The sequence below is a fragment of the Schistocerca serialis genome, chromosome 4, assembly GCF_023864345.2.
Source record: "Schistocerca serialis cubense isolate TAMUIC-IGC-003099 chromosome 4, iqSchSeri2.2, whole genome shotgun sequence".
NCBI classification, from domain to species: Eukaryota; Metazoa; Arthropoda; class Insecta; order Orthoptera; family Acrididae; genus Schistocerca; species Schistocerca serialis.
In genome coordinates, this window is record NC_064641.1 from 836,792,315 (window position 1) to 837,322,788 (window position 530,474).

Here is a 530,474-nt window from a genome sequence, read left to right on the forward strand (position 1 = left end):
TCCCCACAACATTTTCTATATGTTCCACCCAATTTAAGTTGTTCGTAATTAATTTGAGGATGAAATTTCTGAGAACTTGCGTCTGGAGCACAGCACTGCATGGTAGTGAAACATGGACTAGGGGAATACCGGAACAGAAGAGAATCGAAGCATTTTAGATGTGGTACCACATACGAATGTTAAAAACTAGGTGGACTGATGAGACAAGGTCCAGTGCAGAATCGCCGAGGAAAGGAATTTGTGGAAAACTGTGACAAGAAGGAGGGACAGGATGATACGGTACTAGAGGGAGCTGTAGAGGGTGAAAACTGTAGGGGAAGACAGAGACTGGAATACATACAGTACAGTACAGTTTGAGATTAACGGGTTGCACAGGAGAGGAATTCGTGGTGGGCCGCATCGAGCCAGTCAGAAGACTGATGACTCGAAGAAAAGTGTGTGTTGAGGAGGGGAGGAGGAAATTGGCAGTGCTGTTCTCAACGGAACCATCCTCCCAACTGTCTAGAAAGATTTAGGAAAATCACAGAAAAATCGCATCTGGATAGCCGGACAGATATTTGAACGTCGTCTTCCGGAAAGCAAGGTCTGTCCACGTAGTGTTGCTATTCACACCTGGCCTCCTGATATCATTCAATGTGTGAGGACGACTCCCGAGACAACGCACTGCTAGTTTCCTCATTCCCAAGCGTGATCAGTTGGAGTCATGTCACCAAGTCTGCAGGTCATTCCATTTGTCTGATTTCTGCCATATACTGAAAGATAATCACGAGGTGAGCGTATTGTGCTCGTACAGTATCGACCTGAACACCAACCCATCACCTCAATGTAGGCCTGAAGAATGGGTTGAAGTACCCAGTCCCGGTTCTGCACAACCTGTACTGGTACTGCACCAAAACGTGACCGACCCACTTCCCTGCTGGGCCAGAGTGAATTCCTGCCTGGTACCGTCGCGTCCATACACTTCTACGACGATCATCAGGTGTAAGACAAATCCTAAACTTATTGGCGAAGAGAATCCATTGCCTTTGCTTCAAGTTCCATTCCTGAAGTTCCCTTGTCCACTTCCTTCGCCCACCATGGTACTGGCGACGTACGTACTGTTGTTCGTAATGGACGGCTACAGATCAAATTAATCGTGCGGATATGGTTGTGTACTGTCTGCGTCGACACAGCTCTAACGCTGGCCCCCAAAAATGCTTTGGCGTATACCAATTCGGCAGGCTACTTCCCGTTATGACCGCCCACCTTACTGTAAAGTGACGATGGACACACAGTCTAAGCTTCAAATGATCCTCGAGGTGTGCTAGCAGCCTGTAAAGTGTACACCAGCCGCTTTGTCCTGTTCACGGTCGGAGACACAACGTACTATCCTAAACTGCAGTGAACAATGAGATTTGTGTTTACTTTCATAACACTGGTGACTGGTTTGTGGTCAAAAGAGTGTTCATAGACAGAAAATTACACCAAATACGCAAGTCATGTAGGAGATACAAAACTTCTCTGGGCACCCTATATACATGACAGCTTCGCCCGCAGACGTTACGTCATATACAGATACTGCACACATCTCCTTCTGCCCCCTCTCTTTGTGCAACTCCTCCTCTCCCGTCTCTCTGTTCATCTCCTATGTCACTCCATCTTCATCCCCACTCCCACGGTACTTCTTCCGTGATAACAAGTGGTATGTGTACCAATTTTGGCTGAAATCGATACAGCGGGTTTAGGAGGAGATGTAATATATATTTGCACACATATATGTGTGATTCGTCGCTCTCTTAAACTAACGACTCCAAAGCGTACGGCCAGCCGTGGTGGCCGAGCTGTTCTAGGCGCTACAGTCTGGAACCGCGCGACCGCTACGGTCGCAGGTTCGAATCCTGCCTCGGGAATGGATGTCGGTGATGTTCTTAGGTTAGTTAGGTTTAAGTAGTTCTAAGTTCTAGGGGACTGATGACCACAGCAGTTAAGTCCTATAGTGCTCCATTGACAAAATCAGTGACTCGCTGCAGTGCTCATCCTCGCGACTTTGTTGGCAAAGCGAAATGCACAAATAAGAGACAGACTGCACTTCACACTTTTAAAAGCATTCCAAGTCAACTAAGCAAAGGAAATAAATAGCAACAGCTCGTTATCGAACATTTTTATGTCGTCCCTTCCCATCAATACCCCCACAGCTTGTGGTAGTGGCGAATCGTACAGCCACATTATTTATATCTAAATAATAAGTCACGTATTAAGACAAAAGCAATTACAGACATTGGCTGCGAACGAAATTTGATTGAAATTAGTGGGGAAAGTTGAAAATCTGTGACAGGCTGGGATTCGAACCCAGGTGTCCTGCTTACTACCCAAATGTTCTAACCATTGAGCTATCCAGATACAGAGGTCAACGCAACTGCACAGAATACTCTACCACGACTCCCACCAGACCCAAATTCTCAACTCGTCCACACACTACTAACACAGTGCCGCCTGCCCACATATAATATGTCATGCACCTAACAAATTTGATTCAAATTGCTCCAGCTGTTCCTTATTTATGATTCAATGCCACCCCTTTTCATTCTGGTCCCTATGTGATGTAGTCGTTCCTCAACTCCGGAATTGGTTCTTTAAACAATCATTAAAGAATCGTAGAGTTATAGCGGTCCGTTCTCGTTCCATTCGATCGTTTACAGGCCTTACCTGTCTCCGCTGTAGTGTCTGTTGGCTATAGTTACGTCTTGCTTTCTCCGAAACAACTTTACCTGCAACATTTGAGGTGACGAACTACTTTTTTACTCTAATTGTGTGGTGAACAGTTTTACTTCTCAAGACCTGCCTAACTGTGCTTGCTATTCCTTCAGCTAGGGGAGAGTCCCTCAAGCCCTGGTGTGCTGATTTCGCCACAGTCGCAGCTGCTCGCTGGCCCTTTCACTATTTCTACTTGGCTCAAAACGTATTATCAGAGGCCTGTCGTTTACATGAGGAAAATTTTGAAACGTTCTTCTTCCTACGTCTGAGGAATTCCATCTCTGCTGCCATTCTGAAAATATTAAATTCTTTGTTACTAACGGATCTGTTGCTGGTTACCGAAGGTTTCCGTGTATTTTTTAAACCTTTATTTCTTCAGACAACAGATGGTAGCGTCTTTTTATTTATAAGTCTGTGAGCAGTGACTATCGATGGCTCGATTTATAGCTTTCACCAGAATATAACGATTACACACAAAGAGGAAATTTTCAGGGTTTTCAGGTAACACAGCGCGTGCTGTCTCTGACGTGCGCGGAAACCGATATACCTGCCGGCAGGTTCCGATGGCCGCGTGACGATGCGATCTGTCGCTCGGTGTAGCAGGTAAGCGTATCGGTTACAGTGTGTTTTGTGCCCTTCTACTGTCAGCTTCAGTATACGTGTTTTCTTCCCTATTATTGTTGTGTGTAGTGTTAATTCACTATGATATACACTATGTTGACCTACGCATAAAAGAGTCATGGATAGAATGTCGGCTTCCCTTCACATAAAACTTTCGCGGTGCACACACTGCCAGTGATTCGATGGTAAGTAGATCACTAAAGAAATGTCAGGAGACCAAATTAGTGTTCAACAAAAGGTGACGAACTAGGAGCGGACTTGGAAAGGAGTCCCAGAAAATCGTTCCCCATTTAGCAATTGTGATTGGCGTGCACACTGGCTGTGCGCAACCCAAAACCCAGACCTTACAAAGTGAAGGTACAGATTCCACAGGCCAAGTCAGGTGCGTTGTTCGACGTTTGCGCCGCAACTGGTTTTTGCATATTGAGTTCAAAATGGTTCAAATGGCTCTGAGCACTATGGGACTTAACTTCTGAGGTCATCAGTCCCCTAGAACTTAGAACTACTTAAACCTAACTAACCTAAGGACATCACACACATCCATGCCCGAGGCAGGATTCGAGCCTGCGACCGTAGCGGTCGCGCGGTTCCAGACTGTAGCGCCTAGAACCGCTCGGCCACCCCGGCCGGCCGCATATTGAGTAATGCTGCAAGAACAGAAAGCGTTTGTTCAAGTAAGTGCATCCCACCGTGTGGCTTGACTGCTATATGTAGGCAGCTGACGTCAATCTCAACGCTCTATTACTCGTAATGTGACAACTGGGCTCGCGCATACATATTTTTTTGGTTGTAATTGGATTTTTATATCTCCTCGAAATATTTCCCAGTGCTTCCCGAAATTCCTCTCACTGCTACACTGTCCTTGTTCTGTAGGAGAAATAGTATTTTTGCCTTGACTCCGTATTTCGGAAAGACGAAGTTTGACATCCAACCCAGCTGCCCTAGTCAAACAACAGCACTTGACTCTACGAACTGACGTTCCAACTACGACAGATGGCTTTTCTCGTTCAAGTTTCATAATGATACCACTAATGCAATGATCAGAGATAAAAGCTCTCCCTGTTAAAGATACAACACAAACATTTTCTCAGGTGTTTCGGTAGATATTTGCAATTTCGTTTTTGCAATTTGTAGATGCAACTTAACATTTCGACTCTTGTAACGTCAGGGAGTGTGAGAGACTGTACAGTTCATGCATTTTCAGCTGTTGTTGGACTTAGCAGTTCATTATTGGAAGAGACAGAAATTAAAGTTTGCACAAGGGAGCCATAAATAAAGCATGGGTGAAATGCATCTACAAACATCAAAAACTAAATTACAATATGTACCAAAACGTCAGAGAAAATACACCTGATGTCTCCAGGAGAACCATAAAAGATGTGCGCAAGGACTGGATCTACAAGTTGCAAAAAAGAAATTGCAAATATCTACCAAAATATCAGAGAAAATGCCTCTGATGTCTCTTAGCAGGAGCAGGCTGTATCTCTGACCTGCCAGGCCCCCCCTCCCCCCCTCCATTTCCACTATTTTCTCCCCTAAATACCTTCAAGGTAGTGATGCCTAGATGGGAGAGAGTGATGCAAAGGTATCGGACAGTATAGTACGAGGCGGTATCCGGCGCAATGCCTGGATTATGCAGTGTGCAGTGCAAATAAAATACTCGGCGAGTGTAGAATGGGGTGAAAATCAATGGGTGGCAGCATCTCTTCTTCCCACAGACATCTTGTATCGTTCTCTTGTACATACCTCTACTTCAATTCCTGTCGCTTCCAGTAATGAGCTGCTAAGTCCAACAACAGCTGAGAATGCATGAACTGTTGAGTCCCCCATTCTCTCTGACATTCCAAGACTTGAAATGTCAAGCTTCATCTACAAATTGCGAAAACGAAATTGCTAATATTTATTCAAACACCAGGAAAGCCATCTGCCGTAGTTGGAACGTCAGTTCCTAGAGCGAAGTGCAACTGTTTCACCAGAACAGCTGGATTGGCTATCCAAGCTGGTCTCTGTGTAACATGGCGCCAAGTTTGAAGCAGCTTTTCTTCTGCGTGAAAATGAAAATGCGTGAGTCAGAGGAATACTGGGAAGCACCGGAAAGCATTCCGACGAGATTTAAAATTCCTATTTAACAGCCAAATAAATTTGTATATATGAGGCCAGTTATAAAATTATGAGATAGTTAAGAGTAGTGGCAGCTTCTTACCTACAGGAGTCAAGCCACACTTTTCTTCTGAGCGGTGTGGTGCAGTGACTCGAACAAATGATTATCTGTTCTTGGCGCTAGGAGGGGAACATGAATTGTTTATACAGCCATCTGCACACTCGCAGCTACGAGTGCAGTGCCGGGGGGGGGGGGGGGGGGGGGGGACTTCACAGGGATCTCGGAAGAGCCATCCCGCGTTTTGTTTGTTTTTAATGAAGATGTAATTTTCCCCATCCTATCCTGTCACAGTGGTGGTTGGGGCAATTGTTTCAACATGGTACCGTCTCTTCTCCTTGTGATGCTGCTGCTCCAGGGGGCGTGATTCTCGCTAGCAGCATGATTGGTATGTTCCTAATGCGGATGGACGTCCACGGTAATTCTGGAACCAACCGCTGCAAATTGTTCTTGTGTTCTAACTCAGTCACCACAAACTATAGTTATAAAGCTTACATATAATATCACCTGGTGCAAACTCATCGCTAAAAACGTATAATATGCTGGTAATTGTTAAATATCTTATACTACAGCACTGTAGCATGTCTGTAAAAACGTTTGGACAGCCATGATAGCATAGTAGGTCATAAATTATGCTAGTTAAGATAAAGCTAAATCCATTAAGCAGCCATTTTTTGTATCATAAATTATAACCATTAAGGAAAGGAAAAGCATCCGGTGGCCATTTTGAGTCATAAATTATAGTAATTAAGATATGGTAGTACAGGCAACCATATTTTGATAGTGGATAGTAAGTTGTAACCATTAAGATAAGTATGTCATAAATTTGAACAAATGCTCTCTAAGAGAACGAGTGGGCTAGTGGGAGAGGAGGAGGCGTGGGGTGTGACATTGAAAGCGACAAATCGTGTTTATTTACACAAGGGTGATAAATCGGAGCACCAGATAGCACTCAGCTTCACTGCTGTTTGAATTTCTCTCAACTCAATATTCAGTGGTTGCCGCTTACCTTATAGTGTGGGCTGCCTACATACATTATTACTCTTGTCCTCGTAACCCATTTGCCTCTACTACTCCTACAACCTAAGCTTAAATATAATGGATATTTCCTACACCGATCAGCACAGCTTTAAAGAGGAAGAAATGTAACCACTCAGAAGTTCAAGAGGAGAAGAGGCTGTTGAAGTCCACAGCGTTCCTCCTACTTTGGGCAGAATCCTAAGGAAACATTACGTTAAAGTGCTCTTCAGGCCACTTACAAACACCTGTGCTCTTACAAGTTCTGTAACTGCTACGCTCTGAAAACGTTCGGAGCGCGAATTGTAAATTTTTTCTAAAATTTTATTTCGGTCACTACCAGGCAATAGGGACCAGTTTGGCCGATGCGCTAATCAAAAATGGTTCAAATGGCTCTGAGCACTACGGGACGTAACATCTGAGGTCATCAGTCCTCTAGAACTCAGAACTACTTAAACCTAACTAACCTAAGGACATCACACACATCCATGCCCGAGGCGGGATTCGAACCTTGAAAGGTGGCTACACTGAGCCACAGCGCCAGAGATTGCGCCAAAGAGTTTTATTCCGCCGCCTCCACTGGTTTGCTTGTCGAGATGTGGCAGTAGTCAAGTCGTTGTTGAGATGTCGTCGTAGTGAGTGCTTGTGCAGATCTTGCTGAGAGGATATTGATAGCTGTGCTATTTGAGGCCATGTTGTATGCAGTTGTTTGATGGGCTAGACAGCAGATGTTGTTCTAATGGAGATATTGTAATGATCAGAGTGCTTTTCGTCAATATATAGGAAGGTAAAAAAAATTCCTTTTTTTTCATTATTTCAATGTCTTAAACAATGCCTCGTCACAGGTTCAGTCAACAAAGCATCTGGCTCGTGTTCTTGTATTAGAGTGTAATTCTGGTTTTCTTGCGCAATTATAGTATTTCTATTTTTTTTTTAATTACTTCAGTATAAATGGTATTTAAAATTTCTTGTCTTACTGAAGAAGAACCGTGCCAGATGTGTACGTTGAATCACACTTCCACACACAGAACAGTTACACTTGTGCTTTGGTTTCGTACATTTTATAGTTGCTGGGGACTTAATTAATTAATTGTGTTAACGGAAATTTTCTTTCATTCTTTGTTGTTATTCTATGCAGTCAGATTGCGTACTAAAACTAGTCAGGGCCAACCGTTTACGAGACTTCGTAATCGGACAGACAACTACTAAAAATTAAAAGTATTTGCATTTCATATTTATATAATTAAGCCCCCACGCAACCTTCGACCGCGCAGCTCCAGACTGAAGCGCCTAGAATCGCTCGGCCACACCGGCCGGCGATGCGCTAATCAAGTACGCCACTGGGCAGTAATGTTGGTTCAAAAATGGTTCAAATGGCTCTGAGCACTATGGGACTCAACTGCTGCGGTCATTAATCCCCTAGAACTTAGAACTAGTTAAACCTAACTAACCTAAGGACATCACACACATCCATGCCCTAGGCAGGATTCGAACCTGCGACCGTAGCGGTCTCGCGGTTCCAGACTGCAGCGCCCAGAACCGCACGGCCACTTCGGCCGGCAGTAACGTTGACCTTACGTCAGACATTCTAGCCGGATGGGTTTTGCGACACTGCTAACAGGTGAAGGACATAGAAGAGCTAACGCCACAATACAGTGTGACCAAGGGTGAAGAAACATCTTCTACATCAGGATCCTTGCGTGCTACCAAAAACTCACACGTTATGAATGTTATCAAGCTGAGCAACTCGAGCTCGGTGTAGAGCCTCGGAGCCAGCCAGGAAAAGCTGACGAGATTAGTAATGTGGAACAAATCCACTCGTCCCTCCCAGTAAGACTACGTCTGAAGCTTAGACGTGTATAAATAATCGGGCCTAGACGCTCAAGATATTCAGTCATGCCACTATTCTGTCTGCGTCTTGAGCTGGAGAAAATGACAAGCCGCTGAGTTTCGCAGAAACCACGACTAACACTTGATGAAGATCTGCTGGCTGCCGGCCTGCTGACCCACTTGTGAAGTTCCGGCCTGAGGCACACCACACCGGTGGATTAGCGGTTGCTGGACTTGGGGAAATATCATCGATGCGAGGAACTGGTGTGTGGCCAGCCTCTGCCCCCAAGGGACTTCTGCCGACGGACTACAAGCTGTCTACAATCTGGCTACGGCAGGCGCGACCTCGCAGTCTCCTAGCCACCCACACACACATCTTCGGACACCGTCTCGGTCCGCCCCTGATGGGTGGTCAGGGCGTTGCTGCTCGGCGTCAAACTTATAGTGTCGACTATCTCACCCGAGCACACAACATGGGTGCATCGCTGGCCAATCTCTCGAGGCCGTGAGTGGACTGCACCCATTTCTCCACCAGCTTGTTGGCCACATGGTGCTGCGGAGGAAACTATTCATAACCCAAGGCAACACACGTCAGAGGCGCCACTGTGGAAATGAGCACATTCCGCAGCCGGCTGCGCTGGCACGCGATCTGAGCGACCACGAGACGTCCGTCGTGCTGTACATTGCTGCTGGAAATTTAAACATTTGTAAAGCTACTACTGTTTCACTTACGAGCGTCCCCAACACTCATCACTAAATTACGGGGTGGGAGGGTGAGGGGAAGGACACTGAAAGGAGTCAAAACGAAATATCTCCTTGTAAACTTGCAAAAATTGGGACCTAAAACCACTTTTAGGAGCACTGGTTGCCTCAGGTTATGTGTTTCAGTAGCACTTAAAACGCTTAAAGCGTCCCAATTTGAGCCTGTACTGTAAATGATTGTCACCTGGTGTTTTATTGTTAGCCGTCTGCCTCCTGGCTACCCGTCCTACAAATTTACAGCAGACCTAAGCAAATTAGTGCTTATCTACCGCAACCACTCGTAGCACATGCCAGCACAGTTCATTAAAACTTGGTATATTGTCTTTTAGCGAATAATGTAAGTGTATTTTATTTACTGCCACTTTAGTAAATCCTGCAAGCCATTCATTCTTACTGCATAATAACTTTTAGTACGTGTAATTAGTTAATCTTCGTCAACTAAGAATCGAAAAATTGAAACTGCTTTAAAAAAAATATTGGGCACTGGGGACGCGCACGTCCTCTCCCGCACCTTTTCTCCCACCCATGCTGAAGCGTAGTGGCCCGGAATAGGGCGGCCCACTACGAGAGGGTGACATGGACTTGTGCAAGGCTGGGGTCTATAGAATACCGCGACAGTGAGGCAAAGCCTACGAAAGTCAGACCAAGAGCGCCCATACTATAGTTTGGGGAAGGGGGGGGGGAGGGTGAGGGGAGGGCTAGGCCTGGAAGTATGGAGTATTTTTCATATTTTGGAAGAAGAATGGCGATTTGTAGGTGGCCATAAGAATCCTATGAAATATCAGCTTTTAAATCATTTCCTAGAAAGAAAAACACCTGACCACGTTACAGATTTTCCTTTCTCTGAAGGTTCGCGGGGTGGGGGGCAAGACAGAACACACACACACACACACACACGCACACACACACACACATACACACAGTAAATGAAAAGTGCGTTGGACACGATCGCCACGGTCGCCCTTCACAGCTCCCGCGCCCGGGTTCCCGGGTTCGATTCCCGGCGGGTTCAGGGATTTTCTCTGCCTCGTGATGACTGGGTGTTGTGTGATGTCCTTAGGTTAGCTAGGTTTAAGTAGTTCTAAGTTCTAGGGGACTGATGACCATAGCTGTTAAGTCCCATAGTGTCAGAGCCATTTGAACCATTTTTTTGATTATTCTACACGGAGATCCTGACCCCCAACGAGATGCTTACGGGATTCAATTATTAAGGAATTTGTAGAGATACGTTTAGCGGCTTTGATGATAGCGGCTTTCATCTGGAGAAGGTGTGGCAATTGGTGGTTTATTTCACATCTTCAGAAAGTAAAAAATTTATTCCTAATGACACGACTACTGTCAGTTACATTTATTAATTTAACACCTGAATTTTATCTCGGCGGACCCGCATTCTGACGAGAGCTTACATGTACTGTCACCATTACTCGACTTTATCGTAGCAGTCCCGGTAGCTGAATGGTCAGCGTGACGGACTGTCAATCCTCTGGGCCCGGGTTCGGTTCCCGGCTGGGTCGGGGAATTTTCTCCGCCCAGGGATTGGGTGTTGTACTGTCCTCATCATCATCCTATTATCCTCATCGACTGCAGGTCGCCGAAGTGGCGTCAAATTGAAAGACCGGAACCTGGCGAACGGTCTGCCCGATAGGGGGCCCTAGCCATACGATTAAAGAAAAAGTGGCCCCGAGCACTATGGGACTTAACTTCTGAGGTCATCAGTCCCCTAGAACTTAGAACTACTTAAACTTAACTAACCTAAGGACATCTCACACATCCATGCCCGCGGCAGGATTCGAACCTGCGACCGTAGCTGTCGCGCGGTTCCAGGCTGTAGCGCCTAGAACCGCTCGGCCACTCCGGCCGGCCCATACGATTAAATAAATAACTAAATCATAGCAGTTAATAATATTTCAAGATTAACGTACTCGCAAAAGCTGAATTAGGATTTTACAGTGATCTGTTTCTAACATTCTGCGTGGTGTCTGTTTGTTCTATACCGTGTCTCCCTACCACTTTCGCGCAACGACGCTCTGAGCGTGTTTTTTAGGGAATTGACCAGTTTGAACCTGGGACCTGTTGCTGGTAAGGAGACGCCAGACCACACATGACATGTAGAATTCAGAAGAGTTCAGTGAGACTAGCGATGATATAACCAAATACTTAACGATTTCAGCGTCAGCTCCTCTGCACTACCTGTAAAAAAAGAATCTTAATACTAACTAAATTTAGTGGAAGGGGTTCAAGGCTTTCCTATTTTTAGTTAGCTGGTAAAATAACGTCGAAAATGCAGTTAAGTTTACCATTGGAAGTTTTATTCTACTCACAAAACATCGTTTATAAATTGTACTATTGATAAAAGGAAATGTTTTAATACAAGATGGTAAAATCCAACCGCGTTCAACAAAAATGTGAACGAATATTCCCTGAATGGGTTTCCAAGTTCTACAATGGATCGAAGGATGGCCTATGCCACATCACATCTATAATCTAGGTTTAAATTAAGTTTAAGAGAAGAGAAAACTATCAAAATGGTCTACAGTGACCCTCAATTATCTTTAATTACTTATCTAACTTGTAAATTACAGTGGCTGATGTGGCTTCTCAATAACTATATAACAGAAAAATCATCGCGTTTCAGATTTTTACTTCAAGTGGCAAATGTGAACACCATGAGCTTTAATTGACAATCGACACTAGTATTACGCAAAAAGGGGGTGTAACAGATGAGACTTCTGCAGTTCTGAGTGAAGCTTTATGCGCTGTTATGCAACATCTCGTGCGTTCATTACCTTGTCGGTGTTCGTCAGGGGGTGGCGGACAGCACAGCTCCGCTCACCTCGCCGTCTCGGAAGCAACTCCCTCCTAACTTCTCCTGACTACATTTTACCGAAGTTAGTTTAAAAAAAACTATCTGGCTGTGTTTTCATCTGACCAATCAGGGTCTCAATGTTAACCTTAAGCTCCGCCTACAAAAATTCTGTCTATCCAATGAGAAGCGTTATATTTTTCGTGGTGGGGCAATGTTTTTAAAGTTTGCAACGTAACAGAGACGCGAAAAAGTCTCACGCTAAAACTTGCAGCTGGTGTGGTCCTTTTAGTGTTATCGTAAGATCTATACTGTTCTTCTGGAGGGCTCTATCTTTTAACATGGGCTGGGGGTGGTCCTGACGTAACAGAGACGCGAAAAAGTCTCACGCTAAAACTTGCGGCTTGTGTGGCCCTTTTTGTGGTATCGTAAGATTTATACTGTTCTTCTGGAGGGCTCTAGCTATTAACATGGGCTGGGGGGTGGTCCTAGCGGTTAGCTGGCGACGTGGGTGTCCGTCCCTTATCGTAGGGCCTTCAGCTTAACACGGTTCTGCTCTCGGCTTCTGTTCTCGTTTCTCCCCTCGGAACTGCGTCTGTCTCACGGTGGGAAGGTATGACATGCATTTAGGCATTCTTGTGTTAGTCTGTGGTATTCCATTTGCTCACTCGGTTCTCGTATTACTTTGGTTAATTTAATGTCACGATTTATTAGGAGCTATGTGACATACTACTGGATTTGCTTATCATGTCAGGGTTCTCATGGAAGGTGTTGGATTTGCCTGACACCTTACATGTTATCTGGGTGAACATCTGTGTCATTACTGCACCTGAATTCACTCCGGCCGGTCGGAGTCCCCGAGCGGTTCTAGGCGCTACAGTCTGGAACCGCGCGACTGCTACGGTGGCAGGTTCGAATCCTGCCTCGGGCATGGATCTGTGTGATGTCCTTAGGTTAGTTATATTTAAGTAGTTCTAAGTTCAAGGGGACTGATGACCTCAGATGTTAAGTCCCATAGTGCTCAGAGCCATCTGAACCATCTGAATTCACTCCCAACTTCATCAAGAATTGAATGCACCCATTCATCGAACCACTTACTTTCGTTTCATTACAAGAAGGTAACGTCATTTCAATCCAGGATAGCAGAAAATAATTCGTTAGAAAATATCTCATACTCGACAAGATCGAATCAATCCCCGGCTGAAAGAAGGACTAAGCTGCGGTCAGAAACTTACCTGGGATAAATTAAACAACTCTGTTTTGCAGCTCAGAGATCACAGTCTGAAAGGTATTGTGACGTGCAGTGCAACAGTCAGACTAAATAAAAATCAAAATTCCCTGATGTCCGCATGACCCATGCATACCAGTTACAGGTAAATTTATTGTGCGAGTGAAGGTGGCATTAATAGAAACATTGTTACAGCTTCTCATCCAAAGCTTGACGCTCCCCTTAATTTTAGTATCTCGTGCGCCAGCCAGGACTAGATTTACGGACGGAGGCATCCTAGATCACAAACTTCTCGGCGTATTCCCCCACCCCCCTTCACCCACACACAGTTATTCGTCGTTTTCGACATTCCATGTTTTTTTAGTTTTCATGCTTTTGCTTTTGTTACCCAATAACACTAAGATTTCGTATTACAAAAATCTGGTTACCGGTACTTAAAATAACTTGGACGCCGCACATAAAATCTATCTTCCTTCTCACAGATATCTTTCTGCTGTGAGAGGCAAAATTACATCAGAGTGGTAGAGTTTTTGACAGGTAAGTTAGAATGAACAGCCAAGATCGCAATAATATTTCTTGACCTGTTTCGGCTTACGCAAAAGACATCTTCAGAATTTTATGTCCCCTATCGCTGGCGCTGGCGGGTTGTCCCTTGATACCACGATCGCACACTCTCGTATTTTTGATAGACGGTGAATATTCTCGTTTTGACTTTGCAACTCAGAATCCCCATTTTGGAGAGCACCGTGAACCGTCATAAAGTCTGCAGTAGCATCATTGATAACCCAATTCGCATTTGCAATTTCACTGATATGTGTCATTTATTCTTTTTTCCCACTTTCTCTTCGTGATTTTTGTTCTTGCCGTCTCTTTCCCCCTCCATTTCCTCGTTTTTAAATGTTGGAAGCTTCATGCAAGTACCACAAGTCTCTTCAGCATCAACACCCAACAACAATATTGCTTCCAGCCCTAACTACAACTGTCGCCACACATTCTACCACCATCTACGCTTTCTTTAAATGATTTTAAAATTGTGACTTGACAGTTAATGTTGCTACTACCATACGACCTATTCGAATTTCCAGTTTCACGATTATTACAAAATATCTTAGCTTGTCATCTCCCGTGTTTCGTTCAATAGTTCGATTTCTGCTTTGTGGACAAGTTAGCTTCTTCACGCCGCTCATCGTTTTTGATAGACTATAGTTTTAAATATGGAATAACACCTAACATGTGCAATAAAGACAACTGACAAACAAAGTATGGTCAGCGTACCTCCAGCAAAAGGAGGATATGTCATCTTTTTTCGTATTTTGGTTGTGCTCGCAGTCATTTTTAAATTTCCTGAAATGTGTAACATCTTATATTACACAATTTCATTATTTAAAACGTACTGATTGATTTTTATTAACTTTATAGGCTGAAAAATTAGTTACTATCACCAAAAGTAAAACACTCAGAATTTGAAAAAGGATGTAGCATTTATCGTGCAACTGCTCACAATCTCCATGATACCTGCGTTACTTATCGAAGTAAAGATCCAAGTCTATGGAAGTATTTAAATGCATCCAGTGGACGAAATTTGAAAGCGTAACAAATTTTAAGTCTGACAACATCTTGCCTTGCGTAGAGTACCTGTAATTTAAGGGCATTACTATTGATTATTCTAAGCTGTTTGATCAGTTCTATAATTTACAGCACTATGTCAGCTAAGGTAACTGTGCCACAAAAACATATTTAAATTTACATAAAAATGGTGTAAATTCTTCGACTGCAAAACGTCTGCATGTGAGCAACCTTAGTTAGATCTTTTCAAAGTTCGCCAATTACAATTTTGCGTTCCAGGCTACATTGTGATCGTTGAAAGGACGCTTTCCTTAATAACGTCTCAGTGGACAAACGAAAGAAACTACATCTTGCCACAGACAGTTACAGGAATTCACCAGCAGATGTACGATAGGCGAACTGCCAGTGTAAAAGGATGCGGGTCGTACCGTGTTGTGAATAAAGCAGCAATAACGGCAGAATGGCTCGGTAAGGATAGCTCAGAGACTTCGAACGTGGGCTAGTCATTAGATGGCCACCCGAGTAACAAATCCATCAGGGACATTTCAACGCTTCTAGTGATACCCACGTCGACTGTAGGTGATCTGACTGTGAAGCGGAAACGTGAAGGTACGAGCACAGCAAATCAGGACCAGGTAGACCCCATGTACTGACAGAGAGGGATCATCGGGCACTGCAGAGAGTTGTTGTTAAAAAATCTCATGAAATTAGCGGAGGGAACCCCATGAGTTCCTAAGTGGTACCGGTAGCCCTGTTAGCACTATGATGTGCACAGAAGGCTAAAAAGAATTGGGTTCAGTGGTCAAACAGCTCCTCAAAGGCACATATTTCTGTAATCAGTGGTAACCGATGCTTGTGGTGGCGTAAACAGCGACACCATTAGACAAAGTATGACTAGAAACGGTTGATATGGAATGGTCAATCAACTGTACGATTTGGGTTTGGCGAATGCCAGGAAAACGTTACTTGTCATCGAGTCTAGAACCAACAGTGAAGCACAGCGGAGATGGTATTATGACATGGGGGTGGTTTTCGTCGTTATGTGTGGTCCCCTTATTATACTCAAGAAAACACTAAATGCAAAAGGATATGAACGCATTTTATTGTACTGTGTAGTGCGTGCAGTAGAGGAACAGCTCGGAGACGATGACTGTATGAGTCATCGTGACACTACGAGGGCCGGCCGAAGTGGCCAGCCGGTTCTAGGCGCTGCGGTCTGGAGCCGCGAGACCGCTACGGTCGCAGGTTCGAATCTTGCCTCGGGCACGGATGTGTGTGATGTCCTTAGGTTAGTTAGGTTTAAGTAGTTCTAAGTTCTAGGGGACTGATGACCTCAGAAGTTGAGTCCCATAGTGCTCAGAGCCATTTGAACCATTTTTGACACTACGAGGCAATGGTCTGTGGACAATAACATTCTTGAAATTCCTGCTCTGCCCAGTCTCGACCTGAGTCCAATGGAACACTTTTGGAACGAGTTAGAGCGTCGACTTCACTCCAGCCCCCAGCGTCCAACATCGTTACATGCTTTGGTTCCTGCTCTTCAAGAGGAATAGGCTGCCATTCCTCCATAGGCACCTCATTGGAAGTGCTCCTTGCAAAGTTCAAGTCATCACAAAGAAGAAGAGTGGACACACCACTAATAAAAACACAGATGCTTTTGATCACAGACTGAGTCGACAAAAGTCATGGAATAGCGATATACACATATACAGATGGCAGTAGTATTGCTTGCACAAGCTATAAAATGGCAGTGCATTGTCAGAGCTGTCATTTGTACTGAGGTGATTCATATGAAGCGGTTTTCGACGTGGTTATGGCCGCACGATTGGGATTAACACACTTCGAATGCAGAATGGTCGTTGGAGCGAGACTTATGGGAGATTCCAGTTCGGAAATCTTTAGGGAACTCAATATTCTGAGGTACACAGCGTCAAGAATGTGCCGAGAATACAAAATTTCACCACAGACAATGCAGTGGCCGACCACTTAATGGCCGAGAGCAGCAGCGTTTGTGTAGAGTGTCAGTGCTAACAGACAAGCACCGCTGAGTGAAATAACCAAAGAAATCAATGTGGGGCTTACAACGAACGTATCCTTAAGGAGAGTGCAGTGAAAAATGGCGGTAATGGCTTTGGCATCAGACATCGCCTGCAGCGCCTCTCCTTGGCTCATTATCATATCGGTTGGATCGTAGACGACTGGAAAACTGTGGCCTGGTCAGACGAGACCCGATTTCAGTTGGTAAGAGCTGGTGGTAGGGTCTGAGTGTAGCACAGACCTCACGAAGCCATGGACCCAACTTGTCAACAAGACACTGTGCAACCTAGTTGTGGCTACGTAATGGTGTGGACTGTCTTTACATAGAATGGACTGGGTCTTCTGGTCCAACTGATACAATCATTCACTGGAAATGGTTATGCTCGGCTACTACGAGACCATTTGCTGCCATTCACATGTGGAAGTTTTACGGATGACAATGCACCGGGCCGGCCGGTGTGGCTGAGCGGTTCTATTCGCCACAGTCTGGAACCGCCCGACCGCTACGGTCGCAGGTTCGAATCCTGCCTCGGGCATGGATGTGTGTGATGTCCTTAGCTTCGTTAGATTCAAGTAGTTCTAAGTTCTAGGGGACTGATGACCTCAACAGTTAAGTCCCACAGTGCTCAGAGCCATTTGAGCCATTTGACAATGCACCATGTCACCAGGTTACAACTATTCGCGATTGGTTTGAAGAACATTCTGGACGATTCGAGCGAATGATTTGGCCACCCAGATTGCCCGACATGAGTCCCGTCGAACATTTGTGGGACATAATCGAGAGGTCTGTTCGTGCACAGAATCGTGCACCGATAACACTTCCGCAATTATGGACGACTATACAGGTAACGTGGCTCAGTATTTCTGCAGGACACTTCCAACGACTTTTTGAGTGCATGGCACATCGAATTGCTGCACTATGCTGGGAGAAAGTAGGTCTGACACGATATTAGGAATTATCCCTTGACTTTTGTCCCATCAGTGTACAATGTAGTGAATTAAAATTCTACAATGAAATGCTGCAAGAAATAAACACATTAGTTCTTACTAGTGTGGGTGCTAGTGACAAATACAAATGTAACATATCTCCTGCTGTGACTAAGGTTCTCAAAACTGAGTACGCAATTATTTTTAGTCGACGTGCAAAAGATTATTATAACGCTTGCATCTATTTTTAAATTCACCACCGTTCTTGTTAATTACCCTTATTTCATCAATAAATATTCTGCTTTAAAAATTTTCCAGTTGATACCCCTAAACCAGAGCAGTGATACCTTTTACACTCATTGACGTGAAATACAGCTACGCATCAGTAGCAACCAGTGACGTAAACAGTCTCTCTCCAACTGAACGCAACAACGAACTAAATGCTACGCTAGCAACAATGCTGCTAACTACTAGCTTGCCTTCCGAATATTCAAATTGTACGCACTATTTTTTGCCAGGTCTATCGGAAATAAAAGCGCTGATCGCGATCTTTCAGCGCCTATTAGTAAATCCGGCCATGATGGCAGTTGCTATGGTCGCAATACGAGACGGCCTCTGTCAGACAGAGCGAGGCTCTTAATAAGAGGCAAGTGCTCTGTGCGAACGTGTAACGCGAGAAGCGAAGTCTTTGCTGAAAACATCAGTCGTTCGTGTTGCAAGTGAGCGTTGTTGGTAGTTAAGTCTGCCACGCATACAAGCTGCTGCGAGTCCTTCTGATGCGGGGATTTTAGTTGATCTGTAAACAGAGTCAGCCCTTGCTATAGTGCTGTCTTGGGAAGCAGCAAGGCCGTTGTGTTGAATGTCGGGCAGGCTTTCGGCGCAATTTGCGCGTCTTCTGTCGCTTTGAGCACGACGTGGCAATGTCGCAGCTGCCAACTGTCGCTTTGAGCACGACGTGGCAATGCCGCAGCTGCCAAGTGCATGCGGTGTGCGCCTTAGCGACCTCACACACATTGCCAACCGCACACTGGCCATCGCCAACATTCAAAGTAGCCTTTCGTCATTCCCAACGTCAGTGTGCCCAATTTGACAGTGTTGTGCCTTTCATTGGCTACACGCGTTACAATCGTGCCTGGTGCCACTATCCGTTGACTGTAGTTCCATTTGCTGAAATTACTCGAAAATACCACTTTAACCGACATAAAGAACATAGTTCACCTCCTCCCCCTGTAATTTATTGTACACTTTTTATTCCTTACAAAATTCTCACACACTTCGAGATATGATTGTCTAAACTGCAGATTTAGCATTCCCGAGTGCAATAAGCACTGTGGCTTTAACATGGTTCGTTTTGTTGTCAGACTACTGACTAAATCCAGGCACGACGAGGAGGGGAGGGGGGCTGAAATCCCCCTGTGAGCACCACAGATAAGGTTGTGATAGCGGAAGTAATGTGAGTGAGGTTTATGAAAGACAGCCGGCTGGCTGGCCGAGCGGTTCTAGGCGCTGCAGTCTGGAACCACGCGACCGCCATGGTCGCAGGTTCGAATCCTGCCTCGGGCATGGATGTGTGTGATGTCCTTAGGTTAGTTAGGTTTAAGTAGTTCTGAATTCTAGGGGACTGATGACCTTAGAAGTTAAGTCCCATAGTGCTCAGAGCCATTTTAACCATTCTTTTTATGAAAGACATACACATTTTCTTCAGTGAAATCCTCTTACAAAATATTGTCCGTGTATTTGTCATAGCCATAAATTATGTTGAGTGCATTGCAGCTGAGAGTTGTCATGAAGCTAATACTTTTTTCGAAGTTATTCAACAACTGTTCACTTGCAGTCCACAACGATGGTAAATTCTGTGTCTGGCACCCACTGAAGCACTCGGGTTGATGCTGTAAGACAAATTGCAGCTCGTTTGGATAAGATCGCCATTGTTTTTGAAATTCTCGGTTAAGTTAAATTTGTCATCTGAAACAGATTCAGTGGATGGGGTATTTTGGATGATGTCAGATCTTTCAAGTGTTTTATCATGGCATCAGTTTGGCTAAAGTTCTTGGTAGCAACTGACTGCAGAAGCAAATCAAGTTCGAAATACTATCATTGATGTTAAGGTAAGGGACATTGAGAACTTATTAAATGACTTAAAATACCTTCGCGAAAATTGGGACAGATCCTCTCTGAATCAGAAGCTGTTCCCACTGCGATTAATATCGATCCCGAATTTTTGGTGGTACACAGTAAGAAGAGGAAATCGTTTCGTTATAAAACCAGGAATCAACTGACAGATGTGAATTTAGGTAATGTAATCAAAATAAATGTCATTATTGACAATCTATTGTCTAACTTAAAAGCTCAGTATGAAGCAGTGATCTTCTATGGAAATAATCGAAGATGACTGACGATCAGTTTGCTGAGGCATGCAAGTTACACATCAGTAAACATGTAATGATATCGCAACAGATTTAGAAGATGAAATCACGTATTTGAAAACCTTTCATGCTTCAAACTTTAGAGACATTGCTTTGGAACCATTAGATGTTTTGAATAAGATGCACCACAAACTTAAAGTTTGAAGCTTATTTCTGAGTGTATGTGAAGTTTTGCATATATTTTGCACTCTTCTGGTAATTGTAACTGAAGGGGAAAGATCATTCATGACTCTGGCTTCTGACAGAAACTGTCTGTATCGACTATGCAGCAACAACATCTCACAGATTTGAGGACCTTAGCAATTGGATCCAATTTGTCACGATAATTAGATTTTGATAATGTGAGTCAAACAACTGCTGAACAAAAGGCTCGCAAAGTGTCATTAACAGTCTTATAGGCAAATAGGTGATGATATACTATCCGTTGCATTACTTATTACAGTTATTTCAGCTGTCTGTTTACTGAAATGTGTGGGAATGTGGGAGCATTACTGGCGCCAGACATTCGTCAATGTACAAATCAGTACAGCGCGTAGCTTTCTCTTACAAAGTGAAATGGAAGTAAATTATACCAACATACAAAATAAATTTAAATGGAGCACACACACATTTTACACTAATTCATTATTATCATCTGCAGTCATAAAAGTTTTCTCTCTTGCTGTGTGTGTCTTGGTCGAACTATCTTCCAGTTCCCTAGCTGTGGTGATGTTGGCATCCTAATAACTCTCTTCACCTTTACTTTCCAAAGCAATATTTATTACTGTTTTTTCAGTTTCCTATTCCATAAAAACGTCGTAACGCTGGCGTTTTTCTCAGTATATTCAACCTTTTCACATTCATCATGATTATCCGATTGGTATTGTTGTGGACTGACAAGACAGCCAGTCCACAGTGACGGGTAACCGAAAGGCACGCGCTTAAACTCACGCAGGCTGGCGTGAGGTCTGAAACAGGATACGGAATGAATGCTATAAAGAAAAGTACGTAGCTGCTGGAATACTTAACTTTAATCCATCATTTGTATACATCGTTCTTGATGAGACAAGTTAGACTCTTTAGATACATGCAATATACTGTTAATGGCGCCTTGCTAGGTCGTAGCCATTGACTTAGCTGAAGGCTATGCTATCTATATTCTCGGCAAATGAGAGAGTCTTCGTCCGTGTAGTCGCTAGCAAAGTCGTCCGTACAACTGGGGCGAGTGCTAGTAAGTCTCTCTAGACCTGCCGTGTGGCGGCGCTCGGTCTGCAATTACTGACAGTGGCGACATGCGGGTCCGTCGTATACTAGCGGACCGCGGCCGATTTAAAAGGCTACCACCTAGCAAGTGTGGTGCCTGGCGGTGACACCACAGGTATCTCAGTTCTTTCAAAGCTGTAGTGGGAAAACTGGAACACTTAAGAGCTTTGTTTAAGCAGCTCCCAACGGGCTGCCATGCATGCTCAGAGCTGGTATATGACCATTTTTTTGCTTTATTACATTCCAAATGCTTTTGATTATAACAGAGCGTTATACAATGTGCACAATAATAAGTTTTCGGAAATAATGTAGGTTGTAATATTAAAGATCTTTCTTAATAACGGAATGTCCAGAAATGCGTAATTTGAACTTACACTGAGATGAAGGAAACTGTATATTTTAATAAAACTGATGGAAGGTTTTCAATGTGAAACAAGTGCCACATTTAGAGCACGTTCTTAGCAATGGCACGCTACGCTAGAGTGTTATAAACTGTTTTCTTTGTGCGAAATTGTTATAATTAAATATAATGAAAACTGCAAATATATTTGTAAATGCTATTTAAATTTGTAGCTACCGCAATCTGCTCTAGCACTGGGTGAAAATTTGTGTGGATATTGGAAATTTGAATGCAGAAAATATGCTCAGAAAAACATTACACATTGGAGCCAGGAAATTTAACTTCCATTGTCAGTTCTGTAATGGGGAAACCAATCTTTCCACACCGTCGTAGAAAAACAATATTGTGAATTTTAGTACCTGAAGACAAGTAAACAAATTTCACAGAAAATATTATGACTTATAATAACAATCTAGCTTCAGTAGTGCAGTGATGCCATGGTAAGAATAACAGCTGAAACAAAGGCATCTAAACTTTCAGTGATGACCACTGCCGTATGTATAGAGAACCAAGCATTTGTGGACACTGCTTTACTGATAAGTAATGTTTATGTTCGGGTTCTCTGTGACATCAGAAAATTAGGAACAATTATTATGATGTATCTGTATATAAACATTCCGCTCTGAGTCGGAACACTACGTGCAATTTCTTCAGGGGGAGTCCGTCTATAGATACAATGCAATGACATGTTACAATCTGCATAATTTCTTTGAACGTTTACAGGCTCTGTAATACAGAAAGCATCCAACATGAAACCGAGCTTTTGTTATCTGCAGTCGCTCGACGATACACATGTGTATACTACTACACCCTTTAATTCAGCCTACTGCAACATAAAAAACTATTAGTTCGCTCTTATTCCTACGGTATTATCAAGTGTTACGTATAGTATCGTAGTATAAATTACATTTGCGAACATATGTTTACTGTTAAATAAGAATTTATATTTATTCTATATTTCATCCTAATGAGTATTTGTGTAGTTCCAGTGCTCACTTAATTGTGATATGTTTCAATCACGTTAAACCCCTTTAAAATAAGGATAAAATTGGAGTGCTGTATTGGGGGATGGGGCCGAATCATAGATCCTGCCCTGGTCTCAGTGTTGGGTAAACCATGCCGCTTCTTTGGCGCGACGGTGGTTTCAGTGCTGTTTTGCAGTAAAGGTACATGTAAACACTGTCGAAAAACCCCCAATCTTCCCTCCGCCACTTCCGCGTACAGCCGTTATTGAGCCAACAGCCAGCTCAAAATAAACATGGCTGCAGTCTACGTGCCCCGATATGCATCCCCTGTTCGCAGCTGCACAACAACAGCTACAACAGTAGTTTGAAAGGTTACAAGCCGTCTGGCTTGCCTTCTTCCAATTATACGCTACATTCATCTGCCCCTTATCACTTCTGGTGGTAGGCGGGACACTTTAGTTTGACCATGCTAAAAGTCTCATGACGTTATTCAATACTGGGGAATGTGTTTTATAAAACTGCAGTGGTTGTCGGTTGAGGCTTGTAGTTCTATTCGAGGAATGTGTGAGAATCGCTCAAGTCGCACGGAATTCTGAAAGCGAAAGGGGACACCGACACCACACGGCATTCAGACGCTTTGCTCCGGCTGCAAGTGAGAGGGCTCACCGAACTCCCCTGCCAATAAAGCTAAGATTAGGTTCGCGGTATTCGCACGGTTCGGCTCTGTAGAAGGCTATGGGCGGCAGTCTCAAGTGTTGGCTGCCACCTAGCAATTTATGGTGAGAAATCGCAAGTCTTGGAATGCCTGCGCCTACACGATGGGAGGAGAAGCCTCGCGTAGTTCCCGTCACTCTTATCAGACTTCTGGAAATTCAGAAGTGTGTAAACAACGCTCTGATTCGCCCATCGCCTACTGACGTCGGAAGGGAATTTCTAGTGCAAACCGACGAGGAAAATGTGCTCTGGTTGGCCCACGTCTGGAGACATTCTGCGGTGGAAATTTATTAAACGTGGCAGTTTTCACACAATTGGCAGAAAACGGTAACATATTTCCTGATTGACAGTTATGGCTGGAAAGGGAAAACAGCAGGGTCGAGATGAGGGACACGCGAAGATAAGCACTCTTGGTTGGGATGTGGAAGGTGAAAGGTCGCTGGCTCTAGACGCCGAGAACTGTGAGTTCAGATGACACATGAGACTTCATGGTGTCCGAATCGCGGCAAGCAAGATTCAGGTTCTTCACATGCCACCCACTTACCACCACAACAGACTGGTGAGATTATGCGGCAGCACCGGCGATAGGCTGGCGTTGATGTTTGCCAAAGGGGCTTGCCGTTGCCACAGCACCGTTAATCCTAGTTTGAATGTTAGTATCCTTTTGATTTATTATTCAATCACCTGCTGGAGTATCTAAAACATTTGGAGGGCTGCATTTGTTTTAATGATTGAATGTGCAGGTGGGATATGGTAGTGCTGTCCCATCCCCCAATAACTGATCCATACCTTTATTGCAATCACTTTTTCTAATAGTCATGTCAATGAACGTTATGCTGTGTCATTCCTTTTGATATAATAAAACATCAGTTTAATTTGATTTGTATTTAATTGGAAGTAACTTGTAGTTTACTTCAATTAATTATTATTATTATAAGCTGATTGACTAAAAATAGTCATTCAGTAGGGTTTTATAGAAACTCCCCACCTTAGGTTCTCATGTTAGGGTCATTTTTGAGATAGTAACTACGTTGGTAAACTAAAATTTAACATCGAGTTTTAGGAAGTGTGTGGTAGAGTCTGGGCAGTTCCATCATTCCACTGCGATTTCACATTAGAACTCTGTAAGGTTTACTATTTGTCGATGCACAAAAGAACCGTCAATTCTTGCTCAACTACATTTAGTTTTAGCCAACAGAGTGAAAGTAACAGACTGGGAGGACTTTGTTTACACTTCATGTATGGACCCAAAAGCATCAGGCAAAAAGAAAAAGAATACAATTTTGTCCGCTAGAAGAGAGGAAAAGAAAATGTGAAATTTCAAGGTCAAAAAGATCTCCAAAGACCTGAAACTGTGTGGAGTGCAACACAGGGTGGAACATGCAGTCATAGAGCAGCGACTTCTGCAGTCCAGTGTGCTTTGTGCCTGGCTACACATTAACATGTCAAACTGTGGACACAAGGAATGTCTTTGATCAGTTCCAGACTATTCAGAGCCTGTTCTATTGGCCAACTTGAGGTTGCTTTGGAACCATCCCAACATTCATCCCATTGAATGCTGGGCCTGTGTTACACTTAATCAAAACAATTCAAAATGTTGCTTTCAAATCACATATTGTTCAACTTTTATTATTCCATTATAAGATTAAGAAGAACATTGCATCAAAATAAGGTAATGATCAAATGTGAAATTTTGTAAGCAAAGAAAATGCTATGCATGGAATCAAACCTGATCAGACGTTTTTTAAATTTTATTTTCTGTGTCTGTACTATGAGGAGCATTAGTCAGTGGTATGTTTTGCTGGTTACTTTTGTTCTCCAGCAGATTTTTCTCAGTTCATCTAATTTTTTGTTTTCTTTTTGTACTTCAGAGTTTAATTATAGGTGTTAACTGAACTTTACTATTGTGTGTATAAAAATACATTTTATGAATGTTTTCAAGCTCTATTTATAAATTGTTAGACGATAGGAATATTGGGTTTTGACCCAGTGTCTATGAGGTCACAGAGATGGAACAGAAGACTGGATTGTAAACTGAAATGAGCAGTGTGTTCAAAAGGACCACCTATCATTCACCTTGAAAGATGTACTAAAGAAACATGCTTTTCTTTCATGTATCAAATTAATCTACCTTCAAAAAAATACTGAGTTGATAATGATCAAATGTTGTAGTACATTAAGTTTTGTGTGCATTCCCACACTCATGAGGTCTGTTATATTAAAAATGGAAATTTTGGAATCTTGACCGCTCTTGGATAAATTTTCTGTGAATACCCATAAACATTACAAGGAAATTTAGGACACGGAGATCCAGTATGCAAGGGACAAGGAGAATACCACGATAAACTACAACATAAAATGTTAATGAATGACAATACATTATTTTAATTCATTATTACCTTTACACTCCCTCTGAAAGATTGTCATGGGATAGTGAGAAATTTATGTTCTTCAAATTGTAGGTAACTAATATATTCTCTCCAGTAAGTACATATTTAGTCTATTTACTTTAATTGGCAGCAGGGTCGAAATTAATTGAAAAGCACAAATACTCTACTATTTGCTACAGTTTTCAGTGTCAACTTCAGTGCTTACTGTCACCGAAACATCAATCCCATTAATAATTACAATTTAAATTTGGATCTTAAAACAGGAAAAAGAATACTTCAGTATCTGAACCACTTACCTTAATGTGCTACAGAACTGTTGGCAGAGAAGATCAGACATTGTACATCATGTTTGCTTCTTTCTGCATTAACCACTTCGATCTTGATTGACACAATACTGTCAAAATGATATTTTTTCTGGGATATTTCATCACATGTATTCGTGAATGACACAAAATAGATCTGTGATAATCAATATGCAAGTGTACCCTTTGAACAGGGTTCAGATGCTCTTTTCATGGAACCATTCTATGATTTAAAGATTGTCATACTTCGACACTGAGAGCCACTCTGCAGCTGAAAATTTACATAGACTCGCCAAAAGTGATGGTTAGGCACTGGGACATTAGTTGGTCATTGCCTGCAGAAGCTAATGCAGTTCAATTGTCTCCATACAGTTTGCTAGAGAAGGGATCCTGTGACCACACTTTCAGACTGGAGTCGGTCTCACTGTAGACAGTTGATCACTATGCTTTACAGTGGCAATGTGATATCCACTGTTAAACACTGGTGGTGTTCTTGCACAGTGGTTCATATGTGTGTCTCTGTGATATTCAAGATGAACCCTAGACACAGTTGTCCTCAGAAACCAAAATTCTAGTGTAGTCTCCAAATTAATATAACCTATATGTCTTCCATCTTCAAAAGTCAGTTATCTCTTGAAATCCTGCAACTTTCACACTTATCTGTGACAGACTACTTTAAAAAAGTTCTTGATAGCTAGATTGATCCAAACTCTTAGAATACACATGCAAATGATTGATTTCATCCCAGTTTAACCAACCTGGAGTTAATATAGTTATCAATCATTACAGTTGTTTTTTCACATCCACTTTGACCTATTATTACATGTGTTATTGAATTAGCTACAAAGCCTCGTGTTTATCTTTTGTTTTCTTTTCCTTTATTATTATATTTGGTTTCTAACCTGTATTACTAGTTTATTTAGTAAAAATTTCGTACAAGAGTACAATATTTCCACTTAATGAGAAGATCTAAGTTCTGAAAGAAAGACTGAATTCAAACAAATTGCATTACTTGGATGGTATTCTCCATTTCATACTTCAAGTATTACATCAGAAGAATGTGCTGTAATATGATGGAGAAACTATCATTATTCCTGAAGATCATTATAGTTTCAAAAATTTAGAAACCTTTATTTATTAAAGGAAACCAGACATAAGCAATAAGACAGATAAAGCCTGAAATAGAGTTGTTATTGAAGTTGATGTTAAACTGTGTATAGATATAAACGATAATATTGGCAGTTTATAAGGTTTTATTAATCAAACTACTGCAGCAAATAAAAAGTCTGTTGTGAATAGTATTCTTAAGATTATGCTTTTTGAATTAACAAATGTTAGCACTAATTTAGTTAATATTATATTTGTTAAAAGTCTGATTATTTTCACAGAAAAATATTATTGTTTCTTTTAAGGCAAATACGGTTTGGTGACCCTATTATTTGTGGAAAAAATTGTTTCTACTTGTATCAGTTCATGATGAAGTTCAAGATTTAATTATAAATGTGAGTTATGAGAATGACGAAATTATTATTTTTAACAGAGCTGATGTGAGTTAATATCAGAATGAGGTAAAATTATATTTTCCAATGTAACTAAATAAAGTTGGAAGCAGGAAGTTTCAGTCATTTCCAGTTAATGAAAAATCAAAGAATAATTTGAATATCCCAAACACAGATGTTGAGATTAAAATAAATATTGGATTATTGTACCATAACATATTCAGATGTACATGAATTTTAGCTTGCTATAGCTGATGGATCGGAGTATCTTACATATGATGGAAAATCTAATAAAAAATGTTTTGGTAAGTATGATGCAAAACTTCTTGACTCCATAACAATGACAAAAGGAAATAACATTCTCCTGAGCATGTAATATTCTCTTTGTATCAAAGGGACTTTCTTCAGAGATGGCTAAACACAAATAATGGTGGAGATGATGAAGCAACTCTCCCAGAAGAACGAAAAATTGTTGTAGAAAGTATGGAGATGAGATTTCCAGTTATTAGATATGAATGTGAAACTGAATTGGGGCAAAAAAGATTTAAAATCCCAAAATACATTTCTGCATTAAGTGGTAAAGACAATTTCGAATTAAATACCCCATATTATTGTAGTTCGGTTGAATCTGATAGGCCTTATTTCATGTTTGTGGTGATTCAGACAGAATAATAAACCTAGAGGCTTGTCACCATTTTATCAAATATAACTTTATGACATTTATCGAAAGAATGGTCATAATCAAGTAATCCTACATAAAATATGGAATTTCTCGATTCACCAAATAAGTTTCTGAAAGTTTATGCTTTATTTGGTGATTATAACAACATCACACATTTGAAAGAAGATGTCGATGTTAACCCATATAATTTATTGCGAATTCCTTTATTTAATTAATAAATATGGCTCATGAGGAAATTGATTCAGCTACTCAGCAAACAACTTGAAAATACACACTATATTTAGTGTTAACACGCCCAAAAATACCTTAAGTTGTTTAGTAATCAATGAGAATTAAATTTGCTAATAATTCGGAAGAAGAACTCATACTGAACACTTTTAATATCTTATTCTATTTTTCCTCATATAAATTAATCAGCTACTTGCATAATTGAATAACACACTGAAGCTGATCAAACTATATGAGCTTGCAACATTAAGGAGTTCGATCCACTGAGTTTGATATTGTGGGGCAAACTGTGGTAAGAAAGATATTTGTATTTTAAATGAGAAATATAAAATTAACTTACCTGTTAGACACAGTAAAAAGACTGATAAAAATGCTTTAAAAATGCTAAATTAGAAATCTGCTTTCGAAACATACAGAGGCAAGATGTGTCTAAGTAGCAGTGTATTATGTATAAAATTTAATTTTCTGAACATGTAAACTTATTTTTGAAATTCCTTAACCTTTTAGATATTCTTTTGGAAATTCCCTTAAACTTCCTTTTTTTAGTGTATCGTTCCTATACCTTTAAGTGATGTTACCTCAAATTTAGGGTGATACTCCTGAAACAGAAGTGGCTACATGTGATTTTGAAAAAAAAAAAAGGAAACTTGGATGCAAAAGGAGTAAAACTGGTGCAGTTTTGAAGGAAGTGATTTGAGATGTAAAAGTGTGCTGGCAGTGCAAAATATGTAACTACTGTTAAAGAATGAAAACAATCTTGGAAACTTATTTCACTTCAAGAAACTTCACTTTAGCCACCTTTGCTTGAAGAGTGACAGATTCAATAAATGCCAAAGGTATTGCTTATTTTATGGCCTTCAATTACAGTACACAAAGACATACTGTCAGTATTGATTTAGTGTATTCTCAACGAAGATCACAGTAATTAAGTAAGAAAACTATTTCTTATTAGGTGAGAAAACAATCATTATAATTATATTGAGGTGATTACTTTTTGAGTAGGCTCTGTTTTTCACTTGAAATAATTTGGTGGTGACGTTTCAGTAAAGTGAGTGGTAGGAGCTGGGTGTCAGCCAATCGCAGCTGTTGCTCACACTCCACATGCTAACTGTATTGCATTTTCATTAGGTACTTACAGAGCCTTGCCAAACAATACAGGTTACTGGGACACTGTCTGAATGGAGTGGGAAGAGTGGCGAGAGGCAGGAGAGCCAAAAATGAGCTGCTGAAGCTAGTACTATAGCCCTCCCCACCTCCAATGAAGATAGTTATAACTGTCGGTAACTACTTTTTTTGCGTTTTCAGTGCACACACAACAATTGATAGCAGAACACAGGGCATATTGCGCACGGGCTGGCAACTCTTCTGTCCATCACTGCAATCTATCAATCACAAAGTAATTTTAATCGATGTATAGACTGTAATTAGCATTTGGGGACTGAAACATAGACTTCGTACACAGTTTCATGCTCATTTTCTTCAAAATTAAGAAGAAAAGAACTGGATGCACAATCAGTACTTAGATTTGATTCTGCTGTTGTCAGTAATCAGATATTTAGAATTTAAAGCACAGTGCAAATAAAGTAGCACACTTATAGCGGCATGTCTTATAGACTTTGAATATTTTAGCAGTTAACATCAGCTTTTCCAGTATTATTTGCTGGCTGTTTCTTCCAAACATTAAACTGCTGATGGACCACACTACTACACTGCATTATTAATAAAGCGCAACCCCATCATCTCTCACTACAGAGCAGTCAACAATGAAGTTTCTCTGACGCATATGACCCCAAGTTTCGTAAGCGCAGCTTCCTCAAAGCATATTTAACGTATTTTCAACATAGTGTTTATACAGCCTTGCTGCGTATATATGTATGTTGTTGTTGTGGTCTTCAGTCCTGAGATTGGTTTGATGCAGCTCTCCTTGCTGCTCTATCCTTTGCAATTTTCTTCATCTCCCAGTACCTACTGCAACCTACATCCTTCTGAATCTGTTTAGTGTATTCATCTCTTGGTCTCCCTCTACAATTTTTACCCTCCACGCTGCCCTTCAATACTAAATTGGTGATCCCTTAATGCCTCAGAATATGTCCTACCAACCGATCCCTTATGCTAGTCAAGTTGTGCCACGAATTTCTCTTCTCCCTAATTCTATTCAATACCTCCTCATTAGTTATGTGAACTACCCATCTAATCTTCAGTATTCTTCTATAGCTCAACATTTCGAAAGCTTCTATTCTCTTCTTGTCTAAATTATTTATCGTCCACGTTTCACTCCAATAGATGGCTACACTCCATACAAATACTTTCAGAAACGACTTCTGACACTTAAATCTATACTCAATGTTAACAAATTTCTCTTCTTCAGAAACGCTTTACTTGCCATTGCCTGTCTAAATCTTATATCCTCTCTACTTTGAGTTATTTTGCTCCCCAAATAGCAAAACTCATTTACTACTTTAAGCGTCTCATTTTATAAACTAATTCCCGAAGCATCACCCGATTTGATTCGACTACATTCCATTATCCTCGTTTTGCTTTTGTTGATGTTCATCTTATATCCTGCTTTCAAGACACTGTCCATTCCATTCAGCTGCTCTTCCAGGTCCTTTGCTGTCTCTGACAGAATTACAACGTCATCGGCGAACCTCATAGTTTTTATTTCTTCTCCATGAATTTTAATTCCTTCTCAGAATTATTCTTTTGCTTCCTTTACTGCTTGCTCAATATACAGATTGAGTAACATCGGAGGTAGGCTACAACCCTGTCTCACTCCCTTCCCAACCACTGCTTCCCCTTTCATGCTCCTCGACTCTTATAACTGCCATCTGGTTTCTATACAAATTGTAAATAACCTTTCGCTCCCTGTATTTTACACCTGCCACCCTCAGAATTTGAAAGAGAGTATTCCAGTCAACATTGTCAAAAGCTTTCTCCAAGTCTACATATGCTAGAAACTTTCCTTAATCTATTTTCTAAGAAGTCGTAGAGTCAGTATTGCCTCACGTGTTCCAACATTTCTACAGAATTCAAACTGATCTTCCCCGAGGTCGGCTTCTACCAGTTTTTCCATTCGTCCAATGCTGACTCAATAGTCAGAGAAGGGGTTCATCGAGATTGCACAATGCAATATCGAAAACAATCGCCAGATAGAATGAATCACGATTCTTGTTTCACCAGGTTGATGGTCGTGTCCGAACACGCTGTCATCAGGGTGAACAGCTGATCGAAATATGCACCGCATTTTGGACGCATGATGGTGGGAACAGTATTATGATATGAGGGGTATTTCATGTAACGTATGGTAGTAATAGAAGGCACCATGACAGCTGTGGACTACGTGAACATGTTCTGGGCCACCTGCATTGCTTCATGCTTCATGTCTACCCCAACAACAATGAAATTTCCCAGCAGGATAACTGTCGATGTCGTAAGACCAGAATGGTGCTGCAGTTCTTTGAGGAGCATGATAGTGAACTCACGTTAATGTCTTGGCCATCAAATTAGCTTGATCCGAACACATGGGGGACGCTATCTGGCGCCAGGTCTGCACCCACAAACCATAGGCCTTTAATTTACAGGAATTTCATTACCTGTGCGTATACATCTGGTGTGATATGCCTCCAGTAAGTTGTCAAGAATATGTCGAATCCATGCCAAACAAAATAGCCGCTCTACAGTGTTCCAAATATGGACTAACACGCTGTTACACAATAATGTTTTGTCTCATCGGTGTATTTAACACCTGCAAGTCAACACCACTGAAATACAAGTAAACTAAAGGCGCGAAGAGAAAGTTTATTTGTATTCGGCACTTCGTGGCATTGGGATCACGTAATTCTGAAGATATTATTCCGATTTGGCCTCACCTAAGCGCAGTGTAGCCAAGAGGAGATTATGTATTCAGAGAGTGAGTGAAAACCAAACGAAAATCAATACTTGTTAAGTTTATCTCCAAAAAAATTCACATCGATTACGAAACGGTTTTAAACAATTAAGATAAAGCGTTTGAGGCTTTTTCAGTGGAGAAACTGCTTGACATGTCCGCAGATGTTCTTCATGTATGAATGGAAATGAGGATCAGCTACCCCATCTGAATACTGTGCAGTTTCCATAATACAATGCAACCCAACACCTAAGAATGCTTCATTCAGTTTTAGGTAGGACTATTTATGGTAACTATGTATTCTCTCTTTGGTAGATCGCAGTTCAGTCTGCGAAAAATTACTGAGAAAGAACGAATACTTATAACTTTTATACTGCTGATTGTGGGAGGCAAAATTTAGCCTTTATGACAACGATGCATGAAATACATGGTCGTCGAAGAATATCTCACCCGATCGTCCTCATTCTAGGATCTAAAGTAGTTATGACTCACGTCGTATATACAGTCTTAGACATAAAAACTGACCGCCGGCTGGCCGGCACAGAGACTAAGTCCGAGTCATTCACTTGAGGTGGCCAAGAAAACTGACCACCCCTGACAACTCTAAGTCCGGCCATCTGCACAATCTGGCAACACTGTAAGATGGGGAAGTGTCAAGAGGAAGTAGTGTCTACTTCCGAGGTGGTGTCGGATTCTGTGAGCCTGTGGTCTAGTGGAAACCGTGGTGCATTCTAAACTTATGGTCACCTGTTTGCGTCCAACTGTAATTTTTTTTTTTTTTTTTTACATTTCGGCCCTCGTCTGAAGTTATGAGTCTGATTGAACATCGAACATAATTCGCTTCACATTCCACCCACCAGCAATAACAAGAAGTTCTACAAACAGTTCTGCAGGACGGCTCATGGCTGCGACGTGATCAGAACAGCTTACGCTCGAGCGTTTCCTTGCGCTGCAGCGGCTACCGGCTAGAGATGGGCAAAACTGTTCTTTTCAGAGATCGGATCCGAACTGTTCACTCCCTGAAATGAACTAGGTCTTTTTCATGACTCACCACTCATTCACAATAGAAAATAAATGGAAGGCACATTGCCCTTTAAACTTGGTTTATTCCAGTACTATACCTGTATTTTGATCATATTTGATCCTATTTTGAAGTAACACAGATAATGAGTAAGAATTTTGTATTGTTTATTGAAATTTCCACGATATGACAAAGTTTCTGATTATCGATTTATTTTGCACTATCGTGGATTTTTGGGTGATCAGAAAATGTTGTAACTTGAGATTTACATTAACAATGTATTTGGCTATAATGTATTAAAATTTCATTAACCTCGTACAAATACATCCCAAGCCATATATTTTTAAAGTGAACATTTCCTTCCGAAGACGCCCAAAATCGCAAAATCCGGACTACAATTAGAAAAAAAATATAAATTTGACTGTAAGACCAAAGTGCTGCATGTAGCCTTATGCAGAATAAAACAAGGAAAATATTGGTGTATCACATTTTGCGATACGTTTATTGGTTCGCTCGTAATTAAAGTGTAAATTCGAGTGTCCATAATAAAAAATCCTATAGTAAGAGGAGTCGTCAGGAACCTCATCTGATCAGTTAAAACAAATAAAAATAAAATAAAAACAAATGATGTATACATAACATAATTATATAATATACATATCGGTATTAGTACGAAGAACAATATCCAGAATGGACGAACTCCGATGCAGAGGCGCTGAGTCAAGCTGGTCGAGCCGCGAGCTGTATTGCTGCGTGAGCTAAGACCGCAGAGACCAGAGTGACACCTGAGTTGCTTTGCTCAACGCTCTGGCTAGAGTCGAGAACGGTGGGGTGAGCGTTGAGCTGGCGAGTTCCGAGGGTGGGGGGAGCGGTGAACGGCCAACACTCACCCGCTCCGAGACAAACCGTCCGTTCTCTTGCGCGCAGGTTGTTGCAAGTAGTTCTTATGTTCTCCACTAGGAGGCTCTCTGTCCTGTTGCTCGCATCAACTGCCCAGAGGGCAGGACGTGCGACTGAAACGATCGACGGAGTGCGATGCTAAGTTAAGGCGCGCCACACTGCACGCGGAAGAGGAAGCACAGAGAAGGCACGGCATACGTGAAACACAAAATCCAATGGGGCACTGCACAATGCAGGCAGCCAAGGCAGAGGCAGGGCAGAGGCCGGCGCCGGCTGTGTTGTGTGGCGTGCAGTGTGCTCTGACCAGCAGAGGCCCCACTGGTCTGCTCCGACTCTCACTCTCTCTCTCTCTCTCTCTCTCTCTCTCTCTCTCTGCTGTGTGAAACCTTTGGAGCTACCGTTCTTTTTTTCTGAATCACTGATTGTTCACTCCTTTGAAAGATTCAACTCTATAAAACAGTTCAGGAGCTGATCCGCCATCTCTACTACCGGCCACCGGCCAGACGCCACCCGCCGCCTGAAATCCGGCGCCGCCCATGTGAACGCGGCGCGACGCTGTCAGTGTATGTGTCAACTGTCATTTTCGAATTTGAAGCTCTAGTTATCATCTTACAGTTAAGCATTTGATTTTGCATAGCTGAAAAACATGAACTACAGTTAAGCATTGTAAAATTGAGTCGCAAGTGGAAAAAGGTGTAATATCTGCAACGCAATATATGCTTTTGGTATAACAGAGGGGTGAATGCAGAGGAGGCAGCTAGAAAGATTTGAACTGTGTGTGGAGCGAGTGCTTTTGGGAAAAATACGCCAGAAAAAGATATTCTTGTTAAAACAAAGATCGTTCTGGCATGAATGATTTTCCACATTAAGGAAGTCTCGACTACTGATATATGTGATGGATTACCACTTAACCATCATGCGACATTTGCATTTAACAGCGAAAGTTCAGAAGTTTGGTGTAGGAGTACTGCTTGCTCTAATTCGAAACAACAAAAATCACCAGAGTGACTATAACTGAACGTCATCAGGTCGCTCATTGGGCATTCCTATGCAGTACTGTAAGTGGTAACGAGTTATGATGCCTTTATCGTTAACTTTCTAAGAAGAAGTGAACGGCTGAGCCCCATCAAAAGACATAAACTCGAGCAAAGGGTAGTGTGAACATAATAGTTTACATCTGATGGCACCAAAAATGTGTTTTGGGCTACGTATTCTGCTCCAAGGGGTGTGTGCATCACAGCAGGAATTTGTTGCCAACAACTGAGACACCTTCCGGTCGCAGTGTAAGAAAATCGACCGACAAAACTACATCACCTGTGCTACTGCATGATAACGCACTCTGTTGATTTGAGAAACAAAACTATCCAGGAGATTGATAGGAAAGTCGTTTTCAGGCACTTGTATTGATAGGGAAGTCATCTCTCAAGCAGTTGTCCGTCTCGTCATATACTCGTAGAATTTTACGTTTCCCGCTCTTGATCGATCAACCGTCAAGGCAATTTATTTCTAGACGAAAATACTCTTCAAACCACACTGGTTTAATAACATCGTTAGAAGCAGTACGTTTCTACTGGCGTGGAATTTGTAAGCTACTTTAGCATTGTCAAATTGTTTTAGATATCGTGAAAGAAAATTCTGCTGATGATTAATTTCTCTTTGATGATTACTGTTGCGTTCAGTAAACTAATGGAAACCGCAATTAAAATATTCACTGTACTAACACAAATTAAATTGAGCTTACTGCAGAAACATCACGACGGCAGTTTATCATAATAAAGCATTAAGTATCTGTAAGACGATTGCGCCTATTTTAACACTAATTAGTAGGATATTACCGACTTTTGACTTCAAGAAGGTCTGTATTTACGTCATTTCATGTACCATTCGCAAGTGTTATGAAAATGTGGCAGTTCATAGATGAAATTATGTATTCACAACAAAAAATATGTCGGCTGAAAACAAAAGTGGCATTATGAATTTTGCAGTACCATAAGGTTGTCTCTCTGACACTAAGAGGTACTAAAAGTAGCAAGACGAATTATGATCGAGCGTTGTCTTACGATCCCCTTATTGAGTTTGTATCTGCCTGCTTGTAGCTCTGCTACAAAAGAATTAAAAATCTGGCTTCCAGCGAGTCTCGAAAGGCGAACGAAAGCAGCTTGCACCTGGTAGCCAAGCATTTTACCTGAGAACTGATTTTTTCGTAAAGTGGGTAGACATCATTTTGAGGTTGAATTGTTGGCAAATGTCAGTCAGACATGTTCCGTTGGTGTAAGTATTTTGGTCTGTTGAATTTGTACCAATGATTTTTCTATAGGTTTTTTCTGTCCCAAATAGAGAGTTGAAGTCTCCCAAGCCGTTTCACAGAGGAAGACCGCACTGCAGTTCCATCTCTAAATCCTCGCACAAACGAAAAAATGGCTGATATCGAAATAAGTGTCCAAGGAATAGAAAAGCAACTGAAATCACTCAACAGAGGAAAGTCCACTGGATTTGACGGGATACCAATTCGATTCTACACAGAGTACACGAAAGAAGTTGTCCCCGTTCTAACAGCCGTGTAGCGCAAATCTGTAGAGGAACGGAAGTTTCCAAATGATTGGAAAAGAGCACAGGTAGTCCTAGTCTTCAAGAAGGGTCGTCGAGCAGATGCGCAAAACTATAGACATATATCTCTGACATCGATCTCTTGTAGAATTTTAGAACATGTTTTTTGCTCGCGTATCATTCCATTTCTGGAAACACAGAATCTACTCTGTAGGAATCAACATGGATTCCGGAAACAGCGATCGTTTGAGACCCAACTCGCATTATTTGTTCATGAGACCCAGAAAATATTAGATACAGGCTCCCTGGTAGATGCCATTTTCCTTGACTTCTGGAAGGCGTTCGATACAGTTCCGCACTGTCGCCTGATAAAGAAAGTAAGAGCCTACGGAATATCAGACCAGCTATGTGGCTGGATTGAATAGTTTTTAGCAAACAGAACACAGCATGTTTTTCTCAATGGAGATATGTCTACAGACGTGGCGTGCCACAGGGAAGTGTTATAGGACCATTGCTTTTCACAATATATATAAATGACGTAGTAGATAGTGTCGGAAGTTCCGCGCGGCCTTTCGCGGATGATGCTGTAGTATACAGAGAAGTTGCAGCATTAGAAAATTGTAGCGAAATGCAGGAAGATCTGCAGCGGATAGGCACTTGGTGCAGGGAGTGGCAACTGACCCTCAACATCGACAAATGTAATGTATTGTGAATACATAGAAACAAGGAACAAACACTGGTAGCAGTTACTTCTGTAAAATATCTGGGAGTATGCGTGCGGAACGATTTGAAGTGGAATGATCATATAAAATTAATTGTTGGTAAGGCGGGTACCAGGTTGAGATTCATTGGGAGAGTCCTTAGAAAATGTAGTCCATCAACAAAGGAGGTGGCTTACAAAACACTCATTCGACCTATGCTTGAGTATTGCTCATCAGTGTGGGATCCGTACCAGTCGGGTTGACAGAGGAGATAGAGAAGATCCAAAGAAGGGCGGCGCGTTTCGTCGCAGGGTTATTTGGTAGACGTGTTAGCATTACGTAGACATTTAGCAAACTCAAGTGGCAAACTCTGCAAGAGAGGCGCTCTGCATCGCTGTGTAGCTTGCTGTCCAGGCTTCGAGAGGGTGTGTTTTTGGATGGGGTATCGAATATATTGCTTCCCCCTACTTAAACCTCCAGAGGAGATCACGAATGTAAAATTAGAGAGATTCGAGCGTGCACGGAGGCTTTCCGGCAGTCGTTCTTCCCGATAACCATACGCGCCTGGAACAGGAAAGGGAGGTAATGACAGTGGCACGTAAAGTGCCCTACGCCACACACCATTGGGTGGGTTGCGGAGTATAAATGTAGATGTAGAATAGTATTTTCACGTCTCTTGGTGAATTTTGCTCATAGTTTTCTTGAGTGAGTTACAGAATTTTTCGACATTTCTCGGTGTTCTTATTTTTGATGTTCGTCTGGGCATGTGCATTGATGAGTGTATATTTTTTCATTGGGGCTCAGAATGAGCATAGTCATAAGTCGATTGTTGATGGGTGTGATTTCTTTGACAGAGTTGATGATAGATCTGTGTTCGAGAAATTCCATGCCGAAGATTGGTGCGCATTTCGCTATCTTTTGTTGTGTTTTGCTCTTCAAGATGCGATGGTTCCACTAATGCAAGGTTCCATTGTCAGTTAGTCGTGGTTCTGGAAGAGCAAGCATGAGAATTATTTGTCGGTCGATTTCTTATGTGAGATTATGTAGTTTTCGTGTTTGGATCAATGTATCGATGTTTAGTTTGCAAATGCATGTTTTCTGCTTGTAGGGAAATTTACCAGAGATCTCCGATATTCTCTGCCGTGCTAGCCTGGACTCCCCAAAATCCGAAAATCCAGCTGCCGCCTTTCGACGGGCGGGTTGTGTACCACCTGGGGTAAAGTTGACTTTGCTTGCACAGTTCATGTTTGTTTCTGTTTCATTGGTATGGCCTGGGTGATACCAGGACCAGACAGGACCAGAGGGTGCTGAAGCCTTTGGAAGAAAATATTTTCAGCCGAGATCGTTGAACTAACAGACGGTGACCAGAGTACTGGTGACTTTCACTCAGACGTGTCTGGATTTCGTGTTCAACGGATTGAATAGCCGTTCAGAATTGTGTTAGTATATGATTCACCCGAAGTATTTGATTTCCTCGCTACCATCCATATGTGGGAGGCTTTCCCCTTATTTTTATTATTATCATTATCATTATGCCATCAGCAAGTCTGATATGGTGTATCTTCCCACCACTGAAGTAGATGTGCATTGTTCGATTCAATATTTCCATCACATAAATGAGGGTTATAACTACGTTACATTGCTGCTAGTAGACATATTTCTCACTTTTCCTTAGACAGTTGCTAAATGTTACTCCATCAAAGGAATTATGTGCCCAGCATTGTTGCAATACAGACGTTTAAATTATCCGATTTCTGTAATTTCATGTCGATATCAGATCGTTCTAATCGGATTCAGCCAGTCAGTCTTAATGTGGATATCCGACTACGGCTCTCATCACACGATAGGCTGGGTAAACCACATTCTTAATCGGACTGTTGAATCTGGATCTCTTATCTATGACAGGGCCTGAATTCTTAAACACTATGGAAAATACTGGTACAATGTGTTTATTGCAAATACTTTATTTGAATATAAATATATGAAGTAACGAGATAACAATTTATTTACAGGAGCAGAGCCCCATCCATCATAGCAGAGCAGTGCAAGATTGGTTTCAGAGCCAAGAGAGGATAAATCTATGGCCGTTTGTCACACGATCACCGAACATCAACCAAATAGAGAATATGTGGGCAGAGGTAACAAGGTCATTGCCATGTGGACTAACAAATGCAAGCGACCTTTGGGCGAATATAGAAAACGTATGGTGGGAAGTAAACCAAGAAACTACACTATCGATGACTTGATGAAATTAATGCCCCTACGCCTTCGATACATCTTACGTAATGATGGTTGGTGGGTTGGTTACTAAAAGTATACTCGTCCACAAAACCCATGTGGGCAATTATCTGATAATCGGTCAAGCTTTGCTTTGTCGCAGCTCTTTAGCATACAAGTCCACACAATCCACGTCCTGCGTATTACGTTAAGTAAGTAAAATGTATTAACTCCATAATATAGTTAGGAGAGACAGTGCGCTCTTGTTGTCGCGGCTCGTAAGTGCAGCGACTAGCAGTGCCCAATACCGCCGCGATTTGTTTATGTTGGCTGAGCGTGGACACTGCAGCAGACACTTCGGCATAAACAGAAAGAAATCACCTTGGCTCTGACTGCAGTGAGCGGACGTCACTACCTCCATGTTCTTGTAGTAACAAACGTGAGACTCTACTCACATGTGCCATGGAGGAATTGCAACAGGTATCATCAGAATATTTACCAGTGATGAAATGTCCACTCTATTTGAATCCCAATAATATGGGAACATTCTCACAAAGTAATGTGAGAAGATACCAAAATTTATCTAAGTCGCAAAAATTAACTGCAGAGCTTCCATGCACGCAGTAGTAGCACATAAGGAAATATTATGTCTTGGAAGCGTATATTTCATTTCCTCTTCTCGTATCAACGCCCTTGTTTTAGTATGAAATGAGAAAATAAACAAGATAAACTAAAGTTCCTGAGAAGCATATAAGTCATTTCCTGATCTCATATCATAGCTTTTGTTTTAGTATGAAGTAAAAATAAACAGTTTAGGGTTCTGAAGCATAATACGACACCAGATTCTTATCGTAGGCGCTATCGGAAAAGCAAAAAGCAGGGAGCTGTCCATTCTTTTGTCCAACAGTATGTTTCCTTTCATGCATTACTACCGCTCGGAGATTCTCATTTAAGGGCTTGTGGGCATCAAGCTCTTCAGCAGAATAAGCCTTATGTTATTGTGCTAATTACAGTATGGGAAAAACGCACAAAGACGAGTTCCTCTAGAGCAGTGAGGATATTTGCACATGTGTGTATTCAGCAGTGACTGCTAACTGCCACAACACTTCACATAATTTTGCTCTAGCATTTTCTTACGATACCCTTACTGAGTTTGTATCTGATTGCTTGTAGCTCTGCTACAAAAGAATTAAGAATTTGGGTTTCAGCGAGTCTCGAAAGACGAACAAAAGGCAGTGTACACCTGACAGGCAAGCACGTTACCTGGGAGCTAACGACCACATTTTTTTTTTTTTTTTTTTTTTTCGTTTTGCCCGCTATAGTCTGTTGCATGTGCTCGGGGCGGACGTCGTAAGACATGTATTTAAGTTCGTTGTTAATCTGTTAACTCAGTTTTTTATTACAGAGGACACGTTACCCTCTGACCGAACACGCTGAGCTACCGTGCCGGCAACCACATGGAATATCTGTGACTTACTTATTGGCCCAGTAGCCACTACGGCAGGTAAATCGCAAACATAAGAGACGAGAGTAGTTGTATTTCCTGTGTGGAACGACTTCCCTTGACTCAAAAGCATTAACTGATATCTTTGTGTCACATTTTAAGAGAAAATCACATTGTTGTTGTTGTTGTCGTCTTCAGTCCTGAGACCGGTTTGATGCAGCTCTCCATGCTCCTCTATCCTGTGCAAGCTCCATCTCCCAGTACGTACTGCAGCCTACATCCTTCTGAATCTGCTTAGTGTATTCATCTCTTGGTCTCCCTCTACGATTTTTACTCTCCACGCTGCCCTCCAATGCTAAATTTGTGATCCCTTGATGCCTCAGGACATGTCCTACCAACCGATCCCTTCTTCTACTCAAGTTGTGCCACAAACTTCTCTTCTCCCCAATTCTATTCAATACCTTCTCATTAGTTACGTGATCTACCCACCTAATCTTCAACATTCTTCTGTAGCACCACATTTCGAAAGCTTCTATTCTCTTCTTGTCCAAACTATTTATTGTCCATGTTTCACTTCCATACATGGCTACACTCCATACAAATACTTTCAGAAACGACTTCCTGACATTTAAATCTGTACTCGATGTTAACAAATTTCTCTTTTTCAGAAACGCTTTCCTTGCCATTGCCAGTCTATATTTTATATCCTCTCTACTTCGACCGTCATCAGTTATTTTGCTCCCCATATAGCAAAACTCCTTTCCTACTTTAAGTGTCTCATTTCCTAATCTAATTCCCTCAGCATCAACCGACTTAATTCGACTACATTCCATTATCCTCGTTTTGCTTTTGTTGATGTTCATCTTATACCCTCCTTTCAAGACACTGTCCATTCCGTTCAACTGCTCTTCCAAGTCCTGTGCTGTCTCTGACAGAATTACAATGTCATCGGCGAACCTCAAAGTTTTTATTTCTTCTCCCTATATTTTAATACCTACTCCGAGATTTTCTTTTGTTTCCTTTACTGCTTGCTCAATATACAGATTGAATAACATTGGGGAGGGGCTACAATCCTGTCTCACTCCCTTCCCAACCACTGCTTCCCTTTCATGCCCCCCGACTCTTATAACATTATTCAATTGAAATGACACGATGATGTCAAGTGAAATTAGCAGGATAGTTCTGTGCCATTAAGGAAGTAATTCGTCGCTCACAGAGTTGCCAAACATATTCTGCGCTGTTTCCAAGTTTCAGTTATACTGCCAGGAAGGATACCAGCTGATGTGTTCTATGAGTGACCTCGGAAGTGACTAGAGCTTCGTCTCAAAGTTGCGGGTGGCAAGGGCCGCAATATCCTCATTATATGTCAATGAGTCTTATTCGCATTTCTGTAACTAGTTGTAGGCGCTAGAGTTTACTTACTCGTAACACATCGATGCAATGAGTGCAAACTAAATGTCATAAATTAATAACTGTGACAATTATTTGTGTTTTACTGTCCTAATGGGCCCGAAACCTTGAAAGCGTATTCGCCAGACGCGATCACAATTTTTGGAGATTCTCCAGTGGTTGAGTTGGCAACGTATATTTGCTGTACAATATTGTTATTGAGATGATTGTCATTGGCACGTCCGCCAGAAGACAGGCATGGCCTGGCTTTTTGTTGTCAGCTTTTCTGACGGACATTCTGCCTTTGCTCGAAACGTGAAGACTTAAGGTGAATTAGAATATTCCAGATGGCTCTGACATTCAAAAAACCGGTTACAATAAGCGGCAGAACAGCGCCTGTGAACCAACAATTAATAATGCAGTGATAATTAGTGGAATTTGACAAATTCCATCTGTCATCTGATAATTGTGGAAAACTACTTTTTTCATCTGCACAGCACTCCAGTATGAACTCAAGGGTTTCATAGGACTTCTATATTTAATTTCGTTGTGATCGTTTTCAATGACAGTAGGGGAGGAGCAAAACCATCTGACTTGAAACATACTTTTCCGGTGGGATTTGAATCGTTGGCTACAGTTGCAGTAGCACGTCGAGTCAGGTATCAAGAATGTGAGCAATCACTCATTGCTGTAGTATAGGCTAGGGCACAAAGAAGCAGGTTTCTGACAAAGTAAACGATGGCAGACGCTGTCGCTGTCACTTATTAAAGAGGAATTGTTCAGAAAATTACAACTGTATCTAATGAAATGAATAGGTTGATGTAGCTCCAATCCGGCACTATCACTGAGTTGCCAAACATTTTTCGAATAGCACTTAAGATAAAAATGTGTGTGTGTGTGTGTGTGTGTGTGTGTGGGCGGGTGGGTGGGTGGGTGTGGGTGGGTGTGTGGGTGTGTGTCTGTTCTTTCGGACATTTCCGAAAGAACAGATACTACGAATCGACATACACAGCCTTGTTAATCAATTAAATATCGAAGGACAGATGTCCAGGCTGTCATTGGCGTTAAAATAGAACAACGGCATCATATGAAAATTTGTGCCTGGCCAGGTTCGAACCCGGATTCGTGGTGTCTTTTCTGTCGGACATGTCCGAAAGAACAGACACCACACATACATCCATATTCAGGGTGTTTCAGGAGGAATAGTAGATATTTTAGCAGGTGGTAGTACAGACGAAATGCATAAAAAATTCCAAATAAATGCGTCCACTTTTTATTGAGTACAGAGATACAGCTGTTAGTACATAAGCCTAAAAAACTCAAAGTTGATTTTCAAAAATTCCCCTGCTAACTTCAATGCGCATTTGACTTCCCTTGATAACACCATGTGTAGCTCTTATGAGGACGTCTTTGCGTTCTTTTATGAGGGCTGCACTATTCATAATCCGAACGATCAAATCGGCTCTTGGGTTTACTTTTTCTTTGTGGACTTCACCTTTAACCGTCCCTGCCGGCAAAAATCCAAAGAGATAAGGTCCGGGGACCTTGGTAGCCAAGAAAAGTGCCCATATCTACTGATCCATCTTCTGGGAAATGTTAGGCTTGGATATTTTGTCACCTGACGACTAGAATGTGCAGGAGCCCCGTCATTCTGGAGGAATATACGCATTCTTGTAGCCAAAGAAACCTCTTCCATTAACGATGGAAGCTCATTTTCAAGGAAGTGTAGACAACTGGGTCCTGTAAGGACCAACATATGAAACGAAAATGCATTGAACCCAGCTATATGTACTCAATAAAAATTGGACACATGTTATATGGAATTTTTCTATACTACCACCTCCTACAATATTTACTATTCCTCCTGAAACATCCTGAATAATTATTCAGTTCTCTACGGGTCATCGAAAGTTTTCAGTGCTAGACGCACGTCATCGTCCGAACCCTCGCGGGAATACAGTGTGGCCGCGAGCGAGTCGAATAGTGGAATAATGTAAGAGACGGGGTGGGGGGGGGGGTGGGGGGGGGGGGCAGACCGGAAGGTACCGCGCATGTAGCATGCGGCAAAGATGGGAATTCGCGTCTGACGAGGAGCGTGTGTAGATAGGTGCTGCAGAGAGGTTGGCTGCTGTGTCCCGACATTGCCCACCGTCGGAGGTTCGAGTCCTCCCTCTGGCATGGGTGTGTGTGTTGTCCATAGCGTGAGTTGGTTTAAGTTAGATTAAGCAGTGAGTAAGCTAAGGACCGATGACCTAAGCAGCTTGGTCCCATAAGATCTTAGCACAAATTTACAAAATTTTAAATCCAAAATACTGCATCTCGGTTCTTACAATAGGTGCGCACTGGTTAGATGTAACTGAAGAGAGACTCGGATTGTCGTTAAGGGCGAATCCCAAGCTCATGGCTACGAACAATTGGGAGCGGACACTCAATGCCATCGGAGACTTGTTGAAGGACCATGACATGCGATCGTTAGACTGACTGCAGAAAGTTCAGTTTATAAATACATACATACTTAGCAAAGCATGTGATGTCGCAGCAGTCTTACCGATACCGCAGGTCACCGCACATAAAATACTAGCTGCAGCGTGTTGGTATACGTGGAAACAAAATATCTTCAAAGTATCCTTCCACACAGCGACTTTGCAGAGGCAAAACGGAGGACTTGGAATTAAAGACGTTAAATCTAGATGTGACGCACTGCTTCTAACTCGTGCTTTTATAGTAATACATGCCACTAAGACAGGCATCACAAAACTTCCGTTCTTCTCGTTAGATACTGGGGATAGGAACGCTCCTGTTAATGTAGCACATTTAGATGACAGCCTACCAGCACAAACGAACACTAGAACCGCCTATGATTATATTACCAGACATGGTCTTCACAACCCAATTCATGTAAATTAACCTACTAAAAACTGGATGAACGTCTGGAAAAATATCAACAATAAAATTCTACCAACTAGAGTCAGTGCAGTATGGTACGAAGTTGTAAACGAAACCATACCCACAGCGGAACGATTATGGAAAATCTAATTGAGACCATCTCCATACTGCTACTAATGTCGGCTTGTAGAAACTGTAGCGCACATGTTCTTTTGTGAAAATAGAATCAGTATTTGGATCTGCAATAGGAAGAAATCAGCACTATCAGCAGAACCTCAGAAAGTCATATACCGATAACTGAAGCTTTACAACCCGACAGGAAATGTTACCCGTCCGCAAAGAATAACAGTTTTTCGTGGCTCCTGGGACAGTTTGTGTTTTACGTGTTAACAAAAAAAACTTCGAACTTAGAAGAGTACATGTTTTATATTGCAAAAGAACAATGTAAGCTGAAGAAGAATAACGAATATAAGGAATGGTTTCAAAATGTTTTGTCTATTGCTTTATGTGGGCTACAAAGATGTGGACAGTTTTATTGATTAGAAGCAGAATACTATTTTTTCACTTTTTTTATTCCTGGAATCTTCTTTTACGTTGGTTCTAAAGTCAGAACTGTTCTAATTTGGCAAAACCCATCCGGCTCCGCAATTTCTTTCATTTGTTGAAAAATATATGGCTTCTTTACAGACCTCATATGCATCCGGTGCATAATAACTCAAATTGTGAATATGTTTCTGAATGAATATTTGTTATGTATTTTTCCGTCACACTTTTGACTGTTGTAAGTTATGTTCTGCAAGGAACGTACGCCATTGGAGGCGGCAATCTGTAATTTATTTTACCTTAATTACTACTTCAATTTTGTTCTACAATTTAAGGCACATATGGAAACAAACATGGAATATATGGGAATAATACAGCTACTCAGTGGACAGGTATGGGGCAGGCATTGCGCCTAGGCCTCGGATCTTCGACCCCTGCCCTCTTTGCCTCCGCCTACCTGGTGCTGAAAGACTTCTCAAACTTTTTTTAAAAAAATAGTGCAGTGGTCAGCGCGTCTGTCTAGTAAGAAGTATGTCCAGGTTCGAAGGCCGGTCGGTCACAAATTTCCATCTGCCGTCGTTGCTGTATTTCAACGCGCTGTGACAGTGTGGACGTTCGTCCTTCGATATTTAAGATGCAATTGTTTTTTGAGACAACGGAGGTGATTTGCGAACATTTGTCTTGCCATCAATGTAAGGGATTTCACCGGCATCCAAACCTTAGTCATTGCTTTGTGCCGGCCAGGGTGGCCGAGCGGATCTAGGCGCTACAGTCTGGAACCGCGCTACCGCTACGGTCACAGGTTCGAATCCTGACTCGGGCATGGATGTGTGTGATGTCCTTAGGTTAGTTAGGTTTACGTAGTTCTAAGTTCTAGGGGACTGATGACCTCAGAAGTTAAGTCCCATAGTGCTCAGAGCCATTTGAACCATTTGAACCATTGCTTTGTGACGACACAAACCCATGTCATATACATGCAAATCAGATTGTGGCGCATATTTAAACAAATAACGAATGGTCAGTATACAACTATTTACGAACAGTAGAAGCAGCATTGCAGCGAACTGATCACTTAACCAAGTGCAACGTAGAGTACCTGTGTAATGAGTCATTCCAGCTGCATAGCTGAAGCTAATATTTGTTAAGCAATTCACTGCAGAATTAATGTAATACCCGCACGATAATCTCTATAGTCACACTGTATTATTTGCAGCTCGCGGATGGAGTATGTTCGTTAAAACGGATTACTCAAGCTGATACCAAACAAAGAGAAGCGACGACGCCACCACACTATCTTTACTTAAGGAGGTAGTCAGCGCTAAATTATGTGCGCCACCATTAACGTTACTGTAAGCAGTTTGACAGCATAACACCACCACAACTACTGACGACCTGTACCATTATCAACACGAAGTTGTAACTCGCAGTGATTACAAGTTGCTGATGTTTGTCAAGAATAGCGGCAAGAGCCTCTTAAATGTGAAGTTCCATTTGCATTACGCCTAGGACGGAGATAATTCTAAATAACAGTAACAGGTCATCCAGCGAAGAGACGTATTGTCTCAACTTCTTGTAGTTTGATATTAATGCAGTTCCCGATGGTTTCACAATAACGGGTTCTTTTGCCTATCGAAATATTCATATGGAAATTATCAAAGTGTAATTGCTAGAACGCTCAACTACCTTAATAACACGTCATTCTGGATTGAATACAACTCGGAAAGTGACGTAAATTTGACGTTTCCGTCCATCTCCTGCCGTCTGACTGAATGAAGTCTGAAGTGCATGCACAGTTGTGTTACCTGCCACATGGGTTCTGTGAAGTGTTGTGGCAGTTGGCAGTCATTGCTGAATATAGACATGTGCAAATATCCTCACTGCTCTAGGGGAACTCGTCTTTGTTGCATTTTTCCCATACTGTAATTAGTACATTAACATAAGGCTTATTCTGCTGAAGAACTTGGTGCCCACAAGTCCTTAAATAAGAATCTCCTAGCGGTAGTAATGCATGAAGGGAAACATACTGTTGGACAAAAGAATGGATAGCTTCCTCCTTTTTGCTTTTCCGATAGCGCCTACGATAAGAATCTGGTGTCATATTATGCTTCAGAACCCTAAACTGTTTATTTTTTACTTCATACTAAAACAAAAGCTATGATATGAGATCAGGAAATGACTTATATGCTTCTCAGGAACTTTAGTTTTTCGTATTTATTTTCTCACTTCATACTAAAACAAGGGCGTTGATACGAGAAGAGGAAATGAAATATACGCTTCCAAGACATAATATTTCCTTATGTGCTACTACTGCGTGCATGGAAACTCTGCAGTTAATTTTTGCGACTTAGATAAATTTTGGTATCACCTCGCATTACTTTGTGAGAATGTTCCCATATTATTGGGATTCAGATAGAGTGGACATTTCGTCAGTGGTAAATATTCTGATGATACCTGTTGCAATTCCTCCATGGCACATGTGAGTAGAGTCTCACGTTTGTTACTATAAGAACATGGAGGTAGTGATGTCCGCTCACTGCAGTCAGAGCCAAGGTGATTTCTTTCTGTTTATGCCGAAGTGTCTGCTGCAGTGTCCACGCTCAGCCAACATAAACAAATCGCGGCGGCATTGGGCACTGCTAGTCGCTGCACTTACCAGCCGCGACATCAAGAGCGCACTGTCTCTCCTAACGATATTATGGAGTTAATACGTCTTACTTACTTAACGTCATATGCAGGACGTGGGTTGGGTAAAAATACATCTTATTTACTTAACGTCATATGCAGGACGTGGGTTGGGTAAAAATTCAGTTTGTAACTTACCATCGCATTAAAATACTTTACAGTCATATTTGATGCAATATTTATTGTTGGTTGTCTCTCTAATGTTAATAGTATTGATTACGATTGTGCGTGAACACGAAAACACACACACACACACACACAAACACACACACACACACACACACACACACACAAACAGTCATTGATTCCAGTGGGGGTGACGACTACCGTGTGTTGAACAACACATGCTCCAATCAGTTCCTCAGTTGGCGTCGAGTGGATGAGATTTTTCAATTACCTTGCATTGCAAGAACTGTAAGGAGGAGACCGAAAGGAAATGGACTTGTATGCTAAAGAGCTGCGACAAAGCAAAGCTTGACCGATTATCAGATAACTGCCCGCACGTGTTTTGTGGACGAGTATACTTTTAGTAACCAACCCACCAACCATCATTACGTAAGATGTATCGAAGGCGTAGGGGCATTAATTTCATTAAGTACTCGATAGTGTAGTTTCTCGGTTTACTTCCCACCATACGTTTTCTATATTCGTCCTAAGGTCGCTTGCATTTGAATGTCCACATGACAATGACCTAGTTACCTCTGCCCATATATTCTCTATCTGGTTGATGTTCGGTGATCGTGTAACAAACGGCAACAGATTTATCCTCTCTGGGCCCTGAAACCAATTTTGCACTGCTCTGCTATGATGGATGGGGCTCTGCTCCTGTAAATAAATTGTTATCTCGTTACTTCATATATTTATATTGAAATAACGTATTTGTAATGAGCACATTGTATTAGTATTTTCCATAGTGTTTAAGAATTCAGGCCCTGTCATATGTAATATCCCCACAGCAAATACCCTCTACCACGCACCAATTAATCATTTTCAATCAAACCATCCACAATCATTCACTTTGGAAAAGTTATCTAATCTGATTTTCTCGTAATATATGCGGCGACAGCTCGTCGACGCCAAAGTATTTTCTAGTGCGTTTATTCTTTGAAATAAGAGAGAGTCATATATGCATTCTCCATGGTTGTTAGAGTGGTAACTAGGACAGCTTCTGGAGTATCTGTTGAGGGATTGACTTGTTTCTTAGAGATACATATTCTGCTTTTCTTCTCGCTAAAGCGAGTCAATTAACATTTGTGCCGTTGGCGGTTTGTTTTGAAGAGAAAGAGATTGCAAAAGGAAAATAGTTAAGGCGTGGAATCACCGGAGATCTGGACATGTAATGGAGATGGATTTAATACACGATTCCTCCATAAATAAGGTTTGTGACTTTTTTGTTCTGGAGTGAATGAACGAATGAGTTTTTTTCTGAATCATTTGTTGATCACGTTGGCCCTGTAATTAGTGGGGAAGTTTCAGCTGTGTCGAAGAGAGCCTGCAATCACTGAGTCTGTGTTAAATCGTCCAAAAAGACTTCGTACACATCTGGAATTCGCAATCTTTCGTAAAAGGAACAAACTGTCCAAACGATTGATTCTCCCGACTGACTGTAGTGTTTAACAGTAATAATAAATGTAAAGATCTCTTACAGCGAGCCAGCCGCTGATTACCAAGACGAAGGACTCCACCAAAGATTCTATTTGGCTGATTCTTTTTATCACATAATGAAATCTTATATTAAAAACCATACATAGATAAAGGAGAGAAAGAGAAAGAGCGAATGAAAATAGAGGTAATACTAATAATCCTCCATTAGTCTAATTTTTCGCCTGTCTTATCACGGATCAGCCAACAACTGGGAGGGCCTTACTTTACTGTATAGACTTATGTGTGAAGGTGAAGGGATCTTAAAGACAACAGATACACGTCTATACAGACAAGACATTACACAGAGATAGCGGCTAGCTGCATTGATAATCTATTCTTAGATTAAAGAGACGGCAACTTATTATCGGAACATTTAAAATGTTAAACATAGATAAGTGATCCAGATTCAACAGTCCGATTAAGAATGTGGTTTACCCAGTCAATCGTGTGATGAGAGCCGTAGTCGGATATCCACATTAAGACTGACTGTCTGAATCCGATTAGAACGATCTGATATCGACATGAAATTACAGAAATCGGATAATTTGAACGTCTGTATTGCAACAATGTTGGGCACATAATTCCTTTGATGGAGTAACATTTAGCAACTGTCTAAGGAAAAGTGAGAAATATGTCTGCTAGCAGCAATGTAACGTAGTTATAACCCACATTTATGTGACGGAAATATTGAATCGAACAATACACATCTACTTCAGTGGTGGGAAGATACACCATATCGGACTTGCTGATGACATAATGATAATAATAATAATAATAATAATAATAATAATAAAAAGGGGAAAGCCTCCCACATATGGATGGTAGCGAGGAAATCAAATGCTTGGGGTGAACCATATACTAACACAATTCTGAACGGCTATTCAATCCGTTGAACACGAAATCCAGACACGTCTGAGTGAAAGTCACCAGTACTCTGGTCACCGTCTGTTAGCTCAATGAGCTCGGCTGAAAATATTTTCTTCCAAAGGCTTCAGCACCCTCTGGTCCTGTCTGGTCCTGGTATCACCCAGGCCATACCAATGAAACAGAAACAAACATGAACTGTGCAAGCAAGGTCAACTTCACGCCAGGTGGTACACAGCCCGCCATTCGAAAGGCGGCAGCTGGATTTTCGGATTCTGGGGAGTCCAGGCTAGCACGGCAGAGAATATCGGAGATCTCTGGTAAATTTCCCTAGAAGTAGAAAACATGCATTTGCAAACTAAACATCGATACAGTGATCCAAACACGAAAACTACATAATCTCACATAAGAAATCGACCGACAAATAATTCTCATGCTTACTCTTCCAGAACCACGACTAACTGACAATGAAACCTTGCATTACTGGAACCATCGCATCTTGAAGAGCAAAAACACAACAAAAGATAGCGAAATACGCACCAATCTTCGGCATGGAATTTCTCGAACACAGATCTATCATCAACTTTGTCAAAGAAATCACACCCATCAACAATCGACTTATGACTATGCTCATTCAGAGCCCCCCCCCCCCCCACCCCAAAAAAAAAAAATACACTGATCAATGCACATGCCCCACCAACATCAACCGTGCGACCGCTACGGTCGCAGGTTGGAATCCTGCCTCGGGCATGGACAAGACAACGCTCGAGCAAAATTCGTCTTGCTACTTTTAGTACCTTGTAGTGTCAGAGAGAAAACCTAATGGTACTGTAAAATTCATAATGCCACTGCTTCTAACAATGTCATTAAACCAGTGTGGTTTGAAGAGTATTTTCGTCTAGAAATAAATTGCCTTGACGGTTGATCGATCAATAGCGGGAAACGTAAAATTCTACGAGTATATGACGAGACGGACAACTGCTTGAGAGATGACTTCCCTATCAATAAAAGTGCCTGAAAGACGACTTTCCTATCAATCTCCTGGACAGTTTTGTTTCTCAAATCAACAGAGTGCGTTATCATGCAGTAGCACAGGTGATGTAGTTTTGTCGGTCGATTTTCTTACACTGCGACCGAAAGGTGTCTCAGTTGTTGGCAACAAATTCCTGCTGTGATGCACACACCCCTTGGAGCAGAATTCGAAGCCCAAAACACATATTTGGTGCCATCAGATGTAAACTATTATGTTCACACTATCCTTTGCTCGAGTTTATGTCTTTTGGTGGGGCTCAGCCGTTCACTTCTTCTTAGAAAGTTAACGATAAAGGCATCATAACTCGTTACCGGTTACAGTACTGCATAGGATTGCTCAATGAGCGACCTGATGACGTTCAATTATAGTCACTCTGGTGATTTTTGTTGTTTCGAATTAGAGCAAGCAGTACTCCTACACCAGACTTCTGAACTTTCCCTGTTGAATGCAAATGTCGCATGATGGTTAAGTGGTAATCCATCACATATATCAGTAGTCGAGACTTCCTTAATGTGGATATTATTCATGCCAGAACGATCTTTGTTTTAACAAGAATATCTTTTTCTGGCGTATTTTTCCCAAAAGCACTCGCTCCACACACAGCTCAAATCTTTCTAGCTGCCTCCTCTGCATTCTCCCCTCTGTTATACCAAAAGCATATATTGTGTTGCAGATATTACACCTTTTTCCACTTGCGACTCAATTTTACAATGCTTAACCGTAGTTCATTTTTTTCAGGTATGCAAAATCAAATGCTTAACTGTAAGATGATAACTAGAGCTTCAAATTCGAAAATGACAGTTGACACATACACTGACAGCGTCGCGTTCACATGGGCGGCGCCGGATTTCAGGCGGCGGGTGGCGTCTGGCCGGTGATCGGTAGCCGCTGCAGCGCGAGGAAACGCTCGATCGTAAGCTGTTCTGATCACGTCGCAGCCATGAGCCGTCCTGCGGAATTGTTTGTAGAACTTCTTGTTATTGCTAGTGGGTGGAATGTGAAGCGAATTATGTTCGATGTTCAATCAGACTCATAACTTTAGACAAGGGCCCAAATGTAAAAAAAAAAAAAAATAAAATAAAATAAAATAAAAAAATAAAATAAAAAATTACAGTTGGACGCAAACAAGCAACCATAAGTTTAGAATGCACCACGGTTTCCACTAGACCACGGGCTCACAGAGTCCGACACCACCTCGGAAATAGACACTACTTCCTCTTGACACTTCCCCATCTTACAGTGTTGCCAGATTGTGCAGATGGCCGGACTTAGAGTTGTCAGGGGCGGTCAGTTTTATTGGCCACCTTAAGTGAACGACTCGAACTTAGTCTCTGTGGCGGCCGGCCGGCGGTCAATTTTTATGTCTAAGACTGCGCATACAAACTGATTCGCCATCGCAAATGGTACTTTTCGTTCTGTGAGGGTAGTATATGAGGCAGTGCAGTCCCCCGCACTGTGTGCCACAGGAGTGAGAAGTTGGGATATACAACAAAGGGTACTTGTGTATGAAGGCTGTTTAGGTTTTTATGTTGGTAACGCCATGTAGCGCTCTACATGAAAATCACTGACTGTGCTGTGTGCAGTCTGTGGCTGGTCTGCATTGTTGGAATTTGCTATTGTACTGTTGGGCAGTTGGCTGTTAACAGCACGTAGCGTTGCGCAGTTGGAGGTGAGCCGCAAGCAGTGGTGGATGTGGGGAGAGAGATGGCAGAATTTTTAGGGCGGATGATCTGGACGTGTGTCCATCAGAGACAGTAAATTTGTAAGACTGGATGTCATGAACTGATATATATATATATATATAATGACTTTTGAACACTATTGCCGGCCGTGGTGGTCTCGCGGTTAAGGCGCTCAGTCCGGAACCGTGTGACTGCTACGGTCGCAGGTTCGAATCCTGCCTCGGGCATGGATGTGTGTGATGTCCTTAGGTTAGTTAGGTTTAAGTAGTTCTAAGTTCTAGGGGACTGATGACCACAGAAGTTGAGTCCCATAGTGCTCAGAGCCATTTGAACACTATTAAGGTAAATACATTGTTTGTTCCCTATCAAAATATTTCATTTGCTAACTATGCCTATCAGTAGTTAGTGACTTCAGCAGTTAGAATCTTTTATTTAGCTGGCAGTATTGGCGCTCGCTGTATTGCAGTAGTTAGAGTAACGAAGATTTTTGTGAGGTAAGTGATTCATGAAAGGTATAGGTTATTGTTAGTCAAGGCCATTCTTTCGGAGGGGTTATTGAAAGACCGCGCGACCGCGACGGTCGCAGGTTCGAATCCTGCCTCGGGCATGGATGTGTGTGATGTCCTTTGGTTAGTTAGGTTTAAGTTGTTCTAAGTTCTAGGGGACTGATGACCTTAGAAGTTAAGTTCCATAGTGCTCCGAGCCATTTGAACCATTTTTTGACTATTGAAAGTCAGATTGCGTTGCGCTAAAAATATTGTGTGTCAGTTTAGTGATGATCAGAATAAGTAAAGAGAGAAATGTCTGAGTACGTTCAGTTTCGCTCAGCTCTTTGAAAATCAAATAACGTGAGGGGTTTATCAGCACAATCCATAAATTTTTTTAAGGGGAGGTTTCATACTCCTGAAGAAAATTCTGAACATGTGAGAACTTATTCATCTCACCTGCCATCTCTATGTGTATCGAGTCCTGAGCAGAGCAATCCCACTGATGATGTGTTAATCACTCTGTCGTATGAATAGAGTTAAGGCAACTGGAAGAAATACGTGATGCACTACAATTTTTGCGGTTGCGTGTAAGTGAGGGAGGACATATTCCTGATCCAGCAGTAGCCTTCTTTCTCCTCCTGAGATACTGACAACGCTGTACTGAGCCACAAATTGGAAGAAGTGAAGTGTCCAACAACTTAATGCTGAACGTCATGCGCATCACGCTTATCACCCAGGCATACATGAGAATAGGTATATAGGTACTCTGCCCCTCAAATTTAGCGATGTCCTAGGGAATTCAATACCATCATGTTCATAATACCCACGAATGTTATCACTGTATCTTCATTAGTACACTCAGGATCTTGTTGAATATTTATTTCACAAGCCAGAAGTGACCACATAAATCAATAATTGCCTCGAGTTTGGAGATTAATAACAACCTTTTTTCTAGCTTTATCCCTCAGATGGGGATGTAGGAAGAGTACCCACTTATTGGATCAAACGCATGTGTATGAATGCACAAATACAGGACTCTGGTAAGAGCTTTCCCAGAATTTCTGTCTTGGAATTCAGAGAAACGTCCTTTATGACATTCAGGAAAGATTTCTCAAGCTACTCAGAAATCTTGAGTATCTCTGTAATATCATGCTGTTTTCACCCAACATATGTGTGATGAAATTTTCAGCGATACTTTCCTTCAGTGGAACAATGAACTCAAAGCATAACGCAGTATTACACTTAATTGCATGATACCATGGATCGTTTACAGCCTTGAAAATTTCCCATTCCAAAATAAGTTTTCATCCATTTAGGAAAGAATAGGGTAGTGATACATGCCAAATTATCGATGCAGGCAAACAACATTCTGTATCCAAGTGCACCTCAGATCACTGAGTACGGCGATGCTATGGTGCGACGTTCCTGATGTCTGTCATCACTGACAGAACGGGCAGAGAAGCTGCTGCTGGCCAACAGATGATACTCCATCCAGATGTTGACAGTCTGGGTATCGGTGATACAGATGCTGATGGTATGAGCGACGATGCTGGTGATGAGATAGGGGGTCCAGGCAATAATACCTGTGGTGATGATGCCGATCACAACGAGTTGGATGTGAGTGATAACAATGGTGCTCATCTCACAATGACCTGGATGCAGGTGATAGCAGTGACATCTACATCTACATCATAGTCCGCAAGCCACATAATGTTGTGTGGCGGAGGGTACTTTCGATACCACTATCTGATGCCTCCAACCCTATTCCACTCGTAAATAGTGTATGGGAAGAATGATTGTCGGTTAGCCTCTGTATTGGGATTAATTTCTCGAATTTTCTCCTCGTCGTCAATGTGCAAGATGTATGTGGGGGGAAGCAATATGTTGTCCGACTCCTCCTGAAATGTGCTGTCCCGAAATTTCAATTGTAAATCTCTTTGTGATGCACAACGCATCTCTTGTAACGTCTGCCAGTGGAGTTTGCTTAGTAAATATACTAAACAAACTCCACTGGCAGACGTTACAAGAGATGCGTTGTGCATCACAAAGAGATTATGCTCTCTCGCCCGCTAAACGACTCCGTGACGAAACGTGCCGCTCTCCTCTATTATCAATCCTATCTGATAGGGATCCCAGATAGATGAACAATTCTCAAGAATCGGGCGAACAATCGTCTTATAAGCCACTTCTTTCGTGCTTGAGTTACATTTCCTTAAGATTCTTCCTATGAATCTGATTCTGGCGTCTGCTTTTCCCACTATCTGTTTTGTATGCTCATTCCACTTAAGGTCTCTCCGGATAGACATTATACAACAGTCGATGTCTCCAGATGTTTGTCATCAATAGTGTAGCTCTACAGTAGTGGATTTTTTTCCTATGTATGCGCAGTATGTTACATTTATTTACGTTCAGGGTCAACTGCCAGAGCCTGCACCATTCATCAGTTCTCTGCAGGTCGTTCTGCAAATTCTTACTGTCTTCTGGCGTTGATACTTTGGTATAGACAACTGCATGATTTGAGAATAACCTTAAAGAGCATCTGACGTTTTCTACTAGATCATTTATATATATATATTGTAAACAGCAACTGTCCTATCACACCTCCCTGTGGTACTTCGGATATTACCTTTATATCTGTCTATTTAGTTCCGTTAAGAGCGACGTGTTGAGTTCTGTCTGCAAGAAAGTCTTGAATCCAATCGCAGGTCTGCTCCGATACTCCATAAGCTCGGTTTTTTTTTTTTTTTTTTTTTTTTTTTTTTTTTTTTTTTTTTTTTTTTTACGGCAATGCGGGACGGTGTGAAATATCTTACGCCGTCTGCACACGGACTGTGTATCCGAGCGTGCGGAGTTTCTGACGTCATAGCGTGGAATAGCACGTTCGGTAGTCTTTCCGTACGTGGAGAGCAATATCTAACATGTCAGTTATTCTGAGCGTGCGTCTGAGCGTTGACCAATGAGATGGCACACCGTCGCCTACGTCACATGCACGCTATCTGCTTTCGGCACAGCGTTGTGAGGCTCCATTTTGGCATTTAGTTCAAGCCAATACGTAAATATGCCGTTTTTGAGCACCAGCAAATTGAGAATCATTCGAAAACACGTGTGATTCGTTGCAGTAAAATAATTAGAAACATCATATTCGTGACAAAAGAATTATTGTAACTTGCGTATTGTGAGAGCATGCCGTTTGAAGGCAACGACACACTGAGGATCCACCAAAAACGCATTGGTACAATTTGTTATAATTAAATTTCAGTTAGTAACATAGCTACAATTAAAGCTTTTTGGAGGTGCGAAAATGCTAGGATTACCCATTAACAACTTGTCATCAATGTAGCGTAGTGGGCAGCGTTAGTAGTTTATAGTGTAGCGCGTGATCTGGTGGCGGTGCGCAAGTGGCGACATGCTAGGATTGACTACAAATCTGCTACAGCGGTCGCAGGTTCGAATCCTGCCTCGGGCATGGATGTGTGTGTTGTCCTTAGGTTAGTTAGGTTTATTAGTTCTAAGTCTAGGGGACTGCCGACCTCAGATGTTAAGTCCCATAGTGCTCAGAGCCATTTGAACCATTTGACTACAAATGCTTTGTCGTCGGTTTTAGTGAGTAGTGTTACTGATACCCCAGAAGGAGTGTGAAGTGGCAGTGGTTCGCGTCTCGCTACTTCTACCTTTTTTCCCCCACTAACATTCGCGTATTTAATAGGCTGTCATGCTTCTTTCTTAATTTAATGTAAGTGTATACTATAGTATTTGATGTTATGTAAATATAAGTTCACCTTTTTTTGAGGAGTGAGTTTGTTCGATTGGCTTAATCTACAGGACAGCTTGCGCTACTTGTATAAGGATATTTTGCTCCTTTTTGTTTTAAGTTTCGTAATTCACATATTGTACAGATTCTGCTACTGGGCGGGAACAGTGACCAAGTAAGAATGACCTTAGGGTTTTACTGAAATGTGGGAATCACGAAATAACGTTATCTTATATGGAGAACTATTGCAAATTTGTATCGCACTGTTTGTGAAGGAACTCTTATAAGCCTGTGTCCGTAATGATTGGAGATGGTACTTCCCTTTTTATCTTTAAACATGTACATGAATATTGTAGTTTTTATTTGTGTATATTGCATATAGAACAACGTGGCTGATGCATGGACAGTGGAGGAAATGTGCGTTTTAATAGAGCTAACGTGGGATTTACGAATTAGAAACACCCCGCAACTGTCGCTTGAAGTGCGTTGTGATCGCGTCATCCACGTTGGGTCCCACGTACCGTATGTACAAGTCGCACCGTTTCTGAGCGTTCAGCAGCACGTTGGGTCCAGCAAGCTCAACGTTGACGTTCGACAGCACGGTCCGTGTGCCGACGGCTGTACTGAAATGAAGGAACACGGCTTCAACTTGAACGCCGCAACCCACTGCGCTGTGAATCTCACGGAGGAACAGAGCGAGCTGAGTTTCGCAGGATCTCTGTTTGCGAAATCCATGTTGATTTTTGTCGACGAGATGTTCATTTTCCAAAAACGCCATAATTCTTGAGCGTAAAACATGATTCATATTTCTACAAAAGATTGATGTCAACGATATAGGTCGATAATTGTGTGGATTTTTCTTCCGGCCTTTCTTAAAAACGGCAATGACCTGCGTTCTTTTTCCATTCGTTAGGTACCTTTCGTTACTCAAGCGATCTACGATAAATAACTGATAGAAGGGAAGCAAGTTCTTTCGCATGATCTTTAGACCTCATCTGATCCTGCAGCCTTTCCACTACTAAGCGATTGTAGCTGCTTTTCAGTTCCGTGATCGGTTATCTCAAACTCTGCCATTTTGATGTTCGTACGACGATTGCAAGGAGGGACAATGTTACGATCTTCCGCGGTGAAACAACTTCGGAAGACCGAATTCAGTATTTCGGCCTTCTCTCTGTTATCATCCGTTTCGGTGCCAGTGTGGTCACTGAGAGAATGAATAGATAATTTTGACCCACTTACTGATTTTACATGCGACCAAAATCTCTTAGAGTTTTTACTCATGTCGGTTGACAACGTGTTATTTTCAAAATCATTGAACGCTTTTCTCATTGCTATCCTTACGCTCAGCTTTTGTTTGTCAGCTAGTTTTTTACTTCTCTGGAATCTGAGATGAAGTGCTCCTTGTTTACGTAGCGCTTTTCCAACACGACTATCAAACCATGATGGATCATTCCCATCCCTTAAAACCTTACTCGGAACATACTTGTCTAGGGTACATTGAACGATGCCTTTGATTTTTTTCCATTTGTTTTCCACATCTTCGCCCTCATCACCGAATATTTGGTGCTGACTGCTGAGATATTCTGAAATTTGTATCCTGTATGCTGAGCAAATATATCTTCCTACCTTTCTCACACATTCTTTGTAGAACCCATCGTCAAGATGCTGTCACAGCCTTTTGATCACTGATACCGGAATCTACGTTAATTTATTCGATAATTTCGGGTCTATTTGTTGCCAGGAGGTCTAAGACGTTACCCTCTCGAGTTGGTTCTCTACCTGCTCAAGGTAATTTATCGGACAAGACATCCAAAACAATGCCACACGATTCTCTGTCTCTGGCACCAGTTTTGATGGCATAACACTCCCAATCTATATCTGGCAAGTTGAAGTCACCCCCTGTTACAACGGCATGATCAGGAAAATTATAATGATATTCTGCAAGTTCTGTCTGAAGCGCACTAAGACTACAGATCCTGACCCAGATGGTCTATAAAAGCATCCGATAACCATTTTTGACCTTCTTTGATAATTTCTCCCAGATTAATCCGCATTCGGAATCCCTGATAACCTCGCTACTTTTACCAAATTTTTTACTGCAATAAACACGCTGCCACCACTGGCGACTAACCTATCCCTACGATAAACATTCCAATCTGAACTTAAGATTTCGTTGTCACTGAAACTGTTCCCAATACTATCTGTGCATTATAGCTTTCAGTAAGCGATACTAATTCTGTGACTTTTCCTTGGAGGCTCCTGCAGTTTATTAAAATCATATTAATCTTTTCTATCTCTGATCTGCGAGGAACAAGATTCTCTGAGGTCGCTATGGCTGATTTAACAGGCAAATCGCCGTTGCTCCCAAGGGAGGAGTTCTCTAACCTAAAAAAGCCCCATGTACACGCCACACGCACTCCGTTACCCTTCTAGCCGCTTCCTGCCTGCACGCCTGACCTATTAAGGGGAACCCTACAATTCTGCACCCTATAGTGGAGGTCGAGAAATTCGCATCCGATACCGTCGCAGAGCCGTCTGAACCTCTGGTTTAAACCTTCCACTCTGCTGCAAACCAGAGGACCGCGATCAACCCTGGGTATGATGCTACAAGTAGACAGCTTAGTCTGCACCCTGCGTGCTTTGCTAGCTGCCTTCACCAAATCAGCCAGCCGCCGGAAGGAGCCGAGAATGACCTCAGAATCCAAGCGGCAGACGTCATTCGTGTCGGCATGTTACACCCAGTGCGCACGTTAGCCGCCGGCAGGGCCTCCTCCACATCACGGATGAGACCTCCCGGCAAACATACAGAATGCACACTGGAATTCTTTCCCGCCTTGCCTGCTATCTCCCTGAGGGGCTCCATCACCAGCCTACCATTGGAGCTCCCAATGACTAGCATACCCACCCTCTGCACTTGTCCAGACTGGGCAAGGAAATCGACTGCTGGCGCAATAGGGGAGGCATCCCGTGCTGGCTCAGAGTTATCACCAACAGGGGGCGAGCACCTCATACCTGTTGCTAAGACGTAGGGAGCCAGCCGCGTGGCCCGCTCCCTATTTCGCCTTCCGTCCAGTGACACGCGAACCCACCACTGTCTGCCACCCACTCTGGAGTGAGGACGGACCTGTCAGATGTTGCATATCAGAAGCCACAGCGACCTCCAGGCCACCAGGGGATTCCAGTGGTACCAAAGGTGTTGCAGGTTGTAATGTAACGACGTAAGTTTTTGTATAAATGATTTTTCTTTTGACATATGACCATGTGCAGACTTCGTCACCTACGTCAGTTACAACACACTTCAAAATTATTTATATTCTTTTTAAATTGTCTCAGAATGGTTCTTGAACGAAACTGTAAAACATCATTTGAGTCGTATGCGCAGAATTACGTCACTCAGTCCAATTGGTTTGCGCAAACTTTTTCAATTTCGATGTCGTTTGTTTCTCCTCGGAAATTATATTAATGCAAGTGATCTGCTTTAATAAATATTAGAACCACATTGAATAAACTTTCAAGGATCACACTCGCGGTGAACGCTGTCAAAAATTAATAATCTTGTCAAATAAATTACTTAACGTAATTCTTCATAAATAAACTCTCGGAACACGTATTTAAACTTTTGTAGTATACACTAATTTATTATCTTCCTACATATAGACGTGAACCTGAGCCTTGACAAGATAGGACTGAACATTCACAACAAGATTAAACTTTCTATGACGTCGTTGTTGTGCAAAACATTACAAATTCCTATTTTTTCGATTTTTAGAAGCACGACGCAACAACTCGGTTTCAGGATCTTCTGTTGCTCTTTGGCTGTCGACCCGCGACGTATAGTGGCCAGCAATTTTCTCTCTGGTCCCGGCAGCGAAGATGCTGTCTCCGTTCGTTGCGCCGCCCTCTCCGTACATGAAACATAAAAAATAAGTACAAACTTCAGACAATTCACAACCATTACAAATATTACAAAAAATACATAAACAAAACTAAATTAAACTTATATTCACCTGCAAACTGGGCTGCCACTGGTGGATGGGTGACGCTTCAATTTCGCGTCCCACTACAAGGTCTCGTCACTGGCGCCCCAACGCCACCGCAACTTTGGGCATTAGTTAGAAGCTTGTCAACGGCAGCCAACGCAGCTTCCAGCTGTTTAAAGACAGCTGCCAACTCTCCTTGTGTCCGCTCACAACAACAAAGTCCCTAGCCATATCGTACTGTGTGTAAAATAGATATAATGTCTGAACTGGTGCTACTGACTTTGCAAAAATACCAGAGGAAAAAGAAGTACGACTTAAAGTTGCAGTGCAGATTTATCACTGTACTCTGACACCGCAAGCTATTAAACAGAAATAAATTTCTCTACTGAAGTTGATGTATTTGCAGACACCTGTTATTAGAAATCCTGTTTGCGAAAAACTTAGTGGCGTAACAGAGATTCTGGCGACGGTGAAGCCGCCCTGCACAAGGATATTCACAAGACTTACACAACAAAAAAACGATGAATTTTCCAACCACTAGCCTACACAATAAAATACACACATACAGTTCACTTCTTTGCAAAAGCATGTGAAAAAATACAAAGACTACATTAATTTACAGTTTATCAGACAAGTGCTGCTGCTGCTCTGCTGCACACCCACTCAGCTCGGCAGCTGCTGCTACACAGCAGACCAAAATATCAGTACTTCTGAAAAACAGCAGTGCAGTCTATAAGTATCGAAAATTTAAACACACACACACACACACACACACACACACATATATATATATATATATATATATATATATATATATATATATATATATATATATATGAGATACTAACACATAAAAACTCATACTCAGCTGCCTCAGTCCTAGATTGGCAGCCTCCCTTAATCTCATTCAGAGCAATGCTCAAACTTGCATCATGGGTGCTGTTCTCAAGTGAGCCCTGTGCTGGTGCAGCCTAACAGTTATACAATGTCTCAATGTACTTATCCATTTCAGGCGTGATGACTGTGTCAGGAATTGCCTCACATTATTATCAACTGAAAACAACAGTCTATAAGTACACATACACACATATTCTACATCCTGTTTTTATACATGTGTATAGCATGTACACCTGGAGCCACATGATCATTTTTAGTACCTGGAGATGATGTATCATCCAATGATGTGTTGCCTACTTTGTGATGATGTTGCCTGACTATATGTAAAAACACACACACACACACACATACACATATATATATATATATATATATATATATATATATATATATATATATATAGAGAGAGAGAGAGAGAGAGAGAGAGAGAGAGAGAGAGAGAGAGAGAGAGAGAGAGATGTTATTTATGCAGGCCATCATCATCATCTGTGTTATCAGTGTGTAGGATATGTGCCAGAGATGGTGTGATCAACATGGCAATACATCTGTTAAACATCTGGCAGCCAGCTCACTGATTATGGCAATGCCAAGAACTGTCTAGGTGTACCATTATCATTCAACAGTCCTATTAGAACTAACAGTACTCAGTAAGTAAATGTACATAAAAATATACATAAAAAATAACATATTTAGATGTAAAGTCATCATCGATAATACCAGAGTATAACCCTCTTATAGAACAGTTATTTACTGCATTAAAAATGCAGGTGTAGCGTCATCTATCAGGAGAGATGCCATTCTCATCTTTGAGATGCAGCCATTCCCTACCACTGCTGCTGTTACTGCTGCTGCTGGATTGCTTCATGATAGTGATGATGACATTGATCTTAAGAACATATTGAAATAAAATAGGGGTGCCAGCCCATCTTATACGTCCACTGTCAGGGAAGTAGTGATGGGGATAAGATTTGTGTGTGTGTGTGTGTGAAAAAATAAGAAAATAGATCATTTTAAAGTAGATAATTGATTTGCCAGGCAATTTAATGCCCCTGGCTGTGTTTATGCCATGTCTCCACAATATTCTTTCTGCTAGGAGTGCTAGCCTTTCAAGTTATGCAGGAGAACATCTGTGACGCAGGAGATGAGATACTGGCAGAAGTAAAGCTGCGAGTATGGGTTATGAGTTGTGTTAGGATAGGTCGGTTGGTAGAGTACTGCCTGCAAAAGCCAAATGTCCCCTATTCAGATCCCAGTCCTGCAAACAGTTTTAATCTGCAAGAAAGTTTCACATCAATGTATACTGATAAATAAAAGATTCATACTGGAACTTAATAGCAGTCTTACATTATCTAATGTGCACAAAACGATTCTTGTTATTACAATTGTTAATCCAAAGAACATTCATAAGATTCTGGATTTCTAAATGCGGCATTCTTGTAAATATCACGTGTCCATAACGATATGATGCAGACAGTTAAGTCAATATGGCAAAAACTTCATAGTTCTCCACCATGTCTTCAAAAGTCATTTCATCTTCATCTTTGTGTAGGCCTACTCCATGTTAATTATATCCTAACAGTAGCACTCTTTAACCATCTTAAGGCATTTCATATCTCGGAAAGGTTTTCTGAAAGTGATGATTGTGGGAAATGTAATGGTAACTTGTACTTTGTCCACAAAGACAACGAAGGTGACATCATTAAATACAAAGTGTCCATATTCATCAAGATAGCCTTGAGCGTCTATTACAATGTGCGCAGTCTGAGGTGCCCTCATGAAAAGGTTTGGAAATGATCATGCATCCATTAATTTATGTAAGTCTCTGCGCAATTGCAGTGAAGGGTGAGTAATTAATGATATGATCAATGAGTATTAATGTGAAAGCTGTGGCTTCAAATTCAACAATAAATCTATCCTGACTTTACACTCTATTCTATTTTGAGCAATCTATAATGACAACTAGAGATAAATTCTTGATTCTTTTGGACTGAGTAAAGACACCCAATTCTCTTCATCTCTTAGTACAGTGGGTCAAACCTCACATACATATCAAACAGGTTGTAGATATTATTAATCCAATCTTGCTGTACATGGTCTAATGGGTAGAACTTTGAATTAAGGTAACCATCTGCATTTGTTAAGCTGTGATTGTCAAGTTGATTAGAATCTTGTTTCAGGTTCACCTTGAAATTAAAGTATTATGTATCAAGGCATTTCTAATGGATCTGATAGTTTTATAGTCCATGACTTTGGGATGCACTAAGAAATAGAGGATATTCAAACATCTCCAATGATCTTAAATTTAAAGCAAACTGAATACCAGCACCGATTTTTTTTCTTTAATTTAAGCGTTCCTTGTCAGTTGCAGAGATATGGGGCATTCTTCAAATTATTTTCTTCAGGGCTGGCATCTCATTACTAGATATATGCATTAACATCTGTTCCATTTTGAGATTTTCACTCTGCAGCAGAGTGTGCGCTGATACGAAACATCCTGACAGATTAAAACTGTGTGCCAGACCGAGACTCGAACTCGGGACCTTTGCCTTTCGTGGGCAAGTGCTCCACCAACTGAGCTACCCAAGCACGACTCACTCCCCTTTCTTCACAGCTTTACTTCTGCCAGTGGTAGAGCACTTGCCCGAGAAAGGCAAAGGTCCCGAGTTCGAGTCTCCGTCTGGCACACAGTTTTAATCTGCCAGGAAGTCTCATCTGTTCCATTTGTTATATCGAAATGAGTTCTTCCTTTACAAAGACAAAAATGTAATTCATATCCTTGAAATATCACACCAGCAGCTTCAGAGGAATGCATACACCACATCGTTTTTATTCATTTGTTGATGTCAGTTTCTCCATAAAGAGTCCTGTATTTTTTGAGTCATTCAAGCTCAATTTTGATGTGGAAATGTGTATTCTTAAGGTTTATATGAAACCTGCATTCCGACTCCAGTCTATTTCTACCCCATTCAGCTCATATCTTCTTTCCTGAAACAGGAAACAGAATGCATTACATGTTAGATGAGGTGCTGCCATAGAGCGTCCATCTGGTTTTATCGTAACCTGGGGAAACATTACTTGGAAGAGTTAAAGAATCTTGGTCCTGGATAACGATACTGATCTCGTCATTGTTATTGAACGTCACTGAAGCAAAAGGTTCATACGAGAATTATTCTTGGCGTATGATTCGCTCATCATATTCGACTGTGGCAATTACAGGGTGTATAGCGAATGAGTTCCTTATTTCGGAATTAAATATCTTGACAACGAAGCTTGATAAGCGAGTGCAAGACAGCTGTATGGATTTTATACAGAAGCTGCACAGACGTTTCGAAATAGTTAGACTTGTTAACAGATTGACACTGTAATCGCATCATATAGTGCCTACACATCTTGTGCCACAGCTCGGAGCGATCACTTTCACTGTAGAAATGTGAAAGGAGATTAGCGTACCGAAGGAACAGGTTGACTGCTTCTATCCCATTGGACAAAATGTTTTTCTGTACTGGAATACCACAGGTTAGAACACAGTTCTGCGAGAACCATGGTGCAGTTTCCAAACAAAATTTAATGTTCCAAAAGGACCCGAAGCGAAAAACATTTGCAAGCACCTCTCCAAATTCCAACGGACAGGCAGCATGACTTATGATCTATCAGGAAATGTTAGTCCTAGGTAAACTGTAGCTACTTCTGAAAATGTTGCCACAGTTTCTGCAATTATTTAGCAAAAGCAAGAAGATCCGTTCGAAAAATTGCTGACCACACTGGCTTTAAGTGTTCCAGCACGCAAAAAATACTGAGACAGATCCTACACGCGTTTCCATTCAAAATCTGAAGCCACCAGACCATGCCTGTACGACAGAGGGCTGACTTTGCGGACCAGATTCACAAAATGGTTGATAATGAAGGATTTGATGTTGGATGCATCTGGTTCACAGACGAAGCAGATTTCCTCCCACCTGAATGGAGTCGTGGACAAACAAAACGGGCGACTTTGGGCTTCCGAAAATCCCATTTGTGTGAAGCAAACCCACTGTATTCTCCCAAAGTTACTGTCTAGCCTGCGGTATGCAGCAGAGGAATTAATGGCCCTTTTCTCACGCGATAAACAATTACTTGTGAACTTTTGTTGCGACCTCGGAACAGTTTTTCGCCTCACAGTTAGCGTTGGAGAACCGACCAGGCACCGAGTCGTTCATGCAAGATGGCGCCTGGCAGGTGTTTCACTTCCATGATGAATACTTTGGTAACAGATTTACTGCGTTGAATTATTGCAGATTTACTGGCACAGGGATGCGTTGACTTCCATATTCACCTGATCTGACTCCTTGTGACTATTTTTTGTGGTGCACATTGAAAGGCATTGTCTACTGGGACCATCCCACCATGCTGGATGAGCCAGAATTGGCGACCTGTCAGATGTGTGAATTAGTTTCAGTTAAGACTACAGCATTTGATGGCAAATTTCATTGTTAGTTTGGACCACCTATGTACTGTGACTCGAGGACATTTTGAAAAGATTGTGATGTGATTGCAAACACTGGTCGCAGAGGACGAGTTTCATCATGCACCCTGATACTGCAGGAGCTGCTCAGTGTACAGTACCATCTGTGAGCAGCTTTTTGAAGTATTTCGAAACTACTGTATAAAATTCATATAGCTTTCACAATAAACATAAATTTCATTGTACTCATCTGTCGATCTTAATTTTTGAGATATTTAATTTTGAAAGCAGGAACTCCTTCACTGGACTCCCAGTATATTATGCGACACCATTGTTCTTGGATGGTTTCAAGCCCAGTGATTTAAGGAATTGACGGTTCTTTAGTGTTAACACGTCATATTTCCGTCGTGAAGTGAGCTGTTGTTGGTTTTGTGTCCTTCTTTATACTGTACGCCCATCGTTCTTCACAAGTAACCTTACTATGGTTTCTTCACCTCGAGAGTCGATGAGACGTCCATCTTGGCCCATAATATTCGACTCAGGATGGTCTAATGTCTAAATAGTCACTGCAATGTATACGCCATTGGTTGGCGTCTCCACGATTTTACGTATTAGGCTGACTGTAGGAGAGACTCCAAGATTGCTGAAATCGGTTTGTCATTGAGCAATTATGCCCGCAATATCACTTAACTTACTGCATAATCGGCACTCCTCTGTCACGAATAATATCACTTTACTGCAATATTATGGAGGATTTTCAAAAATCACTACTGGTTTGAATTCATGATCCTCCATCATTCCGCCACTGACGTGTTTGTTTTGGTTTGAATTTAAAGTGAATAACATCTTGAATATTGATATGTGCGCCTGTTGTTACGACTTTGTCACCAAATGCTCCACAAAGTCACCTGGAAGTAAAAAAGTGAGCTAAACCATCCACATACTACACACATGCACACACACACACACACACACACACACACACACACACACACACACACACACATGTATAAGCACATTGACAATACTTGGAAGATGTAGTATTGGTTTTTTCCGACTGCTGTGGCATTTTTAAAGGTTTTTAAAATTAAAGTACAATGTTTGCAAAACAAAGCTGCATCACACTGATGACAGTAAGGGAATACTAAAGTCATGAAAACTTAAGTTTTAGAATTAATGAAGTAGAATCAAAATCTCCTATTTCATCCAATCCCTTCAATTGATTGAATAACAGTTAGCTTCATGTAAATGACTCATTAGGCCCAGAAGCCATTGCTGGGGAACAGAGAAGTTTGGGGCACGAGACTATGTTAATGTTTATGTTCGATGTAACGAAATGATTTGCATAATAATAGCAATGATAAGGAGACTTTGTAAAGCAGATTAGATTGCGTGCTCAACTTGTAGAAATGCATAAACGATAGTGTGCTGATAGCGCACAATCATTGGGTCAGCTGATCAGCCACTTCCAATGAATTTAACAGGCTGAAATATTAATACAAGCTTTACATAATACTAGTAAAGAAGGATCAGTCACATTACTAGAGAATAAAAAATGTAGTTAAGCCACTGTCAGTTAATGTTAGCAAGCAGAAGATAAACTACCATACTTCACTTTTTTTCTTTTTTTAAAAAAGTACATTCGAAAACCGGAAAAGATATTAATTCATTATATGGAGATATTTATATTTCAAGCTTAATGGTCCTATCTCTGACATACCGAAACATGATGATTCTCTCTCTACAATGATGTCGACTGTTTTGGTGCGAAATGCTTCATGGTGATGATCTTAACTCTTCGATTGCACATTTTTAGCTGAAATCGTCCTTTATTGTCAGGTTATCTACTATTTTCGCACTGCAGTGTGGGTAACCTCGAAAGAAAAAAAAACCATGTGGTCGATGTACAAACTGGTGTCGACACTACTATTAGAATCTATGTAATGAATCTGCTGCTACTATTACTACTACTACATCTCTGTAAACCGTGCCACACTAACCGTAGATCATTATCAACATTTAGGAGGGTGATGATCTGACAGGAAGACTATTATTCCACGATTATTATTTTCGAGTTTCTTTGTTCGCCCAAAGAGTCCCATCGCTTTCGAATCAACATATTCTTTCATTACCACATCAGAGGATCTGCAACCTCCTAAGTATATTAATTCATTTATTATTTGGCAAATTGCCTTGTGTAGATTGCGCCCAAAAGTCATCCACTGTGTGTTTGTGTGTGATGGGACTTGAAGCTCTGTAAATGTATATGAAAAAACCCTGATACTAGAAAGTAAACCAGAAATAGCGCAACATAATTACCATTGACATTTTTGGCGAGCGCATTTCGCTAATAGTGGAGCAAACATGTTTCTGTGTCATATATAGCGACCCGTAGATTTTCTTGTTGAGGAAAGTAGGTTAGCTAAGAATAGCGACCATACTAAGTTAAGAATTTGCTGCTGGTTTAGACAAGTAGGTGCAGGTCTCATATGCAGGGGGAGGGGGGGGGGATGTGATTTTCATTCTTTTGTTGGCTATAGATAGAATAGGGAAAATCACAAAAGAAATGAACTGATCATATGGCATTGCTGGTCGGATGGCCACAACTGGGGAAGTTCGGCTGCCGGTTTCGAGTCTTATTACAGTCGACGCCACATTGGGCAATTAGAGTGCCGGTGATGAGGATGAAATGATGATGAGGACAACATAACATCCAGTCCACGAACGGAGAAAATCTCCAACCCAGCCGGGAATCGAAGCTGGGCCAGCTGCATGGGAGACAAGCATGTTACTATCCAGCTAAGCAGGCGGACAGGGAAAATCACAGATATCTTGCAAGTCTCAACAGAACAACAATTACAATCATGCAAGTCCTAACCTGCCAGTTGACACATGCAAATACATGCAGAATGTGTCAGTGCTACCACAACAGCATGGTATCGGGAGAGTCTCAGGCAGCTTTAGGCTATGGCCAGCATGGCAACGTGTTGTAGAACATAGTGCTGCTGCAGCGACGCCATGAGCTATCCTGCGAGGAGGGCCTAGGTAGCAACCAACATGTGCTCAGACTGCAAACACTCTTTTTTTTTTTTTTTTTTTTTTTTTGTCATCAGTCTACTGACTGGTTTGATGCGGCCCGCCACGAATTCCGTTCCTGTGCTAACCTCTTCATCTCAGAGTAGCACTTGTAACCTACGTCCTCAATTATTTGCTTGACGTATTCCAATCTCTGTCTTTCTCTACAGTTTTTGCCCTCTACAGCTCCCTCTAGTACCATGGAAGTCATTCCCTCATGTCTTAGCAGATGTCCTACCATCCTGTCCCTTCTCCTTATCAGTGTTTTCCACATATGCCTTTCCTCTCCGATTCTGCGTAGAACCTCCTCATTCCTTACCTTATCAGTCCACCTAATTTTCAACATTCGTCTATAGCACCACATCTCAAATGCTTCGATTCTCTTCTGTTCCGGTTTTCCCACAGTCCATGTTTCACTACCATACAATGCTGTACTCCAGACGTACATCCTCAGAAATTTCTTCCTCAAATTAAGGCCGGTATTTGATATTAGTAGACTTCTCTTGGCCAGAAATGCCTTTTTTGCCAAAGCGAGTCTGCTTTTGATGTCCTCCTTGCTCCGTCCGTCATTGGTTATTTTACTGCCTAGGTAGCAGAATTCCTTAACTTCATTGACTTCGTGACCATCAATCCTGATGTTAAGTTTCTCGCTGTTCTCATTTTTACTACTTCTCATTACCTTCGTCTTTCTCCGATTTACTCTCAAACCATACTGTGTACTCATTAGACTGTTCATTCCGTTCAGCAGATCATTTAATTCTTCTTCACTTTCACTCAGGATAGCAATGTCATCAGCGAATCGTATCATTGATATCCTTTCACCTTCTATTTTAATTCCACTCCTGAACCTTTCTTTTATTTCCATCATTGCTTCCTCGATGTACAGATTGAAGAGTAGGGGCGAAAGGCTACAGCCTTGTCTTTACCCTTCTTAATACGAGCACTTCGTTCTTGATCGTCCACTCTTATTATTCCCTCTTGGTTGTTGTACATATTGTATATGACCCGTCTCTCCCTATAGCTTACCCCTACTTTTTTCAGAATATCGAACAGCTTGCTCCATTTTATATTGTCGAACGCTTTTTCCAGGTCGACAAATCCTATGAAAGTGTCTTGACTTTTCTTTAGCCTTGCTTCCATTATTAGCCGTAACGTCAGAATTGCCTCTCTCGTCCCTTTACTTTTCCTAAAGCCAAACTGATCGTCACCTAGCGCATTCTCAATTTTCTTTTCCATTCTTCTGTGTATTATTCTTGTAAGCAGCTTCGATGCATGAGCTGTTAAGCTGATTGTGCGATAATTCTCGCACTTGTCAGCTCTTGCCGTCTTCGGAATTGTGTGGATGACGCTTTTCCGAAAGTCAGATGGTATGTCGCCAGACTCATATATTCTACACACCAACGTGAATAGTCGTTTTGTTGCCACTTCCCCCAATGATTTTAGAAATTCTGATGGAATGTTATCTATCCCTTCTGCCTTATTTGACCGTAAGTCCTCTAAAGCTCTTTTAAATTCCGATTCTAATACTGGATCCCCTATCTCTTCTAAATCGACTCCTGTTTCTTCTTCTATCACATCAGACAAATCTTCACCCTCATAGAGGCTTTCAATGTATTCTTTCCATCTATCTGCTCTCTCCTCTGCATTTAACAGTGGAATTCCCGTTGCACTCTTAATGTTACCACCGTTGCTTTTAATGCCACCAAAGGTTGTTTTGACTTTTCTGTATGCTGAGTCTGTCCTTCCGAAAATCATATCTTTTTCGATGTCTTCACATTTTTCCTGCAGCCATTTCGTCTTAGCTTCCCTGCACTTCCTATTTATTTCATTCCTCAGCGACTTGTATTTCTGTATTCCTGATTTTCCCGGAACATGTTTGTACTTCCTCCTTTCATCAAACAACTGAAGTATTTCTTCTGTTACCCATGGTTTCTTCGCAGCTACCTTCTCTGAACCTATGTTTTCCTTCCCAACTTCTGCGATGGCCCTTTTCAGAGATGTCCATTCCTCTTCAACTGTACTGCCTACTAAGCTATTCCTTATTGCTGTATCTATAGCGTTAGAGAACTTCAAACGTATCTCGTCATTCCTTAGTACTTCCGTATCCCACTTCTTTGCGTATTGATTCTTCCTCATTAATGTCTTGCACTTCAGCCTATTCATCACTACTATATTGTGATCTGCTCCTGGGTACGCCTTACAGTCCAGTATCTGATTTCGGAATCTCTGGCTGACCATGATGTAATCTAATTGAAATCTTCCCGTATCTCCCGGCCTTTTCCAAGTATACCTCCTCCTCTTGTGGTTCTTGAACAGGGTATTCGCTATTACTAGCTGAAACTTGTTACAGAACTCAATTAGTCTTTCTCCTCTCTCGTTCCTTGTCCCAAGCCCATATTCTCCTGTAACCTTTTCTTCTATTGCTTCCCCTACAACTGCATTCCAGTCGCCCATGACTATTAGATTTTCGTCCCCCTTTACATACTGCATTACCCTTTCAATATCCTCATACACTTTCTCTATCTGTTCATCTTCAGCTTGCGACGTCGGCATGTATACCTGAACTATCGTTGTCGGTGTTGGTCTGTTGTCGATTCTGATTAGAACAACCCGGTCACTGAACTGTTCACAGTAACACACCCTCTGCCCTACCTTCCTATTCATAACGAACCCTACACCTGTTATACCATTTTCTGCTGCTGTTGATATTACCCGATATTCATCTGACCAGAAATCCTTGTCTTCCTTCCACTTCACTTCACTGACCCCTACTATATTTAGATTGAGCCTTTGCATTTCCCTTTTCAGATTTTCTAGTTTCCCTACCACGTTCAAGCTTCTGACATTCCACGCCCCGACTCGTAGAACGTTATCCTTTCGTTGATTATTCAATCTTTTTCTCATGGTAACCTCCCTCATGGCAGTCCCCTCCCGGAGATGGGGGACTATTCCGGAATCTTTTGCCAATGGAGAGATCATCGTGACACTTCTTCAGTTACAGGCCACATGTCCTGTGGATACATGTTACGTGTCTTTAATGCAGTGGTTTCCATTGCCTTCTGCATCCTCATGTCGTTGATCATTGCTGATTCTTCCCCCTTTAGGGGCAATTTCCGACCCCTAGGACAAGAGAGTGCCCTGAACCTCTATCCGCTCCTCCGCTCTCTTTGACAAGGCCGTTGGCAGAATGAGGCTGACTTCTTATGCCGGTAGTCTTCGGCCGCCAGTGCTGATTAATTATCAAAATTTAGGCAGTGGCGGGGAACCCGGGACCGAAGACGTTTTGATTATGAATCAAAGACGCTACCCCTAGACCACGGACCTATACTACACTCAAAATCTCACGAGACGTGTGCTTGGCCAGCAAAGCGGCAGCAGCCTCAGGTGGGCTGCCAGTCCACTTGGTGTGGAGCCTTAGCGGCTGGCAGTGGCATGGCTCCTTGCCCCATCAGCAGTGGTATGCAGGCAGGCACAGTGAGTAGTGACATGGCATCTATTTAAACAAAGACGCAGTTTTTGAGGATTAAGAAATCACTTCAACTGTATTGAATCTTTTTATTATCAAATTCAACCGGTTTCATGGCAATGAAAAGCAGGTCCTCCAGCGACGTGTAATTAAGTTATAAGGTCTAAGTAGCCTGAAACATAGAATTCCGTATCCCATATTTCACCAAACTAATAAACCGCTAAATGTCGGTAAATAAACCGCTAAATGGCAGTATGTCAGTGAATCAAAATCAGCTGCACCATCAAAATTTAAACAACATAAGTGGTTTGCACAGTATTAAATTTAGTGCACCTGTGGTGGGAGGAATTGTTTAATCTTGCAAGCTTTATCAGTGAGCTTTGATGTCACACAGTTTGAAACGTAGGGCAAGTGCTCTGTCTTGGATTTTTTTTAAATTTCCCACCATGTTATACTTAGCATAGGAGTCTAAATTTAGAGTATAATTATGTAATCTGTTAGCCATACAGGTTGCAGCCATACTATCAGGTATATTATCTCGGATTCTATGCTCAGCACGAGTGACCTGACAAACATGCAGGTTTCACTCACTTCCCCATGTCCACCATCTTGGGTCGCCATCTTGGATTCTGAGGTATGGGGACAACCTGGTGCAACAATTACTCATTTTGAATTCCAAACTAAGAAAACATAAAATCTAGCAACCATGCAGGCTGCATCCATATTCCCAGATCCACCATCTCAGATTCTACGTCTAGCACAAGTAGGCTGCATCATCATAGTTGTGGAGAAAACCCTGTTTTTTTTCATTTTCCATCATTTTTCGAATCTACATCTACACAGCTAATTTGCAAATTACACTCACCCCACATCCTGTATCATGTCTGCGACAATCTCACCACTATTTCTCGACAATACAAAATGTGTTGCCCTTCTTTGGACTTTCTCAACGTAATCCTTTAATCCTATCTGGAAAAAGATGCCACACCGGGCAGCAGTGTTCCAAAAGAGGATGGGCAAGAGTAGTGTAGACAGTCTCTTTTGTAGATCTGTTGCATCTTCTAAGTGTTCAGCCAATAAAACTCAGTCTTTGGTCCACCTTCCTCACATTTTCTATGGGTTCTTTCCAATTCAAGTTGTTTGTAATTTTAATCCCTTGATATTTAGTTGAATTTACAGTCTTTAGATTTGATTGCTTTATTGCGTAACCGAAGTTTAGCCGATTCGTTTTAGCACTTATGTGGATGATTCAAACTTTCCATTATTTGATGTCTATTACCAGTTTTCTTACCATACTGACATCTTATCTAAATCGTTCTGTATTTTTTTAATATTTTGGTGACTTTACTTGACAATAAACGACAGCATCATCTGCAGACAACCTAAGATGGCTGCGCAGATTGTCTCCTAAGTCATCTATATTGATAAGGAACAACAGTGGGATTACAACACTACCTTGTTGAATGTCAGAAATCGCTTTTGTTTTACTCGATGACTTTCCACCAATTCCTACGAACTGTGACCTCCCTGACACGAAATCACAAATCCAGGCACACTGAGACGATATTCCATAAGAACGAAATCTGATTAAAAAGCCGCTTATAAGACTTCTGGACATCTAGAAATATGGACTCAATCTGATATCCTTTGTTGATAACAGCCAACACTTTGTATGAGTAAAGAGAAAATTGTGTTTCACAACGACGGTGTTTTCTAAATCTGTGTTGACCGTGCATCAATAGACCGATCCCTTCAAGGTATTTCGTAATGGTTGAACACAATATACGAGGGTTGGAATTTAAATAGTAGCAACTATTTATTCACAACCGATACAAAAGAGTTACGTGTTTGCACCTGTTACGTCCTTCAAAGTAGTCACCAGCGTTGTGTAGAACCCGTTGCCAGCGATGTGGAAGGCGTAGTATACCGTTAGCATAGCCTGTTCTTTTGATGGTGCGAATGGAGTGGTCTACTTCCTCTCGAATCTCTGAAACAGTTCTGAAGCGAATGCCACGAAGTGCTTCCTTCATTCGCAGAATCAAATCAAAGTCACAAGGACTTAAGTCCGGCGAGTATGGTGAATGGTTATTGTACTTCCCAGCCCCGTCAACCGAACAAAGTAGCCACAGCTTGCGCTGTATGCGCCCGCGCATTGTCGCGCAAAATCAGGAGTGGGTTGAACAGAAAGTGTTGCCGCTTCCTTCGCAAAGCTGGTCGCATGTGATGCTCCAAAAACGAACAGCAATACCGTGAATTGACGGTCTGTCGTGGAGCAACGGCGTACACGAGGATCACCATAACTTTAGACCGCTCCATTCGCACCGTCAACAGAACAGGCTCTACTAACGGTATACTACGCTTTCCACATCGCTGGCAACAGGTTCTACATAACGCTGGTGACTACTTTGAAGAACAGTAACAGATGCAAACATGTAACTTTTTTGTATCGGTTGTGAATAAATAGTTGCCACTATTTAAGTTCCAACCGTGTGTTCCAAACTCCTGCTATATATCAATGCTTTAGTGGCACTGTCATCCACAGTATTTCTACAGCTATCGCTCTCTTTTATACATAAGGCAACTGGTTGAAGTTCGCGGTTGATATCAAAGAGGTGGGGGGAGGAGTGGGGGAGAAATATAGAACATGCATGACATCATCGGGTGATATCTTCGATGACGTAATATGAAACCTGGCAACAATGCAGACAGTGCCAGAACTTGCCCGTGTTTGAGTCTCAATCGCGTTGTAGACATAAAACGTTTCATTGAGCTAACGTTTTCTCGCAGATGTAAGTGCCAGACATGCGAGCATGCAAACCGCAAACGATTTTAGTTCAGAAAAGATTGATGTAAAATAAACTGTATTGTTAATCACATCCCTTGAACAATTGCGAAGTTCGACGAATCGTACATTAAACTAGTCTTCAAAGAGTTATGTTGTGTCTGAAACATTTATTATCAGGAAAAACACGTTTTTTCTCGAAGTTTCATGAACTAAAGGAACTTATAAGTTGGCAAGTGTGCAAAATTTTTATTGTTAACATTGTCTTTACAAAGCCTTAGTTTGTTTTCAAACATTTTCCCATCTGAGAGAAAAATCATCCATCCAAAAAGTTCCAAGACTTATTTTATTATTGGTATATAAGCGAAATCAGTTCAGCAACTGTGGTGACAGCTCAGACTAACAACTGTAAACAACAGATGTTCTATCGACCAGTCAGTTCTGAGTAGGCTGTGTTAGGTACCTGACGCGCGACCATGGTCTGTCAGTGTTGTTGGGTTATAAAGAGGGTGACCCTCTTAAGTTAGTTAGTGGGGTATCCACAAGAAAACTTTTCTACATGATTCCTGGAATAGATCATTCTACCTCAGGCCATCCTGAAGGACTGTCCAGATTGTTACGTCTCAAGAAAAACTCCCACCCTCAATGTACCTTTGATGGTTGAAACCACATTTCTTGATCAGAGTCAAATTCAAGGAGACTGTCCTTAACTTAATTTTTAGCACCGGTCTGTGTGCAGAAGGCACGACATTCAAGATTGTACCATCTTAACAACAAGGACTAATGATCCAGGTAACAAATTAGCAGCAAATCTCGACTCACAGATCAGAATTATTTGGTTAAACAGAATATCATCAAAATTTACTGTGCCTGACATTTACATTGACTCCTTTTTACATTGGTTCCTTCCCCATTCATACTACAAGATCATCAGAGTGATTGTCACTCATATTGAGAGGCACCCACATGCCTTGCTCATAATGTTGCATCAAGCAGTCAGGCCAGCAAGATGGGTGGTCTGCCAAGCGAGTGGACTCATTCTTATTTATCAAGTAACATGAACTCTAGTACTCACAATTAAGTTACAAATTACCCTCCTGTATGAATAATACGCAACGAAAACGGAAACGCATGCCTGACTATTAGTAATTTACACAACTCTGACTGTTCACTACGCACTGGCAATACCACATTTTCTTTCTTATTTAACGGCTTTGATCAACACGTGGCCATCGCACTAAATATGAATGGCGCACACATTATAAATTCTGGGTATCATGACAACATACTATTCGAAGGAAAAGGCCACCAATCTTTTTCTTTTCACTATCTTATATATTCCGATTAATTCTATAACCTAAACACACAAATTCTATAACCTACAACAATAACACATGAGAAATTCCGCCCAGTGGGCATGGCTTTACATTGGTGATTCTCTATCTTATGGTCTCGTAATTATTTGACGCTACAGTGCACTTTCTGGATAGGATGGTGGAATTTTGTTATGTCTCACACTTCGACTCTCACACCCATCATCACGAATATTTCCTCCAGACCGAGCGGTACAAAAAGGAACATGCATAACCCACTGCCTCTGAAACTATCTTGTTACTCTCCCATGCCAACCACACATACTTAAATTTCATGAAATACATCACACTGGCAACACACAATACAAAGAATAGTCACAACGTTATAATCACATCACTTTCAGCTTTCCCACTTCAATTAGTATATATCCCAGTTTCACACGACACTGCCCCACTTCGTAACTTTTCTTTCCTACTATGGAAGATATATTCACGTCTTCCTGTGCAATGCAAGCCAAGTGGCGTTGCTGGATAGACGGCTGACTCACCTTGCTTCTCTCTCAGAGTATTATAGTTTGAATCAAGCGTCACACGGAAACATAACACGCAAAGTAATATTAAGAACATATTCATCACACACGCGAGTCCTCAACTGATACCATGGACGAGTACTTCTCTTTATCCTTTGTCTCATACACAGATTGAGATTCACACAGTACTCACCACGTGGAAGTACTCGTCTCTAATTTCAAGTCCTGCACACGTCATTTCTTAAATATTTCCAACTTACAGTACATACGCTAGTAATTCAGCTTAACTTAAGCACTCGGAAGTATTTCAACTCATTGCTACACGTGGTTTCATTGTGACCGTTGGTCACTTCCGAAGATTACTACGATCCCCTTAATATTACCTGCCTGGCATTTAATTCTCCCCACAAAAGTTCCTGAAATAGAGAAATTATTATTCCAAACTACTCTTAAATATTTCACACGCATACCATGTCTCCCCTCTTTTGTCTTTACGGAGCACATCTAAGACAGGTCTTACCAACACTAGATCCAGCGGCAGAGTGCTGAAACATGGCCGTTCTTCAGGTCATCTCGCACCTCTGTCGAGGTGGGGGAAGACCATGCTACCCATTGGTCAGCCACATTTCAGGCGCTCAAAACTCAGGTAAATTTCATCTCTTTGGTTCCACCAAAGGTGACCAAAGGACCGTCTCAAAGATGATCATATATTCACATTCACTATCTGCGGTTAGCAGACGACCATACATTCATTCATTTCACAGATCTCACCAACTTGGATGTAGGGATTTATTTTGTGAGAGTGCACATGTGATCAATTAAATAAATAAATTGTCATTCTTTCCTACACTGGTATCCGGCTTTGGTGTATTAAGTGAAATTGAGTTATTATTACAAAAAATATGTTGTTATGACAAGAATAACGAAGAATGTTGTACCTATTTTCAATGTCGGGCGGTACTGTACCCTTTCAATATTTGTGTAATGTGTATAGTGTAATTTCTGGACTTGCATTTAGACATTTATAATGAAAATTTGTTTATTGACGCCCTTGGATGTGACTGAATTTAGCTTTAAATTGACCAGAAGAAAATGCAAAGTTACACACTGTGGCAGTTAAGATCGTTCAAGCTTGAACATAATACTGATGAATCATCGTAGAAATTTCTTATGACTGCTCATATTTCCATATCACTTAAATAAATCTGTGTATAGAATGTAGTGCTTCCTAGATGGTGTGGGTGCTTAAAACCTACATGGTCTGTGGAAACGTGTTTGTGAATCAATACTTACAACAGTGTTTGTAGGTATATTCTTATCATCTAACATGTGAAATTTGGCATGCTCAAAACTCTTCATTGGCAAAATATACACGAAACAATGCATTCATAGGACAAAGAGTTCAATAAGTAAGTAAACATATTATCAACATTTAACTGACATAAGGCTAATCTGTCGTTTTTAGGAAACTTTCGTTAATCATCACATGTGCACTGGTTCAGTAACACACAAGTGTTGTAGGGGATCACTTTAATGTACAAAGAACTTAGTAAGTGAGCCATGGTAAAAGTTGCTGTTTTGAACAGCACGCCGCAGCGCGTAGTGTGAAGCAGTCGCCCTCTGTTTCTGGCGGTGGCACCGCTGTGGCAATCGCACCTTTGGTGTCTCCCTCTGGTGGGAAAGGGGAAAGGTTACCTGTTCACGTGCATTTAAGGGGCGCTATGAGCTCGCCAGTCAGTCAGTCTGGGTCAGTCTCTCGTCCCCAGCTTGCTAGTCTGTCTCTCGTCCGCATTTGTTAGGCAGTTAGTGTCTGTCTGCCGTTCGGAGTGCTAGTATGTCTGTCGTTCGGATCAACATTTAAAGCCGGCAAAATGACAGTCTTTCCACTCTGCCAGTAAGAGAACTCAGCGAGTGGTCTCCCAGTCGGGGCTTAGTTCCTGCATCTAAGTCTGCGCGTTAGGCCGCCAGCCTACTCGAGTTTGCTCAGTCAATGGCCATTGGCGGTTGGATCGATCGGTTGGTCGGTCGCGCATTGAAACACAAGATGACTTGTTCGTCTTGAGCGTCGGCGCATGTGAGGTCGCCACGTAAGTCCAGTGGGCCGCGGCGAACAGCGAGGGGTAGTGGCTTCGCGGTCGACCCGAGAGCCACAGGAGTCAACCCTCGACATCGGTCTGGCCGGTGCGAACTGCGACGCCGTGAGACGGGAGATCGGCGCGCCTTCCTGCGTCCGTTGAAGCGGCTCGCAGCGGACGGTTCGGGAGAGCGATTTGGGTGTGCTGCGCCAGGTCTTCTCGAGAAATCGCAGTTTATTAGAAGTTAAGTGATTGGTGATATGTTGTTTGATTTACTCTTGTTAAATTCTACTTGTTTTCTTAGAGAGTCACCAGCCGTTTTGCTTCGGGGTCGTCCCACCATTCTTCTCCGTTTGCCCACCCGCGGGAAGGTGGTTGTTTATAAATTGGGTGGACCATTTTTCCCTTGTGGAGTAGGGGCGGGTTAGAGCAACCTGCGGTTCGGCTTGTTCGGTAATCTCCCTATCAATCTACCGTACGTTAGTAGCTGCCTCTGTCATGTTTGTCGGATTTGGTGTGCTAACGAATTTATTGCTTGGAGTGTAACGGCCTAATACCTGAAATATGTTTTGATCTTTGGAAACTTTGATATTATTGCCTATGATCTTGAGAGGCGGTATCTGTGTACTGTAGAGCATCTTAACTATTGTTTGGCCAACCTTGTAGAATTTTATATAAGACTGCATTTCATGGGCTTTTATTTAAATGATCATTTAAGTATATAAAGTTGCCACCCTTTCACCATAAGACTTTTCTTAGAAGTTAAAATCAAGTTGAAAAATTTTGTTAGTGTTTTGTACCATTTCCATCCCTCCTGCGGGGGGTGTGCATAGTTTGTGTGCTTGTGTAAATTGTTAAAACTCTTAGTTTAAAGTTATCTAGTGTGTTGCAGATTTGCACCAGTGTAGTCTTTCAGAGGCTGTTGTGAGCGGTCGTAACTACTGCCGTGTCAAAAGGGAGTGGCAAGGTTCTCTGCCCGAAAGCTAATAGTCAAAACTTGTTTCTTCCTGCCTCTGAATAAATTGTAACTTTGATATTTAGAGGATGCTTACTGATTATAATTTTAAATCTGTTTCTTTTAAAAAATGCTTTTAGGCACTATTGAAGTGAATAAAATTCCCATTTGTTAAAAGGAATTTGGTTATGATTTCATCAGTTACTCCCTGGCAACTACTTCCATGCTTACATAGTGTGATTAAATGTGTTAGTGTTCTTGATGAATCGCTAGTAAATAAAATAAATTCTTAAGAATATTCTTTTAAAATAAACCACGGTTCAGTAAGGGTGTGTAGAATATGCTGATGCAGCCGTCTCATTGACTAATGCGCACGGGTGTACTGCTATGCTGGGGTAGGCAGTGCTGCAGACACTGGCAGGCCTCCCTCTAGCCTTTGACAGTTCAGAAAGAGGTGACTATGGCAGTGTGACATCACCATTCTCGACTGGTTGAGGGTAATTTTCTTCAGCGAGGTAGTTCCTGGACCACAGGCATGTGATATGGAATAGAAATCAGCAGAGACCCCCCTAGGTGTGTGTTGGTGCAACTAATCCTGTTTGCTGATGTCACTTCTACTGTGCTATGATAGTGAACATAGCGCTCAACAGAGCAAAACAGATATTTTATGGAGTAGTTGTCGGACAGCCCACTAGCCAGGGATGTGTTGAAAACAGGTTTATCTGATCTGCACTAGTAGCTGTGTCATATAGCAGTAGGAAGGTCTCTGCATGAGAACAGGCTGCTGATTACGGTCAGCTACCGCAGCAGTGTTTGGCAGCGCTGTGTGGCCATATGACTGTGTTTCATCAGATTAAACGAATAGTAAAGGTAGCGAGTTGTACCTCACTCAGTCAGTTCCATATTGTGTACTGTAGCAGGATTAGGTGCAAAAAAGCATCAGCAGACCATTCGCAACAGCTCTCCCAGAATTGGGAATCGCATTGCCAACAAGTGCCGCTGTGGCACATGGGTATTTACCTCGACCGCCATGTCAGTCACCTGCTGCTCACCACAGCATCCCAAGGCATGGCTTTGTTGTGTGCCACCCCATTAGGCTCGTTGCCCTGTGTAAGATGGTCAGCCACTGGCGCCATTCTCCATGGACAGTGACACACCTCCAGCTTGCCAGCTGTAAGCTGTGATGTCACTGTCTGCTACTGCGACACCCTCCTGTTGTTTCTGGCTGCCAATACATGTTGCATTGCCAGTGCTCCCACTCCTCATTGTCATGTGGCCCCACACAACCCTTTCCAACCAGGTTCAGCACATGGACTCACCTACTGTCTAATACAGGTTACTAGTACTTTTTGCAATGTTTCCAGTGATACAGTGATATAAATTATCGGCTTTCACGAAGGAATTAAGCAAATATGGTAACCAAAATTAGTCTGAGGTTATCAACCAAAAAAATTAAGCAATAAAGTGACCAAATTCGGTCTAAGATTTGTTAAGTAAAATTCACAATTGAAACGGAATTCTAGCAAAAATATCTTTCTGTGTAATCTAATGAAAATATTGGTATGTTTTAAAACTTTACCCAGTTTTTATACCTCATTGCATTTAATTATTACTGAGCTCTGACCATTGTACCGATTGTGGCAGCTAAATTTATCATTAAGTCTAACGTGCATGCTACAAGGAGCTTTCCTCCAGTATTGTGGCTAATTGCCTTCTCCTGCAACCCATGGCTTAGCACTAGATTAATTGGAGTGATCACCATGCATAATCCCCAGTTATACAAGATCATGCATATAAAAATAATTAACCATAAAATGCAAATAATCATAGTTAATATTAATAAACAAATGAACCTAAATATCTTAACATGCATATACTATTCCGACATCATAGAAAATTTTACTCAATGCCTCAGTACCGATACACCTTTTCGACCTTCCAGCTGAGGCTCCCTCCACAAAGTTCTCATATTTCCTGTGAAAAAGACTCATTCACAACTATTGGTCATATTTAATATGTAGAACTAGTGTTCACTGAGTAGTTCACAAAGTCACTTGCATATCATCATATCCATAATTTTATTTTCATCTTGTTTTACTGTTTGGAACACTTCTTTAATTACTATTCAGTCACTTCCACTTTGCTCGTCCATAGGTTCATGGAATCTCCATGCTCCTGAATGCTATTAATACAAAATATGAATTAAGAACAGCGTACATTTTACATTATCAAATCCTGGTGCTGGCTATAGATAGCAGCTGACAGATCGTCATTCTGGTAGTTTCTATACCGCAAAGCGTCTTCGTGTAGTCATTTCACATCTACATCTATATTTGCATGGATACCCACGAATCACATTTAAGTGCCTAGCAGTGGGCTCATTGAACCACCTTCACAATAATTCTCTATTATTTCGATCTCAAACAGCGTGTGGAAAGAATTAACCCCTATATCTTTCCGTGCGAGCTGTGAGTTCCTTATTTTGTTATGATTGTCGTTTCTACCTATGTAGATCGGCGTCAACGAAATATTCAGAGGAGAATAGGAGAAATTTCGTGAGAAGATTCCGCCGCAACGGAAAACGCCTTTGTTTTAATGATGTCCACCGCAATTCCGCTATCATGTCAGTGACATTCTCTCCCCTATTACTCAATAGTACAAAACATGTGCTCTTTTTTAAACTTTCTCGATGTACTTCTTTAATCCTGTCTGGCCATGATCCATGCAGCAGTACTCCAAAATAGGTCGAACAAGCGTAGTGTAGGTAGTCTCTTTAGTAGATCGGTTGCATATTCTGAGTGTCCTGCCAATAAAACGCAGTCTTTGATTCGCCTTCCCCACATTTTCTATGTTTTCCTTCCAATTTCCATGTGTTCTCTCCATTTTGTTTTGTCTCTGCCATCCTTCAGTCGACAAATGGCGTACTTTGCCATTCCAATATCGCGTCACGTTCTCCTATGAAAATATAAAAACATTGTTCATTTCGAACATACATAGCCGTTCGGCATTCCCTGACGTCAAACACATGTAACACTGAACTGCAAATATGTCCACTCGCATCACTAGTGAGGGAAAAAATCAACAAATTATCTTCTGTGATGTGGAAGACTTGACCAGGACTTTCTGTCCTACGCGAAAAGCCCTCATTCCTGCCTTCTTTTCTGCCCTCGCTTTCCTCTTCCTTCCAGCCTCACAGATCCTATCCAGAGCCTGCTAGATGAGTGTCCAATGCTGTGCCCTCGTTCACGGTGGGATTCCACCAGCTTTCTAATCTTCTCAGGAGGACCATTAACTATGGCGACAGAGCAGATCTATGAAGCATCTGATTTATCACATTTTGTAATTATCTGAGTAGAACATCCTACGTCCAGTGCTGTTTATTGCAGTATATGCGACATAGATTCCCAAGTTCGCTCATGATACATTTTGCAAGGTTCGAACTCGGACGGTACACCATATGTACGTGGATTGCATTGTACGTCTTTGTAGTGTGGACCTCCACCATTTTGATTTGCGCTGTGGTGCATTGTCAAATATATTTATGTCCACACATCCTACATTTGACATGAAATCTGTGCATATTGTATGGGATACAATGAGTGCAGTAGTCCTGTGCAATGATGTATGAGTCACCTATTTACCGGTAGATGTTAACCCCATTACAACCAAGATATTTCCTTGCCTTGCTACAGGTGATTGCCCCATTAAGTCAGCTGTGGCTAGATCTCGTAACTTCCGTGGTATTAGGGGGGTAAAGTATAGTGCTTGCATAGCCTGGGTGCTTGATTTAGCCTTTTGACAAGCCCTGCAGACAGAAAGGACTTTCCTGATCCTGCGCTCCATATTGTTAAAACTGCAGAGCGTTCTTAATGTTAGGAAACATTTTTCCGGATCAAAATGTCCATAGCTGAGACAGATATACAGAATTAATTCGTTAATTAGCCCTTCTATACGCAAAGCCCCACAGTGAATCTGCAACACTTCTACAGTGAAACAAGATTCCCTTCCGTACCAGGCTGAACATCCGGATAGACGTTTCTGCCTTGTCTTGCCACCTTTTCTTCAGATGTCAGAGAGCTGTATCCTTATCCTGTTCCCTAGCTATATCTTGCAAAGATACCATTATATAGTTTTCAAAAGCTACATTTCTCAGTGGCTGAAGTGCTGGTCTTTGGCATCCTCTACTTCTTCATGTTTCTTCACTTCCAGTGAACGCCACAGTACGTCGGCAATAATATTTGTTTTTTCGGGCATGTATGTAATGAAGAAGTCAAATCCTTGCAAGAGTAGCCATGGTGTTAAACTGTCATGGATGAGTTTAGGTGTGAGAAGAAAGTCCAATAATTAGTGGTCGAAGTACACCCCATGTCTTCAGTCTGACGAGAAAGAATCAGAACTTTCTGAACCCCCAAACCACAGATAAAGCCTCGAACTCAGTCACAGAGTAATTTCTCTCATTTTTCGTCAGTACTCTACTATCAAAAGCAATTGTCTTTAACGTGGTCACTCCGTCCTGCTCAGTCTTTTGGAAGATCATGACATCGACTCGCCATTTTGCGTGGCCCGAGACCATGCAAAAATCGACGAAAAGGTCGATATTTTGGATCTTTTATGTGTCCCCGATTCAGTGCTTGTTAGTCCCAGACCCGCAGCTTCTTTTTGCCTGCCAATGCACAGAGCCGTGGCGCTGCTACTGTATGGATTTTTATAAATTTCTTGTAGAAATTAATTAAGACAAGGAGCATCGTCTCAAGTCTTTCTGCGTCTGAGGTGTTGGAAACTATCCAATAGCTTCTAATTTCTTTGGGTTCGATTTGATCCCTTCGTTCGTTATTTTGTGTCTCAAAAATTCAACTCCCGTGTGCCGAAACAAGACTTTCCCAGGTTGACAGTTACTCCATGATTCTTCATTGCACTGAGCAACACGTTCAAGGCTCTGTTATATTCCTTCCAACTTGCCTTAGCGATTAATAGGTCATCGATGTAGCGTGTGATATCTTCCCTTGCTGCCTCTTTGAAAATTCCATTCCGTCCACTGATGAAAGCGACCAGAGACACCCGTATTATGAGGTCAAAGAGTAACCGGCGAAGTTGATAACAGCGACCTGAAACTAGGAAAGCCGTGTACTTCCGTCTGGATGTGTGTAACTCGACTTTCCAGACGCTTGATTAACGAAGAAACCTTAGCCCAATGAAACCTCTCTAACAGTCTGTTTCTGATGATGTTCTCATATTGACTTTTCTGGAGTCCAATACCAGACGAACGAATCCATCTTTCTTCTTAATGTCGCGTAACGGGCTGTTGTACATCGACACTGCATGTTCTATTATCCCTTCTCATAATATGTGCCAAATTTACTGATGCGCCTTTGTCTGCCAGGCGTACGCAATTAAAAAGAAGTTGTATGTTTTTTGAATCTGAAGGCATACGGGAAGTTGTCGATTGCGTTTGTGAATATATGCGGTTTAATTGTAGGATTGTGCACGATTCTTCTTTGTCTTCTGCCTCAATGTTAGTGATCTGATTTACACGTTTGTCGATGGCAAGATATATTTCTCTTCTCATTCGTTCTTCCTCAGTCCTCAAACCTTCATAATTTTCTTCCGCCCTATAAGTATTCTCGATCTGCCCATTTCAATGGTCCACATAGTACAGTCGTAAACAGCTTCCTGAAATCTGTGCCAGAATTGCTTGATCCTCAGATCACAGTTGCATCTTTTCTTCTTCCTGCATGATACCTTGGCCTCATCCCATGTCAAGTAATGCACTGTAATCACTCAGGAGGTCCATTCTTATTATTAGATCAGTTGCCAATTTCAGAATCACCAAGAAGTTTCCTATTAACATGTGTCTTTGACACATTAATTCAAGTGTTACCTGTCTATGCACTTCCGTGATTTTTACTATGATAGCACACTTAATTCTAATTTTTTCATCGTTATCTCCAGCCAACTATCATCTGCTTCACACGTGTTGAATGTCGTATCTGCAGTTGCCGAAACTGAGATTCCGCTCGAAAATTCCTTATAATTCCTCATCGCCTATTGTCACCTTTAATACTGGATTTATGACCTTTGTCGTATTTGATTCCTTCTTGTCAATTAAGACTTCTGAAACATCATCGTACCAGATTACTTTGATGAGGCTGGGTATGATTGATGACACAGGTGTTCTATTTGCCTCCACCTCAGTAGGCAAATATCAATTTTTAGGAGGGCTGTAATCGTACTGAAGGGGTTCGGGACACAGATTTCCATGATCTCGACTTGTTTAGGTCCACCACACCGCCTCCGTTGTTAACTTCTAAGCATTCTCCACGTTGATTATTACCTGGATTGCGCCATCCGCTGTTATGTGGTCCACTTTTATAATTTCTCTGGCAGTTCCATTTGTTATTGTTTCTCCTTCCAACGTTCCAGCCTCCATTATTTGTCTTGTAATTGTACCCGAAGCCTGCTCTTTCTGGTGTATTCAACTGATTTCACGGAAGTCTGCTCCTATTATTATAATTGTATTGCCTCTGTCTATGCAATGGTCCACAAGTGTGTCCTTCATAACTGTGCCTCCCTTTACATTTAAATAGCTCATGCAGCATGCCAGAGAAAGTATTTACATTCACATTGAATCTCGCAGCAAAAATTTCTTGGTAATTAGATGTAAATTTCGTATAGCAGTGCCTGATTGTCTCTCCTTGTTCGCATGGCACGTCTGGAAACAGTTTTCATGACCATGAATTCTAAGATTTTGACTGGGCTCCTGAATCTTGATACTACACTATCTTTTGCAACGACCATTTCTTGCTTTATTCGTTCTTGAGTCGCTGTAGACTATTAACTCTGCAAAAATGCGCCACGAAATTCTTGTGAGAGAGACACGCTGTGCCAATTCCAGTCATCTTTTTCAGCTGCCACTCTTTCTGAATTACCCCAGATAAAATCAGTTTTTTCCATAACTGCCAAGACAGCGGTAATGGTACATCAATATGAGAAATCCAAGTTTTGGAGTGAACTGAATACACCTCGTCCTTGTAAGTTTGGAAATTTCGAACCTATGGAAAATGTTTGAAATCAAATGGTACTTCCGATGTCACATTCGTCCGCTCACTCGCCTCTACCTTTCCACATCTTGCCTCTGTTTGACTTCGAGCTTCCCCTGTTGTCAACACCGAAGCTAAAAACGCTAACGTTATGATCTTGGCAGCTGTGCAGTGGTACACAATTGTGTGGACCATTTGATACCGAATCCGTAATGACCATCCTATTTTTCGCTTCTGTCGGATATTTTTTTTTTAATTCGTCCCCTATCTTCTTCTCCAACTTCGAATTAATTACTTCCTATTGACTCTTAAATATTAACAGCTTATTTATTTCTTCTTTTTCTACTATCAGTGTCGGGTCTGTGACATTTAATCCGGCACTGGAACCGGTAGTAGTGGCCGAGCGGTTCTAGGTGCTTCAGTCTGGAACCGCGCGACTGCTACGGTCGCAGGTTCGAATCCTGCCTCGGGCATGGATGTGTGTGATGTCCTTAGGTTTGTTAGATTTAAGTAGTTCTAAGTTCTAGGGGACTGATGACCTCAGATGTTAAGTTCCATAGTGCTCAGCACTGGGATCCTCAACTGTATTTTTACTTTTGTCTCTGGTTTCGTTTGCAAGAAGGTTCGTAGCTTCATTCAACATTAGGTCGATATGCTGCTCTGTGCTCTCGCCTCTGTGGCATATTTTTAATGCCACTTCATGGCTATTCATGTCGGTTTGTTAACTAGCTGTTAACACTTTATTCGCTACCCATTTTGCTTCCTTTGCTCCGTCTATCGCCTGATTCATTTTTTCTGAGATTCCTCCACCAATTTGCTAATTTTGTTGTTTTCTTCCCTTAGCTCCCATATTTCGTTCTTTAGACTCTCTCCCTTGACTTTAATTTTTTGACTGTTCTTATTCCCATGTCTTTAATTTCTTTTTTCAAGACAAAATTTTCTTGTATGCTCTTCTCCCCCATGTCATTATTTTCTTTCCTCTTTGCTTTTAAAAACTCAGTTAAGTTGAATTTATCGTTCCCTAACACACCAGTTCTACCTGTCGAAGCTGCTCTGAAATGCACTGACTCGATCTCAGTGGCACCTAGGTTCGATCCTCGTCCCTCCTCCATATTACATATGATTACCACAGCCTCAACATGTTTGGTACAACCTCTTCCGTTTTCTCTTGCATGTTACAATTTTCCGAACTATCGTTGTTTGGTAATTGGCTGCTATTTGCGACGTTGGTGTCGCCTACTGGGCTTGACTGCTCTGCGGCGTATTCTGTAGAATCCTCTCCTGACTGACGCAAGAATCCTTAGCCTCACTGACAATTTTAACTCTATTCTTTTTTAAGTCACAATGTGTCTTGGTACGTGTTAACATTGTACGTTTGATTAAACTAACCCATTGCATAAATTAATATTCTTATCCTACGATTCAGAGAAAAAGAAAAAAATTCACTTCTCACAATCTATACAACTATCCTCAACATAATAATTCCCCAAAAAATTTCAACGCTGAACTGCAACATTTCTGTTTCATCATATGTGGGTCACAACCCACAAAACCCATATCGGAACTTACAGGAAAGAAAATACAAATTAGTAAATGGCGCCAGATTGGTTTATAATAAATGCATGATGATCTATTGTCTCTCAGCTTAGTAGCCAACAAACGTATAAAATGTATACAAACTGAAATGATTGGTGCCTACAAATTGCGCTATTACTATGATTTATGAAACTGATTACTTTCAGCCGAGCGGTCTAAGTCGCTGCAGATCCTGGCGGAGGTTCGAGTCCTCCCTCGGGCATGGGTGTGTGTGTTTGTCCTTAGGATAATTTAGGTTAAGTAGTGTGTAAGCTTAGGGACTTATGACCTTACTAGTTAAGTCCCATAAGATTTCACACACATTTGAACATTTGAGCTGATCACTTTCCTGAGAACCAACGCACTGTCTTAGGTACAGTCTCGCCACATTTTGTAAACATCAAAATTGATGCAACTGATTGCATCCGAGACTAATATAAACTCGATCCTGGCATAAATACGTCAATTTTTGCAAAACTCGTCGCGTAAAATTTCCCTTAACGCTCCAAAATTAATTGTGGACAGGCCGCCTCCTTAAGGACTAACCTCTAACTTTTTATGTGCGATGTCAAATGGATAACGCGAAAATTATGGCCCGAGGCATAGCTCTTAAAGTGGGGAATTTTCACAAAATTTCACTGTGATTAACGCTGTATGACTGGAATGGTAAGGTGATTACGATTTTTACCTGATTGCTGATATCTTCCTAGACACAGATTAAAACCCTACAACCTAAAGTAAGTGAAGGGGTTGAACAGAAACAAGAAATTCAGTACCGTATTCACATTTATTCATAAACACTTTTATGGGATCAACATACACTGAAGAGCCAAAGAAACTGGTACACCTGCCTAATATCGTGCAGGGACCCCGCGAGGACGCAGAAGTGGTGGAGTGAATTGACACCATGAATCCTGCAGGACTCCCCATAAATCCGTAAGAGAGCGAGGGGTGGCGATCTCTTCTGAACAGCACATTGCAAGGCATCCCAGATACGCTCAATAATGTTCATGTCTGGGGTGTTTGGTGGACAGCGGAAATGTTTGAACTCAAAAGAGTATTCCTGGAGTCACGCTGTAGCAGTTCTGAACGTGTGTGGTGTCGTATTGTCCTGCTGGAATTTTCCAAGTCCGTGAGAATGCATGATGGACGTGAATGGATGTAGGTGATCAGACAGGATGCTTATGTACTTTTCACCTGTCAGAGTCATATCTAGACGTATCAGGGGTCCAATGTCACTCCAGGTGCATGCATCCCACACCATTACAGAGCCTCCACTGGCTTGAACAGTCCCCTGTTGATATGCAGTGTCCATGGATTCATGAGGTTGTCTCCATACCCGTACACGTCCATCTGCTCGATGCAGTTTGAAAGGAGACTCTCCCGACCAGGGAACATGTTTCCAGTCATCAACAATCCAATGTTGGTGTTGATGGGCCCAGAGGAGGCATAAAGCATTGTGTCGTGCAGTCGTCAAGAGTACACGAGTGGGCCTTCGGCTCCAAAAGCCCATATTGATGATGTTTCATTGAATTGTTCACACGCTGTCACTTGTCGTTGCCCCATCATTGAGATCTGCAGCAATTATCTTCAGTTGTCATTGGTCACGTTCTTCCAGGATCTTTTGCCGGCTGCAACAATGTCAGAGATTTGATATTTTACCAGATTCCTTACATTCACAGTACACTTGAGAAATGGTCGTACAGCAAAATCCCCACTTCATCACAGTAGTGAGGCAACGGGGACATGAGCGCCTTTTGTTAGTGCAGGTTGCCTACTTCAGAGGCAGGTATGCACTCAGAAACAAACATATCCTTTGATTGACAGGTACTTAACCTATTGTTCTTCTTTGATTGACACCTCCTTGAGCTATTGTTCTACTACCAGTATCCTTCCTTTTGACTGACAGGCACTTAACCTATTGTTCCCCCCCCCACCTCTCCCACTTCTCCCCCCCTTGCTGTTCAAACACACTTTCAGGTCTGAGTTATTGGAATAGCCCCTTTCATTGTTATCAATTTGATTGACTATTTAATTAAATTGATCACTTAATTAATCTCTCCCCCTCTGGCAAATCCCCTCCCCCTCCCCTCCCCTCCCCCAGAAAATGGTGGAAGTTAAATTTCCATCAGGACAATGCAACATATCACAGCTAACGCCACTAACTTAAGAAAATGGCGGGAATAAAGGGCACTTGGGCTGCCTCCACTAACCTAAGTCATCTGACCGCCACCTCTTCCTAGGAACTGGCTGGAAAAGGACTCGGCCTGTGCTGGACGTCTCTATTTTCAGTCTTTATTTAAACAATTAGTGGCAGTACTGCCATCAAGTGTGTACACCCCAAGGTCCGCAGTCCAACTGACCTAGTACACAGTACAGCCACCAGATGGCGCTGTTATCCCTTCTGTGGCATAATCCAAGATGGCGGTCTGGTGGAGGAGAGGAAGGAGCTCATAACAGGAAATTCAAGGGTATATTGTTTATTTATAAAAAATTCAATTGTGGGGGTTGGATTTCTCTTGCTCATCATTCACTACTGTTTGGAAACATGCAGGTCTTGTAAGCAGTAATTACGTGGGGCAAACATGCATAACCTTTTGTTTGGCAATGTACTCTAGGTGTCTGAACCTAATGTTTGGCCCATTGTCGGCACTCAACCTATTGTTCTGTTAAGTGGTTTTCCATGTCACCCCCATATCCTTAAACTATTGTACCGCCTTTGATAGCAAATTAATCAATTAGTTATGTCCTCCCACCATTTTCTGGTACACTTTTCGAATTTCAGATGCTTTTGAACGCCATTTCTGGCGCATGGTCTTTGTCACCCACCCCTTAAACTATTGTACTGCATTTCACATAAAAATTATGCAAATTAACCTAGTGTTTTGCACTTAACCTGCTGTTCTGCTCCATGTCACCCACTCACGCACACCCTCCCCTTAACTATTGTACTGCAAACACCACATTGATATAAAAAATTTATCCTAATTAATTAATTCGATATTCTTCAGATGTATGGGGTTGTGTCTTTTAATTCACTGCATCATTTTTGTCAGTGAAATCGATGGAATATAGTTTAAACAAAAGATCGCCACTCAACGCACGTCACCAACGCCACCGACTCCGCACATGCCCCCAGGAGTCAGGATGCACCGACTGTCCCCCCAAATTGACAATGCGGTTGTTAGCTGCCAAACGACGCGTTGGTGTCGGTTCTGGTCCCACAAAGATGAGGCAGCATCTCATTCATACACGATACCTGAGAAATTTCTGTCGAAATAATTGTTCACCTAGGCAGCATTGCTGGTGCAATGACGCATAGCTGTGGTGCGAGTACAGCGCCGATAGAGTTGTTCCAGTGTTTCCCAGAATAATACAGGGTGCATTTTTCCTAGCGATACTAATGGGACAGCCCATTTGTCACTGAATTAACCCGTCAAACTGTTGCTGTTGCCGGTATGGGAGCACCATCCGCAATTATTTTCTGCAGACCAGACTTTCAGCAGCAAAGTTATTTTGCACAGATCGCTAAATTGAACTTACAGTTAATCACCCCAAAAGTTAATTACTTTTTAATACATCGTGGAAGCAGACAGTGATCAATGTTATTACTATTAAAATCAGTCTTTATCACAAATTTATTTATTCCAGCAACCGGTTTTTTCAGACCAAAATACTGTATGAACAGGAGCCTCGTTCTGGTGGTAAATCACTGCTCTAAGTGATTTAGCTCCAGAAGGAGGCTCCTGCTCATACAGTATTTTGGTCTAAAGATGTCCACAGGCGTGGTCAAACCAGTTACCAGGATAAATAAATTTGTCATCAAGACTGATTTTAATAGTAACTATCCCCATAAAAGTTGTCTACAGAGCATCAAATACATACATGACTCACAAGAATATTGGAAGCCGGGAACATATTTACCAGTGAATATACAATTAAATATTATGATTGCTTAAACTTCACCTCCTTAATAGCACTCATCTTCAACAAAACTAGTGTCATTTGAGACATACACAGCCTTTATATACATATACATACATAATGCAATAGGGGATAGGTTTTTTCGTAAATAACAACAAAGACATATGGTGAATAATTTGTTTTTCTTGGTTTATTCAGTTCACACAAGTACAATATACTTCTTGAGGTACAATTTTTTCTTGGTTTGTTCAGTTCACACAAATACAATATAATTCTTGAGGTACAAACTGATGCTGCTATTCCAATGCAGAAATACTTTAATCTTACATGCTACAAGAGTAACATTGGTAGGAATTTTTTTTATAAGTTACGCTAAAAACTAATGAGGAGAAACTTCCTTTACTACTACAACTAAATTCCACGGCCCCAGTAGCATAGCTTTTACAATAATTCTGATGGACTGCGCACACCTAGAATCTAATTTCAACAGTCCACAGTAGCAAGGGTTTTTACAACAACAATTAAAATCAACTATGAGCTATATACACTTAAAAAACTATTCTGACTTGGATGGCTAGCGGCAGGTGAAAAACATAAAGGTTAGTCTAATTACAACACACACATGGTGCGTATATATATATATATATATATATATATATATATATATATGTGTGTGTGTGTGTGTGTGTGTGTGTGTGTGTGTGTGTAGCCTGTATATATACACTCCTGGAAATGGAAAAAAGAACACATTGACACCGGTGTGTCAGACCCACCATACTTGCTCCGGACACTGCGAGAGGGCTGTACAAGCAATGATCACACGCACGGCACAGCGGACACACCAGGAACCGCGGTGTTGGCCGTCGAATGGCGCTAGCTGCGCAGCATTTGTGCACCGCCGCCGTCAGTGTCAGCCAGTTTGCCGTGGCATACGGAGCTCCATCGCAGTCTTTAACACTGGTAGCATGCCACGACAGCGTGGACGTGAACCGTATGTGCAGTTGACGGACTTTGAGCGAGGGCGTATAGTGGGCATGCGGGAGGCCGGGTGGACGTACCGCCGAATTGCTCAACACATGGGGCGTGAGGTCTCCACAGTACATCGATGTTGTCGCCAGTGGTCAGCGGAAGGTGCACGTGCCCGTCGACCTGGGACCGGACCGCAGCGACGCACGGATGCACGCCAAGACCGTAGGATCCTACGCAGTGCCGTAGGGGACCACACAGCCACTTCCCAGCAAATTAGGGACACTGTTGCTCCTGGGGTATCGGCGAGGACCATTCACAACCGTCACCATGAAGCTGGGATACGGTCCCGCACACCGTTAGGCCGTCTTCCGCTCACGCCCCAACATTGTGCAGCCCGCCTCCAGTGGTGTCGCGACAGGCGTGAATGGAGGGACGAATGGAGACGTGTCGTCTTCAGCGATGAGAGTCGCTTCTGCCTTGGTGCCAATGATGGTCGTATGCGTGTTTGGCGCTGTGCAGGTGAGCGCCATAATCAGGACTGCATACGACCGAGGCACACAGGGCCAACACCCGGCATCATGGTGTGGGGAGCAATCTCCTACACTGGCCGTACACCACTGGTGATCGTCGAGGGGACACTGAATAGTGCACGGTACATCCAAACCGTCATCGAACCCATCGTTCTACCATTCCTAGACCGGCAAGGGAACTTGCTGTTCCAACAGGACAATGCACGTCCGCATGTATCCCGTGCCACCCAACGTGCTCTAGAAGGTGTAAGTCAGCTACCCTGGCCAGCAAGATCTCCGGATCTGTCCCCCATTGAGCATGTTTGGGACTGGATGAAGCGTCGTCTCACGCGGTCTGCACGTCCAGCACGAACGCTGGTCCAACTGAGGTGCCAGGTGGAAATGGCATGGCAAGCCATTCCACAGGACTAGATCCAGCATCTCTACGATCGTCTCCATGGGAGAATAGCAGCCTGCATTGCTGCAAAAGGTGGATATACACTGTACTAGTGCCGACATTGTGCATGCTCTGTTGCCTGTGTCTATGTGCCTGTGGTTCTGTCAGTGTGATCATGTGATGTATCTGACCCCAGGAATGTGTCAATAAAGTTTCCCCTTCCTGGGACAATGAATTCACGGTGTTCTTATTTCAATTTCCAGGAGTGTATATATATATATATATATATATATATATATATATATATATATATATATATATATATATGTTGCATATGAACAAATATATCAATATACAATTTTTTCTATTTTTGCTTTTTTAATTTTTTTATTTACTCTTTTTCCTCTCTTTCACACACATGGTATGCAAATATAAATATAAATTTTGTTCTTTTTTTCTTTTTATCCATTCTTTTCCACACATTCTCAATCAGCATGTATATACACGTGTACATAGTACACTAAAATATTTACACGACACACACACACAAAATTAACTATGCTATGCAAAAGGGTTATACTACTACTCTACAGACACTGTCTCCCTCCTCCTCTCTCTCTCTCTCTCTCTCTCTCTCTCTCTCACACACACACACACACACACTATCACTCAATCAGCATCCCCCACTCCTTCTCTCGCTACAAGTGAGTAGTGTGAGTACAAGCGAGTTTCAATCCCATCATCACAACCGACCCTTATATCGTCATGAGGCGACAAACCGATTTTAGACTTCAGCACAGCGTACACCTTGTGTCCTCTCGATCGAATACTGGTCTGCCGTGCCATATGCAGTTGTTGCGCTGCAGCACCGTGAACACCACTGCACGGGCACCACAAATAGTCTACGATAGAGAGGGTTCTCGGTGCCATACAATGCACACCCTTAGCCCGCCTCTGGGTGGCACCTTCCTATGGTGTCACCGCCAGACACCACACTTGCTAGGTGGTAGCTTTTAAACCGGCCGCGGTCCAATAGTACATGTCGGACCCGCGTGCTGCCACTGTCAGTGATCGCAGACCGAGCGCCACCACACGGCAGGTCTCGAGAGACTTACTAGCACTAGCCCCAGTTGTACGGACGACTTAGCTAGCGATGCAACACTGACGAAGCCTCGTTTATTTGCAGAGAAGTCCGCCCCGGTAGCTGAGTGGTCAGCGTGACAGACTGTAAATCCTAAGGGCCCGGGTTCGATTCCCGGCTGGATCGGAGATTTTATCCGCTCAGGGACTGGGTGTTGTGTTGTCCTAATCATCATCATTTCATCCCCATCGACGCGCAGGTCGCCGAAGTGGCGTCAAATCGAAAGACCTGCACCAGGCGAACGGTCTACCCGACGGGAGGCCCTAGCCACACGACATTTCCATTTTGCCATTTGCAGAGAAGATAGTTAGAATAGCCTTCAGCTAAGTCAATGGCTACGACCTAGCAAGGCGCCATAGCAATTGATGGTTATCGTATGAAGCATGTCTCATCAAGAAGGATGTATACAAATGATGGATTAAAGTTAAGTATTCCAGCAGCTACGTACTTTTCTTTATAGCATTCATTACGTATCCTGTTTCAGACCTCACGCCATCCTGCGTGAGCTTATAGCGTGCATTTCGGCTTCCTCTCATTATGTCTAGGCTGTCTTGTCTAGACACAACACTTCCAATGTACGTTACGCATACATTTTTGAGCATACACCTGCAAACTCCACAATCGACAATTAATTCGCCTTGTCCGTCATAAGACCGATAACCTTCTTGTTCTGGGGAATAATAGCATAAGGGTTATCGGCCGTGTATGAGTACATGTCGAATTCATTACCATTCGCCTTGTCCTTCATAAGACTGATAACCTTCTTGTTCTGGGAAGTAACACCATAAGGTTTATCGGCCGTGTATGAGGACATGTCGAATTTATTACTGTGGCACCTAGGTACTTCATATGGATCGGAACTAAAAGCAGCATTTTCTCCATTCTTTCACTATGTTAGGCTTTAATGAAGTAACTCCCTTTGCCTGATTTATCCTTCCCAAATTACATCCATTTTTAGTCGGTTTGAGGGAAATATACCAGTTTGTCAGACAGAAATTCTGGCAACCCTGGATACATAGAAACCTTAACTAAACGTTATCGCGTTTTTTCGAATAGCAAAAATTCCACAACCAGCTGGATGCAGGCAGTGCTCACAGGCCGGCACAGACTTGTCCAACATGGTCAGACTGGTACCGACCTGTACTGTGCACTCAAACAACCATTCACCTGCTGGTGGGGTAGAATGCTGCATTCCTATTGGCTCCCTGAGAGAAGTGGTGGGTTGATGGTGCAGAGGGTATATAAAGATCATTCTACCCCCAGTCGTCCTCATTCTTTCGTCAACCACTGTAGTGTGCAATCGACCGTCTTGTTCTCGCTGGTGCGCGTCTGTTCGTCTGTTTGCTCCTTTTTTGCGTGTGTGTAACCAATTTAGGTACAAGAAAATGAAACGTTGAGCAGCAGGGTCAAGCACCGTCTGTAGTGCCACTGGTGGCAAATGGTAGAGGCCATTAGAGCATGATGGGGAATTACCTGGTAAGTATAGATTCAAATTGGCAACTGTAACTTTTCCACTAAGAATTTCATAGTACTGAATCCATTTCTTCTTCTTATTGTTTCAGTGCATATCCACCAACACCAAAGCGTAGATTATATGAACCCCATCATGCAAGAGCAGACAGTGGCACCAGCTGCTCCATCAGCAGCATCGGCAGCATTGTAAGTACACTCCTGGAAATTGAAATAAGAACACCGTGAATTCATTGTCCCAGGAAGGGGAAACTTTATTGACACATTCCTGGGGTCAGATACATCACATGATCACACTGACAGAACCACAGGCACATAGACACAGGCAACAGAGCATGCACAATGTCGGCACTAGTACAGTGTATATCCACCTTTCGCAGCAATGCAGGCTGCTATTCTCCCATGGAGACGATCGTAGAGATGCTGGATGTAGTCCTGTGGAACGGCTTGCCATGCCATTTCCACCTGGCGCCTCAGTTGGACCAGCGTTCGTGCTGGACGTGCAGACCGCGTGAGACGACGCTTCATCCAGTCCCAAACATGCTCAATGGGGGACAGATCCGGAGATCTTGCTGGCCAGGGTAGTTGACTTACACCTTGTAGAGCACGTTGGGTGGCACGGGATACATGCGGACGTGCATTGTCCTGTTGGAACAGCAAGTTCCCTTGCCGGTCTAGGAATGGTAGAACGATGGGTTCGATGACGGTTTGGATGTACCGTGCACTATTCAGTGTCCCCTCGACGATCACCAGTGGTGTACGGCCAGTGTAGGAGATCGCTCCCCACACCATGATGCCGGGTGTTGGCCCTGTGTGCCTCGGTCGTATGCAGTCCTGATTGTGGCGCTCACCTGCACGGCGCCAAACATGCATACGACCATCATTGGCACCAAGGCAGAAGCGACTCTCATCGCTGAAGACGACACGTCTCCATTCGTCCCTCCATTCACGCCTGTCGCGACACCACTGGAGGCGGGCTGCACGATGTTGGGGCGTGAGCGGAAGACGGCCTAACGGTGTGCGTGACCGTAGCCCAGCTTCATGGAGACAGTTGCGAATGGTCCTCGCCGATACCCCAGGAGCAACAGTGTCCCTAATTTGCTGGGAAGTGGCGGTGCGGTCCCCTACGGCACTGCGTAGGATCCTACGGTCTTGGCGTGCATCCGTGCGTCGCTGCGGTCCGGTCCCAGGTCGACGGGCACGTGCACCTTCCGCCGACCACTGGCGACAACATCGATGTACTGCGGAGACCTCACGCCCCACGTGTTGAGCAATTCGGCGGTACGTCCACCCGGCCTCCCGCATGCCCACTATACGCCCTCGCTCAAAGTCCGTCAACTGCACATACGGTTCACGTCCACGCTGTCGCGGCATGCTACCAGTGTTAAAGACTGCAATGGAGCTCCGTATGCCACGGCAAACTGGCTGACACTGACGGCGGCGGTGCACAAATGCTGCGCAGCTAGCGCCATTCGACGGCCAACACCGCGGTTCCTGGTGTGTCCGCTGTGCCGTGCGTGTGATCATTGCTTGTACAGCCCTCTCGCAGTGTCCGGAGCAAGTATGGTGGGTCTGACACACCGGTGTCAATGTGTTCTTTTTTCCATTTCCAGGAGTGTATATATACCATCTTGGTAGTACTGGTGTCAGCAAGTCCGTAGATGATTTCGAGAGAGGTCAAAATCGATAACGATAACTTTTTTTTCACTAAGAATTTCGTATTGAATACATGTCTTATTGTTTCAGCATATATCCAGAGGGTAATTGATGAAGCTGAGAGGCAACAGTAACAGCAGTGACAGCAACAACAATGGTTGCAGCTACACCAGCAGCAGCAACTACAACAACAACAACAGTGGCTGCAGCTAGAGCAGCAGCAGCAACAGCAGTGCCATCAGCTGCGCCAACAGCAGCAGCAGTTGCATGAACTACAGCAGCAGCAGCAGCAGCAGCAGTATCATCGTAAGCAGTATAGACGTCTTTCATTGTATATGTAATGTATTGTTACCAACAACTTTGAGGTTGTTGTAGATGATTTAGAGGGGACAAAATCGATAAATGTTACTTTTTCACTAATTCGTCGAGTATAGGTCCTGCACACGTAGTTTCCTTCTAAAAAAATTCATCGTTTACATGATATTCTGCAGCAGGTGTTGTTATTGTAGATGATTTCGAGGATCAAAAACGATAAAACGTTCTTCTTTACTTTTCACTGGGAGTTTCTTATAGCGCTGCGTATATGTAATTAAACTGCATCGTATCCGTAATATGGTGTATGTTGTTGTGGTCTTCAGTCATGAGACTGGATTGATGCAGCTCTCCATGTTACTCTATCCTGTGCAAGCTTCTTCATCTCCCAGTACCTACTGCAACCTACATCCTTCTGTATCTGTTTAGTGTATTCATCTCTTGGTCTCCCTCTACGATTTTTACCCTCCACGCTGCCATCCAACACTAAATTGGTGATCCCTTGATGCCTCAGAACATGTACTACCAACCGATCCCTTCTTCTAATCAGGTTGTGCCACAAACTTCTCTTCTCCCCAATCCCATTAAATATCTCCTCATTAGTTATGTGATCTACCCATCTAATCTTCAGCATTCTTCTGTAGCACCACATTTCGAAAGCTTCTATTCTCTTCCTGTCCAAACTAGTTCATGTTTCACTTCCATACATGGTTACACTCAATACAAATACTTTCAGAAACGACTTCCTGACACTTAAATCTATACTCGATGTTAACAAATTTCTCTTCTTCAGAAACCCTTTCCTTGCCATTGACAGTCTACATTTTATATCCTCTCTACTTCGACCATCATCAGTTATTTTGCTCCCCAAATAGCAAAACTCCTTTCCTACTTTAAGTGTCTCATTTCCTAATCTAATCCCCTCAGCGTCACCCGATTTAATTTGACTACATTCCATTATCCTCGTTTTGCTTTTGTTGATGTTCATCTTATATCCGCCTTTCAAGACACTATCCATTCCGTTCAAATGCTCTTCTAAGTCCTTTGCTGTCTCTGACAGAATTACAATGTCATCGGCGAACCTCAAAGTTTTTATTTCTTCTCCACGAATTTTAATACCTACTCCAAATTTTTCTTTTGTTTCCTTTACTGCTTGCTCAATATACAGATTGAATAACATCGGGGAGAGGCTACAACCCTATCTCACTCCCTTCCCAACCACTGCTTACCTTTCATGCCCCTCGACTCTTATAACTGCCATGTGGTTTCTGTACAAATTGTTAATAGCCTTTCGCTCCCTGTATTTTACCCCTGCCACCTTCAAGAATTTGAAAGACAGTATTCCAGTCAACATTGTCAAAAGCTTTCTCTAAGTCTACAAATGCTGGAAACGTAGGTTTGCCTTTCCTTAATCTAGATTCTAAGAGAAGTCGTAGGGACAGTATTGCCTCACGTGTTCCAATATTTCTACGGAATCCAAACTGATCTTCCCCCAGATCGCCTTCTACCAGTTTTTCCATTCGTCTGTAAAGAATTCGCGTTAGTATCTTTCATCTGTGACTTATTAAACTGATGGTTCGGTAATTTTCACATATGTCAGCACCTGCTTTCTTTGGGATTGAAATTATTATATTTTTCTTGAAGTCTGATGGTATTTCGCCTGTCTCATACATCTTGCTCGCCAGATGGAAGAGTTTTGTCAGGACTGGCTCTCCCAAAGCCGTCAGTAGTTCTAATGGATTGTTGTCTACTCCCAGGGCCTTGTTTCGACTCAGGTCTTTCAGTGCTCTGTCAAACTCTTCACGCAGTATCGTATCTCCCATTTCATCTTCATCTACATCCTCTTCCATTTCCATAATATTGCCTTTGTATAGACCCTCTATATACTCCTTCCACCTTCCAGCTTTCCCTTCTTTGCTTAGAACTGGTTTTCCATCTGAGCTCTTGATATTCATACAAGTGATTCTCTTTCCTCCAAAGGTCTCTTTAATTTTCCTGTAGGAAGTATCTATCTTACCCCTAGTAAGGTAAGCCTCTACATGCTTACATTTGTCCTCTAGCCATCCCTGCTTAGCCATTTTGCACTTCCTGTCTATCTCATTTTTAAGACATTTGTATTCCTTTTTGCCTGCTTCATTTACTACATTTTTATATTTTCTCCTTTCATCAATTAAATTCAATAATTCTTCTGTTACCCAAGGATTTCTACTAGCCCTCGTCCTTTTACCTACTTGATCCTCTGCTGCCTTCACTACTTCATCCCCCAGAGCTACCCATTCTTCTTCTACTGTATTTCTTTCCCCCATTCCTGCCAATTGTTCCCTTATTCTCTCCCTGAAACTCTGTACAACCTCTGGTTTAGTCAGTTTATCCAGGTCCAATCTCCTTAAATTCCCACCTTTTTGCAGTTTCTTCAGTTTTAATCTACAGTTCATAACCAATAGATTGTGGTCAGAGTCCACATCTGCCCCTGGAAATATATTACAGTTTAAAACCTGGTTCCTAAATCTCTGTCTTACCATTATATAATCTATCTGAAACCTGTCAGTATCTCCAGGCTTCTTCCATGTAGACAACCTTCTTTTTCTTGATTCTTGAACCAAGGTTAGCTATGATTAAGTTGTGCTCTGTGCAAAATTCTACCAGGTGACTTCCTCTTTCATTTCTTAGCCCCAATCCATATTCTCCTACTACGTTTCCTTCTCTCCCTTTTCCTACTACAGAATTCCAGTCCCCCATGACTATTAAATTTTCGTCTCTCTTCACTCTCTGAATAATTTCTTTTATTTCATCATACATTTCTTCAATTTCTTCGTCATCTGCAGAGCTAGTTGGCATATAAACTTGTACTGCTGTAATAGTGGTGGGCTTCGTGTCTTTCTTGACCACAATAAGGCGTTCACTATGCTGTTTGTAGTAGCTTCAGGAAGCACACGTTTGTCTAGCCTCTCAACAGATACCCCTCCGTTGTGGTTGCACCTACGGTACAGCTATCTGTATCGCTGAGGCACGCAAGCCTCCCCACCAACGGCAAGGTCCATGGTTCTTGGGGGGGGGGAGGGGGAGGGGATATGGTGTATATTCTTTTAAATATATATATATATATATATATATATATATATATATATATATTTGTTCCCCATAGTTTCTGTGTGTGTATGTTTTGTTATTATTAGATCATTATGTTTCAGGTGATATAGGGGAAATGAACTGATGAATCTTCCCAAATTCTGGTGAGGGCGAAATGCCACAGTGGGCAAATGAGATGGAGAGAGACCTTCATTGTCATGAGGAAATGTGGGAGATGTCAAAGAGCCAGAGCAAAACAGGTAAAATATATATTCACTCTGCTTACAAATAATCAGTATCCTTTCTTTCCATGCAGCAGTGGCGACAGCTGGCGGTATCTAGAACGTTGTATTTAATTTTGCTTTTCATTATTCTACAGGGCACCGTTAGTCGCCGCGTGGGTAGCGACCGCCGCCCCCGCCGCCGCTGCTGACCCCGACCAAGACCCTGCCCTGGCCGCGGCTGCCTCAGCATTGCTCTGGGTTCCATGGCCGTCCTCCCTCAGGCTAGCGGGTTAGGGCTGCAGCAACCAGGCTGCTCGCAGTGGCCTGATTCAGCAGCATCTTCTCCTCCGCCGTCACGTCCTCGCCGATCACGTGAGGTACAGCACATACCCCTATCCACCTCGCCAACTCCATCGACAAGTTGTAGTTATAGTATTAGTAATAGAGATGATCCTATGGCAAGTGGCAGTTCCCTCTCCCATCCTTTTAGTGAAGGACATCAGGTCAGTGATACCATCTTGCACTTAGAGTACTCGGTGATTGCAGATGCTTTTGAGGAGCAAATCTCGTTCATCAGGGTCGAGAACCCGGCAGGACGGTACCGCGACCCTGGTGGTTTTCTAAGGGCGTGCCTTCCTGTCGTGGAAACGGAGCTCCTGAAGGTGGTCAATGATCCGTGGTATCACACCATTAAATGCAGTGCAGTGTTTTGCATCGAATTCTCGCACCCTCCCCCCCCCCTCCCCCAAAGTTGAGTCTCGTGTTGAAGAGACGAGTCTTCATTACCTTTGGGGGGGGGGGGATGTAGTGATAATGCAGAGCACATCAATCTCCGAATGGTTTCGTAAATCCATCTTGAGTGCTATATTGGACCAGTTTTCTGAGATGGAAGTGAGAGGCTCAACTAAAGCACTCAGCAGAATTCTGCATCTGGACATCTATACACATGTCTACGATCTGGAAAATGGGGGATCTAGCTATGTCAAGCTCCGTAAAGATATAGCTAATAAGTAGGCATGCATTAGTGTCGAAAATAGAAAGGATCAGGCTTGTTTTGCATGGTCAATCCTAGCTTGCGAGAGATATTACACAAAAGATCTGCAATGCACAACTCAGTACGGCAGATATCTTTACATTCATAAGTGTTATAACTTTGATGATACAGAGTTCTCTGTCAAGATCCAGGACATAACTAAATTTGAGGCACAGAGTACCGGCATATCATTTCATGTTTATGGCCTGGAGAAGAAAGGCAAGTCAGATCAGCAAGACAATCGTATTGTAGTTGGACCCCTCCATTTCTTAAAATTTTCCGCTGAGCATGAGCTGCATGTAAACATGCTGCTCTTCTCTGAAGGTGATAATTATCACTATGTTTGGATCAAAGACATGTCCTGACTCCTATTCTCTCAACTTAATAATGGCATGTCTAAAAAGCATATTTGCTAAAGGTGCCTCAATTATTTCTCGTCAGACAAGTTATCAGTGGCGTATCTAGTAGACTGTGCTTCCAAGGACTCAGTATGTGTTATTATGTCTACTGAGGAAAACAAATTTATGAAGTTTAAGTATGCTCACCACCAGGAGCGATGCCCGTTTGTAGTGTACGCCAACTTTGAATGCCTCCTCACTCTTATGACCTGCTTTGAAGATGACTCTACAGCGTCACATACCACCTTCACAGAGAAACACGTACCACATGTGGCAGCGTACCAAATTGTATCATCATATGATTCCAGTCGTAACCACTACAAATCTTTTGTCGGGGATAATGCTGCCGTTTAGTTGCTCACTGAGCTCAAAAAATTTTCATGGGAGGTTGATAAGTTTTACAGTGGCAACGTTCCCATGGCCAAATCGAAGCGGAATGAAGATTTGTATAATAATGCAGTTGATTGTCATATTTGTGGGCTGCCGTTAGATATAAAAATGGAAACTCCTAGTAGGGACCACTGTCATCTTACAGGGAAGTTCCGTGGCGCAGCTCACAATGCGTGCAATTTGAATTACCAGCTACCACCGAAACATACCCGTTTTCTTCCAAAATTTAAGTGAGTATAACGCTCACTTTCTAGCTGAGCACTTGGCTGATTTCGGTTAGGAGAAAGATCAGGTCAGTGTCCTACCTGAGAGGCTGGAAAAATACATTTCATTCTCCAAACGAATGGTGCCAAGAATTACACTCCACTTCCTTGATATGCTACGTATTATGCAGGCGCCACTCCAGAAACTCGTTGAAACTCTACCTCAGAGGGATATGCGTATCTCTTGAGCTACATTTCCTGATGAAGAAAGTTTCAACTTGTCACTAGGAAGGGGGTTTTCCCATATGAGTATGTGGATAGTATGGCGAAACTCGACAAAACCAGGCTACCCGACGTAACTGCATTCTCCAGCAACCTTACAGGCGATGCCATAATGGATGCAAAGTATGAACACACTGTGAATGTCTGGTGGGAATTCAATATTTCAGCTTTACATGGACACAGACGTGCCCTTGCTTGCAGACGTTTTCGAGAAATTCCGGAGTCTATGCGTGACCACATATTCTCTGGAACCCGCCTTTTATTACACAGCACCTGGGTTGTCTTGGGACGCAATGCTCAAGAGAACGAACTGCAGCATTGAATTATTGACTGGTGCTGACATGCTTCTTTTCTTTGAGTGAGGGATCCGTGGGGGACTTTGCCAATGTGTCCATAGGCAAGCGAAGGCAAATAACCCACGGATGAGTGACAGGTTAAATGCATCCCTTGATTCGAGTTATATAACGTATCTAGACGTGAATAACTTATATGGGCACGCCATGCAGCTATCTCTGCCAATTGGTGAATTTAGATGGGTGCCCAAAGACGAATGCAAGTGATTATGTGGAAAAATCATGGGGGGTATGGCAGCTGAGTCTAGTGTAGGGTATGTGGTAGAGGCAGAACTCACGTACCCTATTAGCTTACATGATTTGCACGTCAATTTGCCGCTATGTCCAGAGCAGATAGTTCCGTGAGGAGGCTCCACACCAAAACTGATCACAATGCTGGAGGATAAGCGGAGATACATTATTCATTATTGTAACCTCCAGCAGTGCCTCAGCTTGGGTATGGAGCTGGTTAGAATCATCTGGGCTATCTCCTTCAAGCAGTCCCCCTGGTTGAAGGAGGAGGAGAATATTAGTGTTTAACGTCCCGTCGACAACGAGGTCATTAGAGACGGAGCGCAAGCTCGGGTTAGGGACGGATTGGGAAGGAAATCGGCCGTGCCCTTTCAAAGGAACCATCCCGGCATTTGCCTGAAGCGATTTAGGGAAATCACGGAAAACCTAAATCAGGATGGCCGGAGACGGGATTGAACCGTCGTCCTCCCGAATGCGAGTCCAGTGTGCTAACCACTGCGCCACCTCGCTCGGTGGTTGAAGGAGTATATTGATCTGAATACGAGACAGAGAGTTTATGTGGCATGTGACTTTGAGAAAGATTTTTATAAATTAATGAATAATTCAATTTCCGGTTAAACAAAGGATAATTTGAGGGAACGACGTGAAATTTTGATTAGAACCGAATGGGATGGGCGTTATGGTGTAAGAAAGTGCATTGCCAGACCAAATTTTAAGTGGGTTACCATATTCAATAAGAACTTTGTTGTTGTGGAGGTGGCTAAGACTGCAGTAGAGTTAACAAAACTATTTATATGGGGATGTGGATACTAGACCTACCCAAACTCCACATGTACTGCTTTCATTACTAGTTTGCAAAAACTCATTTCGCCGATCCTAAATTACTTTATATGGGTACAGGTAGCTTCATCTGTTGGGTGAAGAACTACAATCCATATGAAGTAATTAAGTGCCATGGTAATGAATTCGACATGTCCTCTTACACGGACAATAATCCTTACGGTATTATTCCACAGAACAGGAAGGTTATCAGTCTTATGAAGGATGAGGCGAATGGATTGCCGATTGTGGAGTCTGTACGTCTACGCTCAACAATGTATGCACATAGCACATTGGAAGGTGCCACCCAGAGGCAGGCTAAGGGTGCGCGTTATATGGCATCGAGAGCCCTCTCTATCGAAGACTATTTTCGGTGTCTGTGCAGTGGTGTTCACGGTGCTGCACCGCAACCAAGTCATATGGTACGACAGACCAGAATTCGATCAAGAGGACACGAGGTGTACACTGTGTTGCAGTATAAAATCTGTCTGTCGCCTCATGACCATAAAAGGGTCATTTGTGATGACGGGACTGATACTCACCCATACTCACACTACTCACTTGTAGCGAGAGAAGGGGTGGGGGACCCTGATTGAGTGATAGTGAGTGAATGAGAGAGAGAAAGAGAGAGAGAGAGGGAGAGACAGTTCGCACAGTAGCAGTACGACCCATTTATCATAGTGTAGGTAATTTTGTGAGTGTGTGTGTGTGTGTGTGTGTGTGTGTGTGTGCCTGTGTGTGTGTGTTCTGTAAATATTTTTGTGTACTGTGTACACGTGTGTATACAGGTACATGCATAGAGAGAAAGAATGTGTGGAAATGAAAGGATAAAAAGAAAAAAGAACAAAATCTATATTTATATTTGCACAACATTTGTGTGAAAGAAAGGGTAAAGGATAAACAAAAAAAATTTTAAAATAAAAAATATATAAAAATTATATATTGATATATTTGTTCATACGCAATGTAATTTTTCCCGAGGGCATGCAGCTTTACTGTATGGTTAAATCATGATGGCGTCCTCTTGGGTAAAATATTCCGGAGGTAAAATAGTCCACCGTTCAGATCTCCCGGCGAGGACTGCTCAGGAGTACATCATTATCAGGAGAAAGAAAACTGGCATTCTATGGATTGGAGTGTGGAATGTCAGATCCCTTAATCGGGCAGGTAGGTTAGAAAATTTAAAAAGGGAAATGGGTGGGTTACAGTTAGATATAGTGGGAATTAGCGAAGTTCGGTGGCAGGAGGAACAAGACTTCTGGTCAGTTGAATACAGGGTTATAAATACAAAATCAAATAGGGGTAATGTACGCTACGTTTAATAATAAATGGAAAAATAGGAGCACGGGTAAGCTACTACGAACAGCACGAACAGCACAGTGAACACATTATTGTAGCCAACATAAACATGAACCCCACGCGTACCACAGTAGTACAAGTTTATATGCCAACTAACTCCGCATATGAAGAAGAGATTGAAGAATTGTATGATGAGATAAAAGAAATTATTCAGATAGTGAAGGGAGACGAAAATTTAATAGTCATGGGGGACTGGAATTCGGTAGAAGGAAAAGGAAGAGAAGGAAACGTAGTAGGTGAATATGGAATGAGGGTAAGAAATGAAAGAGGAAGCCACATGGAAGAATTTTGCACAGAGCATAACTTAGTAACAGCTAACACTCGGTTCAAGAATCATAAAAGAAGGTTGTATACATGGAAGAGGCCTGGAGATACTCAAAGGTTTCAGATAGATTATATAACGGTAAGACAGAGATTTAAGAACCAGATTTTAAATTGTAAGAAAATTCCCGGGGCATCTGTGGATTCTGACCACAATCTATTGGTTATGAACTGTAGACTAAAACTGAAGAAACTGCAAAAAGGCGGGAATTTAAGGAGATGGGATCTGGATAAACTGACAGAACCAGAGGTTGCAAAGGGTTTCAGGGAGAGCATTAGGGAAAGATTGAGAGGAATGGGAGAAAGGAATACAGTAGAAGACGAATGGGTAGCTTTCAGGGATGGAATAGTGAAGGCAGCAGTGAATCCACTAAGTAAAAAGACGAGGGCTAGTAGAAATCCTTGGGTAACAGAAGATATATTGAATTTAATTGATGAAAGGAGAAAATATAAAAATACAGTAAATGAAGCAGGCAAAAAGGAATAGAAACGTCTCAAAAATGAGATCGACAGGAACTGCAAAATGGCTAAGCAGGGATGGCTAGAGGACAAATGTAAGGATGTAGAGGTTTATCTCACTAGGAGTAAGATAGATACAGCCTACAGGAAAATTAAAGAGACCTTTGGAGAAAAGAGAACCACTTGCTCAGATGGAAACCCAGTTATAAGCAAAGAAGAGAAAGCAGAAAGGTGGAAGGAGTATATAGAGGATCTATACAACGGTGATGTACTTGAGGACAGTATTATGGAAATGGAAGAGGATGTAGATGAAGATGAAATGGGAGATATGATACTGCGTGAAGAGTTTGACAGAGCACTGAAAGACCTGAGTCGAATCAAGGCCCCGGGAGTAGACAACATTCTATTAGAACTACTGATAGCCTTGGGAGAGCCAGTCCTGATAAAACTCTACCATCTGGTGAGCAAGATGTATGAGACAGGTGAAATAACCTCAGACTTCAAGAAGAATATAATAATTCCAATCCTAAAGAAAGCAGCTGTTGACAGATGTGAATATTACCGAAATATCAGATTAATAAGCCACGGTTGCAAAATACTAACACGAATTCTTAACAGATGAATGGAAAAACTGGTAGAAGCCGAGCTCGGGAAAGATCAGTTTGGATTACATAGAAATGTTGGAACATGTGAGGCAATACTGACCCTATAACTTATCTTAGAAAATAGATTAAGGAAAGGCAAACCTATGTTTCTAGCATTTGTAGACTTAGAGAAGGCTTTTGACAATGTTGACTGGAATACCCTCTTCCAAATTCTAAAGGTGGCAGGAGTAAAATACAGGGAGCGAAAGGCTATTTACAATTTGTACAGAAACCAGATGGCAGTTATAAGAGTCGAGGGACATGAAAGGGAAGCTGTGGTTGGGAAGGGAGTAAGACAGGGTTGTAGTCTCTCCCCGATGTTATTCAATCTGTATATTGAGCAAGCAGTAAAGGAAACAAAAGAAAAATTCGGAGTAGGTATTAAAATCCATGGAGAAGAAATAAAAACTTTGAGGTTCGCCGATGACATTGTAATTGTGTCAGAGACAGCAAAGGACCTGGAAGAGCAGCTGAACGGAATGGACAGTGTCTTGAAAAGAGGATATAAGCTCAACATCAACAAAAGCAAAACGAAAATAATGGAATGTAGTCGAATTAAATCGGGTGATGCTGATGGTATTAGATTAGGAAATGAGACGTTTAAAGTAGTATAGCTATTTGGAGATCAAAATAACTGATAATGGTCGAAGTAGAGAAGATATAAAATGTAGAGTGGCAATGGCAAGGAAACCGTTTCTGAAGAAGAGAAATTTGTTAACATCGAGTACAGATTTAAGTGTCAGGAAGTCGTTTCGGAACGTATTTGTATGGAGTGTGGCCATGTATGGAAGTGAAACATGGACGATAACTAGTTTGGACAAGAAGAGAATAAAAGCTTTCGAAATGTGGTGCTACAGAAGAATGCTGAAGATTAGATGGGTAGATCACATAACTAATGACGAGGTATTGAATAGAATTAGGGAGATGAGAAATTTGTGGCACACCTTGACAAGAAGAATGGATCGGTTGGTAGGACATGTTCTGAGGCATCAAGGGATCACCAATTTAGTATTGGAGTGCAGTGCAGAGGGTAAAAATCGTAGAGGGAGACGTAACTGCCGTCTGCGTCACGTCTGCTGTATTTTTCGTACTTGTCACTACTTCTTCCGTGTGTTTTTGCTTTTAGGAAGCTTTAATTGTCGAGTGCTAGTAATAGTGTTCCATGGATTTCGTATTTGTTTTGAATACAGTCAGAGAGAGTCCCTTAAGTCAGCCATAGTTCCAGTAGTGCCAGTGCTTGTTTTGGATACAGTCCAGAGACAGTTAGTGCTATTTTCATTGTTTTCTACAGGAAGTGTCTAGTAACCACAGTTTAGTCAACTATCAGCCGCCTTTAGTGAATTAGCAGTCTAGTTAAAAGTTGATTAACTCTCTACAGTAAATCGATTTCTTAGGACGGATAGTATGTGTGACTGCTGCGTACAGACGCTGGAGGAGTTGGCCACTGTTCATGAACAGCTGAACGTGTTGATGGCCGCGGTCAGCCGTCTTCAGGCTGCTGCCTCGGAGTGTAGCGGGAGTGGGGAGTCTGGTGCGTCGCATGGTACACCCCAGGTGTTACATGCTTCATCCACTGTCCCTGCTGTCGAGACATTTTCGCGGGTACCGGGCGCGGTTGGGCCGCCCTCTCCTCAAGGGGAGTGGCGGGTTCAGCGGCGTTCGCGGCGCACAAGGCAGAGGGTCAATGTGGAGGCTGGCTGTGTGGCATCGCCCGCTCTGCCTGTGAGTGGACATGTGGCTGCTCCTTCAGCAAGGTCCGAGCAGGCACACGGGGGGAGGGGTTTATTAGTTATTGGGAGCTCCAACGTTAGGCGGGTGATGGAGCCCCTTAGGGAAATAGCGGGAAGGTCGGGGAAGAAGGCCAGTGTTCACTCTGTCTGCTTGCCGGGGGGTCTCATCCGAGACGTGGAGGAGGCCCTGCCGGCGGCGATAGAGAGCACTGGGTGCACCCGACTGCAAATTGTTGCTCATGTCGGCACCAATGACTCCTGCCGTCTGGGTTCAGAGGTCATCCTCAGTTCATACAGGTGGTTGGCGGAGTTGGTGAAGGCGGAAAGCCTCGCTCGCGGGATGAAATCTGAGCTAACTATTTGTAGTATCGTTCCCAGAACCGATCGCGGTCCTCTGGTTCGGAGCCGAGTGGAAGGCTTAAACCAGAGGCTCAGACGTTTCTGCGGAGATCTGGGGTGCAAATTTCTCGACCTCCGCTATCGGGTGGAGAAATGTAGGGTCCCCCTGAATAGGTCAGGCGTGCACTGCACGCAGGAAGCGGCTACAAGGGTAGCGGAGTACGTTTGGAGTGCACATGTGGGTTTTTTAGGTTAGAGAATTCCCTCCCTGCGCCCAACAAGACACCTCCTGAGATGCTGCAAGGTAGGAGTAGGCAAAATGCAACAGGGAATAACAATATTAATGTGCTAATAGTAAACTGCAGGAGCGTCTATAGAAAGGTCCCAGAACTGCTCTCATTAATAAACGGTTACAATGCCCACATAGTACTAGGGACAGAACGTCGGCTGAAACCAGACGTAAACAGTAATGAAATCCTAAACTCAGATTGGAATGTATACCGCAGAGACAGGCTGGACAGTGAAGGGGGAGGCATATTTATAGCGATAAGAAGTGCAATAGTATCGAAGGAAATTGACGGAGATCCGAAGTGTGAAATAATTTGAGTGAAGATCACGGTTAAAGCAGGCTCAGACATGGTAATTGGATGTCTCTATAGGCCCCCTGGCTCAGCAGCTGTTGAGGCTGAGCACCTGAAGGATAATTTGTAAAATATTTCGAGTAGATTTCCGCACCATGTTATAGTTCTGGGTGGAGATTTTAAGTTGCCGGATATATACTGGGAAACTCAAACGTTCATAACGGGTGGCAGGGACAAAGAATCCAGTGAAATTTTTGTAAGTGCTTTATCTGAAACTACCTTGAGCAGTTAAACAGAGAACCGACTCGTGGCGATAACATATTAGACCTTCTGGTGACAAACAGACCCAAACTATTTGAAACAGTTAACGCAGAACAGGGAATCAGCAATCATAAAGCGGTTACTGCATCGATGATTTCAGCCGTAAATAGAAATATTAAAAAAGGTAGGAAGATTTTTCTGTTTAGCAAACGTGACAAAAAGCAGATTTCAGAGTACCTGACGGCTCAACACAGAAGTTTTGTCTCAAGTACAGATATTGTTGAGGATCAGTGGACAAAGTTCAAAACCATCGTACAATATTCGGTAGATGAGTATGTGCCAAGCAAGATCGTAAGAGATGGAAAAGAGCCACCGTGGTACAACAAGCGTGTTAGAAAACTGCTGCGGAAGCAAAGGGGACTTCACAGCAAACATAAACATAGCCAAAGCCTTGCAGACAAACAAAAATTACGCGAAGCGAAATGTAGTGTGAGGAGGGCTATGAGAGAGGCGTTCAATGAATTCGAAAGTAATGTTCTATGTACTCACTTGGCAGAAAATCCTAAGAAATTTTGGTCTTATGTCAAAGCGGTAGGTGGATGAAAACAAAATGGGCAGGCACTCTGTGACCAAAATGGTACTGAAACAGAGGATAACAGACTAAAGGCCGAAATACTAAATGTCTTTTTCCAAAGCTGTTTCACAGAGGAAGACTGCTCTGTAGTTCCTTCTCTAGATTGTCGTACAGATGACAAAATGGTAGATATCGAAATAGACGACAGAGGGATAGAGAAACAATTAAAATCGCTCAAAAGAGGAAAGGCCGCTGGACCTGATGGGATACCAGTTCGATTTTACACAGAGTACGCGAAGGAACTTGCCCCCCTTCTTGCAGCGGTGTACCGTAGGTCTCTAGAAGAGCGTAGCGTTCCAAAGGATTGGAAAAGGGCACAGGTCATCCCCGTTTTCAAGAAGGGACGTCGAACAGATGTGCAGAACTATAGACCTATATCTCTAATGTCGATCAGTTGTAGAATTGTGGAACACGTATTGTGTTCGAGTATAATGACTTTTCTGGAGACTAGAAATCTACTCTGTAGGAATCAGCATGGGTTTCGAAAAAGACGATCGTGTGAAACCCAGCTCGCGCTATTCGTCCACGAGACTCAGAGGGCCATAGACACGGGTTCCCAGGTAGATGCCGTGTTTCTTGATTTCCTCAAGGCGTTCGATACAATTCCCCACAGTCGTTTAATGAACAAAGTAAGAGCATATGGACTATCAGACCAATTGTGTGATTGGATTGAAGAGTTCCTAGATAACAGAACGCAGCATGTCATTCTCAATCGAGAGAAGTCTTCCGAAGTACGAGTGATTTCAGGTGTGCCGCAGGGGAGTGTCGTATGACCGTTGCTATTCACAATATACATAAATGACCTTGTGGATGACATAGGAAGTTCACTGAGACTTTTTGTGGACGATGCTGTGGTATATCGAGAGGTTTTAACAATGGAAAATTGTACTGAAATGCAGGAGGATCTGCAGCGAATTGACGCATGATGCAGGGAATGGCAATTGAATCTCAACGTAGACAAGTGTAATGTGCTGCGAATACATAGAATGAAAGATCCTATATCATTTAGCTACAATACAGGAGGTCAGCAACTGGAAGCAGTTAATTCCATAAATTATCTGGGAGTACGCATTAGGAGTGATTTAAAATGGAATGATCATATAAAGTTGATCGTCGGTAAAGCAGATGCCAGACTGAGATTCATTGGAAGAATCCTAAGGAAATGCAATCCGAAAACAAAGGATGAAGGTTACAGTACGCTTGTTCGCCCAGTGCTTGAATACTGCTCAGCAGTGTGGCATCCATAACAGCTAGGGTTGATAGAAAAGATAGAGAAGATCCAACGGAGAGCAACGCGCTTCGTTACAGGATCATTTAGTAATCACGAAAGCGTTACGGAGATGATAGATAAAGTGGAAGACTCTGCAAGAGAGACACTCAGTAGCTCAGTAGTGCTTTTGTTGAAGTTTTGAGAACATACCTTCACCGAGGAGTCAAGCAGTATATTGCTCCCTCCTACGTATATCTCGCGAACAGACCATGAGGATAAAATCAGAGAGATTAGAGCCCACACAGAGGCATACCGACAATCCTTCTTTCCAAGAACAATACGAGACTGGAATAGAAGGGAGAACCGATAGAGGTACTCAAGGTACCCCCCACCACACACCACCAGGTGGCTTGCGGAATATGGATGTAGATGTAGATGTAGAGATGAATACAATAAGCAGATTCAGAAGGATGTAGGGTGCAGTAGGTACAGGGAGATGAAGAAGCTTGCACAGGATAAAGTAGCATGGAGAGCTGCATCAAACCAGTCTCTGGACTGAAGACCACAACAACAACAATTCAAATGTAAAAACCTTTGCTATTGTGGACTGTTCAAATTAGTTCTAAGCGTGCGTAGTCAGTCAGAATTATTGTAAAAGCTATGCTACTGGGGCTGTGGAACCTAGCTTTAGTAGTAAAGAAAGTATCTCTGCATTAGATTTTAGCGTAATTTATAAAAAGAATTTCCTACCATTGTTACTGTTATAGCATGTCAGTTAAAACTATTTCTGCATTGGAATAGCAGAGTCAATTTATATCTCAAAAATTATATTGTATTTGTGTGAACTGAGTAAACCAAGAAAAAAATTATTCGTCATATGTCTTTGTTGTTATTTACGAAAAAACCCTATCCCCTATTCCATTATGTATGCATATGTATATAAAAGCTGTGTATGTCTGAAATGACACTAGTTTTGCTGAAGACGAGTGCTATTAAAGAGGTGAAGTTCAAGCAATCATAATATTTAATTGTAGTTGTACTGATAAATAAGTTCCTGGCTCCCAATATTCTTGTGGTCTTGTATGTATTTCATGACCTGTAGAAAACTTTTGCTGGGTTTAACTGTCAGTGCAATTTAGCGATCTGTGCAAAATAATTTTGCTGCTGAAAGTATAGTCTGCAGAAAATAGAGGTGGACGGTGCTCCTACGCTGGCAGCAACAGCAATTTGACAGGTGAATTCAGTGATGAATGGGCTGTCCCATTAGGATCACTAGGAACAATGCACCCTGAGCTATTCTGGAAAGCACTGGAACAACTCTCTCGGTGCTGGACCCGCACTGCAGCTATGTGTCATCGCACCAGCAATGGTGCCTTGGTGAGCAGAACAGCAGGTTGAGTGCAGAACACTAGGTTAATTTGCATAATTTTTATGTGAAATGCAGTACAATAGGTTAAGGGGTGGGTGACAAGGAAGGATACGCCAGAAATGGCGTTCAAAAGCATCTGAAATTCGAAAAGTGTACCAGAAAATGGTGGGAGGACATAACTAATTACTTAATTTGGTATCACAGACGGTACAATAAGAGAAGGGGGTGACATGGAAAACCACTTAATAGAACAATAGGTTAAGGGCCAAACATTAGGTTCAGATGCCTAGAGCACAGTGCCAAACATTAGGTTATGCAACATGTTTGTCCCATGTAATTACTTCTTACAATGCCTACATGTTTCCAAACAGCAGAGAATGATGAGCAAGACAAATCCAACCCCCACAAATTGAATTTTTTATAAATAAACAATATACCCTTGAATTTCCTGTTATGAGATCCTTCCTCTCCTCCACCAGACCGCCATCTTGGATTATGTCACAGAAGGGATAACAGCACCATCTTGTGGCAGTACTGTGTACTATAGTCTATTCACCGAGAACTGGGACGAAACATAAACAGTGTCACGTGAGCGACTACGCTCGTTTTCAGAGAAAGCATTCGATGTTCACGTGATACGTAGGGGTACGGAAAATCCTTGGCGCACGCTTTGCAGATGGCGGCGTTCGGCTGGCTGCCGAGCTGTCACAACGGACCGTGAGAAACCTGGGCAACAATGTATGACATAAATTTAACAATAATGTTAAACTGAGTTCATTCTGTCGAAGCAGATTTATTTTCATTCAGGTTGCTAACAAAACGCTCCATTCAAACACAGTGAATTGTTAATTTTAATAACAATACCAGGACGAAACAAGGTTCACTCTGTCGAACTTGAACTGATATCATTGAGGTTTATAACAAACCGCTGCTCTCTGTCCTCTACAATGCAGTCTAATTTCCATATTTGAGTTTCCACTTTTTCTACGTCATGGAGGACGGACTTGTTCCAATTCTCTGCAGTCACTGTTCTTACTGCTTCTTCTAGCAGTACTTTAACTTCAGTCATTTTGTGTGTTTTGTTTTTCACTGCAACATATCCTTCGATTCTGGCCCACACTAACTCGATGACGTTTAATTCACAGTGGTACGGAGGAATTCTGAGAACAGTTTTCCCTGCAGTCTTCGCCATTTCATCTATTGCGTATTCGTTGTGCGCTATTCTGTGATTTTTAACTATATCTAAAAGTTCTTTCTTCAACATACTGTCTTCGAAATCGATGTTTTTAGATTTTAGCCACTCTTATACACTCCTGGAAATTGAAATAAGAACACCGTGAATTCATTGTCCCAGGAAGGGGAAACTTTATTGACACATTCCTGGGGTCAGATACATCACATGATCACACTGACAGAACCACAGGCACATAGACACAGGCAACAGAGCATGCACAATGTCGGCACTAGTACAGTGTATATCCACCTTTCGCAGCAATGCAGGCTGCTATTCTCCCATGGAGACGATCGTAGAGATGCTGGATGTAGTCCTGTGGAACGGCTTGCCATGCCATTTCCACCTGGCGCCTCAGTTGGACCAGCGTTCGTGCTGGACGTGCAGACCGCGTGAGATGACGCTTCATCCAATCCCAAACATGCTCAATGGGGGACAGATCCGGAGATCTTGCTGGCCAGGGTAGCTGACTTACACCTTCTAGAGCACGTTGGGTGGCACGGGATACATGCGGACGTGCATTGTCCTGTTGGAACAGCAAGTTCCCTTGCCGGTCTAGGAATGGTAGAATGATGGGTTCGATGACGGTTTGGATGTACCGTGCACTATTCAGTGTCCCCTCGACGATCACCAGTGGTGTACGGCCAGTGTAGGAGATCGCTCCCCACACCATGATGCCGGGTGTTGGCCCTGTGTGCCTCGGTCGTATGCAGTCCTGATTGTGGCGCTCACCTGCACGGCGCCAAACATGCATACGACCATCATTGGCACCAAGGCAGAAGCGACTCTCATCGCTGAAGACGACACGTCTCCATTTGTCCCTCCATTCACGCCTGTCGCGACACCACTGGAGGCGGGCTGCACGATGTTGGGGCGTGAGCGGAAGACGGCCTAACGGTGTGCGTGACCGTAACCCAGCTTCATGGAGACGGTTGCGAATGGTCCTCGCCGATACCCCAGGAGCAACAGTGTCCCTAATTTGCTGGGAAGTGGCGGTGCGGTCCCCTACGGCACTGCGTAGGATCCTACGGTCTTGGCGTGCATCCGTGCGTCGCTGCGGTACGGTCCCAGGTCGACGGGCACGTGCACCTTCCGCCGACCACTGGCGACAACATCGATGTACTGTGGAGACCTCACGCCCCACGTGTTGAGCAATTCGGCGGTACGTCCACCCGGCCTCCCGCATGCCCACTATACGCCCTCGCTCAAAGTCCGTCAACTGCACATACGGTTCACGTCCACGCTGTCGCGGCATGCTACCAGTGTTAAAGACTGCAATGGAGCTCCGTATGCCACGGCAAACTGGCTGACACTGACGGCGGCGGTGCACAAATGCTGCGCAGCTAGCGCCATTCGACGACCAACACCGCGGTTCCTGGTGTGTCCGCTGTGCCGTGCGTGTGATCATTGCTTGTACAGCCCTCTCGCAGTGTCCGGAGCAAGTATGGTGGGTCTGACACACCGGTGTCAATGTGTTCTTTTTTCCATTTCCAGGAGTGTATTTTGTGCTTAATTCGAATTCGCATTGGGAACTTTTTCTTTTCTCCAAGAATGGTACGGCGCGTTATCAAGAACAATAACTGCATTTTCCTGAAGCCGGGGAAGAACATCTTGAAACCACTTCTCGAAGGTTTCGGCGCACATCTCCTCATGATAATCTCCACTTCTCTTGGATTCGAAAGTCCACAAACATCCTTCAACGAAACCTGCTTTGCTGCCAATGTGTGCGATAATCTGATGTTTCCCTTTACCTGATGGGCCCTTGCTTCCGGTGGATAATCCAGACAGAAACGCTTGTTTTGAGGAATTTATAGTGTCATCTACCCAGACGTAACTTCGGGTATGTCCTGCGTTCACCCACGTCTCGTCCAAATAGTAAATGGGTCTGCCTTCGTCTCTCAACTGTTTAATGGTTCGAATATAACGCTGCCTCCATAACACCCACTAACGAGCACACTCTGTCCATTAGCATGCTATTGCGCCCACGTCGGACATATTTGAAATTAATTTCTCTCAGTAACTTATAAAATGTAGTTCCAAAATTGCCCAGATCTGGTTCTTTGTTCATGACTGTAAGCACTTTGTCAATTGTTGGCAATCCGTTACGAAAAAAAATTCGTGTACTTTCCTTCGTATCGCATTTCTATCGAAGTCATCAACTCTTTCAGAAAGTTTCTGTCGTAATTTTCCTTTCTTGGGACACTTCAAAGAGTGTGTGGCCTTGTACTCACTTGTCACACGATACACGGAAGAACGTCCAACACCTGTAGCTGCAGCTGTTTTCGAAACAATGTCACTCATCGACTGCTCTGGATGTTACAGTTCCATTTTATACACATTAAGCACCATGTGCTTCTCAGAGGAACTTAGTCATTTCTTCTTTGCTTGCTTCTTTGGTGGATTCAGAACTGACACGTTGACCTCGCTCGCTGAATCTGTGGATGACATAATGAGGACAGCCATATGTGATGCTAACGAAATAAGTGGATATATAAATTAGGAAACCATGCGATGCTATTGGATGCGCACATAAACGGTGAATGCTCAGCGTGGCTACAAACACATATACTTACTCTAATAATCAACAACTAGTCTTTCAAGTGTCTTTACAGATGAACTTAAGGTATCCTGAAATCGCCGCTGTACAACACCCACTAACGAGCTCACTCCTGCAACTGAGACGGCCACACTGACCGAGCGCCGCGCGTGAGAACCGCACAATGCATCGCTCATAAAGGACAACCGGTTGCACCCATCGCATTCGAACAAACTACAAAATTAAATTCAAACCTTTCTGAAACTTTTCTCGCTTACACGGCCACAAAAAAATTTTAAGAGGAACGTTTTGTTGCTTACTATATTTCGGATGATGATTTGGTAAAAGTTCTGCATCAAACGTGAGTTTTTAATTTATTACTTCACTATTACTGACTCTATTGGGCAGAAAATTTGCAGGCGTCATCTATATAGTACTGAAGGCAATTATAAAAGTATTTTGCTGTGCAACACAGTTTAGGAGATATGGCATGATAAATATAGAGTAACGCGAAAAAACTACTTTTCCTGAAAGCTTAAATATTTCTCTTTTTCAGTGACAATAAATTTTAATTAATGTAAAAAAAGGTGTCGGAAGGTAGTTCTCGGATCACTTTATCATGTACAGGTGCCAAATTGTAAAAAACACGACTTTCATTTTTTAATTTCTGACGCCCTTGCCTTATACACCCCTCCACGTCACCGCTGTGGTCATGCGCCTTGCCGTGTTTACAGTACGTCTCTTGTTTCGCTGAATGGAATATAGGTCAGTTGAACTCTGGACCTTGTGGTGAACACACTTGATGGCAGTACTGCCACTAATTGTTTAAATAAAGACTGAAAATGAAGACTTATGTCCAGTGCAGGCGAAGTCCTTTTCCACCCAATTCCTAGGATGAGGTGGTGGTCAGATGACTTAGGTTAGTAGAGGCAGCCAAGTGCCCTTTTTTCCCGCCATTTTCTTAAGTTAGTGGAGGTAGCTGTGGTAATGTTGCATTGTCCTGATGCAATTTTAACTTCTGCCATTTTCTGGGGAAGGGGAGGGGATGGGGAGGGGATTTTCTAGAGGAGGAGCGGTTAATTAAGTGTTCAATTTAATTAAATAGTCAATCAAATTGATAAGAGTGAAAGGGGCTATTCCAATAATTCCTACCTGAAAGTGTGCCTGTAACAGGAAGGGGGGAGGGGAGAGGGAGGGGGTTTGGAAACAATAGGTTAAGTGCATGTCAATCAAAACGAAGGATCCTTTTAGCAGAACAATTGCTAAAGGAGCTGTCAATCAAAGGAGAACAATAGGTTAAGTACCTGGCTATCAAAGGAGAACAATAGGTTTGTCCCTGTGTGCATACCTGCCTCTGATGCGGGCAACCTGCACTAACAAAAGGCGCTCATGTCCTTGTTGCTCCACTACTCTTTGCTACCTCGGAGATGCCGTGTCCCATCACTCGTGCGTCGACTATAACACCATGTTCAGACTCACTTAAACGTTGATAACCTGCCTTTGTAGCAGCAGTAACCGATCTAACAACTTCGCCAGACACTTGTTGTCTTATATAGGCATTGCCAACTGCAGCACCGGGTTCTACCTGTTTACATATCTCTGTATTTTAATATGCATGCCTATACCAGTTTCTTTGGCGCTCAGTGTATAAAACGAATATTCAAAAACCTATGACAGTTATACTATCCAGATTTGCATGGAGATTGAATGTAAAGCAGTGGTACTCTCCTATCAGCTAAATTACTTCTTTCCTTCTATAGAACTTACTGTCTCTCGAAGCTCAACGATAACTGACAACTGTTTCAATCAGTAATTCTCAGCCAGAACGGTGACTGGAAGTTGGTCACTATAACACCAAAGACCACATGTTCATTACCAGTGCAGAAGGAGTTGAGACAGGCGATCGTGCTGGATTCCACAAATGTGAAATCAAATTGAACTGCGCTGCCAGTGCTATGAATTATTCCCATTATAAGTATGACTTTTGCGCCGAGCTTTCTGCTGCAAAGACGGACTCATAAGCACCTTTGTGGGACTCCAAAATGGTGTCAGCCTCTACCGCACTGCTACGTCAAGTCGATCATGACGCCATGGCGTCCTAACCGGAATTCGGTGTGGCACTCTTGACGTCCCAGCCCGATCTGCTTCCCTCACGTATTCCCTGCCTATTCCTTGGCGCTAAAAGGTGCTGGTCTACAATCGCAAAACTACAAACCACTGCGGTTGAATCACGAGGTTTCCCGCCAACAGAGAATCCCGCCAAAAGCAGCGCTTCTTTTCCAGCCTCCATTGACAACATGAAACTCTCCCCTACTACCAAAAACGTTCATTTTAGCGCTGCAATCTTACGTCACAGATTTTTACACGAACTGCAATGTTCATAGCCTCGGAATTGGATTAATGAAATTCAGAGTGGCCCGTTTGAGGCAGGAGTCTGTTTCCTGTGGCCCTCGCTTTCAACAGGCAGCAGAAGATTCTTCAAAAGAATTGGGGAAACATGGAAAGGCGGCCCCGACTCTTCCACATAGCACCATGCTGTCCTCGACCTGGTCATTAGCTACAAGCAGTTGTTGGGGAGGACAATGCCTGGTGCCCCTGTGGGTTCCCAGTCAGTCTCACTTCTAAGAATCTTACATCACCAGCTCGCAATATTTTATCATAAAACACTAGATTAGTGTCATAAAAGCGACTGGAATTAAATTTTTTTTAACAAGTGGAAAGGTTGCGTTTTTCGTTCCGCTCGGTGTTATATGATATGGCCAAACGTATGTTGCGAATGAATGGTAGCATTTGTATCCCGTATTCTTATAGTGACAATGATGTCTGAGTCGTTTCATTGTTCCCTTTAGATGAAAATCGACACGTCTACTATCCTGCGAAGTGCAAGGACATCTTTAAACTTTTCGAATTGAAAATTTACATTCAGAAACATTTAGTCACAAATCAAGCAAATACAGCCATACTGGAGATATCACTTTAAAGAGTGCATATATGCATTTCTTATGCACTTGACACGTTCCACCTCAAATTGGTTTCCGTGAGATTGATAAATGGAACACATAACTAGCTGTATGCAAAAATAAGCATATGTCTTGGGGAGAAATCTGGAATAAGGTAAATAGCAAGATGGTTGTATTTATATGTTTATGTATGTTAATAAGTTGTGCATTTTTCTCCCATGTTCTAAGCCGACAGAGAGTGCTGAGCCAGAGAAAACCAACAACAAATCAGTAATTTTTGGAAAACATTTACTTCCTTTGTCGTGCTCATCCAAAGAATTTACATGATTTTGCTCGTAGTGCTGCTGTGCGTCCCTTTTCGTCAGCATATATATTATTCGTTGCAAAACAGTAAAGTTTGATACACATTTGGTTCGAATGAGAAGCTTCGTATGAAGCTTCCATTAAATTCTTTGTGATATTTATTTCCACAATGTGTGTCCGGATGCATCTGTGGCATGTTGTTACTCTTCCGTTTCAATAGAAAATATGAATACCACAAAGCAGCTTTCTGTCAGCAAGAAAATCAACATTCGGGTCTTGGAAGTTACTCGTGTGTGAACCTTGTGTCAGCGGTGTAAGAAGGAAAGGCAATGACTTGTTTTGAAAATATATGAAGTGCCTATCAGTGAAGAAATAGAACTGCGAAAATTTAATTCAATTAACAGTGAGGAAAATTTAGTAAGTTTCCTGGAAAATGCCGTGATTCACAACTACATTTATTATACGTTTTCAACGTAGTCTAACGCTCCAAGATGCCGCAATTTGCCGGCACGTAGTTAGTTCCCGAACCGTTTCAAAGATCATGGTGTGCAGATATTTCAGTGCGACATGTCGAAGCTCAGCAGTCAGTGTCTGCGCATTTGATTATAATTTGAGTGCTTAATATATTTAAGAGCGAGTGATAAATATTGTAGCAGAAACATTTTCAATAATTTCCTAATACAACAGTGAATTGCAGAATGGACGATATATTTGAAAAGGCCGCTCGGAGCCTGATGTCGGTATGAGGATATGCGCAACTATATCTAGCAGGCACTGACTTCACCACGATTGCACGGAACCACTCAGAGCATACTTCTTGGTGAGGAGGAGTGGTTGTGTCGACCTGAATTGTGGTGTTGTGTCTGTGTGAGAGCGTGACAGTTATTTTGACGAAATACAAACAGCCAAGGACAGTTCAACAGGTTCCGCAGGAGTGTTATTTATCTATAAAAAAGACTATTATGGACTTTGATGACTATGAAACACTTCCAACAAATGATGTTGCTACCCATATGACGGCGGGAGCCGTCGCTGGTGTAATGGAACATTGTGTCATGTACCCGCTCGATTCGGTAAAGGTATGAATCTAACAAGTGTGATTTGTGCGTTGTTACCGCCCAGTCGTTTAAAGAATAATTATCTTTTTTGGCTGTTACCCAAAGTTTGTAACGGTGAATTGTATTACCTATAGCACACTAAATGTAAACGTGTAATTAGAGAATGTATTTTTGTATTTGTAGACGCGGATGCAAAACCTGTCACCAACTCCAAATGCTACGTATAGAGGAATAAGTGAAACACTATTTCGCATGGTGAAACATGAAGGAGTTCTGAGACCTGTTCGAGGAATGAGTGCAGTTGTTATGGGGGCAGGACCAGCCCATGCGCTATATTTTTCATCGTATGAGTATGTAAAGAAGTCTCTCACACAGGCATTACCCTTCAATAGTCACGTGGCTGTTGGTGAGTCTTACAACGCCTGTCACCATATAAAAGTGATTACTTTTGCATTTCACTGAATAACATCAATCATTCCTAAATATTTAGGTACTGCTGGAGTGGCTGCGACGCTCCTGCACGATGGTGTGATGAACCCAGCTGAAGGTGCGTAGACTTTTTAGATTGACAAGCCTGTAATGTGTGTTTTTGTTTTGAGGGGGTGGGTGGGGTGGTAGCATTATAACAAGAGATGTGGGTTTGTTTACAAGCGCACCCACACTACTGGAGGAGGCCGTTACAGTAATAAGATGGTTGTGTGTAAACATGACAGAAGCTGTATTTGAATCTGTATCTTAAAGGCTGCCAGAACCCACTGCCTAGCACCTGTGTTTTACACTCAGTTTGAATGCAGACAATATACTGACACTAAGTTATTCTGAACCTATAAATCTGAGAGCCGAATTTCTTAGCAGTTTTTAATGGGTAGTTGTATATTACATCATACAAATAAGTCCTTCACTAAAAAAAAAAATACTGTAATTTTTCACAAAGTATGTGCAGAAGCAGTGCTTCATGTTATCGAATTGCAGAAACATTAGTATTCTAATGTACGCGTGTGTAAATTACTTTGTCATCGATCTTAAAAATGCTGGTGTATTATCATTGACAAATACTTAGCGTAATGCATGACAGAGATTGTCGCAGTTTAATTTTATACATGCCAGGTGTATGTTATTTTGGTAGTTAAAAACAACTAGCCTGCTGCACAGATTGAATTATAAATTTAATATCAGTGAGCTTACGGCAGAACAGATAAGATACTATTCTGCAAGGATGAAAATGGCTTGATTCCCTGTATTCTAAGTGACCAGAAGTGATGCCAGTTGTCATCTGTATTTTTCAGTTGTGTAACTTCAGATTATTCATACAAGTAATATCACAATGTCGGTCAATGTCACAGGTTGACTAGAAGTACGTAATGCACTGTAAAAAGATGAAATGGGCTTGACGGCAATGTAACACACCAATAGTAGGAGTAAAGATAGCAAGGCATTTACGACCTTCCCATGTGCAATCAGTGAATTTCTAATTCATAAAAAGTCTTTTTAATCAAGTTTTCTATTTCATTCTTTAAAGTGTCATTAATGACAGTGTGTGCTGGTAAATGTGTGTTTTGATAAATTCCAGATCTGTCTAGCTACACTATTTAGTTTAACAATCCATTTGTCAGTCAGGTGCTAATAACATGTATTGGTGGACCACGTCTCTTAATTTATTATTGTTGTCGGTTTTCTTTTTCGTTCAGCAAGCATCTCAGTGCAAATCGTGAAGAACTTACCCAGTATATTTCATCCTATGAAACATGCCTAATAGACTTACCATGTCACCTTAAAGCATTTTTTCATGTCTGAAGAGCAACCTCATAACGGTATGCAGTGTGCTGCCAGTGTAAATTTTTTATAGCCAGGCAATAGGGTTTGTTACACATGCATGAAGTTTTCATAAAAATAATGACTTGTGATCAATTTAGTAGGTCCTGCACAGATCTGTGGTTGGTGCCACAGTAATTTTGAATCAACTACAAATCCAGAAGTTTGACAGTCAGTGGTTTATTATGTTTGCAAAAAGTTTAGGGCATGGATACACAGTTTGTCATTGCAGATAAATATCTCTTGACATTAATAGATTAACCACATGAAGTAAAGAAATGTCATTGAAATTTAGTAAATGTGGATTCATTTAGTGTTATCAAGTGCTTGATCATACTGCTTTTGTAAAACTATTTGTGCTTCCTCTGTAAAACTCTTTTAAACAAGTTACTGAAAAAATGGAGCGTGTTCAGGCGTGTGTATGCCATGTAAGTGTTGAATGTGCTTGTAGCAATGTAGTGTATTTACATAGAAGTGCATCATACTGTGCAGAGCAGAGCCTACTTTATACCTTTGTTTATTTCTGTGTTCCATTCATGAGTGTAGCAAGGAAGATCTGGTTGTCTAGGGAACTTAGGAAAGTAGAAGCCGGCCGGAGTGGCCAAGGGGTTTTAGGCACTACAGTCTGGAACCGCACGATTGCTACGGTCGCTGGTTCGAATCCTGCCTCGGGTATGGATGTCTGTGGTGTCCTTAGGTTAGTTAGGTTTAAGTAGTTCTAAGTTCTAGGGGACTGATGATCTCAGAAGTTAAGTCCCATAGTGCTCAGAGCCATTTGAACCATTTTTTTTTTTTTATGAAAGTAGAGAATCTTGGAAAAACTCATCATAGAGAAATACAATAAGTTTTTGTGTGTCAGTATGAATTTTTGTGAATTATTTTCTTCTGATCAATTCCATTGCATTTCGCAAGTGTCTTTGTTATCTACTGTCTAGAACACGTGGTTACAGTCTTACCAAGTAATCTTGAAGTGAACCCCGGTCACTTGAGCAGCACAATAAATTAGAAGTTTCAGTGGAAATGAAGTGATCTATTGATTAAATGTCTAAAATGGCATTACAAAAGCTTGAGAGTTAGTAAATGGTGGTTTTAGACAACACTGTAAAATTGTTGAGTGTGACAGAAGTATTTAAGGTAAAGTGGATGAGGAAAACCATCAGGTGAACTTTCTATAAGCACTTCTCTGTATTCTTGTCTGCTGAAACATTTGGAAAAGAATGAGGTGTGAATTAATTCACTCGACTTTTATTTGGTCCATTTGTAAATAATTGTATTTGTTGTTACACCATTACGCAGTATGGTGGTAGAATTGTTATATTTTAATGAAGTGCCTGTACTTAGTATGTCTCATCAATATGAAGACCTGTTTCTAATGTAAAATTTTTTTTTCTTTTTCATGCTCTGCTGTCAAACATCGGAACTCCGACCGCTTCGCAACGCATCAAATACTGCACATGTAATGTACCACCTGTGCCACTATTTTGAACTGTGTTGTTTTCAGTTGTCAAACAAAGACTGCAAATGTACAACTCACCATATAAATCATGCCTAGATTGTATGGTAAAAGTATATCGTGCAGAAGGGCTCAGAGCATTCTACCGTTCATACACCACGCAACTGACAATGAATATCCCATTTCAGAGTATTCATTTCATTATATATGAATTTGCCCAAAGTTTAACTAACCCAGAAAGACACTACAATCCAAAAGCTCATATGCTGTCAGGAGCCTGTGCCGGTGGTGTTGCAGCAGCTGTAACGACACCACTTGATGTGTGCAAGACATTACTCAACACACAACCTGTAGCAGTGAGAGAATCGGGTTTATTTCATGCCATAAGGACAGTATACAAGTTGGGTGGTCTGAAAGGATATTTCAGAGGAATCCAGGCAAGGGTCCTCTATCAGATGCCATCAACTGCTATCTGTTGGTCAATGTACGAGTTCTTCAAATATCTTCTCTCAAATCCTTCCACTGACCAGCTTATGACAGTGATGTCACAGCCATCAGACAGTCCAGAGATGGCCTTAGTTGAAAAGCAAGTTCCAAGTGGATCCATTGCAGGAGTAGAAAGGTGGGCATGTGGTGCAACATCGTCTGTCTCTGGTGCTGGAGTGTATGGAGCGTATTCATTCAATACGGTCCATGGCTCCGATACATCTCTTCCCAAGGGAAGCTCGTATCTTGAAATTGTTCATAGTTGAACAATTTCTGTTGTGTTAATACCTAGAAGTATCAGTGTGTCAGTGATTGCAGCTGACAGTGGCCATGAAGTTGCAGTATGTACAAAACACTTTCTCTAAGGATAAGAGCAGGCTTCTGTTTTGGAATTACATACAAAAATTTCAATTCCTGTGCTACACAAGTTACTGTGTTTAAAAAGTGTTTCTCATGATAATTACTTCTAAAGTCTGAGGTAATAGAACTATTTTGTAAGAGTGGGAAACATGGGTTGAGTGTACTGAGATGTTTATATAGTTACTGATCTGCTGTGCGGATCTCATGTGAATAATACTTGTACATTTTCGTGTAATTTCTGCATGTTAATTGTTAACTCGATATATGAATATCAGTGACAATGTTCTTGCCAAGCCAGGTTTGAATTAGATCTGAAAAGCAAAAGAAAATGGTTGAGCTGACATGACCAAAAAAGAAAAAAAAATTAAGGTTAATTTATTTGAGAAAGCTTTGAGTACATGCACAATGTTATGGGTGAAAACGGTGTTCTTTGTTGTTTTGACATTAGAATGTTCCTTGATTGTCATAAAGTAGGAAGTACAAAGTATTTATCACACGCCATCTCCCGGGAATGTGAAAGAGATCCTTAAATTATATCCCCTTTTTTTCCATAGTAATGGGAATTGTACTCGACGAATGACTTGCCATCTTGTTTTAAATGTGATTGACTGTTCCTGAATTGTGTTATCATTTGGCATTTAATTTGTGGAAGACCAGTACACGATCCATCATGTTTTCTCAAAATACGTCTGATAGTGGCAGTGGGATTTTTAAAAAGACTGAGCCCTTCTGCAGGTTAAGCTCTGTATATTTCAGCAAACACCCAGCAGAAAATTATATATGTCGTTATTTGTGTACCTTAATGTTCTTAGAAGGTATATAATGAACACAGTTTGCCGCATAAAGATATAAGGCAAAACTGTTATTGGTGGAAAGTGTATTGTCATAAATAAGTCATACTTATTTAGATTTGGAAGGTTAAATTAATATTGTCACGACACAGTGAAGCAATTACACTTCCTGTTAGAAGTCGAGAACCATTGCTTGTAAGTAGGCCCTTAACAGGTTCCTCATATAGACTTTGTTTGTCTCGGGAAAAATATGGCTTTGAAATAAGCGTCGTATTATGAACTTTTTCTTCATTGGAATATTTGCGCACCATTTAGTTTTTTGTTTTGCCTGGTGTTCTGTCACTCTTTTTGATTTAATAAGTGTGCACTTTCATTTATCTTTGAAATTCTTGCAGCATGTGCTCCTCATTTGCTGACATGAGAACAACACAAAACCTAAATTTCTCCTCATGTACTTTGAGCTCAAAGATGCTGTTTCCCCAGTTTTTGTGCATGTATCAAGATTTTTCTGTTCTCTTGAACCTAGCCACATAGAGCTTGTCCTGTCAGCCCATTTTCTTTGTATTTATAGAGGTTCATCAAAACTTGGATCATTTGTTAAAATTATCCATTCACAAGATCAGTTTATATCCAGAGATTCCTTTGCAGTTTGAACTTAGCTTACTTTGATTGAATCAAATGAAATTTTAATCTGTGCAAAATTCGCTCTTCAGCAAGAATGAAATTTTCTGACATTATTTAATGGTCACTGTGTGATAGCAATGGAGAAGACTGTGCTGTCTATGCTTGTTGAAAATGAGTCATAATGTTGGTAAAATGAGTCATAAAGTTGGTAAAATATATTTATAGAATGCATAGTATGTTACGGTAATGATATAACTTCCTTATACAATGAATGCGTTTTTTCCTCTTTTTACTATTTTTGTTAGTTGTGGTGGTTGGATAATACTGAAATGCTCATCTCTATCAAGAAATACTGCATTTCCAATGTAACTGATATTCATAACACATTAATTCACTAAAAGATAAAGATGTATCAGGTTGTTAGAATTCATCTCATGTTCTGCTCAGTTGACTTTGTTAAACTGATTTGCCAGGTAAATATATGCAGAGCATTTGTACAACATAATGTTCTTATTATTTGCAGAATACCAGTTTGATGAATCTTTCAAAGTGCATATACAATTTATTTACATTATTCAGATATTCATATGACTATGCTGGTTTCAAAATTGTTTCCTGCATTGTGGGAATTTATTTTCTTGATTTGGTCTATATTTTCTTATTGCTTTTGACATTCTCAAGTTCATGTTGCATGAATGAAAAAAGATAACTGATTTTCCCCACACCTTTTCCTTCCACTCCCTCAAGAACTACTAGTAACTGATGAAGAACGCAAGTGTGACTGTGATAATGTCCTTATCATTGAATGATGATATTGACTTTTAAAGGAAGTAATATCATTAAGGCAAGCACTGTCACGTAGTGTACATAAGAAACACCATCAAGCAAGTTTATAAGTGTTTTAACTCCTTGATATATTATTTACTTTTTTATTGATTTTCAGAAGGTACTGAATATTTCTGTAAAACAGGAGGTAGCATTCCTGTATTGACAAATTGATACAACAAATTCTCATTTATTCTGTTGCTTTCATTGGAGCACTGTTTGTGAGACAGGCACTGCCTATTAGTGTGTTTTTGAGATACTTAATATTAAAACAAAAATCTTATAGACTTGATTGGTATAGGCAGGCAAAAGCATGGAGTACCTGCTGATGAATTTGTGTAGTATTAAGAATAAAGAAATGAAATTAATTCTGTACTGTGATTGCTGTTAAACTGTGTAAATCTATTGTATATAAACAACTGATTTTAATTTAAATGAAAAACTTTATTTCTAAATTTGTCATTGTTTGTCATTCCTCTGTTAATTCCAGTGTTTTCACACATCAACGTAAAACATTTTTGTTTTTTGAGATTCCATTTATTTTTGTGCCAACATATCGTGAAGTTACATTCTATGTCTTCTGTAAGCGAAGCACACACAGCACTCTGGTACTGTTGATGCAAGGTTACTGAATTGTTTTCCTCTTAACCTCAATGGCACATTTACAAGTGGGATGCTATCATCAAATGGTCCCAGCTTTACTTCACCTTCATTGTGATACTGAGTAATGTAATGTGTTGCATTGATGCATGGTGATTCACCTTCAAATACAGATGTGGTCATGCTACATTGATTTATTATTTCCTCTTCTCAGTTGCTTATACAGGCCTACAATTGATTTGTGTTCCTCTTCAGACCAGGTCAAACACCCTATCTCTATTGGAGTAGTTGTCGATGCACACTGAAAATTATATTTTACCTAGCATTTCACTGTAACTCTGATGCTTCATAGCAGTTGTTGTTATGAGTAACACTTAACTATTTTAAGGATACTATATTCAGTATTATTGGAACACCTTTATTATTTATAAATGACCAAAGGTTTCACAGGATCTTTTTCATCAAATAATTATGTGCAAGGGAGTGAGTATTTTGCTGTGTTTGGTTAATGTCTCTAGTGACATGTACATTAATTTTGTATTTGTTTGATCAATTGTTGAAACATCGATAACAAGGGCTCCACTTTAATGTAATGATATTCACAAAGACATTTGAATGAACAATCAAAAAACTATAGTGTGTGCTAGCAGCAAGGAATGGTGGTGTACTTTTTGTATCATATTTATGCTTGGAGGGTTTCGATGCAGTGAATTTTGTAGATAACACATATTTACATCAGAATGAAAATTTAGATTGTAGGTGGAAGAATGGTTAGATTGTCTATATTAAACGCTTTTCAGGGTCACTCTATGTAGATACTTGAATCCTGAGTGACGCTGAGACTTACATTCGAAACAGTGTATGCCATGCCATTAATGTCTCCTGGCAAGATGTGCCGTACATTGATTGTTGGCAGTCTCAGTGGCAGCACCCTCATATAGTTAGTGTCCTAGTAGTTTGAGTGAATCTGGCACAATGCAGTTGCAGCCAATTGGACTTCATGCCATCAGATTAATGGCTATCACTCCCTTTATAAAGCACTTAATTTTATGGCCATTGAGTGCACTGCAAAGCTTTATCTTGAGAGAATTAACTTTGGAAAATGACATTCCACAATACCTTAGTTATTCTAAGAGTGTCACAGTTCTCTTTACCATATTACATGCACTTATAGTCTCTTCAGTGACTGCAGCTATATGACTTACAAAAATAATTGTTCTCACTTTCTTTGACAGTCATTCTTTGGAAATAGACACTGTTGGCGCATTGTCATGCAGTAGGCATGCTCATTAAAATGTGACACATCATCTTATAATAATTAATATGTTCAGTTTGTTTTGGTTACAGCTATGGAATTTGGAGGAATATATGAACTTGTTGCACAATTATTATTGAAGTCAGAAAGATGGAATTGAACAGTGCTTCATTTTATTAGTCAGGTGTACTTGAAATATTGTCAACTTGGTCATGGGAGTAACAAGTTGTCTTACTGTGCCATTTGTTGTTTCGTAATGATAATACTCCCCTCCCCTTATACTGTTCGTTCTCCACAACTTCCCAACTCCCCTCATTTTATCAACTATGAAGTTACTGTGTGTGTGTGTGTGTGTGTGTGTGTGTGTGTGTGTGTGTGTGTTTGAAAAACCACTTTCTTCCTATTTCAAAATTAATTCACTGAGTGTCAAATCTTTGAAATTAGCTGTACTATGTATAGATCTTCTACCAAATACTGACATATGAAAATTTGTGCCAGACCAGGACTCAAGCAGAATTTTCCACTTATTGTAAATTACGAGCCCCGCCTAAACCACTTTGGCTACCCATGCATGCACCCTTGACCAACCCAAACTTCCACATCACACTGTCTACATCCTTATATCAGAGTCATCTAAATACATGGGAAATCTGAGTTTGTCTCACTAGATCTATACATAGTACAACAGATGTCAAAGAATGTGCGTTTACTGAACTAATTTTGAATTATTTCATACAGAAATGGATCGTCAACAGCATCAGTTCTTTCAGACATCCATGTAAGTTCTTCCTACTTGTTTGGAACAAAAATGAGGCAATTGTTGCAACAGTTTATTTTTCATTAAGTAATTCTCTTTAATCTACGTCACATTGACCAGTGTGTTGGAAAATTCTGCATACATGGATGTTCCTCAAATATACTGAACAAGTTTCATTGTGCAGACTTCACTGAACAATAAAAACACTTTAATGCAGGTATGAAATGCACCGACAATCAGGTCTTCCACAAACCATAACTCTTCATTTCTTGTTTATTCCAAAATCCCATTCAACTGCGGGGTAGATTATGACATGCATAAATATGATTTGGTATGCACACTGCTTACACCTGTACTCTGAAAGCCACATTAAGATGTGCGGCAGCGGCCACTTTGTGTACTACTGTCACTCCCCCTCCTCGTTCGCTACTCCAATTGTGAATGGTCTTCAGGCATAACAATAGTTGGTAGGCCTCTCTAATTATACCTTCACGTTCTTTCCATGAAACATATGCAGGAGGAAGTAGTATATTAGCTGACTCTTTTAAGCGTGTACATTCTCTGAATTTGGACGATAACTGTGGCGTGCATGTTTGCTCTTGGAGCCTCTGTAACTGGAGTTGAACACTGTAACACTTCTAAATTAACCTGTGCTGAAATGTGTTGCTCTTCTTGGAATCTTCTGTATTTCCTCTGTCAATACTATGTGTAACAAGGTCCCAGATTGATAAGGAATATCCACATATTGGTCAAACAATGGTTTTTGTAAGCTGCCTCCTTCATGGGTGGGCAACACTTCCTGAGTATTCTTCCAGTTATTCTGTCTGGCATCTGCTGTACCGTCAGTTAGTTTTATGTGGTAGTTCCAGTTTAAATTGCTCCTTGCTCATGCTCCTAGATACTTAATGAATGTGGTTGTTTCCAGTCAGCATTCTGCAATTGTGTAATGTTACAATAAAGGATGTTTCTGCCTATTTATATGCAATAGATTACATTTGTTTATGTTGAGGGTCAACTATCAATCTCTGCACCAAGTGTCGATCTTCTACAGATGTTCCTGCTTTTTTGTACGGTTTGTAGTGTTGCAAATTCTTTGTATACTGGGTGAGTCACATAAGACATAACACCCTTATTATTTTTTGAAAAGACAAGAACAGTGAGATACAATGGTTGTTAATGTTGAGGTTGAAACTCTTCACAAAATAGTCTGAAAAATGAACTAAAATTCGAAAGCAGTTAGCCAGTCGGCTGTTGCAATTTAAACACCATGTGAGGCTCCGTCATTACATGCAATAAGAAAGACAGCCCTATGCTACTAAAATAAAACCTAATTTCCTGTATACCTTAAATACAGGGTCAGCTATGAGTTTTGCATATGGAACTGTGACGTATGCTAGCTTTTGGTGCAACAAATGAGGCCTAGGAAAACTATTTCAAATACTTATACATTTCCAAGTATTTGTAGAAACAAATATATCCCATTAAATGCTCCCCAATCCTACATGTCAAAGCTGAAACAGAAATGTCGGTCATACATACTTCTAATGACAGACAATCCTATTCAAGGGATACAGAAAACTACTATATTAACTTCCACAGATTTTAGGAAAAAAAGTTAATTATGTGTTCAAGCTGTTTGCCATTGGCTGTGTGGTGTATTTGCATTCGCTTTTAAGAGACAGATGAGCAGATAAAAGTACAGTGGGTAATATGCACACATCACCTGGCCTAATTAATTAAGGTTTCACGATAGACAGCATCTTTCACTGCTCCCATAGAAAGAAATCAAGGAGCCAATGAGGAGGCTTCATTGGCCACTGTACTGCACCATTCCATCCTATCCAACAGTAAGGAAACATTTTATTCAGTATTTGCATTGCAACATGGGAAGACTGATTTCTAGAGCTGTAGTATTGGAGTCACTTACACTGTCTCTTTATCAACTGGTGCCTCTTTCAGTAGAGCAGATGAAAATGTTCATAAGAATGTGTGCATATGTATTTCCATTTAACATCCTTTGTATGAAGTAGATCCAACAATGGAATTTTCTATGAAGCCACAACCATAGGTTTACGCTTCATGGTCGTCGTCATACCTGACAAAGCCAGCGCGCATTTTTCAGCTGCCCAATAGTGCATGTTACGTCAATTTACATTACTGTGGTTCATAAACGTTGCTTTGTAAGTACTGGAAAAATATAGTGTTGTCTCCCAAGGATCAAACCAGCAAAATTCTGTATGACTTTAGAAATCACTTTCTCCTAGTACCTGGCTAGTGACAGATAATACCGCTAGAATTTATGTTGTTGCAAATGACACTCCGGGCTGATCCCATGTTCCTTGCCAATATGTCTTGTGACGCCATTTGTCGTATAATAGTAGCAAGTCTAAGCACTCATCAGTATACATACCTGCATGCAAGTAATGTTGAAGCAGAAGTGACCTGCCAGTAGATGACACTGTTCCCTCTAGTTCTGCAGTGCAGACAAATAAACTGTCATAAGGCTTGAGACAACAACATAGCCTTGTATGTTTATGTTTAAAATACAATATCCAATTTTACCAGAACTTTCTTTCAGTTTTAGAATATTTTTTGGAATGAGTTTCAACCTCAACATTAACAAGCGTTATATCGCTATACTTTTCTTTTCAAATGCTTTTGGATACCATTAAAGTAAGTATACCATTCTCTTTAAAAACAGTCATACTTGCTTTAATATCTTGATCGCTACAAGTGTTAAGTCACTTTATCACATACCAAACTAAATGCCACTTAGCATACTATCATTTGATCATTTGTTGATAACCTCATTTCGATATCTGAAACCATTCATGAAATAAAATTGCCTAAAACCCTATTTAGATATCTGAAATCATTCACAAAAAAAGGGGTGTTATGTCGTATGTGACTTGCCTTATTAACAGAATCACCCCTGAAAAAGTCATTGAAGTTACAGCGTTTTCTATTAGCTCATTTATATGTACTGCGAAAAGTAATGATCCTCTAAGACACTGTTGATGTATCCACAGTGTTATTTTTGTGCCAAAAGATTTCGCTTTGCTAAGATTGACATGCTATGTTGTCTTCAATCTAATAAGAAATTAGCGTTGATATTGTGTGTGCTCGTATTTTGTTTGTCAGACAGTATTGTGGAATTGTGCTGAACATCTTCTGGGTGTCTAGGAATTTTGCATCAACCTTGGCCCTCTGCATTTCATGTACAAAAGGAGTGAGCTGAATTCACACAATCATTGATTGCAGAATCAAAGTTGATTCCTACAGAGGAGAGTTTTAGTCTGCAGAAATGTCTTAATCCGAGAGCTTAAAATGTGTTCCAGAATTCTGTAGTGTACTGATGACTGTGGTATAAGCCTGTAGTTTTGTGCATTTTTCCAATCATTGGGAATGCTTCTCTCCAGCTCCCTATGGTGTGCTGCTGCTGCTAGAAAAGGAGCAAGTTCGTGTCCATAACATTGTTTTTGCACTGCAGTTTTTCTTGTGTTGAATGATGGTATACTATGAATGGAAGCAACATTTTTATTTCATGAATGTAACAATGTATTGTGCTGACAGTGTTTCAAAATTTAGACTAGTCATTGTATTTATGAAAAGGCCAACATTTTTGCTACCTGAGGCTAAATTAGGTGGCAGATACATTGCTATCAGCTTTAATATTGATTATTTTTATTTGGCAAAGCACTCTGCTATGACTGTTCTCTGTTTAACCTTGTCATATGGATTGTTTAAGCTTTATGCAATCTGTCCTTTTTGAATCCAGGTACCAAATTTAAATTTCACATTTTTGCACAATCATGACATCTTTTTTATTTCAGTGCTCTTATAATTTTTTTGTCTTCTACTGTATACTTATTGAGAAAGGCAGTTGCAAAATTTGAATTTGTGTATGTGTAAGTTGTTGGTGGTGTTTAATAAATTACCTTATTTTAACATTTACCCTGAGTGTGATGAGAGTATAGCTAGGAGACTGTACTCCTTATTTTTGAGGAATGGTATTAATCTGAATTTAGATTTTCTTCAGTTTCTGTAATCCACTTCAGACAAATGTTATCCTGATTCTATAAACAATCTAGTCAGTATGTTGCCACATGGCAGCTCAGCTGAGTTAATCCTCTCTGTATAACAATCTTGGTATTGATTTTTTGTTTTTAATTCCATCAACACAATGCTTGTTAACGAGCTGCATGTTCTTTAATTAAAATATATAGTTTCATGATTGTTTACAGACATTAATTTTACATTCTCATTGAGAAACTACCTGTATAAAGTAACAGGACCGGTTTTTCATGGTATGAAGAGGGAGAATAAGAAATAATACATTTTTAGGCAGGAAGTTTTGTAAGGGAGTGGTTATATTTATTTCAGAACTTTAAACTGTACAAAATACATCATACTGAATAACAAGCACCTTCTTCCCATTACATACTTAATTCATGCAGCTCAAGACTTTGTGCAAATCTTTTTAGTTGACTTAGTTTAGGTGGCTTACATGTTAGATAATTCAACTGTAACTGTTTTTGTTGATGACTGTTGATCACATCTATATTGTAATGCGTTGTTGTTGTTGTTTTTGGTGGTGGTGGTGGTATAATGGAGAATGTGAAACCTGGTTTCAGCTCATAGCCACTTCATCTTGAATGACTCCAAGATGGCCATTGAATCCAACAATCCCATCCAACAAACATCACATGCCGTAACTTCATGAGGTGCTATGTAGAGACATGGAATTTAATGCGGGGCAGTATCAAAAATTCTTGATGAGGAATTTTATCACTATCCCTTTCACCAACTTGGTAGATATGGCAATGAGAAGTTTAGACCTCCAGGATTTGAACCAATTGCCTGCTACTAAAGTGCAAATGTACAAATGTGCCTTAGTGACAGTGTCACTGTACTTTAGATTAGTTGAAAATGTTGATCTTGAGGTTTCTGGGGACATTCAGAAATTGGAGATTACACATAAATGCTGTTCTTGTGTTTCACCTGACATTGTTTGTCTTGCATTCAGAATTTTCTCTCCCTGTGGTGACAGTTGGAACTTAGGTTGGTTGCCACTGATCTTGTTCACATGCATATTAAAATTTACCAGATAGAGTGTGTGATGGTCTTTTTCTAAATCCACAGTGCCAATTTCATTGTGTTATCATTTTCGCTTATGAAAAGACTGCTATCACAGAAGCTCTTACAGTAGAGCAAATTTTGGATTATCTGATAATGCTGGCAAATGCAGAGAAGGTGCTTAAAGTGTACATTATAAAAACTAATTAAGGTGTATTGTGATAGCTGGTATATGACCTAATATCCGTGTTTACTGCAGGTAACCAGGCCCAAGTTAAGTGTGGTATTCACGGGGCTAATGTTATTTGGAAGTTGTAAAAATTTTCACCAGAAGTGCTCCACAAAGAGAAAATTATCTCATAAATATATTTGTACTGTATGTAGTATGTTAATGAAAGGAGAAGTCTCACTGTGTAAACTTTAATTGAGTTATCATTGTGTTGAACAGCTTGTAATGTGAAAGGGGTTACTTTGACAGTTGTTTCCAGTATCCTTTCCTCAGCCTCATTGAGAGCCCATTTTGCAGTCTCACCTTTGGCTCTGTACACATTCCTCCCCAAAACATAGTTTCTTAACTATAGGAGAGCTACTATTCTCATATTTGCACTTCTTTTTATGGGTTTCACTTTTGTTTGAGCATGGGTTTCAGTTTTGTTTGAGCTTCCACAGGCCTTAGTCTTCATGAATCAATCATGTAATGCTGTGATCCTTACAGCTTTCACCTTGACTGTATCACATTGCATTGTTCTTCAGGAATTTCAGTTATCACTCTTGTGATTGTTATTAACAGCTAGTAACTCATGGTGTTTTGATAAACACACAGGAGTGCAGTGAAGCAAGATGAGTAAATATTCTAAGGTTGTCTGCTAACTGTCAGATAAAAATGATTAAGATGATACATGTTCTTTGATCTTTAAGTAGTTCCAGCCTTCCAAAACTTCACCTGCTAATGTCAGATGCACAATAATAAATGGGTAAGTGAAAATTTCCATGTTAAAAGGATCTTTGTTTATATTATGTAAGAACACAGTTAACCTATTGATGTCAATGTTGTATATAAATGTAGAGAATGTACAATCAGCAAAAAATGTCTGTTCCTACAAGAGGGTGCTATGTCCTTGATGTGCTGTATATCATGTTTTATGATTACATTCTAGACATAATTTATAGAAACAAATTAGACTGCAGTTACAAGAACACATGCAACATATTTGATAGTGGGAGGCAGCATATGCAAAACAAAAGGACTGACCAAATGATCCTCTCCTATGTAAATTTCTGTAAACCATAAGAGCAAAGATTTTATTTTTGTTAGATTGAATGTTGGGTCTTTTCCAAATATTGCTAGGAAATTACAGGCACATTGAAAACTTTCACACAAGATGGAAATATAAATGAGCAGTAAGGTAGGAAAACACTTTCATCAAATTTGTGAACTTACTTTAAAACAGACATTAATGAAAGGTTGTTTTTAATATACTTTTCTTGTAATTGTAATCTGCTTGCTTCCTGTTTATATTCCGTCAAATGGTTTTTGAAGTTGCATTTTGTCGTGCAGTGAGGTAAGAAATTTTAAATTTAATTGTGATGCATGTATTTCTTTCCCAATTGTGATGCAGACTGTTTTTAAACAGGGCACCTCATTCACAGAAAAAAAGAGAGCAAATTATACAGATGTCTTAATTATAGTATGGGGCATACTGTGGATTGGAGGTAAAGCACTTACCACACAAAAAAAAATGGTAATTGAGTCCTGGAGATAAAATGGCAGTGAAATATATGTTGCAATAATAAATCTATCAACTATTTGTAAAAACTCATGCATGTTTCAAAGTCAGAGCTATGTCTTGAGGCCTTCCCGTATCTTATACAGCAACTTCCTTGCTTTTTAGTGAGGCAGCTGTTACCAATGATGGCTGGATTATTTAGTTAGTGGGAATACAAATGTGTAACAATTTAGCCAAACAAAATGTAAAAAATGTTCTGTGAATATTGTTATATGCCATCACACTAAATATAGTGACATTTCTTGTCAAGGTAACATTCAAGCCTAGGCTCATAACTCAATGTTTGAATGGATTTGTCTTTTGTGACTGTGTATGTTAGTTCCATCTTGGACACAACAAGTGATCTTTATTTTTGCTGCAGAACATGCCTATTCCATTTTGAAGTGGATGTATGTCATATTATGTAAAGATATTTCCCAGAATTATGAAAGAATATTACTTTTATCCTCATTGCTTATTCGCAGTCCCAATTATAGTCAGCTACTGCAACAGAATGCATTCTCCTTCTAGTTAAACTTACACAGAAATTTTAGTAGTCTGTTTTGCATGTCTGCTCCTCACTATCCAATTAAATCAGACTATAAATCTTTAAGCAAGTTCCATGCATCAGTTGGTTTTAAACAATCCATTTCATGAGCTGAATGTTGATCTTTCTGTATTTGGAACCAACACGTTATTCATCACTTCCTCTTTCCCTCATGAAATGTTTCACTTTGATTTATTTTCAATATAATAATCATGCTGTGTGGTTGTCATTTTTGCTAAGCATCGAGTGGCCGAGTGGTTCTAGGTGCTACAGTCTGGAACCGCGCGACCACAATGGTTGCAGGTTCGAATCCTGCCTCAGGCATGGATGTGTGTGATGTCCTTAGGTTGGTTAGGTGTAAGTAATTCCAAGTTCTAGGGGACTGATGACCTCAGAAATTAAGTCCCATAGTGCTCAGAGCTGTTTGAACCATTTTTGCTAAGCATTAACAAAGTTTTTTGTACAACATCCTCAGGTGCTTTAAAAAGCAGCTCATTGTGCGACAAATTTTTTTTAAAAATATTTATTAGTTGTGCACCATCTGCACAAAATAAGTTGTTCCCAAGAATGTTGAAGCATCCCTTTCTGAATCATTATTTCGTATTTCTTTACTATGTATATTCTCCCTCCAGACATCTTATGGGGGTTAATTATGAGACTGAATGTGTCCTGGAGGAAAGCTTTGGCTAATTGATTATGATTCATATTTGTTATTACAGAAGTTTTTCTTTTGTACCAAATTTTCAGTACTTAGTCGTATCACACATTCAAACTGTTTTTCGGTTTTCGTGTGTTCCATATAAATATATGTGTTTAGTTCCTAAATTTGAGTTTGAGATGATAAATGTGCTAAAATAAAATGTAGTCAACCACTTTCACGAACTGCAAACATGAAGAGATAAAGGGTTTCACTGGTAACAAATACAGCGCTCATTAATCAAATTCTGAAGTGTGCCATGCAAAGAGTGATATGAGTAAAGCCAAGTGCTGTACAGAGGAAAGTGAACAGTGGAATATGTCACCCAAACGTTTATGTGCTTATCCACTGCTAAACTCTTCCTCTGTGTGGGGAAAGTTCTGTTGTACATGCCAAAATAAAAAGTGGCTTTCTAATTTATTTATTTATTTTATTTATTTATTTATTTTTGTTCTGTTTCATTCACCAGGTTATTTTGTTCCATTTGTTGCTATTCTAATACAAGACTTTTATGGATAATTAAAACAAAAAGTATTGCTTCAGTTACATAATGCAAATAAGCTTTAAATGTGCATGAAGACTTTTGGAATACATACTACATATATGTGAACTGCAAGTGAAATATTCAGTATTTTTACAACATTTTGATGCTTCTTGGAGCTCATTAGCAAAAGAAAAAAAATGGACTTTTAGTAATATGTAGTGCATGTGTTAGTCATATTCATAATTTTTTTATGAGCCTAGATAAGACTACTGTTCAAATGATTCCTGAAGGGGCATTTGTTACTGGCAATAACCTTTTCACATTTTATAGGAGACAAAAATGACTGTTACATACATAGTTGATTGCTTCCTTGATCTTTTCCTGAGCCATTGGAGAAGCAGAGATGATGGATGCTTCATTACAGGAGACAAAATGTGCTTGTAAGTATTCTATAGGTATATTTCACTGCCACAAAGAATTTACAAATGTGGAATGAAATTGAATACTCAAAAGTGCCATATCTGTTGCAGCAACTAAGAATCAAGAGGGCAACACTTTCTCACAAGTTGTGTGCAACATCAGACGACATGCACCAACATTGTATGTTTTAATGATGCCATTTTCTGGGTAAGTTTTTGAAACCTATACTAAATTTTTCACCATATAAAGGTTAATTATAGCTGAAGTTCCAGTTTCAAAACACTCTAAGAAAGGAACTGTGCAAATTAAAACAAATTATGAAATTTTTCCTACTAGATAGCACTGTAAAAATTATAACATAAATGGGTTTGGTTACAAATGACAGTTGAATTGCAGTACTATTGCTACGGTGCGAGTTGAACAGTAAACCAACTGTACTGTGCCATCTGTGTGACCAGACAAGTTTGACATTAAACAGTTGTGGCACTGCAGGTAAGCCCATACTTCATGGGAAGCTCATACCATGTTGGATGGGAAACATCAGATTTTGATTGTCTTGAGCCCAAAAACCACATAGAAAACAATAGTAAAATTGAAACTTCCTGACAGATTAAAACTGTGTGCCGGACCGAGACTCGAACTCGGGACCTTTGCCTCAAAAAAATATGGCCCTATGGTAAACAATCCCACCAACCCACACCACACCACACAGATACCTTTGCAGAAGGATGCATTACCAGTTGATATGAAGTTGATTTTCCATTGACCATATTCTGCAGTTCTGGGTATTAACATGTCCTTGGAGGCACAATGGGCTTCATTCATCCATAGAATGTTCTGTTGATCATTTATTGTCCACTACCATATGAGCAAGAGGTTCTAGAATAAACATTTGTCTTAGTGGCAGGTCAGCATGAACCAACTCCTGAACATGGATAATTTTATATGGATGGCAATCGAGGATGTTCTATAGAATTTCATGCACTGTGCTCACAGGCAAGCCCATGGTTTGGGCAATTCCCCATACACTGCACATTTGCATGCCACTGCTCTAATCCTCCTGCAATATCTTCAGCTGACATCGGATCAATTGTTTTCCTACCTTTGCAAAAGAACCTGTCTTTTTGAATTTCATCATCATTCTTTCCAGACCGATGGCAGACATCAGGCCAACACCTTTTTAATACCCTTGAGTCTACGGAACTTCCACAGAGCTACTGGCACACAGTCACCATTCGTGTAAAAGAGCTTTACCAACAGCAAGCTATCCTGCATTGAGACAGCTGTGCTAAGTGTCTCAGATGCAAACTGAAGAACAGCAGCATACCCGCATCTTTTATGTTGCAAATTCTGCCACTTACAGTGCCATCTAGTGGTAAAATTTTCATTAAATTTCTTGTTTGCATGACATTTCCCCTTCTTTAATGATAATCCATACAAATTTGATTTAATTCTGAGCAGTGGTTCATTTTTAAGTGTTCTGAAGCTGGAGCTATAATTGTAATCAACCTGTATTTTGAAAAAATTTCTCACTGAAAATAAGTATGATGTTCACAAGATCAGGTATATTGAAATACTAGAACTGTGGAAGAAAAGTATGTTTTGTGGTTTAGTGATTATTTTAAAAAGTTTACATTTGGTCCTTTTTTTGTGCCATGGCAAATATAAGTATAGCATCTGGACCTGTTTGGTACAAACTGAGTGAGGTGGTGGCACATTAGTAAGATGCTGGACATGTATTTAAGACAGAAATTTGGTTGAGGAGGACAGATACTCAAGAGCCAGTGATGATGAAAGGGACCCACTTGTAGTCTATGTATATGTGCGTCCTTCAGTTCTGTGTAAAGTAAGTTCCTAAAAGTAGATTTTGTTTTGTCATATCATATTTTAAAGGCTCTCCCAATTTTGTTTACAGGTGAATTGTGTGGGGAACAACCATTTGTATGCTTAAGTGATAGATGTGGTTATTCTTATCTAGTTTTTGTCTTAAAAATCTCCAACACAGAAATATGTTAGTGGTTCCTAGATTCCTTAATAGAAAATATGTCTTGAATCATTTTATAGAATATCTAATAACTCAAATTTTTCAGCTTTGCTGTGGAAGTTTCATAAGAGTCAAATGATATGTTTCCTTCATTATAAATGCCTTCTGCTTGTTCAGCTAGATAAGAATCCTGTAAATTTGTTCATTATTCTAATTGTTGTTGTTGTCGTCGTCGTTGTTGTTGTTGTTGTTGTCGTCGTCGTCGTCTTCAGTCCAAATACTGGTATGATGCAGCTCTCCAAGCTATTCTGTCCTGTGCAAGCCTCTTTATGTCTGAATAACCAATGAACCTACCTCCTTCTGAAGCTGTTTACTAAATTCATCTCTTGGTCTCTCTCTAAGATTGTTATCCCCTACACTACTCTCCAATACTGAATTGGAGAGCCCACAATTTCTCTTGAGTATATCCTATCAACCGATCCCTTCTTTTAATCGAGTCGTGCCACAAAATTTTTTGTCTCCATAATTCTATTCAGTTCTTCCTCATTAGTTACACAATCTATTCATATGATCTCCACCATTCTTGTGTAGCACCACTTCCCAAAAACCTATATTCTCTTATTGTCTAAACTGTTTATTGTCCGTGTTTCACTTCCATGCAAGTCTATAATAAATACAAATAACTTGTGAAAAGACTTCTGAACATTTAAATCTATGTTTGATGTTAACAAATTGCGCTTCTTCAGAAATGTTTTTCTTGCCATTGCCAATCAACTTTTTGTATCCTCTCTACTTTGACCATCGTCAGATACTTTGCTGCCCATCAGCAAAACTCATCTACTACTTTAAACGTCTCATTTCCGAACCAAATTCCCTCAGCATCACCTGATTCAATTTGATTACATTCCATTACTCTTGTTTTGCTTTTGCTATTGTCCATCTTAGATATTCCTTTCAAGATGCTGTTCATTCCGTTCAACTGCTCTTCAGAGTCCTTTACCATCTCTTGACAGAATTACAATGTCATCTGCAAACCTCAGTTTTTATTTCTTCCCTGTGAACGTTAATTCCTACTCGAAATTTTTATTTGGTTTCCTTTACTGCTTGCTCAGTGTACAAATTGAATAACACTGAGGATAGGCTACAACTCTGTCTCACTCCCTACTCAACCACTGCATCACTTACTTGCCCCTTGACTCTTGTAACCGGCATCTGTCTCCTATACAAGTTGTAAATAGTCCTTTACCCCATGTGTTTTACCTGTGCTACCTTCAGAAGAAGAGTGCTTTCCAGTCAACATTGTCAAAAGCTTTCTGTAAGTCTACAAATGCTGTAAATGTAGGATTTCCTTTCTTCAACCCATTGCCTAAGAGAAGTTGTAGGGTCAGTATTGCCTCACATGATCCTATATTTTCCCATAATCTGAACTGATCTTCCCCAAGTTCATCTTCTACCAGTTTCTCCATTCTTCTGTAAAGAATTTGTGTAAGTGCTTTGCAGCCAAGACTTATGATATTATAGTTTGGTAATATTCACACCTATTAACATCTGCCTTCTTTGGAATTGGAATCATTACATTCCTCTTGAAGTTTGTGACGGTATTTTGTCTGTCTCATACGTCCTGCACACCAAATGGAATAGTTTTGTCATAGTTGGCTCTCTCGAGGCTATCAGTAGTTCTGACAGAATGTCGTCTACTCCAAGGGCTTTGTTTCCATGTAGATACTTAGTGTTTGTCAGACTTTCTCACAGTGTCATGCTTCCCATCTCATCTTCCCTTTATATTATATTGCTTTCAAATTCATCTCCCTTGTATATACTCCTTCCATCTTTCATCTTCCCCTTCTTTACTTTGTAGTGGTTTACTATCTGAACTTGTGATATTCACACAGCTGCTTCTCATTTCTCCCAGGGTCTTTTTAATTTTCCTGTAGGTGGAATCTATCTTGCTGTGAAGTATGCTTCTAAATCCCTACATTTCTCCTCTAGCCATTCCTGCTTAGCCATTTTGTGCTTCCTGTCTGTGGCGTCACTGCCAGATACCACACTTGCTAGGTGGTAGCCTTTAAATTGGCCGCGGTCCGTTAGTATACGTCGGACCCGCGTGTCGCCACTATCAGTGATTGCAGACCGAGCGCCACCACACGGCAGGTCTAGAGAGACTCCCTAGCACTCGCCCCAGTTGTACAGCCGACTTTGCTAGCGATGGTTCACTGTCTACATACGCTCTCATCTGCAGAGACGACAGTTTAGCATAGCCTTCAGCTACGTCATTTGCTACGACCTAGCAAGGCACCATATTCAGTTACTGTGTCTTCTGAACAGATAATGTTGTGACTCATGTACCGTCAAGAGCGACATTCATCATTAATGGATTAAAGTTAAGTATCAAACTAATTATGTCCGCTTTCTGAATTCTCATTCCTTGTCATGTTCCAGACCTCGCGTCAGTATAGTTCTTCCCTCCTCACGCCAGCCTGCGTGAGCTAAAACGCGTGCATTTCGGCCTCCATTCGTAACACAGTGTTGGCTCTTCTGCCAACACAACACTGTCGATCTCATTTTTTAGAAATCTGTATTCCCTTTCACCTACTGCATTTCCTGCCTTTTTCTATTTTCTCCTTTCATCAATTCCTGTTATATCCAAGGATTTCTACAAAGCCTCATCTTTTTGTCTATTTGATCCTCTACTGCCTTCACTATTCATTTTTCAAAGGTATCCATTCATCTTCTACTGTATTCCTTTTTGCTGTTCTAGTCAACCAAGCCTAATACTCCCTCTGAGCAATAAGTCTGGAAACTGTTAATTTTGTCTTATATTGTACACACTACTGAATAAATGCATACAAATTGTTGTGGTCTTGGTTGTTTGCTGGTTTCAGTCCACCTAACATGGGCTCAATTGTATAAAACATTATTGAAGCTGCCCAACCTGCGAACTCCATAAAGTTTACCGGGTCTAGGCAAAGCTGTCCATCCTGAAACACTGCAATTTGTACGTGTGACAACTGGTGTTAGAAGTGTGATCAAGTCATGTCCACTAACCTCTCCTTCTGGCTTCAGTTGGATGAATGTTTCCAGCATGTGTGATCTGTCTGTCTGAGAAATTTCACTGTGTCCTTATTATCTGGTTGTTGCAATATGATGGGTGTGAAAGTCATCCATTGAAGAGGTGGTGCAACATCTTTTAAACATGATTGTGCAACTGTGTGCGGATAACAGTGATTTGACTGAGGATCTCAATAAGTTAAGAATAGCCAGAATGGTGGAAACCCTTTACTTATGCAGTGCCTCTTCCAGAATGATGGGATTCCCAATGTCAGCTTTGGTAATGCCATCCAGAGGAAATTACGGCAGTAATCAATGTTTTTCTGGTCATGTGGAGAACTACTGTGACTTTTGACAGGTGACAACTGCTATCGCTCACATAGGCCATCGTGTGATAAATTGGCAACCCTAGCCCAGATTCAGTGAGGTTTATGGGGTTTGCAGGTTAGTGAGCCTGAGCTGCGGTTTGGACTTTGACACTGCCTGTGGTGGTCTCAGTTTCAGTGCTATTGTCCATACTTAAGCTCAACTGGTCAAGTTCCAACATTTGATGGACTGAGTCAAACAATTAGCCAAGACCATTTATTCACTACAGTAGACAATATAAGACAAAACTAATAAGGCTTAGCCATGTCACCTCAAAAAGTCTGATCCTTTGGACTAATGCCACTCCAGCAGGTGGGTGCCTGTGCTTCCCTCCTTTTAATAGGACCAAGAATGAGGACTAAGGCAAAGGGGAAAGTCCCTGCAACAGAGAAATTTTGATTAATTTTGTAGAATTGTGTGACATAGCATTAGGTGCATCATGCTTATCCGACCATGTTCCACAGTAATTAACTGGTCAAGTGAGGTAATAAGGTTTGAGTATGCAGTAGAATTTAGGTAGGTTATCATGGCAGTTTGTAGGACAGGTAGTTAAGTTAGTAGTAGTAATACATTTATCTGAGTACTTCAGATGACAGTGGGTGGTACATGGAAGGTTTCTTGGAACATTATTTGACTGGTTCTATTCCTGTGCAAACCTGGTAGTCTGAAGACTGGTTTGATGCAGCACTCCACACTAGTCTATTCTGTGAAAGCTGCTTCATCTCAGAATAACTACTGCAATCTACTTCCTTTTGAGCCTGCTTACTAAATTCATACCTTGATTTTTGCCGTTTTTCTCTCCCACATTTCCCTCCTTTACCAAACTGACAGTTCCTTGATACCTCAGAATGTGACATATCAACTAGTCCCTTCTTTCAGTCATGTTGTGTCACAAATCTCTTTTTTCCTGATTCGATTCAGTACCAGTTCATCTGATTTTCAGCATTCTTTTGTAGCACCACATTTCAAAACCTTCTACTGTCTTCTTGTCTGAACTGCTTAGATCCATGTTTCACTTCTGTAGAAGGCTGCACTTCATACAAACAAGTTCAGAATAGACTTCCTAACAATTTATATTCAACACTAACAAATTTCTCTTTTTTCAGAAATGCTTTCCTTGCTATAGTCAGTCTGCATTTTATATGCTCTCTCCTTTGATCATAGTCACTAATTTTGCTTCTCAAATAGCAAAAACCATCGACTACTTTTAGTGTGTCATTTCCTAATCTGATTCTAATAGCAACATCTGATTTAATTTGACAACAACCCTTCTTTTATGTCAACAAGAAGTCAAACCTTTAATTTTCCTTCATTTCTACCTTGTTTTACCTTTGTTACTGTTCATCTTATAACCTCTTTTCAAGACATTATCCACCCCAGTTGACTGATCTTCTAAGTTCTCTGCCATCTGACAAAATTACAATATTATCAGAAAATCTCAAAGTTTGCATTTCTTCTTTCTGGACTTTAATTCCCAGTCCAAATGCTGCTTTGGTTTCGTTTACTGTTTGCTCAATGCAGAGATTAACACTAGGGAAAGGCAACAACTATGTTCGTTCACTTCTCAACTACTGCTTCCCTTTCAAGCTCCTAGACTGTTATAACCGCCATCTGGTTTCTGTACAAGTTATAAATAACCTTTTTCTCACTGTATTTTATCCCTGCTGCCTTCAGAATTTCTAAGAATTTATCCCACACAGTTTTAATCTGCCAAGAAGTTTCATATCAGCGCACATTCCACTGCAGAGTGAAAATCTCATTCTGGAGTGTATTCTAGTCAGAAGCTTTGTCCAAATCTGCAAATGCTATGAATATGGGTCTGCATTTATTCACTCTATCATCTAAATCAAATTGTAGGGTCTTAATAGTCTTGGATATTCCTGCATTTCTCTCGAACTGGCTTCCACCAGTTTTTCCATTCTCTAAATATCGCACGTCAGTATTTTTCAACCATGACCTTTTAAATTGATGATTGGTAATACTCAAAACTATCAGCACCTGCCTTCTTTGGGAATAGAATTATCCCATTCCTCATGAAGTTTGAGGGCATTTCACCTGTCCCATACATTGTACCCACTAGGTGGAATAATTTTGTCGTGACAGGGCCTTTTAAGGATCTCACTTATTCTAAAGAAATGTCACCTACTCCAGCACCTGTTTTCCACTTACGTCTTTCAGTGTTCTGTTAGATTCTCGCAGTATTGTATCTCCCATCTAATCTTCACAGACTTCCTCTTCTTTGTGTGTAAGATTGTTCTCAACTTTGCTTACCTTATATATCCTCTATACATTCCTCCTGCCTTTTAGGTTCTCCTTCTTTGGTTAGTACTGGCTTGCTATCAGATTCCTTGATATTCATACAGTTGCTTCTATTTTCTCCAAAGGTCACTTTAATTTTCCTATAGGCTGCATCTCTATTTCCCCTTGTTATGCATCCTTCTATAGCTTTGTGTTCCTACTTAGCAGGTTTGAACTTCTGTCAATCTCATTTATTAGACATCCTCAACGAGATTAGAAAATGTTTGCGGGTAAAGAGTTGGTTGAGTTTTGTGACCTAACTGTGTGAAAATAAAGTCCCACAACAGTCCATAACATCATAGTTTGAATAAGAGAAGAGAGTTTTTCTTTGTGGGGAGGAACGTGGCAAGCAAGTTGCAGCATTGTGTTCTACATTGCAAGCAGAACTTGGGAGATGCCTTACTGGGTTTCATCCTTTTCTGTTGAAGTCCATATTTGCTTGATTTTATAATATTACTTATGTCTTATGAATATATGCTGTTTCAAAAGCACCTACACATTGAGGATCTCTCAAAAATGCATCATTATTGACACAATTTGTTATCAGAAAATGATGGAAAACGTCAAGAGACATCACATTGATAGTTACAGAATTTTTATATTTGGTAATTTTTGTATTATAAACTTGCGTGTTATGAAATTATGCTATTGTAAAGTAATAAAACATTGAAGATTTATCCAAAAAACATTCTTGGTACAATTTGTTGTAATGAAATGTTGATTAATAACATATTGGTGATTATGGCCTTCAGTAGATCATAACATAAAAGTCGTGGTGGTGTCTTGTAGAAGATAAGTGTGGTTTAGTGGGTTGAAATGTGAAGGTACATTGTAGAGTGTAGTTGGTTAGTGTCCTGCTGTATTCAGATACTTTTTTATTCACCTTCACATTTTCAAAATGGTGTTGAGATTTTCTTATTGATTCAATATTTAATTTTGTTCTTCTATATTCGGTGTTAGGTAAATATGAGAGTGCTATTTCTCTGGAATGAGTTTGATTGATTTTGTGAGTATGCCAAATGATGAATTGCAAGATGCACGGAAGCAGTGATCTAATAAGATTACCCTTCAATTTTTACTGAAAAGTTAGAATGATTAAATAATTATTATCTTTATGTGGAAGAGTACTGTAAATTTTTATCATGCTGTATGTAACTAAACGAAACAAGTTGAAGTCCTTACTGACTGTGCCGGGAACTTTCCTTTTTGCCTTATAACATGTTTATGGATACATATGTCTTCATGTGTACTACAGACAGAACAGCACACCTAGTATATGGACTAGCTAGGAAATGTGTATTTTAATAGAGCTAATGTGGGAATTTTATGCCCATCCATTTTCGTAAACAAAACTTGTGATTTGCAAGCCAGATGTAGACAACTGTTGCTGGAGTGCTGCAGTTGCAAATCATGTGAGATTCGCCAGCTCATTTCTAATCATGCACCAACCTCAGTGTAAACCACATCTGATGTGCTTAATGATGAGACACACATCCTGTGTGAGAATGACTCTACTAATAGTCTGAGCTCCCCTTCTTCTTCATCTGATTAAGTGTTTCACCATGTCTCCCTTACTCCTCGTAGAGGTATTTTTAATTCTAAAAGTGATGTTCCTTCATGTTAGGTACATTCTTTCTAATTAGTACATAATACAAAAAACAGAAATTCTAACCCTAAGACTCTGCTGCTATGAGAATGATTCATACGGTGCATTGTTGGATACGGTTAGCATAATTGGGAATCATCTCTGCATGTTTATGAGAACACCTAACAGTCTAAAGCTGATGGTATCAAGATCCAGACTCACTGATGTGATGCCACTTGCCCATCGATGAATGCAACTACAGCTTGCTGGAGCTTCAGCTTCACATTTTGTATAGCTTTCCTCAAATATAAATAAAAACCGAAAAATACCTAATCTACCCTAGGAAATTAGGTACAACTAATCAAAAATTTGATGGATACCTACAGTGTGGAGTTGCAAGATGTCATGTCATAGTTAACATAACATGTCACATTATAGTTAACATAAGGAGTATGTACTGGTACTGATGGAACCATGCCCCTCCCTCCCCCCCCCCCCCCCCCACCACACACACACACACACACACACACACACACACACACACACACACACACACACACACACACACACAAAACCCCCTTATCCATTGTTGGGAATTCCTCATGCAAGGTTCATCATGGTGTTCATTATGGGTGTCACTCAACCTGTTGGTTCTTACTCTGCAGGTGCCTGCTAGTCTGCCTCTAGGGCTCCTTAGAAGTGTCAAGGTCAGTACACGTGGACAGTGATAGTCCTGGTAACTGTTGTTCTACATTGACAGGTGACAGTGTCTCAGTATCTTGAAATGAGCTTGTGAATTTTATGATTAAGTTCTTTCCTGTACTTAGAGTGATATACAGCTTGTTTACATAACCTATTATTCATCACAGTATTTTCCTATGGCCCCTTTTTGGCTTTCTAAGAGTGTTGGTGCCCTTTAACTGAGTCTGAGTAATCTACAATTTCCAGGCAAAATCCTGTACAAAAGAAAGGTCTTCCTATGGCATTGCTTTTGGTAAATTTAAGGGTGATGGTATTTTGCTACTGAAATTCATTTAGCACAGTGGGAGTTCTTTGGGCTCGTACCTCACTGTACTCTCTCTCTCTCTCTCTCTCTCTCTCTCTCTCTCTCTCTCTCTCTCTCTCTGAGACTTCATTTAGCCAACTCTCACATTTTTCAGACAACGAAAGACAGTGTGGTATTGGGTTGCAGGCACACACTTCTCTCAATTCAGTTAACTTGCATGTGGTGTGTAGCCGATCGTCTTCTCTGGGTAATCAGATACATCGATCTCCCAAAAGCTTCTTCTCCGAAGACTATAGCTGGTTAAAGGAATTTATTAAAATACTTCTCTATCCTTGAAATAATTTTGGTACCCGTAAAATACTTTTCAGTTCAATCACTATATATTTTCAACTTTCACAGACAATAACTTCTCAAGCTAACTTATTGCTTAAACATTAGACTCATTTACACATATCCAAATAGAATACACGTGTCTTTCTTTGTTCATAGCAAAGACTTGCAGTAATTCAGAAGTCTCTAGTCTCAAATTAGTCCAATACATGAATGAACATAGAAATATATATTCAGATGTTCATTAGTCTTTTTACAATCAACAGAGACACTAAAGAACACAGGATACTACATAAAGTTTCCTTGTTCTTCTCGACCAGTACATGGAGACTCTGTGGACAGTACAGCAGGTACTTGTCTGCCACCATTCGGCCGCCGAGTCCATCTTTTTCTCGTAACTGTTTTTTTTTACCTGCACATACAAATAGGTGATGCACAGCAGGGCATATTCGTTTCTCCCACTCACCTCTAAAATATTGGGTGTTCGAAATGGTGGAAGACCGAGTGGTTCTAGAATTTACTCCGAAATTCTCAAAGCACTACACAACCCCATTGTATTTCCTGATAAGCAGTTCTGTCGTGTATGTTGAATTAGGGCGATGTCACAAATTATTGACATTTGTTGCTTCCAGAGAGTGACCTAGATGCTTCTTAATGGTAAATGGGGAGGCTTATACAATTACATGCAATATGGCAATGACTGACTGGGTAATTTTACAGTTAGGAACTCAATCCGTGAAATTCGAAGAGAAGTATAAACAACAGTAAACATCAGCTGACCTACTGTAGTGTTTATCTGACAGACCCATTGAAGATACAGTGTGAAGACAATGTCCCATTGAAGGATGTGTGTACAGTTAAGTATTGAGCAGCTGAGCAACAACAAAAACAAAGTTGGGGCCCAAGGCTTCTCTTTCAGATTCCATACACAAAAAGTGACCCTCTGTGAGAAGATGCCCTCTGTGCTAATAGCTTGCAATTTTTGCATAATCGGCCACAAATTTTCAATATAATTCTCCACCCCAAGAAAGGATTTCAATTCTTTTAACACTTTAGCTACAGGTAAATTGTACACTGCTCCCGTGAGTCACTGTTTGGGTTTCATTCCTTTCTGTCTAATATGACCTAAATGGCGTACATCTTGCAGTAACAGTTCTGTTGACTTTGAATGAGGCGAGTGGCCCTCAACTGATATAGCACATTTTACAGTCCTACAAAATGCCCGTCTGTCCATATGGAAGATCATAACTTCAACTAGATGAACCGTAAATTTTCCAGCTCCAAGTCCTCTCGACACACCATCTAACAGACATAGGATTGTTGCTGGGATATATTTTTTTTATCCTAAGGGCATGCAGAAATATTAAGAGCCCTGAAGAAACTATAAATACTGCTGTAGGCTCATCCTGTGGTGCTACTACTGTTTGGCGGTATCTGCTGTGTCACCCACAGTCTTTATTTCTCCTGTATAATTCTGTTTTGCAGCTGCTGGCCTACCAACTCCTCCATTCTTGGCTTAAGATTGAGAGAATACCATAGGGCTTCTTGTACATCATTTGTAATCTAGCGATCAGATATATAAATCACCACAAGTGGTTCATCAGGACTGAATAATTCCATGTACTCTACAGGTAATGTAGCCATGTTTCCCCATCTTTTGGCAAAGGTGCCAGTGGTGTCCATACCGTGATGTCACCAGCAAATTTCCTCAGCTGAGGCCAACACACACATCCCTCCCTCCCACTCACTAACTACTGTACATTATACAGTTCATTGTTATCCACCAATGGCTCCACAATGAACAATGCATGGGCTAGCAACGTGGCCCCTGACTTTTACCCAGATTGTTTTCCCATACTTACCAAAATCCTATTCTTGAGAAATGGTGTTACGGTCTTTAATGTTGGCTCGTGTACGAGGGTGAGTTAAATGAAAACCTTAAATTTTTTTTTCAATATTATTTATTGTGCTTAAGTGGTACAACGCTGTATCACTTTTCAACATAATCTCCCCCATGCTCAATGCAAGTCCTCCAGCGCTTGCAAAGTGCATAAATTCCGTTAGAAAAAAATTCTTTTGGTAGTCTGCGCAACCACCCCTTCACCACGTGGCATACCTCTTCATCAGAACGGAACGTTTTTGGTTAAGTTCATTTTTACTCGTTCACCGTTCATTTGCACTTGGTATATGGTTCGTATGAAAAATTGAAAATTAGCAGCATAGGTACTGAATATGGAAAGCGCCAAGAGGGGACACTTACCTCCCCCCTGGAGTACAGAGTTTTTATTCATAACAGAATTCTCACACACTTGTAATTTTTGTGATTCTGCAAAACATCTCATTTAGCTAACTGTAGTGTTATGTGGCTGATTGCTGTGAAATAACATAAGGTGGCGCATGAAAAACCAGCCCCAAGTACAGACTGCTCACCAATTACGCACGATTTGTTGACTGCTACAAGCAGAATAGATAAACATGTAATAATTAGGCAGTGAAGAAATAACAAATAAGGTAATGCAAGCAACTACTTCCAAACAATAGATGATGATTGGTGGGTGACAATGAGCAGTCTAGTACTTGGGGCTGATTTTTTGTGTGCCACCCTGTACCACTGAAATAATGTTGTAAAAGTTATCATACTCTCTTTACAAAACGTGACACCACACTCTCGATTATGGAGTGCGGCCTCCATTTGGTTGTTAGTCGGTCTGCCTTCCATAACAATGAACATGCTCTTTTACCTTGGATCAAAAAAAGATGGAAAATGGCCACTCGTGTGTGCCGTGCTGAATTCCTTTGCATGTCTAATAACAAAATAATCTTGCCTTTTTACAAGTATTTCTTCTGCTGTTTATCGAAATAGTGAAGTAAGCTGATATGCTGTTTTGTTGCCTGAAAAGATGTATGTATTGCATACCACATAATTTGTATGTAATTTACATATTTATTAAATACATTTTAATTACCGGTCATGGACAATGAATATAATACAAAAGAACCAGAAGTTCAGAGTTCAAAAAAGGTTTGAAACAGATCTAGAATGGGAGTGCGCAGCGAATGAAATGAACAACAACTCGAAACTGAACTATGAGCAGTCGGCAGTGGAACTGCGACGAGTGGCCCCGCGAAGGACGACCAGTCTGCCCGACCGAGACTGAGACAGACAGAAATGGGACCGAGGCTGGAACGAGACTGGCTAATGTGCCGTTGTGGGAACGAGACCAACCGTTTCCCGTTCCCGGGAACTATAAGTAGAAAGCCGTGACCGAAGTGAACTATGAAAGACCGTTCCTTAGAATTCATTCCTCACTCATACCGTTCATCTTGATTAAGCATTCCTTAGGACCCATTAGTTCGTGAACAACCCATCTTTATTCCACATCCATTTAATGCATGGTCTATCACATGCAGACATTTAGTGTTACTGACATTCTTTTTCTCAGTGTCCTAGTTGACCACAGTTAGCAGACTGTGGTGCCCACCAATCACAGTCTACATGACCCAGGTAAAATGTTGCTGGCCACAGACATGTTTATATTTATGTCAGAGTTACTTTGTATTTCACTGCCCCAGACGAAGTATCTGGAAAACCTGTCCACACTTTCTGCAACATCTCTGATGGTAATCTGCACAGAATCACTTCCAGTGTGTGCTGCTTTGTTTCTTGAATCACTAATCAGTCCTTTTGTGCACTCCCTGATGGGATGTGTGTTTCCTTGTTCATTTTGCTAATGTAGTCTGCAATTTCTTCATACCTCTCCCCATGCTTCATCGAGATTTCATTGTTGTTTGTGGTACCTTTTGACTGGTAGTGCTCACACGAATCTTTGAAAGTTGCCACTTGTTGAACACCTGCATATCAACTGTCAATGTTACTCATTCAGTACTTAGCAGTTGGTACTCCGGCCACTTATCCAAGATCAGTGCAGTTCTCAAATCGTCCACAGAAACTTTGACTTCTGCCTCCATGTTTCCCCCAGATTGTATTACTAAAGAAGAAGTTGTAAAGTCCATTATTGGGGAATAATCACTGGGTGTTGAAAGGGCTTCCATCTTATTGGCTATCTTTGACTTACTTAGTTTCTCATTGAAATTCTACTTATCTGCAAGTAGCTGTGCAACCATATTTAAGAGATGTTGCACTGCCTCTTGTGTGGTAACAGTCATATCCATCATCATCTTATAACTCCTGGATACTAAGAACATAGAGGGAAAAGTCTTGAACAGACAGCCTGTACATGCTAGCAACATTTGCCAGACTGAAGTCTTTAAGTGAGAGGTTGTAGATATGGCCCTCAGATGCCACTTGTGACACCAGCTATTAAGGGTCTTATGGACCATCTTATGTCAGGACATCCAGCCAAGCCTAGGTGTAGTGAACTGCATGGGGTTTTCAAGTCAGTAGATCCTGGCTGCAATTGCGAGTTTCATTCTGTCTTTGATTGTGGCAGAAACTTCAATGATACTGAATTGTCCACAGTTAAGTTCAACAGGCTAGGATCCCAGATTCGATGGACAGGGTCCAGTAAATAGCCAAGACCATGACAACTTGAATAAATTATTTCCAGCTATATTTCAACCCTCTGAAACAAGGATTCTGTTAATATGTCCCTACCTATCTCAGTAACTTAATACAAAACAGTTGTACAAAGCATACTTAATGTGTCTTGGAAAAATTTGTGTTGTTCGCTCTCTCATAATCACTGCTTTTAGGATCTTCAATGTGCCTTACACCTCACTCGATTGTTTTTCTCTGTAAATGACTGATAACAAATTTTACTGTAGCTTTATATTTTCAAGGGATGGGCAGTACGTTGGGTAATGTTCTGACAAATTTTATCTGCTGGACCTTTACCGTTTGACTTATTCCTCAAAATGACAAACAAAAAAGTTATAACTTTTAGTCAAAAACTACTACTAGCAATCTCTTGCATTTCAAGTAAGAAATCCATAAGCCTTTTCTACATGGGTGGATGAGTCCTTGTCGTCTGATATGCTTTCTAGCACATTGTAAATAATGTTGATTTACTTCACTTTTAGGACACTAATTATTTTACCCTGTGCCTCAACTGGCAGTTTGAGATTCAAGCTCATTCCTACTGATTTCTGTTTTGCCTTTTTGAATTGAAATGCATTTGTCTTGTATCTTAATCAAGTTGGGCTCCACTTCAACAGATTCAATAAATTCTTTCCATTGTTTTAAAGTATTATCAGAATCATTTTGAGAAGTTGGTTTCTTAGTTATTTAGATCATCAGTTAAGATGATGCCTTCATTTCCTGTTTGACAAGATGAGGTTTTATTTTCTTTTTTAACTCCTTCCTTAGCGCTCTATCCTTTTTAAATTCATGTTTTATTCTTTGAACATTCATTATATTTAGCCTTAATTTTGAATATAGTTTTAAGTACTTTCATGTACTGCACCAAAATTATGATTAGTTCTAACATTATTAGTGTCTTTTTCCCTTATTCTGCCCCAAATTCTTGGAATCTCTAAATACATTGTCCTGGTTAAATTTTGCATAGTTCTCCTCCTGATACCATTCCTTGACATTCACCAAAGGTCAGCTACACACTTCTGTTCACATTAAACCTACAAACAAACAATACTACTTATGTTTTGACAGTTGCCATCCTTTCCATGTCAGACGTTCCCTCCCATACAGTACTGGCATTCGAGACAGACGTATTTGTTCAGATGCAAATGCTTTACTGCAGTACACCACCATCCTCACCTCAGCCTTCACTGTATGTAGTTACCCCACCAGCCTAGTTCAAAAACAGCTTTCCTGGGCCATCATATCCAATCATGATACTTTTGATCCCTCCAGAAAACAACTTAGGTGGACACCTTTCTGCCGCACTTGATTGTCCTGGTCGTGAATTTATTAATCAGCTACTTTGAAAAGGTTGTGACTTCCTAAAATCATGTGCTGAAATGAGGTCCATTCTGTCTGATATTTTGTTCACCACACACAGAATTGCTGTTCGTCACCCTCCCAATCTCCACAATATCCTTGTCAGACCCTATGCTCATTCTGTACCTATTTCCCTAGTCTATGGCTCCTACTCCTGTGACTGTCCCCACTGTTACATTTGCCCTATGCGTCCTCCTATCACTACCTATACAAGCCGTGTAACTGGCAAGACATGTACTATCAAAGGGAGAGCCACATGTGAAACAACACATGTCCTACACCAACTGTTCCATAAATGCCGTTCGGCCTTTTAAATCAGCATGACTACCACCAAGTTATCAGTTAGGATGAGTAGGCATAGGCACAGGGTGTTTACTAGCAACACACAATATTCTACTGCAGAGCTTGCTCTACAATGTGACAGTCATGACCTCAGTGCCTGTTTCACCACAGGTGGCAGAAACTGGCGTTACAATGTGCTCTTGTTCCCTCCATCCACCTGGTCTCAATTTATATTAATTTCTAGTCTCACTATTTCTTCACAGTAACTATCCTGTCTTCCCTCCCTTTTACTTTTCTATTTCTTTCATTTTCTGACCTGTCTGTTCCCTCCTCCGCACCATCTCTATCGCGTTCAGTGCACTTAGCTTTCTGCTTTTATTAACTCATGCATGATGTTTTGTCAGTAATCTCTGTCTTGTGTATTACCCTGTCTTCCACCTTTAAGCCCTCAGCTTGTCAAATCTCATCCAGTGCAGTCCCCAGTTCCTTCTCATCCTATCCAGTAAGTCTCCCCTGACCTGTAGTTCTCGGTGACCCTCCCCATTTTTTAAACCTCACCAGTCCTTTTCGACTCCTCTTCCTTCCCCTTCAACCCTTCTGCCAGGAGGAGGAGCCACTGACTCTGAAAGCTTGCAAATTTTAAATACTTTTATATGTATGTTCTCCTGCCACTGCTTGATGAATCGCACACATGGGCTCACAACTATCTGATGATTTCGAGCTTGGCTACAACAGGGCCCCAGCCTTTTCAGGACTTTCTCCCTCTCTGTGTTGCATGTCTGTCTGCCTGCTATTCTTTTTCCTCATCCTTGGGGAACATGTTTGGAATATTTATGGGAGTGTATTCTGAAGTTTTAGTAGCTTGACATGAGAACAGTCCCTCCACTGTCTCCCCCCCCCCCCCCCCCCCATCTCCTATTCTTCTTCTGCTTTGGCGTATGAGATACCTCCTTGTTTCTTCTTCCTCTCTGTGTGCACTTGAATGCCGGCCCTTGTATCTGACATGTAACAGGTGACTGGGTAACTCATAATTCCCAGCCCAGGTCGTGGTACAGCACAGGCCCAGGGAGGGGTGATTGCCTGAGCTGTTACATTCCCAAATTGCCAATTGATCCCTCTGTCAGGAGTTTGGGAGATGTGACCTGAGGTGTAAACAATCAATGAGGCAAGGGATGCCCCCTCTCAGGGGGGGCTTCCAGTTAGAAGCAGCATGCCATTGGAGATTCTGGCAATCATGGGGGATTTTTTCACCATCAGCCAATCACCATCTCAGTCTAGGTCTGCTAAGCATAAACGGAATGAGGATAAAGGTTCAAAGAGTCTCCCAGCTGCACATTGGTTCCTCATGGTATCACATACTGAAGGAGGTCAGTCCTTTGCTACGGTTAGTCCATTTATTATTCAGAAAGGTGTATGATGATCACGAGGGTGATTGCCTTCCTCCTCCTCCCCCCCCCCCCCCCCACCCCTGCTGTATCAATTGCAGTGGCAACCATGCAGCCTCATCCCTGAGGATGTCCCCTGTATCTCAATGAGCGGGCTGTCCATGAGGTCTGGGTGAAGGAAAAAGAGCCTTACCCTGTCGCTTGCATGTTGTTGGCTAGTCAAAAGCCCTGTGTTGTACCATCTGGCACTTGCAGTACCATTCTTGCTATACCTCACTTCACAAAGGACACGGTCACACAGACTTGCGACCTTGAATTCAGCACCATGGTTCTAAAATCTGCCAGTGTCATGGTAGCATCCATGTCTCCTTCTCCAGCTGTGCAACTAGCCACCAAATCTTTGCCTCTGTCAGCAAAATCACTTGCTACAAACCGGCAGGCTGGAAAAGACGAAAGGAATACTCCCGCAAAGACTTCGTATGTCCCTCCAGCCAACAAACATCTGAGTCTTCATCTGCCAACCGCAGACCCTCCAAGAAATCAAACAAAGGCAAACATCTAACTCAGGGATCCTCTCAAACGGTGTCACCACGTGATATCCAACTGACCTCCATTTCGGTGGTGCACTGCCAACTGTTTTTCTGCCCTGGAATCTGCAGGCCAACCCAGTGAAAATGCCAAAACCTCTGTAGATCTCATGGAATAAGATTTTCCAGCCTCTGTGTGCTGTAGCAGTGAGTCTTCAGAGGTTGGCACTCAGCAGCCACTAAGGTGGCAACCCTTTATTTTTTTCAATCCTCCCCATTCCCTGTCATGGCTCTGCTCCTCTAGAACGTGTGCGGTATTAGATACAACAAGGAGGAATTATGGCTGCTCATGGAATTGCAGCATCCACTTGTTTTATGCCTCCAGGTAACAAAATTGCATTCTTGCGACTGCTTTGACCTCTCGCATTTCTTGCCGGTCTGCTTTGACTTTTCCCCTGAGGATGGCATTCCATCTTATGGGGGAATCATGCTGCTCATCTGGGATAACGTTCCTAGTCAAACCATCTTACTGAACATCCAGGTGCAAGCTGTTGCAGTCCGTATTTTCCTTCCTCGCTTCACCTTTTCTCTCTGTACCATCTCCATCCTGCCATCATTCGGTGTCACCAGGTCCAACTTCCTCCTGCTTATTGGTCAACTCTCTCGCCCCTTTCTGCTGCTCAGTGACTTTAATGCACATCAACCACTTTGGGGCTCTTCTGGAACCTTTGCTGACCTTCTCAATAAGCTCAACCTTATCTGCCTTAACACTGGAGCACCTACGTTCCTTTCAAACACCTAATCCCATTTGTTCTTTTCAGACTCCACATACACCTATTCCGTTTGGACCTCTAGTTCTGCACTGCCCAACTTGCCTGTTATCTCGCGTGGTCCATTCTATCTGACATGTACTTGAGCAACTATTTCCCATGTGCCATTCGTTTGCTGACTGCTACCCCAAGGACGTGCAAACTCTATTGGTACCTTTCTAAAGCCGATGGGAGGCTTTTCTCCTCCTGATGACCTTCAATGAACATTGTTTCCCAAGTTGTGATGACCAGATAAGAATACCTTAAAAACGTTATCCTTACCACCAAAGAAAGTTCCCTTCCTTGCACTTCATCTTTACTGGTCCCTTGTGAACAGTATTTGTTTTAAACAACAGTTGCATGTGCAGTGTTGTCGCATTCTTTGGCATGGCAAGAAAGCTAGCAGGGTTTCATTTTCTAGTTCATCAAGTTACACTTCCTCTTCCGTCTTGTGGGCCAACCTCCAACAGCTCTCTGGGATGGAGGTCCATTCCCCAATTTTCAGCATGACAGTAGCAGATGATGTCATTGTGGACCTCATTGTGCAGAGATTTCAAGTTCCGCCCACTATCACTCTTCCTTCCTCCATTGGAAATGACTGGAGGAGGCTCAGGTGATACCTTTCTCCTCTCATAATCATGAACACTAAACTACAATGCCACCTTTACTATGAGCGAGCTAGATCATGCTTTCACTTGTTTCTGATATGCCTTCCCAGGGCTAGTTGATATTGACATTCAGATGTTGCAGCGCCTATCTCTTGCGGGAAAGCACTTTCTCTTTCATGCTTATAATCGCATTTGGGCAGATTGCACGTTTCCCAGATACTGGCGTGAAGCCACTGTCATACTCATACCTAAGCCCGGCAAGGACAGACACCTTATTTCTACTACAGCCCAATTTCTGTCACCAGCTGTGACAGCAACTTCAGGCATGTCTCTTATCATCTTTACTCATGGTGCATCAACAGTGACTTTTGTTTTTCCACCAACAAAACCATTTGTATGAATTTTTGGAGGCGCAAGTGGTTTCTTCCACTGCTGTCTTTACATCTTAGGCCTGTTGCTCTTCTGTTCATTGAAAATCCGAAATTTCTGGGGCTCGTGCTTAACAGGAAACTTATGAATACTTAAGGAACGCTTGCCCGGGTTTGATTCCCGGCTGGGTTGGAGATTTTCTCTGCTCAGGGACTGGGTGTTTGTGCCGTCTTCATCATCATCATTTCATCCTCATAGATGTGCAAGTTGCCAAAGTGGTGTTGCCTCAAAAGACTTGCACCTGGCGATCTGGTCTACCCGCCGGGAGATCCTCACCAAATGACATTTTATTTTCACTGCCTTGACAGTTTACAATTTATTGTTTTTACCTTGACCAGACATATCTCAGCATTACTACACACACAAATAAGTGAGGCTTTTATTACTTAGTTCCACTTAGTACTTGGTTAGTACAGATATATTTTAATGGACTTGGTTGTCATCAATTTTTGTTCAGCCAAGCAATTATTAAAATTTATCTCATTACTGTCATCTTTGGTACTCAGTTTTCACAAGTGAAAATATTTTCTGAAAGTGATCTTGTTGCTGTATACATTGTTTCTAATGGTTCAGTTATGGTGACAGATGATTTCACTGACTACAAAAGCAGTAGTACATTATTTTGTAGCTGCATGGTATTTCTAATGGAATGCAAAACTCTTACCAGTAATGACACACTTAAAGACAAAAGTAAGTTTCACACGATGTATCATTGCAAAATAACACAGCTCAATGAAACTTGGACCATACATAGAAAGAACTGATACAGTACAGTACAGTACAGTACATAAGGTAAATGAAGGAAATATACAATGAGACAAATATAAATGACAATTTTATTCAATGACAGTAATAACACTGAAGTCACTGTGATTTACGGTAGTCCCCTGCATATTACAAAAGGTGGATCATGGTACTTAATAGGGTGTGTGATCACCATTGACAGCAATGCATGCTCTGGAATGAGCTCCCATGCTTGCCACAAGGTTAATAAGCAGTTGTTGTGGTCTGACATTCCATCCCCCCACCAGAGTGACTGACAGCTGCTGTATGGTCATTGGTGCATGTGGACATGCTGCAATACATTTCTCCAATGCATCCCACATGTGCTCAGTGGGACTTATATTGGGGGAATAGGCAGGCCAGTCTATTTGTTGATCTCATTCCAGGAGCTCCGCCACTTGCAGTATTTGATGCGGTCACACATTGTTATCCAAAGAAATGGAGTTGGGGTTGAACGCACCATGAAAGAATGTGCAAGGGAAAGGAGTAAAGTGTCACAATAATGTTAATGGGTGAATGTAATGTGTTCCAAGATTTGGAAGTCAGTACACCCATGTAACATTAGGTCTCCCCTTACCATAACACCTGTACCACCAAAACAGTCATGTTCAACAGTAATGTATGTATCCTCTTATGGTCAGTGATGGGAACAAATAATGCACCCAAGAACATTGTCAAACATGGGAGAAGGGCAATGTTTGAATGGGAGAGAATGTCCAAAGACAAACTGTCTGCACCAGCAACATCCAAAATCCAATTGTTGACATAGGTATAGAACTTAAGAACAGGGACTTGCATTAATTAACCATTCACATCCTTTGGGTCTTAACTTCCAACATCATATAGAAATTGTCTTCTTTTAATATCTAACTGTTAGTACTCTGCAATTTGAATGTCTCAGCTCAGTGTTATCTCCACTACATTCCTGGATCTTTGCAAGACTTTCCACTTCTCTAATATCTCCATGTTGTATTCCTTATCGCTTCCCACCATTTATATTTTCATGAGGAAGAAACTATTTACTAGGTTGAAAATCATTAGATTTTAAAATGATAATCATCAGAGTATCAGTCTGCAACTAAGTCTGACTAAAAATTTTGCATCCAAGTGATGAGAATATTATCAGTGTATTGCAGTCAAATAACACACAGAGTGTATTTAGACTCCAAGAAAATAGTCTAAAAGTGCACTTGAAAATGGTGGTACAAGAGAGACTTATTCTGGTCCATATTGCTAATATTTTTATATTTTTTATCCCAAACTTTTGATGTACTTGATTAGTTGTGGCAGTGATGACAATTATATTGAGCTGTACAAAACATAAACCTTAATGTTAACAACTGATAGTTTATTGAACATTACATTTGCAAAGATACAATGTTGACAACAGTTTCATTTTGTTACTTAACAAATGATTTATGTAATCCTTGTCCTTTTCAAATATAAATTGAATATTTTATTTGTTTTAACCCGTGTAAAAAAAATTGCCATTTTTGTTGCAGATGAGCGAATTGCAACGGAAGTAGTAAAGAGCAGGGAGGTGCAGATTCTCCGGTCTTCAGTGAGGATGCCTACATAATTCCACAAATAATAGTTACTTGCCATGGTGGTATTATTGTTAATGTTAGAAAATTTTCCAGTGAAAATTACTGTGTTGCTGTCATTTTAAACTGCTGTATAAGACAATAAAATAAATGGCAGTAAGAAATTAAACTATCAGTTTCTGTTCATTTTATATGTAATATATCATTAAAGTTGTTTCATTTTGTTCAGTGGTCATGGGTGTGAGTTGTAATTGCATGAATGAATATGTGTGTGTGTGTGTGTGTGTGTGTGTGTGTGTGTGTGTGTGTGTGTGTGTGTGTGTGCGCGTGTACTTTAGAAGAAGGCCTTTGCATTTAGCAATCTTTCCAGTATGCCTGTCTGCAAACTCAATATCTCCTCTGTTTGGTGAGTATTGATCTGTCTTTTCATAATATTGTGATTGTACGCACCATATATAAATATGAGAATAGGGTTCTGCCTTGAGTAAGCACAATTTTTTTAAACACAAACAAATGTTTCAGTGAAGATTCACCATCACTGGGTGTATTTTATTTTCTGCCTAAAAAATAGTAAAAGCTTTGCATGATAATTTATACAGTTTTGAGATAATAGTATTTACATTCATAACATTACTAACAAAATATATGACTTAATATTACATACTTATGTTTGTGTAGCTTCACATTGTCTGCAGTACAGCTCGTATTTTTCTAGAGTTTGTCATCTGCAAAAAAATCAATGTTCTTCAGTAGCATATTTAACATTGTTACCAAAATGTTAGATCTGAGAGGAAACTATCGTTTCATATGTGTGAGAGTTGATCAGATGTGAGAATGGTTGTGGTTGTCTAAAGGTGATGGAGGACTTAGCCCACTAGCTTAGTATACATTTAAATGTCTTTTTATGCTGTTCAGTGCCTCTTCTACATGGTGAGTTGCTACCTGTCCTAATGCAGGTTGTTAGTGTGTGATATTAAGGTGTATACACTGCCCGACAAAAAACAAAGCACCCCGAAGGGATGTCAATGTCACTTCACATGCGTAACACACCAGTGCCAGGTTAAGTCAGCTCATGGCCTGTAGCAAAGGCTTGGTTTGCGTTAGGTCTCAAAAGTTTAGGATATAAGATAACTCAGCACTTCACAAAAAACTTTTTCTTGATTTAATTTGGGCAAATTTAGAGATAGCACTAGCCAAATCAATGTTCTTAGGCAAATAACAGTCTATGTTCATTACAGTGAACTTGAAGTTGTTTAGACAATCTTGTCCCATGTTATTCCTTAACATGTTTTTAATGCACTTTAATTTTGAAAAAGAATGTGTTCACAGTAGTTGGTAATCAAAGACAAGTAAATACTTAAGACTATTTCTACATTTGGGAAACACAGTTCTAATGAATTTCCCATTAAAAGTTTATAAAACTGCAATTCCAGGAGCGTTTTGCTGTCAATAATTTTATTGTTAGTTTGTAAAAACAAGGAGGCTTATATTCTCAATTTATGAGTCAAACTGAAACCAAAAAAAGGCATTGGTGGACTCTTAGAACAAATTGTGAGCAACGTATATGAGGTAAACATTTGCTACCACAGTGTTGTAATACTAAAACGTAGATTTCAAAAATACATACATCATTTTGATGTAATTGTTAGGGTTTAGCCAGCATATTGTAAAGTTGTGAAAGGCATCAAAATTTTCTGTGAATTTAATCATTGACTCGACATAGCTAGTTTGTTGTGCTCCCTAGAGTACTAAACAATGTAGTTATTTGTAGTCCTCAAAAAGATGTAAATAATAGTCTGCAACAGCAAATATTTGTCTTGTATGGTGCACACCATTTTCCATTTGGTAGTTTGGTGATCCACCTCACATTTAAATCGTGCATCGCAAAACGTCGTGACCTTGATGTTTTAGACATGTCCAAAGCCGTTTCATTCAAAAAGCGACCAGTGCTGTAGGATCATAAACTGCAGGTTGTGAGTTCACTTCCAGTGACATGCTAATTTTTTTAATAATGTTAATCACAAAGACTGTGGTCTTCATTTTTATCTGTATAATCTGGATTTAAATAAAATTATTTTTTATTTCATTTTGAATCCTTGTCCATGTCATTCTAGTCATCATATGGAGTTTTTTATTTTACTTTAACTCTTTCTTGTTTTTATTCTTTTTTAGTGTGAAATCTTTGCTTCTATCATTATAATTACAGTATTTTCATTAATCTGCCATAAAAGTACCAGTCTATCAATTAAACATAGCAGATGAAATATTCTGTTTACAGAATGTGAGAATCATCTGCTATGATCGGAGTGTCACCAGGGCATCTCCTAAGCTTTGTGAAAGCATCATTACAATAAAGATGCTCACACTCATATGTGGTACTTATTTGTAGTAATGAATATAAAATTAATTTGAGCATGTCTATGCTTCAATTATGCAAATACCAACAGCAGTGAGAAGGGACACGACATCTTTCGAACAGAACTAGGGTAGATAGGCTAACTGAAAGCTGTACAGATTAGATTTGCCATGCATTGGTCTCAAAACAAAAGCCGGCCGGGGTGGTCGAGCGGTTCTAGGCGCTATAGTCTCGACCGCTACGGTCGCAGGTTCGAATCCTGCCTCGGGCATGGATGTGTGTGATGTCCTTAGGTTAATATAATGGAAGGAAACATTCCACGTGGGAAAAATTATATATAAAAACAAAGATGAGGTGACTTACCGAACAAAAGCGCTGGCAGGTCGATAGACACACAAACAAACACAAACATACACGCAAAATTCAAGCTTTCGCAACAAACTGTTGCCTCATCAGGAAAGAGGGAAGGAGAGGGGAAGACGAAAGGAAGTGGGTTTTAAGGGAGAGGGTAAGGAGTCATTCCAATCCCGGGAGCGGAAAGACTTACCTTAGGGGGAAAAAAGGACAGGTATACACTCGCACACACGCACATATCCATCCACACATACAGACACAAGCAGACATATTTAAAGACTGATGTCTGCTTGTGTCTGTATGTGTGGATGGATATGTGCGTGTGTGCGAGTGTATACCTGTCCTTTTTTCCCCCTAAGGTAAGTCTTTCCGCTCCCGGGATTGGAATGACTCCTTACCCTCTCCCTTAAAACCCACTTCCTTTCGTCTTCCCCTCTCCTTCCCTCTTTCCTGATGAGGCAACAGTTTGTTGCGAAAGCTTGAATTTTGTGTGTATGTTTGTGTTTGTTTGTGTGTCTATCGACCTGCCAGCGCTTTTGTTCGGTAAGTCACCTCATCTTTGTTTTTATATATAATGTCCTTAGGTTAGTTAGGTTTAAGTAGTTCTAAGTTCTAGGGGACTGATGACCTCAGATGTTAAGTCCCATAGTGCTCAGAGCCATTTGAACCATCAAAACAAAACGTATGTTTTCTTGGATGGCTATCATCATTCAAACATTTAAAACATGCTGTTTTTTCCCACCATGAGAAAATATAAACACTACCTTACTGCAATCACAATGTTTTTGGCAAATTCACATAATTAATTTTTTGCAAAATAATAAGTTAATACAATGATTGAAATGAGGCATTCAAGCACCAGAAATTAAATTTAAGAAAAGAATTATATTTAAAAGCAAAGTAAATGGATAAAAATAGAGACAATAATTATTTCGATTCAAATTATTAAAAAAATTACTGTTCTGAACATACAACCTTCAACTAACAAGCCTAGAACTTAGCTATTATGTTACCGAGCTATTGGGTAAACTCATGTTATGGTTAATGTTTTAGTGCCTTGTTGTTGTTGTTGTTGTTGTTGTTGTTGTGGTCTTCAGTCTTGAGACTGGTTCGATGCAGCTCTCCATGCTACTCTATCCTGTGCAAGCTTCTTCATCTCCTAGTACCTACTGCAACCTACATCCTTGTGAATCTGCTTACTGTGTTCATCTCTTGGTCTCCCTCTATGATTTTTACCCACCACGCTGCCCTCCAGTACTAAATTGCTTAGTGCCTTATCATAAATTATTTTTATCACAATTTTCACAAATCAGGGTCCACCAGGGTGGATGGCTACATGGTGTGAAACCTGGTGCACAATACGACATCACTGTATGGTGGTTTCAAAAAGTTGATCCCACACCTGATGTCTCAGTTGCAAATAAATCTTCACTGTATTCAGAAGTAAATGAATTTTATCATCAGATCAAAACACCAGTAATTGATAACGCCCACTATTATATACATTGCACATAGAACAAACAAAACAAATAAGCTTACCATTTTCTCCAGTGCTTCTCATTTTCCTGTCGGCAAATTTCACAATCACTAGATAAAATTTTATTTCACTTTCTTAATATCTTCTAAAGTTGTACATTGTACAGTAGGTTGGATCCTATTCAAATCTAACTTGACAGTGTTTCTCTCCCCCCCCCCCCCCTCCAACTGCGCCTGCCCCTCCCCCCTCCCTTTCCCCCTAATGTGCACTGCCCGTAGCATTTGCTTGCCAGCACGTGCTGCGAGGCTAATCTGGCACTGATATACACCACAGGTATGCAGTTCTCCATGACAAGCAGAACGGCCACCACGGTGCATTAGTGGTGTTCATGTTTAGTTTAGTTGCCAAGACTGGATGGTGGTAAGGAGCATGAACATTGTCAGATATTGTTGATCAATGTGAACAACATGGGGATGCTCTGTACTCGTGTGAGACAGAATTTGAAAGGGCCTCATTGTGGGCCTCATTGTGGGTCTCCATTGTGCAGTACCCAATTTTGTGGGGCGTTCAGATGTGACAGTGGCTGAATGTTGGACTGCATGGGAATGTGAGGGCAGCCATACCATGTCGTCAAGGTTTTAGTCAACCATATATTGTGAACCAGGCACATCATAACCACTTCACATCTGCACCTGCCATCTGAGAACAGCTAGTGGACTTTCTGCAACATGCTGTGTCATCGTGTACCGTTGCTCAGAGACTAGCTGCAGTCAAACTAGGGAATTATCATCACATGCGTAAGTTACCCTCACTACCACCACAGAACAAATGCTGCACCCTGACCGGGAAGCATGGACTGCTGATGAATGGCATTACATGGCGTTCAGTGATTAATGGTATTTCTGCACTACCCTGGATGAGAATTTTTGGTGAGTATGATGGTGACCTGGATGCCATGGTTTGGGAAGCCATCATGTATGACTTTGGGTCATGGTTGGTAGTGACTGAGGGAACTTTTATGGCACAATGGTACATAATGGACATCATGTATTCCTGTTACCTCTCAAGTGATAGTATCATGGTTCCATTTATCAACAGGACAGTGCTTGTCCACATGTCTCTATGAACTGTCTGCGTGGTATTGAGGTACTCCGGTGGCCAGCATAATCCCCATATCTGCCAACAATAGAACGTGTGGCACCAGCTTAGACATCCACTCTGCCCCTGTGCTAGTATCCAGGATGTCAAGGACCAGTTATAACACATGTGAGCCAGGAAATGCTTTGACACTATTTCCAAATCGGTGCATGCGTCAAGGCCAGAGGCAGTGCATTGTCACACTGATATGTGGTCTCATATTGTCAAGTTGTCAGTAGATTTGACTGAGTTTTGTAATCACTGAAATAACATCACATATCCTCCCTGTTATGACGTCAACGAACGAATCGTTGCCATTGGCACCAAAATAAAATAATTTTATAGTTCCTCTACTTACATGTGATCCTGGAAATCTTCTGTCTATTTTTTCCGCTTTTATTTCCCTTCTACTAGTCAAGTTGTTCCCCAAATTTCTCTTATCTCCAATTCTATTCAATACCTCCTCATTAGTTATGTGATCTACCCATATAATCTTCAGCATTCTTCTGTAGCACCACATTTTGAAAGCTTCTATTCTCTTCTTGTCTAAACTATTTATTGTCCATGTTTCACTTCCATACATGGCTACACTCCATATAAATACTTTCAGAAACGACTTCCTGACACTTAAATCCATACTCGATGTTAACAAATTTCTCTTCTTCAGAAACGCTTTCCTTGCCATTGCCAGTCTACATTTTATACCCTCTCTACTTCGACCATCATCAGTCATTTTGCTCCCCAAATAGCAAAACTCCTTTACTACTTTAAGCGTCTCATTTCCTAATCTAATTCCCTCAGCATCACCCGATTTAATTTGACTACATTCTTCTTATATCTTCCTTTAAAGACACTGTCCATTCCGTTTAGCTGCTCTTCCAAGTCTTTTGCTGTCTCTGACAGAATTACAATGTCATCGGCAAACCTCAAAGTTTTTATTTCTTCTCCATTGATTTTAATTCCAACTCCGAATTTTTCTTTTGTTTCCTTTACTGCTTGCTCAATATACAGATAGAGTAACATCGGGGAGAGGCTACAACCCTGTCTCACACCCTTCCCGACCACTGCTTCCCTATCATGCCCCTCGACTCTTATAACTGCCATCTGGTTTCTGTACAAATTGTAAATAGCCTTTCGCTCCCTGTATTTTACCCCTGCCACCTTCAGAATTTGAAAGAGAGTATTCCAGTCAACATTGTCAAAAGCTTTCTCTAAGTCTACAAATGCTAGAAATGTAGGTTTGCCATTCCTTAATCTTTCTTCTAAGATAAGTCGTAAGGTCAGTATTGCCTCACGTGTTCCAATATTTCTACGGAATCCAAACTGATCTTCCCCGAGGTCAGCTTCTACCAGTTTTTCCATTCACCTGTAAAGAATTCGTGTTAGTATTTTGCATCCGTGACTTATTAAACTGATAGTTCGGTAATTTTCACATGTGTCAACACCTGCTTTCCTTGGGATTGGAATTATTATATTGTTCTTGAAGTCTGAGGGTGTTTCGCATGTCTCATACATCTTGCTCACCAAATGGTAGAGTTTTGTCAGGACTGGCTCTCTCAAGGCCATAAGTAGTTCTAATGGAATGTTGTCTACTCCCGGGGCCTTGTTTCCACTTAGATCTTTCAGTGCTCTGTCAAACCCTTCACGCAGTATCGTATCTCCCATTTCATCTTCGTCTACATTCTCTTCCATTCCCATAATATTGTCCTCAAGTACATCACCCTTGTATAGACCCTGTATATACTCCTTCCGCCTTTCTGCTTTCCCTTCTTTGCTTAGAACTGGGTTTCCATCTGAGCTCTTGATATTCATACAAGTGGTTCTCTTTTCTCCAAAGGTCTCTTTAATTTTCCTGTAGGCAGTATCTATGTTACCCCTAGTGAGATAAGCCTCTACATCCTTACATGCGTCCTCTAGCCACCCCTGCTTAGCCATTTTGCACTTCCTGTTGATCTCATTTTTGAGGCTTTTGTATTCCTTTTTGCCTGCTTCATTTACTGCATTTTTATATTTTCTCCTTTCATCAATTACATTCAATATTTCTTCTGTTGCCCAAGGATTTCTATTAGCCCTCGTCTTTTTACGTACTTGATCCTCTGCTGCCTTCACTACTTCATCCCTCAGAGCTACCCATTCTTCTTCTACTGTATTTCTTTGCTGCATTCCTGTCAATTCTTCCCTTATGCTCTCCCTGAAACTCTGTACAACCTCTGGTTTAGTCGGTTTATCTAGGTCCCATCTCCTTAAATTCCCACCTTTTTGCAGTTTCTTCAGTTTTAATCTACAGTTCATAACCAACAGATTGTGGTCAGAGTCCACATCTGCCCCTGGAAATGTCTTACAATTTAAAACCTGGTTCCTAAATCTCTGTCTGACCATTATATAAATCTATCTGATACCTTCTAGTATCTCCAGAATTCTTCCATGTATACAACCTTCTTTTAAGATTCTTGAACCAAGTGTTAGCTATGATTATGTTATGCTCTGTGCAGAATTCTACCAGACACCTTTCATTTTTTGCAGAAGAAGCTACCAGTTTGGAGTGTTTCCCTTTGAGCTCAACATGAGAGTATGAGTATTCATTACTGCATTAGACATAGTATTCGGGCCAGAACTCTTGGGCAGGGTTACCCCACATGTGGACAACTTGTTAACAGCATCCCAGATATGGGAAGAGCACATTGACATACTAGAGAGAGTTGTGTGAAAACTCGCAGAAGCAGGTGTCACTGCCAACTTTGAAAAATCAAAGTTTGGCAGAGAACAAATAAAATTCCTGGGCCATGTAATTTTGTCCTCAGGAATAGTGCCTGATCAAAAAAGGATACAAGCAATTGAGGAATTCTCACAGCCAAAGACTAAAAAACAGTTAAAGGTTTTTATGGGATAAGTATCATTCTTGCACCATTTTGTGTCAGACTGACTCTCAACAGTGATGTACTGTTGAGTCTATTACGAAAGAATGTGTCTTGTTTGGTCAGAGGAACATCAACATGCATTCAAAACATTTAAACAAGCATTGTTGAAATCAAACATCCTGTATCATTCGGATATGTCAGACAGTTTCTGTTTAGCAAAGGATGCTTCCTCACATGGTTTGGGACCATGTTTATTCCAAATTGAGGAGAAAGGGGAGCATAAAGAGATAAGAGTTATAGGTTTTGCAAGTCATATACTTTTGAGTTGTGAAAGATCTTATTCTGTGACTGAGCTGGATGCTTTGTCATTTGGGCTGTGGAAAAGTTTCACTTTCATATTTATGTCAAACAAGTTAAAATATTCTTTGACCATCAGGCTCTGACTTTCTTGCTCACCTGTAAATTGCTACATGACAGGTTGGCCCAGTGGGCATTGACGTTACATGAGTATTGATTGCAGATAATGTATATCAAAGGAAAGGATAACATGTTTACTGATGCACTATCACATCTTCCACAAGGTTTATCTGAACTCACAGAGTTGATTGAGCAAGCCTGTGAGTGTAAAATATGGTTGGTAAAAGACCAAGTACACAGACAAAAGTTTCTGCAACATAGCAGAGTTGCAAAACCTAGACCCTATGTGGAGTGATGAAAAAAAATTTATATCCAAGATCAGACCAGTGGTATGAGGTATAAGTACAAATCAGACAATACTGTCTCATATTACAGAAAGAGTGTAGACTCTGAGATGTGGTGTATGCGTATTCCACAGTCATATGTAGAAAACTTTATCTGGTATACACATCTCACCTGGGGGAGTGTAGGCATTTGAAAATGTGTTGCAATCAAAAACAATGTTGATTGGTGACTCCATGGCGTGTTGTGTGCACCACGACCAAATAGTGGATAAAATTGGAAGGAAAATCAGCATTCGCCGTATTTTGTTGTTTTATTGTCAGCAAAATCGATTTTCGGTCGCTTAGTGACCATCCTCAGTGCTGTAACATACAATTAAAATTGGTTATAGCTAGATACCAGTGCCTACCAATTTTAATTGTATATTACAGCACTAACGATGGTCACTAAGTGACCGAAAATCGATTTTGCTGACAATAAAACAACAAAATATGGCCAATGCTGATTTTCCTTAAAAGAAACAATGTTTCCATGTCCTTAATTCAAAATGCCAAGCACAAAAAATTGTGAGAACCTGTGATATTTGTCAAAAGACAAAGCATGTAAATAGGCTCTGTTGAACTGAACTACATCCTATAGTTCCCACAGATCCACTACAGTTAGTGTCTGTGGACACTGCAAGAGATGGGATAAAGTATCAGTTAGCTGTATATGAGACATTGTCTAAGTATGTAAAACTGTACCCTGTGAGAACATCTACAGTGGTTTCTACTGTCAAGAATATCTACATACCTGAAGTTTGTAAGCCAAAGGCCATTTTCACGGATAATGCAGCATACTTTACTGGATTTAATTGGACATCTTTTCTTAAGGAACGTGGAATAACACATCTTAATACCACACCTCTATCCAGGATCCAGCATGTTGGAATGAATATAGATTCATTAGCTCCTATATCCCTAACCAGCACACTACATTGGCAGATTATGTTACAGTATGCGAAAGAATACACAATAACATACCTCATGCTTCGACTGGCTCCACACCAGCTGAGGTTATGTCAGACAAAGAGGAAAGAAACTAGTGGATTACACCTTTACCTCAATTGCCAAGACTACAAGATCCAAACAAAAGACAATAGAAAAGATTTTTGCAAATTTAACGAAGTGTATTCCAATTAGGAAATTAAAATATGACAGGAGTGTAAGAAACAAACAATAATTTCAGATTGGCAATTTAGTGTTATTGTGGACCCGTTCTAAATAGTCAGCCTGAAGCAAGAAAAATATGAAGGGGCAATTGCTGTATGCAGGTCCTTACTAGGTAATCAGTGTCCTACGTGGGTGTAGCTACTTACTAGCAGATGTAGAAGGTAATAAAATCAAGGGTTTGTGCCCATACAAGGATTTGAAGAAGTATTTATGCTGCTAGAACATACATAGTAGTTGTAAGCTGAAGCATTTTACTTGCAAGTAATCTTATTTCGCTCAAACCTTATTTTGTGTAAGAATATATGTTGTTGTCAATAGGCTTTAATAAAATATATTGATTATGCAGACAAGTCTGCACTGCCTTCTGCAGTATACTACCAAATATTTAATTGAAGACAGTATACAATTTGGAGATACATAACTAAATCAGCTTTCAATGGAGTAATTTTCTTAAAAATTAAATAACTTTAGTAATTAGATGTATTTATATTACAGTTTTTTGTGTTTCTGTAATAAATATTTATGGATTATTTTACATTTCATATAATAATATTACAGAGGGAGATGACTAGAGATAATAATTTCTCAGAAACTTCTTATGTAACTAGGAACAGGGGCAAGTGTTTTCATTTACCTGTAGGAACATGTGCTGCCATCCTTGGAAATGTAATCTCAAATGAGTAGTAGTAACAGATCCTTAAAATAATCTACAAATGAAAGTGAAACATTATTGTAAAGTCAGGCCAGAGTCTGTAAGCCAAGTCAAAGTGACCCAGTGATCAACTATTTGACATGGTGTGAATAAAAGAAATAAACATTGTGTGCTATTGTTTCATATACAGATCTGTATAGGCTACAGAAATCTGTTTATCACTCTTGTATTTGAAAATCTTGCAAAGTAAACTTTTTTGTAAATATGTGGATATAGAGTATACTAACATGAACTTTATAAGGAAATGTGTTAGTGGTTCAGAACCATGTTAAATATATTTTAACTGAGACTCTACAAATAGCAGCTAGTGAACATGTTGCAATATTGAATGTTTTCTGGGGCAGAGTTAAGATGATGTCACAACAACAATATGAGCACAATACCTGACAGTGACAACCAGGTTATGCAAAGTATGGACAGTGCATAACACATGAAGTCCACAGTCAATGCTTTTGGAACTGTTTTGAGTTTGGTGCAGTCAAAAATCAGCAATCCTCACCAGTAACAGATGTGTCAGTGTAAACAGTTCATTGTCGTGGCACTAAATGTTTTCCAAGTAGAAAATGCAAACCAATTTTCAGTAGTAGAAGGATGCTAAATGAGTGCATACTTGAGTATGAAATGCAAATATATTATTAGAAACTGTGAGATTAACTTACAACAGAATGTCAGTATACAATACTTATGAACCCATGGCACCCAGCCAAATAAAAACTTTCAGAACTGGTCTTCTGCTAGACAATAATAACTAACCATGACATGTTTCCCCACAGCGTTAACGCCAGAGCTAGTACATAATGTACTGCTATACTCTGGGTTTATTTCATGCACGCATCTGGCAGAGTTGTCCAGCATAAGCAGAGTACCACCAGTCATGAGTGAGACAACACAAAACAAGACATCTACGCCAGCAACCAAGCAGATGGCAGCTGAGAGTCCTGGATTTTATGTTGTGTTCCGGCCAGGCATACTTCACACCAACTGCAGCAAAGTGTGTGTGTGTGTGTGGGGGGGGCAACTCCTTTGCCCCAATGGGGTAACCAAACAGCAATATACCTTATTTATTCGAATCTAAGCCGCACTTTTTTTCCGGTTTTTGTAATCCAAAAAACCACCTGCGGCTTCGAATCGACTGCAAAGTAAGCGGAAGTTCTGAAAAATGTTGGTAGGTGCCGCCACAACTAACTTCTGCCGTCGAATATATGTAGCGCTACAAAGGCATGCTTTGCACTTTGCAGGCATAAAGATAAATACTGGCGCCAAAACCTCTGTGTCAGTAAATAAATTAAAAAAAAAAGGTGGAAGACGAGCTTTTTTTTCCTCCGTCCCGAGTTTCGACCACTGCATTTTTCGTACATTATCCATCGAAGTAAATACAAATTCCGTATCGTTCATCTACGAATGTTGCAGCGCTTCAATGTACTACGATAATCCGACTGACAAGAGTGTTTGGGATGTTTGTCAATATGGCCAACTCCACGTTCTGAATTTTTTCCTACATGCGAGAAGAGATGGTTACTAATAGGAACTTTTATGAATTGTGAATCACATGCAGTATTCTCTTCCCCATAAGAATAATACGAATATAAACATTTTGCCACGTATTCTTTCGTGTTTGCTGCTATCTCATTTAAATTCTGTCTGTCTAATAAACTACGAAGCTAGAGTAAGACAACAGCAAACTCGGAAGAATATACATAACATGTCATGTTTATATTCGTATTATTCTTATGCTCAATAATGATAAAGTCAGAAATGAAGCACGGCAACTGACTAGATTTTTAAATCTAAGATGACTCTAATTTCTGTGCAGAATGTAATGTACTAAAGAGGCGTCTGCAAAGATTTTCAAACGGAGAAAAATTTCCGCTGAACTCTCCTTGAGAACATCTGTAAGTGACAACAAATAGCAGTCTCTTGCCATATATATAAAAAAAGCGGCGGTAGCACGCACAAAAGCAAGCCATGGCGAGCGGCGACAGGCCGTAAACTCTCATCAGAATGGGACAAACAATGCATGACACAGTACAGTAATGCATCTTCAGCTTAGAGTGACGTAAACACCTATAACAAAGAGAACGGCACCTATCAGATCAAAGAAAAATAAGCAATCAGTTCAAACCAGACGAAGCACGTGATAAAGGAAGGGTACACACACCAATGGCTACCTGGTAAAGCTTAACTGCTAAGCTTATGTCTCGAACCAAACTACTGTAGCTGTATCGTCATTCATTCGAACGAAATTGTGTCTCATATTACAATGGACCACCTTTGTTTCGATTTGGGGGTGCGGCCTAAAACTTTTCTCTCCCCTTGAATTTCGAGTCTCAAATCTCAGTTGCGGCTTAGATTCGGGAAATTTTTTTTTCTTGATTTCGAGTCTCGTTTTTCAGGTGCGGCTTAGATTAAAGTAAATACGGTATTGTCCTAAGCAAGTGAATGAAAATCTGTATCTATTAATCTGACATGTAAGATGAAGCTGCAATAAATGATCATCGAGCAGCAACAATCAAAATGTAAATCTTTGCAAAACAAGATCTTAAACAAACGTAAACTGATAACAAACACTGAACCACAACTATAGACACTAGTGGAACAGTGATGAGCATACTTAAGTATAGGAACACTCATGGAATGCCAACAACAAACACTTAACATGTGTGCCATTAGTGTTCCAAGGGGCCCTATAGCGTCCCCATACTAAAATGTAACAATAATATTTTTTGCAAGTAAAGTGAGACATACAAAAACTATTGAAAAAAGTCTTGTGACTATGAAAAGCGTAAAGATAATGTTTTAGGAGAACAATTACAAAAATTAATGGTTAAAAAACAAAGACAATAATGATGTATTTGAAAAATAAACAATATCATTGTACTGGTAAGTGTTCATCTGCAGTCTTCAACCATTTTATATACGTAAAAGTTCTCTCTCTCTCTCTCTCTCTCTCTCCCCCCCCCCCCCCCCCCCCCCCCCCTGTGTTGCCTCAGACTGACAAAATAAACATCACTTTCCCATGCCTATGTAGTAGAGACACTCCATGAATCATTTATTACTGGTGCTGCTTATCTTACAACGGTGATTCCGTCTACCGCACCATGTGATGATTTTGTGCAAATCTGCTACACCAGTTGGGTACTCAACAATGCTGCCATTGTTTGCCACATCTCCCCAATGCATCAACAATGGTGTTGAGGATATTTTGTAAAAAGTTTCACAATGTGATACGAACATTCTGTGTGACAATTCACAAAGTAATGATTGACCTTGACTAGAGGAAATTCAGTGCAGCAATTTAGACGTAAAAATTGCTGGTGGAGTAACAAAAATGGCGCCCTGTTTATCCTACAACTGTTACCTCATGTGCTCCTAGTTTTTCCTCTGTTCTGGCTTCCGCACCTAGCCGTGGACTTCCAAACCTTTCCACTGACTTTTCAAGTGATATTCTCCAGCCACAATGCTATATGGATGCTCCTAATGGCATCTTTCCAATGCACCAACAATGGACTCTGTCAAATAATACTGCCATTAACTCATCTAGCACTTTGATGTATAGACGCAAATTACAATGGGCAAACCCGTGATGGTGTTTGACTGTCACATTGCAACAATTTCCACACTGTTTGTTCTCCTTAAAAGTGACCCCTATGCATTGAACAGTGACATCATGCCCTTCCACCCATGAGACCTGTGCCACGTACTGTGTTTAACGACACCCTGCCATACACCTTGCACCTCATGCCTCTCAGATGCAGTCTGCATACAGTGCTAACCTGCTCTGCTGGCTATAACTTTCAAGCATCCACCGCGTCATGTTCCATGTACATTGTGCCAACCCATGTCTGACATCAAATTCATGCCAGACACGCCGTGCACTTTGACCTCTCATACACTGCTTGTGGAAACGGGACACATTCGTTCAATCGACTGAGCACCTCATCAGTAAGGTACTTCGCCCAAGATCTATGCTCAGTATGACGTGACATCCACGCCATCTGTGTCACATACTTCCACGGTGTTGCCAGACAGGCACTTCCAAGAGACACAGTGACAGCATATTACATACGCCATTGCTCCCGTGCAGGCCACATCGGTCAATGTCGTGCTCTGGCCACTCCCACGTGTACAAACCTCGGACAGTCTTCGCACCATCCGGCCTCATTTTAAACTGCCTCCATTCCGTACATACCTGCAGTATGGTTCAGTGTATGCAAGTGCTTGATGACCACCCATGGGATCGTTAATGACAATTTTTGATCTTACTGAGCCACCTCGGTGACAGCATGGACATACCAGAGAACTATTCCTGGCATCACACACCACAACAAATATGATATGACTAAGGCTTTGCTGTTCCAGTGCCATCTCATGTTCCCAGGAACAGCAACTACATGTAGTTATGCACAAAGAAACCGTCAGAGAGAACCCACTGTCCTCACTCTGGTGATTCCTAAGGACACAGATTGTATTGTAATGTATTGTATATTTATTGATCCTGTGAATCATACACTGTACAGGGGTACATAATGATATAGGACAAGTTAAATAATTTGCAATAAAGTTTAACAGAAAAACTGTTGTATGGTTTTCAGTATATAGCAATATAACTCTAACATATGGGAATAACATTTCACAAATACAAAAATAAATTTTACATGCACGCATTTCATACTTTTGGCCTTGATTATACAGACACACACATATATGTAATAGACCACATATAATACACAGATAAATCTACATGAACACATTTCTTATTTTGCCCTAACTGTATAAACTATTTAAGGTTTTCACATATTTACAGTGTAGATAAATATTCATCAACACTGTAGTAGCAATTCTGTAGCAAGTAGTCACTCACTGCAGTTTTGAGTTTACGCATGCCAGTTATTGCCTTAATTTTTTTAGGTAGTTTGTTATACAGTTTTTTTTTCATGCTTGCAAGGGTCCTTTTTGTTTTAGTGCTGTATGTGAAAACTGCATGTGTAAATCTTGATTACTCCTTGTGTTGTATGAATGGATATTTTGGTTTTTTGGAGCAATCTTGCTATTTTCATCTATGATTTTCCTTATAAACATTATTTTTTCTAGGATATATAGGCATGGTAATGGAAGAATATGAAGCTTTTTAAATGAGGGTTTGCATGAAGATAGAGGTGCTGAGCCTTCCATGGCTCTTATAATTCTTTTTTGTGCAATGAAACAGCTTTTGCTGGGTGGTGAATTTCCCCAGCAAATTAAACCATATCTTAGTAGTGATTCTGCTTGGACATTGTACACATTTTTTATGGCTTGCATTGATGTGCATCCAGCAAGAATTTTTATACTATAACAAATGGTATTTAATTTACTACATAGGTGTTGTGTGTGTTTCTGCCATCTTAGGTCATCTTGGATCCAAACTCCCAAAAATTTGGTGCTATTTACAATTTCAAGTCTTTTGCCTAACAGTTCTATGGTTGCAATTAAAGGCTGTTTATTCTGCACTGTGTGTAGATGCATAGTGTTTGTTTTATGTGTGTTTATTATTAAGTTGTTCATGCGAACCATTCTGACACATGTGAAGAGCTCTTTTTTTATTTCATTTTGGAGCTCTTCTGGGGTCTTTCCTTTGATAAGTATATTTGTATCATTGGCATATTTAATGTTCTTATAGTTAGGGCTGGATGGTTCCAGGTCATTTACAAACATGCAAGAACAAGATTGGTCCTAGTACAGAACCCTGCAGCATACCATATTTAACACACTGTTTTTCTGATTGATAGGAAGTTAAATTTTTTCCTTCTTTTACAAGACTTCAACTATTTGGTGTCTGTTTTGTAGATATGACTTTACCCACTCATAGGCTGGGCCTCTGACGTCTGACACCAACATTTTCTAGCTTTCTAAACAATAGGCCATGGTTAATGATGTTAAATGCTTTTGAAAGATCTAGGAATATTGCTGCTATGTGTTCTTTTTTATCTAATGCATTTAAAGCTTCATTTAAGAAATCGATAATAGCTGTCTTAGTGGATTTACATTTTCAGAAACCATGCTGTGTAGCTGAGAAAAGTTTATTTTTTTCAATGAAATCTACGAGTCTTTTATAAAAGATTTTTTCAATTATTTTAGAAAAAACAGATAGTAGAGAGACTGGCGTATAATTGGTTATATCTGTTTTTTCACCCTTTTTGTACAATGGCTTCACTTCAGCTATTTTTAACCTTTCTGGGAAGATTCCCTGAGAAAGTGAACTATTGCATATTGACCTTACACTGATGCATATTGATCTTACACTGATGCCTGACTGCATGCTCTAGACTTTGTGACTATTGAAATTTCCCATACATGTCCAGACTGCTATGCTGTCACACAAGGATGACCCCCTCGATGCCAGACTTCACCTCGTGGGCTGAATTAACACTCTGGCACGCATCTTACTCTCATCAACAACTACACTGACGTCAGCAAGGTCATTGCCCTACTTGGCTATGAAGCGACTGAGGCTAAATAACTACCACCAATCTGGCCCAAGCTCTCCCATTCACCACTGGCCATCATCACTGCCTCTGCTCCGTGCAACCGCAACATGTCTGAGGTCAGCCAACTCAGGCCGATCTGGCCCAGGCCTCCTCCCACTGCCATGCCATGTGACCCTCACAGTGTAGACGCACAATGATCAGTGAACAATACAGCAAATCTGCTCACCTCCCCAACCCGCTGCCCCCTGGCACTGTTTACAGACAGACACCACATCAGAGAACAATCCTACCCCCCCCCCCTCCACCCCCCCTCACCCCTCTGCCCCTTCAGAGGCCAAGTAATAGCAGATTCGGACAGGAGGCTAGTATCTGAAAAGCACCTTGTGCTAACCCAAACAAGCACAGAGGCCTGCCGTAGGTGCAACAGGCCACCCTACAACTGCAAGGCACCTTAATCAACCGCACCTGCACAGTTCTGCCCCCTCTTGTCACTCTCCCAACGGCTCACACTTATTTATTTATGACCATCTGATGCAAACCTACTTCCTCACCGCCGAGACAGTCAAGCCAGTCCTGGGAACAGACTTTCTGCATCACTATTACCTGCACCCTGACCTCGCACATGATTTGTATTATGTAGTCAGCACCCTATCACTGGAGTTACCAGTGAAGTTCTGCCCAAACATTTCTGTTCATCTCCCATCTCTTCATCACATGCAGATACACCACTGGACCTCCCCGAAAGTGCACAGCACTCTTCAGAAAACTTCACTCTTTGATGTCCAACTATTCTTCACTATGCACTGCAAACGACATCATGAGACGCAAAAATATAGATCTTTGCATCTCTTTGCTGACATTACGGCATCACTTTATGCTGCCAAGCACAACCTTGCTGTCCTACAGTGTTCACAACAGCCATGCCACATGTCTGCCTCTTCAGAGGATGCCAGCATACTACCAGAGCCTATTTACAAAGAATCTGAACTGGTTAGTGAAGTGCCGTATTCAGCTTCAGTGTGAGGTTCCAACAGTGTATCCACTGCTCTGCTGAGTGACCCTGCTCTGCAATGCAGTGTGTTTCTGGCCACAGATGCACCCTGCTATCATGCCACATGCAGTTTGGGCTGTTTGCGACGGTACTGTTCCTTGTATAAACACCACACCTGACCCCGCTTGCCCAGCATAAACCTTGATGCCTCCCCACAAACTTAGAGCAGTGAAGACTGCCATGGACAAACTAATGGAGGTAGGCATCATCCGCCTGTTAGACAGTGCCTGGGAATCCTCTATAAAGCTTGGTTTAAGGAAAGACGAATCATGGTGCCTGTGTGACGAATGCCAGTGGCTCAACGACTCAACTATTATAGACAATTATCCAGTCCCTAACTTACAGGACCTCACTCAAAAGTTAGCTGAAGCCAAAATACGCAGCGTTGTTGTTGTTGTGGTCTTCAGACCTGAGACTGGTTTGATGCAGCTCTCCATGCTACTCTATCCTGTGCAAGCTTCTTCATCTCCCAGTACCTACTGCAACCTACATCCTTCTGAATCTGCTTAGTGTATTGATCTCTTGGTCTCCCTCTACGATTTTTACCCTCCACGCTGCCCTCCAATGCTAAATTTGTGATCCCTTGATGCCTCAAAACATGTCCTACCAACCGATCCCTTCTTCTAGTCAAGTTGTGCCACAAACTTCTCTTCTCCACAATCCTATTCAATACCTCCTCATTAGTTACGTGATCTACCCACCTTATCTTCAGCATTCTTCTGTAGCACCACATTTCGAAAGCTTCTATTCTCTTCTTGTCCAAACTGGTTATCGTCCATGTTTCACTTCCATACATGGCTACACTCCATACAAATACTTTCAGAAACGACTTCCTGACACTTAAATCTATACTTGATGTTAACAAATTTCCCTTCTTCAGAAACGATTTCCTTGCCATTGCCAGTCTACATTTTATATCCTCTCTACTTCGACCATCATCAGTTATTGTACTCCCTAAATAGCAAAACTCCTTTACTACTTTAAGTGTCTCATTTCCTAATCTAATCCCCTCAGCATCACCCGATTTAATTTGACTACATTCCATTATCCTCGTTTTGCTTTTGTTGATGTTCATCTTATATCCTCCTTTCAAGACACTGTCCATTCCGTTCAACCGCTCTTCCAAGTCCTTTGCTGTCTCTGACAGAATTACAATGTCATCGGCGAACCCCAAAGTTTTTACTTCTTCTCCATGAATTTTAATACCTACTCCAAATTTTTCTTTTGTTTCCTTTACTGCTTGCTCAATATACAGATTGAATAACATCGGGGAGAGGCTACAACCCTGTCTCACTCCTTTCCCAACAACTGCTTCCCTTTCATGCCCCTCGACTCTTATAACTGCCATCTGGTTTCTGTACAAATTGTAAATAGCCTTTCGCTCCCTGAATTTTCCCCCGCCACCTTCAGAATTTGAAAGAGAGTATTCCAGTTAACGTTGTCAAAAGCTTTGTCTAAGTCTACAAATGCTAGAAACATAGGTTTGCCTTTTCTTAATCTTTCTTCTAAGATAAGTCGTAAGGTTAGTATTGCCTCACGTGTTCCAACATTTCTACGGAATCCAAACTGATCTTCCCCGAGGTCCGCTTCTACCAGTTTTTCCATTCGTCTGTAAAGAATTCTCGTTAGTATTTTGCAGCTGTAACTTATTAAACTGATAGTTCGGTAATTTTCACACCTGTCAACACCTGCTTTCTTTGGGATTGGAATTATTATATTCTTCTTGAAGTCTGAGGGTATTTCGCCTGTCTCATACATCTTGCTCACCAGATGGTAGAGTTTTGTCATGACTGACTCTCCCAAGGCCATCAGTAGTTCTAATGGAATGTTGTCTACTCCCGGGGCCTTGTTTCGACTCAGGTCTTTCAGTGCTCTGTCAAACTCTTCACGCAGTATCTTATCTCCCATTTCATCTTCATCTACATCCTCTTCCATTTCCATAATATTGTCCTCAAGTACATCGCCCTTGTATAAACCCTCTATATATTCCTTCCACTTTTCTGCCTTCCCTTCTTTGCTTAGAACTGGGTTTCCATCTGAGCTCTTGATATTCATACAAGTGGTTCTCTTCTCTCCAAAGGTCTCTTTAATTTTCCTGTAGGCAGTATCTATCTTACCCCTGGTGAGACAAGCCTCTACATCCTTACATTTGTCCTCTAGCCATCCCTGCTTAGCCATTTTGCACTTCCTGTCGATCTCATTTTTGAGACGTTTGTATTCCTTTTTGCCTGCTTCATTTACTGCATTTTTATATTTTCTCCTTTCATCAATTAAATTCAATATTTCTTCTGTTACCCAAGGATTTCTATTAGCCCTTGTCTTTTTACGTACTTGATCCTCTGCTGCCTTCACTACTTCATCCCTCAGAGCTACCCATTCTTCTTCTACTGTATTTCTTTCCCCCATTCCTGTCAATTGTTCCCTTATGCTGTCCCTGAAACTCTCTACAACCTCTGGTTCTTTCAGTTTATCCAGGTCCCATCTCCTTAAATTCGCACCTTTTTGCAGTTTCTTCAGTTTCATTATTGACTGTAAAACAGCATACCTCCAGGTCCTCATGGCAGAAGAGATCATACCACAGACAGTGGTCACTACACCTTTCAGACTCTTTGAGTTTTTGTATATGCCTTCAGATTAAAAAACGCTGTGCAAATGTGGCAACATTTTACTGACAAAGTTTTGTTCAGTCTACCATATTGTTATGCCTACATAGGTGATGTCCTTATATTCTCACTGTGAGCAGAAGAGCATGAGGCTCACTTACAACAAGTCCTCAAGAGACTAGCTGTCAGTGGGCCATCATTAATGAACACAAATGTCGGTTACGGCAAGCCTGCATGATGTTCATTAGTGACAACATAGATGCCTCAGGCATCCGCCCAACACCAGAGAAGACCAATCAGATACAACTCTTGCCACCTCCCACCACCTACCAAGAGTTATGCAGATTTTTAGGCATAATAAATTTCTACAGGAGACACATCCCACATGCAGCTGAGACTCTGCTTCCTCTGATCACAGTCCTATGTGGGAAGAATACTGTTGGAAAATGCTGCCTCAAGTGGACACATCCTATGCAGTCTGCCTTTGATAAAATCAAGGATGACTTACTGCTTGCAACTACACTGGCTCATACATCTCTCAATGCTCACTTTACTATAACAGCAGACATGAGTGACCTCACTAATGGTGCCACATTACAAGTGGAAATAGCCAGTGTTCCCCAGCCTCTGAGGTTTATCTCTCAAGAACTTTCAGACATGCAGTGTAAGTGGTCAATCTTTGACTATGAGCAACTTGCCATCTATGAGGCCATCTGCTACTCTTGAGAAAAGATGGAGGGCTGACCTCTTGCTGTTTACACTGATCACCATCCCCTGGCTGACACGTTACACAACCCATCCGAGGATCCCTCCCCCAGACCTTTTCGATACCTCAATTTCATTTCACAGTTCACGACTGACATGTGCTACGTCAGAGGCACTGACAATATTGTCAAGAACTATTTGTCGTGCATAGCCTCTTCCTCCACCTGGCTCAATTATGACCATATCGCCGAGGCACAAGACTTGCAGAATCTCTTTCGTGGTCCTGACACAGGCTTCAAACTTGAGCAACATACCTGCTCTGGTTTTACCAAGCCAGTTTGGTGCGTCATCCCCCATGACGAGCTCCGGCCATTCGTCCCAAAACATTTTCATAATCAAATCTTCAATCTTGTCCACAATCTTGCACAACCTGGGGTATAGCCCTCTGTAGGTTTAGTGACAGAATGTTTAGTGTGACATGTGTGGAAAGACTGTGCCACGTGGACCAGAGCGTCCATCCCATGCCAACAGAGCAAAACAAGCCATCACCCCCTCCCCCCCCCCCCCCCCCTCGTCACTTGGCAAATTGCTGATCTCCAAGGGCAGGTTCCAATACAGGCACATGGACATAATACAACCACTTCCAATCTCAGATGGACAGTGTTAGGTTATATCACTAATTAGTAGAGTTACGTGGTGGGTTGAGGCCATGTCTACTGCTGAAACGTCTGTCGAGACTGTCGCCAATGTTTTCATCAACATGTGGATCGCACATTTTGGTTGTCTTGTGTCACTCACTACTGACTAGGGCAGACAAACTGAGTCCTTTCTATTCAGTGAACTGTGTCACCATTGTGGCTGCCACTGTTTCCATACTATCATGTATCACCTGCAGTCGAACGGTCTCATTGAAAGACACTGCACGTTAAAAGTGGCGCTAATGTGGCATCCTGAATCATGGATAGAAGCCCTTTCCTGTGTATTGCTTGGTGCCTGTACCACTCATACGGAAGACCTTTATGCATTGTTAACCAAGATCCTGTACGGTGACTCATTATCTCTTCACAACCAATTTTGTTGTACAGGCTACAACCCCTTCCAATCGAGACCTGCCAGATCTCACCGCCTGCATCAGATACCACCCACAGAACCAGCATATACCCTCTTGCCTTCCATCACACCATGCAATGCCCTGGGTCTTTGTCTGTAAGGACCTGTTCACCTGCTTGTATGTGATGCTACACATTGAATGCTGTGAGACCGGCCCTGCACCCACTGTATACAGGCTCTCATAAAGTAATTACTTGTGGCATGAACACATTCGACATTGTGATTGGTGCAAATGATCAACAGTGTCTATTAATACATTAAAGCTGGAACCAGCTGTTTTCTACCCCTTTTACACTGCAGCTCAACCTCTCCAACTTTCTTCCTGATGATATATCTTTAATGCTTGTCAACAAAAACCTGGTCATCTTTGCTCAGCACAAAGACAGGAGATCAGGGGCCAGCACAATTTCATACCATTACCACCACACCTCATCTATATTGGTCAAAGTGGACATGGTAGAAATGATGCCCTGACTCACTACTGAGGGCTCCCTCATCATAACCACCCGGTTTACAGTGCGGCAATAGAACTACACTGTTGGCCCCTCCACACTTGGCAACCTCTGCCGAGGCTGCAACCAACACCACCACACTGATACTGACTACTTCCCACTATGGATGCACCCTCCGGCCTCCAGCCTGTCTCAGAGACTACAAGATGTCCGGTGTTGCTGCAGTGCTGCAGCCATTGCCCCACCACAGATCAGCACTGACAGCTTGCTCCTCCCAACTCTTCCCTTACTCCTGTACTCTGCACTATGGGTGGAGGGGAGGGGGGGGGTATCCCTGTGGCAACTATGCAACTATATGTCACCTCATCACCTCTCACCTCTCACTGACAACATGATCATTGCAGCTCTGTGCAGTAGAGTGAACAATTATATCTGTGACAGTTAAGTATTGTCAAACCTCTGACCGGTGTAAACCACAATGGAATTCCATCCAGCGAATAAAGTAAGGATTTTTCTACCATTTTCCATGTACCGTTCACTACATGTGCACTCCCACTTGTAGCGCATATCTTACATTAAGTATACTGCTTATCCAGGTCTGTAATTTACTGAGCTGATGTCAAATAGATAATAAGTTAAAATTTCAGTTGACTTTTATTTATAGAAGTGTTAAACCTGTGTCAAATAATCCAAGTCTTCAGAATTATAGCGTTGTCTGCAGTGGAGCAAAAATAGTATCACTGGAGAGCTACAGTCTGCTGCCATTATGCAGCATGTTTAAAATTTACATTACTGCTTTACAGGTGCATTACTATCAGTGCAGATTGTTTAATAATTTTTCTTCTAACAAAGTTGGAGACCTGGACCAGGCAGTTTATCGATGAATTTGCCAGTCATTTTAAGGTATTGTGTGGAATTAGGCCCTGGCCTGTACTACATCTAAAGGCCAATGACTTTCATTACAAAGGGTGAACGTTATATTTGACCTAGCATGCTGAAAAGCAAAGTGACAGATGAAGGCACATTTATTTTCGTGAATAATTATCAAGATGCATTTGGTTGCGTGTCAGTATGTTCATAAGATATTGAGGGGCTTAGAATTTGCATTGCGTTGCTAGATTGTTTTTACTGTTTTACCAATTGTAGAAATATTATGCCACATACAGACAATTTCACTGAAAGAGTAATATTGAATTAACATAATAACTACATTTCAAGGAATACATGAAACATAATTTAATCACAGTATGAGCACATTAAACTGTGTCACGCTACACCAGCCCCTTTTACAGTTTCAAGTACACCCATCTTTTACACTTACCAAGCTAATTTGTGACCTATATGTGTCATCTGCCAATTTCCACTTCCCCATAGTTCTCTCCTTCTTCAAAATATTGCAGCTATCCATCTCTCATGTTTCCTTGGTTGGTATCATCCACCAAGCCAACTTCAAACAGCAAAAACAGTCCAGACTTCACCTCAGATAGCTGTCCTACCTTCTCCTAAACTGTCTCCACAGTGGTGTTTCCATTCCTGTCCCTCTCCAGCTCCCTAAACAGCCACACCATCAACCACCACTCCTCACCCACAAGCAGAGCTTCGCCAACCTCCTTAACGTCCCATAACCAGTGCCTCCACAAACAAGGGTAACTCATGATCACAGAAATAAGCTACAACAGTACAGTGTTCTCAACCTCTCATCTAAGCTCCCCTACTGAATTATCTATATTATCCATGGGGCTCACTTTCAGCCCTAAACCAGCATTTAATCATGCTGCTTTGGTTAAGGACCCACTATCCTTCATCCAGAGGGCTCATGTGGTGAAACTGGCATTGAGGTCATGACTGTCATGTTGTAGAGCAACTGGGAATGTCGCTTTGCAACCCAGTCTCAAAATAATTCCAACAGCCAATCTGGAATTTATTAATCAGCTACCTCAAGAAGGCAATTACTTTCTAAACTAGTGCTCTGAAATGAGGTTCATTCTGTCGCACATTTTGCCCACCACACCTAGAATAGCTTTTCGCCGCTCTCCCAATCTCCGCAATATCCAGGTCAGACACTATGCTTCTCTTGCACTCATTTCCCTATCCTCTGGCTTCTACCCCTGTGTCCATCCCCATTGTAAGACTTCTACATCTACATCTACATTTATACTCCGCAAGCCACCCAACGGTGTGTGGCGGAGGGCACTTTACGTGCCACTGTCATTACCTCCCTTTCCTGTTCCAGTCGCGTATGGTTCGCGGGAAGAACGACTGTCTGAAAGCCTCCGTGCGCGCCCAAATCTCTATAATTTTACATTCGTGATCTCCTCGGGAGGTATAAGTAGGGGGAAGGAATATATTCGATACCTCATCCAGAAACGCACCCTCTTGAAACCTGGCAAGCAAGCTACACCGCGATGCAGAGCGCCTCTCTTGCAGAGTCTGCCACTTGAGTTTGTTAAACATCTCCGTAACGCTATCACGGTTACCAAATAACCCTGTGACGAAACGCGCCGCTCTTCTTTGGATCTTCTCTATCTCCTCCGTCAACCCGATCTGGTACAGATCCCACACTGATGAGCAATACTCAAGTATAGGTCGAACGAGTGTTTTGTAAGCCACCTCCTTTGTTGATGGGCTACATTTTCTAAGGACTCTCCCAATGAATCTCAACCTGGTACCCACCTTACCAACAATTAATTTTATATAATCATTCAACTTCAAATCGTTCCGCACGCATACTCCCAGATATTTTACAGAAGTAACTGCTACCAGTGTTTGTTCCGCTATCATATAATTATACAATAAAGGATCCTTCTTTCTATGTATTCGCAATACATTACATTTGTCTATGTTAAGGGTCAGTTGCCACTCCCTGCACCAAGTGCCTATCCGCTGCAGATCTTTCTGCATTTCGCTACAATTTTCTAATGCTGCAACTTCTCTGTATAGTACAGCATCATCCGCGAAAAGCCGCATGGGACTTCCGACACTATCTACTAGGTCATTTATATATATTGTGAAAAGCAATGGTCCCATAACACTCCCCTGTTGCACGCCAGAGGTTACTTTAATGTCTGTAGACGTCTCTCCATTGATTACAACATGCTGTGTTCTGTTTGCTAAAAACTCTTCAATCCAGCCACACAGCTGGTCTGATATTCCGTAGGCTCTTACTTTGTTTATCAGGCGAGAGTGCGGAACTGTATCGAACGCCTTCCGGAAGCATCTACCTGGGAGCCTGTATCTAATATTTTCTGGGTCTCATGAACAAATAAAGCGAGTTGGGTCTCACACGATCGCTGTTTCCGGAATCCATGTTGATTCCTACATAGTAGATTCTGGGTTTCCAAAAACGACATGATACTCGAGCAAAAAACATGTTCTAATATTCTACAACAGATCGACATCAGAGATATAGGTCTATAGTTTTGCGCATCTGCTCGACGACCCTTCTTGAAGACTGGGACTACCTGTGCTCTTTTCCAATCATTTGGAACCTTCCGTTCCTCTAGAGACTTGCGGTACACGGCTGTTAGAAGGGGGGCAAGGTCTTTCGCATACTCTGTGTAGAATCGAATTGGTATCCCGTCAGGTCCAGTGGACTTTCCTCTGTTGAGTGATTCCAGTTGCTTTTCTATTCCTTGGACACTTATTTCGATGTCAGCCATTTTTTCGTTTGTGCGAGGATTTAGAGAAAGAACTGCAGTGCGGTCTTCCTCTGTGAAACAGCTTTGGAAAAAGGTGTTTAGTATTTCAGCTTTATGCATGTCATCCTCTGTTTCAATGCCATCATCATCCCGGAGTGTCTGGATATGCTGTTTCGAGCCACTTACTGATTTAACGTAAGACCAGAACTTCCTAGGATTTTCTGTCAAGTCGGTACATAGAATTTTACTTTTGAATTCACTGAACGCTTCACGCATAGCCCTCCTTACGCTAACTTTGACATCGTTTAGCTTCTGTTTGTCTGAGAGGTTTTGACTGCGTTTAAACTTGAAGTGAAGCTCTCTTTGCTTTCGCAGTAGTTTCCTAACTTTGTTGTTGTACCACAGTGGGTTTTTCCCGTCCCTCACAGTTTTACTCGGCACGTACCTGTCTAAAACTTGCGTTAGACACCCTCCTGTACTTGGCAAAATATATACTACCAAAGGGAGAGCCACCTGTGACCCAACACAGATTGTGTACCGGCTGTTATGTAAACACTGTTTAGCTTTCTATATTGATATGACAACCACCAAGTTGGCAGCTAGGATGAATGGACATAGGCAGTGGGTGTGTAATAGCAACACACAATATCCTGTTGCAGAGCCTGCTCTACAACGTGGCAGTCATGACCTCAGTGCCTCTTTCACCACATGAGCCCTCTGGATTTTCCCACCTGACACCAGTTTCTCATAACTCTGCAGGTTGGAACTGGTGTTACAACATATCCTTGGTTCTCACCAACGACCTGGTGTTAATTCACATTAATGTCTTCAATCTCAGCATTTTCTTCAGTAATTATTCTTTTCTTTGTTCAGTTTTAGTTCTCTATCTTATTTTCTGACCTGTCAATTCCTCCTCACCGCACCTCTACCAAATACAACGCACTTAACTTTCCCCACTTATTAACTCATGCATGATGTTTTTGTAATAATCTCTGTCTTGGTTATTTCCCTATCTTCCATCTTTAAGGGCTTAGGTTTTCAAATCTCATCTGGTGCAGTCCCCAACAATCAGTCTTTCGTTCTCATCCTGTCTGGAAAGTCTCACTTGACCTAGGGCTCTGGGTGACTTTCTTGTAATTCTCCCCATTTCCTAAAACTTGCCAATCCTTTTTCCCTAATCCCCATTTTTCCTCCATTCCATCTGCAAATAGAAAGAGCCATTAGCTCAAAAAGTGTGCACATTTCCTTAACTTTTATATGTTTTCTTCTCCTGTCACTACTTGGGAGTAGACCTTTTTGTGTATTAAGTTATTCACTGATGTAAAAAAATCACAACAACAAAAAATAATTAATGTAGAGTAATGAAATTTTGGGAATAAATTTGTCTAGGTAACATATTTAAGTGAATAACATTCCAGAATTACAGGTTAATGTCAGTGCGAAATAAGCCATTGCAAATGCTAGACTGCTGAATGCAAGCATGCACAGGCATTGTGTTGTACAGATCCCAGACATCAGTTTGAGGGATGGAGTTCCAAGCCTTTTGAACTTGGTCGGTCAGTACAGGGGTGATAATGCTGTTTGTGGATGACATTGAATTAGTTGTCTGATGGTGTCCCATTTGTGTTTCATTGGATACAGATCTAGTAATTGAGCAGGCCAAAGGAACATGTTGACACCCTGTAGTTCATGTTGGGTTACAACAGCGGTATGTGGGCAAGTTCCTGTTGGAATGCTGACCATAAATGGCAGCATGACAGGTCAAATCACCAGATTGACGTCCGCCCCGGTAGCTGAGTGGTCAGCGTGACAGACTGTCAATCCTAAGGGCCCGGGTTCGATTCCCGGCTGGGTCGGAAATTTTCTCCGCTCAGGGACTGGGTGTTGTGTTGTCCTAATCATCATCATTTCATCCCCATCGACACGCAGGTCGCCGAAGTGGCGTCAAATCGAAAGACCTGCACCAGGCGAACGGTCTACCCGACGGGAGGCCCTAGCCACACGACATTTCCATTTTTTACCAGATTGACAAACAATTTTGAAGTCATGGCATGTGGGATGACCAGGAGAGTGCTCCTGCTGTTATACGAAATTGCACCCCAGACCATAATTCCAATTGTAGGCCCAGTGTGTCTAGCTGGCCTCATTCTAACCAACACACAGCCATCAGTGGCACCAAGTCAGAAGCAGGTTCCATCATAAAAGATAGTAGACCTCCACTCTGTCCTCCAATGAGCTCTCACTTGATACCACCTAAGTTGCAAATGGTGGTGTTTTGGGAAAGGAGGAATGCACAATAAAGGGCATCTGGCTCGGAGCTTTCTTCGAAGTAACAAATTTGTAACAGTTCATCATGCCACTGTGGTGCCAACTAATGCTCAAATTGCTGCTGCAGATGCAGTACAATATGTGAGAGCCATGTGCCAAAAATGATGGTCTTCCCTCTCAGTAGCGTCTCAGGACCTGGTCCAGAGCCCAGTCTTCTTGCAACTGTACATTCTCGTGATCACTGCTGCCAGTAATCATGTACAGTGGCTATATTCCTGCAAAGTCTTTCTGCAGTAGCATAGAAGGAACATCCAGCTTCTCATAGCTGTATTACATGACCTCATTAAAACTCAGTGAGGTGTTAATATGGCATCTTTGTCACCTTAAAGGTATTCTTGACTAAAATCAACTCGTCACATCCAATCTCAAATGTACCTAATTCTCATGATAATTACAATGTGTATTTAAAGTAAACCTGATTTGCTTCCTCATAGTGGCACTATTAACGCTACTGTTGTGTGACTAAACCTGATTTGCATCCTCATAGTGGCACTATTAATGCTACTGTTACGTGACTGGCATGTAATTGGTATACACATTATCTTTCAAATGTAGAAACAGGCCTACCAACTTTTGTTTTTGTTGCACAACTACTTCTTGGTGTTGTACATTTTTCCATTGGTGTCTTTTCAGAGGTAATTGAACAGCATCATTTAGTTTGCAATAAGCTAAATGAGCAATTTAGAGATGTGGACAAGGACTTAAAACAAACAGAAGAATTAACTGTGCAGGGGTTTTATGTAGTGCATGAACAAATCTCAGACACACAAATTAGATTAAGAGTGCTAGAACAAAGAAAATATTTGGATATGGCTGCTATTTCAGGCTCTATGTTTGCTAGCTTAGAGGATCATGCAGCTAATGTAATCAAACATAAACTATGAGAAAATATTAATTGTCTGTTGGTATGCCTCACTCTAATGCAGAAACCAGTAGATTGGAGAACAAAGAACCTAAGTGTAAATAAAATAATAAAAGAGTTAAATGACTTAAAATTGTGCATATATAAAAATGTGGATAAAGTTACTAAGACTTTAAAGAAAGAAATTTGTGGTAATATTAACATAAGTAGAAATGAATTTCTGTGTTACACTGGGTTTATTAGAATGTATGTTGACTGTAATCCTGTTTAAGAAGAATGTAGATTTAGATGATTGATTAAGTTTTGCATACATTGTGAGTAAAGTAAGTTTGGAAATCATGGTTAATAATGGTTACAATGAGGCAAAAGTTGGTTTTAAGCAATGTTATGGCACACATTTGTACCTGAATGAATGTTCAGCTGAACAGTTAAGTTATGAACTCATTGTACATAGGCTAAAAAGTCTATTATTGTTAGCAGTAAGAGAGCCGGTTCTTGGTATAGGGGCAAGGCATGCTAAGCAAAATAGATGTATTGTATATAAAAAAATAATGGGCTATTTAATGGAACTACTGCAGGAGGAGACCTTTTGTCCGTACCCCTGATGCAGTTGAACGCAGTATTTCTTTGTAGAGTCACCAAAGAACTGTTTTCATGTGGTGCACCTCACAAAAACAATATTGTGACTGTTCGAACAGTCCATGGGTGTACTGCCGGCCCATAGAGTCCAACGGGCACAATATTTTGGCAATCAGACATGTCGCCATCGTCAGGTGTGCTGACGAACTGAGCTCTTGAGGGCGGGTGGCCATCCTATATCCCCTTCCCCCACGAGGCATTCTCTCAGCGGTCAGCGCCTGTGGCCGCGTGTCGGCGGTCACTGAGAGGCTGACGTCAGCGTCTGTGGTGGCGTATGTGTAACTGCCTCATCCGTCCTGCTCGCTCATTCCTTTTCTTTACTGAGCCTCTTTTTAATTAGACTCAGTGCTGGTTCCCATGCCTTTCTGAGGTTATAGCCGCAATCTCTGTTGATGAGTCCGTCCCTGGTACGAATTTTGGTAGCCTCTCTAACAACACTGTCCCAGTATTTATTTAGATGTCTGTGCCAGACCCTGGTATGTTGGTAGTCCATATTGTGATTTTCGGGCAAACAGTGCACTGCGACTGCCGACTTGTTGGGGTACATAAGTCGAGTGTGCCTCTGATGTTCTCAGCAATGATCTTCGATGGTGCGCACTGTCTGTCCAATGTAAGTCTTCCCACACTCACAGGGAATCTGGTATAGGCCAGACTTCTGCAAACCGAGATTGTCTTCGACATTTCCCAATAATGCTCATGTTTTAATGGGCGGGCAAAACACAGTTTCTACTCGGTGTTTCCTCAATATTCGTCCTATTTTCCCCAAAAGTGGGCCAGTATATGGCATACAGGCGGTGGCTATCTCTTCCTCCACGACTTCGTCCATCTCCACATGCTGTACTGTAGAGGTGGGGCGGTGAGCGTGTCTGACCTGCCATTCCGAGTACCCATTTTCCCGAAATACAGTTTTGAGGTGTTCCAGCTCATGGGGCAGACTCTCTGTGTCTGAGATGGTGTGCGCCCTGTGCACCGGTGTTTTTAGTACCCCATTCCTCTGCGAAGGGTGGTGGTAGCTATTTGCATGCAAATACAGGTTTTCTTCCTGTACACCCAATGGCCCAGGGTGCCATCTGCTCTTCTTTTGACCATGACGTCCAGGAATGGTAAACTTCCTTCTGCTTTGGTCTCCGTAGTGAATTTGATGTTCGGATGCATGGAGTTCAGGTGTGTAAGGAAGTCTAGGAGCTTGTCCCTTCCATGGGACCATATCACGAACGTGTTATCAACATAAAATAGAAAACAAGTAGATTTCCATTTGGATGACGCCAAAGCTTCCTCCTTGAAATACTCCATATAGAAATTCACGACCAGACGCGAAAGTGGGATCCCCATTGCGAGTCCTTCTGTTTGCTGATAGTATTCTCCATTAAACAGAAAATACGTGGACAGAACGTGCCCGAAAAGGTCGGTCGTCTTCTCGGCAAATTTGTGTGCTATGAGCTCAATTGACTCTTGAAGAGGCACCCTGGTGAATAACGAGACAACGTCAAATCTCACCATGATATCTGAGTCTTTCAGCTCGAAGTTCTCGAGACGTTTTTTGAAGTCCATAGAATTCCGAACGTGATGAGGGCATTTATCCACGTAAGGGCTTAGTAGTTCTGCCAGGTATTTGGCCAGCAAATATGTAGGTGTCCTAATGTTGCTGACAATTGGGTGTAACGGCACCCCTTCTTTGTGGATTTTAGGGAGTCCATAAAGTCTCGTTATTCACCAGGGTGCCTCTTCGAGAGTCAGTTGAGCTCATTGCACAGAAATTTGATGAGAAGATGACCGACCTTTTCAGGCACGTTCTGACCTCCACATATTTTCTGTTTAATGGAGAATACTATGAGCAAACAGAAGGAGGATATTCAAAATGGCAAATCAGATGAGCTCCCCGCCCCCACCTCTACAGTACAGCGTGTGGAGATGGACGAAGTCATGGGGAAGAGATAGCCACTGCCTATATACCATATACTGGCGCACCTTTGGGGAAAATAGGGCGAATATTGATGAAACACTAAGTAGCAACTGTCTTTTGCCCGCCCAATAAAACACGAGCATTATAGGGAAGTGTCATAGACGATCTTGGTTTGTGGAAGGCCGGCCTATACCAGATTCCCTGTGAGTGTGGAAAGACTTACACTGGACAGACAGTGTGCACCATCGAAGATCGTTGCCGAGAACATCAGAGGCACACTCGACTTATGTACCCCAACAAGTTGGCAGTCGCAGAGCACTGTTTGTCCGAAAATCACAAAATGGACTACCAACATACCAGGGTCTTGGCACAGACATCTGAATACTGGGACAGTGTCATTAGAGAGGCTATCGAAATTCGTATCGGGGACGGACTCATCAACAGAGATTGCGGTTATAACCTCAGCAAGGAATGGGAACCAGCACTGAGTCTAATTAAAAAGAGGCTCATCAAAGAAAACAAACGAGCAACCAGGGCAGATGAGGCAGTTACATCGACACACACATACACACAAAATTCAAGCTTTCGCAACAAACAGTTGCTTCATCAGGAAAGAGGGAAGGAGAGGGAAAGACGAAAGGATGTGGGTTTTAAGGGAGAGGGTAAGGAGTCATTCCAATCCTGGGAGCAGAAAGAGTTACCTTAGGGGGGAAAAAAGGACAGGTATACACTTGCACACACACACACATATCCATCCGCACATACACAGACACAAGCAGACATTTGTAAAGGCAAAAAGGCAAAAAGGAGTGTATACCTGTCCTTTTTTCCCCCTAAGGTAAGTCTTTCCGCTCCCGGGATTGGAATGGCTCCTTACCCTCTCCCTTAAAACCCACATCCTTTCGTCTTTCCCTCTCCTTCCCTCTTTCCTAATGAAGCAACTGTTTGTTGCGAAAGCTTGAATTTTGTGTGTATGTTTGTGTGTCTATCGACCTGCCAGCACTTTTGTTTGGTAAAGTCTCATCATCTTTGTTTTTAGATATATTTTTCCCACGTGGAATGTTTCCCTCTATATATATATCTCAGGCCCTGACTTTGAGCACGTCAGTGACATAACTGCGACATCACTAAGGTCTAAATTTAATTTCAGATACTTGTAACTCTTTCACTGGCTGATAATTTTTGAGGGGGAAGGATTGTTTTTATTGTTATTAATCTTTTTATCTAGTTTATTAAAAATACAAAGGAAATTGTGGTGTCACCACCAGACACCACACTTGGTAGGTGGTCGGTCACTATACGTTGGGCCCGCGTGTCGCCACTATCAGTGATTGCAGATCGAGCGCCGCCACACAGCAGGTCTAGTCTAGAGAGACTCCCTAGCACTCGCCCCAGCTGTACAGCCGACTTTGCTAGCGATGGTTCACTGTCTACATACACTCTCATTTGCAGAGATGACAGTTTAGCATACCCTTCAGCTACGTCATTTGCTATGACCTAGCAAGGCGCCATATTCAGTTACTATGAATGTATTCTGAACAGGTAATATTGTGAATCATGTACCGTCAAGAGTGACATTCATCATTAATGGATTAAAGTTAAGTATTAAACTAATTACGTCCGCTTTCTGAATTATAATTCCTTGTCATGTTCCAGACCTCGCGTCAGTATAGTTCTTCCCTCCTCACGCCAGCCTGCGTGAGCTAAAATGCGTGCATTTCGGCCTCCTCTAGTAACATGGTGTTGGCTCTTCTGCCAACACAACAGAAATAATTAACAGTGATTTACAGGGAAAGGTATAGAAGTGCCCAAAACAATAAACGCAATGTAGAGAGTACAGAAATAATTTTAAAGCAAGTGCCGTGAATTTTAAACTGAATGACATAGGTAATTCTTTTACTGGCATATAATTTTTGAGGAGGAGGGATTGTTTTTGTTGTTGTACATCTCTTTAGTAGTTTATTAAAAACACAAAGGAGATAATTAACAGTGATTTACAAGGAAAGGTACAGAAGTGTCTAAAACAATGAACCCAATGTAGAGGGCATGAACATAATTTTAAACTGAATGACATGGTGCTAGTAAGGGCTTTTCATCTCAGTTCAGAATTAAAGGAAGAAACAAGCAATTCTTCCACTGTTGTGAAAGTCCGTACAAGATTAGAAGGCTTTCACATCCAAAGGTTGTTTCTTAATAGAATCTTTGAGAAGTAAAGAAAAAAGTTGGTGTAATATAGTTATGATGAAAAGATGTGTCCTATGAAACAGGCCGCAGTTTACGTGGATTGACATCTGTTAGGTCCTGAGATGTCTGCTATAGCAGTCTCTTTCCTTATTTGTATCTTCTTTAAAAGTGTAATTACTTTTAACTATCCTATACTTTATGAGCAATTGATGAAATAACTGAGTCATGCACAATGAGATATGAGATAACTGTGTGTAATGAATGACTGGCATAGGGCTACTTCTGTATTTGACAGACAACTGAAATCAGAAAACACTGGCCAGCAAATGGGCTACAAAGCCTAGGTGAGTTATTTGTTCATGAATGTTGCGTTTCCTATAAGAACTTACATACGACAATATGCCAGCATAGCTTTGTAAATTTTGTAGACATTAATATACTCTTCCTTGGGGATGTGGGAATTTAGTTTGTTAAACTTGGTATTAGAGGATTTTTTTTAAGGTGATAAGTACATGGTTGGATTTACAAGAAATATAGTTTGTTAAATGAAATACAGATAATTAGACTGAAAGTGCAACTGGCCTAAAGGTCCTAGTACTGGACAGTTCACATGTATAAAATGAAGAGATATTGTAAACCTGTTTAATGATAAGTAATGGTAATAAATATTTGTTATCCAAGGATTTGTATTCATGGTATGAGAATTATGGTCTGGTGAAACTTAGGCCAGAACAGAAACAAATTGAGCAGATCATTACAAGAACTCTTAGTTGACCGAGGGCTAGCCACTTCACAGATTTCAATACTGTTATATGAATGTAATGGATCTATTTGGTATATTTTGTACGTTACCTTAGTATACTAATTATATCATATGTAACCAATTCAAATCAGATAAAGAACAAGATAACCATATTGTCATAAATGTAAACAAAGTAGTAACCTCCACCTGGTCGGAAATGTAACGTGTAAATGATCATGAAGTACCAACATATCAAACCTACAAAACTCAGTCAATTGGCAGTAACATAATGAAAACATATTATACCATGACACTCATTTTCATTTGTTGGACAAAATACATAAAGCAATGTTCAGAACATTATAAGAACTGCTATTATCCATCATTATCAGTAACACATGTATCAAAGTTCACTGATATTCAAAGTAATTATGCGAGTTTAATGAAATAACAAAATCAAACACGTGTACACAAATCGTTGGAAGATACTTTCTGTATAAAATACAAAATTACTGTAAATGTAACTGAAAGCTCTGTTAAAATATCTGTCTAAAACATGGTATGAAAACCATAATTAATTTTTTATTTTGTAATTAATGAAACTGACAAAGTCATTGTTTTTCTGCCTAATTTGGTTGTGCTGAGCAAATCATAATGTTTACACCATTTCTGTATCTATGTCAATTTGACTCAGTTAAATATTTCTCAATTGTAATTACTGAAAGCTGTAACGCCAACAGTAGTAGTAATTGTTTAAAAGTTTACCTAAGGAAGCGAGTTGGAGTTTAAGGTTCACTGCTGAGCTGTTAATTGAGACAAACCATCCGTATCACTATGAGTAATAAAATGTCTTAACAATGTGTAAAGGTATACTTGTTATCTCACGCTGCAGGCTGATGGTATTTCTACCAAACATGACCTTGTAAGGATCACCATGACATCAAATAAGAAGTACCTATTTTACAACTGAACTGAATAATTTCAACAAAACTTATCTACAGCAGTTCTAACAACAATTAAGAACAAGTTACCATACATCTCACTGGTAGATGAGTAAAGGAATTTAATCAAAGTGACATTAGGTCAAATAAGCATGCCCATGATTAATACTTTCTAATTAATTGTGGGGTATTCCACATGTTATAAACATCCATACGTACAGTTATTACAGTTGAGATGAAATAGACACAAACTGTCAACAATTAATTAAGAAGGTAAAAATTAGTTTTGAACTTCAAATGTTAAATGTTTATTTGTGTTTTAGAATAGTGACATAATCCATCTAAGGGGAGGAATCTATAGTGTAACATATCACTTACTGAACCAAGGAATGATGATTGCAAGTGTAAAATGTTTATTTAAGTAATAACAGGTATAGCCTGCTGTTTGGAAGTCAGTTTTCTTTATGTTCATGTAGTCTGTAGTGGATGGACACAATGTATCTGCAGGCCAGGACGATGACAGCAGTCTTACTTTGTTCACACTACCTGCTGCTTGGGCTGTTTATTCAGTGTCTTTGGGTCCTACCTTGGAGATGTGATGTGAGTCATGGGAAAGTCACAGGAACAAGAGAGAAACTGTTATGTGAAATATTCACTTGGAATCTTTAGCATGGACAGGCAGTTTTGAACATAGTTAATGTTAACATATTTGTGATGTTCCAAATAACAAGCAAACTGTTATGCGCGGTCATTGTAAATAAGAGTACAACATATGACACATTGTTTCTGAGAAGCATCGTATTTATTCCAAAAATTGGGATACTGGACTGTACTCTTAACTTCAGGCTATAACTGCAGCACTTTGAGAAAAGTCCCACAAAGAGATACTGGTGAGTGTGAAGAAATATCAAGGTAAGCAAATGAATAATACGAAATCATAGCTCCCATGCATACTTTACATAACCACTCAAAATCACGATAAACAGTATGGAACATCACAGCATAAATGGGATCCTGTCTGATCTTGAAATAATTCAAGCCATAAAAGGATGCTCTGGATCAAGAAATGTGAAACTATTGCATTTGTTTATATATTTTGTCAGATTTTATTGATGTTTTATAAGAAAACAGGCAATGAACGAGCCATACTTACTAAGTTTGCTGAAACAATGATCTAAGTGGATTTGAGATGAAGGAACAGTGGAAGTTCTTAATAATATTAAATACACCCTATTAGATGGTACGATTTTAAATCATCTTAAGATGCACTAAGCCTTTTAGCCACACATGCATCGGAACATGATTTGGGCTCTGAATTGTTTCAAGGGGAATGAAATCCTGAAAAAGTAGAGCATAGAATATAGAATCACAGCTTTCACCAGCTGGAGCCTTACAAACATGCACATTTCAGGGCTTTCTCTGTATGAGCTGGAGGAGATGGCAGCCATGTTCACATGAGGTGTTCTTCTTTTTGTGAATGAATGTACATGTGTACATAGGTTTCCTTTTCTAAAGAAGGCTTTAGCCAAAAGCTAAATGTTCAACAAACTTTTCATTGTGCCTGTCTTAAACTCAATGTGTCATCTTTCTGGTGAGTAGCAATCTATATTTTTCCTTATATTGTTGATATTCCAACTTGAAATTTCCATTGTTTGAAAGCTTGATGAAACTCGCAACATACACAGACAGAATTGCTACAGTATAGCACGGAAGGTAACTGAAAGAAATACACAAAGAGGAAACCAAAATTACACTTCTATTCAAAGACAATAATTACACTGAAGTCACTGCAATTTATGATGTTCCTCTGGACATTAAAAAGGGAGTACATGATCATAGCGTGTAGGCTTTCACGGCCGGCGTCATCAGTAATTAAAACTTCCAGGCTAAGAGGCCGTGGTCCAATAGTAGAAATACTTCTCCCTGACGTTTTGTTACCAGCTGCGGGCTACGGCTCACCTCAGATCATGTTGCCCGCAGCTGGCAACGAAACATCAGGGAGAAGTATTTCTACTATTGGATCACGGCCTCTTAGCCCGGAAGTTTTAATTACTGAGGGAGGACATAGTTCATAATAGAGTGTGTAACCACAGGCAGCAACACAAGCTCTGCAATGTGCTTCCATCCTGGCCAAAAGGTTGGCAAAGAGTTCCTGTGGTAGGGCATTCCATTCCTCCACCAGTGCAGATGGTCAGTCATTGGTGCAGGTGGTTATTCTGCAATATGTCTTCTCAATTCATTCCACATGTGCTACACAAAATTTAAGTCAGGAGGAAGGGGCAGGCAAATCCATTCACCAAATATCCTCTCATTCCAAGAGCTCCTCAAGCTACGCTGTTCGATGCACTTGCACACTGTCATCTGTAAAAATGAAATCAGGACCCAATGCACCTCTGAAAAAATGCACATGGGGAAGTAGTACAATGTCACAACAATGTTGACTGGTCAGCATATTGTGTTCAAAGATTTGGACTCAGTACACCCATGCAACATTATACCTCCCAGCACCATACAACACAGACCATCTAAACAGTCATCTTCAACAATGCTGGATATGTCCTCATATAATGAGAGATGGGAACATATAATGCACCTAGGGAACACAGGAAGTGGCAGTGATGAGCTGACAGCCACCGAGCCATTAAGTTGCACCCAGGTGTGTTGACTCCAGACACTTATACAGTGGCATGTGGCCCAGTTAGCAGGGCATGGCCCCTAACAGATGGAGCCAGTGGTGCTGGAGACTGTTGGGTTGCTTGCAGGGGATGCCAGCCTCTGATTGTGGATCTCATCCCTGTGAGCGACAGTGCACGGTGCCTAGATGCCCATACCAGCACTGAATAGTGGGTAGCTGTACTATTCCAGTCTTCTTCTGATTCCCTCCAGAGCAGGAGTCTGGCCACTGCTCAAGTGGGCCAGGAGGCAGCCCACCAGTAGAGAAGCACCACGACTTATTGTTAGTACTAGCAGATGATGCTGCAGTGGAGGCCCAAACTTATAGCAGCTGCATGCTGTTCCATATTGCACAGTCATCCAGTGTAGGACTCTCATTCCTGGAAGTGCTGCTGGACTGCATTCCTGGAGGTGCTGTTGGACTGCTGAAGCCACTGCTAAAATTAATGATTATTTACACTGCTTTGTGGTCCACTTGTTGTGCTGACATGCTGTTTCTAGTCACAATCGGGATAACAAATCTGTGGCCTGGTGGTGTGTAAAGAGCTTATCCTGCAAGAGCTTCATTTTACCACTGTGTCACGTTATTGCATTCTTGGCCTAGTCCACCTCACATTGTATAAACAGCCCTGATGCAGCAACGAGAATGCCGACACTATAGCACCTGACAGGTGCCTACAGCTGCTGTGGCTGTACTGCTAATTTCTGTGGGAATGCCCCCAAAAATGGTGTTGCCACAGAATAGCTTTTTCTCTCCTTTTTATTCTAGGAATCCCCCCCCCCTTTCTCCCACAATATGACAGACCTGCAATCTTCTATAAAGGATTTAGCATATAGTTTTAAAACTGTGGTCTTTAGAATAAATCTGTTCCAAACAAATATTATGCACAATATGTGGCTAACTGCAAGACAATATTGAACAACAACTGTCTAAACAATGTTAATAAATATGTTTATCTGGACTAGTTAATTAAGATCCAAAGATCTTTCTTTTCTTCTGGATCAAGGTAGATTAGAGAGCTTATGAAAGAAACAAAACTGTTTATAAATCTAATGTGGCAGCAAACTTAAAAAAGGTTGTTTTTAAACTGTGTGTTCTTCCTGTACTAACATATGTGTGTGAAACTATATTTTTAAAAGAAAACTTCGAACAGTTCAGAGAGCTATGGAAAGTCACTCCTAGGTCTCACTACAAAAGACTGGATAAGAAGGGAAGACACAAGATCAGTAATAGGAATTCAGAATGTTGTGGAAAGAGTACATGCTCTAAAATGGAAATGACAGGACATGATGTGTGAATTGTGCTTGCGTAGCTCACATGGTAGAGCACTTGCCTGTGAAAGGCAAAGGTCCTGAGTTTGAGTCTTGGTCCGGCACATAGTTTTAATCTGCCAGGAAGTTTCACATCAGCGCACACTCCGCTGCAGAGTGAAAATCTCATTCTGTGAAGATTATGTAAGTTTCCTCAATAAGGAGGGAAAAAACAGTAAAATCTTAGTTGAAACTGCACCCAGTTTCCTGTATTAACTACTCATAGTTAAAAATATCTATGGTAAATGACATGTTCAAACCAGCAGTCCATTATCAGTGTGAATAACAAAATTTGTAAATTCTGATTTGATGGGCATTCAGAAAGTTTGCGTTATTTTGTTGTAACTGTTTTGTTACCCCTTGAATTGGTCTGAATTAAATACTCTGATTTAACTAATTGTTGCATGATTACTCTTCAATAATTTGCATAATGTTTTTTGTTTATTTACAAGTAAGAGCAAGTGGTGATCTATGGGCATGATGTTATATTTTGAGCAAAGGGCGAACATCAAACTCCTGTGCAGACTGGGGAAATCTGCTACAGAGACTTTGCTATCCTTACAAATACTTTACTGGGATGCTTGTTTAAAGAAAACAGCCTTTTATGTGTGGTATTCAAGATTTTGGGATGGACAGGAATCACTGAGAGAAGAGCACTCCAGTGGAAGACCACCATCCTCCAAAAACGAAGATTTGGTCAAGCAAGTGAAACAGATAATCATATCAGAAATACAATTGACCCTCGATCAATTGGCAAAAGAATTGCAGACCTTTCATGGATCCATTCATGCAATCGTGTAAGATAATCCTGTGTTAATTACACAATGATTCAGAGCCTTTGTTAAATAAACCCCCAATAATTGGCTGGGTGGTCAGTTCAAAGGTTGGATGATGGTAATGGCACACCAGCTCTGACACAGGACAATGCCCAGTAAAACACTGTAGTGTTCAAACCAATCTTTGAGTTGATGACAGCTTTCCATTAAGTTGACAACTGAATTCAAATTGTCTTCAGATAATTACATGAATTGTCTCACAAAATTATTAAACGAATATTTGCCCTTAGGAAACTATGTCTTTGTTTTAGTGTTCCAGTACTGAAAGTTGCTATAATGCTCTAATACACAGTCATGCAGAACACAAAACTATTCTGAAAGGCCACTAAAATAATGTAACCAACTTTTTTAAATTATAGAAGAAGGAACTGAAGACAATATGCGGCATGACACCCAGAGTACATTGTAGACAAAGCTTCAGAAAATTAAGATTGTCACTGTGACATTATTAAACAATTCAGTTCTTCAATGTCGTATACAAGTGTATACGGGAACTATCAGATAAAGAAAGATTTTCTATTAAAACTGAGTCCTTATGATAATAACGAATCTTTAAATGAGGCCAACAAAATGATGTGATTGTAATATATTTTTTTCTTCTACTTACAGTATTTGGATGTGATATATCAGTGAATAATAACTTAATGCATACTTTAGTGTTATAAAGACTGATACTAGTGATAAGTAATGTCACAATAATTAACAATTTGTTATACAAGGTCTGTTCAAAAAATTCCGGAACTTGGTCCACAAAATTTTTCTGCACTTACCTTTCACTTATTGTGCATGGTCTCCTTTGAAATACTCTCCTCCACAATTGATACACTGCTCCCAAAACCATTTCCACTTCTGGAAGCAGCCTTGGTATGCCTCTTGCTGGATCGTGTGAAGTGCTGTCTGCGAATTTTCTTTACTCTCGTCTATCGTTGCAAATCTTTGTCCTTTCTATAGAAGGGTTTTCAATTTTGGAAATAAATAAAGTCTGCAGGGTCCAAGCAGCATTGTGATTTTGCTTTCTGTGGAATAGTCATGCACCAACAAGGATGAATGCGCAGGTGCATTACCATGATGCAAGAGCCATGAATTATCTCACCACATTTCGCGCTATTTCCTTCTCACATTTTCTTACAGGCATTGCAACACATCCCGATATTACCATCAATTAACAGTTTGTCCCTATGGCATGAGTTCATGATGAACCAATCCGCCAGAGTCAAAGAAAACTATCAGCATGGCTTTGATATTTGACCTAACCTGACAAGCTCTTTTCGGTCTTGGAGAACCTTTCCCGACCCGTTGTGAACACTGAACCTTGGTCTCTACATCATAACTGTATACTCACGTCTCATCACCAGTTATGATTCCCTTAAGGAATATCCGGTTCCCATTTGCGTGATCCAAATACTCGTCAGGGATAGCGAGGTGAAGGTCTTTCTGGTCTTGACCCTTGAGCCGTGGGACGAACTCGGTGGCAACAGGATGCATTCCAAGATGCTGTGTCAGAATTTCATGACATGATCCAACTGTAACATTACATTCTTCTGCAATCTCTGGGAGAGTCAGTCTTTGATTGGCATGCACAATTTGATTGGCATTCCTGACATGCGCATCGTTGGTAGACGTCAAACGGCGTCACGAACAAAGGTCATCTTTAACTTCCGTCAAGCCATTTTTAAACCATGTGAACCATTCATGACACCGAGCTTCCTGCATCATTTGGTGTGTCTCTATGAAGGTTTTCTTGAGATTCACACAAAATTTAATGCACACGCATTGCTCCTCTAACTCTGCCATCTTGGAACTCGGAAACTGTGTGACCCAACATTCTGCTCAATACAGCACTGAAAAATAACTGACAGACATACAACAATAAAACTTCTGGCACTTATGCATTAAACACAGACGTGTGTAGGGATGCCAACCGAATTTAGCTCCAGCAGACCACTGGTATGAAATTATGAATGTTCCAGAATGTTCTGAACAGGCCACGTATATCATTGGTGTCTCCCAACGTCCCTACAATAACAAAAATTTAATTCAATTCAAAATTTTCTAGTTGCTCCTTCCATTCCTTCCCCATACCACTACATCTGTGATTGGTTATCTTCACTTGTTATAGATCACCTCTTCCCTGTAATTGAAGCTGTATTTTTTATTTATTTTTTGTTTGTTTATTTGTGTAACCCAAAGAAAAATTATAACAGTTCATTTCCAGCCCTTTTCAAATATGACAATATGCTATATATTTCACCCAATTCAGGAATGACTTGCCAATCTATTCATACTCTTTAATATTTTAAAAGTAATTAGCAACCAAAGTAGTATTCAGAAAGCAGATGACAAATTTTATTTTTTCCAAGCAGTCAGCATTATAAATCACCAAACAACAAGATAAACATGCCCTGGAGACTTTTTTTATTACTTAAGATATTTGGTACCTAAGAAGTTCCTTTGTATGTAGTGTGATATTATGTTCCAATGCTCAGTACTCTGTCTTTATGTAACACTGGAACAGGATTAAAAAAGTTTAAGACTGAAATTATATTTATCCAATATATTTAATCTGGAACAATTTTATATATTAACAAATAACATAACAATTTAGGATAACAACACTGCTGTTATTAAATGGAGCTCCTGTATTACTGTGCACAGTTGGGACCCCAAGTGGTAAATAGTGCCTGAACAATACAAAAATGGCAACACCATGGTAAATTGTTGGTACACCTATTCTAAAGATTTATTTTGGCAAACTGCTTCACTATTTAGGTACTTAATATATTATGAGCCTATAATCACATTTAATGAAAACTAAGAGCATATATATACGTATATATATATACATACAAAGAGTCATATAAAAATATTAATTTCACAATTTTTTATTATGAGATATAGGAAATGTTCAAATGAACATTCTGGTTCTTCTATTCACTCTCTTAACTACACTGACAATAGTAGCCAAAAGCAACTGTGTGATAATACAGACATACTAGCTGTAACAAGCCTATTAACATAAAAAGGCAGTCAACTAAATCTCTTTTCACCAACAGCTTAGAGCAATATATAATACTGATGATGATGGTAATAAGAAACACAAATATCCGGTTTGTTAAGGTAAATAATCTTCTCCATTTGTCAAGCTACAACGTAAATCTTAATGCCATAAGTGATTTTTTGTTGCAAAATACAGAACAATGCACTTGATTAATTAATTTTTGAGGAAATGTCAATGACTTACACCATGTGCATGCATGTTGATTATTTGATGTGATATGAGCATTCACTTCGTAGTGCATCACATGAAATATGTAAAGGCAAATCACATTTGCTTCTAAGTATTTTCCTACCTTTGACAGCATGGGTCTCTTCTAGCTGTCTATCCACCAGGTTTTTCTTTTCTCATTTTGCATCATTCTTGTTCACAGTCTATTGTGTATTATAACAGTAAGTGGAAATAATATAAATTATTGTTATATAGTGGGCACCTTTTTTAAAAAATATTATGGTTCTCTGTTGCATATGCAATGAAGAACAAACAAAGTTTATGAGAACCATTCTGTATCAAAAGTACAGATGTTTAACTGCTGATGAAATTTAAAGTGATATTTTTGCATACAGCCAGACATGCATTACTGGTAAGTAAAGCAAATGATAATGTTGTATGTCACTGAAAGACTTGCTGACACAGTAAACAGCTTCTGAAAACCACCTAGTTGCTGTGTCTTTATCTGAGCTAGATAATTCTACTTGTGCTATCTCACCTATTATATCTATTTTTCCACAATGTAAGAAAAGATAGATAGCTACTTACTGTAAAGGAGACACGCCAAGTCGCAGACAGGCATGATTAAAAGACATTCACATATAGCTTTTGACCACAGCCATCGTCAGCAAAAAGACACACATACAACAATCTCTCTCTGTCTCTCTCTCTCACCCCCCCCCCCTCCCCCTCGCCACACATATGACCGCTAACTCAACCATCTCTAGCCAGAATGGAACATCATGTGGGATGCAAGCAGCAATCTGGAGGGGGTGGGGAGAGAAGGGGAAGGGGAACGGGAAGGGATAGTAGTGTACATGTGGGGAGAGAGATGAATGCTGTCTGGTGGAGAAAGCAGGGAGTAGACTGCTGACAGGTGCAGCATCAGGAGGTTGTGGAGCAGGGAGGCAGGGGGAAAAGGAACAAAAAAGGAGAGTAGTGAGGAAAGACAGGCCGGCATGTTGGCCGAGGATAAGTTATCCTTATAAAACATTCTCTGCTCCCGTAATTAACTCAGCCTCATGCTGTGGCAACATACTGTCCCCACACCTTCCACCCAACAGTTTCCACCCCCTCTGTCCTATCATCTCCTCCCCATTCCTGTCTCCCAGCCTGTCTATTTGCAGCCTTCTGCCAACATATCCTCCCATCTTTCCCCACTCCTCTCCTTTTTTGTTCCTTTTTCCCACACCTCCCTGCTCCACAGCTTTCTGACTCTGTGCCTGTTGGCAGTCTAGTACCTGCACTCTCCACCAGACAGCGTTCGTCTCTCTTCCCACCTGTACACTACTATTGCTTCCCCTTACACTTCCCCAACCCCTTCCAGATTCCAGCCCGAGATGCTGGAGTTGGCAGTCGTGTGTGATGAGCTGTGCTTTTTGTGTGTGTGTGTGTGTGTGTCTTTACAGACAAAAGCTGTGGGCAAAAGCTATATGTGAGTGTCTTTTAACTGTGCCTGTCTGCAACCTGACGTATCTTCTTTACGATTAGTAGCAATCTATCTTTTCCTACACTGTTACAACAATGAAAACAATCAATTATTGATATACTTATTTAACTGGATAGATAAAAAATCTGTACACCAAGTGGTCGCATAACACACACGTAAAAAACAGTTGTGATTGGGAAACTTTCAGAGCCAGTGGCTCCATCTTCAGGCAGAAGGGTTGAAGGGGAAGGAAGAGGGGAGAAGGAAAAGGACTGGAGAGGTCTAGGAAAAGGGACCGATTTTGGGGAAGTCACCCAGAATGGTGGGTCAGGGGAGGATTACCGTACGGGATGAGAAGGAAAGACTTTCCTTTGCATCCCATACAGTAAGTCTTCCCTGACCCTCGGTTCTGGGTCACTTTCCTAGACCTCTCCAGTACTTTTCCTTCACCATTCTTCCTTCTGCCTGAAGAAGGAGCCACTGGCTCCAAAAGCTTTTATGTGTGTGTTCTGCTGCCGCTTGGTCAGTAATTTTTTTTTATCTGTCCAATTAAATAATTTTCCTACACTCTTGATATTTATATCTGGAGTTTACATTGTTTGATACATCTTTTTCATTTTGGCAATGAAATTAGATACTGAATAACGGATCTCCCTTTGCCTAAGGAGGAATGTGTCACAAAACTGAGTGAAACAGCAAATTTTATATGGCATGGAGAGCAAAAATTGCACCTAAATCGATTACTGTGAGGGAAAATTCAGAGAAATAGTATCACATAGCCATAAAATGCAAATCTCCACACCCCCACCCCAAAAGAAGAATAAGAACCGTAATAACAGCTAAAGCATCATTATGACCATAAAAGAGTGAAATATACAAAACAAATGGCTTTGTTTATTGGAAAGATGTAACTAAACTTTATTTTTGTAACAAAAAATGATATGACGCACGAGCTCAGTATGCAAAGGGCATCAAAAATTAATCGATTTTGCACTGTTCAATCCTTAAGGGTTTCAGAAATACAATTACAGATCAACAATCAGTCAGATTTACAAAAGGTATTGCACTTGAGCAAGGCAATGCAAAACTCTATTTGTTGCACATCACAATTTTTATGGAAATTTAGGCTACAGATGTGACACGTACATATAGACATACCTTGCAAACACATACATATAGACATACCTTGCAAAATACGGAAATATCACCCAAATTAAATATATATTCTTTGAAGGTGGAAAAAGGTGCAAAAGAAGAGCATAAGGAGGAAACTTTAGATTTAAGTTTTGTTTTAGGTAAGTGAGAATACAAACATTTGGCAAAAACAATTCAAAGGGAACAGCCATGAAAGAGTTATGTGACAGTTCAGTAAGAACAGAAGAATTGTCTGCAAACAGCTAAAAGCAAGGGGAAACTACAGCTGTAATTTTTCCCGAGGGCATGCAGCTTTTATTGTTAAATGATGATGGCATCCTCTTGGGTAAAATATTCAAGAGGTAAAATAGTCCCCCTTTTGGATCTCCAGGCGGGGACTACTCAGAAAGGTGTTGTTATCAGGAAAAACAAAACTGGCATTCTACGGATCAGAGTGTGGAATGTCAGGTGCCTTAATCGGGCGGATAGGTTAAAGATAGATACAGTCTGAATTAGTGAAGTTCGATGGTAGGAGGAACAAGACTTCTGGTCAGGTGAATGCAGGGTTATAAATACAAAATCAAATAGTGGTAATGCACACGAACATTTAATAATCAATAAAAAAATAGGAGCACGGTAATATACTACGAACAGCACATTGAACGCATTATTGTAGCCAAGACAGACAAGAAGGCCACGCCTACCACAGTAGTACAAGTTTATATGCCAACTAGCTCCGGATATGAAGAAGATATTGAAGAAATGTATGATGAGATAAAAGAAATTATTCAGATAGTGAAAGACGATGAAAATTTAATAGTCACGGGGGACTGGAATTCGATAGCAAGAAAAGGAAGAGAAGGAAAAGTAGCAGGTGATGATAGAATGGGGGTAAGAAATGAAAAAGGAAGCTGTCTGGTAGAATTTTGCACTGAGTATAACTTAACCATAGCTAACACTTGGTTTAAGAATCATGAAAGAAGGTTGTATACATGGAAGAGGCCTCGAGACACTAGAAGGTCTCAGATAGATTATATAATGGTAAGACAGAGATTTTGGAGTCAGGTTTTAAACTGTAAGACATTTCCAGGGGCAGATGTAGAGTCTGACCACAATCTGTTGGTTATGAACTGTAGATTAAAACCGAAGAAACTGCAAAAACGTGGGAATTTAAGGAGATGAGACCTGGATAAACTGGAAGAACCAGAGGTTGTAGAGAGTTTCAGAGAGAGCATTGGGGAACAGTTGACAAGAACAGGAGAAAGAAATACAGTAGAAGAAGAATGGGTGGATTTGAGAGATGAAATAGTGCAGGCAGTGGGGGAACAAGAAAGGTAAAAAGATGAGGGCTAGTAGAAATCCTTGGGTAACACAAGAGATATTGAATTTAATTGATGAAAGGAGAAAACATAAAAATGCAATAAATGAAGCAGGCAGAAAGGGATATAAACGTCTCAAAAATGAGATCAACAGGAACTGCAAAATGGCTAAGCAGGGATGGCTAGAGGACAAATGTAAGGATGTAGAGGCACATCTCAATAGGGGTAAGGTAGATACTGCCTACAGGAAAATTAAAGAGACCTTTGGAGAAAAGAGAACCACTTGTATGAATATCAAGAGCTAACAAGGGGAGGCCGCCAATTGTGAAATTCAGATTTGATTCATACTGCGCATAATAAAAGCTCATGGCCAGAGGTGTAACGTGGCAAAGCACCAAGATGCATTTCTCAGCCGTTGTCGAGAAAATCGACAGTTAAAAGAAACCGTTGCGGTGAAATACTCTCTACAATTTATAAATTACTACAGCGTCGTGGCGGAGCGGTAAGCTCCCGGGTTCGTAGTCGGAAGGTCGCCGGATCGAATCTCGCGCCATGCAACCTTTATTTTTTAGTATTTGTTTTTTGTAATTAATATATATATATATATATATATATATATATATATATATATATATATATATATATATATATATATATATATATATATATATATATATATATATATATATATATATATATATATATAAAAAAATTCCAATCCCGGGAGCGGAAAGACTTACCTTAGGGGGAAAAAGGGACGGGTATACACTCGCACACACACACATATCCATCCACACATATACAGACACAAGCAGACATATTTAAAGACAATGAGTTATATATATATATGAATTACAAAAAACAAATACTAAAAAAAGTTGCATGGCGCGAGATTCGATCCGGCGCCCTTCGGATTACGAACCCGAGCGCTTACCGCCGTGCCACGATGCTGTAGGAAATTATAAATTGTAGAGAGTATTTCACCGCAACGGTTTCCTTTAACTGTCGATTTTCTCGACAACGGCTGAGAAGTGCATCTTGGTGCTTTGCCACACTACACCTCTGGCCATGAGCTTCTATTATGCGCAGTATGAATCGAATCTGAATTTCACAATTGGCGGCCTCCCCTTGTAAGATGGAAAACCAGTTCCAAGCAAAGAAGGGAAAGCAAAAAGGTGGAAGGAGTATATAGAGGGTCTATACAAGGGTGATGTACTTGAGGGCAATATTACTGAAATGGAAGAGGACGTAGGAGAAGATGAAATGGGAGACATGATACTGCGTGAAGAATTTGACAGAGCACTCAAAGATCAAAGTGGAAACAAGGCCCCGGGAGTAGACAACATTCCATTAGAACTACTGATAGCCTTGGGAGAGCCAGCCCTGACGAAACTCTACCATCTGGTGAGCAAGATGTATGAGACAGGCAAAATACCCTCAGACTTTAAGAAGAATATAATAATTCCAATCCCAAAGAAAGCAGGTGTTGACAGGTATGAAAATTACTGAACTATCAGTTTAATAAGTCACCGCTGTAAAATACTGACACAAATTCTTTATAGATGAATGGAAAAACTGATAGAACGCGACCTTGAGAAAGATCACTTTGGATTCCGCAGAAATGTTGGAACACATGAGACAATACTGACCCTACGACTTATCTTAGAAGACAGATTAAGGAAAGATAAACCTACATCTCTAGCATTTGTAGACTCAGGGAAAGCTTTTGATAATGTTGACTGGAATAACCTCTTTCAAATTCTGAAGGTGGCAGGGGTAAAATACAAGGAGCGAAGGGCTATTCACAATTTGTACAGAAACCAGATGGCAATTATAAGAGTCGAGGGGCATGAAAGGGAAGCAGTGGTTGGGAAGGGAGTGAGACAGGGTTGTGGCCTCTCCCCAATGTTATACACTCTATACAATGAGCAAGCAGTAAATGAAACAAAAGAAAAATTTGGAGTAGGAATTAAAATCCATGGAGAAGAAACAAAAGCTTTGAGGTTCGCTGATGACATTGTAATTCTGTCAGAGGCAGCAAAGGACCTGGAAGAGCAGTTAAACGGAATGGATAGTGTCTTGAAAAGAGGCTACAAGATGAACAACAACAAAAGCAAAACAAGGATACTGGAATGTAGTGTAACTAAATCAACTGCTGCTGAGGGAATTAGATTAGGAAATGAGACACTTAAAGTAGTAGATGAGTTTTGCTATTTGGGGAGCAAAATAACTTATGGTGGTCGAAGTAGGAAGGATATAAAATGTAGACTGGCAATGGCAAGAAAAGTGTTCCTGAAGAAGAGAAATTTGATATCATCGAGCATAGATTTAAGTGTCAGGAAGTCTTTTCTGAAAGTATTTGTATGGGCTGTAACCATATATGGATGTGAAATGTGGATGATAAATAGTTTAGACAAGAAAAGAAGAAGATTTCAGAATGTGGTGCTACAGAAAAATGTTGAAGATTAGATGGGTAGATCATGTAACTAATGAGGAGGTTCTGAATAGACTTGGGGAGAAGAGGAATTTGTGGCACAACTTGAATAGAAGAAGGGATCGGTAGGTAGGACATGTTCTGAGGCATCAAGGGATCACCAATTTAGTATTGGAGGGCAACATGGAGGGTAAAGATTGTAGAGGGAGACCAAGAGATGAGTACACTAAGAAAATTCAAAAGGATGTTGGGTGCAGTAGTTACTTGGAAATGAAGAAGCTTGCACAAGATAGAGTGGCATGGAGAGCTGTGTCAAACCAGTCTCTGGACTGAAGACCACAACAACAACAAGAAGAAACTGTCACATCAACATAGTTCCACAGGCGTAGATATCTTAGGGATAGTAGAAACCATAGTAACATTTTTTTGAAAAAGAAATTTTAAGTTTCTTTTAGATAATTCTGAAATAAAATTCCTGGTTCAGTACATCTGCAGTGATAACATACCATGTTGTTCGTTCTACTCAGATTTACTTGATACTTTTACATCATTTCTTCCTGATTTTTCTCATTTTGAAGTTCTTGGAACAAGAGAAACAAATGTGGTGATTATTCATTAAGAGACATACTTTTGAACATCCAGCACTTTGTGTTATTTGAAATGTTCTTCCCTTCACTAACAACTTTTACAATACTGGCAGAAAAGGTTCATTCAAAATTAGGAACATTATTATAAAAGTTCATAAGGTGTCCAATAGAGGATTTTGTCAGTGGCTTTTCACTGATAATGACCTTTGTAGTTGAAAGGATGACTATCTTTTTACTAACTTATTTCATCTAAGCAAGATATATATTTATGTTAACAAATGGTTTTAAAGTCCATACCTGTTTTTCTGGCTTTGTAATGATACACAGTTTCTTTGTAAGTATAGGAACAATCTAATAGAACTGCACAAAAAACCGAATCAATCAGCATCCAGCAAACTCCAGTATGGAGCAGTTGACTGCTCTGATATGCTATAGTTTGCCGGGAAACTGAAGAGCAAGCTTTGCTTGTTGTGGGGGTAGTCGCCTTTTCCAGAAAAGTGCATTACCTGCCATACAGGTACACTAAGTATCAGTTTCTCGTCCAGCACTGCTGTGCAGTGTTCACTGATTTATGCAGATTCTGTTGATGTGTGTCTTTTATATTAGTTAATAATTCAGAAATAAAGGAGACTGTTCACCAGACAGCAGAAGCGCCAAGTTGTCGATAGGCACACCAAGAGCCTGGAGGTGATCTGTGTGACTTAAGAGTGGTAGAGAGTGGAGACTAACCTGCTCACTTTTCAGTTTACAGAAACACTACACCGAGTCCACCCAGATCAGTGAGTAGGACAGTGTAATTGTACAAAGAGTTCATACTTCACATTTCAAACCTGTGCACTTAAAATTCCAGACTCTCCACTGGGTGATAGAAGGATGAAATATGTTGTTAATAGCATTTTGTGCATCTCTGATAAGACAATTCATAAAAACTTATGCAACAGAACTGAGAAAAGCTTACAGATGAAGACACTGTAATGAGAAGAATCCTCTATTCCCTACTAGAATGCAAATTCTAATAAAGCCTGTTAATGCTTAGGTGGGGGGTTATGGAAAGTTAAGTAAGTGATAATATTGGGGGAAAATCATTTAAAAGACAACAGCACATATAAAACAAAAACAAAATATACTTTTAATTCCCCATTGCATGTCTAAGCATTTAATGTAATGAAAGTGGAACTTCTCTCCAGAAGAATTACTACACTGACAAAATTACAGACTGGATATTTTAGGTGTTGATGAAATGAAAAAATAGCAACATAACAAATTTCATTGATTAACCCATTGACTGCCTTGCGGCCATTGGTGGCCACAGCAGAGCCCCAAGCCTCACACCTAATGCAATGTGCCTGGTCTGGTGGCAAAAGGTGAAACATCCATAACTATGTATTCAACAGTCACTGTGTTGAACAACATTCATAAGTAACAGTCTATATTTGATATGGAGAGATTTGTATATGAACAAATGATCTTTAAAAACCTCATATTTTCAGCTTTCATAAGGGCAACTTACATTTGGCTTTTGTGCACAACAGTACTCATGCACTTACAATAGCTGTTTAAATGCACAGATATCCTGGCTTTGAGGGATTTCAATGGCTCAAGTACTGAGCTAGCTGATTAACAGGAAAGATTAAGCATTTCTTATTCTACATCATTTATGCAAAAGTACAAAAAGTTTCCCTGTATGTCCAGAAATAACCAGAACAGTGTCAGGAAGACCAGGTAGCTCAGTTTCAGATAGGCATCTGTCTTTGGTGCAGGAAAGTTAGTTGAAACTTTAAAAAAAACTTTTGGTAATAAACTAAAAAGACCACAAAAACTATGTTCTCACACAGTTCACATCGGGTACAAATAACAGATAAAAAACTTTGTACTGAGCATCACAATAAATGCTGAGGTGATACATCAATATTACAAACTGACTGCATATCTCATTCATACACAGCTTGATAAGACATTCTGCATTACAAATGACTCCAAAGTAAGCCATATTTTGGACGATTCACATTCTTCACAGCAAACAGTATAATTTGCACTTCATGAAACATAACATGTCTACATAACTGCTATCAGAGTTATTTGTTTCTTGACTTAGTACTGTGAAGAATAATTGTGATACTGAAGGTTTAATGAACAGATAGCCAGGAAGAAACAATGTATGACTGATATGAATTGACATCATTTTCTCCATGGCCTATAAAAATCGAAAAGCAAACTTTTGCATGTAAATCTCAGTGAATAAACTAAATTTTACAGCCTGAGTGGTTTTGCATTTACAGTAACCAAGTCATAACAAAACTTCTTGGTCAGTAATTGACTATCTGCATAATTTTCACAATCACTGTATCCAGTACTTGTTATTATGGGGACAGGATTAGTCACTCCTAATGCTCCAGAAATATTCACTTTATGGTGAGGCACAACACAATGGGTATCTAACCATCTAGTAGTGTCCTAAACATAAGGCACTTAGTGCAGGTGAGGCCATGATGAAACAAATGCACTGTATTTTTCTCACTGAATATTTACATGTTACTCATGTATTGAATTACCTTGTTTTATTTTTCCTTTATTCTAAACTTAGTGATGTAGTTACAACTACTAATTTGATAAAAAGTATGCAGCTCTTAATGAAAACAATATGTCTACAATACTAACTTGATTTTATATAATGTAACGCATAAATCTGATTTCCACACAATCTCATGAAATCTTCTAGGTAGCTATCAATATGCACTGAAAGTACCACATTCAAAAAGATAATAATCCAATCTTAGACTTTCACATCAGCAACCAGCAACACTAAAATGTACCCTGCAAATGGGCTCTTAACCTGGACAAACCTTTCCTCCTCATGTTTATCAAATGAGCACATTAATATGAATTTACCCTTGTGTGCCATATACTGTTACAGGTTTAACAATTTGCATATGAGTAGATACTACCTATTGTGAACAGAAGGCAACTCTCTGTAGACGGCCCAGCCTATGACTGCAGTGGATGAGAAGTCAAGTCTGCTGTCTTTCCAGCATGGCCAGCGACCATAGCGTGAGACACACGCTTATTTCCTCAATAGTCTTGTGAGGTATATTTTGTGAGAAAATCACTAAGAATTTTTGAAGACTTACAGTCTTATGTGTTGGATGCTGCAAGTGGTGAACATTGGATGCTGCAAGTGGTGAACAATCACTGCATGCATTTAAATAGCGCCTAAACAGCCTAAAAGTTTGTTTGGAGCATTTCTTTCTCTTGCTTGTCTTCCTTCTTCCCTCCTCGTATTCTTTATGTCAGACTTCATCTCCTCCGTACACCATTAGATCCTCATTCCTTTGCATCACCAGAGAGGAGTAAAGCTGGATGTAAATCTCAGCAACAGCAAAGTAATAACAATTAAGAATGTGAAGAACTATGTAAAATTCCAATTAGATTGGTTGTTTTGCTAATATAGTCTCTTAAAAAAAGGATAATAGTACCCAAACTACACCTTGCCTTTCCAGTCAAAGAATCCAGAGTGCACAAAATTTAGAACTAAACAATAGGGTAGAACATTTTTTGGGGAGGTACTCAGTGTTTTGTCAAAGCTCATCAATAAGGGTGGACTTAGAAGCAACCATAAAATGGAAAATGTTCTTTCTGTAGGAGAAGTAATACAGTCAAGATGAAGGTAATTGTTATACTAACAGAGTCATCTGTATGCATTATCTTCAAATAAACATTTAAAACATACACAGAACAGAATGTTGCAATGCACATTACACTGTTGTCATTAATCTCACTGTTTATATTTCTGTTCCACATACAACCCTATATGTTTAAAACATATCTGGACCAGGATTTTCAGTATGGATTCTAAAGCTCCATGATGATGTAGCAGATTTTTAGTGACTAAGCTGGATTGTCACCAGTCACTCCATGCCCAAGTTGCTCAGCTCACAGTGAATGCAGAACAAGAACAGTAGCTCCCTTTCTCTGTGGCAATAAGTCTAGTTGCCATGAAATATTAATACTATGTACGAAATGGATATGAAAATACATTGGATATCTGTGTGTTTCAAATATGCCAATAAAAGCAATTCAGTTTGTGGAGACCAAAAAAGTTGGTAGATGACCAAATGTGGATAATGTTTGGTGGTGACAGTGTGGAAAGAGAGTCAGCCAGATTCTCCTCCTGACAAGATTTACAAGAAGAGGCACTCCCTGAAAACCCTCCTAGCAGTGATGGTAGGCATCTAATAACTGCCAACAGCATTGTTTGCAAATCGTTCTTTATGTGTTTTCTAGAAGGTTGCATAGAGAGCATTGGCGAAAACTTACTGCATTTGAAAGTAAAACCAACTGCTTGGTAGCGGGGCATTATCATAAGATTTGAGAAGTTTTAGCTAAAAATAAAGCTGTCCTCAGTCTGCAGGTTAGCTTGAAATTCACAGCACTTTAATATGCATGGTCTGATTGGAGGTGGTATGCTATTGCCATTTTCCGATCTTTGAATTCATCCATCCAGTTGTAGGGGAATGTCTGAACCATGGTTCACCTTGGCATTATTCAAATACATAGGAGTGAAAGAACCAACAGTAGCCCACGTATTTACTGATGATTTAACTGTGACAGATTCAATGTATATATAAGTGGCTTTCTTCTTCTTCTGTCAACCAAAAAATTTTCCAGTTCTTTGCCATATTGTGAAAAGAGGGGGAGAAAAGCTAAAAACAACCATGGAAGGAAAAATCGAGGGCACAATGAGGGAGAAGAATGAGCAGTTGCATATATCAAATCTAGATCATCTCCAGTCTCTCTTCAGCAGGCTCTAAGAGATGATAACTGCAGATGATGGAGACACTCAGTTCATGTGCTCACGGTGTTCAGCAAGGAGTACAATGACTTTGATGATGATGATGATGATTACACAAACTAAAAAATGTTTTGAAGACATCTTACTCACACTATGTGAATGGAATTACATTTTTAATGGGCATTTCATGCTCTAAATGTGACAAAATAATCACACAGCACATCCAAACTGTTGAAGTTTTTTTAGTTGCAACACAGTTTTCTTCTGATAAGTAAAAAAAAAAAAAAAAAAAAAGAAAAGAAAAAAAAAAAAAATCCGTTCCCTGTTTGTTTGTATCATGAAACTATCATAGTCATTACCAGTTACTCTAGTTCCAAAAATACTTGTCTACCACTCATTGAACATACTGTACTTTTACGTCACGTCTGTTCCACTTCTCTAGAACCTGATTTCATATACCTGCATCTTGCTCTTATGTTCATTATCAGATTTGTCAAGGCTGAGCTATGTGGACAGAGGGAATCTTGCAGAATATTCTCTTACTTTACTGTACAGCATGTTCTCAAAATTGAATTTGGAGTACTTTAGGACAACATTTCTTTTTAATTTCACTTTCACTGTTATTGATTCTCCCAGTTACGTATATCATATCTCAAAGACACTTGAAATTATTCTCTTCAAAGTATTAATTAACTGATTGATTGATTTGTCGATACAATTTTAGTAATGAAGATTCAATGCCTTCCATAAAAATTCATCACAGAAGTTTCTCTTGAGCTTCTGGACTTTCTAAATCACACCTATTCACAGCATATCTATAACAGGAACCATTACTTTGATGACGTTTCTGCAACTAGTCGAAGTACCTGCCACTAGATCTGACAATGAAAACCTACAGGTGATAGAACGTCTCCTGCTTTTGTGAATGTGTATCATGCAACTAGTTTAGAAATGCGTAATTATGCACATGGACTTCACACAGAAATAATTCTGGTAGCTCCCAATTTAAACTGTGAACATCAACATTAAAAAACCACAAAAAAGGAACAAAAGCACTATTCTTTTCTTTTGAGAATTGATTTTTAATACACTTTAAATGTGTATAACAAACAATCTATAATTCCATTCTCTTTTTAAGTTTGATGTTAGTGTTTTTCAGAGTAGCGTTTGTGATTTGAAGAACGATGAGTTGTGAATTTAGGTCAAAGATATAAAACAGATTTTTTCCTCATGTTAGCAACACACAACAGCTTACAGAGCAGTCCATAAATTGCAGCAAGGTTCAGGAGTATACAAACGAAATAATTACGGAATTCATACCACAAAATATTCTTGATTAGTGTTGGTGCCATTATTGCTTTAGACATCATTAAAATCTTTCTGAAAATGATATTGTTCACACACTACATAGTTAAAAACAGCTTTGTGTTGCTCATGATCAGTGTAATTGCACAAGGGTCATGAAACTGAAAATCTACATTAATGTAGAGCAGAGGCACTGAAAATGAAAAATGAATACTTGCATAAGGAACTATCCACCTCCATCTTCTGGTAGAAGAGTTGAAGGGGAAGGAAGAGGGATGAAGGAGAAGGACTGGAGATGTTTAGGGCCAGGGATACAGAGTAGAATAGTGGAAAGACTTAATGGACAGGATGAGAAGAAAGTCTCCCCTGACCCGGGGTTCTGGGTGACTTTTCTAAACTGTACCCCTTTCCCTAAAGCTCTCCTGCCCTTTTCCTTCACCCCTCTTCCTTCCCCTTCAACTCTTCTGCCAAAAGAAGGAGCCACTGGCTCTGGTAATGTGTTACATGTAAATAGTATGGTAGTTGACGCCCATTAAAACATTCAAGAAATGCAACATTTGCATATACATAGTATGCACATGTGTGACTGGTACTGCACGGAATGGCTACTGATGGTCACTAGCTTTTGACACATCATTTGAGGGAAAAACTGCTAGATGGCTTTAGCTTCCGTGAAATCTATGTGTTCTTTATAACTTTTTAAGGAACATGATGTAAATGTATTTAAATTTAAATACTTGACATCAATACAGCTCATCCTACCATTAACCCAACAGGACTTCAATGATAATAGCTACCTTGATAGATAAAACAACTACTTACCAAGTGGCAGCAGAACACATGCATAAAAGAGGATTATAATTACGCAAGCTTTCAGAGCCAATGGCTATGTAATAATTTATTGTACTGATACTGCTGGCCTTAGCTACTGTTTCAAAATGCTTTTTAATTTTATTACTTGTCTATGCAACAAACGAAATTATACGGAACATTGCCAGCACGCAATACTGTGAACTGCAATTGAGACTGAACTAATAACAAACAATTGTTCCATCATTGTGACAGTAACAGGCAATAACAACAGACTATAAAATTATTAAATTGAAAAGAATGTAAAATGTGTCGCAATGAACAGGATAAAAGAACAGCATTTTGTAACGTATAATGCTACCTGTCCTTGTATCAAACCATGGTTTAAGGAGCTTCAGTCATATGCAATATTATGAATCATAACTGAGGTTGCAACAGTCCCAGGAAATTTTTATGTCTTAGTGACAATACAAGGTAACAACAATGGATTATTCAATTTATTAAAATGAAAAAGTACAAAATGTTTGGCAATATAAATAATATAAACGAATATTATAAAAGTAAAATAATAAAAAATGAATTCAGCTCCATGGCTAGATGCTTTTACTTAGGTTCTTGATATTTATTGTAATCTTTTACATTTGATGTACCATTTTTCGACATCCACTTAAGGAAATATACCACATTTACTCGAATCTAAGCCGCACTTTTTATCTGGTGTTTGTAATCCAAAAAACTGCCTGCGGCTTAGAATCGAGTCAAAGTAAGCGGAAGTTCTGAAAAATGTTAGTAGGTGCTGCCACAACTAATTCCTGCCGCCGAATATATGTAGTGCTACACAGGCATACTTTGCAGGCTCAAAGATAAATACTGGCGCCAAAACCTCTGTGTCAGTAAAAAAAAAAAAAAAAAAAAAAAAAAAAAAAAAAAAAAAGAGAAGAAGAAGAAGAAGAAGAAGAAGAAGAAAGAGAGAGAGAGAGAGAGAGAGAGAGAGAGAGAGAGAGAGAGAGAGAGAGAGAGAGGTAGGAGACGAGCTTTTTTCTCCGCCCCGAGTTTCAACCACTACATTTTCATACATTATCCAACGAAATAAATAGAAATTCCGTATTGCTCATCTTCAAATGTAGCAGCCTTTCAAATATTCCTAGCAACAAAAATTAATTTCTTTACACAAAAATACCAACAATGCACAAGGCTTTAGGGCTGCACGAGTTGATACGCTGGGGCTCATTAAGATTTCACGTAGCGGCACCTACTGCTTTGTGGAATTTTGTGAAGTGCTTGGTGGTGTTAGTGAACCATAATGAAGCACTTTCATTATAGTGCCAAATTCAAGAGGGGAGTTATTTCTTTTGCGGAACAACAGTACTGAGGCAGTACAATAATGCATTTTCAGCGTAGAGTGATGTAAATGTAACTTACCAGATCAAAGCAAAATAAGCAATCGATTCAAACCAGACAAAGCACATGAAGAAGGAAGGTACCTGTATAAATACGGATGGAGCGCCTGACACATAGCAATGGCTGCCTGGTAAAGCTTAACTGCTAAGCTTACGAAACAACTGCTGCAGCTGTATCTTCGTCCATTCAATCTAAATTGTGTCTCATGTTACAATGGACCAACTTTGTTTCAATTTGGAGGTGTGTTCTAAAACTTTTCTCTCCCCTTGAATTTCAAGTCTCAAATTTCAGGTGTGGCTTAGATTCGGGAAATGTTTTTTTTTTTTTTTCCTTTATTTCAAGTCTCATTTTTCAGGTGCGGCTTAGATTCGAGTAAATACGATAGGTATTCGTAATTTACTTTGTATCATACTCTATCAGATGGTTGGCATTCCCAATCTTATAAGAAAAACCTTACATAATCAGACTTCACACAATTTCTAGAATGCATATAAACATAATTTTTAGAATGTATCAGTGAGATATAGTCACACTGTTGTCAACCTGTAGGGGATGGTGTCCGAAGTCGAAATTCAAATTAGTAAAAGGTAGAAGCCATTGTAACTTAATTTTCTTCCTAAGACAAGGCTTACTAATAATATCTATGTACCTCTGTATTGTACATGAAGTACATAAGTTGGATCAAGTATTTTTAATAATAATAACAATAATATTTAATGGCTAGGTGTGAGTATACTGATACCTTGGCTATTGGCAATTGTTGAACTGTAATTCATTCTATAATTACATTGCTACTGCACTTGTTTACACCTCTGATGTTCTGTATTTATGTGAAGTATCTAATATGTACTACTAGTAATTAGCACTCATCAAAATTGAATCAATGATCATTCATGATCACAGTAGGTTATACCAGGATGTACACTCTTTAACTTCCATGTGTATATACTACCATACGTATATACTACCAGCAACTAGCTCTCATAAAAATTGAATCAATTATCACTCAAGACCAAAATAGTAATGTTACCTGAGGACTGGTTTGTGACTGGAAAAACAACAGGATTGAACTATTCTCCAGAATGACATATAATACCGTAAGTCTGTATAATGGTGAGAGACTAATTCTCAAAATATGAATCGTAGTTATAATTTAATTCCAAGTGTTGGTGTCGTCCTAGGTCTAGGATGTGTAAGATATGGATCAATGTGTTTAGTTTGTCTATTGGAACCAAGTAAAAACATGTTCCTATAAGCCTGTATTATATGTAATATTTATGTATTACAGAGAGAGAGAGAGAGAGAGAGAGAGAGAGAGAGAGAAAAGTTGACAGCATGTGTAAATGTGGCTGGATGCCTTGGTTGTTGATATATATAACAAAAATACTAAAAATCCATACTATGATGTTCGTATTAATATATGCCAGAAACCAAGACATTGACATTTGCCTTCAACTCGTAATATGTCCTTTCCTAACACTATTTCCTTGTAGCATTTATTACTGATGTATAATACTATATGTAATTCAGGAAAATAGATCAATCATACTGTTTTTCCTTTTACGTAATGTTACAAACTAGACCTCAGGCAAGTTTACTTTTGGCCTTCGATGGTAGTTGATTCGATTTCTATGGGAGCTGGTTGCTGGTAGTTATATTTTACACATTTATAAGCTTAGTATACGTATGGAAGTGCAGAAGTTACATCCTGGTGTAACCTAGACCTTGTACAACTTAATTACTGTGACTACTAATTATACTTGATTCAATTTTTTTGAGTGCTAATTGCTAGTAATACATATTAGGTACTTCACATAAAACAGAACATCAGAGATGTATATAAGTGCACTAGCAATGTAATTACAGAATGAATTATGGTTCAACAATTGCCAGTTGCCAAGGTATAGGTATACTCGCACCTAGTCCTTGAATATGAAAAATATTTGATCCAATGTATGTACTTCAAGCATGATAGAGAAATACATAAATATTATTAGTATGCCTTGTCTTAGGAAGTCAATTAAGTTACAGTGGCTTTCATCTTCTACCAACATTCCTACTTATATGTGAATGGCTACTATGAATAAATCTCACTGATTTATTCAATGAACGAAGTCAGTGGTGCCCTTTTAAAGGCACCATCTCGGCATTTGCCTGAAGCGATTTATGGAAATCACGGAAAACCTAAATCAGGATGGCCAGATGCAGGTTTTTACTATCATCTTCTCCCGAATGCGAGTCCAGTGGGCTAACTCTACACTACCTTGCTCAGTGAACTTAAGTAGAATACTTTTATGTGTGAACTTGGTACTACATTCAGTTTTTATTATCTTTCTCTTTTATATCTGTTTATATTTACTTGTATTTTGCACTTTTTCATTTTAAATAATTGGATAATGTGCTGTTATAACCTAGTACCATAATAAAGACAGAAAAATTGTCTGACACTGTTTTGACCTTTGTTACGATTCATAATGTTGTGTATGAGTGATACTCCTTAAATCATGGTTTGATATGAAGACGTGTAGCATTATGTGTTAAAAATGCCGTTCTTTTACATTGTTCATTTTGATGCATTTTACATCCTTTTAAGTTTATTAATTATATAATCTGCTGTCATTCCCTATTACCAGCACCATGATTGAAAAATTTTGTTATTAGTTCTATATCAACTGTGGCCTATAGAGTTGCTTGTTGGCAATGTTCTTTGTAATTTCATTCATTGTGTAGACATGTAATAAAATTGAAAATATTTTTCTGACAGTATCTATTGCTGGAGATTCATTGTAAAGTATCAATACAATTTATTAATTAAATTAATTAACTGGATTTATGTAACAGCAACAGATTCTTATTATGATAGTTATTATCATTAATGTCCTGTTGGTTTAACTATAATACGAGGTACATTGATGTCAACTATTTCAAGTTTAAACAGATTTACATCTTGTTCCTTAAAATGTTATTAGAATATGTAATAGTCAGCTGCTACCACCATCTAGTAGTCTTCGCCTCAAGCAATGTTTCAAAACTTAGTGACCATCAGTGATTGCACTACAGTACCGGCCACACTTGTGCATACTCTGAATATGACGAATGCTGTGTTTCTTGATTGCTACAATGGGCACCAGCTACCATACTGTTTACATCTAACACATTACAGCAATATCAATATAACAGAAGGAAACATTCCACGTGGGAATTTTATACATAATTTTTTATATATAACATTACAGCAATATATATATATTATGGTTATTCCTGTTCTGAGATGATGTAAATACTGATTCTGTCAGTTCCTTCAAATACTGTCTTCTGGTTTCCCTACCTCTTCACTATATTAATAAATATTTTTAGTTTTATTACACTGATCATGACCGAAGAAAAGTTTTTTTTATTATTACTATGTCATGTATGGATGTTGGTATCTTAAGGAAGATTTTAACAACGTGTGAAGCTGTAATGGCATCAACACTAATCAAGAATATTTTATATTATGAAATCTGTAATTAATTCATGTATATACTATTGAAACTTGCTACAATATTATGTCCAGTTCTGTAAGTTGTTGTATGTTGCTAACATGAGAAAAATCAAGTTTTATATCTTAGACCTGAAGATGTCTAGATCGTTAGCCAAAACTAGTGATCCATCCAAATACAGATGATTTCATGTTCAATATTGACGTGAAGGGTTTTCAATACATGGTCAATATGTACCTCCTCTTTAGTTTAACAACCCAGATTACATATGTGGTCATTACTGAGGTGCCTGTGTTGCTTCCTATACTAAAAAGAATAAAGACACAATGCCATATACTGAACTGAAATCCCAGAACTGACTTGAGATGATTAATCTTGAGGAAAAGAAGCAAATTATGACCTTGTAGAATGGGAACTAAGTTATGTGGGAGAACAGAATACAAGAAAGGGACAAGGAAAAGACGCAAAACTTAGTTCTACAGTATGTTGAGATTTGCCAATTTACAAATCATGTGAAATACACTAAGAAGAAAGAAACAAAAAGTTTCCCTAATGACCCGAAAGAATTATAGAAACATTATGAAAGCAGAGAATTTGCAGAACACTGAACTACTCATAGGTTTTGTATTAGACTTAATATAGCCAGCAAAAACTTAGTTCATGATGAAAAATCAACTATCTGAACTCCATCCCTTGCAGAAAGTTGTATAATATAGTGTTTGCATCCTTATTGTATGCTCAAGACATCAGAACAAACCTTAAGAGGGAAAGGTAACTATGCCACTGAAAAAAAGTAATGAGCAAGTGACTGATACGGAGAGGTACGAGTCCATGTATGAGAAATGGGTGGCTTAAGTTACAGCCCATGTGATGTGGTTTCAAACAGATTTCGTGTAATTGAATATGCGAATTCAATCTCATATTTAAGTAAAAGAGAAATGCAGCAAAACTGAAGTTAGAGGAATGTTTTTTTACTTCACAACTTTTCACAAGCGCAAAAGTACAAAGACCTCATTGCTACATTTACTCCGTTTATTTCTAAAGTTGGCCAAACAGTACTAAAGTTATTTAAGTTGTGTATTTTTCACTAAACAACAGAATGAAATTCAGCATGAAACTGAAGAAACGTCCTGACACTATCCTTTCACCATGTTTTATAAAGTAATAAATTTTCCTCTAGTGAATGTATGAAACAGAACCGTTACGCAACCTTTTTAGGTATAGTTGTTGTGGATAAGTGGATGAAAAGTAATGCCTTTGAATTATTTATGTGAAAGTTCTTAAACCTTTTTAAATAAAACCCACGTTATTAACATTCTACATCTTTATTCTTCATGTCTGCATGTTTGTTTCTCAACAAAGTCACCCAGATGAAAAACACATTTCTTCTGACGACAGATCAGTTTGTTGATACTGTCATTGAAGAATGTTTGACTTAGGTGATGGAACCACAACCTCACCTCTTCTTGCTTCATCACTATCAAACTGAAGTCCTTGAAGGTATACTTTACATTTTGGAAACAGATGAAAATTGGATGAGGACCGTAAGGATGACAATTGAATGACTGTGAACCCAAGGCAACAGATTGTTGCAGATGTCGCAGTGCACATGTGCAGTCTGGCATTATGATGTTGAAAGAGAGGGTTCATGTGTGGACTACCTCTTCAAATTCAAAACTCTATTACAGTATGCCGTTTCTCATGTACCAAAATAGTTACATTATACGATGCAATGTTACACACTACAATTTGGAGAACTCTGATAGGGCAGAGGGATACAAACACATAAACCTGAAGAATAATGATGCATAATGTTAATAACATTTGTTTTATTTAAAAAGCCTTAAGAGTTTTCTCATAAAATTCAAAGGCATTACATTTCAGCATGCCCTTGTATTATATTTGTAAATAGTTTAGAGAGAAAAAATGTGTGTCCTAGGGAAGCAGTTTATTTTACCACAGTCATTATTACTGCAAAATCCATATAGGTGATCCTATTAAGGGTCTGAGGTTTTGACCTATAAATACAAAGCTGATGGGTCACTACTGACCTGAAAGAAAAGAAGCTTATCAAGGCGGTCTGCCATTATGATAGGAGTGAAGTAAACCATAAAAAATTGACACTGGCATCTCATGATAGTTGTTCCTAATGCTGACAGAACATAAGTCAACAAGTGAAAGAAAATAAATTTGAGGGTTGGAACTATAATATCAGCAACTATTTATTTAAAACTCATACAAAATAGATACATTTTTCCAATTTAATAGTCCTTCGAAGTTGCCACGAGTAGTGTGTATATCCCATTGCCAGTGATATGGAGGTTGTAGGATACCCTAAGGTGCATCAGTTGTGTCGTTACTTCGAGCGGAGCAGTTTATCGCCTGACAAGTCTCTGCAACAGTTCTAAAGCAAATGTCATGATGTGCTTCCTTCAGTTTACGAATGCAGTTCAAGTCACAAGTGCTTTAGTCCAGGAAGTGTGGGGGGCCAACCCCATCAACTGAAAAAATCAGTCACAACTTGAGCTGTATACTCCAGAGCATTGCCCTGTAAAAACAATGAGCAGGTCCTGCAGAAAGTGTTACTGCTTCTTTCTCTAAGCTGTTCGATTTTGGAACAGAGGTTGCATACAGTTTAGAGGAAGAAGTGAAAACGCTTTCTGCAGGGCCCAGTCATCACTTAGCAGAACAATGCTCAGGCGCAACTTATGATGAATTTGTTCGATCGATGGGACTGTGAATGCTGCACCATGCAACGAACTCCCTGGACTTCAGTCATAAATTGAAGGAACTGTTACAGAGATTCATCGGGCATAGACCGTTCCACTCTCTCTGCATGACTGGGAATCCTAAAGGTATCCTACAACTTCCACATTGCTGTCAATTGGCTATAGATCATGCTGATGGTTACTCTGAAGAACACTAAAAGCTTTGAAAACTGTATCACTTGTGTACAACTTGTAAATAAATAATTGACATTATTAGAGTTCCAACCCTTGAATATCATCAATTTGAAATCTACAGCGACAATGTCATAAGAAGGCCTTTTTGACAAGAAGCTCAAATACTTGGAAGTCTTTTTGTTGTGCTTATACTGTCATTATTCCATCCTGTATTTTCCATTGTTCAATAACATGGCTGGTTTAACTAACAGTTTGCACCAGAAAATAAATGAGTCATAAGCTGCCTTCTTTAGAAAACAGAAAATCCCACGACTTGACACTGTCATTTTGTGCAACAAATGTCATTTGTTCCACAGTATCCATGCTGGTAATTGGAAAGTGAAATACATGTTTCTAACCCATTCATGTGCCACACAGCTAATCCAAACTCAAAAGGCAACAGAGTTACAGAATCCCTGTGTATCTGCCTTATGGGTCACTTGACACACATGCAATGTTTCAATGTAGGAAATATCAACTCAAATGTCTCATGCCATCTTGTTTTGTAACTGGCACTGTGGTTAATCCAAGTGGACACACTTAATGTGTTTTCAGTGCCTAGTATTTGGTATGATGTGAATAAAATTAATCTTGAAGAGTACAACTGTGCCCAAGTCATCTGAGTTTGGCAATACGTTTGATGATACTGTACTCCAGCAAACGTGTGTCAAAATTTCTTGTCTGTGTTTTGACCTTTTTTTCCTGGGCTATATGATCTCATGCAACATGTTACATTTTAAACATCGACTATTTAGCTCGTATATTGCAGATACACCAGTTACTCATTCCAGGAATCTGAGTTATACTGATGACTGGGTGGTAGCAACACGGCATAAACAATTCGAGGTTACTGAAGATGCATTAACAAAAGACCTAACTATAACTGTAGAATATTTTTGTAAACGAGGACTTTTAACTGAATGTAACAAAAACTAAATCCATTTTCTTTCATCTGAATTATTTCATAGTGCCAACAGTGCACTGGACTTATTATTCAAGGGTAATCGCCTGGCCCATAACAAATATCCAAAGTACTTTGGAGTTATACTTGGCAGAGTGCTATTCTTTATACATCTAACAAAGACTGCAGCTAAATTGACGCCAAGAAATGATATTCTGCAATAATTATGTAATACAACAAGGGGGTTCCCCACTTCGACCATATGATCATCTGCCCTTGATCTTGTTTACTCAGCAGCAGAATACTACACTTGCTGGATAAACAGTAGCCACATGAAGGTGGCAGATACACAATTTTTTTTTTAAGTAGGTTATTACTGTCACAATCAAGTCAACTCCAGTATTCTTGCTACCTGCCCTGAGCTGCATCCCACCACCTAACCTGAGAAGAAAGAATATCCATCTGAGAGTATATGAGGAAATTTGCAGCTATTTGAATCAATGTACTCCATTCCAGACAATCCCCACTCAGACTGGCTAGTAACCTTAGGGACCATAACTTCAATATCCACAAGGCTTGGAAGATAGATTGGTATAACAATACTCCATCAGAGCTCCATAAGCTTTCTCCAAGTTAACAACAAACAAGAACTTTATCTGCCTTGAAGACAGAGTACACTCAAGAGGATCTGGGCTAACCATGAGAGGTTCAGTAACCTATTATACAGATGGGGAAAGCTATCACTGTGCACCTGTGGCTTCCCACACAGACTGTCAGAATCACTGGTTGAAGAGTGCCTTCACGTTTCGTACCCTGCTAACCACTAACTTCTTAGGTACTATAGCAGAGGTAATAAAATATATAAATGTCTATAAATTTGTAAGTTATGCACACATTTTATTTGAATTTCCAAAGTGATGTATAACTGTCACATGATGATAATGATGATATGATGATGATGATGATGATAATAATAATAATAATAATAATAATTACTTATGAACTTTGTACAATCATATGCCCTTTTCAGAATGAAGATAAGACAACATTTTGACATGTCTGGTGGTGATCTCTTTTGAACTGCAAACACCAGTTAAACTGCAAGGCAGTTCAGAATCAAATTAAGGAAATGAACACAAAAAGAAGTGTCTAACAGAAGAAATGCATGTTCCATAGAACAGAGCAAGAATACATAAAAATTTAAGAGGCTGCAACAGCTTGACTTTCGGCCTCTGTAGGCACATTCTCAATACCACCTAATGCCACTAAATATGGCAGGGAGAAAAGTCTAATGGCATGAGACAGAAAGTGATACACAATACAAGACATGTAAATTTTGGAAACTATGAACTCATTTTCGACAGAAATACAGATTCGTCAGTTTCTGCAGCTGTCGACTCAGTACCAATTTTTCCACTTTTTTATGAATGAATGGCTGAATCATATCATTCACGAGAAACTTGTTTATCAGTGAGTGAACCGGTATTGAGTGAATGAACGTTACAATTCAAGGGATTACGAAGTCCTTGGGAATCTGTGTTGCCGGTTCTCTCAATGTTCTGGGTGATATGCAACATCTAGTCATATTTTGGTATTTGTTTTAATAAACAAAACAATAATTAAATAGTGGTTAACAATTATTCAATAGTGGTAAACAATTATTCAATAGTGGTATAAGAAATATGTTCTATTCTACATTTCAACAATATAAAGAACCTGATTCCAACAGAAAATTGAGCTCTATAGCAGCCAGAAAAATTATCCTTACTTTAAAAAACATAATGAACTTGTACTTAAGCATGAAAAAATGTTCACATTACCCTGTTTAGAGAGTTACTGAGAAATTAAAAAGTCGCATCATGTTTTGATTGATAGTACACACTCGTATGTGGCTCCTGCAGTTTATTGTTTAATAAGAAACACAATGTATAGGGACAGGACAGAAAAACTGGTTTCCAGGATACATATTCCAAACACAACAAGAAATGAAAGAACATGTTCCTCCCTCCCCCCCCCCCTCCCCACACACACACACACACACACACACCATACTCAGGGCGAGGAAGGAGGGATAGAGCAAGTGAAGGACAGACAGATGAATAGACAATAAGAAGGGAGATTAGAAAATGAGAAGGAAGGGAGAGGATAGATCAGTGAGAGAGAGAGAGAGAGAGGTGGGGAGGTGACAAACAGAGCAGGGGTGGGAGGGGGGCAGGGGAGATGGTGAGAGGGGGAAGTGCAGAAGGGTTGACTGCAAAAGGGGAGAGGGAGATGGCGGGAAGGGGAAAGGGAGGAGGGCAAAGTGCGGAGGGGCAGAGGGCAAACGGGGCGAGGGAGGCAGAGGGCAAAAGTTAGGAATGCAAGTTCAAGGTCAGCTTGTGTGAAATTCAGGAGTAAACAATAAATAACTTTCATTACTATGTTCCAAGAAATAAATGGCAACATCATAGTTTTTCACATTTCCTGCCTATTACCTGACTGCTCTTTTAACCAATATATTTTATTCAAGTTTGTGTGTATCATTCTTGGAGAAGGCAAATAGCTGCAGCTAATCATTGACAGAAATTTAATTAATAATCCATATTTCACTGGCATTTAATGTTGCATTAATCTTCATCATCTCCATGTGCTTGCCATACATAAAATGCTAATGATATTGGAAGACTACTTTAATATTGTTCCTAGATTAGAATGACAACATTCATGTCACAAATTAAATCTCTTCACACTCCCTGGCTCTTCAAGATTGCCAGGCCACATTTTCAATCAATATGTAACTATGTACAGATTATTGAACTTAAAATATTTCTACACAGTTCTCACTTTTGAAAGTGTTAACAATGAGCATCCATTATTACCTTCAAGTGCCACCATTAATTTAAAAGTAAGCTTGCATTTTTACAACTTGGTCTCTGCACTTGCTTTTGGCAAGTGTCAGTAAAGCAACATGTCACATCAGATTATATATGAGAAATAAAACATAAACACTACTTCAGTTTATAAGACTGTAAAACATATGATTATTTAAACTGAATATTTCAACAAATGTATAACTTAATATGAAAAATCTTAGTTGCATCATGAAAATCCAATTATCTGGGAATGCACTGGATATTCTGATAGCTCTACATGTTTCAGTTGTGATGAATACAAATATCTGTATTGACAAGACCCTGAAAAGAACCCGGTATTACACAGAAGGAAAAAAAAAAAAAAAAGAAAAGAAAAGAAACATGTAAGTAACTTGACATGTTACTGAATAACTGGAAGTGTAACAAAATACCATTGGAGGAGAACAGGTGGGAATAATCACAAACAAAAGAAAAAACAATCAACAGTTTAATTACAACAAAACAAAGAAAAATATCTTAAGTCTGACTACTGCCAGCTCTGACAAAACAAATATCTCACAGCTTTGTACATGCAAAGTTAATTAATCTACGCATTTATAAGTAACTGTGCTTGATGACCTGCAGAGAATATAAAAAAGGGGAGATAAAAAAATTAGGTTATCTTGTGAAAATGGATGACAATCGAGTGTTTTTAGTGTACAATTATTACAGAAGATTGACTCTTGTGTCAACATCATAACATTTTTGGAGGCAAAAATTACTGTTTGTGAAGTAACAAATAATAGACTTTCAAGTATAACTCTACAGCACAATAATTCTTTGGAAGAAAAATATATTAGCAAGTGTTCCATAGTAAGTCACAGTTTATAAGTATTATTACTGGAATTGGATCAACACTGTATCTTTTATTTAAGTTTTGAACAGATAGAGAGAAAACGCTTCACCTTCAAACTCAGCTGCAAATACAGTCACTAAAAGTCCTCTAATAAATATTTTAAAAATTTAATCGCACACTGTTAACAAAATCTTCAAATGGCTTTTGCAGTGTCCCATTTTCATTCACTAGCACTTTCCGCTAGTTCTATCTTCTGTGCACTTACTTGGATCCATTACGTACTCATTTACAAAGCAGATCTTCACATCTACCTACTCATCATCAGTTTCACCACCGTCACTTGAATAATCCTGTATTGGAGTTGGACGAACGAATGGTGCATTTGCTACCTGTCTGAAACACAATTTGTAACTTGCTTAATTGATACCCACAATATATAACTCAACAATTAAAAGCTACATTACAACCTAAAATCTCAAACACATAAGGAAACTACAAAAGCAAAGAAAGTAGCTCGATAAGGAGAAAGTAAAAAAAAAAGGAGGAAATATTACATGTACAGTTACAGATAACTGTTCTTTTTATGGTGTCTGTGAATTGGGCACAAAGAGGGAGAAAATAATACTGGTACACTGTGTAGCCTCCAATTACTGTTAAGTGGCATGCAGAACACTAATGTAGATGTAAATATTGAATAAAGGCACACTAAAACATTCTTACAGATATTATATGAGTTTACAAACTTTAACAGGTCATAACGGATGCCAGAAGTTACGTTTCTAAAAGCACGTAAATTTTCAACATTCCTTCTTCCGTTGTCTCTCATCTATGGGAAACACTTAAGTGAAGACAATGGCATCCATATTCAATGGCTCACCACAGTATCAAAATTTTTTCTGTAATTGCTACTATTTCAGACTAATAAGTATGATGTGGAACAATCAAGCAATAGTGAGATTAGTAAGTAATATAACATCTGGGAGAAGCTGGTTGGACTGCGTATGGAAGCATTTATCATATTCCATTGTATTCTATTTAGTGCAGCTTTTAATATATCCATATCAAAGTTAAGCCTGTTTGTTGAGCATTCTAGATAATTCCCAACAATGGCCTAAACACACACAGTTGAACCCCTTGTAGCATTTATTGGCCATATCAGTTAAAAATGAAAAATACTATCATGAATACCGATTGCAAAAGACTGATAGAATGATATTGCATAATATTTGCATTATGTCTTCAATGTTATTGTCAATTCAATGCCACATCATGAGCTCTTCCTCAAAATAGAGTCTGCAAAAACAATCTATTGTTTACTGGCTCTGAAAGTTTTTGTAACTAGAAATCTACAGAACAGCCAAACATAGTCCAGCCTGCTACAAGAAGTGGCCAACAAGTACCCCAGTTCATCCTGAGAATGAACTGAGTGCCCACTGTATGTGTATGGATGATTAGGAAGCTTCTGGGGTAAGAGGCTCTAGTACAAGTAAGTTGTGTGGAAACAGTTGTTCTTGTAGACCCAGCTAATTAAATATACAGAGATATTTTATCTCTACAGAAGAAATCTTGTTGGACAGTAAGGCTATCTATGAAATCATGCCAACACTACTCATTTTGGTTTTATTACTGACCCAGATCAGTGTCAAACAATTTCACCTATCTTGTGACAAAACTGTTATATTGAAAAACCTAAATTCTAACAATTTTTACCTCATTTAAAAAGTGGTACTGAGGTAGTGATAAATGGTTACAATAGGCCACAGCTTCCAATGTATAACTAATATTTGGATACACAGGGTGATTCCATGATGATACAAACTTTCAGAGAGAAAGGCTAAATATATCAATCTGAGGTAAGCAACCCTGGTTCGGAAATGTCCAAGGCTAAAGTTCTAACTGAGAATTGTTCTGTTAACTCTGACAGTAGATCTCTTCTACTGCAAGGTCTTTGCTTTCCACATATTGGGAAAAACAAGAAAAAATGTCCAGTAAACATGGCCTCTAATGAGCATACATTAAGAGCTAGGAGCACTACATCTTTGATACCGTGAAGCACATCTCTCTCTCTCTTACCGAACATTTATTTACTACATTTAATGCTCAGATTAGCTTTTCTCAGCTTCTTTCACATAACTTCACTCAACAGGAATCTTCCATTTACATCATTTCCACTGTTCCTCTCCACCCCTGTCATCCTCAAATTTTTGACATTTTCCCCACTTCACATTTTTGTTAATTTTTTAAAAATTTTTTTCTTCTTCATATTTTGAGGATTCTCAGCCTACTCTCCTTTCCATTTATGATATTTACGATCTTATTTGCTCCTTCCTTTTTTTCCTGTGGTGGTGGTGGTGGTGTTGGACGAGTAGTTTAAGAGATTAAGGTGCTCAAAAACATAACTACTTGTATCTTCTCCTTAGCAAAGAACAATCATCACTAAAATGTTGAAAACTGGAGCACTGATACGAGAAGGAACAAAACAATATTAGAGTTGGGGTTGGGTTGTTTGGGGAAGGAGACCAGACAGTGAGGTCATCGGTCTCATCGGATTAGGGATCGATGGGGAAGGAAGGCGGCAGTGCCCTTTCAGAGGAACCATCCCGGCATTTGCCTGGAGTGATATAGGGAAATCACAGAAAACCTAAATCAGGATGGCCAGACGCGGGATTGAACCGTCGTCCTCCCGAATGCGAAACAATATTAGAGTCAAACCTCATGTTGGCAGAAAGTTAGAGAATAAGCACAGTTTGTACAGGACAAAAATGAGGAAAGAAATCGGCCATCTCCTTTTCAAAGCAACTATCTGGCAATTAGCCATAAGGTAAGTTTACGCTGCAGCCTTGCTACTCTCACATCGCTGCATCGCCCAGCATTGATAAAACAATCCCATTAAGTCTTGCTGGCACATTTAACCAGCAGTACTGCTGTTTGCTGTGCTGTGCTGTGCACTTTGATCAACACCAGGTTGTGGTATCAACCTGATGGTGTTTTCATCAGCAACCACTGCCAGCCATCCTGATTGGCCATTAATGCTGCCCTTCTTTGTACATGTTAAATATCCCCTACCATCCCAATTTGGTACGGTTCCTACACAGCAATTTTCAAGGATGCATCACATGAGTGGCAGGAGAGCTTCTGTAAAGTTTGGAAGGTAGGAGACGAGATACTGGCAGAAGTAAAGCTGTGAGGACCGGGCGTGAGTCATGCTTCAGTAGCTCATATGGTAGAGCACTTGCCCGCGAAAGGCAAAGGTCCCGAGTTCAAGTCTCGGTCGAGCACACAGTTTTAATCTGCCAGGAAGTTTCATATCAGCGCACACTCCGCTGCAGAGTGAAAATCTCATTCTGAAGGCAAAATTAGTTTGATTACTGCACACTCAAAAGCATTTAAGCAATAATTTTTCCTGTGCTCTGTATGTGAACAGAACAGGAAGAAACTGTAATATATGGCACAAAGCTAAGTACCCTCTGCAATGCACATCACAGTGGTTTGTACGCTGTGGATGTGGATGTAGTTTTAGACAGCATGGCTACTGTGATCTTGAAGCAGTCAATCACATCTGGACTTGTTTCCCTCCCGAGTGAATGCACAACTCATTGGCTCATGTACAAGATGGTTTTAAAAGTATCTGCAGTTGAGCCTAGAACTTCCATTTTAATGTTCAAGTATTAAGATCTTAATGAACCATACACTTCACGTAAAGCAGGTATGATTGTGCAAATGTCTTACATTATTACAGCAGACATTCTCTGTCCTCTAATTGTCTGTACCTGCAAGTGTCAATGGATGCTTTGTACCTACAGGCCTGTACCATAAATCCTTTTACATGCAGCAATTATGTAAATCTTTCATGAAATGTGAAAACCATATAGGTCAAATGAGAGTAGGGTTACATATCGAGCAGGAAGGTTATAACATGGGCCAAAGGAGAGAACACTTTTATATAGCTTACCAAGAAAAACTTTTAACCAATGCTATTTTCTAATTATTTTACTTTCACTTCTAACTGATATGCAAGGTATTTTCTGTTGTTACTGTATATGTGTTAATAAGGTACATAAACTTATAACTACCTTGACCATATGACAATCCTCTTAAAACTCTCAATGTTTCTTGATGATAGTATCCACAAAACACATGTTTATAAAACACTAATATAGAAATTTTCACACTGTATATGTGGACAAGGAAAAGAAAATCCCAGATTGGGCCCAAATAAATATACTCTTTCACAGGTGAAAATACTCTTTCTCGAGTGTAAATATACTATACACCCAGCATGAAAGTAAATTTTTTCTGTGTTAGGTGACAATATAGTTTCCCCTCAGAGTTGTAAAACTTATCAATCCTTTGAATGGTAAAGATTTTGTACATTAGTGCAGAACTTCCTGGCACTTTCGGAGATGAAACCCATTGAAAAACATGGCTTGGAAATATGTACACTGCATATTTTTGTATTACAAAAGTATGAATACATCATTATTAAGTAGTGTGAACACATGAACAGGAAAAGTTAATGGCTTAAATTAACATCCATACAGCATAGCTACAAGAAAAGCTATGCTTTCACATATAATATTGGTCTTTTTTTAGTGTGTGTTACCCTTTAAGATATATCGAACACAAATATGCCACTAAAATTTTAAATAATGGTATAAATGGTTATTAGTTTTGGCCCAAAAATTTTCTAAGTGACTGGTCCTAAAAGTGTTAAGTTTTGAATGACAAACACTCTGTGAGTTAAGAAATTCATCACACATTCTCACATGTAACATAATTCATCTAATGTAAAAGGAAATTTACGTTGCAAGTAACACTTCTCACAATATTTTCTTGTGACCTGTTGGAAATGTAAATAGTTGTGATGTCACTCTCAGTGAAAGCAGTTTGTTGTTACGAAGTATTGCATGGTCTCTGTCCTAAAGCCTTTGACACATTTTGCTATCTGCAGGCCCTTGTGTGTGCATCGTGTTTTGTAGCTATAAATGGAACATTTTCTTTGCAACTAAAGTTTTATTTTGGTGTTATTACCTTGTGTTTGTTTTAATACTGCAATACATTATTCTGCAGTAGCAGACTACTGCAAAGTATCAGTTCTTACCGGTCAAAATTACAAAAATTTAACTGGAAACTGAAACAATGAAAAATTCTTCAATTCTAAAAAATTCCCAGATTATTCCCAGATGAAAAAAATTCCAGATTTCCTGGTTGTCTCAGAGTGTACACGCCCTGAATTTTACAGTTGTTAGGGGCTTTGAAAATGCTGATTTTTTTTTTTTTTTTTTTTTTGTGGGTCATAAGCTACACATACTTGATCTTCAGGAAACCAGATACCTCATTCAAACAGGGTTATTCTACAAACTGATCACATAAAACACATGACAATTGACACTAAATTTCATGACTATTCCACTTTCTTTCAACACATATTTCAGTAACATACATCACTGAATAAATAATTAACCTATCCAGTGCACCCTAACCATACACTAACAGACACCTGGTGCTAGTTTTAAATCTAAGCCCATATAATAATGTTCATATTAGAATAATCATGGAAAGAGCTTCACCTTTTACCTAAAAAATGTGAACAATTGTTGAATGTATTTTAAATTCATCTGACTTGTGGACAACTAGTACTGTTTAAGTGCAACTGTAAAATTTGCTATATTATTACAACATTCTGGTCTAGTCATGATTTCTTTCATTTATGTTTTACATGGCACATTTCTGGAAATGATTCCCATTTTCAACTGTGTATTTTTTTGTACTATGCTATTTTTTCGTAATGTTTTCTATGTGCGAGATTCTGCTTTGTTTTGTTGTTTACTGCAATATATAAAAAAATGTGATATTTTTAGTTAGTTGTCGGTTTTTATATGCAGTTGGTAATGAAATTTGGAAGAACTTGTACTTAAAAGTTTTCTTATGGTCCTTTTGTGCAGTCTCTCACACATGTCAAACATCACTCACAACTTTCAGTGCTCAGTGATGAGTGAGGTTTAACATGCGTGAGACTCTGCACAAATGTACCATAAGGAAACTGTAAATACAAGTTCTTCCAAATTTTGCCACTAACTACAAATAAAAACTGATAAACAACTAAAATGTCATGTTTTTTATATACTGCAGTAAAGTCAACAAAATAAAGACGAACATCACACTTCAAAAACATTACGAAAAAGTGGCACAGTACATAGAAACACACACTTGAAAATGGGAATCATACATACATGCACGCGTGCACGCATGCACAAGGACACACACACACACACACACACACACACACACACACACACACACACGTCTGTCTCAGAGAACTGAAACCACACTGTGAGCAGCAGCACCAGTTCATGATGGGAGTGGAGACTGGGCGGGGGTAAGGAGGTGGCTGGGGCAGGGAGGGGGAGGGATAGTATGGTGGGAGTGGGGGACAGTGAAGTGTTGCAGTTTAGACGGAGTGCATGAAAGAAGTTGCAGAGGGGGGAGGGAGGATGTAGCGGAAAGGAGAGAAATAAAAATAAATTAAAAGACTGTGTGTGGCGGTGAAATGATGGCTGTGTAGTGCTGGAATGGGGACAGGGAGGGGGCTGGATGGGCGAGGACAGTGACTAACAAAGGTTGAGGCCAGGAGGGTTACAGGAACGTACGATGTATTGCAGGGAAAGTTCCCACCTGCACAATTCAGAAAAGCTAGTGTTGGTTGGAAGAATCCATATGGCACAGGATATGAAGCAATCATTGAGATGAGGGATATCATGTTTGGCAGCGTGTTCAGTAACAGCGTTGTCCACTTGTTTTTTGGCCACAGTTTCTCGGTGGTCATTCATGCAGACAGACAGCATGTTGGTTGTCCTGCCTTCATAGAATGCAGCACAGTGGTTGCAGCTTAGCTTGTAAATCACATGACTGGTTTCACAGGTAACCCTATTGTGCCTATCGCAACTCAGCATCTCCGCTATATGGTGAGTAGCAACTTTCCTTCTCTGGTATTGTTACATTCCATCCTGGATTTTCCATTGTTTGATGTACAATGAGGAAGTCACATCAAAGAAGTTATTTTTTAATGACAAACCAACATTTCACACTAATGGTAAAGGCAATAGGCACAATGTTGTTTTGAGGAGACAGAAAACACCCATTTCTCCTCTGAACATGAAGAAGATTTGCCAAAGTTCAAAGTGTTCTGCACAGTGTCGAGGCAGAACATTTATGGCCCCTTCTTTTTAAGGAGAAAACTGTCACAGGCATTTGCTACTGTGAAATGTTTTCTTTGTAGCTCCTGTTTCAATTTCAAGATGACGTAACTACTGCATCTTGCAACAAGATGGTGCACCTCCTCATTTCCACTTGGCTGTCCACGAAGACCAAAACATACATCTGCCTGGATGATTTGGCCATGCGGGTATGCTGGCCACCTTGTTATTTTTTACTGGTGTATATGAAAGATAAATTGTTTGTTCCGCCCTCATCACAGCTACGGTTGTGAATTGCAGTTGAGGTAGGGTACATCACCATCAAGATGTTGTAAAAGCTTTGTGAAGAGTATGATCATCATCTCTAAGTTTACAGAGTGATTCATGGAGCACATATCACGAAACTGTAAACTTGTTTAAAAAAAAAAGAAAACAACTTCCAGATACAAAATTTTGACAGGGCACAGTTCAAATTGAGTAAACTGTACTGTTTCATTTGTATGAATTTTCAAAAATGTAAAGTTCTTTTGTGTCACCCTGTATAAGTGGTGTTTTGTAAGTCTGGTAATTTCCATGAAAGAATGGAACATTTTTGTTGCTTGGTAATTCTGATTATTCCAAGGATCATACAAAGAATTTAAACAATGTACAGCACACATTTCATTGTTGGCAGCTGTCTGAATTGGTCAGTGTGTGTACTGCAACTGACAATGGAGAAAACTGAGTTTTGTGCTGTTGTTATACATCTTCATTTAAAAGCTTGGATTGATGCATAAATCAAAACAGAACTGGATGAAGTTCATGCTGATTCTGCACCATTACTGTAGACAATTTTCTCCTCGAGTAATGAATTTAAATATGGTCAGACAATACCAAAGATGAAACCTGCTTTGATTGTCTAACTGATGTCACCACAAAGGAAACCATCTTGAGTATCCATTATATGAAACTGCACAACTGCCAAATAAAAATTCATGAGATTGCTGAAACTGCAGGCATCTTAACAGAGTGAGTTCATAATATCCTGCAAGGACAATCAGTTATGAAAAATCTGTGTGCGAAGTGGGTGCTGCTACTGCTCACAGTTGACCAAAAGTGGATCCAGCACAGCATTTCAGCGCAATGTATAGCGTTGTTTAATCACAATCAGACAAACTTTTAGCACCGATCAGCGACCTGATGAAACCTGGATCCATCATTACCACCAGAGTCAAAATGGCAGTCAAAACAATGGATGAATGCTAACGAAACCACACCAAAGAAGGCAAAGACCATTTTGTCAGCTGGTAAGGTGACTGCCACTTTTTTGGGGTTCCGATGGAATACTCATCATAGATTACTTGGAAAATGGCAGGACCATAACTGGGACCCTATTATGCTTCACTGTTGGATCGTTTGAAACTTGCATTGGCTGCAAATAGACCAAGGTGTAGGAAAGTGCTCCTCCTCCAGCATTATACATAAGTGCGTGAATTGGCCTTTGAATTGGTTTGTCGTCCACCCTATTCAACAAACTATGCTCCAAGTTACTCCTTGCTGTCCCCTAACTTGTAAAGTTGGCTTGCTGGGAAGAAATTTTCATCAAATGAGGAAGTGATAGTTGCAGGCAATGACTATTTTGCGGAGCCTGACAGAACCTATTTTTCCGATGGGATGAAAAAGATGGAGGATCATTGGGCCAAATGTTTATCCCTCAAAGGGGACTACGAGGTGCGACAATAAAGTAATGAGACTGATATGAAAAAAAAAATGTTGCTTACTGTTTTAGTCAAGTTTAGTGTTGTCTCCTTTAAAGTGGTTCCCTTCTGATTGCACACACTTTTTCCAGCACTTCTGGAACTCATCTTCTGTAATATCCTCCAAGACCCTCGTCACAGCTTTTTGCACATCTTGTGTTTTTAGAAAATGGTGTCCATTGATCACCATTTTGACTCTTGGAAATAGAAAAAAGTCGCATGGAGCAATATCTGGTGAATAAGGTGGCTGTGGTAGTAATGAAATTTGATATGAGGTTCAAAAAATTTCTGTACTGGCAGAGCAGTATGGGATGGCGCCTTATCGTGATGCAAAATCCAATTATCAGCAATGTTGCCACAGACACGAAGAACTCTTTTACGAAGTCTTTCTAAAATTTCTTTGTAGTAATATTGGTTAACTGTTTGTCCAGGAGGCACCCACTCTTTATGAATAATTCCCTTGGAATCAAAGCAGCACACAAGCATGCATTTCACTTTTGACTTTGACATGCGAGCTTTTTTTGGTCTGGGTGATACCTCTGAGCTCCATTGTTAACTTTGACGTTTTGTCTCTGGATTGTACTGAAAAACCAACTTTCATCACCAGTGATAACATGGCTCAACAATTCTGGATTGATTTCCGATTACTCTAACAGATCAGCTGCCACATTTTCGCGTGTTTCTCCCTGTTGTGCCATGAGATTTTTGGGGTCCATTTTTGCACAAATCTTTCTCATACCAAGATCTTCAGTTATTATTAGACAAACTGTTTCTCGATTGATGTTCAGTTCTTCTGCAATCATTTTCACAGATAATCTTCGATCAGATTGTACGAGATCACGCACCCTGGTCAAGTTGACAACCATCCGTGAGGTTGATGTTGTCCACTGCGGTCTTCTTCTTCAACATTCGTTCTGCCTTCACTAAACATTTTATGCCAACGAAAAACTTGAGCTCTTGACATAATCTTCTCTCCAAAAGCCTTCTTAAGCTTATCGTAAGTTGTCGTTGCTTTTTCACCCAATTTAATGCAAAATGAAATGGCATACTGTTGCGCAATATTATGCAGTTCTATTTCCGTGATGAGACACACAAACATGTGTTAACTCATTACATCAAAACTCACGACTGAGCAGTTGCATCGATGTGCCACTTTGACTAGAAGCAGCTTATAGACCAAGGTCAAAGATATTGTGCCTACGCAAGCCTGCAGGGTTGTCACATGTTGCAAAGTAAATCAGTCTCACTGCTTTACTGTCACACCTTGTATGTCATGGAGTAAGGTGAGTTGTTTAGAAACAAAAATCTTTTCTTGCTTTTTACCAGACTTACCAAACCATTCTCGTGTATCCCCATTTTTAAATGCATCTGTTGTGAAGTCAAAGACACATGACAAATCACTTGTAAATACATTATGACCTTACCTTTATTACATTTCCGTGTGTGTCCGCCTGTGCAGTGGGAGGAGGGGGGAGGGCAGGGTGCAGCTTGTTCAACTCACTGAAGTTACACCTAGACTTGTCCTATAACATGGAAGTATTACAGTTACAATGATCCATGCTACTTACACTAATCTTCGATAATGGTTCAGCCATTCTTCTAACATTTGAGCTACTAAAAGTGGCCGTTTATGGAGATGCTGCTGTGCCACCATAATTCCTCCTTCTGTATGGCAGACATCCATCCACTGTCGCAAGATTGCATCTTCATGACCCACCTGTTACGTACAAAGAGAAAATAAGAATTGTTTCAGAAAGAAATACATTACCAAGTTTAGACTGTGTATGCTTAAAATAAATATTACAGAATTAGAGATAACAAACAAAAAAATTATTTCATATAAAGACAAGCCTAAAAATGTGCACATTTCAGCTGCTGTTCAGAAGTTGGTAACAAATCTAAGTTTAAAACTGCCACGAGAATAAGAGGAAGAGATCATCAAAAATTATTAAAACATCACAAAAAAATCCTAGGTTTCAGGATTATTAGTTCCTTCTTTGGGGGAGGAGGGGGGGGGGGGGCAGGTTGCAAAGGATTGAGCGGAAGGCCAGGGTATTCAGACCACAGGATGAGAGGGCAAGGCTGGACAAAGATGCAGTGCCACCACCTCCTTCATATTTGTCTAACTTCATCCTCATTACAAGTTAGTCTCCACCCCCCCCCCCCCCCTCCTCCCCATACTGGGGTCTGAGTGACATGTACTTCCATTTTAACCTTCCACAACTTACGCTCCTCTCCAACGTAGGACCTAACGGTTACAAAATCTAGAATACCGTCTTGTATATATAATAATTTATTAAATCTAGATTGCCTAATAACCACAATGTTCACGTTACTAGTTTTGGCAATTTATAGCTATCTTACGATGTGATTAATCCACTAACAGCTTTGTCATGATGTATACACTCAATAACTAAAATGTCAATTACACAACATGCCATCACACAGTAATACGAGAAATTGTGTACAGCCACCACAAGTGGCTATAAGTGTTGCTATCTGCACTGTTTATCCAATTTCTTGTTTCTTTCATTTCCATTTCTCTCTCTTTCACATTGCTGTTGTGGTCTTCATTCGAAAGACTGGTTTGATGCAGCTCTCCAAACTATCCTATGCAAGCCTCTTCATCTCAAAAAACTGCATCCCACATTCATTTGGACCAGCTGTACCTGCCTCTTTGTCTCCCTCTGCAATTTTTAACTCCCCCCCCCCCCCTCCATTTCCCCCTAATACTAAAACTGACAAATCAACAGATCTCTTCTTTTAGTCAAGTTATGGCACACATTTCTTGTCTCCCCAATTCTATTCAATACCTCCTCTTTAGTTAAGCAGTCCACCAATTTAATCAGAAGTATTCTTCTGCAGAATGACATTTGAAAAGCTTCTATTCTGTTATTGTCTGAAAACCTCATTCACATTTCACTCCCATACAAGGCTACACTCCTGACAAATGCCTTCAGGAAAGACTTCCTAATATCTAAATTTATTTTTTATGTTCAAAAATTCTCTTCAGGTTTTAATTTGACTACATTTCACTATCCTTGTTTTACTTTTATCGATGTACATCTTATATCCTTTTGTTGATGTGCATCTTATATCTTCCTTTCAAAACACTGTGCATTCTGTTAAGCTGTTCTTCCAAGCCCTTTGCATCTCAGACAGAATTGCTATGTAAATGCCAAATCTAAAGTTTTTATTTCTTCTCCCTGAAATTTGATTCCTTATCTGAATTTTTCTTTGGTTTCCTTTAATCTTTGCTGAATGTACAGATTGAATAATGTCACTAACAGGCTACAACCCTGCCTCACTCCCTTCTCAACCACTGCTTCCCTATCATGCCCTTTGACTCCTGTAACTGCCATCTGGTTTTTATAAAAGTTGTAAATAACTTTCTGCTCCCTCTATTTTATTCCTGCTTCCTTCAGAGCTGCAGAGAGTGTAACTAGTCCATACTGTCAAAAGTTTTCTCCAAGTCCACAAATGCTAAAAATGTAGGTTTTCCTTTACTGATTTATTTATTTATGTAGTCGACCTATCTCCTAAGGCTGCGACCTACGTAAGTGACAGGACCGACAGCACGCCGACAGCTTCAGACAACAAAATACCACCGCAGGTATGGTTACGGAAGTGTCCTATATGGGTGACATCCACAGCACTGCCTGTCCTCTGCTACAACTAACGACATTTGAATTCAAATGTGTTTGAATCCTGACGCTGGAGCATGTGTGACAGGGAGAGTGACCACTACGAGTCTTCTCAGCAAAGCAGTGGAGCAGATGCACTGGCAGCTAAGGAATACTCATCTGGTTCTAAGAAATCTATTCAGTGAAAAAAATTGATTCTTCTGCATCTTAAAGCTTAATATCTTTGCTCGATAAAGGTCTGAATTCATTTTTGTTATTTGTAATAGCTACTGTACTGCATGGCTGTACAAAATTTTTAAGAGTCTGCAGACGTAAACTCACATTGCATAGATTTTCTGTATAGTTCATTTTAGGCCATACACTATTGTGTTTGAAATGTAACCAATATACCTAAATTGTTTTTAAAGTTGTGAAAGGAATGATCTCTCTTTTCATTCTTGAAATACTGTTTGTTATATCCGTCGAAGAGTTACTCGCGGCACGTCCGAACCCTTTCTTGTGCATTGGGAATGAAGTGGTCGTAAAAACAGTTTATCTCAAATGGTTCAAGATATCAAAATGACATTTTTTGGAAATAAAAGCAAACAGAAAGGACTATTTTATTCCACGATTAACACTCGACACGTTTTTGTCGTGTGGGCAGAGTGAAAACAAGACTCACTATAAATTACACAATGAGATTTTGTCTCAATTTTCAGAGCCAAACAAAGAGAGAGAGAGAGAGAGAGAGAGAGAGAGAGAGAGAGAGAGAGAGAGAGAGAGGCAAATGGGGTATCAAAGTGACCAGCACGAGGTCTAGTTTTGGATGAAAATATTTAATTGCTTGAAAGTAATCAGGGTAATTATGGAAAATTTAATTACTGAGTTAAGGAAAATTTGAAATATTTCACAAGAAGCAACTGTAAGCTATGTAAACGAAGTGTCAAAAAGGCTTCAGTCTAATCAAGTACCGAAGTTACGATTTTCAAGAACAGAAGAAGGTAGGAAGGCAAATGAGGTATCAGTAAGATCGTTCTTTCTGAATAAAACTTGTGAAATTACTTGTGTAAAAGAAATAAATACATCAGTGCCTTTGAATGATGCTCGAAATCATGAACAGAAAATGAGGTGCATCAAATGTTTCTCTACATTTTTTGTTTCATACTTTTAGACAAATCATTTCACAAAATGTTTGACTTTCTTTTCAAAAGATTTTTTATGCTTTACTTATACAGACTATTCAGATTAACTGAAACACTTGGCCTAACACTGACTGCTGATGAACTGAAGACATGCGTGGAAAAACAGTGCAAATTTCAAATGTAAAACCTTAGATATAAGTGTTGTCATCTGTTGCTGGGTACGGAAACTATCAAAATTGACACTGGTCTCACCCCTAAGTGATACTTAGGGGTGAGACCAATGTCAATTTTGATAGTTCCCATATCCACTAAAAAATGGAACACTTTAAGGGTTTAACCTTCATGTCTTCAATTAAGTTCACAACAATTTCATGGTTGTTCTTCGTATTTTATTAGGAATTTAATGCTTGTGATATACTGGGATAAGTGTGTAAAGATCAAGTACTTCGGCAAGACCTTAAAAATATACTTTTAATACAGTGTAAACAGTATACGTATAATTGTAGCTGAGTCAGTTAAAATATAAGAAGTAGCCAAGACCGAACTCAGTCCTTCTGTCAGCTGCAATTGCAAACAAAGGATGCTACCATTACAACACAGCTACCTCTCGGGTGCCATACTCATTCTTTTGCATGTACGGTCCACAGCCATTCTTCCGCATTTATCGGCTATTAAAAGTTATTGATCATGAAAAAACATTAATCTTTAATTTATTGATGAGATAGTCAAATACTCCTCTGCTCATTCATGTGTATTCAAAGAATCTGTTTGGTGATCTTTGCAGTTGATGATATAAATTATAAAATTCTGCATGAAGATTCCTCCCTTTTAAGTTTCATGCACAGCATTCCTTTTCACTTTATTTTCCTAAATAAAGTTAATTTTGTGGCTTTACTCTTGAGCTACAGTATTCTACAGTTTCGGACACCATTTTATAGAAACAACTGGTTGGCTCTAAGTAGCCACCTTGTAGAGGGAGATTGTCACTCACATGCAGGACATCTGAGTTTTTCACCTGATGCTGCTCCTTGTTGTTGGAGTGTTGCGTATCCAGATGTCGCTCACTGTTGATCACTTCTGATGCTTACGCAGGACACAGCTTTAGACATTTCATAGGGTTCGTCTTGCCTCACATGCTCCTAAATTTCTCTGTAATCCAAAATTATCTTCCCCAAGGTTGGCTTCTACCAGCTTTTCCTTTCTTTTGCAAATAATTGATGTCAGTATTCTGCAACTATTACTTGTTAAACTTAGAGTTCACTAATATTCAAATCTGTCAGCATCTGCTTGTCTAAGAATTTGAATCATTACATTCTTCTTGAAGCCTGAGAGTATTTTGGTTCAAATGGCTCTGAGCACTATGGGACGCAACTGCTGAGGTCATTAGTTCCCTAGAACTTAGAACTAGTTAAACCTAACTAACCTAAGGACATCACAAACAACACCAGTTGAGATAGTTTTGCCATCAGCAAACGGCTGATTCTTTAAAGAATCAAATTCTCACATATAAAACAGCTTCAAACATCTGGTCACTTTACAAATGAGTTAATGTTTTTAAATGTTTGATGTTAAGCATGTAAGTGAGAAAAAGTTTACAACAGATTTGAAATTGTGTTTAAAGTTTGTTGAAAGTTGTGAAGTGCTCTCACTATGAAATTCTGGATAAATATAGCCTGGATGATTTGTGCTCCATTTTAAGCAAAAGGAGATTTTAACATGCATCTCAATGTCTATGGCATCATGTTTCCTGAACTGTCTCTTGCACAATAACATAATTTTGCAGGTACATTTAGTGGTGTATGTGGATACTGTCTGCAAACTTTTGTGAACAGAGTCAGTAGTAAAGATGTAATAAATTGAAACGTCATGTCTCATACTGAAGTCATATTGTACAAAAAGTGAAAAGGTAACAAGTGATAAGCTTTCTTCGATTCATCATTTTGTGGGGGTGTGTCAGTAAGAAACCATTTCACATATATTTGAAATTATGTGTGAAGTTTGTTGGAAGTTGGTCAGTGCTCTTACTCTCAAATACTGAATGAAGATCTGTACATGTCAGTTACACTGTCTCAAGACAAAAAACACAGTTTACCACTGCAAATTCTTGCCTTATTGTATCAAACTTTTAATGTAAGATTATACCTTACGAGTAGATTAGGATAGAATTTTAAATTCTTAAATTCTGTCAAGAATTACGTGAAACATTGAGAATCAAATTTTTGTTGCCACTCCAAGCCATTAGATAGGCATGCTGCAACTGGTACCAGGTTCTGGGTTCCAGGATAGTCACTTAGTAATAGCTCTCACTAGGATTTCAAAAGTTCTGACAATGTTGTCTATTCAAGGGGCTTTGTTTCCACTTAAGCCTTTCACTGTTCTGTCAAATTCTTCTTGCAGTGCCATATATCCCACCTCACTTACTCCCTTTCTATAATATTGATTTCAAAGTTCATTTTCATTTTATAGTACTCTATATATTCCTTCCACCTTTCAGTTTTTTCTCCTTTGTGCAAAACTGGTTTTCCATCTGAGCTCTCATACAGCTGCTCCTCTTTTCTCCAAATCTCTCTTTGTATTTTCCTACAGGTAGTATCTATTTTTATCCTACTTATAGAAGCTTCTACAGACTTCCCTTTGTCCTCTAGCCATTCTTGCTCAGCCATTTCGCACTTTCCAACATTCATTTTTAACGTCAGTATTCCCTTTCACAAGTTCCTCCACTTTCAGTTTTTTATCCTGCCATCATTTAAATTCATTATCTCCAATGATAGCCAAGAATTTCTACTAGGCCTTATTTTATCTGTCTGGTCTTCTGCCGCCTACAGTATTTCATCTCTTAAAATAACACATCTGTATTCTATTGTATTCCTTTCCCCTGCTACAGTCAATCATGTTTAAATCTTTCAACGACCTCTACTTCTTTCAACTTATGCAGATCCTATCTCCTTAACTTCCTAATTCTTTCTTTTTTGCATATTTTCATGTTTAATTTACAGTGCATAACAAATAAATTATGGTTAGCCTGTACATCTGACCCTGAAAATCTGGTTCCGAAATGCCTGTCCTACCATTATAAAATCAATCTGAAACTTTGCAGTGGCCCAGGTATCTTCCACATACACAACGTCCTTTTACGATTCTGAAACAAAGTATCAGCGATGATTAACTTATGCTTGTGCAAAATTCTACAAGGAATGTTCCTCTTTGATTATTTTTCCCCAGTCCACATCCTCCTCCAATTTTCCCTTTTCTATAATCAAATTCTGGTCCTCCATCATAAATTTTCTTCTTTCTTAACTATTTAAATAATTTATTTTATCTCAATATACATTATTTAAATCTCTTGAACATCTGCAAAAGCTAGCTTGCATTTAAGCTTGTACCACTGTGATAGTGTTGGCTTTGTGTCTATCTAGGCTATAATACTGATTTCACTCTATTGTTCATTCATAGTAGATTACCTGCATTCCTATTTTCTTATTTATTATTAGATCTACTCCTGCATTACCCCTATTTGCTTATGTAATTATAGCCTTGCAGACAGCTGACTAGAAGTCGTCCTCATGCTGCCACCGAACATCACTAATTCTCACTATATATAATGTTAACTTACCAATTTACCTGTTTAAATTCTCTGATTACCTTATCGATTAAGGGGTCAACATTATTCCACACACTGATCTGGTGATACCAGTTTTGTTTTTCCTGATGATGATGATGATGATGATGGTACCCTCCTGAGCAGTCCCAACCCAGAGATCTGAACGGGGCACTGTTTTATGTCCATAATATTTTACTTGAGAAGAACCATCATTATTTAGTCACAAAACACAGCTGCAGATCCTCAAGAAAAATACCGTATTTACTCGAATCTAAGACGCACTTTTTTTCCGGTTTTTGTAATCCAAAAAACCGCCTGCGGCTTAGAATCAAGTGCAAAGCAAGCGGAAGTTCTGAAAAATGTTGGTAGGTGCCGCCACAACTAACTTCTGCCGTCGAATATATGTAGCGCTACACAGTCATGCTTTGCAGGCACAAAGATAAATACTGGCGCCAAAATCTCTGCGCCAGTAAATAAATAAATAAAAAAAAAAAAAAAGGTGGAAGACGAGCTTTTTTCTCCGCGCTGTGTTTCGACCACTGCATTTTCATACATTATCCAACGAAGTAAATACAAATTTCGCATTGTTCATCTTCGAATGTAGCAGCATTTCAATGTACTACGAAAATCCACTGGCAAGACTGTTTGGGATGTTTGTCAATCAAAATAGCCAACTCTACGTTCTGAATTTTTTCCTACCTATGAGAAGAGATGGTTGGTAACAGGAACCGTAATGAATTGTGAATCAAGTATTCTCTTCGCCATAAGAATAATACGAATATAAACATTTTGCCATGTATTGTTTTGTTTTTGCTGTTATCTCATTTAAATCCTGTCTGTCCAATAAACTACGAAACTAGAGTGAGACAACAGCAAACGCGGAAGAATATACATATCATGTCACGTTTATATTCGTATTATTCTTATGCTGAATAGTGATACAGTCAGAAATGAAGCACGGCAATTGACTAGATTTTTACATCTAAGATGACTAATTTCTGTGCAGAATGTAATGTACTAAAGAGGTGCCTGCAAAGATTGTCAAATTGAGAAAAATTTTCGCTAAACTCTCATTCAGAACATCTTCTATCATACGCAGTCTATTATTTTGTTCTTGTTGATCATTATCAAAGAAAGCAGCAGTGTAAGTAACAACAAATAGCAGTCTCTTGCCATTGTTTCGCTGATGAGACGATTCCTCTTTTTTTTTTTTTTAATTGTAGCGGCGGCAGCGCGCACTAAAGCAAGCCATGGTTGTGAACACTTATCATCAGAATGCGACAAACAATGGATGACACAGTACAATAATGCATTTTCAGCTTAGAGTGACGTAAACACCTATAAGAAAGAGAACGGCACTTATCAGATCAAAGAAAAATAAGTAATGAATTCAAACGAGACGAAGCACATAAAAAAGGAAGCGTACCCGTATAAATATGGACGGAGCGCCTGAAGCATAGCAATGGCTACCTGGTAAAGCTTAACTGCTAAGCTTATGACTCGAACCAAACTACTGTAGCTGTGTCATCATTCATTCGACCTAAATTGTGTCTCATTTTACAAGAGACCAACTTTGTTTCAATTTGGAGGTGCGGACATAAACTTCTCCCTCCCCTTGAATTTCGAGTCTCAAATTTCAGGTGCAGCTTAGATTCGGGAATTTTTTTTTCCCCTTGATTTCAAGTCTCATTTTTCAGGTGCGGCTTAGATTCAAGTAAATACGGTTACAGCGGCAGCCCATTCTTTACAGAGTGCTGCACTGAGGAGAGGTATCGATGTCAATCGGTGAGGCCTGGCATGAAGTCGGTATTCCAAAACATCCCGAATGTGTTCCATAGGATTCAAGTCAGGACTCTGAGCAGGCCAGTCCATTATAGGGATGTTATTGTCATGTAACCACTACACCATAGGCTGTGCATTATGAACAGGTGGTTGATCATATTGAAATTTGCAATTGCCATCCCAGAATTGCTCTCCAACAGTGGGAAGCAAGAAGGTGCTTAAAACGTCAATGTAAGCCTGTGCTGTGATAGTGCCATGGAAAACAACAAGGTGTGCAAGCCCCCTCCATGAAAAAACATGACCACTCCGTAACACCACCACCTCCCAATTTTACTGTTGGCAATAAACATGCTGGCAGAAGACTTTCACCTGGCATTCGCCATACCCACATCCTGCCATCAGATCGCCACATTGTGTACCATAATATGTCACTCCACATAACATTTTTCCACAGTGCAATCATCCGATGTTTACACTCCTTACATCAAGCAAGGCATCATTTGGCATTTACCGGCATGATGTGTGGCTTATGAGCAGCTGCTCGACCATGAAATACCAGTTTTCTCACCTCCCGCCTAACTTTAATAGTACTTGCAGTGGGTCCTAATGCAGTTTGGAATTACTGTGTGATGGTCTGGATATAGGTCTGCCTATTACACATTATGACCGTCCTCAAATGTGAGCAGTCTCTGTCAGTCAACAGACAAGGTCAGCCTGTATGCTTTTGTGCTGTATGTGTCCCTTCATGTTTCCACTTCACTATCACACTGGAAACAATGGACCTAGGGATGTTTAGGAGTGTGGAAATCTCGCATACAGACGTATGACACAAGTGACACCCAATCACCTGACCTCATTCGAAGTCAGTGAGTTCCACAGAGCGCTCCATTCTGCTCTCATGATGTCTAATGACTACTGAGGTCATTGATATTGAGTACCTGACAGTAGGTGGCAGCACAATGCAACAAATATGAAAAACATATGTTTTTGGGGTGTCCAGATACTTTTGATCACATAGTGTATGTTTGTACATACAGGACGACTATCTGTATCACTGAGGCACACAAGCCACACCACTATGGCAAGGTCTGTGTGGGTGGTAGGTGCGCTTATATGCAAAATTTCCCTCTTGGTAGCCTGCTCAACTACATGGTCCACAAGTTCATTTTCCAAAATCCCGAAACGACTTGTGGTTTAGGGAACACAATGGTACTCCTGGTGCTTTGGAGGTTAAAGTAAAGGTTGTGCACAGTTGAAACCAGGATCTGAAAGTAGCACTCATTTACGCAATACAAACTACTCAATAAAATTGCTATATATCAAGAAGCTATTGTATGTTTAGCTACTAATGTACAGGAGGGGTTGAATGATAGCCAAGAAATCTCCCTTACAAATATTGCACCCACTTGGTAAAGAGTAAAGTTTCTGACTGTGGTATGTGTGAAGGTATAGCTGATTCAATTATCAACCTTTCCACCACCAACACTGATGATTAAAAAAGAACTAAGTGAAACAGATGCTGAAAGGCAGAGGGGTCAACTATTTCCTTTGGTTTTTGGTATAGTTCCAAGCAAATACATGGGCTGGATACACACTGTGGGAAAGGAGGGTTTGTGGAAGTGTCCTCCGATACGAATACTCAGAGATGGTTGAATCATCTCATAGCCTCCCCGAGAAGATTGATCAGTATGAAGCAGAGAGTGACACTCAGTACAGACCTCTTGAGAACCACATTCTCTTGAATGTGGAGAGTACTTTAAAACAAATACTCTAACACAAAACAAACAAAAAAGATCTAACACATAAAGATCAAGAAAGGGATTCTTAAACCTCACTCATGCAGTATAATGAGGGTTTGACAACATCATGACATTTATTATTCCTTTCTTAAATAAAAAGACAATAATGTACAAAAAAGTGCTGTGTAGCACACTTCAGGTGAATTAAGTGAACAGTGACATACGGAGCTTCCTAAAAGCTATACTGGGAGTAGGGTGAAAGACTGTTTGGCTCAAGAGGCCAGCACAAATGCTGATTCAGTGCAACTATAAGGCACTACAGGCTAAGCAATACCATGTTTACAGCACAAGGTAAATTCAAATGAAACTAAATATTGCAACCTTTGCTTGTATACAATGGTGTACACCTGGATATGCCAGTAGTTTCCCAATAATAATGAAACATGCATTTGATATTAGAATGCTTGGTTCATAATGGCTTTCCCTCACATAAAATGACTTTATTTTCTGAATGAATTCCAGATCTTATTAGACTTCTTTTGTCAAGTATATAAAAAGGGTTTCTCAGTTTCCCACTGGCCCAGAACTTCATTCTCTCAAATCTCTATCTTTGTTTGAAATCACCTTTCCCCATGTATGTCTGTTGATCTTGGATTGGAGAGTTTCTTCGCATCTTCTTCGATTTCTGCAATCCATATAATGTTGATCTTATTGTTCCATAATTTTCCTATTATTATTGCAAATGAAATACGTTTCTTCTTTATTGTGCCATTACCAGTTCTATTTCCTTGTAGAGTGTTTCATTATAAGATAGTCTCCAGTATCAGTTTTCTTGAGATTTTTTACTTATGCAATACCTGACTATTTGTTGTATCTTGAGTATTCTGTCTATGTCTACAGTGTCAATTGTTTTGAAAATGGTTTTGCTTGCAAATTTAATTTGTGGTTGCAAAGCTACTTTCTCGTTTTTAATGTGGAGGCTATACCATGTTTACAACACAAGGTAAATTCAAATCAAACTAAATATTGCAAGCTTTGCTTTTATACAATGGTGTACACCTGGATATGAGGCCTTTTTTTCCTATGTCTGTTCTTAGTGACATATTGTGCTTTGGTCAGTTTGTTTAATATATTGTGCTACATAGGATTTTCACCGAGGTTATATGTTATGATTATCCCCAAAGGGTTTAGTTTACTTTTTTGGTTTCTTATTTTTGTATTATGGAATTGTTCATAAATGGTAGGTCACTTAACAATTTCTATTTTTTCATAACTTTTTTAAGGATACTAAGAGGCAGATTTGCCGTGATATTTTCTGCAGTGATTTAACTTATTGGATTTCCTGATATGTTGCTGGCCAGTATAGCAAGGTTAACAGTGAATCCTAAACACTTCAAATTTATATGGTCTTTAGATTTTCCCATTTCAACACTCTTCAGGTTAATCTTGTACCATTCTGTATTTACACATTTCTATTTTCATTTGAACACCGGTAGTGATAAATAATCACCCTGTCTACATCTCATTTATGGGGAATAGCTATGAACATTCCCCTCTCAACATGACTACAAAGGTTTATTTCGTTTAGAAGAGAATTTGGCATTGCCCTTTTTCTGCAACAGTGTACCAACAACTAATACAATACTATTACTCTGAAGAGAGAATTGTACAAAAAACTACGATAAGGTTAAATGTTTGACTGTTCAGTGCATTTTAGCAGCAGAATGAAAGAGAGAAGTGGCCATGCAAATTTCACAACAGATACTATTCAATGAGTCAGTGTTCAGTAAAGACAGGAAGACCTTCTGAAAACAAACATTTATCATCAGACATATCAGATTTCCCTGCCATGCAAGAGAAACCTTTACCCACCACAAACGATAAAAAGAAAACCATGAGATACATTTGTTAATTCTTTGCAGCAGTTAAGCATGTACATTAAGAAAAAGTGTCAAGAGAATACTGATTTTGCACCTCTGTCTGTCATTACCCATTGCTAAGAGACTCAAAATGTAAAGTTAAGTGCACAAGAGCAATAAATTATTATTTTTAAAGACATAAATTATTTCAATATTCTCTCCTCTTCTACTCTTTTTGTTTCAATCTATATATTACTTTTTTGGAAACAAAATTCACATCATTTGTTGTAATATTTACTTTTTATTGGTTATGCCATTCTTAGGGTGAACACTGTCAAAGACATTCCCGATGCAATAATGGAATCTTATTCACAGCTGTACAATACACAAGGAACATGTGCAGCTGTTGGTTCCATAAAGAAGAGTTGCGGATGGTACCACAAATACTGTCTGCACATACTTCACTAGCTGCCTATTCATCATGAAATGGAGTACTGAAAAATATTCGGGAGGGGGATCATAATGTGCATCAGGAGGATAACAGAAAATGATTGTCAGGAAGATGCAGTGATCAACCTTCTATGGGATGTAGGTAATACACTTCATAAAACGGACATCGTTGACATTCAAGAAATGTTCAAAACAAACCATCAACTTGCACCATGAACACCAAATGAAAACTGGTGGTATGCCACAGTGATCACAAGGGTTTGCACCATCAAAGTCAAAGGTGAACGCCTTGGAAGTTACAAATGGTGCAGGATGTTCAGCTAGGTATCGACTCCCAGAGAATGCATATAGAATCAAATTGGTGTAAAAAGGTGAGAAGAACATATGAAAAGTGATGTCATCACAGAGCTTATGATAAAATTGGCTATCCTTTATGGCGTGGCTACAGATAGTGCAGTAATATGTTTTACAGGCATGGAAAAAAACAAACATCCAGATGCTGAATTTGTCCAGTGGTTCTAGGTGGTATGAATCGCAATGTCACAGTTTACAGGAGGGATCATTTGCTCTAATGGAGTATGATTTTTATATGCACACCAGTACGATTTTTATATGCACACCAGGAATGAAGCAAAAGCAAGTTATTTTGACCAGCTATTCGCCAAAAGCAGTGCTCATACTCTTAGTTCTCTTACACCTATTTTCCTACTTTTGCTTCTTGTATCATAAATATTCCCTACTGCCGTTGTGAAATCTTGCATATGAGAAATAATCATAGGGGACAGAGCACTTCCAACTTCTTGCAGCACAATAAATAGCTTTCCAGCCAGTTTACCATCGAGATTAACAGTCAGAATAATTGTATACAGATGCATTAAGGCTTTGTTGTTAGTTGATCTTGAAAACTTTCTATTCTCCAGGGTTCCTTTCATATGCATTTCCTCTTCGAATCCTGACTGGTCAGAGTTGAAAACAATTCCTTTATAATGACAGGATAAGTTTGTTTATCTCCCCCACAAATTTTCAGGCCAATTCCACAGTTTACTGTGTATCACCAAGTTCACGTTTTGTTCGAAATTTTTTTATCTTACGTCTTCCAATTCTATAGCACTGTTTGAAGTTATGCAACCATCCACTGCTTCCCTTGAAATCACTGTAATCCATGTCACATGCAATTTTATGTGCATAATGTAGGTCACTATCATGCACGTCCTGTAAATTGTATCAAGCATCCTTTAAATGTGCAAACACCAGTTTTTGTAACAAGTATGCTTTGTCCTCACTTGAATATCCAGTTTTTCTTACGTACTACATGGTCATATTGTTGTGGATCTACTCGAAATCGGTTTATTTTATTTATTTATTTATTTACTGTGTGTGGATGATCATCCATCTATGTACTTATGTTTAGTACCTGCTTCTTGCATGTCTGTCCTCTACAAAATTTCAGTGTAGATGGGATTTGTGGCTCCCCGTCCGACAAGGATAATGTATACTCCTCAAGTCAATTTTCCAAACTGTCGAGCTTATACGATAACACGAATTCCACTGACTTATCTTGCAGAAGTGCCAATACTTCAACTGTCACTTCCTTCTCACTCTGCAAAATCCCTTGGGTTCCTTTCTGACAAAATGTCAACTCTGGCAACTGCTGTTATAGATGTAAAACAATGCTTACCTTGTTTATCGTTGCCATTGCTCTGCTTTGTATCGACACCATTAGAACTGTAGCATTGTTGACAGTTACTCATCGACCAAGCAGTCCAACTACAATCAGTAGCCTCATGCTGTTCTCACCACTGGATGCCTCCAGTGCTGTTCCTGTTGCCATACTGTGGTTGTATGGTAGACAATATATGTGGCACTGAATGCCATAAACATAATTTGCCTTTTGTGATATTGTACTTATGGGGTTCCTTGTTAGAATATCCACTTTTTATATTTTGCGTGCATCTTAACTTTTGTAGCACTGTAGTCAGTTAATTTTATTTCTTATTATGGCCTGTTTGTTCTTTCTCAGTTAGTCCCAACTGCTTTGATTTGTATTTTATCTGATGGTCTTATACAATAAGAAATGAATAAGGACTGCCCTTGTTGTGTGTGTGGGCACTAGAGGACTGTCCACTGTCCAGAAAAAGCTAGAAGCTGTGTTGGACATGGTTGACAGGCTCCAGGCAACTGCTATGAGCTGCAATGACATTGAGGTGCAAGTAGTGAAAGCTGCAACATTGGTGCTATCGGAATCCTCTGAAAATCCCGATGTGTCTGCACCTTCCAATGCACAACATGACAAGTTTGTCCTCATTTGATGGCAAGTGGAATACAGAGGTGGATTTTTTGCATATGTGTTGGTGGAGGGTGATAGCAAGAACTGGCAGCACGGTTGGCTCCTTTCACCATAGCAACTGGTATGAAGTGTTGCCCAGTGTTGACAACATAGCTGAGCCAGAAGGATGCTTCATCTGCTGGCCCTGTGACTGATTTTCTTGTACAGTCCAGATATGTACAAAAGAGGGTATACAGGTCATTGAGAGCTCGACACAGGTGAATAATAGAGCCCTCAGAGATACAGCAGACAGGTTAGCAAAGGAAGTTGGTATGCAATCTGGTATGAAGAAATAAACTACTGGTTGATTAAACTATTGGCAAAATGGCTGAAAATTTTGAAGGAGTGATTGAATTCTTCTGCTGTGATAACATGCAGGTGATGTCTACTGCAGATAGAAAGTATGGCAATTTGCTGACAGATGATGGAGTGATTTACGCTCTTGTGGAGACAAGTTTTCGTTAAAGAACATGCCAGTGGCTTCATGTTGTTGTTGTGGTCTTCAGTCCTGAGACTGGTTTGATGCAGCTCTCCATGCTACTTCATCCTGTGCAAGCCTCTTCATCTCCCAGTACCTACCGCAACCTACATCCTTCTGAATCTGCTTAGTGTATTGATCTCTTGGTCTCCCTCTACGATTTTTACCCTCCACGCTGCCCTCCATTACTAAATTGATGTTCCCTTGATACCTCAGAACATGTCCTACCAACCGATCCCTTCTTCTAGTCAAGTTGTGCCACAAACTTCTCTTCTCCCCAATCCTATTCAATACTTCCTCATTAGTTATGTGATCTACCCATCTAATGTTCAGCATTCTTCTGTAGCACCACATTTCAAAAGCTTCTATTCTCTTCTTGTCTAAACTATTTATCGTCCATGTTTCACTTCCATACATGGCTACACTCCACACAAATACTTTCAGAAATGATTTCCTGACACTTAAATCTATACTCGATGTTAACAAATTTCTCTTCTTCAGAAACGCTTTCCTTGCCATTGCCAGTCTACATTTTATATCCTCTCTACTTCGACCATCATCAGTTATTTTGCTCCTCAAATAGCAAAACTCCTTTACTAGTTTAAGTGTCTCATTTCCTAATCTAATTCCCTCAGCATCACCCGACTTAATTCGACTACATTCCATTATCCTCATTTTGCTTTTGTTGATGTTCATCTTATATCCTCCTTTCAAGACACTATCCATTCCCTTCAACTGCTCTTCCAAGTCCTTTGCTGTCTCTGACAGAATTACAATGTCATCAGCGAATCTCAAAGTTTTTATTTCTTCTCCATGGATTTTAATACCTACTACGAATTTTTCTTTTGTTTCCTTCACTGCTTGCTCAATATACAGATTGAATAACATCGGGGAGAGGCTACAACCCTGTCTCACTCCTTTCCCAACCACTGCTTCCCTTTCATGCCCCTCGACTCTTATAACTGCCATCTGGTTTCTGTACAAATTGCAAATAGCCTTTTGCTCCCTGTATTTTATCCCTGCAACCTTCAGAATTTGAAAGAGAGTATTCCAGTCAACATTGTCAAAAGCTTTCTCTAAGTCTACAAATGCTAGAAACGTAGGTTTGCCCTTCCTTAATCTAGCTTCTAAGATAAGTCGTAGGGTGAGCATTGCCTCACGTGTTCCAACATTTCTACGGAATCCAAACTGATCTTCCCTGAGGTCGGCTTCTACTAGTTTCTCCATTCGTCTGTATAGAATTCGCGTTAGTATTTTGCAGCTGTGGCTTATTAAACTGATAGTTCGGTAATTTTCACATCTGTCAACACCTGCTTTCTTTGGGATTGGAATTATTATATTCTTCTTGAAGTCTGAGGGTATTTCGCCTGTTTCATACGTATTGCTCACCAGATGGTAGAGTTTTGTCAGGACTGGCTCTCCCAAGGCCGTCAGTAGTTCCAATGGAATGTTGTCTACTCCCGGGGCCTTGTTTCGACTCAGGTCTTTCAGTGCTCTGTCAAACTCTTCACGCAGTATTGTATATCCCATTTCATCTTCATCCTCTTCCATTTCCATAATACTGTCCTCAAGTACTTCGCCCTTGTATAGATCCTCTATATACTCCTTCCACCTTTCTGCTTTCCCTTCTTTGCTTAGAACTGGGTTTCCAACAGAGCTCTTGATGTTCATGCAAGTGGTTCTCTTGTCTCCAAAGGTGTCTCTAATTTTCCTGTAGGCAGTATCTGTCTTACCCCTAGTGAGATAAGCCTCTACATCCTTACATTTGTCCTGTAGCCATCCCTGCTTCGCCGTTTTGCACTTCCTGTCGATCTCATTTTTGAGACGTTTGTATTCCTTTTTGCCTGCTTCACTTACTGTATTTTTATATTTTCTCCTTTCATCAATTAAATACAATATATCTTCTGTTACCCAAGGATTTCTACTAGCCCTTGTCGTTTTACCTACTTGACGCTCTGCTGCCTTCACTACTTCATCCCTCAGAGCTACCCATTCTTCTTCTACTGTATTTCTTTCCCCCATTCCTGTCAATTGTTCCCTTATGCTCTCCCTCAAACTCTGTAACCTCTGGTTCTTTCAATTTATCCAGGTCCCACCTCCTTAAATTCCCACCTTTTTGCAGTTTCTTCAGTTTTAATCTACAGTGGCTTCTTAGACATTTCAAAATATACCAATTTGTTCAAAGTTAAAATGGCTCAAAAATGTTTCAAACACTATGGACAAAAGAATTTTTGGTGATGAAACAAATAACATTTTGAAAAAGATAGAAGGGCAAGCTAGTGCTTTACGCATAGTTAAGGAGGAACTGAAGTGCAGGGGGTTGTATTCTTTAGCCTAGGTTGTCAATGCTCATGGCCACAGATCCAAACAAATTAGTCTTCAAACCCTTAGAGCCACATTTTAATCCAAGGACAATAAGCTTAAACCCCATCAAAATACACATTGCAAGGCTCATGCAGTCTGTGCCTGGAATGACTGGTCTCACAAGGGAAATTCCCCATCGCACCCCCCTCAGATTTAGTGGTAATATGGCCCAGTGGATGGCCCATCAAAAACTGAACACAGGTGCAGCATGGAAACAGGAAGAAAGTGTGCTGAACTGTGGAAAAAGAAGCAAAACAGAAACTGTGAATGGTCCGAACTTAAAATGTGCAACATCGAGTGATGTTGCCAGACATTGGCATCATAGCCAAGTGGTCATAGTCTCTGACAGTGAAGGGGAAGATCCGTGTTCGAAACTCCCTCATGCCATATTCCCCCCACCCCTCGATCACTAAAACTATCCGTCCGGTTACTGACGTGTCTATTCTCCTTCTATAGTCTAGGCAATTGTCATACTATATACTGGTTATAGAATATGAGTTGTGTGATAAGAATATATTACCGTAGCAAGTAAATGTGATGAATAGTGAGAGCAGGCAAGATGCTGCGTAGACTACTCACAGAAGAGAAAACAACAAATAAATGGGTGTGAATGATGTTACAGGAGAGGAATTAAAGAGTCAAAACCTACAAAGCGGAATGCAAGAGTCACAATGTGTGAGACTTGTTTGGAACAAATTGGAGGTATGGATGTCTGGAGATCCCTTCCTTATACCGTGCTGTTGCAAATGGACATTATACCATGACAGACACAAATTTGAACACAATAAACAGGGATGTAAATGACCGGACGGACAGGCATAGGATTAAAAAAACAGCATAATCAAATGTCCTTAGAGAGGTTTGTCAAATTGATAAAACGAAGAACGCGAGCAGCTGCTCGTGGGTCATCCGCTAAAATGGCATCTAGAGTACATGGCAGGCCAAGATCAAAACGCAGTGTGTTAAAATCCGGACAGGACGTTAAAATGTGGCGGACCGTCAGCAATTACCCACATGGGCAGAACGGCGCCGGCGCAGCTGTCAGCAGATGGCGATGGCTGAACCGGCAGTGGCCAATGCGTAACCGGGCCAAAACGACCTCCTCCCGCCGAGAAGGGCGGGAGGACGACGTCCAAGCCGCGGGAAGAGGTTTTAAGGCCCAAAGCTTGTTGTCCGTAAGTGCAGCCCAATCGGCATGCCACAGCAATAAAATGCGCCGACAAATTACCCTGCTACAATCCGACGAAGGGAAACAACAAGAAGCTGTCCGAGGCTGGAGGACCACAGCCTTGGCCGCGGCATCTGCAGCTTCGTTCCCAGGGATACCGACATGGCCAGAAACCCACATAAAGCTAACCGGAGAACCGACGTCCACCAGCTGCTGAAGAGAGCGTTGGATCCGGTGCACGAAAGGGTGAACCGGATACGGATCACTGAGGCTCTGGATGGCGCTCAGGGAATCGGAGCAGATGACATAAGCAGAATGTCGGTGGCGGCAGATGTAAAGAACAGCCTTGTAGAGGGCAAAGAGCTCAGTTGTGAAGACCGAACAATGGCCATGGAGCCGGTGTTTGAAACTTTGTGCCCCGACAACAAAGGAACACCCGACCCCGTCATTGGTCTTTGAGCCATCTGTATAAATGAAGGTCATATTAATGAACTTCGAACGAAGTTCGACAAAACGGGAGTGGTAGACCGAACCGGGGGTAACCTCTTTTGGGAGCGAGCTGAGGTCAAGGTGAATGTGAACCTGAGTCTGGAGCCAAGGTGGCGTGTGGCTCTCGCCCACTCGAAAGGTTGCAGGGAGTGAAAAATTAAGGTGTTGAAGGAGGCGACGAAAGCGAACTCCAGGGGGTAGCAGGGGAGAGACATACAACCCGTATTGACGGTCGAGAGAGTTGTCAAAAAAGGAACGATAAGATGGGTGGTCGGGCATTGACAGTAGCCGACAGGCATGCCGACAAAGCAGTATATTGCGCCGGTAGGTGAGTGGCAATTCACGAGCGTCAGCATGAAGACTATCTACGGGACTAGTATAAAACGCTTCGATCGCAAGTCGTAAACCCCGATGTTGTATGGAGTTGAGGCGGCGTAAGATGGATGGCCGTGCAGAGGAGTATACGAAGCTCCCATACTCCAGCTTGGAGTGGGCGATCGACCGATATAGACGAAGTAGGACGGTTCGATCCGCTCCCCACGACATACCACTGAGAACACGAAGGACATTCAAAGAACGGGTACAACGGGCAGCCAAATATGACACATGTGGAGACCAGCTAAGTTTCCTGTCAAATGTAAGACCTAAAAATTTTGTTGTCTCCACGAATGGGAGAGCAACAGGACCGAGTCGTAAGGACGGTGGGAGAAACTCTTTGTAGCGCCAGAAGTTAATACAGACCGTCTTCTCGGCAGAAAAACAAAAGCCATTGGCGACACTCCAGGAGTAAAGACGGTCAAGAGAACGCTGAAGACAGCGCTCCAGGACACGTGTACGCTGCGCGCTGCAATAGATGGTAAAATCGTCCACGAAATGGAGCCTGATACATCAGCTGGGAGGCAATCCATTATTGGATTGATCGCTATGGCGAAGAAAGCGACGCTCAAAACTGAGCCCTGTGGCACCCCATTCTCCTGGTGAAAGGTGTCCGACAGGACAGAACCCACACGTACCCTGAACTGTCGATCCATTAAAAAAGAACGAATAAAAAGAGGGAGGCGACCGCGAAGACCCCATGTATGCATGGTGCGGAGAATGCCCGCCCTCCAACAGGTGTCGTAAGCCTTCCCCAAATCAAAGAACACAGCCGCGGTCGGGCACTTCCGCAAGAAGTTATTCATAATGAAGGTCGACGAGGTAACCAGATGGTCAACAGCAGAGCGGCGCCTACGAAATCCACATTGTACATTGGTAAGTAGGCGTCGAGACTCGAGCAGCCAAACCAAACGAGAGTTAACCATTCGCTCCATCACTTTACAGACACAGATGGTAAGCGAGATGGGTCGATAACTGGAAGGCAAGTGCTTGTCCTTCCCTGGTTTAGGAATCGGGACAACAATAGACTTGCGCCAGCATGCGGGAACATGTCACTCAGTCCAGATGCGATTGTAAGTACGAAGAAGAAAACCTTTACCCGCAGGAGAAAGGTTCTTCAGCATCTGAATATGAATAGAATCAGGCCCTGGAGCGGAGGACCGTGACCGGGCAAGTGCGTTTTTGAGTTCCCGCATGGTGAATGGGGCATTATAACTTTCACGATTTGAGGAGCGGAAGTTAGGTGGCCTAGCCTCCTCTGCCTGTTTGCAGGGGAGGAAGGCAGGGTGGTAATGAGCGGAGATCGAAACCTCTGCGAAAAAGCGGCCGAAGGCATTGGAGACATCCTCCGGGGCCACAAGGACGTCATTCGCGACCATCAAGCCAGAAACTGGTGAGTGGACCTTAGTGTCAGATAGCCGGCGCAGGCTACCCCAGACAACAGAAGAAGGAGTAAAACTGTTGAAGGTGCTTGTGAAAGCAGCCCAGCTGGCTTTCTTGCTTTCTTTAATAATACGACGACACTGTGCACGTAATCGTTTATAAGTGATACAATTCGCCACTGTAGGGTGGCGTTTAAAGGTGCGTAAAGCACGTCGACGAGCACGTAAAGCGTCTCTACATGCTGCGGTCCACCAGGGGACCGGTACGCGACGTGGAGAAGAAGTAGGGTGAGGGATGGAATATTCAGCAGCAGTGAGAATGACTTCCGTGAGGTGTGCGACCTGACGATCGCAGCTTGTGAAAGTTTGATCCTGAAAGGTCGCCCTGGAAGAGAAGAGCCCCCAGTCTGCTTTGGAGATGTTCCAACTGGATGAGCACGGGGACGGGGTATGCTGCAGGAGATGGATAACACATGGGATGTGGTCGCTCGAATACGTATCAGAAAGTGCATACCACTCAAACCGGCGTGCAAGTTGGGTAGTACATATAGAGAGGTCTAAATGGGAATAGGTGTGGGATGTGTCCGAAAGAAAAGTAGGGGCGCCAGTATTGAGGCAGACAAGATTGAGTTGGTTGAAAAGGTCTGCTAACAGGGAGCCCCTCGGGCAGGATGCCGGAGAGCCCCAAAGGGGATGGTGGGCATTGAAGTCTCCAGTTAACAAAAATGGGGCAGGTAGCTGAGCAATAAGCTGCATCATGTCTGCCCTGGTAACGGCAGATGACGATGGAGTGTAGACGGTACAAATGGAAAATGTAAAAGTGGGGAGAGTAATGCGGATGGCAACTGCCTGCAGACCGGTGTGCAATGTGATGGGATCGTAGTAAATATCATCCCGGACCAGCAACATAACCCCTCCATGAGCCGGAATACCTACCACAGGGGGTAGGTCAAAACGCACAGAGGTGTAGTGTGCCAAGGCAATTTGATCGCATGGGCGTAGCTTCGTTTCCTGGAGGGCTACGACAGGCGGACGGTGCAAGCGGAGCAGCAACTTCAAATCCTCTTGGTTGGAGCGAATATTCCAGTGAATAAGTGCCATTGTAAGAAGAAAAGGAAGATGAAAGAAGGGGTCACCTCGAAGGCCACTGAGGGCCTGGCTTCGAGCGAGCACTGCTGCCGCTATCAGTAGGCGGACAGTCATCGTCCATTGGGTCTGGGAGGAGGAGCTTCCTCCGCTGGTGAACGACCAGATGTTCGGCTACCAACGGTGCGGCCAGGCGAAACGGATGATGGCCTGGGGCGGCAACCGCTGGGTGGCGCAGGAGAAGAAATGCGCCGTGGCGGAGGAGAACTGTGCTTCATATGAGCCTTCTTGGAAGGTCGTTTAGTGGAAGTACTGGTCGATGGCTGGGAGGTCGAGGTACGTAGGAAGTCTGCACGGGACGGTTCCTTCTTGAAGGCCCGTGCATCTGACTTATGGGTCTTCGTCTTAGCAGAAGCTGATGAAGGGGCTGGTGTCTGTGGGGTGATGGGAGGAAGAGGAGACGTCGACCGCGCGATCTTAGCACTGGCCGAGCGGACGACCGTGGTGCTGAAGGTCAGATCGCATGTCTGGGTTGCCACCTCCCTGGTAGTCTGAGGAGAGGCGAGGACAGTACTGTATTTCCCCGCTGGGAGCAGCGTGGGCTTCCTACTAGCCAATAGCTTGCGAGCAGCCGAGATGGACACTTTCTCTTTGACCCGAATTTCTTCGATACAGCGTTCTTCCTTATAGACAGGACAGTCGCGGGAGGATGCGGCATGGTCACCCTGACAGTTCACACAACGAGGAGACAGAGGTGGACAGTCACCCTCACGGGCATCCCTGCCGCAAGTGACACATTTAGCCGCATTGGAACAAGACTGTCGAGTGTGACTGAAACGCTGACACTGGTAGCAGCGCGTAGGTGTCGGGACATAGGGGCTAACAGAAATAACCTCGTAGCCCGCCTTGATGCGCGATGGCAGCTTAACACTATCAAAGGTCAAGAAAAGTGTCCGGGTCGGTACAAGGTTATTGTTGACCTTTTTCATGACCCTATGGACAGCCGTCACGCCCTGCTCAGCGAGGAAAGATTGAATCTCCTCGTCAGTCAATCCGTCGAGGGATCTAGTATAGACCACACCACGAGACGAATTCAAAGTTCGGTGAGCCTCCACTCGGACAGGGAACGTGTACAGGAGTGTGGCCCGAAGCAGTTTTTGTGCCTGAAAGGCGCTCTCAGTTTCTAGTAATAAGGTACCGTTACGCAACCTGGTACAAGATTTGACAGATCCGGCTATGGCGTCTACGCCCTTCTGGATAACGAAAGGGCTGACAGAGGAAAAATCCTTTCCGTCCTCAGATCGAGAAACGACGAGGAACTGTGGGGCAGGTGGTAGTACTTTTGTCACTGGTGGCTGGTCAAGTTTCCGTTTTTGGGCAGAAGTCGAGAGAGATGGAGTGAAATCCATTGCGGAGGAATCCCCCATGATTGCCAGCGTCTCCGATGGCGCGCTCCTTCCTTGTGGGGACCCTCTCAGAGGGCACTCCCGCCTTAGGTGAATGTTTACACCTCAGGTCACACCTCCCGAGAAACAGACGGAGGGACCAATCGGCATGGTCGGAAGGTATCAGCTCAGGCAATCACCCCTCCCTGGGCCTGGCCTTTACCAGGGGGTACGTGCGTGCCTTACATGTCTACCCAGGGCGGGGAATTACGCATTACCCTGTCACCGGCTACGAGTGCGAACGCGTGGGCCAGCCTTCAGGCGCGCACAGGGAGGAAGGAAGAAGAGGAAAAAGAAGAGAGAGAGGGAGAGAGAGGAAAGACTGTCTCAAACGCCGAGGCGGAGACCAGAGAAGGCAAGGAGAAGAAGGCAATGAGAAGGCAAGGAGAAGAAGGCAATGAGAAGGCAAGGAGAAGAAGGCAATGAGAAGGCAAGGAGAAGAAGGCAAGGAGAAGAAGGCAATGAGAAGGCAAGGAGAAGAAGGCAATGAGAAGGCAAGGAGAAGAAGGCAATGAGAAGGCAAGGAGAAGAAGGCAATGAGAAGGCAAGGAGAAGAAGACAAGGGAAAGAGTAAGGAAGACAGTGAGGTGGAGAAGAGCAAAGAAAGAAACCAACCAACGGAAGGAAGAAACGAGAAGTGAAAAAGCAAAATGACCGCAAATAGAGGTCGTGGAACCGTCCGTCTCCGGACGCAGGCGCTAACTACCCCCTCGAGGGGGAGGGACTCCTTTGAGTCGCCTCTTACGACAGGCAGGAATACCTCGGGCCTATTCTAATCCCCGGACCCGTAGGGGGGAGTCGAAGACTGTGACCACAACACCACAGCTCTGGAACTATGCTCAATATAGCACATCTTGAGGTCGGATGATTCACTATTTTTATTTTTATTCTTTTTTTTTACAGTCCAGCACAGCATCTTCCCATTTTCATGTTTGATAAGTGTTCACAACTTTTTGACAGACTATTCAATGGGCTATCTTACCACTAAATCTGAGCATGTTGTGATGGGAGTTTCCATTGTCAGTAATGCACCTACTCTGCAGGAAATGTCCAAGTAACCAGGAAATGTTGACAGAGCTATGTCTGCAGGCCACAGGAGTCAATAATCAGCTATCTGCTATTGTGGTACTCAAGGTTATTTGGATCCAGTGTTCTAATGTACACAGTGAGAGTCTATTTTCTAACTAAAGGAAAGAGTCAACAGAACAGTGGCATAATCTCTCCAACGATACTTAGAAATAATGACAATACTGTTACTTTTAAAAACAGTCTGCAGTACTTATCTGAAAACCTACTTGTATTAAATTACTATTTTTTCTTTAATTATCAAGTATACAATTTATTTTCCTGTTTTCTTCTACAGTGTAATGTAAATAAATGTGATGTAATGGGATACGGTGCAATAGATATAATGTAAACAACAGGTACACTTTCATTTTCAACATTGAGAAATGGTTAAATAGGAAAAAATAAACAACCAAAAAGAGAAACAAGTCAGCAGTAAGTAACAATGACATCTGCAAAAAATAACAACAAAATTGCCCATAAGGTACAGTGATTTTTTTCCTGTCTCTATCTATAGGTAGAGGATCACTTTCCAAATAACTGGCAGCAATGAAGAAAACACTAAGCAGAATAAGGTTTCAGTAAACAAAACAAGTATTGTTCAATTGTTGATGTGACATAAGCATAAACTGCCCTGGTACTTCTCCTTCAACATGCAAAATGACTGTTCATTCAAACACTAAAGGTATTCTGTATTTTCTGTTTGTCATTCATAATTTAATCTATAAAAGTAATATAGGTGCTTCAAATGAAACAGGAGTTTTGACTAAAAGGAAGTACAGGTGACTTAAATTTACAGTGGGCTTAAAAGCACACAATACATCGCAGAGCAGCTGCAATTACATGTTACTTTTTCTACAATGAGGTACTCCATTCCTCAAACATATTTTTAATTCTGCATTTGGTACCTCATAAGCTTCGTAGTACTGCTAAGTGTTCCCCGTAACAACGGAGACTAAAGTAGCATAGCTGTTAAGGTACTGAAGTCACCTCCTGGAGAAGAGAGTTTCAAATCCCTACTTGGCCACCAAGATTTAGCACTCCTACAGTTTCTATGGCATATCGCAGGAAGATTCTTTTGACGAGGCCTCACACAACTTTACTTCCCAATCGAGCTTGTGCTCAGTCTCCAACAGCTTAATTCTTAAGGTGTTAAATCCTTACCTTCATTTTTTTCCCTTTGTAACATGGGTGATCCATCTGGCATCATTTGTCCTCTATCACAATGGATCATCCCTTCTTTCTTTTCACAATCCTTCAGCCCTCATCTTGTTCTATAGCCTCAAATAACTCGCATAGAGAAATGAAATGTACTTTCTATAAGAGCTGCCGAGAAAGTAATGCACTGCATTTTTTTCCTTCAAGTATTCTTTATTGAACATAATTAGAATTAAACACACGAGAGTATGGTGTTTTATCTACGCACCCTATTTTTCCACGTAATCTCCATCCCATTCTAAGGCCTTCCACCAGCACAAAACAAGTGCATATATGCCCTGCACGTACCAACCCTTGTCCTGGTCGCGAAGTCAGTGCTTCAATGTGTGAATCATCTCCCCCTTGTCCTCAAAATGTCTTCCATGAATGGCATCCTTTAATGGCCCAAACAAGTGGAAGTCCAAACGGGCTAGGTTCGGGCTGTTGGGTGTGACAGCTATGGATGGTCTCCCTGACTGCTGTAAATCGTGGAGCTCTGCCAAACCACCTTCTGATGACCTCACCCTCCATGCCCAGTGACTAACTGTAATTCTGTCGACAGCAGATGCTCCATAGACTTTGCCCAAGTGTTTGTGAATATTCCCCACATTTTCTTTCTCTGCAATGAGAAATTCAATGATGGCATGTTGCTTGTAATGTACATCATCTACAGACACCATTTTGAAACTGTGCTGCAGCCACACTATCTGTTGGAAGTGACAGAAACTTGGCGCGCTCACTCATAAGACTTCAAATAATACATACGTAACATTTCACATTCGTAGTATGGTTTTCGGCTGCGAGAGAAAAAAAAAAATAAATAAATAAATAAAAATTAAAAAAATAGGGTGCATTACTTTCTGGGCAACCCTCATAGTTGAGAAGATCTTTCAACTTGAAAACAATAACGGCACTAAACACAGAACAATAATATCCAAACTTGGAACTATAACAAACCTCTGTTTGTGTGAGAAAATGAACAGGAAGGAGTTTCCGGTCACGATCTGTGAGAGGCAAGAAGGTAACTTCATCTGCCCTGAGGTTATTGGCTCCGGCACCAGCTCCCAGAGGACTGTACTGTTCCACAGGTACAAGTGCTGAGAAGTGGCCCCTGGTGTATCCAAGGGCTATTGGCGAACGTATACAGAAACTGGGATCCCAAAGAAGTGGCAAGTAAACACCTGTGAACACAGCATTTACAGCTAATTAAAGACATATTTCCTTAATAAAATCGAAGTCTTGTTCTTTCTTGTAATGATTGGGTACATAAATGGACAAAATAAACAGGCATAATATGTATCAGTATTTTTGTCGAGTAGCTCTGAAGGACGACACTGCCCAAATGCACAGTGACAATTTCAATCTTGTGTATGTGCATGTCAACCAATCAACACCTCAGCTATACAATGAATTACCTTTATCCTATCCATTTTTCACTATAAATTTGTTAGACAATGGCTCATTATCTCAAATGCACTCATTTTTATGCAATCTGTTTTTCTGTTAAGACACTCTGTGCAACATTTTGTCACCTGAGTAGATTACATCCTTGACCTATGAAGCTGCTAGATCTGTATAATATCCATATACAAGTTAGACTGAACATGGTTTCCAGTAAAAATTTCTTTAGATATGGGAATAAGTGGAAGTCAGAGGGTGCCAAATATGGTGAATATGAGGAATGTCTGAACAATTTTTAATTCCAATGTCTCAGTCTTCCCAAGCCAAAACAGCTTAGTGGGAAGATGAGGTGTCTTGACAAAATATGATGAGTATAGAGGTATATGTGTAAGTATAAGTCTAAGAAGACTTTACTGATATCTATCTGATATGATTTAATCCTAGGGAACGCAAACGATAAGAAGCTTCCGTTCTTTGTACAGAAAATATAGACATAACATTTCCAACACATGAAGTAGACAGGCTGAGTGGAGGGCTATTAATTTCCACTCAGTGCTTTGATTTCTGTTCTGTTTGGAATGAGGTAGTGTATAAACATTTCATCCACAGCGAGCAACTAGTTCACAAAATCAGTTTGTTTCTAAAAAATGGCTCTGAGCACTATGGGACTCAACTGCTGAGGTCATTAGTCCCCTAGAACTTAGAACTAGTTAAACCTAACTAACCTAAGGACATCACAAACATCCATGCCCGAGGCAGGATTCGAACCTGCGACTGTAGCGGTCCCCTTGCGGTTCCAGACTGCAGCGCCTTTAACCGCACGGCCACTTCGGCCGGCTCAGTTTGTTTCTCTTGAAAACAATCTCAACATATGTTTCTGGTGAACATGCAATATAATGAGTGCTGATCTCTCATACAACTTCTTCATAGTTAATTTACCTGTAAATGCCTATCAAATTAGTACTTCTGGTAACTATGGTGTTAACTGTTTCTTACACCTTTAACTGCCATTTGTCCAGTATCACATTGCATATTTTCCCAATGTTTTGAACTGAGGTAACAGTTTTGAGATTACCTTTATTATGTGGATCACCCTCGAGGTAACTACACATGTTCGAATTTAGCCACCAGTTTGCCAATTCTGAGCAGGCCAATTAATGACCAGATTCCTTATGAACCTTCATTAACTTTCGATGGATTTCTGTTGGCAATGTACCATAAAAAAATCATTTATTCCAGTTCCTTTATTTGAACAAGTATCACATGACACTTGTACTTTTGAATGCTGTATATATGAAACAGCATCACAAATTAAATTAACACACTTCTTACATCACAAGATAATATACCAAACCGTACTATGTAACAACACCATCACAGTACTTGACTGGCAACTTTCCACCTTTTGCGAGTGCACTTGTTAGAATTAAAATCAAAATGAAGATTTTCATAGCCAGATTGGAAGTGAGACAGACTACATGCTAAAAGGTAAATAAAAACATCTGTGAACTCATCTTTTTTTTTGGGAGGGGGGTGGGGGTGGGGGGTGGGGGGAGACAGTAGGTGCATAGGAAGGGGACTATGAAACCACATACCAAACAAGTATAAAGTACCACAAAGGGAAGAGGATGGGGGGTTTGGATGATTGTTGTAAACAGTGAAGGTCCCCTGGATTTGTGAGGCAGCAGTAAGCACACATTTTGCGTCCAACCTGCTGGCCCCCCGGTTATTCTAGATGGACAGCTACATCTACAGTCTGCATGCCACCTTACAGTTTGTTGTGGAGGGTTCATGAATGGTGTGTTCAGCAGACCTCCGTATTATCTCCAATTTTTATAATTTTCTCATGGGGGTCATTTCCGAGATGTCTATGAGAGGAAGCAATTTGTTACCAGCATCCTCCTAGAATGTAATCTTCCAGAATACCAACACTAAGCCTCTCTGTGAAGCACAATACCTCTCTTATAGCTTCTATCATTGGGATTTGTAGAGCATCCCCATAATGCTCTCACACTGCCTAAATGAACCCATGACAAAATACTATTTGTTGGTTCTTCTCTGAGATTGGCATGATGGGCAGGTCAATAAAATATTAAAAGAAGTGAGGTAACGCCATTAGATTAAAATGAGAAATGTGTAAGAAAGCGGTCAGAATCATGTGTGGGGTTCATATTCGCACGTCTTGTAGGCATCTTTTTAAAAGATAGGAAATTCTTACAACAGCCTCACAATACATCTACTCACTAATGAGATTTGATTTCAACAACATGGACCAGTTTAAAAACAACAGTGACATTCATGATTATAATACCAGAAAAAAAGAAACACACTATCCTTTGCTCAACCTATCTTTGGCACAGAAATGGGTAAAACATGCTGCTATAAAAATTTTCGACAAATGATCAGGTGAAATAAGGTGTCTGACAGACAGCAGTAATAGCTTCAAAAATAAATTGAAATTGTATCTCCTTGACAACTCCTTCTATACCATAGATGAATTCATGAATAGGAATAAATAAATATATAAATATAGTATATGCATTTGTGCCATTTAAGGAAAGGGGTAAATAACAGAAATATTAATCTTTAACTCTGTATTATAAACAAAGATTCTGTAATTTACCAAACGAAAGTGTTGGTACATTGATAGAAACAATAACAAACACAAACACACACACACAAATTTCAAGCTTTCGCAACCCACGGTTGCTTCATCAGGAAAGAGGGAAGGAGAGGGAAAGACGAAAGGATGTGGGTTTTAAGGGAGAGGATAAGGAGTCATTCCAATCCCGGGAGTGGAAACACTTACCTTGGGGGCAAAAAGGGACAGGAATGACTCCTTATCCTCTCCCTCTCCTTCCCCCTTTCCTGATGAAGCAACCGTGGGTTGCGAAAGCTTGAAATTTGTGTGTGTATTTGTTATTGTTTCTATCAACGTACCAACACTTTTGTTTGATAAGTTACAGAATCTTTGTTTTTAGATATATTTTTCCCACGTGGAATGTTTCCTTCTATTAAAAAATTTTGTTTTGTATGTGCATTTCTTGTGCACTTGACACGTTCCACATCATGACGGCTACCGTTCCGTGGGTTTGAAGAATGGAACACGCAACCAACCAACCAACCAACCAACAAGTAAGAAATTTAGGTTGTCAGGCATTCACAGAAGCCAGGGGTAGCTTATGCTGACCCCCCCCCCCCTCCCTCCCTCACAGGGCTGAGACTGTAGTGGAGGGGGGGGGGGGGGTGAGTGATGGGTGACCAGCTAGGTTGGATGATATCACTGATTAATCTTAAATTGCGAATCGATTAGCTTAGGAGTTTGCCTTATGGTAGTAACGTGGAGCACTATTAAAATGTGTGTCACTGACTGTCAGTGAAATCAACATTAGTGACCAGTCGCTCATGGATGACAAAGGAACTGAAATTGATAGTAGTAAAGCAAACGCACAAATCAGTTTCAATCGTTCCTGTACAATTAAAGATAGAGGAGTGCTGCCCCAGTATCATTCTCACACAACTGCAAAGATGAGCAACACACATACTATTTTATTTTATCTTCAAGCATTCTGCATTCTATTGATGTTAATAGTCTGTACAACTTGAACAATATACAATGATACATATAATAACAATAAAGAAAATGATTAGACATGTAGACTTGCATACAAACATACAATGAGTTCAAGTTAAAGTTTTGATTTTCTTTTGGACAATCAAAAAATTCCTATAGGCATAGAAATCATTCTTTTTAAGCCAATTTTGTGGAACATTTCTGAAGGTTCTTGATGAGGTAGTGTGCACTTCTAGTGGCAGTGCATTGAACAGTTTTACTTCAAGATATTTACAAATATAGTGAGTGTTGCTAAGTCTTACGAAGTTTTGGTCAATCTTTCTTGTAAAGGGTTGGTCACTCTTTTCTTTGTGATGTGTATTGTGATAATGAAATGATTGCCTTAATTTATAGCTCTCTTGGCTTTCTTTCATGTAGATTAGGTAACTAAGTATAAATATTCACGGGGCTCCCAGGACACAGTTCTTGAAAGGCGGCCTACAAGATACACTGTTGTTGTAAACAATATCTGACAGCCTTTTTTTATCACACAAAAACACTCTTTGCCTCAACGGAGCTGCCCCAAATGAGTATGCAGTAGCTATGAAAACATGTGTAATAGGAGCTGAGCATCCTGTTTCCACTCAAAGATGCTCTAAGTTTATGTAACAGATAAATTACTCTAGATAATTTAGTGCATATAGGTGAATTTTGAATCAAAGTAAAGACCCACAAGTTTAAAACAAGTATAATCATTGTTGTACTGCATAAACTAAAAATTGCATTTTCAGTTTTATTCTGGCTTACAGTTAATTCATTGTCTTTAAAACTAACACTAGAAATTCTTAGGTTGGGCCTGCATTGCTCCTTTAGGTCTTTTATGTCACTTCCAGTTGCAATGAAAGAGGTATTGTCAATATAAAGAACAGATGTACGCGACATGATACTAGGTAGGTTATTAATATATGTAGAATATGAACAATAATGGTCCCAGTATGGAACCTTGGCATGTCTCTTGAAACATCTAGGAATTACGAGCTCATACCATCAAAATGTACTTTCTGCTTCCTATTATCAAGATATGATTCTACAATAGAGAGTTCAGCATCTCAGATGCCATAGTACCTCAGTTTATCTATTAGAATATGATGGATCATAGAGTCAAATGCAAATCTCAGGTCAATCAATAGGTCCTCAATAGATGATTTTGCCTCAAAGGCAATGAATATTGTTGAAACAAGATTTTCAACAGTTTTCAATGTAGATTAATTTTCCATGAAGCCATGCTGAGTGTTTGTCAGTGTTCCATTGCAGGGGAAATGTTTGCAAATTTGTTGGTTAATGCAATGTTCTACTATTTTTGAAAATGTTGATGCAAGAGAAACTTTATGGTAATATCAACGCATGACTTGTTTCCTTTTTTTATGCAGAGGGATAACTACTGTTAACTTTAAGCAGACAGCAAAATAAAAACTCATAAAATCCAATTAGTGTAGAAAGTGGATGTAGTATAATTTCTGCAATTTTTTAATAATGAAATTTGTGAGCCCATACAAATCTTCTGATTCTGAGTTGCTGAATTTTGCTATAGCTACTGCATCAGGGACATCAATTTGAGCCCACTTGAACGTAGATATTATAGGTTTGTTGTGTGATACGAGTACCAGTTTTTTCGAGATGCTTATTAATTCCAGATTTATAGCTATCATTTTGTTTAACTGGGTGTCCTTTGTTAGCAGAAAGTGATTCTATTAGTACTACACAGTTCTGATTTGATAACTCTGCAAGCAGCCTTGCACTTGTTTTGTGATTGCTGAATATAACTATAATTTGCCATGCATTTCAGTTTTATAATTTCTGATCTGTACCTCTTCTTTAGTCAAAGGTACTGAAGTCTTTCTTCTTCGCTGTTCTTTGATCTGTTACAGAAATTAACGGCCTGCGTTCTTAATTTTTCGAAGACAGGTGTGAACCAGCGATGTAAACTTCTACAACTGCTTTTGACTAGTTTCCCCTTGCACCTTTTTAATACTTTTGGACTGCACTTATTGTTCACATTGATCTGTCAGATTTTTCGCCTGCAATTTGAATCTTATTCCTTCATGATCTGATACATACATAGTGTTAAAAACCCTTAGTCATACATATTTCTTTCTGTGTTTGTTATAACACTGTCCAGACATGCTAACTGTCTTGTTGGCTTGTTGTTTACACAGAACATATTGTGTGACCTGAGGACACTGAGCAAGTGTAAGTGCTTTGCTGTTGTAACTCTAATTATTAGATATATAACTGAAATAAATTAAAAAAGGCTCTGTAGCCTGACTGAATCGCTGTCAGATTCTATATAGAATTTTCAGTTCAGTTAGCTCCCATGATAACCATAATATGAAGTTGATCTCCCCCCCCCCCCCCCCTCCTCCGCCCCAATATAAGCACTCAATTGTTGGAAGAAAATATAGGTCATGACCATCAATAAGGAGGCTAGCAGAAGTGAACCACCAAATTACCATTTAATATTAGAGACATTCTCCTGTTTTGCCATCTTAGAGCATATTCTAAACCAAAACTTAATTATGTACCTCGAACAGAATAACATCCTCCATGCTTACCAATATGGATTTCAAAAACATTGATCATGACAAATCAAACCCCCATTTTTATCACATAACTTCCCAAAAGTCATGGATTAAAATAATTATGATGTAATATTTCATCACTTACAAAAAGATTTCTTTTAAAATTTGACTTAGACTCAGCACCATACCAAAGCTTGCTAATGAAACTACAATCATGTGGCATATGAAACTACAATCATGTGGCATATGAAACAAAAAGTGTGATTAGACTGAGGCCTTCTTGGTAGGGAATGCACAGCGTGTTATCTTTGAGTCATCACAAGAAGTGAAAGTAACTTCCAAAATACATGAGAAAAGCATTATGGGATGCCTGCTGTTCACATTGTATGTTAAAGACCAGCTCACAATATTATTAAATTCAAACTTTTGCCGAAGATGTAGTTATCTGTAACGAAGCATTGTGCATGAAGGAGGGGGGGGGGCGGGGGGAGGGGTTGAGTTGCACAATATCTTCTTTATAAGATGGCTTCAATATCCTTAAGTCACAGCTGGAATCAGTCAATTTTTATGGATATCGAGGTATAACAATTTGTGAGGGTGATAGTCTGTTTCATTTATGGCATACTGGGAAGACGCAGTCAAAACTTAGGACTAACAGAGGATTATGAATGCGTACAACAAAGTGCACCATGAATAATCACAGGTTTGTTTGGCTCACAGAAGAGCATCATCAAAAGGCTAAAAAAACCGGAACTGGCTGACACTTTAACACAGAGCAAATATCTTGCTAAAGTCTATTGACACAGTTTGAAGAAACAGTTTTAACACATTTGGCTTGGTGCCTTAGCTTCACTCGTGCACTGGCATAGCCAGGGTTAACATTATGACAAAATGAGTAATTCACAGAATGGTATCACCTTCATTGTTATTGAAGGAATCGTGAAAACACGTCACTTTTTACTCTTACATGTCTAACAATGTCAACATCATTGGAATCATACTCAGATCCACAAAAATATAGTCATCCACATTTTCATTCTCACTAGGAACATCTGAATAATCATGGTCAAAAATCTCCAATAGTATTTCAGATTTGTTTATTTCATTCTGTTTTCTGAACAGGCTCATCTGTAAGAGTGGAAGGCACGTCAAGATGAAAATAGTAACTATGTGAAATATTGAAATGCTAATAAACATAAAGTACACATAATGCAAGCAAGCTTGACACACTGATTACCTGTGTAAACACCTAAACAGAAAAAGTAGTTAAAATATATCACAGCAGATGGCACCTACAGATAGTGTGTAGAAAATATGAGTTATCTTGAGATCCCTCTGTAACAAATAGCATGCAAAACACGAGTAAAACTGGGACCCATCTACTATGTTTTAAGTGATGAATCTTCGAATATACTGCATCCTCATCCATATCACTCCTGTTATGGTCCATGAAGACAAAATTAGTCTAATTACAATGCACACAAAGATATTTTTGAAATTATTTTTCCTACAATCCATACACAAATGGAATGGGAAAAAACCCTAACAGTTGGTACAATGGTTAGTACCATCTGCCATGCTCTTCACAGAGATTTGAAGAGTATGTATGTAAATGTAGATAAAATAGCACCACAACTGGAATAAGATGGAATAGCTGGTTTAAGAATATATCCGAGGAGTCATTCTCGTATAAGTGAAGCACAACTGGCAAAAGGAAAAGATTCTCTGTGGGATGTTCTATATGAAGTTCTATACTCAGTTGTAGAATCTTTTTATAGTATATAGCTTGTTGGTAGCAGCTGCAGGACACACTATCTTTAATTGTGAGACTTCATTTCCATTTGCATGGCAAAGACTGTCAGAAGTGCCTACTTTAACAGGGAAGGGCTAAGGAGACACAAAAATTCTGAATAAAAATCAGGAGGGACCTCTTAAGTCTTACACAACTAGAATAGTAAGGGTATGGTGCATCCAAACAACGTTTTAGGCTTTTCAGAGTAGATATGTTGGTAGTGAGTGAAGGCAGTTTTTTATGTTAGTTTCCAAAGTGAATCAGGTGGGCATTGGTAGAACTACCCTACCGGAATCTACAATGAAATCTGAATATGAGATTTGTTCTGTAAGGGTCAAAGACATAGCACCCAGTTATTTATGTGATCACGTGGGCCAGTGGGGTACTTGTGGTGTCACTTTCTTTTCTGTAGTTTTAGTTCAAAATAGGCACTGCACCTGAAGTTCCTCCACGATGTTTGCAGAGTGAAAGAATTTTTCATAGCAGCTGACATTCATCACACTGTCCGGTTTAAAGACAGTATGTGACAACAGAAGGTGTCTCCCATATAGCTGTGACATGTTTGAAAAAGGTACCAGCACTTGTGCTGATAAATGGTTAATTATCTGTATGGTTAATTATCTGTAGTCACAAATGAAATTCCATCAGCCAATCATGAGACACCTGTTACTGTGCAATAATTTTTGGTCGTTCAACCTAAGTATTGCAACGGATAACAATTACTGAACAAATAATAAATAAAAAATTGAACTCAAGTATAACTTCCATTATTAACCCAAGTATTGCTAAATACAAAAGTTTTAGATTCAAGATTCATACCTGGTTATTCTACTACAAAGTAACAAAGTTGTTTGTATTAAATAACATGGATACTGATGAAATAACATTAAAAATATAAACAATTTTAAAAAATTAAAATTGCCTAATATTTAATTTTCACTATGGATACTTGAAAATGAAGTACAAAGCTGTCACAAACTCAAAGGACGGTTTGAATACAGCAATGGTTCCCTGTGGACGGTCTGGTTGGAGATGATGCCATTGTCTTCCTCTGATCTATGAACTGAATGACTACCTGTTACAGAGGGAGCTATAGTTTAACACAGACTATATTCCATGGTGCAACTTACCATTTATCACGTTAAAAAATCACTGCTGGAGATTAAAGAAACAATAAGTGACAGAAAAAAAGGATTCGTGGACTAACAGGGGTTTGAGCCCCAGATTTTTAGTCTGGCATTTTCGTAGTATGCCACTGAGTCACATCTAAGGATATTATCCCACAGCATTTGTTTAATGTCTACGAATATTTCAACTACATCAAACAAATACAACCTTTTTAAGGATTTGCTGAGTTATAGAACATGACCATTACGAATATTCCTGCAGACAACAGTACATTTCTTTTTGAACAGAGAAAGTATAAATTCAATCTTTACCTTCAAACCTTGCAAATCCAATTGTTTCTCCGCGGAAGCTCTTAACATATTTCACACCGTAAACAACTATTGGCCTTCTCAGGATGTGGGCAAGCGCAAAGACGTGCAGTTGCTCCAGACTCGCTCCCGGCTGACTTGCCAGAGACAGCAGGCCAGCCCAGTCCTCTTCCCACTGGCCCTCTTCTAGGCTGAAGTCCAGCATTTGAGCCTGGATAGCTTCATACTCCTTCCAGCGAGGGTAGAAGCTACAAATCAGTTTTATTCAGAGTAATACATCCAGTCGATTACCTACTGACCAATACATTTAGAACTTATTTGGCTACACATGAAATTTGTTAGATGTCTAATGAATAAAGTTTATCACTCTTGTATAAAGCTCTTCTTTTCAAAAAGGTCCCAAAGCAATAGTGTCACCAATAAATTGTATTTTGTGGTCACAAGATGTCCCAAACAGGAGGGTGGGGGGGGGGTGGGGGGGGGGGGGGGGGGTGGGGGAGTTCAGAAAATATTTCCATGTTAAAATTTGCTCGGAGTTCATATATCTCAGTCAGCATCGGGGCTAATTTCTCATACAAGCCTCTATCATTAGGAACCACAGTATCTTTCTGTTGAATGATGTGTCACTACTGATCCAACAGTTTAAAGGGGGACAAAAAAGATGTGGAATGGGGGAATGAATAAACAAAGCAGAGCATGTTACAAGTGGTTACTTACTAAATATTAATGAAACCAACCCTAGACATTAACAGCAGAATGAGTGGAGATACGGCCTTGGAGAACTAAATTTTATTCTGGAAATCAGCCTCTTGACATTTTATGAGCACCTTAGATGGTTTAACACACATTACTAGTCGGGTCATTCCATGCCAAATCATCCAGAAATTTTAGGAAATGACACCCATCGTCATGAAAATCGTTGTAATTTTGAGTAGTGGAAGTTTACCTAGATAAATTCACATTTCCAAAATGTAAATGTTGCACGTCAATTACTTTTTCTCTTATGACAAAAAGAAGTTGTACAGACTAGGAATTCAAGCTTTCACAGAGAAGATGCTTTGTAATTTAAAAATGCAATAGTTCCTACAGTTTTTTTACAGTGGAATATTGAATGTTTTTTAGTTAAAGAGGAAGGTTTATATTTTTATAATCATGCTTCTTGTAGTGAATATCCGTCATCTACAGCTAAAAAACAATCGTAAATAATTTCTTTTAAACAAAATCCATGCATAGATTATATTTTTTTAAAGATATTGCCCCCTCATAGATACCTTTGAAAAATTTACAATCTTATTATAAATATTTCATTATGTCACACAAAAAGAATCAGTTTGTAGAAGTAATGGGAAGTGTGAAAAACAACATTATCATGAAAGAAATATTGAAGTTACTAATTCGTGACTACCATGCCACCACTAAATTGCTGAAGTTAGCTACACTGGATTTCCTTAGGAACAAATCATACCTGATAACACTGTTTTATTGCCACTACATGTATTGTATCATCCAGTCCCTTTGTTTTCAGTCATGTGTTCACTGAGCATGCAGTTATGAGCTCTTGTACTGAGTTGTACCCAGAGTCAATTATTGGTTAAAAATTCAATTGTTGCAGTTTTTAACTATTCATTCGAAAACAAAAGTAAGTCCCCTAATGTTACAATAATAATGTAAAATATTTTTGTAATGAAATAATGGGATAGAATGATTTTTCATTATTTAACTACTTTTTAGGTTACATCAATCATCTTTTGAATTATTTACAACAAATATTGGTTTTATTCAGATAGTGAAGGGAGACGAAAATTTAATAGTCATGGGTGACTGGAATTCGAGTGTAGGAAAAAGGAGAGAAGGAAACGTAGTAGGTGAATATGGATTGGCGCTAAGAAATGAAAGAGGAAGCCGCCTGGTAGAATTTTGCACAGAGCACAACTTAATCATAGCTAACTCTTGGTTTAAGAATCATGATAGAAGGTTGTATACATGGAAGAACCCTGGAGATACTAAAAGGTATCAGATAGATTATATAATGGTAAGACAGAGATTTAGGAACCAGGTTTTAAATTGTAAGACATTTCCAGGGGCAGATGCGGACTCTGACCATAATCTATTGGTTATGACCTGTAGATTAAAACTGAAGAAACTGCAAAAAGGTGGGAATTTAAGGAGATGGGACCTGGATAAACTGAAAGAACCAGAGGTTGTACAGAGTTTCAGGGAGAGCATAAGGAAACAATTGACAGGAATGGGGGAAAGAAATACAGTAGAAGAAGAATGGGTAGCTTTGAGGGATGAAGTAGTGAAAGCAGCAGAGGATCATGTAGGTAAAAAGACGAGGGCTAGTAGAAATCCTTGGGTAACAGAAGAAATATTGAATTTAATTGATGAAAGGAGAAAATATAAAAATGCAGTAAATGAAGCAGGCTAAAGGAATACAAACGTCTCAAAACTGAGATCGACAGGAAGTGCAAAATGGCTAAGCAGGGATGGCTAGAGGACAAATGTAAGGATGTAGAGGCTTACCTCACTAGAGGTAAGATAGATACTGCCTACAGGAAAATTAAAGAGACCTTTGGAGATAAGAGAACCACTTGTATGAATATCAAGAGCTCAGATGGAAACCCAGTTCTAAGCAAAGAAGGGAAAGCAGAAAGGTGGAAGGAGTATATAGAGGGTCTATACAAGGGCAATGTACTTGAGGACAATACTATGGAAATGGAAGAGGATGTAGATGAAGATGAAATGGGAGATACGATACTGCGTGAAGAGTTTGACAGAGCACTGAAAGACCTGAGTCGAAACAAGGCCCCCGGAGTAGACAACATTCCATTGGAACTACTGACGGCCTTGGGAGAGCCAGTCCTGACAAAACTCTACCATCTGGTGAGCAAGATGTATGAAACAGGCGAAATACCCTCAGACTTCAAGAAGAATATAATAATTCCAATCCCAAAGAAAGCAGGTGTTGACAGATGTGAGAATTACCGAACAATCAGTTTAATAAGCCACAGCTGCAAAATACTAACACGAATTCTTTACAGACGAATGGAAAAACTAGTAGAAGCCGACCTCGGGGAAGATCAGTTTGGATTCCGTAGAAATACTGGAACACGTGAGGCAATACTGACCTTACGACTTATCTTAGAAGAAAGATTAAGGAAAGGCAAACCTACGTTTCTAGCATTTGTAGACTTAGAGAAAGCTTTTGACAATGTTGACTGGAATACTCTCTTTCAGATTCTGAAGGGAGCGAAAGGCTATTTACAATTTGTACAGAAACCAGATGGCAGTTATAAGAGTCGAGGGGCATGAAAGGGAAGCAGTGGTTGGGAAAGGAGTGAGACAGGGTTGTAGCCTCTCCCCGATGTTATTCAATCTGTATATTGAGCAAGCAGTAAAGGAAACAAAAGAAAAATTCGGAGTAGGTATTAAAATCCATGGAGAAGAAATAAAAACTTTGAGGTTCGCCGATGACATTGTAATTCTGTCAGAGACAGCAAAGGACTTGGAAGAGCAGTTGAACGGAATGGATGGTGTCTTGAAGGGAGGATATAAGATGAACATCAACAAAAGCAAAACGAGGATAATGGAATGTAGTCAAATTAAGTCGGGTGATTCTGAGGAAATTAAATTAGGAAATGAGACACTTAAAGTAGTAAAGGAGTTTTGCTATTTGGGGAGCAAAGTAACTGATGATGGTCGAAGTAGAGAGGATATAAAATGTAGACTGGCAATGGCAAGGAAAGCGTTTCTGAAGAAGAGAAATTTGTTAACATCGAGTATTGATTTAAGTGTCAGGAAATCATTTCTGAAAGTATTTGTATGGAGTGTAGCCATGTATGGAAGTGAAACATGGACGGTAAATAGTTTGGACAAGAAGAGAATAGAAGCTTTCGAAATGTGGTGCCACAGAAGAATGCTGAAGATTAGATGGGTAGATCACATAACTAATGAGGAGGTACTGAATAGGATTGGGGAGAAGAGGAGTTTGTGGCACAACTTGACCAGAAGAAGGGATCGGTTGGTAGGACATGTTCTGAGGCATCAAGGGATCACCAATTTAGTATTGGAGGGCAGCGTGGAGGGTAAAAATCGTAGGGGGAGACCAAGAGATGAATACACTAAGCAGATTCAGAAGGATGTAGGTTGCAGGAGGTACTGGGAGATGAAGAAGCTTGCACAGGATAGAGTAACATGGAGAGCTGCATCAAACCAGTCTCAGGACTGAAGACCACAACAACAACAACAACAACAACAACAACAACAATTGGTTTTATGGCTGAAGCAGTATGGAAAGTATAAGTAGGCGGTGGTTTCTTTGGCAGTATCTGCAAGATATATGTGATAATGCCCTATCTTGTGTGAATGAACTCACCATGAAGAACAGGAACTTTTATTATGGCAAAGCAAAGTCGTTCATACTGTGGTTTAAGTGTTTCTTGCGTGTGTATTAAACACAAAGACAGGTACCTGTGCAGATTCTCTCTCTGCATAAAAAAATTTGTTGTGATCCCTTCAAATGTCATAAATGATCTGTTTCATCTGGATTGAGTGAAATTATTTTAGAAAAAGCAAAGACCTTCAAAATGAGAGGCTTTAGCGTTATTCCTGGGGAGAAAATGTGCCCAACCTGTATGAAACTTATTAATGAAAAACAAGCAAGTGACGACTCATCACCAGACTACATAAATGACAGTAATGTGAAGGTCCAGACTCATGAAAAATCTGTGCTCAATACTAGCTTAACTAGCTTAGGAGTATCTCCTCCAAAGCTGCCTTCAGTTGCTCGGCATAGTTGGCATGCAGCAGCCAAACGAAAATTGAAATCAGCAGCCGGGGCTCTGAAAACTAAAATTTCACATTCATATCAAGTTGAGCTGGCTGCTGATGCAAGCACCATCCCTGACAGTAATTTAACAGAACTGGAAGAAAAGGCAAAACATCATGATGAACTCGTGGACAAACTCAAACAGAAAATTTAATATGCAAATGATCATGAAAAAATTCAGTTATTTACTCTTGTGCCGCCAACTTGGTCTCGACAGAACATCAGTTCCAAATTTCAGGTTTCTGAATATTTGGTAAGACAAGCAAGAGCTTTTTTAATGGACACGGGTATTTTATCTATGGCTGAGCAGAAAAGAGGAAAGACACTGGCACATGATACAGTGCAAAAAGTAAAGAGTTTTTATTTGGATGATGGAAACAGAAAACACGAGAATAATGCCTGGGAAAAAAGACAAAGTGAGCAGCACCAAAAATACCTATGGACAAAAGTGTCTGTTTTAAGTAAATACATATATAAAAACAAAGATGCTGTAACTTAGCAAACGAAAGCATTGGTATGTTGATAGAGACAATAAAAAACACACAAACACACACACAAATTTCAAGCTTTCACAACCCAAGGTTGCTTCATCAGCAAAGAGGGAAGGAGAGGGAAAGATAAAAGGATGTGGGTTTTAACGAAGAGGGTAAGGGGATTGGAATGACTCCTTACCCTCTCCCTTAAAACCCACATCCTTTCGTCACATTGCATCAAACCTTCAGCAATTGCTACCAACAGAATGTATATAAAACAATAAAAATTGGCAAAAGTTCATGATATTAGATATAAAAGCAGTACACAAAATCTCGGTTCACAACTACATAATAGGTGTCATGGCCTGGATGACCCAGTTCCCTTCACTTTCGGTGGGTGAATAGGATCAACTGAAAACCACAATATGACTATGCAAGCGATTGCAGATACCCCATCACGCATTAGAGATGGCCGAAAACAGTCTGTATTGTACACTTCCCACGCATTCCTTGGTATGCACACATATCCTATGGTGGTGAACAGTATAAAAGTAGACTCCTCAGAGGACTTTATATTTTCCTATTCCATCACCAAACATCTCTTTGTGTTCCCCTGATTGACAAGACATGTGGCAGAGGACGTTCTGCCCACAGGTTCGCCTCGCTGCATGCTAATTATTATCTTTTTTCTCCCCCCCACCAACTTAGCGTTGTTATCACATTCTGGAACTTTGTTATGGTTGTAATAGAGTATTTCTGCAATATTCAGTGTTATTTAACTTTTCTGCTCGATAAGAGAACAAAAGATGAAATAAATATTTGGCTGTTTATTTGCAATTTTTAATTTTTGGTTTTGGTTTTAGGGCGCATAGCTGCTACGGTCATAAGCGCCCATTTTGTGGCTTAGTAAAGGGTAAAACACCGAAATTTAAATCAGTAGCAATGGGAGCAAAACTCCTCAAGAAGGAGAGAAACTAAAAACGGAGGGAAATCTTAGAAAACTGCTGTTGAAGGGGGGCTGTTTTCCCCGAAATGAGCTACAAATGACCGATGTCATCTCACTGACACTGATAAACCCAAGGACATCATGGGTTGAGCATGTGTCATCTGCTAAAAGGGAGGATATGTCAGGCGACAGCTGTAAATGGGCACATAGCTGATTAAAATAGGGGCACTGAAGTGAAAGGTGCTCACAGGCCATGGTTGAGAGCAGCAGGGACAAAGCGAGGGAGGATCGCCCCTTAAAAGATGTCGATGGCTAAAAAGACACTGCCCAATCCGGAGTCTATTTAAAATTACCTCCACTCGACGACGAGGCCGGGAGGTAGAGGTCCAAGCACAGGGAAGAGGTTTCATGCCCCGTAATTTATTATCGGGAAGTTCAGACCAATGTGTATGCCAAAAAACAGCAACATGTTCACATAAAATGCTCCTGTTTTGTTTTAGGGTCCAAAAAACAACTGGGGCCATAAGCGTCTAAAACAAAACTATAGAACACAAACACAGAGACGAGGGAAATGACTATATGTCAATCCCAAGGGACAGAATAGGAGACAGTTAAAAAGGAATGTGGAGAAAGGGCTTAAAAAAAAAAGTACAAAAATGGAGGTCCAAAATTAAAAATTAAATGGCCTATGCCATATTGCTTCAGTGGAGAAAAAGTAAAACGCAGTCGACAGCCCGCGTGTCATTCACTAAAACTGTTGATAAAACAGATGGCAAACCCAAGCTGGAACGTAAATTGGTAAAAAAAGGGCATTCCAGCAGGAAGTGAGGACAGTTAAAATTTGGGCACAATGCATACAAAGTAGTGGGGCAGTGCCACCGAGCAAATGTCGATGGCTAAAAAAGCAGTGCCCAATACGCAGCAGTTAAAATAATCTCCTCCCGTCGGGAGGGCCGAGAGGAGGTCATCCAAGGTGCTGGGAGAGGCTTAATAAGCTGAAGCTTATTCCTGTGAAGGGAGGACCATTGGAGATGCCAAAGGGACACGACCTCCTGACAGACGGCAATGCACAGATCATCGGAGGTAATACAGGTACTCGCGGGCTGAGGTATGAAGACTGCAGCCTCGGCAGCAGCATCAGCAGCCTTGTTTCCTGGCAGACCGACATGACTAGGGACCCACAGAAACAGGACATTGGCTCCACCAAGAGTGTGCAAGTGACATTTATCTTGGACCCGCTGCACTAAGGGATGAGCAGTGTACAGCACCAGAGACTTTGGAGGGCACTGAGTGGGTCTGAGCAGAGGACACAATTGGGAAGGCTGTGTCAACAGATGAACCCCGTGGCTTGATACGAGGCGATAAGCTCAGCTGTAAATACTGAGGAGAGTGCTGGAAGCCAATATTGAAAAACACAGGTGTCAATGCCGAACGCACACCCGACCCCACGGTCAGTCCGAGAGCCACCAGTGTATACAAAGGTACTATTGCTAAGTTCCATGCAAATGTCGAGAAACTGAAGGTGATAGGCCGAGGCTGAAGTAGTGTCCTTCGGAAGCAAATGAAGGCCAAGGTTAACGTGGGCCGTTTCACAAAGCCAAAATGGTGAAGAGTTCACACCCATGGGGAAAGTTGCAGGTAGCGTGAAGTTAAGCCGCCATAGAAAGTGGCGAAAGTTGACTCCAGGAGGTAACAGAGAAGAGGGACAAGCCCTATACTGACGATCCAAGTAATCATTAAGGAAGGAGGCATAGGAAGGGTGGCCATGCATGGCAGACCAATGGCACGCATACCTGCTGAGGAGAAAGTCACGGTGGCAGAACAGTGGTAGTTCAGCAGCTTCAGCATACAGACTCTCAACCGGGTTTGTGTAAAAGGTGCCCATGGCCAAACAAATGCCATGATGTTGAGACGGCGTAAAAGGGATGGGCGTGCAGATGCATAAACAAAGCACACATAGTAGAGTTTCGACCTGACAAGGAACTGTTACAAACAGAGGAGGGTGGTTCGATCGGCACCCCAAGAAGTACCATTGAGGAAACGTAGGACACAGACACTGTGTACAGTGGGCTGCCAGGTAACAGACATGGGAGGACCAAGAGAGTTTCATATCGAGCATGAGCCCCAGAAATTTCGTAGTGTCAATGAACAGAAGGGCAACAGGCCCAAGATGTAGAGACGATGGGAGAAACCATTTGCGCTCTGCCAGAAAGTCATACAGGCGGTTTTGTCAGTGGAAAAGTGAAAGCCACTGGAGATGCACCAGGAGTGAAGCCAGTCAAGACAGCGCTGAAGATGCTGCTCAGTGAGACAGGTCCGGGGAGAACTGCAATAGATGGCAAAATGACAGCAAAAAGGGAGCTGGAGACGCTGGCGGGAGTCAGGCAATTAAAGGGTTAGTGGAGATAGCAAAAAGGATCACGCTCAGGATGGAACCCTGAGGTAAACCATTTAACTGAATAAAGGTGTCCAACAAGGCAAGAACCTACACGTAACTTGAAAACTCGGTCTTGTAAAATGGCCTGAAGAAAACAGGACAGGTGCCCACGGAAGCTCCATGTGTAAAGAGTATAGAGAATATCAATTCTCCACCAGGTGTCATAGGCCTTCTCCAAAATCGAAAAACACAGCCACAATCTGGGATTTCCGCAGCAAACATGACATGGTTGGACAAAGTAACAAGATGGTCAACTGCAGAACACCGCGCTCGAAATCCACACTGTGCATTCGTGAGTAAATGGCAAGACTCGAGCCACCACATCAGCCAGGCATGAATCATACGTTCCATCACCTTGCAAACATAGCTGGTATGAGAGACGAGGCGGTAGCTAGGAAGAGGTTTTTGTCCTTACTGGGGTTAGGTATGGGCATGACAGTGGCTTCACACCAGCATCCAGGAAATGTGCCCTCAGCCCAGAAACGGTTCTATGCATTAAACAGAAAGCACATGCCCACAATAGAGAGGTACTGCAACATCTGAATGTGGATAGCGTCTGGCCCTGGGGCAGAAGACCGGGATGAACTGAGAGCATCATCTAGCTCCCTCATAGTGAAGGCAGTATTGTAACACTCACGATTTGGAGAAGAGATGGGTATGGCCCAAGCCGCCTCCACTCGTTTCCGATGGACGAAGGCAGGGTGATAGTGGGAAGAGCTCGAAACTGCCACAAAATGGCGGCCCAAGGTGCTGGAGATAGCAATAGGATCCACGATGACATCAGGCCAGAAATGGGGGTTGGATCTTGGTTTCACAGAGCCGTCGGAGGTTGACCCACATGGCAGAGGAAGGTGTGGAACTGTAAAAAGAACTAGTGAATGAATTCCAACTAGCTCTTTTGCTATTCCAAAGAAGTCGATGACACTTTGCACGCACCTGTTTATGACGAATGCAGTTTTCCGAAGGGTGGCGGTTAAAAATGCAGACAGCACGTCTCCATGTGCAAATTGCATCGTGGCATGCCTCAGTCCAATAAGGATAATGTTGGTGAGAGTCCACCTGGTCATCACAACAGAGAAAATCTTGTTCTGCGAAGGTCGCCAGGGAGGAGTAAATCTGCCAGTCAGCCTTAGTAAGCTGCCATTTTGGCATGCACGTAGATGGAGTAGGAGTCAGCAGACGGAGAGCACATGGAAAATGGTTGCTCGAGTAGGCGTCAGAAAGAACAGACCACTCACGACGATGGGCAAGCTGGACAGTGCAAAAGGATAGATCCCATTGGGAATAGGTGTGCGAGGAGTCAGAAAGAAAAGTGGGTGCTCCAGTGTTAAGGCAGAAGAGGTTGAGTTGGTTAAGGTCAGCCCAGTGGGCGCCTCTCTGGCAGGTCCTGGGAGAAACCCAAAGGGGATGATGCACATTAAAGCAACCGAGTAGCAAAAACGGAGGAGGCAGCTGCCCAATAAGCTGAAGGAAGTCTGCCCTGGTGGCGCTGAAGGATGGAGGTACATAAATGGTACAGAGGGAGAAAGCCAGGTGGGGAAGGAAAAGGTGAATGGTAACAGCTTGAAGACGGGTAGTCAGGGAGATGGGTTGACTATGAAGGTCATCCCGTATGAGCAACATGGAGCCCCCATGAGATGGGACACCAACCTCAGGGAGAAGGTCAAAATGAATCGGTAAGTAATGTGAAAGCTCAAAGCGGTCTTGAGGGCGCAATTTTGTTTCCTGACGGGAGAGTACAAGGGAATGCTACGATGCTAGAAGCAGCTGTAAACCCTATTTGTGGGACTGAAGGCTGCGAACGTTCCATTGGAGGACAGTTATGAGGAGGGAGAGACGAAGAGGTGTCAACTCGGTGGCTGCCGAGGGACAGCTGATGGAGAGTTGCTATTACAGGGCACATAAGCAGGAGGGTCCTGCTCCATGGGGTCCACAGAAGCATCGGCACGCTTGTGCGGTCGGTCTGTGGAGTCCAACACTGAAAAACAGTTGGTGGTGCACACTGGCGAGATAGAGGCCAGCCGGGCTAAGTGACCACATGGCGACACCGTCTAGCAGAATTTTCGAGTTGGTGAAGGAGAAGACCATTTGTCTTTAGCGGACATCTTCGAGGTCTTCTGGTTAGAGGAAGACATGGGTGTTGTTTGGCTGGAGGGACGGAGGAAGTCTTCTCGGGAGTACTCCTTCTGTCCTTTCCTGCCTGCCGGTTGTGTAGGGGGTAGTTTCGCCCCTTTAGGCGAGAAATTGATGGTCTGTTGCACAGCAGGAAGGGGGTACAGTGATGCTACCTTGACACTGGGCAACTTCACAACATCAGAGCCAAATTTGAGGTCGCATGTATGCATGGCCATGTCCTTCATGGAGTGAAGGGTAACAAGAACTGAACTATAGGTGCCAAACAGAACACAGAGTTTGTGACTAGTCAGTAACTTGTGAGCTACTGGGTAAGGCACTATTTCCTTTACCCGAACCTCTTTAACAACTCGCTCATCTAGATACACGGGATAATCCCGGGAGGAGACGGCAAATCCGTCATTGCAGTTGATACAGCAAGGAGGTGCATCCCTGCCATAGGTTAGGCATTTGGCTGGGTGTCAACAACAAGTTCGAGTAAGGCTGAAATGATGACACTGGTAACAGCACATCAGATTTGGAATGTACAGCCAGACTATGATAATTCCATAGCCTCATCACAGCCCTATTAAAGATGAGGAAAACAGTGTGGGCGGGCACCAAGGAGGAATCGACCTTTTCCATTACACGATGGACGGCAATGACACCCTGATCAGAGAGGTAAGATTGTATTTCAGCCTCGATTAGACCCTCAAGCAGCCTGGTGTAAATTAAACCAGGGGAAGAATTCAAAGTTCTATGTACCTCGACACAAACAGGGTAACCGTGGAGAAGCGAGGCAGCAAGTAGTAGTTGTGCTTGAGAATCAGAAGCCGTCTCCAAAAGCAAAGTGCCATTCTGTAATAAACAGATTGACCGTGGCGAAGGACTGACCGTCTTCAGTACACGATTCCACAAGGAACCATGCTGCAGTGGGAAAGGTCTTAGAATCAGTAGCCTTTACGTTTATGTTTCGTCGACATTGATGGAGAGGATGATTGATTCATTGCGAGGAAATCCCCCACGACTGCCAGCGTCTCCGATGCCGTGCTCCTTCCAATTGGGAGCCTCGTTCACAAGGGAGCGCACCAGCCTTAGGTGATTGTTCACACTTAGGTAACAGCTCACGAACACCTGAAGGAGAGGCCAACTGGCAATTTGGGAAGGTTACAGCTCAGGCTCCCTGAGCCTGGCCTGTACCAGGGGGTAGGTGCAAACCCTACCTGTCGACCCAGGCCTCGGAATTACGTGTTACCCAGTCACCTGTATTGCGTCAGACATGTGGGCTAGCATTCATGACTGCACAGGGAGGAAGAAGACAAAAGAGGACCTTCAAATGCCGAAGCGGAGGAACGAGAAGAGAAGGGAAACAAAGAAAGGAAAAGGGAACCAAAAAGAAAGTTGAGAATGTTTGCAGGTCAGCGACAGAATGCAGAACGTTCCCAATAATACCACAGATATTTACCCCAAGGGAGGGGAAAAAGAATAGCAAGAGGACAGACATACAGCATGGAAGAAAAAGTGCTGCAAAGGCTGGGGCCCTTTGGTGTGTTGTTGTTGTTGTTGTTGTTGTTGTTGTTGTGGTCTTCAGTCTAGAGACTGGTTTGATGCAGCTCTCCATGCTACTCTATCCTGTGTAAGCTGCTTCATCTCCCAGTACTTACTGCAACTTACATCCTTCTGAATCTGCTTAGTGTGTTCATCTCTTGGTCTCCCTCTACGATTTTTACCCTCCACGCTGCCCTCCAATGCTAAATTTGTGATCCCTTGATGCCTCAGAACATGTCCTACCAACCGGTCCCTTCTTCTTGTCAAGTTGTGCCACAAACTCCTCCTCCATTCTATTCAATAGCTCCTCATTAGTTACGTGATCTACCCATCTTATCTTCTAATCTTCAGCATTCTTCTGTAGCACCACATTTCGAAAGCTTCTATTCTCTTCTTGTCCAAACTATTCATCGTCCATGTTTCACTTCCATACATGGCTACACTCCATACATATACTTTCAAAAACGACTTCCTGACACTGACATCTATACTCGATGTTAACAAATTTCTCTTCTTCAAAAACGCTTTCTCTTCTTCAGAAACACTTTCCTTGCCATTGCCAGTCTACATTTTATATCCTCTCTACTTCGACCATCATCAGTTATTTTGCTCCCCAAATAGCAAAATTCCATAACTACTTTAAGTGTCTCATTTCCTAATCTAATTCCCTCAGCATCACCCGACTTAATTTGACTACAATCCATTATCCTCGTTTTGCTTTTGTTGATGTTCATCTTATACCCTCCTTTCAAGACACTGTCCATTCCGTTCAACTGCTCCAAGTCCTTAGCTGTCTCTGACAGAATTACAATGTCATCAGTGAACCTCAAAGTTTTTATTTCTTCTCCATGGATTTTAATACCTACTCCAAATTTTTCTTTTGTTTCCTTTACTGCTTGCTCAATATACAGATTGAATAACATCGGGGAGTTGAGGCAAACAAGATCCACTTGGTGGAAGAGGTCAATCAATAGGGGGCCTCTCTGACAAGGATGCAGAGATCCCCAAAGTGGGTGGTGGGTGTTGAAGTCCTCAGCCAGCAAATATGGGGGTGGGAGCAAAAGGCGATTGGCTGTTGCCTTTGGTGTGAATGATGGAATGTATATGGTACAAAGAGAGAAGGTGCATCCAGAAAGGGAAAGATGTACAGCAACAGCTTTGAAGGAACTGTTTAAGGGGATTGGGTGATAATGGATAGTATCATGGAGAAGAGTCGCAAGTCCCCCGTGTGCCGGAGCACTATCAACAGAGAGGAAATCAAACCGGACTGAACGGAAATGAGGGAAGACAAAGCGATCATGGGCACATAGCTTTGTTTCCAGAAGAGGGAAGATGACCGGGCAGTAGGATCATAAGAGGATCGACAATCCATCCCAATTGGAGCAAATTCTGTGGGAATTCCAATGGATAATTGACATAGGGTAGACAGAAAGGGAAAAATCTCACCACGGTTGCCGTCAACTCAACGACCGCCGATGAAGATTGAGCCTTAGAGTGAGCGGGTGATAGAGGGGAAGTTGAACAGGTGGTCTTTGGGCTGGCCGATCTGACGACCACTTTGCACTAAAGGTGAGATCACAAGTTTGTGTGGCTACCTCCTTAGTAGGTCGAGAAAAGGTGAGGACAGTGCTATATTTACCCGCTGGGAGCACACTGGGCTCTCTACTGGCAAATAACTTATAAGCAGCAAAGGTAGACACCTTTACCTTCACTGGGATTTTGTGAATAATTTGTTCATCTTTAGAAATAGGGCAATTTCTAGAGGAAGCAGCGTGGTCACCCATACCATTGATGAAGTGAGTTGATGGAGGTGGACAGTCACCCTCATGGACATCCCTGTCACATGTAAAGCATTTGGCCATATTGGAACGTAACTGGCTGGTATGATCAAACTGCTGACACCAATAGCAATGCATAGGGTTGGAGATGTAAGGGCGAACTGAAATTATGTCACATCCCACTTATATGTTCGATGGAAACTGAACTCTGTCAAACGTCAAGAAGAGAGTGTGGGTCGGTACCAATTCCTTTTCAACCCCTTTCATGACTCGACATATGGCCATTACACCTTGATCAGGCTGTAATTTTGAATGTCCTCATTGGATAATCCGGCGAGTGATCTTATATAAACCACCCCACAGGGTGAATTTAAAGTACGGTGCGCTTCCACCCGGACAGGGAAGCTGCGTAGCAGTGTAGTTTGAAACAATTTATGTGCCTTGAGGGCACTGTCTGTTTCTAACAACAAGGCGGCATTTCGTAACTGGGAACAAGACTTTACAGGACCAGTAATTGTATCGACACCTTTTTGAATAAAGAAAGGGTTGACTGTGGAGAAGTCTTGACCTTCCTTAGACCGAGAAACAGCTAGGAACTTTGGCACTGATGGAAGAACTGTCCGTGGCCGAGACTTGTCTAGCTTTCTCTTGTAGGCACAAGTTGTAGAAGTAGAAGAAACCACTGTGAAAGTATCCTCCATGATTACTGGTGTCTCTGATGGTGAGCTCTTTCCTAGTGGGGGCCCTCTCTGACGAAGTGAAAGCAGGAGTGAAGAAAAAGATTTTGGGATCTCCGCTAGCACACTGTCGATAATAATCAAGAATGAAGACCATGTGATTCCCACAGATGAAGAGGCAGATCGGAACCTATAATGGAAGGCTGAGTATCCACATTTAGAAGTGTGTTTAGTGCAGTGGTTCTGACAACGGAGGAACAATAATGTGAAAATTGGTGGACCTGGAGGAGAAAAATGTCAAGGGAGCTGAGCAACGGTTGTGTTGCCATTCTGTTAGCAGCAAATATGACCGACATAGAAAAACTCAAGCCATTTACGACTCGAAAAATCTAAGCAAGCATGATGCTTTTCCAGGTGTAAGCTGTTCCCTGTGGAGTAAACTGTGAACAAGATAGCATGGATGACTTCAGAAGTGTTTTCCAACTGGTTAAAAAATTTTGATTGGAAAATGACTCGTGAAAATCGAAAAGTTGTGTCATTTATGGACAACTGCAGGGTGCACAATGCTAACTCCAATAAAATTGTGATAGTACAATTATACCACCTAACGCTATGTCAATATTGCAGCCCTTGGATCAAGGAGTAACCAACAATGTCAAAGAAAACTACAGGTATGAAGTGGTCCAAACGACAGCCCACAATACTGACGATGGCAGCCCCATAACTATCAACATTTTAGATGATGTGAGAATGTTGAATAAAATGCAGACAAACATGAAGGCCCAAATGATCATCAGTTGTTTCCAAACATGATGATTTTCGAGGACAGATGAAAGTGAGTGGCTGGTGGGTTTAATACTTAAGCATGTAAAATCTTATTTTGATTCTGACACTGGTTTATGTGAATTTTTAACAAAGTTTTTATTTTACACAGTTCTTACAGGAGACACCCCATCAGAATCCTCAAGTCTGAATGGATGAAAAGTGGTGACTCACATGAACACTGCTCATATTCACCTTTAAGATTTTAGGATGTGGACAACGATATCACAGTGGCAGGATCACTAGCAGAAGCTGAGATTGTTGAGTCTGTGAAGACAGTGAACAAATAAGAAGGAAGCAATACTGATGCAAAGGAAAGGGAAGAGGGGGAGGGGGAGATCGAAAAAGCACTGCCAGTAATAGCCAGGAAGACCAAAGCGGCTCTCGACATGATCACAGTGTGTGTGGAGAAGTGTGAGGAGGTAGAGGATAATGTGTTCTCTCAGTCATCATAATCACAGACAATGAAACTGTTTCATAGGTGATCAAAAATTTAAACCAAGCAATAATTATGAATTACTTTTAAAGCCAATGATTTCTGGAAATTTTTATGTACATACTGCATATTCTTCTACTGAATTTAATTCTTTTGCAATGACAGTATTTTATTTTAAACTTACAATCTGTAGTCTATTTCAGAAGAAATAAAACAATATGCATAACAATCTATCTTGAGTTCTTTTTATATTACCAAAACTAAACATTCACCTATATGACTCACAAATGTGAAAAAAATCACAATACAGTAATAAAAAAAAATTTAGGTTGTAAACTAGTTTTTTTCCTTTCTTCGGAAACCTCGTTATACTGAACCCTCAATATATCAAATGAATTTTATCTTCCCAAGAGATTTGATAGATCGAGGTTTGACTGTATAAATTTAAGTGTCAGAAAGTGTTCTCTGAAAATATTTGCTTGGACTGTAACCTTAAGCTGTGCTTACACTGAGTTTAAAAACAAGTGTTTGTTCACAATATATTTGCGAATGTGTTCACTGTTCACATCCTCATTCACACTAGTGATATGTATTTGTATATGTGTATTTGCACTGTCTGGAGCTGGCAGCCAAAATTTCATTCTGTGCATTCACATAATATACTGCACTATGTCCAACAATGAGGATGAATACTGATGGCATGCGATGCTGCATCCAGGATGCGTAAGCGGACATCATCATCATCATCATCATCATCATCATCGTTTAAGACTGATTATGCCTTTCAGCGTTCAGTCTGGAGCATAGCCCCATCATAAAATTCCTCCACAATCCCCTATTCAGTGCTAACATTGGTGCCTCTTCTGATGTAAAACCTATTACTTCAAAATCATTCTTAACCGAATCCAGGTACCTTCTCCTTGGTCCGCCTCGACTCCTCCTACCCTCTACTGCTGAACCCATGAGTCTCTTGGGTAACCGTGCTTCTCCCATGCATGTAACATGACCCCACCATCTAGGCCTGTTCGCCCTGACTGCTACATCTATATAGTTCATTCCCAGTTTTTCTTTGATTTCCTCATTGTGGACACCCTCCTGCCATTGTTCCCATCTACTAGTACCTGCAATCATCCTAGCTACTTTCATATCCGTAACCTCAACCTTGTTGATAAGGTAACCTGAATCCACCCAGCTTTCGCTCCCATACAAAAAAGTTGGTCGAAAGATTGAACGGTGCACAGATAACTTAGTCTTGGTACTGACTTCCTTCTTGCAGAAGAGAGTAGATCGTAGCTGAGCGCTCACTGCATTAGCTTTGCTACACCTCGCTTCCAGTTCTTTCACTATGTTGCCATCCTGTGAGAATATGCATCCTAAGTACTTGAAACCATCCACCTGTTCTAACTTTGTTCCTCCTATTTGGCACTCAATCCGTTTATATTTCTTTCCCACTGACATTACTTTCTTTTTGGAGATGCTAATCTTCATACCATAGTCCTTACATTTCTGATCTAGCTCTGAAATATTACTTTGCAAACTTTCAATCGAATCTGCCATCACAACTAAGTCATCCGCATATGCAAGACTGCTTATTTTGTGTTCACATATCTTAATCTCACCCAGCCAGTCTATTGTTTTCAACATATGATCCATAAATAATATGAACAACAGTGGAGACAGGTTGCAGCCTTGTCTTACCCCTGAAACTACTCTGAACCATGAACTCAATTTACCGTCAACTCTAACTGCTGCCTAACTATCCATGTAAAGACCTTTAATTGCTTGCAAAAGTTTGCCTCTTATTCCATAATCTCGTAGAACAGACAATAACTTCCTCCTAGGAACCCAGTCATATGCCTTTTCTAGATCTATAAAGCATATATACAATTCCCTGTTCCACTCTTAACACTTCTCCATTATTTGCCGTAAGCTAAAGTCTGGTCCTGACAACCTCTAAGAGGCCTAAACCCACACTGATTTTCATCCAGTTGGTCCTCAACTAATACTCGCACTTTCCTTTCAACAATACCTGAGAAGATTTTACCCACAACGCTGATTAAAGAGATACCTCTGCAGTTGTTACAATCTTTTCTGTTTTTATGTTTAAAGATTAGTGTGATTACTGCTTTTGTCCAGTCTGATGGAACCTGTTCCGACTCCCAGGCCATTTCAATTATCCTGTGTAGCCATTTAAGACCTGACATTCCACTGTATTTGATGAGTTCCGACTTGATTTCATCCACCCCAGCTGCTTTATTGCACTGCAATCTATTGACCATTTTCTCCACTTCCTCAAATGTGATCCTATTTCCATAATCATTCCTATCCCATTCTACCTCGAAATCTGAAACATTACTGATCGTATTTTCACCTACATTGAGCAACTCTTCAAAATATTCCCTCCATCTGCCCAAGGCATCCACAGGATTCACCAGCAGTTTTCCTGACCTGTCCAAAATACTTGTCATTTCCTTCTTACTTCCCTTTCGAAGACTGCTAATTACACTCCAGAATGGTTTTCCAGCAGCTTGACCCATAGTCTCCAACCTGTTTCCAAAGTCTTCCCAATATTGCTTCTTGGATGCTGCAATTATCTGTTTGGCTTTGTTTCTTTCTTCAACATAACTTTCTCTGTCTACCTGAGTTCTAGTATGTAACCATTTTTGATACACCTTCTTTTTCCTTTTACAGGCTGCCAGACTGTGTCATTCCACCAAGATGTTTGCTTCATCCTACTTTTACACACTACTGTTCCAAGACATTCTTTAGCCACTTCTAGTACTGTGTCCCTGTACCTTGTCCATTCCTTTCCCAATGACTGTAATTGACTACATTCAACTAACTGGTACCTTTCTGAGATCGCTGTTATGTGCTTGTGCCTGATTTCCTTATCCTGAAGTTTCTCCACTCTTATCCTCCTACATATGGACCTGACCTCCTGCACTTTCGGCCTCACAATACCAATTTCACCGCAGATTAAATAATGATCAGTGCCATCAAAGAATCCCCTGAATACACATGTGTCCCTCACAGCCTTCCTGAATTCCTGATCTGTTATTATATATTCAATGACAGATCTGGTTCCCCTGCCTTCCCAAGTATACCGGTGAATGTTCTTATGTTTAAAAAAGGAGTTTGTGATTACTAAGCCCATACTGGCACAGAAATCCAAGAGTTGTTTCCCGTTCCTGTCGGCCTCCATATCCTCTCCAAATTTACCCATAACCTTTTCATACCCTTCTGTTCGATTTCAAATCCTGGCGATAAAATCACCAATGAGCAGAACACTGTCCTTGTCCTTTACTCTAACAACTACATCACTGAGTGCCTCATAAAAACTATCCATCTTATCTTGATCTGTCCCTTCACAATGCGAATATACGGACACAATCCTAATTTTCTTGCTAGACACTGTCAAATCTATCCACATCAGTCGTTCGTTTACAACCTTATTGCAACTACGCTGGGTTCCATTTCTTTCCTGATGTAAAGCCCTACACCCCATTGTGCTATTCCTACTTTGACTCCTGACAAGTAGACCTTGTATTCTCCCACTTCCTCTTCTTTCTCACCCCTTACCCGAATGTCACTAACAGCTGAAACGTCCAGCCCCATCTTACTTGCAGCCTCTGCCAGCTCTACCTTCTTCCCAGAGTAGCCCCCATTGATATTAATAGCTCCCCATCTCATTACCATTTGTTTGCCAAGTCGTATCTTAGGAGTCCCTGGTTTGTCAGTTAGAGGTGGGACTCCGTCACCTCCAAAGGTCCGAGGCATTTTGCTCTGATTGTTGCCAGCATCATATTTAAAGCACCAGGGAAGCAGGTTGCTAGCCTTACTTGCCCTGAGTCCCATTGGGTATTACCCCTAACGGTTGAGGGACTAACCGGTGGATTTGGTAGTCTTTGCCGTATGAGCACAAAGGTGATCACAACTCAGAATATGTCCGAGATGCCCTGCCTTATTCCAAAACAACTGGGATTCAGACTATCGGGACCACTTACTTGGCCACTCATACGTTGCCCGTGGTTCATGAACTAGGACATGACTACAGGAACCCACACCATGAACCACTTGTGTGTACGCGGACAAGGAAAAAAAAATTCCCTGATTTCTCCTGGATCTCCCAGTTAAAAATATATTTTCTCCCGGGTGAAAATACAGGTGGAAAAAACACGCTTTGGAAAGATCTTTGATGTGCAACAACATGTATAAATTCGAATTCTGCCAACAGGAAAAGTTAATGGTTTAAATTAATATACATAGTGTTGTTACAAGAAAAGAAAAGCTTTTGCATATAATATTTGTCTTGAAGATTAATAAGCTACAAGAGAAGCTAAGCTTTCACATATAATGTTGATCTGTTTAGCACATGTTACACTTTAAGATACATCACACAAATATGCCAGTAAAATTTTTGATACCGACATAAATCTCTGATCTTCTGGGCTCGAAGCTCTTCTAAATGGCTTGTCATCAAAAAGTTGATTTTTAAAAGAGAGCAAACACTCTTGTGATTTAAGAAATTCATTGTACACTCTTGCACATAGTTCATCTTACGTAAAAGGAAATTTACTTTGAATATAACGATTTTCGGACAACAACTCGCAATATTTTCCCGGGACCTGTTAGAAATAGATTCATTTCAGCAGTTCGCCAGATAGCGTCAGATAAGAGGCGTTACCGTGCTTGCGCAGCTATGGTGGTGTAGGAAGCCCGCATGTTCGTATGTGTAAAACATTAAAAGATCTTACATTATGTCATAAAAGAGGATACTCCAAGAGCGTCAACATTTTGTGAACCATACTAAAATGCATAGTTCGCCTTAAAGTGCACATTCGTACATCCAGATTCCCAATGACGTAGGCCTTGACCTGATATGAAGCTTTCAATGTGTTTTTTGGGACGTAAATTTTCTTGGAGTACCAGTACTGTATTATCTCTTGTTTGGTTCTTTATTATGGCATAATGCCATATGTGCTAGAAAAGGAAAAGTGCACTTAAAACGCAGCGAACAGTTGAAACTAGCCAATAGTGTGGAATTAAACACTTCGTTTCAAATAAATTGACTGCCTCACCAGGAAATCTTAATAAAAGCCAAATTTCTTTAGCAAACCGACAAAAATAACTTTATTGTTCTGCAAGGCAATTGATACTTGACTGTCAGAAAGGTGGAAATAAAATAAAATCTGAAACTAGTAACATGTTTTAGCCTTCCGTAATTATGTGAATGTATTTTAATTCACTTGATAGCTCCCGGCCACAGAAATCCGTCTTGTATTCATTTGATGCGAGAGCAGTAAACGAAGAGGAAACACAAAAATCACTAAATGTAAACACGGGTCACATGGAGATTCCCCCCCCCCCCCCCCCCAAACTAAGGACTTTTCAAACATAAGTTAATTTTGTAGCGCACACCTTTCTGAAGAGTGTGATACATAAAATATATATCTCGGAGGAAATGTAAGACACGTTATTTGGTCTTAAGTGTGCAGTGCAGTGCCACGCCTCTTCAAACAACGTTCTTATACCGCACGTCACTTTATTTCGCTCTGCGGAACTCAAAAGTGCATATTTTGTAATGGATGCAATCAAACTATTACAGGACAGTGGAAATTAAAATGTCCTGTAGTGCCTCTCCTGCTCCCAGTCGGTCGGTTTGACGTAAAAAAAAAAAAAAAAAAAAAAAAAAAAAAAAAAAAAAAAAAAAATAATAATAATAATAATAATAATAATAATAATAATAATAATCATCATAATCATAATTAAAAAAACATCCTCGCAATTAATACTGGATAGGATTATTTGTAACCAGGAGAACAAGAACTCTTCAGAAAGTCTGGACTCTTTATTGCCTATTAGCTAATAACTTGCTCTTCTGTGTGACAAAATTAAATATAGGATACCCAAAACCAGTAAAGACAAGAGACAGGCAACACAGTACATATTTCTTCAATCCTTAGCTCCTAGCGACTTTTCTCTCTACTCTTGCTACAGCTTTACATGGCATCCTTTCCTTTCTGCGAAAGAATTATTACCTTATCAAAGTTCGTCAAACGTTTTGCTACATGAAAAATAGAAATGTCATTGTCTAATACTGAAAACGCTGTTAATACAAATAGTACCAAGACTGGTGTGGTTTCTCGACCTGATAACGTCTATCTTGTCACTGTGAGCTGGATAAAACAAAATAGGCCTTTCTAATATTGCAGCAACACGCCAAATAAGCGAGACTGTTTTGGCAATGATGATCATTTTTATAATACGACAGAATATAATTCACGAAGTACCAATACGAATACCTATTTGGCCTACTACAAACAAAAAGCTTTATGTTAGGAAATAGTTTCACATTTCATTTATACGCTCCAGTTTCTCATGCACAAGACCGAAAAGTAGAATGAAATTTTGGAATTGTCATAGTCTTCCATAATTTGTGTGATGTCCCCGTTTCTTCTCCTTCCTCGTTCTAACAAACAGTCTGTTCATCGCTAATTCTGTAACTATTCCTACCACTGTCAAAACTCATTCTCCAGTTAACTTTACTAACCCTGTTACAATCATCGGTTTAGTTATCCAGTGATTATTCTCCAGTTAGGTGTTATTACGTGTTCGTACAATGCGTTTTCCGCGCTACTCTCAGAATGGAACTTAGGTGGCTGCTAGCCAGGGACTACGCAACTGGCCCTGTCTAGTGTAGCGATCTGACCAAAAATTATCTGTATAAATTTCACTTTTTGGATACACCTAGAAGATAATACATGATCTTTCTTACCCGTTATTCCTATTAGTTGTTTATTTCCACTATGGTAATCTGAATCTATGAATTTCGCTAGTAATTTTAACGACGCTGAACATCTGGAAATCGAATCAACCACATAAACAAGCAGCAATTGGCATTCACTGGTTCGGCTTTATTCCGCTCAGCTCGTACAGCTCCATCCCGTTTTGTCTGTAGGAAAGGTTATTTCTAGGTGTGATGAGGATTCCCCAGAGACACCACGTACATTATGCACGCATTCAAAAATCAATTTATAATTCATTCAGAAATCAACTTAGAATGTGGTCAAAAACCAGCAGGGGAGAGTTTCAAAATCATATGAACAATCGATAGACCAATGTGGGCTGGATGCTAGGTGCTTTGTGAAACAAGGTTTGTTTCCTCAAGAATATGAATTTGCCCCCTTCCCCCGAAATTGCCACCCGGTTCAGATACCCCAGTTTGCCCTCACCCCCCACTAGATCCGGGCCTGCTGCGCACGCGTGAATCTGGTGGCTTGGGCACGCCAGTAAAATTTTTCCGGGTACCATGTGGCTTGTTGCTGCTACTGCTGCTTACACAGGCAACAGCCACATTTCTGTAGCCAGAAGTGGGAGAAGGTACTACTCATAAGCGACTCAACTGCGTGTGTGCATGAGCCCACTTGTTACTGATTAAGTGAGTCTAATGTAAACAGTTATGATGTCACACTCATCGGAGGCAATTTGTTGTTATGAAGCATTGCATAGTCTTCCAAAAGCCTTTGACACATTTTGCTGTTCACAGACGCTTGTACGAGCACCGTGTTGTTATATATGGCGCATTTCTTTTGCAATTTAAGTTTTTTATTTTTATTTATTTTTTTCTCTCGTTCATGTTTTAATGCTACAGTATAATTCTGCAGTAGCGGGATACAGTAATATCCTTTGTTAAAGTATCGGTTTTTATCAGTCAAAATTACAAAAATTTAACTGAAAACTAAGGCAACGAAAAATTCCCGGAATTCTAAAAAATTCCCGTGTTTTTCCCGGTTTTCTCCTGAATGAAAAAATTCCTGGGTATTTCTCGGATCTCCTGGTTGTCCCGGGTTGTATACACCCTGCGCATAATTAATATTTGACAATATAAGCAGATGAAGACAAAGGGCTATTCGTCGTTCTGGATGAAAACATACTTTAGCGGAAACAGCAGGAATGATGTGCTGTGCAAACTGAACATGGTAGAAGCTGCTGCTTTTCATGACTTCACTAGAAAGCTATCGACCTATTTTCAAATTCAAATGAATTGGATAGAAATATCTGCTTCAATGGGACACACAAATTTCAGAAAAGCAATTTGTGTGAAGCAGAAACTTGCTGCTAGCCTCTGGATTTTGATGATAAGAGATTCCTTTCAAAGTCTTGCACATTTATCCTACATTTCAAAGCCAGCTGTATCTTATATAGTTCCTGCAGTTTCTGGAGTACTGATTGAAGGATTATTATGTACTTAACAATGAAGTACATGTTTTTGTATATTGAAATAGTACCATTACATTAATATACAAAATCAAATCATCTTCACTGGCAACACCTATCATGACTTCTACAGCAATGTCACACACTGCACTACCAAATGTGACAGAAGAATCACCAGTTGTCGATCCCCTTGCCATATCCATGATAATTGTTGATTCCTTCCCCTCTTACACAAATTCAGTACCACCTCAAAGAATATCTGATGCAATTTGCCTGTACTGTAAGCAGAGATCTCCATATCTTTTCTACATCACTGCTACTGGTGTTAAGCACAGCAGTAATTTTCACAGTACCCTGTTTTAACTTGGAATTTTTATATTTTGCTCTTCACACATTACACGGGCACTTGTATGCTTCATAGTGTGTGATAAGAATCAAATATCTGTTAAGTCAAGATCTAATTACTACATTCTCCCCCACAAAGTAAGACATAGCATAAAGAAACATGGTAGCAGGCTAGAAAAAATGTTTCTTTGATCTGTACTGACACAGCCACGGATAGCTGTTTTCGTGTTTGCAACAAACATTGATAGTGAGGCCATATCTGCAAACAGTATTGCAAACAGTGTTACAAAACATGTCCAAACTCAGTGTAAACGTAGCTTTATATGCAAGTGCAACAATGACGATAAACAGTATGAACAGAAAATGAACAGAGGATTTCAAAACATAGTATTCGATAAGAATGCTGGAGGTTGTAACCAAAGGATGTGTGGAGAGTAATAACAACAGATACAGACCAACACTTGAATACAATAAGCAGATTCAAATATATGTAGGTTTCAAATAGTTACGCAGAGATTAAGAGCTGCACAGGATACACAAGTGTTGATACTGCACCTAAATAGTCTGCAAATTGATCACAACTACATCCACGATGAGAGCGACAACATTGTTACATCTGTTAATGTAGAACTAGGGAGTGCAGTAGCACTAAATGATTTGTGTATGATACTTGCAAATAATTATTAAGCTCCTATTTCATAAATCAGTTACCAACTCAACAACTGCACAAAAAATGAAACTTACAGACATCTGTAGTAATATGAAAAATGTAGAGTCTACTCATTACATACAGGAGGCATTAAGCGCCAACATGCACACTGAGAAAATACTGCTGGATATTACTAGTTACAGTCCTTCATATATCTCTCTCTCTCTCTCTCTCTCTCTCTCTCTCTCTCTCTCACACACACACACACACACACACACTCACACACACAAAGAATATGTTGCAACAGTGTTCCCACCTGTGCAACTCAGAAAAGCTGGCACTGGTGGTAAGAATCCATATGACGTAGGTTATGATGCAGTCAAAGTCAAGCACATGATGCTGGACGGTATGCTTAGTACGTGGATGGCCCACAGTTTGGTGGTGGCCATTCATGTCGACCAATAGCTTGCTTGTGGTGATGGACATGTAAAATGTGGCACAGTGGTTGCAGCTTAGTTGGCAGAACACATGGCTGCTTCCAAAGGGGGCACTATCTGTGGCAGGACAGGTGTAGGTGTTCGTGGGAGGATGTACATAACAGGTCTCGCATCCAGATTCATTGCAGTGATAAGACCCATGAGACAAGGGGTTGGGAGCAAGAGTGAAATAGTGATGGACAAGGAACTCCATAGCTTGAATGGGCAGTGGAATACCACTGTGGGAGAGATGGGAATGATAACAGGAAGGTTATTTCTCATTTAGGGCACATTTCTCATTTAGGGCACAATAACAGGTAGTAGAAACCACTGCAAATAATGTTATTCAGGTTATACTGAATTATGACAGGGGGTGTTCCTTTGTGGCTAGCCAGCAGGTATGTGGGGATGGTAGGTAATTGGTGAGACAAGCCACTGTTTCTGGAGAAGATGAGGAGGGTAAATTTGGTCTGTGAAGATCACACAAGACCCTCAGTATATTTGGAGAGGGTTTCCTCATTACTACAGATGCAATTATCATGGGTGGCAGCTGTCCAAGTGGAGGCATTGTTGGTGGTTGGTAGGTTTCATGTTGACACAGGTACTGATGCAGCCATCCTTGAGGAGGAGCTCAGAATTCATGAAAGTGGCTTGTTGAGCTGAGAAGGACCAGAGGAAGTGAATGGGGGACAGGGTGTTAAGATTCTGGAGGAATGTAGATTGGTTGTCTTCACCCACAGACTCAATTATTAAGACATCACAATTAATATGGACCAGGTGATGGTTCTGGGATTCTGGCTGGTTTGGAAGAATTCCTCTAGATGGCCCATGAATAGGTTGGCATAGGATTGTGCCATGCAGGTTCCTATTTCTGTACCATGGATCTGATTGTAGGCGATATCTTCGAAGGAGAAGTAATCGTGGTTGAGGATACTGTTGGTCATGGTGACCATACATTTGGAGTCACTTGGGCATTTGGAAAGTAGTGTTCAGTTTCCTGTCTGTCATTCAACACCTCCTCTATGTGGTGAGCAGCATCTATCATTTCTATATTGTTGTATTCCATCCACAATTTTGCACTGTTATAAAGCTCTTGCAACTTACATATGACCAGCCTGATGTAAGCTGTCTGCTAAAGCCCTTCGCAATGTGTTGTCACGATCAAAAACACCCCATGTGGCTTGCATTGCTGAATCAAGTAGGCAGTCTCCTGCAGAACGGTTCCAAAGAGCATACAAGCGGGAGCCTAGGCGATCTGTAACTTCTAGTGACCAGTTGATTGCTGCAGGTTCAGACTCCAGCTGCTGCTGTGCATCCCTGTCAAGAAGTTCTTCAAACAGTTGTTCTTGCACAGGCTGTGGCAGATCTTCAACTTCTGTAGCAACAAATATAGCACATTTAATTATGAACAAGTATACCAGTTTGATGTACTCTACACCAGAAGCCTTTGAGAAGAAATGCTTAAATTCAACTTATTTAAATACACTGACAACTATTCATGGCATCGTTACAACTTTTTTAAAACTTTATCAGTATGGTGAAGAAGTCAGATTTTCAAGATAAGTAAATTTACTCTCACCCAGTCTATGAAATTTTCAGATACACTAGATAAACTGGGAAAATACCAAAAGAACATATTTTAAAACAGAATGTAGCTCAACCACTTCAATTTTGCTAATTTTGCTAATAACATACTAATAATGACTGCTGGTGCAGATAAACTCAAACAAGCATGAAAGAACTAAACAGAGCAAATCTGAAATTTCCATTACAATTGCGTTAAAATAATTCACAACCAATGTACAAAAAACGTATTAAAATCATCAATTAAGTGACAAAACTAGCCAATTAGCTTTTGCATTTAGGGCAGTTAAGACAATTATTGGATGGAGAGCAAAACAGAAGAGTAAGAGAGGCCTAAAAAACTTTTGGCAAATTGAATTTAAATTCAAAAGTAAACTTCCAATGCACCAGAAAAAAACATTACAATTAGTCTGTAGTACCAGTTGCTAATTATGGCCTGAGCCATGGATTTCTAATGTGAACATTAATCAAAACCAAAGGATTGCTAAGCAACTGGAGAGATGCATTGTAGAATTTACCAGGAAAGTGAAAGGGTGGAGAGGGGGGGAGGGAGGCAGGGAGGGAGGGAGGGAGGGGGGGGAGAGAGAGAGAGAGAGAGAGAGAGAGAGAGAGAGAGAGAGAGAGAGAGAACAGGAATTTGTTAGCACAATGAAGAGAAAGGCACAATTATGACTTAAATCAAAACAGACAAGTTTTTTGAAAATATAATGCAATTGGATAGATAAATAATCTACTCACAAAGTGACAGCAGATAGGAGAACACACATATAAAGGTACTGAAATTTACAAGCTTTCATAGCCAGTGTCTCCTTCTTATGGTAGAAAGGTCGAAGGTGAAGGAAGAGCAGGTGAGGACTGGTGAGGTTTAGGAAATGGAGATAAGTTTTGAAAAGTCTCCATAACACTGGTTCAGGCAAACTTACCAGACAAGATCAGAAGGAAAGACTGACTGTTGGGGACTGGCAGTCTTCCCATTGCCTAATCCTCACCAGAGGGGAGAGGGGTGTCCATGATGCATAGGTTACCCCAGTATTGAAGTACAAGGGTTGATCCAGAAGAAAGGTTCCCAAAGAGCTCCAGCCACACAGGAAGGTGCTAAGTGAAATCCATCAACACAGCTGTGCGCAGTCTCAATTTTGCCTGACTGCGCTTTGCTGCTCCGCTCAGAATTGGCTCAGCAGCCGTCCGCAATAATAATAATAATAATAATAATAATAATGCTTATTTGTCCATGTTAACTTTACAGTCTTGGACATCGTCATTCTTTGTACAATTATATCAATATCATGTCATTCCAAGAATGAATACATACATCAAGTAGCACATTGTATATCATTCCATGCAATAATGTTATAAACACATTAGCACATTATATATCACTCCATACATATAATGATTATATACATCAATTAGCCAATTATAACAATACCACCACTAATATACTGCAGTATGTAAAAGAATAAACTAACAGTACAGCAGCTCAGAATTCTTTTAATGAGTATAAACATCTTTCTATTAACAAATTTTTCAACTTGCCTTTGAAAAGATTGCCTGGGAGTTGTTTTATATTTTTTGGCAACATATTATAGAATTGTCTCCCAGTTACATATGGACTGTGGTCTGTAGCTTTCTTGTTAGTCCGTATCCTATGATAGTCACTTTTGGCTCAAGTAGTGTAATTATGGGTGTCACTGTTCTTTACACTATTGTCCTCGTTCTATTTTACAAACATTATGGTCTTAAATACATACAATGAGTACACAATCAGTAATTCATAATTTTTGAAATAGTCCCTACAGGACTGGCATTTGCTTATATTAGCAATTATCCTAACTGCTCTCTTTTGAAGCCTGAAAATGCGATCCACATAGACAGTGGGTGCCCCACCCCAGACCTCGATCCCATATTGCAGATGTGGGTGTATTAACCCATAATACACTTGTTTAAGGGGAGCTATTATATTTGCAAGAACTTTTAGTAAGTAAATATTACTAGAAACCTTTTTACTTTCCAAGTGAGATGTTCATCAATCAATATGCCTAAAAACTTATGTTTGTCAGATGTTTCAACTGTAGAAAGTGATTGAGTATGAGTATTATTAAAATGTAGCAAGAACTTTATTACTACAGTCTTGTCCTTATTCATTGTAAGCTTATTCACTGTTAGATATTCTGTGATCATTTCAAAGTTCTCTTTGTTGCTTTGGAATGCTGCCCGCTCTGTACAGCCCCAGCTAATAAGAGATGTATCATCAGCATAGTTAACTAATTTGGAGTTTTGTGGCTGTGTTATATCATTAATATATACTATAAACAAGAATGGTCCAAGTATACTTCCTTGGGAAACTCCACAATTGAGAGTTCTGTATGCTGACTTTACTGTTTGGATCTTACTTTCATTCTTATAATTTAGTTTTGTGCACTGTCTTCTATCACAGCGATAAGAACTTAGTAATTTTAGATCTACTTCTCTTATCCCGTAATTTTCTAACTTGGATAACAGTACTGCATTATTCACAGAATCGCATGCTTTACACAGATCTAGGAAAGTCCCCATAACTTTGTTACCTTCCAGCCTCTTCAGTAGTTCATGGGAAAAAGTTGCTAACGCTGTCATTGTAGATCATCCTTTTTGAAACCCATGTTGTGTTCTGTTTAATAGTTTGTATTTACGGAAGAAGGGTTCCATTTGATCTATAATTATTCTTCCAAGCAACTTGCCAAGTGTTGAACTCAAAGAGATTGGCCAGTAGTTATTTATGTCTGTGATAGCCTATTTTTATACACTGGTTGTATCTCATTGATTTTTAAAAGCTCTGGAAAGGTCCCCTGGCCAACTGAACTGTTAATTAGATGTGTTATTGGTTTTATTAACTCATTCTTGCATTCTTTAAGTAGTGTGGACGATATGTCATCCCAGAAACTAGATGATTTTACTTTGAGTTTTGAGATTATATTCATGACCTCAAACTCTGTTACACTCCTTAGGAAAAATGAATTACTCATTTTAACTGTGTTTATTTTCAGGGCTGATTCATCTTTTTCTTCTCTGCATGCCTTAATAAAATGTTTAATGAAGGCCTCAAATACAGACTTTGGTTCATTCAACAGTATTCCATTTTCTTCTAATGCAATGTTGCAGCAGCCTGGTTTTTCTCTATGTTCACATTCTTTGTTTACAATATGCCAGACTGTTTTGCTAATGTTACTAGTTTTTCTTATTTGTTCAGCATAATGAAGTGCTTTTGGTCTTTTCAGGGATTCCCTGTACGTCTTTCTGGTGCTTTTGTACTTTGTTAGGAAGTACTGCAATTTTGTTTCTCGGAACAGCACATAAAGGTTCTTCATATTTCCCTTAGTTTATGTATTTCTGGGGGAATTTTAAGTTTCTTTGTGGGATCTGATTTCTTTAGATCTTTCTTTACTATTGGACATGCCTAATTAAAGATATGGTTAAATATTTCATAGAAAAGGCCTTCTGATCTATATACTTATCACACTCTCTCTCAGCAAGCTCCTTCCTAAGTAAGTTATAATTTATCTTCCTTTAATAAGTGTGTCGGTCGCTATGCAAAACTATTTTGTGGTCTGTACTAATTTCTATGGATAGAGCTGTATGGTCTGAGAGATATGTTTCCTATCTAGATTTGATGGAGGTGACCATTGTTGATCCCACCCAGAGAAAGATTGTTCTGCATTTCAGTTTTTGATGCCAAAGGGATTCCACCCACCGATATTCTTCGATCAGTTGACGTAAGTGTACGGCGATAAGTGTATGTTAGTTAAACATGTCCAAAAATGGTGAAGGGAGTTTAGTGTTGGTTGGAAGGAGGTCAGCGATGAAAAACGGAGCGAAAGATCTTCAGTTTCGGAGGCAGTTATTGAGATGGTCCAATGCAAAGTGCTTCAAAACAGGAGGATAATCAAGAGTGAACTTGTTGCTTGGATTCCTGGGAGTTCTTACAAAACAGTTGAAAGAGCTTTGATAGAAGAATTGGCGTATCACAAGTGTTGCGCTCAATGGGTACCGCATATGCTGTCAGCAGAACACAAGGAGAAATGCCTTTATTGTGCTCGCCAGTTTCTTCAAAAGTGTCAGGAAGGTAAGGAAGATTTGTTGGACTCCTCCACTGTTAGAGGAGACAAAATGTGAGTGTTTCATTTCACTCCCGAAACAAAAGCAAACTCCAAACACGGGAGTAACTCAGGGTCACCAGTCACAAAGAAGTTCCAACAAACTCCTCCTGCTGCCAAAGTCATGGCCACTATGTTTTGGGATCATAAGCAGATAGTGGTGATCAATTTCATGGAACCTGGAACAACAATCCGCTCAGACAATAATTGTGAAACACTACTAAAACTCAGCTGAGCTACCCAGAACCACCAGAGAGGATGACTGACAGAAGGTATAACACTGCTTCAAGGTAACACCCAGCCTCATGTCTTCCGCAAACCCAGGAACTTATGATAAATTTTGGTTGGACTGTCGTGCCCCACCTACCTTACATCCAGACCTCGCACCTAGAGAGTAAAGAACACTCAGGTGGGCAACATTTCTGGAGCGACAACGAAGTTAAGAGGTGAATCGCTTCCTCAATGGGTTTGCGGTGGAGTTCTAAGACATAGGAATACAGAAATTGGAGCACTGTCTACAAAAATGCATAGAAAAAGATGGCAATTATGTAGAAAAATAAAGCTAAGTTTCTTATTTCCAGCAATTTAAATTTCTATGCGAATAAACAATGTTGTCTATTTGTAAAAATGAAGAGAACCGAACTTCTGGATCAACCCTCATACTTGGGCCTTGATAGATGCAGTGTGGTACAACCAGGTGATCGAGACTGACGTCAGCCACGGACTTTGGCAGACATTCTTTAGGATAGACATATGGTTAGTTTTAGTTTTTGTATCTACATACGATGCAACGCAGTGATGGTAACAAGTGCAGTATATATTTTTGTTGTTTTCAGATGTGACGCTGCCTTTGATTGTATCAGAAATGCCTATAATTTACCTGGAATAGTTCGTTGTGGGCAAATAGGACAGCTCTTGCAACTGGGTTGTTCACAGGCGATTTTTTTGAGACAATGGGCTCCTATAACTTCACTGGTTACCAGCAGGATATTTTGCCCTGATGGAAAGAAAGATCCTTTGCCTTTTTTGACTAGCCTTGTCAACCAAATTTCTCTTCTCCTCTCCTACAGCCAAGATACTATTAAATTCCTCCACCACGTTGCCATACTTCTTGTCCCAACACCTTCCCATACTTCTTTTGTCAACAAATTCAGGCTCTTTGCTTGTCACTTTGGATATTGTGTTAGTTCACACCAACATTCCCCATTCACATGTTTCTTGCTGTCAAGGGACATATTCTTCAAAGAGTTTTCTTGACACCAGAACCATCATTCCTTATAACACTAATCTCCGTAAGTTCAACATCTACTTCCAACCCCCTCTTCACCTTGCCTTTTCTCTACTCAACAAGCTAGCTTCAGATATGCTAATCTCCCCCATACACACGGTTCGATAGAAAATTTCTGTCGAACTCACACACGGCAGCCACTAACAGTATCTTCGGCAGCTGCCACCCATTCCTGTAGCACTGCATGTTGCAACCACAACATCTGTAGTTGTCTAATATATTGTCAAAGACTTCGCAAACTCAGGGCTTCACCAGCTAATCCAGAAACATTATGTCTTCTCCTGACACCAACAAACCCATCACTACCTTAAATCAGCCACTAACTGGTACTCCCAGTATCATTCAGGCCAAGTAAAACTAAACCACAACCTTTGTTAGGCTTCTGTTGCTTCTTGTCACAAGATCTGTACTACACAAAAAACCAAAATAATCTTATCAGCCAACCAAACTGATCTATCCCTTTGTCAGAAAAATTTACCCTTCAGATCACTCCCTTGTGGATGACATCAATGCCATGTACACTACTTCTACATTATTGTACCAACTGTGATGCAATTATTGTGCAGTTTTCTACACAGGTATGACAATTGCCCAGATGTCCTTTCCCACATTAATGGACACCATAACCACAAAATTCACCATATGGTTGCAAATATGTTTGACACAACAATGACAGCCCCCATTCCCTCCCCATCACCACCAAATTTTCTGTACCATAAAGACGGGGAATGATCCTTTAGCAAAACATCCTCTAATTGACTATCCTCATTTTTATTTCCAACATGTCATATCTGCTTTTGTAATGTAATAAAACAATTGAGTATCTTACCTGCTGGCAGTGCAAATGTTGTAAGTTCAGTCACATAATAACAGGGTATCGAACCCTTCCTCTGTCTAAGAGTGGAGGCCATGTGTCTCCGTATATCAGCAGCAAGGTCTGGAGCCACATATGATGGTACACGCTTCACTCCTGATCCTGAGCCCTCAATCTGAGACAGTAAAGCGGCAAGCATGTCTTCACGGTGAAAACTGTAAAAAACACTCTGAGGTAATGAAACCTACATTCACAATGTAATTTTCTCTGTGGTAAACAAAATAAATAAATTTAAAAAAATGCTGCCTCTCTGCTATATGCACATTTCATAAACTGTACAAATTCATTATTTCTTCCGCACTTAATGAGAACATACACAAACTTATAATGAAAGATGTCTCATACTGTGCTTACAACATTTTCAGAAGACTTAAAACATTTCCTTTTTTCCCTCTCTTTCTTACGTACTTGACAAAAAACAGAAGAATGACTCTTTTTAATTTCCTGAACTTATGCATGAGCAACATACATTGAGATTATAGTAAAGACCTACTCTACTAACATTTGCTGCTCCAACCAGCTCAATGTTTCATAAAATATATGTAATCTATACCACTGTTGTAGAAATTCACACATTGGGGCCTAAATAACAAACTATCTAGATTCAAACTACATTTAAAACCAAAATAAACTGCAACATAATTGTACTTCTACAACAATACACTAGATAAACAGTGAATACATGATGAGCTAGCCATTGTTCAAATGACTTAAGTCTTTTCCCAACAAACAAAATGTTAACGTGGCCACTACTCTCTTCATCAGAGCGGAGTCCAGTTGCAAGATAAGTGCTGGCTGTTGTTATCTCAATATGATGCTCAATGAACAGATAATTAGTAGCTGTGCATGAATTGTTGAATGGTTGTAGCAGAAACTACACTGTAAATGATTAATCTTTCAAAAGCATAATAATAACCTTAAATATATATATTTTCTAAATCAGTAAAAGTGCACAACATGGTGAAAGGGAATGAGTAAAAAGCTACACAGTCTGAACAAGTCTTACTTGTACATTACATATTCCTCCCTAAAACTACCAGCAGAAGTCACTATCTCCCATAAAAAGAGGACAATCTCTTAGCAAAATTATGAGTTGCCCACTAACTAAAAAAACACACTTTCAAATGTGACACATAGACATGTCTCAAAAGCACCGCACACTAGTGGGTCTTCTTGCCAGAGAAGGAGCCTATGTGTCAAGTGGGAGCCTCCTATTCGGAGGAAATTTTGGACGAGTTCATCTTACTCAGTAGTTGAAAGGAAATACTCCACGGCCTGGTATTGGATTCACTGGCAGCAGCTTGAAATCTCTTAGCGCTCGCCATTCATAATTCCCATGATACATGACCTCAAGTCTTAACAGAGAAACAAAGGGGTAAGTTCACACTCTTGAGATGGCAGAACAGTCTTTGATTATTCCACACTTACAGCCCAATCACTTTCCAATAAAATGGTCTCTACAAACAAAAGCAATACTGACTGATGGGTCACATCACAAGGATAGGAAGTTGTACCATAAAGAGCAATGTTCTATACACTGGCTGATGAAGATGACTTCATCCTGCTTGCACATGACCATTTCTGTATAGGATAATGTATATGTTCACCCTATAGCAGTATGAGGGTTCAAGATTACCTTTACTTCCTTGCTACTTATGGAAAGATGTCTGCATGCAGTCCATGTTGATGTAAGAAGCTAATTGTGATTTCATCCTTCTGATATTTTCCAACTACACAGGCTAACCCTCAGCGTCCATTACATTCGCAAGCAATACATCCTTTCATCTCATCAAGCAACACCTTATCACTGTCAACAGCTCTCACCAGTTAAATTCTGCTTTCATTAGTGTCCGAATACACTTTTGTTATTATTTTGTTCTTGCTTAGTGGAATAAAGGTGTGAAGTTTTGCTGTCACTGTAATTTTGTAGAATTTCTCAAATCTCTCTGTAAGTATCAACTCTTCATTTGCATGATCTTCCATAGTAGTATAAAAGTTGTTCAGGTGTCATGATTTTATCACTGTACAGGTATTGCAGACTTGCTAGGACAGCCAGTCACTTGCCTACTCCACCAACACCATCACTACATCCTTTACCACAAAAGGTGGCTGAAAAATGCCAGTGGGCTTCAAGGTGGAAATCATCATCATGACAGCAAAGGTTGATGAAGTTCTTCCTACTTTTCCACCGAGCTGTTTCTCCGTCAGAGAAGTAATATATTTTACTTGTTCTTTTATTAAACTTTTTGGTCTGAAAGTCAATCAAGTAGACTGGAACATACACACAACCAGTGTAGTGTGTGAGGCTTTCTGATATGATGACAAGACTTGTGTACTCAAGTCTTGTCATCACCCTTGCAATAAGCTGCAAAGGGATGAGTTGTTGCTTGTGTGCTGGTCACGTGGTACCCAGAACTTCATTCTGTACAACAATGCTGTAATTCTCAACAAAATCATAAATAACCAAGAAATCGCCTTCTATCAAGTCCTTTAAGTTCATTTTTCAGTCTATTTTGGAAGGTTGATTGTTTACTGGCCACAAAGAAACGTTGTGTAAACAATTTTAATTTGTCAAAACAAGAATCTCAGTAAAGTCATTGGAGGCCTTTGTAATGGTTTCTAGGGATGCACAATCAACAGAGACCCCATTGTAAGTTATTTGTCAATGTCATCCATCAAGTCTTGTGAGAAACACTTTTTGAGTCTCTTTGGTCCTGGACAGAACTGACACCCACCAAAGTGGCAAGTAGGTAATGATGGGTTACACTCAACTCTTGCAATACAGTCTTAGTTGATATTTATCAGAGTATCGTCTGTCATTGCCAGCTGAGGAATACTACACACTGCCGGCACAAGTTGGAAGTTTTGGTGAGTAGTGCACAAACAAGCACTACATGTACCTTTGCTTCCAACTAAAATACTATTTTTAATAAGTAGCTTAGCAAACTTTGAGAACCCAATGTGGAGTCCTGCATATCTCAATGTGGAACCCTGTATAGCAGTCTTTGAAATGTGCATAAATTTCTTTCAAATCACTTAAAACTAACCACTTTTGTACTTTGATTTTTGTTCTCCATCAATTCTTATCAGTGCAATTCAGCAGTTGTCTGCTTAAGAGTCTTGTGGTTTTGGACTGGGATAAGACAAAATACCCTTGGCCTTCACTAAATCTTTTACTTTTCTAACCATGTTGTTAGTTACATTAAATTCTTCTTTAAGCTCCTTTAACACTCCAACTTTTAAATAAAATGGTGAGAATATCCCTCTGTTTACTTTAAGATGTGGAAGTACTGAATTTCTCTTCCAGCCGAATGATCTCTCATTCTGAATGATCACTTCTTCATCAAAAGGCAGCAACAATACTTTTCTTTGAACTGCTGAAGTTACTTTTATTAGGTTTTTCTTAGAATACTTCGTCCACACAGTCGTTTTGTCTTAACAGGCTATTCACCAATACACAGCAAGGAAGCATTCAAAGTTTCTAGGGATGCGCCTGCAGCAATGTCTTGTCTATCAGTATAGCTTAACACATTTTCACTTCTTTGATTTCAGGACATATTAGATCATCATCGTTTTCTGTGCTAGAAACTTCTACTTCCGAATTTTGTTTCAGGCACTTGTCAAATACAATGTTATGACAGATTTTCTCCTTATCATCCGTTGGAAAACAGGACACAATTGTTTATGAAACATTTTCACAGTCCAAAACATCAGCTTCTCATATTTAGTACTACACAATATTAGCTCTCCACTTTTCACATTCTGGCATAAAATTTAAGGTTGCAATCATCATCAGGGGCACTTTCCAGCCTCTGGTCAGGTCTGTTTGGAACACAAGCCTCTCCATCGTCTTCTTGTAGATACGTAAACTTCTACACTTTTGTGAGAATTTTACAAAAGTACCTTTAAGCTAATTTCAAAACACTACATTTTGTAGTCAATCTCATTATTTCACTTTACAGGCAATGTTACAGCGAAAGAAAACGTACATGTCACTTTCAACACCACTTGACTACTGCCAAATGAGTATTATCGAAGTAACAAAAAACCAAAGAGATAGGAGGTACTCACACCAACCACTTTCTATATATAGTCTTTAAAATGATGATGGTTGGTTGGTTTAAAGGATTTGGGGGAAGAGACCAAACTGCGAGGTTATCGGTCTCTTGTTCCCAGTAAAATAATTACATAAGGAGGGGAAAAAAAGGGAGACATACAGCAGAATAACAGGAGAAAGGAAGAACCAGAAGAACAACAGAAGGACAACCAACACTACTATGGACAAAACAGGAAAAGAAAACCATAGAAAGAAGCAAGAAACAGGCAGAAGGGGTAAAAACAAGAGAGCACATGACCATGGCTGGCCAACCACGAGAATAAAAAGGAAAAGCCAGCCACTATGCGACACATTAAAACATCCACCCTAAAAGCATTAGAGTGGGGAACACAAAGGGACACAGGACACGCGCTAGCACTTATATAGAATGATAAAACCCACCACCACGTATAAAACATAAAAGTAAATTAGCCGATGAGGCGTTGTCAGCTGAAATTAAAGGCAACGAGTCCGGTAACTGAAGAGTCCATTGCAGGACAGCTGAAGAAGGACAGCTCACCAAGATATTGGCCACTGTCAGCTGGGCACCGCACCGACACTGAAGCGGGTCATCATGGTGCAGGAGGTAGCCATGTGCCACCCAAGTGTGGCCAATGCAGAGCTGGCAGAGAACCACAGAGTGCCTGCAAGAGGCCCACATGGAGGACTGCCACACACTTGTAGTCTCCTTAATGGCACACACTTTGTTGCGCATGCTGAGGTTATGCTACTTCCTCTGCCAAAGTCACAGAACCTCGGGGTGTAAGACAGAACGCAGGTCAGTTGCAGAGAAGCCGATCTCCATAAGCAGTTTCCGCGTAACCTGTTTGGACAGCCTGTCGGCAAGTTCGTTGCCCGGGATTCTGATGTGACTCGAGGTCCAGACAAACACCACTGAAGAACTGGACGGTTCTAGGGCATAGATGAACTCTTGGATGGTCGCTACCAAAGGATTACAAGGGTAGCACTGGTCGATAGCTTGTAGGCTGCTCAAGGAGTCAGTACAAAGAAGAAACGACTCCCCAGGGCATGAACGGATGTGCTCAAGAACACGAGATATAGCCACCAGCTCGGCAGTGAAAACTCTGCAGCCAGTGGGCAAGGAATGCTGTTCAAGACGTCCTCCATGGACAAACGCGAAGCCGACATTAGAATCAGCCATTGAGCCATGGGTGTAAACCACTTCGCGGCCTCGGTACACGTCAAGAATCAAGAGGAAGTGGCAGTGGAGAGCCGCGGGGTTAACTGAGTCATTAGGGCCATGTGATAAGTCCAAGCGAAGCAGCGCCTAGGTGTATATCATGGAGATGTACGTGAATGGGCCTCAAGTATAGGTGGTGAAGGCAAGGACTCCGGTTTGGAATGAAGGGATCGGGCATGAGCTGCAATTAGAAGCCCAGACCTGGGCCAACAATGCGGGAGATGAACCGCTGCGGATGGGAAAAGGAGACGGTCACTGGGATGTGCAGGAGAACTACAAACGTGTGCAGCATAGCTGGCCAGTAGTTGCGCACGCCAAACATGTGATGGAAGGATTCCGGTCTCCACAAGGACACTGGTCACCGGACTCGGTCCTAAAAGCTCTTGTCACTAGGCGAACGCCACAGTGGTGCAGTGGGTCGAGTAAATGCAGTGCTGAGGGCGCAGCTGAACCATAAATCAGACTCCCATAGTCAAGGCGGGATTGAACAAGGGCTCTGTAGAGCTGCAGCAGCATAAAGTGATCTGCATCACAGTTGGTGTTGCTCAGACAGCGGAGGGCATTGATGTGCTGCCAGCACTTCCACTTAATCTGACAAAGGTGGGGAAGCCAAGTCAATCGGGCATTGATAACCAGTCCTAAGAATCGGTATGTCTCCATTACAGTGAGTGGATCATCATTAAGATAAACATTCTGGTTCTGGATGAACAGTACGACGCCGACAAAAGTGCATAACATATGACTTCAAGGCCAAAAACTGAAAACTGTGGGCTAGAGTCCATGATTGCGCCTTCTGGATGGCTCCCTGTAGGTGCCACTCAACAACAGCAGTACTGGTGGAGCAGTATGAAATGCAGAAGTCGTCTGCACCTTCTCAGTGAGACCAACAGCTGCTGCTAGACTGTTAATAGCCACTAAAAATAGAGGTACCTGATTCTCCTGGATATGGTGGGAACTATGGGAGGCACCAACTTGGAATCTATGAAGCAACAGGAAATTTTGGATAAAAATTGGGAGCAGGCCTCGGAGACACCGCTCATATAATGTGACAAGGATATGATGTCGCCAGGTCGTGTCATACGCTTTTCGTAAATCAAAAAGACAGCAACCAGGTGTTTGTATCTGGAAAAGTATGTTCAGATGGCAGACTTGAGGGGGACAGTGGTAGAGAGACCCTGGCAGAAGCTGCCCTGACATGGAGCCAGTAGGCGACATGACTCCAGGACCCAACCCAACCGCTGACACACCATACGTTCCAGCAGCTTACAACAAATGTTGGTGAGGCTGATGGGCCAATAGCTATCCACATCAGCGGGGTTTTACTGGGTTTGAGCACCGGAATGATGGTGCTCTCCCGCTATTGCGATGGAAAGATGCCACTGCACCAATCCGGCTGAACATGAGGAGAGGTCACTTTTAGTCAGATGAGAGATGTATAATCACCTGCCTGTGGATCCAATCTGGTCCAGGAGCTGTGTCAGGGCAATGTGCAAGGGCAATGAGGAGCTCCCACTCTGTAAATGGGGTGTTATAGGATTCACTGTGGCATTTAGTGAACAAGAGGACTTTCCCTTCCAGTCACTGTTTGAGAGTGCGAAAGGCTGGGGGGTAATTCTCTGACACAGAGGCTCAAGCATAGTGTTCAGCAAAGTGCTCAGCAATTGTGTTTGCATTATGTTAACACCGGGAACACCTGTTGGGGTCTGGCACCCAAAAACACATTTGATCTTTGCCCAGACTTGGGAGGGTGACATATGGCAACCAATGGTCAAGAGATATCTCTCCCAACACTCCTGATTCCGTCATTTGATAAGTTGGTTAATGCAGACATGGAGCCATTTAAAGGCTATGAGATGCTCCAGGGAAGGGAGCCGCTGTAGAGCTCGTCGACTCTCCTTAATTGCTTCAGCAACTTCCGGAGACCACGAAGGGACTGCCTTTCTCTGGGGTCACCCTAAAGAGCGAGGAATCGTATTTTCTGCCACAGAAATGATTGTTGTAGTCACCTGCAAAAGGGAGGGAAGTGCCTCCCCCCCCCCACCACCATCAATAGGGCAGGTGTTGTCTTCTGGTCCTGAGAGGCAACAGGAATGTGAGGAAGTGATGGAGCGACAACTGTTCTCGCAGCGGCAGCGTAAGAGGTGGTCGCCACAGGGTGTAGGCGCTCAAATTTCCTCTTAGCCTCAGTGTAGGTCAGTCGGTCCAGGGTCTTATATTCCATGATTTTCCACTCTTTCTGTAAAATCCTGCAATCTGGTGAGCAAGATGAATGATGTTCTCCGCAGCTGACACAGGTGGGAGGCGGGGCACAGGTAGTATTGGGATGTGATGGATGTCAACAATCTCGACATGTGACGCTGGAAGTACAGCAGGAAGACATATGGCCGAACTTCCAGCACTTAAAGCACCGCATCGGGGAAGGTCATAGTGGCAGACCATCACCTTGACTTTCTCGGGCAACAAGTCACCCTCGAAGACCAAAATGAAGGCACTGGGGGCAACATGATTATCCCTTGGACCCCAATGGATGCGCCGGATGAAATGAACACCTCCCATTCTAAATTGGCACACAGCTCATCGTGAGACTGAAAAAGAGGGTCCCTGTGGACTATAATACCCTGGACCATATAAAAGCTTTTATGAGGTGTGATGGTAACAGAAACTTCCCGTAACTTCTCACAAGTGGGTAATACCTGTGACTGGGCAGAGGATGCCGTTTTTACCAAGACTGACCCAGAGTGCATTTTGGATAAGCCCCCCACCACTCCAAACTTGTCCTCCAAATGCTCCACAAAAAACTGCGGCTTCATGGACATGAAAGATTCCCCATCAACTCTTGTACATATGAGGTACTGGGGCGAATAAGCTTCACTGCCATCCTTAGCCTGGCATTTCTCCCATGATGTGGCCAGGGAGGGGAACGATTTGGGGTCATATTTCTTAGCACTGAAGTTAGACTTTGCCCACTTAGAGACTGCTGGCAGTGGACCACCAGCAAGAGATGACATACTGCGCTTCATGGCATGTCATCCACCCTGATGCCCTCCACTTTGACCAGGGGCCCTTCCCGGGCACCACCCAGCTGCAACAAAGGCCACCTGGCAGGATAGCCACTGCCAGGAGCCTTGATGCCCCAGGGTGACGGGCATCTACTCCTTGGTATAATGGGGAGTTAATGGCGCAGGCATCAGCAGAGCTTTGTAGTAAGGGGGGCTACAACCGACAAGGTACATGGCGGACCCACCACAATGGACTGGTTACCGTGCTGGATACGAGGTGCAAAGAATTCCATGGTCATCATTGGTGCAGGAAACAACACCGCATAGTGGGTGAAGGAAAACAAATCAAGGAAGGTGTCCTCACCCACGAGATGGAGGATGAGCGGGACTGCAATGCCTCGACAAGAAAGTGGGCCAAAGATCTCAATGCACAATGGACACCACACATCATGTAAGGCACCCTTCCCCAATTGGCTAGCTCTTCTGGAAAATTTGGAAAAATGGAGGTCAAACCCTACAGGTAACCAACACATAAAGGCTGAAAGGAGTGAGACTCCTTTTAGTCACCTCTTGCGACAGGCAGGAATAACTCAGGCCTATTCTACCCCCCGGGCCTGCAGAGGGATAAAATGATGTTTTTTCGCTTATATTAAGATATATATTCTAGATATGTAGGGCCATTTATTAATCTTGACTTATTAATTTAGTTAGTGTTATGCTTTAAAACACAGTTATTTATATGAAAGTAATAAATCCAAGTATGATCCACAAAATTTCATAGGTAGCAAAATAAACGTAACAATTCACAATCTGAATGACATTTAACAGAATCATGATAAACACAAAATTACTTTTGATAGTGATCCCATGCTCATCCCAAGTTGATATTTGCAGAATACACAGAGGAAAAAATATCTTTTCACATTGTTTTTGAGAATTTTTCTCAAAATTCAATAATGATGATGTTATACGAAATATTTTACATAAATTCAACTAATTATGTTTTATATCATATGAAAGGCCTTTAAAAGAGCTTTCAAATAAACTCAATTTCATTGTTAGAACATAAGTTGTGAACAGATCAAAAATTACATTTTTTAAGCAACCATTACTCTGTAGCTTTTTGACAGAAAAATGTGAAAAAATTGATTTGTGTTACTGTTAATGACTACTACACAAGCACTTAATTACAAATAAAATTAAGAGGGTCAGGTTGTGGCACTTGGTGATTTAACATGGAATAAATGATACTACTTACATGATACATACCAAAATAGCCCATTGGGATCACTATTTTCATTGAAACTAAGCTCTTAACTGTTCGCAAATTATTAGCAGAATAAAACTTGAACAAGTGCCACAGTAAAGTTTGAGAGAGATCCAAACTCCACTTCCCTCCTGCTCCCCAACTACAACTTTCACTAACTACAGCAACAGAAAGTATGCTGTAGTGACACTATTTTTAAACAGAGTCCATAGTTTCAAGACGATAACGAGTGTCACAAGAATGAACTGATCATCTACTCATCACATAGCAACATTTGGAGTAATATTCTTGGCCCTCAAAGACAGAATTGGCCAAAGACTTGAGAAGACACACTCACAAAAGGGTTTGATCAAAAAGCTTCAAACTCACATAACTAACAAACATGCCTACTAAAAATATCCTGAGAATCCTACCACATCAGCTTACTACAAAAATTCTTGATGGTTTAGCTTCTATTTACACTATTTTAAAATCTAGTAACTAATTGAAGTCTAGGAAAAATGTGTTTTTGGGGCATCTGGTCAGCTCAGTTCATCCAATAAAAAAATATTAAAATTTCTAATAAGTGGAATATCGCAAATACCGTCTACAGCAATTTTTACAAAACTGCTCATTTTCAATTAGTAAAACTCCCACGCCACTATTTTAAGACCTTATAACATGAAACTAATGTAATCCGGTTTGTTAATAACTTCAATGAATCTTCAAATATTCAAACAATAGAAAGTATGACGATAACTATTGTCTACATGCAAAATAATAGTAAATGCTTTCACTAATTTTGGGAAGAAATAAAATAATAAAAAGCAAATGTAGTGATGACACCGAGCTACCACTACAGTTTCTCCAAAGATATATAGCTACACTAACACTATAAGATCTAAATTCTACGAAATCTTTTGTCCCACAAATTTACCACTCCTTTTATGGATGTTAAACAGCATAACAACCACAGTCTGTGAGTAATGTCACTTAATGATAATTGAAAAGTCCTGGATCCCAGGTTCTGACCAAGCCATTGCTTAAATTTGAAACAAAAATAATCAGCTATGATAGCTGAGGACTTCCGGGATAAGGATTCACCTCATTACACCAGCAGCTTTGTCAAAGAGGGTGCATAAGCAGGTGGTGGTCCAGGCCAACTTCTTGCCCTTTGTGTAGGAAACTGCCATTAAAAGCAGAAGTATCAGCAATGATCAACAGCATGAGGCTGCACAAGGGCAAGGAAACCACTGCATTACAGACACATGTGTATGTGCAGGACATGTGGCCTGCAGTTGAGTAAGTATCATGATTTTCTCTCCATTTGCAAAAGATTCAAGTTTAGTCCCCCAATGAAGACACAGGAGTTGAGTGTCTAGGGTGAGGTCACCATGGGGGGGGGGGGGGGGGGGGGGGGGCAAGAAAAACCACAATAACCAACAGAAGAGGAAAGAAGAACACTGTACGAGTCAGAACAAGGAATGTCTGAGTTCTCAATTGTACAGGGAAGCTAGAAAATCTTAAAAGCAGGGTGCAAAGGTTTAGTCTATGTACAAGAGGAGTCAGTCAGTCAAGTGAAATGAAAAGATAAGGGTTACTAGTCAAATGGATATAGGTATATCAAAATCAACATAAATTGTTGAAACAGGAGCAGAGTTTGTTGTGAGTAGGTAGGTGGGGCAGATAGTGAGTTATCATGAACGGTTCAGTCATGGGGTTGTTCTCATCTGAATCAACAGCAAACAAGTTCCAACAATAGTAATTCAGGTACACATGCTGACATCACAAATAGAAGGAGGGAGAGGGAGAGGGAAAGTACAAAAATATTGTAAACATAATTCAATATGTTCAATATGTAAAGGGAGATGATTATCTAACAACCATGGTGCATAAAGAGGACGACATACACTTAGAAAGAGAGACAGGAAGATTCCAGCTGGATTACATTTAGTCATAGAGGGAGTTCAAAATCAGATATAGACTCAGATAACAATTTAGTAATGATGAAAAGCTGACTGAGGTTTAAAACAATTGACTAGAAGAACCAGTGCAGAAAGAAGTGGGATTCCAAAGTACTGAGGAATGATGAGATATGCTTGAAAATCTCAAAGGCTGTACCTACTGTGATAATGAAGACCCCAATGGGGACTTCTTCGAAGTGGAATAGACATCTCTAAAAACAGCAAACAAAGAAGTAGAACACACATACATAGATAGATAGATACAATAAAGATAACTGCTAAGAATCTATGGATAAAAGAAAAGATTCTTCAATTTAACAGCGAGAAGAGAAAGTACAAAAATCTCCAGGAAAAAATGGGAGTATAGCAATGTAAGAATACAAAGGAAGTGAAAGGTGGCAGTAGTAAAAATGTGAAGAAATTGAAAAAGAAATGGTTATCAGAAACTAATTCAGCATATAATTAAGAAAAAAGAATCTTCAGTGATATTACAAGCAAGGGCATCAATATAGTCAAAAATGCAATGGTGATTCCACTGTTAGACAGAGTGGATAGGAGGAAAGAGTACACTGAAAGCCTCTATGAGGGAGAGAAATTATCTGGTAAAGTGATGACAAAAGAAGAAACGGGAGTCAGTACGCATGATGTATGAGATCCAGTATTAGAGTGAGAGTTGGTTGAACTTTGGAAGACTTGTGATCAAATAAGGCAGAAGGAATAGATAACATTCCTTCGGAATTTCTAAAATCTTCGGGGGAAATAGCAAACAAAGGACTATTTACTTCGGAGCAACAAATTTACAAGACTGACAACATACCGTACAACTTCTGGAAAAATATCATCCACACAGTCTCAAAGTTAACAAGGGCAGATAGGTGTGACAACTATCACATAATCAGCTGAAAAGCTGATATATCCAAATTACCAATATGAACAGTGTACAGAAGAATGGAAAAGAAAACTGATGATCTGTTAGATGACAATTTGTCTTGCTTATTGAAAGGTAAACACACAAGAAAGGCAGTTATGACGTTATTTACAACAGAAATAGATCTTTTAGAAAAATCACGACAGACTCATAGAATTCGTTGACACGAAAAAAATGTTTCGAGTGTATAAAATAGTGCACGATGTGCTATATGCAGAGTAAAATAACAGTAAGCAAAGGGAAACAATAAGACTGGAAGACCAAGAACGAAGTGCTCAGATACAAATGAGTATGAAAGGGGAGCTGTCTTTCACCCCTACTGTTCAGTTTATACATCAAAGAAGCAGTGACAGAAACAAAAGAAAGGTTCATAAAAGGGATTAAAAGACAGGGTGAAAGTATATCAATGATAAAGTGTCATTGATGACATAGTTATCACAGTGAAAGGGAAGAATTACAGCACCCGCTGAACTGAATGAATAATCTAATGGAAACATATATGTTGTTGTTGTTGTTGTTGTTGTTGTTGTGGTCTTCAGTCCTGAGACTGGTTTGATGCAGCTCTCCATGCTACTCTATCCTGTGCAAGCTTCTTCATCTCCCAGTACCTACTGCAACCTACATCCTTCTGAATCTGCTTAGTGTACTGATCTCTTTGTCTCCCTCTACGATTTTTACCCTCCACGCTGCCCTCCAATGCTAAATTTGTGATCCCTTGATGCCTCAAAACATGTCCTACCAACCGATCCCTTCTTCTGGTCAAGTTGTGCCACAAACTTCTCTTCTCCCCAATCCTATTCAATACCTCCTCATTAGTTACGTGATCTACCCACCTTATCTTCAGCATTCTTCTGTAGCACCACATTTCGAAAGCTTCTATTCTCTTCTTGTCCAAACTGGTTATTGTCCATGTTTCACTTCCATGCATGGCTACACTCCATACAAATACTTTCAGAAACGACTTCCTGACACTTAAATCTATACTCGATGTTAACAAATTTCTCTTCTTCAGAAACGATTTCCTTGCCATTGCCAGTCTACATTTCATATCCTCTCTACTTCGACCATCATCAGTTATTTTACTCCCCAAATAGCAAAACTCCTTTACTACTTTAAGTGTCTCATTTCCTAATCTAATCCCCTCCGCATCACCCGATTTAATTTGGCTACATTCCATTATCCTCATTTTGTTTTTGTTGATGTTCATCTTGTATCCTCCCTTGAAGACACTGTCCATTCCGTTCAACTGCTCTTACAAGTCCTTTTCTGTCTCTGATAGAATTACAATGTCATCGGCGAACCTCAAAGTTTTTATTTCTTCTCCATGGATTTTAATACCTACTCCGAATTTTTCTTTTGTTTCCTTTACTGCTTGCTCAATATACAGATTGAATAACATCGGGGAGAGGCTACAACCCTGTCTCACTCCTTTCCCAACCACTGCTTCCCTTTCATGCCCCTCGACTCTTATAACTGCCATCTGGTTTCTGTACAAATTGTAAATATCCTTTCGCTCCCTGTATTTTACCCCTGCCACATATACAATAATCCAGAGAAAAACTCAGCGAGGAGTAGCAGAAGTGAGATTGGTGATAACTGTAACATCAACATTGGTAACCATGAAGAACAGATGACGAGTAAAGCAAAGAGGCCATAAAAACCAATAGATGAAAAGCACTGATTTGCTTTGTTTTACAGCATTACTTTTATTGTGCTCACCAGTTTTTGGCTTACAAGTCCATCTTCAGACATTTACTGACTAATGTCGCCAAAGAAGTTACAGTGTTTGCAAGTGACATTGGAAAAGAAGTTGCACATCTAGATTGAAGCAGAAACGTACAATAAATAACATCTTTGACAGTGTGGTGATAATGCAATGCAAAAAGTAAAAAGTTTAACAGTATCTAAATATGAAGGAAGTAAACAGGAAACTTGAGCACAAAACTGGAACAGCAAGCCTACATAACAGGTTACACTAATAAACGAAACCAATAAAATAAAATACAATTAGTACTTGACAGGGCTACTTCAGGAGGCATAAAACCTAGAGAGTGATACACAAACCAATTAAAAGAAAGAATTATCAGTTTGACTACAGAATATATGAGGAGCTTACGTAATACCAGTAAGAAACAGAAATGAATAAATGCAGGAAAATGGAGGAGTGTGGGGGAACTGACAGTAAATGCTATCTTTGAAGTGTGGTGGTACTGCATTTTGAACAATATGCAAATATAAACAGAGCAAACAGGAAAAATATTAACACTAGACTCAAAATTGTGGCTATGTAACAGTTCGCATTATATAAATGAAACAAGTACAATAGAAACAGTACTTGACAAGACAACTTCAAGAGGTCTCAAACATTGAAAGTAATACAAGCAACAGTTAAATAAAGACCTAACAATTGTAACTGCACTCTATATTAATTACATAGACAATTTCAATAAAATACAAGAATTCAATGAATACAGGAAATTGGTTGAATACACTCCTGGAAATTGAAATAAGAACACCGTGAATTCATTGTCCCAGGAAGGGGAAACTTTATTGACACATTCCTGGGGTCAGATACATCACATGATCACACTGACAGAACCACAGGCACATAGACACAGGCAACAGAGCATGCACAATGTCGGCACTAGTACAGTGTATATCCACCTTTCGCAGCAATGCAGGCTGCTATTCTCCCATGGAGACGATCGTAGAGATGCTGGATGTAGTCCTGTGGAACGGCTTGCCATGCCATTTCCACCTGGCGCCTCAGTTGGACCAGCGTTCGTGCTGGACGTGCAGACCGCGTGAGACGACGCTTCATCCAGTCCCAAACATGCTCAATGAGGGACAGATCCGGAGATCTTGCTGGCCAGGGTAGTTGACTTACACCTTCTAGAGCACGTTGGGTGGCACAGGATACATGCGGACGTGCATTGTCCTGTTGGAACAGCAAGTTCCCTTGCCGGTCTAGGAATGGTAGAACGATGGGTTCGATGACGGTTTGGATGTACCGTGCACTATTCAGTGTCCCCTTGACGATCACCAGTGGTGTACGGCCAGTGTAGGAGATCGCGCCCCACACCATGATGCCGGGTGTTGGCCCTGTGTGCCTCGGTCGTATGCAGTCCTGATTGTGGCGCTCACCTGCACGGCGCCAAACACGCATACGACCATCATTGGCACCAAGGCAGAAGCGACTCTCATCGCTGAAGACGACACGTCTCCATTCGTCCCTCCATTCACGCCTGTCGCGACACCACTGGAGGCGGGCTGCACGATGTTGGGGCGTGAGCGGAAGACGGCCTAACGGTGTGCGGGACCGTAGCCCAGCTTCATGGAGACTGTTGCGAATGGTCCTCGCCGATACCCCAGGAGCAACAGTGTCCCTAATTTGCTGGAAAGTGGTGGTGCAGTCCCCTACGGCACTGCGTAGGATCCTACGGTCTTGGCGTGCATCCGTGCGTCGCTGCGGTCCGGTCCCAGGTCGACGGGCACGTGCACCTTCCGCCGACCACTGGCGACAACATCGATGTACTGTGGAGACCTCACGCCCCACGTGTTGAGCAATTCGGCGGTACGTCCACCCGGCCTCCCGCATGCCCACTATACGCCCTCGCTCAAAGTCCGTCAACTGCACATACGGTTCACGTCCACGCTGTCGCGGCATGCTACCAGTGTTAAAGACTGCGATGGAGCTCCGTATGCCACGGCAAACTGGCTGACACTGACGGCGGCGGTGCACAAATGCTGCGCAGCTAGCGCCATTCGACGGCCAACACCGCGGTTTCTGGTGTGTCCGCTGTGCCGTGCGTGTGATCATTGCTTGTACAGCCCTCTCGCAGTGTCCGGAGCAAGTATGGTGGGTCTGACACACAGGTGTCAATGTGTTCTTTTTTCCATTTCCAGGAGTGTATTTAGGAACAGACAATGTGGGAAGTAATGAGAAACAGAGAGGATTGTGTAAAGTTTAGGAGAGGGGAAGTATTATGCTGCGTCTGGTCATTTAACATTAGATCTGGCCTGTCAGCTAGATGTTTGTTAATTTCCAGGGCTTCTGGCAGGTTGAATTTTGGCTTTTGTTTGCTAAGTGAAGGACATGGAATACTGGATGGTAGTTGCGGCCCTCTCTCACTACATGCTCTGCTAATGTGGAGTCAGAATTCTGCAACCTCTAACTGTGTTCATGTTCAGTCAACTTAGTTGCTATGTCTCCGCCAGAGTGAACAATGTAAAACTTGCACAATAAGAACAGGTAATCTTGTATACTCCACTATTGGCTGATAACTGGTCAGTATTTCTGCTACTGAAAACACACTGTGCTGTAGTGTTCTTAACATAATACTGGCAGAATTTCGGTGTTTTTTTCTACAATCTGTGACACCTCTCCTAGATACGGTATCGAACACCACTTCTTGCAGACAGCGGAAAAAGGAGAAGATGGGGCATAGAGGAGTATAAGCAGTTCCTACGTAAGATGTGGTCAATCAGGACTGGATACTAGCCACTGGATGAGGCAATAAATTTGATTGTATCTAACTCTGATTTAAAATCATCTGTGGACATGGGGATGGATACTAGACTGTGTGCCATTGAGTGGAAAGCTGCACGTTTGTGAGCTATGGGGTGTTGTGAACCAGAAGGTGTGTCTGTAGTTGTAGGTTTTACATAAATTTTGAAACAATGTGTCTTTGTGCTGGTGTCAATGGTGAGATCTATGATATTTATATATCCGCCGCCAGTCTCCATTGTGAACCGACTATTTTAATCTTGACTGTTCAGGTTTTGCAAAAATTTATTGAGTTGTCTTGTAGTGCCAGTTCATATACACATCACATCATCTACATATCTAAACCAATATTTAATATTTGCACTCAAAGATTCTTTTTTCAGAAAATGTCATATGATATGGTCCATGAATGTTTCAGCCAACAGTGGACTGAGTGTGGAACCGATAGCTAAACAATCTAATTGTTTACACAGGGTCCCTTGGAAACGGAAGTAGTTTTGTGCGAAGCAAGTCTGAGTGGCCAGTCTCAAGTCATCAGAATATCGATGCATTCCACTACTGTTGGGAAACAAACTGCAGACATCAAAGGATACTAATTTATCACCATTTGAGACAAGTATACCTTTTATCTTATTTACTAGATCCACAGAGGTTGAAATACCATGCTATGGTTTGAATTTAGTCTCTCTCTTAAAGTGCCCAGTTTACTTGCAAGTTTGTAAGATGGAGCAGTGAATGATGACACAACTGGACGAATAGGTACGCCTTGTTTATATAATTTAGAAAGCCCATGCATTCTAGTAGGCACTGGATTCATGTTAGGCCAAGAACTCAACCTTTTGGAAGCCCTGGAAATTAATAAACATCTAGCTCACAGTCCACATCTAATCTCAAATGACCAGACACAGCTCAATACTTCCCCTCTCCTAAACCTCACATAATCCTCTATGTTCTTTATTACTTCCCATACTGTCTGCTCCTAAATATTCTCCCATTTTCCTGCATCCATTGAGTTCTTGTATTTTATGGAAATTGTCTATGTAATCCATTTAGACCGTAGTTACAATAGTTAAGTCTTCATTTAACTGGTACTTTTTTACTATTTATGTTTAATACCCCTTGAAATTGTCTCATCAAGTACTGTTTTTATTTCACTTGTGTAATTTATTTAATGCAAACTGTTACAGAGCCACAATTTTGAGTCTAGTGTTTATGTTTTTCCTGCTTGCTCTGTTTATATTTGCATATTGTTCAAAATGCAGTACCATCACACTTAAAAGATGGCATTTACTATCAGTTCCCTCACACTTCTCCATTTTCCTGCATTTATTCATTTCCGTTTATCTTACTGAGTTTATCTTAAGTTCATCATATATTCTGTAGTTAAAATGATAATTATTTGAAACTTTCTGGCAGAATAAAACTGTGTGCCGGACCGAGACTTGAACTCAGGACCTTTGCCTTTGGCGGGCAAGTGCTCTACCAACTGAGCTACCCAAGCACAACTCACGCCCAGTCCTCACAGCTTCACATCTGGCAGTACCTAGTCTCCTACCTTCCAAACTTACAGAAGCTCTCCTGCGAACCTTGCAGACCTAGCACTCCTGGAAGAAAGGATATTGCGGAGACATGGCTTGGCCACAGCCTGGTAGAGCACTTGCCTGCAAAAGGCAAAGGTCCCGAGTTCAAGTCTCAGTCTGGCACACAGTTTTAATCTGCCAGGAAGTTTCATATCAGTGCACACTCCGCTGCAGAGTGAAAATCTCATTCTTTATTTTAATTGGTTTGTGTATCACTCTCTAGGTTTTATACCTCCTGAAGTAGCCCTGTCAAGTACTAATTGTATTTTATTTTACTGGTTTCGTTTATTAGTGTAACCTGTTATGTAGGCTTGCTGTTCCAGTTTTGTGCTTAAGTTTTCCTGTTTACTTCCTTCATATTTAGATACTGTTAAACTTTTTACTTTTTGCATTGGATTACCACCACACTGTCAAAGATGTTATTTATTGTACGTTTCTGCTTCAATCTAGATGTGCAACTTCTTTTCCAATGTCATTTACAACCATTGTAACTTCTTTGGCGACATTAGTCAGTAAATGTCTGAAGATGGCCTTGTAAACCAAAAACCAGTGAACACAACAAAAGTAATACTGTAGAACAAAAGCAAACCAACACTTGTTCTACAGGAAGAACCAAAGGAAGATTCAGTTAACATAAAAACCAAATTAGCACACTCAATGATGACATACTTTGTCGGAAGAAGTCTACTGCTATCAAACACAAGCCTTAATTTGAGGAAGGAATATCTGAGGATGTACATTTGGAACACAACAATGCATGGTAGTGAATCATGGACTGTGGAAAAGATGAAATGAAGAGACTTTAATCATACAAGATGTAGTGCTGTAGAAGGATGTAGAAAATAAGGTGGATTGATGTAAGATAAGGAATGAGGTTCTCCACAGAATGGGAGAAGAAAGGAACATTTGGAAATAATGACAACATGAAGGGACAGCATGACAGGACATATGTTGAGACACAACGGAATAACTTCCATGGTACTAGAGGGAGCTTTGGAGGTTAAAAACTGTACGGGAAGACAGAGATTGGAATAGATCCAAAATACATTTCAGGATGTGGAGTGCAAGTGCTACTCCAAGATGAAAAGATTGGCGAAAGATTTGTAGTGGGCTGCATCTAAAAACTCAGTAGACTGATGATATACTACTTTATTCAAATTTTTTCAAATGTTCCAATGATTCTGTTTTGAATTCCTTCAGTTGTAACATTTACTTTCTTTCAGAAACGTCTAATTTATGTTGAAAATATAAGTAAAGTATGATAAAAGAAGTGTTCTTGTATTTTTCTAGTTACAAACAAATTACGATAGCATATGTAACAAAAAAACTCTTTTGGTGCAAACAATTTTTTTGTAAAATCTAGTTTATCTCATATTTAACCATATATGAAGGCTTTATTTCAATAGTGATACAACTCCATTGTTTTAAAAAAGGGATTCAACCAACACTTCCATGTTCATACATGTCATTTGTATCTTATTTTAAAGTGATACACCTCCAGCTTGATTCTTCCGCCAGCGGACTGCACTAAAACGCAGTCAATTAGAGGAACCATGCAGAAAATTATTTTAGTAGTGGTACAGCTCCATGCTGTGATAAACCTTTTGCATTTCCTTTATGTTTTCGTCTTCTTTAAAGACAAAGAGAGAAGATGAAGCGGTAGCCCATCATAGAGCCTATGCCTACCATCATGTATTTTTTCACTTTCAGTTGTTAAAAAACAGAGGATCTTTCTGGTACCAGTAGGAGGTAGGAAGGATTCGCGCTCAGCTAGTGAACGAGTGAAAAGCACGCCAGTTTTAGCGAGTAATTGTAGATCGCCATTTTGGGGTCGCTATGAATAAGTGAGGAGTATGTATTTCATAGGTGCACCGTTGAGAAAAATACAGTATTGTTTTATTAACAGAAAGGTCGTGTGAGTTTTTATTTCAAATAGTACAATAATTACAAGAACTGAAGCCCACCTGTGTACTTTGGAAAATTACGTAGATCCGATAAACTTAATGGGAACACGGTCAAGACTTCAAAGGTGAACACAGCGACCAAACACAGCATTATAAAGAATGGTAAGCACAAATCTACAGCGGAAAAAGAAACTACTTCGCCCTGCAAAATAATATGAACTAATACGAACTTATTTCCAGGCACAGCTCAGCTTATTATGCTTGTCATTCATGCCGAAAAATTAATCTCATTAATTCAATACATTTTAAAAAGCCATGCATTTCAACATATTATTATCATCATCTATTCCATTATTTTATTATATTATAATGCGCTTAATAATCTTTCGATGTGGCCCGATTCTTTTCAGTGATGGCCGATAGAATAGTGGTTTCAATGAACTGGAGAGGCCGATCATCCACATTTTCAAGTTACTGAAGGTAAAGATGATGATGAATTATTTTCTGGGTTTCATGGAGATGATTAAAAAAAAAAAGCGCTTGCAAAGTTATTTTCTGACGATAACAACAATTAAATATATAAGTTTCTTTCTTTCTTTATTTACATTGTGTGCATATTTACAATAAACTAGTACTATATTACAAATTGTAACACATATGTTTTAAATTTTAGATATCAGTATTGATGAGGATGACATTTCAAATGACGAAACAGCAGACACGAATATAGTTACTGGCAGTTGTGAAGAGGGCACAGCTGCAAATATTCAGGGTAAAAGCAAACTTTCTCAAAGGAACATGAGTATTATAAAAACTGGCTTGTATGAACAAAATATTCAGAAAAGAAAAAAAGGAACACTTGGGAGTTATACATTACAAAATTGGTAAAATCACTGCTGCCGAAACTTTTCAAAATTTGAACTTCAATTCTGCACATAAATGTTGTTGTTGTTGTTGTTGTTGTTGTGGTCTTCAGTCCTGAGACTGGTTTGATGCAGCTCTCATGCTACTCTATCGTGTGCAAGCTTCTGCATCTCCCAGTACCTACTGCAACCTACATCCTTCTGAATCTGCTTAGTGTATTGATCTCTTGGTCTCCCTCTACGATTTTTACCCTCCACGCTGCCATCCAATACTAAATTTGTGATCCCTTGACGCCTCAGAACATGTCCTACCAACCGATCCCTTCTTCTGGTCAAGTTGTGCCACAAACTCCTCTTCTCCCCAATCCTATTCAATACTTCCTCATTAGTTATGTGATCTACCCATCTAATCTTCAGCATTCTTCTGTAGCACCACATTTCAAAACCTTCCATTCTCTTCTTGTCCAAACTATTTATCGTCCATGTTTCACTTCCATACATGGCTACACTCCACACAAATACTTTCAGAAACGACTTCCTGACACTTAAATCTACTATACAGTAGTTGTATTACATGTTTCTTACCTTATAAATAAATATAAAACTTTTTTATTTTAAATTCAGTGCGATAGTATTTGTAAAATGACTCTTAGTGTTCATTAAAAAATGACGATCATTCCACTTGGGACCTGTGGAATGGTACATTAGCTTATTTGTTTTAGTTTAAATATTTGTCATGTATTGTTGTTTTTCTGACATGTTCCACATCCTGGAGGACCTCCTCACTACGGATCAATTGGAATGAAAGTAAATCTAATCTAAATCTAATCTAATCTATACTCTATGTTAACAAATTTCTCTTCTTCAGAAATGCTTTCCTTGCCATTGCCAGTCTACATATTATATCCTCTCTACTTCGATCATTATCAGTTATTTTGCTCCCCAAATAGCAAAACTCCTTTACTAGTTTAAGTGACTCATTTCCTAATCTAATTCCCTCAGCATCACCCAACTTAATTCGACTACAATCCATTATCCTCATTTTGCTTTTGTTGATGTTCATCTTATATCCTCCTTTCAAGACACTGTCCATTCCATTCAACTGATCTTCCAAGTCCTTTGCTGTCTCTGACAGAATTACAATGTCATCGGCGAACCTCAAAGTTTTTATTTCTTCTCCATGGATTTTAATACCTACTCCGAATTTTTCTTTTGTTTCCTTTACTGCTTGCTCAATATACAGATTGAATAACATCGGGGAGAGGCTACAACCCTGTCTCACTCCTTTCCCAACCACTGCTTCCCTTTCATGCCCCTCGACTCTTATAACTGCCATCTGGTTTCTGTACAAATTGTAAATAGCCTTTGGCTCCCTGTATTTTACCCCTGCCACCTTTAGAATTTGAAAGAGAGTATTCCAGTCAACATTGTCAAAAGCTTTCTCTAAGTCTACAAATGCTAGAAATGTAGGTTTTCCCTTCCTTAATCTAGCTTCTAAGATAAGTCGTAAGGTCAGTATTGCCTCACGTGTTCCAGTGTTTCTACGGAATCCAAACTGATCTTCCCCAAGGTTGGCTTCTACTAGTTTTTCCATTTGTCTGTAAAGAATTCGTGTTAGTATTTTGCAGCTGTGCACATAAATATTCCACACAAAATTCCAAACAATGAGGGAAAGAAGTTATTTGACAGTTTATGGGTTGTGGGTGGTGGTGATCACAAAAATAATTATCTGAATGATTTATGTGCATGTCATTCAGCTAAATGCCCTACTCTGAAGCTTGCTCTAGTTCTCCGAAACATTGTATTTAGAAATATCAAAAAGAGATAAACAAAAACAGCATTATAATATACAAGGAATTTTTTCTTCAAAACATTTACAGTTTCTAAAGGATGATTTTCTAAGCTTCTAACAAAAAGCAAGGCAGTAGGCATTCTCGCTTAACAGAAGGGTCAAGCATAAGAACAGAAACTCCATATGCAAGTAATTTATCAATTGTGTAAAGGAACACATTGAAAGATTTCCAGTCTCAGAGAGCCATTGCAAAGGAGGATAATCCAAACAAAAATTTTTAAATCCAGAGCTTAGTGTGGTCAAAATATACAGTTTGCACAAAGAAAAACGTCTGTCTGAAATTAAGTACTGTGTGAGGCAACACACCTATCACAAAACTTTACATAATGACTTCAATTTCTGATTTCAAGCAGACTTCAACTTCTGCATTTCGAGCACCACACAAAGACATGCAATTTTTGTGACAAATTGCCATTTAAAATTCTTAAAGAAAATACAAAACTTAAAGTTGAATAGGAGTTTTATCTTTAGAAAGCGGAAATTGCACTACACATAGCAAAGAACCAGATTACAAGAGGTTAGGTGCCCCTATCTTACTATAAAAGAAAGATGTATGTTTAACTATGGGAAATCCAGGGTGAAATGTAACAATATTACGAAAAGGATGGTTGCTACTTGCCATATAGCACAGATGCAGAGAGGCCCAACAAAAATACTGTCAAAAAATGAGCTTTCAGCCTATAAGACCTTCACTGGAGTTACAACAAACATGTGCATGCGTGCACGCACTCACTCACTCGCTCTCTCTCACACACACACACACACACACACACACACACACACACACACACAAGCAACTCACACACACGTAACTGCTGTGTCTGACTGGTGCCACAACTAAACAGCGAATCATACCAATAAGTATTTTTAGGATGAAACAACTGGATCAAGAGGTTCACAAGAAATTTATATCTGTTTGCTAAAAGATATTCATGAATCAGTTGCTTCTAAGAAACACACAGTTGCACACAGTGACACTTGTGGTGGCCCAATCAATTGCTTTAGCACTAATGAAAGTGACAAGATCCTGATTCAAATGTAGACACACATGATTTAAAGTTCCTACTGCCGTATTGCTCATGTCTGCCCAATGACAGAGACTTTGGTCTCATAGAACAGAATTTAAATAAGAGAGTGTTTTCACACCACAAGATTTTTTTTAAGAAATAAGGGACACCGGCAAGAAAAAATAAATTATCATGCCAAAATGCTGTGGGAAACAACAGTGAATGAGAATATTGGTTTTTATGTGCTACACATTCCCCCAAAATGTGGATGAAGAAAATAATAAACATATAGTAGGATCCCTACTCCTCTACATAAGTACATACAAAGAAAGTGAAAGCAAAGAAGAAGCAGGACATGTTTGATTTGCTCCCATTCACTCATGGATATTTCTGTGGCCAACAAACAGTAGAAAAAATCCATGAAGATGAATAACAGTAATGGCTGATGCAGGTTGGTTGTTTAAGTCTTATAAAGGTTGATACCATTAAATATGTATTAAAGTGTAACTGACTTACGGTTTTCTTCTAAATAAACCACTCTGCCAATAACGCTGTGTTCCATCAAATTTCAGTGCAAGAATACTTAGGTTTATCTGCAATGTTGGATTTATTTTATTTGCACAATAGCACACCCACTTTGCCTAACATTTTTGGGCATAAGACCCATGAAATTTAATGAACCAAACACATAGAAAGAAATGGTAATCTCTTGCAACAAGCAATGGACTGCAATATTTTAATTGCAGCATTATCATCAATCAATTATGTTGAAGCCTCGCTATCTCGAAATGAACCAAATTGGAGGTGTACCACTACTGGTATAAGGAAAAGCTGCCCCTTACACTAGGCTCCTCAGTTAATACATAAAGCTATAACATTAATTTTAATCCTAGACCATATAACTTGATATTAAAAATATCACCACATCAACAAAAACCTCCAGGTACGGGGCTTGCTAAACAACTGTTGATTTAATTTACTATCAGCAACACTAAAAAATAAAAATCTAGTGAGGATAAAATCTCATATGATGATCTTGCTTTCTACAGAAAAAAATCAGTATGAACTGAAGATACGGAATCCTGAACAATCTAAACAATATTTCTAAAGCTGTAGTGTTAACAGGTATAAAAATTCAGTTGTGGCATTGGTAACAATAATTCAGAATGAATAACATCAGCGAAAATCTGATATACTGTTACCAAGTTACTGCTAGGTGGAAGAAAGCTATCAGATAATGATTTGTGTTGCGAAGATAAGGTTATTGTTTGACCAAAGTGAAGAACAGGGACCAGTGCAAACTATACATTTCCTACTGAGACTTAGATTAGCAAAACCTTCCGTTCCTCATATAAGGTTGGAGCTTGACACAATCACTGAGAATTGAGAAAAGAGGCAATCTCATTTTCAGCACTAAAATTGAAAACGTTCAATAATTTTTGAGTTACTTTGTTTCTCTACACCATTTCTTTGAGTAATATCTTGATACCAAAGAAGTCACTCTGAACAACTAGTCTGCATGGTTTATTGGTGTGTAACTGTTTATATATGTGGCTACACACAGATCTGAACTGTTATGCCCACATAGAAACTGGCATCAGTGACCACGAGGCAGTTGTAACAACAATGATTATCAAAAGTACAAAGGGCAACTAAACCAAGAGGATTCATGTGCTCAGTAAACTAGATAAAGAGGCGGTTGCATAATATCTCACAGATGAACTGTAAACATTTAGAGCTGGGCAGGAGTATGTTGAGGAACTATGGCTCAACTTCAGAAAAATAATTTACCAAGCACAATTAGATATGTATCTAGAGTAAAGTTCTGCTGTAGCAGAATTAATCAAGAAACCTCTCACAAAACTCATAGAATTTCTTGCCACATTTTATAGCTGCGAGTACAACCAGTGTTAAAGTGTCCAGACACAAGCATAGCCCACTGCACAAAATGCACAATAGTAGTATTATATCACTACAATATGAATGAATCACAACTGGAATCAATCAACTTTTACACATACCTAGGTGAGTCTGTTTTTGGGTATATGAAATGGAATGATCACATAGGTTCACTCATGGTTAAAGCAGGTCCCAAACCATGGTTCTTTGACAGAAAGATGCTGGCAGTCTACGAGGGACACTCCTTACAAATCAATCATGTAAGAACTCATAGAACATTGCTCGAGCATGTGGAACACACAAAAAGGTGACTAACAGTGGATACAGAAGAGCATTACAAATGGTAATGGTTTTTTTTTTTTTACTCTTAGGAGAATATCACATAAACTCGAAAATACATGAAATGACAGACACTGGAGGATGATGAAGTCTACCTTACACTTGAAGATAGTTGAAGTCTATCTCGCAAAGTACTTATAAAGTTTCAAGAAATGATATTAAGAGATTAATCTAAAAATATACTAGAATAATACATGGTACAGTGGGAAGTTTCCTCTGGCTTGATCTTCGCAGTGGTTTGCAGAGTTTAGATGAGCAGTAGAAATTTGACCTATTTCGCATGGAACAGCAATTATCAGATATCTATGTTCAATACCTAAAGTTCAATCACCATTTCTGGAGGAACACACGAACACATCAGAAGTAAATTGATCATCAACTGCCATTAAACTGAATACTTTGGACGAAACTCATCACAGGATATGGATACAGTTCAAGGGATACAAACAATCCCACAGTAATAGTAAGTAAAGCTTTGTTTGGCAACAGTTTTCTTCTGAGCGTTGAATTGACTTATCAGGTGGTTACAGGAGGACCTACAGATTGACGTGGACTGCGAACCACTATGCAACTCTTCATTTTTCACATTGACAGATGTACAAGAGTTGTTAGTGACAAAGAAAAATCTTAGTACTGACCAGGAACCTAGTCCTGCCTGCACACTTATATACCACGACGAACAGTTCCTTGATTCAAAGTATTTACAAACCGTTCCTTAGCTATACAAGCAATGTCATTTATTTTGTACTGATTAAAGTGTCAATGCCAAAGTGAGCATTTTTTACAGTAATGCAGTACCTATCTCATTTCACTAACCAATGTTTTTCTTAATATGTAGCACATCCTGTGATTGTATGGATTTGTCATCCAGCTGTCGAGTGTACCAATATGAGCAATAGGTAAACATGTTACCTCCATGCTTTTGCAAATATCTGCCTACTGTGTAGTCTGGACAACACTTGTGCTTGTTTGAAGTTTCAAATAATAGATTTTTTTACGCTTGTCTGCATGATTCCATTTTTGTTTTTGCATGAAAATTCTGACAGTCTCAAACCGCAGTTTCAATAGGTAAGAATTTTAACAGCTATAAGAAGTAATTACCATATTTAACAATAATTTCTGGGGCCCCACCCTTACCAAATTACAGAACACTCTTACTGGCTGCTTTTGCTTACACTGCCTGTTGACACACACACACCTAGTACTCCAATCATACCTCACAGTAAGTGTTGCTAATATCATCTTGCTAAGAAGTACTTTAATACCCCCATCTTGTTCTTATTGGTTTAATGGAGGAATTCTGACAAAGTTTAGTGAGTACTATTTCAGTATTTTACATCTTTAATACAATAGCTCTGAAATAGAAGCTACAAAAATTTCAGAGACATCTGTATAAGCCAAATAAGCCCGTTAAATTAATGAAGTGTTACACATTATACTGTAGCCAGAAAATTACAGAACCCATATTGAAGATGTTGTTAATAAAGGACACAAAACTATTATATGAATGTGATCATAATCACACTTATTAACAATTTCATGTCCTGATCACTATTTTATTTTAAAAAATTATACAACTTAATCTGAAACACATGAAGTTGTATAGTATAAAATAAATAAATGAAAACCAGAAAGTGTTATAATAATCAGTATGGCAGACAGGGATCGATTGACATTTTTGGTACCATGGCTTTGAGCCAAGACATTATTATGTTGTGCAGGTGAAGCCATACATGCATGCTGCATTCGTAAGTTGGCTGGTTTTACATCGGGCAATTGGAGCATTAGTTTATGCTGTGTTAGTGGAATGCATTTTGATCTGTACGGTGGTTGAGTCTGTGTCATGGGGAGTAAATACGTTTCGAAATTAGTTTGGTTTGTGTTTTTCTACAGAACATATATTTTCTCTACATGTTTGCCTTTTTCAGAATGGATTTTAGTGTGATTACACTAGTTGTATGTTGTGGCAGGCATGTGATTTCTCTGTGTTATTGTTAAGTGTAATGAAATTCCAACCCCATAGCTATGTTAACAGTAGTTGTGAAATAGCCACTATCTATGATGGGACTTCAAAAAGTAAATTACACGTATCATCCCATGCTAAGACCATTGTACAGCAAGAATGACACACACTGCCAGAAGAGAGCACATGTTTTGGGTACCCGAAATGGTACAAAAAACTGGAAATATACTCCAAAGTTGAAGTAGGCCTACACAGGACACTATGATTCTACTGAATAAAACATCTAAATTTCACGTAGATTCCCCAGGAAATTCTTATGGAATATGGACCAAATGCAATATCACATCCAGCAATAGTTAAATAGTGTAAGCAATTTGACCATACAGACAATGGTGATTGCTGATTGGGAAGCCCAGATCTTGCACCATGTAATTTCCATCTTTCAGTGACCTGGAAAAGAAAATTAGGGGTGGGGAGAGGAGTGATTTCCGCATAAATGACATTCATACAGTGGTTCTCAACCCTGTGACAAAGAAACAGATTTCCATTGCAGAGTAACTAGGACTCCTAGAAAGTTTCGACCATTATTTACAGAAACTTTGCAACTATGTTGAAAAACACTGACATGTATGCATGTTACTTTGATGAGTAGCACAGTATTCAATTAAACATACCTTGCCTGAATAATAATGTGTAATTCACTTTCTAAAGCCCCCTCAAGCTTGTGAAGAGATTATGGAGGCAACCTGTAAGACGGTTACAAGGACAATAATATGTGTAATTTATAATTTGGAGACATATCTGAACCAACTTGTCATGAAGCTAAATTTTGTCTTATTTATTGGGACTTATTTATTAGCAGTGAAACTTGATTTTGTCATGTTTTTCATTGGCAACAGCATTTGATCATTTTTGTGGATAGTCATTTTCTAATAAACATTGTGAATGACATAACCAACCCAGTCCATCCACTCGCCTGTTCCTCCACCACAGCGTGTGGTAACGCAGTGGTTAGCATACTGGATTCATTTGCGGGAGGAAAACAATTCAAAACTCCATCTGGCCATCCATAATTAGGCTTTCCTTGATTTCTCTAAATTGCTCTAGGTCCATGGCAGGATGGTTTCTTTGAAAAGGACATGGCCAATTTTGTTCCTCATCTGTTTTTTACTGGAGCTTGTGCTTCATCTCTAGTGACCGTACTGTCGATTGGACATTAATATCTAATCTTCCTTCCTTACCTTGTTGCTCTATTATGGAACTTCACTGAAAGAAGTCCTTTTCAGGACATAGTGTACAATAAATGGGGCAGAAGGGCAACTGAAATTACATTATTATCTTGTCTTTTGAACCATCTTCTTAACATCATCAAAATGGCAGACATACCACTCATCAAAATTCAATTTCCCAAAACTAAAACCTTGTATTCACTTTCATTAGCTTTACCACCTAATGATCCATTACCAGTAAATGATATGTAATGGGCCACCACCCCATGTAGGCTATTTTCAATAGTTTGTGTGGGGTTCTTCTATAATACACACAGAAGTATTCTGAGACTTGTCAATAGTATAATGTAGTTAGGCCCTATTGTTAATTTACCTTTGAGTTAAATATTATGCAAATGTACACATCAAGCTCCTGTACAGGTCAATATGTTATCACAGTCTTTATATCACATTTGTTGGCTTTGTCAACTCAGAATCAAATTGTTACCTTCCAACCTAGTATAACCTCTGGCTACTTATCAGTCCATTTCACCATCCCTCTCTATCCACAATCATCTTTCAACATAACCTGAACCTGGGGCTACACTACAGATCATTTTGTCACCACAAACTATATTCCTAAAAGACAGAAGCAATATAATGTCAGTTCTCTCTTCCTCAGTAAGAGCAAATATTATGAGATATGCCATAAAATTATACTGCAGGTCAAAGGAACCTCTAGTAGTACTGGAAGGCTTACCACACTTTAATAAGTAGAACCTAGTGGTAAAAAAGGGGAGAGGGATAACTTAATTTGTGTTATGTTGCACAGCAGAATCTTCAGTAAAATTTACAGAGAAACACCAAGTGGCACCAGACACAGGAACAAGAGAAGGATACCAATACTTCCTTCTGGGCACAGGGGCCAATAAAACAGTAAGTAGGCCTGATCTAGGAAATGAGGCTCTTTTTGAGAACAGAGAGGTAAAAATCAGAGGTGAGCCTCGAAGGCTTTTTATTATGTTTTATGATGTTGAAACATGATAGAAAAGGAAGTACAAGTTTCTCTATACAGTTATAGAGTATTAGTAAGGATTTATAACAATTTCTGGAAAGTTTTCAGATGTAGTGTGACCCAAGAATGAATCCTACACACTTATGTGCTTATGTCATGGGGTAACTGCAGTACAATCATAGACAGATCCTCTATCAATGATTGATTGAGCAATAAATGTGCTCGAGTAACCGTAGTTCAGAAGTAATAAACGAAACCATAATTAACAGTCTGATTTTAAAGCTCCACTAAAAACCTATCTAAAGGTGAAAAATCTAATGTCTGGCCAAGCAATGTACCTAATTAAAAAACATAAAAAGTTGTCTTGTACTTACCGAATAGCTAAATGAACTAATGTATGACCAGTATCAAATGCAGATGGGCGGTTGAGTAGTGCTACTTCTCTAGGGGAAAGTTGTCTTGTAGGGTTGCCTCCAGATGACAAGTATGCTTCAACAGGAGTAGGGTCTCCTTCAACAACACCAATGCATGCATCAAGCCAAGACCAATCAGCTTCACGCATTCTCTGTCTTATTCTCTTAACTCTTCGTTCATATTCACAATTGTTTGGTGACACAGCAGCAACAGCAGCTTCTGTAGCAGTCTGCGTACGATCTGAGCGGCGAGAATTTGATTTACTGTCAACAAATACAACATAGTCTTAATTCTTATTCCACATCCTATTGTCAAAAATATTTCTGGGAAATCAGTTACACCAAAGCTATACCTTTTACTGATGCCACTTTCTTCAATCAGTTGTGCTTGGTTCCCACCACCGCGAGAAGCAGTTATAAGAGATAACTCACGTTCTGGTGATGACACAACACTTCCTGTCCCGGAGTGCCTGTGTGTTGGTGCCAAATTGCTTTTACCTCCACTGGCCAGTGCATTGTTACCGCCATGAGGAGTACCACACATAATACAATTAAGTGCTTTTGGCCAGTTTTCATAAGTACAAGTACTACATGTCCATTTTATTATTTGCTGTCGAGTAGAATGAGATTTATCAGATGACCGTACTTTGACATTTTCCGACTCATTGACTTCTCTAGACTCAGACGACGGAGAGAGAATGCGTAATGGACCACCTGCCAAGGATGATGCAGAAGTAACGGCTGAAGTATCACTTTTCGGCCCAATTTTTAATGGTTGAATATGTTCATGAAGATTTGTTCCACCTGGTCTTGGAGAACGGCACTGTGTGCACTGAAGAGCCTTTGGCCAATTCAAATACGTGCAAGCACGACATTCCCATTTACCATTATTTGCAGACCGATGTGTGTCACGGTGCGATGAACCAGATGCCAAATTTGGACCACATGATGGGTCTATGAGTGATGTGGGTGGAGAATCATCACGTAATTTATAAATGTCTTCTCCAAATAATGGTTTTGCGCCTCTACACATGGTGCATTTGAGAGAAGACGGCCAATTTTCATATGTGCAATATTCACATACCCATTTTGTTGTAGGTGGGTCACAACTCATACTTATAACGAAAGAAACGATTAATCCTATTTAAACAGCAAACACAAACGCTTCAGGCTTTATGAAGGTTATATGCTGTAACTGGATGATAAATCTGTTGAGGAAATGTGGAACAAACACTATGTCATAACATTGTTGAACGGATTGCTGGACGGACTAACTGTAACCTGCATTCAAGTACGTGAATTGTACAAACAGGTTACAAGTTAGACAACGGCGTCGTTATCAAACTGCGGCCTTAGAAATAAAGTTTTTGGCCGAGTGGATCAAAATGACATGGTCATTATCGCACATAACGTAAGCTGAATACTCGACTATTTCACTTTGGACATCACTTGTTTTACTTTCTGAAAGCGGAAACAACAATGGATTAGCATATGCGCTGATGACAGAACGATATACGACACACTGCATAAGAAGTGACATGTCAGGAAATATAGTCTTCAACTACATACTATTTTAGAGAATCTGCGTTCTACTCACCTAGTTCACCTTCAACTCCAGTCAAATTTAACTTCGAGTTTCACTGCAGTGCAACATACTGCAGAATTCACCTGACGACTATGAAAAGCATGGGGGAATCTATTTTTGTTTCCTGAGTTCGTTAAGAGAAACTTTATGAAAAGAATGAGGACACTACATTCCCTAAAACACTCATCCAGTAATGAACTAAGGAAAACATTACGTCACAAATGTTGTAAAGCCATCTTTGAATTGTCTACAGTATCGATCAAATGAATCGAAATGTCATTCGATTTGACGTAATATTTCTCGTTACGATATCAGTACTGCTCATGGTTTTCGAATCCTGATCTTGCTCTGTGGTACACAATTACGATATTGTAAATGGCACGCAACGCACTGAAACAATGAATCTCTATAGATCATTTATTTTTCAATATAATATTTTCAACGTTGACATCGACGATTTTTGCCCAGTTAGTGGCATGCAAAGGGTATCAACATTCTCGGACTTCGGGGGAAATTGGAAAAAAACACTTATTATCAACAAAGTAACATATGTGACACAAAAGGTCACATTCTTATATTTACATCTAGATCACCTAGAAGGCTGTAATTAGATATATATGGTTCTACGCGAATGCCTACTCATTTCTAAAAATATAATTTTATGTAACGAAGCGTTCAAAAAGTGTATAACTGCATTGCTTTAGTATCTGTTGAAGAGAAAGTGGACTGGAGATCAAGATGAAACTTCGCAGTCGTTATGGATCTTTGACAAAATGTTAACTCTGACTATTGCGACAGATGTACCGTCAGTTGTCTTTTGCGGTGTGTTTGTGTAAGTAGTGGATTAATAGCAGTGATAAATACTAAGTAGGCGAGGTGTGGAGTGAACGTACTGGGAGGATCATTTCGGTGAACTTCAAGGAGTAGTAACAGAAAATGTTAGTTTCATTGTTAAAGAAAATGTTACTGGTGTATCTCTGTAACCACAAGCTGAACGAACATTTAATGTTATAGGACACCGAGGATAAATCTCAATGAGCCGCGATGGGACCAGTCCACGTATTGGGGCCGGGTGCGGCACTTTTTCGCAATAACTAATCCTTTAAATATCCTTGCATCAGAAGCTGAATTAAACCGCGCAAAGGAAATCGTAGAGACATACAAGTAAGGTCGTCTGCCGAGTTACTGCCAAAAGTCGTGAAAATGCACTGACAGTCTTCATAATAGCATTTTTATTCCCCTTTTCAAGAGCTGGTGGTGACGTTGGTAATCTAACAGAAGATGAATTGTGGAGAGCCAAGGAGCTATATGATTCAGCGTTTCATCCAGATACTGGCGAAAAGATGATGTTAATTGGTAGAATGTCTGCACAGGTGCCAATGAATATGACAATAACGGGATGTATGATGACTTTTTACAAGTAAGTTTATGTTGTTTGTGATTTAATACGCTAGCAGTGTTCAGTACATTCTAGCCTAGTCTGCACTACAATTATTTATAAAAATTGTGACCAAGAGTCAATACAAGTGGAGGAAAGTAACTTGTCAGTTTAACCTATCTTAATGTCATGGGTTAGAGGTGAAATAGCAACGAACAGTGGAAATATTAGTAGTAGTTTGTGTGTGGCTATAAGTGCAATACCTGGAGTGGGGATGCCTAGAAGCAAAGTGCACCTGGAAATGGGGGACTGCAGTAAGCTGTGACAAAATGTGGTGAGTCAGTTTTCAGCCATCTGACTGCACGACTGGTAATAAAAATCCCATTTTGTGGAACATGATAAGCTGTACATGTGTGTTCCATATTATTTCATGATACTCTATGTTGTTAATGAGTGGTTTTCAACAGAAAATGCTATATATGCTTTCACTGATCAAATATTAAATGCAATGAATAACCGAACATCACCCATTGGGATATTTTCTGATCTCTCAAAGGCTTTTGATTGTGTGAATCGTGAAATTCTTCTAAATACACTTAAGTATTGTGTTAAGAGTGTGACAGTGCACAAATAGTTTCATGCTTAACTGGAAGAATGTAGAGGGTTGAAATTAACAGTACAGATAGTCTACAAAAACCAGCAGAGTCCTCTAACTGGGGAGGTATCAAGAATGGTGTCCCACAAGGTTCAGTCTTGGGTCCCTTATTGTTCTTAATATATATTAACGAGTTGCCACTCTATATTCATGAAGATGCAAAGTTAGTTCTTTTTGCTGATGATACAAGTATAGTAATCACACTCAAGAAGCAAGAATCAGCTGAGGAAGTTGCAAATAATGTCTTTCAGAAAATTATTTAGTGGTTCTCTGCAAATGCACTCTCACTAAATTTTGAGAAAATGCAGTTTATACAATTCTGTACAATAAATGGCATAATACCATTGATAAATATAGACTATGAACGCAAGTCTGTTGCTGAGGTAGAATACTCTAAATTTCTGGCTGTGTGCATTGACGAGAAATTGAGTTGGAAGAAACACATCGATGATCTGCTGAAACAGTTAGGTTCAGCTAATTATGCTATTAGGGTTATTGCAAATTTTGGTGATAAACATATCAGTAAATTAGCCTACTATGCCTATTTTCATTCACTGCTTTCACGTGCCATCATATTTTGGGGCAATTCGTCATTAAGAGAGAAAGTATTCATTGCAAAAAAGCATGTAATCAGAATAATAGCTGGAGCCCAATCAATACATATATTCATTTATGAAATTTGTTATTAATAACCCATCCCAATTCAAAAATAACAACGAAGTGTTAGTGTAAAGAAAACTTATCTTTAAAGTGACACATTCAACATCATTACGAAATGTCATATCCATGATCTATGTAACAAGGATCTATGTATGTATGTAGTTTGTGACATTATAGATGTGAAAGTAGACACTGTGTATGGGTTGTTGTCAGGCGATAATTTGACGTCAGGGTCATTAAATGTCAATTCAACGCAGTTTGGTGCATTCAAATGACCCAGATAAGAGATGGAAAAATACCAATTTGCAGGTGTGTGTTACAACTGTGAAGAAAGTTATAGGTCTGTAAAGTTTGGAATTAATGCGAAATTTACAAGTGTCTGTCACAACATAAATGACTGTAATTCTGGCTCTAATTCAGTTACAGCAATGAAAATGGTACCATTAGAAAGCTAACGAATAGGCCATTACATTGATATGCTACATGGCAAATTTCTGAAAATTTTCATACCAAGGGTCATTGACCTTGACTTTTGACCTTGACTATCTCAAAACACCATATCTTCAATTTTGTTGGAAAAAAATATATTTAATTGCTCCTCCAGTATGTTACTATAAATATGGTAAATATCAAGATTGGACACCAAAGGTATCATGCACAAAAAATTGTTTTGTCAGCATCAGTACACTACCGAAATGAAGTAGGTAACACACATAAGTTGTTGTTGTTGTTGTTGTTGTTGTGGTCTTCAGTCCAGAGATTGGTTTGATGCAGCTCTCCATGGTACTTTATCCTGTGCAAGCTTCTTCATCTCCCAGTACCTACTGAAACCTACATCCTTCTGAATCTGCTTAGTGTATTCGTCTCTTCGTCTCCCTCTACAATTTTTACCCTCCACACTGCCCTCCAGTACTAAATTTGTGATCCCGTGATGCCTCCAAACATGTCCTACCAATTGATCCATTCTTCTAGTCTTCTTTCTCTTCTTGTCCAAACTATTTATCGTCCATGTTTCACTTCCATACATGGCTACACTCTATACAAATACTTTCAGAAACAACTTCCTGACACTTAAATCTATAGGCCTACTCAATGTTAACAAATTTCTCTTCTTCAGAAATGCTTTCCTCGGCATTTCCGGTCTACATTTTATATCCGCTCTACTTAGACCATCATCAGTTACTTTGCTCCTCAAATAGCAAAACTCATCTACTACTTTAAGTGTCTCATTTCCTAATCTAATTCCCTCAGAATCAGCTGATTTAGGTAGACCACATTCCATTAGCCTCGTTTTGCTTTCTCAAAACACAAATTATGATACAGTACAATCCATAAGTAATATTGTACAAAAATATGGTTTTCATTATTATAGTGGTATTATGAATTATTTACATTACATTATATCATTTACATTACAGTTTAAATGCAAAGGCAATGAAAAGTTATTAGATCTCTCTTAACAATTCTACAGCTAAATTGTTGATGTTCGCCAGATCTGATGCAGGGAAATTGTATGTCCTTCCACTTGGTGTTACTGGATCCACTCTCGTGATAATGTCACATTTTCTGATGACACACGTGTCTGGTTTGGCAGGAAATGCAAATGATGGAGATGGTCCATGTGGATGCAAGAACCTTTACTTCATCCATTTCTTCACATGTTTGTAAGACATATGCAACACACCAATGACTGTCATAGATACAGGCAACATATCCATGTATATTTGTTAACAGCATTTCATTCACCATACCAATCACTGACTCTTCTCTACTCACTAAAGAAGCAGAATATGTCTTTGTCTTTACTAAACCTTTGTTAATAGGTATTACACAATGAAGCTTATGGGTACCTGGAATTGTCCTTGTATTTGTGAAACGTTGTTTCAGCTTAGCTGTATCTTCTTCATGATGGGAAACCAATGTATAATGGAAGACACATGAAGGAATATTTTCCTTGCACCACTCAGAAAACTGTAGTGATGTAAAAATATGATTTTCGTAAGTTCGATTGAGGCTGGCAAGTCTTGCTAATCTCTTTACAGTCCCTGCTACCTCATCACAAGGTCCTTTACCATGCGCTGTAGCAAAAAAATGCCATTCTGCTGTAACATCAAAATCTTCTTGATGGTAGGACAGATTCATAAAGTTCTTTCTGTTTGTTTATTGGGCAGCACATCCATCCAAAAAGAATTAAATGTGCTTTGGATTTGAAAACACGTTTTAAGAAATGGATGAAATTTGTCTGGAAAGAATAAACACACACTATATCATGCTGAAGGCAGTCAGATACGGGAATACAGAAGCATCCGATACCACCCGTCTACTTTGACCCATGACGTCACCAATATGGCGGAAACGACCATTCACTAAAACTCCAATATCGTGCCTATGACGTCATTACGTAAACATGACAACACGAAAATAGATCAAAAAACCATCACACACGTCTTCCTCCAAAAATATAGTCAAACTAACGGGACAAGCATGGGAAATGGGGGTTTTTGGGTGGGGACAAACAAAATATAAACACATATAAACACGCACTACCATACCAAATGACACTAAATGACAAAATATAAGCGACAACACAAAATTCCCCAAATTCCACTACACACAATATCCTCATGAATCGGTCACTTCCCTTCACCTATATAGATCAGTCACAATTGTCAATACCACATCATAACAATCCAAAAATTTCACCACTGCCACAACTAGTGGCACCACAAAAACACCTAGACAAACAAAATTGGAATCGTAACTTCCGTTGACCTATATCGCCCAACAGCAACTCACAATACCAAAACACTGATACCTACAACCACACATTAAAATTGAACACTTCCCTTGACCTATATAGGTCTACAGCAGCTCAAGACACCAAAACACCCATAGCTACAACCATGCATTGGTATCTAACACTTCACTTCACCTATATAGGTCAACAACTACTCGCAAAGCCAAATCACCGATACCACCAACTAAACAACTCAGAAGTACCCCACCAACCATCATAACTAAAGTCCGCACTGTCGTGACGTCACACACCACAGAATCTGACGGGTGGAATCAGACGCTTCTGTTAACCCTCAGATATTTCCATGTATGATACATGTCGTATTTCGTTAGCGCTTGAGTCTCTGTAGTAAGCTACAAATGGGTGAATTGTAGCCTGTGAATTATTCTAGTGGAAACCTTGTACCACATCCTGAATGGTGAAGGAGTAATTTTCCACAAAGTCACGAAGAATGAGAAACTCATTTACTTTGAGACCTTCTTTAGTGATTTTACAGAAATGTGACTGCTGCTGAGAGATAAATGAGTGCGGTAGGAGCTGCTGTAACCGTGATACAAACACCTCAATGAAATCATCTGTTGACTTTGTTATAGCCTCTAGAACTACCCTGCCTGCAGTTAACCAATGCTTATATGCAATTTCGTCAATGAAGTTCTTAAAAAACAGACCATACAGACAATCAGTTTGTCTTCTCATGCCTGGACAATAGGGACATGAACTTAAGAAACATGGTGGTAGTGCAGGATTACATGTAACAAATGCTACACATTGCTTGTATGATGGTAATGTGTATTCATCACTCTTTGTTAGTGCTTTAAGTTTACAGTCTTCAATTATTAATTCTGGTGCAAGACACACACATATACAGCATGGGTTTCACTGGCATTGGCAAGAACACAGTGCTTTGGCTACAACTCTCAAAATTTGGAGAATCCAGTATTTACATCTAGGTATTTATCTTTGAAATATGCATACAGTTCCTTAAGGTTGTGCATCACTAGTTGCTTTTATGTACTGTAATTTCATTTTGTTTCACAGACACAGTCTTTTCTTCCTGGCATCATATGGCTCACATCATGATCCCAGTAAAAATCACACACACACTGAACAATTTTCTCACATAATGTCTTACCTGGCTTTGGATATGGAGTCACTAATTTACCATGTTTGCTACTAACTGTTTTGCTCTCTGTACCACGTAATAAGAAGCAGAAAATTCTTTCATAGTTTTCCTTATACTCCAACTCTTTGTAAGTACAGTTAGAATTTGTGTTTTGTCACACATACGGTCTGAATTGAAAACTTATCTTTCAGATGGGTGATAATTTCAGTCTCTTCTTTTTCCGGTTGTGCCACATAAGTATGCTCCAACACGGAGGCTATTTTTTTCCAGTTTTTGCTTTGGGTACTTTTTCTCACTCTGAAGCCTCTTCTTCTTCACAGGAGATTCACCTAAATACCAAAGCACTGAGTGCCAGATCTGATGCTACTTCATCTTCACTTAAATCTTCTCTGGAAGTACCTGGCACAACTGAGGCAATGTCTGCAGTGATTGCTGGGTTTTGCAATTTTTTTTTCCCTACATTTACAGCAAATTTTTCTAACTAACAATACATTAGTATATTTGTTTATAATCTGCTCCTGAACATTCCTTAAATTCTTCTGCACTCTTGCATGACCTTCTTCCTTAAATGGATTGTAACAATACAATTTTGACTTAAAATTAATTTTTTTACTAAATATTACTTTACAACACATTTACACTTCACTTTGTTAAGCAAACCACAGCCTTAAAACTTATGAAACAAAATTTGTGTAATAGATATAGATCAGATATGGTGACTAGTTGAAATAAGTCTCGCTGATTGGCTGATCACTAAAACTGGCTTATGTTGATTGGTTGAAATAAAAGTGTCTCTCATTAGCTGTTCACAGCTAGAAATATTAAAGAACTGGTCTGAATAAAAGTAACTGCTATTGGCTGGTGTTATAGAAAAAACTGGATACGTAGCTGCATACTACACGTTGGCGGTGTGACAAAATAATTTTTTGTGCATGGTGCCTTTGGTGTGCCATCTTGATATTTACTATATTTATAGTAACATACTGGAGCAATTAGGTATATTTAAAAAAAATTGAATTGGGGTGTTTTGAGATATTCAAGGTCAAAGGTCAAGGTCAGTGACCTTTAGTATGAACATTCTCAGAAACCTGCCATGTCGCATATCAATGTAAAGGTCTATTCGTTAGCTTTCCAATGGTACCATTTTCATTGCTGTTACTGAATTAGAACCAGAATTACAGTCATTTATATTGTGACATACGCATGTAAATTTAGCATAAATTCCAAACTTTCCAGACCTGTAACTTTGTTCACAGTTGTTATACACATCTGCAAATTGGTATTTTTCCATCTCTTATCTGGGTCATTGATGCACCAAATTTAAAAGAAATCTGAGAGGGTCAGGTTGAGAGGCGCGTTGAATTGAAATTGAATGATTCGTCAGTGTCATAAAACTGTACTAAATTGTGCTGACAGTGACTGATTTTAGATGGTGCTGCTTACACTGTGAAAATTTCTTGTAAATTATATTATTTATAGTGTAAGTTTCATGGTGTGTGTAGCCACGTTGATTAACTGATAAAAATGGTTTGTATGGAGGCTAGAGGGTTGATACAATCCTGTCCCCTAGGTATGTAGGGGGAATTGATTGGTCGCAAGCTATGCATATAGGTTTTAGGGTGGGAAACAAAAGGTAACAAAACCTCATTGTAAGATAGGATCCTAGAAAATTGTAGAATGAATCTCTGCTGGGACTGCATAGTAACACGTTATGAAGAAACACACCGAGATTGAAATTCTTCAATAAAGCAAAAGCAGTGTTTCAGTGGCTAAAGTTGGTTTTCTTGTTTGTGCACCTCCTGCGGGTCCGGGGGTTAGAATAGGCCCGAGGTATTCGTGCCTGTTGTAAGAGGCGACTAAAAGGAGTCCCTCCCCCTCAAAAGGGGGTAGTTTGCACCTGCGTCCAGAGACGGACGGTTCCACGACTTACATTTGTCGTCATTTTGGTTTTTCGCTTATTTTGGTTTCTTCCTTCCTTTGTTTGGTTCCTTTCTTTGTCCTTCTCCCTCTCTCACTGTCTTCCTTACTTTTTACTTTGCCTTCTGCTCCTTGCCTTCTTGTCCACCCTTTGGTCTCCGCTCGGCGTTTGAGACAGTCTGTCCTTTCTCTCCCTTTTTTTTCTTCTTTCCTCCCTGTGCGTGCCTGAAGACCAAACCACGTGTTCACATGCGTAGCTGGTGACGGGGTAACGCGTAATTCCCCGCCCTGTGTAGACAAGTAAGGTACTCACGTACCCCCTGGTAAAGGCCAGGCCCAGGGAGGGGTGATTGCCTGAGCTGACACCTTCCGACCATGCCGATTGGTCCCTCCGTCTGTTTCTCGGGAGGTGTGACCTGAGGTGCCAACATTCACCGAAGGCGGGAGCGCCCTCTGAGAGGGTCCCCACAAGAAAGGAGCGCGCCATCGGAGAAACTGGCAATCATGGGGGATTCCTCCGCAGTGGATTTCTCTTCTTCTTCTCTCTCGACTTCTGCCCAAAAACAGAAAATTGACCAACCACTGCTGACCAAAAGTACTACCGCCAGCCCCAAAGTTCCTCGTAGTTTCTAGATCTGAGGACGGAAAGGATTTTTCATCTGTCAACCCTTTCATTATTCAGATTGCGTAGATGCCATAGCCGGACCTGTCAAGTGTTGTACCAGGATGCGTAACAGTACCTTGTTGTTAGTAACTGAGAGCGCCTTTCAGGCACAAAAACTGCTTCAGGCCACACTCTTGTACACGTTTCCTGTCCGGGTGGAGGCTCACCACACTCTGAATTCGTCGCGTGGTGTGGTATATACTAGATCGCTCGACGGATTGACTGACGAGGAGACTCAGTCTTTCCTCACTGAGCAGGGCGTGACGGCTGTCCATAGGGTCATGAAAAAGGTTAACAATGACCTTATACCGACCCGGACACTTTTCTTGACCTTTGATAGTGTTCAGCTGCCGTCGCGCATCAAAGAGGGCTATGAGGTTATTTCTGTTCACCCCTATGTCCCAACACCTACGCGCTGCTACCAGTGTCAGCGTTTTAATCACACCCACCAGCCTTGTTCTAATGCGGCTAAATGTGTCACTTGTGGCAGGGACACCCATGAGGGTGACTGTCAACATCCGTCTCCTTGTTGCGTGAACTGTCAGGGTGACCATGCAGTGTCCTCCCGTGACTGTCCCATCTACAAGGATGAACGCTGTAGACAGGAAATTCGGGTCAAAGAGAAAGTGTCCACCTCAGCTGCTTGCAAGCTATTTGCCAGTAGGAGGCCCACACTGCTCCCAGTGGGGAAATACAGTACTGTCCTCGCCTCTCCTCGAACTACCAGGGAGGTGTCGACGCAGACATGCGATCTGACTGTTAGCACTACGGTCGTCCGTTTGGCCAGTGCTAAGATCTCTCGGTCAACGTCTCCTTTTCCTCCCGTCACCCATAAGACACAAGCACCTTCATCAGCTTCTGCCAAGACTAAGACACAGAAGTCAGATGCACGGGCCTTCAAGAAGGAACCATCCCGTGCAGACTTCCTACGTACCTCGACCTCCCAACCATCGACCAGTACTTCCACTAAACGACCTTCCAAGAAGGCTCATAGGAAGCACAGTTCTCCTTCTCCGCCACTGCATGTTTCTTCTCCTGCGCCACCCAGCGGTTGCCGCCCCAGGCTGTCATTCGTTTTGCCTGGCCCCACTGCTGGTAGCCGAACATCTGGCCGTTCACCGGCGGAGAACGCTCCCCCTCCCGGCCATCTTAACAAGATGGCTGATGAACATATTGAACCAATGGATGATGACTCTCCACCTATTGATAGCGGCGGCAGTGCTCGCTCGAAGCCAGGCCCTCAGCGGCCTTCGATATGACCCCTTCTTGCTTCTCCTTTTTCTTTTTCTTCTCACGATGGCACTTCTTCATTGGAATATTCGCGGGATTCGCTCCAACCGAGAGGACTGAAAGTTGCTGCTACGCTTGCACTGTCCGCTCGTCGTAGCCCTCCAGGAAAGGAAACTACATCCATGCGATCAAATTGAATTTGCACACTATGCCTCTGTGCGTTTTGACCTACCGCCTGTGGCAGGTATTCTGGCTCACGGAGGGGTTATGTTGCTGGTCCGGGATGATATTTACTATGATCCCATCACATTGTACACTGACCTGCAGGCAGTTGCCGTCCGAATTACTCTCCCCACTTTTCCATTTTCCATTTGTACCGTTTACACACCATTGTCGTCTGCTGTTACTAGGGCAGACATGATGCAAATTATTGTTCAGCTACCTGCACCATTTTTGTTGACTGGAGACTTCAATGCCCACCATCCCCTTTTGGGGCACTCCAGCATCTTGCCCGAGAGGCTCCCTGTTAGCAGACCTTTTCAACCAGCTCAATCTTGTATGCCCAATACTTGCGCCCCTACTCTTCTTTCGGACACATCTCACACCTATTCCCATTTAGACCTCTCTATATGTACTACCCAACTTGCACGCCGGTTTGAGTGGTACGCACTTTCTGACACGTATTCGAGCGACCACTTCCCTTGTGTTATCCATCTCATGCATCATACCCCCTCTCCATGCTCAACTAGTTGGAACACCTCCAAAGCAGACTGGGGGCTCTTCTCTTCCAGGGTGACCTTTCAGGGTCAAACCTTCGCAAGCTGCGATAGTCATGTCGCACACCTCACGGAAGTCATTCTCACTGCTGCTAAATATTCCATCCCTCATACTACTTCTTCTCCATGTCGTGTACGGTCCCGTGGTGGACCGCAGCATGTAGAGACGCTTTACATGCTCGTCGACGTGCTTTACGCACCTTTAAACACCACCCTACGATGTCAATTTGTATCAATTACAAATGATTACGTGCACAGTCTCGTCGTGTTATTAAAGAAAGCAAGAAAGCCAGCTGGGCTGCTTTCACAAGCACCTGCAACAGTTTTACTTCTTCTTCTGTTGCCTGGGGTAGCCTGCGCCATCTGTTTGGCACTAAGGTCCACTCACCAGTTTCTGGCTTGACGGTCGCGAATGACATCCTTGTGGCCCCTGAGGATGTCTCTAATGCCTTCGGCTGATTTTTTTGCTGAGGTTTTGAGCTCCGCTCATTACCACCCTGCCTTCCTCCCCTGAAAACAGGCAGAGGAGGCAAGGCCACCTAACTTCCACTCCTCCAATCATGAAAATTATAATGCTCCATTTACCATGCGGGAACTCAAAAATGCACTTGCCCGGTCATGGTCTTCCGCTCCATGGCCTGATTCTATTCATATTCAGATTCTGAAGAACCTTTCTCCTGTCGGTAAAGGTTTTCTTCTTCGTACTTATAATCGCATCTGGATTGAGGGTCATGTTCCCATATGCTGGCGTGAATCTATTATTGTCCCGTTTCCTAAGCCGGGGAAGGCGAAGCACTTGCCTTCCAGTTATTGACCCATCTCCCTTACCAGCTGTCTCTGTAAGGTGATGGAACGAATGGTTAACTCTCGTTTGGTTTGGCTGCTTGAATCTTGACGCCTACTTACCAATGTACAATGTGAATTTCGTAGGCGGCACTCTGCTGTTGACCATCTGGTTACCTTGTCGACCTTCATTATGAATAACTTCTTGCAAAAGCGCCCGACCGTGGCTGTGTTCTTTGATTTAAAGAAGGCTCACGACACCTGTTGGAGGGCGGGCATTCTCTGCACTATGCATACATGGGGCCTTCGTGGTCACCTCCCTCTTTTTATTCGTGCCCTTTTAATGGATCAACAGTTCATGGTACGTGTGGGTTCTGTCCCATCCAATGCCTTTCGCCAGGAGAATGGGGTGCCACAGGGCTCATTTTTGAGCGTCGCTCTCTTCGCCGTAGCGATCAATCCAATAATGGATTGCCTCCCAGCTGATGTATCGGACTCCCTTTTTGTGGACGATTTCACCATCTATTGCAGCGCGCAGCATACGTGCTTCCTGGAGTGCTGTCTTCAGCATTGTCTTGACTGTCTTTCACTGGAGTGTCACCAATGGCTTCAGTTTTTCTGCCGAGAAGATGGTCTGTATTAACTTCTGGCATTACAAAGAGTTTCTCCCACCGTCCATACGACTCGGTCCTGTTGTTGTCCCATTTGTGGAGACAACAAAATTTTTAGGTCTTACATTTGACAGGAAACTTAGCTGGTCTCCACATATGTCATATTTGGCTGCCCGTTGTACCCGTTCTCTAAATGTCCTCCGTGTTCTCAGCAGTACGTCGTGGGGAACGGATCGAACCGTGCTACTTCACCTATATCGGTCGATCGTCAGCTCAAAGCTGGATTACGGGAGCTTTGTATACTCCTCTGCACGGCCATCCATCTTACGCCGCCTCAACTCTATACAACATCTTGGGTTACGTCTTGCGATCGGAGCGTTCTATACTAGTCCCATCGAGAGTCTTCATGCTGAAGCCGGTAAATTGCCACTAACCTACTGGCGCGATATACTGCTTTGTCGGTATGCCTGTCGGCTCGTGTCGATGCCTGACCACCCATATTATCGTTCCTTTTTTGACGACTGTCTCGACCGTCACTATGGCTTGTATGTATCTGCCCTGCTGCCCCCTGGAGTTCGCTTTCGTCGCCTCCTTCAGCACCTTAATTTTTCACTCCCTGCAACCTTTCGAATGGGCAAGAGCCAAACGTCACCTTGGCTCCAGGCTCCGGTTTGCGTTTACCTTGACCTCAGCTCGCTCCCAAAGGAAGTTACCCCAGCTTCAGTATACTGCTCCCAGTTTGTCGACTTTGTTTGATGTTCATTAATATGATCTTCATTTATACAGATGGCTCTAAGACTAATGACGGTGTCGGGTGTTCTTTTATTGTCAGGGCACACAGTTTCAAATACCAGCTCCATGGCCATTGTTGGTCTTCACAGCTGAGCTATTTGCTCTCTACCAGGCTGTTCTTTACATCCGCCACCACCGACATTCTCCTTATGTCATCTGCTCTGATTCCCTGAGTGCCATCCAGAGCCTCAGTGATCCTTATGCGGTTCACCCTTTCATGTACTGGATCCAATGCTCTCTTCAGCAGCTGGCGGGTGACGGTTCTCCGGTTACCTTTATGTGGGTTCCTGGCCATGTCGATATCCCTAGGAACGAAACTGCAGATGCCTCGGCCAAGGCTGCGGTCCTCCAGCCTCGGACAGCTTCTTGTTGTGTGCCTTCATCTGATTTTACCAGGGTCATTTGTCAGCGCATTTTATCTCTGTGGCATGCTGATTGGGCTACACTCACTGAAAACAAGCTTCTGGCCTTGAAACCTCTCGACACGGCTTAGATGACCTCTTCACGCCCTTCTCGGCGGGAGGAGGTTGTTTTGGCCTGGTTACGAATTGGACACTGCCAGTTCAGCCATCGCCATCTGCTGACGGCTGCGCCGGCACCACTCTGCTCATGTGGACAATTGCTGACGGTATGCCACATTTTTAACGTCCTGTCCAAATTTTAATACGCTGTGCATTGATCTTGGCCTGCCATGTACTCTGGATGCCATTTTAGCGGATGACCCAGGAGCAGCTGCTCGTGCTCTTCGTTTTATCCACTTGACAAACCTGTATAAGGACATTTGATTATGGTGTTTTCTTTTAATCCCTTGCCTGTTAATGTACCTTTTATAGTGTTGTCCCTTTTAGTTGCTGTTTTAACCTTGTGCCTCGCAGTGCATTCCTAACTTGGTCACATTTGCTTTGTAGATACCATAATCATTATTTTTTTCACCTTTCTTGTCACATTAGTAATATTAGATATTATAGCAGTTTTTGATTTGATTTATTGCTTCCATTAGTCACTAAATGTTTAGTACTATCTCTCCTTAGTGTAAAACTTCCATTTCTGTGACTAAATGAAATTCTGTTTGTTTTTTACCTTCCTTCATGTTTCACTCCTTTTTATTTTGGAAGCATCCTTAGTTGTCTGTAATACATATTTGACTGGTTTTTATCACAAATTTTTATACATATAGGAACAAGTAAAATATACATAACAGGCCACTAGAGGTAGTGAAACTCGTATGGCAAACAAATAGTGTTTCATTTGTTTGTTTTATATTTACTGTACTTGCATCCACAGTCCAGCATTACTTCAACAGTTACATTATTTTCCATCTGGACTGTTGTTAATCATACTGTCAATCTTGCTGCATTTGAGAATTTTTCAAGTCAGTATTTATGTTTGTTCGGCTATCTTTCTTGTTCATAAGGTGTTCAGCAAAAGTGGAATGACAGCTGTTACTTATTAATGCTCTCCTGTGTTCTGTGTTTCTGGTATTAAATTTCTGCTTGTCTTTCCTATATAAACTGATTTGTAGTCCTGACATGTTAGCTGGTAAATACCAGATATGTTGTTTGTCTGTGCTTGTGTTGGTTGTCGTTGGTTTTGTCTGTTTTGAGTTGTCTGTCCTGAGGCTACTTTTAGCTCTTGTTTTTTTTAGTATGTTGCCACAGAAACCATCAACATCATCAAATGATGATTAGAAGAACAGGTAGAAACTCCCAAACACCACATAAAAGAAATAGTTAGCATTCTAAGACTAATCATAGAGCAAGACTATTTCTCATCTGACAATCAGTTCCACTCACAAGAAGATGGGCTACCAATGAGGTGACCAGTCAGTGGACTCCTAGCCAATGTTCTAATGGTTTTGGTGACAAGAGAAGCGCTACAAGACTGGATTGCTAACTTCACACCACTCTCATGTCAGTTGACTTACTTGAAATGTTTATTAGCCGATCCTCTTCCCTGGGTAACTGGTAGCGTCAATTTCCACAACTTTCTTCTCCAAAGAAGTAATGCTGGTTAGAGGAATTTAAATGACTCTCTCTCTCTCTCTCTCTCTCTCTCTCTCTCTCTTTCTTAGTCTTCCATAGCCAACTTCCCACCTACACACAGAAGGCAGTGGTGCGGTAGATACTTTTCCACTACTCCACGCTCATATTTAAAATCTCAAGTGTTCAAGACTGAGGAAAGACAAATGTTTATAGAATTTAGCCAAAATTCTCGAAACACTATGTATCCCTCCCCTCAGCCTGAACACATCATATTTTATACATAATCAATATCTACCTTAATATCATACATCATGACAATCTACATTTTAAAAGTATTCATTTTGTACATGGATCTGTATGCATTTTTCTTTCATTCCGTAGTACTCTTACTTGTGAATTGTGAGGACTCTGATCGTAACTCAAATCGTAAACTCCAGGTGTCATAGAAACTTGAATATTTCAACCTTTATTCTAAAACTTTGTACTATTTTTTCTCAGTATGTACTAGTATCATTATTTATATTAGTCTGTAGCCTGGAGGAACTTTGGGGAAAATAGAAGTGTTTTTTATGATGCACCTAAAACCAAATAATGCTAGTGGTCTATAGAATCAAAACTTGCCAGAATAATTCCTACCAAATTTTGAGACTCTTGTCATGATACTGTCCTTTCCCCCTTTAGGGCCAGTACCTATACCTTACATATGGGTTTGACCCTATTCTACTATGGTACAGGTCAATCCCCTTCTTGGTGCCCCTGTCCTCACAGTATAGGTCAGCCTTCCTTCGGTCTGCCTATCTGTCTTTTATATTCAATAAATAATACTGGGTGCCCCTCCCCCCCTCCCTATCCTTCCTGAGTAGGCCTCATGGTGCATTGCCCTAGTGTACATCTTTATGTACCCTATCATTAAATATTCTCTGGTAAAATTGAAAATCTACTTCACTTTTCACACTCGCTCCTTAATACTTCATTTCATACCACGGAGTCCTCCTTTACCTATCACTTCTACTTTTCCAGCACGTGCTTCATGCCTACCTACATTATTCAATCTATAATATGCTTACTTAGGTTATAAGAGTCCCACTATCCTACAAGTCATCAGAATATTTGTTATCATGACAATCCTTACAAATCATCGCAATCTATTCTTCTCCAGCTTATGCTCTCCTTAATTTACTCACGCTTCCTTCCCCAGTGTATTTGATGTGTAGTTTATTTTACTTATATACCTATGTATATATACAATATAAAATCATCATAGTCTTTACATATCTAAATATATTTCTTGACATACATATATGTGATGTAGGCCCGTATGCAATGTAGAACCGTCACCATAAACAACAATGTGTGCATGTCTCTCGAATGTATGCATAGCTTTCGCCCTAAAACCTTTGGTGGTTCTTCCATCATTTCAATCTGTCCTTTTATTGTTTGCATCTTCATGTTCTGTTGTGTGTATGTGTAAATGTGTCTGTGTATCCTGATTCTTCGACCTGCTTATATGAAATAAGTTGTAGGTTATTGGAAACCACGGAAACTAAGAAGATATAAGAATAGAAGTGGTTGAATAAGGAAAGAGGGAAGGATAGATAGGTACTCAAATGAAAAGTAAGGAAGGAAAAAGTAGAAATGGTTGCTAAGTTCGAAAAAGTGAAAGAAGATAGCCCCAAAGACAGGAAACCCTTCCCACCGTCCTTCCCCAGGATCCCTGCCTTGAGTGAGAAGCCGGAGGAGGTATGGTGTTAAATCATCTTCTACAGAATGGACATTCTCACCTTGACCCTTGAGGTCCCCAAAGAAAATCTTAGCAACACCTATGGAACGGCAAATGGTGAAGATTCAGTCACACTTGTCTGCGAGGGTCATTTGAAAGGTGTGATGTGTGTTTAGTGTTAGTTATGCCTGTACCTACACTACCGACTCCTTTCAAAATCGATACAAACACTCCCATCTACATTACATCTCATAAAATGTAAAAAAAAAAAAATTATGTATTAAGTATAAAATCATGTATCATATTATCACAATTATTTAATTATTCATATAATACTATATCTTCTGTTAATCCAATATCCTTTGCAGTTTCTTAGGACCTCTACACCCAGGTTTGTGTAGAGAAACTGGAGAAGAGATTACTTTCAATAAATAGCTTAGGCAAAAATAAGACCTAACTATACATGGATGGTGGGAGAGACTGGCTGGTTAGGCAAATTTAGTATATCTTACCTCAGGGGCAATTGTATGCACCCGTTCCCATCTCCTGTCGCCACCTAGAAAGTCAAATAAGTTGAGATAGCATGGGACAAGTCATGAAGACAGGCAGGGGCACCCCTGAAATAACTGAGAACCATGCCATAAAATTTCCTTGTGCGCACAACTTCCTACTATCTAACCACTGAAGACGACTTCTTCCAAATTCTTAGTGGGCACAATCCTCAAACAACCGAGGAAGACTTAATCACATACCAGGAGCAGTTTTGGGTGACGTTATCACAATTCCACACTGGTATGTTTCTCTATTAACTGTAAGCAGTGGATAATAGGATAGTGTAAGAAGTTGGGGGAATTCAATGTAGGAAAATTTTATTACAGAAGAAACACCAAAAACAACTAGGGATCCGACGGTCGTTACTCTACCCATTAACACAGAACATCGATGTCCCTGAGAGACAGGTGTGACTACGCCCGTTAACACAGAATGTTAACATCCCTGAGAGACAGATGTGACTCCGCCTGGATCCCATGGATCTGATATTAACCTCACTTGAGCAAGTGCAAAGCAGTACTTCTCATTAAATTTTGTGTGAAAGTCTCCACGTGGCAAAACAGTCACCACTTTACTCGGTAGCACAACATTATGGAAAGTTATTCTATTTTCTATTTTGTCATGGACAAGTTTTATTTCCTCACACAAGTCGTCTATAACCTTGATAGTATCATTAAGTTTGGAAAAAGCAACCGTTAGAATGTTTCCAGAGATTATACTCTTGGTAACTTCTCGATCTTTAATTAGTTCAAATGGTTCCACCAAACTGCTTACATCTATAATGTCAAAGTTGGCTATTTTTCCTTTAAAACTTCATCCTAGATTATCTACTCGTGAACTAACAATGCATGTAGTAAGACCTGAATAATCAACATTACTTTCTTAGGCCGAAATGCTCCCTTTCAAAGTATTCATTTCCTGTCTTATGGAATTAAATTTAACATTACATACATTCTGAAATTATTGTCATTTTTCACTCAATTCAGATTCTACATTTTTACATTTATCTTCAATATCAAATTCTAACTTATGAGCCAACTTCCGAAATTGGTCATCCTGCTTTTGGCTAAGGTCAGTAAACATTTGATTCATCTGGATAGTTAAGGAAATACCTAATTAATTCTTTAAATCTAATTGCAAACTCTCCACTTTACTTTGTGCATCTAATTTTTCACTCAAAGTAGCCATTTGAGCATTTGCAGCTGCTGAATCTGCCTGCTGGGCTTTAATTAAATTCATTACTTCAGACCAATTGGGCATTTTCCTATTCACTTTAATACCCGTGGTTGGTTCTGCAGCCAGTTGTTGTTCTTGATCCATAACATTACATATTTTTGGCCTTGTGAGCATTAAAAATAAATCTACACTAAGTATAATAGCTACCCCTAATAGAGTTCAATTTTTCAACAGTTTCTTTAACTTTACACTCAAACAATTAATGCTTTGCGCTCACCCGTCATAGAGTACTAGTTGTGTTGATGAGCAGATGCGTAATCAGTGCCGGTGAATGGCACGGGCGCCAGCAGCATCGAACGTTGGTTTCAGCGTCAGTGTCAGGGAGAGGATGTAGAATCCACACTGGCGATCGGCATCTTGAGCCGATGTCGTCGGTTGTTGACTAGTTTCCACGTCCACACTCCTGCAATGTCTGTGAGGGCTGCTTACTCTCCACACTGGATCTTCATTGTCAAATAGAACTTATCGTATCTCTTCTTGGTCTAATATGTTGAGATTTTCGTAACGTCTTCTCTTGTATGTTATTTATTAATTTTCATTCTTTTTACCATTTAGGCAGAATCCAACTATGTGAAAAAATTTCTGTGTCTTGTTAATATTGGTTGCTTATGGCAACTCATAATATCTTCTTATCTTGATTTTGTTTCAAAATTCCTCTTTCTTCATGTCCGATACATGTCGGTCGCCATGTTCTAATGGTTTGGGAGACAAGAGAAGTGGTGCGAGACTGGATTGCTAACTTCACACCACTATCACGTCAGTTGATATGCTTGAAATGTTTAGCCGATCCTCTTCTCTGGGTAGCCAACACCGTCAATTTCCACAACTTTCTTCTCTGAAGAACTAATGCTGGTTAGAGGAATTTAAATGACTACCTCTCTCTCTCTCTCTCTCTCTCTCTCTCTCTCTCTCTCTTTGCTCTTGAAAAAATTTGGTACTCGCACTCACATAATACTTTTTCAGTTTGGGTATATTTTAATTTCCACAAAGAACGTCACAAGTTTCACATAAGCATTCAGACTCTTGCAAGTCAACTGAGTCGTTACCCATTTGACTGTATTAAGTATAATTACAATATCAAAGACAGGTCTCGCTTCTAGCAAGTCTACACCAAGGATTAAGTAAGATCCTCTAGTCAAATCCTGTTTCATTTGTCTATACCAATTACAATTATTCCACCACCAAGGAATAACCTGTAATTATTCCCTGTACTTTTATAAAGCTCCTATGGCGCGAGCAGCGAACACTTGTCGGCGCCGATCTACTGCCACACTTAGTCTTCTTATAGCCAACTTCCCACCTGCACACAGAAACTGGTGCCGTGGTAGATACCTTTATACTATTCCACACTCATACTTAAAATATAGGATGTTGGTGATGGAGGAAAGACAAGTGTTTCTAGAATTTACTCCAAAAATCTTGAAGCACTACAACGTTTTTCTCAATCACATGGAAAATAAAATATTTGAAGCAATAGTTAGACCCAAAAAATACCAGATAATATATTATGTAGATGACATCATATGCCTTCTAGATGAAACACTCAGTTGCATCCAACAAACCACAGTGATATAAACAAAATCCACCCAGAAATAAAATTAACCATAGAAACATAAAATGACAAAATGTTAAATTTCCTTGACCTCACAATATACAGACACAACAATCAACACCAATTCTCCATGTTCAGAAATGTGACCACCACCAGCACAGCCATTCGCAAACATTCTAATCATCTATCCTCGGAGTCTTTCGCGACGGCATACAGTTCGAATAAAATCTTCGAGCTTTCGATGGCCATCTCCGCCATCCTCATCAGGAGTTCACTGACTGCCGGGGCTGTTACGGTCTCCTGCTTATATAGGTATGATGACATCATCAGCAGCCAATCAGATCGATCCAAGGTGGCGCATGAGCATAAGTCGAGCAGCTAGTGGAGCTATTGCCCGTGGCAGCACTGGTGACGCCAGGGGCAGGCGGCACATTTGACGGCCTGTATTCCTGCCATACTGTGGAGCAACTAGCAGTAATTTAGGACGTCTGCTGCAGAAACATGGACTAAGACCAGATAAGAGATACGTTGCGCCCTGTGAAGGACGACATTGCTCTTAGAATGTCCGGTGTGTATGGTGTACCCTGTGAATGTGGCAGCATGTACATTGGACAGACAATTTGCATGGTTGCAGAGCATTGTACTGAGCACAAGCCCCCCCTGCAGGTCCGGGGATTAGAATAGGCCCGAGGTATTCCTGCCTGTCGTAAGAGGTGACTAAAAGGAGTCCCTCCCCTTCAAGGGGGTAGTTAGCACCTGCGTCCGGAGACGGACGGTTCCACGACCTCTATTTGCGGTCATTTTGCTTTTTCACTTCTCGTTTCTTCCCTCCTTTGGTTGGTTCCTTTCTTTGCTATTCTCCACCTCACTGTCTTCCTTACTCCTTCCCTTGCCTTCTTCTCCTTGCCTTCTCATTGCCTTCTTCTCTTTGCCTTCTCTGGTCTCCGCCTCGGCGTTTGAGACAGTCTGTCCTCTCTCTCCCTCTCTCACACTTGACAGTCTTGTTCCAATGCGGCTAAATGTGTCACTTGTGGCAGGGATGCCCATGAGGGTGACTGTCCACCTCCGTCTCCTCATTGTGTGAACTGTCAGGGTGACCATGCCGCATCCTCCCGCGACTGTCCTGTCTATAATGAAGAACGCTGTATCCAAGAAATTCGGGTCAAAGAGAAAGTGTCCACTTCGGCTGCTCGCAAGCTATTGGTTAGTAGGAAGCCCACGCTGCTCCCAGCGGGGAAATACAGTACTGTCCTCGCCTCTCCTCGGACTACCAGGGAGGTGGCAACCCAGACATGCAATCTGACCTTCAGCACGATGGTCGTCCGTTCAGCCAGTGCTAAGATCGTGCGGTCGACGTCTCCTCTTCCTCCCATCACCCCACAGACACCAGCCCCTTCATCAGCTTCTGCTAAGACGAAGACCCAGAAGTCAGATGCACGGGCCTTCAAGAAGGAACCGTCCCGTGCAGACTTCCTACGTACCTTGACCTCCCAGCCTTCGACCGGTACTTCCACCAAACGACCTTCCAAGAAGGCTCATAGGAAGCACAGTTCTCCTTCTCCGCCACGGCGCATTTCTTCTCCTGCGCCACCCAGCGGTTGCCGCCCCAGGCCGTCATCCGTTTCGCCTGGCCGCACTGCTGGTAGCCGAACATCTGGCCATTCACCGGCGGCAGAAGCTCCCCCTCCCGGCCATCTTACCAAGATGGCCGATGAACCTATAGACCCAATGGACTATGACTGTCTGCCTGCTGATAGCGGCGGCAGTGCTTGCTCGAAGCCAGGCCCTCAGCGGCCGTCAAGGTGACCCCTTCTTGCTTCTCCTTTTTCTTTTTCTTCTCACGATGGCACTTCTTCATTGGAATATTCGCGGGATTCGCTCAACCGAGAGGACTGAAAGTTGCTGCTACGCTTGCACTGTCCGTTCGTCGTAGCCCTCCAGGAAAGGAAACTACACCCATGCGATCAAATTGACTTGGCACACTACATCTCTGTGCATTTTGACCGACCCCCTGTGGCAGGCATTCTGGCTCATGGATGGGTTATGTTGCTGGTCCGGGACGATATTTACTACGATCCCATCACATTGCACACCGGCCTAAAGGCAGTTGCCGCCCGAATTAATCTCCCCACTTTTACATTTTCCATTTGTACCATTTACACTCCATTGTCATCTGCTGTTACCATGGCAGACATGATGCAAATTATTGCTCAGCTACCTGCACCATTTTTGTTAACTGGAGACTTCAATGCCCACCATCCCCTTTGGGGCTCTCCAGCGTCCTGCCCGAGGGGCTCCCTGTTAGCAGACCTTTTCAACCAACTCAATCTTGTCTGCCTCAATACTGGCGCCCCTACTTTTCTTTCGGACACATCTCACACCTATTCCCATTTAGACCTCTCTATATATACTACCCAACTTGCACGCCGGTTTGAGTGGTATGCACTTTCTGATACGTATTCGCGCAACCACTTCCCGTGTGTTGTTCATCTCCTGCATCATACCCCCTCTGCGTGCTCAACTAGTTGGAACATCTCCAAAGCAGACTGGGGGCTCTTCTCTTCCAGGGCGACCTTTCAGGATCAAACCTTCGCAAGCTGCGATAGTCATGTCGCACACCTCACGGAAGTCATTCTCACTGCTGCTGAATATTTCATCCCTCACACTACTTCTTCTCCATGTCGTGTACCGGTCCCCTGGTGGACCCCAGCATGTAGAGACGCTTTACGTGCTCGTCGACGTGCTTTACGCACCTTTAAACGCTACCCCATGGTGGCGAATTGTATCAATTATAAATGATTACGTGCGCAGTGTCGTCGTGTGATTAAAGAAAGCAAGAAAGCCAGCTGGGCTGCTTTCACAAACACCTTCAACAGTTTTACTCCTTCTTCTGTTGTCTGGAATAGACTGCGCCAGCTATCTGGCACTAAGGTCCACTCACCAGTTTCTGGCTTGCGGGTCGCGAATGACATCATTGTGGCCCCTGAGGATGTCTCCAGTGTCTTCGGCTGCTTTTTCACATAGGTTTAGAGCTCCGCTCCTTACCACCCTGCCTTCCTCCCCCGCAAACAGGCAGAGGAGGCTAGGCCACCTAACTTCCGCTCCTCGAATCGTGAAAGTTATAATGCCCCATTCACCATGCGGGAACTCGAAAACGCACTTGCCCGGTCACGGTCATCCGCTCCAGGGCCTGAGTCTATTCATATTCAGATGCTGAAGCACCTTTCTCCTGCGGGTAAAGGTTTTCTTCTTCGTACTTACAATCTCATCTGGACTGAGGGACATGTTCCCACATGCTGGCGCGAGTCTATTGTTGTCCCGATTCCTAAGCCGGGGAAGGACAAGCACTTGCCTTCCAGTTATCGACCCATCTCGCTTACCAGCTGTCTCTGTAAGGTGATGGAACGAATGGTTAACTCTTGTTTGGTTTGGCTGATCGAATCTCGACACCTACTTACCAATGTACAATGTGGATTTCGTAGGCGCCGCTTTGCTGTTGACCATCTGGTTCCCTTGTCGACCTTCATTATGAATAACTTCTTGCGGAAGCGCCTGACCGCGGCTGTGTTCTTTGATTTGGTGAAGGCTTACGACACCTGTTGGAGGGCGGGCATTCTTCACACCATGCATACATGGGGTCTTCGCGGTCGCCTCCCTCTTTTTATTCGTTCCTTTTTAATGGATCGACAGTTCAGGGTACGTGTGGGTTCTGTCCTGTCAGACAACTTTCGCCAGGAGAATGGGGTGCCACAGGGCTCAGTTTTGAGCGTTGCTCTCTTCACCATAGCGATCAATCCAGAAATGGATTGCCTCCCAGCTGATGTATCAGGCTCCCTTTTCGTGGACGATTTTACCATCTATTGCAGCGCGCAGTGTACTCGTGTCCTGGAGCGCTGTCTTCAGCGTTCTCTTGACCGTTTTTACTCCTGGAGTGTCGCCAATGGCTTCCGTTTTTCTGCCGAGAAGACGGTCTGTATTAACTTCTGGCGCTACAAAGAGTTTCTCCCACTGTCCTTACGACTCGGTCCCGGTGCTCTCCCATTCGTGGAGACAACAAAATTTTTAGGTCTTATATTTGACAGGAAACTTAGCTGGTCTCCACATATGTCATATTTGGCTGCCCGTTGTACCCGTTCTTTAAATGTCCTCCGTGTTCTCAGTGGTATGTCGTGGGGAGCGGATCGAACCGTCCTACTTCGCCTATATCGGTCGATCGTCCGCTCCAAGCTGGATTATGGGAGCTTCGTATACTCCTCTGCATGGCCATCCATCTTACGCCGCCTCAACTCCATACAGCATCGGGGTTTACGACTTGCGATTAGAGCGTTTTATGCTAGTCCCGTAGAGTGTCTTCATGCTGACGCTGGCGAATTGCCACTCGCCTACCGGCGCGATATACTGCTTTGTCGGTATGCCTGTCGGCTACTTTCAATACCCGACCACCCATCTTATCGTTCTTTTTTTGACGACTCTCTCGACCGTCAATACGGGTTGTATGTCTCTGCCTTGCTACCCCCTGGAGTTCGCTTTCGTCGCCTCCTTCAACACCTTAATTTTTCACTCCCTGCAACCTTTCGAGTGGGCGAGAGCCACACGCCACCTTGGCTCCAGGCTCAGGTTCGCGTTCACCTTGACCTCAGCTCGCTCCCAAAAGAGGTTACCCCCGGTTCGGTCTACCACTCCCGTTTTGTCGAACTTCGTTCGAAGTTCCTTAATATGACCTTCATTTATACAGATGGCTCAAAGACCAATGACGGGGTTGGGTGTTCCTTTATTGTCGGGGCACAAAGTTTCTAATACCGGCTCCATGGCCATTGTTCGGTCTTCACAGCTGAGCTCTTTGCCCTCTACCAGGCTGTTCTTTACATCTGCCGCCACCGACATCCTGCTTATGTCATCTGCTCCGATTCCCTTAGCGCCATCCAGAGCCTCAGTGATCCGTATCCGGTTCACCCTGCCCATGTGGGCAGTTGCTGACGGTCCGTCACATTTCCTGTCCGGATTTTAACACACTGCGTCTTGATCTTGGCCTGCCATGTACTCTAGTAGCCATTTTAGCGGATGACCCACGAGCAGCTGCTCGCGTTCTTCGTTTTATCAATTTGACAAACCTCTCTAAGGACATTTGATTATGCTGTTTTTATTTAATCCTATGCCTGTCAGTCTGTCTTTTATCGTGTTTTCCCTTTTAGTTGTTGTTTTAACCTTGGTGCCTCGCGGTGCATTCTTAACGTAGTCTGGGCACTAATGACCATTGAAGTTGTGCGCCCTAAAACCACAAAAAAAAAAACAAAAAAACAAAGGGAGCTTGACAAGTCGGCCAGAGCGGAGCATTGCCTAGAAAACGGGCAAAAAATACAGTTTGAAAATACAGAAGTGTTGGCTCATGCGACTACAAATTGGGACTCCGTTATAAAGGAAACGACAGAGATTCACTTAAATAATAACAATTTCAACAGAGACCAGGTATACACACTCAGCAGGGCATGAGGTCGGGCGTTGGACATCAAAAGAAAGCAGAGACAGATGCGCGACGTGGGAGCGGCAGTTTCAAACGTGGCGCCTGCCCCTGGCACCACCTGACGTCACCGGTGCTGCCACGGGCAGTAGCTCCGCTAGCTGCCCGGGTCGACATACGCGCGCGCGCCACGTTGGATCAATCTGATTGGCTGCTGATGTCATCATGCCTGTATAAGCGGGAGAGAATAACAGCCTCGGCAGTCAGTGAACTCCTGACGGCGATGGCGGAAATGGCCATCAAAAGCTTGAGCATTTTATTTGAACCGACGCGGCTGGAAAACCCAGAACGTTTTATTCATTCTAATCATCTGATTATGCACAAACTAGCCGGTTTCCGTTAGATGCTGCACATACTGGACAAAACACCACTCACTCAAAACGACTATAACAGTGAATTACAGGCAATCAAACAAATAGCCTTAGAGAATAGATAAATTGAATCCCAAAACTAAAAAGGACATCCAACACACAAAATCAAAAACCTTCACACCAATTTACAAACACACAGAATACACATATGAGCACATATGAACAAGTAACGCCCACAACAACAACAAACAAGTGGTTCACTCTCACCTACAAAAACAAAGCAGCTCACTGAATAGGTAACATACCCAAAAAACAAGGGCTATAAATAGCAAACAGGACAGACAACTCAAAAAAAGAGAACTAAGGACAACCAACCCAAGTACAGTCAAAGACAATACATCTGCTATTTACCAACTAACATGTCAAGACTGCAAATCAGTTTATATAGGACAGACAAGCAGAACTTATAATACCATATACACAGAACACAGAAGAGAAGTAAAAAGTAACAGCTGTCATTCCACATTTGCTGAGCACCTTATGGACAAGAACCTTAGCCCAACAGACATAAATACTGGCTCAAAAATTCTCAAATGCTGCGACAGCCTCCCTCAAAAACTAATAATTGAAAAAAACTATCAAATTCAAAAAGCCATAGTAGAGGGTGAAAAGTAATAAATGAATACACAGCCCTCTGCAATCAGTGAACTCTATTCTCTGCCCTCAAAGAATTATTAGATAACACCAACCTATAGAATCCATCCCCCCCCCCCTCCACCCCCCCCCCCCCCCGCAATTATCCTACACGCACACGCCCGCAACACACACACACACACACACACACACACACACACACACACACACACACACACACACCCAGCGGGTCCGGGGGTTAGAATAGGCTGAGGTATTCCTGCCTGTCGTAAGAGGCGACTAAAAGGAGTCCCTCCCCCTTAAGGGGGTAGTTTGCGCCTGTGTCCGTAGACGGACGGTTCCACGACTTCTATTTGTGGTCATTTTGGTTTTTCACTTATTCTTGTTTCTTCCTTCCTTTGTTTGGTTCCTTTCTTTGTCCTTCTCCCTCTCTCACTGTCTTCCTTACTTTTTCCCTTGCCTTCTTCTCCTCGCCTTCTTCTCCTCGCCTTCTTCTCCTCGCCTTCTTCTCCTCGCCTTCTTCTCCTCGCCTTCTTCTCCTCGCCTTCTTCTCCTCGCCTTCTTCTCCTCGCCTTCTTCTCCTCGCCTTCTTCTCCTCGCCTTCTTCTCCTCGCCTTCTTCTCCTCGCCTTCTTGTCCTCCTCTGGTCTCTGCCTTGGCGTTTGAGACAGTCTGTCCTTTCTCTCCCTATCTCCCTTCTTTTTTCCTCTTCTTCCTTCCTCCCTGTGCGCACCTGAAGGCCGACCCACGCGTTCGCACGCGTAGCTGGTGACGGGGTAATGCGTAATTCCCCGCCCTGGGTAGACATGTAAGGCACACACGTACCCCCTGCTAAAGGCCAGGCCCAGGGAGGGGTGATTGCCTGAGCTGATACCTTCCGACCATGCCGATTGGTCCCTCCGTCTGTTTCTCGGGAGGTGTGACCTGAGGTGTAAACATTCACCTAAGGCGGGAGTGCCCTCTGAGAGGGTCCCCACAAGGAAGGAGCGCGCCATCGGAGACGCTGGCAATCATGGGGAATTCCTCCGCAATGGATTTCTCTTCTTCTTCTCTCTCGGCTTCTGCCCAAAAACGGAAACTTGACCAGCCACCAGTGACAAAAGTACTATCGCCTGCCCCAAAGTTCCTCGTAGTTTCTAGATCTGAGGACGGAAAAGATTTTTCCTCTGTCAACCCTTTCATTATCCAGATGGGCGTAGATGCCATAGCCGGATCTGTCAAATCTTGTACCAGGTTGCGTAATGGTACCTTGTTACTAGAAACTGAGAGCGCCTTTCAGGCACAAAAACTGCTTCGGGCCACACTCCTGTACACGTTCCCTGTCCGGGTGGAGGCTCACCGCACTTTGAATTCGTCGCGTGGTGTGGTATATACTAGAACACTCGACGGATTGACTGACGAGGAGATTCAGTCTTTCCTCGCCGAGCAGGGCATGACGGCTGTCCATAGGGTCATGAAAAAGGTCAACAATGACTTTGTACCGACCCGGACACTTTTCTTGACCTTTGATAGTTTTCAGCTGCCGTCACGCATCAAAGTGGGCTACGAGGTTATTTCTGTTCGCCCCTATGTCCCGACACCTACGCGCTGCTACCGGTGTCAGCATTTTACTCACACTCGCCAGTCTTGTTCTAATCCGGCTAAATGTGTCACTTGTGGCAGGGATGCCCACGAGGGTGACTGTACACCTCCGTCTCCTCGTTGTGTGAACTGTCAGGGTGACCATGCAGCGTCCTCCCGTGACTGTCCCATCTACAAGGAAGAACGCTGTATACAGGAAATTCGGGTCAAAGAGAAAGTGTCCACCTCGGCTGCTCGCAAGCTCTTTGCTAGTAGGAAGCCCATGCTGCTCCCAGTGGGGAAATACAGTACTGTCCTCACCTCTCCTCGCTCTACCAGGGAGGTGGCGACGCAGACATGCGATCTGACCTTCAGCACGATGGTCGTCCGTTCAGCCAGTGCTAAGATCTCCCGGTCAACGTCTCCTCTTCCTCCCGTCACCCATAAGACACAAGCACCTTCATCAGCTTCTGCCAAGACGAAGACCCAGAAGTCAGATGCACGGGCCTTCAAGAAGGAACCATCCCGTGCAGACTTCCTACGTACCTCGACCTCCCAGCCATCGACCAGTATTTCCACTAAACGACCTTCCAAGAAGGCTCATAGGAAACAAAGTTCTCCTTCTCCGCCACTGCGTGTTTCTTCTCCTGCGCCACCCAGCGGTTGCCGCCCTAGGCCGTCATCCGTTTCGCCTGGCCGCACTGCTGGTAGCCGAACATCTGGCCATTCACCGGCGGCAGAAGCTCCCCCTCCCGGCCATCTTACCAAGATGGCCGATGAACCTATAGACCCAATGGACTATGACTGTCTGCCTGCTGATAGCGGCGGCAGTGCTTGCTCGAAGCCAGGCCCTCAGCGGCCGTCAAGGTGACCCCTTCTTGCTTCTCCTTTTTCTTTTTCTTCTCACGATGGCACTTCTTCATTGGAATATTCGCGGGATTCGCTCAACCGAGAGGACTGAAAGTTGCTGCTATGCTTGCACTGTCCCCTCGTCGTAGCCCTCCAGGAAAGGAAACTACACCCATGCAATCAAATTGACTTGGCACACTACATCTCTGTGCATTTTGACCGACCCCCTGTGACAGGCATTCTGGCTCATGGATGGGTTATGTTGCTGGTCCGGGACGATATTTACTACGATCCCATCACATTGCACACCGGCCTAAAGGCAGTTGCCGCCCGAATTAATCTCCCCACTTTTACATTTTCCATTTGTACCATTTACACTCCATCGTCATCTGCTGTTACCATGGCAGACATGATGCAAATTATTGCTCAGCTACCTGCACCATTTTTGTTAACTGGAGACTTCAATGCCCACCATCCCCTTTGGGGCTCTCCAGCGTCCTGCCCGAGGGGCTCCCTGTTAGCAGACCTTTTCAACCAACTCAATCTTGTCTGCCTCAATACTGGCGCCCCTACTTTTCTTTCGGACACATCTCACACCTATTCCCATTCAGACCTCTCTATATATACTACCCAACTTGCACGCCGGTTTGAGTGGTATGCACTTTCTGATACGTATTCGCGCAACCACTTCCCGTGTGTTGTTCATCTCCTGCATCATACCCCCTCTGCATGCTCAACTAGTTGGAACATCTCCAAAGCAGACTGGGGGCTCTTCTCTTCCAGGGCGACCTTTCAGGATCAAACCTTTGCAAGCTGCGATAGTCATGTCGCACACCTCACGGAAGTCATTCTCACTGCTGCTGAATATTTCATCCCTCACACTACTTCTTCTCCATGTCGTGTACCGGTCCCCTGGTGGACCCCAGCATGTAGAGACGCTTTACGTGCTCGTCAACGTGCTTTACGCACCTTTAAACGCTACCCTATGGTGGCGAATTGTATCAATTATAAATGATTACGTGCGCAGTGTCGTCGTGTGATTAAAGAAAGCAAGAAAGCCAGCTGGGCTGCTTTCACAAACACCTTCAACAGTTTTACTCCTTCTTCTGTTGTCTGGAATAGACTGCGCCAGCTATCTGGCACTAAGGTCCACTCACCAGTTTCTGGCTTGCGGGTCGCGAATGACATCATTGTGGCCCCTGAGGATGTCTCCAATGTCTTCGGCTGCTTTTCCACAGAGGTTTAGAGCTCCGCTCCTTACCACCCTGCCTTCCTCCCCTGAAAACAGGCAGAGGAGGCTAGGCCACCTAACTTCCGCTCCTCGAATCGTGAAAGTTATAATGCCCCATTCACCATGCGGGAACTCGAAAATGCACTTGCCCGGTCACGATCCCCCGCTCCAGGGCCTGATTCTATTCATATTCAGATGCTGAAGAACTTTTCTCCTGCGGGGTAAGGTTTTCTTCTTCGTACTTACAATCGCATCTGGATTGAGGCTCATGTTCCCACACGGTGGGGCGAGTCTATTGTTGTCCCGATTCCTAAGCCGGGGAAGGGCAAGCACTTGCCTTCCAGTTATCGACCCATCTCGCTTACCAGCTGTGTCTGTAAGATGATGGAGCGAATGGTTAACTCTTGTTTGGTTTGGCTGATCGAATCTCGACACCTACTTACCAATGTACAATGTGGATTTCTTATGTGCCGCTCTGCTGTTGACCATCTGGTTACCTTGTCAACCTTCATTATGAATAACTTCTTGCAAAAGCGCCCGACCGTGGCTGTGTTCTTTGATTTGGGGAAGGCTTACGACACCTGTTGGAGGGCGGGCATTCTTCACACCATGCATACATGGGGCTTTTGCGGTCGCCTCTCTCTTTTTATTCGTGCCTTTTTAATGGATCGACAGTTCAGGATAAGTGTGGGTTCAGTCCTGTCCGATGCCTTTCGCCAGGAGAATGGGGTGCCACAGGGCTCATTTTTGAGCGTCGCTCTCTTCGCCGTAGCGATCAATCCAATAATGGATTGCCTCCCAGCTGATGTATCAGGCTCCCTTTTTGTAGACGATTTTAGCATCTGTTGCAGCGCGCATCGTACATGTTTCCTGGGGCGCTGTCTTCAGCGTTGTCTTGACCGTCTTTACTCCTGGAGTGTTCTGTTTTTCTGCCGAGGTGATGGTCTGTATTAACTTCTGGCGCTACAAAGAGTTTCTCCCACTGTCCTTACAACTCGGTCCTGTTGCTCTCCCATTCGTGGAGACAACAAAATTTTTAGGTCTTATATTTGACAGGAAACTTAGCTGGTTTCCACATGTCATATTTGGCTGCTCGTTGTACCCGTTCTCTAAATGTCCTCCGTGTTCTCAGTGGTATGTCGTGGGGAGCGGATCAAACCGTCCTACTTCGCCTATATCGATCGATCGTCCGCTCCAAGCTGGATTATGGGAGCTTCGTATACTCCTCTGCATGGCCGTCCATCTTATCCCGCCTCAACTCCAATCAACATCGGGGATTACATCTTGCGATCGGAGCGTTTTATACTAGTCCCGTCGAGAGTCGTCATGCCGAAGCCGGTGAATTGCCATTAACCTACCGGCGCGATACACTGCTTTGTCGGTATGCCTGTCGGCTGTTGTCAGTGCTCGACCACCCATCTTATCGTTCCTTTTTTGACAACTCTCTCGACCATCAATACGGGTTGTATGTCTCTGCACTGCTACCCCCTGGAGTTCGCTTTCGTCGCCTCCTTCAGCACCTTGATTTTTCACTCACTGCAACCTTTTGAGTGGGCGAGAGCCAAACGCCACCTTGGCTCCAGGCTCAGGTTTGCGTTCACCTTGACCCCAGCTCGCTCCCAAAGGAGGTTACCCCCGGTTCGGTATACCCGTTTTGTCGAACTTCGTTCGAAGTTCATTAATATGACCTTCATTTATACAGATGGCTCTAAGACCAATGACGGTGTTGGGTGTTCTTTTATTGTCGGGGCACACAGTTTCAAATACCGGCTCCAGGGCCATTGTTCCGTCTTCACAGCTGAGCTGTTTGCCCTCTACCAGGCTGTTCTTTACATCTGCCGCCACTGACATTCTGCTTATGTCATCTGCTCTGATTCCTTGAGCGCCATCCAGAGCCTCAGTGATCTGTATCCGGTTCACCCTTTCGTGCACTGGATCCAACGCTCTCTTCAGCAGCTGGTGGACGACGGTTCTCTGGTTACCTGTATGTGGGTTCCTGGCCATGTCTGTATCCCTGGGAACGAAGCTGCACATGCCGCGGCCAAAGCTGCGGTCCTCCAGCCTCGGACAGCTTCTTGTTGTGTCCCTTCATCAGATTGTAGCAGGGTCATTTGTCAGCGCATTTTATCACTGTGGCATGCCGATTGGGCTGCAGTTACGGAAAACAAGCTTCGGGCCTTGAAACCTCTTCCCGTGGCTTGGACGACCTCTTCATGCTCTTCTTGGCGGGAGGAGGTCGTTTTGGCCTGGTTACAAATTGGACACTGCCGGTTCAGCCATCGCCACCTGCTGACGGCTGTGCCGGGCCGTTCTACTCATGTGGGCAATTGCTGATGGTACGCCACATTTTAACGTCCTGTCCAACTTTTACTAAACTGCGCATTGATCTTGGCCTGCCATGTACTCTGGATGCCATTTTAGCAGATGACCCCGGAGCAGCTGCTCGCGTTCTTCGTTTTATCAACTTGACAAATCTTTCACAATAAAGGATGGCAGCCAAAAACAGTTGCAGGGTAGAATTTTTTTATTATTAAAATTCTTGACAAATCTGTCTAAGGACGATTGATTATGCCATTTTTTTAATCCTATGCCTGTCTGTCTTTTATAGTATTGTCCGTTTTCGTTGCTGTTTTAATCTTGTGCCTCGCGGTGCATTCCTAATGACCATTGTAGTTGTGCGCCCTAAAACCACAAAAAAAAAAACCACACACACACACACACACACACACACACACACACACACACACAACCTTCCATATAGAATTAATTAATTTCAGGCATAGCCATTACTGTTTCTAAATCATAATTTCTGCTTAAATAATTCGTTTACGTTTAGTTGTATATGGCTGCATGTGACAAACTGTGAAAGACAACAGGTACTATAAAAACATTATACCTCAGGAAAACCACAGCATGTTTTAAAAATGTATGAAAATACATTATTGTGTGTGTTCTTCAAAAATTTGTAATTATTATTTTAAAAACCAATATTTACATTTGTACAAACAGTAAAGAACATTCTTTATGTTTAACAGCCATAAAATAAAAGCCCACTGATGATGCTGCAACCACAGTGAAACACATTTAGGATATAAAACAAAATTGTGTTTTGCTCAAGGCAGATCCCATCCAAAATCAGATGTATTGACAGACTAACTGGCTGGCGTTGTATCATTGTAGGCCAAGCCACCTAGGATAATGCCAAACCAATCATAAGGTAAAAAATCTTTGTACATATGTACATGTCCAGTTGACTGGTGGTGGTCATCTCTGAAAAACTTTTTTATATCTATTAGCCACAGTCCAGGTTTTTCTCATTAAATGTGTATTCATCATTTGCCAGTGTTCAGGCTTTCCAACTTAACCTTTAAATTAAGGTATGTAGGGTTTTTTAAATATGTGAGTTATCTGCTGCACTCATTCCAGAGCAATGGTCGTGTGCTGAATTCTTGGCAATCCCTGATCTGCAGGGATCAGAATGTTATGAATTTCATTGCCAATAATTAACCACACTTTGGAAACACATTTAAATTCATATATGTAATACTAGGAGAAATGATTAACACTAATATCATTCAGTCTTTGTGTGGGAGAGAAAGGATAAGGTGCTCACCCATAAAAATCTCTGAGCACTTACCATATTTTATTTTTTTCTTCAAAAAATTGCTTCCAAAATTCACGTTCATCCAATACTTGAAATTAATATCAAAATGTCGAATATTTGATTTGAAATTCCTGCCAGTCTTAAACGCGGCCATATATTCAGTGCTGGGGGAACCTCTATCTGGCAACATTACATGCAACTGTCAGCAGCAGTGCACCAATGCAATGAACAAGAGTTGTGAGGATTCACAAGCTTGCTAACACCGTTGCTCTCCCGCCCCTCCATCACAAACTCGGAATACTGTTTGGCATATGATGTGTCACTGCAATCTACAGTTCCAGCGGACTGTATATATATTTCATCTTTAATTGAATTGAAAGTGATTTGTGTTACCAGCAACAGTAAAATATTTTTGTTACCAGCTAGTTTCATAATGGAAAAAAGAAAAGTTATTCATATTGTGCAGGCTATAAACTGAAAGTAATAGCATATGCAGAACATAAAACAGAGCAGCTGAACGGCCTCCACCAATAGAGAGAAGGGTGGGGGTGAGGGGGGGGGGGGGGGAACCATTTGCAGTTGGTGGGCTAATAAAGAAGAACTGAAAAAAAGAGGAAGACTAAATGTGCAAATACAGGACTGATTTGAAAATGGTCAAAACTAGATGATGACATAATGAAATGGAGTCAAGGACTCGATCAAAATGATGGAAATGATTCAAATACACACTTGTAAGCTAGCACTACAATGGAACTTCACAGACTTTAAGAGCAGAGTTGGTTGGTGCCACAAGAGTATGAAGAGAAAATATTAACTTTCCATCACTTTATTATTCAACATAAAAAGAAATCCAGTGTGTAACTAAGCCAACTAGTGAATATGGTCAAAACTCCTCTGATATTCGATGTGCCGAGCAACAGAACAGTTGGCTTGAAAGGTGTTAAAACTGTAACCATAAGAACAAGTGGACATGAAAAAATGCGCTACACTGTTATCCTTTCATGTTGTGCTGACAGTACTAAACTTGATCCAATGATCATTTTCAAGTGCAAAAGAATGCCAAAACCTTCCAAGACACCACCAGGTGGTGGTGTTCACATACGTGATGATGGCTGGATGGAAGAGACTGGTATGAAATTGTGGCTTTATAGAGTGTGGGAGAGGAGGATATGTGCTTTACTGGAGAATAATTCTCTTCTTGTTCTAGATTGTTTAGTAGTCATTTGAACAATTAAGTGAAAGTGACGTGGAGAAATACAGAGCTTGCTGCTATTCTGGGAGGAATACTTCATAATTGCAACCTCTTGATTGATAAACTGTTAAAAGTGTGTGTGAGAGAGGAATTGAACAAATGGATGATGGATGAAACCCAATGTGAATTCATGCCAAAGGGAGCTTTAAAATGACCTGCAATCACCCAAGTGTGACTGTGGATAAAACTGTCATGATCTACAGTGAGAGAAGACATTATTGTTAAATCTTTCCAGAAGTGTGGCATAAGTAACACTCTCGATGACAGTGAAGACCATCTGTATATGAAGAGGACAATGATGACGAAGAAGAAGAAGAAGAAGAAGAAGAAGAAAGTTTGAATGATGATTTTCGGGGATTTTAAAGTAGGTTTGGTTTTATAAACTAAGAATTTTTTTTAGTCTGGCTTTGCAGTTTGATAGTAAAAATGGTAAAAATATCATTTCTTAAAAAATAGGAAGGAGCATGCCATCGGAGACGCTGGTAATCATGGGGGATAATTTCGTAATGGCTTCTTCTACTTCTACAACTTGTGCCCACAAGAGAAAGCTAGATAGTCTCAGCCACAGTTAATTCTTCTGTCAGTGCCAAACTTCCTAGTTGTTTCTCAGTCTGAAGAAGGTCAAGACTTCTCCACAGTCAACTCTTTTCATTGTTCAGTAAGGTGTCGATGCAATTGCTGGTCCTTTAAAGTCTTGTTCTTGGTTACAAAATGGCACCTTGTTGTTAGAAACAGACAGTGCCCTCCAGGCACATAAATTGTTTCAAACGACACTGCCACACACCTTCCCTGTCCATGTGGAAGCACACCACACTTTAAATTCATCGCGTGGGGTGGTTTATACAAAATCTCTCAACAGATTATCCAATGAGGACATTCAAAATTACATGCCTGATCAGGGCATAACCGCTGTACAGTGTCATGAAATGGGTTGAAAATGAATTGGTACTGACCCGCAATCTCTTCTTGACATTTGACAGAGTTCAACTTCCATCAAACATTAAAGCGGGATATGAGATAGTTTCAATTCGGCCTTACAACCCCAACCCTAAGCGTTGCTATCGGTGTCAGTGGCTTAATTATACCAGCCAGTCATATTCCAATATGGCCAAATTCGTTACCTGTGGCAGGGATGACCATGAGTGTGATCGTCCACCTCCATTCCGTCGTTGCATCAACTGTATGGGCAACCATGCTGCTTCCTCTCGAGATTTCCCTATTTTTAAAGATTAACGAATAATTCAGGAAATGTAAGTGAAGGAAGAGGTGTCTACCTTTGCTGCTCATAAGTTACTCGCCAGTAGAAAGCCCATTGTGCTCCCAGTGGGTCAGTATAGCATTGTTCTCGCCTCTCCTCGACCTACTAAGGAGGTAGCCATGCAGACTTGCGATCTCACCTGTAGCGCCACAGTCATCAGATCAACCAGCCCAAAGATCACCCATTCAGCCTCCCCGCTATCACCCGCTCACTCTAAGGCTCAACCTCCATCAGCTCCTGCTAAATCACGGGCCCTAAAAATCGGACGCACGGACTTCCAAAATAGATTCTACTCGTGAAGATTTTTTACGTACTCGGACCTCGCAACCATCAACTCCTCCCTCATTTCAACATCCTGCTTCCAAGAAGGCTCATAAGAAACAAAGTTCCTCTCCTCCTCCGCCATGGCATGTCTCTTCTACAGTACCACCCAGCAATAGCCACCTGCAGCCATCTTCCATGTCGCTGAGATGTACCACTGGTGGCTGATAAACTATCCGATCACTGGTGGCAGGAGCTGCCCCCGAATAACCTATGGGTCAGGATTTTCTGTCTTTGGCTGAATGCTGTTCCACACCAATGGCCGCTAGCTCTCAGCGATCGTTGATGGCAACTGTGGTGAGATTTTTCCCTTTCTGTCTACCCTATGTTGATTATCCATTGGAATACTCATGGAATTTGCTCCAGTCGGGAGGGATTGTTGATCCTCTTATGATTGTACTCCCCAGTCATCTTATGTCTTCAGGAAACAAAGCTATGTCCCCATGATCGCTTTGTCTTCCCACATTTCCAATCAGTCCAGTTTGATCTTCCCTCTGTTGATGGTACTCCATATACAGGGGCTTAAGATTCTTCTCCATGATACTATCCATTAGCACCCAATCCCCTTAAACAGTTCTTTCTAAGCTGTTGCTGTATGTCTTTCCCTTTCTGGATACACCTTCTGTCTTTATCCCATATACGTTCCGTTGTCCACACCAAGGGCAAGAGCCGATCTCCTTCACCTCCTTGGTCAGCTCCCACCCCCATCTTTGCTGGTTGGGACTTCAGCACCCACCACCCGCTTTGGGGATCTCCGTGTCCTTGTCTGAGAGGCTCCCCATTGAGTGACCTCTTACACCAAGTGGATCTTTTTGTCTCAACACCAGGGAACCTACTTTCTTGTCTGCCTCTTCATCAACCTACTCTCATTTGGACCTTTTGGTCAGTACTGTTCAGCTAGCTTGGCACTTTGAATGGTTGCTGATACACACTTCAGTGACTGTTTTCTGTGTGTCCTTTGATTACAGCCACAACTGCCATCTATGCGCCCGAGATGCTGGCAGTTTTCCCAATCCAGTTGGACACTTTCCTCCTCTCTAGCAACATTTGATGACTGTCCATTTCGTAGCATTGATGAGCAGGTCACTCATGTTATGGAAGTCATTCTTACAGCTGTGGTACATTAAACACCTCATACCTCCCCTTTGTCCCAGCCCCCCCCCCCCCCCCCCCCAATTCCTTAGTGGAAGGAGGCATGTCGTCAAGAGATATGTGAGCGGAGAAGTGCTCTTCCTATTTTCCACCATCATCCTACATTGGCCAACTGTATCCGTTATAATCAGTTATGTGCACGATGCCATCGCGTCATCCATGATAGAAAGAAGGCAAGTTGAGACTTCTTTACCAGCTCCTTTAACACCTTCACTCCCACATCTGTAGTTTGGAGTAGAAGTTATCTGGCACATCTAGTTTTTCCCCAGTCTCTGGGCTAACTGTCGGGCAACATTCCTCAATGGACCCAGTCACAATTTCTAACTAATTTGGGTCAACACTTTGCTGAGATTTTGAGCTTTTCAAATTACCCGCCAGCCTTTCTACCAAAGAAATGAGCAGCGGAAATGAGACTTTTTGCTTTCTCCTCTCAAAATCGCGAAAGCTATAATACTGTTTTTTCTGTGCAGGAACTTCAACATGCACTCTCTTCCTCTCACTCTTCAACCCCAGGACCGGATGGCATCCACATACAAATGTTGCTGCATTTATCATACTATTGCCTGCATTACCTTGTTCACTTTTATAATCGAATTTGGACCAATATTACCTTTCCCAGAAGATGGCGGAAAGCTATCATCATTCCTGTTCTGAAACCTGGAAAGGACAAACATCTCCCTTCTAGCTATTGCCTCATTTCTCTCAAAGTAGTGTATGTAAGATTTTGGAGCATATGGTAAGTTGCCATTTAGGCTGGTGGCTGGAGTCCTAAAACCTTTTAACTCCTGCCCAATGCAGTTTCCGAAAGCATCATTGTGCAGTTGACAGTATTGTTGCTTTCTCCGCTTATATCGTGAACATTTTTCTCAAGAAATGCCAAACGGTAGTTGTATTTTTTTATCTGCAGAGGGCATACAATATCTATTAGAGGACCAGAATCCTCCGCACACTTTTCTCTTGGGGCTTTCGAGGTCATCTACCACTTTCCATCCATGAATTTGACAGAGCACACATTCAAGGTGAGGGTGAACTCGACTCTTTCCCGTACTTTCTCCCAAGAAAACAGGGTAGTCTGTGCTAAGTGCTGTACTGTTTGCCTTCGCCATAAATCCGGGTATGGATTGTCTCCTTCCCAGTGTCTCGGGCTCTCTCTTTGTCGACAATTTTCCAGTCTACTACAGCTTCAATGGACCAGCCTTCTTGAATGACGTCTTCAAGGATGTCTCGATCGCCTCAACTCGTGGTGCATTGAAACCGACTTCAGATTTTCTTCCAGTAAGACCGTCTGTGTAAATTCTTGGCATTTTATGGAGTTTTATTTGCCTTCCCTGCATCTAGGCCCTGTTGGCCTTCTGTTCATGGATGTCGCCAAATTCATGGGACTTTTGTTTGACAGAAAACCGTGCTGGTCTTCTCACATTATATATCTTTCGACTCACTGTCTGCGATCCCTCAACACTCTTTGTGTTCTGAGTGGTACCTTCTGGGGAGCATACTGAATGGTCCTCTTCCACCTATATCACACATTAGTGTGCTTGAAATTGTACTATGGAAGCACAGTTCACTCATCTGCATGGCTGTCTATTCTTCGGCATCTAGACTCTGTCCACCACTGTGGATTGTGTTTAGCATCTGGAGCTTTTTATACCAGCCCCGTGGAGAGCCTTTACGTTGAGACTGCCGAACCTCCGCTGTCCAGTTGGTGAGCTGTCCTCCTTAGCCGTTAAGCTAGTCATCTGTCTTCAATGCCTTTTCATCTGACCCATGCCCTTTTTTCCGACGCCTCCATGGATTTAGGGTGCAGGCTGCACCTCCTCTCTACTACCAGTGGGAGTCTACTTTCATCAACTATTAAATTTCCTTTCCTTCCAATTTCCTAAAACTTTCTTGACAAATGGGAGTATGGCACCACCTTAGCTTCACCCCTGGACCTACCTTCTCAGTGACCTTTGCTAGCTTCCCAAGGATAGTACCTCTCCCCCCAACCCCACCCCCCTTCCTCCCTCTCCTTTATAGTTTATCGTTGGGAATTTGCTGCTCTATGTGCACAATTGGAGAACGCCACATTTATTTACACTGACAGCTCAAAGGCGACGTTTGGTGTTGGGAGTGCCTATATTGTTGGCGACACCCCTATTATATTTTGGCTTCCCGACCAGTATTCGGTTTTTACTGCGGAGCTAATCACGCTGTTCTTCAGTCTGTCCAACACTTCAGTCACCATAAGGAGATGCAGTATATTATATGCTCAGATTTTCTCAGCTCCTTTCTCAGCCTCCAAGCTCTTTACCCCATCCACCCTTTGGTCCACCAGATTCAAGTCTGCCTCCCACATGCTCTGCTTGGGAGGCATCTCTGTGTCATTCCTCTGGATCCCAAGGCATGTTGGTATCTGTGGAAATGAGGGGGCCAATATAGCGGTAAAGGCTGCAGTCTGTCTTCCTCAGCCCACTGTTCACATGGTTCCCTTTGCTGATCTACGGAGCATTTTATGTTGTCATGTTGCTCTTTTATGGCACACACATCGGTCTGCACTTCCCGAAAATAAGTTACAGGATATAAAACCTCTTTCCTGTGCTTGGACTTCTTCCTTCCAGCCTCTTCATTGGGAGGAGGTAATATTAACTAGACTCCGGATTGGGCACTGTCTTTTTAGCCATCGACATCTTTTAAGTGGCGATCCGCTTTGTCCCCACTACTCCCAACCATGGATGGTGAGACACCTTTTACTTCAGCGCCTGTATTTTAATTCACTACACACCCGTTTACAGCTGTCGCATGATATATCTTCCCTTCTAGCAGATGACACACTCTCAGCCGATCACGTCCTTGAGTTTATCAGTGTCACTGAGGTGACATCAGTCATTTGAAGCTCTTTTCAAGGAAAATAACTCCCTTTCAATAGCAATTTTTAAGATTTCCTTCAGTTTTTTGTTTCCCTCCTCCTTGAGTTTTGCTCCCATTGCTGCTGATTTAAATTTCAGTTTTTTACCCTTCACTGCTGTGCTGTATACAGCTTGATTGATCTTGAGGGCACACATACTCGTACATTGCTGCAAAGATGCAGCGTCGCTGTTACTGAAATACAGCAGTTGGTAGCACTGTTATGCTGCCATGTAAGAGTATTTTCTTTTAAACCAGATGATGTTAAAACTTGTTAGTACAACTGAACTGGAATAACAATGATAATTAATCCTTTGATGGCAATAAAATTAGTGGACTGACTTGGGTGAAAGCCGAGCAGCTGTTTGAACTTCACTCTTCTTGGACTATAGATTGTGGCTCATTGTATCACAAAATAACATTTTAAGACTCTCCCAGCAGCTTGGACGACCTCCTCTTGGTCCTGTCACCAAGAGATCATTTTAACTGGGTTGCATATTGGGCACTGTCTCTTTAGCCGTCGCCATTTGTAAGGGGTGCTCCACCACCACTTTGTGCACGTTGTGCCCAACTTTTGCCTGTCTGCCATTTCCTGACAGAATGCCCTTTTTTTTAGCTGCCTACATCCCTGTTTCTTTTTTTTTAGCCTTCTACATCCCCGTTTGTATTTACCGTCTGAGTTATCAGCTGTTTTAGTGAACAACGCGTGGGCTGTTGATTCAGCTTTCAGTTCTGAACCTCCATTTTTCGATGGATTATTTTATAGACCTTTATCCACATCCCAGTTTTTAACTGTCATCTCTTCCGACGATTGAGATTGATGTGTAGTTTTTTACAACTCCTCTCTTTGTCTCCGTGTTCTGCAGTTTTGACGTGGGTGCGTATGACCCTAGTTTTTGTGCCCTAAAAGAAAATGAAACAAAACAAAATAACATTGTATAACTGGAAGCCAAAAACTGCCCATTCCCACCTCTCATCAGCTTACTTTGCGGTAAGATAATCATCATTCTACTGTAGTTACAGGTTTAGATAATCACCATTTTATCATATTTATTGGAAAAATTATTTAAATTTATTGTTTAATATCCATTTCGTTTTGGATTTATTATAGTCCACCTGAAAAACAGCTTTGCACAATCTTATCAAAATGTATATGGTATGCTTTCTTGTGGTATTTCCTTCATTGTCTTATACAAATGTAAAACACACAAATGCACAACACACACACTTTAGTCATCAAATCTTAATGTAGTACCTCTTCATTTGTTTCCCTCTCTGCACTGCTCTGGCTCTTGTTTTCACTATTGTTACAAAAGGGTGAACACATGTTTTTGATGCAAGATCATGTGAACAATTCTCAAAATACTTGGTAATGCATGTTGCATATTTTAGGTATATTAGCCCAATGTCACAGCAATCTATGGGAGGAAATGAAAAGGATCCATTTTTCTACTGTGTGCACTGCTTTCTCTCAAAGCTGTGTAGAGCCTTCTCCTCCACATTGTTTGTATTTGTGGGTGCTGTGATGTTGGGTTTGCGTAATGTAACATGGTAATCAGCATCAGTTCTTCTCCATAACATTTTGTTCCTTATATAACTATATTTGTAGCGCAGTTTGAGTTGCTTCACTCACCTCTCATTCCACAATACCAGAGCATTTAAAATTAGCCATGCTCAACATTTACATACAAATTAACACCCAAAATCTTCTGCTTACTTGGAGGCTCTTACTGCTTCACAGTTAACACAAATAAGTTGATCATCCCTACAGTGTAACCTATCACCAGTCTGCAATATTGCATTATCCCAAAGCAATGCTGTCACATGCTATTACTATTTGTAATTACACTGGACCTTGCCATTGGTGGGAAGGCTTGCGGGCCTCGGCGATACAGACGGCCATGCCGTAGGTACACCACAATGGAGGGGTATCTGTTGAGAGGCCAGACAAACGTGTGGTTCCTGAAGAGGGGCAGCAGCCTTTTCAGTAGTTGCAGGGGCAACAGTCTGGATGATTGACTGATCTGGCCTTGTAACACTAACCAAAACGGCCTTGCTGTGCCGGTACTGCAAACAGCTGAAAGCAAGGGGAAACTACAGCCGTAATTTTTCCCGAGGGCATACAGCTTCACTGTATGGATAAATGATGATGGCGTCCTCTTGGGTAAAATATTCTGGAGGTAAAATAGTCCCCCATTCGGATCTCCAGGCGGGGACTACTCAAGAGGACGTCGTTATCTGGAGAAAGAAAACAGGTGTTCTACGGATCGGAGCGTCAGATCCCTTAATCGGGCAGGTAGGTTAGAAAATTTAAAAAGGGAAATGGATAGGTTAAACTTACATATAGTGGGAATTAGTGAAGTTTGGTGGCAGGAGGAACAAGATTTTTGGTCAGGTGAATACAGGGTTATAAATACAAAATCAAATAGGGCTAATGCAGGAGTAGGTTTAATAATGAGTAAAAGAATAGGAGTGCGAGTAAGCTACTACAAACATCATAGTGAACGCATTATTGTGGCCAAGATAGATACGAAGCCCATGCCTACTACAGTAGTAAAGGTTTATATGCCAACTAGCTCTGCAGATGATGAAGAAATTGATGAAATGTATGATACGATTAAAGAAATTATCCAGGTACTGAAGGGAGATGAAAATTTAATAGTCATGGGTGACTGGAATTCGAGAGTAGGAAAAGGGAGAGAAGGAAACATAGTGGGTGAATGTGTATTGGGGTTAAGAAATGAAAGAGGAAGCCATCTGGTAGAATTTTGCACAGAGCATAACTTAATCATAGCTAACAATTGGTTCAAGAATCATAAAAGAAGGTTGTGTACATGGAAGAATCCTGGAGATGCTAGAAGGTATCAGATACATTATATAATGGTAAGACAGAGATTTAGGAACCAGGTTTTAAATTGTATGACATTTCCAGGGGCAGATGTGGACTCTGACCACAATCTATTGGTTATGAACTGTAGATTAAAACTGAAGAAACTGCAAAAAGTTGGGAATTTAAGGAGATGGGACCTGGATATACTGAAAGAACCAGAGGTTGTACAGTGTTTCAGGGAGAGCATAAGGGAAGAATTGACAGGAATGGGGGAAAGAAATACAGTAGAAGAAGAATAGGTAGCTCTGAGGGATGTAGTAGTGAAGGCAGCAGAGGATAAAGTAGGTAAAAAGACGAGGGCTAGTAGAAATCTTGGGTAAAAGAAGAAATATTGAATTTGATTGATGAAAGGAGAAAATATAAAAATGCAGTAAATGAAGCAGGCAAAAAGGAATACAAACGTCTCAAAAATGAGATCGACAGGAAGTGCAAAATGGCTAAGCAGGGATAGCTAGAGGACAAATGTAAGGATGTAGAGGCTTATCTCACTAGGGGTAAGATAGATACTGCCTACAGGAAAATTAAAGAGACCTTTGGAGAAAAGAGAACCACATGTGTGAATATCAAGAGCTCAGATGGAAAACCAGTTCCAAGCAAAGAAGGGAAATCAGAAAGTTGGAAGGAGTATATAGAGGGTCTATACAAGGGCAATGTACTTGAGGACAATATTATGGAAATGGAAGAGGATGTAGATGAAGATGAAGATGAAATGGGAGATATGATACTGCGTGAAGAGTTTGACAGAGCACTGAAAGACCTGAGTCGAAACAAGGCTCGGGGAGTAGACAACATTCCATTAGAACTACTGACGGCCTTGGGAGAGCCATTCCTGACAAAACTCCACCATCTGGTGAGCAAAATGATGGGTCAGACGAAATACCCTCAGACTTCCAGAAGAATATAATAATTTCAATCCCAAAAAGAGCAGGTGTTGACAGATGTGAAAATTACCGAACTATCAGTTTAATAACACACAGCTGCAAACTACTAACACGAATTCTTTACAGACGAATGGAAAAACTGGTAGAAGCCGACCTCGGGGAAGATCAGTTTGGATTCCGTAGAAATGTTGGAACACGTGAGGCAATACTGACCCTACGACTTATCTTAGAAGCTAGATTAAGGAAAGGCAAACGTACGTTTCTAGCATTTGTAGACTTAGAGAAAGCTTTTGACAATGTTGACTGGAATACTCTCTTTCAAATTCTAAAGGTGGCAGGGGTAAAATGCAGGGAGTGAAAGGCTTTTTACAAGAGTCGAGGGGCATGAAAGGGAAGCAGCGGTTGGGAAGGGAGTGAGGCAGGGTTGTAGCCTGTCCCCGATGTTATTCAATCTGTATATTGAGCAAGCAGTAAAGGAAACAAATCGAAAAATTTGGAGTAGAAATTAAAATCCATGGAGAAGAAATAAAAACTTTGAGGTTCGCTGATGACATTGTAATTCTGTCAGACAGCAAAGGACCTGGAAGAGTGGTTGAATGGAATGGACAGTGTCTTGAAAGAAGGATATAAGATGAACATCAACAAAAGCAAAATGAGGATAATGGAATATAGTAGAGTTAACTTGGGTGATGCTGAGGGAATTAGATTAGAAAATGTAGTAAAGTAGTAAATGAGTTTTGCTATTTGGGGAGAAAAATAACTAATGTTGGTCAAAGTAGAGAGGATATAAAATGTAGACTGGCAATGGCAAGGAAACAATTTCTGAAGAAGAAAAATTTGTTAACGTCGAGTATTGATTTAAGTGTCAGGAAGTCATTTCTGAAAGTATTTGTATGGAGTGTAGCCATGTATGGAAGTGAAACATGGACGATAAATAGTTTGGACAAGAAGAGAATAGAAACTTTCGAAATGTGGTGCTACAGAAGAATGCTGAAAATTAGATGGGTAGATCCCATAACTAATTAGGAGGTATTGAATAGAATTGGAGAGAAGAAAAATTTGTGGCACAACTTGACTAGAAGAAGGGATTGGTTGGTAGGACATGTTCTGAGGCATCAAGGGATCACAAATTTAGCATTGGAGGGCAGCGTGGTGGGTATAAATCATACAGGGAGACCAAGAGACGAATATACTAAGCAGATTCAAAAGGATGTAGGTTGCAGTAAGTACTGGAGATGAAGAAGCTTGCACAGGATAGGATAGCATGGAGAGCTGTATCAAACCAGTCTCAGTACTGAAGACCACAACAACAAACAACAATTACACTGCTTATTATTTACACTTTTCTCTATCAGTTTGCCACTTTGCTTTGGTATTGAGGTCATCTGGAGTCTCTTTATTACAGTTCGTATCAGCCACCCAATCATTTCTTTTTGCCCTCTTAACTGGATTTTTTAATTTTTTTGACCCTCTTAAATAAGTATATTCCATATTATTTTTGACTTGTGTGTAGTACATTGTACAACAGTTTGCCATTTTGTTTAGAGTACCTGTTGGATGAGTCTTCTTCTTGTTGGTGGCTGATTTAAATTTCAACTCCTTGCATCATTGGGTATGTAAGTTACTCATATGTTGGGATACTTCCTACTATAGAAGCACCCCCACTCTAGGATGCATCCCACTCTCTGACTGTTCTCACACACCTCACCGTACATGTGTCAGGGGTGGGTCTGAGAGAGCTCACTGCACTGCGATGCAAGAGTTAAACTTGTAAAAAATTGCAAATATGTCAACATGTTTTGATTTAAATATCTTTGGAGCTGTGGAATAAGTCAACTCTGCCCAGTACATATTCATCTTTTTTTGTGCGACAATAAGAGCATTTTTCATTCTGGTTCCAAATTTTTACTCTACCATAATACTGACTTTAGACCACCATAGCTTGGCAACCAACGTATTTTTTTGTTGACTTGGGTGATGAACGATCTGGTAGAGGCTTCTTCATCCTTTGAACCATGTTGCATGTATTTTTGTAGCTTGTTACAAAATTTGAACTGATTTGCACAGGTTCGAAACATAGCAGTGGCGTACATAGACAGAACTTGTAAGAACGTGTGATTTCACATAAAATCTGAGTGAAACTGTGTTTTTGAAAGCATGTTTGCAATTTTGACATAAGAATGCCTTTTTTTATTTACTGGATTCACTTTAAACTGCTTCTGCACGTTCAGTTCACGTAAGAACAAATTTTACATGCTACATTTAGCTAAATTGTAAACCATCTTATATCGACAACAGTAAAGATTATTGAATTAAAAAAATAATTGTGTTGACTTTATCTACACTCCTGGAAATTGAAATAAGAACACCGTGAATTCATTGTCCCAGGAAGGGGAAACTTTATTGACACATGCCTGGGGTCAGATACATCACATGATCACACTGACAGAACTACAGGCACATAGACACAGGCAACAGAGCATGCACAATGTCGGCACTAGTACAGTGTATATCCACCTTTCGCAGCAATGCAGGCTGCTATTCTCCCATGGAGACGATCGTAGAGATGCTGGATGTAGTCCTGTGGAACGGCTTGCCATGCCATTTCCACCTGGCGCCTCAGTTGGACCAGCGTTCGTGCTGGACGTGCAGACCGCGTGAGACGACGCTTCATCCAGTCCCAAACATGCTCAATGGGGGACAGATCCGGAGATCTTGCTGGCCAGGGTAGTTGACTTACACCTTCTAGAGCATGTTGGGTGGCACGGGATACATGCGGACGTGCATTGTCCTGTTGGAACAGCAAGTTCCCTTGCCGGTCTAGGAATGGTAGAACGATGGGTTCGATGACGGTTTGGATGTACCGTGCACTATTCAGTGTCCCCTTGACGATCACCAGTGGTGTACGGCCAGTGTAGGAGATCGCTCCCCACACCATGATGCCGGGTGTTGGCCCTGTGTGCCTCGGTCGTATGCAGTCCTGATTGTGGCGCTCACCTGCACGGCGCCAAACACACATACGACCATCATTGGCACCAAGGCAGAAGCGACTCTCATCGCTGAAGACGACACGTCTCCATTCGTCCCTCCATTCACGCCTGTCGCGACACCACTGGAGGCGGGCTGCACGATGTTGGGGCGTGAGCGGAAGACGGCCTAACGGTGTGCGTGACCGTAGCCCAGCTTCATGGAGACGGTTGCGAATGGTCCTCGCCGATACCCCAGGAGCAACAGTGTCCCTAATTTGCTGGGAAGTGGCGGAGCGGTCCCCTACGGCACTGCGTAGGATCCTACGGTCTTGGCGTGCATCCGTGCGTCGCTGCGGTCCGGTCCCAGGTCGACGGGCACGTGCACCTTCCGCCGACCACTGGCGACAACATCGATGTACTGTGGAGACCTCACGCCCCACGTATTGGGCAATTCGGCGGTACGTCCACCCGGCCTCCCGCATGCCCACTATACGCCCTCGCTCAAAGTCCGTCAACTGCACATACGGTTCACGTCCACGCTGTCGCGGCATGCTACCAGTGTTAAAGACTGCGATGGAGCTCCGTATGCCACGGCAAACTGGCTGACACTGACGGCGGCGGTGCACAAATGCTGCGCAGCTAGCGCCATTCGACGGCCAACACCGCGGTTCCTGGTGTGTCCGCTGTGCCGTGCGTGTGATCATTGCTTGTACACCCCTCTCGCAGTGTCCGGAGCAAGTATGGTGGGTCTGACACACAGGTGTCAATGTGTTCTTTTTTCCATTTCCAGGAGTGTATTTATCTATCTTCACAAAAGTTTGAACTGATTCATATGAGCTTAAAGTATAGAAGTGGTGCACTTCCAAAACGTCCCAGGAAAACCTGTTTTTGTCATCTACGAGGGCAGATCAAATATAAATGGGATTTTATTTTTTATTTAAGTTAATTTACTGAAAACCTCAAGGCAGTTATAATTTATTTTTCCACATAGTCTCTTGCTTTGGAAATGCATTTGTCCCAGCGTATGGGCAGCTGTTTGATGTCTTCATTACAAAAAGAACTGGGTCGTGTCACCAGCCAGATGCACATGAATTCTTCCACACTCTCGTAATCTTCAAATCGTTGCCCTCCTAGAGCTCCTTTAAGTGGTCCAAATAAATGAAAATTGCAGGGCGATAAGTCTGGGCTGTAAGGAGGATGATAAAGTGTAGGCCAGTGCATTTCCCGTAGCTTGGAGATAGATAGAGCTGCAGTATGGGGTCCTGTCAAATCAATTGGTCTCATCTTTTGCAGTGATATTCAACTCTCACCTTGTTCAATAGTTCACAGTAGTAAGCAGCATTGATTGTGTGTTGATCATGCAGAAAATCAGTCAGCAAAATATCTCGCTGATCAAAAAAAAAAAGAAGGTTGAAAGAACCTTGGCAGCTGTGACAGTAGAGTCTTGGGTTTCACTGCTGCTGCCTCCCCTTTCCTCTGCCACTCCTTACTGGCTTGTTTGGATTCTGGAGTGTAGTGGTGAAACCATGTTTCATTGCGGGTGACTATCCAACTCAAAAATGCATCACCTTCTTCCGCAAATCTTGCTGTAAGCCTCTGACAGACCTCCAAACGTCTCGACTTCAGATTTTGAGTCAAAAGTTCAGGGACTGATGTGGAACACACTTTATGGAACTGTAGGTGATGATTGCTGGACAGCTCCCATAACTGATTTCGACTTTTTGTGCAATTTCTGATACTGACGCCTGTCGATCATTTTCAATAATGCCTTTAACTTCATGGATGTTACTGTCTGTAATGATGGTTCGAGGATGGCGATCATGTTGCTAATTTTCCACACATTCTTGTCCTTCCTTGAACTTCCTATGCCAGGTGTCCTTGATAATGCTTCGTCATCAAATTGTGCAGTCAATCTTTGGCAAATTTATGCTGCTGTAACTCCTTCACGAGCAAGAAATTTGATAGTTATACGTTGCACAATGGAAGGGTGCACCTGTTGCTCAGACATAGTGATTGTTACTGATGAAACTGTAGGAAGTATCTAACAGCATGCTCTCCTCACTTTTAATGGTCCCACCTAAGCATAGCAGAAGTGTGGGGCCAGTCCTACCAACTGTTGATGTTCAGGAACAAAAATCCTGTTTATATTTGATCCCCCCTTGTAAAACCTAAATAAGGCAACACTTTTCAATTGGTTAAAATATATCTTAGACTGAGGTCCAGTACACTGGTGGATCAAATCACACATAAATGGTGTCATTAGGTGAGCGTTAATTTCAGTCAAATTAAAATCTTTTGCAAAAGGAATTAATTGAATCTCACAATTTGCCTGGGTGCCAGCTGTGGCTCATCATTCAAACCTAACTCAGTATACTATAACATAATTATAATAAGACAGATGCTTCCTCAATGACATTTTTTCATTCCGACATAATTGGATCCATTCATTAATCCAGTCTGGCTATTTTACCAGTGCTGCTCTACAGAGGCCAGTAACTTTACTGCATATTTATGTGCTCTTATCTTACAGCTTTATTATCCAAATAGATGAACATGAATCAAAATATTCTGTGGGCTGACCGATATTGATCTTGTCTTTGTAGTCACTATGGGATAAGTTTTTCCTCTATCTGTTCCTGCAAATCTTCTAATTATTCAGCCTTCATATATTTTAATGCAACTATACTTTTTTTACAACTGTTCATTAGCTTTCCTTACTAAACCAGTAGTTCACAACTGTCAGATATAGTTATCAATATCTTAATGTAGTGGCAAATGGTACACCAGGCACACAGATTGAATGACAAATATAATTTGCAAATTCTGCAGCTCAGTCATAGGCTAAATTAAGAGAAGTTATTCTAAAAATATGTATCACTGGAGTAGGTATTCTTTAACCATAGGTCACAAGTGCAATCAGAATGAATGTGTGTATAGAAATCTTCTAGCAACACAGTGATAACTTATATCATTGCTACTTTCATGGCACCTTATGGTAGACTGCCTGGTGGCATCATTTCCAGGCTGGTACACTGATTGTTTTTCTAAGATGTCATGTAACCAATGTCAACTGTCTGCCACCAGTGATGGAAGGCAAATTGACATGCCAGCTACTAAAGTTGGCCAGTACATACATTCAGGAGGCAAAGTGTTCAGTACTGCTGATATATGCATATAAAAGTGATTGACATTATCGTAGCTTTTTGAACTGTTAAAGTGGCGACGGTTGAAAAGGATAGGCAGGTCATTCAGACCCCAGGATGAGATCAACACATCTGTAGTGCAGAAGACTTTTTATGTATGTTCATTGGCAATAGTAAACATCCTCCTCTCCTTCCCCTCTGCTCCAAAGTTTAGTTGCAGTTATCAATCCTGTCATATTTTTTAGTTTTCTTGATGTAATTTTTCTTCAGTAAAATTAACATGTCAGTCTTTGAATCATCTTCCCTGCACCATTTTCTATATGATCATTACAACTGTAAATCCAATTATTTAGTAAACTTGGCAACGCCTAAATCATGGATCAAGCAAATTGAGTGAATTCCGTTCGTACACGTTGTTTTACCCCCCCAGGGGGTCCACAACTCTTTTGTGGATACGTGCGTAGCGAGCACGGGACCCCGAGCTAATGTGGCCTTCCTTCCTTTCCGGGCTGCATACCTTCCCTTTCCGCATCCTTCCTCATCCCCCATCTTCACCCCCCCCCCCTCCCTCCTCCGCCTCTTTCCTTCCCTTTCTCCCCCTCTGGGAGTATGGTTTGTGCCTACGTCCGGAGACGGACACTCGAAAATCTAACACATTCTTTGCTTTCTCTGCTCGCAAGTCTCCGTCCTTCCTTTGTCCTTCTCTTTTCCTTACCTCTTCTCTTCACCCTTTTCTCCGCTGTGGCGTTTGAGACCTCTCTTCTTTCCTTTCCATTTGTTTTTTCCCTTTCTCTTTTTTCCTCCTTTGCGTGTCTGAAGGCCGACCCACGCATTTCCATGTGTAGCCGGTGACGGGGTAACGTGTAATTCCCCGCCCCAGGTAGACAGGTAGGACACGTACGTACCCCCTGGTAATGGCCAGGCCCAGGGAGGGGTGATTACCCGAGCTAATACCTTCCGAAAGTGCCGATTGGTCCCTCCGTCTGTTTCTCGTTAGGTGTGACCTGAGGTGTGAACAATCACCTAAGGCGGGAGTGCCCTCAGAGAGGGCACCCACAAGGAAGGAGAGCGCTATCGGAGACACCAGTAATCATGGGGGATACTTTCGCAATGGTTTACTCATCTTCTACTATGTCTGCTCACAAGCGTAAGTTCAATGAGTCTCAGCCACAGACAGTTCTTCCATCGTTGCCACAGTTCCTTGTTGTTTCTTGGTCTGACGAAGGTCATGACTTCTCCACGGTCAACCCTTTCATTATTCAGAAAGGTGTCAATGCAATTTAAGGTCCTGTAAAGTCTTGCTCCAGATTACCAAATGGCACCTTGTTAGAAACAGTCAGTGCCCTCCAGGCACAAAAATTGCTGCGTACTTCACTGCTACATACCTTCCCTGTCCGGGTGGAAGCGCACCGCACTTTAAATTTCTCACGTGGGGTCGTTTATACATGCTCCCTTGACGGATTGTCCAACGAGGAAATTCAACACTTCGTGTCTGACCAGGGCGTAACGGCTGTTCATAGTCATGAAAAGGGTTGACACGAACATCATTCCAACCCGTACTGTCTTCTTGACATTTGACAAAGTTCAACTCCCATCGAACATCAAGACGGGCTATGAGATAATTTCCGTTGGCCCTTACATCCCAAACCCTACGCGTTGCTATCGGTGTCAGCGGTTCAATCACACCAGCGAGTCCTGTTCCAATCCGGCCAAATGTGTTACGTGTGGCAAGGATGCCCATGAGGGCGCTTGTCCACCTCCATCTCCTCGTTGCACCAACTGTATGGGTGACCATGCTGCTTCCTCTAGAGATTGCCCCATTTTTAAAGACAAAAAGCTCATTCAGGAAATCAGAGTGAAGGAAAAGGTGTCGACCTTTGCTGCTCAAAAATTATTTGCCAGCCGAAAGCCCACTGTGCCTCAGACAGGAAAATACAGCACTGTCCTTGCCTCTCTTCGGCCAACAAAGGAGTTGGCCACGCAGACTTGTGATCTCACCTTTAGTGCCACGGTCATCAGATCGGCCAGCGCAAAGATCGCCCGCTCAACCTCCCCACTTTCACCTGCTCACTCTATGGCTCACCCTTCATCGGGTTCTGCTAAATCTCGAGCCAAAAAGTCAGACACCAAGACTTCCAAAAAAGAGCATACTCGTGAAGATTTTTTACGTACCCCAACTTCACAACCATCAGTTCCTCCTTCATCTAAACATATGGATCAGGATCTTCTGCCTTCGGCTGAATGCCGTTCCACGCTGTCGGTCACAAGCTCTGAGCAGTCGTTGAGTTGATGGCAACCTTGGTCCCATTCCTCCATTTTCTGTTCACCCTATGTCCATTATCCACTGGAATATCCGCGGCATTCGAGCCAATCGGGATGAATTGTTGATCCTCTTACGATGCTACTCGCCGGTCGTCTTCTGTCTTCAGGAAACAAAGCTGCGTCCCCATGACCGCTTTGTTCTCCCCCATTTTCAGTCCGTCCGATTTGATCTCCCCTCTGTTGAAGGCACTCCAGCCCATGGAGGACTCACGATTCTTCTCCATGATACTCTCCATTATCACCCAATCCACTTAAACACTTCCTTCCAAGCTGTCGTCCGTCTTTCCCTTTCTGGATACACCTTCTCTCTTTGTACTGTATACATTCCATCATCCACACCAATGGCACGAGCTGATCTCCTTCATCTTCTTGGTCAGCTTCCACCTTCCTATTTGCTGGTTGGGGACTTCAATGCCCACCACCCGCTTTGGGGATCTCCACATCCTTGTCCGCATGGCTCACTATTGATAGACGTCTTCCACCAAGCGGATCTTGTTTGCCTCAACACTGGGGACCCTACATTTTTGTCTGCCTCCACGACAAATTTCTCTCATTTGGACCTTTTGGTTGGTACTGTTCCACTAGCTCGGTGCTTCGAATGGTTCGCCCTTGATGATACACACTCGAGTGACCACTTTCCATGTGTCCTTAGACTGCAGCCTCAACTGCCATGTATGCGCCCACGACACTGGAAGTTTGCCCAAGCCGATTGGACACTTTTTTCGTCTCTACCGACATTCGATGACTGTCACTTTCCCAGCGTCGACGATGAGGTCACACACATTACCGACGTTATTCTTACAGCTGCGGAATGTTAAATACCACGCACCTCTGAATTGCCCCGGCACCCCCCCAGTTCCTTGGCGGAACGAGGCATGCCGTGACGCAATATGTGAGCGGCGACGTGCTCTTCGCGTTTTCCGCCACCATCCTACTTTGGCCAACTGTATCTGCTATAAGCAGTTCCGTGCGTGATGCCGTCGCATCATCCGTGATAGCAAGAAGGCAAGCTGGGACTTCTTTACTAGCTCATTTAACACTTTCACTCCCTCCTAGGAAGTTTGGAGTCAGATTCGATGGTTATCTGGCGCGCCTAGTTTCTCCCCGGTCTCTGGGCTCACTGTCGTGCATGATACATTAGTGGACCCCACCGCAATTTCTAACTCATTGGGTCAACACTTTACTGAGATTTCGAGCTCTTCAAATTACCCGCCAGCGTTTCTCCCGAAGAAACGTGCAGCGGAAGTGCAACCTCTTGCGTTTTCCTCTCAAAATCGCAAAAGCTATAATACTGTTTTCTCCATGCGGGAACTCCAACATGCACTCTCTTCTTCTCGCTCCTCCGCCCCAGGACCGGATGGTATCCACATCCAAATGTTGCTGCATTTATCAACCCATAGTCTGCGTTACCTCCTTCGCCTTTATAATCGAATGTGGACCGAAAGTACTTTTCCCAGACGATGGCGGGAAGCTATCGTCGTTCCTGTTCTGAAACCTGGAAAGGACATATATCTCCCCTCTAGCTATCGCCCCATTTCTCTCATGAATAGTTTATGTAAGGTTTTGGAGCGTATGGTAAGTTGCCATTTAGGCTGGTGGCTGGAGTCCCGCAGTCTTTTAACACCTGCCCAATGTGAATTCCGAAAGCATCGTTCTGCAGTTGACTATCTTGTTGTTCTCTCCACTTATATCATGAACAATTTTCTCCGGAAATGCCAAACAGTAGCAATATTTTTTGATGTGGAGAGAGCATACAATACCTGTTGGAGGACAGGCATCCTCCGCGCACTGTTCTCTTGGGGCTTTCGAGGTCGGCTGCCCCTTTTTTCTTTGCGAATTTATGGCAGAGTGCACATTTAGAGTGCGGGTGAACACTACTCTCTCCCATCCGTACTTTCTCCCAAGAAAACGGGGTACCCCAGGGCTCCGTGCTAAGTGTTATACTGTTTGCCATTGCCATAAATCCAATTATGGATTGTCTCCTTCCTGATGATGTCTCGGGCTCCCTCTTTGTGGATGATTTTGTGATCTACTACAGCTCTCAACGGACCAGCCTTCTTGAATGACACCTTCAAGGATGTCTCGATCGCCTCCACTCTTGAAGCATCGCAACAGGCTTCCGCTTCTCTCCCAGTAAGACCGTTTGTGTTAATTTTTGGCGTCGTATGGAGTTTCTTCCACCTTCCTTACATCTAGGACCTGTCAACCTTCTGTTTTCGGACGTCGCTAAATTCGTGAGTCTTATGTTTGACAGAAAACTGTGCTGGTCCTCCCACATTTCCTATCTTTCGGCTCGCTGTCTGAGATCCCTCAACACCCTCTGTGTCCTGAATGGTACCTTCTGGGGAGCGGACCGAGTGGTCCTTCTCCGCCTCTTATCACGCCTTAGTGCGCTCGAAATTGGACTATGGAAGCATAGTTTACTCCTCTGCTCGGCCGTCTATTCTTTGGCGTCTCGACTCTATCCACCACCGTGGATTACGTTTAGTGTCTGGAGCTTTTTACACCAGCCCTGTGGAAAGCCTTTATGCTGAGATTGCTGAACCTCCGCTGTCCAATTGGCGAGCTGTTCTTCTGAGTCGTTATGCTAGCCATCTGTCTTCCATGCCTGCTAATCCGGCCCATGACATTTTTTTCGACGCCTCCTTGGATTTAGGGTATGCGGCCGCCCTTCCTCCCTACTACCACTGGGAGTCTGCTTCCATCAACTGCTCCATTCTCTTTCCTTCCGCTTTCCTAAAACCTTCTTGACAACTTGGGGTACAGCACCGCCTTGGCTCCATCCCCAGACCTGCCTGCTCCATGACCTTCGTCAATTTCCCAAGGATGGTACCCCTTCATTTGTTTATCATCGGACATTTGCTGCTCTATGTGCACAAATGAAGGAAGCCACATTTATTTACACTGATGGCTCGAAAACATCGTTAGGTTTAGGGAGTGCCTATATTGTTGGCCACACCCCAAATCGATTCTGGCTTCTCGACCAGTGTTCGGTTTATACTGCGGAGCTTTACGCTGTTCTCCAGGCTGTCCAATACATCCGTCGTCATCAGCGAATACAAATGTTATCTGTTCAGATTCTCTCAGCTCTCTCCTCAGTCTCCAAGCTCTGTACCCTGTCCACCCTCCGGTCCACCAGATTCAGGACTGCCTCCACTTGCTCCACTTGAGGGCGTCTCTGTGGCGTTTCTCTGGATCCCAGGACACGTTGGTATCTGTGGAAATGAGGCGGCTGATATAGCGGCCAAGGCTGCAGTCTCTCTTCTTCAGCCAGCTATTCGCACGATTCCCTTCGCCGATCTACGGAGTGTTTTATGTTGTCATGTTACTCTTTTATGGCACGCACATTGGTCGACACTTCCCAATAATAAATTGCGGGACGTGAAAGCTCTTCCCTGTGCATGGACCTCTTCCTCCCAAACACGTCGTCGGGAGGAGGTAATTTTAACTAGACTCCGGATAGGGCACTGTCTTTTTAGCCATCGACATCTTTTAAGCGGCGATCCTCCCCCACTCTGTCCCCACTGCTCTCAGCTGTGGACGGTAAGACACCTTTTACTTGAGTGCCCCTATTTTACTCCATTACGCGTCCGTCTACAGCTGCCGCCTCATATATCTTCCATTTTAGCAGATGACACGCACTCAGCCGATCGCGTTCTCGAGTTTATTAGTGCCAGTGAGATGACGTCAGTCATTTGAAGCTCTTTTTGGGGACAACCAACCCCCTTCTATAGTGGTTTTTTAAAGCTTTCCTTCTGTTCTTAGTTTCTCCATTTTTTTGAGTTTTGTTGCCATTGCTGCTGGTTTCCTGTTTCTTTTTTACCTTTTCCTACATCACAGACCGGGCGCTAATGACCGTAGCAGTTTTGCGCCCTAAAACCATAACCAAAAAAAATCACTGAAACATACCTGAAGCATATGTACAAAATTGCGAGCTAGGAAAGTTGGGAATAGTAGCGTAGGAGACCTCAACAGTCCCAAATTCAAATGTGCTATTCTTCAGTATCAATAAAACATCACAAGTTCAAGCAAAAACTCCTGACTTTAGAGATCAGACCCACTTAATTTACCCTAGCATTGCACATACCGTAGCCCAGTCCTCACTTGTCCACTCCTGAAGTTGTTTATTCAAACAGCCTCCTCCTCACTTTCGCAGGTGAAATTTCAACATCCAAACCTTTCAGCTGATGGCTCGTGTCTGTAGAAGTACATTCACGGTTCATTGTTGCCATGTTTGTAAGTCTTCTCATTGTTCTAGGACTGATGTTATGTCCACAGTTTCCTTTCCTGTTTGCCTTGTATCCACCACCTTTCTGCACTGAAAGTTTGATTCTGCTGACTGTTTTCTGTAATATTCTCATTCTGTAAGCAATTTCTTTATGTGTATAACAATTTTCAGTAAGCTTTTAATGTGTAGTTATTTTGTCTTGAGTGTTTGTACTTTATCCTTTTGTGCTATTGCTTGGTTTTTTACACATGTACTATTTACGCGTTGTTTTGTTTTATACATTTCGTTTACATATTATTGTACTTATATAAAATATTGTCGCTGTATTGTCATAAGCAAAATAAAAATAAAATAAATAAATTCAGCAAGAAGTGCTACCACAGCCGAAACTTTCTGAGGTGAAACATCTTTTGTCTTCCCCATGACCTCCTTTCTTTGGAAACTCCACGATTTATTCCTATAGCTAAAAAGATGCAAGTTCACAAGCTATATAATGTCTCGTTAATGTAGCAAGAAGTTGATAGAATAAATAACAACCTGAAGTACACCACAGAAACATAAAAGATTACTGTAAACACAGTTTCAAACCATGTACACAGACAGCTAATTCCCTCTTGTGCCCTTTCTTGAAGACAGGGACAATTAGCCAATTTTTACGTTCTTTGCAGTTGTCGTCAGTCTTTAAACTGTCCTTAACATACAGTTTAGCCACTGCTTTCTCATAACTCCAGGTGCTCTAACCATTTGTGTTGGTATCTCATCTGCACTTGACAACTTTCCTCCTGCCATTCTGCTCAGTGTGGATACTCTTTCTGCCCAAGTCAAATGCTTTGTAGATTTGTTACCATGGTTGTTGTCCATCTCTTCATTGGCATTTCCTTTTGAGCTATACAACCTGGAATTAAAGGGATTTCACAATACTATTTTTACACTGCTTGTCATTTACATCCAGCATAGTGTGAAACTTTACCCCAGTCCCTTCACTATACCATACAGTACTTTCCTGTTACCTTTGCTGTCTTCCTCCATTGTCTCTGTCTGTTTACCCATCCATTCCCTCCTCAGTTGTACCACTTTCTACATAGCTTGCTTCTTCTTGGTATTGTATGTATTCCTTTTGTCTTGTGTTATTGGCTGATATACTCTAAAATTCTTTTTTCTTTTCCTCCCCTCCTTCAACTCATTTCATCTAGGCATTTTCTTCCATCTTTAAATCTTGATAGTTCTGCCACAAACTAATACTGCTGTTCAACAACACTTAATATATTTAGTTCAGTACAGATATCACAAGAGCCCCAGAACCCATAATTAACAATCCAGAACTTCCTGCAGAAATTACTCATCCATGTACCTCATTTCATAATTGTATAACAGAATGATCATCTTTTTCTGAGGAAAATTGATTCTGATTCTCTGCAGGAAAGCTGAAGTCCTGGCACAGTTAATTAAGAAAAGTCCAGTGCCATAGCCTCTGTGCCACACTGTTCAGAAAAAGAGCAAATGATAATAATGATCATGGGAATGACAACAGCATTTACTTGGAATTATTTGGGAAAAGATTGAGAGTCCAAATTATGATGGCTGTAAGCCGTAACAGGTAGCAGTGAGCACTTCCATTTGAAAACAAAAGTTTTGTGAATTCCCTTCATTTTAATTATTATTGAATGGGCCTTAGGGGTTGATGCAGATAATAATAGTAATTTGGTGAGAGAAAGGCTATCATGTAAAGCTTCAGAATGTTTAGTTTGCAACTATCTGCCTCCGGTTTTTGGAGAAATATGTTGAAAATGTGTGCTGCGTGGTAACACACACTTCTGTTAAGCAACTTTCAAAAGTATAGCAGATGGTAACATGTAGAAACAGGTAAAGGTGTAAATTTACTTTCCTTAGGATACAGGTGTCCATTTTTTTAGCACAACATAGGATTGAAGTGAATGACAGGTAAAGTTTACAGATAGATGAAATGTCAACCGTAGTGTGAAGTGATGGAAGGCAAACCGAAAAAAATATTTATTTCCTTTCCTTTTCTTCCTGGGAAAGCTGAGTAGTCCTTTAACTGGGTTCTGAGTGCCTTGATCCCTTCACACTGCCACACTTCCTACATCAGCAATATTTCTCACTTTCTTATTCTAATAAGAAGCCACAAATTTTAAGGTAGTAGTCATAGGTGTGGGTGTGTGTGGGGGGGGGGGGGGGGCTATGATGTTCAGTCTGTAATTAGTAATTACTTTCCCAATATGTACAGTGACATAAGAAAATATTTTGTATTTGATGATTGCAACATGACACATTTCTACTATAATAAGTCTAGCCTATAATATGTATTCTTTTTATTTTTAGGTCTACTGGAGCAGTTGTTTTCTGGCAATGGGTTAACCAGTCTTTCAATGCATTGGTTAATTACACAAATCGAAGTGGTGATTCTCCAGTGACAAACACGTAAGATGTAGAACATATTTTTATTTATTTAATTGTAGACTATTTAATTGCATTACTGATTTCCACAGTACTCCTCTGGAACTAGCATTGTGATGAATGTTATCTGTTTATAATTCACTGCCTGACAAAAAAGTGAAATGCAGGAGAAGGAATCTGTGCACTGTGCATAATGGCAGGTTGTGCACTCGAGAGTAAGTGTTTGCAATCTTACTGTCAACATTGTAGTAGTATTTTCCACAGAACTGAGTTAGCAGATGGAATTGAATAAGTTCGAATAGGGAATTTTATAGGGACACGGAATTTTGGACTTTCCACAAGAGAGATTTCACTTGTCATATGTCCCCACTCCCACTGTTAGTGACATTATTGTGAACTGAAAATAGTGGGCAACACAAACACTGTTGTCTGTCTTATGAGCTTAAGAAAGAAATCAGTTTATGGGTATCAGCAAACTCTGAAGCATACTACCAAACCCGACATGCTTCTCGACTATCGTAGTCAACTTCTCCTCCATCATGGCCAGTGACAGAATAGTCCTGAGTGATTAGTTTGATTGACTGATTCACTCTTTCTTTATTGGTATTCAGTCTCTAGATCATACCACTATCTGCAAAATACACACTAATCATAATAAATATGTGCATTGTAGAACAATAAAAGTTCCTAGGTGTAACTACCACATTTCTGTAGGCTTTTGCCAATAAATATACTGCAGAGTTTCATATACCGGGTGATCAAAAAGTCAGTATAGATTTGAAAACTTAATAAACCACGGAATAATCTAGATAGAGAGGTAAAAATTGACACACGTGCTTGGAATGACATGGGGTTTTATTAGAACCACCCCATATTGCTGGACGCGTGAAAGATCTCTTGTGTGCACCGTTTGGTGATGATCATGTGCTCAGCCACCACTTTCGTCATGCTTGGCCTCCCACGTCCCCAGATTATTGGCTTTGGGATTACCTGAAGTCACAAGTGTATCGTGATCGACCGACATCTCTAGGGATGGTGAAAGACAACATCAGACGCCAATGCCTCACCATAACTCGGACATGCTTTACAGTGCTGTTCACAACATTATTCCTCGACTACAGCTATTGTTGAGGAATGATGGTGGACATATTGAGCATTTCCTGTAAAGAACATCATCTTTGCTTTGTCTTACTTTGTTATTGTAATTATTGCTATTCTGATCAGATGAAGTGCCATCTGTTGGACATTTTTTGAACATTTGTATTTTTTTGGTTCTAATAAAACCCCATGCCATTCGAAGCATGTGTGTCAAATTGTACCTCTCTATCTACATTATTCCGTGATTTATTCAGTTTTCAAATTTATACTGACTTTGTGATCACCCGATACATGGTCCAATGAAACACATTTATATTTCTACTATCTGTTGCTCTTGTGGTCCTATGGTGCAATTTTGTTATTGGTAGTCTAATCTGCAGAACCTGTAGGTCTACAACAAAAAATGAGAAAGGAAGTTACGTCTTCCTTCTCAGACGATAAAGCAAAAAAAAGTGCGTAATTCTTTCAGAAAAAGAAGTAAAAAGGGAATAATTTGCTGCTCAGCATTGAAAATGCAGTACAGAATTTTGTATAGAAGTGATATATGTAATTTCTGTCCTTTGTAGCAAACAATTTATTTAAAAAGTTATTAATCTTGGGATTTTTGCTGTTTAGTGGTAGTATCTAATTAACTAGAGAGTGGATGACTATATTAGAGAAACGATCAATGACCATCATCTTTTATCTTTTGAAATCTCTTTTATGTTCATACATGCAGTGGGAAAGAGAGAAAGTAAAGATTTGCTGCAACATTTGATAATTATACCTTTTAAGGGAACAAATATATGTAAACAGCATAGATATGTTCTTCTGTAAATACCATATTGTTTTTTTTATAGCAATGTTCCACTTATTTACAAAACTAACATCGATTTTTTTCTGAAAAAATTAACGTTCAAATGTGGTTATTGGAGTTGTCGCTTTTACTGATTAAATGAAATTGTTAAATATATCACATATTACTTCTAGACATGCTACTTAATCTATCACCAACTGTTTTTATTGACAATTTTCAATTTTTATGTATCTTTTTATGTAATGAGCTTTGTGTGTGGTGTTATATGCTTTGAATCATGACTAAAGTATTTTCACCATGTTTATGTTTGATGTAAATACTTACCGATCATTAAATAACAACTTTTTGAGACACTCTAGTATGACAAGGCTTGTTACTGTGCTCCGTAATCTTCATATTTTGAAGGTTAGATTTAGTTGGAGGGTTTGTATCATTCAAATAATTTTTACTATTTGGCTTGCTATTAAAACCAGAAAAATTTATATTGTTTTTAAGTTATACTGACCTTAGAATTTTCTGGATGAGGGGGTTTTTACATTCTGCGCTTGATCCACTAAATTCTCCTCCTTTATAGAGTCCCTAACAATATCCATAGCATTAACATCATAGGTCTTACGAATAGCCTTTTCTTAATGTATGTTGTAAATACTCACATGTTCTTTTGGTGGAAGAACTGTGTACTTATTCTTTTTCTTAGTCACTGTGTCTTTCCTTACACTTTGTGTCATCTTGTGGAGTGACTTTACTTTCTTACTTCTTGTGCAGTTGTGTTTGTAGAAGCATAGTGCCCTGCATGTTTAATGTTGTACAAGGCAATGGAAGCATTAGACATTGATTTTTGTGCATCTTTCCCATAATATAATTAGAGCTCAGCTGTCACTGTCACCACTATCTGAGTCTTGTAGCTAGGTCAGCTGAGGACAGAAATGAAAGCCTTCAGCTTCGTTCCCAGCACCTTCCTGGATGTTTTTGTCAGGGAGGTCTGGAATGGGTTCTGCTCAGCCACTGGGATCAACAAAGGAGCTTGACTAAAGCAGCAGCAGCATCATTGCCGTTTGCATTACTGAAGTTGAAAGACTCAGAGCCTTTTGACACTTTAATAGTGACTAAAAAACCATTTGATGACACAAGGTGAAAAGGCCTCAGCTGATATCCAGTTTTTAGGTAAGAAAAATGATTTAGTTAACTCTTTCATACAATTTTAACAAAAATTTATTTGCTTGAAATGTTTTATATTTTTAAGCTTGTTCGATGCATCTGGTCACTAATAATGTGGCTCTCAAATTATCCTTTAATATTCTAATCTCTCTCCCGAGATGGCTCTTTTAAGAAATCTGCAGTTTTAAAAGAAAGCAGAAAACGGAGGGTTTTGTGTATTTTAAATAGGTCCTGGAGCCATACAAAGGACCAAAATATGTGCATCTTCTCGAATGGGCCAAAACTACATACCGATTCTTGCTGCTCTCCTTCAAAATAAATAACTAAATGTAGATGATGTTCTAGTTTGTTCAAAAGACCACCTGTCCTGAAGCAAAAGCTCTTCATTTGATGTTGTCATTCTTTTAGACCAACACAGAGCTAGTGAGATGAAAAGTAAATCAAATGAATGAGCTATGTTTGAAGATAGCCTTAAATGGAAATGGAAATACAGTACTCAGTGTTCAATATTCTGTAAGCCCTTGATACAGAGTGCCATGCAAGTTTTACTATTACTATTAATCATGAAACATCAATGATGCCAGACTGCACATCTCCACCCACACTTCAGTGAATTCTCTGGTACCAGCTGTACACACAATGAACAATATGCTATGCTGTTTCATTTCTGCTTGCACAATGTGCAACCTATTATGACACTCTAATCATTTATATTTAACAGCAGTAATTTTCTATCAGTCATAAAAGTCTAGTGGAAATAAAATAATTTGTTCCTATTTATTGCTACACAAAATAGTAGTAGATTTTTTGAGTTCAGCAGCACTGTTAGCTAAAGTTTTCACAAAATACTACTCTTGCAATTCTTACTCATTGTTGAAATGGAATATTACCATTTAAGAGACTACTACATTTCTTAATGCTGTCATGTTTGTGAGTTTGGCTGTATTCTCAAATAATTAGTGTTTACTTGATGCTTCTGGTAACCTCTCTAAAAGTAATCATGCAAACACTTTGACTTAACCAGAAGTGGAAACAACAGCAGTAAATAAAAAGACAATAAGCCATTCAGATTAGACACTTACTGGATTGGAAAATGGTGAATAGACATAGTTATGAGTCAGATCTAGCAGGATGAAGAAACACTCAATGACAGGAAACAGTTCAACATTGCTCTAAAGTTTAAGAAAGACAGTTGCGGGTAATGTGAGTGTATTGTGTAAAAAAAGATAGTGTCAGTCTTAGACCTAGAACTATAGTAATTATTTAGCTGCAAAACTGGAAGAAGAGCAGCGGAATTTGACACTAAACAGGTGAACTGTGGATTCACAGATTTATGAAGAACATTCTATTCAAAAAAGTTCTGAAAAGAAAAGATAGCGATCACCATACTCTTAGTTAACAGGAAAAAAAGCTTGGACAAGCAACCCTCTGTCAGAATGTTTAACTTCTAAGTAATTACCAGCCTATATACTGAATAATATAACTTAATAGAGAAATGAAGTTGTACATATACATGGAATACACTATAATTGCCTCAAAATTGAAAGTGAACTCTAAAGAAGAAACATTCCACCACTAAAAGCAGTTTCTTTGTTTGTTTTTAATTCTATTTAAGCAGAAAAGTAAATTATCTGAAGATCATAAGTCACATAATGGCTCTTGTGAGACTGAAATTGTTGGTTGCAACAAAAATCTAGATAGAAAGTAGTTGTGAATGTGGTGTGTGTCATATTATTTGTGGAATCTTAGCTTACTGGGCCATTGAAGTAATCCAGGTTGGTGCACACCGTGAGGCTGTTGGCAGAAGTCCCATAATGAAAGAGCACGAAGCAGATTGGAGCAAGCCTTTAATAACATGCCATATTGATTGGGTACGGAGCTATAACGTCGTATTAAAGTTTGTTTAAGGCAATGCTATCAAATCTTGTTAACCCTTGTTGTTTTACAATTAATTGAAGTGCAGCAACTGCATCACAAATTCTGCAATAGCGGAGGGCAGTGTCATCATCAGTGATCCTGAAACCCATTCAATGGGATTGACTAAAACTTTTGAATATGTTGCTTTCAGGTTGAACTTGCCGTGTATCTTATCCAGCAGTATGTGTGTTGTGAGACGCAAATCGTTGTTGTGAGACGCAAATTGTGTCTCAATATGTCCTTGGATGTGTTATATTTCACATTACAACATAGTGATGGTTATCCATGAGATTCTCCTATGTTCTGTGACTTACGCCAGCAGGGACCCTATCAAAATAGCACTTAACTGTCACAAGTAGCTGTGGCTCATTTTGCTCTGTACAGCACTGCACATTTGCCAAACCTGTTGAAAGAACATCATCTGTGGGACTGACAGGAGTTGTATACACATTAGCAGCCCATCGCACGGATTACTTGCACTGTTGTAGTGAGAGTAGAAGAATACAGCTTAGTAGCAATATAGCACCCAATAACGCAGGTTTGGACTACTTTTTCAATTTTTAAAGTCTCTCAATGCAAGTTTTTTTTTTTTTGTTAATAATATTTCTTTTAATGAAGTAAATTTGTTTTCTGAAGGGACCGTCACTCTTTGCACCCAGTTAGGTGATATGGATGAAGAAAACGAAATGTAGTGCAGAGCAAACCATACCTATGATAAACTGAATTTCAGAGAATGTGACTGATCACTTTTCTAGGAAGGACAATTTGCTGGATAATAAATACAAATAAAAAAAATATCGACTTGGATAGCTGAAAAGTCAGACATAAAGACTGTGAGCAACTTAAAGTATTTATGACTGTTGTCTCTATGGACAATATTGTAAATCAGGTGGTAATGCCATTAGAAAGTCATGTATTGTGTAAATTACATGAATAGCACTTAAGCTAAAAAGGAGCCTACCTTAACAGCTTAAATTGGGACATCATTATAAGAGTAGAATACCTTTGAAAGGAAATTTGAAAGAAGATTTTGAAAGAATGGCAACTGCAAAAGATAGCCCTTGTTGTGGTTGGGAGAAAAATATTTCCTTGTACATTAGAAAGAAGTGCATCATTGTAAACACTATAATGAACAGGGAACATTGCTTTGATAGAATATACTGCAATAATTTCATTTACAACATAGAGCTTGTTGGGACGATGAAATGAGTATGATCATGTAACATTTTAGAATTGGCTCTTACAAAAGTTATCAGCCTCACTATCACCAAAATTACTAATTATTGTTACTTCAAATTAATATTAAGATCCAATCAAAACTTTATTAATAAACATTTTTGGAACAGTGATCAAAAATTTTTTAAAAATTTTTCTTTCAAAAGTCTTGATCGCACGGCGTATGCTTCAAAAACATAGGTGACCGGTTTCGGTCATATCACATGACCGTCATCAGACCCATGGCAACCTTCGAAGATGGTAGGTGGAGCACTCTTCTCAGCTGCTGTGATGTCAACTGGTCTTGACATCACAGCAGCTGAGAAGAGTGCTCCACCTACCATCTTCGAAGGTTGCCATGGGTCTGATGATGGTCATGTGATATGACCGAAACCTGTCACCTATGTTCTTGAAGCATACATGGTGTGATCAAGACTGAAATCCAATCAACTCTGCTTTTTAAAATAATTTTTGCTGTCTTTAAATTTATTTAGGTAGTGATAAAATAGAAGATAACAGGAAATGGCAACAAAAGTCGAAAGGAGGCTGAAGGGAGGAGGAGATGGGGAAGTAGTATAGATATGTATGTAAAAGAATATCTAAGGAGACACACATGACAGCAACAGGGTACATAAGCAGAACCAAGGAAAGTGGAAGTGCTTGGAAAATGACTAATTCAGAAGGAATAAAAAGTCATTAACAAGATTAAAAATTGAGAGGACAGTTTGTCATATTAAAAGAAAACCACCACACTGTGGAAGTGGTACTGAAAATTGAGACTACTGAAGTATACCTGAGCAGGTGATGGGCAAAGATTCAGTAATGTTATCAACAAAATTGGCTGAGAATGTGCACTCAGTAAGAAAATATTTTAAAAGCAATACATTGGCAAAAGAGAGTATTGTTAGAAATATTTGGCTAACATTTGGTATCCCTGAACACAGCATAATTGTACTAGATGCAACCATTCATGTGCATTACTGAAATTTTTATGGTTAATTTCTCTCTTTTCAAGTTTCCTATATACAAACCCCCTCTGATCCTTTTTTTTAAAATTTCCTTTCACCTTTTTCCTGTATGTCTCAATTTCTCCACTATTCTCTCTATCTGATTCCAGTTCTTTACTACCTCCCCCCACCCCCTTGCCCCATTTCTTTATTTTCTTTTAAAGTGTACTTGTTGAATCTAAATATTGATAAACCCTTGGGTCAATCCACATGAAATCAACCAGTGGTCTGGTTCTTGATGTCTCAGATTTTGATAATTTTGGTACATTAGAATAACAATAGTGTGCATGAAAAATACTAAATTAAATTTTTTTTGGACATTTCAATTTTTAGTTATTAATTTTTTTAACTTCTAAAATTGTGCAAATTCTCTGACATTTTGAAACGTTAAAATCACCGTATCTTAAACTATTTTACTTACAGACCTAAAATTTGTACCATTTTATACAGTTTAAAAGTACATGTTGATTAAAATTATTGATAACAATGCTAAATTTTCTCAACTGAAATTAATTTTAATTTTGGAAATTTCAAAATTTGATTTTTTTGTTTGTTTGAAAAAAAAGTGTGTTGTTCATACCTGTTTTGGTTAACATCTGTGCCAAGTTTCATGATAGTGTTCCAAATAAATTTTATTCTACTGGTAAGCACAGCACCTTGTGCACACTCCATAGGGCTTTGGAATTGTTACTAAGATGCAATATGTCTAAAACCAAATAATGCTACCAAATCATTATCTCTAATTTAGTGCCAATCAATTTATTACATTATTAGAATTATAGACGTAATTTAAAACATGGAAAATCCAGGATGAAATATGACAATATTATGAAAAAGAGTGTTGCTACTCACCAAATAGCAGAAATGCTGATTCACAAATAGGCACAAAACAGAAAACACACACACACACACCTCTTACGTGACCAGTCTCTGACTTTGAGTCTTTTGGATTTCCCGTGTGTTAACCATGAATATATTTTAACACACACCAAACAACTTGTACTCAAAAAATACTAGCAATATTGATTAATATTTATGTATCTGTAAAATGGGGGTATAATTATGTAAATTATTTGTAAACAATGATGCAGCTGTTAAATAATAACAGTATTGTTATCTGAGTTCCTTGCAAAGAGGAATTTTTTACTTATCTTTAACAACAAAGGTGTTACGGTGGTCCACTGACAATCTTATTAGTGTCTAAATTATGTATTGCACATTTCTTTCAAATGGTATAACTAACTTTCCCCAAGCAGTAATGACATAATTGATGTAACAGAAGATTCTTTTTCTATAAAAGTTAGGCTTTTTGAGCTCTTTATCTGACAGTGTGTATTTTCTTCCAGTGGTAGTTGAAGGATTTAATTTACAAAGTTTGAATTTTTTGTAGTACAGTCAATTAACCTGGTCTTGGTTATGAAAAAGAAAGAGCTGGTCCACAGTGATGTGTAAATAAAAGGAATACTTCCCCTTTTCCATCCCTGAATAGCATAGAAGCCATCCAACATTTGTTTTCATAGGCAGGAGCAACAAGTCCTGCAATCTCTTCAACAGCACACATCATCTGGACTCACCTGAATTTTTCTGAATATCAAAATTCTTAAAATTAGAAACAGTTTTTCCTTTGCCATTGACTTTATCCATAAGAATAAATGCATGATGCTTCTGTTTCCCCGACTGTTGTGGCTTTATAAAAACTTGTTATAGCATTCCATTTTTACGCTGCATAGAAGTGACTAATGGCATATACGCTTTACCCCCTCAAACAACTGAATGATGTTGCTGTTTGATCTTATTGTGCTTCCACAACTGGTTAATATGAGTGTTACAAAAACTACTTTGACTATTATTTTATGTGCATCTATGAAGCCACTGTTATTAGTCTATATAAACATCCTCAGGGGACAAAGTGACACAAGTGTGTCTGTGTCATGATTGGAAATGCTTAATTTTCCTGTAAAATATTGAACTGCTCATGTCAGAATATGACAAGTACAATATTCCACTTCGTTTGCTGTGCTTGGTACCTGTCATATTCCAACTTGTGCCTTTTGCCATTTTATTGGATGATTAAGCATTTAAAGTCATGACACTGAGGTGCATGTGCACACTCTGTTGGTCTTGTAAATATGAGCTTCAACTGCTGTAAATTAATAGTTTTATAAAATGGAAAATCCATGTTATTCCTTACATTACTTATGTTAATTATTATATGGCATAGTCTAATATAATTTTTAAATGATACAGTAAAGTGTGCTTAATTAATATTCAAGAACTTCATTTTACCAATAGTTTAATGAACCAGCTCGCAAACTAAGTGCAGTTGAGATACAGTCAGCTATACAAATGCAGTAAAATAAAATCTATTTGCATATGTTCCCTTTGGAATACAATCAGCACACACATTAATAAATAGTGTATGACAAACACTTTTTTTTCTTCAAACAAAAAAGATGCAGATTTTGAAACTTTCCAAATTTAAAAAATTTTGGTTTGGTAAAATTTAGCATTTTAATGTTTTTTGTAATTTGAGATATGGCCATTTTAAGGTTTTAAAATGTGGCAAAAATTATCCAATTTCAGCAACTTGAAAAATTAATTATTGAATAGCAAACTGTCCAAACAGTTTTTAATAAGAGTACAATAAAATGACAAAAAATTACAAAATTCTAAATCATCAAGGTTCAAGTTTAATTTTTTATTAGTTGATATCATGTGGAACCTCATGTTAGTCAAAATGGTGTAGAACTCATAGATACTCATATTTAATATGCTGTACCACCTGTTATTACAGTGCATAATTGTAGTAATATTTATTTTGCCAGAGAACCATAGTTCTGTAGCTGCAGGTCGATAAAATCAAATAGCGTTGTTTCTTTGCTGCTAAACAAAATCTGTGTGGCTTATCACTGATACTTAACTACTTTTGCTTATAATTAATTGTATGCTTCTGTTGCTATTACATTGCAATAGCAAACTAATCTGCATTGTGGAATTGATTTACAGTCTTTATTAAAGACTAGATTACAGTTATAGAGCTCTGATTCTTAATGCTAATAGATTGTCTGAGATTAACTGAGTTGATGTTTAAAGATACTTCTTAACAAGAAGTAGCATCCTAAGAAATCCACGATATATACTCTTAAGAAAACCAAAACAGTCTGTGGGAGGGGAGAGAATTTACACAACTATTTTGTTGTATTTGTTGTATGTAGTAATCAACTATTCCAGTTTAAAGAAAATGTGTTTTTAACATAATACTGTAACATAATGATTAATAAGTGGAAGGAGGGCTAGGAAATTGTATTAACTGTATTAGAAGTATTGATAAAATATATGCTTAGAGCTGCATGTGTCACTTCATATTCAAGGAGGACTAGGAAACTGTATTAACTGTATTAGAAGTATTGACAAAATATATGCTAAGAGCTGCATGTTTCACTTCATATCCTCTCTGAGGTTTGCCTTCTTTTTAATAATCAGTTAAATTTCTCAGGTACTGAGAGAAATGACCAATTTTTCATTGATGTACTTGAACACATCTCTGTTCCTCAAAAACAGATCTTTTTTTACCCTATGGCTGCATTGCTATTTGAAGTCATGTTACTTTTATTCAGTTCCACCAGAAAACTTCAATTTTCCAATATATAGTCTTTATTTTCTAAATATTATATATAATTGAAAAAAGGATAAGAACCAAAATGAGGAAATGTTTTCATTCTGAAAGTATCAGTGAATGATTAGCTGTAAAGTGAAATAAAATGATCTATGAGAATATTGTGACCACTCATCCACAGGAGGGCTGCATGTACTCCTGTTGTGCTGGGAACAGATAAAAACTGTCCAGAATGGGAAAAACTAGTGTGTTGGGCAACTCTGAGAAAGGGCACTCAGTGGTGAGATGCACTCTGCAGGCGACATAATGTGGACTGTGGAAATATTTCTAAACTTGACATCCACTGCTCATTATTGCAGTTTGGTGTTCTGCAGCATATGGCCTGAAGTGCGCAATTGTCAACTGAATGGAATCATTAGTTGAAACTGATATAGTTATAGGAGAATTATCGGACCATAGAACAATTAGAAATAGTTGTATGTTTAATAAATAGCTTCCTGTTAAATCATGGCAATACTAATGTCAAAAAATGCCATTTTCTACAGCAATTTAACCTTGGTGGACACATTGTGTGGTGTATGAAAACTGGGGGGTGTTAGTATTACACCATGGAGGACAAAACCTCCAACTTCCTCATTGCTTTCTGCAAGAAGAAGTCACAAGCTACTGTAGAGTACACAAATAAGAGGACAAATAAAAAATACTGTAATTCCACTTAAATCACTGCAACAATTCTGAAGTTTGGCAGGCCAAGTGCGGTGTTGCATTATAGTGCAATAAAATCACACCGGCGCTCCAGTTTCACTGTTGCTTTTCTTTAATTGCCATATGCAACCAGTGTAACATTTGCCGTACAGTACAGAATTGATTGTTGTGACATTCGGCATAAATTCGTTGTGCGTCACACCCTCCATGTCAAAGAACACTGTCGCCATCATCTTTCCTGCTTAAGGTTGGACATTGGCCTTTCTTTGATGTGTTGAAGTTGATTGCACTCATTCCATCAATGTTCTCTTTGTTTCAGGCATGAAGTGGCAGACCCACATTTCGTCCCCTGTAATGATTCACAGTAGAAAAACGTTGCCCTTCTCAGAATACCATTCCACAAATTCCAGTGACGATTGGAAACATTGTCCCTTGTGAACATTGGTGAGCAGCCGTGGGGCCCATCTGGCACACAGTTTATGATGTCCAAGGTGCAGGTGAACAATGGAGAACACACTGCCATACAAAATGTTCACTTGCTGGCAATTTCCTGATGTGTTACGCACTGATCCTATCTAATGATCACATCCACATGGTCAACATTTGCAATGGTACGGGACATTGCGGGCCTGCTTTCGTAAGATTTGTCAGTGAGATCCGTGGGTCTGGCATCAAATTGCTTATCCCACATTACAATACCTGGGTGAGAGATTGTATGCTCACCTTATACAGTAGTGATTTTGTGGTGAATGTCGATGCAACTGAGCCATTTAGCCCATGGAAATCTGATCATTGCACACTCCTCCAATTTGGAGTGAAATCCAGTTGATGTGCCATTGAGCCTAGCCCACTCAGCACACACAACTTGATGGGATATCACACCACCCATGCTATAGGACACGTCAACAGTTACTAAGCATGTTACATACTGGCCATGGTCACAACACACAGTGTGCTCATGCGGAAAGCCAGTGTAACTTACTTTTTGATTCCTGTCCCTATTATTGTCAACTACTGCATCCCATCATGGTTTCGGGCATGAAGTGGCAGACCCACCTTTCATCCCCTGTAATGATTCACAGTAGAAAAACGTTGCCCTTCTCAGAATACCATCCTCCAAATGCCAGTGACGACTGGAAACATTGTCCCTTGTGAACATTGGTGAGCAGCCGTGGGGCCCATCTGGCACACAGTTTATGATATCCAAGGTGCAGGTGAACAAACAACAAAATTCTATTTATATTTCAAACCTTAAATTATAGTTATTTTGAAAAGTATGATTCTGTGTAAATGTTGTAGATAAAACAAAAGGAAAGAAAACTGTAAAAAGATTAAAAACGAAAATTGTAAGATGTACGACCTGTTTTAAACATCAGGTAACAGGTCTATAATTTGACAATAAATAAATAAAAATTAATAAATAATCCTATCTTGGTTAATGCGTCCTCCATGTCATTTTCTAGCAACTCACTTGCCCTACCACAAAACCAGAATTATGTGCTGCAGTTTGATGAACATAATTATTCTGATAAATATCCACAGCTTCTAATTTTGTGGGCATCAACTATGTTAGATATATCTGGAAAGTCACAGTTAGCTGACTTGGACCTCCTGAATCATGTCAGTGTAATCTACAATAATTGAAAACCTTGTGCTGTTTTCTGATGCCTAAAATCCATACCAAGATAAGTTGTAGCAGTTTTGCCTGACATAAGTGGAAGACATAGCTTTTTAGGTGACTGATCATAGTGTCCAGGCTGATGACTATATATCTGCTTTGAAAGGAAAATTATAATAAAGTAGTCAATTATTTTAATCACACCATAAAAACTGCACACTTGTAAATACTTATGTACAAGAATACTGTTTTGGCAGTTTGTTTTGATTCACATTTTGCATCCCTGTTGCAATGTTCAGCTGTCAAAATATCATAGTAAAATTTCTTACATGGATGCACTTTACATTGTTACATCACTTATGGTAAGGGCAATAACTATTTTTGTCAGTTATTGTGATGACAATACTGGGGATAAGTTACAGGGTGCCAACTGTACAGCTCCTTATTGACTTGCAGAAAGGTAAGCAACCTATAGTTTTTAAAAGTCGAACTTCATGTCTTAAGTAATTCAGTACTGCTATGCAGAAGTAATTAAATATGTATGTACTTGTCAAATGTGTAAGTATTTCTTTATTGGAACACCTTAATTGTATATGTAGGAAACAGGTGCAAGAAAATGTATTTCATGAGAACGATATATGTATGAATATGTGAACATATGAAACTTTGTTTCAGGCAGCTTGCAAGTTCATATGTTCTTGCAACAGGAGGTGCTCTAACAACTGCTCTGTCTCTTAATAGACTTGTAAAGGTAGGTGCCTGAATGTGTTGTGCCTCTGTTATCAATCATTGTCTGTAAATAATGTTCACAAGTTGTGTTTTCCATCCACAGTCGTTCCCACCTATCATAGGACGTTTTGTTCCCTTTGTAGCTGTTGCTGCGGCTAATTGTGTCAACATTCCTATGATGAGACTTCAGTAAGTTGTAGTAGTTATTTACCTAGATTTTATTATTTGTACATCTGCATGTTTTCCCAGTGTAATGAATGAGCTATTAAGTTTTGGGAGTGCAGCTAAAATACTGTTGTCAAAATTTAGACCCCCACCATTTGAAGCTGACTGCAGAAAGAGTCTGTTGCCACCAACATACATTTTGCCTAAGGACCACAGAGATAAGTGAAATGACTGCTCCTACAGTGGCATATAAACAGTTTTTTCCTTTCCAAATGGAACAGGGAAGGAAATAACTAGTAGTGGTATAAAGTACCCTTTGCCATGCACTGTGTGAAGGCTTGAGGAGTATGAATGTAGATGTATAATTCCATTTCCCCCACTGATACTTTGACCATATATGTACTGACAATTTTCTTTGTGAGGTGACAGTTCCACACTAGAGCACTTGCAGACATCTTTCAAACCTGTAGGCTACGCTATGTTACATAAGGCTACAGATAATAATAGCTGAGAGGTCTTTGGTAGGGGACCAAGAAGTTAAACTGATGCAGAGCACTGAAGTTGGACATTTTGACTTAGAAACTTCAATTCGAAAGACACTGTGACATCTTTCATAAATGAATTACTGTTGGTGCCTTAACAATGTAATGTAGTACCAAAAAGACCAGTTAAATACCAGAAATCTTCATCATGTCTTGTGTTATGGTGGTCTTCAGTCAGAAGAGTGGTTTAAGGCAGCTCTCCATGCTCGTCTATCCTTCCTAAGTCTCTCCATCTCCGAGTAACTGCTCCCACCCCATTGATGCCTCAGAACGATTCCTGACAAGTGATCATTTCTTTTAGTGAAGATGTACCATAAATACACTGTCTGACCAAAAACATGAAGCACCCAGAAGACATGGTCAGACATAATTGTAACTTCGTACACATACCGTATTTACTCGAATCTAAGCCGCACTTTTTTTCCGATTTTTGTAATCCAAAAAACCGCCTGCGGCTTAGAATCGAGTGCAAAGCAAGCGGAAGTTCTGAAAAATGTTGGTAGGTGCCGCCACAACTAACTTCTGCTGTTGAATATATGTAGCGCTACACAGGCATGCTTTGCAGGCACAAAGATAAATAATGGCGCCACAACCTCTGCGTCAGTAAATGAATTTAAAAAAAAAGTGGAAGACGAGCTTTTTTCTCCGCCCCGAGTTTCGACCACTCAATTTTCATACATTATCCAGCGAAGTAAATACAAATTCCGTGTTGTTCATCTTCGAGTGTAGCAGCAGTCCAATGTACTACGATAATCCGACTGACAAGAGTGTTTGGGATGTTTGTCAATATGGCCAACTCCACGTTCTGAATTTTTCCTACATGCGAGAAGAGATGGTTACTAATAGGAACTTTTATGAATTGTGAATCACATGCAGTATTCTCTTCATCATAAGAATAATACGAATATAAACATTTTGCCTTTTATTGTTTCGTGTTTGCTGCTATCTCATTTAAATCCTGTCTGCCTAATAAACTACGAAACTAGAGTGAGACAACAGCAAACGCGGAAGAATATACATATCATGTCATGTTTATATTCGTTATTATTCTTATGCCTAATAGTGATACAGTCAGAAATGAAGCACGACAATTGACTAGATTTTTAAATCTGAGATGACTCTTATTTCTGTGCAGAATGTAATGTACTAACGGAGAAAAATTTTTGCTAAACCCTCATTCAGAACATCAACTATCATACGCAGTCTATTATTTGGTTCTTGTTGATCATTATCAAAGAAAGCAGCAGTGTAAGTAGCAACAAATAGCAGTCTCTTGCCGTTGTTTCAGTTATGAGACAATTCCTCTCTTCTTCTTTTTTTTTTTTTTTTTTTAATTATTGTAAGCCGCGGTAGGCACAAAAGCAAGCCATGCCGCAACAAACAATGCATGACACAGTACAGTAATGCATTTTCAGCTTACAGTGACGTAAACACCTATAACAAAGAGAACGGCACTTACCAAATCAAAGAAAAATATGCAATCAATTCAAACCAGACGAAGCACGTGAAAAAGGAAGGGTACCCATATAAATACGGCCGGAGCCCTTACGCATAGTAATGGCTACCTGGTAAAGCTTAACCGCTTAGCTTACCCCTCGAACCAAACTATTGTAGCTGTATCGTCATTCATTCGACCTAAATTGTGTCTCATATTTCAATGGACCAACTTTGTTTTGATTTGGAGATGCGGCCTAAAACTTTTCTCTCGCCTTGAATTTCAAGTCTCAAATTTCAGGTGCGGCTTAGATTCGGGAAAATTTCTTTTTCGTTGATTGCGAGTCTCATTTTTCAGGTACGGCTTAGATTCGAGTAAATACGGTACTTACCATTAGTGGTTATGTAAATGATTCTCTGTGACAGGTAGAACGGCCATGAGTGCATTAGTGTCGTTCATGTTTAGTGTTGTTACCTGGCCTGGTAGGGTATGTACAGGTCATAAACAGCATCAGATGTTGAGTGACTACTGTGGAGGACGTAGAGATGCCACATACACATGTGAGACAGTGTTGTCAGCATGTTAAATAATTTGGAACGGGCCTCCTTGTGGGTCTCCACTTGGCCAGCTGGTAAAATGTGCTATATCCAGTTTTCTGGAAAATTTTGATGGCAGTGACTCAATTTAGGACTTCATGGGAACATAAGGACAGGCATCATTGCCATCAAGGTTTTGATTGACTATGTTGGTCTGCGACAAGGGAGAATCAGCATATTGTGCACCAAGTACATCCCTTCACAAGTGCACTTGCCATCTGAGAAAAAGTAAGTGGCTCCCTGCAACATCCTGTGTCAACCACTACCCATGGTCAGAGTCGCAGCAGCTGCACTATGGAATTACTACGCCACTGCCGCTAACACAACAACACAAACAGGTGCATTTTGAATTGTGGCATGACCGAGATGCATGGACAGCTGATGAATAGTATCACATTGTGTTCAGTGATGAATTGCAGTTCTCCGCTGTTCTAGATGACCATTGTCAGGGAGTATGGATATCAGGAGAGGTCCAATTATTCCAGTGTTTTGGAGAGGTACAGTGGTGATACACCTGGCATTGTGGTGGTGGTGGTGGTGGTGCTGGTGGTGGTGAAGGGAACTCTGATAGTACAATGCTACATCACGGACATCCTGCGTCATATGTTGCATCTCATGCGACAGTATTGTGGTGCCAATTTTCAAGAGGACAATGCTCATCCACACAGGATATGTCTCTATGAACCGTTTGCATGATGTTGAGACACTCCAGTGGCCAGCAAGATCCACAGACCTACACTATGTGACCAAAAGTATCCAGACACTCCCAAAAACACATGTTTTTCATATTAGGTGCATTGTGCTGTCACATACTGCCAGGTACTCCAGCGAACTCAGTAGTCATTAGACATCTTGAGAGAGCAGAATGGGGTGCTCCGTGGAACTTACAGGCTTTGAACATGGTCAGGTGATTGGGTGTCACTTGTCATATGTCTATACGTAATATTTCCACACTTCTAAACATCTGTAGGTCCACTGTTTCCGATGTAATAATTAAGTGGAAATGAGGAGGGGCATGTACGGCACAAAATCGTACAGGCCAATCTCGTCTGTTGACTGACACAGACCGCCGACAGTTGAAGAGGGTCATAATGTGTAATAGGCAGACATCTATACAGACTATCACACAGGAATTCCAAACTGCATCAGGATCCACTGCAAGTAATGTGACAGTCAGGTGGATCTTGCTTCCCACTGTTGAAGATCAATTCGGGGATGGCAGTTCCATCTTTCAACACAATTGAACACCTATTTATATTGCACAACGTGTGGCAGAGTGGTTACACAACAATAACATCCCTGTAATGGACTGGCCTGCACAGAGTCCTGACGTGAATCGTATAGAACACCTTTGGGATGTTTTGGAGCGCCGACTTCATACCAGGCCTCACCGACTGACATTGATACTTCTCCTCATTTTAGCACTCCGCGAGGAATGGGCTGCCATTCCCCAAGAAATCTTCAAGCACCTGATTGAATGTATGCCTGCGAGAGTGGAAGCTGTCATCAAGGCTAAGGGTGGGCCAACACCATATTGAATCACAGCATTACCGATGGAGGGCACCACAAACTTGTAAGTCATTTTCAGCCAGGTGCCCAGATACTTTTGATCACATAGTGTATTTCCGATAGAACGTGTGGGATGAGCTTGGATGTCAACTCCATCTCAGTGGCAGTATCCAGGATATCAGGGACTAGTTAATACAGATGTGGGCCAGTTTGCCCCTAGAGAGGATATGTTGGCTTTATGACACCCTTGCCAAGCAAATCGGTGCTTGCATTCAGCCCATAGGGTGTGCAGTGTCATACTGGGAAGTGGGTTTGTACTGGCAACTTCTTTGTAGAAGTGACTTGATTTTGAAATTACTGAAATAACATCAACTGACCTCTCAAACCCTTGAAGTTTCATTTCATTTCCTCCTCCCCTTCTGGGTGCTTCATTCTTTCTGTAAGTGGCGTATCTTTTCTCCCCAGTCAGTTCAGTCCCTTCTCATTAGTTATGCGATCTACCTTCAAATCTTCAGCATTTTTCTATAAAAGTGTATTTCAAAACTTCTGTTCTCTTGTTAGCTGAACTGCTTATTGTCCATGTTTCACCTCTGTGCAAGGCTACACTCCAGAAAAATACCTTCTGAAATAACTTTCTAACCTTTAAATTTATATGTTAACAAATTACTATTTTTTCAGAAATGCTTTTCATGCTGTATCCAGCCTGCATTTTATATCCTCTCAACTTCGGCCATCATTAGTTCTTTTGCTGCTCAAAAAACTACCTGCTATGTTTAATATCTCATTTTCTAATATAATTGCATCAGCATCATCTAATTTAATTCAGCTACATTCTTTTATCTTTGTTTCACTCTTGACATTCATTGTATAACCTTGTTACCTTCATTTTACTTTCAATGTTCATCCTATAATATAGTTTTAAGACAGTATCCATTTCATTCAGCTGCCCTTCAGAGTCCTTTGCTGCCTCTGATAGAATTAATATTTCATTGGCATACCTAAAAGTTTTTATTTCTTCTCTTTGAACTTTGAATGGTAATTAAAGTTTCTCTTTGGTTTCCTTTACTGCTTGCTCAGTGTACAGATTGAATAACATGGGGAATATGCTACAACTGTCTCTCACTCCGTTCTCAATTGCTGCTTCACTTTTATACCCGTCAACTCTTAAGTCATCTGGTTTTTATGCAAGTTGTAAATAACTTTTTGCTCCCTGTATTTTGTCCCTGCTACCTTCAGAATTTCAAAGATAGTATTCCAGTCATCATTGTCATAATGCCATAAATGTAGGTTTACTTTTCTTCAACCTGTCTTCTAAGATACAATGTAAAATCAGTATTGCATCACATCTTACATTTCTCTGGAACCCACACCAATCTTCCACAAGGTCATTTTCCATTCTTGTGTGAACAATTCACTTCAGTATTTTGCTATTATATAATGTAGAAAAGCAATGTTTTCCCACTACCAATTTTGGTAATGATAGGTGAGTGTACTGTAAACATTCAGTGCCTCTCCCTTGAATAGTTGATGTCATATGCCCAAAGCACAACAGGTCAGAATCACAAGTGATTTTGTAAATATTTGCCTTAAAGGACCTTGAATAACACCAACACCTATGTATGGCAAAAGAGTTACAGGCTTGACCCCATTTTCTTTGATATTCCTGATCTCGTAAGTCTCCAGCTGAGGCTGATCTGTAGTATAAGGCATATCTGTTGTGGACGAGTATTAATTTGCTTCAAAAACTATTTTTAATTGTAAAAGTCCATTCTGCAACCTATCTTTGTCAACAATATTATATGCCCTGTGTACATGTTTCAAGAACGTAAATACACCAGGAAGAATGGTGACAACTATCTCTTCCAGATATAAATCAATGTGGAACAGTACCTAGGGTTAAAAGTTTAAGCAGTTTCTTAGTTGGGATAGGGCAAAAAGCTATGCAGCTGAAATATTTCAAGGAATGTTTATTATGGCTATGCACTCAAAGCTTATTAAATCATTCATTTTATCTGACAGCAATGTAAATTAACACTTACTTCAGGCTTTTGGGACATTGCCAGATGCCATTATGTGGTGTAATGCAAGTTTAAAAATTTGTAATTGTTTAGTATGGTGCTTAAATTCATAAAATTAAGTTTCTGTTGCTCTTGTAGATATACTCCTCTGTGTGTGTTCATTAGTTTTTAAAAAAATATTCTGACCATTCTGTAATTTATTTGGAAATCTGCAAGTTAAACTTCATGTAATTCAATTAACAGCATTAGTTATTTGTCTCCATAAACACTGATATTTCTCCTTGCATTATTAGACTGTCAGCTGTCAAATTACACTTCCTTGATGTTTTAGTGTCTTTCATAGCACATTGTGGCTCATGTCATTCTGTTATTCACAATGAGTAGAAAAAAGATAATATGGGAGAAATATATATAATAATCATTCATGCAGCACATAACCAGCAGAGATTTGATTGAAGCTTAAAATTATATCAATTTAGACTCCAGGTATGGTGCAAATAAGGCTCTTTTTTAATTTTATTAATTTTAATAATTTGATATTTTAACTATCCTCTCAATCTTCTATTATGCTCTGTTCCAAGGCTCCTCACTAAATTGTGCATCTGTGTATGGTGTAGTGAGATTCACAACATTTCATGTGTAACACAGAATTTGTCATCTGTTGCATTCAGTGAAAGATTAGTACCTGACATATTAGACAACCTACTTGATTGTGCATGTGACATTCACTAAGAGACAGGGATAGAATATGGGATATGAAGACAGTAACACTCTGATGAACATGACCATGAAGTTTGTGTGTCTTTAAGCAAGTGCAAATTTACATAAACCTATAATACATCTGGATAGCCAGAAATTTTATTTTGGCATATAGGATTTTAACAACGGATTAGTACTTCCAACATTTGTCAAAGATAACTGGACATGAAAGTTTTGTGAACAGAACATAAAACCATTTCCCAAGCATGATGGTGTAAAACTCACTTATTTCACAAGAACTCAAAAACCAGCAGAAACATATTTGATATTTGTGTCTGTGAATGAGGGAAGTAGTTTTTCAGTTCCTCCTAAGATGTTGCAGGGAAAAAAGCAGGTTTCTTTGCAGTATTGCTGTGCAAGAGAGAGAAGGCATGGTACTAGGATTAGTTGTTTTCAAAACATGGCTGAAGTACGTGGAAACATAATAATATGGGTAAATTATCTTAGTTCAAATTGTTGGTGACAATTGACTTGCTAGCAGTGAGGGACATTTGGGATGAAGTACAGCTGCAACTTGTAGAATAACTTGGAACTTGGTTTATAAAGTTTCAGTTGTCTAGAAATATAGGCAGACCATTTGGGATAAACACCTTCTCGTGATCCCATCCCACCTTTCACAATGACCTTCACATTTGCAGAGTCCACCAGTCCCTGTCCCTCACAAACCTAGTACTGCAAAAACTCGTCTCCATGGCACAGACATTCCAGAACTACCTCTTCTCCCTCTGAAAGATACTACTACTGTGAACATCACATCTCTGAAATTAAATCATTTACTCCTCAACACCTGGAAGAACATTCTGGGCACACCTCCAGAAGTTATCCAACCAGCTGCCTTCCTTCTGCTGCTTCGGAGCATCATTATCCAACCCCTATCTTAATCACAGTGTACCTCCTTGTCAAGCCCCCCCCCCCCCCCCCCCTCTCCATAGCACACAGATCCTGCCTAGCCGATTCCTCCAACTTGCCACATCCCCAAAATTCTCTGCCGAAACACCACCAAATCCATAGCCAAAACAATCCCAGAACACTGCTGTTGACCTTTCCACCAAAATCTTCAGATCATCAGAAGTTCGTCCTATCCAAAGACTTCACCTTCAGCTCTACACACAAATATAACAATATTGAACTTGTCAGAGACCTACTCTCCTCCTTCTGATTCCTGCAGTGAAACACTTTCTTGCCACCAATCCCTCCAACTTAATCCCAGCACTGAATCCTGCCTCACCCAGTTCATACAACAATCCAACCATGATGCCCCCCCCCCCCCCCCACTCCCCACCTCCTGGTCACCTCCCAGGAATTCCTTAACTCCAACTTGGTCTCACCATCCTTCCTCAAGATCCTTCCAAAGAAAATTAAACTTTCAGCAGAAGAAAGAACACCCATACACAGCCTCAAAACATATCCTCACCTAATCATCCTATCTGCAGACAAAGGTTCTTCCACTGTCCTTATGGATCGCAGTGACTACCTGACAGAAGGCCTTGGCTAATTGTCCGACTCGCCCACCTATAAACTCTGCCAGAGTGATCCTATCCCAGAAGTCCAACATAACCTGAAATCCATGCGTAAAGCCTTAGGCTCTTTACAGAACCTCTCCCGTGAATCCCTTCCCCTCCTCACCCCCATCATTCCCCACAAACTCACGTTCTACATGCTCTCCAACGATCTTGGATGCACTGATGAAGCTGGTCAGGGTATATACATGGTCAAGAAAAGAAAGTCCCGGATTTTTCCTGGATTTCTCAGTTAAAAATACATTTTCTCCCGGGTGAAAATACACTTTCTCTGTGTTATGTGACAGTATACTTTTCCTCGGAACAGTAAAACATATCAGTCCTTTGAACTTTGAATGGTTATGGTCTTATACACTGGCGCAGAATTTCCTGGACCTTTAGAAAACCAAACTCAGAAAAAAAACGTGTATGCTGCATATTTTCATATTATGAAAGTACATTTTTGAATTCCACCAAACACCACAAGTTACTTTCCGAAGCATTGAAATCGAGATTGCGGTGCACATTTGTAAGACAGTCATAGCTCATGTCATGTGATCTTGCCAGCCAATGACAGTGGATATTCAGAGCATAGGACACGTGATGTAGTCAGCCAATAGCAATATCACTGTTAATTAGCGTGTATAAACAAATTAGAAAAGTTAATGGTTTAAATTAATATACATAGTGTTGCTACAAGAAAAGAAAAGCTTTCACATATAATAATGGTCTGGAAGATTAATAAGCTGCAAGAGAAGCTAAGCTATCACATATAATATTGATCTTTTTGTGCATGTTACGCTTTAAGATATATCACACAAATGTGACAGTAAAATTTTTAATAATGACATAAATGTCTGATCATCTGGGCTCGAAATTTTTCCTAACAGTCGTCCTCAGAGTTGATTTTTAAATTAGAGGCAAACACTCTGTGATTTAAGACATTTATTGTACATTCACGCATGTAGTTCAGTTTGCATAAAAGGAAACTTACTTTGAAAGTAACACTTTTCAAACAACCGTTCGCAATATTTTCCTGCGACCTGTTAGAAATAGGTTCGTTTCAGCAGTTTCCAGAGAGCACCAGATAAGAGGCGTCACCACACTTGCGCAGCTACGGTGGCGCAGGAAACCCATGTGCTTGTACGTGTAAAACAATAAAGAGACCTTGCATTATAAAAGAAAAAAGACATCAGAGGATACTCAAAGAGCATCGGAATTTTGTGGACCATATTAAAATGCATAATCCAGCTTACAGTACACATTCATATGTCCAGATTCGGATGTAAATTTTCTTGCAGAACCAGTACTGTATTATCTCATGTTTGGTTCTTTATTATGGAATAATGACATAATGTGCTAGAAGATGAAAAGATGCGCTTTTGAAATGCAGTGAACAGTTGAAATTAGCCAATAGTGTGGAATTAAACACTTTGTTTCAAATAAATTGACTGCCTCAGCGAAAAAGATTGATAAAAGCCAAATTTCTTTAGCAAACCGACAAAAATAACTTCATTGTTCTGCAAGGTGATTGATGCTTGACTGTCAGAAAGGTGGGAATAAAACCTGAAACTAATAACAATTTTAGCCTTCCATAATTATGTGAATGTATTTTAATTCACTTTAAAGCTCCCAGCCACAGAAAACCGTTTTGTTTTCATTTGACATGAGAGCAATAAATGAAGAGGAAACAGCAAAATCACTAAACGTAAACACGGGTCATGTGGAGACTATCCACATCCTCACTACAACACAGACTGCTCTGTGCATCAGCACCAGATCAACGATATTTCGGAACCGTGGCAATACTGGATAGTTGTTCCCCATCCCCACCCCTTCCTCCCTCGAGCGTTTGAGGTAGGATGCCAAAAATTTGGAAAAAAATCAACTTTTCAAAAATATGTTAAGTTTGTAGCACACATTTTTCTGAAGACTCTGATATATAAAACATGTGTTCAAGGAAATGTAAGACATGTTATTTGGTCTTAAGTGCACCAGAGTGCAGTGCCACACCTCTTCACACAGCATTCTTTTGTTGCATGTCATTGTATTTTGCTCTGTGGAATTCAAACGTATAGTGTTATGTTATGGGTGACAGCAACTATATTCAGGACAGTGGAAATTAAAATATCCTGTGTTGTCTCTCCTACTCCGCCAGTCGGCTAGTTTGACATCCAATCCCTCTTTATTTGTTCAATCCTTAAGTCCTAGCATTTTTTTTCCCTCTCTAACCTTGCTACAACTTTACATGGTGTCCTTTCCTTTTTGCAAAAGGATCTATTACCTCATTAAACTTCATCAAACATTTTGCCACATGAAAAAACGAAGTGTCGCTGTCTAATACTGAAAAAGCTGTTAATACAAACAGTACCCAAGACTGGTGTGGTTTCTCGATACGATTAAGTGTATTTTGTCACTGTCTGCTAAATAAAACGAAATACGCGTGTCTAATATTGCAGCAATTGTAACAAACACTAAATAAACAGAGTGGTCACTTTTTTTTTTTTTTTTTTTTTTTTTTTTTTAACACGACAGAATATAATTCTCTAAGTACCAATATCAAATACCTATTAGGTCTACTACAAGCAAAAAGCTTTATATTTGGAAATAGTTTCACATTTCATTCATGTGCTCCAGCTTCTCAAGCATGAGATCGAAAAGTAGTGGTACAAAATTTTTATAAAAAATTGGAATTATCATATTCTTCCATAATTTGTGTGATGTCCCCATTTCTTCTCCTTCCTCATTCTAACAATCAATCGTGTCACCACTAATTCTGTAACTATTCCTGCCAGTGTCAAAACTTATTATCTGCTTAATTTCACTAACCCTGCCACAATCAATTGCTCAGTTAGCCTGCGTTTATTCTCCGGTTAAGAGTTACTATGTGTTTGTACAATGCGTTTTCGGCGCTACTCCCAGAATAGAACTTAGGCGGATGCGACCGGGGTTGCTCAATTTTTGCCTGGCATATAAACTTTGACAGTGTAGTTGATGTATTCTTGCATTAAATTTGCAGACCTAGAGATCGTTGCTGGCTGGCATAATACATAAAATTTCAGGTGTTGCAGAGTTCCACAGCTTAGTACTTACTGTCACATTTCCAGGATAACTGTGTTAAAAGTTGTGTTGAGGAACTTAAAACTGAAGTAAAGACTTTCAATAACAGGTGTAAAGACCTCAGCCATTCACACAAAATGCCTAGTTTTTGGTGCAGCACTGCTTTTCTTCAGCAACTCATAAATCTACTGTTTGAGATTCATAGCAAGTGTCTTAATACTCTATATATACTAACTACGTTGAGAATGTGGGTTTCGCAGGAGGTGTGCCAGAGATAAATCCCTGCAGTCGCGCTATCCTCTGTGTCCTCTATGGCTCAGATGGATAGAGAACCTGCCATGTAAGCAGGAGATCCTGGGTTCGAGTCCCGGTCGGGGCACACATTTTCATCTGTCCCCGTTGACATATGTCAACGCCTGTAAGCAGCTAAGGGTGTTCATTTCATTGTAATTTTTTAATACTCTGTTTTAAAAATTTAGTTCTTGAGGACAAGTAAGATTGTACAAATATTTTAAAGTATTGTCACCAAACATACGGTACTCAGGATGGTGCAAACACAAAAGGATGACATTGTTGCTCGTTAAGTGTAGCAATTAACCTTTGTGATGTCACCAGTATGGCAATATATGCGAAAACTATTTTGTCTTTACAACATTTTCACTTCTTGAAATCACCATCAGCCACTTCATGCTGGGTGAAGACCTTCTGAAAAGTTTCCCATATTTCACAATGTTCAGTTGTATGCATCCATTTTGGTCATGCAAGTTTCATGATTTCAACAACCCAGCATTCCCTTAACACTTTGCCGTCTGCAAGTCTCATACAAATTCATTCACTTGGCACCAACAGTGCTAATTTGGATTACTTGGCTTGTCACCAGCCATTCTTGACATTATCAGGAGATCATAAATGGTTAAGTTTTACTAATCTCATCGCTAGCTTTATAAGTTCTCTACCTTGTTCCCCTACTTTCATGAAGTTTCGAGGATATACATACGTAAATAAATACAAAATTTGTTTGTTTCATATATTTGTTTATTTGCATTGTCTTTGGTACATAGTATTTCTCTTTCATAAGATACGCAGCAAAGCAGTCTCCAAGATGTAACACAACTCCACAAGACGTGCACATTAAGTTTTTTTGTTGTTCTTTTTTTGTTTTTAGAACATACATGGCAGTTTCTTCCTTTTCGTTTCTCAGAAATAAGTATTAGTTGGTGTTGCTTTATGTGACTGGAAAGTCTGTCAACTGGATCTTTATGAGACATATGCGATGTAGTGGCAACCTCTAAGTTTTGCTCAGAAGCAGGTACATGGTCTTTTATCCACGAATCAGACACTTTCAATAAAAAATCCTGAAATTGGAAACTCTTGTGTTCTGTATTGAAATGTACAGAATTCATTAAATAATGTTCAATTAGAGGTTCATACAAACCTTTTTTGACCCATATATCAGGAAAGAGGGAAGGAGAGGGAAAGACGAAAGGATGTGGGTTTTAAGGGAGAGGGTAAGGAGTCATTCCAATCCTGGGAGCGGGAAGACTTACCTTGGGGGGAAAAAGGGACAGGTATACACTCGCTCGCTAGTGCGCGCGCGCGCGCACACACACACACACACACACACACACACACACACACACACACACACACATTTGTAAAGGCAAAGAGTTTGGGCAGAGATGTCAGTCGAGGCACAAGTACAGAGGCAAAGATGTTGTTGAATGACAGGTGAGGTATGAGCGGCGGCAACTTGAAATTAGCGGAGGTTGAGGCCTGGTGGGTAACAGGAAGAGAGGATATATTGAAGGGCAAGTTCCCATCTCCGGAGTTCTGACAGGTTGGTGTTGGTGGGAAGTATCCAGATCACCCGGATGGTGTAACACTGTGCCAAGATGTGCTGGCCGTGCACCAAGGCATGTTTAGCCACAGGGTGATCCTCATTATCAACAAACACTGTCTGCCTGTGTCCATGGACAGTTTGTTGCTGGTCATTCCCACATAGAAAGCTTCACAGTGTAGGCAGGTCAGTTGGTAAATTACGTGGGTGCTTTCACACGTGGCTCTGCCTTTGATCGTGTACACCTCCCGGGTTACAGGACTGGAATAGGTGGTGGTGGGAGGGTGCATGGGACAGGTTTTACACCGGGGGCAGTTACAAGGCTAGGAGCCAGAGGGTAGGGAAGGTGGTTTGGGGATTTCATAGGTATGAACCAAGAGGTTACGAAGGTTAGGTGGACGGCAGAAAGACACTCTTGGTGGAGTGGGGAGGATTTCATGAAGGATGGATCTCATTTCAGGGCAGGATTTGAGGAAGTCATATCCCTGCTGGAGAGCCACATTCAGAGTCTGATCCAGTCCCGGAAAGTATCCTGTCACAAGTGGGGCACTTCTGGGGGTTCTTCTGTGGGAGGTTCTGGGTTTGAGGGGATGAGGAAGTGGCTCTGGTAATTTGCTTCTGTACCAGGTCGGGAAAGTAGCTGTGGGATGCGAAAGCTGTTTTCAGGTTGTTGGTGTAATGGTTCAGGGATTCCAGACTGGAGCAGATTAGTTTGCCACGAAGACCTAGGCTATAGGGAAGAGACCGTTTGATGTGGAATGGGTGGCAGCTGTCATAATGGAGGTACTGTTGCTTGTTGATGGGTGGGATGTGGACGGATGTGTGAAGCTGGCCATTGCACAGATGGAGGTCAACGCCAAGGAAAGTGGCATGGGATTTGGAGTAGGACCAGGTGAATCTGTTGGAACCAAAGTAGTTGAGGTTGGAGAGGAAATTCTGGAGTTCTTCTTCACTGTGACTCCAGATCATGAAGATGTCATCAATAAATCTGTACCAAACTTTGGGTTGGCAGGCCTGGGTAACCAAGAAGGCTTCCTCTAAGTGACTCATAAATAGGTTGGCGTACGAGGGGGGCCATCCTGGTACCCATGGCTGTTCCCTTTAATTGTTGGTATGTCTGGCCTTCGAAAGTGAAGAAGTTGTGAGTCAGGATGGAGCTGGCTAAGGTAATGAGGAAAGAGGTTTTAGGTAGGGTGGCAGGTGATTGGTGTGAAAGGAAGTGCTCCATCGCAACAAGGCCCTGGACGTGCGGAATATTTGTGTATAAGGAAGTGGCATCAATGGTTACAAGGATGGTTTCCAGGGGTAACAGATTGGGTAAGGATTCCAGGCGTTCGAGAAAGTGGTCGGTGTCTTTGATGAAGGATGGGAGACTGCATGTAATGGGTTGAAGGTGTTGATCTATGTAGGCAGAGATATGTTCTGTGGGGGCTTGGTAACCAGCTACAATGGGGAGGCCGGGATGATTGGGTTTGTGAATTTTAGGAAGTAGGTAGAAGGTAGGGGTGCGGGGTGTCGGTGGCGTCAGGAGGTTGATGGAGTCAGGTGAAAGGTTTTGTAGGGGGCCTAAGGTTCTGAGGATTCCTTGAAGCTCCGCCTGGACATCAGGAATGCGATTACCTTGGCAAACTTTGTATGTAGTGTTGTCTGATAGCTGACACAGTCCCTCAGCCACATACTCCCGATGATCAAGTACCACGGTCGTGGAACCCTTGTCCGCCGCAAGAATGACGATGGATTGGTCAGCCTTCAGATCACGGATAGCCTGGGCTTCAGCAGTGGTGATGTTGGGAGTAGGATTGAGAGGCAAGGCTGGAAGTGAGAAATTCCTGGAGGGTTTGGAGAGGGTGATTTTGAGGAAGAGGAGGTGGGTCCCACTGTGACGGATGACGGAACTGTTCCAGGCAGGGTTCAATTTGGATAGTGTCTTGGGGAGTTGGATCATTAGGAGTAGGATTAGGATTATTTTTCTTCGTGGCGAAGTGATATTTCCAGCAGAGTGTACGAGTGTAGGACAGCAAATCTTTGACGAGGGCTGTTTGGTTGAATCTGGGAGTAGGGCTGAAGGTGAGGCCTTTGGATAGGACAGAGGTTTCGGATTGGGAGAGAGGTTTGGAGGAAAGGTTAACTACTGAATTAGGATCTTGTGGTTCAAGATTGTGTTGATTAGAATTTTGAGGTTTTGGGGGGAGTGGAGCTGGAAGTGGGAGATTGAGTAGATGGGAGAAACTGGGTCTGTGTGCAATGAGAGGAGGTTGAGGTTTGCTGGAAAGGTTGTGGAGGGTGAGTGAGTTGCCTTTCTGGAGGTGGGAAACCAGGAGATTGGATAGTTTTTTGAGGTGGAGGGTGGCATGCTGTTCTAATTTGCGGTTGGCCTGTAGGAGGATGCTCTGAACAGCCGGTGTGGATGTGGGAGAGGAAAGATTGAGGACTTTTATTAAGGATAGGAGTTGACAGGTGTGTTCATTGGCTGAGTTGATGTGTAGGTGAAGGATTAGGTGGGTGAGGGCAATGGATTGTTCAGTTTGGAACTGGTATAGGGACTGATGGAAAGAAGGGTTACAGCCAGAAATGGGGACTTCAAATGTGAGGCCTTTGGGGGTAATGCCAAATGTCAGATAAGCCTGAGTAAATAAAATATCGGAGCATAATCTGGCTAGGGTGAAGGCATGTTTGCGGAGGGAATGTAAATAAAACTTAATTGGGTCGTTGTTGGGATGTTGAGAGGGTGACATGGTATTAGAAGGTGGAAAGTGTAACATGAGGTTGAAACGAAAATAAAAATATATGGGGAGAGATAAAGGTGAAATAGAAAGCAACTTGAGATCTGGTGTGAAAAAAGTCGAAAAAGTGTTGGTTAAAGCTGAGCTATGTTGCTCCTGTGGTGAACTTGGGTTGGTAAACAAGGATGTGCACAAAGGTTAAGTGGTTGTGTTGCCGCCAAAACACGTTAAAGTGTGGAGAAATTTGGGAAAATTTCGAAAAAACTGCGTGTAAATGTATTAAAAGGAGTGGTTTTGTGGTGGCAGATTATGAAAATTAGGCTAACAGTTGTCTGACGAAGAAATAATGATGTTAAAACCTGTGGGAAGCACAGATCATTTTGATCAGTGATGTGGGGAAAAACGGAAATGGAAATAAAGCGAAAGTTGTTAGAACTAGCAAAAATGGTTGTTTAATAGGTGAAAGGAACTGTTTGTGAACTGGAAACGGTGGATTTTGTAGCAGCGGTAGTGTTGAAAGTGGAAAAAATTTTTTGGTTATGGTTTGGAAGTGGGTTACATATTACTGAATATATATAGGTGGGATAAAATTGTGTGGTAGATTACGGTAAAAAGAAGGTGAATACAAAGTGAAACTACTTGCAAAAACAGAAAGAGAAAGGAAGATGACAGAAAAGATTTCGAAATGCAACAGTGACAATAACAAATGTAATTGTTGGGTTCATATTAATGATATGAATGTAATAGAGGGAAACATTCCACGTGGGAAAAATATATCTAAAAACAAAGATGATGCAACTTACCAAACGAAAGCGTTGGCATGTTGATAGACACATAAACAAACACACACACACAAAATTCAAGCTTTCGCAACCAACGGTTGCTTCATCAGGAAAGAGGGAAGGAGAGGGAAAGACGAAAGGATGTGGGTTTTAAGGGAGAGGGTAAGGAGTCATTCCAATCCTGGGAGCGGGAAGACTTAACTTGGGGGGAAAAAGGGACAGGTATACACTCGCTCACACACACATATCCATCCACACATATACAGACACAAGCAGACATATTTAAAGACAAAGAGTTTGTAATAGTCTCGTGCAAAGGTCTATAACCAGTTGCCAGTTACAACATGTACACGTGATAGGTGATCAACCAGTAATCAAACAATGAACATATGAATCACCATTATTCTGCAAGATGACATAATAATAATAATAATAATAATAATAATAATAATAATATTGTGTGGCTGTTATATGTTTATTTCAGTACTTTTGCTATGGTTGCAGTCATCTGGGGGTAGACTTTATTTATTCAAGATCTAAAATTAGATGGTCCTGGTCTTCATCTTGATATGATTGAGAACACTAATGCCATTTTAACAATGGTAATTTATTATGAACTCTTTGTTTCAACACCAGCAATATATGACATCACTTTCAAATATGTTTCCATATAAATTGTCTCCTTAACACGTACGCATGCACGCATGCGCATGCGCGATTGTGTACCTGTCCCTTTTCCCCCCGAAGGTAAGTCTTTCCACTCCCGGGATTGGAATGACTCCATACCCTCTCCCTTAAAACTCACATCCTTTCGTCTTTCCCCCTCCTTCCCTCTTTCCTGATGAAGCAACCGTGGGTTGCGAAAGCTTGAATTTTGTGTATGTGTTTGTTTGTGTGTCTATCAACATACCAACGCTTTCATTTGGTAAGTTACATCATCTTTGTTTTTAGATATATTTTTCCCACGTGGAATGTTTCCTTATATATATATAGGGGAATAACTCAAAAATTGGTTTGCTCAATCCACTCCTTTCATATGTCTAATACTCTTTCAGGTTTTTTTATTGTGTATTTTGTTTTTCTACATTTTCTTTGAGTGTCAGTCAAAGTGGCACTATGTATTGTGGAGATCATTTGTATCATGTTAGTTTTCGAAGGTCTACATACATGTGCAAGTACTTCACCTTTCCCTCTTTCCCTTAATGACAAGCTTCAAACACATCGACTTTTGCGCACTTTAATTTTTCCGGAAATCTTCTATTTTGCCGTATTGTTCCATAAACTCAAATTTTCTTTTCAAGTAACTTCTCTGCAAGTTCTCATCGTCATCGTCGTCATGATCATCATCATCATCATCATCATCATTGTCGTTTCCCCTCTATCCAGCATCTGGCCAGGTTGGGGTACCAGTGGTACTTCGCCACTTTACCCTGTCTTTCCACTATTCTCTCCCACAATTTTCATTCCATAGCAGGTTTCTCCTCCTTAAACTCATCCTTATTGTGTCAATCCATCTTGTTCTCAGTTTTCCTCTTGGCCTCTTGCCCTCAATCTTGAACTCCATCATTCTTCTTGGTATTCTTTCCTCTCCCGTCCTCTCCACATGCCCAAACCATTTTAATCTATTCTTTTCAATTTTCTCAGTCAGCTTCTCCACTCCAATTTCCTTCTCTGCAAGTTCTACACTGTTATAATAATTATCCATGAAGAGGTGATGGCACTTTCCATAAGATCATTCCTTCATCAGTTGAGATGTTTTGATTTAGATTACAAGTTTCTTTAAACTTTTTGGAAAAATAAACAGTTATGAATTGTACTTCGAAAAGCCAGTCTCCATTATCTGGTTTATTGTTGTTGTTGTCGGAAAAACGTAAAAATTATATTTGTCTGAATCAATTGCAGGACATTGTTTTGCAAAATATCGGTGTGTCTATCAACGGATTCATTGTCCAATAATCATACGAGGGCCGTTCAGAAAGTAACCTCCGGTTGATTTAAAAAAATACACCAAGTTAAATAAAAATATTTTAATATATACATCTTACAACTACATCTTTGCACTATTTTTCTACATAGTCTCCATAGCGATTGAGGCACTTATCGTATCTCTTCACAAGCTTTGAAATTCCTTCTGCATAAAAATCACCCGCTTGTGCCTGGAGCCAGCCTGTGACCGCATCTTTGAGCTCTTCGTCGTCATCAAACCGCTGTGACCCGAGCCATTTCTTCAAATGCATGAAGAGGTGATAATCACTTGGCGCCAGGTCTGGGCTGTAAGGTGGATGGTTGATAACGTCCCACTTGAAAAACTCAAGAAGGGCCGTTGTTCTGCGAGCAGAGTGAGGACGGGCGTTATCGTGCAAAAAAACGATACCGGAAATCAGCATACCACGGCGTTTGTTCTGTATAGCCCGTCGTAACTTTTTTATTGTTTCACAGTACACGTCTTGATTAATGGTCGTACCACGTTCCATGAATTCAACCAACAACACCCCTTTGGCATCGCAAAACACCGTTGCCATCAGTTTTCTGGCAGAAAAATCTTGCGAGGCTTTTCTTGGTTCGGTAGGCGAATTTGAATGTGCCCACATCTTTGATTGTTCTTTTGTCTCAGGGTTCACGTACTTAATCCAGGTTTCGTCACCGGTCACGATTCTGTTTAACAATGCTTCTCCTTCGTCCTCATAACGTGACAGAAAGTCTAATGCAGAGGCCATTCTTTGAGTTTTGTGGTGGTCGGTAAGAAGTTTGGGCACCCATCGTGCACAGAACTTACGGTAACCCAATCTTGCTGTCACTATCTCGTACAAGAGAGTCTTAGAAATCTGTGGAAAACCAGTAGACAACTCCGACATTGAGAAACGTCGATTTTCACGAACTTTTGCATCAACTGTCTGAACGAGTTCGTCAGTCACCAATGATGGTCTACCACTCCTCTCTTCATCATGAACGTTTTCTCGTCCACTTTTAAATAAACGTACCCATTCACGGACAACTCCTTCACTCATAACTCTTGGTCCGTACACGGCACAAAGCTCACGATGAATAGCTGCTGCAGAATATCCTTTGGCTGTAAAAAAACCTTATGACAGCACGCACTTCACATTTGGCAGGGTTTTCTATTGCAGCACACATTTCAAACTGCCACAAAAACTAAACTAGCGCAGGTACGACGTTCACTCGACCACGGCTTGATGCCGACTGACCTGTTGAGTGCGTGAACGCACAGATGGCGTCGCTACTCCCCCCACAACCCGCACTGTGACCAATCGGAGGTTACTTTCTGAACCGCCCTCGTAGATCCTTGCTTTTTTTACAATTCCTATAACAATAGCAAGCCCAAACCATTTTCTAAGTTCGGATCCCGTAGCGTCGACAAAGAGAGAATTATTTATTTATTTATTTTTTTAATCCAGTTTCCTTCTATTGCAATTTTGACTGTAGTACTTGTTGGTTTTGTTGCTAAGTTATTCAAATAGATCATTCTCAGTGTATAATTCTACAATATTCTTGATGCTCTGTGTATCTTTGGGAATTATGTTTGGACCCAGAGATCCTTCAAATTTATTATTGGTCCTTGGTAAATCAAAGTCTGATCACTGTGCACTGTCTTCTTCATCTGATTCTTCCAAATCAGTTGGCAACCCTAGCGTTTGCCAAATTGTTCTTGGATGTATTTCACTATCTTCTGGCAATTCTGCTGCACTTTCATTTTTTTGATATCCAGTGTTTTCTTCCCAATCAGCCAAGTCGGCCGGAACATCAGACAAGACGTCCGTGCATTCATTGTAAATAATTGTATTGTCTTTTTCGTCTGCCATGATGAATGGGCACAAGTACTTTTAAAAACAAAAAACTTGTTGACGTGTGTAACTTATTGTTACCTAAACAAAACGCAAACAGAATGCAAAAGATGCTAAGGTGCTGTCGCCGTTGACTGCGCAATACTATGCTCATGACGCCACTGTGGTGTCGCTGGCCACTGAGTGAGACTATGCACATGACACCACTGTGGTGTCACCAGCCGTTGACTGCTATTTCACGCATTGTCACCAGATGGCATAGTGTTAAGTTTTTGTCTCTGTCTTTTCAGTTCTCTGAGAACCTAGAAAATGACTTCCTTGGTCCATCTACTATATATTTTCCCTTGCTACATCCTCTTGCCACCTTCATTTCATTTTCAGTACATTGATTATTATGTATTCCACTCCAGTGTGTTCTCTGATCCATTTGTTTGTTTTGCATGTCTCTCCTAATAATTTCCCACATGCATCTCTTAACTGCTTGCAGAGGAATGCTCTGTTTCTTTTGATTTTTACATTAGAAGTCCATGTCTTGCTGCCATATGTCAAAACTGGTGATACATACTAATTGTAATCCCTCCTTTTTGGCCAAATCAGAAGCTTAGTTTTGACAACCCAATTTTAGTTTACCAAAAGTACTGTAGTTAATTTTTATTGATCTGTTTATTTCTATTCATGACCATCTGGTTGTCATATTTGACTTTTCTAAAAGTGTATTAGTTTCTAATTTCTTTCCACTCTCTTACAGTGTTAGACATTGTTTTAGTCTAAAAGTAGTTGAAACTTTCAACTACTTCCTTGTTGTTGTCATCAGGAGCTAACTGTGTTATCAGTAGGCCAAGCGGTTCTTTTGTATGTAGTTGGCTGATGTATGTCGTGGAGACAGCATGAAGTGACAGAACTTCTGTTTGTTACCAGAAAGAAATGACTGAGATGGAAGAACAAAGTAGCGATACTTTTTCCAGTATGTTATAGATTACTCAACTTATTCTTCTGTAGCCTTCAAGCATCAAATGGCAGTTTCAATACACTATTAATTGTGTAGGAACTGTCCCAGTTAAAATTGTTGTTGCACATTCTCATTTCTCCAGCTTCTTTGGTGACAGTAGGTAGATGCATGGAAGATTTTCATTTCATCAAAGGTTGTGTTCAACAACAGCAGATTTATCAGAACTGTGACATTTAATGTGGCATTGTCAGTGTGTGTGACATCCTGAAATCTTACTTATAGTCTGACCATTGTAACTGCCATTGCATGTGTAGAGAATTTTATAAATTCAAAGAACACAGAAATAAGGCAGTCTTTTACTGGGCACAGCATCTTTAATTTTCCTTAATGGTTGGAAAATGGATTAAGTTCTTTGTCTGCCCAGGTCTCTATATATTTTATTTCCCTAGCTCTAAAGGAAGGAGTGCTATAGATTAATCATTTCGTAATCATTGGGTGTCTCAGTGTTTCTTGGAGATGCCTAATTTGATATATCCTCCTGGAACACTTTTTTTTAGATAACTGATCTTGAAATTTAGGTGGTCCTTGTTGGAATACAGTTTCAGCTCTGTGTATCAGCATGTTCAAAACTGCTGTGTTTTGGGTGCAGTGGTGTAGAGAGATAGATTTTGGGCTCATATGATGCTAATGTTGTGCTTTGAGAGATGTGTTGACTGCAGTAAATAAGAGTGGCCAAGCTGCCCATCTGATTTTCATTCAAACAAAACAACTAAATATAGCAATTAACCTTCTCTCTCCAATTCACTGGTGAATTTGGTATTGGAGTACATACTGTTCTTATCATCAGTCTGATGTGCGATGTAAACGTTATGAACAGGATAGGTCACTACTCCCTAGTCACAGGCAAGCACAGCAGACTGACTCCTGAAACAGTGAGCTTTCAGCCAAAAGGCCTTCTTCAAAAGTACACACACACACACACACACACACACACACACACACACACACACACACACACACAAAAAATTTACACAAGCACAACTCACACATACATGACCACTGCCTTGACCACCAAGACCAATCCTTGAGCAAGTGCGCGTGGTGAGAGAGACAATCTGGGTGGTGGGGTTAAGAAGCTGGGTTGGGGGAGGAAGGTATAGCAGGGTAGGGTTGGAGGATGGTAAAGTGCTCCATGTGGGAGGATACAGGGATGTGGTGAGGACAGGCCAGGGCAGCTAGGTGCAATTAGGATGTCAGATCGGGAAGGGGCTGGGGAGGTGGAGTGGAAAAGGGGAGAAGCAAAAGGCTGTGGTTGCATTTGTGGAGTAGTGTTAGAGTGGGAGCAGGGGACAGGATAGGTGGGTGAAGAACAGTGACTAACAGAGATTGAGGTCCGGGGAAAGGGGGAGGGGGATTATGGGAATGTAAGCTATGTTGCAGAAAGAGTTGCCACCTGCACAATTCAGGAAAGCTGGTGTTGGTAAAGGAAGGATTCAGATGGTGCAGACTGTGAAGCAGTCATTAAAGTGAAGAACATGATGGGCAACATGCTCAGCAACTGGGTGGTCCTTTTCATGGCCAATTTGTCAGTTGCCATTTATGTGGACAGATAGCTTGTTGGTTGTTATGACCATATGGAAAGCAGCACAGTGATTGCAGCTTAGCTTGTAGATCACATGATTGCTTTGAGAGGTAGCTCTGCCTTCCGTGGGATAGGTAATACAACAGAACAGACTGGAGTAGGTGGTGGTGGGAGGTTGTGTGGGACAAGTCTTGCGCCTATTACAGGAATATGAGTCATGCGGTAGAAGGGGTGGAGTGGGGATCGATGAGGATATTGTGAGGTTGATTGGGTGATGGAAGACCACTGTGGGAGGGTTGGAAAGGATAGTGCCTAGGATATTCCTCATTTCAAAGCATGACAAGTAGTATTCGAAACCTGACACAGAATGTGGTTCTGTTGCTCCAGTCCTGGGTGGTACTGAGTCATGAGGGGAATACTCCTTTGTGGTTCAGTGGGGAGACGTTGGGAGGTGACAGGAGAGAGAAGGCACAGGAGTTTTTTTACAAGGTTGAAAGGATAATTTTGGGCTGTGATGGCCTCAGACCTTTGGTATATTTGGAGAGGGACTGCTTGTCACTACAGATGTGATGGATGAGAGTGGCTGGACTGTTTAGAAGGGACTTCTTGGTATGGAATGGGAGGTGTTACTAGTGGTTGGTAGGGTTGACATGGACTGAAGTACTAATGTAGCCATCTTTGAGGTGGAGGTAAACATCGAGGTAGATAGTTTGCTGCATTTAGGAGGACCAGGTAACACAAATGGGTGAGAAAGTGATGATGTTCTGAAGGAATGTGAATAGGATACCCCCACCCTTGATCCAAATCATGAAGATGTCATCAAGGATTCTGAACCAGGTGGAGGGTTTAGGCTTCTGGGTGATTAGGAAGGATTGCTCTGGGTGTCCCATAAAGACGTTGGCATAGAATGGTGCTATTGTGTGCCCATGTTGTACCATTAATTTGTTTGTGGGTGATGGCTTCATATGGGAAGATAGTGTGACGCGGATATAGTTGGTCATTGTGATCAGGAAGAAGTTTGTGGTTTGGAATTCATCTGGTGTTGCAAAATGTAGTAGTCACTAGTGGCAAGGCCATGGGATTAAGGATGTTGATGTAAAGGGACGTGCCGTCAATAGTGATAAACACAGGGCCCCACATGTTTGAAGGGTTTGGGGAATGATTGTGGGGCTAGGTTTGAGGTTAAGAAATTCTGGAATGTTAATGGGGTGTTCTGGGGGTAGATCCCAGTTGGATGGGGGAGTGGATTGAGTCAAGCAGGGTTCAACATTGGTTTTATGTTGAGTTGGTCAGTAGCATCGATGGTGAAAAAGTGTTCCCGCTGTTGGGGCTGGAAGGAGGAGGGAAGATCTCTAACATGTCCAGCATGACTGAATTTGGGAGTGGAGCAGAAGGTAAGATCTTTGAGAAGGACAGGTATTTCTGTGAGACTAAAACTTTTGGAGGAAAGTTTAATGATTGTGTTTTGCGACTGTTTAGGATCTGGATTCTGTACAGCAGTGGGAGTGTGTTTCTGAGGCTGTAGTAAATGTAGTAGGTCTAAGAGACAGGGTTTGTCAGCTGTGAGGGGCTGTGGGGAGGTCTGGAGGCTGTTGCAGAGGTAGTGGATAGTGGTGCTCCAAGGGGGACTATGTGGTGAACAGTTTGGAGAGTTTTTTGAGGTGGTGTTGTGCATGCTACACTATTTCCTGGAGGGCAAGAGCTTGTGTGAGAGATGGGATACAGGAATTTGGAATTGCAGAGCAGGAGAATTTTACAGATGGAGAGGAGGTATTGCAGGTTGGTTTGGACGTGATTTACATGGTTTTGCACGACTGTCTTGGTGAACGCTAAGGACTGGCAAATCTGAACAAGTGGAGGTCATTGTGGAAGGAGGGCCTGCATCTGGAGATGGGTAATTTAATGGCAGGGCCATTTGGGGTATTCCATAAGCCCTCCAACAACAGGAACAGTACGTGGGACTGTGTTCTGGCTACGGACAAGGAAAATTTTCTTTATGGTCAGATGGGAGGGGCAAGGATCCATGTTGGTGAAAAATATCTAAAAGCATGAGGGTAAAAAAGAAACGAAAAAGAATGGAACAGATGAAGTATGAGATAACAAAGATGAAAGCTGAGGGAGTAGAACCAATAGTTAAAGGCGAAAATGAACTGAAATCAACATGAAAATACAAGGAGTTCAAAAATAAAAATAAATAAAAGGACAGTAATGTGGGATACAGGTCAGTGGGCTGATATGTATGAAGAAGAGGGACAGCAGATGTGACTGGATTAGGTGAGGTCAGTATGTGTGTGCTGGAATAAGAGAGAAGAAAGAGTGGGGCTTGGGGAGGGTGTGGTAGGACGAGATATAAGTTCTTGTGGCACAAGCAGGTACAGAAAATAACACACAAAATACGCAAGAGTGAGGCAAATAGAGTGATCAATTTGATGGTCTAGGATTATCAGCAAGAGAAATGTGGAACACTAGATGCTGCACCAATAATCAATGTGGTCACGTAGCTGCATGTAGGGTGCAGATGAGTTGGTTGATACAGTGTGGCTTGTAAGTCAGTGTGTATGGTGCAGTGTGGAAGGCAACAGGTAAAAAGCAGAAAAGAAGGGGAAGATCAGGATGAACACTGAGTAAACCAATGTGTTGGAAATTAATAACAAAAGAAAACAGCACAACATGGAAGAAAAGCCTTTAGACAAAATCAAACAATGGAGAGTCCAAGATGGTATGGTATGACGACAGTATTACAAAAAGGATTGATTGCTACTCACCATATAGAGGAGATTTAATCACAATAAAAAGGCTGCTAAACAAGAGATGTTTCAGTCAGTACCTCCCAGGACTGGAGCAACTGAATGATATTCTCCGCAAGGGTTTCAACTACCCCCTGTTGTGCCCTGAAATGAGAAGTATCTTACTGTCCTCCCCACCTCTGCCACACTGGTATTCAAGCACCCACCAAATGTACACAATATCCTTGTCCACCCCTGATCCCAACCTGTCACTTCATGGCTCATATCCTTGTAATAGACCCAGCTGCAAGACCTGTCCCATACATCCTCCTCCTCCTCATCCTCCTCCTCCACCACCACCACCACCACCACCACCACCACCTAGTTTAGTTCAGTCACAAGCATCACCTATCACACCAAAAGCAGGACTACCTGTGAAAGCAGTCATGTGATCTAAAAGTGAAGCAGCAACCCCTGTGCTGCATTCCACATGGGCATGACAACCAACAAGCTGTCTGTCAGCATGAATGGTCACTGCCAATCAGTGGCCAAGTGATAGCTGGACCATCCAGTTGCCAAGCACCCGGCCTGTCACAATGTTCTTCACTTCAGTGACTGCCTCACAGCCTGCACCATCTGGATCCTTCTCTCCCGACACCAGCTTCTCTGAACTGTGCAGGTGGGAACACTCTGTGAAATATTCCTAAATTCCCTTAACCCCTTGGCCTCCTTCACCCACCTATCCCCTTCCTTGCTCCCACTCTAGCACTACACGGTCTTCTATTCCACCAACACACCCACAGCCTTTTACTTCTTTTCTGCTCCCTCCCTTCCTGCCGAACCTCGTGACTGCTCCTAGTTGCCCAACCCTGTCCCCACCCTTTCCCTGTATGCTCCAACAAGCAGCACTTCATGTACTCCACCTGTACCCTGCTATCCTTCCCCCACTTTGCACCAGCCTCGTACTTACCCCCATCTGCAGATTGCTTCTTCCATCATACACCATTGCTCATGATCCAGCATTGGTGGCCAGAGACGTGTGTGTGTGTGTGTGTGTGTGTGTGTGTGTGTGTGTGTGTGTGTGTGGGTGGGTTCTACTTTAGAAGAAGGTCTTTTATCCCAAAGTCACTTGTTTAACAGTCTTTTTGTTGTGCCTGTCTGCGACTTAGCATTTCTACTAGATGGCTAATTGCAGTCTATCTTTTCCATAGTGCCGTCATTATTCCGCCCTGGATGTAATATTTACCAGGATACCTCAATGATTTCAGGTTGCCAGAATTCTGTTGATCATTTAGCTCCACAAGTGGACATGTACATGGTTAGAAGGTTAAACTGCAGATTTGAGCAACAAAATTAGAAAAAAAAAAAAACTTTCTCCAGAACACTCTGGCACATGGTGGGCATCTTTTGCATCAACACTCCATACTTCAGTTCTAGGATTGGTTTACCCTGTTGCAGAATATTGCTCCCCAGCTTGCATGAATACTACGCATACAAGACATATTGACAGAAAGCTCATCCATAGCATCAGACCTACACTTCCTTCCTGGCTACCCATACTTAGCCACATACCACCTACATCTCTGCAGTAGGAAAGTGCAGTTGTATGGAGAAAAAAAAAACTGCAGATAAGTCCTCACCTCCCTGTTCATGTGGACATTCCAACCATCAGTAAAGGAAAACTTTGCTGTTGTTACCCACCCCTGGAAATCGCAGGGATGTTGGTTGGCAATGGCATTAATACTAATACTGCTGGAGACACACATGACAGATTGATCATAAGATTTAACAACATCCCCCCCCAGGGTGCCCACAGTCCCTTTTGTGGGTACATGTGTTGTGCGCACGGGACCCCGAGCTATTGCAGTCTCCTTCCTTTCTCCAGACTGCATTACCGTCCTGTTCCTCTCATTCCCTGTCCTTGCTCCTTTCTCCCTGCCCCCTCCTTTCCCTCTTGGTGGATTTCTTTATATCGACCTGGCTATCCTCCCGGCTTTGTTTTGGTATGTGCTATTGTTTAGTTTGCTGTGTCCATCTCCTTTTCGACGTTTTTGGTCCCCTTGGATTTGACCTCCATTTCCAATGTTTTCTGTTCAGTGTGAGCCATTTGGGGATGAACTCCCAACCTAGTTTCCATGGTGCAGGCTTCTCTCCCCCTCTCCTCCCTTTTCTCCTTGCACCCTGGTTTGGTGGTACTAGGGCGGATGCCTTGCATGTGAAGCAACAAAAACTTCAACATCCTGGCCGTTCTGTGGCCATCTCTAAGAGAGAGAGAAGAGATGACACTCCTCCTTCTGATCCTTCAGCCTTCCCCTCCCTGGGCACCCCCTGGGAAGAGGATCAAGCTCGTAGGCTTGAGTTGAAACCTTTCCCTCGGTGCCTGGTTTGTACCGGGACAGATGGCGAAAGTTTTGCCACGTCCAAGCCTTTGTTTTCCATGGAGACAATTGAAGATAAGTATGGCGAAGTGGAATCCATGAGTAAAATGTGGTCCGACCCCCAGAGGGTCCACAACTCTTTTGTGGATACATGCGTGGCAAGCACGGGGATAGTGCAGTTCTCCTTCCTTTCTGGGCTGCCCTACCCCCCTTCCCCATCCCTCCTCCTCCCCAATCCTCCCCCCCCCCTTACCTCCCCTTCACACTCCCTCTTCTTGGGATTAATGTATCGAGCCTTTGTCCAGTGACGGACGTCTGAAAACTCCAGGATCCTGTTTCCTTTGTTTTTCTCAATCCTCACGCTTTTTTCCTCGAATGGTCTTTCCTTACATTCACTCTTCTCCTTGCTTTCATGCCCTTACTTCTATCTCTTCCTCATTCTCCATGCCCTATTGTCCTTGTCTTCTTTTCCGTGTCTTATTCTCCGCTTCGGCATTTGAGATTCTTTCTTCTATCCCTTTATCCCTCTCTCTCTTTCCTGTCTTCTTTCCTCCCTGTGCGTGTCTGAGGGCCGACCCACACGTTCGCATGCGTAGCCAGTGACAGGGTAACGCGTAATTCCCCGCCCTGGGTAGACAAGTAAGGCATGCACGTACCCCCTGGTAAATGCCAGGCCCAGGGAGGGGTGACTGCCTGAGCTGTTACCTTCCGAACGTGCCGATTGGTCCCTCTGTCAGTTTCTCGGGAGGTGTGACCTGAGGTGTGGACAATCACCTGAGGCAGGAGTGCCCTCTGAGGGGGGGCCCCCCACAAGGAAGGAGCGCACCATCGGAGACGCTGGCAATCATGGGGGATTCATCCGCAATGGATTTCTCTTCTTCTTCTTCCTCCTTGTCTTCTGCCCAAAAACGAAACCTAGATGCAACTCCTGTTCCAAAAATTCTACCACCAGCACCGAAGTTTCTTGTTGTCACAAGATCTGACGGTCATGATTTGTCAATAGTCAACCCTTTTGTCATTCAGAAGGGTGTCGATGCGATTGCAGGACCAGTGAAATCTTGTACTCGGTTGCACAACGATACCTTGCAGTTGGAGACAGAGTGCCTTCCAGGCCCAAAAATTACTTCGAGCCACTCTCTTACACACATTTCCTGTACAGGCGGAGGCCCACCGCACCTTGAATTCGTCGCGTCGCGTGGCGTGGTGTATACCAGGTCACTCGACGGACTAACTGATGAGGAGATTCTGCCTTTCCTCTCTGATCAGGGAGTGACAGCCGTCCATTGGGTCGTAAAAAGTGTCAACAAGGACCTCATACCGACCCAAACCATATTACTGACATTAGACAATGTGCAACTGCCTTCACAAATTAAAGTGAATTATGAGATCATTTCTGTTCTGTTTTCGTAATGGCACTTCTTCAGTGGAATATTCACAGCATTCGGTCCAACTGAGAGGAACTAAAATTGCTTCTTCGAATGTCGTAGGTCTCCAAGAAATGAAGTTATGCCCATGCGATCATATTGACCTGGCACACTATACCTCCATACGTTTTGACCTACCCCCTGTGGCAGGTATTCCGGCTCATGGAGGGGTCATGTTGCTGGTTCGGGATGATGTCTACTACGATCCAATCACATTGCACACAGATCTGCAGGCAGTTGCCATCCGAATTACTCTCCCCACTTTCACATTTTCTATTTGTACTGTTTACACTCCATCGTCCGCATTTACTGGGGCAGACATGATACAACTGATTGCTCAGCTTCCTACACCTTGTTTGTTGATTGGAGACTTTAATGCCCACCATCCCCTTTGGGACTCTCCAGCATCCTGCCCAAGAGGCTCCCTCTTGGCAGACCTTTTCAACCACCTCAATCTAGTCTGCTTAAATACTGGTGCGCCAACCTTCCTTTCGGACGCAACGCATACCTATTCCCACTTGGACCTCTCAATATCCACTATCCAACTTGCACGTCTGTTCGAGTGGTATGCTCTGTCTGACACATACTCGAGCGACCATTTCCCCTGCGTCATCCATCTCCTGCATCACACCCCTTCTCCGCGTTCCACTAGCTGGAACATCTCCAAAGCCGACTGGGGGCTTTTCACCTCCCTGGCGACCTTCGATGATCAAAACTTCTCCAGCTGCGATAGTCAAGTCGCATACCTCACGGACGTGTATTCTCACTGCTGCTGAATATTCTATCCCTCGTACTTCCTTTTCTCCACGTTGAGTCCCAGTCCCCTGGTGGACTAGAGCATGTAGTGACACTGTTTGTGCTCAGCGACATGCTTTACGCACCTTCCAACGCCACCCTAAGATGGAGAACTGTATCAGTTACAAACGACTCTGAGCACAATGTCTTAGTGTTATCAGAGAAAACAAAAAGGCTTGCTGGGTGGCTTTCACCAGCTCATTCAACAGTTTTACTCCTTCTTCGGTTGTCTGGGGTGGCCTGTGCCAGCTATCTGGCACCAAATTCCACTCCCCGATTTCTGGCCTGACTGTAGCGAATGAAGTCCTTGTGGATCCTGAGGAAGTCTCAAATGCCTTCGGCCGCTTTTTCACGGATGTTTTGAGCTCTGCCCGTTACCACCCTGCCTTCCTCCCCTGAAAACAAGCAGAGGAGACATGGCCACCTTCTTTCCAATCTTTGAATCGTGAAAGTTACAATGCTACCTTCACCGTGTGGGAACTCGAAAGTGCACTCGCCCGGTCCCGATCCTCTGCTCCAGGGCCCGGTGGTATCCATATTCAGATGCTGAAGGACCTTTCTCCTGCAGGTAAAGGCTTTCTTCTTCACGCCTATAATTGCATCTGGACTGAAGGTCATGTTCCCACATGCTGGCGTGAAGCAATTGTTCTTCCCATACTCAAACCAGGAAAGGACAAACACCTTCCTTCCAGTTATCGCCCCATCTCCCTTACCAGCTCCGTCTGCAAGGTGATGGAGGGCGTGGTAAATTCTCAATTGGTTTGGCTCCTCGAGTCTCAATGCCTCCTTACCAATGTCCATTGTGGCTTTCGTAGGCGCCGCTCTGCTGTTGACCACCTAGTTAGCTTGTCGACCTTCATTATGAACAACTTTTTGTGTAAGCGCCAGACAGTGGCTGTGTTCTTCGATTTGGAGAAGACTTAAGACACCTGTTGGAAGGCGGGCATTCTCCACACTATGCACACTTGGGGCCTTCGTGGTCGCTCCCTCTTTTTATTAATGCAATTTTTAATGGACCGAATGTTCAGGGTATGTGTGGGTTCTGTTTTGTCAGATGCCTTTCGCCAGGAGAATGGGGTGCCCCAGGGCTCCGTTTTGAGCGTGGCCCTTTTTGCCATAGCTATTAATCCAATAATGGATTGCCTTCCAGCTGACATTTCAGGCTCCCTTTTCGTGGACGACTTTATGATCTACTGCAGCGCTCAGAGAACATGTCTCCTGGAGCGCTGTCTTCAGCGTTGTCTAGACTGTCTATATTCCTGGAGTGTCGCTAACGGTTTCCATTTTTTGGTGAGAAAACGGTCTGTATGAGCTTCTGACATTACAGACAGTTTCTTCCACCATCCTTACATCTCGGTCCTGTTGCTCTCCCATTCATGGAGACAACATAATTTTTAGATCTTACATTTGACAGTAAACTTTGCTGATCTCAACATGTCTCTTACTTGGCCGCTCATTGTACCCATTCCCTAAATGTCCTCCGTGTTCTCAGCGGTACGTCATGGGGAGCAGATCGAATGGTCCTGCTTCGCTTATATCGGTCCATTGTCTGATCAAAGCTGGATTATGGAAACTTTGTCTACTCTTCTGCCCGGCCGTCCACCTTATGCCATCTAAACACTCTCCACCATCAGGGGTTACGTCTGGCGACTGGAGCATTCTACACCAGCCCTGTTGAGAGTCTATATGCCGAAGATGCCGAATTACCGCTAAACTACTGGCGCGATATGTTGCTTTGTCGGTACGCCTGCCAACTGATGTCAATGCCCGACCACTCATCATATTTCTCCTTCTTTGACAACTCTCTCGACCACCAATATGGACTGCATGTCTCTGCCCTGTTACCTCCTGGAGTTCGTTTTAGTCGCCTGCTTCAGCAACTTTATTTTACACTCCCTACAACTTTTTGAGTGGGTGAGAGCCCTATGCCACCTTGGCTCCAGGTTCAGGTTTGCGTTCACCTTGAACTCAGCTTACTCCCAAAGGAGAGGACCGTAGATTTGATATACCACTCGAGGGTTTGTTGAACTTCGTTCGAGGTTCGCTAATAACGTCTTTATTTACACAGATGGCTCCAAGACTACTGCTGGCGTTGGATGTGCCTTTGTCATTGGAGATGATACCTTTCAATACCAGATCCTTGACCAGTGTTCAAGCTTTACAGCTGAGCTTTTTGCACTCTATCAGGCTGTTCAGTATATCCGCCACCATCGTCATTCTCCCTATGCCATCTGCTATGATTCTTTGAGCGCCATTCAGAGTCTCCATGACTCATATTCGGACCATCCTCTCGTGCAACGAATTAGATGGTCACTTCAGTCGCTAGCTGATACCGCCGCTCGTGTCCTTTTTTTGTGGATTCCTGGCCACGTTGGTGTGCCTGGGAACGAAGCTGCTGACACTGCGGCCAAGGCTGCTGTCGTCCTGCCTCGGACAGCTTCCTTTTGTGTCCCATCAACTGATGTTAGTGGGATTCTTTGTCAGCGCGTTTCATCATTGTGGCATGAGGCTTGGTCCTCTCTCCATGAAAATAAGCGTAGGGCCATCAAACCTATCCAGACGGATTGGACGACCTCCTCACGCCCTTCTCGCCGAGAGGAGGTCATTTTGGCCAGGTTGCGGATTGGGCATTGCCGATTTAGCGACTACTACCTGTTGTCCAGTGACCCCGCCCCGCAGTGTCCCTGTGGTCATCCATTGACGGTGCGCCATGTTTTATTGTCCTGTCCCCATTTTCTTCACTCTTGTGTTGTCCTGTGTCTGCCGTCAACCTTACAGGAACATTTAGCTGATGATGCTCGAGCAGCTGCTTGTGTCCTTAGTTTTACTACATTGATGGACTTGTCCAAAAAGATCTAACTCTTTTATTTTGTTTATTTGCATCTTTTTAAGTACCTTCTGGTGTTGCCCATTGCGTTTTTCTATGCTGTTAGTGCACTAACATTTGTGACTGGGCGCTAATGACTTTAGTAGTTGAGCGCCCTAAAAAAAAAAGTTGTCCTGTTCTTTGCTCATAAAGACATCTTCTGCTGCCCAGTCTGAAGCCCTGTGTGCTTGTGACCATCTCGGTGACATCCCGGTCTCCGTCACACCCCACCAATCTTTTAACTCTGTACAAGGCGTCATTTTCTACCGGGATCTTCTTCTCCAAACTGATGAGGAGCTCCGTGGAAACCTTGAGCGGCAAGGAGTCTAATTTATCCGCCATGTGCAGCGAGGTCCTAAAAACAGTCGCACCAATTCGGGCACCTTTATCCTCTCCTTCAAGGGGGATACCCTGGCAGAGAAGGTAAAGGTAAAGGTGATGGCGTATTGGTGTGATGTAAGCCCTTACATTCCACCACCGATGAGATGCTTTAAATGCTTATGGTTTGGACACGTCTTCCCACTGCACCAATGATCCCATCTGTGGTGACTGTGGGCACCCCTCCATGAGGGTAGTGCCTGTGCTCCCCCGGCCAGTGTGTGTAAATTGTAATGCGCAGAATCCTCCACACTCGCCAGCATGCCTGGTGTATGTGAAAGAATGACAGATTCAAGAGTACAAGACCTCAGATCAACTTACCTACACACCGAGGCTTTTCGAAAGTATGACCGGCTCCATCCTGTGCCTATAACTTCTACTTTTGCTTCAGTTACGTCCATTCCCCCTCCTACCCCCTCCTCTTTCCAGCCTCGCCCCATTCGCCCCACACCTTCCACCTCACTCCCTCTCTCACACTCCCCCTCCCCATCAGTACCCATACCCACCCCTTTGGGTGCTGCTCCCCCTCCCCTGAAATGCTCCCTTCTTCGGCAGCCACCAGTACTGGAGCTCCCTCCTTGGACTCCTCTTCCCAGCACCCCTCTGAAAGGCAATCTGCAGCTCCACATCGGCCGCGCAATCCACAGCTGGTGGGCGCCAAGATTGCCAGGTGTAATTCTATCCCGACCTTGCTGCAGTCTGCCCTTCTTTTGCTTCACAAGAGCAGAAGCAGAAACACAAGAACAAGATCAAGGCCCCTCTGGTACCCCCTGAAGTGCCGCCTTACCCTCCTCCAGCTAATGAACCAACAGAGTCTGACCCCCACCTATGTGGACATTACCCATCCTTATCAGTGATGGATGGCAACTTGGCGTCGTGACCGGCTCCGGTCTGTTCACTTCCCATTTGGATTCTGGCTTGAGAGTCGTCCAGTCAAATTGTAATGGCTGTTTGCATGACCTCCTACTCTGCTGCTTGCATTGTTCTCCAGGAGATTCATTTTGTCAATTCTTGCTCGCACACCCTTCATGAGTTCCACGCTTTCTGTCGAAACCGAATTGACCCATTGTGGGCTTCTGGTGGCGTTTGCACCTTGGTCAGCAAGGACCTTTAGGAAATGGGTTCCCCTCCATACCACTCTGGAAGCTGTCAGGGTCTATCTGGCCATTCCAATCACAATCAGTAATATCTACCTGCTGCCTGACAGACTGCCCACATCCTTTGCCCTAACCACCCTTCTTCAACAACTCCCTTCTCCCTTCCTGCTTCTAGGGGACTTTTAATGCCCACAACCCTCTTTGGGATAGTCACACGACTGCTCCCCCGGGCAGGACAGTTGAAGCTGTTCTGGCAGGCTTGACCTCTGCCTTCTAAACACTGGCGCTCCCACGCATTTTAGTATGGCACACGGCACTTTCTCTGCCATTGACCTCTCCACCTGCAGTCCAGGTCTTCTTCCTTCCATTCTGTGGGATGTCCACAATGACTTGCATGGCAGCGATCATTACCCAATTGTTTTGACGTTCCTTCAGTATATCTCCCTCTGTCACCCTCCCAGGTGGGCCTTCTCTAAAGCTGATTGGGGTGCCTTCTCCTCTGCTACCATCACAGAGTAGTATTGATGAGCCTACACAGACTTTGACTGGCGCCATTCTTTCCACAGCTGTTTCACCCATCCTTTCTTCCTCGGGTTCCCCCCATCGGAAGATGGTCCATTGGTGGACTCCGGAAATTGCTGCGGCCATAAAAGACCACCGCTGTGCTCTTCAATGCTTCAAGCGGCACCCTTCTACTGCTCTCCTTCTGGTCTATAAACGATTCTGCACCCGGACCTGTTACCTAATCAGATTTCAGAAATGGATTTGCTGGGAAAGGTATGTGGCTACCATAGAACCGCACACCCCTTCTTCATATGTCTGGGCGAAACTCAGGCCATCGTCCTCCCACCAGCGTTGCGGGTATTTCTGTGCTTGGTGTTGTCCTTACTAATGTGGACTTTATTGATCAACACTTTGCCCAAGCCTCTGCATCGACTCAGTATCTGCCCACATTCCTCCTCCTGAAAGAGCGCTCAGAACGACTGCCTTTGTCTCTCGTTTCTCACTACTTGGAGCCTTATAATGCCTCATTTAGGGAGTGGAAATTCACCAGCGCCAGTGCCCTCATCCATTGTCCCAACACAGCTCCTGTACTGGATCAGATACATAACCAAGCGCTCCAACACTTAACAATGGCTGGCCACCATTGCATACTGACCCTTCTCAACCGCCTGTGGAGTGAGGGGGATATTTCCTACCCAGTGGCAGGAAATCATTGTTATTCCGGTGTTGAAGCCTGGGAAGTCACCTCTTCAGTTGGACAGCTACCGTCCAATTAGCCTTACCAACACCTTCTGCAAGCTCCTTGAACACCTGGTGAGTCGGCGGCTGTTTTGGATCTTTGAATCCCATGACCTTTTGTCATCGACTCAAGGTAGTTTTCGCTGTCTCTGTTCTATGGTGGATAACTTTGTCCATCTGGAGTCTGCTATCCAGTAGGCTTTTGCCCATGGGGAACTCCTCATTGCAGTCCTCTGTGACCTGCATAAAGTCTACAACACCACCTGGCACTACGACATCCTCACCACCCATCACGAATGGGGCCTTCGTGGCACTCTGCCTGTTTTTATCCGTAACTTTCTTTCTTGTCGCTCTTTCTGCATCAAAGTTGGTTCCTCCTAGAGCACTTCCCATTGGCAAGAAAACAAGGTTCCCCAGGGTTCCGTGCTGAGCTCCCTCTCTTTCACGTTGCCATTAACGGGTGGTGGCGGCTGCTGGGCCAACAGTGACCCCCTCTTTGTATGCTGACGATTTTTGTATCTATGTCATGTCCTACATCATGGGCAGTGCAGAATGCCATCTACAGAGGGCAATCTACCAGGCGCAATCTTGGATGCTCTCCCATGGCTTTCAGTTTTTGGTGGCCAAGTTGTGTCTCGTGTATTTCTGCTGTCATCGTACAGTCCATCCCTATCCGGACCTGTTCCTTGATTATGGCCAATTCCGCGAGGTGGTGAACACCCATTGCTTCTTGGGTCTGGTCTTTGATGCCTGGTTAACATATGGCTCCCTCATCTTCGCCAGCTGAAGAGGACGTGCTGGTTACATCTCAATGTTCTTAGATGTCTTTGCAATACCACCTGGGGTGCAGACTGCTCTATTCTCCTGCAATTGTACAAAGCGCTGGTCCAGTCTCATTTAGACTATTGGAGTCCTGTCTATGGTTCTGTGTCACCTTCAACATTGCAGATGCTAGACCCCATCCACCATTGTGGGGTTTAACTTGCAACTGGTGCCTTCCGGACTAGCTCCGTGATAGCCTTCTTGCAGAGGTGGGGATTCCACCGCTGCGAGTTTGGCGCCAACAACAGCTGATATCTTATGCGCTCCGCATTCACTGCATCCCAAAGCACCCTAATTATGGTCTCCTTTATCCAGACATGGAGATCAACCTCCCGCAGTGCTGACCACGATGTGGGCTTACCATGGCTGCCCGCATTCAGTCACTCTTTTCTGAGCTCCAGCACTTACCTTTACCACCTCTTTTCTCTGCTCACGGACATACCCCTCCATGGTGCGTCTCTCGGCCACAGCTGTCTTGATCTCTCCATCAATTCAAAGGATTCTGTCCCTCCGGAGGCCCTTCGCCACCAATTCTACTGTCTCCTCAGTTTATTCCAGGGTTAGGAAGTGATTTATACTGATGGCTCCATGGTTTCTGGTCACACTGGTTATGCTTACACCTATGCGAGACACACGGAACTTCGTTCCTTGCCAGATGGCTGTAGTGTTTCTACTGCAGGACTGGTAGCCATCTTGTGTGCACTGGACCATGTCCGCTTCTGCTCAGACTGTCCTTCACTATCTGTATTGACTCCTTGAGCAGTTTGCAAGCTACCAGCCAGTGCTTCCCTTGCCACCTGTTGATCATAGCTATCCAGGACTCCCTTTCTCTCCTTGATCAATGTGGATGCTCAGTGGTTTTCATTTGAACCCCAGGCCATGTTGGGATCCCTGGCAAAGAAATTGCCGATCGACTGGCTAAATTGGCTACTAACGAGCCATCTCTTGCTATTAACATTCTGGAAATAGACCTTCGCTTGACATTATGTTGTCGGGTTTTGGGACTTTGGAATGCAGAATGGTACACTCTTTCTTCACTGAACAAGCTCAGGGCAATAAAGGATTCCACAACTATGTGGTGGTCCTCCTTACGGGCCTCTCATAAAGCCTCTATCATCCTTTGCTGGCTCCGCATTGGCCATACTTGGCTGACTCACAGTTATCTCCTCCGTCGTGAGGACCCCCTCTCTGTCATTGTGGATCAATGTTGACTGTGATTCACCTCTTACTGGACTGTCCCGACTTATCCGCCCTGCGTCGGACTTTTAGCTTTCCTGACTGTCTACCCCTGGCGTTAGCTGACAATGCCTCAGCGGCTGATCTGGTTTTACGATTTCATCATGATGGGGTTTTTATCACTTTATTTAAGGGTGGGACCTTCAACCTTATCGGTGGGTGTAGGAAATGGCAGGCCGTCTTGCTGCCCCCTTCGCCCCCATTGGACTGGCTTCAACTGGGCTTGGTGGTTCACTGCCGCCCTCTGTCTTCCCACTCCTTTCGTTATGGAGTCTGTTTTATCTTGAGTGTCTATTTTGTCTACCTCTGCTTCTACCTTCATTGCCCTGTCATTAGTCACTTTCTTTCCCTCCTCTCTTCTTCCACCTTCTTCCTTCTTTCTCTGTCAATAATTTGTAATTTTATGGCCATTGTAGTTCCCTCTTATAGTGTGAGGTTTTAATTGGTTTTAGTTATTCCAAGGTCGGAGGGACTGATGACTGCATAGTCTGGTCCTTTCTCCAATCCTACCAACCAATCAATTTAACAACATGAGATGATATGCATATTGACAAAGTAACCTGGCTTTGAATTGCCACAGAACTTGTGGTTAGTTCTTAACTGAATAATATTCAACACTGCAAGATGTCCCAATTCTGTTCACAGGTGGAAGAAAATAATTTATCCAAGGTGTGACTGTGGCAAAGCAGACTGTTCACCATATAATTAAAGGGTGCTCTCTGAAAGCTTCCCTAGTGAAGAGTTGCTGGTGATGACAGAGGGGTCAATAGACTACATTTGTGGCCTAGATATTAGTTTGTAATTTAAGATAATTGTAAATATTAATTTTTAGTGATTTAGCCATACACTAAATAAAGATAGTATGATCAGTGAACAAGTAAAGAGCTTTGATCCAAATGGCCAGATCATAGAGGTATCTTAATCAGGTGTACTTGATGAGCTGACCTGGTGGAGGCAAGCAGATTACTCATCTCCATTCCCCCGTGTCCGGCATTCCATAGGCACCAGCAGCTAGTCAGTGTTCAATGAGTTTGCTGAGTACTTCATTCTTCTCCATAAATGTGCTTAGGACAGGTTCCCAGACCTTACTGAGAATGTAGCCACAGACATTGCTTACCAGTGGTCCTTGGTTCTTGTTTCAATGGCTTCTTTCATGACACAGTCACAATATTTGGATGTTTTGAGTGTTTGGCAAATATCCTGGTGGGTCATATTCTATAATACGCATTTGAGACAAACAGTACTTGGAACTGTCAACTTGTTCGGCAGTAGTAAATGAGTGTGTCGCTGGCGTTCACAACAGTAATCTTTGACTGTGTGCACAATTTCAACTATATATTTCATTCCACATTGGTTGGGGATTTGGTATACCTTGGTCTTAGTGAGAGATCATCCTTGATGCTATATAGTGGTGTCCTAGTTTCAATCAGAAGGTAGACAACTGTCTTGACCTGATGTCTGAGAATCCATCCTAACTTCCCTGATAAAACAACAATGTAAGGACAAAGGCCGTGGCCATTTCTTTTTAATATTCTTCTTCTGTCTCCATAGGTCTGAAACACTGTTTTCAGACCTTGTATTTCTCGTAAGAAACTTCCTGTGTGTGAGGTAATGAGCCATATGTATGAGCATTAATACCACTGTGGCTCAATGTACCATCTATTGTTCATTGACCAGTACATCCAGAAAGGGGATTGCTCCATCAGCCTATATCTCTATCATACATCTGATGAAGCTGATTGTTCAGTCTACACAGCAGGACCAGGAGCACTAGCAGAAGCAATATGAGTACCAGTAGCAACATGATTTCCTATTGATGTCATTACTGAATTTTATTTTGGCTATTTGGAGCTTGATGGAACAAACTGAAATGGCTTACACCTCTTCTCCAGTGTGATTCAAACCAGTTTTGAATGCAAAAGCCTCTTCAAGAAACAAGCATTTTGTCACAGAGCTATCCAGGTGCTGTTGTCTCTGTTTCTCTCTTCCTGCTGTAATAGTGTACAAGGCTGATTCCTTATGATTTGGAAGATAATATCAATTGTAACATATACATGCAAAGAGCTTTGTGATGTTAGTAAATTAGGTTTAGGAACATGTTGTCAGGTTTTATGCTGGAACTGTTCATAAATTTCATCAAAAATGAAAACAGTATAGCAAGTAAATTTAATAGGATGATTAATCACCTCTCCCAGAAGTAAGTAGATTATCACAGAGTAGCCAAAAATTCTGCAGTTTTGCAAAGTCACAAATACACTAACGGTGGGAAAGTTGTCTTGGACCACGGTGGGAAAATTGTCTTGGGCCTCACCAAACACTTCGTGCTGCTACTGTAGCTTATTATGGTATACCATCAGTGATGTTTTGCTATCATACCACGATTAGATGGAAGGCTTCAAGTCACCAAAGGAATACATCATTCCACATTTTAGTTTTAATTTCTTGTATGAGTTTTATCTGAAGATGGCAGCAAGCCTGAAAATCATAGCAGGCGATTGGTTGTTAAAGTGAATATTTTGGTACAATCACAGATAGAAACAATTTACAATAGTTGCCAAGGTAATAGAGGAATGGAAGTATATTTTTCATAAAGTAGAGAGATATTATCCAATTGTAGTATGACATTTGAATGGCTGTGTTGCAAGGACACTAGCTATTTTATTTTTACAACATACAATTCATTGTTAGTTTTTCTCCATATCTAAATAGTCATTACATGAACATGAAAGTACATAAAAAATATCAGTTCTCATAATGGTGTGGTGCTTCTAGCTGTTTAACCAAGTTTATGTACAATATTTAGATTACCAGTCCAACACAACTCATTTGAACATTTGAAAGAACACCAGCGATCAGTCATGCTGAAAAGACCTGAGAGACTAAGAATTCATATATGTTAGTGTCTTGTTTCTTGCTGAAATGAAAAAGCAGCACAAAATTGTAATCTGTGTGTTTCAGGGAACTTAGAGAAGGTGTTCCTGTCGCAGACCAGGATGGTAAACGAATTGGTAATTCAAAGGTTGCAGCACAGTATGGCATTGCTGCTGTAACCTTTAGTAGAATTGCAATGGCCACACCAGGAATGGGTGAGTTCAGTACTGCAAGATTACAAATCTTGACCCATTCAGTATTTCAAAACATTCATTTTTTGGAAGAAAAAGCAAACATAAAATAAGAAAGAATAAGAGAAAAACTATAGATAGTGGAGAAAGGGATATGCCATTCCAGAATCTGAAGAGAGAAAATTATCTAGGTGGGAGGTAGAAGTAACCATGGAGTTAAGAGTTGATATGGAAATTCCAGTTTTTGCTTCTTGAGCTTTTTCGTTGATTGTGTAATTTAATTTGCATTTGCTCATTAATGGGATTTAGAACTATGTGAAAGCTTCACTTTTGTCCACTGTAATGATGTAAAATTGTTGTGTGAGAAAGTAGTACAAAATATTAAAAGAAGAAAATTTTAGTGGAGGTGATTTTCTGTTCAGGTGAGACCACTAATGAAACTTACGGATAGAACTTCTGTTATTAAACTTTTTAATAGGTTTTTTTGCTGCATTCTGATTTGTTAACAGTTTACAACTAATGGAGAAATTCACCACTAATTTCAAAAACTAAATTGGGATTTTACAGTACATACAAAAAAATTATTATACTCTGAAATACCACTCTGAGATCTGACACTGTAAAGTAAATTTATATGCCATCACTACACCATTTTGACAATAGAGCGCTATGGATATTCAACACTGGAAGTGAGAAGTCGCCTAAGTTTTTTATTTATTTATTTTTCCATATCCATACTTGAGAGTAGTGTATTACAGTGTAAATTTTACGTGGTATCAATAACTGCATAATCATCCATATTAAACTGTAGGTTCTCCTATAACTGACTGGGTAAGTCAGTTTAAAGGTCAGACAAATGGGAGGGCAATATTATCTTCAATACAGCCAAGCATAATAAAGCACTACGGTTTTAAAGTCAACATTAGGTTGAGGGGGTAGGCTTAGTTAAACATACATGGTGGGGACTGAACCTGGTTTTTAAAATTATTTTGGCAGTGTGCATAAACAGTGACTCAAGTGTACTGTCTGACTATTAAGTAACTGATTTGGAAGGCTCTTCTGATGTCATTTGATTTCTCGTATTTCAACACCAGTGTTTTTCTTCCCTCTGCATGGAGGATATTGCGAAAAGACAAGCAACATCTGTGTGCAAGATAACATGCAAATTACTTTATTTGTACTATGTAGGATAACCTGCATAAGCATTTTACACTAAATTGAAGAAAAATTGTAGATGCTAAAAGTTACAGGAAGCTGCTACCACCTTTTTGTAGTATTGTTTAGAAACTAGACAAAAATGCGCCACTTATGCAAAATTATAGAAGGGTGAGTACTTGTGGGACCTGAAACACTAGCTGTCAGATATCAGAAGGGTCACTATGAACAATTATTCAGAGACCAAACTGAATTACTTTAGTCACTGTTTTGTGATATTTCCAGAATGATTAAACGAATACCTGGTTGAATTCCCACATCTTTGTTTACCCAGTTATTTGTCTAAATAAGTTTCATTAATCCACTGTTCTCAAGTTCTGCCATAAGAGGAACGATGTTGGAGAGACCTTAGACTTCACAATCACTGTAGTAATAGTACTTTATTGTCAGTGTAGTAATGTGACAGATGGTATATTTCAACATTATAGTGGAAATAATGAGTCACAGATGGGCCCAATAGAAAGACTGTCAAACAAGTTTTTAGCCAAAAAGGTCTTCATCAGATTTGTTGTTGTCGTTACTGTTGTTGTCGTCGTCATTTTTGTTGTTGTTGTTGTTGTTGTTGTTGTCATCGTCATCGTTTTTGTTTTGTCGTCGTCGTCGTCATTTTTGTTGTTGCCGTCGTTTTCTTCTTCTTCAGTTCAGACAGGTTTGATGCAGCTCTCCATGCTAGTCAATCCTGTGCAAGCCTCATCATCTCTGAGTACGCCATTCCGTCTCCTAAATCCGAAATACCCTGCGGCATAAGACAGAATGCAGGTCGATTTCGGAGATACCCATCTCCAGAGGCAGTTACCGTGTAGCCTGTTTCGCCAGCCTGTTGGCAAGTTTGTTGCCTGGGATTCCGACGTGTCCTGGGGTCCACACAAAAACCACTGAACGACGGGACTGTTCCAGGGCATAGATAGACTGCAGCCTACATCCTTTTGAATCTGCTTAGTGTATTCACCTAATGGGCATCCCTCTAAGATTGTTATCCCCCAGCTTCCCTCCAGCGCTAAACTGGTGATCCCTTGATGCCACAGAATGTGTCCTACCAACTGATTCCTTCTTCTAGTCTGATTGTGCCACAAATTTCTCTTCTCCCCAATTCTTTTCAGTACCTCACCATGAATTACATGAGCTACCGGTCTAACCTTCAGCATTCTTCTGTAGCACCACATTTCAAAAGCTTCTATGCTCTTCTTGTCCAAACTGTTAACCGTGCATGTTTTACTTCCATACATAGCTCCACTCCATACAAATACTTCCAGAAAGGATTTTCTGACACTTAAATCTCTACTCAATGTTAACAAATTTATTTTCTTCAGCCCCCCTGCAGGTCCAGGGGTTAGAATGGGCACGAGGTATTCCTGCCTGTCGTAAGAGGTGACTAAAAGGAGTCTCTCACGTTTTGGCCTTTATGTGATGGTCCCCTGTAGGGTTTGACTTCCATTTTTCAAAATTTTCCCGAAGCGCAAGACAACCGGGGAAGGCCGCCTTACATGGTGCATAGTGTCATAATGCGCCGAGACCTCTTGCATCCTTCGTCGACATGGACTGCACTTCCACTCATTCTCTAGCTGTTGGGTGAGGTCACCCTCCTGAGTGCATGTTCCTCCATCCTCTTTGCACAGTATCGCATTCTGCGCTGTCGACAATAATGGACTTCTTAGCTCGTTTGTGCTTGATATCCAGAATGGTAACCAGTCTGTTGTGGTGAGGCCGCTATGTACCTTGGTGGACGTAGCCCCCTGAACACACAGGGATCGCTCTGCTGATGTCTGTGCAACTAACTCCCCACGTATGCCATGGAGTAGATGCCCATCACCCTGAGGCATTGGGGCTCCCAGCAATGACTATCTTGCTAGGTGGCCTTTGCTGCGGCTGGATGGTGCTCGTGGGGAGGGCCCCTGGTCGGAGTAGGTGGCATCAAGGCGGATGATACGCCATAAAGGGCTGTAAGTGATAGTCTAACTCCAAGGCTAAGAAATATGACCCCAAATCGCTCCCGCTCCCTCCCCCCCCTCCCCCCTTGGCCACATCATTGGAGGAATGTTAGGCTAAGGATGGCAGCGAAGCTTATTCACCCCAGTACCTTGTATGTACGAGGGTTGATGGGAAATCTTTCTTCTCAATGAAACAGTTTTTTGTATAGCATTTAGAGGACAAGTTTGTGGAGGTGGAATGCGGTCAGGGTCGATCTTGATCAAAACAGCATCCTCTGCCCTTCACGGGCACTACACGCCTGTGACAAGCTGGGGGATGTTCCTGTTTCCATCACACCCCACAAATATGGTCCAGGGTATCATATTTCTTTGGGACCTACTTCTGCAGTCTGCCGATGAGCTGTGCACCAATTTAGAGCAGTGAGGTTCATCCAGCTTGTCCACGGGGGTCTGAGGGATAATCAGGTTGCCATTGGTGCCTTCATCTTGGCCTTCGAGGGTGACACATTACCCGAGAAGGTCAAGGTCATGGTCTACCACTGTGGCTTAAAGCCATATATCCCTCCCCGAGTGCAGTGCTTTAAGTGCTGGAAGTTTTTCTGCTGTATTTCCAGCATCACCTGTCCGGGATTGTGGACGTCCTTCACATCCAAATACTCCCTGTGCCCCACCTCCCATCTGTGTCAACTGTGAAGAGCACCATTCGCCTTGCTCACCAGACTGCGGGATTCTCCAGAAAAAAAGAAAAATAATTGAAAACAAGACCCTGGACCAACTGACCTACACTGAGGCTAAGAGAAAATATGAGACACTACATCATGTGCATATGATGTCAGCCTATGCCGCCACTATAACAACGGTTCTACCATTTTCCGTTCTGCCGCATACAGTTGGCTCTTAGAGCTGTCAGACATCACCTGCCCCCTTGATGGTGGGGGGGGGGGGGGGGGGCACTTCCCTCCCTGTTGTTCCTGCACAACCTATTTCAGGAGAAACACCTCTCCCCCTCCCCCCAACCATTGGGGATGTCAGTCCCCACTTCTCACCTTGAGAAGTGTAAGTCTTCTTCGGCTCCTCTTGCGAGGAAGGGATCCCTTGGGTCACTCCCTTCCCAGGCTCCTACCAGTGGCAAAGCTGACTCCTGCTAGTGGCTGAAGCAACCACAGGTAGCTGGTCATAGGGCTTCACGTCCTCCTCAGTCCCTGAGACTGAATCAGTGAACCCTCTCAGCCGGAAAATCCTAAGGAACAGTGAGAGAAACCTAAAAAGAAAAAGACCCCAAGAACCAAGGCACTGCAGTGGCACATACACCACCACTACCTACAAGCTCTGTGTCCGAGGATGAAATGGAGATTCTGGTGTCTGCTGAGGACCCACATCTCGCGGCGGTTTTTTCCACCACCTGGCTGAACTACAGCAACTGTTAAGCTTTACACCTTCTTTCTGCAGTGCCCTCCAGGAAAAACCTGGTTCCTGGCAATCTGGACACCTGCCCTCTGCAGCTATAAGGAATATTACAGGAACCATAGTGACTATAATAGTGTGTCAGGTGGAGTTTGCGTCTATGTCCTGAACTCAGTATGTAGTGAACTTGTGCACCTTCAAACTCCTTTTGAAGCTGAGGCTATCATGATAAGGACGATGCAGGAAATAACTGTCTGCAATGTATATCGTCCTCCAGATAGTGCACTGCCCCTGAACGTATTGGCTACACTGATTGATCAATAGAACAAGTCCAGTGACCAGTGTCCTGGGGGAGGCTGGAGTCCCTCCATTGAAGGTCAGGTGTGCACAACTGCTCGCCAGTTACATTGCAAGCTTGTAGTTTTCCTGCACATCTGAATTACTGTCTGCTTTTCCCAACCACGGCGGTTCATCTCCCACATCAGTGGCCCAGTTCAGGGCTTATGATAATTTGTGTTCACGTCTGGTCCCTTCTGTCTGAACTGGAGTCCTTCCTGTTACCATTTCTCCTAGTCCATTCACGTACCCATCCATGGTCTACACCTAGGACATAGATTCTTCTGGACCTTTCGCATGACCGTCAAGACTCTGTTAACCCTGCAGCTCTCCGCTATCATTTCCTCTTGATTCTCAACATGGTGGGGGGGACTTCCACACCATACTGAATTCCAACATCACCGATGGAGGGTGACATGAACTTGTAAGACATTTTCAGCCAGGTGTCCATGTCTGGATACTTTTGATCGCATAGTGTATGTCTGGCCTCTTAACACATACCCCTCCATTGTGGTTGCACCTACGGTACAGCTATCTGTATTACTGAGGCACACAAGCGTCCCCACTGTCGGCAAGGTCCATGGTTCATTGTGGGGGGGATTAGACAACTTGTACACATATAATCATGTAAATGCTACTCTCACACAAGACTACAGTCTCTGCCTGTTGAGGCCAGAAAATCTGGTTTGGCCTGTGGTCGTGTGTGTGTGTGTGTGTGTGTGTGTGTGTGTGTGTGTGTGTGTTGTCGTCTGAGTCCAAAGAAGACCTTTTTTGGCTGAAAGCGTACTTGTGTGACAGTGTTTTTGTTATGCCTATCTGCAACTCAGCATCTGTGCTATATGGTGAGTCGTAATCTATTCTTTTCACAATATTGTGATTATTCTGCCCTAGATTTTCCATTGTTAGACAATACATATTTAATATTTTAGGTCCTGAGATATAACACACAAATATGTGCTGAATAATCTCATTGTGTATACCATATTTTAAACTATTGTAACTGTTGAAAAGTTTATTGCATAATTGAAAAGTTTAAATTACAGTGTCTAAATTTTTCACTGATTTTAAAGAGGTTTGCAGTATTTTGCTTTTGAATTGATGTATAGTTTCATAAAACAAAATTTTTTTGTATGGTTATTTTTTTAATGAAAAAATGGTATGGGTTGCAGAAAGTTTTCAGAAGCCAGTGTGATACTTTTAAACAAGTGTAGTTAGGAGTGAAGAATATAGATATCATAGTTGGGAATCTTTTATAATACATTTTTCTGCATTGTATAACATATTTTTGAAGCACTGTAATTTAGATACTGTGACTTTGCACTTCTCACACTGATAGCTTGTATCTTTGTTCCACACTTTTAGTGTCTGGTATTTGTATCTCTGAGAGCACACTAATACTGTTTTTGTTTCCTACCAGCTTCTGCCTATTTGTCCAAGAAAATAATTTCCAGTCAATAATATGAAAAGTCCTCTCCACAGATGATTGCCGTAAACTGAATTCTTGTTAGGTACTTTCCAGTCCCTTTGTTGTAAAGCATGTGGGACTTTACCAAGAGCATTAGAATGAAGCGGATAGCTAATTTTCTCCACCGCTTCAGTTTTCTGACCAAACATATTGTAGGATAGCTTCCGGTCTGACAAATCAACATTCAGCTTGATTTTGTTGTAGTTCACACACAGGTGGCTTTGACTTCTCCTTGCCCCTCTACGAGTAAAGCTGACCATCTCAGTGGTGTCTCATGTTAATCACATGGTACATTTTGTTCATCCTTCCAACAAAGGGCTAGGATCTTCCCTTTATACTTAAGAATTTACTCACTCCACCAGAGGTTTGGATCATTTATTGCACAGTAAAAGTCCAACTGGCTTTTCCTTCCATTCTCACTAAAGCAGTTTTACAACCTTAGAGTTCCAAAACAAGGGTCGGATTGGTGCGAAATGTATCTGTGTACAGTGTGTAGCCCTTTTCAGGTAAATATCTCAACAATGTCTTTCCCATATTGACTGTGTCAGACCTCTTGCTTGCATAGGCAGAGGAATTCCAGTTTTACTCTTGCAGAAAGACAATCTTATACCATCTCAAATAGAGCAGTGCTTAGTAAAGCACTGTTGTGTTCAAATTAACACTCAGGTTGATGACATTGTTGCATGGTTAGTGAAAGCAATTTCAACTCAGTCTTTATCTGAACATATCAAAATTTTGTCTTGAACATAGTGTACGTCATCCTCAATGTCAGTATCCTCAAAACCACAAGAATTTGTTTCATGTCTGGGACATAAAATGTTAATGTTTCTTGTCTGAGACTTGTTCAGCCCGACTGATAATTGGCATATTTTCTTGTATCAGTCAGTCATGGAACACTTAAAAATGTTTGAAAAATTGCTGTGGCACAGTAAATGATAACCAAATAACTGTTACTAAAGGGAAAATAAGGGAATAATAAAAATTCACAATGGTTTGAAATAGTAATCAGTCTTTAATAATAATAGCAGGACACTGTTGAACTACCACCAGTAGGGTCATGGCTGTTAAAACAATTCTGTTCAAAGCAAATATGCACATTAACCTTTCTTTAAGGGCCTCATTGGGCATACTAGCAATAAAACAGTAGTAACACATGAACTGAAATCATGTATTATGTTTTCTGGAGGTCTTGGAAAGTTCCCCGTTTAGTCATCACAAGGGCATAGAGGTGTATGTAGAATAAATGTTTACTGAATTAAAAAGCAATTAGTTTCACTGCGTGGTTTGGGGGCACTCCATGACAAGATACTGATTAAGAAACAGATAATATTGCTTGCTATGTATCATAGGTTAATGGCACATTGGATCACTGCTGATTGATAACTTGACTAACTACTGGTTATATTTGTAGTAACTGTCTTTGCTCCCAGTTTTGCATAGTTGGTACCATTTTCATACATGATCTTCTTTTCTTTCATACATTTTGTCCCACTCTTAATTTCTTAGAAGTCAGATAATCATTCATTCCCCCTCACTCTTCCTGCAATTACAGTTTACCCTCAACACACAGTTTTATCTGCTGTATGCTTCTTTTGTGCCTCTTCATCACTTTTGCTCCATTTGTCGCTTTTGTGATAAGTCTCATTTTATGCACTGAAGTATTTTATGTTATTTTTTAGCTTTATACTTACTTTTAGTTATGACTATGATTCATATCAAATGAAATGTTTGATGTATTTTTTAATATGATTATATGTTTGTTTCAGTAGTGTGTATGGGGCGCGGGGAGGGGGGGGGGGGGGGGGGGGAGAGAGACACAGTTATATAACTTGGGAGAACTGTGACATTGAATCTAGATTGTATTTTCTTGTGTGGAAGCATTGTAAATGGAATTGGAAAACATTCTTGCAAATTTATCAGCTAAAAGTGTCCAAAAAGTTGAGCTTTTTATTGTTTTGCATGAACAAGCCTATTTATTTTGCTTTGTGTGTTATGGCAGTTGCTTTTAATTATTGTGGACTTCTTTTGTGTAACAGTAACAAAAACATCAAATAAAATTATTATGATCTCTTTTGCTCATTTTGTTATTTTTGTATGTAAACATATGTTTATTTCAGTTTTTATTAATTTCAGCAGTGTCATCGCTGGCCATAAAAATTTGATTTTGACAAAGTGAGCAGCCCACAGGTTTCTTTTATAGCAATTTTTTTATTCTATCCCACATGTAATGTTTGAACACTAACATTGTTTACTCAGATAACTTTCACTGATATTACACTTCAAGGATGCTATTATTGTGTACATATTTATTGCATTCTCTTAATGTATATGAATTGAATACCTTAATTTTAGTTGCAGTTAGTAGTTTTGAAGTAGTAGTTTCATTTGTTTTTCATTTAAATGAGTGTCCATCTCGTTATTTATTTATTTATTTATTATAGAGGGTTGGAACTTTAATAGTGGCAACTATTTATTTACAGATGTTTCAAAGTTTCACTGACCTTCAAAGTAGTCACCAGCATTGTGTGTAAACCATTGCCAGTGATGTGGAAGTCGTAGGATACTCTTAGCAGTGCCAGCTGTGTTGACAGTTCGAGCAGCGGGGTCTGTTGGCCGACGATTTTGTAGCAGTTCTGAAGTGAATGCTGTGAAGTGTTTACTTCAGTTTAGAAATAGAGCTGAACCATGAGGGCTTAAGTCAGATTTGATATAGCACTTAAGAGCCCCATCAGTCAAACAAATCAGTAACAGCTTGCACTGTACATGGTTGAGCATTGTCCCGCAAAATGATGGTCAGGTCCTGCAGAAAGTGTCATCACTTCTGTCTCTGTGCTGTTCATTTTTGGAACACAACCTACGACCAGCTTAGGGACAGAAGTGATGACACTTTTTGCAGGACCTGACCATCATTTTGCAGGCCAATGCCCAAGGACTTACAGTGAAAGCTGTTACTGATTTGTTTGACTGATGGGGCTGATAAGTACTATACCACCTACTGCACTCTCCTGACTTAAGCCCTTGTGAGTTCAACTCGATTTCTGAACTGAAGGAAACAAAATTTTTCAGGCAATAGACCGCGCAACAAAATTCGTCAGGCAATAGACCGCGTTGTTGGAACTTTGAACACGACAGGCACTGCTAAGAGTACCCTATGACATCCACACAGCTAGCAACAGGTTACACACAATGCTGGTGACTACTTTGAAGGTCAGTAAAACTTTGAAACATGTATCTATTTTGCATGAGCTGTAAATAAATAGTTGCCACTGTTAAAGTTCCAACCCTCATATAACAGATGAGTGGGACAGGTAATCAGATAACATTTTACACACAAGCAGCCATCACATAGTTTATATAACAATTAACTGTTAAAGAAGTGTGTAGCAATAGCATGCAAGTTGTAAATATGTGTAACATATGCTTGTCTACTGTAAACTGTCTATTATTTGTGTATACTTACATATTATGCACGAATGAGTTTCTTTGGATTTGAATGTATGTCTAATATTGTATGTTAGTGCAGTAAAACTTGTACAATCCCCTTCAAGTAGTATAAAACTGCCGCACATGAAATTTATTTCAGCATTTCTCCTGTTCTCCTTTTAAATGGGAACTGAGAGTAGCAGACTGTCTGCACTTCTTTTTAATAAGAGTTTTGCCTAAAATACATACCTTTTCCAGAATCACAGGATGGCAGAAGTGTTGAATGATGCAAATTACTTATTTTCACTAATTCAGTTTTTAGTTACTCTTGTGCGTTAGCTAGGATGATGAAATTAGAATTGAGACTCGTACAGGTATGGCCTGGTGCGTTTGAATTTTGAATGGAAACATGTGTAGGCTCTTTCTCAGATGCAATTCTACGGACGGATGACATTGGATTTCACTGAATAAATCCAGAAACTGTGGCGATATTTTCAGGCATAACTGCGGTTTGCTTGCGGCCAACATGCCCCACTAGATCGTCGGTTACGCTGCCTTTTCGTTGAAATTTTGTGAAGAGCGTGTGAATGGTTTTCGCATCAGGTCCTTTTGGAACATTAAATCATGCTTGAAAACTTCGCCTTGTTGCCATAGGACTCTCTTCTAACCTGTGGTACTCTAGCACCAGAAAAATGCATTGTTCAATGGAGTACATGGTTTTAATCTCTTCCTTTGGTATGCTAACCTCCTTTCACGTTTCAATAGTGGAACTGATTGCTCTGGGCTTCGGATCACTATTTATACTAGGCATTACGTATGGCGATTACAGCGCCATCTGTTAGCAGCTTTTGTAACTATTATTTCAAACTGCTGTATAAACTTCTTACAGCTTTCACAATAAATATACCATTTACTGCATTCCTCTATCGATCTTTGTTTTCGAGATATTTAATTTTGAAATCAGGGAACCCTTTTCTGGACACCCTGTAGAGTGTTTTCATCTGGCAGTGTTGAACATTGCCATATAAATCTACCCACTTGCGCTTAAGTTTCAGTACAGCACAAATTAATTCCATTCTTTCCTGAAAACTGTGTTTCATTTGCTCCCCTGTCAAGACAGGCCATTGTGATAACATGAACATAAATCGTTCTGGGAGTTAACAAGGAGCATTTGCAGTCCACATACTAATAGGTCCATATAATGTACTCAGCATTCATGAAATGTAGTTTATTGTCATACTTCCTTTCATAGAGAACAGCACTCTAAAAACCCAATCTTCATCAAGAAGAGTCTTTAACCTTGTAACCCAACTTGCTACTCCTAGTGCTGTAAGAATGCCCCATCTGGCTTCTATAATGTGATCATTTTAAATGTTGAGTTATGAGTAGTCATTAATGTCTTGCATCACTTCGATTACCACAGTCTCATTTGTTGCTGATGATGCACACTCGTCATCTTCCAGATTTATTTCTCCACATGTTGTAGTTACCTTAAATCTTTCAACTGTACTTCTAAAGGGAAAATTCTCGCTGTCCAGTTTTCATTTCTTCAACAAGCTAACACCCTTCCTCTTGGAATGGAGGATTCTTCCCTTTCAAATAGAGAGGATACTTCTGATAGACATTTAAATTGAAGTTTTGTTTCTTTCATTCATTGGAGGAAGTCAATTTAGAAACTGCAGATAATGTGTGTTCTTTTTTCTCCATTTTCTTAAACTGAGAATTTTTTCTTAGTGTCATTGTTCATGTTATATTTTTAGCCTCTTGTCTCCTTCAAAACATGCTCTTCCCAGTGCTCTCCACTTTGGCATGGTGTTTAGCAAGCTTCTTTTTGAATGTCGTTCAGTTCCTGTGGCAGATTCTCATACCTAATCCTACTTATATAAAATAGAATCCTTTCGAAATGAATTAAAATTTTGGAAACAAGAAATGTCACACGGAGCACAACTCTAGTGAAAATGTTTTCCAGCATAAAATGTAACTATGTTAAATTTCTCTAGGGCTAACTGTTTCCACATTGCAGGGAATGGAAAAATCACAGATTATTAAAAATATTGTTCTAACTGTATGAAAATAATGTTTACAGTTTAATGAAGTGGGTTAAGAACAAATGTTAAATGTGTGTGCCAAATGTAAGAGTCGTATTAAGGGATCATTTGCCTTCTGTCAGTGTAACGGGGTGGAATAGGAGGCTGATGGAGGGTGGAAGCCTGAGGGAAGGTAGGCCACAAGATTGTGATCAAGCTTCCCCTCCTTCATAGATCTGCAAACTGAAGAGGGAGCAGATGATTCCCGACTCTATCCTGTCCATTAAGACACTAGAAGGAATTACAGGGTGTTCCACAAAGTTATACTGCCCTCCACAGTGTACCTTATGAATCACTGGTGACGAAGTGTACAGACATGCCCAGGGATTTTTATTTTCCACAGAGTTCATTAACACTGCATGGAATACAGTTAAGAGTTACTAATAATACTGATGAAAGAAATGCATATGGATAGAATCTGTGTAAATCTCAGCACACTTTTCTACATTGCAAGAGGTGAATTTGGTTTTTAGTCATCCTGTACAGCAGCTGTAGAGTTGTTCTGGGAAAGGCAACTTCCCCCATCACAAATGATGCTCCCTTTTCAGACAGCAGACAAACTCTGCTTCCCCAGCATTTCCTGTCCAGTTGTCTTATGTGAGTAGACAAAATAACTTCACTGAGCTCATATTTATGTAGTAGAGTTACTTTCAGTTTATTAAATGAGTTCTTACTTACAGCTGTTAAATGAGCTTTTATGTAAAAATATTGAACATCTGGAATCATGTTATGTGCTGTGGGGGTTGGTATAATTTTGTGAACACTTTGTGGTTTCTTCTCACGACATAGTGGGGTGGATAGAGTGGGGAACCACCAGCTCGACTTTGTTTGGAGACCTATGGAGGAGGGAAGTGCCTGACCACAGTTTGGAGGTCTACCTTCCCTCACACTCCTACCCTTCGCCCATCCCACTCCCCGCCCTATTGTACCCCCAGAATACAATTAACCCCCTTGATGTGGCTCTATGTCACTTACATGTGGTACACACATTTAATATTTGTTCTTAACCAACTTCATTTAACAGTAAACATTATACTATTAAAACATTATTTTTAACAATCTGCAACTTTTCCATCCTCTGCAATGCAGAAACTATTAGTGCTAGAGGAGAAAATGAGTAAGGCCTTTATGTAGGAAATGTAATGTAGTTAAGTTTTGTACTGGGAACATTTTCACTAGAAGTCGCAGTTTTCAAATTGTTAAAGAAAAACATAAAGTTACTTTTGTACACCCGGCGACTCCAACGCTCGCACAGTATTGGTCTAGATTTTTAGTTTGTTGTTGTGGGCAGTTCCTCTTACCATTGTACAAAAATTTGTGACCAAATGTTTGTTTCCCACATTTGATCTTATATGGAATGAGATAGCAGATTTTGAGTCTGAAGGTCATTTGGAAGGCAATGTTCAGTGGTGCCAAGACCATAGGCATAAGGCATGTTGGTGCATAAGGAGGTGGCATCGACAGTGATGAGTAGAGATCCAGGAGGTAAAAGTGCAGGGATGGTAGAGACTCATTGAAGGAAGTGGTGTTCGTGAAAAAGATCAGAAATTCTTTCAGTAAGAACAAAATAGCCAGCTACAATGAGGTGTCCAGGCTTGTTGGATTTATGGATTTTCGGGGAACATGTAGAAGATGGGCAAGTGGGGTGTCATTGGGATAGGGAGGGAAATTGACTCGGGCAGGAGGTTCTGGGGTGGACCTATCAGAACCAGTATGGCCCCATCTTATATTAGCCTTGTCGTGGGCTACGTGGAAAAGGCATTCCTCAAGACCCAGAAGCTGGATCCCCTTTTTTTCAGTTCAAATTCATTTAGTCTTTTCCGAATCCTAAGCTGTCTTGCTTGATATTGGCTTCCATGTCTCTGAACCTCAGAGTACACAAAACTAACCAGCTAGCAACAGTACATGCACTTTCTTTGAGAGCTGCCACCCATTCCACATCAAACACTCCGTACCTTACAGTCTGGGCATTCATAGCAAATGTATCTGCCACTACCAAATCCCTCAACACCTATGCCTACCACTTGTCCCACAATTTTTCACTTTTGCAACTACCCTACAGGCCTCATTCACAAAGCATTCTTCTCTCGTCCTCTGAATAATATAGTTCTCACTTGTCACTCAGGCTGCAAATGCTTCAGCACATTCTCCTGCCAAAGCTATGGCTCTCTCAGTTCAAGCCTGGGAATGAGATCCCCTCTCCCTGGTATCCTCCCCACTCAAACCACTGTCATCCTCCTAACCTCGGTAACATCCTAGTCAGACTGCACGACATTCCAAAACCATTATCCCTAACTCATAGTTCCTATCCCTGCAATCATTCCCACTGTGAAACTGTCCCATACAGCTTCCTATTGCCATTTATCCCACCCTCATAACCACAAAAGCCTACAAGATAGAAGGTGAAGTAACTTTTAAAATCACATGTTGTTTATTTATGGTGTCCATTGCACAGAATTTTATAAAGGAGTGAGTAAAACAACTGGACTGACTGAGGGTATGAATGGGCATAGAGGTAGTGTCCACCTCGGAGACACGCTGTACCTAGTTGCTGAATGTACTCAATAGCACGACCCAAGGGACCCGAGTGCCAGATACAGCATAAAGGCTGTTTGGATACTCACACTAATACTAGGTTTCCTGAACTCCAGAGAAGGAAATTTGGTATTGAATACACCTTTGCATCAAGGTATCATCCTCTATTTAACCTCCATTAACATATCCTCAACCCTTTCTCTCTCTTCATGTCTAGTTCTCAATTGCATTATTAATTTCTCTTCTTCTTCACATGTTCTTTTATTCTCATTATCCCTAGGCTAAAACTGGCACAGTACTTACCAACATACTATCGTAAATCTCCTACTTTCTCTGATGCAACCCCTCCCCCCTTTTTGCATCATTGTCTTATCTCTCTCCTTACTACAGATGAGTCTTTCTCATCCCGTGTGACAAATAAATAACCAAACTGATGGTGCTACTGGCAAACAGTGAGTGTGTCGTGGCAGGTTTAAACATGTTTGTGTCAGTTGTTGCTTCTTCCTTCCTGAGCTTGACTGGCACTGTTATGTCTCTCAGTCTCAATGTCAGTTGAAGCCCTTGTGCTAATATCATGAAAGAAAATACAAAGTGTTCATCTGAAGGAATGATTTAACCCCAAGTCTCTTTTGAAACTAGGGAAAACTCCAACAGAAGCTCATGCCATGCTAAAGGAAGTGTATGCAAGTAAATGTTTATCATGAACACAAGTTTTTGAGGGGTTCAAAAAGTTCAAGGAGTGATATAAAATGACCAAACACAATCTGTGCCCTAGACAACACTCAACATAAAAACAAACAAAACCATTGAGAAAATTTGTAAACTGACCAATGAAAATTGTCTTAAGGCCAGGCATCAATCAACATTATTACGCCGAGGTTCCAATGCTGATTTTGAACAAGTGAGGAGACAATCATATTTGTGGAACAAGAAGTCCTGGATGCTTCACAAAGACAATGCACCAGACCATTACACCTTGTGTGCAAAGGAATTCTTTGCTGATAAGGCACCCCATGTTGGACCATCCAACATATTTGCCTGATCTGGTCCTCTGCGACTCTTTTTTTTTTTTTCCAAAGGTCAAATCAGCACTTAGGGTACAAGGTCTGGCAGTGTGGAAGATATGAAATCAAAAGAAATGGAGGTTCTTAAGGCTGAGAAAGGGACTTCCAGCACTGTTCTGAGAAATGTAAAATTCATACAGAGCATTGTAGGGATTGACAAGCAGAGTATATATTGAATGTGATTAATTTTGTGAAAATTGTGTTTGTACCACCATACCAACTATTTAATTGTCATACCTCATATGTATTGTTGTGTGTATTTACTGGCACTTCCGGCATTTCTTCTGAAGGAAAGTGCTTGCCATCAATAAGAAATTGTTGTTTCCCATAGTTTTATAGTTTCTCTCAACTGTGGTCCCTTGATATATTTCTCCTCCTACCTGTCGTAACTTCTGTTTTTCAGATTTTCATTCTCTTTCTCTTTTTTGTGATAATCTTTCCACTCATTACAACACATCGTATTTTTGTATTAATTGAGGGGACGCCTTATGATCATTAACACTACTATTGATAAAGAAATTTTGTTATTTTTTTTGTGTTCATGTTTTCAGTATTGGATGCTTGTATATTCAGCAGATATAGAGCACAGCATGTTGGCTTTCACCACCATGTTAGTACTCTCCCTGGCTACACAGTACCTGTATGCCCTCTGAATCATATTTACATTCTGTGGTCTCCTGAACTATTAGCTTTGCTGTGTCCCAGACATAATTCCTGTGACAAGTTAGTGATGTGCAAGCTGGTTGTTGAATAAATTTATTATAATTAGTTTCATTAATATTGTGAAAGCCGTTGTGTTCGAGAGGTCTAAATATCGCTTATATGTAAGTTGACCTGTTGTGTTTGTTCTAGCAAAACTATTGCATGTTAAGGATTGAAAACATTGTAAATAAAATGTCAATATAAATTAGGACATGTTGCTACTCATCACATAAAGGAGGCACATTTAAATGGCCTGTCTGTCACCCAGTGCCTCCTGTGTGGCGAGTAGCAGTCTATTCTAATTCACATTGTCGTTATTTTGTTGCATAATACATCAGCTGTACATATTAAATAGTTGCTGTACCTCATAACATTATTTGTATATAGCATGTTTTTTATGTATACAGTGTCAGTGTTCGAAAATCATCTTTAATAAAGATAACCAATCAGCTGTGTACATTTAGCAGTAGTATGTGAATGCTGTTACCCATTTGAAAGTGACATGTAACTAATTCATGTTCTGTGTGTTAAATTTACATATTGTGACTATTTAAATATTGTTTCAGCAATTACGCCATTTGTAATGGACCGACTTGAGAAACGTGGAGTTTTGCAGCGCTTTCCATGGTCTTCTGCTCCAATACAAACTTTGCTGTGTGGTTTCTTCCTCACATTTGCAACACCCATGTGCTGTGCATTGTTTTCACAGAAAGCCTCAATAGCAACAGCTTCACTTGAACCAGAACTGCAGGTGAACAATCTTGCTTGGAAACCATTTTAACTTCTAGCTATAATGCATTTCATGATAGAAAAGGTATTGGAAGATTACAAGTTATAAATAAATCTATTTCATATGCACTGGATTGGGCTTTCAGTAAGACCACAGTAATGAGGGTGACCAAGATAATGGCCTTGAAAATGTGCTATAGTCGTAACTCCTTTAAATTCTAAAAACTCAAAATGTCTTAGTTCATTATCATTAATGTAGCTTTGTGTACCAACCCATCAATAATAGTGCCTTCACCTCATTGAAACTCTCACCAAAGTTAAATTATAATATATTAGTTACAATACCATCTAGCCAGAATATATTTTGGCAACAACTGGATTTCTCGTGGAGGCCACATGTGACATTGGGATGGGAGCTATGAGTCCCTTAAAAGACAAGCAGGAGGAGAAAAAGGAGGAGGAGGAGGAGGTGGAAGAAGAAGAAGAAGAAGAAGAAGAAGAAGAAGAAGTATTGCATTTATGCTTTGTATTAATTCCTATTAGTTATTAACTGTAGCTATCTCATTGATATCACATTACCATCTGAATTACCTTCAGCACTCATAGGCAGTTAAATTATAGAACACTGGTAGTGTGTATCACCCACTTTCATCCTGCTGATGGCAAAAGGTCATCAAGGTTTGTTGGAACTTATTCCAGTGCCTCCTGCCTGGTTAAGCTCACAAGGATGTAGGTCAATTGACAAAGGGTGGAACATGAGGGGGAGGCAGTTGTCACAAAAGCGCTATACCTTCATGGAATGTTTCTAAAAACATTCAGACACAGCTTGGGAATGATGGAATGGTACATTGTACTGATTATGTTACAGGTAACTAGTATTTTGATCTCAGATACAAAGCTTTAGAGCAACTCGGATATGAGTTGAGACTGCTTTGGGCATAGTTGTTGTGAGGTTCAGCACTATTCATGTCTCTTGCCAAAATGTTAAGTCTCTTGCAGTCTAGTGTACTGCAGCTATAGTTGTTGTTAGGTCCCGCTGCAAAGTTAAAATGGAACAAGGCATTTATGAAAGAGAAGGCAAGAGCTATAACCAAAAAATAAATGGAATAGAATATGATGATTTAGAAGGAAATGTTCAAGAATGTCTTGGAGTAAGGAGTATATCAGGGATGTCAGTTGTCACCATTTTTGATCAAACTGGATTTTGAGAAAGGCATCGAGGAATGTAAAGAAGATATTGAAGAGAGAAAATTATGAAGTGCAAATACAAATATGGCATTGGTGGAAACTATAAAAAAGTTAGCAAAAATGAAAAAGATCTTGAAACAAAGTAAAACATAAAAAATAATCCACAGAAGATTATGGTATGCAGCTGCCACACATTGCAAATAGACAGCATAGTTAATAATAAACCACTTGGATAAGTAAATATTTATTTAGGTAGTAAAATCACCTCAGATGGCTAAAGTTCAGGTGACACAAAGAACAAAATTGCATTCAGTGCATCTTAGTACAAGAAAAATTTGTTTCTTACATCATCAGAAAGAGATAGGGTAAGATCTTTGTGTGGAGGGTAGTCTCATATGCCTTGGAAATGCGCGCAACATTGATGAGTGGCGACAAGCAACTGGAGGCATTTGAAGAGTGGTGCTGTAGGAGGATGGTAATAATATAGTAGACAGCAAATCTCACAAATAAAGAAATATTGAGAAGAATAGGTGCAAAAAGGATCTAAGCTACCAACTGTAGGAAGGGAGAGGGGGGAGGGAGGGAGAGAGAGAGAGAGAGAGAGAGAGATAGAGAGAACGAACTCAATAGTTTTCTTATTAATACACACAACAAAAAAGTTTTGCATCAGCCCCGGTTCCCAGAACTCCTGAAGATAGACATTGACTGCGGATATTGTATCACAGACATGGTCCCTTTGACTGTTAAGAGATGTCACTAAACCCACCCAAAGATGTGAATAACCATGCATGAGCAGCACCTATTAGACGGAGGGGGTCTGACAGCCAATCAGTTCCAGTCATTCTGCCAGGAAGGAGGTACACAGCTTATGTTGCCTGTAGTTCAACCATGCCTAGATGGTCAATACTGTGGTTCGATTGCGTCCGCATTGTTACTTTGTGCCAGGAAGGGCTCTCAGCTAGGGAAGTGTCCAGGTGTCTCTGAGATAATCAAAGCAATGTTATTCAGACATGGAGATACAGAGAGACAGGAACTGTCGATGACATGCCTTGATCAGGGCACCCAAGGGCTACTACTGCAGTGGATGACCGCTACCTACAGATTATGGCTCGGAGGAACCCTGACAGCAACGCCACCATGTTGAATAATGCTTTTCGTGCAGCCACAGGACGTTGTGTTATGACTCAAACTGTGCGCAATAAGATGCACAATGCGCAACTTTACTCCCGATGTCCACGGCGAGGTCCATCTTTGCAACCAGGATGCCATGCAGCATGGTACAGATGGGCCCCACAATACCAAATGGACTGCTCAGGACTGACATCATGTTCTCTTCATCGATGGGTATTGCATATTGCCTTCAACCAGACAATTGTGGGACACTGTCCAGCGAGTGCAGCAAGGTGGTGGTTGCCTGCTGTTTTGGGGTGGGATTATGTGGGCCCAACGTACGCTGCTGGTGGTCATGAAAAGTGATGTAACGGCTATAATATATGTGAATGCCATCCTCCGACCGATCAGCAGCATATTTGGGAGGCATTAGTCTTAATGGATGACAATTCGCACCCCCATCATGCACATCTTCCATTAGGATAATGACATCGTTTGACTAGAGTGGCCAGCATGTTCTCCAAACATGAACCCTATCGAACATGCCGGGTATAGACTGAAAAAGGCTGTTTATGGACGACTTGACCCACCAACCACTCTGAGGGATCAATGTCGAATTGCCGTTGAGGAGTGGGACAATCTGGACCAACAATGCCTTCCTGAAGCTGTGGATAGTATGCCATGACGAATACAGGCATGCGTCAGTGCAAGAGGACATGCTACGGGGTATTAGAGGTACTAGTGTGTACAGCTATCTGGACCACCACCTCTGATGGTCTCACTGTTTGTGGTACAACATGCAATGTGTGGTTCTCATGAGCAATAAAAAGAGCGGAAATGATGTTCATGTTGATCTCTATTCCAGTTCTCTGTACAGGTTCCAGAACTCTGTGAACCGAGAACTCTCAGAACCGAGGTGATGCAAAACTTTTTTTGATGTGTGTACAGTGGGAAGGAGTGGTTCAATACTCAGTTCTGCATGCTTTGCACTTGCAAAGCTTTTTCGTTGGGCTGACCTACTGGTAGAATTTATTAGCTTGCTTTCACTGAGTACTGTCCAAAGGCATAATCTTCCAGGGCAATGAAGTTAAAGCCGAAAAGGTATTTACTCCATAGACTTGTGCAATTATAATATTCTGCCTTTATCAAATATAATTTGACTTGTCCCACATTCTTAAAGACTCTCCTTCATGATGTGATTGATAGAACGTGACATGGGAGTGAATAAATGAATGATTTTTCTGCAACCATTTTGATTTAATTTTGCAGCACCTCTTAATTTCATTTGGAAGTGGATTATCTTGATTTATTACTTACTTTTTCTGAACATTTTTGCAGTTCTTTCCTTTGCTAATCATTTGAAGTATTTGTGGTGCCACACAAGGTTTCTTCGCAGTAACTTCCTTGTCTGTACATTTACCTGTCATATTTCTGTGAATGCTTTGTCTGGAGTGCCCAGTCCTCAACTGAACAGCATATTGTGGTATTCATTGTCACAGTATCCACAGCTTTATAGAACTCCTAATGCACTCATCATTCCTCAGTACTTCAGTATCCTACTTCTTCACTCATTGAGCCTTCTTGAAAATTCTCTGGAACTTCCACCTACTCTTTATCATTACTAAATTGTAATCCAGGTCAATATCTGCTCATTTGTATGCCTTACAACCAAATATTTGATTTTGGGATCACAATCTCATCATGGTATAATACACCTGTTGTTGTCCTGTCTCTGCAGGCCTTTTGCAAATATATCTCCTGTTGTGGTTATTGAACAGTGTATTTGCTATTAACTAGCTGTAATGTATAGCAGAACTGTCTCTCTCTTCTCTCATTCCTACTATTGAGCCTTGAGCCCATATTCTCCCATAACTGTCTCATCTGTTCCTATTCAATGCACACATTCTCTCTCTCTCTCTCTCTCTCTCTCTCTCTCTCTCTCTCTCTCTCTCTCTCTCTCTTCCCCCCCCCCCCCCCCCCTCTCCCCATCCCTCCCTCCACCTCCTGCTTGTGATGTCAGCACATGAGCACATGTAGTACAATTGTTGTTGATAATGATGATGGTTTGCTCTCTGTCACATATCTAGTCATGGTAACTTACTCTGATTAACCTGTCTTAATCAAACCTGGATTCCTTTCATTGGTTTGTCAGTTATTTCTCATTGTCATTTCCTCTTTTGCAATTCCCTTCCATAGGTCCTAATGGGCAACTAATCTGAAATCGGTTGCCATTGGAGAGATCATCATGACAGTTTTTAAATTACTGATTACATTTCAGGTGGGGTACGCATGTGTCTTCTTTGCAGGGGCCTCCATTGCCTTAGATGTCCTAGTGTCATTGCTGGCTAATCCATCTTTAGGAGCAGTTTCCCACACTCAGAGACAAGAAGGTACTACCAACCTGTATACACTTCTCTGCCTTATTGGTAGAATCTGGGTGACTCCTTATAGTAGAAGTTTTCAGCCACCATTGGTGGTGATTATTCACAATCTAGGTAATACTCTCTAATACCATTCTCAGAAATGCCACGCATTTTTGAAAAATACTTCCCTGCATAAACATTGTAGTTTAAAAAATAGTTTTCCTTAGAATAATGGCTACAACAAATAAATGGGCTTACTGTGCAATCGGTACACATGAGGATACTGTTGCAAATTCTGTTCCATATAGCCCAGTCTAACTTAATTTGAAGTTTAATACTTCACGTAAGTGAAATGTTAGGATGCTCCACAGAAAAATAATCTGGATTTCGTCGTCGGTTCTTTTTAAGATACACATTTCATTTTCATTTAGTCACTGATAGTCGGGTGTCATATGACTTGAAAAGAAAACAAATATATGCTACCTTATTCTTTTTTTTCTCTCTCTCTCTCTCTCTTTTACAGGAGAAAATCAAGAAGATGCCTAACCCACCATCCACAGTTTATTTCAATAAAGGTTTGTAAACAAGAAGACAAAAAATGTAGTTCACCTGGACCATGTAATTTGAATGTATAAGAAGATAGCTGAAATGTATACTAGCCATATCGAGAATAACATGGGATGTATTGTGATGCAGTTTACATAACTAATCATGTGAAAATGTCACATGGTATTCATATGTGGTATCCACTTTTGAGAAAAAAAATATGTTCTAAGGAAATAAATTTTATGTGCATGTTATCAAGAACTTTCCTTGTTCTCCTCCTGTTCCTTTATCTTATTTGTAGAATGTCATCTGTTGTGACCCACAGCAAATAATAAACACTTATCTGGATGTAGTTAGTTTATTCACACACTATACATACATACAAACAAAAAATGGTTTCTCCTATTGAAGAAAACACTACATTACATGTTAATTTATTTAACAGTAGTGGTAAGGCATAGGATTGGTAAGCAGGAGTACGTGGGCTGCTTGAGTGGAATGCTGACCCCCATTTGAGGATACAAAAGTTTTTCACCACATTAATTAAAACAGAGCACTGGTAACAACACATGATCAATTAGTATTTGCAAATTGCGGTGCTCTACGCCAGTTATTCAATTGTATAAAAGCAATGAGAATAATTCAAAAAAATTTTAAAAGAAAAACAGCCTTATGGCCCAAACTTTAAATTAATAAAAAAATTATTTTACACAAATATAACCTGAACATAACTACAAATCTGTGCTCACTAGTCAGTTATCTGGCCTTGTGAATATGAAAAATAAGTTTGTAATAGCTATTAGGTATCAAAAAAGAATACTCAAATAGCAAAATGTCATAAATATGTGAATAAACTACTATGGAAAACATTCGGTAACATAATGTTATGACAGCCTGAAAGCTCTACACGGCAATCAGCACATTCTCGACGTTTGGCGTTCACATTGGCCGCGCATCTGAATTCTGTGCTTGAGGGCTCAAGTGACAACAACACGTAGGAGCGCCTGTACACACCAATAACAGGTGATTTGATTTGATTTTGGCAGGGAAGCTAAAACAGCTTTGGTCGAACCCGCCACTGCCCGCACTGAAACTAAGTTTATTGTGCTGTTTCACTCCCTGTATATCTAGTAAAGCCAACCAATACTCTTAAATAGTGCAAGGAGTCCCTTTACCAGTTTTTTGTTAGACACAATTTCTTCAGGTCTAGTTGTCCCGAAAATTCTCTCTCTCTTGCTCTCCAATGCCGTGCATTCAGAGATTAGGTGTGATGCAGTTTCTTCACTCTCTTGACAGATCCTACATTTAGGGTCGTCTTACGTTATACCCATTGTGTGTAGGTGTTTTTTTGAAATTCCCCTGGCCCATCATCAGTCTAACCATGATTTTAATCTCTTTCCTGTTGAAGCCCAAGATTACAGAGCTTCTTTTAAGACACAGCTTTGGCATCATTACCTTACCATGTTTTTGTTTATAGACCTTGGTCCAGTATTCTGCGTGCTGTCTTCTATGCCATTTCCATAGTTTTAGTCTGATCATAGCCTTGGTGATTGTCAGGACTGGTTCCGGTCCAATGAATCGAGTCTTTGTCCCCATCCTGGCCAATCTGTCGGCTTGTTCATTGCCACAGATCCCTGAGTGGTAAGGGATCCACACTAGGTTTATCCTACTGCTTTCCCCTAGCTTCACCAGAGCCCTGTGACATTCTGCAACAACCTTAGATTTTGTTGCAGGAGTTGCCAATGATTTCAGGGCTGCCTGGCTGGCTGATTAGATGTAGATACTACGGTCCTTGTAGCACCTATGCATATTCTGCTCCACATTGCAGTAATTTCAGCTTGTAATACTGAGGCCAGTTTTTTTAGAGAGATGATGCCCTACAGTCTTGGCTGAACCCCGTACACCCCAGCCCCAGTGCCTTGGTCTGATTTCGACCCATCAGTAAACCAGACAGTGTCCGCTGTATGGTGTCGAACTGTTTTTTTCCCCACTGTTCCCTGCTTCCAATTATTATACTGTAAGGCTTGTTGAAGCAGTAGGGAGTTGTTATGTAGTTGGCTGGTATTTCCCCAGCCATTCCTATATTTACCTCACTATTTTAGTGTGTGATTCTGGGTATCCCAATGAGATCCAGTTTTTACCAGTTTCGAGTCTGTACGCACGAGCTGCTGCCTTCATCTTGACCCAGAGTTGTAGTGGAGGCTTGTCCAGCATGGCTTCCATCAAAGCAGTTGGTGTGCTGCTAATTTCAGCTGATGTGGCTAAGCAGGCCAGTCTGTGAACCTTAGCAAGCTCCTTAGTTGCAGCCTGCTGTTCTACCTTCTTCCACCACACTACGGCCCTGTAGGACATCCTAGATCTAACCACCGTGGTGTATATCCAATGCATACCTCTGGGGCTAAGGCCCCAGTTTTTGCCACAAGCCCTTCTGGTACTCATTACAGTGCCTTTTGCCTTGGAGCAGATGCTCTTAATGTGAGGGGTCCATGGTAGTTTCTCATTTAAGGTTAACCCTAGATATTTCACTATCCCCTTCATAGGTAGTGTTTCATCAAAGAGCTTTAGATTCCAACTTGAGTGCTGGATATGCTTCTTCGTGAATGTACCACAAGTCTTCTTAGGATTAACCCATACATCCCCTTTAACGCACCAGTCTTGCACAATGTCCAATGCATCTTGTGCCATATTCCTAACTGTGTCAGTAAATTTGCCAAGTATTACTATGTCAAGGTCATCTGCGTATCCTTGGCAAAAGCATTGTCTGGAATTTAGTTCCCCAATGAGTTAATTCACCACTAGATTCCACAATAAAGGGGACAAAACTACTATTTGTGGACAACCTCTAGTGGTGTTAATACTGTCTTTTCATTCATTGTGGTAGCCTCCACCTTGATTCCTCTAAGCATGGCCCTAGTCTGCCTACATATAGTGGTCTCCAGATCATGCACTTCTGCTGCGCTAACCACGGAATTGAAGGTTATATTACTAAAGGTCCCGTCGATGTCCAGGAAGATGCAGAGGGCTATTTCTTGAAAGTGAAGTGCTTCCTCCACCTTCCCAAAGAGTTGGAGAACTAGGTCTCACATGATTTACCTGGTTGATACGTGTGTTGGTTTGAATGTAGAGGAGCCCTAATTAGCCTCCTCTCCCCAACATGTACATTAACCAGTTTTTCCAATGTTTTAGGAATGGAGGAGGACAGACTGATTGGTCTCATATCCTTGGCCTTGGTATAATCAGTTCTCCCTGGCTTCACTGCCCTCCAGACATTGGGAATGACTGCTGCTGCTAGGCTAACCCATAACCTGCATAGGAGAGCTGGAAAGATTCCATCTGGGCCAGGTGACTTGAACAGTTGGAATGTTCCACCACCCATTGGATTTTATTGAAGTCTACACACTCCTTGGCAGATTCCCAGTTCTCTCGTAGAGTGCCTGGGAGCCATTGTCTCCCAGGGATCGCATTCTGGTATATGTTATCCACCAGAGCATATTGAGGAAAGTGAGTTTTGAGGAGCAGTTCCAGTGCCTGGTGCTGTCTTTGTATATTCCTCATCCTCCTTCCTCAATGTACCTCCTGGATTAGTTGGTACTCTAGTGAGGATTTTGTTAAGTCTGGCTTGAGCAGCTGTGCCCTCCACAGAATGCCTTACTGGAGGCCTCTTTTGCTTGTCTAATTGCGAGGTTGTAGTTGACGAGGGCCTCATGGTATTTTTCCCATTGTCCTTTACATCTCGCAAGGTTAAACAGTCTTCATACCTGTTTTATTTGCATTTCTAAGTTATTGTTTCACCAAGACACACTCCTATTTGTGCACTTCTTGATGATTGCAGTTGTCCTGGTATCAGGTCACTGTGACAGAGGTTACAGCCTCTGCTACTTCCTCAAACTCTAGAGGATTCCTTATCGAGGTTTTAATTTCCGATAAGCTAAAATCAAGGTCCCTGCTATATGTCTCCCAGTCTGTTTTCCTGGGATTCCTATAGGCCATGGTCTGCCTGATTCCCATTCCAACCTTGAATTTAATATACATGTGGTCCAATGAGGATGGCTCTAACGGCAAATGCAGTTGTTTGACATAGCTGCCCATCATCATGGAACCAAAGGTTATGTCTATTACTTCTTCCCTTCTGCTATTATTCCTGAATGTAGGTTCGTCACCTCTATTCAGGACCTCAAAGTTGTTAGACAAGAAAAATTCAAGAAGGTACTCACCTATACTGTTGCTGTCCTTGCTGCCCCACACTAGGTTGTGGGCACTGGCATCACATCCAACCAACAGTTGGTCACCTTGCCGATGGCAAGCTTCTGTCAGTCTCGTCACCTCCAAAGGAGGAGGAGAGATGTCTTCGTAAGAAAGGCATGCTGAGGCCAAAATAGTTTCCCTCGTGATACCTTCCTCATGTTGCTGCGTTCTGATGGTCACCAGGTCCCTGGAGCAGAAATCCATCATTAACATGAAAGAAATTCCATTTCTCACATAGATGCATGTTCTGGAGTTTCTTAGATTTCTAGCATTAATCAGCTTACCTCCAGTGCCTCCAAGGCCCGATACATCCCCTTTATATAAGTAGGGTTCTTGTATCAGGGCCATGTCCATTTCCTCTCTCCCCAGGCAATGGCTCAGCGCAGTAGTGGCCCCCTTACTGTGCTGCAGATTAATCTGCGGCACCTCCAGTCTCCATCTTGCTGCCATCATTGCCTTTGAGGTCTTTGAGTACTCTGATGGCAACCTGCGAGAACCCTAAAAACAATTTCATCTCTTGCTCTTGCATTGCCTTCAGAGACTTCTCTCCAACCTCCACCATCAGGGTTCGTCCTTCTGGTACAGCCTTCTGGTTGATTACTCTCCAGTCCTCTGTCAAGACTTTTGGGTTCTGGACCCCTATTTTCTCAGAGTCTTTGGAAAGACATCCTTAAGAATCATTGGTACCCATATTGATACATTTGCAGTCTTAAGAAACTCAGCTGCCGTCTTGACCAGCAGCTTCGCATCCTCCCTTGGGGATATTGTGGGCACCTTGTCCTTCAGCCATTCCTCCATATGCACTCCCTCACAGACAAAAATGAGGGCACTGCGATGTAGATAGACCCTCCTGAAATTCGGTCCTGGACCAACGTCTCTCCCTCTTCTCCCCCAATCTTTCAAAGAAGGCCATCTGTATGAGCTCATCCTGCTGCAAGGTGATGCCTACCAGTGGAAAGCCTTCCTGGATAACTGCCATCTTAAAAACGGAGACTGCAGTACTATAGGTCTGTTTCCCCAAACTTTTCCTCGGCTTTTCCAGGGCTCGCTTATCCAGAGAGGAAGGAGTCTGATTCCTCCCTTATCCTCTTGTCCAGTGTCTTGCCAAGCTTGAAACAAAACTTTAAATTGATTCTTTGTTCATTCATTGCCCTGTTCTCAGTTCAGAACCAACACTCTAAACAAACACTTCATCTAACAGGTCTAACACAGAACACACACGATACTCAACTGAACTACAGTGGGAGCAAGTTGTCAACACTGGCTGCTATGCTGGTGCAGCGTTGCAAGCCACCAGGGTTTCCCGATTGACCATTCTGACTTCATTGACTGAAATTTATTGTCAGAGGTTGTATACAGATTAATCCCAGAGAGGTAGCAGACATCTGCATCACATTTGAAAAGTTCAATATTGCATGTGTCCCTTCATGAGCGCATTTGTTGCTGGAAGGGGCACACAAAATCCATGGGCGGGTGATCCCAGCATTCCTGTGATGATGGCCAGGACTGAAACTGCTAAAATGATGCTGGCTGGAATGTGACACACACTTTGCAGTGTGTGACCATCTTGGCAATGTCCTTTCATGCCATGCCTGTATATGTAAAGGAGTGTTAGCTATTAGACTGTGGTGAAGCCCCAATTTTCTCAACATAGGTGTGTAAAGACGTTAAAAAAAGGCTCGTTTAATGACAGCATGGTTGCCCCCTTCAGTCTTTGGCATAAACTGAACCTGTGGCAGAGGGGGAACAAGCTGTTGGTGTCTGGTTATTTTGGTCAGAATCCTGCGGCCAGCTGAAACACATTTAATTACAGACACTCTGTAGAAAGTTGTCCTTCCACTCGCTACCACTGAGGCTGTCAGTGGTAGGTCTGTGAGCTGCCGTACGTTGGCTATTAATGTGATAAGACTTGTGGAGAAGACAGTCCTCGTGTAAACCGTGACATAATCTCCACATTGACAAGGCATTCCATGGATCAACATTAAATTTTGTATTGAAAGCCACTGATGAAAAGAGTTCAGCCTGCTGTAATTGCTGGACAGTTTGCTGTGGAATATGGTGGGGAGGGATAAACTTCACAAGATCAGTGACTCATTTTAATGAAGTGCCAAACAGGTAGTCATAGAATTTTTGGGTGCTAAAAATTATAGAAAGAGTGTCTTTCTCTATCTGTGATAAGCTGATGACTTGGTTTCCAACTCACATAATTAAGTGTTCTGATACATCTGTTTCACAGTGGGAAAGTACTGCTCCATTTCCACATCATGTCAATTTCAGAAATGAGGGGTGAAATGAGTAGCTCCTTGGGTGACGCAATGATTGACAGCAGAAAAAACACGTTTACAGTTCGAAATCCATTAAATAAAAATAAAAAATAAAAAAAAACTGATGTTAGCATTGCGGAGTTCGTTCAGCAATTGTAGCTGCATTTGATATGAAATAATTTTACTTGCCATTGTACCACCTGTAGCTCTTTAAGTATTTGAGGCATATGAAGGCTATGAATTGCTTTGTGGTGTGCCTCTGTTGGTCACACACTATCCTTGCCCTTGACACAACCCAGTACTAAAATTCAGACTGAAAAAATGTGCATTTCTGTAAATGAAGTTTGTTATCCGTTTCTGTGACAGCACTGAATATTGGAGATGTTTACCAAGGCTTACTTGTCTTGAAGTCTTCATAGATGTGGAAAGATCAATCTGATTTGTGCACTACCACTATGAGGGAATTGAAATATCACTTTTGTGCAACCTAAATATTGTTGGAACAGGCCTGAAAAAGCAGCACAGGGCCCCACCCTTGCAGTGCTACTTCCCTTTCTGTGCTGCAAGTCTATCCTCTTATTATTCTTTTTTTCCCCATATGGTCTTCTTGGTGCCCATCATGCTTGGACTTGGTGTATGATTTTGGACATTTATTTTTTCTCTCTTCCGACACTTTCTACAACTTTTCATCATTCACTATATAGTCCCCATTTTTTGATTTAACCTGGCATTCCTCTTCCAAATTTTTCAGAAAGGCAGATCATGTGGGCAAGATCACCCAATGTGAGGTAGATGCCAGCTTTTGTGCCTTTCTTTCATGGTGCACATCATTTCTGGCAAAAACACACTGCAGTAGGAGGGGTCATCATCACCACGCCGGGATCACAGTATTTGTGCTGGAGATAGAAACTCCCCATGTATGCCAAGGAGTATGTGCCCGCCATGGCTGGGGCATGGAGACTCTGGGCAGCAGCTAATTTGCTAGGTTGCCGTAGCTACGGCTGTGGCTGTGGCTGATGGCACCTGTGGGGAGAGCCCCCATTCAGACTTGGTGGCACCAAGGCAGATGACTTGCAAATTAAGCAAATCAAACTTTCTTCTACTGCTGCTGGTGGAATTCTCTTCTGAAGGAAAGGATTACTACAATGTGGAAAGATATAATCCCATAATGTTTCCTTCCCTGGCTATGCCATGGGAGGAATGTATGGCTAAGAGGCAACGGAAGCAGTACTCCCCACAATACTTGGTTTGCTGTAGGACCAACAAAGATTACCTTGTTGCCACAAAGCCATAATTCTTTCTTGAACACCTTGAGGACAGGTTTTGGGAAGCAGTAGTGATTTCAAAAATGAGAAGTTGTTCAGCTCTGACTAAAATGGCATCCCCCTGCTCAGTTGCAGGTGCTGCTTGCCCCCTGACAAGCTGGGTGACATTCCTCTATCGATCACCCTCCATAACTGTCATAATATCATACAGGGTATTATCTTCCTCTGTGATGTCCTTTTACAAACCAATGATGATTTGCATGCCACAGGGTGTGCATTTTATCTGTTGTGTCCAACGGGTACCCAAGGACAACAGGACTGATAATGAGACCTTCATCTTGGCCTATGAAGGAAACTTCCCTGACAGGGTCAAGGTGATAGTGTATTGATGTGATGTGAAACTGTTTGTCCTCTCTCCTATGTGGTGCTTCAAATGCATGAGGTTCAGGCACATGTCTTAACATTGTAACACCAGCCTCATTTTTAGGGATTAAGGACATCAGGAGCACGCAGATACTCCTTGCCTCTTTCCTCCCGTCTGTCTCAACTGCAGGATAGCACCAGTCCCCCTGTTCACTGGACTGCACTGTTCAAGAGCACAAGATTCTTGACTGACTCACTAGGCCAAGAAGAAGTATAATCATTTTCATCATGTATGTATGACAATGACATCATCCTTTCTAGCGACAGCATGCTTGCTAAAGGAGCCACAGGTTTCTGGTCATAAGAGTTTTTCACGTCACTCCCCATCCCTGAAATTAGGACAGACAAATGCCGCGGACATTGAAATCATCCAGGGAGAAGAGAAACCAAAACAAGACCTGCAAGATGGAGAAAGTTGCAGTGGTCCTCACACCACTGGACCCTGGTTCCAACACTGTACTCAAGGTGGAGTTCCCTGTGACTCTTGCGGCCAATGTGTATCAATACTGTAGTATCCTTGCAACTGGTGGCAGCAGGCGACCCTAGGCATAACCTGTATCCTTGGTCCCTTCGTGCCCCTACAGGATACCAATAGCACAATCCTCTGGTCAAACTGTAGTGGTGGTGTTTTTTTACACCACTTGGCTGAGCTATAACACACCACATGGCTGAGGTATAACATCTCTTAAGCATTTCCCCCGCTTTCTGCATTGTTCTCCACGAAATGTGATTCATTACTCTCCTCGGCTGCCAGGTTGACTGACAGACCATCAGGTGGAGTTTTTGAATACATGCCTCTTGGTATGACTTTGGATGGTTGTGGCTGTTCGTGTGAGGACACCTCTGGATTTTAAAGTCTGTAATGTGTATCTCCCTCCTGATAGTGAAGTGTGACTACATTGTCTGCATTGATTTCTCGGCTGCTCCCCCCTCCACACGCTTCCTCTTTTTGGGTGATTTCAATGCCCACAACCCTTTGTGGGGTGGAATTAAGACCACTGCACATGATAATGCTATCAAAATTTTGCTTTCAGAGCTCGGTCTTTGCCCCTTGAACATGGGTGCCCTCCACACACTTCAGTGTGGCATGCGGATTTTATTCAGTCATGGATCTTTCTATTTGCAGCCATTGTCTTCTTTCCTCTTTCCATTGGAGAGTGTATGATGACCTCTGTGACAGTGATCATTTTCCAGTTACCTTGTCCCTCTCCCAGGATCACTCACCTGATTGTCCAGCCAGATGGGCCCCAACAGTGTTGACTGGGATGCCTTTGCCTCTTCCATTGCCCTTAGCAGCCAATCACACAGAGGTAGCTCACTGCAGCTGTCAAGAGTACAACTGCAGCCATTCTACTGGCACCAGATATAGCGTTCCTCTCTATTCCTTGGGACCCCCATCAAAAGACAGTACATTGGTGGACTTCAGAAATCATGGTGGCCATTAGAGATTGCAGATGGGCCCTCCAATGCCATAAATGACATCCATCAATGGAGAAACTCATTGCCTTTAAATAGCTTCATATCCAGGCCCACTCCCTAATAAAATAAGACAAACAAGAACACTGAATACCCTACTTTGTAGGTTTGGGCCAAGATTTAACACCTCTACAGACACCAGTAATTATACAGGTGTACCTGGTACCTCCTTGAATAGTGTTGTCTACGCTAACCCAGATGCTGTTGCCTAACATTTTGCTCTGCATTATGCTTGAGCCTCTGCATCTGAGAATTATCAGCTTGCATTTTGTGTCCTCAAATGGTGAGTGGAGTGAATTACTTACTTTTCACATTACCACCTAAAGCCATATAATTCTCAGATCAGTGAGAGAGAATTCCCCAGTGCCAGACACAGTGCGGTTTCTGGGCCTCATTTTTGACTCTCGGTTGTCATGGTTACCACACCTGTGAGACCTGAAAACTGGAACTCTGAAGGCACTGAACACCATCAACTGCCGTGGCCACAGGTCTTGGAGAGTGAACATGGCATGTCTCCTTCAGTTTTATCGGGCTTTTGTGTGTTCACGGCTGGACTATGGTTGCATGGTGTATGGGTCAGCGATGCCCTCTTGCTTGTGTATCATTGACACTTTCCATCATGAGGGGATTTGGCTGGCTCTAGTGCTTATTGGACCTGTCCTATACCTAGCATCTGTGCTGAGGCAGGGGAACCCCCACTTACCATCTGGCACCAGCTCCTCGTGGTGAGTCAGGTGTGTAAGTTCCTTGTAGCTCCAACTTCACCTGTACACCATTCTGTTGCTCGTCCACCTCTGGAACACCTTTTTTTCCAACCATCCATAAGTCACGATGCCATTTGGGATCCACTTGCAGCGTGTGTTGGAGTCACTCTGTGTGGAGCCAGTATGACCCCAAATGCAGGGTCTATAGTGTCATTCTCCCTGTATGCTGACAATGTTTGCACTTCCTATTGCTTCTTCACTGTGGGTGTTGCTGAATGCTAACTGCACAGTGCCATATGAAAGGAGCAGTCTTGCAGTCTTGGGCTCTTACCAATGGCTTCCAGTTTTCAGCCACCGAAGCTCACTTCATGTATTTGTTTCACTATCCACAACCAGAACTCTACCTCAGCAACCAACTGCTGAATTTGGTGGAGTCTTATTGCGGTTTGGGATTGCTCTTCAATTCCCAGTTGACATGGCATCCTCATCTTTGCCAACTTATCTGAACATACTGGTTACACCTTTATACTCCTCACTGACTCAGTAACAACAGCAGGGATGCAGACCACTCTACAATTTGCGGCTTTACAAATCTCTGATCCTGTTCTGTCTTGATTATAAGAGTCTGGCAATGGATCGGCACTGCCTTCAGCATTGCAGATGCTGGACCCGACTTATGTCAAGTGCCTTTCAGACCAGCCCTACGAGCAGCCTACTCATGGGGCTGGGGTCCCTCCACTACAAATTAGGTGCTAACAGCTGCTGCTGCTCCCATGAGCATCTGAATTACATGTCTTTTTCCTGGCAGGGATTGACAGTTGGGAAGCAGAATGCATGAAAGAAATTTGTGCCAAAGACATTATGGGTATTGTTTTGATCAACTACCACAAACTGCAGACGGGAAATGATTGATTTAAGAGGCTAAAGCACACCAAAAACACATGTGGGATTTGTGCTGGCTATATCCTACCAATGATGTGATTCTACCAATGATGTGATTCAAGGCAGGCATGGGACAGAGCCCAGTCATCTATAGGACTCAGTGAATAATGAAGTTGTTGTGACCCCATATCCAATCGAAGTAGAACTTTGTAACTGGTAATGTGAAATTATACCAATAGGTGCTTGGCAAAGGACCATTTTTGCGTGGAGTAGAATAAATTAACTTGCATCAGTTAGGGTGGCCTTATGGCAGTCCTATTGGTGCTGTGACAGATTAAGAACAGGTGACAATGCAGTGCAGGCTTTCATAGCTGGTATATACACCCTAGGTGACTGTAGTTTTATGGACATTAGGGCATGATCTAAGGCATGTTTCTCAAGCATTAAGAGATTAAAGGTTAGCCACAGCAACATGCCTTTGACCACAGCCTAACACCCGTGTAAGTAAAACCACCAAAGAGAAAAGGTGCCCCAGCTGCTGCTGGTGGCAAGCTTTATGGTTGTGGTGGCTGAAGCACTCAGTGCAGGAACGGAGCTCTTAAGAAACACCTGTGGGGCAAGCTGGTGTGTAGTATTGGTATAGGCAATGTGGGTTTGGGGAGGGCAGGTGATGGTGTGAAGGTGGTACCTGTAGCAATGTTGACACTCAAATTCCTATAGTTTGCCACAGCTTTGCATCATGCTAGAGAATTTACAGTGTCAACTGATGACCTAAAGTTTTGTGGCCCATTGGAATTTTGACTATCCCCGTTGGTTGGAAAACTTAAGGATGCACATGGTGATGATTGTAGTGGCTTTGCTTTTTCATGAGCTCATCCAGGGGTTGAAAGCAGAAGAGTCTTGCTGGGACACACACTTCCATATCAACTGGTAGACTGCTGTGGGTGCACCTTTCTCCCATGCAAGGAAGTAGTCCCTGTGGTGCACAGCATCTTTAATGTGTCTAGCATTTATTTCCCCCAATGGCAGAGCCCATATTGAGGCTTTCAGTATCCATAGCAGGTTGAGATCTAAAGGCACATTTCCACTAGCAAGTAAATTCTGTGAGACCTTTGGGCAAGTTAATTTTAGGAACTTGCTGCAAGTACTTGCATAACTGTTTCCACTAGAGTTGCGTCATGAGATATAGACAAGTGGAAGTTAACAACGTCGTGCTTAACACCAGAGCAGCTACCACTGTTGTATTATTATTATTATAAGAAAAATCACAATGAAAAATAATAAGGGAAAATAACAGAAGTTTTCAGGTGAAGTAATGGATACAAAGGCATAATATTTAAGTTTCCAAGAAATACTGTTGTATTAGCAAACAGGATAGAAAATTATAGCAAGCTATATCACCAAATGATTGCCTCTAATTGCTAATTTATACAAATATTATTTATTACTTTCAATAAAAATGTAATGTATTTATGTTTACACCAGTATTAAAAAAATTATCTAAAATTTAAAGACTTCTGTACCTACTTCCCCTTCTTGTGAAACAAAGTAGTAATCTGTAAATTCATTTTACTCTTCCTTGGCTGACTATGGTCAGTTATGTATGTTTAGAAGTTCCAGTGGCACATTCGCTTTGGCCCATGGCACCCATCTCCTCTTTGACACTACTGAAGACCAAAAACTCTTCCAAGTTTGAGAAAAACTTCCAGAACTGTTTCCACTAATTTGCAGAAGCAATTTCCAGAAGGTGACAAAACTTGTGGAAGTTGACTTGCTGAGGGTTTTCTACATTAAAAATCTTGCAGAAGCAGCGTCTGTAATTGACTTGACATTTACTTGCTAATGCACCCACACCTTAAGACCACTGCTAGCATGCTAAACTACAAAAGAAATTCCTTGGGTAGTGTAATAAACTACTAATTGTCACTGCTCGCCACTTAAACTGAAATTTATATAAACATTTGCAAAGAGAGTTTCTGCAGTTAACAATCAGATTATTTATTTGGAAAATACACTGGCAGATATTAAAATTGCAGCACCAGGAAGAATAGCACAGATCCCCCATGACACAGAAAGTGGCCTCCTAAATCCAATAGATCCACATTTGTATCACAGCTGTCGTAAAACTTGTAAAAAACTAACACATTCCAGTAGATTCTTCTTCATCTTCTTCTCCTTCTCCTTCTCCTCCTCCTCCTCCTCCTCCTCCTCCTCCTCCCACTAACCATAATAAGATCTTCTCATAACTAACCACCATCCAAATGCAATTTCTGAATGAGAAACCCACTGTGGAATTTTTTCTGATATACAGAGTGTAGATGGCATTACTTTTATTCACTTTGTGCAGTTGCACTAAAGTACTAATAATAATTTGCATAGCCAAGAATCTAGTACACTTCATGCCAGTTTAATGTTGTAATTTTAGTGGCCAGTGTGGGCTATGTCAATTTAATGCACTGTAAAAGAACTGGAGTTTTAATAGATTGATCCAGGTTGAAGTACTTTACCTTCTAATGTAAACATAAACATAACTTATGGATTAGGCCGAAGGCCTGTTCCAACTGACAGACTGCTGCCTGCAATGCGGTACAAGGACCATGGGACATGTGATGAGAATGAGAATGTTGCCAATGCCTCCAGTTGTTCTTACCAGTAGATGAATCCTGGTGATGCCACTGCTTCTTTATTTAAGTGGCTTTTCACTTGGCCTCATAAGGCAGAGTTTACTCCATTCCAGACCTCGGAATTTTTGGAATCAAACCCAGGTGTCTCCAAACTGAAAACAGCAACGCTAACTATTTTGCTACAGAGGCTGCTTTGCTTTGTATAGAGCTAACCTGAATTCCCTTTAAGATAGGGTTTGAACACACAACATTTGAATTTCAAAAGACATGAATACTTTAATATCTGGAGGCATCTAGAAACAGTATTTTGTGTGAAATGGGAAAAATTAGAAAAGGCACATTTGTTTCCATTTCATTTCACTAATTATTGAAACATGTGCAAGAAAGAGTGGATGGGAACAGTCATCTGAAAATAGTGAACATAAAGCATGCACAATCTCAATAGTAAAATAGTTAGTTGGAGTTTTTGTATTGTTGTCAGAATATAGAGCATATGTCCACTACTTCTTCTATGAATAGATTGATCTTACAGGAGATGCTTTTTGCTATTTAAGTGTTCAAAGTATTAACCTACCAGAACCAGTAACTTTTTGAACAGTGAATTAGGTTGTATCTCAACCTGAATTACGACAACCTGGAAAGACATTGTAACACATAATGACCTTCAACTGGCTACTGTTTTTCTCACCATTTATTCATGTCACTTCTCATTACACATATAATATAGGATTCATTTCATGTCCAAATAAGGAAAATAATTTACAGTATAATTAATCAGATGGCCGTGAAGTTACAAATGAAACACTGTCATTCCTTAAATTACTCTATTATTGTTCCAAACTCTTTTCTGACTCTTTTACTGAACACTACACTAATCACATTCGCTCACCAAAACACAATACCAGCAGCTTTTCTCTTTTAACATTTCCATTAATAATCAAAACTTCAAATATTGAAGACCAGTTTGACCCCTACTTTTCTGATAAGACAGCCAGTATTAGTCATTGATGGGATTTACTTTCGCTTAAAAGTTTGTGTAGCATTTGAAAAAGTCGAGACCCTGTGACCTCATTCTGTAACCCTGTGTTAAAATACACGTCATAATTGCAGTGGTATTTTGTCTTTTTTTCTGTGTACTACTGATACCCCAGTGATCTACAGTCAGCAGTAAAGCATCATAAACAATTGAATAGTATCTTTTTAGTGTAAAAATTCCATCTTTGCAACAACATTAAACTTTTTTGTTTGATTGCCAGACCACATTTTGCCTCTTTTATTTCTTAAGCATTTTCAGGAGTGATTTTATGTGCTTTTTTCCATTTAGGTGCCTTGATGAAACTTTATTTAACTGTTCTGTTCAGTCGTTCTATACAGTCTACGGTATCTCATTCTTGAAATTTGTTCCACATGTCAATTGTGTACTTCTCATAGTCAAGATCCTTCAAAAATAAAAACAAAAAGTGAAATGTAATGTGGTAGCCAAACATACACTGTTTATTTAGTGACAGAGATGGAAATTATACTCTCAGAAGATCCCAATGATAAATTTAGTGATTAAGGAAGACAAAACATACATGATGATTTTAAACCTATGTTACAAACTAAGATCTGTAAAAGGCAACAAAGACTGCATTCAATCTTGAGAAAAATACCATCCAGTGAGATGTGGAATTAGAACAAAGTTTTGACCAAGCAAACAAGAAGGGCAGTTTTACACCCTGTCAAGAATAGTCTGCACTTCAGGACACCGTGTGTTTGAAGTGTGAATGTGGTACTCCTTATACAATGCATATAATCATAATTGATTAATTTTGTGCAGAGTTTTCACAGCATACAAACCTCACACATTGTAGAAATCTGTTGTTGTGGGGTCATAGCCTTGGAAAAGGACCAAATTTAAATTTAAAATTACAAATCTTTGTGTACACCCGGGTGCATGAGGGATGATACAAATCAGTATGGACTGCAATAAACATGGGTACCTATAAGCAGTGTTTGGAAATATGCTGAGTGTGTAAGTGATAACAGTTTTATAAATGTAAATGTAATGAAACTTGTAGTGTGGGTGGTAGCCTCTGCTGCTTCACTCAGGAATGATACCTAATCAGAGGAACATCCTATATTTACACACGCAGGTGATATGACACTGGACAACTGCTCACTATATGTTTGTTTTGGCAGACACTTCTGTGATGCTAGCCCGGTAGCCCAGTCAGCAAAGACAAACGTTGGCTGTGAGAAAAAAATTGTGTATTCGCAAATTTTTGTACAGCGGTAAGGGGGGAGGGAGGGGAGGGGAGGGGATTGTGTCACAAAGATGCTAAAAATACTGGCCGATGGGGGCATTAAAAAGTAACTTCTTTATATTTTTCTTAAATAACTAAAACCACAGCTTCTGGTGAAAATGTTTCCTAGTACAAAATTAAACTGCCCTACATTTCCTACAAAAAAAGCCGCATGCTTTGCAGTGCACAGAAAAATCTCAGATTGTTAAAAATATGGTTTTAACTGTATAAAATTAATGTTTATCTTTAAATGAAGTGGGTCAAAAATAAACATTAAATTTGTGAACTACATCCATGGACAGAATCTGCATAAATCTCTATGCAGTGTTAGACGGGAAATTGATTCTTTCCCATCCTGTATAGCAGATGTAGTTCCCTTCTGGGAAAGGCAATTTCCCCAACCACAAGCACTGCTTGATTTTCAATTTACAGACAGAATTTCCTGTCCAGTTTTCTTAAGCGAGTACACAAAATACTTTCACTGAGCATGTGTCTATATAGTGGAGTTATTTTCATTTTATTTAAGTGAGAACTTATTTGCAGTTGCTCAGTGATCTATTATGTAAAACAGCTGTAGCTGTAGCTGTTAACTGTCTACAAGATTGAAGAGCCTGTCCCAACTGTAACACACCATGAATATGTTTTCAACAATGTCAATGTCATTGTCTCCACTATCACTATCTGAAATACTTTTCACAGCAGAGTGGTGTCAAATGCATCACCTCATCATCAGCCCCCAACATCCGAAGCAGTACAGATGCTTAAATTGTCTCTCTCTGCAGCAGGTGGAGGTAACCAAGGTGTTACAGAACTTCAGATCTTTCAACTTAAGTCAAGCAATGCATTGCAGATGATTACTGTTCAAGTGTAGAAGACGAACAATCCCATTCCAACAGACATAGTCATACACAACTTGGAAGATATACTGTGGATATGTGGTAAGTGGCTCCACTTGGTGTAGTCCACTCTACAAGTGCCAGCAATTCCTCAATCAGTAACATAACTAATGATGAGAGAAGTGCAGTGATTTTCTAGTAATTCATTAATTCTCCGCCAATTACACGGCTTTGCAGTATGCTGTAAACAATACACAGACACAAAGTGATGCCTTTATTGATCCAATTCCTTTCCCACGAACACTACATGGGTCACTGACAACCTCATACTTACAAATTATAGACTTCTCAGCCATTGTGTAAAGGAATGTATTTTACATAAAAGCTCACTTAACAACTGCAAACAAATACTGATTTAATAAACTAAGAAAAACTTCACTATGTAAACATGTGCTTGGTGAAGTTATTTTGTCTATTCACGTAAGGGAACTGAACAGAAGTCTGGAAGTGCTTGTGATGGAGGAAGTCACCTTTTACTGGAAAAAACACTATATCTGCCATACAGGATGACTAAGAATCAATTTCCTATTTAACAGTGTAAAACAGTGTGCAGAGATTTATTTTGATTCTGTCGTTATGCATTGTTTGTGATAGTGTTATTAGTAACTCATAGCTACATTCCATGTAGTGTTAACACTTTTTGTGGAAAATAATCACCCTCCTCCCCCAGACATGTCTGTGCACCGCATTGCCAGTGATGAAAAGGTGGACTGTGGAGGGTCAGTATAACTTTGTGGCATAGTGAAGTAGGTGAAATTGGGAATCAACTGCTCGATCTTCAATTTGAAGCCCTTTGAAGGAGAGAAGTGTATGGCCACAATATGGTGACCTACCTTTGCTCGTGCTACTACTCCACACATCCTCCACTACCACACCACACCTTTTTACACCCCCAGAACACAGTTTATCCTTTAATATGTCACTACTACACTTAGACATGATACACACATTTAATATTTGTTTTTAATCCAATTCATTTAAAGATGTCGATTTTATAGCATTAAAACAATATTTTTAATAATGCAATTTTTCCATCCTCTGAAATGCAGAAAACAATAGTCCTAGAGAAAAAAAGGGGAGAACCTGGGTTTTGTAGGTAATTTAACACAGTTTGACTTTTTTACTGGAAAACATTTTTGGCAGAAGCAGTAGTTTTTTTACTCAAGAAAATCACTAAATAGTGACCTTTGAATGCTCCCCACACCTGCCCCAATGCTCATGTCCTTTCATTTAGGATTTTTATGACATTGTTCATGTCACTCCCTCCTACCGCTGTACAAAAATTTGTGACTACACATATTTTTCCCCTAATCTTCCTTTGTTGACAGGAATAAGGAGGCTGGTAAAGTGTGCAGTACTTAGCTTGCAGATATGACTTGTCATCATTGGCTTTCACACATCTTGTGTATCTCTACTCACTGATTCTGAACACATACCACTAGCCCAAGAAGAATCTTGGAATATTTACAAGCATTCTCATTGCATAAAAAGGGCTGCTGCGGACATTTGTGTGTGTTTATTTGCACTGCCATCATCTGTAGAGGATGCAAAGTTATCTGAATTTTGGTTACTCAGTAATGCCATTTTAGACATGCCAGATGGTTTCCATAAGACTGAGAAACAGATATTCTCCAACACAATAACATAGTTAACCTATGACTGGAGGTGCACAATATCTTATTGTTCTGGTTCCTGATCTTTCATCTGAACAGATGTAACAGTGCTGTTGGCAATATTTTGCTTGTCATACCATTCTTCACAAAAACTTCGGGAACTGTAAAATGGTTTTGGAAGGTGATCCACAGCTTAAGTAACACAGTTTTCTTTACCATATTGTTCTATTCAGCATTTTTCTCAGGATGTCACTTTCTATTATAAGGAAACTGTGGTTGAGATTTTTATTTTTTTTATGTCTTTATTTTCATTTGTTCTTTACTTAGTCATGGACAGTACTTAGTGTGTCTTTCACTGTTTATGACACTAGAGAACATATTTTCTTGAAACAATGACATACACACTCACAGTAAATTTAACAGAATTTCATTGCTGTATAAGTATGGCTTTAGAAATCAACATTAGTCAAAATATTGACTTTATTTCCACCTGAAGCCATTAGCTTCCATGCTTTATGCACAGTCTTGCTTGGTGTTGATGAAAGACACATTCTTTCATCACCCTCAAAAGAACTGTAATAACCTGAAAGTTAGATTGTTGTTAGTTTCCTAATATTTGGATGCAGATCTTCTACAAAATTTATATAAAAATGACATGATTCAAAAAACTTAATGTAACAATCCATACTTATTCGCAAAGTAAAAGCCGAGTTGTAAATAAAGGAAGAGGTTTTATTTACCAGGATAAAAAGCAGAGCAGTGTGCTCAATATTTATGTGTAATTTTGGTAGACCTGTTGAACGTATGTGCTTGTAAATTACCTATTACTATTACCTATTGATTTCAGCTTTCAGGATTAGAGAACAGAAACATGCAAAAAATAAACTTGATTTCTAACATAAGTTCCATCGTCAGAAGCCATAAAGTGCAGGATGATTCAGAATGAATGGGGACGAAAAGAAATTATACCTGTGACTATAGTAATGACTTTATTTCTGATTAAATGAGTACCTGGCATTGCCCTGGCATGTATTTCTTTCAGTTCTATTAGTCCATCTCCTCCATATAACATGAATGGCACATCATTTGATACAGCATGACTGATCCAGCACTGCGGAAGAGACTGATCCAGCACTGCGGAAGAGATTCATTGGGGTGACCAAGTACAATGTTGTGCCAAAGTGGCGGGGCTCCATTCTACTCTGAAATGAAGAGGAGTACCTCTTCTGTCAACTGAGGCAACAACTGGAATGAAAGCATATCAGGATAGATCATGCCTGTGATGGTAGATTCTGTGAAGAAGAAAGGATCAACGACAATGGTTGGTACAGAACAGAAAACATTAAGTTTTTGAAAATCACGTACATGTTCCAGAGAGGCATGCAAGTTTGGTGTACCCCATATTTCCAAATTATGCTTATTCACTTTGCCATTTGTCTGAAATGTCATTTCGTTAGAGAATCCAAGTCTGTCTGTAAAACCATCTTTGTTTGAAACTCGATGCATAATTGTCTATGGTTTGGTTCATCAGCTAGTTTTAGTGCCTGTGACATTTGAGTTCTGTAAGTCTCAAACTGCATATGCTTGCGCAAAATATGTCACACTGTTGACTTCAATACATTCACTTTTGTCTGCTGCCGTGATGCGATTTTCTGGGGCTTCTTTCATACATTGTACAAATGTTTTCCACCACTTCACTGTAGAGAGATGGCTGTTCCGTGACTTTGTTCTTGCATATGCATCCTGTCTTCTCTAACTGCATTACCCCTGTAGCAATGTCATGATACTGTTGTACCACTTTACCAAACTTGGTCCCAAAATGTCCGAAGAGTGATTATTGATGGTGTTTTTGTGTATTCTACTATAAAATGCACCTTTTCTATTGCTGATGCTGCCATTTTGAATGCTAACACCACCAATGAACAATGGCAGCTTAATGACAACTTTTCATTTTCATTATTGCCAACCTAAAGTGTGAGAGTTAACCTTTCAGTCTATATGTCTATTTCTGAAATAAAGTCATTACTGTAGTCACAGGAATACTTTCTTTTTGTCTCATTCATTTTGAATCACCGTGTATAAGAGGAAAAGGAAGATTTCCAGAAAGATAAAAGAAATGACAAGGATAGCTACCAGCTCAAGAGAAACATGGGTACAAGAGGAAATTAAATCAAACCATGAACTCTGTTCTCTGCTGTCGAGTACTTTTTTTTATTAAACAGTTTCTTTTGAGCTTCACCTCTTTCATTTAAAATGAGTTCTCTAACTCAATATTATTATTTAATCAAATAAGCCACTACTGTGCATAGATTGAAAGAAATAGCTACTGCTAAAAGTTATACTGACAACTAATTATCATTAATGATCATATACACTTGTCAGCAACTGTACTGGAGATGGCTGCTGTGCTGAAGAGAGAGATAGTGTTCTGTAGCAATGGCAGAAATACTGGGATGCCTTCAAACATTGTACTCATCTTTTGCATTGACGGTTAAGGACAATACAGACAGAAGCAGGGCATTCGATCATGGCCAAATCTTGGACTTGGGCACCCATCTCAGAAGCAGATGCAGACATCAGGCTTCACATCCTGACAAGGATGTACCACTTGTACCTCAGTTTGTCACACTTTAGAACTGACTTAACCAGCTTTAACATGGACTCTGTACTGCAGAGCAACTTGATGATTTTTACTTCAACAGATCATTCTCAGAGGTGAAAGAAGCAGTGAGTCACAAAAAAAACAAAATTGCAAGTACTGGGGATCACAACGCAGACATTTGGATTTGAAGCCACTATTGTGCATAGATTGAAAGAAATAGCTACTGCTAAAAGTTATACTGACAACTAATTATCATTAATGATCATATACACTTGTCAGCAACTGTACTGGAGATGGCTGCTGTGCTGAAGAGAGAGAGAGTGTTCTGTAGCAATGGCAAGTCACCAAGTCACATTGCTTGCCTTTATATAAATTAATATATATCGAGATTAAAATGCAATACTATTCTCAGAGAAAATACTGCACTACGTGGCACACAAAGTGTATCACAACACACAGTGTAAGAGTATGTTTCTTTTTAGTCACATGAAAGTGACCACACTTATTTATTGATACCCATTTGGGGTGCACTGGTGCCTACCACTATATCTGCTCTGGCCAAATGACCATTTTCTCAAGCCCCTACACGACATGCTCATCACCTCCTACAGTACTACTGGAGATAACCAGAGGCATTGCACTACTTGGAAAAACACACACACACCAGTTGAGCCAAGCCAAACATTCTGTTTGCCATGATTTCTATGTTTCATGGTGTCCATGTCACATTGCAGCCCAGCTGTCATCAGTGCAAAATGGTTTTCTGTGTGCTTACAGTTAAGTTAGATGCTAGTAATTAAATTGCTCATGAGTATACATTGTGTAAGTTTCCTTAAAAGGCCATAAACAGGCATTTGCTTCCATTATGAGAGCAAACAAATGTCTACCCATTTATCATATGGTTCTCAAATCATGATCTGCAGCTAGTGAGATGAACAATGCTATTGCCACACAGTTCTGTAGTTAGTGGCTCCACAACAAAAGATTTTAAAAATAATTTACAAATTTTGCTGCGGGTGAAACTGGTAGAAAATTAAATCTCAGTTTCAAATTTAATGTGCTGCTACAAAGAAATGAGATTATTTGTTGCGGTGTCTTAGTGTATGACTGTTTTCAGTGATGAAACATGTCCTCACAGTGTGACTGAAATTGTCCTTAATTTGAAGGAAACTACCACTAAAATGGAAACATTCAGAGTATCAGTCTCCTTTTGTTTTTGTCAGACCCCTTACACGAGGTATTTTCTCATAGTTCAGACACACTTTTATGGTAAACTACTTGCTCACTTACACTGAGTTTTAACTAAGTCCGTCACAGTGCAAGGACAGTTCAAGGTTGAAAAGCAGTTGTGCACTGATATGCCATAAAAATAGCTTCTTAGTAATGTGAGCAACTTCATTTGTCAAACGTTATCAGGGATACGTACAAAACAAGTTTCTCATTAACTGAAAATGGCTTACACTGTGAAATATAAAGGACAAGACAGTCATGAGGCCTACAGGTGCAAGAAGAAAGAATACACTATGACAAGAGAAGCAAAAAATAGCAGCTAAAAATTGAAATAAAAACTACTACTAACATCTCTAAAACAACTTGGAATTACATAAATGAGTAAAGAAAAGAGTCACACATCTTAAAAGATACAAGTATACAAGGGTTATTTGAAATTAAGGAATGATTGGTCGCAAAATGGAAAGTGCAGTGGAAGTCCAATGATGCTTTTGATGCTTTGCACAGACGTGTTGGGCAGTCTCTCTAGTATGCCCATGGGTAGCTTCATGTTGCTCTTCTTAGTTTTGAGTGCACAGTGAGCATGTAAAGACACCTAGAAAATAGTGTCTCTTGCCAAACTGGGCTAGATACCTTGCAAAGCCTCTGACATCCCTGATAAATTGAGTAATGAAGGAAGGAGTATTCCCAATATTCTTAAAAAGGAGTGAGGTAGTGTCAGTATTTAAAACAGGGGATAAACGAGACCCAGAAAACTACAGAACTACAACAATCACAACTGTTCTGTCTAAAATAATATAAGCAGTGATTAAAGATAAAATTATAAATTTCATAGACAACCAAAACATCTTTATCAAAACACAGCATGGGTTTAGAAAGGGAAGAGCTACTAACACTGCAGTAGCAAACTTCTTAACACCATCACTGAGACCCTGGACCATCAAAGGAAAGTATTTAGTGTTTACTTAGATCTTTCAAAAGCTTTCAATTGTGTTGATGAAGTTCTTCTGTGGATAATGGACTGTTATGGTATAAGAGGAAAAGCTGCGGCTATTATAAAAACCTTTGTTGAAAAAAGGCAACAATTTGTTGAAATAAAACATAAATCTGGAAATACAGACACAAATGTTGTTTCTGACTTTCTGCAGGTAAAATATGGAGTAGATCAGGCTTCAGTATTAGGCAAGCAAAGTGTATCTGTGTATTGGGGATCTCCTCTCAAACCCTTGGATTGATTTCAACCAAATTCGGCTCTCAAACAACAGGCATTGCATGTATCAGCACTGTGGCATTTATAATCTTCTAGCACCAATAGTAGCAGAGATATGGGCAAAAATGTGTTTGGAATACACGCTATCCTGCACAACAGGCATGTTGTGTGGAAACAGTATCAGCTTGGCATTTTGCAGGGTAACCTACATATCAGAGACAGTTTTCCGGGCCCCGACATGTAGGTTGGCCTGCATGTCAAGTGTGTTGTGTTGGGAGTAGTATGGGCCTGTTTTATCAACCTGCTTTACATGGCAACCTATACCTCTGACCCCTGATATGTAGCCTGCCCTTCATGGCAGGCATATTGTGGGAGTAGTATTGGCATGGTTTATTGAACTGTAGTGACGGGGCTGCACATGCCCCTGAGCACAGTTGGGGAGATGCTGAGATGGACAGAGCGAGGGGGAGGAGGAGGAGATGCATGAGGCAGGTGGAAGGTGTAGAGGGATAGTGGGCAAGTGGGAAAGGAAGAGGAGGAGGTGGTGATGGAAAGAGAAAATGGGGGGGAGGATATAGTCAGAGAGAGGGGGTGAAGGAAATGGACAAAGAGAGGGGGAGGAGGAAGTGGACAGAGAGAGGTAGGAAAAGGGGGACACAGTGAGGGGTGAGGAGGAGGTATGTTCAACATGCTATACTGCAAAACAGGCATGTTGTGTGGGAACAGTATCAGCTTGCCAAATCAACCTCCTTTGCAGAACAGTTGACATGTCAGAGGCAAGAACCAGTTTTCTGGACCAGAAGTGCTGAACACATACGTGGACGAAGGCACAACGAAAAGTCTAGTCTTGTATGTAAATGATATACCCAGTGCAGTAAATGAAAAAATAATTATGTATACTGATGATATGACTTTTACCAGTATGCAGTGACTCGGTGACCAATTTGTAAAAGAGAGCTAGTGAGAACATGCAAGTAGCAGAAAGGAATTTTAAAGAAAATAATTTACTGATTAACAGGAAGGAAACATTTTGTACCAAATTTGAAACAAATGGAACTAATAGCTCAGAGGATTTTATTATAAGCAATGGGGAAAGCAGATGTGGAATAAGTGGATTGTAATGGGTTTCCTAGGGATAAAGGTGGACAAATTTTTAACAAGTGATAACCATGATGACAAAATAAGAAAAAATATGTTCTTAATGAAAAAAAAATTCTAAAAATTATGAGGCATGTTCAATACATATATGCAACAATTTTATTTATTTATTTATTTTTGAAAGCAGGTTGTTTTTATTCAGGATCCAATATACCACATTATTCCCCACTCTTTTGGCTACAAAACCCTATTTTCAACAAAATTGCTGTTCAATGCAGCAGCCTTACACCACCTTACTGAGAGGACCTGTATGCCCTTATGGCACCACTCTAGTGGTCGATGTCAGAACCAATGTCTTGCTGCATCAATAACCTCCCCATCATCGATGTACTGCTCCCCTCAGAAGGCATCCTTCATTGGACCACACAGATGGAAGTCAGAAAGTGTGAGATCTAGACTGTAGGGCGGATGAAGAAGAACATTCCAATGAAGATTTGTGAGTTCCTCTTGGATGCACAGACTTGTGTGAGGTCTTGCATTGTGATGGAGAAGTAGAAGTTCATTTGCATTTTTGCAGCGACGAATGCACTGAAGTTGTGTCAGTTGTCCTGCCATGAGGGTGGGATATCACGCAAAATAACCCCTTTAGAGTCCCAGAAGACGGTCACCATGACTTTACTGGCTGAAGGTGAGGCTTTGAACTTTTCCTTTGGTGGAGAGGTGATGTGGCACCACTCCATGGATTGCAGTTTTGTTCAGGTTCAAAGTGATGAAACCATGGTTCATAACCACTACCAACAGAAATGTCAATTTGAGCAGCGAGGTCTTTGATTATGATTTGTCAATCACCTTGAATGAGAGTGTCCACTGGTTCCAACATTGCAGGAGTCACAGCTTTATGCTGCTGGCCAGCACGTGGGAGATTGGACAGGTTTGTGCGATCTTGTTTCGGTGACGACAGATGCCTCACCTAGTGACTCATGATACTTTCATTCACTGCCAGGTTTCCACACATATTCTGCAACCACCTATGAATATGTTCTGCTTTCCAGCTGAAAGAAAGTCAGTGATGGCTCTCTGCTTGAAATGCTCCTCTGTCACAGATGCCATTTTGAAGGATATGTATAGCATACCTATCAGAACTTCAAGAAACCATAAGGGCTGAAGCGGGAATATTCCATAATGTCCCACAGCAAATTCCACATTTTTTCAACTGAAAGTGGCCGAGAGAAAAAAAAAATGTTTTGCTTTACTAACTGAATACCCTTCACAGTAAGGACTTATCTTCCCACATGTACTACACTGTATACCATTCAAAAAAAAAAAAACCATCAGATGTATAGCAAAATGAACTCCAAAGGAAATCCTGGAAAAACAAATTCAAGGAATTTTAAATATTAATTGTACCAAGTTTGTACATACATGAGACAATACTTGTAATGGTAAATTGTTCAGCACCTCTAAATAGAGATTTCCATGACCACAACACAAGAAAATTACTATATCTACAGCAAAAGATTCAAAATGATACATAGGAACCCTACATATGGAGGAAGCTTATTTTGTAACAGACTGCCACTTATCATAAAGAGCATAAAGGAAAAGAGCACCTTCAAAAGAAAAATGAAGGAACGTCTCATCTCTTGACATTGGTATAAAGTGAAGGAAATCCCTAGGACAAAAGTAAATTAAAACACTTCCTTTTTCGTGTTGATACAAATTTCTTGACAGAAGGAGAAATGGAAAACAAAGTAAAGTGTTGAAAACACAGAATAGAACATACAGACTAAGTGTATTGGCGCAAATATGCATTAAATGAGTTTTCACTGTGTGTAAATGTCTAAATATTTTCTGCTGTATGGCTAACACATATGAGATAAAAAAAAATTAGCTTTTCGGTTGTATAAATATATGGCAAAAACATATAACTTCATAGGCTTTTCTAATGCATAAAAGAACTTTTGCATAAATTAATGCAAGCCATTAGATTTCTCATCACTGTGTATTACTACAAATTATCTGTTAACATTATTATTACAAGAATAATAGCATTTATTGACAAATTTCTAAGATATCTGTATAATTTATATAAAAGTGGCAACAGGAAACTTATAATATCATTGCAAAATATGATCTATGGACAAAAAATAAACTAAACAAACAAAACAGAAATTACATTAAACTGGTAGGTTTGATCAGCACACAAGTATTATGGAGATGCTTCGTGAACTCATATGAGAATCCCTGGAGGGAAGACACTGCTCATGCTCTTTTTGTAAACCAGTATTGCAGAAATTTAGAGAAACGGCATTTGAGGTCGACTGCAGATCGACTCTACTGCTGCCAAAGTACATTTCGCGTAAGGACTGTGAAGATAAGATGGGAGGAGTTAGGGCTTGTACAGAATCTTACAGACAGTCATTTTCCCCTTGCTCTGCCTGTGAGTGCAAGAGGGTAGAAAGGTAACTAGTAGTTGCACCTGGTATCTTCCAACATGCACCATATGGTGGCTTACTGAGTAGGTGTGTATATGTAGATCAGAGTTTCTCGACAACAGTAGAAAGGAAATATATGGGCAAGCAAGAACAAGTAAAAATACTGCTTCAGTTGCATACTACAAAATTATTAGTGTGTCAAACAAAGTAATTTAAAAAGCCTAGACACGTGCTCACTGTATTAGAAATTAATAATTCAGATAACTGATTTAAATCTCTTTTCAATGTAATAAAACAACATACAAGACAACATGCCACAGAACACACTTAATTTGAATAACATGTATAAGCTGCACAACTGTGACTGTGGAAAGAGGCCAAAAAACAAGAGACAACATGGGTTACAATTCACCACATAGCAGAGATATTGAGTTACAGATACGCACAATAAAAAGAGTCTCAGAGAGTGAGTTTTCAGCCAACAAGGCCTTTGTCAAAAATAGCAAAAACACACACACACACAGAGAGTCTCTGACTGCCGGATTTTCCATTGATTGATACACAGGTTACAGATACGTTGCTAACACATTGACTCCCAAGAGGATGCAGGCAGACACTGCAGTGCCTTAGATCTGATGCTGTGTGCGGTGTGTTTTGTACAGTATATCCTTGGATGACACGCTCATAATACAGTCACCATCTCATGCTGCCTATTGACAAAACATATACTGTGGATGAAAATGGCCTGTAAATGCAATCTTGGGATGGTGATGTTTTATCAGTTTAGCTTTGGTCACAGTTCACAGTTGTGGCTGCTTACAGTTCTACTTGATGTAGATTTCATGCATTACTTGACACCAGTGTATGAGATATCAGTTACAATGTCTTATTCAATGTTCTCTAGGAACCAACAAAGATTATCACACTCTTATGATTTAATATCAGGAAATATTGGGTTGGTTCATAAGTTTGTAGTATTTTTCCATTTAAGAAACACAACATCCACATAACAGAGACTTTAAGTCATCAATAATATATTCTCCATCATTATTTATGACAGTCTATCAACACTGGGGTACCTTTTCAATTCCATGATTGTAGAAATCATGTGATTTTGAGGCAAAGAACTTGTCAAGCCATATTTGGTGCACATTTTCATCCAGAAAGGAAGTTCCTTGAATGTTGTTCGCAAGAGAGTGGAAAAGGTGAAAATCTGAGAGTGTGAGATTAGTTGAGTAAAGTGGGCTTGGAATGATTTCCCATCCCAACTCCTGTACAGTGTTTCTTGTCAGTCTAGCAGAATGCAGGTGGGCAATATTGTGGAATAGCATCATTTCACACAGTCTTCCTGGTCTTTGTCCATGGATTTGTCTGCTATTCATCTCAGTTTTTGATAATAAATGTCAGCAGTGATGGTTACACATTGAGGAAGCAATTTGTTGTACACCACACCTTTGCTTTTCCACCAGATGCACAGCATTTTTTGTGGATGCACACAGGTCTTTGTAAGGGGAGTTGCTGCTTTGTTTGGGCTCAACCATTCCTTCTTTTTCCTTATGCGAGCATAAATACACCATATTTCACCACCAGTAACAATCCAGGATAGGAACGGTCAATGTTGTTCATGATCCAATTGATGATGAGCAAGCAGAGATGCACATATGACCACCCATTGATTTTTGTGATTTTGGCTTAAATCACGTGGTACCTACACACCCATTTTTTTAACCTTCCCCACTGCATGGAAATGTTGCATGATGGTGGCATGATCACTTCTGCCAGTTCTCAAGTACATTGACATGAACCATTGTGGATTAACGCATTTAAACAATGTTCGTCAAACTCTGAAGGTCTTCCTGAACAGGGAGACTCACTAATGTCAAAACCATCCTCCTTAAAACGCGAAACCTGTTTTTTTGCTGTGCTCTGTCCAATGGCATTGTCTCCATACATGGTGCAAATATTTCTGGTTGCCTCTGCTGCTGTCAACTCAAACAGAAGAGCATGTCGGAAATGTTCAGACCTCCACTAGGCACTCCATTTTGTAGCGTCCACATCTCCATTCACTATCTCCAAATGTCAATATGTAAACTCAGATAGCAACAGTGAACTACAAATAAAAAATGACAATTTATAAATAAACCCATAGCAACTGGAATGTTAACATGCAAAACAAAAACACTATGAACCAATGCACCAACCTAATACAAAGGGACACTGCCTGACAGTTACCTGAGAAAAAGATAATGAAATAGAAAAGTGCAAAATAAATGCTCGGAGTGTTACTTAAAGTAACAAAATTTTTAAAAATGGCATCACACGGGTGCAGTATGCACGGCTATGGGGTCAGTATAATGTTCTCCCAGCTTTCAGATCATGGAGAAACTACTAGTCATTTAAGTAGCTCCTCAATTGGCATCATAATGCTGAGTGAACCCACTTCCAGTCCTCCCATAAACGAGAAATCCCTAGCTGTATCTGGAAATGAACCCAGCTCCTCCACATGAGCGTCCAATGCACTAATCACCCAGCTATGGAGATGCATGGAGCATTTCTTGAAGATTTCTGAAGCAGGTCAAGAAGGTAGTCACATTCTGTGAATCCTGCAACAAATGTCTCTGTCCACCTTGTTTTTCTCAGATGCACTGACTGCCAAGTAGCATCTGTTTTCATGTATAGTTTACCTAGTGTTTATAACTAGTTTCTGTTTCTAATTCTCATTGTAAGATAACTAATTGCAGCAGTCAGCATCATTGTGTGCGCTGAGTCTCCATGTTACACTGAGACTGACCTGTAAGAGACATATGTAAATAAGGATGGAGTAAATTAACTACATTTATGTGATTTCCAAAACTCTTTTTGTTAAAGTGAACTGGCCTGGACTGGCAATGTGGTCACCAGCATCAAACGTTGAGCTCTGATGTGTCTGAATTTTCCTGAATTATTATGATATGAAACTCTTACTAATTTGTCTTTCTTAATCCTCTAAAAAAAATATGGTCTTACAAGAAATCACTGTGTTTTATAGTTAAATACTAAGAATTCCTTACAAAATAAGTACTTGTGTTGCTTGTTCGCTTTGTGAGAGGTGACCAAACAGCAAGGTCATCAGTCACATCAGATGAGGGAAGGATGGGGATGGAAATCGGCTGTGTCTTTTCAAAGAAATCATCCCAGCATTTGGCTGGAGTGATTTATGAAAATTACAGAAAACCTAAATCACAATGGCCAGATGGTTTGAACCATCAGCCTCACAAATGCGAGTCCAATGTAGTAACCACGGCGCCATCTCACTCAGTAAAAACAATGTGTGTGTGTATCAGCAGTACCTCAAACAGTGGAAAGTCCAGAATGGAATAACAACAATATTATGAAAATTATAGATTGCTACTGACCACATAGAAGAGATGCTGAGTCACAGAAAGGCACAAGAAAAAGAATGCTATACATTAGCTTTTGGCCTAAAGACCTTCATCTGAAGTAGAAAACACACTCTCATGCACACAAGCACAACTCACACATAACCACTGTTTCTGGCCAGAAACACAGACACCTTAAAAAATTCATTTTCCAACAGAGAAAAGTAAATACTATCATCACTTTGAAGAGAATAGTATCTGAAAATAGTGTAATATGCCATCATCCAAGTCAGTCAATAACAACACATACCATTCATTCCAACAAAATCTTCAAATTTTATTTAATTTGTCACAAACAGTAATTTATTGTTCCTTAGATAAAAAGCCATCTTTCTATCATGGAAATGTTGTTAAATTTATGAAAAACAATTTCATTTGCTACAAATCACTATATTACAAAAAATTAAACAATCTTTTACATGTGTCATATTCTGAATAATTCAATTTTTAATTCATGGTTAAGTAACATACCTGTTACAACTATTTTAGGACTTAATCAAACAATGGAAAATCCAGGATGGAATGTAACAATACCAGAGAAGGAAAGTTGCTACTCACCATATAGCGGAGATGCTGAGTCGCGATAGGCACAATAAAAAGATTCACACAATTATAGCTTTCGGCCATTAAGGCCTTTGTCAGCAGTAGACACACATACACACGAGCACACACCCTCGCACAAACGCAACTAGCACACACGTCTGCAGTCTGAGAGAGCTGAAACCACACTGTGAGCAGCAGCACCTGTGCATGATGGGAGTGGCGACTGGGTGGAGGTAAGGAGGAGGCTGGTGCGTGGAGGGGGAGGGATAGTATGGTGGGAGTGGTGGACAGTAAAGTGAAGTGTTGCAGTTTAGAAAGAGGGCAGGAGAGAAGGTGTGGAGGGGGGAGGGGGTAAGTAGCGGAAAGGAGAGAAATAAAAAGAAATTAAAAGACTGGGTGTGGTGGTGAAATGACGGCTGTGTAGTGCTGGAATGAGAACAGGGAGGGGGCTGGATGGGTGAGGACAGTGACTAATGAGGTTTGGGGCCAGGAGGGTTACAGGAACGTATGATGTATTGCAGGGAAAGTTCCCACCTGCACAATTCGGGAAAGGTGGTGTTGGTGGGAAGGATCCATATGACACAGGCTGTGAAGCAGTCATTGAGATGAGGGATATCATGAAACTTCCTGGCAGATTAAAACTGTGTGCCCGACTGAGACTCGAACTCGGGACCTTTGCCTTTCGCGGGCAAGTGCTCTACCACTTGCCCGCGAAAGGCAAAGGTCCCGAGTTCGAGTCTCGGTCGGGCACACAGTTTTAATCTGCCAGGAAGTTTCATATCAGTGCACACTCCGCTGCAGAGTGAAAATCTCATTCTGGAAACATCCCCCAGGCTGTGGCTAAGCCATGTCTCCGCAATATCCTTTCTTTCAGGAGTGCTAGTTCTGCAAGTTTCGCAGGAGAGCTTCTGTAAAGTTTAGAAGGTAGGAGACGAGGTACTGGCAGAAGTAAAGCTGTGAGTACCGGGCGTGAGTCGTGCTTCAGTAGCTCAGTTGGTAGAGCACTTGCCCGCGAAAGGCAAAGGTCCCAAGTTCGAGTCTCGGTCGGGCACACAGTTTTAATCTGCCAGGGAGTTTCATATCAGCGCACACTCCGCTGCAGAGTGAAAATCTCATTCTGGAGGGATATCATGTTTGGCAGCATGTTCAGCAACAGGGTGGTCCACTTCTTTTTTGACTACAGTTTGTCAGTGGCCGTTCATGCGGACAGACAGCTTGTTGGTTGTCATGCCTACATAGAAGGCAGTACAGTGGTTGCAGCTTAGCTTGTAAAACACATGACTGGTTTCACAGGTAGCCCTTCCTTTGATGGAACAGGTGATGTTAGTGACCGGACTGGGGTAGGTGGTGGCAGGAGGATGTATGGGACAGGTCTTGCATCTAGGTCTATTACAGGGGTATGAGCCATGGGGTAATGGATTGGGAGCAAGGGTTGTGTAAGGATGGACGAGTATATTGTGTAGGTTCGATGGATGCCGGAATACCACGGTAGGAGGGGTGGGAAGGATAGGGGGTAGGAGATTTCTTATTTCAGAGCATGATGAGAGGTAATCTAAACCCTGGCGGAGAATGTAATTCAGTTGCTCCAGTCCCGGATGGTACTGAGTTACGAGGGAAATGCTCCTCTGTGGCCGGACTGTGGGACTTTGGGAGGTGGTGGGAGACTGGAAAGATAAGGCATTGGAGATTTGTTTTTGTACACGGATGGGAGGATAATTACTGTCAGTGAAGGCTTCAGTGAGACCCTCAGTATATTTAGAGAGGGACTGCTCATCACTGCAGATGTGATGACCACGAGTGGCTAGGCTGTACGGAAGGGACTTCTTGATATGAAACAGGTGGCAGCTGTCGAAGTGGAGGTATTGCTGGTGGTTAGTAGGTTTGATATGGATGGAGGTACCTTACTGATGTAGCCATCTCTGAGGTGGTCAACATCTAGGAAGGTGGGCTGTTCGGTTGAGCAGGACCAGGTGAAGCAAATGGGGGAGAAGTTGCTGAGGTTCTGGAGGAATGTGAATAAGGTGTCCTCACCTTCAATCCAGATAGCAAAGATGTCATCAATGAATCTGAACCAGGTGAGGGGTTTAGGATTCTGGGTTTTTAGGAATGATTCCTCTAGATGTTCCATAAATAGATTAGCATAGGATGGTGCCATATGGGTGCCCAAAGCCGTACCACGCATTTGTTTGTGGATAACGCCTTCAAAGGAGAAGTGATTGTGGGTGATGATATAATTGGTCATGGAGACTAGGAAGGAGACTGTTGGTTTGGAATCCATAGGGCATCTGGAAAGGTAGTGTTCAACAGCAGTAAGGCCATGGGCATTAGGAATGTTTGTGTACAGGGAGGTGACATCAATAGTAACGAGCAGGGCACCATGTGTTAAAGGGACAGGAACTGTGGAGAGTTGGTCGAGGAAATGGTTGGTATCTTTTATATAGGAGGATAGGTTCCAGGTAATAGGTTGAAAGTGTTGGTCTATGAGAGCAGAGATTCTCTCAGTGGGGTCACAGTAACTGGCCACAATGGGGCGTGTGGTTGGGTTTATGGACTTTAGGAAGCATGTAGAAGGTGGGAGTGCGGGGAGTGGTAGGGGTAACTAGAGAGATGGACTGTGGGGAGAGGTTCTGGGATGGGCCTAAGGATTTCAGTAGTGATTGGAGATCCAGCTGGATTGCTGGAATGGGATCATTGTGGCATGGTTTGTAGGTGGAAGTATCTGATGGAGTCCTACTGCCACATAATCCTTGCAGTTCAAAACAAAGGTGGTGGAGCCTTTGTCTGCAGGTAGGATTATAAATCAGTATCAGTTTTTAGATGGTGGACTGCGTTCATGTAACTTACAAGCTAAGCTGCAACCACTGTGCTGCATTCTATGGAGGCATGACAACCAACAAGCTGTCTGTCTGCATTAACGGCCATCAACAAACTGTGGCCAAAAAACAAGTGGACCACCCTGTTGCTGCTGAACATGCTGCCAAACATGATATCCCTCATCTCAATAACTGCTTCACATCCTGTGTCATATGGACCCTTCCCACCAACACCACCTTTTCTGAATTGTGCAGGTGGGAACTTTCCCTGCAATACATCATACGTTCCTGTAACCCTCCTGGCCTCAACCCTCATTAGTCACTGTCCTCACCCATCCAGCCCCCCTCCCTGTTCTCATTCCAGCACTACACAGTCATCATTTCACCACCACACCCAGTCTTTTAATTAATTTTTATTTCTCTCCTTTCCGCTACTTACCCCCTCCCCCCTCCGCACCTTCTCTCCTGCCCTCCGTCTAAACTGCAACAGTTCACTTCACTGTCCACCACTCCCACCATACTATCCCTCCCCCTCCACGCCCGAGCCTCCTCCTTACCCCCACCCAGTCGCCACTCCCATCATGCACAGGTGCTGCTGCTCGCAGTGTAGTTTCAGCTCTCTGAGACTGCAGACGTGTGTGCTAGTTGCATTTGCGTGAGTGTGTGTGTGCTTGTGTGTATGTGTCTACTGCTGACAAAGGCCTTAATGGCCGAAAGCTACAATTGTGTGAATCTTTTTATTGTGCACATCGTGACTCAGCGTCTCTGCTATATGGTGAGTAGCAACTTTCCTTCTCTGGTATTGTTATGAAGACTTAGATGTTTCTACTCATAAAAACATACAATTTTATATAAACTGTCACTGATAAGAAAACCAGATGTTAACATAATAATTAGTATAACAATGAGGATTTCCTGAATATCCTGGCAGACATAAACATGTTACAAATACGTCCTAATATGTATTAGAGTGAAGCTCCTGTTTTGATTGCTGCAGTACTGTTCATAGTTTGCATTGCTCCCTTTGCAGGCAGTTTGTACATCCTTTGTTCTTTGAAAATGTGAATTAGCACTCTTCTGTACATGCTTGCTTTATTTCAAGGATATCGTGGTGTGATTTTTTAATGTTTCATGGAAGAATGTGATCTGCTGTTGTGACATTATATCATTTTTGAAGCTAATCTATGTGCAAACATGCAACTAATAGCTAACAAGATATGAGAGAAATGCATCTAAAGTGTGAATCAATGTGTTGTGTCCTTTCTGCAAATAAAACACATCATACCACCTAGTCAACAGATATCTACCGGTGAATATCAGATGCACTAGATTAACATACAGACTGCTAGAAGAGTGTATTGATTCTCATTTCAGTGAAGGATTAATTTTCATATTTCAGTTTCGTTGGGGAGAGGGTTCAAACAATTGTTTTGCTCATCTTGTGTCTTACATCTTGGATGAGTTTTTGTGTGATAAGAAGGAGAAGAAACTGATAAGACATATTAAGAAAGGGGGGAGGCTTATAAATATGCTTTAAGAAGGGTATGTGAACAGGGAGGCATTTCTGTAGAGGATGTTGTCATTGGCCTGCAGCACATACATTAGCACTGAGAAAGAAGTGATGCCTCACCAGAAAAGGAGATTGACGGGACTTGTTAAAATAGCAAAAAGATGATGATATAATACCATTTGGTATTCTCAATGAACTATTAAAGCTTTTGATGGCATAAGTAAATGTTTTATTTGAAAATCTGAGGTTTCATTAAATTAGCTCTGTAGATAAACAGATTACTTGCTTCACACTTTATGCAAATAAAGCAGAAATGTTTCTACATTTGAACAGAGATATCTATTCAAATTTTGCACCAGTCACATAAGAGTGAAGCCAGTAGCACCACTATGAGGATGCAAATCAGGTTTGCTTTAAATGCATACTGTACCAGTCACGATTGTTAGTTACTTTCGAAATTGGATGTGGTGAGTTGATGTTAGTCAAGAATGCCTTTAAGGTGACAAAGATGCCACTATCAACACTTCATTGAGAGTGAACTAGGTCATGTAATAGGGATATGAGAAGCTGGATGTTCCTGCTGTAATATTGGAGAAAGGCTTGGTAGGAATGTAGCCACTGTACATGACTGCTGGCAGTGGTAGTCGCATGAATGTACAGTTGCTCTGGATGACTAATTGGCACTATCAAGAGGGAAGACCATCATGTTTGGTGCATAGCTCTGGTGCATCATACTGCATCTGCGGCAGTAATCTGATCAGCAGTTGGCACCCCAGTGATACAACAAACTGTTACTAATTGGTCACTTCAAGGACAGCTCCAAGCCATTTGCCCTGTAGTGTGCATTCCACTGAGTCCAAACCATCACCATTTGCGACTTCAACGGCATCAAGCGAGAGCTGGAGGGGATGTTGAAGGTCTGTTGTGTTCTCTGATGAAAGCAGGTTCTGCTTTGGTGCAAATGATGGCTGTATTTTGGTTAGAAGGAGGCCAGTTGAGAGCCTGCAATCAACCTGTCAGCATGCTAGACATAGTGGATCTACATCTGGATGTGTGGTTTCATATGAGAACAGGAGCACTCTTGTGATTATCACACTCACTCTGACTGCAAATCTGTATGTCAGTCTGGTGATTAGACCTGTTGTATTGCCATTCACAAACAGCATTCTGAGAGAGGGGGGTTCCAACAGGATAACACTCACCCAGATACTGCTGTTGTAATCCAACATGCTCTACAGAGTGTCAACATGTTATCTAGGCCTGCTCTATCGCCATATCTGTCTCCAATCATGAACATACGTGAAATTATCAGATGACGACTCCAGCATCGTCCACAAACAGCAAGTGATTACAATGGTTATTAATGTACCAGTATTCCACACTTGTGACAGTTTATCTCACATTTACATTAAACTAAGATCTTGCAGTGTTAATCACTAAAGTATGTTAGCCAGACAAATGTATTTACCAAATTTCATTACTCTACATTAATTTATGGTGTTCTGATTTTTTTAGAGCTGTGTATATGGATAGGAAAGTCTGATCAATAAACTGACAAAAGTTTTAATCTTAGGTCACTTGTTTTTCTCACATCCATTAATGATTTTTCATACTACACCCTTCACCTTCACCTATGTCTGCCTGCTTAGCTGAGTGGTAACGTGCTTGCCTATCATGCAGCAGGCCCAGGTTCTCTGCTCATGGACTGGGTGTTGTGTTGTCCTCATCATCAATTTCATCACCACCAACATGCAAGTAAGCCAATGTGGCATCACCTGAAATAAAACTTGCAACCCAGCAGCCGAACTCCATGGAAAGGGCTTCCTGGCCAACAACGCCACATGGTTATTTCATTTTTACCTTCTGATATACCAAAATTACTGCTGTAGGTGTATTATTTTCATCTTCAGATATATATTAATCCAGCAACTGTGCATCACAGTACGCTCACGCAACATTGGACATAAACAATGGAAATTTCAGAATCATCATGTGCTATTTCTACCATAAAGTAAAGATATTAATCAATTTTTGAAAATATTATGCAATTAGATGGTAATGTGATACTGAAACTAGTAGCTCTTGTGTAATTAACTGTATTCAAAACAAATAAAAAATATTAATTGCAGTGAGCACTCAACTCTCCACCTTGTCTATGTCATCATTCAGCTCAGTGATGTATCACTTAATGCAAAACAGCCAGAATATGTTATTTTTCAGATGACTTAAGGATTTATGGACTAGTTTTCTGCAAATACACTTTCTCTTAATTTGAAAATAAAAAAAGGACAATAGCTCTGCAAATCACAGAGGACAATACCAATTATATGCGTAAAGCATGGATGAGAATCAACCACTAAGGTGAAATCTTCTAACTTTTTGCATACACATACCCTTGAAAATTTAAATTGAAAAAATGCATTTTGACTTCAGTTCTGAGAAGCTTGTACTTCATATCTGTAACTGTGCCATCTGACATCACTATGGAAACTGAATAGCTGTTGCAAAATTACTATCGACCACTGCTGCACCGCAACCCACAGAGTGCTGGTTATCAAGAGCATTCTCTAATGGGATCTCACCAGAATCTGGCAAATAAGCCTGCCCTGGGTCAGTCTGTCAGCTGTGATGCGATCTGGAGAGTGCACAGTCAGTGCGCTACTGTTGTGGGCCCTGCTATAGCTGGATGCAGCATGGACTGGATTTTGCTATGGACTGAGGAGTTAACAACAGTATTATGAAAAGGGTAGATTACTACTCACCACCCAGAGGAAGTGCTGAGTCACAAACAGACACAGTGAAATAGACTGCTTAAATATTTACTCATAAGCTTTATTCTTAAGCAGAACACAAATACATTCATACAAGTGCAGCCCAAGCCTATGTGGCCATTGTCCCCGGGTGCTGGGAACCAATTGCACCAGTGTCTGGTGTGAACAGCAGTCTTGTGTGAGCAAATAGTGGGGATAAGGAAGCTGCCTGGTGTGGGGTGGCTGCACAGGGGGGTGAGGGAGGAAGGGGGAGGTGGGAAAAGGAGAATGGAGAGGAGAGAAGTAGAAAAGACTAGTAGGTGCATTAGTGGAATAGAAGACATGCATTGCTGGAGTGGGAACACGGAAAGGGGTAGGTAGGGGGACGGTAGGGAGTAGTGAAGGGGGTAGGTAGGGGGACGGTAGGGAGTAGTGAAGGTTGTGGTCAGGGGGGATGGGAGGGGGGGGGGCTTATGGGAATAAAGGACAGAAGAATATGTTGTAGGGAGAGTTCCTACCTGTGTATTTCAGAAAACCTGGCACAGGTAGTAAGAATCCACATGGTGCAGGCTGTGAAGCAGTCATTGCAGTGAAGCACACAGTGTTGACAGTACATTCAACAGCTGGGTGGTCCAGCTGTCTCTTGGCCACTGTTTGGTGGTGGCCATTCATTAGGACAGCCAGCCTGTTAACTGTCATGCTCATGTAGAAAGCATCACAATGGTTGCAGCTTAGCTGGCGGATCACATGGTTGCTTTCATAGGTGGTTTTGCCTTCGATGGTATGGGAAATGCCTGAGATTGGAGTAGGTGGTAGGGGTGGAGGGGGATGTATGGTATAGGATTTGCACCTAGGTCTATTGCTGGGATATGAGCCATGAGGCAGGGGTTTGGGAGCATGGTGGACTATGGATGGACGAGGATACTGTATAGTTCCATCCAGGTTTTTGCAGTCCATACTTCTCACCAGCTTAGTCCTGCAAAACCATATACATACTTCTCACCAGTTTAGTCCTGCAAAACCATACAAATCAGGTCCAAACCTCCTTTCAGTACCTTCACTCCATCCATAAAATTCTGCATCTCGGCAATCCCAGATTTTTGCATCCCAACTTCCAGACTGAAACTCTTTCCCTCTAGGAACTAGAACAGTACGCAAAATACCATCCTAAAAAACCCCGCAATCTGTTCACCACCTATTCCTGCCTTTGGACCTCCACTGCCTCTTCAAGAGCCTCCACAAACTTCCCCTCAAGGCCAAAAAACATTCCCTCACAGACCTCCTACTTCTACCACACCTTAGAAACTCTCTCCCACCACCCCACAGAATTCAGAACCTAAACAGACCCAAAACACAGTCATGAACCTGGCTCCTTCTTCTGGCAGAAGAGTTGAAGGGGAAGAAAGAGGGTTGAAGAAAAAGGACTGGAGAAGTTTAAGAAAAGGGGTACAGTTCAGAAAAGTCACCCACAACCCTCCCATTCAGTTTTGTTGTTTCTCTGTTGACAACCAGACATCCAGTAAGTCTCCCCTGACCCAGGGTTGTGGGTAACTTTTCCAAACTGTAACCCTTTCCTTAAACTTACCGGGTATCTGGCAAGTCTCCCCTGACTCAGGGATGTGTGTCCCCTTCAACTCTTCTGCCAGAAGAAGGAGCCACTGGCTCCAAAAGCTTATACAATTATTTATTTATGGCCAGTTTTGGCCACTGACAATCCTCACAGCATAAAAAATTTTACAATGGTGATAACACACAGCATACATGTCTTCATACCATGCATATGAAAGATAACATAATCATAGTCAAACTGTGGAATTTAACAGAGGTTTTGGTATCAGATCAATGGCTCCATCAACTAATTCAAACCACTGCTTTGGTTCTGGAAATGTTTTCACATTTTGACTATGACCATGTTATCCTTCATATATGAAGATAGGTATGTCACATGATACCATTGCAAATTCTTCTGTCATAAAGATGGTTAATGATGAAAATTGGCTGTAAATTAGTAATTGTATGACACAGTATTGTGTCTTGCATTTTTCCAAGTATATAAATGCTGTTAATTGCCACTTGAAAAAAAAAATGTTTGAATGAAATGTAACACTGACAATGAAATGCAGTATATTGTTAATGAGATATTGTAGTGCTGGTGTGAGGTTGATCAATGTATACACAAATATTAACTATAAAATAATTGCACTTGAGTGCAGCACATGAAATTAAATGTTCTAGCTGTCTTACTGTAATTACAGTACATGACAATAATTTTATTTTTGCGAAATGTTCTGTTTTGGACCATAATTGGTGCTAAAGATGTACCCACAACCAAAGTCATGTACAACCTCACAGCAGATGTTCAAGTGCCTCACACCATTCCTAACAGTGAAATGTCCTCTGAACCTAGATGTGAAGTGTTCCACAACAGCTGTATGTAAAATTTGTTATGAGACAATCGACCCCTTGGGATGGCCAGCTTGAATTCTTCATTTCAATGTTTATATTATTTATCAGATACATTTGAAGCTGTTTCTTAATGACTTTCTTCTTCATCCAATAAAGATGCACACATACCAAGAAATTTCCTCTCTGAAAGCATTCCTATGTTATCTTGTGTTTTGTTTAGTTTCACCAATGTCTGCCAGCTCTATATTATGCTGAGCTGCCCATTTGTTACAGGTCTCTTTGAGTAGCTCCTATTGTACAGGCCTGCAGGCAGAACTACTCACTGACTGCCATCCTGCCCACCCCATCATAAAATAGTTCCTGATGCTCCCTCTGGACCAGCATTACTCAATTACTCTGCCTCATCTGCAAGCAGAGAGCTCCGTCTTAGCTAACATATTGCTCTGCTCCCAACTTAAAAATAAAATTTTATGGTACCAATAATTTCTTGCAGTAAAGTTGCAATGGTTCTCAAACAAAATACTAGATTGTCCTTTAGCATATATGTACATCATTACCCTTTACTTATTTGCATTTACTGTTTTTCTCAAAATAATTAAGGGATAAATTTAACATAATTACTAATCAGTATCTGCCATACCTTCTGCTTTACATCAATGGAATAGTCCATCGAGACAACTAATAAATTATGAGACTGAATTGGGCTACCTAATGGAGGTGTAATGCTTAGTACTGCAGTTGGGTCCCTCTCATTCTACAGCCCTTTTAATATATGTATGTATATTGTAGAATGTGACCTCATACACCATTTCTGAAAAGACATCTTACTATCTAAATGGCCTTCAAGACTGCCTAAATTTGAGTCATAGTTAGTCATTGTCTGCCATGAGAGGGCTTCATATTACCTGCAAAAATCTAAGTTTTACAGCCGTCAGGACACCAGTGTTCCTGTGGCCAAAAACTTCTCCCTAAACTCTTAGTACATTGTCATAAACACATTGTACACAGAACTGTGAAATGTACACACTCCTCATTGGGCAATACTTTTTGGATAATCAAAATCTTATTTTTCTCAGTGACTGCTTTAACTCAAAAACTGTAAAATTTACTGTGGCACACACACACACACACACACACACACACACACACTCTCTCTCTCTCTCTCTCTCTCTCTCTCTCTCTCTCTCTCTGTCTTTCTCTCTTTCTGTTACTGAGACACTTCCTATCTGAAAGCATTCTCATCTCGTTTTATTCATGGCTGAAATTTGTAGAAACTGCAGTATTTATTCCAGAATAAAATTCGGTCATCAGTCGCAAATATATTTTTATTTCACTTTACCAAATTAAGTTTTCATCTTGAGTAACCTACAAAATTAGGGATATTATAAATCTTTAGACCTTGGCTATGCATTTATCTAAAAGTATAAGAAATATACAACAGAAACTTACTTAGTAGTGGTTTAGTATGTGGCTTTAGCAAGACGGTATGAAATCGTCAGTAAATAGAGTGCAAAGAAAAACGGGTGATAAAAACACAACAGGACGAAATGTGAACTCAAAAAATAAGACAAGTGAAAGTGAAAGTGAATCTAGATCATCTGTGTGTTCTAACGAGAGAAATGTTTATTCAAAGTGTACTATAAAACCAATAAAAAGAGGGCACTTGGAGAACAACAAATATCAAGTCTGTGTGTTAGGTGACAGTCATGAGAAGGGTGTGGCACAAATAATAAATGATCGGCAGTCCCAATTTAGAGTAGCAGGCATTATCAAACTTGGCACTCCCCTTAATGAAATAGCAAATAATTGTGAAAACTTAGTTAAGACTGGAACATGTTGTGTGCTAATCGGTGGAGCAAATGACATACACAGAAATGAAAGCCAACTAGCGACAAGGGCACTTCAAACAACTCTAAAAAAGCTATCAGATCTAAATTTAAAGGTTCTCGTTGTAAGTGTGCCACATAGCCATGATCTAATCGAGGAATCATGTGTAAACAAAGAAATAAACTCAACAAATAATAAATTTAGGAAGATCTGCTGTGCTTTTAAGTGTGCAACTTTTGTGGATGCAAACAGCTCCGAGAGAAATCATTTCATGAGGCATGGACAGCACAGGAACTATTATGGAAAAAAGATGATGGGTGAAAAGATACTAGAAGAAATAAGCTGTATATCAATAGAAAAGTTCCCTAACATCCCACTCCAAATGAGGGCAGAAGCAGAAGAAATGAAAACCTTAACAAGAGCAACATTTGCTGAAGCACTAAAAACATCACCATCTTCTATATTTGATATTAAAATGTCATCAGCTGCCACAGCTAGTATAAACAATCAATCAGCATCATCCATTTCAAGAAGGAAAAGCAACAGAAACAAGAAACCTATGGTACAACAGGATTTTTGGTATCCAGCCTTAATGAAAACTCCAAGTTAACAGTGTTAAACAAAAGGAGAAATACTATCAGTGCTCACTCCCCTGTTCTAATGATTATGACTCTAAATGTGCAGTTCCTCAAGAACCAATATTGTGAACTCAAAACAGTAGTAAGTAACATCCAACCTGATGTCTTGCGTATTACTGAACACTGGTGTAAGGACCATGAAATTAGTAGTATTAATATTAATCCATTTAAACTGGCAAATCATTATAGTTGGAAAATTGCAAAAGGTTGCGGAGTCGATATTTACCTTAGACAAGAGTTAGAATTTATAAAGAGATGTGAAGCAGAGAACTTAAGTATTGAAAAGTTCATTGAAGCAGGTGCTGTCCAGCTATATGGCCTGATGAAAAAAGTCATAGCCATAACAGTGTATAGGTCACCATGTGGAAACATAGAAGTCTTTTTTGATAAATTAGAATTGTTGCTAAATACTTTTTACAAAAAAGAAACTGTGATTATTCTTTGCGGTGATTTCAATAT

General features: G+C 41.0%; 4 protein-coding genes across 8 annotated transcripts in view; 2 read left to right on the forward strand and 2 right to left on the reverse strand.

Annotated features, from left to right (window-relative positions):
* The first annotated feature begins 124,383 nt into the window (after nucleotides 1-124,383).
* On the forward strand, nucleotides 124,384-165,732 carry LOC126473458 (mitoferrin-1). 2 transcript variants are annotated; one of them, XM_050100519.1, is made up of 7 exons: nucleotides 124,384-124,730; nucleotides 124,893-125,115; nucleotides 125,200-125,256; nucleotides 128,023-128,596; nucleotides 142,573-142,682; nucleotides 142,773-142,869; nucleotides 165,522-165,732. In XM_050100519.1, exons 1-5 carry the CDS (start codon nucleotides 124,614-124,616, stop codon nucleotides 142,583-142,585), a joined length of 984 nt encoding a protein of 327 aa, XP_049956476.1. In that variant the 5' UTR covers nucleotides 124,384-124,613; the 3' UTR covers nucleotides 142,586-142,682; nucleotides 142,773-142,869; nucleotides 165,522-165,732. The 2 variants fall into 2 exon arrangements, with proteins under 2 accessions (XP_049956476.1, XP_049956475.1); XM_050100518.1 differs by lacking the exons at nucleotides 142,573-142,682; nucleotides 142,773-142,869; nucleotides 165,522-165,732 and having other exon boundaries at nucleotides 124,403-124,730; nucleotides 128,023-131,515.
* A 70,196-nt stretch (nucleotides 165,733-235,928) lies between these two features.
* LOC126473459 (ubiquitin thioesterase trabid) lies at nucleotides 235,929-350,002 on the reverse strand. 2 transcript variants are annotated; one of them, XM_050100521.1, is made up of 9 exons: nucleotides 349,763-350,002; nucleotides 348,519-349,626; nucleotides 348,127-348,429; nucleotides 317,137-317,336; nucleotides 310,407-310,677; nucleotides 283,562-283,806; nucleotides 273,755-273,978; nucleotides 246,795-246,943; nucleotides 235,929-236,683 (listed from the first exon to the last, which is right to left on the reverse strand). In XM_050100521.1, the coding sequence occupies exons 2-9, from the start codon at nucleotides 349,277-349,279 to the stop codon at nucleotides 236,680-236,682; spliced, it is 2,157 nt and encodes a 718-aa protein (XP_049956478.1). In that variant the 5' UTR covers nucleotides 349,280-349,626; nucleotides 349,763-350,002; the 3' UTR covers nucleotides 235,929-236,679. The 2 variants fall into 2 exon arrangements, with proteins under 2 accessions (XP_049956478.1, XP_049956477.1); XM_050100520.1 differs by having other exon boundaries at nucleotides 235,929-236,687; nucleotides 349,763-350,001.
* A 529-nt stretch (nucleotides 350,003-350,531) lies between these two features.
* LOC126473460 (sideroflexin-1) lies at nucleotides 350,532-487,118 on the forward strand. Its single transcript, XM_050100523.1, has 9 exons — nucleotides 350,532-350,688; nucleotides 350,765-350,914; nucleotides 351,000-351,170; nucleotides 409,544-409,642; nucleotides 423,424-423,499; nucleotides 423,581-423,666; nucleotides 464,659-464,786; nucleotides 481,488-481,672; nucleotides 486,835-487,118. Coding segments are annotated over exons 1-9 (957 nt in total). The 5' UTR covers nucleotides 350,532-350,686; the 3' UTR covers nucleotides 486,895-487,118.
* An 18,744-nt stretch (nucleotides 487,119-505,862) lies between these two features.
* LOC126473461 (uncharacterized) overlaps nucleotides 505,863-530,474 on the reverse strand; it is a 265,016-nt gene continuing 240,404 nt past the window's right edge. For 2 of the 3 annotated variants that reach the window (XM_050100526.1, XM_050100524.1), the window contains one exon: nucleotides 505,863-506,117. In XM_050100526.1, the coding sequence (XP_049956483.1) occupies nucleotides 505,984-506,117 (134 nt within the window). In that variant the 3' untranslated portion in view covers nucleotides 505,863-505,983. Of the gene's footprint in view, nucleotides 506,118-527,902; nucleotides 527,956-530,474 lie in introns of those variants that run through there. The other variant, XM_050100525.1, reaches the window with a different exon arrangement.

Excerpts from the sequence above, each read along its gene's own strand:
- LOC126473460 (XM_050100523.1), top strand. Across the intron at positions 409,643-423,423 it reads GATTCTCCAGTGACAAACAC|GCAGCTTGCAAGTTCATATG; the intron begins GTAAGATGTAGA and ends ACTTTGTTTCAG. Across the intron at positions 481,673-486,834 it reads CACTTGAACCAGAACTGCAG|GAGAAAATCAAGAAGATGCC; the intron begins GTGAACAATCTT and ends TCTCTTTTACAG.
- LOC126473459 (XM_050100520.1), bottom strand. The coding sequence starts at position 349,279 with ATGAGTTGTGACCCACCTACAACAAAATGGGTATGTGAATATTGCACA. Across the intron at positions 283,807-310,406 it reads TTACATCAGGCTGGTCATAT|CTTCTACCCTCGCTGGAAGG; the intron begins GTAAGTTGCAAG and ends ACTGATTTGTAG. Across the intron at positions 246,944-273,754 it reads ATTTTCTCACACAAACAGAG|GTGGGTCATGAAGATGCAAT; the intron begins GTTTGTTATAGT and ends TGTACGTAACAG.
- LOC126473458 (XM_050100518.1), top strand. The coding sequence starts at position 124,614 with ATGGACTTTGATGACTATGAAACACTTCCAACAAATGATGTTGCTACC. Across the intron at positions 124,731-124,892 it reads ACCCGCTCGATTCGGTAAAG|ACGCGGATGCAAAACCTGTC; the intron begins GTATGAATCTAA and ends TTGTATTTGTAG. Across the intron at positions 125,116-125,199 it reads CAATAGTCACGTGGCTGTTG|GTACTGCTGGAGTGGCTGCG; the intron begins GTGAGTCTTACA and ends CTAAATATTTAG.